The following is a 548,376-nucleotide window of genomic DNA, read 5'->3' on the forward strand; positions in this document are numbered from 1 at the left end:
AAGCGAACAAAGCATGAGTGTGCTGGCTGCAGGGTCAGCGTCAAGGCAGACAGGAGGCGGAGAACACCCAGAAAGGGGCTCTCCTCATAGGGCGTTCAGACTCAGCAGAGAGAATTCTTCTGCGTTTCTGTCCAAGCCCCGGGGCTGGGCAGGAAGGGAGGGGAAGGAAAGAGTCTCACATTTGTTGGGGATCTGGTATGTGCTGTGTGCGGGATGCGACCATGGTGTGGCTGAGAGCAGGTAGTGGTGCAGGATCAGGAACTCCTGCTATGAGTCGCTACCATCTTTAGAGATGCTCACAACAAACACTATGTGCAAGGCCTCTCAGGACACAACGCACTTTCCCACTTAGGCTAAGTCGATCTGCTCCCCAATCCTGTGTAGGAGGTAATGCCGTCACCCCATTTTATAGCTTAAGAAGTGAGGTCTCAGATATTAAGTGACTCAATCTGGGGGTGCACTGCAGTGCAGTGGCCTGGGTGCAGGACACAACAAGTCCTCTCTCATCCCTGGGAACTGGAGATGATGGCACTGTTTGCGATTTCTTCCTGGGGATGTGGTTGTGAAGAGGCTGCTACTGCAGGTTGGGATGTAAAGTGCCACCTTCTCTTTCTTTAAAATACTTCACGCAGGCAGCGTGGGTTTGGATCCCTGCTCACCACTGCCCTGCTGTTGAACCTTGGACAAGTTAACTGACTTCTCTGGGCCTTGATCTCCTCATCTGTAAATTGGGATGTTAAAAGTATTCTTAAGGTGGTTTTGAGAATTAATTTTAAATTTATCTGCATTCAATTAAATTTATAAGAGTTAATATTTGTAAAATACTTAGAGCAGTGTCTGGGGCATAGTGTTATTAAAGTACAGTATTTGTTCAACAAGTAACGACTGAGAGCTTCCTGTGTGGCAGACACATGGTAAGTGTCTGACTGCCTCTTGGAGTGTCGTCTTTTCAGAAGACACCCATGTCCCTCCCCCAGACTTGGAGAGTTTGCTGTTTATCAGGGGGAGGCCAGGACCCCTATTTGGCAGTGTGAGGAGGTTGTGGGGTCCAGTGAAGACTCCCTGGAATGCCCCTCCCCATGGGAATGACCAGCTCAGTCCCCTGGGGTGCAGGCCCAAGTGTGGGATGCTCCTGGGACAGCTCCCCAAATCCAGGGAAGGAGCTCAAAAGGAGCTGTAAGTAGGGGGAACCCTGCTCTGTGAGACTCACTCCCATCTTGCTCATGGATGCCAAGGGTAAAACAGGATTTGCTCAGCCACTGAGATCAGGTGTGCAGTTGGGCCCAGTGGCCCTTCCTGTGAATGAGGTTTGAGAGTCATGACAAGCTCACCGCTCCACTTTCTGTGGACAGTGGGGTAGCTAGAATTTAGAACCATCCAATGACATTTTCATTACAAAAAGAACATTATACAATATGGATGGATTATCCAGGGCAGTTTGCAAAAGTCTTAGAGATCCCTAAAAACGTGATGACATGAGGTAGATAGTATGTATTAAGCACTTAGTAGGAGCATACTTGTCTTTAAGTATTTTCCATACGTTATTTCTCTTCTTCTCTGCAAAAGTCCTGTAGCGTGGAGGCTGTCTTACAGATGAGGAACCTAAAACTTCGGATAAACAACTTTAATCCCCACTTGACAGTCTGCAGTAGATGGCTGCATCATTCTCATTTTACCAGGTAAGAAAAGAGAGGCTCCATAAGGTTTACGGCTCATTTAAAGTCCCCAGAGATGAAGTGAAGGATTTAGGTTTTGAACCCAAACTGTTTCCATTACCCTCTTCAAGGGGAGGGACCAGGCTTATGCTCCTTTGACATTCTGCACATCAATAAGCCATACATTTAAAAAAAAAAAAAAATGACATGAGGAGCCATGAGCCCTGGGAAAAGAAGAAAGAAGGGAGACTTGGGCAGGAATAGATATCACAAAGTGAAACAGGGTGTGGGTGAAAACACAGCCAGCTTCCTTTCTCCCCACCACACACGTGCATTGCTAACAGAATCCCTGAAGATGTATTTTGCTTCCATATATGCTCTCTCTGGGACTGAGCGTTTCTTTCTGCACATGACCTTTTCCCCAAATAGGATGCCTTTTGTCACTCTGATGGCCTGTTCACAGCTTTTCTCCACCTCCTTTATTCTTTTTTGGCTTCAAGAACATCTATTTTTCACTCAGCCAATAATTTTGCTCAATATCTAATTCATCTTCTGTCTTGAAATAAAGCCAAATGGGAACGGGATGCAATTACTTGTCGATTTCAAGCCAACCCATATGTCTTCCCAGGGTGAGAGTTGGGTTTTCCTCATGGGCAATCTTCATTTTTAGTGGAATTACATTCTGGAACAGTGGCCTGGCTTGACATCCTAAAGAACAAGCATAATACATCTTTTATCTCTCAGTACATTTTAGCCAAGATGCTTCAGCCCCTTCTGCAGCTAAAGGCTGAGGCCAGACACTGTTGCCAGGATCTAGAACAATGCTGGTGTGTTCTCAGTTGCCAGGAGCGGGAACAGCCTTGCCACGCGCTCAACTCAGCCATGCTTCTGCTGTGGAGGAGGAAAGCAGAGAAAGGATCACTCTCATCATGGTTAGCAAAGGTGGAAAGAGTGAAGGAATATTCAGGGTACACATCGAACTCGAGGACAGATGTTTTTAATTAGGGTCTGAGGAAAGAATTCAGGCATCCCAAGAACATGAATGGGAAAAAATAATTACATTTTCATTTTCACTCGTATCTAAATGAAATTTAGCTTTTCCTTCAATTGTGAAAGTCAGCAACAAACCAGAGTACCATCAATAGCACTGGGACTTAGTCACCAATAGACGTTTATGGTTGCATTATATTACAGTTGGTGAAGATATTTGCAAATATATTTTATGCCCAATTACTTCTTCAAACTTTATGAAAGTTGTTATATCCACAGTAGATCTTATTATTAAATTTGTTAATAGAAAGCACATATGTAGTACTAGAAGATCACAAATTGAGGTTTTAGACTTTTAAAATATAATATACCAATATAATAAAACATTATTTAATTATGTTTTCTTTAGTAATCCTATGCATTTTATTTTAGGCATTAAGAAACTGTATTAGTCCATTTATATGTTGTTGCAATGACAGAATACCTGAGACTAGGTAAGTTATAAAGAAAAGAGGTTTGTTTGGTTCATGATTCTGGTGGCTGGAAAGTCCAAGATTGGGCAATTGCACCTGGTGAGGGCCTCAGGACGCTTCCATTCATGGTGGAAAGCAGAAGGGTGTGTGCATAGAGACCATGGACGAGAAAGAAAACAAGAAAGAGAGAAGGGAGGTGCCAGGCTCTTTTTAACAACCAGCTCTTGCAGGAACTAATAGAGGGAGAACTTAAATTACTCGTTGAGGACCCACCCATGAGCCAAACACCTCTCACTAGGCCCCACCTCCCAGCACTGCCACATTGGGAATCTAAGTTCAACATGAGTTTTGGGGGAGCAAACATGTCCAAACTATAGCAGAAACATTACGCTGAAAAGGGGTCCAAAGGCTTCATTAGACCATCAAAGGGGCCTATGGCATAACAGTGGTTAAGATCTTTTGCTCTAAGGGAAGCCTAAGCCTCTCATATGCCCTCTCCAAAAGGAGGTGGAGAAATAAAAAGGAGAGAGAGGAGGAGGAGGAAGAGGAGGGGAGGAGGAAAAAGACAGTAGGGAGGATGAGCGTAGGACTGAAAATGTTACTAAAGGGACCCAGAGGATCAAGAAAGAAAGAAATAGCAGAGTTTTCCAAAGTCATCCCGAGAACATACCAAACAATACTGAGCAAGTGAAACAGAAGTTCAAAATAAAACATCTGAAAACAAATCTTGAAACTGCACTCAAACATCTATTGCAAGATAAACACTGAAATGCTTAAAGAACAGCCTCCCATCAAAGATCCAGAGAGACCCTGCTTCTGACCCAGGGACCTTATAGAAGAACAGCCTCAGTCTGAACCTCACGAAGTCAAGGGCCGAAGGAGGAAAATTCTGGGTTTTCTACTGGATCCTGCTGTGGAATGGTTGAAAACAGCAGAGGACGCATCCATGTAGGGAGACCCTTGACACTGAGTTTCAGCTCAGTACTTCTATGGCACCCCCAGGACTTCACCCTGGGAACAGGCAGAGCTGGTGCCCCACTGAGGCAGCCTGGAGTAGGCTTTAGCCCTGGCACTCTGGGCTCTGAGTCATCATGGCTGTTGAAAGACACCCATGCCCTCTCAGCTCAGATCAGTCTAGATCCACTCAGATCTCCCTCACGGCCCTTCCAACTCTGATCTAGCCGAGGGGGTCAGTGGGTCAACACCCGTTTCCTGCTTTCTAGCATCTCCACCCCTTTCACTAAGGGAAGGAGAAGAGGTTGGACCACATCATAGGTCGGGCTCCCCCAGAAGCTGACTCTGAGCTCGGGTGAAGGGCGGCCTGGAGAGGAATGGGGAAGGACACAGGGAAGGGGCGGTCAGGGAGGTATCGGGCCAGCTGCCTCTGGGGGAGTGGGACTAATCCCACCCGTGTAAGACACACAGCTCAGAGTTATCCCACCGGAGGGGCGAGGGAGCTGGGTACTCATAGGACACAGTCCCTCAGTCAAAGGTTGAGGATGCCAAAGGCTGGTGAGGCAGGGGGGGATTAATTCTCTGGCAGTAGCAAGAGAAAATCTACCAGCCTAGAAATGTAGGTTCCGGCATCTGGAAGTCAGCTGGTGGCTACTGACGGGGACCGGGTGAGAGGGTGTGGCAGGGCCCCAGCGACACTGCCACAGAACTAAGATTTCTTGAGTTCTTACTGGTTACCACATGCTCTGCTATGCACTCTACTGACTTTATTTCATCTTTAGGATGTCACTGAGGGACGAGCATGTTAGCTCCACTTCCTAAAGGGGGAAGTAGGTCCTTTCTACTCCTCTATCAAAGGTCAAACACCAGTAACATGCAAACCTGAGAACTGATCACCAGTTTGTCTAGCTCAGAATATTGCTTCTTGACTTTTCCACTACCTGATGCTCCCTCTATAGTCTCAGAATGGCCTGGGGCAGGGCCAGCATTACAGGCACGTGGCCCATGCAGTCCCACAGGGCCCCCTGAACGGGGGGCCCTGCACTTGGTTTAATGCTCTGCAATGTCACCATCCTGAAACCTAACTAATTTTTGAACAAGGGGCCCGTCATTTTCATTTTGCACTGGCCTGCAAATTATATAGCAGGTCCCGACTCAGGGCCTTGCCCACCCAAGTTCTAATTTCCCTAAGAAAAGCATCATCAATTCTTAGCCACTTAAAATCTGACTGACTCCACAGAATTAATTGAAAAAAATCCCTGCCACTGGGATAATAATTTTCCTGCCCAAAGTTACACCAAGAATTAACAGGTGATAATGATTTAACAGCACACTCCCAGCAACAAAGACCAGCCAAATTCTTTCTCAATGGCCCTGGCTGTTACTTTAATCTTCTCACTTCTTCCCCGTGTTGCAGCACAGCAGTTAATGACCTGCAATAAATCCAAGAAGCTGTGATTTGAAAGTTACTGAGGCCCAGCTAGGAAACAGATCTATATTTTCATCGAGAGGTGGTATCTAGGTTACCTGGGCCCAGCAAGAATTCCTCGATATTAAGGCTGTTCTTCTTTTAAGACCTAAATCGCCATCTCTACTGTCTCACCCAGGGACTTGTATTTTTTCTTTTAATCACCCATGCCTATCCTTTATCTAACCTCTCCAAGCTGCTTGCTCTTTCCAGTGCAATGGCTGGATTATCAGACAAAGCATCATACAGGTGGCACTGAAGGAGAACCAGAGGCCCAGAAATGGCCTGAACAGCTTGAAGATGTGTCTTCCCTAAGACGGTGCTCAAGTCCCATGCTGGGGCTCCAGTGATCGCCCTTGGCACCTGAGCCTCCTGACCCCCACCCTGGATGTGCACAGGAGCAACGTTCACATTTGATAAAGGATTTCCTGGGGCCACAAAGCCTCCATATACTCCTATCCCTTTACGGCTGCAATTCCCACCCAGCGAAGCTCTCTCAGCTTACAGAGCTATGTGACGTACGTTAGGTTTGAACTGCTCTCTGATCTGCCTGGGAAAGTGTGTGAACATGCTCTCTGTTCTCGCCAGCAGCATCCCTGAAGAAAACCTAAGGGAATTCCTAAGGGAATACAGGTCCACAATCCCTTAGGCACAATTCCAAAATCAAAAGCTCAGCAAACTGAGTTTTTCTCAACTTATTTTGTCAAAACCTGACTTGAACTGAACTAAAGTAAATACTGTCTTTCATTATCTCTTTTAATGCGAATATTCCTACTTTTCAGCAGAATTATTAATGCAGTTAACAACAGTGGACTACCCCAGACCTACTGGGGCTGTTACCTGATACAGTACAGATGCACCAAAATACCTTTCCAAAACCTGAAAAATTCTTAATAACAAAGCACATCTGTTCCGGGGGTTTTGGCTATGGATTGAGTCCCTTCCCTTGTCTTAACACAGCAATCACAAGATACTCAAAGTTTAGGGATGGATCATGTACCATCTCTCATTCAAGAAGTTGGAATAATTATTCTGCAAAGTAAAACATGATCACGTCAAGTTAGGGGAGATGAGGGGGTGCTCCAAGGAGGAGATAGATGTGACTGACCTAAAAAATGGACATGAGAAGGGAAAGTCAGCCTGAGTGTGCAAATGTACATAGGCAGGAGTCTGTAGGGGAAATACAGGATCAGAGAGCTCACTTCCACAGGAGCAAAGGTCTAAGGAGGAGCAGGAAATAAAGTTGCAAAAGTCACTAGGGTCACACTGGGGAGGGCCTTGAAGGCCGCAGTGAGGCAGAGCTTGATGGGGCCTTGGGGCTGTGCTTCAGGAAGTTAACTTCTGGCAAGGCTGAAAGAGACACAGAGGGTGACTGGCCAGGAGACAGGTGCAGGAATCCAGTGGGAAGAGGGCGAAGTAGTGCCCCAGGGCGTGGCTTTTGGAGTCAGGAGGAGGATAGATTCAAAAGGGACCACAGAGCTAGAGGGAAAGGGCCAGGGCAATGTGGGGTACCGTGGTTCTTAGGACACAGGGGCGGACGTTTGAGCAGGGAGCTGGGGGGCTCAGAGTGCCCACGGGCGGGCCCTGCCTGCTCTGCCTCCCTTCACAACTGGTACATGTGCTGCCTCCTTGGCAACGGGTCAGGCCTTGGCACCATCAGCAAAGCTCTTCTTCATTTGTATTTCTCTTCTAACCTACCCAGCGAGGCTTCATTATTTAAATCTCAATTAATCCCCACAGGGTGCGTGCATGAGAAGTTTGTGTAATTACCTCCTTTCAACTCCCCTGGTGCACACGGCCTTGGGTGGCTTATTGATCACTCAACCACCAAGCTTCTCTGTCAGCTGACAGCTGCAGGAGCTCAGAGGAAATTCTTCAGGAGCAAATTCCAAGGGTCCCTATGCTCCTCCTTCTACTGTCCAGGCTGCTCTGCAATGGAGAACGGGGCTCCGGACAGTCATGGTAAGGAATGGAGGCAGCAGAGTCTGATCAATGGCCTCCAGCTCCCTTACCTGCAAGTGTCCCTGTTCAGTGCCAACCTCCACCCGAGGCTTCTCATGTCCTCTCCCACTAGCCAGACCAAGGCCTTTCAACACCTGTGCTCAGGTAGTTTGGCCCCTCTGTGCACCCATTCACATCCCTCCCTCCTGCCAGGGCGCCGTTCAAGCCCTGCCTTCTCTAAAATACTTTTCCTGTCCAGACTCCTTTCCATCACTTTAACATTGCCAGAGCCTGGCTCAGCCGATAGCAGTTGGTCAGGTAAACTTCACCAGGCAAAACTGATCTCCACCTCTATGGAGCTCTCATGAGCTCTTCTGTGTTCTAACCAGCTCTTTGAATGCAGTTACTCTGGGCATTGATTGTTTCACTAATCAAGACCATGCATTCTTCCCTAGGAGCAGAGGCATGCCATACCCTCGCAGCACCTCATTGCTTTTTATGTGTGGTAAAATACACATAACATAAAATTTGCCATTAGCAACATTTTATACATTCCCAGTGTTGTGCAACCATCACCACCATCTAGTTCCTGAATATTTTCATACCCCGAAAGGAAACTCCACACCCATTAAGCAGTCATTCCCCATTCTCTCCTCTCCCCAACCCCTGCCAACCACCTACCTGCTTTTGTCTCTCTGAATTTGCCTGTTCTGGATATTTCTTATGAATGCAATCATAGAATATGTGACCTACTTTGTGTGTGGCTTTTTTCACGTAGCATAATGTTTTCAAGGCTTAGCCATGTTGTAGCATTTATCAGCACTTCACTTATTTTTATGGCTGGATAATACTCCATTGTACGGATATACCATATTTTGTGTACTCATTCATCAGTTGATGGACATGTGGGGTCACACATTGCTTTTTGATGATGAATATTTGCTTCTGGCGTGCTCAGTAGCATCAATGAACATTCGTGCTTTACACAGCACACGGGCAGACAGCGAAGGGGCAGGTACCAAACACCTGGGAAGAAGCAGACAGCCCCTGCAGAGCCCTTCGCAGCTGATGAAGCACTTTGGCCACGCCTGTCTCACATCACCTTTACAACAACGCTTTCAGGTATGTCTCATCACTGCCGCCTAACAGATGGGAAAATGAGGCTCAGAAAGGAAGTGACCTGGGCAGGAAGGGCCCCATGGCTCCCGAACTGGAGAGCTGAGACCAGAGCCTTATCTGCTGCTGCTAAACTCTTTCCACCATGTCGTGCGGCCTTTCTGACCCTGCCACGTCGACGAGAGTCGCGTTCTTCCTCAGTGCAGGGATGAACTCTGCCTGAAGTCTTCCCTCACCCATGCCCCTGACCGCCACCTGTCCTGATGGGGCCGTCCCCTCCTCTTCCCGTGTTGTGTTCTGTGCCAACTTCCAGGTCTTCTTAATTTCTAGACCACTGGGATCCAAAGTGGCTGTGTGGGCTCCCTGAGTCACTGGAGTGCAAGAAGGAAATGCTAGAACATTCATGTATATTTATTTTATTTATTTGCTGTCTCATCTTTTTTTTCTTTTACTCTTATTTGCATTTATTTTATGTTGAATTTATTCCCAAGCTATGAGTTTTTGATTCTTCAGTTTCTCCTAGGATGTCTTTTTCTTCTTTGCAACCTCCTCTTCTGGTCTAGGAACAATTTGGTCATTTCAGTGACGATCATCTCCATGTGGCAGGGGAGCTCATATGTGGGTAAATCCCACCACGAGCTCTGCAGCGCGGCGGCACATCTGGGGTGCTCTGTTCACCTGGATATGCTCGATGACCAGAGTATCTACATCTAAACCCTTGAGTTTAGCATTATTCTCTGCATTTTAAAACATGTGTAGCAAAAACATTAGGCATTCTTTCTGGGACACTGACCCTGTGTCCAGCCTGTGTGGCCTAGGCATACCTACCAACTCGAGCACTGTAATAACAGAAAAGTACACATTGCTTCTGTAAAGTGACAACTTTCAGAAACTTGGTGGCTTTTTGGATATGCATATCTTCAGTGGGCGGGGAAGTTTCACAGATGTTCTTAAAATGAACACAAAGATTTGAATCTCTTAATTTGCATGATTTTGTGGGGTTTTCTAGGTCAAGTGAGTAGCGAACTATTTTAACACATCACCTTAGTCCACTGACGGGAAGAGTGTCTCATCCTTTTAAACTTTATATTTTTAATTATGTTTGATAGTGACCACAATACATAATACAGTATTTTGTGCATATAATTTATAATGAAAAAAATACATACAAGAGTACTTTCAAAAGTTTGTGGGAAATGGAGTTAAAAGACAATAGAAATCTTTCCATGAACTTTGGGAAGTACCCTCTTATATTTGGAATATACTGAAAACGTTTTCATAGTAAGGGGTTTTCAAACAAGGACTCCACTGCATTTCTGTATGAGTTTCTTGAATTCTGACTTTAATTAATCTCTGAATTCAGAACTCTAGTGCAGTACCTGACACATAATCTCTGAACAGTAGAAATTTCTTTGGGTATGCAGTATGTATATGTATATATATATATATCTTTTTTAAAATTTTTAAATGAGTGACTACTATAGACCGTGCCAGTCTTCTTATATGTAATCTCCTGATATCAAACTGAAATCTGATTTCTCACCTTTTACATTGCTTTTTTCCTCCCATGCCTTCCATTACTGCAAAGCAGATTTGATAAAATAGTTCTTACTGCATTTAGAGTCCAGAGAACTGGATCTGGGTCGTATCTCTGCCCATCCTAGCTCTGTGACTCTGCGTTCATTACTTCACTCTCTGAGCCTCAGTTTCTCCATGCTGTCCATGTCACGGTCTACAGTGAAGCTTAAATAAGATGCATATTAATGTTTTTACAAAGTCACAAAACATTATTATGGTAAGCATGAATTATTTTCTTCTTTAACTATGTAACTATGAGGCAAATAATGTTAACATCAAGAAGTCAGCAACCCCTCTTTGGTATTTGTCCACAACACTTATGTCCAAACAAAAACCTGCACACGAATGTTTATACCAGCTTTTATTTTTTTATATAATTGTCAAAACTTGAAGCAACAAAGATGTGCTTTCTTAGGTGAGTAGATAAGTAAACCGTGGTACATCCAGACAATAAGATATTATCCAGCACTAAAAGGAAATGAGCTATCAGTCCCTAAAGACACAAAGGAACTTCACATATGCATCACTAAATGAAAGAAGTCAGCCTGAAAGGGCTATATACTATACAATTCCAACTATATGACATTCTGGAAAAGGCCAAACTATGGAGACAGTGAAAAGATCAGGGGTTATTGGGGAGGGAAGGACGGACTGGTAGAGGATTTTTAGAGTGGGAAGACTACTCTGCATGCTGTTATAATGGTAGATACATGTCATTATACATTTGTGCAAACCCACAGGATGTACAACACCGAGAGTGAATCCTAATGTAAACTATGGACTTTGGGTGACAATAATATGCCAGTATAGGTTCATCAGTTGTAACTAATGTACCACCTGGTGGGAGAAGTCCACAGTGGAGGAGGTTGTGTACATAGGGGGTGGGGGGCAGGGGGAGACAGGGGCATATGGAAACTGTCTTTTTTTCTCAATTTTGCTGTGAACCTAAAACTGTTCTAAAAACTAAAGTCTATTAAAAAAAAAAAAAACTTACAAGGTCTGGCCAGTTAGCTCAGTTGTTAGAGTGCAGTGTTATAATACCAATTTCAAGGGTTCAGATACCTGTGTAAACAAGCAAACAAACAAAGAAGTCAGCAACTCCACAGAACTTTTATTAATTGGATCTCCTTTCTGATACACACACACACACACACATATTTAAAAGTGTATTAGTCCATTTTGTGGTGCTATAACAGAATACCTGAGACTGAGTGATTTATGGGGAAAAGAGGTTTATTTGGCTCACGATTCTGGGACAGCTGCATCTGGCACAGGCCTCAGGCTGCTTCTACTCATGGTGGAAAGCAGCAGGCAGCGGTGGGTACAAGCAGGTCACATGGAGAGAGGAAGCAAGAGAGAGAGGAGGTGCCAGGGGCTTTTAAACAATCAGCTCTCATGGGAACTAATAGAGCGAGAACTCACTCATTAATCCCCCCTCCCCCAGGGAGAGCATTAATCCATTCGTGAGGGATCCACCCCCATGACTCAATCAGTTCCCAACACTGCCACATTGGAGATCAGATTTCCACATGAGTTCTGGGGGGACAACACATCCAAACTCCATCAAAAAGGAAGATAGAAAACTATACATACACACAGGGAAAAAAAAAAAAAAAACGACACTGGGAGGAAATTATCTAATTGTTAGCCATGGTTGCCTCTGGGTGAGGAGGTTATACATTGTTTTTAATTATCCTTTATAGTTTTCTGTATTTTCTAAATCATCGACAAGAAGAAACCATATAATACATTCAGAATGAGAAATAACAAGTTATCAAGAAAAGTCAACCATCTTTTCTGAAGAAATATAATGCAGTATGTATTTTGGAATGGAGATATACGTAAATTCAAGTGTGTCTCAGTTCTACAGATGTGAAGGACTTCTGTAGCATTAGTCCTTGTGCTGTTGCTTATGGACTTATAGATAAAAACAAGAAACATATCCTGCCCTGGAGAAGTTCACAGCCCAGTAGAGGGACCAGAAGAAGAAGAACCTAATTTGTCCCTTGACTTATCAGCACACACACAAGGAGTCTCCCAAGAAGCGTGTGGAAGACCCATTTGGGATGACATAGTGGGGTGGGGACTGGGGACTGAAAGTAGGAGAAGCTTCATGGGGGAAGGGGCATGTGAGATGGTCTGGAGAGATGGCAAACGTCAGAATATTTGGAGTTGCGAGGAGGCTATTTAGACAGAACAGCATTAGCAAAGGAATCAAGTTGGGAAACTGGGCTGCAGGTCTAAGAAAGCTCGAGGTCTAATAATATGGCTGGACTGCAGCATATACATCCAGTAGCCTTGAGAGAAGAGATGGGGACACTGGGCATGACTCCCTTGTGTGGGTGGTTGAATGCCACAATGAGCAGTTGTAGTTGACTTCTCAGGCAATGGGGGGCTACTGAAGAGCTGGAACACTCAGGTTTGCATTTAGCAGGTTACACAACAGTGTGGCTAGTATGATCCCATTTTTTGGTGGAAATAATATGTGTATGTATTTTTAAGTAGGGGCTAAATTTTTTAAATAACAATGTATTACTTTCTCAATTGAGAGTGAAACAAGTAAGTTATATTTGTTTCAGGAGGAAAAATATATTCCTGTCTGAATGACCACTCTTTAAGAATGTACAGGATGGATTGGAAGGGACCCGCCTGCAGACTTTTCAGACAAGATCTGTGTGATTTGAACAAGCCCTTGAGATTGTGAGAAACTCCCACCTTCACGCCCACTACCTGAACATAGGTGAACATTTCTCTCTCTCCTCTCTCTGTAATGGACTGAAAGTTGTGTCCCTCCCCCAAACTCATATGTTGAAATGCTAACCCCCTACATTAGTTCATTTCTGTTGCTTATAACATAATTATTGAAACTGGGTAATTATAAAGAAATGAAATTTACTTCTTACAGTTTAGAGGCTGGGAAGTCCAAGGTCCTGGGAACACATCGGGTGAGGCCCTTCTTCTACAGCAACGCCAGGTGTTCCATGGTGAGAATGGACCAAGCAGGGCAGCTGACTTTCTCACTAGCTCTCCTTATAAAGCTTTCAGAACCACACCCATTACTCCGTGAATGGACCAATCAATTCACTAGGGCACGGGCCTCACAATCTAATCACCTCTTAAAGTCCCCACCTTTCAAATATCTTAATTAAATTTCCTGCCCTCTTAACACTGTTACAGTGGGGGTCAAGCTTCCAATACATGAACTTTGAAGAGACACATTTAACCCATAGCACCTCCAATGTGATAGTATTAGGAGTTAGGGCCCTTGGGAGGTGATTAAGTCATGAAGCCCTTATGATGGGATTAGTGCCCTTATAAAAGAGGCCCAAGAGAGATCTCTTGCTTCTTTCTGCTATATGAGGAAACAATGAGATGGCAGCATTCTGCGCCCTGGAGGGGCCCTCACAGCACCCAACCATGCTGGCAACCTGTACAGATTTCCAGGATTCAGAAATGTGAGAAAGAGGGCTGACCCCGTGGCGCACTCGGGAGAGTGCAGCACTGGGAGCGCAGCGGCGCTCCCGCCGCGGGTTTGCATCCTATATAGGGATGGCCGGGGCGCTCACTGGCTGAGCACGGTGCGGACGACACCAAGCCAAGGGTTGCGATCCCCTTACCGGTCACAAAAAAAGAAAAAAAATGAAATGTGAGAAATAAATTTCTGTTATTTGTAAGCTATCCAGTTGGTGATATATTTGTTATAGTAGCCCAAACTGTAGCATGGACTCTCTCTCTCTCTCTCTCTCTCTCTCTCTCACACACACACACACACACACACAACCCTCTAAAATCCAAGAAGAGAACCTCTAGAAGGCCATTATTCAGAGGATCTCAGAAACAAAAAACACCCAGAATGAAAGGATCCTCACTTCCGACTGGAGCAGACATCTTTGCAATGCAGACACATGGAGAGGTAAACAATTTGCTATCTGTTGGATTCTGTCTTAATGTGGGGCTCACATTTGGGGGCTTTGCACCCTTTCATTCAAGGTCTCCTATCCCACATTCCTACTGAAGCTACTTAAATCATTTGCTTCTTTATGACTTTTTTATCTACCCCCTTTTCTAATAGTCTATTTAAAGCCGGAAGATGAACCTCATTTTTTCCAAATGTAATTGGAGAGAATTTGCATGATACACGCAGTAACAAGTGGATCCTGAATTATGTATGATCTTCTCTAATGGGCCAGAGCCTGTTTGGAAAGTGTGATCTTATAAACTACCAGGTTTGCTTTTTATGGCAAATTGAATGCTATTCCCCCCTCTTGCTTTACATATTCTCCTAATTAAAGGAGATAAAATAGATTTTAGACCTGAAAAAAAGCGATTTCTTTCCAAGAGCCCACATTTGTATGGAGAATTAAGCTCATTCCAGTCAGCTGCACCCTCTAATTTAGAGCCATTGTCAGCATAAAGTATAATCATAAAAGATTTCTCCATCAGGAGCTCTTACGCAATGGAGTTCTTAAGGTGACATTTTCTAGTTAAGGAGGGGATGGTTAGGTTTGCTCCTTCAGATGTCCTGGGAGAGGTGGGATGAGACTTGGATTTCACCAAGGATGATTTAGAGTTGCTCTAGAGCTCACTTATCTATTCCTGAGGAAGCAGAGTTTGAAATGCACAGGAATCACTGCCACTTATGAATGGGCTCGTAGCTTTGGTGATGCGGGCTTAGGCACAGGAGGCGGCCGGCTGGTGGCACTTGGTCATTCTGCGTGAGGAGCGTCCATGCTAGGAGTTGGGGTGTGAGCTCAAGCCGTAGCTTAATCCTCCATACAAATGTGGGCTCTTGGAAAGAAATCGTCCAAGGTCAAGACAGCCTCCCCGTGGTGCGCAGCAGGGTGGGGCACAGGGCGGGGGGGGGGGGGGGGGGGGGGGAGGGAGATAAGGGTGGTTTACAGTCACCAGCCACTGATGACACATCATGATCCCGGGCAGCCGGCAGTGGGGTCGCTGCTTTCTGCTCTCACACTGAGCGGGAAGAAACTCTTCTGTCAGAGACTTTCCCAACCCCTGCCATCGCTGCAGGCCATGGAAATACAGGGACTCTGTAGCCAAAGGCAGACCCAGACCACACAGGAGCAAGTGGGAAAGCACAAACAGCCACTCTGGGGTTAACAGGATGCCCCTCCATCCTCTCTGGGCTCCAGGACAAAGGTCTGGAGGGAGAGGCCGACAGCCCCAAAGCGATGCATGCCAGGTCCAGAGAGGGCAGGGAGAGCCTCCTTCCTCTGCCTGCTGCCTGCCTTTCCAGCCTCATTTCCAGCTGGGGCACATCCTCTTGCCATGGCAGCTGCCTGTGAGAGTGTCTTCTCCTTTAGGAGTGACCCCAGAGCCACCACAGACTGTAACTCTCAACAAGACGGTCACATCAGAGCACAGTGGTATATAGACCAGGGGTGGCACACTTTCTAGGAAAGGGCCGGATAGGAAATATGTGGGCTTTGTGGGCCATGTGGTCTCCAGTCTCCGTTGTGACCCTCAAGTGTACCATTGACGCGTGAACATGGCTGTAGAAAATATGTAGAATAGAAGTGACCATGCCCAGTAAAATTGTACTTACAAACAGAGGTGGTGGGCTAGAGTTGACCAATGGGCCATAATTTGCCAAACCCTGGAGCTATGGTTTGAATGTTTGTGTCCTCTCCCAACATTCATGTGTTAAAACCCTACCCCTGAAGGCAACGGCATCAGGACGTGGGGCCTTTGGGAGGTGATTAGGTCATGGACATAGAGCCCACATGAGTGCAATTCGTGCTCAAATAAAAGAGGCCTGAGAGAGACCGTATGTTCACACAGAAAGAAAGTGCCATTGACGAGCCAGAAAGTGGACCCTCACCAGAGACAGAATCTGTCTTGACCTTGGACTTCCTCAGCCTCCAGAACTTGAGAAATAAATTTCTATTGTTTATAAGCCATCCAGTTTGTAGTATTTTGTTATTGCAGCTTGAATGGACTAAGACTTCTGGTCTAGGCATCCTACATATCTCAGTGTTAAATAAAATCATATTTCATATTTATCTGATCTAGCCAAATTGTTGCTGGCTTCTTTTCTAGCAATAAATGAAGTTAATACCTGCCTGTCTCCATCTTGACAAAAGATGCTAAAAACTACTGTAGGAACATTCACCTCCCCCAGAACAAGCAACTGTTGCTCCTTAGTCTATTCCATACTCAAACAGAGCCACAAAACACCATGTCCCGTGAGAAAAATGCAGTCTTTTCAGAACACAGCTGTGGCTCAACAATACCCTGTAGTGTACACATCCAAGCAGAAAACTTTTCCACGAAAACATTTGCATTCAGGTTAATGGCATCTTCAGTTTTCCCAAGAGCGATGAGAGGAGGGAGGGTCTTACCTTTACATGTATGTAACTAAAGAGCCTCTCAAGAGGTTTCTCTGCAGAACAAAAGCATCATCTTTGCCCAAGGAAATTCACTTCTTTACTCCTTGAGAGGTAGAAATGTGCTCACAGCTCTGAAATGGCAGGTTTTCTGACTTCTCATCAGGATTTCAAAATTAGTCACAGGGCCCAGGCTCTGCCACCACCACCAACAGCACTCCCCAGCCCCAATGCACAGTACGCGGGAATCAGAGAACCGTCTGGCAAGGCTCTGTGGCTGCACGTGGGTAGAGACCGAACCCAGATCTGGGACTGGAGAAGGCTTTCACGGCAGTGGTCACCAGAGCTGAGGTCAGAGGATGGGACACAGTCAGGCGGAGGGTGAGAGAAAGGAAGGACAGTCAGGCAGAGGAAACAAGGTGCCATTTCTTTCCTGGGGGAGAGAAAGAGCCCAGAACCTTCTAGAATCTAAAAGAGATTTAGTGCTGCTTCAGGGAGGAGCCCAAGGATAGTCCTGGGCAGGTGAGCACTGTCCAGATGGTGCAGGTCGAGTTACCATTTTGGAAAGGGGTCCATGAAGCATTTTAAGCAGAGAGGTGACATCAGATGCACCTGATAAAAACAGCGATGGTTAGACCTCAAGGCGCTTTTTACTCTGCACCGAGGCCCGTGCTCTGCGCTGTCCACGCGCCTCCCTATCGACCCTCAGCAGCAGCCCGGTGTGATGAGAAAGAGCCCCTGAGACTGAACTCCAGTCTCAACTCAGACCTCAGAACAGAGCCCGCAGACCTTCTTCGTGTCTTCAAAACCATAATATATAAATAACCGGACAAAAACAAAGGCAATAACCAATATTCAGGAGATGTTCATTTCATGGCTAATTTCTCCAGACTCTAAATGTATCACTTTTGTGCAGTTGCTGAAATGGACTCAATCAAATCATAAAGCGCATGTAGACGCTGTGAAGAAGAAAGTGGGATAATAAAGACACATGAGTGAGCTCAGTGTGGAACAAAGCAGCCAGCTCCAAGAATTCACCTTTTTCTTGAAAGAAAAAGAGGAAGAGAAGACAGTCTTTTGTTTTTTCCTTTTTGCTTTTGAGATGTCAAACTTATTTTTCACATCTTAATTTTTCTGCTGCTTTTTGTTTGCTTGGAGGGTAGGAGGTGGGAAGCGTTTCTGCTCACGGGCCCCAGCGTGGATTTTGTGAAAGCAGCTGGGGGAGCCGCTCACAGGGCGGCTTCGGCCACAGACACAATGACCCCAACTGTGCATCTCCAATTCGCTTTTTCCTCTGCAATGTCACTAACACAGGCCATTGTTATCTTTAGGGAAAAAAAGGCGGAAGCTTTTTAAAATTACCAGAAAGCGAGGGTAGACTGCTGTCTTCAGTGCTTGGAGAGAGAATGGGGAATGGAGAAGTGTGGGGGCATTTAAGACTCCCTAATTTCACAAATACTCCTGCCCCTTTTTGCCTTGTCTTCCAGGAAGCTTAGAGATGAACCCACTGTTCAATCACAGTAAGTATGATTTTTTTTTTTTTTTTTTTTTTTTTTTTTGTCTTTTTCGTGACCGGCACCCAGCCAGTGAGTGCACCGGCCAGTCCTATATAGGATCCGAACCCGCGGCGGTAGCATCGCCGCGCTCCCAGCGCTGCACTCTCCCGAGTGCGCCACGGGCTCGGCCCATAGTAAGTATGATTTTAAGATAGCAAATGTGATTTTAATGTGTTACTGTTTTTTACTTTCTGCCTCCATATTTAGCTTTTGACCTTCTGTGATTTTAGTGTGTGTACGTGTGTGTGCATGCATGTGTGCATGTACGGTACAGAAAGCCATCTCGAATCCTTCACAGAATTAGGCAGGAATAAGATATTTTAGAAACTGGAACATCCTGATGCTGGCTGCAATCACCATTCGTTGGTCTTCCTCGTGAAGCTGGAACATGAGAGAAAGCAGGCCATGGCAAACCGAGTCACAGTCCCTCACCTCTCCAAACAGTCCTTCCTCTGAGAACAGAAGGCATCAGGGCAGCAACAAGGACACTGGCTGCACTTTTTCTCCCAGAAAACCTCTCCCCCTGAAATGAACTAGGCAGCCTGCTTCCTCCGGTAGGGTGTGCAACAGTCGGAGACAGGTTGTATTTTACGAAGACAGCCACAGTGACATTGCTCATCCCACCAGCTCTTCTTGTAATGTGACTTTGATGTTCTTCCCACAGAGAAGTGAGGTCTATTCTTCACTCCCATGAATGTGGGCAGGTTTGTGACTGCAGTAGAGGTGATGCTGTATGACTTCCAAGGCTAGGTCATAAAAGTGACACGACATCTGCCTAGCTCATTTTGGGATCTTTGCTCTTGGAACCCAGACACCATGTTGTGAGGAAGCCCAAGCGGCCACATGGAGAGGCCCTGCATAAGAGTCCTAACCAACAGCCCTCGCTGAGGTTCCAGCCAATAGCCAGCCTCGAGCATGAGACATGTGAGTGATGAGCCTTCAGAGAACTGGAGCTTCCAGCCGTCAGGTCATCCCAGCCTTCCAGTCTTCCCAGGGTAGGCTCCAGACAACAGGGAGCAGAAACAGTCCTTCCCACCAAGACCCTTCCAAATTCCTGATCCACAGGAGCCACGAGCATAATATATGGGTTGTTGTTTGATGACACTAACTTTGGAATGATTTGTAGGGGCGGGGGATGCCAAATCAGAAAACTGCAGTTAAAATTCTAATATTATACCATTCGGTGACCTTAAACAAGTTATCTAACCTCTGTGGTTCTCAGGCTCCTCATTTGCATATGAGATTAGTATCTGTCTGACAGGGTTTTGTTCATGGTTATATAAAATGTATATATAAAAAAAGAAGTAAAAATGTATGTGAAATGCACTTAATTTTATACTTCTACTAGGGTTGTTTGAGCATTAAATGGTATGCAACATTAAGGTCAAAAACATAACATTTCTCCAAGAATTCCTAAAGGGTTACTTGGCTTATCCCCACCCTATGTAAGAAACTGGGGGATTCTTCTCCAGATAAAATGTACAGGGTACAGCATTTAGTATGTGTTCAATAAATGTGAACTATTGTTTCTGGTGTGATCTGAAACGGTCTTATTTCTGTTAGAAAAATATTTCTTTTGAAGTAAATATTTCCTGGGATTTTTCTGGATGAAACGGGTCTCTCTCTCTCTCTCTCTCTCTCTCTCTCTCTCTCTCTCTCTCTCCCCCACACACACACACCTTTCCTCTCCCTTCCTCCTTTCCTTTTTCTCCCCCTTCTGTAGGTCTCTACAATTTTGAGGTGGCACAAACCTCTATTGTGAGCTTTCCCTTATTCAAGCTCAGCATGTGTTTCTGGAATACCTTCTCTGAGCTCAGGGATTTTACACACACACACACATGCAAAAACACACACACACACATGCAAACACACACACACACACACGCAAACACACACACACACATGCAAACACACACACACACACGCAAACACACACACATGCAAACACACACGCAAACACACACACACACACAAGCTCATCCGATCCTAGTGATTGCCCTGAGAGGAAACAATCACAGCTCCCGGTTTACAGAAGAGCACAGTAAGGCTCAGAGAGGTTCGTGGTCCTATCAGGACGCACCATCCGAGAGTGGCAGAGCTGGGACTGAAGCCCAGGCCTCTGACTCCTGCTCTTTGCTTTCCGCTCCAGCTCAGTTGGGGACGCTTTTCTCTTCATCTGTTCCTAACTCCAGATTCTGGAGGCCTGAGATGATGTTATTCTCTTTTAAGTAATTTCAATGAATCCCTCAAACTGAAGCTGGGGAAAGAGTTAGCACATTGGTTTTATAAAGGCTGGACTCATTTTGATTTAGAACCAAGATATTTAACGTATAATCTTAACATACTCATATTGTCAATTATCAGCAAAATCAATTATTTTATAATAGAGGCTATTAGTGCACTCAGCAAAGCGGAGAGGATAGAACTCGAAAGCAGTGTTCCCTTTACCAGACTGCACCCCTTTCCCAACAGGAGAGAGGCAGTGGCTGCTGGAGAGGAGTTCAGATCCAGCGTCACTGATATCAGGCACCAAATAAACCCAACTGATGTTATCTTGTCTGTATTGGGTTTTTCTTCTCCCTGCCTGAAAAGAGAAATGAGCTGTTGAAATTCAAATTCCCTTTGACTCTGAAGTCATGAACATATTTAAACACGGTGTGAGTCTGTGACATTTACAATCACTAAATTCATGTCAGAGAATAAATCCGGAATCACCTACAATCAGTGACAATGGAATACTCATTCATCTCCAGCCACGTGTTGGGGGACACACACTGCAGAAATGACAATATTCAGAAAATGCTGAGAACTGTGCACGCGAGTGGCAATCACCCTGTGCAGCTCAGCCTTAGACATTTGCAAATGCATGAAAAAATAAGGGGAACCCAGAGACCCAGCAGCAGGAAGGAGATACTAGAACAGCAGGGAGCAGCCCAGTCTGGCTGCCCACCTCTACCTGGGACAGGTGCACTTGGCTTTGCCAGGAGGCACAGGTGTGTGGGCTGAGCTCAGCAAAGCCAGTGTCACATTCGGGAAGAGGCATGTCCACTTCGCAGCTGGAAATGTTTTCCCATTAAAACCAAATAAGGTTCCTGCCAATGACGTCAGGAGTGCTTAGCGGCTCCTGCCACAAAGGGACCATTTGTTGAAGAGCTAACACTGCTCGCCTCCACAAGGCTGACAGGCAAATATTTGAGGGAATGCTCTGCTGGCCACCCGCCACTTTGAAGTGACATCTGCCAGCTCTGCCGATGGGCGGCCTGCCTGTGTTAGTCCTCTTGCCGGGCCTCGCTAAAGACTCTCAGTGCAGGTTTATTCACGCCGCCACATCTTCTGGAGAGGCTATTCCCAGGATGCCAGCTGCAAGCGCTTCCTGTCCCTTCCCTCTCAAACCATCAGTCTATCTCTGAAGAGGATGAGGGAGGAGGAAGGTGAAGAACATTCCGTGGATGGAAATAAACAGCCACTCTCAAGGCATCCCGGGAGCATCTTTGCTTTACTTTTTGACCCTACATTGAGCACACAGATGAGAACAAAGAAAATGTAGAAACTTTAGAGGAACCATTTCTCCATTGTGCTAATAGTTTTTATGATTAGCGGTTGGGAAGAGAGTGCCGGGCACTCATCCTGCCCTCCCCCAGCTAGTGACCTTGAACATGGTTCTGCAGAGGAGACAGATCCACAGTCTTCCCTGTGCTTCTTACTTTGCCAGCACTTTAAAAAATGTACATGATTATCTTCTGCTTTCAAATTGTGACTTGTCACCCCAAAGAGATTAGAAGCTTCCAGAATCCTGCTGTTGTCCTTTGTCCCTCTGTGCCTCCCACAGGGCTTCATCGGGTACTCAGCCCTCTTCTAGAATTCTCCATCTCATTTTAGGCTCACAACAACTCTGTGAAATCAATTACAAGTATGATCCTTATTTTACAAACGAGAAATCTGAGTTTCCTGGAGCCCACGGTGCTGCAGTGAGTAGATGTCCACAGAGCAGGGATCGGCCTGGGTTTCATCTGACTCTGGAGCCCATGCCCTTCACTGCCTTCACGTTGCAGGGGCCACTGAAGAAACGACAGTGATTCACGGAGTGAAGTTTTGATCCCGAGGCCCTTATGTTTTCATTGAAGAGTCAATCAAACATGAAGCTTGGCGCAAACACCAACCACTAACGAACCAGGGTGAGACTCTGAGCTGGAGGCATTAGACCAACACCCCACCTATGGGCTTCGTCCTGCCCTTGGGGCCACACAAAGCATGTCTGTCCCCTGCAGCCCTGCAGAGGTTTGCAACTGGTAGGTACATGCCTCCAGTCACCCTTTGTCAGGTTGTTGTGTCTTTCGTGGCTTCCCCCCAGGGCCCATCCCTACATACATGTACACATGGTGTCACAAGACAACACGTATTCCATGAATTGTGTAGGGTGGCTGCACACCAGGAAGCCCCCTCTGCCCCCAGCATCTATTGTCCATATGTCGCTGCCTTAACAAACTTTCCTGAGCTATATACACTAAGGTAATTTCCAGAACTCCTCCCAGGAAGGTCTGTCATAGGCCAAAGTGTCAAAATGATGTTGTCCTCCACCCCTACTAACCTCCCAGCTTCTTAAAGAAAATATAATGTTTATTTACTAAAGAATAATTTCTACATTTGGCTTGTTTTTATTACTATTGATTCACGTACAGTTACATTCATAAAACACACACTGGGCTACTGCTCTGCATGAGGCACTATTTAGGTGCTGCAGGGAAGACCGGGGATTGTGCCACAAGCTGGCCCTCAAGCAGCTCCCATGCAAGGCAGAGGCGCATCTCAGCATCCACACTGTTGTCCACTTTTTATCCAGCACATCACAGCAGCACACCTCTGCTTGCTTTTGCATATTCATCCTCCAATAAAGGCAGTAGAATAGAGAAGAAAATCAAAAGAAGTCATGCAAATGGCCAACAAGCACATGAAAAACTGCTCAAAATCACCAATCATCAGAGAAATGCAAATTAAAACCACAACGAGATATTATCTCACCCCAGTTAGACTAGCTGTTATCAACAAGACAGAAAATAACAAATGCTGGGGAGGCTGCAGAGAAAAGGGAACTCTCCTACATTGTTGGTGCGAATATAAACTGGTACGGCCATTGTGGAAAACAGTCTGGAGGTTCCTCAGAGAACTAAAAATAGACCCATCTTATGACTCAGCTATCCCACTGCTGCATATACACCCAAAGGAAATGAAGTCAATACATCAAAAAGGCACCTTCACTCCCATGTTCATTGCAGCACTATTTACAATAGCCAAGAGACAGAATCAACCTAAATGCCCATCAACAGGTGAATGGATGAAAAACAAGTGTGGCATATACACACAATGGAATACTACTCAGCTATGAAAAGAAATGCTACCTTGTCATTTGCAGCAACATGGATGGAACTAGAAAGCATGTTAAGTGAAGTGAGGCACAAAAAGACAAATGCCACACGATCTCACTCATGTGGAGTCTAAAAAGAAAAAAAGTGGTTCTCATAGAAGCAGAGAATAGAATAGACTAATGGTTACGAGAGGCCGGGAGGCGGGGAGGCGAAGTGGTGGACTAACAGGTACAAAACTATGCTACCTGCCCCAAGTGATTCATTGTGCAGTACAGGCATGTATTGAAACAACACACTGTACCTCACAAACATGTACAACTAAACGTTATGTTTAGGTGGCTGCTTCTCACACTTGAACAGGCATTAGAATCCCCCGAGGCGGTCGGCCCCATGGCGCACTCGGGAGAGTGCGGCGCTCCTGCCGCGGGTTCAGATCCTACATAGGGATGGCCGGTGCGCTCACTGGCTGAGCGCGGTGCGGGCGACACCAAGCCAAGGGTTGCGATCCCCTTACCCGTCACACACAAAAAAAAAGACAAAAAAATCAATCAATCAATCAATCAATAAAGAATCCCCAAGGGTTTGTTACAACTCCAAGTGCTGGGCCCTGCCCCAGATTTTCTAATCCAATATGTCAAGCCTGAGAATCTTCAGTTCTAAAAGTTGCCAGGTGCTGCCAAGGCTACTGGATGGGGGACCCCATTTTGAGAAGCTCTGGTTTAGAGTAAAACCCCATCATCCTTTCTCAGCGGGAGTAGTGGCTGACAAGCATTGGGGCTGCAGTAAGCGGGGGGGCAGGAGCCTGTGACCCAGTGGCCACACAGCTGCCAAGTCCAGGCAGAGGTGAGGCCTGAACTCGGAGGGATGCCCCTGTTCACTCAGCAGCCAAGGCTGGTCTGAGTCTCACTGTGGTCAAGTCTCAACTGGAACGTAGGGCACAGAATGGAGATTAAACCATAACAAAAGCTCCCATTTATAAATCACCTTCCATAACCAAGGCACGGAGACACACACACACACACACACACACACACACACACACACACACACACACACACACACCTCTACTCACAGCTGCACCAAATAGTTTAACCTCGTGGAAAGCTGAGCAGTTCTAGTAGCCTCCATGCCAGCCACTTTGCAGTAAAGAAAGGCCTCCATATATTGGTATAGCCTATTCTTTAATTGTGAGAAAGCTGGCCCCCCATCCCTTCAAAACACTCATGTGCTAGAAATAAATCTATGAATCAATACAACCTGTTGTGTCGTAACAGGTGGAATTGTTTCTGAGATGGCAAAACCCAGATTTTGAATCCAGAGCTAGCTGACTGCAAAGCCCATGCACTTTCTCCTCTCTTCTTCTTTCTTTTTTTATGATATATTTTTTAAATTTTATTTTAACATTTAGTTGTATATTTTTGTGAGGTATAGTGTGTTGTTTCAATACATGCATGTACTGCACAATGAATCACTTTTCATAGCTGAATAGTATTCCATTACGTATATACACCACAGTTTTGTTTAGTTATTTTCCATTCATCCATCGATGGGCATTTAGTTTGACTCCATCCACATTGCCACCTTGGGTCAATAAAAAGTAATAGTTATTGATCTCAAACTCAGGGGCTATCTGGCCTGGAATCTCAGTTGCGCTCACTGACTATGTGGCCTCAGGCAAGTTATTTAAACACCAGTGCTTCAGTTTCCCCATCCGTGCAATGGATGAACAAGGGAGTGCAGGTGACTTTTTGATGTATGGATTTCATTTCCTTTGGGTATATATCCAGTAGTGGGATAGCTGGGTCATAAGGTAGGTCTATTTTTAGTTCTCCACACTGTTTTCCACAATGGCTGTACCAAATAACAAATGCTGGTGAAGCTGCAGAGAAAAGGCAACCCTCCTACACTGTTGGTGGGAATGTAAGTTGGTATAGCACTTAGAACAGTATCTAGTTCATCACAGACAGTCAATGAATATTTGTCGATGAGCACATGGAAAAGTGAATAAGTGAACAAGTGGCTTCTACAATTCAGGTACGAGAGGGTGAGGGCCACCCACACACACATGTGCAGCAGGGCTGTGTACCAAGTGCTGTGGGCCCTCACAGAGGGGACGTGACTCAGAGTACTGCTAAATAAGGAGCCCACTTACTGCTGGCCGGTAACAGAGCTGGTTGCTCATGCATGTCTCTTCTAGGGCCAGGATGGTCTGTGGTCCCTCTGGAAGAACCCTGCCAGAGGCTCTCGGTAACATCCCTTGTCATTGTGTGCATTCAGGAACTGTGAGCAAGCGCGTGCATTAGGACACCACCTGTTCTGTGTAGCCCACAGAAGGACGGCAGACCTGGGCCAAGTGGAGAGAAGTCCCCGGGAGGCAGGCTTGTGTGAAGAAAAGGAAGACATTTCTGGGAATGAAGGCTTTGCAGCCAGCTCCCTGCACAAGCTTCCCCAGGAGGCAGACAGGGCTGTTACCCAGGAAATCTGCTCAAGGATGACTGGCTAGAAGATGTCACAGGCCCCTTCCAACCCTGGCCTGTGGCTACTTGATTCCCTGGAATAAACTATGAAGGCAGTTGCTCCTTTCTGCTTAGTAAAGACAGCTCTAGGACCCCTTTTCTCTTCTTCCATCTATGTAGCGAGCAAAACATGTGGCAGTCACCAGGATAGTTGAGAAGCATCATTATCCCATCGCTTCAGGAGTGAATTAGTAGAAAACAGTTCATTTCCCAGGTTTCCTGTTGAGTTTGAATAAAGACAGCAGGCTCAGATCAGGAGAAACCTGGCAGATCTTATCTTGGGCCTGAAAATAGGCAAACTACCAATTTTGAAAAAGAATGAAAAAAAAGCAGAGGAGAAGGTGTGTGTGTCTTCAGACTCCAAACATTCAGCTGGAGAACTGAGGACAGGAGGGAGGCACAGCCCCCCAGACATGGTCCCTGCACCCCTGGGAACCACACTAGGGAGAGGAGACTAACATACAAGGCAGTCAGAAAGCGATTACATATTCACCTGAACACCCCAATCATGGGTGCAACCAGGAACTACTTTGACTTGTTAGTAAACCCTTGTTGCACGGCTGTTGTTCCCTGCACCGTGCCATGTGCCAGGGACCCAAAAGGCAGTCAGACCCAGACCCTACCACCAAAGAGGCCCCATCTAGTGGGGGAGACAGACGGTTATCAGTGATTACTATGATCCTCGGCAGTAAAAACTTAGGTTAGGGGGAAGGCCCTAGCAAGGCCCTGAACCCAACCTGGAGGTGTCTGGAAAAGCTTCCAGAAGGAGAAAAGGCATTATGCGTTTTGGAAAACAAGACAGAGAAACAAGAGATAAGGGGAGGGCATTCCAGGCTCAGGGTAGTATCTGTGTGAAGTCCAGGAATGGGGAAGTACTCAGGGTGAGGGTAGGCTGCAGTAATTGATGGGGACTACTGGACAAGGGGACGCAACCTGAGCCTTGAACACCAGAAAAGATTGGCCCAGAGAAAAAGTGCCTGACTTGTGTGGGCCCCAAGTCTGGCATCACAATTAGAAAGAAACCCTCTCTAATAAGCCTGTGACATTAAAGCCAAGCCAAGCCCCTGTGGTTCCAAGAAAGGACTGTGGCTGAGGCCCCTGCTCATGCCTAACTCCAGCTTCTTCAAATAGATAGAAAGAAGTCTAAAATCCTGGCCTCAGCATAAGTAGTGAGAAATATAAAAAAAAAAAAAAAAAAAAAAAAAATCAAAAAAAGGACCTTGCAGACTAGAGATTCAAGATTGACTTTTTAATCTATATTCACAGCAACCAGTTAAAATGACTAAGGGAGAACCCATTGTTCGATCCTCCCACTTTAGGAAAGAAGAAACCATTGTAGACTCCAAATCTCTGCTGTCTTCAGTCCAGTTCCCAGAGCACAAATGATGTACCCGGCACTGAGCATTTTGGTGTGTGGCTGAGGTGGTTGTTTGCCCACGTGGATCCAGATCAGCAAGTTATAGTCAGTTTGCCCCAAACCTCACCTGCTCCAGGAAGCCTTTCTGACCTGTCCTGCCCAGGGACCCTCTGTTCCTTTAGAGCCAGCCATAAGGTTAAGTCACAAACTTTAACCCCAGAGGTTCCAAGTCTATATTCATCAGACATTGCTGGAGGGGATTCTGGTGCTTTCTCAGAGCAAAGTAAATCAAGTTCATTTCACCCAGCTCATCAATTGTCTATAAAATGAAGATGGAATCTATCTTCCTTCTCCCAGGGGTGTGGCTGAGGGGGAAACGGGAGTTCAGAGGGCATGTGCCCGGTACAGGGGAAAGAACAATGGAAAGAGAGCCAGAGAAGTCTGGGTTCAAAGTCTGGTTCCTCTTCCTTACAAGCTGTCTGGCCTCAGGCAAGTCAGGAGACCTCTAGGAATCTGGGTTTCCTCCTAGGTGGACTTTCGGATAACATCCAGACTGTTGTATCTGAAGATGAAAGCTTTGTCTTACACCTAGAAGAGAGTCTCAAAGTCTGGAACTTTCCTAGGGTTACACAGCACAAGGAGATTCTTCCACAGGAGTTAACTTCACACAGACTGAGGACGCTACTTATCATGTTACAAGGCGCTGAGCTGGGGTTCCCCTCACAGAAGATGATGCCGACCAGATGATACCTACAGTGGAGATGGGTCAGTGTCTTGATGCCCAAAGCTCTTCTAAGAGAAATGGTCTCTTAATGGGACCAAAGAAGACCACTGACTCCAGAAACTGAGTGAATCAGATTCTGTCTTGTGAAGAACCAGAGTGAAGGCCACACAGGATGAACACTCCTGAGGCCTGGCCTACCATCACCTCCTTGAATTCCACAGGATTTATAATCCTTTAGGCAGCTCTCTTTTGAAGAAAATTGGGGTGTGCCTGTGTTTTTTATGTTAAAATAAATTGAAATTGGCCTAAAACTGTGCCTATACTTTGAGTTTCTATATAGCAAACTGTGACCTAACTTAATATTTAAACAAACTGCAACCTAACTAATGATGTATTCTTATAACAAGCAGCTGAGTCTCAGACAATCACAACAGATAAGTTTCAGCCAATCACAGGCTGCCAACTGATCAGATCATGCCCATATAAGGCAAATGCCAAGCTGTAACCAATCCAGCTGTTCCTTACATCACTTCCTTTTTCTGTCTATAAATAACACCTGCCCATGTTGCTGGGTGATCTCTTTGAACCTTTCCTGGTTCTGAGTGCTGCTCAGCTCATGAATCAGTTTTTGCTCAAACAAACTCTGTTAAATTTAATTTGTCTAAAGCTTTTCTTCTAACAGTTTGGTGTCAGAAGTGGGATAGGAAGCAGCCCTCCAGTGACCTCCAGGAGCACTGACTGGTAAGCAAGGGTACCCACTGGAGCTTGTTCCCATTGTTCTCTTGCAGTAACTGGAGGTCATGGGTGAATTCTCTCTTGGACTTGAGCTCCACAAACTTGCTTTTTGAGCTCTTTTAGTTTATTTGAGCATTTTTTATGTAGACTGGATTCATAAATTGTGACAGAAACAGGACTGGGTCCTGTAGGGAGGCCTCAGATGTCTCAATGGGTCAGACAAAAACTGGACTGGGTTAAGTAGGTAGGTAAGTTTACTAGAAGACCGGAATTCATGGATTCATTTGGGTCCAAGAAGTCTAGAACTCCTCCACCTGGAACTCCAGCCAATTTCATGTATAAAAACTATGGATCCAAATCCTGTGCTTTCTAGAGAAGTGGGTGAACCTTACCAAAAGTACTTAGAGTTACAGTGGCCACAAAAGGCAAACAGGTGCAGGTGCTTACAGCTACAGGGACTAAGAGGACCTCCTCCTACATATTTTAAGCTCAAACTCAGGGGTCCCAAACTAAAGTGCCCTGTGCCCTGAGATGTCTGCCTTTATTGTAAACAGCCAGGCCACTGGAAAAGAAATTGTCCATTTTTACATCAGCCATTTGATTTACCCACCTCCTTTGGCCTGGACTGTTTTCCCACCAGAGGAAGTACTCAGTGGCTTTACTCTCAAGATAATAACCAACCAATCTCTCAGAGAGAAAACTATTTCTTGGTGGGGGTTTCAAATCAAGTCCAAACTGTCCCCATGTCTAATTGATACTTGGACCATCTTCAGAAAAAAAAAAAAAAAAATTCTAAGAATTAGTCCTTTCTGTTTTCTCTATTTAATCCTGTTTCTATCAAGAGACTCTGTCAGTCTACTAAAATCCCTCTTCTCAAACCCCTATAGACTACATGCTTTGCTGATCCTGTTGAACTCTTTCCTACAGTCATGATCTTTCCTATGCCCCCAAAATCTTTCTTGGCAAGAAACAAACAAAAAACTGATTGGTCTGTCATTTAGTCTTGAAAAAAGCAAACCAAAAGGATAAACCAGTCTCTGACTGTAAGGCAAGATTAGAAATATCCATGCTAATTCCAGGCAAACAAAATGCTTCTCCTAGTCTTCAGTGGGCTACACTCACTCAGTAATCTAGTTAAAAGACACAAGCTGGTTTGGAAAACTGTAGATCTAGCCAAATTAGTCTCCAAAACATTTTTTTCTGGCATAAGGACTATTTTTAGCTACTTATTTTGAGGACTTTTTGTAAAAGAAACATATCTATAAAGAAAATCTCCATTTGTAAGTGCGTCTCCCTCTTTGCACCTAATCTTTGGGAACTTATACAATGAAGAAGGCATTGGCTTAAATCTACATAAGAAGACTTGCCTTTGTTTAAGGTGATTTTCCTGTCCATCTTGCTTAACTGGGCCTTTACCTATATCCTTCTGTGGATAGGCAAATGATGCTATTTAGACCTAAAGTCTGTGTCTTTGAGATGTAAATTTCCTACCTGGTCTTACCTAAGACCCATCCCTTTGGGAATGCAAATTTAGGAGAAATGACTCATCAGAAGAGAGAGCAAAAGAAAGGAAAAAGAAAACTATTTGGAACCTGGCAAATAAAAAATTCTAAAATTTTTTTTTTCTTCTTCTTTATTCTCTCTCTTTCATAAATATTAGTAAAAAGTTTGGGGCATTTGGGCAGGTAATCTTGTTACATCAGCCAGAAAAAAAGACAATTTGGATACAAATATTCTTTAATTAGTGAGCTTTGCATTATTGTATCTGGCATATGGCTTAAATTCTATAAAGAAAAGTATAAGATCTGTTTCTGTCTGTATGTTTAGGTATGTCTGTATGTATGGATATAAATGTGTGATATATTTCTATCTCTTATTATATTGCCAAAATTAAATTGTAAAAGAGCTCTATTTGATTAGCTTAAAGACAATAAGCACTTACATAAATTAAGTATTCCCTCAGAAAAAATAAGAACTTACCCAAATGCTTTTCAAACTCACATAACTTGGATAATCTTTGATAAATAGAAATATTGTTGGTTTGATTAAAACAGGCATATTTTCAGAAATGTCAGGATTAAATATAATATAGTTGCATGACTTATCCCCACCTAAGTTTACTGGCAAAATAAGCCTGTTATCTTCATTACAAAATTTATCAGCAAAAAGAAAAAAAAAATTAAGATGATGACTAGCTGTCATCTTCATGACAATCCAAGCATAACTGTTAAAAATAAGTGAATTAAATAGATGTAAATAATATAAAAATTTCTGTGTGAAAAATATCTTCCCTATATCAGAAGATTTTAACATTCTTATCATCAAGAATGGAAAGTTGAGGCTGAGAGAAATGTATACTAACAACAATTTAATTCTCAGCCTAACCAAAAAAAGAGACTAGAGATAAATTTTGCCTCTTCTACAGTTTCTTATTACAGACAGACTGAAGATATTTGGGACCATTAGTAAATATGTTCTGTGCCATACTGACAAATTGTACTATGAGAAAGTGCATACTTCTAGAAATTATGATTTGTAGATTTGCCAATCTACAGATTGCCAATGTGACAGTTCAGAATTGCTTGCTTCCTGGTGTTCACCGGAAATTAAGGTCATTAAGGGTTAAAAATTCCAATTAATATATGTAACTAAAATTCCTAGAAACAATAAGGAAAAAATTCTATATGCAAGTATACAAGGAAGAAAACACGTGCTTTTGGTAAGGAAAAGCTATAAGGTATGAGGATGTTCAATTTCATTAAGGGAAAAAGAAAATAACTTTCATCCTAAAGTAGAATGAATGGAAAAGTACAGGACAAACATTGCATGAATAAGAAAATTGTAAGAGACTTGTGAAAAATGGATTTTGTGAATATTTTTATGTATGATCAAGCTGGCTAAGATCATAAGGGAATTATTTAAGTTTTTCTAAAAATTGAGCATTAATATCAAAGGTTTTTCATCAAATACTGATGAAAAACTAGAATTTGGTTCCCTGAGTTAAAACAACAACAAAGCCTTCAAAGTTTTCTTGGGTTATTGCTCTGCTTTTACCTGGAAATTATAAAACATTTTAGTGTGTGTGTGTGTGTGTGTGTGTGTGTGTGTGTGTGTGTGTGTGTGTGTGTGTGTGTGTGTGTGTGTGTGTGTGTATTTTACCTTTCAGATAATTGTCCAAGGAAACAAAGATTCTGTGTTTTACCAATTTTTCTGTGCTCCATGTTGTCTTTATTAAGTTTTTGATCACTTAAAAAAAAACTGAGTCCTCTCTATTAGAAGAGTTAAGGTTTTTATATAACTATGTAATTTTCTGTTATTTGCCTTTGAAGTTTTTTGACTATTAGCCTGGTTAAATGAATGACTACTTCTATGATTTGAAAGTGTCCCCCAAAATTCATGTGTTGGAAACTTAATCTCCAATGCAATGGTGTTGAAATCAGAGACCTTTAAGAAGGGATTAGGTAATGAGGGCTCTGCCCTCATAAATAGGTTAATGCAGTTATTGTGGGAGTGGATTCCTGATAAAAGGATGACTTTGGCCCCTTTCTCTGTCTCTCTCACCCTCTCTTTGCACTTCCTCCGTGGATGATGCAGCAAGAAGACCCTCACCAGATGCAGCCTTGGACATCTAAGCCTCCAGAACAATGAGAAATAAATCTCTGTTCTTTATAAACTACCTAGTCCCAGGCATTTTGTTATAGCAGCACAAAACAGACTAAGACAACTACTCTTTCACAGTGACTTGCAATCCTACTTTGATTGAGTGTTTTAAACCTTTGATATTTTTCACAAACTTCCCCAAATCAAATTCTCAATGAAGTCTTTTTCTTGACCTTGAATTAACTTTGGGATTTTCCAAATGGGCACTTGGAATGTCTGGAAAAGTTATCCCTCCTTATAGAAAGGGATATATTAAACTAATTGGGCTTATTTGATACACTAAATTATATGGAAAACATTGTTAAATAATAAGTAATGTTAAACATTCTTTGAGTTATACTTGTATGAATGTTGTATTAATATGTGTTTTAGAAATCTTATGAAATTTCTAAAAATCTGATCATACTATTTGACTGGGTAAGAATCCCCAGAACTCTAATGAAGAAACTGATTTGTTCATAAAACAGCTAACCCAGTATCAGGCAGAACAAGAATTAATCAAATAACAAAGAAATGCTTTGGCAGATTTTCATGCTAACTCATCCAGTACTGAAATTGTTAGGCTATGAAACTTGAATGAACTCCATAAGATTTATTCAGTCCAAATTACTTACGATAACTTATTTAATAAACAGTGCTATGTACTTGAATTGGAAAACAAAATTGGCACTTAAGAGGATGTAAATTCAGTGTTAAGCATAGACTCATGGAAAGCCTGCACAGCCACCTGGTACTTCCTGAATCCTTAAAGCTTCCATTATTAAAAGCTCTGCACTCCATGGCTCATCAAGGAAGAGATAAAATGATACAAATTGTGAAAAAAGAATTGGTGAGATGACTGTTCTAAAATCACTAAATTGGTTTATGTACTCATTTCACTGGACAAATTATAAAACAGTTAAATAAGATATTACCAATGCAATGGTATTAGGCAAAGCCAACTGAATCAATTGGATTGCTTTGGTCAAAGGTATTACTGATTGATGGCAATCAGACCTACTCTCACTGGAAAACACAGATTGAAATAGTTACTAGAAAGCCTATGCCCTTAACAGTAGGACCTCATGTATCTCACACTATTACAAACTCCGACATGAGTGTCATAAACATTCAGCTGACTTGAGGCTGAGAATTGTGAATTCCATACTAAGACCAAGCAAGTCCATAATGATAATGACAGAGAATGGTGTCAATACCCAAGGTTGGTCAATCACTCAAAATTGAGAGGCTGAATAAAAGGCGGCAACTATTAAATTAAATTAAATTTGGACTAAAGCTGCCTCCACAATTTGAGTTTCTACATAGCAAACTGCAACCTAACATAAGTGTATATTCTTGTAACAAGTAGCTGAAATTCAGACAATCATAGGATTCCAAGTGATCAGATCACATCCATATAAGGCAAATGCCAAGCTATAACCAATCAAGCTGTTTCTGTACATCACTTCCTCTCTGTCTATAAATACTGCCTGCCCATGCTGCTGGGTGGAGCTTTCTGAACCTCTCCTGGTTCTGAGTGCTGCCTAGTTCATGAATTGTTCTTTGTTCAAATAAACTACAAAGTGTAATTTGTCTAGAGTTTTTCTCTTACCACAACCATATGCTACCTGCTTTAGACAATAACAGAGAGGCCTGTTAGTTCTATTTGTAGCAAGAGGAGCATTTCTTTCTAAGCAGCAAGCTTGTCAGGTACTGTTGGTATACAGTTGAGGGTGTCACAAGGAATGACACACATCTCACTTCACTTCCAACTTCTCCTCCAAAAAGAATAGTCTTTACAGAAACAAAGAAAGGAGAACAGATAGCCAAGCTTGAGATCCGTGACAAGATGGGAGCAAATACAAGAGACACAGATGAATTAAGAATAGTTTTTAGGCTCACACTGGCTCTATACCAAGATACTGAAGGAAACTGCCAAGGTAAGCCACTTCCACTGAGAAAGATGCAGAATGATTTCCAAAAGTGGGGCCAGACGAAAGTTTGGAAACCCCAGCCCAGGTTGATGTCAAATTCTTGGCAAAAACCTATCAATGATGATTAGCCAGGCTGTGCACAAGTACAACCAATCACGCAGATGCTGCCCACCTCACCCTAGAGATGTCCTACAGCCACATAAGATACTTTTCTTAGCAATTTGGGGCAGAATGAGCTCCATGATGTGAATTGAGGTGGACATTCAGAATGGGGCACTGTCCCCTTTGAAAGCTGTTCATGGAAAAGCAGACTCTGTGGCTCCTTCAGGCAGATCCAGGTTCCATGAATGGGTATCATAGGGTGGCAGATTCTGCCTCAACCTTTTCAACACTCAGAGCTGTTCAGCTACACAAGGAGATTCTCTGAGAGGGAGCTCCCCATCACTAGAAGTATTCAACCCACATTAGCATGACATCCACCAGCATCGCTCTGAGATGAACACCATGCGGAGAAACACACTGGACCTGTTCCTCCAGTGCAAGATTTTAGAATCATGCTATTCCTATAAAGAGGGGTGAGAAGACCCAAATTCAAGGGTCTACTCGATCACTTACCACCTGCGTGACTTTGGGAAATTCACTGCTCTCTCTAAATCTCGGCCTTCTTCTAAGAAAAATAAAGATAATTTTTTATAGGGAGGTTGTGAGTTACAGGAATGTTGTAAGTAATAAATCAAATGAGATAATGTTCATAAAAGCATTTTATAAACTAAAAAGTGCTGTACTAATGTGTGTTACCATTAAGATTTTAGGAGCTTGGAAATAGAGGGCTCTTGACGCTTGCAGCATTTTGGACAGATTGCGGTATTCGACGCTGGCACTCTGAAGCCAGGATAGAAGTAAAGTGCTGTGAAGCATGTCACGTCAGCTCTGGCATCGCAGCACAGATTATTACTCACATTCCTCATTCAGTCGTAATGATTATTTGAAAGCATCAAGGCCAGGCTGGTGTATCTGCTTGGAAGTTGGCATATTTTTATTTTGGTTTATTCCAAGTTTGAAAAATGATGTGTTGGGTACTCTGTAAGTCCAGAGACAGTCCATGAAATTCCCCACCTCATTAAAGAAGTTGACAGATGGAAATGAGTTTCATTACATTATATCCCCAACTCACTGCTGGACGTGCAGCAAGGTCACCAGGGCGGTTCATCAGGGACCTTGCGGGGAGAAAGACGCTGCTGCGGGCACGGTTGTTTTCCTCTTGGTTCCTCTCAGGGGCTGCATAGATGCTGGTGGTTTGAGGGCTGCTTCTTAGCTGTGACTTCTGGCTCTGCTGCCTCAGTGTTCTGCAGAGAGCTCCAGCTGGAAATTCATTTCTTTCACATTTATTGTGTACCTCCTACTTTTTTGCACAATTCAATTCAGCAAAGATTTGTTGAGCAACTACTCCATGCATCAAGCCTTACGTCTCCACAGTGAATAAGAGCTGGGCCCAGCCCTGCACTGGTACAGGAGCTATACATCCTCCCATCCTAAAAGTCACCAGATCCCAGTCACCAAACGGCCCTGCACTTATTGCTGTCAGTCCTTCAGGCTCTAGCACGGTGCCCACAGACACTGGGAGGGTGAGGGTTTCAAGAGCAGGGTCAGACACAGGCTGTAGGTGAATTTTCCAATGAGCAAACCTCCCCAGTGAAGAAGCAGGAACAAACTGGAGCAGACGCTGCCCCTCAACCTCAGGACTCCCTACACTAAGAGAAGGGTGGAAGTGGGCGATTCCTAAGGGCTTTTCCAGTGCCCTAATAGTTTACAAATTTGCTGCTGAAGAGTAATGAAATGTATAAAATATTAGAACACCACATAGCAAAAACGCACCAGCTTTTGGGATCTGCCACTTAACCAGCCGCATGTCCTTGGGCACGTGTTCAGTATCTCTGCTACTCCACTTTCCATCTATGAATAAGGATCGAAATCTTTACCTCCCAGAATTAAGTTCTGGAGACAAATATGTGTGTCAAACCCCTAAAAGCTTGACTGGCACATAGTAGAAATTCTATAAATCTTTGAATCCTTCCCCTACATCTCTGACAAGAGCTTCTATTTTATTTTATTTTTTTCTCCCCAAAAAGTGAAGACCCATTTATCAGAAGGGTTAACCTGACAGTTAACGTGTTGGGGAAGAGGAGAGAGCAAAGGACTGAAGTAAAGTCAGAGAGATTCTGGTTCCCCTCGAGTCCAACTTGCTGGAAGTTTCCAAGACCATTACCCTTGCAGGTGAGGACAACTCCCTCCCCCAGCTCTGCTCTATTTCCACCCTATTCCCACCCCCAGGGAGCTGGCATGACTTCCCCATGGCTTAGAGGGAACAAGACTCCCCTTTTCTGAATTTGGGAGCAGATGGTGTCCTGCCACAGTTCCAGAAAGCAGAGCCACCGACTTCCGAGCCGGGCTGTGTTCTGGACACTGCATTTTATGGCACACTATTCGCAGGGCTCTGCATTTCTAGACATAGTAAATCTTCCTTCCTCATTCTGCGGAAGTAATTGCCATACACGCATGAAACTGGCTGTTGAAAAGTTCCAGCCCACCTCCCTGCTCCCTTTCTACCACGTAAGCATTCCTACAGGGCCCGGCTCAGTCGCCCAGATGGTCTCTGAGAAGAAATCGACAACTCATCACCGGGTGTTCCTCGGTGCCAAGACACACAGAAGGTTTATGTTTCACAATGGAAAGGTAAGTATTTTGAACAAGGCAGAACCCAGGGTAATAAAAGCTCCTTTTATTTCATGTGCTCTTTCGCAGCGGTGGGTTTTATTCTGCATCTCACCAGACGCTTGGCAGGTATAAAAAGCAACCATTTCCTGCCCTGAAAAATGTTGCCTTCTGAGTTTTTTGTTTCCTTGAACTAAGCCAGCCTAGTAAGGAGAAGGCTGTTCTCCATGGGAGGGCAGAGATGCTGAGAAAGATGTCATTGTCTGCCCTGTGAGCAGGAACAGGAGCTCTGTGGGGCCCTTACAGGCAGGTGGGGAGATAGGGCCTCTCCCATAGGCCAGGAGATGGGTCAGTGGGCCCGGGGGTGTGGGGTTGGCTTCAAAAAGTTCATTTCTGTTTTCTTCTGATTGTCTGTGTGGAAAGCTGTCTTTATCATTCAGACTGTTATAACAAAGTACCTGAGACTAGGTCATTTATAACAGCAGAATGTATTGCTCACAGTTCCGAGGCTGGGAAGTCCAAGATCAAAGCACCAGCAGATTCAGTGTCTGTGAGGTCTCGTTCCTCATAGATGGTGCCTTCTCGCTGAGTTCTTACGTACAGAAGAAGTGAACTAACTCCCTCAGGCCTCTTTTATAAGGGCACCGACTCCATTCGTGAGGGCTCCACCCTCATGACCTAATCACCTCACAAAGGTCCCACCTCCTGACACCATCACCTGGGGGTTAGCTTTCAACATATGAATTTGGGGGAGGAGGAGTCACAAACATTCAAACCATAGCAAAAGCTGACCTGGCCTGTGCAGCCAAGTTCAAGTCCACAAACATGCTGGCTGTTTTTATATGCACAGGCTCTGTGCTAGGCACATACTCCACTGCATGTAATTTCTGGTGCCTCCGTGTCTTGAATCCAGCCACTTATATCACCCCCAAAAAGGTCCTTACTTGGGGTTTTTTTAATCTTTCTGTATTTTTGAGAATCTAGAGAAAACCATAGGCATCTTCCCTCTCCTCTCTTTCTCTCTCTCTCTCTCTCTCTCTCTCTCTCTCACACACACACACACACACACACAAACACACAAGTGCGCACACACACTGTATACACTGAAAAATTTTGCAGGCAATTTTATGGATTTCTTGGACCCCCTGACATTCATCCATGCAACCCAGGGGGTCAACAGACCTCCAAGATAAGACGTTGATCTAATTTGTGCCTCACTCAGGACATCACTTCCTAAGGTGCCCCTTTCCTCCTTGAGTGAAGCTGTCTGAGGGCAAAGTCACATCAGGCTCCTCTCCACATATCCCACAGCCATTCCCCCAGGACTGACTGATGACATGAGAGCAATTCCAAGTTCAAATCTGCATGTGCCCTAGGCTCCACCAGATAACCTTGCTTAATTTATCAACTGTAGAAGGTTGTACCCTCTGGGTAAAGAGTGCAGATTTACAGTGCACCTTAAGAGGAAGCCTGGAGTGAATTGAATTGTGCTCCCCTAAACTCTGTGAAGCTTGAATTGTGTCCCCCAAGTTTTATGTTTTAGAAATTTAGCCTCCACTGTGACTGTTAAGAGGGTGGGAAATCCTGTTATGGTAATTGAAAGGTGGAGTCTTGAAGAGGTGATTGGATTGTAAGACCCTGCAGTAGTGAATGGATTAAAAATGGTGGTCGGGGTGTGGTTTTGAGGGCTTTAAAAGAAGAGGACAGTCTGTCTCTCTCTCTCTCTGCTCTCTCTGCTTCCACCTTCTTGCATTGTGAGACCCCAGGGTCACTGTCGCCACCACCAGGTGGACTTTGGACTTCCCAACCTCAGAAACTGTAAGCAATAAATTTTTCTTTATAAATCACCCAGTCTCAGGTATTCTGTTACAGCAACACAAAACAGACTACTACAAAGCCTCATTCTTAACCTTCTAAACCAGAAGAATCCTCACAAATACAGTCCTTATCACAGCACCTCCTGGCTCAGGGCCGTCTGCAGCTTCTGGTGTCTGTTCGGAATCATCTTCACTGAACGACCCCTTTAGATGGCCTTTGCTTACTGGACCACCCACTGTCACCCAGAATTCCCCTCCAATGGGTCTGATGATACTAACCAGACACCAAGTTGAGCCGATCATGAAAGATGGGTGCCCTTTTGTTCCAACCAAAGCAAAATATTTCAATAGTTTTACATAGAAAGCTGCACTGAGCCTATTTTTTTGCCCTAGTGAGGGGGGCTGGTCTGCAAGTATCACTTGGATAAGCAAATGTCCCGTCATGAGAATTGGGAAGAGGGGGAGGACCAAGGAACATAATGGAAAGACGGAGAGATCTGAAGGGAAATGCCTGGTTCCTATTCCCATCTTTGCCACTTACGAGCTAGGTGACCCTGGGGATGTCACTTTACCTCTCTCAGCTCTGTGTCGTCATCTGTAAAATGAGGATAACAGCATTTAACTCACACCATTGTTTCGAGAATTCTAGGCTAACAGTTGCCTTGTAAACTGTAAAGTGTGTTTACAAGAAGAATATGAATAATCCTACTTCCAGTCCCGAGCTCCAGCCACTGCGCACATCAGGGGACTGTGTGGACCTTGTGGCTCCGCCACCCTGCAAGGCCATCCTGTAAGCTGAGGGGCCTGAGCAGCAGTACTGATCCAATGACCTTGTTCCCTTGGGATGGACCAGCTCAAGGCCTTCCCTGGACCAGGGGTCCTGAACTTATCCAGCAATTACCCTTTTCTGGTAAACCCTCTGGCCCCCACAACCCACTGCACCATGGTGAACAGACAGCGAAGAGCTACTAAGCGTGGGGGGGAGAGGAGCGGGACTGCGGATCCCGTTGCTATGGCAACCCCTGCAGGTGTTCCTGAAGGGAATGACAAGGCCAAGGGGCCGGGGTTGCTTTTCTCTCCCTTTCAGCCAGTCTAAAAGAGAGAAAGGTCACAGGGTGAGAGAGGCCTCCTAATGCCAGCAGACACAAAGGCCCTTTCCTGGGGTTACATAGCTAGTAAATGGCAGAGCCGAGATTGTCATCTGAATATGACCTTCCTTCTACACCAGGCTGCTACCCAGCAAACACGAGAACTTGAGGAGATTGTGTCTTTGCTGCATATGCCTCCTGTTCCCCTTCTCTGGGCTTTCAGTGACCTTGTACCCTGTCGCTGTCTAAAGGAGATTTAGATGCTGGCAGCTGCCAAGCCCCAGCCCCAGCTCCTCTCCTGCAGCACCGCAGACATGACCAAAGTCAGCCCCAGGAGTCAGCAGTGCAGGTGGCAGGGAAGGCCCCTTTCTTCCTTAGTGGCTGAGCCATGAAGATGTAGCCCTCAGGCTACAGTGGCTGGATGCCCTGCCATGTAGAGAAGGCCCATTGGTAGGAGCGAGAGTGAAACCTCTGTCAGAGAAACACAGAGAGTTGGTAACGCGTGAAGAGAGACACGTGCAAGCTCTGAGCCCTTGATCCAGGTTGCATTCCTGGGATTTCCACTCAAGGTGGGGAATCCCACTTCTAAGGCCCCACGAGGCCGCCCGCTTGGATCTCTTTCCTGGACGTAATCATGGCTTCCCTGGGGTACATGCTGTCCAGAGCCGAGAACGTTTCCCCTTGCAGTGCTTGTCATAGAACACCTCCACGTTTTGGAATAGATGAAGATCATAAACAATAAGACGTTAGGATTCTGACCACTGCTCAAAAAACACGTCCAGGACATACATACCGAATAACATTCAGCTTATAACAGGAAGGAAATTCTGACACAAACCACAATATGGATGAACCATGAAGACATTGTACTAAATTAAATAAGCTGGATGCAAAAAGACAAACACTTGTGCAGTGTGATTCTATTGATGGGAGGCACCTGGAGTGATCCAATTTGTAGAGATGGAAAGTAGAACGGTGATTGCCAAGGACTGGGGCTGGGGGAAATGCAGAGTCGTTTAATAGGTATTGAATTTCAGTTTTGCAAGATGAAAAAGCTCTGGAGATCTACTGAACAACCATGTGAATATACTTAACACTACTGAACTGTACACTTAGAAATGATAAATGGTAAATTAGAAGTAAGGAATGGTAAATTTTATGTTATGTATTTTATACCATAATTAAACACACACACACACACACACACACACACACACACACACACACACACACACTCTCTCTCTCTCTCTCTCTCTCTCTCTCTCTCTCTCTCTCTCTCTCTGCTCGGGACATGGAAATAGAGTAGGGGTTGGAGTGTGAGAGACCACAAGCTTCAAATCTCAGTTCTGCCACCTGCTGGCTATGCGACCTGGGGATATTGTTTGACCTCTGTGAGCCTCACAATGCTTTATATAAAGCATTTTTAAAAATCTAGCAATAAGGTTATTGTGAAAATTACCTATAAAGAATGTTGCATGTTACATAAAAAAATAGGCACCAATCCAAACATTAAGTAAAGGCTTTGATTACCATGCTAAAAAGTTTATGTTGTGGACCACGGAGAGCCACTAAAGGGCTTTAAGTTGGGAATGACAAGGTTAGATATTTGCTTTCAAAAGATGGCTCTGGTGGTTGCAGGGAGGGGCCCAAGAGTGGAGAGACTGGAGGTAAGGAGACCAGGTAGAAAAGGGATCCAGGTGAAGATGGAGGCCTCAGTTTCCACCACAGTAGAGCAGGCAGCTCAGAGAAGCATTTGGGAGAAAGAACTTGGCCCAATACATTGAGGGTGGCAGGTGACAAGATGTAGGCCTCAATCATGCCCACACAAGATCCCCTGCAAGTGGACATGCCTGTAAAAGGCAGCATGTAGGCTTGGGGGGCGACCCATAGCTGGGAGAAGATACTTCACAGCTCATAAAAGAAGGAACTTTCAAATAGCTAAAGCTGTCAGCTTGGGAACAAGTGGCTTAGTGAGAAAACCCTCAGGCAGAAGCTGGAGGACCTGCCAGAACAACAGACCAGGGAGTCCCAACTGGGGCAGGTGGGTTTCTGGACCAGGTGACCCTGAAGGGTCCCTCTAACCCACAAGTGTCTTATTTCCTGCATCCTCACAAAGGGAATCGCCAATTGTCCAGTCTCCTTCCATTTACTACCCAGGGACAGTTTGGAAAGACTGAACAGTGGCATAGCGACTGAGCCCCGACTGAAGTTTGGAAGTATGGGGAAAACCGGAATTTCTACCATCTGTATGAGGTCATCTGGAATTAGGAAGTCTTTTTCTAAACAGGAACATCCCTTCTAAAGTGATAAAACTTCCACTTTAACAAGAAGTTAACATGAAAGGGTTCAGAGAACTTCTCTTCCTTAACAGACCCTGATACATTTTGGATGACCTGTCCTACACAAGGAGATGGTGGGGGGCTGACCCTCTGGCTGTGGTCGATCCCCTTTATTGAAGTACATGGTCATGAAGACTATTACAGGGCACATAAAGGCAGAATTCTCAAGATGTATGGAGTCGTGCAAAAGTTGGGCTTTGGAATCAGATTGACATGAGTTGAAATCCTGACTCCACCTCTTCGAGAGACTTTAGGCAAGTGAATTAACCCCTCTGAGTTGGTTTTCTCATAAACAAATGGGGATAATATCTATTTTCTTTGCTGGAGTGATTCATGGCTTAACTGTTAATGTATATGAGACCTCGCACACAGTTAGGTATACACATACCAATATATTGTACCTTATATTATTTTTATTGCTAGTACTAGAAAAGAGCAAAAGGTCTTCTGGCTAAAGCAAATGAGTTGTAAAAATCAGGCTACGAGCAAACTTACCAAATGACAGGAGGGTGCCTTTTGCTATGTCCTGGGAAGAAGGAAGCTGTAATAGCAGGACTAACTTGTACAAAAGGAGATGGAGAGGCAGCATGGTACCGAGTACTCTGAGACGTAGCTAGCAACATTGGAGAGAAATTCAGGTGTCCAGAAGAGAAAGTTAACCCCTTTCCTAAGGGAGAAACAGGAAAGTTTGTCAGGCACTTCTCTTCCAGCCACAGGGTGGCTTCTACACCTGAGCCTAGGCCATTTAACCCTGGCCTGCAGCTCTGCCACGGGATGGGGAAACTTGAAGTGGCCGGAGAGGTCCATCCAGCTCAGCTGCTGTAGCTGTTCTCAGGCATTGAGATGTCCGTCTGAGTCTCCTGGTTTGCAGACTGAGTGGCTGCCCTCCTCCCAGAAGGACAGAACTCTGAGTGTCCTGATCTCTTGTTCCTCAGTCCAGCTCAGGCATAGTGGGGAGTCCCTGACAATTCAAGTGCCACAAGAGCGATAAACAGAGAGCAAGAGGGAGATTAGGGACATCACCTTAGGATTTCAGAGTCCACCCCTGGCCACACCATGTACAGATGGTCAATGTCAACTTGTTTGATCTATCTTCTCCCAGCTTTTCTCTCCTCCAGCTGTCCCCTCATCCTGACAGCCCCCCTGGCACCGGAGGAAGAACTCTCCTACTGAATTTGAGCCTCACAACAAAGAGGTGTGGATGGGAAACAGATTAGAGACGGGCAAGAAGTGAAGTTGTCCGGGGTCATAAATCAGCCACCCTGGCTCTCAAGCCCAGATTCTTGACTCCAATCCTGTGCTCTCTCTTAAACTGAGCTGCGTTGGCAACAGGCATATTGCTAGTCAAGACAACACAAATTCCACCAGCCTAGCTATAGCACAGTGAAAATTCCTATGTGTCCCCTTCCCATTAGCTACTTAAGCATCACGATAGCCTCCAGCTTCAGAACCCTCCCAAGTCATCTGAATCACACATCCTACGGCTTCCCTCGCCACCTGACCACTGCTGGGGGGCTCTGGTTGCTGAAATCTCTGTCTTGTGCCCGGAGGCAGCCTTCCAAAACTGACAGCCACTGGGGAGGAGAAACTCATACTCCAGAAGCCTGACGCCAGCATCAAAGTTGGAGTTATTTCTCATTTTACTAGCTATAGTTTGATGTGCGTGATTCCTGGCTCACAGCTGTGGGCAGGTTGCAATACAAAAGCTCTCGAGTTGGCCGTGTTAGTTTCAAGTCTAAGAACTATGGATTCTTTAGAACAATGAGAGAAACCAAGCCTTCCTTCTTGGATCTCCCACTTCTGATGGAGAGAAAACCCACGATATGGGTGCTCAGACAAGAAGCCTCCTTTTCAAGGCGTGGAACACCCGTGAGTCTGTTTTCCTGTTTTCTCACTGTATAAGCCATCTTCAGCTTATAATGAGTTTGGAGTTACTAAGAAGAGATACTGAATCCCCAGCTGTTGGAGCTAAACGAGAGTGAGTACGGAGCTGCTGCATTTACAGTTAACTGGAGAAAAAGGCAGGCTCTCTCCAAAGAATAGGGCAAACTTGCATTTGAATGCTCTGCTACTGCATTTGTCATAATGAGTTTTCTTTCCAAAAAGATAAGACCCAGTTTTCAAGGTGAGGGGGAATTTAGCCGTACTGCAGGGCTGCTGCTTTTCACACCCAGAGAACGAAGCTGATTTGGGAAGAAAACCTCAACTCCAGATCTAAATTTTAGCTACAGGATAAATAAGCCCCTTAACTCCCCCCGCCCCGTCTCAGACATTCTGATTTAATTGTTCAGGGTGCGGGTAGTTGGGGTGAGGGACTCAGGCCTCCATGTGTGTCACATTCTCCTCAGGTGATCCTAACATGCAGTCGGGGTTCATAACCATTGGTCCAGGTGACCTTCATAGCAGGTACTGACGCTTCAGGAGTCTTTGACCCATCCTTATCTTAGTAAGCTAAGTGAGTGAAGCCAGAATCATAACAATTATGTGTAGAGGATGCTAATGATGGTCAAGTCTACAGACACCTTCTGGGAAATCTGGGACATTCGGGAAGGTTTGAATGAAGGTTCCGAGGTATTCTGTGGGAAATGGGGGCGTCTGGACATTTCAGTCTTACAACTCTTGAGCAGAGACAACGAAGTGTGTCATCTTTGGGAAGGCTGGGACATCAGCAGGCAGCTGGAGGGAGTCAAAGGGCATTTCATGTCCTCCTACTGTCACGATATGAACAGAAAGGAGGGATGGAAAGTACAGCACAGTGTCATTCAAATGCCCTGCAGGAAATGTGTCCAGGGTCCTCAGCAGAAGGACCCAGAAGTGCCATGCTGACCAAAGTGAGCAGAGCCTGGAGGCCAAGGGCGGCGTTGAGTCAGACTATCTGAGTCTGCATCATCGTTCCATCACTTACTAGCTTTGTGACCTTGAACAAATCACTTAGTATTAATTAGTAACTTAGTGAGGCATCATGAGCCGGATTTATGGATGAGGAAACTGAGGCTCAGAGATGAGGTCTCACAGCGTTCACAGTTAGGCTCATTCCCTGCACTGGCTCACACTGGGCCCACTTCCTGGGAAGCAAAGCCATGGATCTGAGCGAGAGGAGGGCTGGGCAGCCCGTCTCCTGCTTGGTTTTCAGAGAAAGGCTTGGGCTGACAGACACTTTTCACAATAAGAAAGACAACACATTATCTTACTTCCTCTAACGTTTGTGGTTAACACTCTAAGTACCAACATAAGGACCAACTCAGTATTGAAGAGTATTTATGCAATTGGTATGAATCTTGAGTGAATTCCTTGTTTTTTCTCTTTTGTTTCTATAAACCCTGCTCAAACCTTGCAGATTTGGTGACTGATAAGCAAGGACATGAGTCCATGAATGTAGTTTACATGAGGGAATCTCTTCCTTCTAATCCCTGAAGAGGGGTGGCTGGGGATGTGCAGACCCACAATTCACTGTTGTCCTTGAGCCCTCTGGGCCTCAGTTTACTAATCTATCCAGTGAGGGTGTTATACTGACTTCTAAGACCTATAATACTGTAATTTGAAGGAAAAGGTTTCTTGAGGGATTCCATTAAAATAGTCTGTGCTATTTCAGAATTCTGCTCACTTTATGTTTTAATTCAACTGAAATGATGGAGGTTAGCTGTAAGGTTAAAGAAAACCCAACCTAGCAGGAAGTGTGCTTCCTGGGAGCAGCTTGATCAATGCCACTGGCCACAGCCGGTGCCATCAGAGTTCGAGCAAGGCTTTTTTGTCCTCATGGGTCTGTCTGGAAAGATGTTATCTAATTTGAGAGCAATATGCTGTTCCGTTTCCTCTGAAGTATTTCAGAGGCTTGTGCAAGCTGTTCCCAAATTCCAGGTGCTGCTGAAGGTTTGGGCAAGGAATTCAATCCCAGGGTAGACAACTGATCTGAAGTCGGGGCAATGAGCTATTGTCTTCTCCAAAGAGGACTCTGTAGCCACATCTAGAGGATAAGAAATGAGGTGAAGCCTCATGATGATGATGATGGGCTGAGGTGAAGCAACACCACTCTTAGATAGAGGGTGGACCCACCAGGTGTGTGTTTAGTGTTGGTGGGAGTCGGGGCGGGGGATGTGGAGACCAGGTGGCCTAACATACATGTCGGATTACACTCAGCCTGCTGGCTTTGACAGAGCAATAAAGAAACAGAGCAGAGTTAGCCTCTTCAAATGACTTAAACTTATTAAAAACTATTCCTTATATCAAAAGATTACCTTAAATATCATCTCATCCACCTAGACTAAATCTTCCTATTAATACACCACCACTCTCCTTCCCTCCAAATTATTCCCCTGGGGAAGGGGTGAAAGACCAGCGTGTCACACTTTGTGTAGTGTCTGATGGCCTGCTGGTCACCACGGAGGGGAGGATGCTCTCTCTCGCCCCAGCTGCTCTCTGGGCTATTGCTGTGGCTTGAATTTGGTGTGAGACCAGAGTGCACACTTCTGTGGTGGCAGCAAGTGCCAGCAAGTTGTGTATCCGGGTCCTTGTCCTTGGGGAACGTCCTTCTGTGGTTGGTTTTCCTAAGGGTGTTGCTATTCACCTTGCTATGACTGGCTGTATGCAAATTAGGGAGTCCCACTGTGCCAGACCAGCCTGTGACAAGAGTACGTGCTGGCTCTCATGCCACCCACGTGCCTATGCAGGTTTTATGGACAAGTAAATGTGTCAGCCTTAATACGCTGATGCTGCTCAACTGGGGAGGCCCCCCCTCGGCTAGCAGCCCTCGTGTGCTGGTGTTGGTCACCTGGCCGTGGCCTTACGGTCGTAATTCATGTATTGTGACACTAGGGAGGAAGCAAGAGAGTTAATATTGCTTGGGCTCTTAACATGTGTCTGACAGTGCCTCACACACAACCTCACGTAACATACAACAACTCTGGGATGTAAATGATACAACGCTTATCTCTATACGTCACAGACTAAGGTTCGGAGAGGTGGAAAGTCTGCCCCAGGTCATCTAGCTAACCTGGGACCTGAAGCCTGGCCCACCCTTCCTCCGTCCTATGACGCCTGCCCCAAGCACGTGCCATTCCGCACGCTCCCTCCCATTCTAACGCCTGCCCCCACCCCAACCAATGATCTGAACTACAGTTTTAGACACTTTATTAATTGTATTCTATCCAGAAAAGGCAGTTAAAAAAAAAAAAAAGTCAGTCAATAAGGAAGTATATTAATTAACCAGTCAATAAGAGAAAGGAGAATAAGTTTAACAAACGGTAGCTTGCACATCGTTTATACACAGCTTTATTTGCAGCTTGCTGGAACCACCGAGAACGACTGCGCACGCGGTGCTGCAGGAGGCGGCGCTGGATCCTGGCGGCGGGAAGGCCCCGCGCTCACACCCAGTGCTGCCCGGCGCTGAGCGCGGCGCTGAACGTCCTCAGGGCCCGGTGGGTTCCCCTCGCGGCCAGAAGGAGTGACCCGGCTTCGGCGTCGTGGCCGGCCTCCCGCAGGTGTCTGGCCAGCTCCTCCGCATCCCAGCGTCCTTGCTGGAGGCTGGCCAGGAGGTGTCCGACGACACGCGGATAGAAGGGGGTGGAGACGCACTTCGCCAACAGCCTGGCGTCCAGCAGCAGGGAAAGCAGTTCTTGGTCACAGTTTGAATCATTCACCTGTGAGAAATAAGCCAGGCAAACCATGAGCGGTGCTTGCTCGGCTCTGCTCTCCCCAGACGCGTCCTGCTCGCTACCCGGCCGCCGTGCGGCGCCTCTGGCCCACCGTACATACCTCGCCCAGGCACAACGGCACCTGCTCCGAAAAGCCCCGGCAGGACTGCGCCTCTCTGAGGTCACAGACATGGCGTCTTTTTAACACATGAAGGCACAGCCACGTCCCGAGAACCCCGCTTGCATCACTCGTACAGCTATCGTACTAGTGCCAGAAACCTGCCCAACACTGCCACGTGCTACTTCACGGAGCTCTCCAGTGCAGCCTGGGAAACCGGCCGCTTCTGCCTCACACTGACAGACAAGGGGACTGAGGTGTAAGAACTTTGCTTAGCACTTGTAGTTAGTAAGTCACAGAGCCAGATTCTGGATCTGGTCAGTCTTAACTTCAAAGCCTGTGCTCTGAACAACCACATTTGCCATTTCATCTGTACTCACTGCAGCCCGTTTTCTTTAAGCCCAAATCTCTCTTGAATGCAGATCCACATGAAATAAATTCTTTTCAAACATGAAAACCTTTTTTCTACTCTACTGAGAAAAGAATGTGGTCCTCAACCCCACTAATATAAATAGGATAACCAACAGTGGGGTTTTAAATTGTTCTTGCCTGAGCCTCTAGAAAGCTCAGTAACAACCTTATCTTCTTAAGAAATGTTTCTATAGGCTCTTCTGGCTTGTGTATTCTCTGTGCTGTCTTTTCCCCTGGTCTTATCTTTAGTCTATGTATAGTTTTCCATGGCTTTGATACTTAGTTTATATTTTTCTATTTTATTTAATTGTCCATATTTTTGTAAGGAATCAACTGAACACTGATTACATAGCACACACAGGGCATCTGAGTTACTGTGCCTGTTGTTGCTTTGGTTCATCCTTGAAAATAAGAAATCCCTCCACCCAACCCTATAGGAGAGAAGAGAGTGTGTGCAAGGGTGCTGCAGACAAATGTTTGATAAAATACATGGATTAAATGCTCAGAATCCAAACACTGCAGAGTAATACTTTCTTTGTTGCCCTGAATAAGTTTTCAAGGTTGGGTCACCTTTATTATTCTTTGGGTTTACTCACTAACCCTCTCTATGGAGGTCTGACAGACTCCTAGAAAGAGAGTGGCAGATTCTTCCAGGTCGAGGAGGGACAGGGGCTCTGTCAACACCCGCAGCTACTGCTCCTTGTTCCCTTCTCAGTGCATGTTTCTCTCCAGTGCAATGGCATCCTTCAAATCAGTTTCTGGCTGGATGTACTCAGCTTTTCAGAAGCTTCCCACATCCTGGCAGGGAGGGAGCAAGGGGTGGGCAAGGGCAGGAAAGCCTGTCTACTTTTCAAAAGCTTGCTATTTAAGGGCTTGACTGGGAAAGCCCAAGGCTAAAGTCACAGAAATGAAACACAATGTTTCCCCTTCAACCCTGACTCACTCACAAGTTCCCTTCAGGAAGGGAATGCTGACCTGCATTGAGCTTGGGCAGTGATCAAGGACAGGTCTGGGGGAAATTTTAGTGCTTCTCATAACAAAGTGCTGGGAAAAATGAAAGTGGCTGACTTAATTTTATTTCCTTCCTCTGACTTTCCACCTGGTTCTGGCTCTGTGCAAAAAGTACAGAATGGCTAGAATACACTTTATAAAGTCATTTGCAAGGAAAATTCTATATAGACAATTATTCTGTATATATTTGGGGTAAAATAGAGAATAGAAGAATAAAGAACGAGATGGTCTTTGTAATGACTCATTCCAACAACTGCATTTTAAAGAAGAGGAGTCTGAAGGTCAGAGAACAAGCAAATAGCCCAAGATCAGAGAACCAAGATGCCCCCCTCCACACACCAGGCCACCTGTGTTAGGGCACCAAGGCCAAACTAAGTCCTTGCCCTCAGCACAGCCGGGTGTCTGCTGGGCATCCTGAAGAGTTCTCAGCCACTCTTACATGCCCGCCACATGGCTACGTTAATTTGTTAAGCCTGAAGTTGCCTTCATTCTTCCTGTTTAGGACAGTCGTCTTCATTTTTCCTGTTTTTAACTAAAATTCTAACTAAAGTTACTAAAAACCTAGTACTCTCTACCATAGAAGCCTGGTAATGTCTTACCACCCATTACTCATTCTAACCGACTTTATATTTCTTTTTGAAAGAAAAAGAGAAAAGAAAAAAGTAAAAATAGTTTAAAAAAAGAAAGAAGTCATCCATATTTGGATCGCCACAAGAAACTGTTTTACAGTCCTTTCCTCTCCAGTAGTTGTCCATGTGTACAGATATTTTTTCACAATCAATCATATGATATTTGAACCCCACTATTACTATTATGTGCTAAGAATTAAAAAAAAATTATGTAGTTTTCATTCTTAGAAATTTTAATGGTCACAAAATAGTCTATTGAATTGTATTTTTGGATTTCTATTTCATTTACTTCTGCTCTGATCTTAATTATTTCTTTCTGTCTACTACATTTGGGATTGGCTTGTTCTTGTTATTCTAATTCTTTGAGGTGCAGTGTTAGGTTATTTTAAATCTTTCTATTCTTTACATGTAAGCATTTACTACAACACACTTCCCTCTTAGATCTGCTTTTGCAGCATCCCACAGGTTTTGGTACGATGCTTCATTATTTTCATTAGTTTCGAAGAACTTTTTGATTTCCTCTTTAATTTCTTCTTGGACCCGTATGTTGTTCAGGAGGATGTTGTTTAATTTCCATGCGCTGGTATAGTTTCCAGAGTTTTGCTTGTTATTGATTGAACTGAATGAATGGTACAAGTTATTTAACTTCTGCTATAAATATTCCAGCTGTTTTTAATTGTTTAATATTATTGAAACACTACAATAAATGTTTTTATGCACTTATTATCTTCTTTATTTGCATTATGTCCATAAGTCAAGTTACCAAGAGAGGTATTATTGGGGTGTTACAGTTTGAACTTTGTTCTCCCCAAATTCATATGTTGAATTCCTAATCCCTAGTGGCTCAGAATGTGACTGCATTTGGAGATAGGGCCTTTAAAGAGGTAATTATGGTAAAACGAGGTCATTAGGATGGGCTCTAATCCAATATAAGTGGTATCCTCACAAGAAGAGAAGATTAGGGCACACACATAAATCAAGGGTCGGTCATGTGCAGGCACGGTGAAGTCATGTGCAGGCACGGTGAGAAGGAAGCCATCTACATGCCAAGGAGAGAGACCTCCGAAGAAATCAACCTTGCTGACACCTTGATATTGGACTTCTAGCCTCCAGACTTGTAAGAAAATAAATTCATATTGTTTAAACATTAGTGTGTGGTACTTCGTCATGGTACCCCTGAGCAAACAGATAAATGGGGCAAAGTATCTGAAACCTGTTTCGGCTCTGAATATGCATGTAAGCGCAACCACATCATGATACCAAATGGTGCCAGTTTACAGTGGTGGCATCAGTAGAGGAATGTGTCAGTTTCACCATAAACTGCTCAGGATTTAGGTGTTATTATTTTAAAAGAAAATCACTTGCTAATTTAGAAGATATATAATGGTATCTCAAGGCTGCTTTAATTTGAATTTGTTTATTTGCAAAAACATTTTTTTTTTCCATATACCATCACCCAAAATATCCGTGGGTTCCACATCTGCAGATTTAACCAACAGTGGATCATAAATATTCAGCGGAGAAAAAGGATGATTGTGTCTGTACTGAACACTATAGATGTTTTTCCTTGTCATTATTCCCTAAACAACACACTACAACAACTATTTACATAGCATTTGCATTGTATTAGGTATTATAATTACTCTAAGATGATTTAAAGTACGTATGAGGATATTACGTAAATATACACAAATACTACGCCATTTTGTATCAGGGACTTGAGCAAACATGGATTTTGATATCCGAGGGGCTCCTAGAACCAATCCCCATGGATATCAACAGACAACTGTATTTTCTATCATTTTTTATTTTTTGTTTGGGAAAGGATCAAATCCTTTGCTCATTTAGTAGAGTTGTAACATCTTACGTTCACATGTGAAGGAGTTCTTTGTATAACTTTAATACTAACCCTGATTTTAGTTATCACAAATATTCTAACCTGTTGTCTACAATTCTGTTTTGGTTATTTTTTGTTGTATGGAAGTTTTAAATTTTTACATTGTCAGGAAAATGACCTATTCTTTTATGATGTTTCTATTGCTTTCAAACTTAGAAGTCATAATTCCTCAAAGGAACTGATATATATTCTTTCTTTATTGTCTGACTTTTAATTGATCAGGAATTGACTATGGTATATGGTCTGTGGAAAACCACACATCCCTGATGTTGGATTGATTGGTGTTTTAAGGGCTTTAAGGAGAAAATGTATTCTGTCTTTTTTGGACTCAGTTTGTATGTTTGAAATAAACATAAGACAAGTCCAGGAGAATTAGTTGATTTAATTCCCCTGAATGAATTACTTCGAATTAGAGTGAGAGACAGTCTGTCATTGTGAAAAGGAGACAGGCTTCTGCGTTAGGAACCAATTTCCAGTCCTGGCTCCATCACTAAGCAGCTGTGTGACCTTGTTAAGGACAATCTCTCTGAGCTTCAGTTTCCACATGGGAAATACAAGCTGTCAGTAAGGGCGGGAGACAATACAAGCTTTTAAGAGCTTCATACAATGCTTGGTGCAGAGTTCAAGTTCAGTAGATAGCTCAAGTTATTATAGACAAACAAATCAGGAATAAAGGATTTTTTACAAGGAGAAGGGCTTACATATATCAGAAGATGAGTAGAACACTTGCCATCTCTGTTAGAGATTGGTTTTTTGGTGTGTGGGGGAGTAATTTTTGAGAATAAATGAAACTTTGCAGATCTTGGGAAGAAACCTATTAAAGCACAAAGCAGTACTGTCTTCCAAGCCATTAAAATGTTATCTGCTTAATTCTTCTTTCAACAATAGGTAATGAACCTTCTCTGAATTAAAATCTTTGATTTTATGGATCTATACCAAGCTAAGAGTAATTATAGTAATGAGGTAAGCTGAAATTCCAGAGGCATAATGCTTGCAGGGTCTCATTTCAATTACTTTAAAGAAGATTATTTAATATTATTTCACTGTTTACTGTATGGAAGGATATGTGTCTTATTTTTACATATACTATTACCAATAAAAGTTATTAAAAATATCAACCACAAGGGCAGAAAAATTAAAGGGCAACACAGGTCTACACTTGGGATAAGAAAAATGCCTGCAGATGATTTTTTGTATTCTGTGTTTTTCTGAATATGATATTCAGATTCCATTTCTCAGCATACCATCAGTTCCACTCCTGTCATGGCATTTAACAGTATGCCTCTTCTGACACCAAAATTAGAACAAATCATCTGTTTTATGATCTAACAATGAGAGGGAGAGAATCTTTGAAAACCCAACTTGATCACTTCTGTAACCATAACAAATGTTGGATTTGGAGCCCTGAGTCTGGCTAGTTCCACACGTTGTACCTATTTAATTCCTTGTGTTATTATTTCATATGTCAACCTCTCCATGAGATAATTCTTTTAAACACAGGAATGATGATATTTTATTTCATCTTTACAAACGTCCTATGCGTTCCTCATTCCAGACACAGTACTGGACTGTGCACAATGGGTGCGCTTAATATGTCTGTTCACACTAGTTAAGTCAACTGACCGCCAGTGGTGCATAGAAACTGAAGAGGTTAGCCCAGGAGCGAGCTGCCTGTCGCTGGAGGCATCCAGCTGAGAACTCTGTGAGATGCTGCTGCAGCTCTTCCTGCATCAAGAAGACCTGCACAGGCTGAGGGTAAATGACGACAGGCGCAAGTAACAGATCTTGTGTGTTCAAGCTAAAATGATAGTTAGAAATGAGTAGAGAGGCCCATAAGTCTGAGAAAAAGGGCTGTTACCCCGAGAGCCAAAAGAACAACGATGATAAAAGATGCTAGTTTAATACCACCTGGTGCCTGTAAGATGTATGGGAAAGTACTCGCTTGTTTCTTGCCTCACTTGGGTCACTTAAGCCCAACTCAGTTTGGACACACTTAGAAGAAAATAACTGATATTAGGTGTAACACTAAAGAAGGACTTTGCAGACACCAAACAAGGTTGTTAGGACCCCACCCCAATCTCCCTACTATCACGGTAGGCGAGGCAGGAAGCAGAGTGCGTGAGGCTGAGCTGGGCATGGAGAAGGCAGCGCTGAGGGGCACCCCAGGGTGGGGGAGACACCCACTAAGAAGGGACTAGTTAGAAACGTGGATAGAGTTAAAGGGAGAACAAAGAAAGGAGGGTTTCTTGGTTTTGTATAAATATTCTAATTCACACATGCTTTTCTGAGAATCATTACAATTCTCACTCTAACCTGGACACTGGTCATTGTAAACAATGCAGGTAGGTTCTGGCACCTTCATGGCAAGATGAAAGGAGATGGGCATCACATTTATTAAATATATGGAGGACTGTCATTGGAAGAAGGACCTGCCTAATTCTGGAGCAACTCCCCAAGGCAGGACTAACGTTAATGTGTTGAAGAGAAAAGGGTACAGGCCTCATTTAGGAGGTGCTCTAATATCATACTCTACCCCAAATGGCACAGAGACCCTGTAGGTGGCAGCTGCCTGCCCTCAGCAGTGCTCAGCCAAAGCCTGGGTGAGTTAATGGGCTTAAAACAGCAGCCTGACTGGGCAAGCTGTTGCACTAGCTCTGCTCTGGTCTTTTTCAGTGCTAATATAATATGCGTTAACGTGATTTCAACAATTTCATTTCTTTGTAGAATTAACCCTTTTCCAATAATAATATAGCCTTCCTAGTTATATTAAAAGCAGCTGTGTGGTTGAGTATGGACTTTGAACTTTAGTTTAGTTCTTTGGCTTAAATTTCAGCTCTGGCTGCCTGCTACCCGAGTGACCTCTGAGTCTCAGTGTTTTCATTTGTGAAACCAAAATATCTTCTCAGAGGATTATTAAGAAGATAAAGCGAGAATGTGCCTATTATAATACTTGGCATAGAAAAGGGACTTGAAAGATAGTAGTTATTATTAGCTACATGGAGAAACCCTTAATTAGATGCTAAAGGTCTTAAACCCTTCCCCTATGACCCCACAAATTACTCTTTAGCAGGCAGAGTGGCCTAGGACAAGCCCTGGGACGCGGGGTGGGGTAGAGACCCTGAGCAGCACCTAAGAGGAGGAAGCGACAAAGGGCAGAGCCATTGCAAATCTGGACTATGAAACGGGAACATTTCCAGTGCATAAAACTGTTGTACATATGTACCTGCTCATTTTGATGGAAAGAGTCAAGAGACTTCCATCTGAATAGAAAATATTCTAGAGATAAGATTCAAACGCACCACCAGGAGTACTCTTTTTGGAGAGAATATGGTTTTGAAGGTGATCTCCCAATTTCACTGAAACTGATGGTGAGAGTTACCCAGCAGTCTGCACAACACAGGGTTTTAATCATTCATCAACAATATAATCTCAAAAAAGGACTTTGCATTTCTGGCCCAGGAATAAAGCTATTGACCATCTGTAAAAGGTGAGATGCTAAACACCAGAGGTTTGCAATTTCATAAAAGCTTAGAGAAAGAAATGAGTACTACTATTGGAGAAAAAGCCAGCACAGTCCCTGGCATCAGAACTTAAGCATCATCCTTTTAACTGTAAACTCCTATAAAGCTGTCTGTATCTTATAATGAACAGCAGAATAACATGGGCTATCAGCAAACAAGAGGGGCATTGTGCACTTGGATCTGCACACTGTGCAGGAGCAATCACTATCAGAGGAGTCCCTTCGCCAGATGTTTTTTTCTTTTAATGTCAACAGAAACTACTGTCAACAACCAATGAGGAGAAAACTGAAGTTACTAATGAACTCAATCCCCCTACTAATGGACAGAGTGAATAGCAAAATCAAAATAAAAAGAGAAAGCAAAAGTTTTATATATTTTTTACTGCAATAATGAGGATGATTTAAAAATAGCTAGACGGGAGTCCTGAAAAATGCCCACTGAATTCTTCCTTTAGAAAAAAATGTTGCATGAGCCTTTAATGGTGCTAGGAGAGCAATGATGAATTATAGTAATTTCATATTTCATTTATACAGCATTCTTGAAATGACAAAATTACAGAGATGAAGAACAGATTAGTAGTTGTCAGGGGTTACTTGGGGTGGGGAGGGAAAAGGTGGCAGTGGCTATAAAGGGTAGCATGAGGGACCCTTGTGACGGAACTGTTCTGTAACTGGAGTGAAGGTCACATGAATCTACTTGTGACAATATCACATACAACTACACAGACACACAGACACACAGACACACACACACACACACGCACACACGATGAATGCATGTAAAATTGGTGAAATCTGAATAAGGTGGACAGATTGTATCAATGTTAACATCCTGGTTATAACATTAAGATGTTACCATTGAGGGAAACTGGGTGAAGAGTATAAGAGATCTCACTGAATTATTTCTTACAACTGTATGTGAATTTTAAATGATCTCAAAATAAAAAGTTAAAAAAAAATAAAAAATGGAAAACATTAGCCTTTGGAGGGTACAAAAGGTCTGAAGATACTCCGCATTTCCGTGGAGCACACAGGAAGGGCACAGACGGGGTAGCCTGATGTGAACACTCAGCCTAGCGGACAGAAGTCCCCATGGTCTCATTACTGAATTCCTGAAAGTAAGGGTCTCAGTGGTAGAGTGATACAGCCCAGCAATTTATACCTGTGGCTTTGACTTCTGCATTGGAAGGGCACAGAGGTTTTGTGGGCTATCATCACAACCACAGGGAAACCACTCAGTCTGCAGAGCAGTTTTAAACCCACTGAGTGTGAGCACAATCAGAACATCAAACGCGTAGATGAAAGCGTTATGGAGGTAAATTAGTGCCATTTAAAAACGGCTTGGGTATTGCAGTGTTCCCATTTAAGTTCGTATTTTGATAGTCACTGTGTGTGCGGGGGTGGGGGGCTGTGTGGGTAGCGAGTTTTGTTAGCAGTTAGGGAGCCTCTGTACTAGCTGCAGTTCTGATGGCTGTATTTGAGATAAAGAATCTTTAAAATGAAAACTGATCCGCTCACCTATGGAATTCAAGAGTACATCAAGAGAGCTCTATGCAGGATGAATACAGAAAGGCAATGTATATACATCACTGTTTTATTCTCAGAGAGGTCCATGGAAAATTCTAGTGAGAATGCTTAAGCAGAGATACTAACACAGTATATGATATTGAGAAGGAAAAAAAATGCACTGAATATATGCAGTCTGATTTTCTTCAGTTTTCTCTTTTTCCTGATTTCTTGGATTTATAAGAAGAAAACTAAGAACTAAAAAACTAACTGTAATTCTCAGTTTCATATAAATACCAAAAGCTGTACAACTTTTATTTAGCACATTCAGGCAGGGAGACTACCAATATACAAGTCTCCCAGATTCCCTACTTCAGTCCAGCTCCCGAAGAGGCTACTGTTATCATTAATGATCAGTGATAATAGAGGGTAGTCACAAAACCTTTGCAGAAATTTTTACATTATTTTGAAAATAAATCTAAATGAAAAAAAGGCATTAGATTTTTCTCATTTTCTTAATGAGTGTTTACAAATACAATTACATTCTACCTTCAGTAACCATTTACAGAACTTTCTTTATTCTCTGTCGTTGATGAAATTTTATTTCAATGATGTATTTTCATCAATCTCTTCACTGTTTTGTGGAACAAGCATAAACCTCTGCTCTAGGATTTTCCTTCTCTCTCTGATCCCTAGAAGACATCCTGTCATATTTTTGTTAATATACGTATATATATATATATATATATATAGTATATATAATGTAAATTATTTACGTGTGTGTATGTCTGTGTATGTGTATAGTGTGCGCGTATACACGTAATTCAAATGAATGATCATCCTACTAAAAAGGGTTTCAGTACGGACCATACAAGATGAGTTCATTAAATCACAACCCTAAGTTACCTAATGCTAAAGTGTAAAATTTAAAAATGGAAGAGAATGTTTCTCCTTTTTAAATTTATCATGGGCCTGAGAATAAAATAGTGATGTATAATGCATCACCCTTACCGTATTCATCCCGCACAGAGCTTTCTTGATGCGCTCCTGAATTCTATACGTGACTGTATCAGTCTTCATTTTAGAATTTCAAGATTTTTATCTCAAATGCATCTGTCAGAACTGCAACTAGAACAGGGGCTCCCTATTATGTAGTCCTAATGACAAGACAATCAGCCTGGAGGAATATGTTTTTTTTCCTTCATCTTGCTGATGTACTGTAGTATCATGTTTATACATGTGCATATGTTGATCTATCCTTGCATCCCAGGAATGAATCCCACCTGATCATGGTGTATGACCTTTTTAATGTGTTACTGGATTCTGTTTGCTAGAGGATATTCACACTTCTGTTCATTAGAGATATTGGTCTGTAATTCCCAATGACATTCTTCACAGAAATAGAAAAAAAAAAAAAAATCTTAAAATTTGTATGGAACCACAGAAGATCCGGTACATTGAAAGCAATCTTGAACAAAAAGAACAAAGACGGAGGCATCATACATCCTGACTTCAAAATATACTATAAAGCTATAGTAACCAAAACAGCATGATATTGGCATAAAAGCAGACAAATTAATCAATGGAACAGAATAGACAGCCCTGAAATAAACCCATGCATTTGTAGCATACAGATTTTCCACAAAGATGCCAAAAATATACAATAGGGAAAAGACAGCCTCTTCAACACATGGTGCTGGGAAAACTGGATATCCACATGAAGAAGATTGAACTAGACCCCTATCTCTCACCATACACAAAAATAACTTAAAATGTATCAAAGACCTAAATTTAAGACCCAAAACTATAGAAACTATTAGAGGAAATGCTACATGAAATGCGAGTGGGAAGCACTTTCTTGAGTGAGATTACAAAGGTACAGGCAACTAAAGTAAAAATATATAAATGGACGACATTATAAAAAGCTTCTGCACAGCAAGGGACACTGTCAGCAACCTACAGAATGGGAGAAAGTGTCGGCCAACTACACATCAGAAAAGGGGATAATATCCAGAATATATAAGGAACTCAAACAACACAATAGCAAAAAACCAAATAATCCAATTTAAAAAATGGGCAAAGGACCTGAACAGACATTTCTCAAAAGAAGACATAGAAATGGTCAACAAACACATAAAAAAATGCTCGACATCACTAATCATCAGAGAAATGCAAATTAAAACCACAAAGAGCTATCATCTTATCCCAGTTAGAATGGCTATTATCAACAAGATTGAAAAAAAAAATAACAAACGCTGGGCTAGGATGTGGAGAAAAAGGAACTCGCCGAAATTGCTGGTGGGAGAGTAAATTAGTGCAGCCATTGTGGAAAACAGTATGGAGTTTCCTCAGAGAACTAAAAATAGATCTATGACTCAGCTATCCTACTACTGGGTATACATGCAAAAGAAATGAAATCAATATATTAAAAAGACACCTGCACTCCCATGTTCACTGCACTGCTATTCACAATTGCCAAGAGATGGAATCAATCTAAATGTTCATCAACAGATGAATGGATAAAAAATACCTGTAGCATATATACACATAATGTAATACTACTCAGCTATTTAAAAAAAAAAAGAAGATATCATTTGCAGCAACATGGATGGACCTGGAAACCGTCAAGCTAAATGAAGTCAGTCAGGCACAAATAGACAAATGCCACATGATCTCACTCAAGTGTGGAAACCAAAAAAAAAAAAGTAGTTTTCATAGAAGTACAGAGTAGAATAAAATAATTGTTATAACGGGGGCGGGGGGTTAGGGAGGAGAAGTAGAGGACTAACACATACAAAACTATGCTATCTACCATCAGTGAATCATTGTACAGAGGAGGCATGTATTGAAACAGCACACTGTACCCCACAAATATGTACAAATATTAAAATATTTTGAAGAAAAGTAAAAACAAATAATAAATAAATTCTACTGGGCATACCTTGGCAACAGCTGCAATTTGCTCCAGTGCCAGGGCGTGCAGATGCTCATCTGGGCTCTCAAGCAGAAGCTTCAGGGCCGGGAGCAGGAGGGACTGCCTCAGCAGCAGCAGGCACAGCTCCTTCACACACTGAAACCACAGGAGCACGACATGAGCAAGGTCAAGGAAGCATGTCTTTCTTATGCCGGTGCTGTTCTGGCTGGATCTTTCCTCCTCTTGTTCTATGAGTGTGTGTGTGTGTGTGTGTGTGTGTGTGTGTGTGTGTGTGTGTGTGTGTGTGTGTGTGTGTGTGTGTGTGTGTGTGTGTGTGTGTGTGTGTGTGTGTGTGTGTGTGTGTGTGTGTGTGTGTGTGTGTAAAGCACACACGGGACCATACTGAGTATAGGGCTTGGTACCCACTTCTTTCACTCCACAATAATTGTGAACATCTTTCCAGAATATCACATATTCACCTACAATATTGCTTTTAATGGCTGCATAGTACTCAGTGTATACCTATAGTACTATAATTTTTTTCTTAAACTCTCAAAGCCCTAGTTTCTTTTCAAGTAAAATATAGGTATTTATATCTATAATGCAGTTTTTGTTTTATGTGTTTATTTGTTAATGAATATAATATACAAGGCAAAGCATATAGTAAAGACTTAATAAAGACTATTATCAATTGTTAATATTGTTAACAATATCTAGCTATCCACAGAAACAAACTAAATTAGCAAATAAAATATTTTAAGACCTGTTAATAATTCTAATGTCAAGGTGAATTGAATCTTTGATAAGCTTAAGATATTCCATCTTCATGAAAACTATCTCTGGTGCGTAAAGATGAAAATGTACTTGGATCTTCACAACTGTATCTGAATTTTATTCTCTTTATTCTCTGCTCTTTATTACACCAGCTGAAGCTGTCATCAAAGAGTAGGCTTTTATATAAGGTAACAAATGATAATCCTTTACAACAAAATTACGAAAGAATAAAAAATAAATCTGCAAGCTGTTTGCCCTGCTGAGCTATGCTACCTCTGGTGTCCTGACTCTAGCTCCAACATAAATAACCGAACACTTGGACCAATGACCAGACAATGAGTGCAACCCAGTTACACTAAAGCAAGGGTTATTTTCAAAGAACTGAGGACCACTGCCCTCTGTGGGACTGATTTTTTCTCTTGTGCTGCTCAAACAGTAGCAGACCAGAGAAGAAAAACTCAAATTTACGATATTTTCAAAACTCTTTCACATTATTATAAAGCAGAGATAGAATGAGGAGGACACAAAGAAGTTCCCGTTTAAAGCTTAGGATAAAGTTCTCTTTGAAATTCTATTATAGGTTTTTAGCTTTCACCCAGCACACCTCTTCTGGAAATCAGCAAGGCCTTCAAATTTCAGAGTGGAAGGTTGTGTTACACAAACCTGTGAGACGCTGATCACTATCAGCAGCGCAGCAGTTTGTAAAATGTATACTTGAAGCATTATGGATTCTAGTTCAGAAAAGTAACGTGTGGGCCTTAAAGAACACACACCACACAGAGGAGTCTCACCAAGCATCTGGGCCAAAGAGAAATACAGATTTTTTCATTTAGGATGCCAAAACTTGAAGAACATATTTGGGAGGATGAAACACAAACTCCCACGCATGACACTCTGGCCTGGCCAGCCACGTCAGGACCCGCTTCCTGTGACCTCCTCCTCCTCTTCCTTTTCCTGCTTGCAGGTGACAGCCGTGCTCCCCACCCATACATTCCACAGAGAGCGTAGTCCACTTCCACCTTTCTGATGGAAGCGTTCTGTATCTTCGCTGTCCAATACCATAGCCACGAACTTCATGCACATGTGAGATGTGGACAGTGCAATGAGAAAATGCATTTTTAATTTTATTTAAGTTTTAATATTCATAGCGACGTGTGGCCATCGTCCACAGTACTGGACGGTGCAGCTGCCAGGTGTTGGACTCACACCTCTGGGTCTTTGCACTCAGTGTAACTTCTGCTCTTTCTCTGTCTGATTAACCCCTACTTATTCTTTAAATCTCAGCTTTAAAAGGCACAGAAAACTCACATCTCCTCTGTGAAGGCACCTCTGAATATCTCATGTTAGCACTCTTTCTATGTTCTAAATGCATAGCCTTGCCTATATTATATCTTGCCTCTAGTATTACTGTAATTATTTACTTCTCTTTGTGCCTCTTTTGAGGGCAAGAATATCTTTCCTTCTCTGTTCCAAACTTGCTTTGTACATTGCATATCTAAAATTACTTGTACTTAACAATCATATTTGCTTACTCAATAAGTTATCAATAATGTGTAAACAAGTATTTCTCAGCAATGTATGATGTTTAGACTAAACATAACACTTGGCTAACCCTAGCTTTAATGACAAATTTCATGAAATAACCTGTATACCCCTTCGAACAAGCATAATGGATAGATGGCACATAGCCAGGGAAGGACATCCAAGAATGGAGGAGCTCATTTTATGTGAACTACTGAGTACTTTTAGTCTCTTAACTAAGAGTTATTGGCCAAATACTCACTTTGTTTTAAAATGCTAAATCCTCTACTATGTGTGTTGGGAATTTCCCACGTGTTGCAAGAGGGGCATTTACTAAGAGATTTACAATGGGATTTTGGAAACTTCAAGAAAAGCTGAAGCAGCAGAAAAAAACACAAAACACCTTATTTGACACCTTCGCAGCTCAAACCTGTCTGACCATCAGGACACAGAACAACACCAAGATGGGAGTGAATGAAGAGGATTAGGAGGGCCTGGGCTCAGAGCTAGGCCCCGACCCTGGGCATCTGTTTTGCCAGTGCACTGTGATTTATGGTCACACACTGGAGCGTGATGCCCGTGGCCTGTGGTCATCAGAGAAGCAGGACCAGTCCACCAACGCTCCTGTCCTCATACAACCCTGCTGCTGGCCCTGGGGCATAAAACATCAAAAGTTTGCAGGGCCTTCAGTGGGATCACAGGGCACAAGGTATGCAGGGACTGGTGACACAGGGACCAAAGGGCTTGTCATATGTGCTGGACATTGCACAGGGGTTGCAGGGACCTGCTGAAGAGTGGGTCCTCCCTCTCCAGCAGGTACCACTGCATTTACCTAGATGGTCAGCAGCCCCAGGTCAGCTGAGATCTTGGCTAGCTGGGTCTCCCCATGGTGATCACACATGGCGCCTGGGCCAGCTAGGTGATGTGGCAGCCGTGGGCCCATGCTCTCTAGAGCCTGTCAGGTTGTGCTGGGTCTAAAGCTCAGAGCTCCACCTGGGACACAGCTTCCTTGAGCTGAACACCACCCGCTTCTCATCCTAGATTTCAATACACATCATCTCATTTAGTTTTCTCCTCCTATCCTGTGAGGAAGGTGCTACCTTAATTTTACTAATCAGATGAGGAAAGCAGAGTGTAGAAAGGTTAAATAACTTGCATTTTGTCTGATTCTAAAAATCAAGCTCCTGACATTATCAAAAGTGGCTTCACCATGATGGAGCTCAACCACATTGAGATTTAGAAGCTGGAGGTTAGGTAGGCTCATCATTAGCTGGTGACTCACTCCCACGCAACAGCCACACAGCATCTGTGACTGCAATTCATAATGAGCTGCAGTGAAAGTATGGACCTTCTGGGTCAGTCATAAATAGCAGGAACTTTGGATTTTAAATCTGTAAATGCCAAGAACCTATTTTATGCCAATTTCTTATTGTACATATCCTCTACTCTTGAGAATGCTTCACATATTGCCATGGCTACAAGCTGAGAAGATGGAAAAGTAACTTTCAAGATTGCAGGACACATGACCTGTGAGAAACAGGGATTTTTATCCTGCTGGAAATATTTTCCATCAGGAAAATCATCAGGGCCATAAGTAAGGAAGTGCCATGAGCAACAGCAAATAATCACAAAAAGGCATTCTAAAGAGTCATGAAGGAAAGAAATCTATAAATACGGGAGCTTAGTGGGGGATGGGAAAAGGGGATGAAGAAAGTGAGCCCACTGAAGTACTCTGTCGTAAACAATTATGCACACACACATTTCATAAACCACGGAGAAGGACGACCAGAGATAATGGGTGGAAAAAAAAATTAGTCACAGATAATCTTACCACTACAGTGATATAATACTATGGAACTCTGAAATTAAACTATGAAACTTCCAAATTTGGTAAAATAAACTTAACAAGACATTTCCACTTTGTAACAGCAGTGTTCCTTCCTTTGTAACACTTTCAATTCACATTCAAACACAGTTAGCCATTGATAAAAATGGTACATGCCATTTGCAAACCTCTTCTAATCACAGCATCCTAAGAAAAATATTTATGTGTGCCCAATTAATAGACCATAAACTGAGGCAACATAAGGAAAATGAAGAAAAGTCACTGTAGCAACAGAGCTTCCTGAATAATTATCTTTCATTTCATCAAATTGGAAAAGTGATAATGACCTACTTCGAAAAGGGGTTCAATCCAATACCTGTCTCCTCAACCCAAGAGAAGTATGGACTTACAAAAAAGTAGTGAATTGTGTGCTACGAATGAAGCAGGACACAGAGTCCCTCATCTCATTCTCCTTACAGGCCTGGAGGCCTCGAGAAATAGACAGAACTAGAGTCCCCTCGGAGACCATCCAGTTTAACCCCTTATTTCAGAGACCAGAAAACAAAGGTCCAGAGAGTTTGGTGATTTTTCTCAAGTTCGTAGATCACGTGGCCCATCCAGAATAGGAACAGTACAACTTCATGCATTACTAGGGCTCCTTCTGCTCAACTATGTATGATGTTCCCCGCCCTTAAGGTGTTCCCAGTCCCAATAAAGAGAGACAAGTAAACCCTTTTCCATAGTGTGAACAGTACTCTAATAGATGTGTGCTTTAGGTGCTATGCTACATATTCTGATTTCCTAAAAATACTTAGGAATCACTGACCAGATGATTCTGAGATCAAACGGGACCACTGCAAATAACTTAACATATTACTATATTTGTCAAAATATCTCAACCTAGCTGTAGAAGCATATTAGAAAGCTGAATTATCACAGGTATGTAACTTCTCATTTAACCACCAAGTCTTATTTCTTGATAGAAAACAGAAAGTACAACTTGTTATACATTAATCAATGAAAAGAATATACTTTTCCCTCTATGTTCTACAAGGTTTCTGTAAAATTTCAATGTTAACACTGATAGGGTATACTACTGCTATGGACACTCAGATATATCCATTCCCTATTCTCAGGTGGATAAAAGACAATATACGAAACTGTCATTGAGCCTTGATTTGCTAGTGGAACAATGTCAGGATTAAGATGCAGAGGCCATGTCATCAGCTAACCTACTTTCTTTCCCTTAGAAAAGTTACAGCAAAACCTAATCAACAAGGATATTTTAAAAAACAAATAAACTTCTCTAGGCAATAACAGAGATCCTAACAACCTAAAAACACTGATCATCTAGATGCTAAATTCTACAGGCCATTCTTGAAGGAAGTATTATGGAAAAGGGAAAATTGACAATAAAATGTACGCCACTGTATAATACAGACATTCAATGCACATACATCCCAAGTGTCGCAAGAATGGCTCATCTGGAAGTATTCCTTTTTCACACATTCAAACACAGAGACTTGGTTTGAGGAAAGATCCACTACTCGTGGCCTGAGGAAGCGGGAACAAGACACTTAACCTCAGATCCTCCCTTCCATCATCTGTCAAATGGAAATAAAGGAATCTCCTTACAGGTGGTGGTGAAGGTTAAAGAAGACAAAGTGAGTGAAATCCCAAGAGCGTTAGTAAATGTTAGTCATTACGATTACCACCAGCTCGTTAGATAGTAACATTAGATCCGAAATAGTGTTTTCCTAACTTAGATTCAACAGAACTGACAGCAGCACATGCCTGGTGTTCAGTCCTGATCTAACAACGCTTGATCTTTGCCTATATGAAGGCAAAGGTAAAAGCCACGTTATTTACATATTATTTACCCTGGGGTGGTAATAAACTGTGGTAGGTCCCCACTCTGAATCCACCCACAGGTGTCACACAGATGATACAGCCATAGTTCCCACCCACCAGGTGCTCACGATATAGCAGAGCGCGATCACAGGTGGAAGAGTAGCTGATACACGCAGATCGTGGTACACAAATCACACTCCACTGGAGCAAGGAGAGTTTATTTCTGGTGTTGATACTTTAAATATTTTACAGAATAACTTTGTCATTCTGGTGGTTGAAAGACTTCTTTAAATGAATAAAGTAGTCTAAAATTCAATCTAAAAACACTTATCCAGTCCCTCATTTAGAAAACAGTTCATTAAATGTGCATTCATAATAAGAATATTTTCCTTGAGTGATTACAATGAGGATTGAAAGGTTCATATTTATAATTTTATTTTCAAGTTTATCTCCTATGTGGTAGAAACTCAAAACCAATTAATCAATTTAATGCCATTATCCAAATGCTTAAATTTAAGACACAAAAATTGCTCAAACAATATTCTGCTGAGATGGGATCCACAGCAGGGGGCGGTAATTAATATGTGCTTATTTTAGAGTGTACAAATACACGTGTGTGTGTATCTACATATGCATATATTCATGTGCATATATGTATATAAAATGAGTATCTCTGTAACAGTCAAATCATGGGATGGATAAAATAGAGAACAAAGGTCAGAAAGGAGGTGGCTGAGTTTGTACCATATTTTGTACACAATAAACATGGTGGTTATGCAATCTCATTACAATGATGTCAGAAAGTATGTAAAAATCAGACTGCTTGGTTCCCTGCTGAGAGGAGTCCTAAAGCTTACCACTACTTTACTAAGTGGCCTGGTTCAGACACATAACACACGAGCAACCCCTTGGAACATAACTTGAGTTAGACACAAAATGGCATTCAGAAGGAATTAAAAACTGGCTTATACTCTGGAATTGCAAAAGGAATGCTGCTTCAGACTATTCCACCAAAAAGAAAATTGGCTCAAAGCATCCTTCAGCATTGTTTTTCTGCATTTGATCCATTGCAAATCATGGGCCTCTCCTGGTAATAACTTAAATGTTCCTCAAGTACAGTCACTGGGCCTGCTCATAATAAAGAGTTTTTATAAGAAAAGGGATACCCCCAGCAAAGCCACTTGAAACATCCACTCACCTCTGCAGGCAGCATCTGCTTGGTGTTATATAAAGAGCGACAGATTTTCAAAACTTCATTCCCCAGTGCTTCCTTGTTTTCCATTGTGCATCTGGTTAGCATCACTGTAGCTAGTCTCACCCATGGATTATTGATTATGCTGGTTTTAATGGAGAAAAATGCAAGGCATTGATTGGAAATGACTGAAGCTATCATCATTGTGATAAGAAATTTTAAAACAGAAAAGAAATCTAATTTTATGAAATATAATGCTCATTGTAAACTACAATCAGAATCTAGATGGTAAGTTCCTTCAAGTCTATCTTGTAGAAAAGGTAACATCTGAAAGAGAAGAAGCAGTGTACTGTGGTATCACCAAGACACCCAACAGCATGGAGGCAGTCAGTGGAGCTGGAAGAGCACAGGCTGTGAGGCCAGAGAGACTCAGGTACAAGTCCTGGATCCTTGATTCATTACTTGGGTGACTCAGAGAAGTTACTTCAAACTCTCACCCTCATTGTATGGTTCTGAGGAAGCCACCCAATATTTGTGGGTCTCAGTTTTTTCACTGGGAAAAGGAGGTTTAATGTTTTCCTTGCGGAGTTGCTTTATTTAATGACTGATATCTGTAATTGCAAAGTTAACACTCTTAATGCAGGAACACCTTACTGTTTACTACATAAATACTGGCTCTTGTTGATCATATTACTATTATCACTGCTACGGGTCAGGGCAGGACTGGATTACAGTCAGGAAAGTGCATAGCAGAGGTCAGCTTTTGCACAGATCTGAGGAAGCAAGTATGATGCACGTTATGTTCTTATTGTTTTCTTCTATCTGAAACATAAAAGCACAGAAAAGTTTGCCTTTTCCTTCCCTTCTTTGACTACCACTACCCCATGTTTCATAAAAAACATCACAATTTGCATTTCAATAGACAACTTAAAGGTAAATTCATTTTATGGTCCCAGGAGCAGGGTACTGATTTTACTTACATTTTTTTACACTTTTAGTATTTTGGAGTCTGTTGTCTCATAAGAACAGCACTAGGTTCTAGACACTGAACAACTGAGGATGGTCCTTCCTTAAAATAATTTTATTCCTTGCCCCCAGAGAAAAAATTCAAGTGCAGCTACAATACTAGCCTTTGGCAAAGCCTTTGTGTCCCAGCTCAAATTAACAATCTGTAAGGATGAAGAATTCTGCTTATTTCAAGGTGCAGACAGAGACCTATGAGAGCATTGAGAGGCTGAGAAGTCTTGTAACATTCAAGGCTTTACTCTCTGCTCTTCTTTTTCAGAGTCTGAATTCAGTGCTCCTGGGTTTGTCACTAACAGGCTGTCTCACTGTAGCAGAAATTCTGGCCTGCCAGCACAGTGAACCACTGGGCAATGTGGCTTTGACAACAAATTATCAAAATATATTTTTCACCAGCCAATGAAAATTATGAATCTTCCACAAATACAAATCTATTCTACTACATACATGACTACAAAAGTAAGAACATAACTTTAAAAATTACAAATTCATTAAATGTTTTAAAAATGCAATAAATGTTCTAATAAAGCTGATTTTGGTTCTTGTGGGTAAGTGAATGATTTTAAATGGTCAGTGTTCTAAAAGTAAAAGAAACCGTAAAACCAGAATTAACTAATCTATTAAAGGTGTCATACTTCAAATACAAAAATGAGGTTATAAAGAGATCTACAATTCAACCCTAATAATTTCCTAACCAAGTAAAGCAGAACTGACAATCTAATTAGTGGTCCCCACCCCCACTTCCCATCTTCCTCCCCTAAGGAGTTTGTTCAGAAACAGATTACAGTTCCCAGTACATAGAGTTGGACTCGGCAAGTGGAGCATGGGACTCAGGACCCTGCTTTAACAAGCACTCCTAGGTCCTGAGGAAGCTCCACCAAGATCACTGGGAACCATATGGAAATGCACTGTCACAAGTAAAAACAATAGTTTTATGATGCAAGAGCCTGTACTGTAGAGTTTCAAATAGTGAAGGTAAGAAAAACCACAAGTCACCATGCCATCTCTGTCACAAATAAGAGAGATCTAAAAACATTTTTTTCCTTCTGAAAACACTTGGTTAAAAACCAAAACAAAACAAAAACACCACTTCCCTTTGTTTGCTTCAGAAATTCCTAACAGTCTTATCCTAGAGTTAAGGTGAAGAGTCTTTTCCAGGTGTTCTAGGGCAGCCCTAAACTATTCACAGGATAATTTATTTTCAGGAAAACATCCTTCTTTAACGTCTGAGTCTGCTTGCTAAGTATGGGAGGAACAAGATCAGCCCTGGAGCAACCGGCACGTGGCGCAGGGTGCCGGTGCTCGTATATTCTGCCATTGAGGAGCAGCAGTTCACGATAGCCAGCGTACGTGCCGGCAGGAGATCCGGCTACTTCATCCAAAGGAAAGGCGAAAGGTATGAGGCTGACAGCACGAGGACGGGGTAATTACCCCACGCAGCTCTGAGTGGCAGCTGCAGGCCCAGCATGACATAGAGAAAGGGAGGAGTGACTGGTTAGAATTGTGTCCTCCACTTATCAGCCTTGTGGTGCCCGAAGTTACTTAACTTCCGAGCCTCAATTTCTTCATCTATAAAAAAAGATAACATCTCCTTCCCATATAGGTTTGTTATGTGAATGATTGATAATACATGTAAATTGCACATAACATCCTGTGTTCTCAATAAATGGGAATTATTCATTTACCCCATACGGATTATCAAGTTAGCATTGTAAACTCTGTTAAAAGACAGTCAAGAAATTTCCTGGTAAAAATACCAGAAGAAAATTGTTTTGTTGACATCATAATTCAGATGTTATTATCAAGCATTGTCTAATACTTTTGAATAAAATATTTCAGTTTAGGTCAAGGAGAAATGAAAAGACATTGCAATATTTCAGAAAACAATTTTAATTTCCTCTAAAGGCAAATATTGATCACACACACACACACACACACACACACACACACACACACACACAATCATTCCTTCATTGGCTCTTTTGAAGGGGCTACATTTTTAGAACTAAATTCCAGATAGAGGAACGCTAATTAGGCTAATTTTATTTTAAAACTTACACATATTCACTTTTCATAGGTGGCCAAGCTTGCAACAGTAAAACCAAGTGCTGAAATTCAACCTCGTGGTGACTAGATTCCAGGAGTTCTATGAATAGACAGTAGCGTTTCTCTTCATTATCAGTGTCAGCTATGTCTACCTGTAAGTAGAAATACACACTTGAAACTGGGGGCAAAAGCTACTGAATTGGTTTACAGGAGAATTCAAATTTGGTAATTTTGATTAAACACTTTTTTGAAAATTTTTATAATGTGCTAAGGGAAGATTCAACAACATCAAAAACAAAACAAAACGAACAAAAAAACACCTTCAAAAGCTCTATGCCTTACTCAATTTCAAACAATTATGTTAAAATTATTTATAACTGCAAATTACAAGAAGTTTCTTAACCTTATTAACATAAATTCAAACAAGTAGACTTCCATTGCACTGGCTCATTGGTATTTAACATGTATTATTTTAAAATACTGAATTGCTTTATTTGAAATTGTAATATTTCACCATACTCAACCCCAGGTGAATTTTTTGAAGTTTATATTATCCAAAATTAATTTCTAATTTTCATTATAAAATTGCCAAACCTTCATATTGTCCAGAAAATTTCTCTAATTTGAAATTAGTTTACTATAACACATTTGCCATATGATTTTTCTTGCTATAAACCAAAATAAAGTAAAATATCCTTTATTCACATTTCTAATGCAAAAGTAGTCTCGGTTAAATATAGAGCACTAATTTTTCCTCTCATTAAATAACTAAATGATTTTTTTTTTTTTTGCATTGAGGCAGTCCTAAAACAAATCACATCTCCAATGCCTCTGTTAATGAAAATGTTTGCTATTTTAAGTTATAAAGCAGTTTTAAGCATAAAAGTAAGCAAAAATCTAGTACTCCCATTTTCCAGCCTCTCTCAACATAGATTCTCCATACTTGGGTATACAAACATTCATGACAACGAATTCATAATGAATTGGGTACAAAGATGTTCAGATGATGATGATACCTTGAAAGGATAATGACAATGGACGATTACCTATATATTTGCTAAATGGTCTGCACTAGTGCATGTCTCTAAAACATTTAATTTAACCATCATTCTGGCTGTGATCCCAAGAAGCCATTGGAAAAAGTCACACCATGAATTCTGCATTTTCACAAAAGTTGATATGTACTACATAATTATTGGTAATTGCTATGGGAAGCCCTACTCACAGAGTGACCCCACAGCCAAATCCTTCAAAACCTGCCTTAAAGCCCCGAGTCATTTTTCTGTGGAATAATAACTCCAAAGTACTTTACAGTTTTTGAAATAATTTCATAATACAGTAAGTCAGTTGACTCTTAAAATCGTTTTGTGCGGAGGATAGAGCAGTAATTAGTAAATCACTAATAAGTAAACAGGCACCACTATCCTGGGGACATCCCAAAATATAATAATAATCAGAACACGATATTCTGAAAGTAGAGGACACAATAAGCTAGGTAAGCCTTAAATTATTTAAGTTGGTCTTCTAATTGGGACTTTGGCAATATTGTATTGCCTATTTATGAAAAAACATTTTTTTTTTTTTTTTTTAGATCTCAAACTCAAGACATCCATCTGCTGTTACCTGACCTCACATCCTTCAACTCATCTCCAGCCTCAGTGCCACAAGGTTCCTTGCATACAATCATGCACACAACCACCTCAGGCACCTTCATCTTTCCTCTGCTTGGCACTTTCTTCTTCCAGGTATCTCAGCGGTTCATTCCCTCATGTCCCTCAAGTTTCTCAAATGTCAACATATCAGCACAGGCCTTGCTTAACTGCCTCACCTAACGGAGTGTTCCACCAGCCTATCTATCTTCCTCACCCAGTTTCATTTTCCTTCTTGGCACTTACAACCACGGGACATGTTATGTATTTATTTATTGCCTTTCTTCTTCCATAAGAATGTAAGCTCCTTAAAAGCAGTCTATTTTTTGCTCACTAGTTTATCCTCATTACTTAAAATAATGCCTGCTATAGAGTAGATGCACAGGGAGTACTCACTGAGTGAATAAATGAACTAATGAATGGACATGTGTATGAATGAATAAAGTTAATTTGTCATATATAAAATAACTTTGCATAAATTATCTTAAGTATTCACAGAGAGACCCTTGTGGCACCGGGGCCTAGTCTAAGGCCCAGAGAGAAGCACCCATAACCCAGCAGCCACTGAGGTGAGCCAAGACCCGTGTGGCACCAAGGCTCGGTCTAAGGCCCCAGGGAGAAGGGAGGCGCACACAGCCCAGCAGCCACCCTGGTGAGCTGAGAGCAGACCCTTGTGGCACGGGATTCCAGTCTAAGGCTCTGGGGGGGAAGGAAAGTGCACACAGCCCAGTAGGCGCCGAGGTGAGCTGAGACCTGCACAGTACCAGGGGCTCAGTCTACAGCCATGGAAAGCTAGAACAGGAGCCAAGCTGGTGTAATACAGATACCACTACACTTTCTGTCACCACAAGGACAGATCACCACCACAATAGCAGCCAGCGCCACTCTACAGGCAACCTGCCACTCACATGACTACACTGATATAAGAAGAGTCACTAGTAGAGCCTGCAAACAGAGGAGGAAGTCTTTATCCTCATAGCCAACCCCAGAGTAACAGACGAAGCAAGTCCTCTACCATATGACCAAACATCAATGAAAAAACACCAGAACTACAAATGGAAAAGAAGATATGACACCACCAAAGGAATACAGTAATGCTCAAATTCCATACCCCATAGAACAGGGAATCCTTGAAATGTCTGAAAAACAAATCCAAGCAATGATCATAAGAAAGCTTGAAGAAATAAAAGAAGACTCAATTAGAGAACACAAGGAAACAAGAAAAAAATCCAGAATATGAAGGATGAAATTTACAAAGAGATTAATACCTTAAAAAAGAATATAGCAAAACTCCTAGAAATGAAAGATCCACTCACTGAAATAAACACAACAGAGAGCTTAAGCAGCAGATTAGAGCAAGCAGAAGAAAGAATTTCAGATCTCAAAGATGGGCTTTTTGAAATAATGCTGGCAGACAAAAAAAAAAAAGGAAAAAAGAACTAAAAATAATGAGGAAAATCAAAGAGAGATAGCAGGCAACCTCAAATGTTCTAACATCTGAATTATGGGTATTCCCGAAGGGGAGGAGAAAGGAAAAGGAAAAGGTATTGAAAACCTATTCAAGGGAATAATAACAGAAAACTTCCAAGTGATAGGGAGAGATGCAGACCTTCAGATCCAGGAAGCTCAAAGGTCCCCAAACAGATTCAATCCAAAAAGATCCTCCCCAAGACACATATACTCAAATTTGCAAAGCTCAAAGACAAAGAGAAAATTCTAAAAGCAGGAAGAAAAGTGTCATGTCACCCATAAGGGAACTCCCACCAGACTAACAGCAGACTTCACAACTGAAACCCTACAGGCTAGAAGAAAGTGGAATGATATATTCAAAACACTAAAAGAAAAATTTGCCAGCCAAGAATTCTTTACCCAGTAAGGCTCTCCTCCAGAAATGAGGGAGAAATAGTGTATTTTCCTGACAAACAAAAATTGTGGGAGTTCACCACCACACAACCAGCCCTGCATGAAATTCTCAAGGGAGTCCTGCATCTGGAATCTGAATAATGAGTGTCACGGTCATGGTACAAGAAAGAGCAATATCTGCTGTTAAAACAAACATGCCAGTGAAAAAGAGCAAGAAGCTAAATCATGCCACCTCAAATATCCAACTAAAATTGAAGAAGAGAAATAAAAGGGGAAGTAAGGATCAAAAGATATTTAAAACATCTAAACAAAAAGCAACTAAATGACAGATATTAAACAATAACTATTAATAACTACCCTAAATGTGAATGGATTAAACTCCCCATTAACTGATTGGATTAAAAAGCTAGACCCAAGTATATGCTGTCTTCAAGAGACCTACCTCATCTGTAGAGACACACACAGACTAAAAGTGAAGGGATGGAAAAAGATATACCAGGCAAATAGAAAACAAAAATGAGCAGGAGTAGGTATTCTTATATCAGATAAAATAGACTTTAAACCAAAAAACATAAAAAGAGACAAAGAAGGCCACTATATAATGATAAAAGGATCTACCCAGCTGAAAGACATAACAATCATAAATACATATGCACCCAATCCTGGAGCACCCAAATATATAAAGCAAACATTCTTAGACCTAAAGAAAGAAATAGGCCCTAATACATTAATAGTGGGTGACCTGAATACCCCTCTCAGTGTGGGACAGATCTTCCAGGCAACAAATCAAAAAAAGACACAGGATTTAAACTACATGTTAGACCAACTGGACCTGCCAGATATATATAGAACATTTCACCAAACAACTAAAGAATATACTTTTTCTCATTAGCACATGGAACATACTCCAGGATAGACCACATATTAGGTCACAAATATAGTCTCAGCAAATTTTAAAAACTTGAAATCATTCCAAATATCTTTTCAGAGTACAATGGACTAAAACTGGAAATTAATAACAAGCAAAATGCTGGAAACTATACAAATACATGGAAACTAAACAATAGGCTCCTAATGACCTATGCGTCCAAGAAGAAATTAAACAGGAAATTAAAAATTTCTTGAAACTGATGAAAATAAAGATACATCATACCAAAACCTGTGGGATACTGCAAAAACAGTACTAAGAGGGAAATTTATTGCAATAAATATTTACATCAAAAGAATGGAAAGACTTTAAATAAATGACCTAACACTAAGCCTCAAAGAACTTGAAAAACAACAACAATCCAATCCTAAAGGTAGTAGATGGAAAAAAATAATTAAGAACAAAGCAGAACTAAATGAAATAGAGCCCCCCAAAATGACAGAAAAGATTAATGAAAGAAAAAGTTGGTTTTTTGAGAAGATAAATAAAACAGACAAACCATTAGCTAGGTAACAAACAAACAAAAAAAAAAAAAAAAAAGAAGAGAAAAGACCCAAATAACAAAAATCAGAAATTAAATAGGGGACATTTCAACTGATACCACAGAAATATGAAGAATGATTAGAGACTATTATAAACACCTGTAGGATGACAAATACGAAAAACTGGAATATATGGATAAGTTTCTGGACACATACAAACTACCCAGACTAAACCAAGAAGAAGTAGAAAACCTGAACAGACCAATAACAAGCAATGAGACTGAAGCAATAATCAGCAATCTTCCAACAAAGAAAAGCTTAGCTCTAGATGGCTTTACAGCTGAATTCTACCAAACCTTTAAAGAAGAATTAATAACAATTCTCCTCAAACTATTCCAAAAAATTGAAACAGAAGCCATTCTCCAAACTCATTCTATGAGGCCAACATAACTCTGATACCAAAACCAGATAAAGACACAACAAAAAAAGAAAATTACAGGCCAATATCCTTGATGAACCTAGATGCAAAAATCCTCAAGAAAATATTAGCAATCAGAATATAGCAACACATCAAAAAAGTTATACACCACAATCAAGTGGGATTCCCTCCGGGGATGCAAGGATGGTTCAACATACAAAAGTCAATTAATGTGATACATCACATCAATAAATTCAAGGACAAAAACCATATGATTACCTCAATAAATGCTAAAAAAGCATTTGACAAAATTCAACATCCCTTCATGATAAAGACTCTCAGAAAATTAGGTGTAGAAGGAAAGTATCTGAACACAATAAAAGCCATCTATGACAAGCCCACTGCCAGTATAATTCTGAATGAGGAAAAACTGAAGGCTTTTCCTTTAAGTACAGGAACCAGACAAGTATGCCCACTCTCACCACTTCTATTTAACACAGTACTGGAGGTACTAGCCAGAGCAATCAGGCAAGAGAAAAAAATGAAGGGCATCCAGAATGGAAAAGATGAAGTCAAACTGTCTCTATTTGCCATTGACATGATACTACATAGAGAAAAACCTAAAGACTCTATCAGAACACTCCTAGAGCTGGTTAATAATTTCAGTAATGTTGCAGGATACAAAATAAATGCCGCAAAATCAGTTGCATTTATATCCTCCAATAATGAGCTAATAGAAAGAGAAATCAAGAAAGTAAGCCCATTTACAACATTCACACACACACACACACAAAAATACCCAAGAATCAATTTAACTAAGGAGATGAAAGATCTCTACAATGAGAGCTACAAATCACTATTGAAAGAAATTAAAGACGACACATAATTATGGAAAGACATTCCATGCTCTTGGATTGGAAGAATTAACATTGTGAAAATGTCTATACTACCCAAAGCAATCTACAGATTCAATGCAATCCCCATCAAAATACCAATGACATTCTTCAGAGAAATGGAAAAAAAAAAAAACAATCTCAACATTCATATGGAACTACAAAAGACCCCAAATAGCCAAAGCAATCCTGAGAAAAAAACATAAAGCCAGAGGGATAACACTACCTGACTTCAAATTATACTACAAAGCTATAGTAACCAAAACAGCTGATACTGGCATAAAAATAGACACTCGGACCAGTGGAGCAGAAGAGAAAACCCAGAAATCACCCCTCAAGCTTACAGCCATCTGATATTGGACAAAGGGAACAAAAATATACATTGGGGAAAAGACTGCCTCTTCAATAAGTGGTGCTGGGAAAACTGGATATCCAGATGCAGAAGAATGAAGCTAGACATGCACCTCTCACCATAAACTAAAATCAACCCGAAATGGATTAAAGACTTAAGTATAAGACCTGAAACTGTAAAATTACTAAGGTAAAATATAGGTAAAACACTTCAGCAACTAGGTCTGGGCACAGACTTTATGAGCCCAAAAGCACAAGCAACAAAAGAATAAATAAACAAATGGGACTATATCAAACTAAAAAGCTTCTGCACGGAAAAGGAAACAATCAACAAAGTGAAACAACAACCTACAGAGTGGGAGAAAATTTATGCTAACTATGCATCTGACAAGCGATTAATATCCATAATATACAAGGAACTCAAGCAATTATACAGTAAAAAAACAAATAAACCAATTAAAAAATGGGCAAAAGAACTGAACAGACATTTTTCAAAGGAAGACATACAAATGGCCAAGAGGTACATTAAAAATGTTCAACATCACTAGTGATCAGGGAAATGCAAATTAAAACCACACTGAGATATCATCTCACCCCAGTTAGACTGGCTATAATAAGAATGAGATTAACAAATGCTGGCGAGGATGCAGAGAGAAGGGAACACTCCTACTATATTGGTGGGACTGTAAATTAGTACAACCACTGTGGAAAACAGAATGGAGGTTTCTCAAACAACTACAGATAGATCCTCATATGATCCAGCAATCCCACTTCTGGGTATATCCCCAAAGGAATGGAAATCATCTTGTCAAAGGGATACCCTCACTCCCATGTTCACTGCAGCTCTGTTCATGATAGCCAAGATACGGAACCAACCTAAATGTCTATCAATGGATGACTAGATAAGGAAACTGTGGTATATATGCACCATGGAATACTATTCTGCCATCAAAAAGAATGAAATTCTCCCATTTGCAACATCATGGATGAGCTTGGAGAAACTTATGTTGAGTGAAATAAACAAAGCAGAGAGGGATAAATACCACATGTCCTCTCTCATAAGTGGGAGCTAAGAGATAAAGAAGAAAGGAAAGAAAGACCACAGTGGTGTATTGGACTTGCAGAGAGAGAGAACATACCTAGGGATACAAAGTGGAGTGGGGAAAGGTGGATAGGGAGGGAGGTTGGGGATAAGAGAAGGGATAATTGGGTGGGGAACACAGAATATAATCACAATTTGTGGTAATGGACATGCTGCCAGTATGGATCTGGCCATCACATCTTAGGCATGAGTGGTGGCAATTTGCTTTGTACCCCATGAATATTCATAACCAATAAAAACAAAATAAAACACTTAAAAAAATAGAGTTGCTATACATTTTTGGCTGGTTTTGTTATTGAAGATTGATGTAAGATTTAAAACAAAAATGTTGCCAAGAGGGATATTACTAAAAAAAGACCAAAGGTGGCAGGTTTATTGACATTATGTCTACACAAATGATGCCTTATGATTAGCTATGTGATTACAGTCAAGTCTTTCTCTTTGGGCCTCATTTTTCTTAACTGAAAAATGGTTTCCAAAAATGCCTGAAGTTTCTGAAGTTCTGAGAAAGTGCCTTGCAGTCTGCAGCTATGCAGTGTTTGGTAAAGAGATGACGTTTGCTTCCTGCATTATAATCTCAGTTTCTACACAAGAGTTTATTTGTACAAAAGGTTTAAGCTTAAAAAAAATTTAAAACCCATTGAGTGATAAGTCCTAGCTGCATTAGTATTCCAGTTTCTATAATTAAATGCAGTATAATTAATAATATGATATGCAGAGTCTAGGTGAGTTATTTCCTGCATGTGATACATCCCGTGAGAAGAAAAAGATGAACAACCAAAAAATCATATTTTCAATGTCACCTAGATTTCTTTCTTTTCAGAAATTGTAATAGCTTCTAAATTTTGAGGACATGAACTATATCATAAAGGAAGGAAAGAGAAAAGAAACTACAAATTAAACCTTCATACTTTTGCTTTTATATTAGCATGCATATAATAGTTTCCACTTATAAAGTGTGTTTGATATTACTTTCTTTGTATTATACTTTTCTCACATGTACACAGAATTTTTAAGTGTGTCTTTGTCAGAAAATATTTCTGAATGTTCACTAATTCTTCAGTTTTTAGTAACTTATTTTTCAGAGCTTTGAACCCCTATGTTTAAAATACAAATGTGGAAGAGCATTATATATTCTGAAATACAAGCGCTAACTGAAGACTTGTGTTCACATATTAAAATATCTAATAAAGGATTGTTAAAGTTTTAAAGTTTTTTGTACTTAGTTCTGGTAACCAAATTCAAAATGATTTTTTGTATAAAGTCAACCAAACGATAAACATATGTAAAGAACTCCCAGGCTGGGCAAGATGAATTGACCATTTTCCCTCTTCCTCTTTGTTCAGTACAACTATAAACTATGTGAATAATGAAAGAGACAACAAAAGGAAAACTCTGAAGGGTGGTAAAAAGAAGATAAACTAGTTTGGGACCCCAAGCATGAAGGAATGACATGGTGGTAGCATGTCCTGTGTGTCCCCACCCAAAAGAAGAAGGCCACCCATACCTGTTATTTCCCAACTTGTGACCTAGAAACAGAAGAGAGCTCAAGTAGGCTCATTTTTCATCGGAATCCCAGATGAAAAGAAGAAAGCATGTGAAGCCAAAAGGCATGTTAAGAAACAACATCTGGAGGAGGCAAGACGGCTGACTAGAGGAGACATCATTCATCTCTCCCACACAGATGGAGAATACATCAAATGTGCAGCTATACTTGGACAAGGAAAATGAAAGAAGGGAGCAGGAACACATCAAGGGAATAGCAGAGACTCTGATGACTGCAGAGACTCAGGGTAGCCACAAAGAGAACAGAAAAATTCCCGGCCAACACTGCCCCATCCCCCACTCTGGAGAGGCAGGGACTCAGGAGGAGTTTCTGACCATGGGAAGGCCCCAGCCTTAGGCAGTATTCACAGATTTGAGATTGGCCCCAGCACTTGAGACCATATCACTCTGGCTCCTGCAAAGGTCTCACTCCCCTGTGGCTGCATCATCACTCTAGGTTGCCCATACCCACAGGCACACAGCTCCTGCACACTGGGAACAGGCAGTCCAGTACAGTGAGGGCACCACCCTCAAGATGGAGGAGGTTGGTGCACACGCTTTCCAGAGTCAGAAAACTAACTAACTGCAGAATCCAGCCACTGGCAGCAATGCCACTTCCGTGGGCGAAACTCCATTGCACTTCGTGCTGCCATGAAGGGGTGGTAGAGGACTCACATGCCTCTCTCAGGCACAGGCACATGCCTGCAGCACCAAGGAGCACACCCAGGTCTGCCTGTACTGGCAAGGGGACTTCAGAGGGATGCAGCATCTCTCTTAAGCACAAAGAAGTCCATCCACATCCCACCAATCCCAAAAGGGGCAGCCCACCTCTGCTGAGGAGATCCATAGTGTCTGAGTAATGCTCTTAGGATCACAGGAACCTGTCTACAACCACAGTTGAACCACCCAGAGTAGCCACTCCAGCTGAACAGCTACAGAGCGTCCCCGCATCCTTCTTGGGGGTGAAAGATCTCACCCAAAACTGCTAACACCTCACCCAGAGTACCCCACTTCAACAGTGCTATTGCAGACCATTCCAGTGTCCCTCCTGAGAATACAGGGACTCAAACACAAATCCAGTGACTCCACTGAGCATCACCCACTTCAACAGTGAAGCTACAGAGTATCTTAACACCACCACTGGGGGTACAGGGCTCTGCCCAGAGCCCCAGGTATACCACTGAGTCATCTACTCCAGCTGGGGGGCTGGTGAGCATCTCCCATCAACCTCCTCAAAGCCTAAGGTCCTAATCCTTACCCCCGGGATCACCACCTAAGGTTGTCCAATTAAGATAAAGATCTTCAGATCATTCCAGAGCACCTATTAGGATCAAAGAATGCTAGTTGGGGTGCCAACAAGCCTGCCTAAGGTCATCCACCCCAGCCAAAAGAGGGACAGAACACCCAGGCACTTCTCCCAGGAACTTGAGAGCTTGCCCACATCCTTGATGACCCAACACAGTATCACTAATCAGCAAGGAATCACTAAGTGCCCCAGTGCCTAGGCCACGGAGGCACTCACACGCAATTCCAACACTGAATATGGCCAAAGTACCCACATGGAGATTACACTACTATGTCTACACAGAAACAACAGTAAACACACCACTCAGTGATCAATATAAAAGACATCTATGGGAGAAAGTCTTTCTTCTCAAAGCCAGCTCCAAAGTAATACAAAAAGCAACTTCTCTACCAGATGACTAGACATCAACATAGAGATGCTAGAAATATGAAAAAAGAACAAAATATGACACCACCAAAGGAATACAAAAATTCTTAAGAACCAGACTCCATAAAGCAGGAAACCTTGAAAAGACTAAAAAGAAATTCTGAGTAACAATCCTAAGGAAACTCAATGAGATACAAGAAAACTTAGTTAGATGACACAACAAAATGAGAAAAACTATCTAGGATATGAAGGAGGAAATTTACAAAAAGATGAAGACCTTAAAAAGAATGTAGCAGAACTCTTGCAACTGAAAGATGCATTCAATGAAATAAAAAACACAACTGAGAACTAAATCTGCAGGCTAGAGCAAGCAAAGAAAGTTGGTCTTTTGAGAAGGTAAACAAAATAGACAAGCCATTAGCTATGCTAACTAAAAAAAGGAGAAAGGAGACCAAATAACAAAAATCAGAAATGAAAAGGTAGACATTATACCTGATACCATAGAAATACAAAGAAGCATTAGAGATTATGGTAAATAACTAAACACTGACATATTTGAAAACCTGGAGGAAATGGATAAATTTCTGGATACATACAAACTACAAAGACTGAACCAAGAAGAAATAGAAAACTTAAACAGACCATGAAAAAGTAATGAGAGTGAAAAACTAATCAGTAGTCTACAAACAAAGAAAAGCCCAGGACCAGAGGGCTTTACTGCTGAGTTCTACAAAACCGTAAAAGAGGAATTGATAACAACTCTCTTCAAAATATTCCAAAAAAGTAAAACAGGCCATTCTCCCAAATGCATTCTATGAGGCCAGCATCACCCTGATACCCCAAACAAAGATACAACAAAAAAGAAAACTATAGGCCAATATCTTTGATGAACACAGATGCAAAAATCATCAACAAAATATTAACAAACAGAATACAGCAACATATCAAAAAAAGCATACACCATGATCAGGTGTGATCATCCGAAGGATGCATGGATGGTTCAACATATACAAGTCAATAAAAGTGATACAACACATCAATGAAATCAAGGACAAAAATCATATGATTATCTCAATAGATACAGAAAAAAATCTGCCAAAATTCAACATCCCTTCAGGATAAAGACTCTCAGCAAATTAAGTATAGAAGGAAAATATCGAACACAATAAAAGCTATATACAGCAAACCCACTGCCAATATCATCCTTAACGGGGAAAAGCAGAAAGCTTTCCCTTTAAGAATGGGAACAAAACAAGCATGCCCATTTCTGGCACTCCTATTTAACATACTATGGAAGCACTGGCCAGAGCAATCAGGCAAGAGAAAGAAATAAAGGGCATTGAGATTGGATAAGACAAAGTCAAACTGTCCCTCTTTGCTGGTGACATGATTCTATGTTCAGAAAAACCTAAAGACTCTACCAAAAAACTCCTAAGGCTGGTAAACAATTTCAGTAAAGTTGTAGGACACAAAATCAACAAACAGAAATCAGTAGTATTTTTATACTCCAACAGCAAACTAGCAGAAAAAAATCAAGAAAGCAAGTCCATTTACAATAGCTACCAAAATAAATAAATAAAATAAAATACCTAGAAATAAATTTAACCAAGGAGGTGAAAGATCTCTAAAACAAGAACTGCAAATCACTGCTGAAAGAAATTAAAGAGAACACAAAAAGACAGAAAGACATTCCATGCCCTTGGATTGGAAGAACTGACATTGTGAAAACATCCATACTATTCAAAGTAATCTATAGATTCGATGTGATCCCCGTCAAAATATCAATGACACTCTTCACAAAATAGGAAAAACAATCCGAATATTCATATGGAACAACAAAGGACCCCAAACAGTTCTGAACAAACAATTCTGAGCAAAACAAAATAAAGCCAGACTCATTACACTACCTGACTTCAAATTATACTTCAAAGCTATAGCAACCAAAATAGCATGGTACTGGCATAAAAACAGACACTCAGACCAATGGAAGAGTAGAGAACCTAGAAATCAACCCACAACTTACAAGTGACCTTTAACAAAGGCACCAAGAACATACATCGGGGAAAAGGCTGCCTCTTCAATAAATGGTTGTAGGTAAACTGGACATTCACACACAGAAGATTGAAACTAGACCTGTACTTCTCACCATATACCAAAAATAAACTCAAAATGGATTAAAGACTTAAATATAAGACCTGAAATTGTAAAACTCCTAAAAGAAAACACAGGGAAACACTTCAGAAAGTAGGACTGGGCAAAGACTTTATGAATAAGACCCATAAGCACAGACAACAAAAGGAAAAAATAAACAAATGGAATTACATCAAACTAAAAAGCTTCTGTACAGTGAAAGAAAAAAAAATAACAGTGAAAAGACAACCTACAGAATGGGAGAAAATATCTGAAAACTATACATCCAACAAGGAATTAATATGCAGAAAACATAAGGAACCCAAACAACTTAACAAAAAAAACCCCAAGTAACCTGATTAAAAAATGGACAAAGGAGCTGAATAGGCATTTCTCTAAAGAAGAAAAAATGCAAAAATGATCATGATCAATGCCACTAAGCATCAGGGAAATGCTAATCAAAACCACATTGAGATACATCTTATCCCATGTAGAGTGGCCATTGTCAAAATACAGAGAATAACAAATGGTAGCGAGGATGTGGAGAAAGAGGAACCCTCCTACACTGTTGGTGGGATTATAAATTACTGCACCTACAGTATTGAGATTCCTCAGACAACTACAGACAGAACTGCCATACAATCCAGCTATCTCACTGCTGGGTATACACCCAAAGGAATGAAAATCATCAAATTGAACAGATATCTACACTCCCATGTTTGTGAAGCTTTATTTACAATAGCCAAGATTACAAGATTTGGAATCAACCTAAATGTCCATCAGTGGATGACTAGATAAGGAAAATGTGGTGTAGATGTACAATGGAATATTACTTTGCCATAAAAAAATTAAATTTTGTCATTTTCAGAACATGGATGAACTTAAGAGAAAATTATGTTAAGTGAAATAAGCCAGGCACAGCAAGAGAAATACTGAATGTTCTCACTCATAAGTTGGAGCAAAAAATTAAAAAATAATAAATAATAAACAAATAGATTTTTTTTAAAAATGAAAGATTCAACAATCACAACAATTCATTGAACTTTCAAAAGGAGAGAACAGAACTGAGGCTTCTAGAGGTAGGAAAGAAGAAGATGGAGTGGGGTTAGCGAGAAACTGTTAAAGGGCCACTAAAATGATTACATTGCGTAATGTTGAATATACTCAATATCCTGATTTGAACATCACTTATTGCACACAAGTATAGATATTCAACATCATGCTCCACAGATATGTACAGTAAATTATGTTTCAATTAAAAAAATAATATCTAAAAACTTCCCATATTTTGCAGAAGTCAGGAACCTGCAGATCCAAGAAGCTAAGCTAACTCCAAATGGGATAAATCCAGTGAAACACATGCCAAGTTACATCATAATTAAACTTTTGAAAACTAAAGACAGAAAAAATTTTCAAAGCAGTCAGTAGAACAACATATTAGCTATAGGGGAATACCAATTAGAATAATAATGAATTTTCAGCTGAAGCTATGGAGGCCAGGAGGAAGTAATGCAACATTTTCTAAATGTTGAAAGAAAATAATAGTTATATACAAATTCTATATCCAGCAAAACTATACTTTAGGAAGGAAGGAGAATATAAAAACATTCTTAGGGCCACTCGGGAAGAATGCAGCGCTGGGAGTGCAGCAGTGCTGGAGCGCCGAGGCCGCAGGTTCGGATCCTATACAGGGATGGCCAGTGCACTCACTGGCTGAGCGTTGAGCAGGCGACACCAAGCCAAGGGTTATGATCCCCTTACCGGTCACAAAATAAATAAATAAATAAATTAAGTAAGTAAGTAAGTAAGTAAGTAAGTAAAGTAAGTAAGTAAAGTAAGTAAAGTAAGTAAGTAAGTAAGTAAAGTAAGTAAAGTAAGTAAGTAAGTAAGTAAGTAAGTAAGTAAAGTAAGTAAAGTAAATAAATAAATAAATAAATAAATAAATAAATAAATAAATAAATAAATAAATAAATAAATAAAAACATTCTTAGGTTAAGGAAAACGAAAAGAATCTGTTACTAACAGTCCTTATCTTAAAGAATGGGTAAAGGAAGTTCAAACACAAAGGAAATGATAAAAGAAGTAACTATGAAACATCAGAAAGAAGAATGAAAAACAGAAAGAGCAAAAATATGAGTAAGTAAAATTCTTTTCCACATGAATTTCCTAAATCATATTTGATGATTAGAACAAAAATAATAACACCATCTGATGCTCAAGACAATGATATTTAAATGTGGGGAAGGTACCCAAATAGCAGTAAGGTTTCAATACTACACTCCAAGGCTACGATAGCCACTCCTACCACTTTTATTCAGCATCATACTAGATCTACCCGCTACAACAAGGGAAGAAAAAAGAAGTAAAAGACATACAGATTAGAAAGGAAAAAATAAAACTCTATTTGCAGATAATATAACTGTGTATTCAGAAAATCCCAAGAAATCACATGCAATAAAACAAACCTTAGAACTAATGAATCAAGAATGTCATAAGATATGAGATCAACACACAAAAACCAATCACACTTGTCTATATTAGCAATGAACACGTGCAAATCAAAAATAAAATCATTCATTTATAAATTACTCCAAAGAAAATATGTGCATATACAGGATCCATATCTCCTAAACATTACAAAATGCTGATGAAAGAAATCAAGGAAGACTTAAATAAACAAAAAGATATACTTTATTCATGGATTGGCAGACTCAACATAGCAAAGATGTCAATTCTCCTGAAACTGATCTATACATTTAATACAATGGCTGTCAAAATCCCAGCGAGGTTTTGTAGACATAGAGAATCTTTTCTAAAACATATATGAAAAGACCCATGCCTTATAACAGCTAAAATAATCTTGACAAAGAAGAATACATTGGAAGGAATAATTCTATTCAATATTAAGGTTTACTATTTAGGTACAATAAGCGAAACAGGGTGGTACCAGTAGAGAGAAAGACACAAAGATCAACAGTAAAGAAGAGAAAATACAGAAATAATATGCCCAACTGATTTTTGACCAAGGTGCAAAAACATTTCAATGAAGGACACACAGCTTTTTCAACAAATGGTTATGGAGCAATTGAACACCATAGGCTAAATAAATAAAAAAAAATTTCAAACTAAACCTCACATTTTATATGAAAATTACTCAAAATGGAAAATGAACTTAGATGTATTTAATGTAAAATGTAAATCTATAAAACTTTTAGAAAAGAAAACATAAGAGAAAACCTTCAGGTCAGGGCTAGGTAAAGAGTACTGATATGACACCAAAAGCATGATCAATAAATTTTAAAAATTGGTAAATTTGACATCAAAATGAAAAACTTTTTCTCTGTAAAAGCCCATGTGAACAGGATAAAAATACAAGGTACATGTTAGAAAACATTTGCAAACCACATATCTGACAAAGGACTAATAGCAGAAAATAAAAAGAACGCTAAAGATGCAACAAATAATCCAATTAGAAAATGGGCAGAATACATAAACAGACAACTCACCAAAGAGAATACAAATGGTAAATAAGCACCTAAAAAGGTGTTCAACATTGTCAGCCATCAGCAAAATGCACATTAAAACCATAATGAAATATAATTACACACCCAATCAGAATGGCTAAAGTAAAAAAGAGTGACAACTCCAAATGTTGGTGAGGATGTGGAGAAACTGGATCTCTCACACACTGCTGGTGGAATATAAAATGGTACAGCCACTCTGGAAAACAGTTTGGCAGTTTCTTATAAAACTAAATGTGTAATACAATAAGACCCAGGAATTGCACACTTGAGCATCTATCCCAGAGAAATGAAAATTTACATTCATTCAAAAACCTGTGCATGAGTGTTCATAGCAGCTTTATTTGTAATAGCTAAAAACTAGAATCAATTCAGGTGTCTTGCAGCAGGTGGTTGACTTGTGGTACATACATGCCATGGAATACTGTTCGGCAATAAAAAAGGAACAAACTACTGATATAGGCAGTAATTTGGACGAATCTCCAGGGAATTATGCTGAGTGAAAAAAGTCAATCATAAAAGGTTACCTACAATATGATTTCATTTACATAACACTTTTGAAATGACATTTTAGAAATGGAGGACAGATTAGTGGTTGCCAGGGGTTAGGGTGGGGTGGGTATCATTATAAAAGGGTAACAGGAGGGATCCTTGTGTTATTGGAACTGTTCAGCATATTTATAGTGTTAGATACATGAACGTATTCACGCAATAAAATTGTATCACACTAAATACACACAAATGAGTACAAGCAAATCTGGTGAATTCTGAATAAAATCAGTGAACTGTATTAATGTGAATATCCTGCTTATGATTTACTGTAGCTTTGAAAATTTTACTATTAGGGGAAACTGGGTAAAGTATATAAGGGATCTCTTTCTATTATTTCATACAACTGGACATGATTCTATAATTATCTCAATAAAAATCTGAATTTAAAAAAGGAGGGTAAAAATAAAAGCAATTAGAAGAAACTTGACAGAGAAAAACATCTAGCCAAACAAAAAGAAAATAAACTAAATCATGATGCAAAAATATACATGGACAAAAATTATACATTTTAAGGGGAAAACCCTATATGCAAGTATAATATAATTTCTACAAAGCATGCAACAGAAAAATGGCTACAGATATGTTTACATTTGAATTGGATAACAGATGTATTGATGACTACCATATTTGTCATCCTTTTTGTGCTTTTCTGGGGGGAGCATGCATTACTTTTATAACTGGAGGTTTTTGCTTGTTCGTTTTTTAAAAAAAGAAACATAAACCAAGACCAGGGGAAACTGGCATGTCTGTTTAACAGATAGGTCTATATCTGGTGACTTATCCTTCCTTTATTAAACCATGACACAGGTTTACAAATTATCAATTGTAACAAAAAAAATAAAAAAATAAAAAATAATAACCCCCCCCCCCAAAAAACCACAAAACAAAATGAAATAAAAAAATAGGGTTTTTCCAAATCTACTGACCATTAAGGATCCATTCACTGACTCCTATTTAAATAAAAATACAAAGCTGGCAGATATCTTAGGGGTAAAGTAGAAATCAAACTAGGAGTTTGAATTTTAGTCAACAGTATTATAAAAATGTCTCAGTATATAAGAGCTCCCACAATTCAGCTGCTACTTCGGTAGGACAGTACAGAGAGGCTTCCTTAGTTATGAAGTATAAAAATGTATTTTGCATAGCAAAAATCGTTCCATCTTAGATTTTCATTCCAACCCTCACCTACTCCCCACCCCTTGCCATTTATTAGTTATGTAACATGGTGAAAACAGCTTAGCTTGAATCTCAGTTTCATTACCTGTAAGAAGTGCTAATGATGCTTACTTACCTCATTGGCTTGAACTCATTCAGTTCCACAAATGTTTACTGAGCACCTGCTTTTCGTGCTGGAGATACAAAGGTCAGAAAGCTGACCACTCGACTTCTGAGAATTTAGTGAGACAAAGCCTGATATATTAGATACATAATAAATAATAAGTATCTTACATTCTGCTCTGTGACGATTCTGATGCTGCTTTTATTTCTCTAATAAATTATTTATTCACTTGCTTTCTCATTAGTTCAATAAAGATTTACTGAGAACCTACTAAATGCCCAACTCAGAGGTGGATAGAGAGACAAATGTTGAGATACAGCTCATGAGCAGTTTATATTATTGTAGGGAGATAGAGATAGTCGCTAGAATGAAAAATTATAATACAGCACGAAACTTGCTTATAGAGGAATGCACAAAGTGCTATAAAAATATAAAATCCAGGAAAAAAAGGTTAATTCTGTCAGGAGGCTACATTGTTATGTTTCTCGGAAGAGGCGATATTTAATCTGGGCCCTGAAAGATACATAGGGTCCTCTCTTGTCAGACTCTGTGGCCACACTGTCTAAAAGGTCCCAAGATGTTTTTAGGAGTCTGCAAGGTCAGAACTGTATTCATACTAATACATGTTATGTGCTGTTTTCCCTGTGTTGACATTTTTAGTGACAGTGCAAAGCGGTAGCAGGAGACCTGCTGGCATCTGAGCAAAGCAGTGCACCAACCTGTACTAGCCGTCAGCACTGTCCTCGCTGCCACACACTCCCAGTAAGAAATGCCAGCTTCACTTAGGAAGGTGTTTGAGGAAGCAGTACAACTACTAATTCTACTAAATCTTACCCTTAAAAATATATCTTTCAAAAGTTCTGTTATGAAATGGGAAAGAGCACAAAGCATTTCCACTGCTCCCTGAAGAAGGATGGTTGTCTTGGGGACGGCCACTTGTGTGCCTGAGTTGTGAGCTGAACTACCTACTTTTTTCATGGAAGCCCATTTTTCCTGTTCTTTCAGAAAAACAGACAGATAAATTACAGTTTTTCGGACTTGAGAATTTGGCAGATTTTTTTCTCCAAAAAGAACCAAGAGAGCCTATCACTTCAGATAAAACAACTGACAGTATTTGCTGCTAGTTATAAAATCTGAGCTTTCAAGGGAAATTAGAACTTTGACAAACTTGTTTCTACCAAAATGAGCTTGACAGTTTCCCAATAACTTAAGGACTCTTCTAATGAAATTAATGGTACTTTTAGTGAATGTGAATTTTTGATACTGTATAATGAAATGAACCAATATTTGGAAGATCTGCATAGCTTAGTGAACCAATATTTTCCAAATAATCAATGCATGATCTCACAAAATCAAGCACGGTTAAAAGATCTATTCTAAGTGTGAGACAAACCATGGATTTCTTTTCTTTCTTTCTTTCTTTCTTTCTTTTTCTTTCTTTCTTTCTTTCTCTTTCTTTCTTTCTTTCTTTCTTTCTTTCTTTCTTTCTTTCTTTCTTTCTTTCTTTCTTTCTTTCTTTCTTTCTTTCTTTCTTTCTTTCTTTCTTTCTTTCTTTCTTTCTTTCTTTCTTTCTTTCTTTCTTTCTTTCTTTCTTTCTTTCTTTCTTTCTTTTTACAAACAGTGTAAAAGAATTGCTGGTAAGGCTTCAAATTCCACATTGTAATTAATCTTTAAGAAACCACCACTTGAAGAGTTTTGGTATAACATTAAAGAATAATATCCACAATTATCAGAAAAGGCTTTTAAAATACTCCTCTTTGCAATGACATATCTGACTGGGTTTGCATTTTCTTCACTGATTTCAAGCAAAACAATATATCACAACAGACTGAAAGCGAAAGGAGATGAGAATCCAGCTGTCATTTATAAGGTAAGCATTAAAGAGATCTGCAAAAATGTCAAAGCCACTTTTCTCAGTAATTTTTTTTTAAAAACAGTTCTTTTCAAAAAAGTATGTTATTTATGCCAACATATGTGTTAATTTTAAATGATGATGAACATATTTTTTAAATTCCTCATATTTTATTTCAAATACAGTAAATATCAATAGATATAACCCACATAAACAAAGTTCTTTGGGATCCCTAATGATTATTAAAAGTGGGAAGGGTTCCTGAGATCAGAATATTAGAGAACCACTTGTCTAAAAATAATCCAGACAGCTTCCAGTCAAGACTATAGAATAGATGGTCCCCACAATCACTCTCTTCCACAAATCAACCAATCTACAACTATTAAAAAGCAATGACAGCCAAGCTAGGGACACTAGAGCTCAGGAGAAGAGGAGGAGAGACCTACGGAGTTCATGAAGGCAGGAGAAGCCATGATGAAAGAAATAAAGGATTGCTCCCACCATTTCAAGTTCCAGCCACTTCAAGGCTGGAGCTGCTGAGTGCACAGAAAGCTGCGGCTGTGCCCTTTGGATGAAGTTGCTTGGAGGTGGTAGAGGAGAAGAGGGCCTTTGTGGCTCCCAGGACCCACATAGGACCTTGGTGGTTCCCATGGACCCACATAGGGGCGAGGAGACACAGACAACTGAAAAAAGGAGCCGCTCAGAGGCTGGTGAGTCACTGCAAGGCACTGGCGCATGGCCCATCCCGTGGGAAGTGCTTGGAGTACAGGTGGTGGGCGAAACGGACCCACCAGGGAAACACTGGGGCATAGTATGGACAGTTGATCTGTCCCCCAACCAGCACAGGACCACTCAGTGGAGACTGGTCAGGAATACAGAACTGCAGGGGATGCAATTGCTGAAAATTCTCAGGCCGAGACCAGAGTTTCCACACAACCTAGGTTTACCGGAACTATAAGACCTTTAAGTACATACATACAAGGTCAACAATTAAAATCTGACCTGCACAAAAAGCCTTCCCCAGGGAATCAGCAGCAAAACAGCAATTTAGCTCAAATACAGGGCTCAAGTTCTGGGTCCCCACCAGAAGTTCCCCCATTTTAGAAGTAAGCAAAGGACAACAAATAGATCCAGTTCAGAGTTTAAGTGGTGGAAACAGCAAATAATCCAACACAGAACTGAAATAAAAAACAAAATACACACAGATCAGAGACAAAGTTTGATATTAACCAATAAGGTCTAACACCACCAAAGAACACCTATAAAACCCAGAAGGGCCGCAAGCCCCCTGGACTCCCAAGCCAGGGTGGTGGGCCTTAAATGCATTAAGTGGAGAATACTCAACTCTGGACTAGGTTAGTGCTGCTACAATTTAAGAAGACACTATGTTCACTCCCCTGTGGGTTCTGTGAGGAGCTGCCTCATCTCATACCACATACCACTGAAAGAAAAATTCTAGCCCTGTCATTTTCAGCCTCATTTGTAAACATCTTGTCCCAATCTACTATTTATAATGGTACCTCCTCCCATTACTATGTTTCTAACCTCTGACTTGCCCATTTCCTTTTTCGACCTGCTGACATTCAGGACTTATTGTGTTCCCTCAAATGACCACAAATCTCTGACTGTAACAATCTGAGTCATCCCTTTCTCAAACATCCCTCTGGATTTAACTCAGTCTCTGGAATAAAAAAGTAATACATTCTTCATATTTCTTTCTAGTTTTGCTTGGAATTACAAATTGGTTTACTGGACACACACAGATATGATTCAAAGGGAGGGCATTTTCCATGTGAAGTATATCATGGACATCAGCTGTTCAGACAAATCAGTTGTCTTCCTACATCGTGAGACACAAAAATGAACATACAAAAAGTAGACATGTTTACTCTCTTCATTTAGATGGTCATATAAAATCACTTGAAGAAAGTGTTATTTAGTTGCTCTGCAAGCTCAGTAACTTGAATATTTAAGAAAAGGCCTTAGCTCTACAGTAAATATTTGGCAAATGAATGATCATTTATATTTTTAGTTTCACACAAAATGTTTAAGGTATGAATATATCATTTTTTTATGATCTTCACTTTAACACACCTGAGTAATTGACACGTGGTAGTTAAGAAGGCTTTTACTGTAACACATTCAATTTGATAAAGGTCTTAAGAAATATATAGTTTACAGTCCTATAAGAAGAGAGAAGTTAACTTGAGTTCAGAAAATCTGAAAGGTTTGTGGACAAAGTGGCACTCAAAACAGAATACAAAGGAAGAGTAGGATTCGGACATGTAGAGAGGAGGGGAAAAAAGAAGAGACTGGGGAGAGATGAAGGGAGTCAAAGAGGAATTCTGAGAAGTAATCTGTGGAAAGTGAAGGTGAACTGTGGTTGATATGGTAAAGGAAGTGTACTAGGGCTAGAACGTGAGGACGACTGCATGCTTGGGAACACGATGTATACCCAAAACACTGTGAATATTGACATCAGTTCCTCTCAGTTAGGAGGCAAAGGAGAAGACTTAAAAGGATAAAAAGACATCTCATGAAATGTCCCTTCAAAAGTCAAGAGAAAGGTAGAGAGCTAATTTTTTTTATACCTACTATGTATGTTTAACTTTTTATATCCATTTATCACAGAAGTCAAATGAGAAACTTTCAATCCAAAGATTATTTTTCAATCTTAAACCTGAAGATTATTTTTATCTTTAGGAAGAAACAACTTTGATATAGAAGGGATTTTAATAGGAAGAACTAAGAATTTCAGAGGAATAGGCATAATCAGATCCAACACATCTAGGGCACTCTGAGATTTCTCCTAGATATATGATACAAAACATGAAAGAAAACAGGAAGATATGGGAAAAATCAAAAGAAATATTTCATAAGTGGTCAGGGCAGAACTAAAGAAAATGTTTAACATGTAAGACCACATATTCAATTGGCAAAGTTAACGCAGAGAAATATGCAGACACCAGACTTCCACCAAAGTAACCAATTAACTCACTAGCTGGGTGACTACACAATATCCATGTCTCAGTTCCCAACAGTAATATGGCAGAGTGAGGGGACACCCTTTTCACAAGATTACTAAAAAAATTAAATGAGCCAAAGAATAGAGAGTATCAAGCATTCTTCTAGGTACTCAATAAATGTTAATTCTTTGTATTTTACATTGGTGGCTTATCTTCCCTGCTTAAAACAAAGTAAGAGGTTTCAGACTTCTGAGAAAGTAAGTTTCTACATAACTTCTCTCCCAGACCAACCTTATTCCTGAATATAAAGTTAACTCCTCAGAATCTCAATGCACATGGAAAAGGATGAGAAGAGGTCCTTTCCAATGTGCCTTGTAATTAGTCCTTTGGATCAAGACCCTGGAGTTAATTTTGAAGGAAGCACTTTGAAAATGAGAGCCTTTGTCAAGATTGTGAAGGTTTTATCCTACTGACAAGCTAACAAGATAGCCTGCCATAGCTTAATGGATTCTGGCAGAAGACGAGAAACTCCTGGGTCAGAGACAAAGATCTTTATTATTCACAGCAATAGCAGTAGCCAGATTATCAGCATTTTCTTGTGCCAGTTCCCCAAGTCCCTACATGTTGGTGCAGAGAGCCGGAGACACAGACACACACAGTAGATTGTGTTACTGAATAACCCCAAGATTAGGGAATATGAACCTGTTATACTGGACAGCAGAAGTACCTGCTCTTTGCTCCAAGGGAGATACTATATCTATATTCCAAGGTTTTTTGCTATACAAACATGCTAGTCAGTGCCTCTGTTCATAAGACTTGCAGAAATAGGAGAAATTCAGGGAAAACTGTTTCCTTTATGTTTATAATTCATCCCACTGGGAAAGAGCCCAAGACTAGGCTATTTTAACACCAAACAAAATCTCTTCCTTAGAAAAAAGTATTAAATAAAGGTTCCTACCAATTGCTTTCTAGACAGTAAAATAGCAATATTTTTTAGCAATATTTACTCTAAAATGTATTTGAAAAAAATGACACACTAATTTTAGAAAGCTAAATCTCCATAACTAGACTCATATTTATTAATAAGCCCCCATAATACCAGGGACTTACAAAAGTTATTTTCATATATATTGTCATATGTATTCTTTTATCATTTATCTAGCCCTTTTAATATACTTTTTATTAATTCTAGTAATTTTTAGTATTTTCCTTGGGTTTTCTAGAAATAAGAATGACATACTCTACAAGTAAACAGTGGCAATTTTGACTTTTCAAAAAGTTACAGATCCTATTTCTGTTCCTTTTCTTACTACATTAACTAGGAACTAAAGAATAATGCTAAAAAATAATAATAATATTGGGTACTCTTACTTTGTTCCTAATTTTAATGAAAATACCTTCAAATTATCAGTGTTAAAAATTTCAGCTATGATTAAATCCTAGCAGTCAGCGGAGAATATGGAGCATAGCAAATGATCAATACACTTTCCCTGAATAAACAGTACAATAAAAATAATGATTTTATCTACTCACTTTCTAGAAAATGGCTTTTGCCCAATATATTTCTATACTACATCTAGTAATGTTGCTCATTAAGAGTTAGAAAAAGTAAACAACCTTAAATTGAAGAAATCACTATGTCATAAATCTGACAAATTCTCTGGGGGGAAATAAATTGGGGAAGAAAGTATTGCCCTGAGACCACAAAAACTAAAGCAAACTGGTCTCAGAGGCTTTACAGAAGTTGTGAGAGCATGCAATTAGCATGAGTATCATGGGGATTTAGATTCTCTAAAATACCTGAAAACAAAGCACCTGGCTCAGCATGGATACAGACCTAGGAAAGAATCAAATTACCTCTTTTCCAGGAAGTAATACAGTCTATGGAAAATATATATTCCAAATATCTAAATATATTTCATAAAAGTATGAGAAGTATAGAGAACTAACATAAGTCTCCAAACAGTTACAATGTGAAATGATTATGAAATGTATTTTAACATGAAGGAAAAACTAACTTTAGGTGGTTATCAAATGTTTCAACATACCTCATTAAAGGGATTGTAAAAAAAGTGAAAAAAGGTCAATTTGATTATATATAAAGCTTTCAATAAGAGATGGTGAAGTAAAAGTACTCCAGAAAAATGTTTATCCTGGAGACATTACTGACCATGTTGCCTTTTTGAGGCTTAGTTTTCTCTTTTGTAAGACAGAGATAACACATTAAATGATGTTGTGAATATTAAATAAGATGATGGGAATAAAATAGCTAGCAAAGAGACTGGTGCACAGTAGGCACACAATAAACGACAGATATCGTTTATGTTACCATTTACATAATATGCCAAGTGTAAAAAAAGCAGAATGCTGGATTTGTGCTATTATTCCTTTTTTTTTTTTTTTTTTTTGTGACCAGTAAGGGGATTGCAACCCTTGGCATGGTGTCGTCCGCACCACGCTCAGCCAGTGAGTGCACCAGCCAGCCCTATATAGGATCTGAACCTGCGGCGGGAGCTCCGCTGCGCTCCCAGCGCTGCACTCTCCCGAGTGAGCCACAGGGCCGGCCCTATTATTCCTTCTAATAATAGTTATGTCTATGGACTAAAGAAGTCAAGAAAAGAATACAAAGAAATATGGCTGTTTTAGGAAAATAGAATAGTGGGTTAACTTTTATCTCTTTTTAAAATTTCACTTATTTGTGCAATGAATATGGTATTTGAAATGACTCTTAAGAATGCCCTCCACAGATTAGTGAAAATAAATTTGAGAGAAATTGCTATTTTTTACCAAATTTCTTTTTACTTTGTCCTTTTCCCCAGTTAGAAAGTAACATATACTTATTTTAATACCCCTGTCCCTTCCCCAGTGAGTATCAAACAAGATCCTGGAGGTGAAAACATCGAATATTTTACAGGCTCCTGTATGCTTAGCAACTATTCCATACTGACACCACCAACTAAACATAGGATTTTAAAGGGCAAAATCCAAATGTGACTCAAATATATCTTTTTCACTATTGTCTCTCAACGCACTATTTTCTCCTCATTGAATTAGGTGACTTTAGCACTTGTTGTAAGCCAATTTGTCAAATAAATAGCTGCAGCCTCCTTATCAGAGACAGTCACTGTCCTTGAAAAAGTGGACTAAGTCACCTATTCTCAGTTGAAGACAGTTTTAACCTTAAATTCCTCTGTGCCTGCTGAAAGTGAATATGAGTATCTCAAATTGAGGCACCTCTCCTGAAATATGCATGTTCCTGCAGTGATTGAAAATAGCTTATTTTATCTTCAGATATTTACAAATATGAAATAGATATTAATTCATATAAAAAGCACTTTATGCGTAGAAAATAATTACCAACACGCAGAGGATTACCAGTTGCCGTGATATGAATCAGCACACTCTTACCTTCCATAAGAGATGGTGAGCTGTTAGCTAGCTTCTAAGAGACTCACATGATAACGCCTGATTTAAAGCTGCAAAGTAAATGTACAATTCTTTTCATGAACACAATAAAGTCATACTGAGATGCCTTTGTATGCAGGTCTTCAAAAAGCAAAACAAACAAACAATCCCTGCTTCAGTAGATAAATAGGAAAATAAAAAGGTGACAGAGTTGACCTCTAGCAATACTAGACCCCTGTTTGTTAAAGATACTCCTTTTATAAGGTTTCAGGTGGCCAGTGTTGCCTGTTGCATCCACTGGATCTAACCAGTATGTCTGGGGAAGAAAATTTTGAGAAGACCAAAGCTGGCCATAAGCTCCTGACTAGCAACATTCCCCACTGATCTACACAGTACTTAGACCAGTGCCTGGCACACAGTAAGTACTCGATAAATAGTATTATTGTTGTTCGGTATTACTATTAATTATAGCATAAATTATTACTATTAGACAAGAAAATCATGATTTTGTTCATTTCTGGGTATTTATGGATTTTACTAAATCAAAAGTATAAAATTGTGAAAATATCACTAAAGTTTAAACATTTAAAGTAAGGTGCTATTTTCTGGCAGATTTTCCCATTTCTATAGAACTAAAAAATAGATGCTGATACTGAGAGAATTTCATAAATACTTAACCTTCTACTGCTTATAATAAAGGAAAACTGTGTTGCTGAGACAGCATGAAGGGTCCAACAACCTTCCCTAGCCCATGCTAAGGTGAGAACATCTAGCAGGTAGGAAGGGTGTGCTGACAAGGAATAAAGAAATGAGAGACTGAACTCCCTACTTTCGGTTCTAGGTTTGGTAATGAGCAAAAACTTGTAGTTTCTGCTGCTCTCCTAAGGCACAGTAGGAGAATGGGTGCCTGTTTGTAAACTGCTTAAGAATGAATGATTCTCAGCTGCCATTAACAGTCTCCTCCAGGGCACTGCAAACACAGCACAGGATGGGGAGAAACCCAATGAAAGAACAGGAATTGAGGCTCCCAAAGGGTTTCCACACATCTGTGGATGCGTAAACATATGTAAACACACAGAAGAGGCCAATGACTGCGATTCTGAGCTATTTTTGACAGCATCCTACTTATGTTATTATACCTCTAAACACAGAAATTACACAGTAAGGCACGCCATTATCACTCCCCACAAGTGCTGTTGTAACTGCCATACATAAGACATATATTCACGTGGCTAAATATAATATTTTATGAAACACTTTTAAAATGAAACATATGATATGGGAAATTATTTTGTGTTAAAATAGGAGGAAAGATTTTGCCTTACAAATGTTTTCTCTAGGACAAATAATATACATGTGCTTATTTTATTTATTTTTATTCAAAATACTTTAACATTTGTACATATTTGTGGGGTACAGTATGTCATTTTAATACATGCATATACTGCACAATGATTCTCTTAGGATAGTGTATTAGTCTATTCCTGTTGCTTGTAACAAAATGTCTGGAACTGGGTAATTTATAAGAAAACAAAATTTATTGCTTACAGTCAGAGCCGGGAAATCCAAAGTCCAGGGAACAATCTGGTGAAGGCCTTCCCACGGGTCTCACATGGAAGAAATGGTCGGGCAGAGAGAGAGCTCCTCATGCATTCTCCTTTGAAAGCCCTCAGAACCACACCCATGACCATAAATCCATTCATTAGGGCATGGTCTTCAGAATTAAATCACCTCCTCAAGACTCCACCTTTCAATTACCATAACAGGATTTCCCACCCTCTTAACAGTCACAGTGTGGATCAAGCTTCTAATGCGTAAAACTTGGGGAACATAATTCAATCCATATCAGGTAGATAGCATAGTTTTGTACCCATTAGTCTAAAGAGCTGCTATTGAAGCTAATTTTTTAAGGCCACATTTTTTTTTTTTTTTAGTTAAACTTGATGAAGTATTAGTAGAATAATTCATAGAGATGGAAATTTTTTCGCTGTACTGTACCATTCAGACTCAAATTTGAATGTTGGCTCTGCTACTTAATAGCTGTATGACCATGTAAAAACATCTCCTTGAGCCTCAGTGCTTTCATATGTAAAAATTAGGTAATAATACCTAACCTATCAGATTACTTTGAGAATAATGCAGCATAATATAATGTATAACATGACATAATATAACATAATATAATATAGTATAACCTATATACAGAGGCACACACCTTGGGTATCTAACACTGAGTTAACTCTGGGCCACTATGGTAGCTACTAATATTGACAGTTTATTATTATACATAATTCTGCCACATTTTAGCACTGAAATATTGTGCAAGTTTCTTAACCATTCTGAGACTGGTTTCCTCATGTGAGGAGTAGAGTGATAAGTTCACCTGTGTCTGAAGGTTTTAAACATTAAACATTATGGTGTTTAAATTAGATGATATACGCACAAAGCCTAATGTTCAGTCCATGGAAAGCCCTCAAAAACATGGAATTAACCGTACATTTAGCATATTCTCAGTTTCAGTGAAACAAATATTTGTTGTAGCTTTCAGAGTTTTTATTTGAATTCAAATTTCTTATACCAGTTAGAAGTTATCTAGAGAGACTTCTGGGTAGCAGACGAAAATGGCAGCCACTGAGTTATAAGTCTCCCTATGCGAGTATATTCTCCAAAAACAAAATAGAACAACAAGAACAAGTAAAACTACATAAAACCCATACATTCAGCACAATTACAGGCAAAGAATATCTAAACTTCAAAATACCGTAAGTAAAAAAGAAAAAAAAAACACTAAATGCCAGAGAATGATCTCCTATTTTAAGTTATTATTTCACATATTCAAAAAAGATAAAATAAATGAAATCATCAAAAATAAGGCAACCACCTAAACAGAAAAAAATAAACCTAATAATAAGAATAATCAGTGTGAATAAGAAAACCACAATGAAGATGGTGTGTGTGTCCATGTGCATGTATAAAGTGAGAGAGTGAGAGAGAGAGAGAGAGAGAGAGAGAAAGAGAGAGAGAGAGAGAGAAGAACTAAGTAACCCTGAAAAAAAGAGTATTTTTTAGTACCATTACTCTAAGGCTAAAGACAAAAAGATCCCTACAAAGATATTATATTCTAGCTAGTAAGTGGGTAGGCAACTCCAAAATTACTTTATATGTACTCTAGGATTGGCAAATATCTAAATATATGATGAATAATGAGACCCAAGTTTCTCACTAATAGAGAGAGGAGTTTACAAATTATGAAAAGGGGAGGGCAAGAACAAACTCTGTGGTGTTGGACTAGAATTGCAGGTACCAATATGAACCTATGTTTTCAGTGTATGAACAGATAAAGAAACAGATGTAGATATGCATATATCCATATATATGTTTCCAGTTTTGTCCCCTTAGCAGATCTAGAAACTATAACACTACACTATCAATGAGCACACCTAGTACCCAACTCCTGGCTTCTAAATACCATTCTTCAATAAAAAGAACCAACGTTCTCTGAAATCAACAACTAAAATCAGGGCTGGGCAGGGAAAGTGCAAGAGGATCCTCAAACATCAATTAGTTGCCAGAAAGTAAAAAAAAAGTGTTCCAGAAATGATGGACAAATGTCAAAAGAAAAAAACCTTGAAAAGAACCCCAATGGCAAAATCTGAGATAATTTGAGCAAAATATTGATGATGATAGTAATAGATTACAACCACTGAACAAAATGAAAATCCCTGAATTTATATTATTTAAATAAATAACTGAATAAATAAGTATATTGGGGGCGTGAGAACAAATGACAGAAAAAAACACCATTTGGCCTACATTGCAGTAATAATTATCTCAGGCAATGATCATCAATTCATGCTAAATCAGTAGATGAAAGTATAATGAGAATTGGAATATTTACATAATCTCAAAGTACCTCCCTACAAGATATTTATTACAAAGGGGAAAATGATACTTGTTACAGAGGAAGAAATATGGTTGACACCACCTCAATCGGGTGATCAAGGTTAATATTACTACTAATGGAACAAACCATACATCTCCTGATATGATGCAGTCCTCACTTCAGTTCTGTGGTATTCTTACCAAGAATCCAAAATGTCAATACATAAAAAATCAAATTGAGGGAGATTTTATAAAATAATTGACATTAGTGGGACAACTGACAACATTTGAATTGGGTGTAAATTAAATAGTACTGTATCAATCTAACATGATTATCTGAGAGGTTAATATTTGGTGAATCTTAGTGAAACATACACAGAATTCTTTGTACAATTTATACAACTTTTTTGTAAATCTGAAATTATTTGGAAACAAAAAATTTAAAAAAACAAATTATTTTTATTTCTCAGCTAATCTATTTCCCTTACATCCATATACTTCTATATTTCCTGCCTATTTTTTTCTTTCCCTTCATCTTTTCTCTCTAATCCCTAAGAGGACTGAAGAGACAATATTGTAATACGACACGTTAACTAAAGATCATAACTGCGAGGTTATCACACATCTAAGCAAAAGGCACTTGGATATAATTATCCCACTCACTACAAAGCCCAGCTGAGACCTGACCTGAACCTGAGAGAAGGGTGCCCAGGGACAGTATAAGAGCAAACATCATCCAGTGACATTTGCTAAACTCACATTTACTTCCTAGAAGTGGTAACTGTTCACTAAGATGAGTTAAGGCTATGAAGAAAGTCTGCTTATGTGAAGAGGCTAAACAGAGCAACCTCTCCATCCCCAGCACCCCAAACAATGTTCAGAATTAAAACATACTAATGACTTCCCTGAAATTAGTATCTTTCTCCACAAAAGAGGCTTCTCCTCCTGTATTTTCTAGCAAGGTGAGTAGCATCACCTCTTCCCTAGAAACTTAAGCAAAAAATCAGAGGAACCTCAATTTTTTTCCTCATCTCCCCCACATCTAAACAGTCACCAAGACTAGTGGTATTAACTCCTCAAACTCTCTTTTCTACCCTTTTCTAACTTCAAAGCTACTACCAAGTTCAGGGCCAAGTTCAGGCAACTGGACTACCACCTTTGTCCTCTTAATTGGTATCTCTCCAGGCAGACCCTTCCAGTCTATTATTTATGCAGAGGTCAGAAGGTTTCCTCCAAAATGCAAATCTGATCATGTTAGTTTTCTGGCAATACCCTTCTATGGTGCTTTAGCACCATCAAAGTAAAACCTGAGCAGGACACTGGGGGCTCTCCATAATATGGTCTGCTTTCTTGAACTTTCATCTCTTGGTGGCTCTTGCCTTCACTCCATCCACCAGCAGTGCCGAACTCAGTTCAAGCATCACCTCCTAGAGCAGTCTTTCCTCACTGACTGCAGACAGGATGGCTACATGCCCTCCCTGGACCCCTTTGCACTGTGCAACCTTCTGTCAGAGCACCCAAACACTGTGGGGTATTTACTTCTTTGTCTAAAGATTACATTTTCCACCCATGTGTAGGCCCTCACCAATGAGGTCCACTTTCCTGGGCTGAAATTAGAGCTTCACATGTACTATGCCATTTAATCCTCACAACAATTGCATACTATTTCCACTTTACAGACAAGGAAACTGAGGTTTCCTCCAAGCTCACAGAACTAGTGAATGGTGAACTAGTGAATGGTGAAACTGGGGTTTGAATCCAGGTTTGTGTGGCTGAAGAGCCCAAGCACTTTACTACCAATTTCCTTATCTATTTTCCTATCCCCAGAGTATAGGACAGTGCATGGCACATAATACATGCTTCAAGAAAAAGGCATCCATATCCTTTTCTATGAAATATGACTACCAAACTGGGATGCTTTTGAAAGTCTTTCTAGAAATCTGTGATTTCATGTCTGTAAGGGATATATTATTTGTGTGTGTGCACACAAATTGCTAATGTTAAATATTATCCTATATTTGGTTAAGCAAATCATGGCAGTGAGTCTTAGCTCTGAAGACATTTAAGGTAACAGTAAATTACTTGTAAGAAACTAAACATAGCTTTGCATATGAACTTTCATTACTGTTCTTTGAGCTCTGTCTAACACAGAAGTGCATACTTTGTTAATGTTTTGGCAAATAAAACCAAACTGGTTTCTGTCCAGAAGGGTTAATTCATCCTTGAACATTTCAAAGTAGGCAAAATATATGAATTTGTAAAGAGGTTTTAAGTTGTCTCAAATTGATTCTTTCCAGTGATCACTTACAACCACAAATTCAGATACTCTGAAATTTTAAGAGACAAAACTCTAAGCCATGTTCTCTTTTACATAAAAATGGGGGCAGGGAACCTGAGGTGATGAGGAATGGAATTTTTTTGAGGAAACATCAGTATTTCGACCCATATTTTCATGCACCAATTAACTAGAAAATTACAAAAGCTGAAAAACTTAGATAACCCGTACCACAAGGATTAACACAGTACATTCATCCTGTCCCCTACCCTTCAGGTCCCCCTCTTCCTCCCTCCCACCCCAAGCTGGGGCACATTTCTGGGAAAGAAACAAAGACCTCTCAAACTGTTGAAAAATGAGGGCTCTGAATTTTTAATTCTGTTAACTAATCATTAGAAAACTAGAAATTGCTGTCTCTCCGAGAACCAGTGAGGTAGCAGGCACCACAGACTTTGTGTTTAATTTTGCAGGAGCTGGCTGGTTTCCCAGCAACACATTAATTTGTGGGGCCACTACTTTGGGCACCTCAAGGATAATTAAATATTAAGTCCCTCTTTGATGTATGCAAAGTCTGCCTAAGAGGATTACCAGCCACAGTGAAGGTGGCAATCCCACATTTTTTGGTAATTGAACATTGCAATATCATTATCTCTTCTTATCCTTACTCTGTAAGAACCTGTCTCTATCCTTAATACTACTTAAAGCACCTGTGAGAATTAAAAAGGGGATAGGGAAAAAGTGAAGAAAATGAGAAGCCACACAGTCAATATTTGGGATCTTCCAGGTGTTTGGGATACAGAGATAAAGAGTACAGTCTAATGTGCATGGAAGCAATGATAGACGCAGTGAGCAAGCATCCCATATCTCCTCCAGCACAAGGTTCTGCTTTACACACCAAGTTCAAGAATCTTTCCCAAGATCATAAACTAGTAGTAGAGGGAGGATGGAGATGCACACATATTTGCCCACTAGCGCCCTGATCTTACCACTGCTCTAGTGAAAGGTAACACAATTTCTGAAAAATAATTAAAAATATGTATATGTGTGTGTGTGTATAAATATAAGAGATAATTTAAACTACACAGTAACATTCCAGAAGCTATTGGGGATGTTTCCATTCTGGAACCACAATTTTCCTGCATTCATTTTCCAAGTAACAAGACCTTCTTTACAATATGAGACAGAATCCCCTCCATCAAAGTCACTAAGTCCTCCAAAATAGATTTGAATCAGCAATGGCGGGCAGATATATAATACATGATTTCTAAAAGAAGAGGGCAGACACTGATTTATTTCTTGGAGAAGACTAGAGATTACTAGCACAATTAAGCCAGTATGATAGCTTTCTTATTTCTACTACCAAATATTTAAGTAACCCAGATTATTAGCTGCGAAGAACAGGGAAATTGCTCTTATATAATGAGAAAGTAGAGGGTGGAGAAAATAAGAGTGAAGAGGACATAAGATTGACTTTTACTAGTCCCTGAGAGGCTTCTGGGAGATACGTTTTCTAGAGGGCCTGAAAGTCTGCACTACCACAGAGGAAATATAAGTGGAATGCAAGTTACATATGGGCCTTGCAAATGAGAGAAAATAGTTTCTATTCACAGCAATACAGTCAGGTCAGTTTAGAAAAGTACATGAAAAAGAAATCTTAATAACAGAGGCTAAGCTGCCTGAAATCCTGCTTTTTAGAAAAAGTTAAGCTATAAGGAAATTAAAATCACAGAAATATTCAAAAATCATTGAAATCACATAAAAATTACAACTTGCTCCTTAAGTAACTGGAACTTTGAGATGAGCTTAAAAGAAGAAAGTGGTAATGCTTATTTGTGAAAAGTTTGGGCCCAAATATCAAAATGTATGTTCTAGTGTTTCAACATGACAGCTAAGATGTTTTCCTCTTTTCCCAGCTTCCATGCTTCTTTTTACTAATATTTTCAGTATGTAGATCTGACACAGCATGAAGGGAGGCTCCAACCAGAGAAACCAGCTCCAACCAGAGAAACCAGCTTCATCATCCTGGCGGACACTAGCAACCAAGGCAGATGAAACTGAGCAAGGTTGAGAACTTGAAAAATGGAGGTTGTGTCAGGAAAGTATGTAACTACAGTGACGTTCATGTGCTTCAGGACCCTACTCAGAACCTAAAGTTCCACATGGCAAAAATAACATAACCTAATGCAGGGTTTACACAGGGATGCCACATGAACACCTCTAGCTTCTACTATGCCATGTACCTGGAATATATTTTACAGCCTACCGCATCTGTGTTCTTAAATTGCTCTTTACAAGGCTGTGAGTGGTCTCCTGAGTAATTCAAGGCAAAGTGTTAGCAAGGTCACAGTGCTTCAGAGACAGAGTATTATTAAGATATTAGTGACTTTTTAATTATAATCCATTTCAGCAATTTTGCAAGAGCAGAGAATCTCTGATAAGTCCATCTTTTTTGAATCTCAATTTCTCTAACTTTGAAGAGTAAATAATAGTATTTACCTATATATAACACAGAAGGAAACAAGAATATATAATAATTCTGAAGATATTCTGAGATGAGTCCCAAGATATTCTCGACATTTGATTCATTTTTAAAAAAAGAAAATCATTATTCCTTAAATGTAGTAATAAAAACATAAATATAAATATAATCATAAACAAAGCTTTAAAATTAGAAGGTAAATTGAGTTGGAGTCAAACTTCCAGGAAATTCTTTTGCAGATGCAATTATCTGGGAAGTCTTGGTTTCTAACTTTTATTGACATGATGTCCTACTCTGCATGCTAAAGCACTTGATTGATGTTGCTGGCTTCTGGATCCTAAGTCCTTAGGATACATCAATTTAGAATTTAAGTCAAACTTCAACAGCCATCATACTTCTTTGATTTAGGAATATTAGCATTACCATTTACTCAACAAATAACTGTTTAAGCTCTGAGTATGTGCAAAGGATACTAGAGGAATTCAAAAGTTGAGTACACCCTCCAGGGCTTTAGAGTTTTCATGGTAGTGGGGGGACAGAACTTTTAACAATAACCATAATGTTTTCATGGTAGTAGGGAGACAAAACTTTTAATAATAATAATAATAAATAATTAAAATATTAAATAATTGAATATGTGGAATTCAAGGTTCAATTGAACTTCAAATGGTCAGGGAAGGTTCCAGAGAGGAAATGGATGGAGTGAGTCTTGAAGGACAGTACAGAGAAAATAAGATTGTGTGTCTCTGCTACATCATGTCCTTGTAGGTACAGAAGTAGGTGGGGGTGGGACGGGCATTTTAGTGCCTTTGCAGAGCATGGAAGAAGTGAATTAAACTGAGCACTGCGTTTCCATTCAGATCTGCATTCTCCTGGGAAATGGGGAGCTGCCATATTGATACTGTGAACAATCCTCCCTATCTCTTAGGAAGAGAAAAATGAAACATACATGCTCGGTGAGTGAGACATCATCTATTGTGAATATGCATATTCAAACATATAGAAAAATAAAAATTAATGTTGTTACATGCATGCAATTACTAAATAGCTGGACTGAAAAACATATTGGAAAGTTTTCATTACCAAACCAATTATTCACTTGAAAGTAGTTTAATCAAGAACTGATCTCTAATTACTGTCAATAGGGGAAAAGATCACAGTAAGACTCTCCCTTACCTGTCGCTGGGGCCAAGCAGCTTTGAGAATGGCTTCCGTCCTAAAGAACACGAGGAGCTTGCTGTCCTCCTCAGCCAGGTGGAATGACTGCTCCACGATCTGCAGGACATGGATGCGGGGCCTCACAGGCCAGGTGTCGTCAGCGCAGAAAGGCCGCAGCCACTCCAGCAGGTCCTCAGACGAAACCAGCTCCTCTCTACAGCACAAAATCAAGGGGTAGGTATAAACTCCTGAGTCTGTTTTTTTCCCTTCCAGTAATCAAATGTGGTCATTGACCTAAATACTTGTTTGTTGATGACTTTATTTTTTCCCTCTTGAGAGGAAAAATTTAGATTTTTTAAATGGTTTATACTCATAGCAAACTGTAGTAGATATTTAAAACTATGCAAAATGAATTTTGAAACTGTCACACTAAAATGAGTTACATAAAACAGATAAAAAAATAATCATTAACCAAGGTCAAGGGTTCAGATCCCTATACTGGCCAACCACCAAAAAAAAATCACCAACCAATACATCCTTGGGTAGTTTATTTCTTATACAAAATTTAATAAGTAGTAAGGCGTATTTCTATTAATGATACTAATAGTGTCAGGTGCCATTCTAGTAATTTTATATACACTATCACTAGTTGACAATAACTATGCAAAGTAGATATCATAAATTATATTTTATAGATAAGGAAACAGGATTCAGGGAAGTGATACAAAATGCCCACAAACATCTATAATAGATACTGCAATATGATCGCAAAGCCCACGTTCTTTCCACCACTTTTCAATGTGATTAGAATTTCAGTAAGTGGTTAGAGTATCAAATTTTATATTACTCTAAAAATAAAATATGAACATTTGGTTATTATAGGACTGTGAAGTCTAAAGGGATTCAGAGAAGGGAACATTTGGTACACTTTTTAACAAGTATTAGAATTCTTCTCTGGTACTCCCAAATGGACCATTTCAGGAAAACAACTTATTTCATGATGATGTCAATGAATTACTATTGATGACTGTTAAGAGGTTGTCCATATAGAAGATTCACTCCCACAAGGCCCTAGAGATCCATGCTAAAGCACTGAATTATACAGGTTTTGTTGTAACCAGATCCTTATAAGGTAATAAATCAGCCATAAATCACACAGACTGAATCCCCGACTAATCTACCTTAAACCAAATTTCATGCTTTAACATGACTATAAGACATTTAAAAATAATAAAATAAAACCAAAACTTTTGAGAAGAGTAAAATTCTATAATGCCACTAGTACATAAGAATAAAGAAAATTACAAAATGTTGTAGACAATTGCCTTGAGCATTTCCTAAATTTATGAAGTCATTTATTAGTTTTACCTATGAATGTACCTCTTACTATTTATCAGGAATGAGAAAAATTGGGGTGCAAAAAAAGTAGAATGCTCTGGATATTTCCTGGATACCTACTATCTGCAAAGTGAACAGATGGTATGGTGTAGTGGAAAGACCATTTTTAAAAAAAAAGTCTGAGTAATCTAACTGTGAATCCTGGCCCCATCTTTTCCTACAAACCGTAGACAAAAATCATGAATATTTTCATTACTAGTTTATAGTTAAGTAGACAAAGGTCCCAAGAGTGTCTCTTCCGGAGTCTGTGAAACCAAGATAACGTATACAAAGCACCTAGCATAGTATGTGGCAGAGAATAAGTACTTAATAAATAATAACCATCATTGCCATAATAATAATTATTATTTATACAAGTATACAGTTTCTGCTTGATGATACAGAGATAAAAATATTATGGCTTCTACCTTCAAAGAACTAATAAAACAATGGAATGGAAAGACTTTAGAAGTAACTATCATCCAAATTACTAATATAACTTAAATTTGAACAATTGTTTTAGAGAAGAGTGAACAGAACCAGGGAAGGCTTCATAGAAGATATAGCATGTGAACAGGATCATAAAGGATAAGTAGGAAGTATATATATGGAAAGGTGGGAAAGTTATAATAGAGACAAAGAGAACAGAAAAAAAAAGCCAAAGATTTCAAAGGAAATAGAATGTTTAGGGAGAGATTAAAGCACAGATGTGTGCATAGTAAATTAGAGAAGAGAGATGTAAGGGGGATACAATAGGTCTTCTCGCCTAGATAATCAAGACTGAAGAAAGGCTGAAAAGGCAGTGCAGTTTAACTCTGAAAGCATAGGCTCTGGAGTGGTCAGGCCCAGATTCAGTTCCCAGATGTACCATATCCTGACAGTGTTACTTTGATCAAGAAGTGACTTAACAGTTCGAGCCTCAGTTTCCTTATTTATAAACTGGAGATGGATAACAATACCTTCCTCGTGGTAGTGTTGAGAATCAAACAGAAACATAAAATAACAAATGTAAACCATGTAATACGATGTCTGGCACATAACTAAGTACTGAAATTAATGGCAACCATTATTACTGAGGACATCTGGTCTTATTTTGTATGAAATGGGAATAATGGAGGGTTTCTAAGCAGGGAAACATCAAAATCCTGTTAGTGATTAGAGAAATGTGCAGGCTGGGGCAGACTGAGGCCCTTCTGATGGAGGCCTGCAGCTGTCTAATTAAGTACAATTCTGGAGGAAAGGCATTTAAAGCCCATTTTTGGCCATGAGTCCAAGCCAGATTCACATAATATGAAGCTGATTTTTTGACCTCCCCACCCAAGTGCCAAGGGATAGGGTGACTAGGGTGAGCTAGAATGAGAGGAAGCTGGAGCCATGAAGACAAGCTGGAAGTTATAATAACCCAAAACCTGAAAATGATGAACAAGAATGAAAACAACAACAATAAAAATAACTTCTGAAGGCTTACTATGTGCCACGGATTATATCACTATCTTTTTTCATAAACACTGTTATCATCTCCAATTTGTAGATGAGAAAATGATCATGGAGAAGTTCAAACAACTCCAAGGTCACACAGTAAGTATTGAAGCCAATATTTGAACTCAAGACTATCTGGCTGCCTTGTCAATTGCTACACAATGCTACTGAACCAAACTCTGGTGTATTCCAGAACACTGTGGCAATAGATTAAAATTTCTGAGATACTGGTGGGACATAAAAGACTTATAATATTTTTCTAAGTTATTAAATCGTTAGATTCTTTTTACATTAGAACTTATTGTGCAGCTAATAACATTTGAAATTTTGGAGGAACATGCCCTAATTTGGGGTTGATAGTTCACATACATAACAAAATTATGAGAACTCATTCCAAAAATAGAAGCACTGTGTTCTAGAAGCACCATGTCCTAGATGAGTGTCACTGTATGTCCATAAGAATATTGGTGTTCCATAAGACTACAGAGAAATGAAAGGCAGCTCTTTAGAAAAAGCCATCAAGGACATTGACTAGACACTATCTCTGAAGTTTTTAGCTGCAAAACAGTTTACAATCTGATTTTAATTTGAGTTTTTAAAATTCATACTCACTCTCATGGTTCAGCAAACACACACATACACACACACACACACACACTCATACACAGAGAGACGTAGAGAGGGAGGGAGGGAGGGAGAAGGAGAAGGAGGGGGAGAGTGAGTGAGAGAGTGAGAGAGTGAGAGAGAGAGAGAGAGAAAGAATTGTGATAAAACATTAACAACTGATAAATCAAGGAGAGTATATAGGTATTTATTTTCTTTAATCTTTGCAACTTTTCTGTGGGTTTGAAATTTTGTCAAGATAAGTAGGTGGATGAAAAAGAACAACTACAACTTTTAAAATAAAAAAAACAGAATGAACAGAAGAAAAGTGATTCCATTTCCATAGTCTTTTTTGAAGGCAAAGAGAGGGTTTAATGAGTTTAGGAATAAAAAAAGAGCGTTATTTCAAAACATATTTACTCCATTATAAATGTTATACAAATGATTTTTAAAAGTTATAAAATAGATGCAAGGGAAAGTCTCTCATAGTTTCACTGCAAACACATAGGCAATTACTTCCACCTTTTTCCCTATAATGAGGATTAGGGAGGTATTATGCTGTACAGGGTAAGTTAGTACACTATTTTAAAAAATTAATAAAGGAAACACACACACACAATCAGTTTTGGTCAAAAAGATAGAGAGTCAACTGGAATATCTAAGTAGCTCTATTAACAGAAAAGAAAAGCAGCAGCAACAATCACAACAAAAATATACTCACTAAATGATTAATTTGAGAACCTGATATTCTGGGGTGGGATGGAGTGTTCATCTATATTTCCCTATTATGTAATGCGGCATGAGAGAACATTCACACAAGTACAAAGGAATGGAAGGAAAATGCCAACCAGACAAAGGCAATTATTGAATCAAAGCAAAAGGATTTTAAGAATATAAATAAGCTAATACTTGGTAAGAGAGTTTTCAGATTCCATATGACATATACATACAAAGCTACCCCAAACTTAAATTTAAATAGTTAAGGTATATTAAAAGAGATAGTAAATATGAAAAGCATTTTATAAATCATGATGCACTAATTAAAATAAAATCATTGTTCTTATTTGAGAATAAGAGAACGTCTGTATTCAAACAAGAAAAGCACAGACATTTGAGATTTCTTGTAAATATAAATGTCATCAAATTTGAGTGCCTGAAGGCAACATAGGTCACTTTGTCCAATCTGTTATACTGAAATTAACATGGCTACCAACTTTTGGAGTTGGCTTGCATTGTATATGCCAATGTTTCAAAATTAAGAAATTTCACACACATATACATAGAATCAGAATTTCCAGCTCCTCTATCAAAACCGGATGATACGCACTGGCTGCAACAGGCTGGGGCCAAGGCAGCAGCCACCGAAGCCCAGTCTGTCTTGCTCATGTCCACTTGCCAGTTCTCTCAGAAGGAAAAGTGTTTGCCAGCTCTGATCTGTATGACACAAGAGAAGGAAGGAAGAGAGGGAGGGAAGGAGGGAGAGAGGGGCAGGTAAATGAGCTAACAGTGAGCGACAGAAATACTCATATTTTATGCAGGCCCCTCGCCTCAATTAATGAACTGATCCACACAATACAGCATGCACACTTTCCTTAGTACACATGGAGCTGGGGGGGTGGGGGGGGCAGACATTTCCCAGGAGAATGTCTTCTATTTATCAGTTCCCTTGAAACAATCAGAGGCAAATGGAAGGAACAAGAAAGAATTGCAAATAAATGGATGCCTACTGTGTTAATGGCATTGCAGTAATATAAAAAGTGTGTTTTTTAAAAAAATATATCATAATCAAGTTATATTAAAAAAAATTCCTAGAAAGGCAATAATTTTTATATGAATACAATTCCAATCTCATATCTTAACTTTTGATAAATACTAATAACCTTTTTGTGGCTACTCCCAAATACATCCCAGTCCAGAATACCTTTCTGTGCTCCACTTGTCGGTGAAAGCATAGACATACCTCACAGTCACAGGCAGAGAGCTGCTGGATAGGCATAAATATGGCCCAAAGTGATACAAGAGACACTGCAGTGGTTGAGTGGATCCTCCATCTTGGTTTGTGACCAGGGCTTTCAGGAGGGTTACATATCACAGAACACAATGCCCCATGCACTGTGGGTGCTTGGAGAACATCAGGTGATTTACTTTGCCTCACAGAGCAGGAAGAGCAAGAAGAAATCAGATTCAATTTGCTCTAGCAGGTTTTTCTTTTCTTTCTTTCGTGTCTTTTCTGTGCTTTAAAAATAATGTGAAATCCCTAGGTAATAAATACTAAAGAGTTCAATGAAGTCTGAATCATCTGACACTGTTCAATATATATGAAGCTTTAAAACAGCTGAAGCTGATACCGTGGATAAACAGTAATTCAAACAAACCCCCCCAAATATTCAACAGATTTGAAGGAAATCTTTTTTCTTTTCTGAATGTTGCACAGAGGAATTCTTCATCAATTACCTGTCATGTGAGTGTATTTAATTCTGAGCTTCATTTCTTAATCTGTAAAATGGAGATAAATTCTGTATGACAGACTTGCTCTGAGGATTAAGTGAGTTTCTAAACAGCACCTTTGCAAGGTCTTGGCATAGAGTAATAGGTGTTCATTAGGGGTTGTGTGTGTGTGTGTGTGTGTGTGTGTGTGTGTGTGTGTGTGTGTGCGCGCGCGCGCGCATGTTGTTTTTTATATACATGATAGTATTTTCTTATTTATGGTTTTAATAAATATATTATTTTAGAACACTTATTTTAGCTACTGAATTTTTTTAAAACTTATTTTTCTTAAGCAAACTAATAAACTAATTGTTAACACAAACTAGAAATTTAGATTATATTCTCAAAATACGATGTTATAAAAATACATAAATAATACACATTCATAAAATAAATATACATTCATTAAATAAATTAAATATGCATAAGCCTCTGAGTAATTAATTATTGTATCTTTAATAGTAGATGTTACAAAAGGTTTTTGGCATGACTTCGAACCCTTAGAATACTTAACCCTGATGTCTGGAGGCAGGAATGTGGCTAATCTGAAAAGGAAAGCCATCTCTACAGGTGGCTGAATGCTCCACTGGTGGCCTGAATGTTGTGATATTACATGATTTAAAATTAATACAGATAAAAGAAGAGGAAAAAGCTTTCTGGATTTCTGGGTGAGGCAGGAGCTCCAGTTGAAAAACAAATGATATCTGCATACACTCAGATTCTTACACTTCCACACAGTCTCCCTGCCGGGAATATTATAGGATGGTATATGAGGAACCCAAGAGCACGTGAATGTGGATGTGTGTGTAGCTGACGATGAGTATGAGCAGAAAATGATGAATGACTGAATACTCATACAATGAGTATGAGCAGAGATGGTTATTCACCATTGAAACAGACACTATGGAGGGTAGTAAATATTGAGGTTACAGGGCTGTGACTCAGGAGGGCTTGGTATGTCAACAAGAGGGAGGGTGAGGGGCCCATAAGGTCTTGCATGGCCTCCTAGAGGTGAGGCAGTCATGTAAGGCCAAGTAATGAGTGACTTGAGAGCGCTACTGTAAACGGGCTGGAATCCCCATGGTACTCCGAAGACCCTACTTGGAACTACCTAGAAAACAGAAACTGACTCCCGTATGTGATTTGGCCAATCCCATTACTGGGAAGAGAAAGCCAAGCAAAGGGCATCAGGTTTAACAGTACAGATTCAAAAAATACCTGTGAGAAATAAATGTTATGACTTTTTCTTCTTCTTTTTATTTTTTAAGCAAAAAAATGTTAACTGAAGTTTTATTTTGCTTTGTTTTTGTTGTTCTTAAGAAGTCTCTGTTACTGTGTCTCTGAGATAAAAAGTAAGATCCTGTTCTGTTTCTCCATGCCCTAATGCCTTCCTCTTTGAAGCTTTAAAAACTACTCTATATTCCAGAGACCCAGGTTGGATTCTTCTGTATGTTTGGCTGGAAATTCACTAAGAAAAACACTGCCTTCTAATCTTCCTGAGATGTCCCCAGTGGGACAAGACTAAGGGATGCCATTGGAAGAGGAGAGTACCTGTTGAGATCCTTTTGTCTTGGGAGGCCAAGATCCACAGTGAGCCTTACCAGAGAGAAGTGGAGCTGCCAGCCGAGACCTGACTGACAAGCTGGGATGAAACACAGCTAGATGAATCCTCTAGGAGGACGCTGAGTGTTTCCCATGCAGCATCTCTGCCTGCTCTGCTACCTGCTGCATCTGCAGTTGCTCAGTTGGCTTCCTCGGCCTGGAACACCATCATCTACCTCCTCTTTCTAAAAGACTCTTATTTCACAAACCAGTTCCATTGTCACCCCTTGTGTATCCTGCCCTGACTTGCCCAGGCAAAATTAACCACTCCCTCCACCCTACTTTCTGCATTGCACTTACCACTCCATAGTACAGTCATATAGGCAAGCTTGTCTCCCCTGCAAGACTGTGAGCTCCTTGGGGTTAGAGGTAATTTCTTATCTCTATATAACTGATCGTGACTTAATACAGGGTGTGGCACATAGTAAACACACAGAATTAATTAAATTTCTCTTCAGAATAATGAGCCTCAGTTAGCTGCTGCTATAGCTATCTTCCTATCTGAAGACCCACAAGCAAAAGGGTTTAGAAAAACAGTGCAAGGTAAAAAGCAGAAGTACTAGGGGGTCCTGCTTGCAATGTTTTTCCATGTTCACCTATGAGTATAGCTTATCCTATATTCTGTCACTCCAAGGTTTGAGCATTATTATTATACCTGTTATGGTGATCTTTGATGTTACTATTGTAATTCTTTTGGGGTACCATGAATCATACTCACATGGGTGGTGGCAAACTTAATTCATAAACATTGTTATGTGTTCTGACTGCTTTGCCAACCAGCCATTTTCTCATCTCTCTCTCTCTCTCTCTTTCTCTCTCTCTCCCCCCTCAGCTCTATTTCCTGAGACACAACAATATTGAAATTAGAGGCCAATTAATAACCCTACAATGAACTCTAAGTGTTCAAATAAAAGAAAGAGTCACACATCTCTCACTTTAAATCAAAAGCTAGAAACAATTAAGTTTAGTGAAGAAGGCAAGTCAAAAGTCAAGACAGGCCAAAGCTAGGCCTCTTGCACTAAACAGCCAAGTTGTGAATGTAAAACAAAGTTCTTAAAGGAAATCAACAGTGCCACTCCAATGAATGCACAAATAATAAGGAAGCCAAACAGCTTATTGCTGATATAAAGAAAGTTTTGGTGGTCTGGATAGAAGATCAAACCAGCTACAACATTCCCTTAAGCCAAAGCCTAATCCAGAGCAAGGCCCTAAGTCTTTGGCTCTGTGGAGGCTGAGAGAAGTGAGGAAGCTGCACAAGAAAAGTCTGAAGCCAGCAGAGGCTGGCTTGTGAGGTTTAAGGAAAGAATCCATCTCATAACTTCAAAGTGCAAGGTGAAGCAGTAGTGCTGATACAAAAGCTACAGCAAGTTACCCAGAGGATCTAGCTAAAATCACTGAAGAAGGTGGCCACACTAAACAACTTGTTATCAGCACCACACTCTCCCGAGTGAGCCACAGGCCGGCCCTAAGGTGGCCACACTAAACAACTTGTTATAGTGGAAGAAGATGCCAACTAGGACTTTCATAGCGAGAGAGAAGTCAATGCCTGGCTTCAAAGCTTCACAGGACAGGCTGACTCTCATTAGGGGAGATAGCATGGGTGGTGACTATAAATGGAAGCCAATGCTCCTTTACCATTCTGAAAAACCTAGGGCTCTTAAGAATTATGCTAAATCTACTCTGCCTGTGCTCTATAAACAGAACAAAGCCTGGACAACAAACACATCTGTTTACAGCATGGTTTACTGAATATCTTAACCCCTCTCTTGAGACCTATTGCTCAGAAAAAAAGATTCCTTTCAAAATATTACTGCTCACTGACAATGCATCATAAGAGCTCTGATGGAGATGTAGGAGGAGGTGAATGTTGTTTTCATGCCTCCTAACACAACCACATTCTGCATCCCATGGGTCAGAGAGTCATTTTGATTTCAAGTCTTATTATTTAAGAAATACATTTTGTAAGCCTATAGCTGCCACAGACAGTGATTCCTATGATGGATCTGCACAAAGTTCATTGAAAACTTTCTGGAAAAGATTCACCATTCTTAGATGCCATTAAGAACACCCATGACTCACAAGAGAGGAGGTCAAAATATCAACATTAACAGGAGTTTGAAAAAAGCTGATTCCAGCCCTCATGGGTGACTTTGAGGGGTTCAAGACTTCAGTGGAGGAAGTAACTGCAAATGTGATGGAAACAGCAAGAGAACTAGAATTAGAAATGGAGCCTGAAGATGTGACTGAATTGCTGCAATCTCATGATAAAATTTAACAGATGAGGAATTGCTTCTTATGAATGAGCAAAGAAAGTGGTTTCCTGAGATGGAATCTACTCCAGGTGAAGATGCTATGAACATTATTGAAATGATAACAAAGGATTTAGCATATTACATAAACTTAGTTGGTAAAGCAGCAGCAGAGTTTGAGAGGACTGACTCCAATTTTGAAAGAAGCTCTACTGTGGGTAAAATGCTGTAAAATAGTATCACATGCTACAGAGATATTTCATGAAAGGAAGAGTCAGTCAGTGTGGTAAACTTCATTGTCTTATTATAAGAGATTGCCACAGCCACCCCAACCTTCAGCAACCACCACCGTGATCAGTCAGGAGGCACCAACATCAAGGCAAGACCTTCCACCAGCAAAAAGATTATGACTTGCCTAAAGATCAGATGATCATTAGCATTTTTTATCAAGACAGTACTTTTTAATTAAACTATGCATATTGTTTATTTAGATGTAATGCTACTGCACACTTAACAGACTGCAGTATAGTGTAAACATAACTTTTTACATGCACTGTGTGACTCGCTTTATTGTGATACTTGCTTTATTATGGTGGTCTGGAATCAAACCTACAATATCTCTGAGGTATGCCTGTACTAAATTATAATTTAGAGCCAGGTAGAATCTTAGTTCTATTTCCCAGGTCTATGACTCTGGGCACGTCAATTCCCCTCTCTGAGCTTTTAGGTCCTCTGAAAATGGCAACAACACATGCGGCCATTAAAAAAATAATCAAAGTAATCATTAAATTCACAAAGATAAATGGAAAGTGTTACAACAGCAAATAAGTAAAGTTGAATACAAAAGTGTCTATACATTTAGATTGAAAGTACGTAAAAATATATCCGTACCTAAACAGTAACTGGAAAGTAATATGCAAATAAAAACAACTGACTAAATGGAACTGTGGGGAGTTTTCTCAAACATGTCTTAATTACATTATATTTTCAATTAATAAAAGCAAATGGGGCAAGGCCTTACAGGGTTCAGATGGGTATTAGACATATGAAAGACCTTTGTACAGTTGGAGGAAGTGCACAACTGTTAATCTGTGGCTTTTATTATTCTTATCAATAACATTGCACCTGAATGAAAAATTCTTTCTAAATATGGTGTTAGAGATACACACCATTCTAGACTTGTAAAGCCTACATACTCTGAATCCTCAAATAAGGCAGATTTAACTTATATAAAGTTTTTTTTTTTAAAACATAATATATGCACCCTAGGGATTTCCATACTTAATCAGTACAGTTAACCTTTTGGAGATGAGAATCCCTTTTCTTCTAAGAAGATCTTCTAAGAAGATCTGGGAAGGAGGCAAAAAGAGACAATGTTCTCTGTGGCAAGTAGGGCTGAGGACAGACAGTTCTGCCAGAGCAGATGGGTCAGCACAGAACTGAAAACCCTATCAACAGATGCAGAGCCACTCCTTAGTTATGGAGATGGTCCTCTGCTCTTCCTTCAGAAACACCCAAAAATATTGCTTAGTCTTAGAAGCATCATAAATATGGATACTAAGAGCAATTCTAAGACTGTGATGAAAACCATTAAATGAAGATGCAGAAATTGTTCTAGTCTTACCGCTTGTCCACACTGTCATGGACTGCTGCAACAATACCTTCCAGGACCTGCAGTGGGTCCCTTGGCCCACCAAGGTCAGCACTGCCTCCACTGTGAAAAGAAAGAGAGAACTGATTCAGAAGAGAATCACTCAAGCCTTAGAAATAAGCTGGGACGTATACACTCAGATGAACCCAGCTGGATTTTGGCACAGTATACTGCCTGCTCATGGTCTTTTGTGCTGTGTGATGTCTACAAATGTACAAAGCCCTATACTAGTTGCTAAGGATTTGGAAATGAAACATTTTCTGCCCATAAGGAGCTCACAGTCTAATAATGCATGTTTTCCTGTCAAGAGAATAACACAATCTACTTGCATTCTGTCAATCAAAAGACATGCATTGAGCATTAAATATATGAGCTATTTTAAGCATTAAATATGTAATAATAATCTAAATCCTCCACCTAAACTTTTTCAAAGAAAACTAATATTTACTTTTATTTACTAGGTACCAGGCACTGCTAAGTGCTTTAAATACATTCTACCACTTAATAATCCCAACAGCTCATGAGACAAGTACTATTTTTGTTTTTGTTTTCGTTTTTGCAGCTGGCCAGTACAGGGATCTGAACCCTTGACCTTGGTGTTGTCAGCACCATGCTCTAACTAACTGAGCTAATTGGCCAGCCTGACAAGTACTATTATATTATTATGCCAATTTTACAGATGTGTATGTCTGGGACTCTAGTGAATTCTGAAAATGCAACAGAGAAAAATGAAGTTTTAGATGATTTTTCTGACTAACTTAGGTTAATGATTTACATCAACTGTGGATTTGCTTACTTTCATTTGTTATTTTGTGCCTATTCAATTTTACTAACTTCCTAAAAGGTAAATGTTATAGACATTGTCAGTAGCAATTTCCTTTCCTTTGAAAAGGAGGCAGCTGAACTCCTCAAGTTCCGTTTTACTTCCACTGCTAAAAGATTTAATTCATATATACTGAATGTCTTCTATGTGCCAATATTTACACCATGTAATAAATCAGAACCAAATAGTTAGTAGTAGAATTAGATGCAGGAAAGGAGAGAGAAGTATAATTTATGTAAAGATTTTATAAATGTAAAAATATCATATTTTATTTTAATTATTAATGAAAATGTATAATTTTTAGAAAATAACTTCACCAAAACACTAATATTCCAAAATGTTTATTTTTGTGAGCTTAAGAAACAAAAAAAAGATAACTATAAACAAAAAGCTACGAAATGCAGCAAATATCTGTCATCATTTGAAAGAGGGGAGTGAGTCTTATAACCAACAAAAAAAGTCATAGTAATAATATTTTAAATGTTCTCACCACAGAGAAGTGACAAATATTTAAGGTGATGGTTGATCATTCCAGAACATATACACGTATCAAAATATCAATTTATACCCATAAATATATACAATTACTATTAGTCAATTAAAAACAAAACTAAAAAAATTTTTTAGAAAATTTAAAAAGATCATATCATAATAAGCTAATAACAGAAGAAAGCTTTATTAGTTTGACATTTATTCTTTCTAAAGAGTGTTATGATATTTTATGTCTCTCTCTACACTTAGAATTACCAGATACCTCAGAGCATTAAGGTAGAAACTGTATGAAGCTGGGGTAATTAAACTGATAAAGGCTCATTTGATTTCAGTACAGCTGTGGAACACTGACATGCATTTAATCAAAAAGTTCCTCAAGAGCAATACAGAATTACAAAGAATGCTTAAAAGGAGAATAAATTAAACACAACTAAATCCTTTAGCCTAATTGCATTATTCACAGAAAACACTTGAAGCCTCATTATTTTCTTAGCTTCACTTTTTCCTCTTTTCTAATTCTCTTGAATGCTTTCCTACAAAGGCACCAGCAAATCGACATAAAGAATTTCTCAATTGTCGGTTTTATGCCATTAATTGTAGGTAAATAACATCCTAAGACACTTAACAGATGTCTAGCTTCTTCGGTGTATGATTAACCTTGCCCAATGTACTTCAAAAGAAACTTCTGGGAACCATTTTCCCATTGCTACAAAGAAGGAGAGTTAGAAAAGGCCAGATGTGAAAAACTACACTGAAGTCACAGGGCACCCTGACACTTTGCCACCTGCTTCACATGCCATTTTGGCCTTTCTCTTCTATCAAGAATCATTTGGGGAGGGGAAAGGGGTCCAACCGGAAGTTAGTTACACATAATACCAATGATCAAACACTGTCATGGTTCTCCATTCTCAAGATATGTTAAGACATGAGATGTTGAGAACTCTAAGAATAACCTCCCACTTTTGTAAAGTACTTCAAAGCTTATAACATGTTTCTAAATACATAATGATACTTCAGCTTCATAACAACCATGAGGTGGGCACCACTACTGGCAAAATATCACCCCAGGCTGTCCTCGGTGACTTCTTCACAGCTTACCTCAATGCAGAAATTATTTTCACAACTGCACTCTGTACTACATCCTTGAGTGAGATGTCAGGAGGGCCAACAGCCACCTCCAGCAGCAGCTGAATCCTTCTCAGCGGCTGACCATCTAAACACATGGCCACAGCTAGATCATGAAGTTTCCCTTTTTCTGATCGGGACAGGTCATAGAGATTACTGTATTTCTGCAGTGTTTCCTGAAAAGACATGGCAATCAACACCTAAAGACCAAATAGAAATTAAATCCACCTACAGGAACGTAGTGAATCATACTTAGAAAATCCTCGAGCCAAATACATTACAACCACCAACACCATACCGAAGGACGTGTATTTATTATTAAGAGCTTAGGCTCAAGGGACACACAGGCTTGAGTACAAGTTCATATTTACCATTTAGTAGTTAAAAGGCCCTTGCGACCTCAAATTTCATCACCTGTAAAATGAGGATGAGGACAATAGGGTCTTGTGAACAGAGTTAATTGTGAACATTAACTGCAATCATATAAATATCCTTTAGCACGATGTCAAGCATAAAGTAATGCTCAATAAGTATGAGTTTCTCTATTATTATTATTATTACACTACTACATAATAGTTATAATCTACTGAGCATCAACTATGTAATCCCACGCATTATACATATGGTATCTAATTTAATACTTATAATAATCCCGCAAGTGGTTTTAATTAGCCCCAATGTTATGAAAAAGGAAACTGAAGAGTGACGATATTAAGTAACATGCTGAAAGTCGCATGGTTAGCAGTTAATGGAGCTAGTATTAGAATCCAAAGTCTACTCCCTCGCCCCCAATGCCATTCTGCCTACCTCTCTTTGATAGTATCTGTAAAAACTAATATTACAACAAATAATTTAAGAAAGAGGACACAACTATTGTTTTTCAGCATACCAAATAGTCACTTAATGATAATAACACTTTTCAGGTTCTTTGTATTTCTCAGGTAATCCTGAATATACTGTTTTTGTTTTTCAAAACAATCATGTAAAAATCTGAAATTTAACTGGATATTGGATGATATTAAAGAATTATTATTTTTTGATTATGATTATTTTGTAGTGTTACATTTAAATGTATCTTTTAGAAATAAATATGGAAGTCTTTATGGATAAAATGAAAAGATGACCAAGATTTGCTTTAGAATAATCCATGGGAGTGAAGTAAGGGTAGGTAGGGGTGGGTATGCATGAAATAAGACGGGTCACGTTTTGATAACTGTTGAAGCTGGCAGTTGGCATGTGAGGTTTCATTTTACTATTCTCCCCATTGTGAAGTTTTCTATTTAAAAATACTCCCTATGAGTTAGGCAGGGCAATTACTAGGATCTCCACCTAAGAGAGGAGGGACTTGAGGCTCCCCAAGGATGAAGGCCTTTAACTTAGGTTGCACTAACCTTCATGAGGATATATGATGTTCTTTCACTGGGTATATAACTAAGGTTAAAATCAAGGTCTGAACTTAAAAGAGACAAATGTATGGAAGTTAAGGTTATTTCCAGTTTTTGCTATGAAAGAGTCTTTAATAAAATCAAATCATGTCCAATCTAGGAACCACAAGAGTCTCCTATTATGAACCATTTGTGGTCTGACTGAATGGCACTCACAAGGAGCTTAACGGCACTTTTAAAACACAGCACAGATGAAACACACACGTTTTTGTTAATAACCCCCTTGAGTCCACATACACTATTCTAGCCACTGAAAGACAATACTTGTTCCAAAGAGAGTAATGCTAATTCTCTGGATTTTAATATAGCATATTCAATTTAAAAAATAAACAAATATTTAAAAATTTTTATGCTAGTACATGTAAATCACTATTACTTGAAGATTCAAATTTAACTCTGGTTCTTGTAATTATGGACTGTAGTACTGTGAATGTCAGCAGAATAAAATGAAGATTGGTAAAGACAATTTGTTCCCTACAAAGCCTTCTATATTGTTTATATACCATTATTTAACATTATTCATTAGATTGGCTAACAGGCACTGAAAAATATAAAATGAAATAAACTGCTACCACACTTTTTAATTCTTCCCATTATCTTTTCAACAAGGGGTTTGCATTTATGTGTCTCATACAAATTTTGAAGTCTTCCATTTGTTCATTATCTGAACTCTTTTCCGCTGACTGATCCTTCTAGTCAGGAATATTTTTCTACAAGCCAAGAATACAATTCAATACATGTGTAAGGTTTAAGGAAAATGAAAAAAGGAGGTTAATGGCCACTTATAGTTCATTTACCATAGCATTGAAGGGCAAATAGAATATTATTCATATATCTAAACACTGTTTTCAATTACATGAAAACATCTATTTATTGATTTGTCAGCTTTCCAGTTCTGGAAGAGAATATCTAAACTCCAATGACTGTTAAAATACAGAAATATCTGAGCACCTCAGGGGGCTTCTGGTTTCCTTGTACAGACCTAATGCGCAGGTCCTCAAACCTTATCACAGGCAGCGGCTCTTGAACTTCATGATGAAACCATGAGACACCAAGTCTCAACTAGAAACCAACTAGGAACAATTTTATTAGCCAAAAAAAAAAAAAAAATCCATATACTGAAAACATGAACATAAAAAAGCAGGATAAGGAGTACATATATTTTCTTTTAGAACGGTTGAGAGCAGGCATGTGAGGATATTTCTGAATTTTTCTGAAAATTAGGGGGTAAAAACCTTATATTCAGTTGGAGAGCAAAACACTTACTAGCTAGTAGTGGAGCTGGAGAACCACCATCTTTATCACTTCTTAACTTTGGAGACCACTCCCCGCCCCCAGGCACCTAACCTGTGTTCAGCTCCTCCTAACCATCTCTCTTCTCCCACCCTTCCCACCACCTAGCCCCCCTTCCTCCCCAGGTATCAACTGTGTTAAGTGGCCTAAAATACTTTTGAAAGAAGTGAAAACTGAACTGTCAATCAAGTGATAATGAAGAGGTCAAAGGATAAAGTCTGAAGGACCATCGTCAAGGATATCTGCAAGTCTGAAAACCACATCAAAACTACTAATGTAGCTTTAAAAGACAAATAAAAGAATACACTGATACTATCTGAGTGAGCATATAGAAGTTTCCATGTCATTACCTGATCACTGTTCTGCAGAGAAACTATGAAGCTATGGCTGAGGGTTTCCAGGTGAGCAAGTGATTTCTCCAGATGATCCAAAGTATGTGCATGGGTAAGTTTAGAATCACTAGCTTCTTCAATGTCTTCTTCTGAGTCTCTTTTCCTTGGCTTCTCAATAAAATGTTTGACCGTCTTAATAGCCTTTCTAGTCATCTCTTTACGTGCTTCCACAGACAGCTTTTAAAATAAGGTATTAAACAATAGTGAGATAAACCAGTCCTACATTGTCACATAAAGCATATTCAATAAGGTATCAGTGAGGCAGAGAGAACAAAAGTGACATTTTAATATGTAGAATTTTAACCAATGAATAAGACTTGTTATACTAGTTTTTCTTCTGTGAAGAAAACAAAAACAGTGAGGTACCATTTGCACTATTAAATTAGTAATATAGATCTTTTTAAAATGATAATACCCAAAGCAGGCAATGTTGTGATAAAACTAATATTCACACTGACTGCTGGTTACAGTACGAAAATGAGGAGTCATTTCTAATATCATAATTCCCAGTTCTGGTCACTTATAAGAAAATAATTCAAAAGAAGAAAAGATATATAGATATAAAGATTTTAGCTATAATAAGACTATAAAAATAAAACAATTTAATTGATAAGAGAAATGATAACTAGCTTAAGATAAACTGGTAAGAACATGATGTTGTTAAAATTAGAATAAAAAAAAACAGTACAGCAATTTGGAAAATCCTTATCATAAAATGTTAAATTTCAGAAATCAGGATATAAAACTGTCTATACCATGGTTACATTAAAACTTGAACTATATCTGCATATAAAATATATGTATTTTATATATTTTGTATTTTATGTAAAAAGAATATGTATATATATTATAAAAATATAGGTATTCAGTAGGAGGGTACTTCAAAAAGTTCATGGAAAAATAGAATTAAAAGGTAACATGGATACTTTCATGTTTGAAAGATCCTTCATATATAAAATTAGTGACTACTAAGATTTTGGAATTAGGAGCAATTTTTTCCTTCTCTACTTTCCAAACTTTCTATAACAATGTACTCACTTGTATTCACTGATATGTGCCTGTGTTAGATATCCAGGAGTTATATTTTTCTAATAATATTAAAAATATTAAGCTCACTTACTCTTAAGAATACAAAATAAAGTCTAAACTTTACTCATTTTGATGAAGAAACCAGACAGCACTGAGTAATTCTGGGAGCATTCTTAGGCCCTACTGATTAGTGCTGTTTTGGATCCTGGCTTTTAACCTCCTGTCAACTACTCAAGCACATTTTTACTACATCCTCGAAAGGATTTGCGTTGACTTATTTTTTAAATAAAAACAGATAAAAGAGTCCTAGGATAAAATCTTAATTTTTCCTATTATTTCTCAGTCATTGGTATGTCTCTGGTTATGGCATCAGTGAGCACACTAGGAGGTAAACGTCCCCAACCCTCCATTTCCTATCAGCTCTCTCCAAGTCACTTTTCACAGAATTACTATTTTAAAATGTTGATAGCTGACATTTTCTTAATTTCATATAAATATTGATAAAAGGTATCTTTAGGAAAGTACTATTTCCATCAAATTGTAACTAAGTGCTTGCTTTGCAACTTCAAAACAAGTTCTGTAGTCTCTACTTCTTACCAGATTTCTGCCTCTAAGCATCTAGGCAAACAAACAAACAAAACAAAACAAACAAACAAACAAAAAACACAAAGGCCACCACTAACTGGAAATATTAATTATGTTATTGTCTCCTCCCCCAAATAAACTGTGATTCCTCACTGTGTCTTAGAAATAAAAGACACTAGTGCTGTGTTTAGTTCGATAGATCTCCCCATACTCCACTGTGTGGATGGAAAGACTGAGCTCCAGGAAGGTGAAGTGGTGTGTTTGGGCTCATTATGTGAGAAGAGCAAACTGGAATCCAGATCATCTGGTTTCCAAGTCTAGACCTCACACTGCAGTCTACACTTTCATTAAACTTGTTCTTGGGGAAACAAAAATAAGTGAATAGAATGAAAAGATTTGCCATACTATATTAATTCTTATTCAGTCTTGATGCTGTTCCTCATTCAGCATTCAAGCAGCCTGCACTCTATCATACACAGTCAGAGCCTGTGAGCATGCAGAAATGACCAGTGCAAGCTGTGTGATGTGTTTTGACAGGCAGCACTGACGTGGAAACCAAGTGGTCTGGGTTCTGGTTTTTAATAATTAGTGGTGGCTTGCTGCTGCTGGATACACAAGCTGGCCAAATTCATATACTCTTCCTAGTCTGTTGTGTGGTGTGGCAGGGTTTCAACAAGAGAATAGAGACAGGCAGATAATTCACACATGCAGGAAGTAGGGTCCTGGAAAAAGCGTCAGATCCCTATGCCCTTAAATAGGTCCAGATGTGATCATTGTTGTCAAAGGCTTAACGTGCCATTGTCAACCAGCCCTGGAACGAATTAAGCAGAAAGAGCATTAAACTCAGAAAACCTGTGTTTAATATTTACTACCTGGGAGACTTCAGGCAACTTGACAAAATGCTTCAAGCCTTAGTTTCTTCATCTGCAAAATGTAAAAAAATGCCATCTACTGCACAATGTCATTTTAAGAAATTAAATGAGATCACATGTAAAATAATCAACACAGTGCCTTGCTCATAGTAATAAGTGGAAGCTGAATTTTATTTTGACCAACTCATAAAAAGCATAGGTCATCTTCCACCTGTTAGTTTTTCATTTTCTAAGAACTTTCTCATGTAATTCCCTTTTAGAAAAAAGATTTTTATAAGCTCTCCAAAGTCCTTAGCATGGAACTCAAGGACCTTTCATAAATTGGTCCCAAGCTAACCCTCTAGCCTCATGGTATAATTGTAGCTCACACCCTAAGCTCCAGCCACACAGACTTTCATCATTCCCTGGTATCATCATGTAACTATCCCAGTGAAATGCTCCCTTCTCTCTTCTTTGCAAGGCAAGTTCCTAATCATGTTTCAATACTGAAATGTGAAGCCAATCCAGATCCATCTATTTCTTCAGCCCCCACAGCCAGGCCACTGGCCAAGTCCTCTGCTCCAACAGCAGAAACCTTCTTACACACAGGTAGACCCTGTCTCCTCAGCATTACTGAGTCTAGACTTCACAGTGTAATGTTTCATAAGACTTGCTGTTGGTCATGAGAGGCAAGTGAATTTTTTCAAGAGTTTAGATTGTTTGACTTCATCTCCGTAGTGTTTAAAACAGGGTTTGTTTTTTTTCCCCTATTTTAAATAATCCTTCAAAATAATTAAATATTTCAAAATAACTAAAACCTGACACTTAAGAATATAGAATATAAACAAATATAATACTCAGTTAATTTTCCTGAGATAGCAAAGACCTCTAAGAAGCAGAATGATATTATGATAAAAGATGTAAGGGCTTTTATTTGACTGTGCATTTTACTTAATTCAAGTTTTTTACAATTTCATTTTGTAAAAACAGGTTCATTGCTGAAAGACTCTAAGGTGTGATGAAGAAATATAAGGTTAACAGTGAATTTACACCTAGCAGATTTATTTTCTTTAGACTGTTCTATGTGGAGGTAACAGAAGTAAAAGACAAAGATTGAAGAAATGTACTAGAGTAAAAAACAGCAATTTCTATACTAGTGGCCATATGGTGCCTTTATCCTTAACATTATTTTTTTAAAGCTCATAGCATTAACATGCCATTCATATACATCATTACTACAATAGCCAATCAAGATCATAATTTTAACTATTCCTTATAGCAACTAGTAATTGCTATTAAAAAATAATGTGGATTTTGTGAAATAAGAGTAAGTGGCTAAATTGTTTCCTCACTCAATAAATAGGTCCTGAGCATCTATTTTCCAGGATCTATGAAAAAATGAGATAAAAGCATGAACCAGGCTAACAAAGAAACCATATGTAGTAGGAGAGATAAGATGATGATAAGGGAAAAAATTCAGAAGATATCTATGACTCCAAGAATTCTTAATGGGTCTACCTTTAAAATATATCCAGACTCTACTTCCCCCAACCTCCACTGCCACCACTCTGTTTCTAGGCACTAATCACCTCTCATAAAGAACATTATGATGAATCTAAAACATCTCCCAATATGACAGAGTTAGTGGTGCTCACCATATATAATCACCCCATCTACTCCACTGCATTTGTCAATTCCATTGTAGTTAAGATGATCCACATCTCAACTAATAGAATCTGAACACAAGTGACATGTCATTGCTGACCCAAGGCAATAAAAAACCCACATGGATCTTTATCCAATCTCCCTTCTTTCCTAGTCATAGCCATTGAGGAGGGTGCAGGGCCCAGATGGTGCTAATACGAAAGGGCAGAGCTTCCATCAGCCTGGATCCTAAGTGACTTTGCGGAATAGAGCCATTTGCAGTATCATACTGAATTAGGAGCATGAAGGAATATTAGCCCTATGTCGTGTTAAGCCACCACATACACGAGCCTATTCTGATATACAACAAGTACCAAGTGTCAGGCAATACATGGCTTTGGTTTTCAGATATCAGGCATTGAAAAAATTGTAATTTATGTTAAGCTATAATAAAATATTTAGTAAAACTGTTGTCTGTGGTAATGGGGGGAGTGGGGGGATCATACCCCTAATAAACTTTGGCTCTAGAGAGGTTGGAAAATGGAATAGCAGTAGCATGGGTTGAATGTTCTAGCATTCTGTGGATAATTATCACAAGAAAGAAATGAATTTAGAAAAATATTGTCCAGATTATAAGCATTATAAGCAAGAATGAAATAGAGAAATAGCCCCCAAATTCAGGGCCTTACTGGGTTAAAAAAATTTACTAATTCTAGACCCCAGTAGTAAAAGATAAGACTGAGAAATCCTCAGATAACACTTGCAGGATAAAACCTTTAGAAGATTAAAATGCTTCAGGGGAAACATAAACCAAAGGTGTGACACCTCGCAAATTCTTTCAATCAGACAAGATGATGGGCAAGAGATTCAATCAATGATGTGGTCCTCAAGCAGAAACCTGAAAGCTGTAAGCCAGCCCCTCTGAGACGATGTATGAGGGTGGAACACTACAGATATATATGAGGGTACTTCAAAAGTTCATGGAAAGATTCATACTCTCTTTCAGTTATATTTTTCTATGAACTTTCTGAAATACCCTGGTAGTAACTGAGAATAATGCTTCAAAAACAGACAAACAAAAAGACCCTGTAGGCATGGTTATGGGCAAATGTTGCTAAGAAAAATAAAATAAATAAGAATCCTACTAAATTTCTGAGATAGTGGTGCTGCCCAAGAAGCCTTAGCCAAGAATGGAAATACTTGTGACTGTCTGAAACTTAACACTTGGGCCTTCAACCTTCTCCAGGCAAGCTGAGAAAGTTGGATGGCTTTCAAAGAGAGCATATCACCTCTCATATGTGGCCACAGAAGAAAGTAGAAGACTTTCCTAGTGTAGAGCCTGGGGTTATGGAGAATAAAGGACAACAGGCAGCCCCTAGAAAGCAGAATCAAGACCTAGTTAAGGGTTATAAACCACCCCATGTGGGGAGGCCCTCACAATGTCTGTAAAGCAGAATTTCAAAACTGCCTCAGAGTATTATCTGCCAAGTATCCCCTATTTCCTCCCTTTCCAAGGTGAGTTTTTAATGCAATTGTCTTGTGCCTGTTTCACCATGTAAGTTATGTGTAGGGGTAGGTATGGGGGATGCAAAGCAGAGGGTTTGTCCATTTAGTTCATGGTCTGGATCACAGCTGGACCTAATGCACAGCCTACTGAGAATTACACTGACTGAGCTCCACATTGTGACTAGGTGAGACCCTGGTTGTTCCCCCTAGCAGAGAGGTGGAGTGAGTTCTGTGGGGGAAGAAGGATGTTTGGTGAACTAAACAGTGGGCTGCAGCAGACAGTGATGCTCCCCAAACATTCCTTCTGCTTCCCTATACTTCTCAACCCCTTGCAGTTAAGTGGGGCTAGGTGATTAGGTGGGTCTGTGAAAGGTAAGAGGAAGTGTCACTATCACTCTGGGATAAGGCAGTCACATTCAATTTCCAGTGCCCCTTCTTTTCCTGACAAAGTGCCTGAGGAGACTGCAAGACCCACACAGCGTAGCTGTAAGATGGTAGGATTTCTGCCATCCTGGGTTCCTGGGTGACTGTGAAGAACAGAACTACAGGCCTACCCACGTGGGTGTGTTTCCTGAGGGAGACTTAAACCTTTGCTGTGCTAGGCTACTGTGATTCTGGGCTTAACTTGTTTCTCCAACATTCCTAGTAGCACAGTGACATTTTTAAAACAAAAATCTTTCATGCCTCTTCTGAAATCTATTTAATGGCTTCCCAGTCTACAGTGCCCTGGTAAGCCCTGTAAAATCTACTCTTCCCCTCACCTGACCTCTCTAATGCCATCTGCTCCTTTCCGCACACTCTCACCCCACTCCAAACATAACCAGCTTCTTTGCAGTCCCTGTGCTCAAAACGTTCTTCCCATAGGCACCCTCATGGCTTGTTCCTGTACTTCTGAGGACTCAACACAAACCCTGTTCTATCAGAGAGTCCTTCCCTGATCACCCTATAAAGCCCAGCACTCCCTCCACCTCTTCCTCCTTTCCCTGAATTATCTTTTCTTCTTAACCGACACTGGGTTTCTACTTGCTTATTGCCTGACTGTCACTCTTATGTTCCCAGAGCCCAGAATGTGGCTCACTCATAACAAATGCCTCTTTGTTGGGTGAATAAATGAATGGATAAATGACAATGCTTCGTAAAGACAGAAGAGCAAAAGCACAGCTGCAGAAGGAGTAAAGCTCAGGACGTATGTATAACCATTACAGTACTTTCATTTAAACAGAGCTGGAATGTATAGGGCCAGAAAGTAAACATGTTAAGCTTTGTAGGCCACATATAGTCTCGGCTACATATTCTTTTGTTCGTTTGGTTGGTTGGTTTTTACAATCCTTTAAAAATATGTAAAAAAAAATCTTAGATAAGAGGTGTACAAAAACAGGCAGTGGGCTGACTTTGACCTGTAAGCCACGGTTTACTGACCCTTGATCTATAATCTTAAAACGCTATAGTTGGAAAGACGGACTGACAATCAATTGTAAGTGGCCTTGAATGCCAGTTTAGTTAAGAAATCTGACTTGGTAGCCACTGAGGGCAACTTGTATACTAAAGGCAATTGCATAGAAATGTCCTATTAGATTTCCCATTTAAAAACACCATAAGAGAATTTTAATTAAAAGAAAAAGACAAAACTACAGTTATCTGAGGAAAAAAAAAAATCTCATCATTTCTTAGGCCTCACTTTGCCTGTCCTTCCAGAATTAGTTCAGGAATTCACTCCTCTGGGAAGCCTTCCCTGACATCATCTCCTCTCCAGGTGACCTAAAGTTCTCTGTGCTTACCTGTATCAAAGAATATACCACCCTGCATTAAAATTGTCTGTTACTTGTACATCTCCCTGGCTAAATAATGAGATCCTTCAGGGTAAAAAGAAAAAAAAATTTTTTTTTAATTTCTGTATCCCTAGCACCTAATATGATGATTAGCCCATTGTAGACAAGCAGGAAATAACTGCTAAATTACTAAACAACTCTGATCAACATATAGGAAAAGCAAAGAACCTTTAAAAGTGCAATGAAATTACATGTTCTCAACATATCCCTAGATACTCATGGTCCAGTATGCTCCAAAAAGGTTCCAAATTACCCACAGACTCTGCAGTATCCTATTCTTATAAGAGGATCCTCAGAGACAAAATCTACAAAAGTACATTGTAAAGGACGTGAAACAAACAAACAAAAAAACTGGGATAAAATATATGCCATCAGGACAATGCCAGGCCACAGTGATCAAACGTCATGCAGGAAAAAGGCACAATGACACTGAATTAACTACTGATGGCTTTCCATTTATTGATTCAACATGCATCGAGTACACACTGTGCATTTGCCTTGGGCTGGGTGCTGGTGACACAGACAAAATTAGATCAAGTCCCTGCCCCTGGATATGTTAAAGTCTAGTTGGAAACACAGAGAAATAAAGGACATTATAAAGACATATGATCATTATTCAACTATAATAGGGTAAATATTCACAGTAAGATGCTGTGAAAGCCCTTAGAAGGGGCACTCTGTCCAGACTGGAAGGGAGGGACATGCAAGGTCAGGAACGGGTTGCTGATGGGATGTATCTCAAAGGAGAGTTCCTAAGAGTAAGTAGGAATTAAGACAGGAAAGGAAGAATTTAAAGAGGTCACCAGTCAAAGGAGCAAGTGGGGAACCTGGAAGTACATGGGCTTGGCCCAAATGCAGAGTGCAGGTAAAGGCACACCAGAGAATGAGGGGGATGGAGAGGGGTGACATCTCAAGGGGCCAGTGTGCCAGGCTGAGGCCCCTGTTGTCATCATCATCATGCCTGGTAGGGCAGGAAATGATCTTGTGTAGGAGAGTGCACAATCAGTAGTAGAGTTTTCAAGTGATGGCTTGATTCAAAATTCATCAAGACAACGTTCATCATCCGCAGGTACTTTAAGATTGAAAATCTTGCTAAGCAGATTTTTTTTTTAAATGAACAGAGCATGACTTTGAACATAAGGCTGATATTCAGAAAACAGCAGGTGAGTTAAGAAAACCCAGTTGCTACCTACTAAGAGTGATGGAAAGATCAGGGTTTACATACTGTTTACATTGCTAATGGCAACTACAGATGCTCCTTGACTTAGGATAGTGTTGTTCTGATAAACCCATCATAAGTTGAAAATATCATTACACTGAAAATGCATTTAATACACCTAACCTACCAAACATCATAGCTTAGCATAGCCTACCTTAACTGTGCTCAGAATGCTTACATTAGTCTACAGTTGGGCAAAATCATCTAACACAAAGCCTATTTTATAATAAAGTGTTGACTATCTCGTAATTTATTGCATACTATCCATTACATCAAAATTGCACGGGCTATGCACCCTCATAAAGTCAAAAAGATGTACACTATTGTAAGTTGGGGACTATCTGTACATTAAATAATCGGAAAGTCAAGAGCAAAATTATTTTATTCATTTTTTTTAACACTGGTTAATTTGGGATATTGAAAACAATTTCTTTAACTAATATTCGTACAGGATAGACAGAATTTCTCTCTATTTAGGTTCCCATTTACCAACTCCTGCTCCTTTTATTCCATCGCTCCCTCCTCTTCATGCTCAAACACTTCAACATTTACCATGTGCTAGGCCTGATCTTGACACAGGGGTATAAAGGTAAATTAAGACACAATCTCTTTCTCTGAAGAACAAACATCCTAATGGAAAAGTCAACACAAAAATAAATATTTACAAAATGTGACAGAAATATAAACTAAGTATGTGGGTACACCGAGAAAAAAAAAAACTGCTGTCTTAGAGAGGCAAGAAAGTCTTTAGAATGGAAGTGATATCTGAACCAGGACGAGAGATGAGCAAGGGTTTATGCGGAAGAAGGGGTGGGGTTGGCAGGAAGAGTAGCATGAGGGGTTAAAGAAAGGCTTTTATAAAGAGGGTGTTCTAAGGCCTTTCATTGTGCCCCAAACACCTGAGGAATATAATAAACTCTCACCAAAAACAGTGTCTCATGGAATGGAAAAGAGGAGTGGAAGAGAGGAGTGGGTGCAGAGCAGTGGATAGCAGTGTATTTGGGAAAAGAGGGGAAATAATTTTTGAAAAAGATCCAAATATCCCAGGAGTTTGATCCCCAAAGCTAGACACTGTTCCTCCCCCAGCCTCACTCCCACAGCGTGCCTGGAAAAGCTCCTGGTGGTGCAGATGTGTGTGTGTGCATGTGTTCAGGCAAGGGACTGTTCCGCAGGAGAAGAGATGCGAAGGAGGGCCAGGGCTGCCATGGTGCTATGCTGGGAAACTTCTCGTATATTCTCCTTAGGCCAGCGGTCTTCAAACTGGCGTGTGTGTGCCATCAGGACACAGGCACAGATAGTTTTGAGGGAATCAGTTTCTAAACTTCTACCTTCTCTAAATATTCTTTCCTAAAACTGCTCTTCTTGAGAGCATGCTGGAGGTCAAGGTGTATAAGCCTGCTCTCATCCTCAACTCTCCTTTCACAATAGCTCCTCCTCCACTTTGTGTCCCCCCAGCCCCAGGCCCTTCAGTGCCTTCCATTTAGCACACAGCAGCATTTAAAAAGTCTCCTGCCCTTTTTTTTCCTCAGCAAAGTTCAGTTTACGCTGGACTCTCTTCCCTCTGCAATAGTTACCACAAAATAAAAATCTGTCTTTATCACTTTTACCTAGTGTCCAGCTTTATTTCTCTTCGACAAAAGAAACAGTAGATATAGTTTGAGGAAAAGGAAGGATGCAACTCTTCTGACTGCTAAAGATGTGCTTGTTCTCATGCTTTTTAAATGGATAGTGGTAGATATCAAATCACTATATTTAGCTTCCCAGATACAAATGGAGCTACATAACAGTTTTACTTTAAATGTCAGTATTTAAAATATGCTGGAAATTATGCCAGTGAAAATCTGACACTGTCACTACCTGCTTTAAAATTTGTCTACTTGACCCATTCTCAGGATAAAGTCTAAACTCTTTAGCCAGTATGCGAGAGTCTTCATTACCAGGCCCCTCCTCATCCTTCTAGCCTCATCTCTACACTTCCATTTATACCATATTATTTGAGTTAACTGAAAGGTACTAGGTTATTTCATGCTTTTATTAAAACTGCTAAATCTGTCTGAATGTTCCTACCCTTTTCATCTTTCCTCTGTGGTACTTGTGACAAATATTCTCATTTGTTAAGACTCAGCTCCAATACCTCTTCTACTTCAGGGACTTTCTGGGCTATATCCCTGGCCCCACTGACTCAATTATTACCCATTTCTACCTTCTTGCCTCCACGTCTTTCATTGATTTGTTTATCCATCTTCATCTATGAAGAGCGCCCCCTGGCTGTCAAGTACGCAAAAACAACTGGCATCCTGAGAGCTGCAATTAAATAGGGATCCTCCTATGAGTGCCAGTACTTGACAAAGCAATAGGTGCTAGCTGAGAGGGCATGGCTTTTTATTATAAATTCCTTCACTGCACAGGCTAGAGAATGTATTTATGAAATAGCAATTAGGAGATAAATCTGTTTTTATGTTTGAAAGGTACTTAAATGACAGGAGGGAGCTTATAGGATGAACAAAGAAAGGAGTAAAGGGAGTCCACGTCACTAAAGATTTACAGTTTAATAATAAACAGCTGCAGAACTATGAAGTCTGCCAGAAAGAGGAGAGCATTCAGTGGGGAGGTTATTTTCAGACTCCTTTTCCCCCACTGCTTTTTACATGTTGAAAGATGCTTTGGTATTTGCTGCACATTATTCTGAGATCGTTTATTTATCCCTCTGTCTTCCCCCAGACTTGCAACCCCTAAGAATTTAGAGCCTACACGCTTCACGGGAGAGAGCGCACTCCTCCTTGCAGCTTATTACTGAAGAGGCCTGCAAGCGCTGCAGAAGCACACCGCCAGCTCAGCGTCCCGCCACACTGCTCAGGAGCAGAAGGCATTATCATTTACAATTGAACTGCGCACACGGTCTTTTGGCCAATTTTCAGTCTCCCCTACAATTATTACCTTAGCCAATTTGAAATAAGTTCCCAAGCACAAACAGAGAATCAGTTTTCAGTGTGCCAGTCAGGCCAATAATCACTACCACCCCAGATGGGCTTTCAAAGCCGAATTTGTCAGGCAAGAGAGGTAGTAAAAAGGAAGATTTGGGGAGTAGGTCTACATATGAACCTTGACTTTGTCATTTCTAGCTCATAAAACACTGGAGTGCCTATTTACCTTCCTTGGGGCTTAGTTTTCATATTTGTTAAAATGGTGATAAAAATTATTTACTCTATAGGGCTGATGTGACAATTTGGAGTACTGCAATAAATATTCTCTTCCTCCTCTTACAGTATCTGTTTGAAAGGCTGAATGTGAATAGGGAGATGAAGGGAAAAGGTTGATCTATTCCACTGTTCAGGTGCAGCCTAGATAATTAGGACAGAGTTTTGGACACATTAATTCCCCTTGTTATTATACGGTGACACTGACAGACATTTAACGGCAAATTCTTAGACTTCTACAGATCACAATATTCAGAGTGAATGCCATACCCACAATCCCCTTTTGAGGAAATAGGCAGAGGGGTCTGTTACAAATAGATTATCTGCTTGGCAACAAAATTCTTCGTAATGTGACCCTTAGCACTGCGGCCAAGGGCAGTCATACAGAGGCAGAGCAATGACTTGTGAAGTGGCTAGACACAAGAGCTCCGTCCTGCACGGCTGCTCTACATTGAATAGCAATACACAACCCAAAAGGTTCCTCTCTTGGGAAATTTTAATGTGAGTATGTGAGTGTGGTTTGGGAGCCAGAGTGAGCAGGTTCACAGCATGTTGGGAGTTGTCAGTTGTCCAGGCAGCCTTCCTCACTGACATGGTTTCTTTCACTCATATTCTGTGTGGAGACTAAAAATGTCCCATTAACTGGATCACTAGAGTGTGTGGGTTCCTTACAGCCTGAAAGAACCAAATTATCACATAATTCTAAAGCATGGAGTTCACTGGCATGTTTGCCCTCGGAAAGACAAAAGTGTGAATGCCCTTCCTTCAAGAAGTGTGACATGAACTCGCACTTGCTGTGAACCCTCACACACAGCACGACAAATCCCATGACTAACTCTTCCCCTCACATCCCATATCAAATCCAGGGGCAATTCCCTTTGGCTATAGCCAGAATTTGGCCATTTCTAACCATTTTCACTGATACCAACCTAATACGAACCCCCTTCGTCTTTTACTCGTATAAATGCAATTGCCTCCTAAGGGATCTACTTGCTTCTGCCATTACCATCTACAATATTTTCAACATAGCAGCAGAATGATCCTGTTAAAATGCCAGCTCAGATCAAATCACTCCAATGGCTTCTCATTTGTACAAGCAAGGCCCTACACAAGCTGGTCCCCTCTGCTACTGCCTCTTTGACCTGACCTCATCGCCCATTACTCCTCTCTCTCATTCCCTTCTAGCCATACTGGCCTCCTTTGCTGTTGCCCAAACAACCCCAGCATGCTCCCTGCCAGGGACTTTTTACCTCCTATTCCATCTTCCCTTGCATCACCAAATAGCTTGTTGCTGCCTCACTGCCCTAAGGTCTTAGCTCATATGATACCTTCTCAGTGAAGTTTTCTTTGACCTTTTATGTTAAATTGCAGCAGTCCTTCTGCCCTGCACTCCTGAGTCCTTTCTAGGTTAATTCTTTGCTTGTGTTTATTACCATTTCACGTGACTAAACTTAACCATTGTTTATTATCTAGTTTCCACCTCTCCCTATTGTATGTTCCCTAAGGTCAGAAATGTTTGTCTATTCTGTTTAGTGCTATATATCTAGCATTGAGAACAATTCCCAATATGTAGTAGGTACATATTGGTTATCCATTGTATAACAAATAACCCAAATTTAAAAGCTTAAAATATTTATCTCACAATTTATGTGAATCATGAATCTGGGCACAGCTTAGCTAGGTGCTTCTGGACTGAAGTCTCTCGTGAGGTTACAATCAAACGACTGGCCAGGATTGTAGTTTCATCTGATGACTTGATTGGGGGTGAAAGAAACAGATGCATTCCCATGCTTATTTACATGATCATTACCAGCCTCAGTGTCTTACCATGTGGGGCTCTTCTCAGAGCTGCTTCAAAACATGGCAGCTGGATTCCTCCAGAGTGAACAATCCAGGAAAGAGAGAGAAGGAGAACACCAGACAAAGACTTTATGAATAAGACCCCAAAAGCACAGGCAATGAAAGAAAAAATAAACAAACTGGATTATGTCAAACTAAAGAGGTTCTGCACAGCAAAAGAGAAAATTAACAGAGTGAAAAGACAACCTACAGAATGGGAGAAATTATTTGCAAACTATGCATCCAACAAGGGATTAATATCCAGAATATACAAAGAACTCAAACGACAATTAAAAAAAAACCAAAAAACAAGTAACCTGTTTAAAAAATGGACAAAGGGGCTGAATAGGCATTTCTCAAAGAAAGATATAAAAATGGCCAACAGACACATGCAAAAATGCTCAACATCACTAAGTACCAGGAAAATGCAAATCAAAATCACATTGAGATATTATAGTGGATTGAATTATGTTCCCCCCAAATTCCCTGAAGCTTGAATTATGTCCCCCAAGTTTTATGTATTAGAAACTTAGTCCCCCACTGTGACTGTTACGAGGGTGGGAAATCCTATTGTGGTAATTGAAAGGTGGGGCTTTGAAGAGGTGATTGGATTGTAGGACCCTGCAGTAGTGAATGGATTAAAAATGGTGGTCAGGGGCGTGGTTCTGAGGGCTTTAAAAGAAGAGAATCTGTCTCTCTCTCTCTCTCTCTCTCTCTCTCTCTCACTTGCTTTCTCTGCTCTCTCTGCTTCCACCATCTTGTAATGTGAGACCCCTGGGTCACTGTTGTCACCACCAGATGGACTTTGGACTTTCCAGCCTAAGAAACTGTAAGCAATAAATTTCATTTCTTTATAAATCACCCGGTTCAGTGTACTTTGTGATAAGCCACAAAAACAGACTAATACAGATGTCATCTTGCCCCAGTCAGGCTAGCCATTATCAAAAAGACAGAGAATAATAAATGCTAACAAGAATGTAGAGAAAGGGGAACCCTCCGGAAAACAGTATGGAGCTTCCTCAAACAACTACAGGTAGCCATATGATCCAGCAGTCCCACTGCTGGGTATATATCCAAAGGAATGGAAATCATCATGTCAGAGGGATACCTACACTCCCATGTTTATCACGGCTCTATTTACAAGAGTCAAGAGTTGGAATCAACCTGAATGTCCATCAGTGGATGACTGGATAAGGAAATTGTGGTGCATATACACACGATGGAATACTACTCTGCTATAAAAAAAAAGAAAAAGAAAGAAAGAAATTCTGCCATTCACAGCAACATGGATGAACTTAGAGAAAATTACATTAAGTGAATAAGCCAGGCACAGAAAGAAAAATACTATACGTCCTCACTCACAAGAGGGAGCTGAGAAAATAATCAAATAAAAAAGAAAGAAAGGTACCACAATCACAATAATTCCTTGAACTTTCAAAAGAAGAGTATAGTACTGAGGCTAATAGAGGTAGGCAAGGTGGAGAGGGAGCAGGGGTTAGTGAGAAATTGGCAAAGGGTCACAAAAAAATGATTATAATGTGTAAGGCTGAATACACTATTTATCCTGATTTGAACATCACATATTGCACAGGTACTGATATTTAATGCTGTACTTGACAGACATGTACAGTCAATTATGTCTCAATTAAAAATTAAAAAAAAGAAAGAAAGAGAATGCTAGAGATGGAAGCCACAGTCTTTTTGTGATCTAATCTTACAAGTGGCACCCTATCACCTGTGCTGCATTCTACTTACTAGAGGCTAATCAGTAAGCCCAGCCTGTGTTCTAGGAGAGGGGATTACACAATGGTATAAGTACTAGAAGGTAGAGACCACCCAGGGCCATCTTAGAGGCTGCCTACACAAGCACTCAATAAACATTTGTTCAAAGAATGAACGAATAACCAATGATGCATGAGTGAAAAAAGGAAGTCTTAAGCCAATGAGAAAATCAAACTGACTTCTCCAGTAACTTACATTTTTTTTTTACTTTTAACAAATGGAAAAAAGGGTAAGTAGGACAAATAGTCAACTTCTGAAGCATAAACAATGCCATGTAAAACCTTTACTAGGAGAACCTTTCCATTCTTTAGAGTCTTGTAAAAGAAGGGCATTTTTCTCAGAACTGTTTATATTTTATTTATTTGAGTAAACTATGTTTCAAAGATCATATTCTCTATCCTTAAAGTATTCCACCTGCTCCCATTTATTCTGTACCTTTGACAGTCATAATGGGAAAAACAATTTCTTTTTAGATTTGCTCTTCTATGCTTATCTTCTAAGCTCCTAGCTTTTTGCATTTTTGTCAAGATAGGATACGCTTATCAAAATAAAGTCTCACCTTGGAAAACAGAAGAAAGCAGTTCCTTAAAAGCAAAAGTATCCAAGTACAGGAATAGAAGTATAATGTTTACAACCCTAATAATACATTCAGGCTACCTGAAGGTCAGATGACAGCAGTATACATCGCACATTTAAAAACCCTGAAATATCATTATTAGGTAACATTATTAACAAATATATGCCTGGAGCATAGAAGGCATTCTATAAATATTTATTATCTCTTCTTTGTATGTATAGCATATTAATACCTCTACATAGTACTTCCCATATTACAGTTTATTTGGTATGAATGACTATGTATGCCTCAATAAACTATGAGCTTCTCAAAGGCAAAGACCATGGCAATGTTTTATTTGTTTACTGCACCTAGAATAATGGTAACGAAAATGTCCTCAAATAAACATTTCCTGAAAGTACTGGAATGAATAAGACACATTCAATTCACAATCACAGGAGTCAAATGATGACTAGACCATCACCAGAGATCAATGGGCAAAACACTTATTTCAAGATTTTTTTTTTTTTAAATTACAACTTAACATTTAGTCATCTTGTAAGCCTGAGAACATTTTATAACACTTTCACAGTAGAGTTCAGTATGATTATAAAATAGCAACACCAATCTCCATAAAATTTAGGCAGAAAAAAAGACTAAAATATGAGTATATCACTTTATACTTAGAAATAGGAGCTTCAGAAATGCAGTGTCTTTAAGACAAAATAGTATTAGATAAATATCCTTTCTATTAAAAAAATTACGAAGATCAAAAGATTTTCATCCACTGATGTAATATATACTCCAATAATTAAGATCAATGTGATTACACATGCCAATAATTACAAGTAGAGAAGCATGTAGTTCATTTAGCTTTAAAGTAAAAATGTTATATCTTGAATAAACTAACCATTTATTTATAAATAAACAAACAAAAATATGTACATATGACAGTACATTTCAGCTTTGACAAATATTCTTCAATGATTTTTACCATTTTTCCATTTTGGTCTTACCTAAAGTCCTTTAATAAAACCTCATTATGTAGAGAGGTATGTGTGTGCAGAATTATGGCTCCCAAAGATGACATCTCTAATCCGTGGCATCTGTGATATGTTACCTTACATGACAAAGGGACTTTGCATATGTGATTTAAGGGTATGGACCCTGAGACGGGGAGAGAAGCCTGGATTACACAGGTAGACCCAGTCTAATCATCTGGGTTCTTGAATGTGGAGAACCTTTCCTGGCTTTGGTCAGAGAGAAAGATGTAAAGACAGATGGGTCACAGAGATGTAATGTTGCTGGCTTTGAAGATGGAGAAGAGGGGCCATGAGCCAAGGAATGAGGGGAGGCTCTAGACAATGGAAAAGGCAAAGAAATGGATTCTCCCCCAGAGTTTCCAGAAAGTAACGGAGTCTTACCTATACCTTGATTTCTGCTCAGTGAAACCCAGGCCTGACATCCAACCTATAGAAGTGTAAGACAATGAATTTGTGTTGTTTAAGCCACTAAATATCTTTCTGGGAGAAACACAAAAAATAAATTCAAGGAGAAGAGAATTAGAACTGGAACACATATAATCCAGGTTATTTGAGGAACAAAGAAGAAATGGGAATGCAAAGTCTTGAGGGATACTTGTTATTTTTATTCCATTACACAAAAAACAGTCATTTTGAGGAGGAAGTAGGTCTATTTCTTTGCTGTTAAAGAAAAAAGAGCAAATTGAACAAGCAGATGCAGACTCCATACAAGAGAATGACAAGTAAATGTATCTAATAAATGAATCAGATGCCTTAAAAATAGTAGGCACCTGTCTAAGGAAGAAAAAGATTGTCCTTTGCTGAAGACCTCTAACACTTGAGCAGATGAAACTAGAATTGGAATTTTGGCTCAGCTACTAACTTGCTTCTGACCTTGAACAAATTACTTAACCTTTAACCTTCAATTTACTCATTTCTAAACTTAGATTATAATACCTATGTTGCAGGGCTGTTGTGATGATTACTGGAGATAAGGTAAACTGTCGAGCCAGTGCCTAGTACATAAGTGAACAATAAATGGTAGCTATTACTATCATATTACATAGCATGCACAGTGATTTCTGTAGGAGACAGATAACCTCTAAGGTCTCATAATTTATTGGTAGCTTGCCATGCATTTGGAACCATTTTCTTCTTCATTGGAGTTCCTATCTCAGCCCATAAAGCAGGAAGTTTCCCTTATGTATCCCAAGAAAATAAATACTGCTTCACTACTTATCCTCCTACTTCTCAGGAGAGGAGTGACATCTGATAAATAAAAAAGGGAGAATAAATTGATTATGGGTGGCTAGCCCTTTCCCTTTCTTTTTGAGATCCACCTGAAGAGTACACTCTTCTGCTACTCTTGTTCTTCCAGTGGTAAACATTTGCGGGTCAGGCCCAGACCTTTGTTCCAGGGAAGCATATCTGTCTAATAAGTTCATGTGGCTACTGTGCATTTGAAGTGACTAGTCTGAGATGATGTGTGCTGTAAGTACACACTGGATTCAAAGAGTTAAAAAAAAAAAGAATGCAAAATATCTCATTAAATTTTTATATTGATCACATGTTGAAATGATAATATTGAGGACAATTTCATCTATTTTGTTTTATTTTTTAAATGTGACTACTTGAACATTTCAAAATCCCATGTGGCTCATAGTATAGTTCTACTGAACAATACTAATCCATGGGCCATTTGTCTGGGGCCCATGAAAGGGAGGGAGCCCTTCTGACAAAGCACGTATTCTCTGCAGATCTAACTGTGTGCTTGGCAGGGTTGTCTGAAGATCTAGAGCAGGGAGTAGTCTGAGGAAGGCTGATGGGCAGAACAAACCACATTCTCCACTCCAATTCTACCAGCAACAAAGCTGGCATTTTGATTTCCATCTATCTGACTCCTCTGTCTCTTAACTGATTGTAACTTGATGAGGGAGGATGAGATGTTATTTATTGATTTTCCCCTATCAAATCCGAAATATATGGTAGAAATATTCCTACTCCCATGGAAGTAGCACAAGCACAAAACTCACTGATGAGCACAAAGCAGAGGCAGTGATCCTCTCTAAGTCCTCGGGGTATAGGTTTCAAAAGCACCTACACTGATTTCAGTTGAGAGATCTACCAAGGGTGGCTCTCAGCTGAAACAAATATGAGCATGATTCGGAAACTTTCCCAGGAAGCTGGTTTCTGAGTCAAATGGGACTGCACAGCAAAAAGGCAGTGACAGTAGCCACTGTGGCACTTAACTGAGAGCAACACAAGACTTAAATGGGGAAACGGAAATTAGAAAGGTCTACTGACTACAGGCAGGCATATGTAAAACAAATCAGTCTCAGAGAGGAGACAGTATGGATGGACATATTTCTTTCCTCCATGGCAAACATGTGCTGCAGTTAACCGCTTGATGGGAGACTTTCCCAACCAATTTCTGGACAATCGGCTTGACCTGACACCCCGGCAAAGCTAAATCCAGTAAGATTTTCTCTGCCTGTTCTCCCTCCCTCCCACACCACTGAGCAACTTCTGTGGTCGTCAGCATTCTACTAACATGTATTTGGACTGGACCAAGAACAGGATTCTGGGTATCTTGTTTTGCTTGGTTTAACTATTTCAGGGCTGGTGATAAGCTTCAGTTTTCTAAAGTGCATATAGAGTTAATGCTAATTTATTTTTTTCCCATTAATCTTTGAGAATCTTTCAAAATAATGAAACCTTGGTGTGATATTAATTTAACTTCAAAATTGGTGAAGAAGCTATACTACACAAACAAAACAAGGTGTATTCTGGAGGAACCCAGACACCGAAATCAGACCTCTCTAGTTAAGATAGAACAGACAACAGGAAAAATAATCTTTGGAGTTGACTTCTATTGAACTAATAAACTTTACTCAACTAATAAACTTTAGATTTTGATTTAATTGAACTTTAACTAAAAGGGCAAGAAGATTTGGTTTTTAGGATGTTAATTTCTCCCCGATAATTTAATAATGGGAATTGAAATTTGGGACACTTTCAAGTCGCTGACCTGTAGAATTTAGGATAGCTTCTACTCACTTAAGCTCACAGCATAACTTCTGGTGAGTTTTAGTCATCAATACAGTTGAGCAAAATTTGAGATAGGAAATAGAACAGAAAATGAATTTTCAGCCTAGACTAGGAAAGCAAAAGACTGTACTCTTCTGACCTATTTTAGAGCTTTCTAGGAGCAGAGGCTGAACTGCCTAAAACTGATCTCAGAAGGACACCTGACAAGTCTTGCAGGTAGGACAGGAGAGGTCTCATAACATGAAGGCCCCAGGACCAACTCCTGACAGACCCTTGGTTGCGTTTCTCCCCGGGGCTGGTGAGAGGTTTCATTATTCAGCCTTACCAGTTTAGGAAACCAAAAGGTCATTCCCCATTCCCTATATTTCCATTCTGAGGAGAAAACTTTCACTCCAACCAACAGACAGAAAACTCTAAGAGCGAGTCTGGCATCTTTCCCCTCTCCTGCCCACTCTTGCACACATGATAAACACTGACTCAAAGCCATGCACCGTGCAGCCACGCTCTACCTACAACCTGCCCATCCACAAGGGGCTCTCTTTCTCAGCTTTCTTAGAGGATTACTGTTGGCAGCAGTCTAAGTTGTCAAGTTTCAAATAAGTGTGGAATGTGAAAGAAAGCCCACTCATCCTGATAAACAATAAAAGACACACACACACATGTTAAATATATATAAATATTAGTTTAAAAATTATAAAGGCTAAAATTTATAGAAAAATACATTGCACAGTTCATAAAATCAAAGGATAGTAAAATGAAAGTAACATGCACACATTCCATCTTACATTTTCAAATTATTTATAACAGTTCTACATCTGAAAAGATGATAACAAATTAAACTATTTTAAGAAACTGAAATTTTAACACAATCATTTATGCACTTACCAGAACACATCTGCTTTATCATTCTTGTTTGTATCATAAATATTTAGGAAGTTAAAATGATCTTCCATGTGGGCAAAGACAGCTATGGTTTTGTAAACAGTAACCTATAACTGATTCTCAAAGTGTGGTCCACACACTATAAGAATCCCAACTCTTTCAAGGGGTCTGCAAAGCCAAGATTATTTTTATAATAACACTAAAATACTTTTTATCTTTTTCAGTGTTGACATTTGTAACTGACGGTGAAAAAGCAACGGGTGGATGAAACTGTGGAGACAGCAAAAATCAAACTATACTAAGAGGCACTGTATTTTTCATGTCATTTTCATATAAGAATGTTCTAAATGAAAGAGTAAAAATTATTAATTTTATTAAATCTCAACCACTGAGTGCAATGTTTTTAGTATTCTGTGTGTAGAAATGAGATGTTCGCATAAAGCACTGCATATAGAAGTAAAATAAGGAGATCACATTTGTAACATTATTTGAAACGTGAGCTGCAGTAGGTGCTTTTTGCATGCAACATCATTTTTGCTTGAAAGAACAACTTATAGACAAACTGGTTTTCAGACTTAGATATTTCACAGACATTTTCTCCAAAGTGAACAAAGTCAGCCTGTCACTTCAAGAAAAACAATGCACAGTACTTGTTGCCAATGATAAAATATAAACTTTCAAGCAAAAAGTACAATTTTGGAAAACTTGCATCCACCACTGTGAGCTTGACATCTTCCCAATACTTAAAGACTTATCTGATGAGATGGGTGCTCATATTAATGCATGTGATTTTTTTTTTATATGGTATAATGCAGCGTATCAACATTTGGATGATCTACATAACTTAGTGAACCAATATTCCCAAATGCCTAATATAATTACATTACAAAATCATACCAGGGTAAGAGATCCATTCAAGTACAATCTAGACGAACAGTTTTAATGTAATAGGGTACAAAAAGTTCAATAATATGGTTTCAGAGTCCACACTGCAACTAGACTTTAAGAATCTATCACTGGCTGAGTTTCAGAGTAGTGTCAAAGAAGAATGTCCCAACTTATAAGCTATTAAAATACCCCTCCTTTTTCTGAACTTTTATCTCTATAAAGCTGGATTTTCTTCATCTACTTCAACCAAAATAACAACTGAATGCAGAAATAAATATGAGAATTCAACTGTGTTCTATTAAGCCAGACATGTAAATGCAAAATGATGCTACTCTTTCATTATTATTCCTTTTTTTTTGGTGTCTGGATGGTATGGACTTCCATTATTCTTGGTTTGTCTTACAAATATTTATTTTTCATTAAAATATGCTATTCGTGTCAACCTATAATGGCTCTATTATTGGTAGTTTTGAATAAGTTATTAAATGTTTTTAAAATTTCTTGTTTTTAACTTCTAATATGATAAATATCAATAGGTATAACCTACATAAAAGCTCCTTAGGGTCCTAAATATTTAAGAATGTTAAGACATATTGAGATCAAAAGTTTGAGAACCACCAATCTATGATAATAATTAATTATTTAAACAACTAATTAAGGGGTATGTACTTAATACTGTGCTAGGAAACAGGGAATTAGAGATAAAAGGCACCATCCTTGCCCTCCAAAAATTCCAATTTCATGGAAATGTACTTCTCAATTATAATAATTTAAATATTATTTTATTGTACACAAAACCTTTATTTTTAAGTTCCTTACAAGCATTTGATTTTTTTGATACTAAATGCAATACAGGAACTTAATGTCTCCTATGGTAACTAATACTGTATATGGCACATGGCTAATGCCAAAATACTTCACAATTCAATCTGAATATACATAGAATGCATTTGATTTATGCATCAGAAAGTCTTCTGCCATGCCATGTAATATGCATAAACATTTTTACATAGGTTTCAGACACTGATTGCTCATTATGGTGAAAGAAGTACTACTATCCTTAGTTAAAAGGTAGTATTAGCACTGTAGAGATCCAGAAGTTGTAGCCTTTTGGTTGAGACTTAAACTTATGAAAAAATTTAAGTTTTAGGCAAAATCATGTTTTTTAAGATAAACTTATTCTTCCAGATTTTTATGCCAAATAGTCTGCATAATAGGATAAGGAAGGAAACAGTCATAATATGAAACAGAGATGCCCTAATGCTGTTTCCATAGCTCCAGATGGCAGTACTGAAAAGTGGAGACTATCAGGAGGCAAAAGAAAGATGCCAATCAATCAATCAAGCAAGCAAGCAAGCAATCAAGCAGGCAGTCAGGGATAGTGGCTTTATTATCAATAAAAATGATGGTCAAGATCAAAGGATAGACTACTTAAGAGGTCCTCAACAATTCTGCTCTAACCTAAAAGATACAAGAAGTTCCGATAAAAACAGTGGCTTACGATGGCAGTGAATCATAAGTGGTGGGATCTGGAGAAGAGGGCATGTGGGGGGTGGGATGGAGAGGGACTGGTAAGTGCCTATCCAATTCCAGGTTGAGAAGCACCAGGCAAGATACTAGAAGGCCTTTTTTAATTCTACCATTACCTGGGGACTTTTAAAGAAGGACTGTAGCAAACTTCTAGATAGCATTTCATTAAGTGGGGAGAGTATTTCCCATGCATTTATCTATGGATGTAGCTGTACCAGCAATTAAAAGCAAGTGGGAAGTAGAAGACATGAAGGCTGGGATTACATACGTGCTCCCTGTCATCTAACCACATCATGTCTGAACAAGGCAACAGTATTTTCACCTGCCTTTCATCTTCTTTTACCAGTTTCCTGGATTTCTAACCCAATAGTTTGTCCTTTGTCCCTTCTACGAAAATGTTTCTAACTGATGAACTGGACAAGCAACAGGAGAGCAACTCTAACCTGGCTCAACCAAAATATTTTAGATTTGGAGCAAATGCACTTTAAACATTTATATCCTTTTCCCTCCTGCATATTTATCACCTCAAATTTCAGGCAGATTCAGCCTCTGCCTATATAATATAATACCATTCCGTGAATATTTTCCCCAAAGATCTAAGAATTCTGCTAATGTAAATGATAATGGAATGACTATTACCATGAGGGCAAAGAGCCTTCTCTGGTATACTTTACCATGGAGTGGGCACTAAATTCAGGCTTTGGGGATATTCCTCTCTGAATTCAAATATCTGAACAATTGCTTATTCTTATTATTATGCATTCTAGAATTAGCTTACTAATTATTTCCAAAAATTTGGTCCCGAATTAAATGTGGGCTACACTTTTGAAAAACTGCACACTGTGTATGAATAGTACACACTTATTTTACATTTTTAACATCATGTACAAGCTGGAGGAACATCTGGTGTTTTGCAAATTTGGGCAAATCCAGCTGTATTTCCTCTTCTAAATGTGTCCTCTGACATGTGCGGGTTGTGTTTCATTCTGATTTTTATACTCTCTCTCTGTAGCACTGCACTGAGTAGTTTCAAACATGCAGTTTATCTATACTTTTCCTGCCTAAACGAAAAGCTAAAAGCTTACCAATTAATAAAATGAGGCAAAATATTAAGGCTAGACTAAAGATATAAAATTAATTTTAAATGTATCTATTTCTTCTCTATAACTTACCTGACTCTACAGAAAACCACCTCTTGAGAATATTTCACAATAAAGAAATACCTGTGATTGGATTATACCATCTGAACTGAGAGAAAGCAATGCAATAATTAACTGACTGAATCTTTATTGGGTGAGCTATGCATATTTTCCTTAGAAAAATACACATATGTGCACAAACAATTGTGCCATACATTTTGGGGTGGTTGGCAGACATCTTGAAAGTATAGAATTTAAAAACTAAGGTGATGAGAATGTGCTACAATTTAAAGTCATCTGACTCAAAACATCATACATAACAGCTAAAACTCAGAGTAAACTGTACATCCTACTCTTAAGTTCAATCATGAATAAATAACTGCTGCTGGAAGGTCTGAAACTGTCTGTCCATCCCCATGTACTTGCTCACAATTGGCACACAGACTTGGCTGATTGTGCTGGGCTTCCTTCCTGCCCTCACATGAAATTTTTAACACCATCTACAGCCTGAGAGCGAGGATGGGAGGCTGCCCCAGAATGACAGTGCCTCTCTCTTCTCGGTTGATCTGCTTGCTGTCCAGCCCCTTCAGCAGTTCACAGTGAATTGGTTAAAACTCATCTAGTGACTTGGTTAAAGCTAGCCTTCTCCATAGATGTTTGAACCTCTACCTGTGCCAACCTCCAAATGAATGATTAGCAATTCTTAGTCTTTATATTTCCAGGATAATATTACTATAGTAAAAATACTTGACAGAGTACTGCACAGACTTGCTGATTTGAGGGAAGGAGAAATCAGCAGCAAAGATGCGCAAGAGAAGATAAAAAGGGAGCTCCAAAGGCAATAGAGATAACAGTTGAGACCAGAGGCTGGAAGACTTTCCATGAGATATTACCCTGGGTCCATGCAGTGAGAAATCTACACTTGTCTAGCAGTGTAAAAGGGCAAGATGTGGAGGAGAAGGACCCACATTATCTATTCCAAGTGAAACTGTACATTGTTGAAGGATCAAGAGCAGGTAGCAGCATACAGCCAAAGGGCTCAGACCTGAGCATGGAGCAGACATTGGAAAATGCAACACGTACGTCCAAGGATAATTTTACCACCAAGTCATATATACTTTGTGGTATTTGCGTGAAGTTTTTTAAGGATCCAAATTAACACAGCTAAGTTATTAGCTTGGGTTCTGAATGCAGATAATATGAGCTGGGGACTGGAGCTTATTTACACTTAGCAATTAGAGAGAATAGGATGGTGTATTTACTATAAAATGATGTATTATGAAAACTATAATAAGTACAACGTGTACATATAAATTAGAAGAGTCATGTCTGATTTAGACTATCTGTTTATCTGTAATAGATGGAAGTGATTTTCCAATTAAAAAGCTTCATGCTTAGCCAAAAAAAAAAAAAAACAAAAAAAAAACCAGCCCAATATGCAATTATTTTCCATTTCAAGACAGGAAATAAAAACAAAATCTACAGAATGTAAGAACAACTTTCCTTTCTTCTAAAATGCTCAATCTACTTTAAACTGTCTTTAAGGTTACCTTGGTCACAGCTTTTGGAGAAAATGTAACTGCATCCACCACAGTGATGAGATCGCCCGGATGGAGGCAGTCAAAGTACTTCATGCAGATGTCATAGGCATGAAGCCACTCTGGTGAGGACTCAGGGACTTGTTTAATGAGGTGAGGGTCTCCAGTCCAGAACAACTTCTGTAACCAGATGGTATACAGAGAGCTTGAGGAAAGCATCCGTCCATCCTTCTCAGGGATCTTGGGAACAAGTTTGGAAATAGATAAGATGTTTTGACTTGAAAGAACTGGCTCCAATGCTTCAAGAGGACTCATGTTTTCATCTGTCAGCTTTTTGTAATTAAGGCCTATTGGGAAAAAAAGAAAATAGGTAAGTGGTTCATTCCAATGTAAACATGAAGGAGCTTTCAAACATACACAAAACTTTCTGTATGGCTGAATGAAAAGATCTACCAATTTAGTTAGTCAATCAGATAGATCTTAGTTCTACTCCCAGCCTGCAAGTTAGTCAACTGTGCAGTCCTAGACAGGTCACTCAACCTCGGTTTCCTCATCTGTAAACCGGGGATGGTGATATCTCTTTGCCTCTTCAATCCCCCACAGCACCTATGTTTTCCTCTATCAGTGCATTCACTGAACCGCACTATACTCATTTGTTATTTATCTGGTATTTCACCAGGTACTGGAAGGCATGGATTGAATCTCACCCCTTCTCCTCTGTGTCTGACCCAGTGTATAATTTGATTATTCAGTAAACAACTGATAAGCTGAAGTAAACTCTCATGATTGTTACAAATATCAAATGAATGTAGATTTGAAACTATCTTGTAAGTTATAAAGTATAATACAAATTTGAGAGGTATTAACCTGTTTAATTTCTTAGTTAAGAACATAAAGAAACCATTCTAAAGATTTCCACAATTTATTAATGATTCAAAGGCTCTTATATTAAGTGTACCACACATGCTTTAAAAATATAGCCCTACTGAAGTGAAATTCTGCCAAAATGCCTATTTTTAAATGTCTCAGCCTTACCATTTATATATATAAAATATAACCAATGGGAGTAGGGATAAAACCTCTGAAGCAGTAGTCCAAAACTCTGGATTTTGGTACCAGGAAGTCACTATGAAACTTTCAATAGGTTTCTTATTTTTTCTGGCATTTAATTCCCTCATCCATCAGTGAAGGAGTTGGAAAGATAATAACTAAAGACGATTAGCTTCAAAATCATGTGGTTTCAGATCTATGCCAACCACAATGCATGAATATGACCATGTACAGAAAATTAATTCCCAGGTTTAATTTAAAAGAATGAGTACAAGCAGAGAACTGATCATCATCCTACCTGACGCAACTACCCTAAGTTTCTTCAGCAGCCGAATGTGGGTTTCTGGTTTAATGGAGTGTTTCCCAAAGTCTGCACAGCCACAGTTTTCCAGAAGAGTGAAATAATACAGCAGCCTTTCATGATCAAAGCCGCCAATAGCAGGGTAAATATACTTGACCATGCGCTTGTGAAAGGCTTCAGGATCAGTCTTCAAAGTCTCAAAGAGATGAAGGGCTTGGGCTCGATTTTCAATTTCTACTGTGGACAAACTAAAATTAAGAGCCAAAGAAACCATGTTAAGATGTGGTTCCTAGGCTCTCCCAAGCCAGGGTGGTGGGGGGGCCTCCAGCCTCGGCCACACCTCCCCGACACCCTCAGCTAGCCCAATGGCAACCACCAAGCAAGAAGGGCCCTGGGTTCCTGAGCTGGGTTGGTGGGGGTGAGTGCTTTTGTCACACACCCTTTACATCTGCACCCAGCCTGGCAATGGCCAAGCCACCACTGGAAGCTCCCCGGTCTCCCCTGTGTGAAAAAGGGGGATGCCACAGGCCTCAATCCTGCACCTCCTCCGTCCTCCTTCTTCCATCACATTTCCTACCCTTTTTCCCTCTTCCCCTCCCTCCCAATTGCTCTGCAACATCCTAGAATGTAAAACAGTAATATTAATAAAATTACATTTTCTTTTAAAAAATTAAAAATAAAAAAAAAATTAAAAGATTTGTTTCCTTTATTAACCAAAGCATTTTTTTCTTTTAAACCCAGGAAGAAAGGCTACTTCTTTAAGTCCCTTCTTCCTGCCTAGTCAAAGACAGCAAACCACCAGGCCCCAGTCAGCTTTTCATAAAGAGAAACAAACATGTTTTAGATGCCAACTTCTGCATTGCACAGTTTTTATGTTATCACATGTGGGTCCACAGTAACCCTGTAAAGTAGGTGTTACTGCACATTCCCACAGTTGGCATTGTTTCTAACGCTTCCCAGCTACAAAATAAACCAAAATCTGCCAGTTTCTGTTATACATCATTTATTCACCTCACAACAAAAATTCAAAATCTGTGCTTCTTTACAGAAATGTAAACAACCCTAGTGCTTCAGGAATTTAAGAAATGGTGAGTGGGAGAAAAAGCTCAAACTTCTAGGTATAAGTTTTACATCCACGAGTTTTGAATTGATATTCAATAGACCCAAATTTTATATAGTGCTCGTATAAAATTAAAATAGGAAAGAGATAATTGTACTTTCACTTTAATTATCTGTAGTAATGCCACTTCAATAAAACACATATCTTAATATTTTCATCCTAACTTAGATGTCTTTGTAATATAATAAAAATATATATCATTTAAGGTTAACATGTTGGGGAAAAAAATTAAGGCATTTTTGTTTGGTCAGTTTGTGTTTTGGGGGGGAAGGGAGAAGTTAAATTTGGTTCCCTGCTTCTACCTGGACAGAATCATGGTGCCTCTGGTCTAGTATAATCCCAATGCCCCTGTACAGGATGAGTTTCATACTCTGTAATTTTAAGAGTTTTTTAGGCAGTCCTCACACTAATAGAAATGCCCAGTTCCCAGGGTTCTCAGAAACAGCAAAGAAAGTATTGGGGCAGTAAGTGAGACCTCTGGTAGCACCAAAGTTATGTTTCATACAGTTTTAAAGCAACTCCTCTAAAATATGATACTCTGTTTACTGGAATTACCACTCTTAAACAGCACCAGAAGATATATGTTTTTGGTTTATGTAGATAAAGTTAATATAAATTGTGTTTAAAAATTTTTAGCAATGTGATAATACTTGGGATAATAGGAACTATCTATAAAGTCAAAATATCAAGTAATTTTTAAAAAGTCTTTTTACTTTCACTTGAAATCTTATTTTTCCATTAAGACACATTTCAAACATTTACAAAAATATTCCTATCTATAAATATGTCCCCAGTCTATAAAAATTTTCATGAATGCCTCCTCTGAGCTACTTGAATATGCTAAATAACCTTCAATTATGGTACTCAACATATTTTAAGTATTTTTTACCTTGTCTGTCTCCCTCACTGGACCATGTGCTGCTTGATGGCATATGATGTCTTCTTTAACTGTAGTTTCTCAATACCAAGGACCAGTGTGTGATACAAAGGAAACACTCAGTGCATGTTGTGTGAATGCCAAACAGATGGGCGGGTAAGCACAACATCAGGCATGCTCTAAGTAAAAGGCACTATGCTCAGCACCCGGGAGGATATGAATGAAGATTTACAGCAAGGAACTCTCATCCAGGTTTGAAGATCTAGTTGAGTTATAAATACCTGCAGTTAAATAACAGTGCAAAATATGGTATGGGCTGACAAAGGGCACACAATTAGATTCTAATTAAGAGTAGGATCGCTAAAACCTATGACGTCAGAGGAGGTAGAAATCAATGATAACAGAAGGCGTTACGGAAGAAGTACTCAAGCTTGGCACTGCAGAAAGGAATGAAGCAGAAATAATGGGAATGAAAGTATGAAAATAAGTCACAAGACCTGTACAGGAACAATGAGCATAAATGGCTGGCTGGTCAGAAGATATTCTGGATACTATCACTCTTCAAGGTATGCAACGTCATCTTTGAAAGACACGGTACACACAGTGGTACAGGAAAGTGACTCAGAATCTCTGATGTCCCTTCACAATTTACAAAACGAAGTCTGAAAACAATGCAGTGAGAAGAGGTAAATAAGAAAGAAACTGTGTAACCCTAGTAAGATGAGTTTTATTGATAGCGATTTGCAGGCAGAACAACATGCCAAACAAGGTAGGGAAAACAAACTTGCATTTATTATACAGATCACTCTGCCAGCAAAGTTAAAGCTGTATAATTATCAATTTATAGATGAGAAACTGCCATTCAGAGAGATAAAGTGACTTGCCCGTGACTGAGAGTCCAGATCTGCCTGGACTCAAAGCCTGTTTGTTCACATCACAAAACAACATCGATTCATGAAGGTCAAGCACCCACACTAACAACCACGTCAGAAACAGGGTTCTTTCTGTAACACAGACATCAGTTCTCCCCCTAGCAGCATGAATCTAAAAGAGTTCTCCTGTCATATTTCATTTCTGACACCCTGACAGAGTATTCAAGACAGACTCATCCACAAAATGGACAATGACTAAAACATAACAGTTTTTGTTCTTCTGATTTGATTCTCAATACAGTCTCTCTCACTCAGCATTACTTTCTCCTTTGCCCACCCACTTCTTCTTCTGTGCCTACAGTTTGGTTTGCCTCATGTGCAATTTTACCTAATTATCTTGTCAAGACAGACACTGGAATACCTTTACTGACACATGATAAATACCAGAGCCTCCCTTTTCAGTAAATTACAATCTGCTAAGATCTTTTACAGATGCCAGTAATCAATAACCCATTTTAATAGTTTCCTCTGAAAGAAGCTGTTATCTTCCCTTTGAAACAAGAAATAAAATCTCTGCTTAGAAAACAATTTCAAAGAACACACATTCAAGAAAGTGGAAAGAAATACCATGAAACCACTGTGGACTTTTCACTAATCAAATTAATGATTACTTTTAAAAACTGTTTAAGTGCTTTTTCCTAAACCAAGTTTTAGCTATAAAGCAGCTTATATATACAGTGCATATTTAACTTTCAGAGATTAAGTGCAGGAAGAAGTTAGTATTAGTTGTATTCAATACACGAGGAATAAATTATTAGTACTAATCCCTAGATTAAGGTGTTCTGTAATGGCTTCAAGTTGTCAATCACCCAAAAATGTGATTCAAGAACAACATATACAAGAAGACTAATTTATTTAAATACATTTTTCTTTACTCAGCCAGAGATTGAGTGATAATGCAATTTTATTAGCTGACTGAAAGGAATATTTAGAAGGGAAGAGGAAAGAGGAAAGAGGGAAGAAGGAAGCAGGAAAATAGGGGAAAGGAGAAGGAAGAGGGGAGAGAGCTGCTGGAAAAGGCTAACGGAAGAGCAAAGGGGATGGAGTAGTGGTGGAAATTAAAATTTACCTGCCAGAACTTTCACTTCTACTACCTCATTTAATCCTCATAATAACACTCTGTGGAAGCCCTTGTTATTCCTATCCTCTGAAGGAAGCTGAGGCTCAGACAAAAACCACACAGCTAGCGAGAGGTGGAGACTGATTCCAATTGGGTCTTTCAAGCACAGCTCTCCGCTTCTACTCAATAAAGCCATAAAGCCGATGTTTTCATCCTGAAATTTTATGTTGGGTGCAGCTCAGATGCAGTGGCTTGTAGGCATTTCCCTTAAAGACTAATCCTAAGAGTATGAAGGTTTATGAATCCAAATAAATGACCATCGCCAGGGGTGAACATGGCTTCACCACTGACTACTGTGAAACAAGACAAAGTCTTCCCTCTAAATTAAAACTATTCCTGACTCAGGGAATCAATCCGAGACACTCACCACATAAATGCCTCAGAATGAACTTGATGCGGCAGACTGGATCTGCAATGCTGCCTGGCAGCTGAACCTATGATTATTCAAGGAAAATGTGGTTAAAAGAATTATGGCACTTTTCAGTTTTGCCAACATTTTGGCCAAGTGTCTTTGCGAACTGAAAAATGGAGTTCAACTAACCTTTCAAGATCATCCAAATAGCTGATGAGAGAATCATTAACAAGTATCTCTCAGAGTCCATTTCTTGTCTCAATGGTATTGAGTGAGGTCCTGCACGAAATGTTTTATGATATGAACACAGTGGTGACGTTGAAGGCCATCTGAACAGTCTTTGTGTCCTCTGTAAGGATAGCCCTGTCCCCTTACGTCTTTTAATTTCCCATAAAATGTCAATTCTCACTGGTTTTTATAGCCTTATATTATTACCACTCTAACAAAAAATATTTTAAGAAACACACTGATATCCATACTGACTTTTAAAAATAATTGTTCAAAAATCAGATGTGCAATGTTAGGCTAATAGTGGTCATAGGATGAGTTCAGTAAATCAGCCTATTTCCAGAATTAACAATGATAGCTACTTTTTTTTTTTTTTAATTAGCACCACCCTACTATATGTCAGGTATTTTGTATAAATCTCTTGAATCTCACAGCAGTTCTGCACAACAGGATGAGAACAGTCATTTTGCAGAGGAAAAACTTAAGCTTAGAGAGATCAAACAACATGTCTGTCAAGAACACGCTAACAGGAAAGTCACAGAGCCAGGGCTTGACCCAGGCTTGCATGATTCGAAACCAGAGCACTTTCCTCTGGATATGAACAGGCTAAAATGCATCTTCTTGCTCACATTTTGTGCAACTGTCAGGAGCTTTTGACTACTTGAGCAAAAGTGGCCTTAAGGATGACAACATGGAGAGGAAGTTTGCAGATACACAGAAGAAATTGCTTCCATTTTGGTAACGGTAGTAATTTGTTTTTCCATTTTTAGGACTGATAGATTTCTCCTCATGTACAATGAAGGTCAGATTTCTCCTCATGTACAATGAAGGTCACAGTTCTGATCAAGTTTTCTTTTCCCCTTAGGCCAAAAGAAAGATCAAAACCGAATTTATGGCTCAACTGTGTAAGACCTATGGCCGGAATATCTACATTCAACATTCCTTCTCTAATAGGTATTTTTCCTGGTCCTGTGTTTTTATGTATTTTAATTTTCAATGTTATAACATACTTTTAATAGGCTAAGCTACCTTAAATCCTAGAAGACTAATATGGGATTATGTCTTCCCCTCTCCACACACTAAGCACTCTCATTCCTCAGCAAGCCAGTCTTCTTTAAGGCAGGAGGGGATGGAACAGAAGTCCAGAATTGAGAATTCTTTACAATGTGGCAACCTGCACACAAACCTGACTATGCAAACAATAGCAACCCTCAGGCATAAATTCTGTGTACGTTCTGTTTCAATCAGTAGATGAACTGTTCTGTTTCAAAAAGGTAGATGCATTACAGTTTTTTTTTATCTCCCCACAGATATATCTTGCTCTTACCCATCCTTGTGTCTGAAACCAGAAGAATCCCACTAGGGAATATGAAATTGACTGCGAAAAATAGCACACACATTCAGAATCCCTATGACCAGGGATCCTAGCCATGTGTCTGAAAGAGACAATACTAAATTAACCAACATGATCTCTGCCACCCAAGAAAAGTCACTTGGGTAATTAATTACCCGAGTGACTAAAAGTAGATAATAGTGAAATCAAAGTCTAGGATGTTCGCCTCTCAGATCTGCTGTTTAAATAAAAAGGAAAAGATGGGAAATGTTGCCAAGTCTGACAGTCAAAAGGTATGTTCTGGCCCCTATTTAGTTCTCCTTTGCTCACTATGCTCCAGCTACAATCGTCTTCCTTTAGTTACTCAAAAACACCAGGGACCTTCCTGCCTCTCTGTTCCCTCGGCCTAGAATGCCCTTTCTTCAATTCTTTTTCAGTAGTGAGCTCTTTTATCTTCATGTACTAAGGGTACTTACCACAACTTGCAAGTTAACTTTTTGGCTATTTTTGAGTGTGTTTTGGGGAGGGGAGCGGGTAGACAGAGAGCGAATTCCCTATTAGAATATAAGACAGCAAGGATGTGTCTGTCTTATTCAGCACTTAAAACTATGCTGAGAATACAGAGACTAAATAAAAATAACATTTAATGAATAAACAGTACTATTATATCAGCTAGATACATCCTCTGACATTTTCTTTTTTATTTTTTTTTCATTGTACATGCTTATGGGGTACAGTTTGTTGTTTCACTACCTGAATATATTGTATAATGATCTAATCAGAATAGTTTGCATATCTATCACCTAAATATCATTTCTTTGTGTTTATAACATTCAGGATCCTCTTTTCTGGCTATCTTGAGATAGTCAATGTGGTTTTGATTTGCATTTTTCTGATGACTAATGATAATGAGCGTTTTTTCATATACCTGTTGGCTGTTTGTATGTCTTCTTTCGAAAAATGTCTATTCAGTTCCTTTGCCCGTTTTTAAATCAATTGATTGTTCTTTCATTATTGAGTTGTTTGAGTTCTTTGTATATTCTGGATATTAATCTCTTGTCAGATGAATAACTTACAAATATTCATCCTCTGACATTTTTAAATGATCCTGTGTCCAAACTTAGACACTCATGGAATCAGCAATATCAACAAGAACAATAATAACAGAAATAATAGCAATAGTACTAAATGAGCCACCAGGTTATATACTTTCCAGATTTTCTCTAATCTTCACAACCCTCCAAAGTAAGGATAATGGTCCCTGTAACTAAGAAAACAGTGACTCAAGAGAATTAAGAAACATGTTCAAGACTACAGAGTTGGTGGCTATGGGCAATAGATTTGGATCTCGAAACTAGACCTGATTCCAAAACCCATGCCCCCACCCCTAGGCCACATGTACACTGGTCGTTACTGTTGTCTGTAAAGCCTACCCATGTCCAAAACAGCCCTAGTGTGAAGATGCAACTAAGCCTGCGGTGAGTGACAAATCAGCCTCAAGCCCCAGCAGAACTAAGAGGCTGAGAGAGCCAGTGTCTGCTAGCTGGAAGTGACTCCGGGCACTCATGACCACTCAGCCATCACTGCTGTTTAAAACTAGCAGGAAGAAGAAAAAACAAGAGGAGAAAAAGAGACCAAGAACTCAAGTTATGGTATTTAGGAGAGTTATCTTCCTGACAAGGGTGAAATTCTAGAAATAAGGGCATTAATTAAGCACTGATCATGTGTTAGGTACTGCAGGTTAAATATTTTACAATTAAATCATTTAATTTTTATTACTCCTTACTTGGAATTGAGGAAAATGAGTTCAGAGAAGTGAATTATCTTGTTCAAGGACACACAGCTAGGAGTGACACAAACAGGATTTCATCTAGTTATCCCGACTTTGGAAGGCTTGTGCTCAATTACATAATGCTGCCTCACCCGAACCTGTCTGTGTGTGCTTATCCATAAATGTGCTGATGCAGGTGATACCTCCAAAATCAACCAAGAGGAAGAATTACAATTATAGGGAAATGAATTTCATGGAGAAAAATGATTATTTTAAAAAATAGTACAACAAATCCCTAAAGCAAAGGACATTATTCCTCTCGTGACTCTACCTGTTAACTTCCCAGTAGCACTGATTTATTATCAACAAATAAGTGGTGGGCAATTTCTATTGTCTTAACAAGGCAGTTTTCTAATAACTATGTTACCAAGTTTCATTAAATAGTAAAGCAAACTACTACCTTTAAAGTAAAGAATAGGGAGCACCAGACATCACTTGATAAATCAATATTAAGTGCATTGCCACTCACAAGTAATGATGCCAGGAGGTAACGATTTCCTGCGTTTGTAATTGCTGTGCATCTGCATAATCACACTGCTATCAGGTATAATGATGTGCCAGGAACAGACCTGCACATTACTCGATTGCCTGATAATTTATAATGTATTCAGAGACCAATGAAACATCCTGTTTGTACAGATACGACATCCTTTTATGCAACACCCAATGGAAAAAAAAGGTATTTAATAAAATGCCAGGATATTTTTTAAATGCCAATATGCATATCTTAAGAAACATTTATTTGAACATATTACTGTGCCTCAAGAATGCTAAAGTCAGTGCAATACTTATGACAGATAACACTATCATCCATGCAGCAAGCTGATAAATACTTAAAAATGTCGACATTAAAATTTCAAAGTGATTAATAAAAATTAAGGCTAAATTATAATCATTTCTTGAGTATTCAGCAGGATTTGACCCCACTCAATACTCCACCTCTTCTTTAAACAGTTTCTTCCCATAGCTCCCCTAAGATAAGATTCCTCTGTTTTTCCTGCTGCTTCTCCTGCTACTCTCCTTTTGTCCCTGTTGCTAGCAGCTCTTCCTTTACCACTAAAAATGGAAGGCCCTCAAGAGCTGTCTTAAGTCTTTCTCCTTTCCGCATTCTATATTCTTTTCCAAAGTACATCCACAACATAGCTTATTTATCATCTACGTGCATGACTCCCAGTTTAGTATTTCCAGCTCCATCTTCTCTTTTCAGTACCTGATCTATAAGATCTAACTGCCAAACTGACCTTTCCTCTTGGGTGTTTCAATATATATAACTTCCCCATTCCATTGCCTTTTCTTCACCCGCCCCTCAAAATACTTTGACCTTATCTAGGGTTCCTTATCTCACTGAATGATGCCACCATCCAACAAGGTGGACCAAGTAAAATTCTGGGGATGAGTCTTGACACCTCCCTTTCACTCACGTCATATTTAGTTTATCCTTATTAATTAATACATCAAGTTCTATCTGTTTCACCTGTTACATATCTCTGAAATCCATTCTTGCCTGTCCTTCTGTACTTTCAAAACCCTATTCCAAGCTATGGTCACCTGTCATGCAGTCTGTTACTATAATAGCTCCCTAAGTGGTCTATATATGTCTTCACTGTCTTCCTTAAACTCTCTCCTCAACACAGTATCCAAAGTGAGCTTATCAAAATGCCTCCATGGTCTTGCTGCCCGACCTGGCTCCTATGCCTCTTCCCAGTCTCATCTCATGCAGAGCTCCCCGACTCTCTGGGACTCAGCCACAATGTCCACCCATCAGGCCCTCAGACTCATCATTTACCTAATCAAAGGGCTTTTGCACTTACTGTTTGTCTCCCTAGAAAACGGTTTCCCTCTCCTTGGAATGTAGTTAATTCTAACTCAATATTTAGGTCCCGGTTCATGCATTATTTCCTCAGAAAAGCCTTCTCTAACTCTCCCAAATCCCTTAATTGGCTCTTTTACATGGTACTTGTCACAGTTCTGTGCTTATGTCATTATTCAATTATCAACTATCTCCCACTGCAGAGTATGAGCTCCGAGACAGGGTGCCTGCTTTTGCTCACCATTGGAACGCTAGTGTCTAACACTGGGCTCGCACACAATAGGTTCTCATTTAAAGCCTTTCAATGAATACATGAATAAATAGTGAAGTGTCTAACTCAAGGCTATTATTACTGAAAAGCAAAAACTATTAGGCTATTGTTAGAACACTGATGAATTAAGGATGCATGCAAAGAGAACGTACTAAGATACTAATCTACTATATAGATAAAAAGGAAAATTCAAATTGTACATCTTCAAGATTCTTCTAAAATAGACTCTGAAAAGACATGTAAATAAGCTTACATATGGATTGTATGCTTACCCACTGTCAGTAAACAGGAATTCCAAATGGGTCATAAAAACTTCCCAATGGGAGACACTGTACCGTTGTGCCAGAGAAAGGGCAATGCTGTAGACATTTTCCTCAAGGGTTCTTCAGGAATGTCCATCAGGCACAGAGAAGGGAGAGAAGAGAAACACATTACCTTAATCAGCCATGAAAATGCTCATTAGGATTTCTGTCCAGCTGAGAAGGGTGTATATTAATAAGACATTTCATAGTAGTTCAGGAAAAGTACTTCCAAAGAATTTTAATGGTCCTTTTTCACTGTGGTGCATTGCAGTTTACAAAGGACTTACCTAAATCAGTGGTTCTCAACTGTGGGCAAGTTTGCCCCCCAGGGGATATTTGACAATGTCTGGAAATATTTTGATTGACACAAGTGGGGGGAAGGGAAGAGTGCTACTGGTATCTAGTGCGCTGAGACCAGGGACGCTGCTGACCATCCTACAATGCCATGACAGCCCTCCCACAACAAAGAATTATCCAGTCAAAATGTCCACAGCACTCAGGTTGAAAAAAGTCTGGTGTAGACTCTAGAACCTACAGACAAAAAAATAGTGCATCCCTGCCTTATGGGTAGATATTTGAGAAAGTACAGTTACATATTTAACGAATTTTTATGTTTTCTACCCTGTGCCAGGTATTGTGATAGCTGCTTAGGATATAAAAACAAATAAGATATTTCTTAAGGAACTCACAGCTTAGTAGAAGATGTGAGAGGTGAACCAGTAATTACAGTGGTGGTGCTGCTAAAAGAGAACACTACAAAGTACTGTGAGAAAAGAGATGAGAAAGTAACCGATTTGAGGTGAAGTCTGAAGGATAAACAAGCATTAACTAAGCAGAGGTGGTAAAGGGATAAGGTGAGGCAGAAAGCAGTACAACTAGGAAAGTACAGGGTCCTCAGCCTGCAGGCGTGTGCTACAGGAAATGGAGAGTCAGCAGAAGGTTTAAACCAGGGAATGGCATCAACAGACTTGATCGTTTAAGGCATATAAAGAATTCCATGAAAACGGCCCAGAGCACCCACATGAAGGCCATTTTGGAAAGACTTTTGTAGGAACTTTCTTTCCCATAAGTAAAGAAATGTAGGACAGAATTCTCAGTTGCAAGAATAGCGTGGGCAAAACCACAGAAGCAGAAATAAAATCTGTTATTATTAAGTAACATTACTAAGAATATATTTACTCTAGCTAAGGAAACCATGGCAGTTATAAGTTTGATTGGCCAGTGGATGGCGAACAATTTCTGTAAAGGGCCCATATTTCAGCCTTCACTGCCATATAATTTCTGTGGCATAGTCTTCTTTTTTTTTGCTGTTGTTTTTCCACAAACCTTTAAAAATATAAAAAACATTCTTTGCTCATGGGCTATATAAAAAAGAGGCCGATGGCTGGATTAAGTTTGTCAACCCTTGGATTAGGTCACTGCCAATTAGAAAGTATTTATTGATTATCTCCACATGACAGAATGAGAATTCATTGAGAATGGGGACCATTACTAACTTGTCCTTTCTATTACGGGAGTTTGGCACACTGCCTGGCATGGATAACATGCTCAATAAGTACTAACATTTTGACTGCTTGATAAAGATGGGAAGGAACCAAACTATGTTATGCCCTCTTCAAAGCTACCCTGCCTGAGCCCTGAGAATATATTATCTAAAACACACAGACAGTAAAGGACAGACATAGTGCACTTACAAAAAACGACTGCCATTAAAATGGATATACAATGAGGAAATAAATGGTCACACATGTGCAAGTGATGGTACAGCTGCAAAACAGGAGGAAGATCCTTCAAGGATTCTTGTAGGAAGGACACTGAAATCCCACCTCTATATTAGAACTGCCAAAGCATCAAACCCATGGAAATTTTGAGACATTTTAAACAAGCCATCCAAAGACTGCTGTATATTTTTCTAAGTAACAGATTGCAGAGAAGATTCTATCATATATTTATCAAAAGCATATATTTGTATTCCTCTAGGACATACTTCAAATAGCATATGCTAGCTGGATACTTAAAAAAAAAAAAAAAGAACAAAAACTCTAGCAAAATGTAACTGATGATATAAGGCATGCCTTACTTTATAAATTTTTCTTCTGCATAATAACCCTCTTCCAAGAAACCATGAACGTGACAACAGGGATTACAAAATGCCCAAAGGAAAAGCACATTGGACTTGGAATTAGGAAACGTAGGCTCAATACTTGGTTGTGACCTTGAGCCACTTTTAAAATGCTCTGGTTCTCAGATACCTCTTCCAAAAAGTAAGGAAGTTGGACTAAACAATTTCTTAAGTCACTTTCAAACTGGCCATTAAATGACTGTATGAAATTATAAAGCTCCAAGACAGAGGCGAAGAGAAAAATATTCCATGTTTCTCTTCTTAATCAAAACCAACTATCAGTTGTTCCTACCATCCTTCATTTGATCTCTCTATGCCCTGCCTCGTTCTAAAGAATTCAGATTGCCTTCTAGTAGGACAAAAGCCCAGGCTAATATAAAATTATTACAGGGTACTGAGGCTATTTTGTCACTTTCTCAAAAATTTAAATGATAATGATGAAAAATAACATATACCATATCATAATCGAGACTATATTATGATTTGAAAGTAATTTGTCTGGAGAGAGGAATAGCCACCAAATGTAGGCATGATTTAACCTTGGTTTTGGAGGCGGGAGCCCAGACTGAGCCACATGCCACTGCTTCCTTGGGAATGCAGCAGGCCGCAGGAGAAGGCCTTGCTGCTATGGTGAAGGTGTGACGGACCCAGGTTAAAATCATAGCTGTTGTCCTTACTTGCTATGTAAACCTGGGCCAGCTACTTAATATTCTCAGCATCATTCTCCTCAGCTAGAAAATGGGGATAACAACATTTTATCTCAGAGTCATATTGGAGGATTGAAAGATGTTTATAACATAAAGTTTGCAGAGCACCTTATGCAGTACCTTATCCACAGTAAGCATTCAACACACTGTGGTGTTAAAAGCAAACATTTCTACTTAATAACCACTGTGGGTAAATACACTTTCCCACCTCCTGACCTGTAATACTTCTCATTTGAGCTGAACTATTAAAACAAAAAGTGGACACCAGTATTAAAACCAAAGGGGATTCCATGCGTAGAAAGAAGCTCTTTCCACTGGGCCATGAGCTATACTGTCACCTCACACAATGGGCTGCTCCTCTCTTGAAAGGGGTAGGGACAAAAGGAAAAAATGGAAGCTGCTACTTTCCTCTGACAGGAGAGACTACCAGAGCTGGTTGGTTTCTCTTTCTCTGGAAACCCAGGACAGATAAAGGTTCAAGGAACAACACTGGGTCTCCCTTTGGTATTAAGTCAACTGTACCTAATTTTTAACATACTGAAGAAATTAAGCTGCCATGTACTTTGAAAAGTGAGATTTCCAGCCAGGAATAAAAGGCAATCTTCTTTTTATATTTCCATCATAAGCTCCACCCCGACCGTACCCTATTACCTCTAACACAATCACAGACTTGGCATTGGGCTATCAAAATAATGGGAAACATTTTTTTAAAAAATAATAACTTTAAAGAAAAAACTTAAAAAAAATAATTCTCTTAAAATAATTATTTAAAAATCATGGGAAACTTTTTCTTTTTTAAATAGCTCAGAATGTCTATATCTACTGATCTGTTTGAGGAGGACACACACAACCCTCATATACCTGAAGATGTTGGGGAAAGCTCTGTTCATATCAACCATAACATAAACCTTCAAAGGACTGTGATTTATAGTCCTGATAATTCAACTCTTCTGCATTTTAAATCCATCCCCATATGAGACAAAGGCATCCCTTACTCTGCCAGACCAAGGATAGTTTCTCTTTTATACTGGTCGTCTGCAGTAAACCGCTGCACATCCACACCCTTCCGAAGGCCCTGAAGGACCTGCGCCTGAGTGAAGTCCAGGAGACGTTCATTGTAGTAGTGTAACTGCTTGGTCAGTGAAACAAGGTCCTCAGGCCAGGCTTCATGTCCATATCGAGTCACATGTCTGGTGACCATCTTGATTAACTCTTTGGGATCAGCCTGTAAAAGGCATGGAAAAAATACATTTTACAAACAGTATACAAATATGAACAAGTTAGCAACAAAAAGAAGAAGACCATGTCTACTGGGCCCCTGTCTGTCCTTTCCCACCGATGCCATTTAATCAAGGCTCACAACTGCCCTGAGAAGTCACTTGCAGAGGTGGTATTTAACCACTTTGCAGAACACAAAGATAAGATCCAGAACTGAGTCTAGACACAGGTTTCTGGACTCTTGTTCTGTTGTTCTTCCACTTTAAAAATCTCCACTGCTTAAAAAATAATATATTCTTGCTTTTTCAACTACTATAAACCTACATCAGATTTGTTCCCCAACCACCTGATCATTTATAATAACTTACTCTGGAAGTAATTTTCGCCATCATTGCCTCTGGATAAATTTTCTGAGGACCACCATAACTGTTCTCAATAAGAAATCTCGGTTCAATAGCCTCACTATAAATGGCTAGACAGCTGAGGAGAAAAGTATTTTCTCCAGGGATAAGTTAGAAAAAGCCCCACCCCTGTTCCTGTAATCATAAATACTTCTAGTTATATAAGAAAGCATCCAACCAATTTTTATTTTGCTCAATTTAGGGCTCACTGAGATATTGTTCTATGATTCTTAGCAGTTTCTCTAACAGCAATAAAATCATTCAAATAAAAAAAAAAAAAAAAAACCAGACTCCAACAGCTGACAGGAAAGGAGAGTAAGTGATTAACTGGCCACATTTATTTATATTAAAGTTGGTCTGGGTGTCAACGAAGCAATAGCAGCCTAGCCATGATTTTGAAATTAGTTAACAGGGAGCATAATACTTGAACAACATTAACTCAATCAATCCCAATTTCTGGAAAGACATGGTACATATTTTAACATAAGCAAATTATGGAAAAAAACAAGAATCTACCTTTCGTTCTCAGAAACACACTTCTAATTATAGTAAGCTGTCAGCATTTCTATTGTGCAAGCCATTATTCTGAGCTACACAGGAGATTTGTCAATGTCAAGTCTATGTTACCAAACTTAGCCTGACAGTCTCTCTCTTGATCCTATTAAGGAACAATCTGGGAGTACCAATAAAAACCAATTAAAGAAATCTTCCTGGATCCTGGCAGGTTTTTGAGTAAAAGTCAACCTTACTATTTTTATTTTTTTCCCTACATTGAATCCTACTCTCAAAAGCCACACATAATGGGTTTCAAGTCAAAAGAGCTGGGTTTGAAAACTAACTCTCCCACAGGAAGCTACTAGATCATCTTTCATTCATTCAACAAATGTTTCTGTGCACCTATTATGTACTTAGTGATATACAAGAAGACATGACCCTTTCCTCCAGGAATGCAGTCTAGTAGGAGAGACAATCAAACAAACCACTGTAAAATGGCATGATGCAAGTTAGCACAGGGTGCTATGGGAACACACAGGAGTGGGACTTGGGCAAGTGTCAAGAAGACTTCTTGGAAGAGTTAATGTCGAGGCCAACTACTCAGGTACTAGTAGTAAAAAGGCCAGCAAAAAATACGGAGAAAAATTTCAGAAAAGGGTAGAGGACATGCTAAGGCCTAGGCAGCTAAGGCCTGATGGAAAGATGGACTAATAAACCAAATCTAACTCCAATTAGTGAGTTATTTGGGAACCAGCAGCATATGAACAGTATTTCTGGCAATGGATTTAGGCAAAGGGGATCCCATACCTCAGCTCTTAGTGCATCTACAGCTGACATTTAACTTAATCCTCTTTCTACCTGTTGACCAGCCCCCTTGGGGCACCACCCTGAAGCTCCCACCATGGGCACAGCCACCTCTGCAGCTATCTGGTCCAGGGAAGTTGCTTACGGGCCAACCAGCCTGTGTACACCTGCTCTGCACACTGAGGACACACTAGTGGTGCCTGTTCCTCTCCATCCAGTTAGCACTTTTCTGCCCAGTTGTGGAATGAGAAAGGCCAAATATCCAACGACCAGGGTTTCAGGGTAGCAGGAGAGCTCTTTTTAGTTGTTCTTAGATGGAGCTCCTAGTAGCCCAGTTCTGTATACCGCCTTCAAATCCACGTTCACCAAAACAGTGAAGAAGGCTTTTCTTCATATATACCCTCACCCTGCGGTTCCAGACTAAAGCTCTCAGCCTGAACTTGCTCAATGCACTCTGAACGAAAGGCTATAACCACCTGACCTATTTCTGTGTATAACTCCATGCCCCTCTCTCTACCAGGCTACTGTTTCCACCCTCTACTCATGAAATCGCCCACCTTCATTCTCCCACTAGTTTCTCACAGTTTTCGCTCCACATTTATTTTTGACTTGTTTCCTGGCACCTCCAGGATTTACTACATGTACTGAGAGTGGCCTACGTGCCTTCACTTAGCCTCAATAGTATAACACTTCCTCATTTTCATTCTCTTTGTATTCAAACAACTTACGAAACATATCCCAAGGCCAGGTAGATACCAAAGCTCCAAAATGGTAGCACACAGCAATAATGAGCATAATCACTACTAAGAACATTTACACAGGCTCTCATTTATCCTACAGAAAGTTTCAAATCTCAACATACATATGTCAAAAAAAAAAAAAGGATTATCTCCTTTTGCCAATGAAGAAAACGATGTGGCACAGTGAAAAAAAATACAGACACGCAGAACTTTCTAACTGGATGGTCTTGTGAAAGTTACTTAACAACTATGAACTTCACTGTCTCCTCTGTAAAATGGTGGTAATAATATGTATCTTTCATGGTTATGAGAAGCCTGAGAGATTATACACATAAAATATACAAACCAAGGCCTGGCATGAAGCAGGCGGTTCAAAAATAAAAGAGGTTATGGAAATTGCTAAAAGGCATACCAAAATCATACTTTAATTGTGCCTGTACTGTAAAATTTACTTTACGTTGTCTTCTTTTAATATTAATTTATAGTTTCGGAGGGCAGAGACCATGCACACTTCATGAATTTACCTCTCTGAGAGTACAGTAGTCTTTTGCATGGTAAGAGAGGGACACATTGAACTGGCTTTTAAGTCAGTACTATTAGCTGATATTCCAGCTCCCCCACTTAGTAGAGATGCAATTTGGAACAAGTTACTTCATATCTCTACTTCTTCACCTATAAAAGATTCAATAAGCACACTCTACTCACAGTTTGTTGTGAGGCATGAATAAAATGAAGTATTTTAAAGCACTCCTTTCTTCATTATTATATGAAAGCAAATTGGACCCAGAGCTCACTCTCAAGGAATTAAAAACTAATGATTGACAAAGATGTACACATAAACAATTCACAGAAGGATCTGAATATAAGCACCATCATAGAATCACAAGCCAAGAGCTCTGGGAACTCCATGGAGGGAACAATTGATTCCCTCTCTTGATTCTTCTGGGGCTCAGTTTCTTCAGATGTAAAACAATGGAGTATCACCTGATGATCACCTCTCTAAGATTAAAATCCGATGAATGTATAAAAATTCAATTATTAAAATAAAATAAATCCTTGTAAATCCCTCCAGGTATGGAAATGGGGAAGTTCCTCTCAATGATGTCTCCACTAAATATTCAGAACAGATTTCTAGGTTAAAAAATACAATTTTAGATTGAAAAATTATAGACAATAAATTCTTACAAACTTTAAACACCGTTACTCTCTTCTCCTTTACTAAGTAGAAAGTGTCTAGCCCCTCTGTAATTTTTTATTTCATAATCTTCGTAAAAAATTTAAGAACAAAAATCTAATATTTCAGTCTTCTGAACTAGGATGGAACAGGCCTAGTGCTAAACATGCATGTACTGAGTCTCATTTTAATACCAACGATCTTGTAGGACACATATCTCTTAGTATCATCTCTGTTTTACACAAGGGTAAGGAGTTAAGAAACTTGTCTAAGGCCATTAAACTGGTAAGTAGCAAAGCAGGGATACAACTCCCAGGCATAATGCCTCCCAAGAACCGTCGTTTTATATTTGCTATGCAGGAAGACATATCTCTTAAAATTACAAGGCTCTTGATTGGACCAGTGTATACATAGTTCCCACTAAATGTAAATAAGACTTGGCATTAGAGTCCTTTTATAAATGATCGACTTTTAATGATAGATTTTATACTGTCATTCTATATCACTCCAAGTAGACCTTCTTTCATACATGCATTCTTCCTTTCGTCCCACGTGCATGTATTTATGCGTATAAATATAAATGCCCACAGAAGACACACACAGGTAGACAGGTGTTCAACTGGATATCTGATTTGAGCTACATTTCTAAGCCTTTCATTTTTTGTGCTCTAATGATAACAAAAGGTTTCAGAATTATGAGCAAGAATACCATTTTCTGTTTAACTCCCTGAGGTAAATACAACTCCTTTTAAAAATCTGTCTTAATAAAGTGGTAAATGCGGGCATTCTATTAATCCCTTGATGACAGGTTTCTAAGTGTCTACAAATTTATGGGTCATCAAATATTTGTTACACGTATAGGAAGACTTTCAATATTTCAATTTATTGTATAAAACACGATGCTGATAAGAACTTCTCATAAAGGCTTCCAAGGAAGAGTAAAATTATGGGGGAAAACATAAGAACCAGCATCAAAGACCTAGATTACTAGTGTTTCTCTCCCGACCTTCAAGTTTTGCATTTCTAAAACTGAAGCAATTTCTTCTGCATAGAATCCTCATAAAAATTAAATGGGACTGGATGCATGAGCATGGTACAAATTCTAACGCCCTATACAAATTACTTTCTTATTGTCACTACTACTTTCTATCCCTGCCTCAAAGAACTTTACTGGTTACGATTACTTACTTCTAATATTCAATTTAAATTTTAGTAAAAGTTCTTCCCCTGAGCTTATCACAACTTTTCTCAAAATATTCCAGATCATCTCTTATCCACCCCAACACTTCACTTCATACATTCATCTATGCCCACAAGAGCACACTGAAATTTTCTAAAAAATCTTCACATGATTTTTCATTTGACCCTCACACCAACCCAGTGATGTGTGAAGGTGCCCTGTTCCTGATTCATGAATGCCTGATCTGTACCTGCGGTGTCTACAGGTGTAGTCTTGCAGCTGGGAAGGCAGTTGAGCCGCCTGGCCTCTCACCCTTTCTCTTCCCGTCCTGCTGAACAATTCTCCAGAAGTTTTCTACATCCAGCCTCACACCTAAAATCACTCAGGATTTCTCTTGTTTAGAGTACATTCAAACTTCTCTTCCTCTTTTTCCTACCTAAGTTTAATGACATGATCCATGGTTATGAAAGCTTTAGCCTCTAAGGAGTTTATGAAGGACTTTATGGATAGCGTCAAAATATTCCATATTCAGGATTCAAACTGATATTGCAAAACATCACAAGCTGCAAACACTGACAGCATAAAAGGCATCAAGAATTTTAAAAAGGAAATTGTGAAGAGTTAAATTATCCTACTTTTTCCTCAAAAACTTGGCAATCAATTCTCCAGGGGGGTGAGTAAAATATGATTTCTTTAAAGAATATTGTCAAATCCCTAAAAACAAAGTATGCATGAATATTCATGACAAAAGAATGCTCAATGATTTAATCTGCTGCTTACTAGTAGAGGTAATAAATCCACTCTGGTTTAACAGTTTCCATTTCTTGGTAACATTGTCTGGAAAGTTTTAAACAGGTGGTATGTTTCCTCTCTAGGGTTGCTATTTTACTTGCAATAATTTTCTACTTAGTATTTTCAGTTAGCAGCTTTAAAATCCATGTTTTAGAAATACTCTACCATAAAGTTTTGAATTTCATCCCCTGCTGAGTTTGCTTCCCTAGCCTATAAAACTAAAGGACATGTTTCCATTTTCAACTGATTTTATCTTCTGAAAACTTTTTAAAAAGAATGCTAGAAAGACCATACTTCAAGATACATTCACAGTAATTATAAAGGTATGATATAAATGAAGAAAATCAAGGTACAGAACAATGTGAATAGCTTATTCACATTTGTTTAAAAAATAATCATATAAACATGTATATCTGTAAACTATTTCTGGACTGATACAAAAGGGAAACACTGGCTTTTTACTGTACACCATTTTAACCACTTCAGTTTTGGGCCACATGTATTTTATTTCTTAAACATAACAGTGAGTTAATCAGGACACATACTAGAAGAGAAAATTCTCTCCAACTGACCATTTGCCAATCATCATTACATAAAGCTGAAAAGAAAAATGCAGTCAAGGTAGACTGCTCCAGAGTTCATCTGGGAAAGCTGCTGAGTTCCAGGAGCCTCTGCTGGTTAGCTCAGGATGGTGCTGCTTTCATGAGGCACAGGACTTGCATCAGAAATAACCCCACAAATTCCATCAATACTTTTGTTCAAACCTAGTTATCTACCTAAGTTAGCATTCCTGCAGGACATTAACTACAGGAGATGGAAAGAGAAAATGTGAAAAGACTGCAGAATTAGAAACAAGCTAAAGTGACAATTGAGTGAAAGCTAAGCTTCACTGGGTACTATTATGTGTAGGCAACAAATTGAAACCACTTTGATTTCAATTTCCAAGATGATTCATCAGGAGTTTGTCATATTTAATTCCAAACTCAGCAGTGCTATTTTATGCACAGGAAGATGCTGAAACAACTCAAATAATGAGCCATTAGTCAGTCAGTGGCAAACTTTTGTGTACTTAAACCATCCAGAGATTGTACATCCCTGTATTTCCTTCAAATCCAAGAGGGTCAGGACTCACAACTGCAAACTTGATGCCATTTCTGACCCACAGCAGCTGACTTGATTCCCACACTTATTTACCTGCCACTCAATGGTCACCGAGTAACTACAGTGGGTTAGGTCCTCAGGATACAGGGAGCAATGGAATTCCTGCTCTCAAATAAGGTCACCACACTGAGAGGAGACAGATGTGCATCAGCTATAATCCCCTAAAGGAGCTTCGTCCATGGGTGTACACACAAACAGCAGAGAAAAGGGTGGGCGTCCGCAGAGGAGGCACCTCTGAGCTCAGACTTATCTGCCCATAGTGGGGAGAAGGAGCAGGTATTTCAGGCAGGGGGAATTACAACTGCACACACAAAGAAGGAAACACAGCTGGAAGGATAAGAAAAAGCCAGCTAGTTCACTGAGGATCTTATCTGTCATATATAGGAGTTTAGACTTTACCTGGTAGACACAGAGCAGCACATGAAAATATTCTACTGTAAATTACCCATTAGACTTGCCTGCCAGAGAGATCACTCAGGTCTAAAAATGAGTGACACCAAAAAAGAGACTTCTTTTGAAACAAAGCTGGAGTGGCAGCAAGTAAAAAAGCATGTAAAGCCAGGAATCAGGAACTCTAAGTAATAGGATGTCACTTTCTACCAGAGTAACCCTGAGCAAGGAACCAAATTCTCTCACTTATTTTTTCCAAAGAAGATTCCTCTTCTGCAAAATGGGGATGCTCAAAGGATCAAATAGCAGAATGAATGTGAAATGTACTTTAAGACAGCCAAGTGCTCTTCTAGGGCTAGTTTGATATTTCTACTGTCTAGTGACAACTCCCACAAACAAGTCTCTAAGTTTAAGAAGGTGCTGTCATCCCTTCTGACACTCTCTTATACAGATAGAAGAGCCCCCATCTGGTCACAATGAAGTCTGGTCACAGGCTGCATTTTTCTCCTTTTCCTTTAGATTCAGGCAACTCCTGTATGTCTTGAATTTTATAGTAAAATTTTAACATCTCAAATACCTTATGAAAAAATGCCACAGCCTTTGTTACTGCTATTCCCTCTGTCTAGAATTCTCATCCCCCAGGGTTGTGCCCTTTTGTTTTCACTCAAAGGTCACCTTCTCAGTTGAGCCTTTCCTGACCGTATTTAAATAGTACTCTACACATGCACAAGCACACACACATGCGCGCACACACACTCTTCCTTTATTTGCTTTTTGCTTTAATAGCTCTTACTGCCATCTAGCATAGTATATGTTTTATTTACTTATTTTGTTTATGGGTCCTCTTTCCCCAATAGAAAGTAAGTCCTAAAAGGGTAAGGGTTTTATACATGTTGTTCACTACTGTTTCTTCCATAACGCTGCCTGGCATTAAGTAGTCACATGATAAATATGTGATAAACACACACATATAATTCAATTATTTCATATGTATCTCATCTACCCAGTGAACATTTGTTTACCACCATTTATATTCCAGGTCCTGCCCTAAGCACTGGGAAGTCCAGTAAGTACAACACAGACACTGCCCTCCAATAGCTCATCAAGTAGTGAGATGAGAAGTATATAAATTCAAGACAACAGAGTACAAGTACTATGACAGAGGTGAGTATAGAGCAGCACAAAAGGACACAGGGGAGCTCCCAACACAGCTCGGGACTGCTACAGAGAGCTTCCCAGGTGAGGCAACACCTGAATTAGGCAGCTGGGCAAAGAAATGGTGGACAAGACAATACAGGCAGCACACACAGCATGCCCAAAGACAAGGAAGCAGGACACACCGGGTGTTGGAGGAATTATAAGTGGTTGGTATGGATGTAGCAGAGAAGATGAAGTTGGAGAAACGGAGGCCAGACCATGGGGATGTGCAGACCTTGATGGGGAAATGGAAAACCACTGTAGGATTTTAGGCAGAGATGAGGATAACCAGACCTCTATTGTAGGAAGATCACTCTGGCAGTTGTTAGGGAAAAAATACAAAAATGAAGACAAAGTAAGTCTAAGAGGCTGTCACAGTAGTTTAGGTGAAGAACTATGGAAGACTGAATTAAGGTGAGGACACGGGGTAGAGAGATGAGGACAGATAGAGAGGTGGTAACTCTCCCTCACTCCCTCTTAGCACATCTGTCTATCTGGGAGAGTTGCAAAACGTCTTTGCATCTTGAAGTGGAAAAAATCCTGCTCAACAGCAGCTGCCTTATGCTGTTGGTCCCAGAAAAGGAATGGTGGCAGGCAGCAGGAACCATGACACAGGGTAGTGGGTAGTGTGACAACCAGGAATGAGAGGCCAATGGCTAGGGTGAGGCAGGAGGGCTCCAAGGGACACCTTCAAAGGAAAGGGCATTTTGATAGGAAAACAGTGACAGGAACAGGAGCAAGAGTTAAAGCAGAGATGGTAGGTTGACAGAAATTAGAAGCAAGAAACTGAAATTGGGGTAAGGGGTAAAAAGGGACAGGAATATAATCTTATTATTCTTCATACTGCAATGTCATGCTATGTTCTTCAGAGTAGGTATTCAATAAATGCTGAATGGGTAAAAGGATATACAAACTGTAAGACCTGGAAATTAAACACTCACACTTTCTACCAAGTAGAAAAAACTGTTGGAAACATAGAAGAAACCAAGATGGAAACACCTTCCCTTCTAACCCTTATCCTTCAATGTTCTGTTTTATCTCTTTGAAGGCTTTAATTGTGGGTTTCTTTTAGAGTGACTGTATTATCTGAGTTAGGAAATGGTGATGGCCAGATATAAAAGCTGGGATGAAATCACTGGTTTTCTCCAAACTTACTTCTGCACAAACAGTACATGCTTTGGGACTTTTCTTTTAATTTTTGGTACTATCAGGGAATTTTCCTTCAAGAAGAATACTTTAGTTAGTTTTTTGGGAAATGAAACAAGATCACGGGCCACAATGTGGCTCTGCAGCAAGATATTTGGCTTTCTTAAAAGTTGTAACTGGTAGTTTGTCTTGCATCAGTCTTAGTTCTCTTGCTTGCAGCTGCTCTTATCCACATTTACAGGACTGTCTTATACAGATCTAGAGTGAGCAGAAAGGTCACGAGGGTCAGGCATCATGCCATATTCATCTTTCCATCCCAATGCTCAGTAGGACTGTGGCACATACGAGGAGCTCAGGGGATGTTTTGTGACAAATGAGCTGACTAAGTGGCCTTTCAACCCTCGGCACATTGGAATGAAAGAAAGAGATATCATTTCAGCACTTGCATCCTATTTCAATGATATCCACTTAGAGATGGCAGTCAAATACATTTAGAAAACTAAATTGACTTTTGCAGGGGAGATTCAAATTCACCAGGAATGATGCATTTGGTCAAAGTAAAGCATCACTGTGCTTCCACACACTTGGAATTTTATAGCAAACTATTTGGGACTTGTCTGCATATACAGCATCAATGAAAAAGATAAACAAAACTTGCCACACTTCCACCTGTATAAGCACTCCATTCCCTCAATTTATCACACAACAGATCAATGCACATTTCTTATTTCACATAAAAATATAGCGAAGATGTAAAAACAAAATTACTAGAAATTTTTTTTTTTTTTTTTTTTAACCAGCACTCAGCCAGTGAGTGCACCGGTCAGTCCTATATAGGATCCGAACCCGTGGCGGGAGCGTCGCCGCGCTCCCAGCGCAGCACTCTACCAAGTGCGCCACGGGCTCGGCCCAAAATTACTAGAAATTTTATGTGAAGTAAGTAACTGTACAAAGCAACAGTAGCTACAAAAAAAATCAAGATTTTCAAAATAAAGTAAAACCTTATCAACTGATTAAAAGATGGAAGCATTCCTGTTTCTTGGCCAAATGCCATCACAATAATAAAACTATGCCTAAGAACAATACACACCTAATAATGATGGGGCCTTTGGAGATTACCCTATGCTGCAGATGGTTTACCCACTCTCCCTCTACTTTTAAATAAAAATTGATGGATGAAAGGAATAGCTATCACCACAAACAATGTTTTTCCATATTTGTACTTTCTTAGATACATTCTTTGGATGGTTGAGGCAGCTAGAACTTTGATATACATGTGAAATTTTTTCCTTATAGTCTGCTTTGGGTCGAGGAAAGCGGAATCCTGCCAAAAAAAATTTTGGACCTTAGATTTGCGCACAAAGTGGATTTGGAAGTCTGATCTATTTACTTATTTACTCACTCTTAAAGTGGTAATTTTCTTAAAATTACCCAATACAAAAATTAGCTAATTTCCTAATGCTGACCATTAAAACTGGTCTATACAAGTAAACCTGGAGGGCTTTGACTTTCCACTTTCTGGTGGCACCTGTAACACTTTTCTGTCCACAAAAGAGGCACATGTAACTTGAGACCACACTTCCACTCAGAAATTAACAGTAAAGTTATATAAAGGCCATGTGAAGCTTGTGGCAAATAGGAACAATATGTTTCAACATTCCATCTCCACAATTACTCCTCTCATATCTGTGGCTTAAAAGAAATAAAAGTGCAGTATTGCTGAAAGAATTACATTGCCCTCTTTCCTAAATTAGAGCCATCTTCCTTTTAGGTAGTCAATTAAAAAGCCAGTTCTCCATTTACCCTCTCCTACTATGTTTGCCTTTCCTACCTAAGAACTAAGTAAAATAACTTTTATTTACTGAAAGTTAGGAAGAATCGGCATTCACAAAAAATATTAGAAACTCTACCTCTTATTGATACTTGGAAAAGCGACTACATTTAATACAGAAAAGGCAAGGGCTGTTGGCCACTTGGAATGCATTCTGGATGCAAAGGGATCAGTCTCTCCAAAAGGTAAACACACATTCTGACTTGTTTTAGAAAAGCTTTACCTCTGCTTATTAACAAACTGGAAACCATAAGGACTCACCCTGTAAAGAGGATGGCACTTGTCCCTGAAACATGGAGCCAATTGGGCATAGATCTGTAGGCTATAGTAATACGCTGCCAGCTGGAGAGATAACGCAGAGTGGGACTGCTTTTCAAAGCACTTGTTAGCATCTAACACCTACGAGGGAACATGATAGAATTAACTCAGCTGAAAGGAAATAAACAAGATCATTATAAACCATTACTTTTCTAGTCATTACTGCAGGATTTTAGTACAAAGCTCCCACCTTATCAACTCAAGCTCAACTTAATATGACTACATTAAAATTCAGAAGACACTATAGAAACAGATTCTATATGCAAGTGGATTTAAAAAACAACAACATTTAACCTAACATTGTAGAACTCACTCTCTGGATATTGACCAGGAACCTTTCAGCACCTAAGAACTATCAGAAGGAAATGACACATATAATAAACAATTTTACTGATGAAAATCTCCAGTACAGATTTTTTGTTTACTCTGTTTAAGTTCTTCTTCACCACTAAGGGTAAACTTACCTGTGGTAAGGCAAGGAGATAAGCGAGAGCCAAGGTCATGTCACTTGGCAAAGCATCGCTTGCTAGCTGCAAGAGAACTAAATGAAAAAAATGCATTATTTTCTTTGAGAATCCATATGATAGTCATAGTTAGTAAGTGTCATGAGTTTAGCCCTATATGATTTCAACAGATTATTAGCTTTAGAGGAAGACCTTTTATGAAGTCTACTCATCACTATCCAAACACAGATCACATGGAGCTATGTTAAATAGTAATCTTGCCTTAAATCAGAAAAAGAATACTGCTCATTGCTTACACACGAGGAAATCCTGTTAGGGCAGCTTAAAGTCTAAGTGCAAAGATAGCAGTGAGGATGGTTTCTTAGCGTTGAGCCTTTTGGTTTGAAAGACACAGGCTATGCTATAAAATTATGTATATTAATGATAGCTAATGCGTAGGGTGATCACATGAGTACTAAAGATCTGAGCAATAAAACAGCTTTGTGGGTGCAAATTTAGTATAAATCTTTTGATCACTACAATGATTTTGTTCCTTCCAAAACACCCCTCTTCATTACACTCCACAAAAACAAAATCAGTTTCTTGCTTTGTTTCCATGTCTTAAAATAGCTCATCCATTAACAAATTTTTCAAAGGAAGAGGCCCAAATCCTTTGCAGGGGATAGTAATGTTCTGTATCTTGATAGGAACAAGGGCTACACAGGTGCTGTACTTGTTAGGACACATACAGTCATACAATGAAGATTTTCATCTTTCACTGTTTGTAAATTTTATCCCATACAAATATAAGAAATACTAACTCTTGTTAAAGATATGCACAGTGCAGTGTCAAGGAGTAAAGTATACAGATGTCTACAAATTACTTTGGAATGCATCAAAAAATAAGTTGGATTTGGTAGATGGATAGAGGGGTGGAGAAATACATGTTCAGTAAGTATGGTAAAATGTTAATTGTAAAATCTAGGTGGAGAGTATATGGGAGTACACTGTAGAATTTTTTCAACTTTTCTGTGATTGTTAAGTTTTCTCAATAAATGTTGGAGGAAGAAAAGAAAAAAAAAAATCCTCTCTGATAACTGTGTCAAATGCTCAAGCTCCCTGTCAGTTACTTATTTTATTTTTTTGGCAGCTGGCCAGTAGAGCGATTAAACCCTTGGCCTTGGTTTTATCAGCACCATGCTCTAACCAACTGAGCTAACCAGCCAGCTCACTCTGCCAGCTATTTATTTCCCCAAATAGGTTTCCTGAAGGGTACTTCTGTACAAGTTGGTCTCCAGCCTTGTCTCCATCACTCAGCCAGCTGAGTTTCTGGCCACAGTAAGCCCTTGAACTCCTACCTACTCTAAGACTGGAAGAATCACAGGCATTAAGCACACTATTGCCTACATGACCTATGGCTGAAAGGAAAAAGATCATATTTCTTCCCCAATCCCTAACACTATTGTTGAAATTATCTCAAGACATCCTTTTTCTCCCACATTGATCACAGTTCATTAATCTCTACAACCTAAGTGCCTAGCTCAGGGTCCTTACTAATAGATGAACTGTCAAAGGAAACCGATGAGGGGAGGGGACATCAGTACCCACTCCACACTGGGCATCAAAACTTTCTTAGCAACCCTTCCCAAGACTCCAGGGATTCTTAAAAAGTGAAAATCAAGCCCCCACATAGGAAGTTTCTCAGCCTTGGAATCTGCAAACCATTTGACAGATTTGACAGTTTGACAAAATTTTCAGAGGACGGTAAGTAGAGTGATATGGGTTTCACTGGGATCCATAGACACCATATTGGCTGAAGGCTGAACCACAGGGACTTTACATTACCATTTAAGATACATTTAAAAGAAAAAAGAAAAAAAAAAAGCCCTGCCCTACATTTAGCAGTGTGTATGAATTTGATTTGCAAAGTTAGTTCTCAAACCTTGAACATAATGCATTTTCCAAATAAGTTATACAGCCTAAATCAAATGAAATCTATGCCTAAGACTCCAAGCACTAATTCTGTGCAACGTAAGTGCCTCTGGAAAGCACTGTATGATAAATTTAATTCCAGAACCAAATTCACAGAGGAAAGTTGCCCATGTTATTGATTTGGAAATCATTAGCCATTAAATCATTCATTTAGCTAAATAAATAATGATCAATTTTCTTCAGCTAGTCTCCATAAAAAACCTTTTCATCAACTTTATTAAAAAACTTCTAAAATGTCAGATCACATTGAGAAGTTTAATTTGTATTATGACCTACTTCTGAACCAAAATCAGAAACATTTTTACCAAAATTTTTAATTTGGGTTATTTAAACCTATATCACTCCTTAATTCTGCTGAGTTTCTGACAAATATTTGATATTATAAAACAGCCAAAGTTATCTGTTCCAGATATATTAGCATTATCAAAAGATATCAAATGTGATAGTGTACTTAGAAATGCATCATAAACTGTAAATGCATATGTAAATAAAAGTAATGATTATTTTAAAATCATCTCTATATTTAATATACACAGTATATTAAGGGTATATACAATATACTCTTTCTTAATATACACAGTACGTTCTCTGAAATGTTCTTCCTATTCAATAACATTTGAAAATACATTTTTTTAACTCTTTAATAGACTTAAATTCTTTCCCCTGGTGAAACACTAAAATCTGATTGTCAGAAAAAGCAATTTGAAGAAACACGGGCGCAGAAAGAAAATCCCTGCATTCCCTTTAAAACCCCACAGACACTACTAAAAATAGCACACATACTTGGATTCAGACTAACCAAGAGCACAGGCTCAATTCAATGGCCCAGTGACTATGATACACACACTGCCACTGTCCCTACTCTCATCACTGTGAAGAGACATTTATTTTGCACATACTATAAAGAAAAGCCTTGCAGCTCTGGTTAAGGTGTTAGAATTAGATATAACACTAAAGGCTGATTCCTCAAGTTGAAGAGACCAGACATGGGCATAAAAGATATACGTAGCTGCCAGATAAGAGCTCCAGAGAGCAAGTGTGTCACTTTGAAGAATGGACATATGACGGTTGGGGAGAATCTGGTATCTTAAGTGAAACTCTCCAAATAGTCTTAACTTTGGTCTCACAATTGAATAACCTGAGGTACTCTACAAATATGTGATGCATGGGCCCAGCTCTAATTGGGTTGCCTCGAGTGCAAGGCAGTAGCAAGGAAGCTTATGCCGGTCAGGGGACCAGGCAAAGCACAGGTGCACGAGATGAGCCCCACATCATGCCCCCTTTATCAAGAAGGAACCGGAACAAAGTAAAATCAAATAATCGTCTTCTGTTTGAAATCCCTGTAGCTTTCAGTAGAGCTTTAAAATGTTTAACTTGGCACACAAGGCCTTGCATTTCTCTTCTGCCTACTGTCACCTCGTTTCTTTGCTGGTTTGCCCATACAGACCCTTCTTTCCAGGTATTATAATAACTTTCAAATCCCTGAAAAGTCATGATGTTTTATCCCCTTTGTTTTTGTGAATTGCATTCCCTCTTCCTAAAATAGCCCCTTTCTCTCTCTCCCAACCCACCTCCCTCTTATTCTTCCTCCGCCCCCACCTCAACTCTAATTCATCCTTCCAAAGCCAGGTCAAACATCACCTGCTGCAGGAGGCCTCTTCACACCTCCTTCCCCTCAGCTGTCACACCTCTATAATCCGGAGGCCTCCTGTGTGTGCCTGTCATAGGCTTATCACACACAGATTTGTCTATCTTCCCACCTCAGTTGTAAGCCCATTGAAGACATGGACAGTGTCAACATAATAGTTTAAGTTTCTAGGACAGTGCCCAGTACACAGGTAGCTCAAGGACCACTCCTTCAATGAATAACATACACGTGGTTAGAAAGGGAACTGGAGGGGGATCCCTGATTCATCACCACGTAGTTTTCCCCTGTCTGCACAACTCAAGAAAACCTCACTACTTGCTTTGCGTTTCAGGATCATTCTGATACCTCATTATTAAGTTACCGGCTGCACCAAAGATGGCTGAGTCCTCTAAGGACCCTGTGAAAAGAGGAAACCAGAAGTATGGGCCTCTCAAGGGCCTGATGCTGACGTACTCTAAATGTTTCTCCAAAAAAAGCTCTGGAAAACATCAGAAGCCTCAATAAGCTGAGGAATCAGTTTAAAAGGGACTACTCCAAGAAAGTATCCATCTTAAGCATCTACCTTTTAGACATTTAACCATGTGGCTCCAATACTCTGTCTTCTTGTGAGGCATACATCTTGTATGAGAAGAATTCAAACTCATATACATGTACTTAGCAAGCTAACTAATAAAAACATTGTATAAACCAATGTTTGCAAATGTCTTCATTATTACTTCAGTCCATTATTTTACCAATCAATAGCTGATATTCCACATTCAACCCACTATTTTCTCAAGGTCTCAGAAGATTAAAAGATATGTACAAACTACCCTGACAATCAATCACATTTAATCCATGAACGGCTAATTTAAGACAATAAAAAGAAAAACGAGTAAATGGAGGAAGAGCAATGTGACTACACACTTCATGTATATTCAATACCAACACTAAGATGTACCATGAATTTAATAATAACTTTCTGAAGACAAAATGAAACATAAACATACTCATTACTGGGAGATATATCCTGAGTAGAAAATTAAAGAGGTAGAAAAACATGCATCTCAGAACTGAAGAAAAAAGATATATAGTCATTTCTCAGTATCCATGGGGGATTGGTTCCAGGACTCCCCATGGATAGCAAATCCGTGAATGCCCAAGACTCCCATATAAAATGGCACAGTATTTGCATATAACCTATGCACATCCTCAGGTATACTTTAAATCATTTCTAGATTACTTATAATATCTAATACCATGTAAATGCTATGTAAATAGTTGTTATACTGTATTGCTTAAGGAATAACCAGAAAAAAAGGCTTGTACATGTTCAGTACAGAAACAACTATTGTAGACATAACTACATTTTTGATCCACGGTTGGCTGAATCCACGGACGCGTGAGAACCAACTGTACTTAGTAAAAACCTTCAGTACGCAAGCAGTGATACACATAGTGGATGGGGAAGTTGTATCTGCCTCTTCCCAATTGCAAATAAATATTGATCAAAAGAAAATAATTATCTAAAAATAAGTTACAGTATCAGGTTTGGGGGGAAATAGCAGTTATATTCACCATAAACATTTTCTCAGGTTATACACCACACAGCAGTGTATTCAGTTAAATTAAGACAGCACTATCTAGGCTTAATGGCACTTAGAGGTGGCCAGAAATATTTAAGTGGAGATTGTGGATAGGACTTCCAAGAAAACTGTGTTTTCCTCCCCTACCTTCCTCCTTACTGATGCCTGGAATATGGACAAGATACCTGGAGCTCCAGCTGCCTTTGAATCATGCGGTATTCAATAAGGATGGCAGAACAGAAAGGAAACTAAGAGAATATTATCAAAGAAACTACCTTAGAACCTTGAAAAGAAGTAAGGAGGCTAAAAAGAAAAAAATACAAATGGCAAGTTGTCTGTGGCAAACTTGCATACAGTTACTTCTTCAAAAAAAGTTCTATATGGAAAGATATGCCATTACACAGGAAATTCTTAAGACCAAATGTACACCTATATTCTACGAAGCATAAAAGTAGGAACGAAATAAGTATTTATTTAGCACTTTATACCATTCACTAGAGAATAAATTTACATAATTAGCAACTTAAAGATAGGAATTATATCTTATATATCCTTTTAAATCCTCAGAATAAGTAGGTATACAGAAAGCAGTAGGTTCTCAGTGTTTTAAATGAATGAATAAATGACGGTGTCAAGTTAAGCGTAATTTCAAAATTACTTTAAAAACTTACTATTTTTCTTCTCGTTCATTCATACATTGTTAGTTATTGTTCTCCTGATATGAGTTACACACCGTCAAGAGACTAAAATGTTCTTTCTTACCTTCTGTTGTTGGAAATACTTCTCCTTCAGTTTTAGCCTCTGCTAGTTTTCCAGTTCTCAGCAATACTTCTGCAAAGCTTTCTATGGGGACATACTGATAGGTGTCATAGGTCACTTCAGACTAGACGAAAGAAGCAGTTTTACCATTTACTAGGATGTCTTTTTTTTCTAAGAACATATTCTCAGAAAACACAATTACAGGATTTTGTCTTTTGGTGACTTGAATAATAAAAACTCACTAAGGCATAGTAATATATGTAACATTTTAAATAGATTTTAATCTCTTAATATGTCCTAATGTATACAAAAGAGATCATGTAAAATCAATGAATAACATGAGTGACAACCAAGCCAAAGAAGTACATTTTCAGAAAAATTTTAGTTTTTGTTTATACTGTCTACAACACCATGACAGTTAAACCTGTCTTCTTAGGCACATTGTCCTTACCTTGGTGACAAAGGGATTAGAGATGACAGATTCATAAAAAGGATGACACCCTTGTTTTTCTAGATCTTCATTGGCTACAGTTCCAATTCGATAAGCACCACCAATTTCTTGCCCCTAAAAAGAGCAAAGTGAAGAATCATGGATAATAAGATACAGAGGGTGAGGAGGGAAAGGGGAGAGGAAAAGAGAAGACGGAGGAAGGAGGGCAATAAAGCAGGCAAGGAGAAGAGACGGATTTCAGGAGAAACTGATCAGTGCACTTTCTGTGCCCTAGAGAGAGACTGGCAAAGTGACACAGACATCCGGCAGTGAATGCAAGAATAATCACGGCATTCTAAGAGCAGCACTTCAGCCTCACCCTGCAGTGCCTTTGGATATTCTTGGTCACTTTGACATCAAAGAATAAGAAACACTGAAGCAATCAGTGTTACACACATGGTAAGTTTCCCATACTACAGTCTGATAAGCATCCTAAAATACGATTTTGTACTTGTTGCTGCCCTGCTCAAAAAACTAGTAGCTCTGTAAAAGGAAAACAGCCAATAGCATAAAACCTAAACTATGGAGAATAACACATCAGGTTATTAAATGTTAATTAACATTAAAGGCTATCTCGCCACTCCAATCAACTGACCTACTTCATGCACGCTGCCAACCTCCATGCCTTCCTCCCAGTATAAGAGTCGCGTCCATGCTGACCACCTGGATGGATCCTACCTTCCTTGCAGGATCAGGCTCAGACCACACCTGGTGACAACTTACCAGATGAAAGCATGATGATATGATTGGGCCCCTTTCATTAATTCCATCTCCTTCACATCTACCATCTACACACATGCCTTTAAGACTTGTTTTCACTTTAGTATCCCAAGTATAGTTAATTACCTTTATGTTTTGCTCTCCTCAAACAGATTGAAAAGCTCCTCACTGGAAGAGCCAAGTGAAAAGCATTCACCCATTCCTCTAAAGGATGTTGTGCACTTGCTTTATGCCAAGCACAGTCTAGGAAAACAATAAAACTGCTGCTGCAAATGATGATAAAAATTACAGTTGGTATTTAATGAAAACCATATATTAGGCACAGTGCTGAACACTTTACCTGAGACATAAACCCTCAAAAAATCCAACAGGTAATACAGAAAAATAACCATAATCATAATCCAGCGTGACACATGCACAGACCTACTCCAAAGTCAAGTACATAGCATCTTCACTTATCCAGCTGATTGGACCATCATCCTCAGGTCTCCTCCTTCCCACACATCCCACACATCCCACTTTCAAACCATCAGCACATCCACAAAACATCTCCAAATCAACCACTTCCCACTTCTTTCATAGCTACCCTATCCAAACCACCACCACTTCTCACCTTCTACAGTGGTTATCATAGTCTACATGAGGCTTTAAACTTCTGGCCTCCCCACACCCTGCTCGCTCGCTCAAAGCACATTGACCTCCTTATGTTCTATGGAGATGTCCAGCATGTCTCCACCACAGGGACTTTGCACTTGTTCTACTTGGTTCAATCATAGTTCTGCTCAAAGTGACTCCTGTTCTGGGAAGCCTAACTGCCCTGTCTAAATCAGAACTGTATTCCCCAGTATCACTCACCATTCACTTACCTTGCTTACATTATCTTCACAGTTCTCATTGCCACCTGCCACTACATTACTATACAAAATCTTATTTTTTTCTTTGTCTCCCCCACTGAAATATAAGTTGCACAGGGGAAGGGAATTAGACTGAAGTGTTTCTCCATTCTCTTCCCAGTCATTAGTACAGTATTTGACACAGAAAAAGCCTAATGAGCATTTGCTGAATGAGTGAATGAGATACACAATGAGTGTTTGGAGTGAACTGATAATCAGGCATATGTTTTTCCTTCCTTTTTGTTTTCTAGTGTGAGACGAAAGGACTGCAACATGCAAATGCAGAGGAGACAGCAGGGGGAACGACAGGTTAAGATGTCCCAGAGAGCAAACTCAATAGCTCCACTGCTGGTCCTGACCTCTGCTTCCAGAATGGAAGCAAGAATCAGTTAAACTGTTCTCTTTCCTCAGAGCCCCCACGCTGGTTGCTAGCACTCTTCCTTAACTGCTAACCTGTAGAAATACAGCACAAGAAAGTAAGCACTGATTAAATCATTTCCTTTTCATCTCACTAAATTTTACTTCTGATATATAAACCAGATATTACCTAAATCTATATCAGTGTCAGTGTCCTTTGCAAGTACTCCGTGGGAGTACATTATCTATAAAATAGATTACTCATTCCCTATCTAATGCAGGCCTAGATTTCTCAAGAGATTATTTTAATAATCCAGAGAAAAGAAAAATATAACAGTGAAAACAACTAAGAGCGGTGCTATGAACTGATATAAAATACAGAATTGATTTTTTTAAAAAAATATGCATTGCTTACATGAAGGGGTCGAAGGTATGTTAAAGACTTTTTCCACCACTGCCCATCACTGACAGCCTGCAGCACAGCCTTGGTGGTAGTCGTGGTGTTGGAAAGGACTTTCATGGTGGTAGTAGTGGTCCACTGTAATAGGTCAGCCGAACTGCTGCCTGAAACACTTACTGTATCCTATGTTTTAAAAAAAAAAAAAATGGCAAGAGCAAAAATGTGCATCGTCATAAGAACAGAACAGAGAATGATAATGTGACTGCTTAAAATGATCAGACATTAGATATGAATATAGATAAATTTAAAAATCCATCTTTGCTAGTAACAAGGGATGTGAAACAAAGCATCATCTTTAATTCCAACAATAAGATACTGTTTCCTTGACAACACACTATAAAGTATTTATTTAAATTAATTAAGAAATAAGTCATTCATTGGAACAATGCTACTGTGACCCAGACAAAAGTAGAAGATTCAGATTAATCCACCTTCAAGTGTTAAAAGGCATTGTTTTTCCTCCAAACAAGTGGATGATTAATGGGGTTTAAAAGGTTTATAATGTGGAATCTCTCGCCAATCTTGAAGTAATCAGCAAAAATTCTAACTTTCCATTTACAAATCTGAGAGATTCCAGAAGGAGAATATGCTAATACATTAACAGTCTTTTAAACAGAAATGACAAAAACCACATCTGCTTTTGGTCAGAGACAAATATTACCTATTCTATACAAATAAACTCATTGATTTACTGTCTGTCTACTTCTACTTATTTTTCCTTAAGTATCCCAGTCACATGAAAGAAAACTTAAGACCAAGTATTTTAACACCTATAATCTTCTTGCTACTAACAGAAGAATAGCTTAGTCGATAGCTATTTTATTCTTTAACTAAGAATAGCTTAGTTTGGCTATTTAGGTCAATATCACATCACTCATTAAGACACTATTTAAGTAATAAAAAAAAGTAACAAATCATGTAGTCATCTAATAATTACCAAGAAATCATCACATAACAAATACAAAGACAAAGCTCTACCTACTATATGACCCTTTCAGATCAACTTGACAGTTGTCATATATGGTAGGTAGAATTATGCCCCCCACCACCCCCACCAAAGATGTCCACATCCTAATCCCTGGAAAAGGGACTATGCAGATATGATTAAGGGCACAGACCTTATGGCGGGGAGATTATTCTGAATTATCTGAGTGAGAGTAACCTAATCACATGAGCCCTTAAAGCAGAGAATCTTTTCCAACTAGGGTCAGAGTGTCAGAGAGATGCCATGGGGGAAGAGACAGGAGAGATCTGAAACATGAGGGTACTCAGCCCATAGTTGCTGGCTTTGAAGATGGAGGAAGAGGCCCTGAGCCAAGGAATGCAGGTAGTCTCTGGAAACTAAGAATAGCCCTCAGGTAACAGCCAGCAAGGTAATGCAGACCTGACCTATAACCACAAGGAATTAAATTCTGCCAACAACATAAATAAGTGTAGAAACAGGATCTCTTCCAGAGCTTCCAGAAAAAAAAAAAGCCTTGTCAGCACCTTGGTTTTGGCCTTGTGAGACTCTAAGCAGAGATCCAGACAAGTCTGCCAGATTTCTGTCTGATGGGGACTGTAAAATAATCAACTGTATTGTTTTAAAGCTGCTAAATTCATGGTAATATATTACAGCAGCAATAGAAAACAAATACATCATGTTAGGATACTTAAATGTATATTTTTTCTTACTTCTAAAGGGAAACGTATTTAAGCTATATTAACCAATGCTTACAATTTATCTAGTTTGCTGTTGTTTGCCCATAAATATTCTAAACTGCTTTTAACATGCAGGGGGAAAAAAAATGTTTCTTATGGGCTTTTTGAACATTAGGAAATGTGTAAACTATCAACTCAATGTAATATTATATATTATAATTTAATTATGAAAACAACAACAGAGAAAAAATGGATGATATGTTAAAAAGAGAGGAAAAATCATGTTAAATAATTGCTTGTCTACCATAATGGCAAACATGCAAAAAAAATAATTGGGATTTAGAGCCAGTGCAAAACAGCACCTCTCCTGGATTTCAGGTTGTGGCAGGTACTGCAGCTGGGGTGACTCAACCGCACTCTGACTCACTTCCCAGTCTCCCTGCTGTTGGAAGCCAAAAGGCTAAAGACTACATTTCCTAGACTCTCTTACCACTGGTGTTCCACACACGACCCTAGTTTTCTCCAAATTTCATGCACGTGCTGCATGAAATTTGGGAGGTGGAACTATAGTGGAGACCCATATCTCTGCCAATTTTGTGGTTTTCTACTAGCAAGAAGTATGAGGGTACTCCAAAAGATCATGGAAAGATGTATATTATCTTTCAATTCTATTTTTCCACAAACTTTTTAAAGTACCCTCGTATATTTACCTTTTTTTTTTCTTTTTTCTGGAATTCTGGTTGCATTTTGCAGCAGTGGTAACAGAAGGAATTAGAGGATGAGTGTGAACTTCATTTTGCTGGCTAGTTTCTTGGTAAAGGCAGTGTAGCACTGCAGCCTGCTAGTAGTAGCACTTGGAACCAAGCTCATTTCCCAGCTTCCTGTGGCAAACTGCAGCTCCCGTAACAAGCAATTGTGCAATATCGTTCCAGGAGTAACTGTCAGAAACATACCTAAAGCCTGCTACCTCAGTCTTTCCGATGATTTTCTAAGCCCCTGATTTGCCATAAAAAATCACCTTCTGCTTGTAACAACTAGAATGTTTTCTGTTATCTACAACTGAACCGTGACTGATAAAAAAACAAATTGATATGGGCTGGATGGTTAGCTCAGTTAGTTAGAACATGGTGTTATACACCAATGTCAAGGGTTTGGATCCCTTTATGAGCCAGCCGCCAAAACCAAACAAACAAACAAAAACCAAAAAACAAAATAATAAAAAATTGATAAAAAATGTAAGTAGGAATCAGAGATATGAGAAATAGTATCTTTATTCTGGAGTGGAGAACATGGCTTAAAGCTACAGTTGTAAATAGTCTAAAACCTTTCTGTAAGCCTGTGTCTTGGAGTAACTTTTTCAAACAGTTGGATACATTGAACCAAGACCACCGTGTCAGTGCGGTGGTAGAAGCCAAGTGGAAGAGACTTCCATAGCTACCTCTGACCTGTGCTGTCCAACACAGTAGCCACCAGCCACCTGGGGCTACGGAGCACTTAAAATGTGGCTATTCCAAATCGCGATATGCTTTGAATGTAAAATACACAATGGATTTTAAAGACTTAGTACCAAAAAAGGAAGAAAGGCAGGAAGAGAGAGGGAGGAAGAGAGAGAAAAGAATAGCGCACATGAGCTTAACCTCAGTGAAGCACATGTAGAGTAGAAGTAGAGCAGAAGACACACTTTCTGTCAATAGATATCACCAGGAACCTTGGGGCTAAGGCTTACATTCTCGGTTATTTCCCTCAACTTCAGCAATCAAGCAAGTTAATACTATGGTTTGAATGTGTCCCCCAAAGTTCATGTGTTGGAAACAACCCCCAATACAACAGTGTTGAGAGGTGGGACCTTTAAGAAGTGATTAGGTCATAAGAGCTCTGCCTTCATGAATGGGCTAATATTATTATGGGAGTGGGTTTCTAATAAAAAGGATCAGTTCAGCTCCCCCCTCTCTCTTGATCTTGCTCTATGGGATGATGCAGCACAAAGGCTCTCATCAGATGCCGGCACCTTGATACTGGACATTCCAGCTTCCAGAACTCTGTGAAATAACTTTCTTTTCTTTGTAAATTATCAAATATGTGTTATTGTTATAGCTAAACAAAATGGACCAAGACAGTTACTCATTCTCCATTGTGGAGGGAAAAGGAAGACAGAATCAAAGACTGAAGCTCATTATCCAACACTTCTGAAAAGACAAGGTAGAAAGGCCTAGAGAGGAAAAGAACATAATTCTCCCTTCAACAGTAATAATAATGACAACCGTCATGTCTTGACTACTTGCTATGTGCCAGGACTTTCACAAAGTGCTTTTTATGCATACTGTGCGTAAAAACTGGAAGAGAACCCAAAAAACAAAAATAGTTGTTTTAGTGGTAGCATTACCAGAATTCTTTTCTTTCCTTCATTTCTTTACCATTTGAGGAGATGGCACTGGAGGTTCATTTCCTCCCCACTTTGGTAATATAGTAAACAGCTGCCTCATCAGGTCTGACTTGGAAGAAAAACACACAGATTCTAGCTTCTGAGCTTCAGAGGCCCCCTTTTCTAATAAGGTCACCACCCAGCCAAGGAGCTACTAATGTTACACAGTGATACAGATGTCACCTCCAACTCCTGTCCTGCATTATGGGGATAGAATCTCTTTCCATTGGACAGCTTGTCACTGTACACGTCACCCACCAAGTCTGGCCTAAGCACACCTCTCTGTGGGATACTGAAAGCTTTGGACATCACATACACTCTAATTCTTTCTGCCTCTAGGTTCTTCCCCCTAATAAACCCTGCACTGAGAGGAACTAGTGCTCTGTGTCTGAGACCCCAATGAAAAACACTGACAAAAATAGCTCTTTGCCAGAAACAAATTTCAAAAGGAATTTGTAGTAACTGTCATTCTTTATATGTATGTGTTAGTGTATGTAAATTTATTAGCTATACTTCTGAGTTACTTAAAAAGCTACAACTAGAAAAGAAAAAAGAAACAAATTAGAATTCATTCACCTACTGAGCAAATATTCACCGAGTGACTTACTCAGTGTCACATGCTATGTTAGGCAACAAGGCGATAAAAATGAGTAACACAGTCTCCACTTCCAAGGAGCTCAGACACTAGGGACAGAGGCAGAGATACAGAGAAATAATTACAGAATGATATCAATTTCTAAAAGAGAGGCACATAGGAAGTACTACGAGGACATGAAGAGAGATCACATCTCCTCTGCCTAGGGATACAATCACAGAGGCCTTCACAGAGAAGGTAATATCTCAGCAGCTAAGAATTTAGGGCTTGCAGAGAATAAATGGTGAAGATGATTTCAGAGGGAAGACGCAACTTATGAAATACAGCAAATTGGAAAAACCTTAAGTGACTCAATGAAGCTGCCGAAAAGAGCACAGAAAGAGGAATAGCAGGATGTGAGGACGAAAGAAAGGCAGAGGTAAGCCCAGTAAGAAACCTATGAACCAGGCCAAAAAACCTCCACTGTTATCCTGCAGGAACAGGAGGCCATTAAAAGGCTATAAACAAAGGGAGTAACAGAATCAGGTTTGTGTTGCAGAAATATTTCAGGGGCAGGAACACAGTTAGGAGACTGGTGCATTACTACAACTTTAAAATAATCAGTGACTGAAATAAGGTAGTGACACTGGGGATATAACAAGGTTACTATAAGGTAGTTTTCCACCTGAATAAATATGTTAAGTTCAAATGTTTTTACTTCTAATTCCTCTAAAGGTGAAAAGATAAGCAGAAAAATTCAAGGATTCTGTATCTAACCATCTAATAAAGAAAGGGCATAGTCACCAAACTGGAAATATTAGCGAAAATCAGGGAGGGGAGAAAAAAAAAAAAAAAAAAAAAAGAACAAAGCCACACTGTCATGGTTTGTAGCAAGGCTAGAGGCAGTGGAGGTAAGGAATGAGTAACACATGTTATTGAGGAAGAACTAACCGAGGACCAAGCTCACAGAGAGGTTCCAGACACATTATTTACCAACAGTAAAGTCTAGGAGTCTTGTTTATGATGTACAAGAATCATAATGGCTACCATTTATTAAATGCCTACTGTGTGTCAGATGCTTCAGAAGGTCATTCCTAAGTTTTATAATAACACTGCAGAGTAGGTATTAGAATACGACTTGACAAAAAAGTAAACTGCAGATGAACCAAGTTGAATATGCTGCCTACATACAAATATCCTGGGGGTGTCTCCTCTCTTCTCCTTGACCAGATTTGGCTACCAAAATGGACAGTCCACTTGTTCTTTGCAGGATTTTGGCAATATTACACACACACACACACACACACACACACACACACATTTATATTTGTATTTATTTAAGCTCATTTATTTTCCTGTGTTATAAAATTAATGCAAACTCACTAAAGATGGTTTGAAAATTTCAAAAAAGTTGGAGGAAAAAAGAAATGTATTCACATTCCCATGATGCAAAGACAATTACTGCCAGCATAAATTCTCTCTTCCTGTCTTTAATTAACACATAGGAATCATTTTGAAAATACTTTTTATTGAAGTATAGGAAATATTCAAAGAACCGTACACATAAGTATAGTTTGAATAATTTTAACACTCAGGTAACCATTGTTCATACCAAGAAACATACCAACATCAGAACCCCCTCTTGTGCTCACTTCCAGTCACTGCCACTGCCAGAATGAACCCTATCCTGACTTGCAGCAGCATAAATCAATTTTGCCTACTTTTATACTTTATATGAATGGAATTATGTACTCTCTGTGTCTGATTTTTTTCACTCAACATAAATTCATTGATATTTTGTGAGTAGCTGAAGATTGTTAAACTCATTGTTATATCATACTATGTTGTGTGAATATACCAGAACAAAATTATCCTTTCTTCTATTGATGAGCATTTGAGTGGTCTCCAGTTTGGAGCTAATATCAATAGGGTTGCCCTGAAGATGTTGGTAATTATCTTTTGGTGAACATATTATGCACTTCTGGGCACATATGTAGGAGTGGAATTGCTAAGATACAGAGTATAACTTTGTCCAGATTTAGTAAATAGTGCCAAACATTTTCTAAAGTGGTTATACCAATTAACAGTCTAACCAGCAATTACAAGGGTTCTGGTTACTGCATCTCCATGCCAACACATGGTATCTCATGAATTTTTCATTTCAGCAATTCTGGTAAGTATGTAATGGTATCTCTTGTGGTTTTAATTTGCAGCTCTCTAAGTAACTTATGAAGTTGAACACCTTTTTATACGTTTTTTGGTCATTTGAAGTGTCTGTTCCAGTTGTTAGCCCATTTTTCTATTGGCTATTTATCTTCATTATTCACTTGTAGGAGTTCTTACACATTCTGGACATGCATCCCTTATCAGATATATGAATTGTGAATATTTTCTATTATTCCATAGATTGCTTTTTCATTGTCTTAATGGTATCTTGTGATTAACACGAGTTCTTAATTTTAAATTCGTCCAATTCAACAGTCTTTATGATTAGTACTTTTTATATCATATTTAAGAAATCTTTACTTAATCTGAGATCACAAAGATGTTCTTCAAAATTTTCTTTGACAATATTTTGGTTGTAAGTAAAATCTTAAGATGTTGTACTACCCTTCTATCCAGTCATAACATTATATGCTACTTTAGATGCACTTACCACAACATTACAATTTTTTTGTCTGCATTTCCAACTAAGTAGTGAGCTATTTAAAAGCAGTGATGCTATTTGCCCATTACTATATCCTCCAAGTATATGAAAGTCTCTAATCTACAGCTTGTATCTACAGGTAGGTATAAGAAGTCTGATTTTACTGTGCTGTTTAAATGTTTGAAGATACATTTTCAAAAGCCTAATATGTTGTGTTTAGAGTAGGTAAATGTTATTCAAATAAGATTTCAAGTCACTTTTTCAATTCCTGTTCATTTTTAGAATCTTTTTGAGAGGGAGTATTAAATGATTTGAATGTCATCAACTAATCCAAGTATAGAACTAAAAATATAAACATGGTAAGAAATGTGGCACTTTAGCAGAATATGACTTCATTCAGAGGTAAATCAAACCAACTGAAAGATAAAAAATACAAACCATAAAATGATTATTCCATTTCATAAAATGAACCTAACTTTATTTATGTTCATATGGATGGACTAGCTCAAGGTAGGAAATTTAAAGCATAAGAAACTTAAAACTTTGAGAAGATAAATGAAATTCACATGCTCAAAAATGTATGAGATAAAAGGATTTTCTGTAAGAGCTTCCTCTAATGAGAATTACAAAAGAGAAAGTAAAATAAAACACTCATTAGGACCATAGAAGAAGCATTTAATCTGGGGGTAGTCTACCAAGATTACCAGAGCCATTAATGAGGAAAATAGTTTTCTTTCAGCTGTGCATGAGAGGAAAAGAAAAAAGAGGTAAGGCAAAATTTATCCCTGAAATGATTACTACTGGCACTTTTTATATTCATAGCAGCACACTGCTAATTAATTTAGAGTGTATAGCAGCAGAAATAGATTAAACCCCAAAACCAAATCAACAATTCCCAGCATAAAATTTAACATGAAATCTCATTAATGTCAATTGTGTTACATAGCTCAAAGGTTAACTTACCAAGAACTAATAGTATTTTTCAAATCCTACAACAACAGACACCATTGCCAAACAGGTTCACAAGAACAAGGATAAGTCCATGTGTCAAATGTGGCTCACAGAAACAATTCTCATCGGTCAGTTCCTGAGTAGTATTCATAAAGCAAATGTACTTCACAGGGCCTGGTTTTCCAAAGCCTTGCAGTTTCAAATATTGACCTTGCAAAGGACAGGAAATTTTCCCCAGGCTATAGTCTCTGTTGTAAGATAAAGAATTGTAACGCAGCAAAGTTGCTGGCTCAAAGACAGGTTACTGATTGATATATAAAGATATTGGGAAATTGCTGTAAGAAGAGAATGTTTGCTAAAATCAAGCTTTTGTTAGTGGTTCAACTTAATTGCATTATAGAATGTCACCTTGCTTGTCTTACTTAATGTTACCTGCTTCTATTGTTAAACTTGTTAAACTGTGCTTAGAAAAAACTCCACCTATGTTCTCTTTCTGTAACTTCCTGGTCTGGAGAATAAATGCAGGAAGAGAACCCCAATTCGTGGTTAATTTCCCAAATGGAAGGAACAATGCCTCTCTCTTGAGGGTTCCGGGAGATTAACCCCTTTTTGGGGCTTCTCTCTGCTCAGAAGAAATGGGCTTTGAGTAATCTTTGGCGACTCCACATCCAGGGGAAAAGGGGTGACAAATCTGTAGGAGGCAAAGCAACAAGTTCCTAGAATGAATAATCTCTTTAAGGAGTTGTTTTCTCCATTGTCTGGTAATATAGGCTTAACTCCTGAGAAACCTATTGGCTTACTGTAAACTGAGCTGATGGTATACATATAAAGTGGCCAGGATTACAAACAGTGCTCAAATTGAGTTTAACCACTACCCCTTCTGCTCCAATATATCCTTAAATAATCCAAAGTACTTCCTTACACCTAAATTACTTAAAGCAAATCAGGATGAAATCACTCTAAAGTCTGTTAATTAACCTGCTAATTTGCAGCAAGGATACAATTTAGCTGTTCTCACCTTTGGGAGCCATGGACCCCTATACATTTCTGATGAAATCTGAGTCCTTTCCCCAGAAAAGTAAATGTCCATGCATGTGAACTCACATGAACACAAAGTCACAAACAGACACATACACATCAAGTTAGGCGTGCTATTTCAAAGGATTTAGGGGTCAAACCCTTCTTGGACCTCCTAGCATTCTTGGACATAGATTAGGAAATCTGCATTCAGGAAAAATAGAGGTATACAAAGTACAGTTTTCCCTTAGTATCCACAGGGGATTGGTTCCAGGACCCCTTGTGAATACCAAAATCCAAGGATCCTCAAATCCCTTACATAAAATGGCATAGGCATACTATTTGCATATAACCTACATACATCCTCCTTATACTTTCCAACATCTCCAGATTACTTATAATACCAAATGCCATGTAAATTCTATGTAAATAGTTGTTACACTGTATTGTTTCTTTATTTGTACTGTTTATTATTCAATTGTTATTTTTTATTTTTTTACTTCTGAATATTTTCCATCCATGGTTGCCTGAATCCGCAGATGAGGAATCTGCATATATGAAGGTCTAACTATATATTTTTATTTCCTTTTCTCATGCCCAATTTTTTTTTAATCTCTTTTGATAAAGACTTTGGGTTCTAGATGTACCCATAAAGTGAGTTTACTGAACACATATTTTTGGCATGCCTACTATGTTTAAGATCCAGTGCTAAGCAACAAGGTTATCATGATGATAAAGATATGGTCCTTGCTCCCAAGGAATTCATAGTTCATTAGGGAAGAAAGGCAAATAAGGCAATTTGCTTTATTTCCCCAGTGCACTGAGAACTTACCAAATTGGACTCCATTCAAATAATCCTCCCCAAGTAACAGCAGAACTTATCCCCACCCATCACAAGCACATCTTACCTTCCTCATTCGTTCATTCATTCTGCAACAAATATTCCTAACGTCAACTTGTGACAGACACTTTCTAGATGCTGGAAATACAGCAGTGAATAACACATAGTCCCTGCCACAAAGAGTGTACACTGCAGGAGGAGACATGCAGAAAATAAACATAAAGCATGTGAGAGAAGCATATCAGGTAAGCAACATGCTAACAGCTAGTGAGAAAAATAAAGTGGTATGCTGGGTGCGGTGAGGATGCTGTAACAGAACAGAGAGAGCAGGGAAGACGTCAGTGAGGAGACATGTGAATGGACACCTGCAGGAAATAAGATGACAAGTCATTTGGATATTTGGGGGAAGAACAACCTAGGTGCCACAGAGCAAGTACAAGGACCAAGAAGCAAAAGTTTGCTGGGAATGTTTAAAAAACAGCAAGAAAGCCAATATGACTGAAGTCAGCTGAAGACAGTGAATGTGTATGTTGAGAGGTGGGGACAGGTGAGGGGGATATAAAGTTGAACAGGTAATAGAGAAGACAGATCATGGGTGTCCCTGGACATAATTGTAAAACCTTAGTTTTTACTCTGAGTAGAAGGTTTTAAGAAGTGTGCCATGATCTGATGTATTTTAAAAGATCACGCTGGTTGCCTTGTTGAGTACAGACTATGGCAAAAGATCAGAAGCAGGGAGACAAACAGGACACCACTTTAAAACCCTAGGTGAGACATGCTGATAACTTAGACCAGGGTGGTTGCAGTGGTGATGGTAAAATATAGTCCAACAGGATTTCCTAATAGATTGGATGTACTGTGCAGGAAAAAGAGAAGAATCAAGGTTTATGATGTAAACAACTGAAAAGATAGAATTGCCATTTCTTGACATGCGGAAGACTCCAGAAAGAACACAACTGTTTCTGGAAGTGGGTAGAGGAAGGAGTTTTGAAATGAGCAGTTCGATTTTAACATGTTTAGTTTGGGTCGTCTACAACAAATGTAAGTATAGATATTAGGTTGCCAACTATAAAGCTAGAGCTATAGAGCAGAGAATCGTCGGCACAAAGTTAATATTTAAAGTCAGGATAAAGGGTGCGCTCATCTAGGGTATGACTGTAGATAGGGAAGAGGTTTAAAAACTAAGCCCTGGGGTATCTAACACTTAGCTGGGGAGATGTGGAAGAACCAGCAAAGACAATAACAATAAATGGCTGGTGAGTCCAAGGAAAACAAGGCAAATGAGTTGTCCCTGAAACAAGTATGCCAAATATTACTTATAGGTCAAATAAAATGAGACTGAACTTTGACCCATGAATTTAGCACAAACTGGTCACTAGTGACCCAGACATGAGCTGTTTAGGTGAAATTGTGAGGAAAGAGAGCCTCTTGAAGACAAGGTAAAAGGTAATGAGAAAAAAAGAGAAGATGTAGCCACTGCTAAGTATAAAACAAAGTAGGATATGAAAAGTCTCACAGAGTGGTACATATTAGACCCCACAGGGATAAGCAATATCACAATGCTTCCTTAAAGGGAAACTGTTAACATCCACAAATTTCACTGTAACTAAGGTAGACAGTTGAATGTATTATTTTTGGAAAATGCCTTTTGCAAGTGGATTTAAATAGCAAACCTAGATAAAAAGTAAAAATGTATTCTTTAGTACTAAAAGAGTTATTTTAAAATCGAACAGAAAATAATATATTAGAAATGCATGGGACCCATGAAGAAAGGAAAGGAAAAAAGAAAGAAGAAAATCTGGAATTCCAACAGTGATGCTAAAAGAGGAGGCAGCTAATTTCAACCCTGATGAAGAATGGAAATCTATGAAGTAGATTTGCCAATCCAGTCAAAATTATGATTCACACCCTGAGCAGGAAGCTGTCAACTACGGAAACATACTATCCAAGAAGCATGAGAATGAGCAGAATATTTCCTCCTTTGGTCAGATCTCCTTGCTGACTGAAATGCTTAAATGGATGTTCTGAATTGTGCTGGCACTATGTTACCATCCAGATCACTGATGTCATGATCTCCATAAACTGAACCTCCCATAGAAAACACTCATGAGGCAATGCTGTCAAGAAAATAAGAAAACAAAAACTAATGAGGACCTACTGTGTTTCCAGTAGTGTGTGCTGGCATCACAACAGTAAATAAGACAAAGTGAGCACTTACACAAAGTTACAGAGGATAAACCACAAGAAAACAAGAAATTACCTATCCTAGGAGCTCATCTCTACCATTTTATTCCAGGACAACACTAGCATAAGTATGCAAAGATGTGCACATAAAATGCTCAGTGCAGTTCAGTCCAAAATAGAAAAACTGGACACAATCGAAACGCTCAAACGCAAAGGAAGAGAAAAATAAGTCACAGTACCTGCATCCAATGAACCATGTTGCCATTATATAAATGGTCTACATGTAATGACAAGGGCAGATTCCATGTTACTTAACAGTACAGGAAAATACAAGGTGTGAAAGGCAATATATGCAGCATGGATCCATTTTAGTTTAAAAAACAAAATAATAGTCCTCCAGGAGACAGAGATTAGCTATATACAGAAAATCTGTCTATACTCAGGAAAAATGTGGAAGGATACATATAAATTTTAAAATGTTTACCTTAGAGCAGTGGGTTTCATGGGATGGGTAGACACAGAGATCAGAGAGAAAAAAGAGAAAGAACTTTGTTTTTAATTTATATATTAATGTGTTGTTGATTAAGTTATTTTTATATTTTAAAAAAGCATGAAGTGCAAAGTTACCACATATATCCATGTACCTCTTATCAAAAGTTAACACATTAACACTTTATCATAGATGTTTTACTCTTAATTTATTTTTACTTTCAAGAAACAAAGTATGCCAGATAATGTTGAAATCCCCATCCCCCTATAAAGACTGTTAAAATAAAGGCTTGTATTATTTTTGTAATTAAAACATTACAAATTCCAATCAAGATGGAGCAATGAACTTATGTTTCAGTACACTCACTGCGCTCCAAAATACTAATAATAGAAAAAACTATAAAAAGACACCTAAATTCAATACAGTTCAACATTTTGGGGCCCAAAATTCAGATGTTAACAGTAACTATTAGATATTCCTTTCCAGAGAGGAACTGTGAATCAAAAGGATCCCCTCTGAGAGGGAGAACTGCAGCCAGACTTGCTGCCTGGTCCAGGGTGACATATTTATACAAGTTGTGCGCCTAGGGAGGCAGAGAACAAAAACAGGGCCAAATGAACTGGGCCAAAGTCCTTGCTGGTTCCAGATGTGTATTCTCACACCAACCTTACAAAGGGGAAGGAGTCCCCTGTGAAAAACTACCCGAGAATGTGGTTCTGCACTGAGGCACCAAAGGACTGAGTTGAGGGAAACCACACAAATAAAAAATCCTTAGACAGGGTCTGGGGAACTAAAAATTAAACTGAATGGAACAGGGGAGGAGGATGGAGGGATGTTTCATCACTCAAAATAAGCTTGCAAACCAAAATTCCAAAACACATGGAAAAACTTGATAAAGCAGTAATTATAACAAAAATTCACTCCAGATAAAATGATTTCATTAAAACTCTGAAATAATTTATTTATATCCTGTACATACTAAATAAAAGATTTTAAATCCATAAAGACATAAAAGAAAACAAAACAAATATGATTCTACTGAGCTAATTATTACGTGTGGTAAGAGGTAAAGTTCTAAAATTCATCTTTTTGTATGTGGATCTCCCCTTACAAAAAGTAGCTTTGTATTATTACTTATTTATCAACAAATAAACAACTAAAAACTATAAAAGTCTCAGAAAAAAAACATACGAATAAATTGTAATAACCCTGAGTTAGCCACAAATTTCTCAGATACAACATCAAAAGCACAAGCAACAAGAGAAAATATTAATAAACAGGACTTCAGAAACATTGAAACATTTCTACACCATTAAGAAAATAAAAAGTCAAGTCACACGTTAAGAGAAAAAGATTTTCAAATCAAAAATCTGATAAAAGACTTGTATCCAGAAGAGAATAAAAAACAAAACAAAACAAAACCTTCTTACACCTCAATAACAAGACAAATAACCCAGGTGAAAAATGAGCAAAATATATGAATAGCCATTTCACCAAAGAAGATATTAGAATGACCAAAAAGCACATGAACAGATGCTCATCATCGTTAGTCACTTGGAATATGAATATCAAAGCCATAATGAAATAGCACACAAGTAAGAATGGCTTTACTCAAAAATCCAGTCAAAAGGCCAATTAAGAAACCAGTTAATAACAAGGGACAGGGAGGGTGTGGAGAAACTGGAAGCTTAGCACATTCCTTGTGGAAAGGTGAAAATATGCAGCGACTTTGGAAAACAGTTTAGCAGTTTCTTCACATGTTAAACACAAATATACCATTCAATGCAGCAGTTCTACTCCTAGGTACCTACATGAAAAATCAAAATATATTTCCATAACAACTTGTACGCCAATGATCACAGCAGCATTATTCTTAACAGTTAAGAAGTGAAAACAACCCAAATGTCCATCAATTGGTGAATGGAGAAAGAAAATGTTGGCCATGATATTAAAATTAACTGCCATTTTGCTCACGTTTATTTAAATATTTCTAAATAATACTTTTGTAAATTCAAAATATCTCTCTGGTTAGCCCATGCCCGAGTTTCAAACATTAATTAGCCCAGTCATATAAATCTGTAGCCATTTAAATTTTCGTAACAAGCTTTCTCACAATGAAAATGATTTTTTTAATGGGAACCTTGCATGCGATCCATTTCTAACTCTAATTAGATTTATCTGGGGAAAACAGCATTGGTTAATTGCTATAACTAACACTAGGTAAACAAAATGTTAATATACTCTAAGTGGTTGAATACTGTACCATCTAAAAAATGTAATAACCAATATTAATAAGAAATTGGAAATCTGTAATTTAGTAGTTATTCACAAATTATGCATTTTGTTCTATTTATAAACAAACATTTTGTTCACAGGGACAATAGCAAAATCTTCAAACTTGTAGGCTCCACTTGTGCTAATGCAAATGCTACTGCATAGCAATTGCAGCTTTATTTCGCTTGGATATATAAATAAAGATCATTATTTTCACAACTGAAGTAATGAAAGTCTTAAGTATTAGGCAGATTACACATAAAGTCAGCTCTCATTTATGAGTTATAATTTAATGTGCTTATTATATCTACCGTTAATGTGCAGCACACGGCATCTTATAGCTAACACTATATTTTAATCTAATAATAGTAGCTATAACATTCTTAAATGTGCTTCATGAACCAAAGCCATAACTTGTTCATGGAGGGTTTGGATTAGCACTTCATGAGATCCAGATCTATTACAACTTGCTAAAAGAGAACAAAGAAAGACAAGAAAGCTTTTAAGGAGATTAAAAAAAAAAAAAAAACAGCAAAAGATAATCATTTTGAAAGAATTCCTTTTCCTTGCTGAGTGGAATGTTTAGAGGACTGCTGGGGTATTCTTCATTCACTGACTAGATTTTAATGGAGCAATATGTGCCTACTTGTGGTAGCACGGTAAGGCCTACTCCAAGGAAAGCAACAAAGGGCGACCAGGCTGACACTTTCTAATTCATTGTGGAAGCAGAAAATAGGGAACACAAAAGACTTTTCATGAATTTTATAAAGAAGGATGGGGATTCAGAATAAGCTCACAAAGCTGAGCTCAGCATTAACACCATAATTTTATACTAAACAGAGAAATGATACACCTCTTACAAAACAAAACAGGACCCCAATAGCCACCATAGCAAATACATGAGTGTAATGGGAAATTCCTTGTATTTTTACACTAAAATCTACTTCCTAATCTATTTTTACCATTGACTAGTCATTATGCAGTGGGTGTTTCCAGCTGAGCTTTATCAAACATTCACGAGACATTCGCTATGTGAGAGCACTCAAAGAAGAGAGCACAAAGATAAATGACATACTTCCAGCTGCCATACTGCTATGTTTTAAATGTGTCTCCCAAAGTTCATGTGTTAGAAACTTAATCCCCAATGTAACAGCGTTCAGAGGTGGGACCTTTAAGAGGTGATTAGGTCATGAAGGCTCTCCCCTCACAAATGGATTAATAGCATTATTGAGTGAGTGGGTATCTGACAAAAAAAAAAAAAAAAAAAAAAAGAAAGCGTTCAGCCCCCTTCCTCTCTCTCCTGCATGCTCTCTTGCATTTCCACCTCCACCATGGAATGACACAGTAAGAAGGCTCTAGCCGGATGTGGGCCCCTAAATCTTGGACTTCCCAGCCTCCAGAACTATAAGAGATATATTTGTTCTTTATAAATTACCCAGTCACAGGTATTCTATTACAGCAGCACAAAATGGCCTAAGGCACATGCAATACCAAACCATACCATAAAGTGCCAAAACCGAATGATGTGAAAATGCTTAGGGAATATAGAGGAGGGAACAATTAGAGGACTCAAGGAAAACTTTACAAAGAAAATATTTCAGATGAAAGGGATAAGAAAGATTACCAGAGCCAAGTCAAGAAGGACAGTATAGGCAGAGAAAAAATTCTATCTAAATAACACCAAACATGTAAAAATGCCTACTCAGAGACTGGTGATAAGTTCACCTTGACTGGAGCACAGCAGGTGGTTGGAAGGTGTTTGACAAGAGACTGGAAGAGTAGAGATGTACCTGGACAAGTGGGGAGGGATCAGAAGTTCAAAAGATACAAAACTTGGGATAAAGAAGATAGATCTAATGAAAAGTGGGTCTTCCAGTTGGACACTGAAAGACAACTTCTTCTGATACATATAACATTCAGTGACCATTGGCTAATATAAGAACTACTCTGAATCGAATGGAGAGAACCATGAAATTAAATGTTTTCACATCCTATAAGGGGAAAACCAAATGGTTACTATTCACTACAACTATGCAAAGTCAAAACATACCAAAGGACAAAATGTATCCACATCACTATAGGCCCCTGGAAAATGCTATGGTTTCCATGCAGAAGGAGTATCACAAGAAAAAGTCCATTGTCTGCAATGACGATGGCTAAATGCAGTCCTCCACTGAATGTACGATCTTCTAGAGCTATTATGTCCAATCTGGTAGCCAGCAGTTTCATGTGGCTATTTAAATTTAAATAAATTAAAATTCAATAAATTAAAATTTTGATTCCTTAGTTGCACTAGCCATAATTCAAGTGCTCAGAGGCAACATGTGTCTAGTGGCTACAATACTGGACAGTGTGGGGTATAAAACATCTTCTTCACTGAAGAAAATCCTATTGGTTAGTGCTGTCCAAGAGTCACCATTGCAGGAAGAATAGGCAAAAACTCCATAAGAGCAAAAAATCACATTACAAACTTCTTTGAGATCCTTACATCATTTAGCAATGAACTGGAAATAAAAATGTATATTCAATATATATTTGTCAGACTGAATTTTAATATATACAAAAAAAAGAGTTGTGGAAAGGGTACATATTCTACTCTGTGCAAAAGCTAAATATCTTTGCCCTAACTCCATCAATAGATTTCCACAACTGAAGCTTTGTACCAGGGTTCCAAAAGTAACTACATAGTACACGAATACTAATGGGTTTGTCAAGATGGATATAGACAATTTAAAATAAGGCTTAGGTGCAGCTCACGTATCGTGACAGATGTCTTCCAAAATAGTTACTAGAAAAATAAATGACATTTTACACTGTGAAAGTGAAGCTTACCATTTGACAAAATCCTGTGGAAAACCAATCTATAAAGAGGATCATCACTTATAATTTATCCAGCTAGAATGTCAGAAGCCGGGCTACTGTCTTTGATCTAAAAAATGCCAAGTCTACGTTGCTAGAGACAGTCAGGAAAAGTTAAATCCCATGAAGCAAAGATTGACCAATATAAGACAGGTGTCAGGGGGTATATATTTTTCCTCCTTTCCCTCCCAAGATGGACTGTCATGAGACATGCACATACATAATTGGATCAGACTGATTTTATTCATAAGAATCTCAGTGAGGAAAAGGAAAAGAACAAAAATCTAATAGAAAGTGAGCAAGAGAATTAAACAGGTACCTCACAAAAGAGAATCTCTCTTCACATAACTCCATCTCATTAGTAATCAGAAAAATGAAAATCAAAAATCATTAATAGATATCACTAAACTCTTAAGAGGGAGGATAAGTAAAATTTAGAAAACTAACAAAAACAAGGTACTAGATTAAAGTACAGCCAAGCCCACACACTGCTGTTGAACGTATAATTAGTAAAAGCAGTTTGGAAAATCGGTTGGCATTATCTACTTGTGATGAACATATACACATCTGACAACATACACTTCCAGTATTAGATATATGCCTGAGAGAAATGCATGACCATGTGTACTAGAGACATGTAAGAAATGATGATAGCAGCATTATTTTCAGTAGCCAAAATTGAAAACAAACCAATGTCAACCAATATTAGAATGAGTAAACTGTACTATATGCACTCAGCAATTAATTTCTACATGGCAATAGAAATGAACAAACAACAGCTACATATAATAGCAAGTATGAATGTCACAAACAACATTGAGTTTAACTATTTTTGTTAAATACAAAAAGAAGTAAAATTAAACTATCACATGTTCTTAAAACTACTTAAAACAGGAAGAAAAATCACAAGGATTAGGGTTAGTCAGGACAGTGGTGATCTCTGGAAGGAGAGAAGGGTTAGAAATGAAATTGGAAAGGATTATGGGGAGACTTGGTGGAAGGCTGCTCATGTACTATTTATGTGTGTGCTGATTTCATGACTGTTTTCTTTGTGATAATTTATTAAGCTGGACATTTTTGTTTTTTATACTGTTCTATATGAATATTATATTTCACACACAAAAAAAGGTGAAAGAAAAGCAGTCTTTACACACACACATACACAAAACCCCTCTCATACATGATGTTAGGTGATCCCATTTCATTCCATTCATAGCCACTTCCAAACTCTTTCCTCTCTCATCTTAACTTACCTCTTGTAGCGCTTTACTAATTAATGGTGACACACTGATATTTTCCCTTCCTTGAGAATGGATCTGGATATTAACTCTCTGATAAAGAATCTGAAACAAGAACAGGCTGCATTATAAAGGAGTTGAGTTTTTAAATTTGCCTCTCTTCACAACGTAGACTTGAAATTTAAAAAGTACTCTTGAGGAAGAAAATCGCTACTTCATAATAAGCAGTTTTTGGTAACAGGCTTACTTCAGCACTTCATGAACAACCTCACAAGGATGCAATGGTTTCAGAAGTGGGAATCAAGCATGAAAAACCTGATATACAATAGAATGAATGACTATGAAATGTAATTATACATTCCAGAATATTCTTATATATTCAACAGTGTTTTCAACAAGGGTACTATCTTCCCCTATGCAGATGTATATTGTGAATTTTAGCAAATTTAACACCTCCCCAACCAAAGCCAACCCCTACCCTTGATTTTCAAAGGACTCCTAAGGGAATGGTGCCACCACTGACTTTAACTCACATGGTTTCAGATATATTTTACATTACCATTTCTCAAATGTTTTATTCTTGACAATACTAACTTTCCTCATTATATTAAATACTTTATTTCCTAATATTATTTTCTATTTTTCTCAAGCCTATCTTGTATCCTTTCTTACTTACTGTAATAAAGCCAACAACACTATTTTATATGCTAATATTTTAAAATCTCTTTTCATGTGTGACAACCTATTTTTCTTTCATAAATTAAAATTTTCATACTATTAAAAAAATGACCACACATCTCAGATCCCCACATCCAGCAAAATGTACTTCACACAGGTCAGGACTGCTTTTATTGGGAGCACTTACTTCTGTCTGCAGAGAGCTGCTAGCTGCCAAAAGAAGTTCAATGCTGCTAGGAGGGCAATGTGTCAAGGCAAAAGCCATCAGCTCTCGACGAGTGGCCAAGTCCTGGTAACCTTCTGATTGTCCTAACTGGCTACAGACATCCCAACTTTTAGGATAACCTGCAAAATTGGCAAAAAAAAAAAAAAAAACCCAAAAACCAAAAACTGATTCCCAGAATAAGAAAAATATCCAATCAAAGATGAGAAATGCAATGGCTTCCAGCTCAGGTCTTGTGGTACCAAAGCAAAACTGTAGTCATTAGTGATACATTATTATGAAAGCAGAAAGGCATAAGAATCTAAAATAGAAAAGAAAGATTAGGCTAGTTTACTATCCAGAAGGTTCAATGCTACTCCAGACAAGTGTTTCTTTTAAATTTAAAATACCTGTCAATGAATACAACTAATCTACTGAGTTTTGGTGGTAAATAAAAGGTGGGTATCTGAATTCTGAAGACTTGGGAGTATGGTCCAACCTGCTACTTAGCACTCAAGTGAGCTTGAGAAAGCTCCAAGTATCACATTTCCTTTACTATCACAAAGGGACAGTAATAATAACACCTTCCCTCTTGGGTTGTTGAAAGGATTTGGTAACAGTTGTAAACTGCAAAGTGTTAGAAAGAGCAACATTATGAATGGATATCTAAACACAATCTTTCACTTTATAAAACACAGGCATCTAAGAATGATGCCAAAAATAGAAACAGCCCTTTTCCTACACAATATTATATTCTGAATTCTTAAAATATACTTTTTTTCTTATTTGAAGGAGTTTTAACTTGAAACTTTTTTCTACCTTCAAAGGGTTAAGTCCAGAATAAGTTATCTAAATATTTAAAGTAAAATTAATTCAGTTCTACCTTTATAAGAATAAAATTATTGCAAAGCTCTCTAAATAAAAAATTTTGGATTACTACAGCAATGTTTTTTATTGAAAGCCATAATTATTCTAAATTTAATGTTGCAAAATTATTTGGTTATTATCATAGAACATAGCACTTTATGAAACCAATTTTCTAGTGCTGAGGTTGTAAAGTATTGAGTTTTTTCTGGAATTTTAAATATTTTCATAGATGAGAAACCAAAGACTCTCTCCTTGACCAAAGTTTAGTTGTACTTTTCTGAGCCCTCTTCTTAACTTCGGCCTCAGCTTGGCCCCCATCTTTGGTAAGCCTGCATACCCCAATTTTAGCAAGAATCCCTCGATATCAGTTTAGTCAGAATCCCCACACTCTCAACATCTGGTCCTCCTTAATACTGGTCAAATATCTCATCCCTCACCCTTAATATATGATCAAACTGGCCTGCCTTCAGCAAAGATCCTACTAAATTGGATTAGCAAGAATCTCCCTATCCCTGATGTCTCCTCTTCAGTTTTCCATCCACTGACCTCCTCAGTCTGCTCCTTGGCTATATACACCCACCTGTCCTTGTTGTATTCGAAGTTGAGTCCAATCTCTCTCCCCTAGTGCAATAGTCTTGACACTTATCACAATAGTTCTAAATGAAGTCTTCCTTACTGTTAACAAGGGTCAGAATAATTTTTTCTTTAACAGCATACATACAAAAAGTGCACAAATCATTAGTGCACAGTTACATGAGTTATCATGAAGTGAAGCACTGTGTTTAACCACTCACTATTAATGTACAGATAATGGGTAAAAAGATAGATTGGGGCTTTCATATATAGCTGGCCCTCTGTATCCACGGGGCCTTATTAGTTCCAGGATCCCTGCAGATACCAAAATCCATTGGTGATTAAGTCCCTTATATAAAATGACACAGTACAGTAGATCCTCTGTATCAACCAACTGCTGATGGACAATATGAACCGTTGGCCCCTGTATATGCGGGTTTTGATCTGTAGTTGGTTGAATCTACAGATGTGAAACCTGCAGTTATGGAAGGCTGTCACGCTAGGCTAAAGTAGGAATCCTGCCAACGTCGCCAGTTGTCTGGCTACTTTTACCTGCCTGTAATCCTGCACTGACTGGGCCAATTGTCGAGCTAAGGCTGGGTCTGGAGCTCACAGACCCCTCAAACCCATTGTCCAGACTGGGTCACAAACATTTCTTATGACAGGCTGGGTCCCAAGAACACACACACGCCAGGCTGGGTCCCCAGACCCCTTCACACAGGTCTATGAACTAGGTAACTGGCAAACAGGTCCTTGGAAGCTGTAGGTTGGAAAGCATGGCTGGTCCTGTGGGGGCAGCGCCGGAGGCAGTAAACTCCAGCCAAGGTGGTGGCGCACGCAGGCGCACTAACTCCACCCACACACAACCTATTCACAGCAAATGCTCAGCAAGATTCTGAACATCTGAGGGGCCTTGACCATTTTCCTATATTTTCCCAACAAAAGCCAAATGCATTCATGCACAGCCATGGAAAGTAGATCATTTAGTACAGAGCCCAAGATAAGACATCACTTCCTATCCCACTGGGGAATGTGTTAAGTGAGAAATTATTCCACAATAAAATCTGCTTTATCATCCAGAGACACGAATTTGAACTTCAATATGGAAAATTTTAGGGCTGCAAACTACTTCCCAATTTCTCAAGATTATTTTGAAAAGTACTATGTTATCTTTAAAAAAAAAAAAAAAATTAAAGAATAGAACTATTGACTATATACTCAGAAATCATATATACTCCAAAAATTTTAATTTTCTTTTATATAATACATGAATTGAGATAGAATGGGGCTACACCTATGAACCAAACAAACTCTATCTTCCCTGCAGAGGACATTTTGATACTTTTATACTCCTGAGCCATGAGACCCCCAGGGCACCTGATTATCCTGTGGCCCTGATAAAAGCAACTGAAAGAGACCTAATAAAATAAACTGAGATAAGAAGGGAACAGAAATTCACTGAGTTGCAAAACCACTTTCACAAGGCTTGTTAGAGTGTGACTGCTAGCTTTTTTTAAAACTTATTATCTATCCATTCTTTCTATTCCCTGTAATTGTAAAACTTAAGTTACAGATTAACCTTAAGTCCCCTTTAGGAGTTCCCTCATGCACACATATCTTCAAGGTGACCTGCTACAATGACCCTCCTGGGTTGGCGATAATGAACACCACCACCGTCTTGGACCTAATGAGCAGGAGCAAGGGCCAAAGCCCTAACTTGGCATGCATCCATGATACAACCAGGAAGAACAGAAGACCACCTGCAGAGATGCAGAATGATGACACTGGCCTGCACCCCTCGCCCCTTTCCCTTTAAAGGACCCTGAACAGTTCCCCTCATGGGCCTAGCTGCTCTGTAGCTACCTTGCTTATGCATAAGTCTATCTCCTCTTTTAATAAAGCACTGCTTGCTTTACTACTGCGTGCATTGTTCATTTCTATGACTTTAGGACCCAAGAGCCTAATTTGGTAATAAAATGATGTTAAAATATTTTACATAAAACTGTTAAAATTATGAGCATGTTTTCAATAGAAAATGAAAAGCAACCAACATCTCAGATAAAATATAATGTCTTAATCCATTAAAATATTTATATTAATATATAAGCACACAGCATACATTTTATGTATCTAAAGCCAAAATGTGGCAGGCTTACCAATCAGGCCAGTTGATTTCAGAACAAACCTTTTCCATTATTTATCATGTAAAGAGGACATCAGCAAAGTGTTAAGTAAGGTGTCTACTCACCTGTGGCCATCAGCTCCTGACAATGCATACTGGCTGCTTTGTAGTCATGGAAACAAAGTGCCTGCTCTACTAAAAGGATTAGAACCTGTCCACACCTTTCTTCTGGGTCTTCACCTGTAAGAACAAGCAAATGACTTAATGATTATGGCAAAACAACTGATAAAAGAGCTCATTAACACTGTCTTTCAAATTAATTCAAAACTAAAACATAAAAGATTAGACTAATTTTAAATGGTTAGAGGATAAAAGTTCACAGCAACTTTGATCTTTCAATCTACTCATTAAGCATAGAATTAGCCCTCTGTATCCTAAGAGATCAATGGCTACTATTAGTTCCTAATCAAAATACCCAATCAGAAAGTCCAAAATTAGAGTAGTCTACAACCCTTAAGAGAAGTCTTGGTATTACTGAGGCAAGAGAAAGTGAAGAAATCCATGCTTCCAAAAGAAAGCAGGTTATAAAAAGACGCGAGAAAAATTGACTAGCAGATTAAGTAAATGGATGAAAGTAATGAAGCAAAGGTATTCTCATCTTTAAAATTCAACTAGTATTTAGAAACTAGAATATAAGTGTTGTCCAGAGAACTGACAAGGTTGTGTCTGGCTACGACAAAGGCTACTATGAGGCTAAGGCTAAGGCCTGGAATCCTCACAGTGCCAATTGTCTAGCTCTTAATCCTGTTTGTGACGCCAATTGTAAAGCTAGGTGACCACGCTAGTTGTCCCCTCTTTTACCTGCCGGTAATCGTGCACCAACTGGGTTGATGGTTGAACTAGGACTGGGTCTGGAGCTCCCAGACCCCTCAAGTCCATTCACAGATTGGGTCACAAACCCTTCACATGCCAGGCTGGGTCACCAGAACCCTTCACACAGGTCTATAAGCTAGGCAACCGGCCACACGTTCCTTGGAAGCTGCAGATCTGGAAAAACATGGCCGCACAGGGCAGATGCCCAAAGCAGTAAAACACCAGCCAAAGCAGCACTGCCATGAAGGCAAACTTATTCCACCAACACACAATGTTTACCGAACAACCCTGAACTGGCTCCGAGGCGAGGGGAGCCTGACCAAATTGTTCCATTTTGCCAACAGGTTGTCTCCTTGGACTAACTCCAGAAGGGCTCCTCTGAGCCTGACTAAGCCCTGTCCTTGGGAGTCCAGTTTTAGCACAAATCCTGCTAAGTAAATTTGGCCAGAATCCCAGCCCCCACCCCCACCCCAGATATCTAATCACCCTTGATATCTGACCAAGTTCCTCGTTCCTTCACCATTCCCCAGGTGATATGTGATCACTCTGTCCTGCCTTCAGCAACAATCTTGTATCCTGTTAGTTCAGTTTAGTCAGAATCCCTCCTTATCCTTTATGATGATTCTTAGTAATTCCAACCCCCACTTCAACTTCTTGGTTATAATTTCCTGGTTTTTTTCATACTTGGAGTTCAGCCTGTTAAAATAATTAACTGGGAGGGTATCATTAGACTGAGACAGCTCCAGCACTTTGGGTTCCTACTTAAGCAAATCAAAATCCAACTCAATGGAAACAGTAAGATGAATCTTAAGCTTAACCAAGCAGAAACCACCAATTAACCTCTAACCAGGGACTTCCCATGTTAACTCATAAAACATTTTCTTCCTTGCTTCCACAAACACCTTATAAAAGTTTTTGTCTCCCACCCACTTGATGGAGCCCCAAACCACTTGTAATTTGAAGCTACCCAATTAACGAATTGCTGACTACTGAAATAAACTCTTTAAAACTTTAATGTGCCTAAGTTTGTCTTTTAACTAGCCCAATCTCTCTCCCTACTGCAAAACCCCATTGCAGTAGTCGCTGCATATTGTGATAGTTCAGAATAATTTCCCTCACCATTTTAACAAGTGTAACAAATAATTTTTTCCTGAACAGCACACATGGATCTCAATCACATAGATATATACATATCAAGAACGGCAATGAAAAATAAATTTTATATCATCTTAGAGGAAGTCTTATACTTCTTTACCTGTGTAAACAGAATCACTATAACATTACTATGCCACCCAACAAACTACCTACATTAAATTGGACAATTTTTGCCTTTTTTCCCCATAAAGACTATTAGAATGAAAAGAAGTACGAATAAACAAGAAATTATATAACTTTTTACTTTAAATATATTATTATAAATTAACACAAATTGGTCTTGAGTGTGTCAACCTAAAACTCTCAGTATTAAATAATAGCCTTTTCTACAGGCTAATAAAACAATTTTCATATGAAGGGGAGGAAACGTAATTTTCTATGAGTCATAGTTCTTAGTTGGGAGGGATCCCTGAAACAAAAGACAGTTAACAAGAGAAAAACTCAAGTTTACATGTATACTCATGTATACATGAGGGATGTATGGAGGATACCCAGCTAAGAAAAATAAGTAAATCTCAGAGGTGGCTTGAATTCAGGCTTAAATACCACCTTACACTGAAATAAAGAGAGAAGTGTGTGGGGAAGCCTAGTAATGGGGAGGTAATCAGGAAAAGTACAGTAAATGAGCAAGGTTTGTTATGCAGATTTAAATTGGTGCCTTCTCCATTGATAAGAGGCTCTAGTGATTTGGAGACATCCTTCTCTTCCTAGAATAGAAACGAATATACCTTTACAAATAGAGATTTCCTTATAGTTGTAACTTACCCTTACAAAAGGGTAACTTCTCTGTTTTCAGAGCTTCTCTTATGTCTGCGGTTTCTCAAAGTAATCCTATGACAAAGAATATTTAGGGGTGGCATATCCTGGTCTCCTTCAGTCATATTTTCGGGTGGCATATGTTTGATCACATGAATGTACGATGTGGAAAATAATTTTTAAAATAAACCCATTAAGATTTCATTTCAAAAGAATGACTCATACTAGTTTCATATCCAAGAATTTGAGACTGAAGAAATCAAAGTTTTGGCATAAAAATTATTTTAAAGTGAAAATGATGGATCTTGGACATGACCTGAACCATCTTGGACATGACTGGTGCCATTTTACACACACTGAGCACAAAATGGCCACCAGCCTTTCCCTTATGAGAAACCTCATGGTGTCTGAGAAATAGAAACTCCTCTACTTCTGCATGGGTGCAACCTTCCACCTGACTGCATTAGCCAGCCTTATCTTCCACACCAGCACCAAACCCTCCCTGATTACATCAGCCTTCCTTACAGCCTATATAAGCCCTCCCACCCCGATGCCAGCTGCTGCTCTCCATTTTGAGTGCAACCCAGCAGATTCTTTTCCTTTAATAAAGCTTGATCAGTACCCGACGTTTTGGCTCACTTTCTTTCATTTTGGTGCTGAAACCAGGAAGGCTCGTGGCCGGGACCTTTGGATGATCCCGTCTCTTGGATTGATTGGCCAGCCCCGTGGCTGCCCTTCCCAGACCTGCCAAACCAGGTACCTCCAGGACTCTCTCCTTTTGCCATTTCAGACCAATACATCCAAGATCGGCCTCAATTCAGGGTGAGACAGTGGGTCTGTCCTACTTCTACATGTTCCCCCAACTACTTTCTACAACTACTGCCTACTTCCCAAAGACCAGGCGCCTGGCCAAGGGAACCCCTCTTGTGCCACCCAGCTATTGGAGGACGCTCCTTTAGCTGGTCGGTGGCTTCTCCCTCGAAAAGAAGGTGCACATCAATGAGGACGCTCTTTGGTGTTACCCTTTTTCTACTGGGACTGATCACCTCCTTTCTCACCCTCAATGGGATCCTCACAATCCAAATCACCACGCTCTAAGCCTCTGGGCTGTCTCCTGGCTGATTTACAATCTCTCAGACTCCAGGGATACCTTGTTGTCACCTTCTACTAGGATTACTTGTTTCCTTTCTAACCATCTACATGGGATCCTCGTGATCTAAACTGTCACACTCTATGCCCCTAGGCTGTCTCCTGGCCAATTTACAACCCCTTGGCCTCCAGGGAGACATTAAACTCAAACACCTCATTTTCTACTACAATCAGGTTTGGCCTAAATACAAACTAAACAATGGATCCCAGTTGCCAGAAAATGGCACTTTCAATTTGGATACTCTCAAAGAGCTAGACAACTTTTGTCACCAAAGCAACAGAGCTGGAGAGATTCCTTATGTTCAAGCCTTCTTCTATCTCTGATCGTGTCCTTCTCACTGTCAAAACTGTCCTACGTTTCAAATTCTCCTAGCTCATGCCCGACCTCCCCTTCTGGACTCAGATCAATCTTTTGATCCGTCAGACCACTCTGCTCCCCAACCACCTCCTTACACTCCAGATCCTCCACCAGCCCCTTTACCTTTTCCCTTCTTCATCCTCAGCCACCCAACCCCTCTCCTTCCCCTTCCTCAGGTGACAACCCCGCCTCAGCTCTGGCTCCTTTATACCTCCTCCATGAAGTGGCAGAGACAAAGGGAGTTGTCACGTTCTATATCCCCTTTTCTCTTTCCGAACTCTCCCAAATCGAAAAACAACTGAGATCTTTTCAGTCCAACATGGACACATATCTTAAGGAATTCAGATATCTTGCCCAGTCTTATGATCTCACCTGGCATGATATTTTTATGATTCTCACTACTACTTTGTCCCCCGAGGACAGGGAGCAGGTCTGGATAACAGCCCACCAACAGGCAGACAAGGTACATGCTCAAAATAACAGACAGCCCATGGGAGCCGTCACCATCTCTTGCACTGACCCGAATTGGGACTAACAGACTGGCCACAGGGATCGGGATCTCTGGGTTAATATGATCACACACTTGATTTACAGCCTCCAAAAATCTACTCACAAGTCGGTCAATTATGACAAGCTTAGAGAAATCACACAGAGATCCACTGAAAATCACAGTGAGTTCCTAACCCGCTTCTCTGAGGCTTTATATAAACACACATGTATAGACCCAAACTCCCCTGCATGCATGGCTCTCTTACACTCTCATTTCATTACCCAATCAGCCCCTGATAGTCAAAAAAAACTAAAAACACTTGAGGATGGCCCAAATACAACCCAATGAGACCTCCTCAATGCAGCTTTCAAGGTTTTTAACAATAGGGAGGAGGAGGAGGAGAAGAAGGATCAATACAAAAGAGATCAGGCCAAATACCAACTCCTGGCTAATGCCATCCAAGGCTCACATACCCCTAAGCTGGCCGCCCCCAGAGGCAAGCCACCCAGGAACTGCTTCAAACACAGTCATCCAGGCCACTAGGTACGGGCCTGTCCTAACCCCAGGCCCCCTTTTGGGCCCTGTCCTCACTGCAAACAGCCAGATTACTGGGGGGTTGACTGTTCCACTTGCCAGAGATGGAGTGGCCCAGTCCCTGTCCCACAACCTTTAGCTCCATGGCCATCCCTACCAGAGCTCTTCGGCTTTGCCCAGGAGGAGGACTGATGATGCCCAGGGCCCAAGGCTCCCACAGAGATCACCGTGCATGAGCCCAGGGTAACTCTCCTCATAGCAGGTAAGCCAATCTCTTTTGTCATCGATACAGGGGCCACTTACTCTACCCTTCCTGAATATGCAGGACCAACAACACCATCCTCTATCACAACAGTAGGGGTCATGGGATCAGAATACCATCCACGGATCACTCAACCCCCTTCCTGCACACTACCTCACACCCAACTCACACACAAATTTTTAATAATGCCTCAATGCCCAGCCCCCTTACTGGGATGGGCCATACTTTCCAAATTCAAAGGTACCCTTACCCTAAACACTTTAAGTCCAGCTACAATACTCCTGTTACAGGCCACCCTAGACCTGGCCCCTGAGGCTTCCACCTTCCCCTTCCCCTCAGACAAGGTTAATCCCATAGTATGGGACATTTCTTCTCCCTTCATTGCTACGCACCATTCTCCTATCCTTGTTAAGTTGCAAAACCCCTCTTTGTTCCCTGTTGTCCCACAATTGCTAACAAACACCTAATAGGCTTAAAACCTGTCATACACAAATTCCTTTCTTCTCATCTCTTACAGCCTACCCACTCGCCTTTTAATATACCCATCATTCCAGTTATAAAGCTTAATGGCTCATACCATTTAGTTCAAGACCTCAGGGCCATTAATGCAGCCGTTTTACCCATAACCCCAATCATTTCTAACCCTTATACTCTTCTATCCACAATCCCATCCACAACCCATTTCTTCTCTGTACTTGACCTCAAAGATGCCTTTTTTCTATCCCCTTACACCCTTCCTGTCAAAACCTGTTCGCCTTCACTTGGAATGATCCTGATATGCGTCATTCCCAACAACTCACCTGGACAGTACTACCTTAGGGGTTTCAGGATAGCCCCCACTCCTTCGGCCAGGCCTTAGTTCAAGACTCGTCTGAACTTCCTCCGACCTCTAGCACTTTAATACAATACATGAATGACCTCCTCCTCTGTAGCCCCTCCTATGAGGATTCACAGGCCCACACTGTTGCTATCCTTAATTTCCTGGCCTCCAGGAGATATCCAGTGTCCCCCAGCAAGGCCCAAATTTCTTCTCCTTCAGTCACCTACTTGGGAGTCCACCTCACCCTCAACACCAGAGAAATAACAGTGGATCACAAAAGTTTAATTTCTGAACTCCCTACTCCTACCACAAAGGGTGAAATCCTTTTTTACTTGGGGTTTGCAGGGTATCTTCGCCTATGGATTCCTAACTTTGGTGTGCTAGCAAAACCACTTTATGAGGCAGCCAAAGGGGATCCAGCTATTCCCCCAGATCCCACAAAGCCCATTCATTTTCCCTCCAGCGATTAAAAGCCACTCTCCTAGCAGCCCCAGCTCTATCCCTCCCAAACCTACCTCATCCTTTTATTCTATACTTCACTGAAATCCAAGGATTGGCAGTCAGGGTTTGGGGACAAGAGGTGGGAGATATCTTCTCCCCTGTTGCATACCTTTCCAAACAACTGGACACCGCAGCTCAAGGATGGGCTCCCTGTTTATAGGCCTTGGCGGCAGCTGCCCTTTTAACACAAAAAAAGCTCTAAACTAACTTTTGGACAAGAAACAGTCATTTGTTTCCCCCACCATCTTCAAGACCTTCTCAGTCATAAGGCCATGTCAATTCTCTCCCCTTCCCGCCTACAATTTACCCGCCTTACCTTCATTGAAAATTCCCAGTTCTCCTTTAAACCTTGCCCTCCCTTAAATCCAGCCACTCTCATCCCAAAACATTCACGACCCTTAGAACATAACTGCATGGAGGCTTTAGACCTCTTTCGCAATCCCCTTCCACACATCTCCCTGCATCCCATTACGCGGCTCCAACATACATGGTTCATAGATGGGAGAGCCACCTCCACGCCCACCCCCCCGGGCAGGTTATGCCCTAGTAAATCTAACACAAACTATTGAGGCTGCCCCCCCCACCTGACACCACTTCCCAACAGGCAGAACTCATTGCCCTCACCCGTGCTCTCACTCTGACAAGTAACAAATGAGTCAATATATACACTGATTCTAAGTATGCTCACCACAGCCTACACTCCTGCATGGCCATATGGAAGGAGAGAAGATACATGACCACTCAAGGAGGGCCCATAAAAAATGGACATCTTATTGAGATACTTCTTGAGGCTGCACAACTCCCAAAGGAGGTTGGGGTTATACACTGCAGAGGACACCAGACCTCCAATGACCCCATAGCCCAGGGAAACAAACTGGCAGATCTAACTGCAAAACAGGCTGCTCAATCACCAGGCCCCCACTCTTCCTCTCCTGCTCAGGTCCTTCTCATGGTCCCTACGTCCTTACCCCAATGCACACCTCAAGAAATACAACACCTCCAACAGTTGGGAGCACAGAGGAAGGACAACTGGTATACTCTCTCTGGTCATTATGTCCTCCCTACCACACAAGCTGAGCAAATCCTTTCAGATTTCCATAATTCAGTTCATATAGGCTATGAACCCCTACTACATCTTCTTCAGCCCTTATATTACTCTCCCCACATGGCCAAGTTACTTAAACAAATCACTCAAAACTGTCCTTTGTGTACTCGTAGCTCCAATCAAGGTGGCCTCCAAGTTCGGTCCTTTCCTACCCACCAGGCCAGAGGATACACTCCTGGCCAGGACTGGCAAATTGACTTTACTCACATGCCTCCCCTCAGAAGGACCCATTATCTTATAACCTTAGTAGATACCTTTTCAGGGTGGGTTGAGGCTTTTCCCTGCACTTCAGAGGATGCTTCAGCAGTAACACATGCTGTCACCTCAGAAATCATCCCTCGTTTAAGCTTGCCCACCAGCCTCCAGTCTGATAACAGCCCGGCATTCATTTCCCAGATTACACTATTCACAGCACAGGCCTTATATATCAAGTGGGACTTACATATACCATACCAGCCTCAGCCTTCAGGCAAAGTAGAAAAAGCCAATCACCTCATAAAAACACACCTCACCAAGCTGTCCATGGAACTTCACCTCCCTTGAATCCAACTTCTCCCTCGGACCCAACTTCTCCCTCTAGCACTCACTCGCTTGCGAGCTTCCCTCCACAAACCCACTGGCCTCAGCCCCTTTGAGCTTATGTATGGTAGACCCTTCACTCACACCTCTCCCTTCTAGCTCATCACCTTTAGGTCAGTATCTCTCCACTCTTTCACTCATTAGTGATCTTCTCTGGGAACAGGCCAACCTTCTATGACCTCATCCTTTCCCCACCACCCCCTCAGACTTTAAACTGAGCCCGGGACAGCAAGTGTATATTAAAACTCAAATCCCAAATCCCCTCTCACTGTGTTGGGAAGGGCCTTATACAGTACTTCTCACCACCCCCACGGCAGTAAAGGTACTAGGAAAGGCCCCTTGGTATCACTTATCCTTGGTAAAACTAGCACCTGAGACTTTACCCAAAGAATCTGTTAACACCAAGCCAGAGGGGTCCCTCTGCTCATCCCCCAACCCAACATCTCCTTACACTTTGTCCATTTTAGGACCCACAAAATTGAAAATCTCCAGGACCTCCACTCTTCCCCCAATCCCAGAAGAAGGATGATCTTTCCCCCAGCGATTATCCTCTCACTCTTGCAGGCCCGGCTTCACGTCCTTCACACAGGAGCTGCGCCAAGACTGGTCCCAACCTGCCACCTCCAGTGTTGAAGACATCCTTGAGTGGGTAACTGAATTAGCCTTGCAGGGCGCCCTCTGTGATTACACCCCCTACAAGGCTCCCCTCTACTCCTTTTTCCTACTATGCACCCTCTCAACCTCCCAGCCCTTAAACACTTGCCTTTTCTCTTCCTCTTGCTTCTTTTCCTAACAGAGATATATGCCACACCCCGTTTACAACATATAACCAAGGTCTTGGTGGGTGGAAGGACACTTTCCAACCTCCCGGGTCTGCCACCCAGAATCTTTGGGGGAACTCTACAGGACACAATCACATCCCTGACATACGTTCCCACAACATGCTATGACCAGACATCGGGCACATCATGTTCTTACGGGGGTAAAAACTACTGGATAGTTCTTTCCAAAGGGGATTCTGCTGGAGTCCAGTGCCCAACCACCACCCCCCCCCCAACAAAAACATTTCTGCTTCACCCAAACCACTCACCTAGGCTATAGCAATGGGGGAGGACTTCAGGACAAAACACGTCGGACCCCTAACCATGATGGGACTTATCCTTCTTCTTGGTCCCTGCCTCTTTCGGTGTTTCTCTAATTTCTTACAGGAACGTATGCAGGTTTTCACCAAACAAAAGGTTACCAAATTGTTCCTGGGAGGAGGATATCAGCCTCTGAGAACCATCGACACTTCCCCAGAAGAATAAAGCCTCCCCACACGAAACCAATACCCCGTCACATAATTGTTTTACCCGCCAACATAAATCTTTTATTTTTTTCATATCTTTGCCCATCTCCAGCAGGAAGTAGCTTCAGTACCATGAGACCTTTGCTCCTTTTCCCTTCTCCCTATACTTAAAAGGCAGGAATGATGGATCTTGGACATGACTGGTGCCGTCTCAGACATGACTGGTGCCATTTTACACACACTGAGCACAAAATGGCCACCAGCCTTTCCCTTATGAGAAACCTCATTGTGTCTGAGAAACAGAAACTCCTCTACTTCTGCATGGGTGCAACCTTCCACCTGACTGCATTAGCCAGCCTTATCTTCCGCATCAGCACCAAACCCTCCCTGACTATGTCAGCCTTCCTTACAGTCTATATAAGCCCTCCCACCCCGACTCCAGCTGCTGCTCTCCATTTTGAGTGCAGCCAGGCAGATTCTTTTCCTTTAATAAAGCTTGATCGGGCCAGCCTTTTGGCTCACTTTCTTTCAGAAAATATTTGAGCTAGAGAAGATGCAGAAAGAAATCTTATCTGAATTTACCTTTTCTGACTAAGGCAGAGGATCCCTAAAATACAACTGCTATTAGACCACCTCCAAGGCAGTTTCCTGAGAATTCAGCTGCCATACAGATAGACTGCCTATCTCCATCAGCATCAAAAAATCCAAAAGAACCTTCTGTACTTCCCCATTTTAGCACTAAACCGTCCCATGCCCCCCCTTTCCTAATCTGGTATATAAACCATTACTTCTTGCTATTCAAGGAGTTATTCATTATTGAGTGACTTCTGCATGCATTCATAAATAAATCTTGTCTTTTTTCCATTAACCTATCTATTGTCAATTAATTTGTTTTTGTTTTTTTTTTTTTTTGTGACCGGCCACGCCGGCCATCCCTATATAGGATCCGAACCCACGGCGGGAGCGCTGCTGCGCTCCCAGCGCCGCACCCTCCCGAGTGTGCCACGGGGTCGGCCTTATTGTCAATTAATTTGAAGACCCCCCAACCAACCATTTGAAAGTAAGGGGGTGAGGGAAAAGTTTTCCTCTCCACAGATACTTTAAACCTTTTTGCTATCCTTTATATTTTTCCCTTTAAATGTTCTTTTTCTAATTGTAAGTAATTAATGACAAATAAATGAAGAAAAATACCTTAAACATGAAGTAAAATGAGTATACTATAATTTTATAGTTTCACTAACAGTACTAATCTTTTATTTATCATAGTGAGTTTCCAGAGTCTAAGAACACATACCACAATCGAGCTCATGTTAACATAAAGATCCTATTTTCACAAGCACATTCTTAGAAGCCAGCTTATATTTCACTCCCTTTTGTGATATCTCTATACTCTCTTCACATAAAACACCATGTTTAGCTGCTCTTCCTACATGTTCCTTTACTTTTTACTCTCTTAAAACCAATTTATTGTGATTAACTTTTTAATAACCTACATTCTCTGTCAGAATTTAAGCTCTTTGGGGACAACAGCTGATTCACTGTTGAATTCTCAGTACCCAGAATCAAGTTTTGCACATAACAGTGACCCGAAAAAACATATCATCCACGAAATGGGGCATATATTCAATTCAGAATGTAATTTTCAATTTTAAGACAAATAATTCAAAGTTATAATACGAGTACACAATTTGAATATTTAGGCTAAAAAGACAAAAATAAAAAATCTTCACATATTTATTATTAAGGAGGTAATAAAACCTTAAAATTATCTTCAATGTGTCCAGGAAAAAAAGAATATGTGTCTACGGCCCTTCAATTTCTAAGCTATAATATGGTAGAAGAAAAAGTAAACATATTAAAGAAAGAGTTCAGTAAAACTTTTCAAATATGTCCTCATCAACCTTCTTTCTGTGCTTCAGAGATTTAAATAAAATGCAAGGCAATATTGGCCCAACCAGTCTAAAAAGACTCTAAAAAACAAGACTGTGTAGCACTCAGATTCACAATGTTATTATTATTAGAACAACACACTCATGTGTTAGTAACACTAACACGTAATACTGGAAATGCATACGTAAAAGTTTAGTTCTAATAGATGCACATTTTACACTTAATATAAAACCTATTTCCTATATAACACTCTTGAAATGTTTGCATTTATTCAGAATATACTAAATCATAAGTGAAAGGGCAAGGTATGACTTTTTTTCATGTGTCAACTTGGCTAGGCTATAAATGCTAAGTAATTAAAGCCCCTATCAGCTGACTTTAAGTAAGGAAGCTTATCCTGGATAAGATAAGACAAGATAAGATAAGGGTGTGTGTGTGTGTGTGTGTGTGTGTGTGTGTGTGTGTGTGTGTGTGTGTGTGTGTGTGTGTGTGTGTGTGTGTGTGTGTGTGTGTGTGTGTGTGTGTGTGTGTGTGTGTGTGTGTGTGTGTGTGTGTGTGTGTGTGTGTGTGAGAGAGAGAGAGAGAGAGAGAGAGAGAGAGAGAGAGAGAGAGAGAGAGAGAGAAATTCCACCTGTGGATGGACAACAGCTTCACCCCGTGGAGTTCTACCCTGCTCCTGATTTTCTCTTCCTGCTTGACTGCTCTATGAATTTCAGATTTGCCTAGCCAATTCCCATAGGAGCAAAAGCCAACTCCTTATGATAAAGCTTTTAATATGTGTATCACCTAGTGGTTCTGCTTCTGGTTGAACCGTGAATAACAGACCAGGTACCTGAACTACTTGGTCTCTCATTTATAACCTCCTCTCTTGGATACATCTCTTTCTCTTATATTACCATCTAATCTCAAATCCAGAAATGTGGTAAAATCTGATACATTTCTGTGAGGACAGATGCAAAAGTGTGGCGAATGAAACGAAGTAAAACAAGGTCCACTGATCACCTTTACACAATGTCAAAAGAGGTGGAAACATGAGATAAGAGTAAAGAGTTTAAAGCAAAACTTAACTGTGAAGTCCTCAATAAATTATTTAACTTCTCTATTCCTGTTTCCTCATTTTCAAAATGAGATTCATATTTCTGCCTATAAGGGACAAAGCAACTGAGACAAGAATGAAAGCATAAAATGAGAACTACTATTGTGAATACTTCTATGTGAAGATGTACAAAACAGTCATCTTGAAGTCCAAAATCATACAACTGCTTTTGATTCAAGATCAATCTGAGCAGGTGGTTAAAGGAAAAAAATATAACCAAAAATAGGTCTGTAAAAAATGGTATCTAGAAAAATATTAAAAACAAACAAAAGAAAATACAATTCTTAGGGAAAATAGCCAGGAATATGGCCAGACTAAGTCTTTTAAAGAAAATGATTCAGAAAAGAAAACTAATGGTGGTATGACAAGGCTCTGAATATCTGAATACAATTTAAAGTACTTCTACAAATTCTTTGATACTCCCTTCCAAAGATGGAGCTTAATGCCCTTCCCCTTCAGTGGGCTGGTCTTCCTGATTTACTTCTAACCAATAACATGGAAATGATGGCATGTGACTTCCAAGACTAGATCACAAAAGGCATTACAGCTTCCTCTTTGCTCTCTTGTGGATGGACTGCTCTAGGAGAAGCTAGCTGCCATGCTGACAGGACACTCAACAAGCCCTTTGGAGAGGTCCACTTGACAAGGAACTGAGGCCTCTTACCAATAGCCAGGAGGGATTGAGGCATTTTGCCAACAGCCATACAAATGAGCCATCTTAGAAGCAGATCTTCCAACTACTGGCAAGCCTTAAAGGTAGAGTCTATAAACATTCCCCTTGAACTGGAGAGGGTCTGTGTGAATAAAATACAATGGAAAAGAAGCTGTCCAAATAGCAAGGCTAGATTAGAAAATGCCTTGAAGCTTTTGCTGGTTTCTCCTGGGACACTGATTCTGGGGGCCTTCAGCCACTGGAAGATTGGGTACTCTGAGGCCATCTTATGGAAACCCAGCCCAGGTGCCCAGACACATGTGTAAGGAAGCCTCCGAGGTAAGCCCATCCCTAGCCACTATCTGACTGCAATTTCATAAAAGACCCTGAACTGCTTAGCCGAGTTCAGTCAATCTCCAGAACTGGGAGAGAAAAAAATAAATGGTTGTTGTTTTAAGCCACTAAGTTCGTTGGTGGTTAGAACAGCAACAGATAACCAGAACACTCTATAAGCTTCAGGTAAATATTACCTGCTTTGTGATAACCTTCTTAATAGCCTGGGTAAAAATTAGCATTGCCTTTCTTCAAGTTCTCTAATATTTGTTTCCAGAAGCCAGGCACTATCACCACACCCTACAGTGCAGCATAATTGTTTGTTTCCTCAGCCCTCTAAGATTCTAAATTCCTAGAGGGCAGGGAGCTATGTGTGATAGAACCCTGTATCCATAGTTCCTAATACAGTGATATTACCTCAAACCCTCTGCTTTTCTACTTCTTCTACTATAAATGTAGCTAACAAGAGGTGTCGTGTATAGTGAGTTATATTTAAAAACAGTAGAGAAGGGTGCTGGTACACAGTAACCATGGATGCCTGTTAGCTATTTTTATTATATGTACTTAGGTGGCTTACAGTAAAACATGTTGAATAAAATATAAATACTAGCTTTATCTTCTGATGATACAACACTGAGTTGTAATACAGATTCCAAGTTAAAGTTTGTGAAACAGAATGTGGCCAAGTTGAGATGGTCCCAAATATTAGAAATATAATAGCTGCAATAAAGAAAAGAGGTCTAAATATCAAGTACTCTACATATGCTGCTCTATAGGACTGAAGAAGAATGTTCTTCCCATTAAAAATTCATATAGGTTGCCAGGACCACCGATATTCCTGTTACTATGTCAACAAGTCACTAAGAAAAAAAAAGGAAAGATACAAGGAAAGTGTAGACAGCATCACTGAGCTGCTTTGTTAGCTTCTATGGATTGGATCCTTATGAAATTCTTCCCTGGTCATCAGAGTGCTTCAGCATGCATTACAGAGAGATTTTACATGCATTAACTCATTTGTCTCTTATATGTCAATGGATAAAGAAATGGGGTATCATTCCTATTTTCCAAATGCAGAAACTAGAGCTAAATTTAACAAATATGTGGCAAAGAGTCAGGATGTGAACCTGACTTCAGTCTACTGACTTCACACCCAATGTTCTCCCCAGTAGTCCAAGATGCCTCACGATGGACAATTGGCCTCAATCACAGTATCGTCACCTTTAAAGTCTGCTGCAAGTCCAAAATAAAGATGCTGATGTTATGCTTTCAGACAAACTAGAAAAGGACGACTACACATAAACATTTACAAAAACTAAAGATTTTAAGAGTAAGAGTCCTACATGTTAGGATTTTAAAACACTAACGTGTATTCACCAAATATATATATTTTAAAAGCTAATAATATAAACATAAATCCCCTTTACTTTTGAGCCTATAATGTGGCTTAGACAAAAACAACTTCAAACCATTGCTTATGGAACAAAGTGGCCCAAAACCGTTCTTGTAGAGATCAGTATAAGTCAAAAACACCAAAAAAAGTATTAAAAGATGGGTAAGCAGAAGTGTAGTTAAAGAAACATAAAACACAGAGTCAAAAAAACTTTCTTTGAAAGCCATAGTCTGCTATTTAACCTTGCTAAGCAAGATATTTAACTTCTCTAGTCCTCAATTTCTCTTGTAAAATGGGAAGAATACCACCACTGACATCATTTATGTGATCAAAGCTTTCTTGTTATACATGGTAACATTGACTTGATTGTGAGATCTGCTCCCAATCTCACAATCAGCTCGTGGCACCCTGAACAAGCCTGTCTTCATTTAAAGAACAGATGGTCCAGTAGCTCAACACAGCTACACATTATTATAATGTGCTGGTCTTTCTAGAAAAGACTAATCCTTGCCCAAAAGTTGCTCTTCTGACACCATAAACATATTCTGATGTTCACCTAGGATGATGTCCAGAATAATACAGATACCTTATTCTGCAGTTTAGCATTCAAAAAACTCACCTGCAACCCTCAGCAGCTCGGCAAGGCCCAAAAGCTTGGTGGATTGTTTGTAGCATGTGGGGGACTGGGAAATACACTCCTTGATGAGGCTGATCCGATCAGTGCACAATCGCACTACAAAAAACAAATATATATGAAAGACTTGTAATAGGCAGGGACATCATAAAAGGGTGTCATGACCTTCCTAACATAACGTAACCAAACAAAATGAGAACTGTGTTAGTCTCTAGATCAATGAGAATTAAGTAAAAGTAAAAGGCATATTTAAAAACCATTATTATAACTTCTGAATAAATAATGTACAACATGGATCTTTTCTTTATAATCAAACTTCTTTTTGGGGGGAGGGGGGAGAAAAAAAAAGAAGATGACTGGTAAGGGGATCTTATCCCTTGACTTGCTGTTGTCAGCACCACACTCTCCCAAGTGAGCTAACTGGCCACCTCTATACAGGGATCCAAACCCGTGGCCTTGGTGTTATCAGCACCACACTCTCCCAAGGGAGCCCATGGGCTGGCCCCTTATAATCAAACTTCTAAAAGATAGCAAATGAATTGTCATTCTGAAGCTAAAAAAGCATGGCACCTTTTCCAGTACCACGTCAGGACTTAGGGAAAATTTTAAACAAGCCAGTATCTGTCTTTGAAAACTTTATATACTTCCTATTATACCAGTCCCGCCTCACTTTACCCTCCAAAATCCATTCCACATTCTGAATATCCATTTGCTATCTCCACTACCTCACTCTTGGAGGGCAAGAGTCCTCAAGGAGCTCACTGTTCCAATTTATTAATCTTTCTCCAAAAATAAGGCCAATCCTCTCACTTAAGCTAGATATTAGGAAAATAAAGCATGTCTGATCAAACCAATTCAGGCTATGAAGAAATGAAGCACACTTAAAATAAAGGAAAAAAACTTCAGCTAAAGGGCATCATGTATTCTAGGAATATTTAGAGTAGAGATGTCAACTTTAAGAAGCCTGGCACTATTCGGGATTCTGGTCCCCAATAACTATAACAATAACAGCTATAATAATAGCAATTGACGTGAAATAAATATGAATTAAGTCCTAGGCATCGCTGTAGGTCCTTTATGTATATTAATCCTACAAAGCCAAACCCTACAAGGCAGCTACTATTATCCTCAGGGGAGAAAACTGACATACAGAAAGATTAAACATGATGGAACCAGAATGCATCCCTAAATTCTGTTCCCTAAATGTTGTTCACACCTTCAGTCCTTTATCCATTCCTAAATCCATGGCTATTCCCCATACATTCTGTGTTTTCTCAAAACTTCTCAGTAGGTGGGAGAGGGCTGAAGGGTTGGGGAGATAAAGAAGACAAGTGATGGTTCTTCTTTGGAATGGGCTTTTTTTTTTGTAAGTTTTTATTATAATTTAATTTCAAATATAGAGAAACGTTGCAAAAATGATACAAAAAATTCCTCTTTACTCTTTGCCAACATTAACCAATTATTAATAATTTGCTCTATTTATGCACACATGTACAATCATGCATGCACATGCTCCCTTCATACCCCCTCATATATACACACACAAATACATATACACACATATCTTTTTTTTTCTGAACCATTTAAATTGCAAACATCATTTCTTCTTATTCCTTAATTCTTCCATAACTTATCTCAATCAAAAAATTGTGTTTAGGGCTGGCCAGTTAGCTCAGTTGATTAGACTGTGGAGTTGATAACACCAAGGTTTAAGGTTCAGATCCCCATACTGGCCAGCCGCAACCCCCCCTCCCCCCCCAAAAATGGTTTTTTTCACCCTCAATATCTGCTACTATTTTATGGGTATTAATTTTCTAATTTAATATTCAAAACAACACTTGTCATAGATATTATCAAGACTCTACATATGTAAAAACCTGGAGGTTTTCATAGCTACTTTTATAGCCTTGTTGATGAATTCTTGTATTCTTCTTAGAGAAGTTCTAGCTTTAGTAATTCTGCTCAGCTGACTTCCTTTATATTACCACTCTCTTTCCAGCTCAGTAAAATCAAGGTGGAAAACTGAAGCTACACACAACAATGGATCATCATTTTCTCTAAACTTCCATTTACTACAACACTCAAGTTTGGTTCTTTGTCTCTTCGCTGCCTTAAGCAATGTGTACTCCTCATATTTCAAGCACATTAAATGAATTTGGAGAGTAGGAATCTAATACACTGCAATTACCATGTTCGAATTACTTTTTACTTTTTATTTACCTATTTTCTGAACCCCTGGACAATCACGGTATCAATTCTCTTTTACTGCTGCTGTTAGGACTTGCTTAATTATATTTCAAAATGTGTTTCTCAGTTAAAAAAACTGAAGCCTTAAATGTACATATCTTTCCATTAAGGAGGGGTTGTTTGACTCCTAAAATTCCTTTCCAAATGAAATTAACGAACATGAAGAAGATATGTGTATGTATCTTTTAATAATTGTGAATGTCTCATTTTCCTATAGATCTCACAAATATATCTCACATGTAAAAAGAAAAAAAATCCAATAAAACACACACACACACATAGATATCAAATGTAAAAAGCATTTACTTACCAACTACCCACATATAAATAGTATCATCACAATCTTACGAGGCATAAACAGCAAATGCTCATCAAACCACAGATGTGAAATACCAATTTCAGTCAGTCATATATGGCATTAAAGGTCCACAACATATATAATTACTTGTGGTGTTGCTGAAGTACAAATTTGAATTGTGTAGGCCAGGAAGGTGGTATTATGTCAGTCGCTTAGCTGACGAGCAACAGTTTCCTTCTCAAACAATGTTTTATTGTCATACCTCTTCATCAGTAGAGTATTGTCTACAGTTTACAAACACAGGTTCTTGAGCCAGACTACCTGGGTTTGAATCCCAGCTCCACCTCTAACCAGCTGTGTAACCATAAGAAAGTCACTTAACCTCCCTGTGCCTTGATTTCATCATCCAAAAATTGGAAACAATAATAGTCATTACCTCATAGGTATTTTTGAGAATTAATACATGTAAAGTATACTTGGAATATAAAAATCACTCAACAATTGTTAGTTATTATTATTATTACTACTACTGACATATTCACAGAAATGCTTATAAAGTATGGAATCCTCTAATGTGAGGTTTCTCAATGTTTCAAGATATAATTTCCAGGACTATCTAGGGAATATATTTTATTATTATCCCCATCTGACAAAGGTGAAGCTCCAAGATATTGTTGCCACAGGTCACAAAGCAAAAAGTGGCTGAACCAGAATTTAAACTCATAAAAGGGCTGGCTGGTTAGCTCAGATGATTAGAGAGCAGCCTTGGAACACCAAGGTCAAGGGTTCAATTTCCCATACCAGACAGCTGCACACACACAAAAAAAATTTAAACTCATATGTGACACTCTGATGTAACTCTGTCTTGTTATCAGCATGTCAACCCTTTACAGTCAGGAAGTGTGCCTTATTCCCTTCATTATTTCAGTTCCTGGAATACAGTAAGTCCCTAAATTAATGTTTATCAAATGGAAGGAAAGGGGAGTGAAAAGAGGAAAGAAGAGATGCTGGAGGAAGGAGGGGCAGAATCAGAGGTAGAAAGGAAAAACGAATGAAGAGAAAGGAGGGAGGGAGAATGAGAAGGCAGGTAAGACCACAGTAATTCTATCATCGCTTAGAGAACACCTTCGAGTAAAATAACAAAAATGATAGTTAATACTTGCACAGCCCTTACTCATAAATATTCCAGGCACTATAAGCCTACAGATTGATTCCTTATAAGCAATTCCATAAGGTTCTTCTTAGAAATGAGAAAACTTAAAGACAAAGAACAGTTAAGATACTTGCCCATAGTTATCCAGCTGTAAGTGGCAGAACTAGCACCAGGCTGGATGTAACCAGAATGCTGTAAGTCTGAAAAACTGACTTACCCTATTATAAAAAGAACATGCAGAACAACTAAAATGTCCAAAACCAGCTTATTTGAAATTTTAAAAAATTTACATAAATGCCCAAATTATAGGGAAAAACACACTCATGTACACACATAAATACTTCATAGAAGACTCATAAATAAGGAAACATTTTTACGTGCTATTTCTGTTCCTGTATTCTGTTAACTCCTTATTACAATTTAGCTAGTACCACTAGCCTGCACTTGATGAGAAATAGCAACTCCTAGAGTATAGGCAAAGAAGGCTTCAAAACAAAGTGACAAAATGAACTATGTACACTGACTACAATAAAAATACCTGGACCATACATTTCTAAATATCAAGTTACTTTGTTTGTCCAGTATTGCTGATGAAAACAAAAGCAAATGAAATCTAAATCATATCTGTGGGTAAATACAACAAACAGCATACAAAGGCAATATTCCATCTCTACATCCAGAAGACTTTCTGACAGTAATTCTAATAGAAAACTCCAAATCAATATATCAAGCTAAAAAGCTGTTAAGACATAAAAGCACTCCTCAGGAAATTCTCAGAAGCTACAGCAGGGTAGTAGGTTTGATTGCAGATATTCAAACTCTGCAGCTGATATACAAATATTACCAGCAAAAGTACTGCTAATTGATCAACACAGAAAATCAGGGCTTAATTTAATATTTCAAAATTCAACAGTATTTGGTGGACTGCAAGAAAAAATCTTTGTATTATCTCAATCTGCTTGAATTAAATAAGTAGCCAAAACACACACGTACACACACACAAAGATATAATCGCCTAACAAGAGGTATAAGCACAGCAAAAGTTTTATTGTGCTCTAAACTCTTCCCTGACTGAAAACTGCAATTAAGTAAATGTTCAAGAGGGAGGTAGTTAATGATTTAAGACATTTGAGAATAAACTGAAATGATTTTCAGTTACTCTGATTAATCTTCACAATATTAAGAAGATTTGAGTTCAAAAATTACATGTATAGTGTGACTGAATAGAATTTTTTAGTGATTTAACAATCACCTTACACATAAGCGTTCTTCAAACAGTTTGTGGAAAAATGGAATTAAAAGATAATACAAATCTTTCCATAAACTTTTTGAAGTATCTTCATACACATGTACTTGTTTAAGATGCTACAGGATATTTATAATTATGCATAAATTATTTCCAAACAATGATATTCAAGCTAACAATAATACTACCTGTTTCATCTAATAAATTTTTCTGAGAGGTAGGACTTTCTAATTTTTAGTAAATCCACAATGGAAACCCACATGAAAACATGAGAATGTCTTTACTGGTTTGTATCCCCTAAGGACTATCCAACTCTAAACACTACAAAGGATAAAGACAGCAAGGATCTTGTAACAGGCCATCATTATCTCAAGGTACTAGGAGTTCAAAAAAAAAAAAAGGAAGAGAGACACCTGTGGTGCAAACTTAGCAAAACACACAGACAGATGGAACTCAGCTGTACCCCCCTAACCCCAGTGCTGCCAAACATTTCCAGAGTGAAGAACAGAGACAACTCTCTTTACTTAGGTCACTGAGGTCCAGGGTTTGAAGGAACAGAAAATCAACCTCCCATTTGTCAAGTAAGGTCGAGGTTTGAGCCAGTACATTGTGAGATGTGCACTGTCCTCGCAGCATAAAGTAGATGAGACAAGTGATGTGTGACAAGATGCTATTTGGATGATACCTCTATGACTTTGACATTAAGGTAAAAGAACTGAAGCAATATTTAGATATGAGTAGTAGTTAAACTCTAAACAAGAACTTCCTATCGTTCCCTCTGTAAGAAAAAACACTTGACTTAAAGAACATTCTGAGTCAAGCATAAAAAGAAAAAAAAACTGTTATTGTTTATATCAAACTATAAATCTATACACTGAAACAAAATACAGAAATAAACTGTATACCAAAACTGATATAAATCTAAAACTGTCATGCATAATCCCCACTTTCTTTTTTTTTGTTTTTACCCAATAGCCTCACTGTTCTGTCACTAATATTATTTCTTTCAATCTTTTAAATGTGAACTTTAAAAAATAAATATATCATAAAATGTTGGTTTTATTGTTTCTTTTGGGTTTCCACTTGAGATGTCATTTGAAAAATGGGGCGGGGGTGGGACCTACTGCAGATGGATTAAATGATCAAATTTACTCTTTAGTTTTAAAAACTAAAAAGAAACACTAGTAAATTAGTGCAAGATAGGCTAATAACAGTGCAACAATAGAAAACTCACCTTGCAAAGGCAGGATCTTTACCCCAAATTCTTCAAGACATCCAAGGGCTTGGATAAGATCTAGCTCCTCTTGAATGGCAGCAGGTCTATCTGTTATCAGCTGTAAGCAGCACCTAGGAGAAATCAGACAAATTTTTAGAAAGAAAAGTACCATTTGTTCAGTCAAGTTACCTTTTTATATTCAACAACATGAGAACCAACACATATTTATCAAAAATCTACTATATTCCAGGAATTCACTTGGCTAGATGCTTTCTGTTATCTCACTTAATCCTCATAGCAAGCCTGTGAGGTAGGCATATATCATTATCTGCTCTTTTTTTAAAAAAAAAAAAAAAAGATGACTGGTAAGGGGATCTTAACCCTTGACTTGGTGTTGTCAACACCATGCTCTCCCAAGCGAGCTAACCAGCCATCCCTATATAGGGATCTGAACCCATGGCCCTGCTGTTATCAGCACCACAGTTTCCCAAGTGAGCCACAGGCTGGCTCTCATTATCTGCTTTTTAAGAAAACCAAAATTAAAGCTCAGAGAAGTGAAATGATTCGCCCATGGTTACACTGATAGTACATAATGGCATCTGGGCATGATGCATCATCTCTCTGTATTTAGCGTTTTTTTTACTGTTGAATCCAAAGATAATGACTGTATTAGAAATGATTTTTAAAAAGACAGAATTCGGATAATTTCCAGAAAAAACAGGAATGTCTTGATTCAGTCACAATTTGGTCTCCCCAAAGAAACAAGAAATGACTGAAGAAAATGCACAAGGGACATTTTTCTAATCAAAAAGTTGGAATCGGAAAAAAAAAAAAAAAAGTTAGAATCGAGGGCTAGCTGGTTAGCTCAGTTGGTTAGAGCACAGCCTTATAACACCACGGTCATGGGTTCAGGTCCCATACCGGCCAGCTGCCAGAAATAATAAAATGTGACCACTCGTCATTGTTGGGAAAAAAAAAAAAAAAGGAGGAATCTGTTGTTAATGCAGTCAGTAGAGAGATAAAGTAGAGGAGAATGTGACTTGCTAATTTAAGAATGTGTAATACCTATGGAGTATTTTAAGCAAATTTTTTAAAAATTCAGAGAAAGTATATTTAAATGTTTTATTTAATGAATAAACTTATTTTCTGAAACGTGTGAGCAGAGAAACACTGGGACATAAGACTAGAAAGATAGATTGAAATCATGCCACAAAGGGCTAATAAACGCTAAATTCATAGATCATGAGATGAAGATATCTAGGCCCCAGTATAGCATCTATATCACTGAGTGATAGATATAGGCCTAGTTTGTTCTTGCAAAATTATAGTACTTAAATCAGCTGAGCCCTCACATATGCTGTTGATTCAAGTGTGAAAGGTCTATAACCTCTTTGTGATTTTTATTAAAATTTTAAATGCACTTACCTCTGAACCCAGGAATTCCGCTTCTAGGAATATATGCTACAGACAGGTTCAAACATGCTCAAAGACATATAATTATGGATGTTGTCTACCAGATTGTTTTTAAAAAGAAAAAAAAATACACAATATCTGGAACTAATTTTTAAAAATTCTACAAAAGTCAAACAATGGAATATTCTACAACCATCAGAAAAGAATAAAACATAACCATATACAGTCATATGGAAAAAACCTTCAATTTACAACTGCTGTGGACTGATTGAATTGTATCCCCCAAAGTTCATATATTAGAAGCTTAAATCCCCACTATACCTGTTGATGGTGGGAAATCCTATTATGGTAATCAAAAGGTGCAGCCTTGAAGAGGTGATTAGATTGTAGGACCATGCCTAGTGAATGGATTAATAGTGGTGGTCAGGGGTGTGGTTCTGAGGGCTTTAAGAGAAGAGTGCATGAGGAACTCTTTCTCTGCTCTGCCATTTTCTGCCATGTGAGACCCCTGGGTCACTGTCACCACCAGCACGGCCTTCACCAAATGTGTTCCCTGGACTCTGGGCTTCTCAGCCTCCAGAACTGTAAGCAATAAATTTTGTTTTCTTACAAATACCCAGTTCCAAGTGTTTTGTTATAAGCAACAGAAATGGACTAATACAACAACGTAAATGAAAATAACAATGCCTAGAAAGGTATGCATACATAGTGAGAACTTACTTGTTATTGAAGAAAGAAGAGGATAACACTTAATAAAATATTTTGGAAGGATACAAAAGCAAGAAACTCATTTAAAAAATAGCTGAGGGATTAAATTTAGGGGAACTAGAATGAGGAAGGAGACTGTCAGTACATATCTTTTTGTATTGTTTGTAAACTTATTCCTTTCGCAATAAAAAAAAAAAAAACTAGTTAACAAATTATACTTTAACCAACAAGAATGTATGGGCTATTTTCTATATTCGATATAAATGTAAACTGAAATACATCCAGGCTCCCAGGTCAGAATCAGTTTGGTGCCACATTATACATATAAGACATCTTTTAAAAATTAAGGTTTGTCCTTATGGGAGAGAAAGGAAAAAGGGGGAAATACAGGAAGGACAATTTTTTAAATGATCTCTGAGAAAAAACTGCCAAAATGATTTTGGCACAACTCCCAGTTTCAAAAGCTATTCTATTTGATATTTTCATCATTTGAAATAAAAATAGAACCCCCTGGGAGAACAGAAAAAGATTTACTAACTACTTTAAACAATTTTGTCAAGTTCAATAACATGGTTCAAGAAAACATGATTCTTTCTGAGATAAGATATCACAGAAGGAAAAAAGTTACTTTTAAGTTTTGTCAGGTTGAAACAATTTCTAGTCATTTTGGGGAAAAAATGAATCTAAATTATTATCATAATCATTAGATCCAAATAAATTCTGAATGAGCCTAAAATTTAAATGTAAAAAATAAACCAGGGCTGGCCCTGTGGCTCACTCAGGAGAGTGCGGTGTTGATAGCGCTGAGGCCGCGGGTTCAGATCCTATGTAGGGATGGCCAGTGCGCTCACTGGCTGAGTGTGTTGTGCGGACGACACCGAGCCAAGGGTTGTGATCCCTTTACCGGTCAAAAACAAAAAATTAAAATTAAATTAAAATTAAAAAAAATAAAACCAACATATTTAAAAAACAAAATGAGAAGCTATTTTAATGGTGCTGGGAACACCCCAGAAGAAAAGTAAGTAAAAGCCAGATAGGGGTTTCAAAAGAAAAAGTGAAATGCAGGTGTTCAACAGGCAAAAATCTGAAAGACAGACAATCAGTTTAAGGAAGTAGATAATTGGTACCATTTGAAGACATATACCAGAGTTGTATATGTGCTTATTACCCTTTCACTCATCAATTCCACTCTGCATTATCTACATAACAGGCACAGTTCTCACCACTTTACATACTCAGTATTACCAGAGCCCTATGAAGTAATCTTATCATTTTCCTTATTTTACAGGTGAAGAGGTTGAGACCCTGATGAATGGCCCAAGGTCACACAGATGTTAGTGGGCCAAGACTGGATTTGCACATAGGCATCTGGCTCCAGCAGCTATGTTCCTAACCTCTACATTCTGCTACTCCCCAGACAATGAAAGAGGAAAACTCAAAACCAATTAAACGCAATCAAAAAGGAGCTGGACAAATCTAGTACAACCATTCAACACAATTTTGTAAAGCATATGAAAATGTTGCAAATATGTATATATTGGAATAATAAATGACAGAAAAAAGTGTTATAAATAGAAATGTATAATAATATCTTCTTTCTGTCAAATTATATACAAGGACATGTGCAAAATAAATAGCATCCCACTGATTAGGCTCAAAACATCTCACTATTTTATTAAATAAAGAGTAGATAATTCATCAAATAAAATGTAAAATCTCTTATAGATTGTTATCTAGCAAATCTGAGAAGATAGGATAAAATTAGGATGCACAGTGTAGGAAAACAAGACACAGTATGCATAAGCAAATAAGTAACTTGCCAGAGACCACAGTCACCTTATATCAAAGAGGTCCTCAGCTTTCTTCAGTTTCTTTGATCAAGAAACAAAAATTCAGAGATTACATGAGAAACTCAGGTCCTCAGAAAAACTGCCAATTGCCTTGTGGAGGGAAAATAAGTTAAAAAGTGTTTCTATAAATGAATGCGGAACAGCACAGCTCTGAGCAAAGTAGACCAAGGTCTAGAAAAGAAATCTCAGACAAAGAAAAACAAAGCAGACACAGACTTTCAGAGTGTGAACTGAAGGAGAAATCTGTATTAGAAGGAGTAGACACTACAAAACGGTTGAAAACCAACTTGAACAGCAGCATATTGGTCAGATGGCTGGGGAGAGGAGCCATAACACAATTTAACTATTTCTCAGCTTCTGGAACATTAAATCAGGTTATCTCTTTGAAAGCTTTTAAAATTCATTAGTATGAAGGTGATACAGATTTTACTTCCTGATCAATATTTATTGGGCTCTTTTAATTTTATAAAACTTAACTTTCTAAAAATTAACTGTAAATCATAAATAATTCTAAACAAATGAGTGCAATTTTGTATTCCTAATTATGAGAATTCAGATCATGAATATACATTCTTTCTAGTGTTAAACAAGAGAAGTGCATTAAAATAGCAGCACAACAGGCCAAGAGAGGAAGTAAACTTATAGTCTAGAAATTTCAGCCCAGAAGGGACTCTTGAGCTTTATCATCTGATCAGGTCCCTTGGCTCTATACAAGGCAGAAGCTATGCAAAGGAGGCAGATACCACCTACATGTGTTGAAAATTTTCAGAACTTGAATTTATAGGCTATCACATGAATCTCTTCCAATGGAAGAGAAACACAATCTTACAGATAATCAGCAAAAATAACTGGGGAAAACATGCTGGAGAAAAATGGTCAAGAGGAAGTTGATTGATATTCGTAATACAATTAGTTTTCTCTCTATATTCAAACAATATATAACTCTGTAGTTGTAATAATATACTTTTTAAGGCAAATAATAAACTAACACTGGAGTCTGTGTATTCTGACTTCCCCCTTCCCTCTTACAGAAGAATATAGAGTTAATATTACCTGGCTAGATCCATGCAGCTGTCAGTGAGGTTGGTGGAAGAATTGAAGTACTCTCTGCTGGCAGCCAAAACCAAGTCAATACTTTTTTCGTAACTGACCCTATACGGGGGTTTCCCTTTATGGGCTATAACAGCTGGGGGATTTATTGAACAAGCACTGCAGTACATCATCTGCCCAGCCAAGCGGATATTTTCAAGGCGACTGGAGCACAGTAGGCTTTCTGTAAATATCTGGGAAAAAGAAGAAACTAGAATTAGTAATAAAGAGGAAAGACTCAATTCTCAACAAAATGAAGGCTCTGAAAGCTAAATAAAATAAATTAAAAATACATGTATCCCAGAGGTGGTGATTACACAACACTGTGACTGCACTAAATGACAACAAATTGTACACTTTAAATGGTTAATTTTATGTTATGTGAATTTCACCTCAATAAAAAAAAAATCTACCTTTTAGGGAGAAGAAAGAATAGATTCACTGAGAAAAACAAAATTATGCATAATATTTTAATGTATTATAATGAATACTTGAGTCAAGTATCTAAAGTTCCTATTCATAAAAAGAGGACTCCTTAGACATACTGTCCCAACCTCAGCAGGGCCTACTCTGCTTAAACTATTTATGACAATTTTAATGTTTTAAAAGAAAACCTCTGAATATGATACATATAATACATAACTATTTAAAGCATCTGAATTCACTCTTACAAACTAAATAACCAAGCTACAAATGTTATCTTACACCTAGTCATTAAAATTACAATATACCATATAACATTGAGTTTTTTCCCAACCTGCACATTAAGAATTATTTAAATAAAAAAAGAGACACTAATGGAAGGTATTCATGCAAATATCATCATACTCTAATAGGATACTAATAGCATCAATTAATGTAAAGTTAATTCTATTATTTAGATCATTTATGTACTTATTCCAGAAAAATACTAAACAAAGTGACCCTTTTAAATTTAAACTAATAATGTCATAAATAATTAGTACAAGAACTTCCTCAAGAATGCTCTCTCCTATCACTCCACAGTTACATGAGAATAGCACAGAAATAGAAGAGATGGAAAAAATAAGATTACATAAAGAAGCAAGAGTTTCCTTATAATTAAGAAGACCATCTAATATTCATAGGCTCCCCTCATTTTCATTTCTTTGTGCCTAGGTCTTTATGGAGATGTATGAAAGGATAAAATCACTAATATCTAAGAGGAATCTATTATAAAACAATATTGTGACAGAAAGCAAATTGTCAATGAGCAACCCTAATCACTTCTGACAGATGAAAATGGCTTACCCCAAGACTAACCCAGTGACTGACATGCAATGGTTTCTCTATATTTCTTTGGTGTATTGAAGTAAGCCATAAAGAGTCAAGGACTAGTACTGAAAAATATAATATACTCACCCTAAAACTTAAAAGGTTTTGTTAAAATGAACACTATAGATACCTGTTCTACATGCTGTATATAAATGGTCAACAATTTCAAAGCTATGCCACTGTGCTTTCAGGTTATTTTCCAAGGACAATAAAACCCAATAACCAAACATCAGTAAGATAATATAGCATATTTAAAAGGTACTAAAATGATATTTAAAAACTTAAGTTTGCCAAATCTATATTACTATCAAGAACCATTTCAAAACTTATAATACGCTTTCAAACATTTTCTCAATGGAAAGACTCATGGACAGAAGTCATTAAATAACAAAGCCAAACAGAAAGGTATTAAAATATTTTTTAAATGCAACATGTCAAACTGTTATGATAGATTACTCCACACAGGACTTAAAGTGTAATAATACTTATTGCCAATTTTTCAGTCATAATCAAAACCATGGTCAGAAACAGCAAAGTATCGAATTAATACCAGTACAATGTGAAAGTACTACTTCAGACATACTAATGACAGTTAGGTTTCAGACCCCATGTCTGTATGAGTTATTTTCTCCTGAAATTGATTTCAAGTTTTGCTTTAGATGCAAAAGGGGAAATTACTCGCAGTTGTAAGTGGTCTGAGACTGTAATCATCAATATGAACACTACCATCATTCACTTAAAAACCTGAAATTCAAATAAAACCATTCATTTCTCAAGTCTATATTAGCGCTCTTTTGTTAAAATCACCTTGAATTTAAAAAACTGAACGATTTTACAAAATAGAGACCTATTTTTATAACTCTCATGTCATCATCAGTGGGTCGTGCTTTCTGATATCAGAGCAAAGTGCTACAAAAGACATTCTATTTCATTTTGTGTCTGGTTTACTTAACAATAAAATCAAACAATAAAACTCTTTTAGATTGCATCTCATTAAAAGTGAGTTAGCTGCGGGAGTTTCAAGATGGCAGTGGCTGCGGCGGTTGGCGCGGAGTAGCTGAGGTGGAAAAGGCGGCCACTGGGCCTCAGGCAGCCAGGAAACTTGTGGACCTTCCTCTTGCCATCTCTTAAGGGAGGACCGCTGCTGGTGGCCGGTCATGGGGGCTGACCGCCACTTTGCCCTCGGCAGGAGAGGCAGCCTCATTTACAGGCAACAGCTTTGAAGTATGGGACAGGAGAAGAACTGTTTCGTAGCTGCAAAAGTGAGTCTCTAAACAGGGAACACAGTGCCAGGGCTGCCGTGGATGCAGCCAGGATCCCGGAGGCTGGGGCTGCGCTGAAGGCGGCCAGCTGCCCTATTCATGATTCGAGGTTTCAGGCCGGCATAAAAGAAGATTCCCAGGAGCGCCCGAGCCGCGCCACGGGACCGAGCAAGCAGCCCGAGGCGGCAGGAACCAAGAACGGGGAAGGCGACAAACCAGAGGCAGAGAGTGAGCGCCCGACCTGGCACAGCCCTGTGAGTGACCCCTGGCCCGGCCCTGCTCAGGGGGCTGACGCCCACCCGACTTCCGCCTGCATCACCGGGCCACTCACCGCCCCAGGGCTGCCTCCATTTTCCCAGGAGGTGGCAGCTCTGGCCCGGCTCGGCTCCTCACTGAGCCTTCCCACTTGCTTGCCCGGCGCGGGGCTTCTCGGGGCCTGTGGGTTGGCCTCCACTCCCACTCCCTCTGCAGTTCTCTGGCGAGGCTGGTGGCATGGGGCGTCCCCGGCCAGTGTCGGGAGGGCAAGGAAGTACAGGCAGGACCGACTGTCACTCCACCACACCCTGGGGTCCGGCCCCCGGTAAACTTCCTGTTACTGGGAGGCAGATACCATCTCTGCGGCCACCAGTTCGGAAAAACGCCTAACCAATTTCTGGTTGGGAATACTGTGGTAGGAGAGTTCCCAAGTCCGCTTAAACCTGCCGGAGAGCTGACTGCAGGTGGGCACTGGACTCGGTTCGTGCCAGGGGGATACAAAGGTGAACCGTGTGCTGCAGGCTCCTCCCCCAAGGAGCTCATGCTCTGGTGTGGGAGATAAGACAAGTACACAAATAACCGCAATACCAGGAGGACAGTGATAATTCCGAGAAAGATCTACACAGTGCTACAAAGGCACCCAGAGTGACCAGTCGTCTGTGCCTAGCAGAAACCTGGTAGACTTCCTGGATGAGGCGGTGCTGAGCAGAGTCTTGAAGGCCCAGCTGACAGACGAGGGTCGCAGAAGACACGTCCCAGCCCAGCCCAGTGCGCACAAAGCGGGGAGATGTGCGGTCAGGGAGGCGGAGACTCGACAGAAACCACACACCCTGTGGGGTCGCCACTGCACGATCCAACAGCCCGGACCAGAGGACACGGAACAGGGAGAAGTCCTGCACAGGAAGTGAAAGCTCAACAGAGATCACACACCCTGTGGTACGGGATCCACCAGCCCAGCAGAGTCCAAGCTGACGAGAAAGGTGGCTCCCCGTAGAGGCCCAAGACCCAAGGCAACCACACACACAAGGCACTAGAGGCCAACTGAGCAGTCACGGAGGTAGCCATACCAAATAGGCAACCACAGCAACATCTTAGTTAGTCATTAGTCTCAAACCGGTGGACTATGAAACCCCCTGCCACAATGAATAAACATCAAAAAAAAGATACCAGAAATACAAAACCTCAAGAAAGTACACCACCAAAAGTTAATAAATCTAAAACTCTAGATCCTATAGAACAAGAAGCCCTTGAAATGACTGACAAGGAATTTCGAGTGATAATTCTAAGGAAACTGAATGAGATACAAGAAAACTCAGCTAGACATCATGATGAAATGAGGAAAAGTATACAGGACCTGAAAGAGGAAATGTACAAGGAAATCAATGTCCTGAAAAAAAAAGTAGCAGAACTTGCTGAACTGAAGAAGTTATTCAGCGAAATAAAAAACACAACGGAGAGTTTAACCAGCAGGCTTGTCAAAATTGAAGAGAGAACCTCTGAACTTGAAGATGGGCTGTTTGAAATAACACAAACAGACAAAAAGAAAGAAAAAAGAATCAAGGACATTGAAGAAAATCTGAGAGAGATATCAGACAACCTTAAGTGCTCAAATATCCGAGTCATGGGTATTCCAGAAGGGGAGGAAAACGGAGATTCCATTGAAAACATATTCAAAAAAATAGTAGCAGAAAACTTCCCAGGTATAGGAAAAATCACAGATCTTCACATCCAGGAAGCTCAACGATCTCCAAACGTATTCAACCCAAAAAGGCCTTCTCCAAGACATGTCATAGTCAAATTGGCAAAACTCAAAGACAAAGAGAGAACCTTAAAAGCTGCAAAAGAGAAGCATCAAATCACCTATAAGGGAGCCCCAATCAGGCTAACATCAGACTTTTCATCACAAACCCTAAAAGCTAGAAAGGAATGGGATGATATTTTCAAAATACTAAAAGACAAAGACTGCCAGCCAAGAATACTCTACCCTGCAAGGCTATCCATCCCAAATGAAGGGCAAATAGTATATTTCTCAGACAAACAAAAACTGCGGGAGTTCACTACCACACGACCACCCTTACAAGAAATCCTCAAGGGAGTACTGGGTTTGGTTCCTGAAAAATAACTACCACTGCCATAAAAACCCAAGAAAAATCAAAACCCACTAGTATAATAAAAATGGCATTCATGAAGAGAAAACAAGCAAACAAAAACACTATCTACAACCTAAGGAACCAACAAACACAGAAACCAAACAGTAAATCAGAAAGCAAGGAACAAAAGACACCTAAGACAACCAAACAACCAATAAAATGCTAGGAATAAATCAACACCTTTCAATTACAACTCTTAATGTAAAAGGCTTAAATTCCCCAATCAAAAGACACAGACTAGCTGACTGGATCAAAAAGGAGGACCCAACTATATGCTGCCTACAAGAGACCCACCTCACCCATAAAGATTCACACAGACTAAGAGTGAAAGGATGGAAAAAGATTTACCATGCAAACAGAAAAGAAAAACGACCTGGAGAAGCTATTATTATATCTGGCAAAATAGACTTTAAACTAAAAACCATAAAAAGAGACAATGAGGGACACTACTTAATGATAAAAGGACTGATCCATCAAGAAGACATAACAATCATAACTATGTACGCACCCAATGTTGGAGCAGCCAGATTTATAAAACGAATTCTATTAGACCTAAAGAAGGAAATAGACACTAATACCATAATAGCAGGGGACCTGAACACCCCACTGTCAATATTAGACAGATCATCTAGGCAAAGAATCAGCAGAGAAACACAAGATCCAAACAATACTCTAGACCAATTGGAATTGGCAGATATCTACAGAACATTCCATCCAACAACCTCAGAATATTCATTCTTCTCATCAGCACATGGATCATTCTCCAGGATAGATCACATATTAGGTCACAAATCAAGTCTCAATAAATTGAAAAAAATTGGAATTATCTCATGTATTTTCTCAGACAACAATGGATTAAAACTAGAAACTAATAACAAACGAAACTCTGGAAACTATACAAACACATGGAAATTAAACAGCATTCTACTCAATGACATATGGGTCCAAGAAGAAATCAAGCAGGAAATCAAAAAAGTTCATTGAAACTAATGAAAATAATGATACATCATACCAAAACCTGTGGGATACTGTAAAAGCAGTATTAAGGGGGAAATTTATTGCATTAAATGCTCACCTCAGAAGAATGGAAACATGGCAAGTGAACAACCTAACACTTCACCTTAAAGAACTAGAAAAACAAGAACAATCCAAACCTAAAGTTAGCAGACGGAAAGAAATCATTAAGATCAGAGCAGAACTGAATGAAATTGAAACCCCAAAAACAACTCAAAAGATCAATGAATCAAAAAGTTGGTTTTTTGAAAAGATAAATAAAATTGACAAACCATTAGCATGGCTAACAAAAAAAAGAAGAGAGAAGACTCAAATAACAAAAATTAGAAATGAAAAAGTTGATACTACAACTGATTCATCTGAAATACAAGGAATCATTCGAGACTACTATAAACAACTATACGCCAACAAATTTGAAAATCTGGAGGAAATGGATAAATTTCTGGACACACACAAGCTCCCAAAACTGAACCATGAAGACATAGAAAATTTGAACAGACCAGTAACAATAAAGGAGATTGAAGATGTTATAAGAAGGCTCCCAACAAAGAAAAGCCAAGGACCAGATGGATTCACAGCAGAATTTACCAAACATTCAAAGAGGAATTGACACCGATTCTTTACAAACTATTCCAAAAGACTGAAACAGATGCTAATCTCCCAAACTCATTCTATGAAGCAAACATCATCCTGATACCAAAACCAGGTAAAGATATAACCAAAAAAGAAAACTACAGGCCAATATCCATGATGAATATAGATGCAAAAATCCTCACTAAAATACTAGCAAACAGAATACAGCAACACATACGTAAAATTATTCACCACGATCAAGTGGGATTCATCCCAGGGATGCAAGGTTGGTTAAACATACGCAAATCAATAAATGTGATACACCATATTAATAAACTCAAACACAAGGACCATATGATCATCTCTATATATGCTGAAAAAGCATTTGATAAAGTTCAGCACACATTCATGACAAAGACCCTCTATAAGTTAGGTATAGAGGGAAAGTATTTCAACATAATTAAAGCCATATATGCCAAACCCACTGCCAATATCATCCTGAATGGGGAAAAGCTGAAAGCTTTTCCTTTAAGAACAGGAACTAGACAAGGATGCCCACTCTCACCACTCCTATTTAACATAGTGTTGGAAGTACTAGCCAGAGCAATCAGAGAAGAGAAGGAAATAAAGGGCATCCAGATTGGAAAAGATGAAGTCAAACTGTCCCTGTTTGCAGATGACATGATCCTATATACCGAACAGCCTATAACCTCAACAAAAAAACTGTTGGAATTGATAAATGATTTCAGCACAGTTGCAGGATACAAAATCAACACACAAAAATCAGTAGCATTTCTTTTCTCCAATAGTGAACATGCAGAACGAGAAATCAAGAAAGCCTGCCCATTTACAATAGCCACCAAAAAAATAAAATACTTAGGAATTGAGTTAACCAAGGAGGTGAAAAATCTCTATAATGAGAACTACAAACCACAGCTGAGAGAAATTAGAGAGGATACAAGAAGATGGAAAGATATCCCGTGCTCTTGGATTGGAAGAATCAACATAGTGAAAATGTCCATACTACCCAAAGTGATATACAAATTCAATGCAATCCCCATCAAAATTCCAAAGACATTTTTCTCAGAAATGGAAAGAACTATCCAGACATTTATATGGAACAATAAAAGACCACGCATAGCCAAAGCAAAAAATATTTTGAGCGAATTTTTGAGCAAAAAAAATAAAGCTGGAGGCATAACACTACCTGACTTTAAGCTATACTACAAAGCTATAATAACCAAAACAGTATGGTACTGGCATAAAAACAGACACACTGACCAATGGAATAGAATAGAGAATCCAGAAATCAACCCACACACTTATTGCCATCTGATCTTTGACAAAGGCACCAAGCCTATTCACTGGGGAAGGGACTGCCTCTTCAGCAAATGGTGCTGGGATAACTGGATATCCATATGCAGGAGAATGAAACTAGATCCATACCTCTCACCATATACTAAAATCAACTCAAAATGGATTAAGGATTTAAATATACACCCTGAAACAATAAAACTTCTTAAAGAAAACATAGGAGAAACACTTCAGGAAATAGGACTGGACACAGACTTCATGAATACGACCCCAAAAGCATGGGCAACCAAAGGAAAAATAAACAAATGGGATTATATCAAACTAAAAAGCTTCTGCACAGTAAAAGAAACAATTAACAGAGTTAAAAGACAACCAACAGAGTGGGAGAATATATTTGCAAAATATACATCTGACAAAGGATTAATATCAAGAATATATAAGGAACTCAAACAACTTTACAAGAAAAGAACAAGCAACCCAATTAAAAAATGGGCAAAAGAGCTAAGTAGGCATTTCTCTAAGGAAGATATACAAATGGCCAACAGACATATGAAAAAATGCTCCACATCACTCAGCATCCGGGAATTGCAAATCAAAACCACACTCAGATACCATCTAACCCCAGTTAGGATCGCTAAAATCCAAAAGACTCTGAACGATAAATGCTGGCAAGGTTGCGGAGAAAAAGGAACTCTCATACATTGTTGGTGGGACTTCAAAATGGTGCAGCCTCTAAGGAAAATGGTATGGAGGTTCCTCAAACAATTGCAGATAGATCTACCATACGACCCAGCTATCCCATTGTTGGGAATATACCCAAAGGAATGGAAATCATCAAGTCGAAAGTATACCTGTTCCCCAATGTTTATCGCAGCACTCTTTACAATAGCCAATAGTTGGAACCAGCCCAAATGTCCATCATCAGATGAGTGGATACGGAAAATGTGGTACATCTACACAATGGAATACTACTCAGCTATAAAAACGATGAAATACTGCCATTTGCAACAACATGGATGGACCTTGAGCGAATTATATTAAGTGAAACAAGTCAGGCACAGAAAGAGAAATATCACATGTTCTCACTTATTGGTGGGAGCTAAAAATTAATATATAAATTCACACACACACACACACACACAAAAAAAAAAAAAAAACGGGGGGGGGAAGAAGATATAACAACCACAATTACTTGAAGTTGATACGACAAGCAAACAGAAAGGACATTGTTGGGGGGGAGGGGGGAGGGAGAAGGGAGGGAGGTATTGTTGATGGGGAGCAATAATCAGCCACAATGTATATCGACATAATAAAATTTTTTTAAAAAAAAGAAATATAAAGCAGTAGTCAATTATCATCTATTATTCAATACTAATACTTACAGTGAAGCTTATGGTCACCACCCTTGTGTCCAGTAAACTGTAACAATCAAAATGTCTAAATTAAAGGGAAATACTTTATGTATATACAGTTACCTCATAGCAAGCATCAGAATCTAGACACGTGTAAACATTCTGCTGCATAGTTAACATGTCTCGTAGCAACGTTCTCCAGTGAGACTCACTGACAGGAGGCTGTCTGGAGAAAACATGAGAGAGAGGGGAAGAGGAGGGGAAAAAGAAAACAATTTATGAAATCTCTCTCTTCAATTGTCCAAAATAAATAAAACTGGTACCACCATTCTAAATACCACATCATATCCGAAACAATCAATAGGACTATATCTCATTTGAATTTCTAGGAAAAAACTTGGATTAAAGACAGAGTGAAGAGTTGGGTAGCTCTGTGTCAATGCTAGAGATGCTGTCAACGCAGCCTCAGTCACATGTTGCCTGGACACAAAACTGGAATAGCATTAAATGGTAATGGTAAAGGTAAACAAACTGTTAGTTTCTAAGGTAAATTAATGCACAGTGAGATAAAGCAGCTATAACATAGCAGGAAAAGCACGTGGAAATGGGGTACTTTCAAAGCCCATCTTCAACACCCTGCAGTCTTCAGCAGGGGGTCTTCATAACTTCAACTTAATATTCAGACTCACAGGGCAACCATGGGCCCACTTGGCATCAGTGTGGAGGACAGGAACCACAACTCCCCAGCAAGGCAGCATCAGGTGTTCCTTTCACTGAGAGTACTGGCAATAGTCCACAAAGCAACTTATAGATCATTCCAGGAGTTTTCTTCTCAGATGACAGCCCAGGTGCAAGGAGACAAAGTTACGTAGAGTCATTACAGGCACTGCCTTGTCTGGATTAGGAAGAAGCTGCATGTTCTAAAAGAGCCGGTATCTTTTGCACCCATTCCACAGGCAGTTTTCAAAGTCCCCTAAAGAGACATGCCATTGACCACACTCAGGAAAAGTCCAAAGCATAAAGCCCCTATCAGGTATTTCTAGTTCATTTACAGTTCCTCTAGGCCAAAGGCAACTTATCAATCAGAGATCAGTTTTATATAAGCAGTGAGGCCTATGCAAGCTAGTTGATTAAAAACTGTTTCATAGTGTTTTCTAGACTTACAGAGCTAGGATATAAATAGTCATTTTCTCCTGCAGCAGGAGATAGGTTTGTTAACAATTTCACCCACAGTCACAGTTTAGTGGTACGATGGTGAGCAAGCCATTTAATAATCCTGAATTTCACTTTCCTCATTCAAACTCACCTCAGAGAGTAATAAGAAATACATGAGACTAATTTTGATAACATGGACATTAAAGCAAGACACTCCCAAGTATAAAAATAGGCTCAATTACCTGTATGAATTTGAATATATATTTTTTAATTTTTCTGAGCTTTAGATTCCCTTTTTGTGGCAGAAACAGCAGCAGCAGCAGTAGCAGCAGCAGCGGCAGCAGGCCAGTACGAGGATCTGAACCCTTGACCTTAGTGTTAACACCACCATACTCTCCCAAGTGAGCTAACCAGCCAGCCCTAGATTCCCTTCTTGTATATCATAAAGATTAACTTAAACCAGAATATATAAAAGACCTCCCATTTTTCTGGTACACTATACAATAAGTATTCAACAAATATAAGTGAACAAATCTCAGGTCACAAACACATTTTGTTTTAAGTCACATACATGATCACTAACACTGTCTAGAAGGAGAGAAGATATGCTATAATTCTCTCTGCCTCTCTCAAAAGTTCACCTTAGTTGAATATACATGAGCTTGGCATCATCATTTATGTTTATCTTTTAGTCTTGAAGTTGTACATAATCATGAATCTCATTGTTCAGAAAGGGCAAACTTTGTTTTATGTTTGTCAAATACCAACTAGATGATGTTTCTTGTCCATGAATCTTTTTCTTTTTTACCCTGTATAATGCCTTTAAAAATCATCACTGTTTGCATTTACAAATGCTACGCATTAAAAACAGGGCAGATAGACTGTATATGTATAACGGTTATTGCTATGGGAAAAGTACGTATATGGGATCATTCCAGTGAAAAATCTAGTCTTCAAGAATTTTTTTCTCCTAAAAATTTTAATAAGCATATGCTTCATTTGCCTATGGCATTTGTATTTGTTAGACAAAATGAACAATTACTCTTGTTCCATACGCAATAAGGCATAAAAGAACACTTTTTTTCTGCAAATACACAAAACAAACTGATATATTTGCAAGTATTCCAGGATAATCCATGAAATGTTTCCATTAGTTTTATCTTTTTATGTGAACTTTCGGTGGGCTTCAGAGAACTGGAGGGTTCTTTCAGATTTGGCTTGCAGGCAGAGAAGTATAAGCACAATGCCTGATGGAGTGTCCATCTAGCTCCAGCTTGATAAAATCAGACCTAGGCACTGTCTAGCTGCATTCAAGCTCCCACAGCCCAGCTGTTCTTTTGGAAGTCATCAACACTGGGACAGATGGTATTAATATTTTCTCACACATGGCTAGCCGTAAGTAAAGGTTCTAATTAGAATAAATTACAACACACTGTTTATGATGGCCTTTTCCAGAATGCGTTCAGTAAATAAGAAGCAAGAGTAGAACCTGAAGAAACTAAACAAGAGGTTTGCAGACTAACAGATCTCTGAACAACACAGTATTAGTTGCAGCTTTGGAATGGAGCTGAGTATCCCAGGAAGAAAGAGTATTATACTCAAGATAGTAAAACTTGGACTTGTGACAGATTCACTGAGATCTGCTGCCATTTAGAATATGCATAAGGGAGCCTGGCTGGTTAGCTCAACTGGTTAGAGCATAGTGCTGATAACACCGAGATCCAGGGCTTGATCCCTGTACTGGCCAGCCACCTCTCCCCAACCCTCAAAAAGATGCGTAAGAATATTCTACTGGTACTGAATGAAGGCCAAGCCATGGTAACATACACATGCTAATTAAGATTGTTTTGAAGTTAAATATTTAGGAAACAGAGGCCATATTCACTCACAGTAAATAGATCACAACGAGTAGAAATTAACTTCAGGGACTTCAAAAGTATTTAAGCAACTCAGTAGGAGGACAGTAGGTAATCTAGCAGCAACAGCAAAGCTTTGTTGCTGAAGAGTAAGTGCTAGAATCACTATGATCTTGGAAATACTGACCATCTGTTTGTAGCTGTAAAGAAATCTTAAGACTTAAATAGCCAAAACTTTCTAAATTATTCATTGAATAATTTCTAAGAGAGGGCCACTGATTTGAGATGTATGGTAGCTTTAACATTTGCACTGCAGAACTTATGGTCTAGAAGAGAAATTTATAACTATAGTATAATATTGATAACAATAGAATACTGTAGCAAGAGGCAGAGTTACTAAGAGAGGTAGATAACAAAATGCTAGGGAATTTCCAGAGAGGAGAATTCAATTCTGATTGAAGGAATCTAACAAGGTTTCCTAGAAGATGTGATGAAGCTCACTCTTAAAACACAGGAAAAAATATGCAATAATGTCTGTCTCATTACCATTGGATATTTATTTATTTATTCGTTTATTTTGATATTCAGATTAAATTGTAACTCTAAATCTTAAAAATTATGTAGGGAAAAATATGTTTAAAAGGATCTTGAAAAGTTCTCTTTCTTTAATCATACTGACAGCATACCTACTTCTTCAGTGTTAGTCCTTGAGAGGGCTTTTACCCCAGCCTTCTTTGTACTTTTACGTAATCTCCCTGAGTGACAGATCCAGAATCTAACCTTCTCATACATACATACATGGGGATCACTCCCAAATCCATAACTTCAGCTCAGATTTCTCTGTTGGGCTTTACATCCACCTTCCCATCAGGATCTCTACCTAATGACCCATAAGCACCTTGAAGTCACGGTTCCTCTCTACTTGATTTGTTACTATATTCTTGCTTGAGAAACTAATAGGTCAAAAAATCATTAGTTTGTTTACCGATGATTTGAATGTTATCTACTTTGAAATGCCTTTCAATTCTGTGGCCAATTTTTCTACAAGATAATCTATTAGTTCTCTCATAGTCATTGTAAGTATTTGGGTTAGTATTAATTTAATTGGGTATATCTCCCACTAGACCAGAGAGGTATTATGTCTCTTTCTTCTTCATAAGCCTGATATCACACATAATGACGGAAAGTAAGTTTGTCAAAATCCACAACAAAATATTCATAAAATAATGTAAATAAAAATCCACCAATAAATTCCCAATTATGAAATGTGAATATTAACTGATGAGTTCAATTTTCCTGTCTCTCTTGTAATTGACTCTAAATGAACCTCCAAAGAACTTAGTGACAACATAGAAAGAGACAAAATCAACTTAAATTAAAAAATGTTGTAGTTTTTAAAAAATTTATCATTAATATCTTTTCATTCACTTATTCACTCATTCATTTGAAAACAATAAGTATCTAAAAATTACTAGACACTGTTTTTAGAAATGGGAAAAAATAAGTTATTCATTCAGTAAATCTTTATTGAGTAACACAATTAAAACAAAAATATAAAAAATTATTTTAAAAATTATATTAATATCCAGAATATATAAAGAATTCAAACAACTATACAGTTAAAAAACAAAAAATCCAATTAAAAAATGGGCAAAGAAGATGAATAGACATTTTTCAAAGGAAGACATGCAAATGGCCAACAGGTACATAAAAAATGTTCAGTGTCACTAATCATCACAAGTGCAAATCAAAACCACATTGAGATACCACCTCACCGCAGTTAAACTGGCCATTAAAAAGACCAAGAATAACAAATGCTGGCGAGGATATGGGAAAACGGGAACTCTTCTACACTGTTGGTGGGACTTAAACTAGCACAGCCATTATGGAAAACAGTATAGAGTTTCCTCAAACAACTACAGATAGAGCTACCATATGATCCAGCAATCTCACTACTGGCTGTATATCCAAAGGAATGAAAATCATCGTGTCAAAAGGATTCCCGCACTCCCATGTTCATCGCAGCTCTATTTACAATAGCTAAAACATAGAACCAACCTAAGTGCCCATTGACAGACGCCTGGGTAAGAAAAATGTGGTATATATACACAATGGACTACTACTCAGCCATAAAAAAGAATGAAATTCTGCCACATGAATGAGTCTGGAGAAAATTACATTAAGTGAAATAAGCCAGACACGGAAAGACAAATACTGCATGTTTTCACTAGTAACTGGGTGCTAAGAAAGATGGAAAGACAGAAAGACAGACAGAAAAACAGACAGAAAGATAGAAAGACAACACCACAACAATGCATTGAACTTTCAGAAGGAGAGAACAAACCAGAGGATACTAGAATTGGGGGAGAGGAGGGAAGGAATTTGGGAGTGATAGGTCAGGCAAAGGGTATAAAGAAAAGCCACAATTTGTAATAATAATCATGCTAACAATAATAAACAAACATTTTTAAAAAGGAGAAAAAATTATAAACAAATTTTTAGAGTTAAAAAATATTAAGAAAAAAAATTTTTCTGAGCATCATCTATGTGCCAGTCACAAATTAGTATTTAACAAAAATTCTACTTTTGTGCAGTTCTAAATTTACTATCTGTATATGCTGGAATTTTTATTGGGAATGCAGGGAAAAAAATAGATCAGTTTGGGAGTAACTGACATCTTTACACTATCGAGTCATCCCATCTATAAACATGATATTTCCCTCCATTTCCTTAGATTCTTATACGATCTCAACAGTGTTTTATAATTTTCCCTATAGATACTCCTCACATCTCATTTTAGATTTATTCCTAGGTACTTGATTTCTGATGTGATTATAAAGTTATCAACTCCATCAGTCATCAGGGAAATGCATATTAAGACCACAATGAAATGCTACTACATACCAATCTGAATGGTTAAAATGAGAAAAAAGAAAAAAAGTCAATATCTAGTATTTATGAGCTAGTGACAGTAACTCTTTACACTTTGCTGAGAGGAACATATACTAGTACAACAATTTTGAAATACTGTTTGGTGAATCTCCTAAACTCAAGTACATCCTATGACTCATCAATTCCACTAATAAGTACGTATTCAAGAGAAATACAAAAATATGCATACCGAGAGAGACAATTACAAAATTATTCACAGCAGCAGTATTAATAACAGTCAAAACTGAGAAATAACCCAAATGTACATTAACTCAGAATGCATAAGTGTGTTATATTCACAAAATGGAACACTTTACAACAATGAGAATAAACAATGTTAAATCAATAATATGAATAAATCTCACAAATATAAAGTTGAGGGAAAGAAGCTACATACAAGAGCGAATAATGTATATTTCATTTTATATAAAGTAACAAAAAGAGGCAAGGTTAAGGTGTTTTGAAGGGAGATAATGACTGTGAGCGACATGAGATATGGCTTACAAAATCTTGATTATAAAGCTGGCCAGTTAGCTCAGCTGGTTAGAGCACAGCCTTATAACACCAAGGTCATGGGTTTGGATCCCCATACTGGCCAGCTGCCAAAAATAAATAAATAAAATCCTGATTACGGCACAAACTGTCCTTGTGCTACCCACATACCCTCAGTTCTCACTGTTCTCAGTTTTCCATACATGGATAACTTCCCACTTTAGCACCTAGGACTTCTGTCTGAGGGGCTTCTCCTCTCAGAACATCATGCTTAGCTATGATGGAAGAATAAGAGTGTTAACCCCCCCTCATACCTGTCCTCAGACAATGAATGAGACGGCAGATGAATAGCCCTGCAACTCCCAGATGACTCCAGCAATACTGAGCCCCAGCTGACAGTGGGAAACCTGCTTGTGTAATGAAGCCGGATTGGCTTTATTTTCTTCCCCATCTCAGTTCCCCTTTCTCCCTTAATGCTTGGATAGAATTGCCTTCCAAACAAACAGCCTACACTAAAATCTGGGGAAATCCACAAAGAGATAACAGTAATTTACTATTTCTTCATTTAAGTGCTACATGGGTTACAGTATGATCATTTTATGAAAATGCACTAAGTAGTACACATTAAAAAAAAAGTTGATAATATACTAGAACCAGTATATATATATACTGGATATATATATATATATATATATATATATATATACTGATAATCCTGGTATAAAATACCAGGATTTTATATATATATAGACATCAGGAATGAAGGACACTGATCCCTGAGAAACAAACATTGTAAGTCTTAAGACTATCCTAGCTTACTGCCTTGAGAAAGTTTCCAGGTTATAGCACAAGAAGGGAGAAATCTAAACAGAGACTTGTGGATTCCCTAAATTGAGGAGACATAACTGAGATTCCAGAGAAACCAATGCAGATGGAGCAGGACAAAGATCTAAAGAGGAGAGAACTACACTGGGAGGAACTCCAGAGACCTGCAGAGGGTCCCCAGACATATGACAGGTCAGTGCATGACTATAATAAAATTATCTGAGGCTAGGAAAAGAAAGAGGGAAAAGGAAATGATGTCTAGCTCACACAGGGTGGAAAACCTTAAGACACATAGGCTTTGGGGAGAATCTTAGCTCAGTAGTGGGGAATAATTAGTCATGATGGAACATTTCTCTGGTCTCAACTGCAAGAAGCAAAAGGATTAAACTCTTTATAAGTAAATTAACTGTGTCCCAAAAAACAAGTACAAGAATATTTATGCTAACTGAAATAAGCCAGAAACAGAACGAAAAATATTGTATGATCTCACTTACGTGTGCAGGGGGGGGGGAAAAATCAAATTCAAGTATACAGAGACAGAAAACAAAATAGTGGTTACCAGGGACAAGGGGAGATTAGGAAATGTAGGTCAGAGGATACACAGTAGCTAATATGCAGGATGAACAAGACTAGAGATCTAAGGTTCAACATGAGAACTACAAGTAATAAAATTGTACTTACTGTATGTAAGATTTATGCTAAATGAGTAGATTTTAGCTACTCTTGCCACAAAAACAAACAAAAAGAAAGGGTACCTGCAGTGGACTGAACGGCCCCCAAAGTCACTGAAGCTTAATCTCCACTGTAACTGTTGAGGGTGAGAAATACTATTATGGTAATTGAAAGGTGAGGCCTTGAAGAAGTGATTAGACTGTGAGGACCCTGCCATAGTGAATTGTTTAATGGTGGTCATGGGTGTGGTCCTGAGGGCTTTAAAAAGAGAGTGAATGAGAAGGTCAGTCTCTCTTTCTCTCTGCTCCACCATTTTCTTCCATGTGAAACCTCTGCATTGCTGTAAAGCTACTACCAAAAAGATCCTCCCCAGATGTGTTCCCAGGACTTTGGACTTTCCAGCCTTTGAAACTGTAAGCAATAAACTTTGTTTTCTTACTAAGTACCCAGTTCCAGGTATTTTGTTATAAGCAACAGAAATAGACTAATACAGTAACTATGTGAGATGATAAATGTCAATTTGTTTCACTATAGTAATCTTTTTACTATCTGTATGTATCCCATAAGATCATGTTGTATACCTTAAATATACACAATAAAATTTATTTTTAGAAAAGAAGAAAATTTATAAAGATACAAAATAATCCAGCACATAAGAAGGTAAAATTTATAATGTCTAGTATCCAGTAAGTTATTAGACATGGAAAAAACAGGAAAATATGACAGATAATGAGGAGAAAAATAATTTAAGACCTACCCAGATGTTACCTGGGTAACACAGATGTTAGAGAGAAGTTAGGAAAAGCAGACAAGGTGTTAGAAAAAGCAGATAAAAATTCTGAAATATTAACTGTATAATATATGTTGAAAAAGTTAAATACATGGAAGATATTAAAAAGATAAAATTGAACTCTTAGAGACGAAAGAAAAAGTCTTAGATGAAAAATACACTGGATGCACAAACTGATTAGACATTAAAGAAAAAAATATTTAACAACCTTTAAGAAACAGCAATAGAAATTAAGCAAAATGAAACAGAAGTAAGAAAATTAAACAACAACAACAACAAAAAGCATTCGTGAGCTGTGGGACTTCAAAGGTTCTAATAAATGTATAATTGGAGTCCTGAGAGAGGAGGGGCAGAAAATAAAGAAGTAATAAGCAAAACTTTTCCCAATTTGATGGAAACTATAAACCCAAAGATCCAAGATACTTTACAAAGAAAATTATACCACAAGACATCAATATTAAACTGATGTCATAAAGAAAAATTTGTAAAAGCAATCGGGGAAAAAAAAAAAGATGAATGTGTCAAAAATAGAGTAAGGATAACAACATACTTCTCATTAGAAAAATTGCAAGGAAAAAAACATTGGAGCGATTTCTGTACTGTTGTGTACTGTTGTGTACAAACGAAAATTGTCAAATTTGAATTTTATACCAAATGAATATATTCTTCAAAGACAAATGCGAAATAGACTTTTTTAGACAAACAAAAATGAGCAAATTAATCATAAGCATAGCCACACTGCAAGAAAAAGTAAAGGATGTCGGACAAAAAAGAGATGATACCAGATGGAAATATAGATCTACACACAGGAACAAAAAGTGCCAGAAATGGTAACTACATGGGGTAAATACACAACACATTTTTTGTATTATTTATATCATTTTAAAAGAAACTTGATTGCTTAAATATACTATTAACAATAAGAATGGGGTTTATAACATACATAAAAGTAAAATATATAACAACAATAGCAAAAAGGCTGGGAGAGGAGAAATGGAAGTATACTGATGCAAGCTTCTTATATTCTACAAGAAGATATACAAAATCACAAGGAGGTGAACTATAATAAGGTAAAGATGTATACTATAAGTCGTAGAACAAACAAACATCAACATGATAGGGTTAAAATTAATCCTATCAAAATGAAATTAAACATAAATGACCTAAGTACCCAATCAAAAGGCAAAGATGGTCAGATTGCTTGAAAAACAAAGTGAAGAGTCTGACTCTTGCGCAAACACCAATGTGTCATCGAACATTCCGGTCCATCCACAGGTAATTACAAAGGCTTCACCTGGTAGGCCTCAGTGGGAAAGGTTCCCTCCTCACACCAAATGTGGTACACAGCCAGTGCACTGCAGTGTCTGAAGGCATTGGCAAGCAAGGACAGTCTCCCTGTCCAGGCATGCTCTTATACAAGACCTGCATGCCTAGCCCAGTCACCTCCATTCAGAGGCTTTTTTATTGGGGCCCTTGGCCAAGGTCTCTACAGAAGCCTCTATCGAAACCTCCTTTTTGCAGGGAGAAGAGGAAAATCTTGGAGATACTTTTCCCTACTCTGACAGAGTACTCAGTACTTTTCTATCCTAGCCCTACCTCCCCCTGCCTTCCACCCCCAAAAAATGGCAGGACCTTTTTGTTAAGAGCTCCATCAGAAGTGAGAAGATTCCCTCATCTGCATTGATGCATCTAACCCTTATCTGGTAGACTTCTGTGGGGGAAAATGGAGTACTGGAGGAACCACAACCTTTCTGTCCTCTTGCTTTCATTACAACAATAAATGAGTGTTACTCTAATTTTGTTTGTTACTCTAATTTTCACTTGTTATTTTAATCAACAACCCCAGCACCAGCAGCTCAGCTGGCTCCAGCTCAGTTCTTGAAAGAAAGGCTCAACTATATTCTACCTGGAAGAAAAACACTTCAAATACAAAAGCACAAATTAATTTAAGGAATGGTATACCAGGTAAATGTGGAAAAGCTATATATTATGCTACATACCAAATATATACTATGCTATAACAACAATAAAAATAAAGTAAGAGAAAAAGAAATAAAAGGCATCCAGATTGGAAAGGAAAAAGTAAAGCTGTCTCTGTTCACAGATGACATGATATTGTATTCAGAAAACCTCATGGAGTGTGCAAAGAAAAACTATTAGAGCTAATCAATGAGTCCAGCAAGGTTAGAAGATACAAGATCAATGTCAAAAATCAATTGTATTTCTACACACTAAGAACGAGCAATCCATAAATGAAATGAAAAAAGAAATTCCATTCACAATAGCACCAAAATGAATGTAATACTTAAGAATAAATTTAGCAAAATAAGTATAGACTTGCACACTAAAACCTACAAGGTCATCAAAAAAATTACAGAAGATCTAAGTAAATTAAAAGATACCCTGAATTCAGGGGTTGGAGGACTTAATATTGATTTAGGATAGCAACACTCCCAAAATTGATCTACAAATTTTATGCAAACCCTATCAAAATTCCAAATGACAGAAATTGACAAGCTGATTCTAAAATTCATGTGGACTTATAAAGTCCCTATAATAATCAAAACAACTTCAGAAAAGAAAAACAAAGCTGGGAAAATAACATTACCTAATTTCAAGATTTATAAATCTATGATAATCAATACATTATTTGCATTGGAGGAAAGATAAATCAACACAACAGAAAAAAGAATCCAAAAATAGGCTCCCCATATACAGACAACTGATCATCAACAAAGTTGCAATGGCAATTCAGTAGAAAAAGGATAATCCTTTTAACAAATGGGGCTGGACGAGTTAGACACAATTTTTCTTTTTTTTTGATCCATACCTTGAAAAATAAGCCTGAATGAACTCTCAAAATAGGTCATGGATCTAACTGTAAAATGTAAAACTAAAAATTTCACTAGAAAGTTAGAGAAAAACTTTGTGTTCAAGATTGATTGGATATGATACCAAAACACAATCAAAAAATACAATGATTACAAAAATTTTTTACAAGCATGCTCTTTAAAAGATACCAAGCAGAAATGGGATGAAATCTTTTCAAAGCATGTATTTAATACAGAACTGGTATCCTGAATATATAAGAAAACTCTCAAACCTAAATAAAAAGAAAAAAACTCAATTTTTAAATGGGCAAAGAAGAAATACAGATGGCAACAAGAACATGAAAGGATGCACAACATCGTTACTCATTGAGAAATGCAATTAAAATCAAAATTAGATATCACTACCTAACTGTTAGAGAGCTAAATTTAAAAATATTGACCATACTTGTCAAGTGTCAATGAAGATGCAGAGCAACTGAAACTCTCCACAAGACTGGTTAGAAAGTATGATGGCACAAATACTTTGTTTTTGTTTTTCTGTTTGTTTGTTTTTTAAAGATGACTGGTAAGGGGATCTTAACTCTTGATTTGGCGTTGTCAGCACCACGCTCTCCCAAGTGAGCCAACTGCCATCCCTATATAGGGATCCGAACCCGTGACCTTGGTGTTATCAGCACCACACTCTCCCAAGTGAGCCACAGGCTGGCCCAGTACAAATACTTTGGAAAACAGTTTGGCAGTGTTTTAAAAAGTTAACCATCCGCCTATCATATAATCTTTACATTCCACTCTTAGGTATTTATCTAAGAGAAATGAAAGCATATATCCATACAAAGACTAATATTCATAACAGCTTTATTTGTAAAAGCCAAAACTCAAAACAACCCAAATGTCAATCAACAGGTGAGGGGATAAACAAGATATGATAAATTCGTAATTCATACTAGGAAATATTATTCAGCAAATAAAATGAAATAAACTATTGATCCATGATACAACGTGAATGAAATACAAAATAATTATGCTGAGTGAAAGAAGCAAAACCAAAAAATAAAAAAAAGGTTCATACTGTATGATTTATTTACAGAAAATTGTAGGAAATTCAAAGTAATATACAGAGGGACAGAAAACAGATTTGTGGTAGCCTTGGTGAGGGGGTGGGAGTGTGATGAGGAAAAGCAGGAGGGAGGGGATCATAAAGCAACAAGAAAACCTTTCAGGGGTGATCACTATCGTGATTCCAGTGATGGTTTCATGGGTATATGCATATACCAAAACTTATCAAATTGTAAACTTTAAATAAGTGCAGTGTATTGTTAGTCAATTATAACTCAATGAAGTTGTCAAAAAGAGAAAGAGAGCAATACTTTTTAAAAAAATGTAATATACAAGTATCAATTTAATTCTGTTTAATACTCACTTCCGACCAGTATGTCTTGTCAACCTAACCATGAGCTTCCGCGCCTCTTCTGAGCTAGACTGAGTGTTTTTAATAAATGAAATTGGTTTCTCAAGTCCATGTTTTTCCAAAAGCTCTGATACACTATAAGTGAAAGAAGAATTATTTAAAGTCTTGCCGCCAAACAAAAAGTCTAAGAATACTAAACATACGATTTGATCACTACATATTGCATACAAATACTGACAGTCAACTCTATACCTCATAAATACGTATAATCAATTATGTTTCAATTAAAAGAAGTAACACTTCACTATTTTTACAAAAAAATCACATAGTATGAGCCCATTTTACATGTAACATTTACTCTCAGCAAAAAAATAAAAAAGAGCAAATAAATATATATCAAATCTTGTTTTCCCCACTGACTTTTATTAGAATATTGGGCTAAGTACAAATGTCCATCATCAGATGAGTGGATACGGAAAATGTGGTACATCTACACAATGGAATACTACTCAGCTATAAAAACGAATGAAATACTGCCATTTGCAACAACATGGATGGACCTTGAGAGAATTATATTAAGTGAAACAAGTCAGGCACAGAAAGAGAAATACCACATGTTCTCACTTATTGGTGGGAGCTAAAAATTAATATATAAATTCACACACACACAGACACACACACACACACACAAACAAAACAGGGGGGGGGAGAAGATATAACAACCACAATTACTTGAAGTTGAGACGACAAGCAAACAGAAAGGACATTGTTGGGGGGGAGGGGGGGAGGGAGAAGGGAGGGAGGTATTGGTGATGGGGAGCAATAATCAGCCACAATGTATATCGACAAAATAAAAGTTTAAAAAAAAAAAAAAAAAAAGTGAGCAACTCTAAAAAAAAAAAAAAAAAAAAAAAGAATATTGGGCTAAGAAATGATATATATCTATCCCAAAATCTTTTTCACAATTTCCCTATAATCTAAAACCATCAAGTCAGTAAATAACCCAAATCTATAATTTCAATACCCAGCTTTAACTCTTAACAATCTTATTGAATATTTCGTTTTAGGCTTAGGCAATGCTGCTAGAAAAACAATAAATAAAGAATTTTCGTGTTAGAGGACCCCAGAAAGATCATTAGGCTCCATTTCTCTCAAGAATCCATCCTACAAGATATGTCACAAATTTTCTTGGTCTCATGTGAATCTTCTTGAGATATCCCATTCCATAATAATTAACACCAGATACATGCTTGATTTGTTTCACCAAATCTCACATTTACGAACTTACTACTGGACTTACAGAGTGGCTGGATATAATGTAGTAACTCTTCATAAAGACAGGTCTCATGGGTTAGATCACCAAATGTTATGTACCCTAAAACATTTATCAACTATTTGTGGCTATGAGGTGGAATGGGAATAAAAAGGTCTTATTTTGAAAGGTCAGTAAATTAAGCCAAACAGTGAAAGACCTAAGCATCATCAGGAAACCTATAAGGTGTTACTGTTTACTTGAGGTACTGATGACATAAATTAACTTTCAGGACCACCCATGGTTACAACCACAAACAAGTGGTGAAATAAATTGGATTTATTAAAATTAGGTCAAACCTAATTTACTTCACTGTATCTCTTTGCAATATCTCTTCTCGGTTTCATTAGGGAAACAGAGGTAACTATGCAGATTTGTAAGGAATGTATGCATATTGACTCAACCCACTAAGCATTAAACTATAACTGAATGTTTCAGGGAGGTTGTGGGTAGGAGAGGCACAAGCTAACCTTAACAGGAAAACCTTGATTTATTAAACATTTTTCAAGAAATACAACTATATAACTTACAGAACACAGGGTAACAAGAATAAGTCTAAGTGGGCGGGCTGCTTAGCTCACTTGGTTAGAGTGTGGTGCTGATAACACCAAGGCCAAGGGTTCAGATCTCTATACCAGCCAGCACCAAAACAAAAAATATAATAAAATAAGCCTAAGTAATAATAAATAGAGGTCCTGAGGAAATGTGAACAGTTAATTCTTTGTTAAACTCACATATTATGGTACACAAAAACATTCTGTTCCCTTAAATGCAACTTTAAATATTTTTACACTAGAGTCCCTTAATTTGAATGAATAAAATTTCTAATTATGGGATTCCAAATTATTACACTTTACTATACTTACTACAGTTACTAAAGTGATATTGCTACCTATAATTTCTACAATTATATATTGGAAGAACAAAATTTATTATTCTTAAATTTTTAATACAATATTTTAAAGGCACATGCACATATTTAGATACATATAAAAATAAATACTGGTAAATAATATTAGACATCCTGAATAGCATTTTAAGAATATTTCAATCTCCAAAAGAGACAGCTTAATGTTTCATTATGACAATAAAGAATATTACTACCAAGATACATTGGGGCTCTTGGTGCAGTCTGACATAATCCAAACAGTCAATTGAACGTACTCTGCCCTTAAAAGGAAAGTTAGGAGCATAATAAACACTGTTTGCTGATAGATAAAATAACTGCTAAAAGTACTAACATTTCCTTTTTGCCTACTAAGTGTTAGGAATTTTAAATGTTTAATCTAATATTAATTCCACAATCTCATGAGTTAGATAAAATAGATTTTAAAAGCCCAGGCCCAAAGATCACACAGCTAATAAGTAACAATGCCTACATTTAAACATAGGTTTATCAGTCTTCAAAGCCTGTGTTCTTACTATTCTACCATTCTGCTATAATAAGGTAGCAGTGCATTCGTTACGGAGAAAATTCACTCCCAACAGAGTCAAACAAATATAAGGTCAAACTGGAAACAATGACTAACAGGTAGACTTTAAGGTAACTCTTCTTGGACAGACCCCCCCGAATCAATATAGAGCCAAAAAACTGTTATTTTTCTCACCTGAGAATTTGTTCCAGTTGGTCTACCATGTCACAAAGAGTTGTGGTTCTCTCTGTCTTATCACTAACAAATTAAAAGAAAAAAATTAAAAGTTTTAGTAGTGGCTTTTTAAATGAAATACAAAATTCAATTAAGTAAATAAAAAGGAATGATATTTCTCTTACACATACTTAATATATAACAATATTACACTGTCCAGGTAAAATTTCAGGCTTATTTCCTGAATTCATTCAACATTTTTCATGACTCAAGAGATTAAGATAAAAAAAATACTGGAGTAGAACAATATTCTTAATTACAGATTAGTCAGATATGAACATCTATTTTCCAAGCTACTTTCAGTTAAGTTCTGGTTAAAGGCAAAAAAGAATTATAAATCAATTGTTGGGGGTTTTTTTAAAGAAGAATTAAAGGGTACAACCACCATTTATTACTATTCTTTTAACCAACAAAATGACTAGGAAGTATGGCCCTGTTGGATTTCTCCTAGGCCTATCTACACAATCTTGGACCCAACTCCCAGGAAATTTCCATTAGGATTCTATATACTCAAGGAAGTTCTTCCATATAATCATTCCCTCTGCATCAAGGAAATAAAACCCACTCCGATATTCAGGAACCAGGGAGAAGTATACCCATCATATAGATAATCCCTAGCAGACAGTAGAGATAAAAAGCCAACACTTTCTGAGGAAGCTAGTGGACAAGGGACTAGGAGAAACACTATCATAAAAAAGATCACAAACTAATAAAAAGGTGGCTGGTAGGGCAGATGAAGTATGGCACAACACATGTGCAAGTGAAAAAGGGATAGGGCAGAAAAGTTCAGCAACTGCTATAAAATCCTTCTTTCACTTCAGACAACTGTGTCCCAAACACTCTCAACCGAGAACCTCTGTACCCGGCATGCTCAGGTGCCTTTCAAACAACGTGCCAACTGAGTCCCAGCAGGATCTTAGAGTTTTATTAATCAAAAGCCCCCAAAAAATCTCTGACTGGATTTAGGAAATTAAAAATGCCCTAACTTGAACAAAAAAGCCTAATTATTTTTGAAACTGTCAATCTGCCCTGTTATAAATCTATTTGACAATTATTTAGTGCAACTTACAAAGATTATGGTATCTTTTTAAACTTTTAAGCTTTGAACTAGAGTGATAAGTTGGGTACATTCCATTTAAAGTCCTTCAAAAAGGTCATTTGTCAGAGCTAACTCCCATTAACATACTCATTCAGCAATAATATTTTTTAAATTATCATTTTACAGATCTATAACAAACATTTGTCATATTAAAAAATACAGTGTTCTTCCTTTGTGAATTGACATTGACATTCACAAACAATGACAAAATATTTTTTTTAGTCAAACGGAATATGATGCCTAGGTAATATGCACAAAAATTTATTAAATATGTGATTGCTCACTTTTTTAATGCTAAATATATATATATACACACACACACACACACACACAGAGAGAGAGAGAGAGAGAGAGAGATTTTACCACTTGGTGAATAACAACTATTTTAACCACTAAAAATCAACAACTAATCACTGGTAGAATGTAAATTGACAAAGTTGGCATGAAGAACAAATAAAACCACAGAAAATATTCAATACTTGGGTATTTTATAATTACAAGTTATTGAGAAAATTAGAAATGTGAAATACAATCATTACGAAATAAATGGAATAGCAAGAAAGTGTCGACCCATTTTTGCATCGACAAAAAAATGTTAGATCACAATCATTAATCAGATGCCAAGAAAAACTTTTGACTATATACACATAAAAGGATTAGCCTACGCAGTCTTCAAAAACAAATACACTAATCCCCTAACTGTGTCTATATAAAACAATGTTCTTTTAATATCATCATTCAATTGATACTATGACTATAACCTTATGGCAGGCAAATTACTGTTTAAAAACTGATAAGCTCTAACTGATACTTATGCTATTTGATCTTACTGAAAAATAAGGTCTAATATATTCACTTTAAAAAATTATACACATGTGTTGTTGGAAGTCAATGATTTTGCCCAGTTGACTTAGAAACAAGAAATAAGTCATCAGGCTAAGGAACCATCAAGTCTCCCATTAAGGAAGAAACTCAGGGCTGGTTATCTCTATTGGTTAGAGTACAGCATTGTAACACCAAGGTCATGGGTTCATATCCCCATACCACCTACCTCTTCTGATCTCTGGGGTGGAAGTTGGGATGCCCTCTGCATCTCTGGTCAACCTCTTGGGAGAAGCAATTTGACTACTGGCACCCTGATATCCTTTGGATTGAGGTTTTAAAATGATGGGTAACACATTTTGCTACAAAAATCTGTTCATGCAATCTACTTTACCTGCCTTTTGTTGCCTACTGAAGGCCTATGGTTCTTAGAGGCACACTTTCTATATCCTGCTGCTCTTTACTAAGGATGTGAGGTAGCCTGTGGTCACACCTGCATAGGTTTGGTAATAAACAGATACCGAGTCCACTATGATTTACCTTTCCCTACATGAAAATCCCCAAGCCTAGACTGAGGAAGGGAAGTATTAAGAATTACTATGGTCTCCATGTAACTATACCATTAACAAAGCTAATCCTTTGATTCCTTCTTGGTGGTCAGTACTTAGAACCCTGATGAGGAGAGATGAATGATTGGGATCTACAAACTATCAACATGTCTGTAACATAACAGACAGCATTTAAGATTACTTCCCCCCACCAAAAAAAAAAAATCAAAACTGAGACAAGACTGGCAATCTAGCTCCAAACAGCACTATAGAAAAGGTTTGAACTTGTCAAAAAAGATAACACAGATCACAGAACTATAGAAATAGAGTGGAAGGACCCTCCAATTAAAAATGATAGATTGAACCTACATATTTATCTCCACTCCTTTCCAAAACCCAACTTAAATGGTAGTAAATAAAACAACAACAACAAAGAATGTGAGGGAGGAAGGGAGAAAAGAAAGAAGGCAAAAATACATACAAGGGACAAAGAGAATGAGAGAAGAGATGACAGCAGATCAGAAACAGAAACAAAATATGGACGATGCAAACTAGGTGGTAACAGACTTAACAAAGCAATGAAATCTGCAGCGCAACTCCAGGCAGTATGGGAAGCCAACAAGTATGTGCCAAAAGCAAGAAAAGCCAAGGGACTGTAAGCATCAGATGCTTTCATAACCAGGTGTGCTAAAAGCTGGAGGACTGCTTGAAGGTGTATAATAAGCAAAATTAGACAGACAAGACAGACAGACACACACTCCCCAGTTATCATCCCTTATCCCACACAGCCAGTGAATTCTGTCTCCCACACCTGGAAGAACACAAGAATTCATTCTCTGGCTAGTACTCTGTACTCAAAACTACTTACATAGATGGAAAAGGTGGAGAAGAAGAACAGGTTGAACATCCCTAATCCAAAAATCTGAAATCCAAATTGCTCCAAAATCTGAAACTTTTTGAGCACTGACACGTTCAAAGGAGTATTTCAAATTTTGAACTTTCAGACTAGGAATGCTCAATCAGTTTTAAGTATCTCCAAATATTCTAAAATCCCAAAAAATCTGAAATCCAAAAAAAATTTAATCCCAAGCATTTTGGATAAGAAATATCCCAACCTGTACCAGTGTGAATTAAATAAAAGTGTTCAAGACACTCGAGCCCCAGTTCTCCTCCAAGAAGGTTTACATCTATACTTACTCATCCAGGAAGAAAATCGAAGGGTTCTACCCTGAGAAAATTAACTCAAGATAAAACATACATATAACAACATTTTAGGGTCCCACCCCTATAAATGTCCTTTCCTGACCATGTTATAAGCTCATCAGGAAACAAACAGACTTTCTATAAATACAGGCTTCCAATCAGCTTTTTAGTGCCTTAAATATAAATTAGTGGTAAAAACTCAGCAGACATACAGGAAAGCCCCTAACAGTAAAGGCAGGGACACAAACAAACAGAATATGAAAAATCAGAGATCAAGGTGGAGTTAGGGTCACGGAGAAAGTAGAAGTTTACGTATCTATGCATCTGTGAAGCAAGACCAGGATACTTTTTAAGTAAACAAGATAAAGTTCTTAAAATTTAAATTAAAAAGCCAAAACAAATTTTAAAATTCAAAAGACGGATTAGAAGGTGAAACTGAAGAAATCTCCCAGATCATTTAACAGAAGACCAAAAAGTGAGGAATAGAACAAAAAGGGCAGTAAACAAATACATAAACAAATAAGAACTATAATTAAAAATAAACTCAAGAGATCTAAGATTTGAATAACAGGAGTTCAATTGAGGGAGAGAGGAAGGAAGGAAGGAAGGAAGGGAGGGAGGGAGGGAGGGAGGGAGGGAGGGAGGGAGGGAAGATGGGAGGAAGGGAAGGAAGGGAGAAAGGGAGGAAGGGAGGATGGGAGGAAGGGAGGAAGGGAAGGAAGGGAGAAAGAGAGAAAGGGAGGAAGGGAGAAAGGGAGGAAGGGAGGAAGGGAGGAAGGGAAGGAAGGGAGAAAGGGAGAAAGGGAGGAAGGGAGGAAGGGAAGAAGGGAAGGAGGGAAGGAAGGAAGGAAGGGAGGAAGGGAGGAAGGGAGGAAGGAAGGGAGGAAGGGAGGGAGGAAGGGAGGGAGGAAGGGAGGAAGGAAGGGAGGAAGGGAGGAAGGAAGGGAGGAAGGGAGGAAGGAAGGGAGGAAGGAAGGGAGAAAGGGAGGGGGAGTAGAAATGAACTCATCAAGGAAAAAATATAAGAGCGTTCCCCAAAAGTCTGGAGGCTATGAATTTCCAGTTTGGGACAGACCATTCAAAGAATAACACAGTGGTTTTAGACTTAGAACGAAACACATCCTTGTGCTATTTCAGAACACTAAAAACAAAGAGAAGATACTGAAATCTTCCAAAAAGGAAAAAAGCCATGTATAAAAGCATTATGACTCAGAACGGCACTGAACTTCTCAACAATACTGGAAGGAGAAGGCGACAGCAACGGCTTTAAAACTCGCAGGATAAGGATTAGAAATCTAGACGTCCAGGTACAGTCAAATGTTTTTCTAACATATGACAGTCCTGAAAAAAATACCTCCCATGCAATCTTTGACAGTAAACTATTTGAGATTGCGTTCCATCAAAATGAGGGAATAAGTGCAGAAATAAGATAAGAAATCCAAGAAATGTAACATGCAACACAAGGGAGGCAAACAAAAATCCCAGGATGACAGTTGTACAGCACACATACAGAACAATTCATTCACACCAAAGCAAGAGAAAGGGCAATCCCAAGAAGGGTGTTTCAAAAGGAAGAGAGGGAGAGAAGAAAAAGAGAGAAAGAAAAAGACTGAGAGATTATTAAATATTTTAACCACTGAAAAGAGCTTTACTGTTCTGTCAAAAGCATGAGGGAGATCGATGGAAACAAAGAAAACAACAAAAAAGGAAATTATTCAATAAAAACTAAAAGTTGTATAAAAAGGAAACATAATCATACTAGCTCTGTCTAAACAATATTTACATAATCATAATAATGGAAACACTGAAAAAAATGGTAGGAGAAGTGAATATGGGAGAATGAAAAGAACTTCCATAAAAGGATGTCAATAATAATCTAAATTGCAAATGAGCACGATATTTTAAACAAGTCAGATACGACAGGAAGAAGAAAATTATCTGTGAAAGTATTTGCTTTTTGAAGGCAGATATTCAAGAATGAGGAAGGTGGGAAGCAAACAGCTGCTTTATCTAGTCTTAGAATTTCCTGACTTTAACTATGTTCACACATTTCTTTAATTATATAAAATACATTTATATAACTTATAATGTTTTTATCACTTCTGTAATGTATGAACATAGTTAAAGAATATCTATGTCATGTCCCCTTAAATTCCTTTATTTTAGAACAGCACCTCCTTACCCCCCCCAACAATTTGTTTTTCTAAATGACACTAAATTTCAAAGTGAAAAGATCAATTGACTTGTAGAATGTCCCACATTCTGTATTTGTCTGCTTTCTTGATGGTATTATTTAACTTGCTCTTCTGTTCCCTGTACTAACTACAATCTACAAGCCCAGCCTAAAGAACTGATTAGATTTAGGGCAAACAGCTTTAGCAAGAACACTTCTTAGAAGATGCTATGATGCTGGGTACTTCAAACTGCATCCTATTAGGATGCACATAATGTTAGGCTGACTATAAGTGATTCCACATTTGATAACATGGTTAAGATGATGGCAGTCAGACCACTGCTTTATAAAAGTAAACGTCATCTTTGAAATTAAAAAAAAAATAATAGTAATACTTGCTGGGGTAATACTATGGTACCATACAAATATCCTTCTCCCATTCACCTTCACCTAATCTCAGGACCATTAATGGCTGCATAAACAACTATTTCACAGTGAATTGCAAAATTGGTGACTGTTATATCACTTGTTTCATAAAAAATAAGAGTTTCCTTGAAAGGAAAAGAGAAAGGGAGAAAAGGAGATCAAAAAGAGAGAAAACAGAAAGTGAGGAGGCATTCTTGTCTAAGTGTCTGATTTTGCAAATGAGGAAACTTTTGACCAGAAAAGTTAAGTGACTTGGCTGAAGTCACAAAGGCTTAGAAACAGGTCTGCTGATTTTTCGCTCAGTGCTCTTGCATGTGTTTTTATTAACTTTTCCGGATATTAAATTTATAATATGTGCTAGATTTAAAAGAGGGAGCAAAGGAACAACTGTTACCTGACTTCAGAAGAGAAAATATAAATTTGATTTCAATACAACTAAATAATTCAAAAGCATGTTATATAAATTTCCATTTAAACATAAAAGCAGTAAAAAGTATACGTATTCATACATCACTATTTAAGAGGATTACTATAGGCAAGGATTGAGAACAAACAACTCAGAATACGTGCAATATGAAAAATGTTTACTTAAAAACACAACTTAAAGCAAAGTCACTACCTATCCACTTTTAAAAAGTATTTTTTGTTCTGGTGGTGGTGGTATTTTTGTTTGTTTTTGAATGGATAATTAATTATCAAGTTTGACAAAATTATAGTAGAACTTTATAATTGTAGTAGGACAAAATATAGTAGAACTTCCCATATATTGGTAGAAGAATAAAAGTTTATCTCTAGGCAACAGGATTGCAGATTCTTTTATTTTCTTCTTTACATTCTTTTCATACTCCCAGAAATCTCTATGATATTTAACTGCTAGAATAAAAAGACACTATAAGATTGGCATACTGTGGATTCTTACCCATATCCTCTTTGTGGCAGACATTCTAATATGTCATAGCAAAGGGAGAGCTGGTCATTCCGTTCACAGTTATAGATGCACTCTAGTGCTACTGCCATCAGTTGGTCCTGATCAGGAATAATTCTTTGCTGCAGCTAGAGAAAATAAAGCATGTTGTACTAAATGTCAATAGATTTACAGTCAGTTTTTTATACCCCAGTACCACTGTCAATAGAACATTAAATAGTGCAATTAAACAGCTGCAGAAACAAATCTTGATTTTTCTTTAGCTTATAGACTTTTGGGGTCTTTAATAATGAAATCACATTTTAATTACAGAATCAGCTAGAAAAAATAATTTGTAACCCATAATGTTTGCATCTGCTAAAAACAGATTCTTCAGTTTATGCCCCATTCAAGATAAAAGTAGATAGGAGAAACAAAATGAATTAAAAAGGCAATTTATTAAAAACATTTCCGACCCTAAAGCCAAATTCTGTGTGTTTAATTACAAAAAAAAAAAAAAAAAAAAAAAAAATTCTTAACTAATATTCAAAGATGTTACAACTTAACATTTTTTAGTATGCATTATAAAGTTACTTCAAAAGTTCATGGAAAGACTCGCAATATCTTTCAATTCTATTTTTTCATGAACTTTTTGAAGTATCTTTGTATATTACTCATTTAACTACACAGTACTGATTCTATTCAAAAGAAGCCCAATTGTAATGCAGTAGCATGCAAATCAGAGAACATATTCCATATTTCTGATGCAGAAAGATGGCAACTTCAGGACACTTTCTATGATACACCATTTCCCATTGCAAACCACAGATTCTCATTCTTGGAGTATTTTCCTGTGATATAAAAATAACCAGTTGGTGCTTTGTTTTTCTCATCTATAAAATTGGGATATTAACAACACCTTCCTGAGAGAGTTGTTGTGAGGATTAAATCATTTAATACATGTAGAATGCTTATATTACCACCACAGAAACCAAAATGAAAGTCCGAAACTAAATTTTCTTAGAGTTCTTTTCAACAACAAAGTTTAAAATAATTTCTGTAATAATGGTCTACTGGTTTTCAACCTTAGTAGAAACTCACCGATATACACAAAGCAGACAGGAAAGGGATGGAGAGAAGCTAACAAAGGTATTTTCTCACTAGAAAAATCACATCAGTGAATGTACAAAAGAAACATTAAAGGTTACCAGGGAAACAAAGTTTTCTAAAGTAGCCAATTTAAAGGATTTATATACATTTCTTCAAGGTATTAAGAAAAAAACATATCATTAATTTGATGTTAACATTTAACAAAGAGTTATCCAAGGTTGCAGTGTGACTAACTGGTGAAATAGGGACAAGCAGGACACAATAAAAATAAGTACTATTAAAAATTAATAGGATTAGCTAACTTTTCCTGATTTCTTACTGTGTTCTAGGTACTGTTTCTAAGTGCTTTATATGCACTAATTCATAAATCCTCATAATGACCCAGTAAGATTAGCACTGGAACTACTCCCATTTTACATAAAGAAAAAACTGAGGCATAGTGAGGTCAAATAATCTGCCCAAGGTTACAGAGCCAGTAAGCAGTAAAGCCAGGATTCAAATCCAGACAATTGGCTCCAGAGCTTAAATTAAGCAACACAGGCTCTCACAATCCTGCAGAGGAGTTTCATGTGCAGGAAGAACGGAAGAGACTGAGGAAAAGCATGGCAACAGAAAACTCATATGTGGTAAGAAAACACCGGAGTAAGATGAAAACTTTGAAGCCAGTTTCAGTCCAGGAACAATTTGGAAAACCATCCGAAATAGAAGCCAAAGTCCTTGTTTTACTGATTTCTCTGTTTCCTGTCTTCTCCTCTCCGAGACATTAAAGAGCCACTTTTAAGTTCAATGTCCTAGACTCTGTATGTAATCATCTATGCTCAAAACCTTCTGTTAAAAATCCTTTAGTAGTCCTTCAATGTGAAAGGTAAATAAAGAATAAACTTTTTGCCTTCTGCTCAAGCTCCTTCATGGCCTGGTGCCAAATCACCTTCTGGTCCTGTGAACCACTTACCCTTCTATACAAAGTTTTATTTCACCCAAATTAAATTACCTGCCTTTACGTAAAAATGATATTAGCCTAATTCTGTCTCCTTGGCTTAGACTACTCCAACCTGAAATGTCCTCTCAAGAACTTAGTCTCGCTATGTCTAAAACTTGTCTAGTTTCATCTCTATTTGACTTTGACTTTTTTTTTTTTTTTTCCTGGTGGCTAGCCAGTACTAGGATCTAAACCCTTGACCTTGGTGTTACCAGCACCACACTATCAAGTGAGCTAACTGGCTAGCCTATAATGAATAAATCCTTATACTATTCTCATACATAGCTCCCCTTTTCTATCTGTATTTCTATGGTACTTTTTTTGTTTTTTCTTATGCTATTCAACATATCTTTCTTAATGGAATCTATTGTGTACATGAATCATAATGCTCAAATTACCACTTTTCATTCTTGCACTATTAGACCTCCTAGAAGATGTCTAAATACACATAGTCTAAGACACATTTTCTCTTACTTGCACCATTCGTCATCATCCCTTACCTATCTCAGTGGTCACTAGTAAACCATCATTTGCCCTTTCTCAAGCTAAAAGAAGAGAGTCCATCTATGACTTTCTGAGAAGTCAAAGAAATGGATCTTCCACACCATGGGCAGCAGATTATCTCCCATATTGCATAGCAAGGAGATGTGCAAGAGAACTACAATTTTAAAAAATAAATTCATAAAACTATCTACTATAGACAACTAGAAAAGAAAAGCAGATGATAAGATAGGATACCCGGAAAACCCCAGAGAATCAAGCTCATGTAAAAGAAATCAGTGAAATAGCAGAATCCAAAGTAACATACAAAAACAACAGCTTCCATATATACAAACAATAAACAAAAGAAATGAGGGTAGAGAAAACTCTATAATAGAAACAGAGCAAATTAAAAACTTAGAAATAAACCAAACATTATAAAGATACTGGTTTCCTGAAGTTATTTTATAAATTCAATACAATCATGACATACCAATAAGCTATTTCATGAAATTAGACAAGCTGACACAAAAGTTCAAATAGAAAAACAAACAACTAAGAACACGTTTTAAAAAAGGAGCAGTTGGGGGAAAAAACTACAACGAATACTACCTTTATCAGACATTAAAACACACTATAAAATCTCTATAATCAAGACAATGTGGTACCAGTGCACTGACAAATGGACCAGTAAAAAAATATAGAAACTCTAGAACTAGATCCACATACAAATAGCAAGTTCATTATATGCCAAAAGCAGCATCTCAAATCACTACAGTAAAGATAAACTAATTAATAAATGGTGCTAAGGAAATTAGCCATTTAGGAAACATAAAATTAGATCCGTTGATACCACCATACAAAAGAATACATTCCAAATAAATTAGGAATCTAAAAGTAAAAATAAAACCGTACAAGTACTAGAAGAAAACATAAGTGAATTCATCTTTATTTAACCCTTGAGTAGGAAAAGGCTGTACAACCACGACTCAAAATTCAGAGGAAATGAAAGACTGCTCGATTTGACTATACAAAAATAAAAAAATAAAAACTGCATGACACAATACACAATAAACAAAGTCAAAAGACAACTGACCAACTGGAAGAAATATTCACAATATATACCACAAAGGATTAATTACACTAATGTACATGAATTTCTAAAAATTAAGGCACAAGGAAACAAAAACCCTAGTAAAAAATAGGAAAAAGACATGAATGGACAATTCACAAAAAAAAAAGAGATAATGCCTCACTAACATAGGAGAAAATGTTAAAACTCACTCAGGAAAGTGCAAATTAAAATATCATTGCCTACCTCATTGACAAAAATTTTAAAATACAACAAATTCTGTCTGCAAAGTTGTGCAGAAACAGGCACACTCATACTTGCTTGGCAGGAATGCAAACTGCAGCAATCCTTCTGGAGAGAAATTTGGCAATACCAACACAACTCTTCCTGTTAGACACAGCAGTCCCCTAAAAATAAACCCTGAAGATAAACCAATAATAAAAAAACACATACAACCAAGATTATTCATTGAATATACATGCCCACAAATGGAAAGCCAGTGTGACTAACTAAATTTTATTAAATTTATATAGTCACATGTGTTGCTGTTTTCTACAATATTGAACAGCACAGATCTAGAGGCACTTTCCAATTCCGACGGCAGATGGGCCAAGAAAAGACAAGCAAAAAATTGTAGCCAAGAGTGTAAGGTGTTACGTAGACTTTCAGCAGACACACCTTGCTGGAGTCCAGGACCTGCCAAGGAGAAAGGCCTAGTGAGCATCCAGTGGCTCTGGTTTAGACCCCTGAGGGACTACACCCTAGGAATAAGGGAGAACTGGAAATAGGACAGTCTTTTTGAAACTTGAAACAGCTCAATCCCTGATCAGCTTAAAATGGTCTTCACTGCTAAGAGAATAAAATGGCAAAAAGGGCAGAGATTATTTGCAACGTGTGTAACTGGCAAAGGGTTAATTTCCATATTATGAGATTGCAAATTAAACCCACAAGAAGATACCTCTAACAAAGGTACCTCAAAGAGATCGTGAAAAAATGGAATTCCCCATACCAGTCAGCCACGAAAAAAAAGAAAGAAAAGAAATTGGAATTAAAAGATAATACAAGTCTTTCCACAAACTTTCTGAAGACCCCTCATATGTACATAGCAGAAAGGATAAAATTTTAAATACTAACAATATCACGTTACCTAGTACTGGCAAGAATGTGGAATGACAAAAACTCATATTCATGACTGAAGAGAACAACTTTTTAAAAAATTTTGGCATTATCTACCAGTACTAAGCATGAACATACCTTAGAACACCAATATTCCATTCCTAGATATATATCCAAATGTATGTACATACATATACCAAGAGACACATAAAGGAATATTCACTGTGGCATTATTTATAATAGCCAAGAGTGGAAACAATCTAAATGATCAACAGGAGCACAATAAGAAATAATAATAAATAGACAAATTGTAGTAATGGAATAAATTTGGCAACAAAAATGAAGGAACTGTATCTAAACATAACATAAATAAATCTCACAAAATTAATATAGAATGAAACAATCTAAATACCAAAAAATGATATCATATGATACCATTTAAGTAAAGTTCACCAATAAGCCTGTTTTTAATATGCCTAATCAAAAGAATGGTTTGCAAGACTACAACAACCACTCCAAGTAGTCACTGCCTCCTCCTCATGAATATTCCTATGATCTCACCTCCCTCTTCACTTTCGGCTGGGACAAATTTCCCTTTCTTTATTATAGTTCAGCTTTGCAGGTCAACAGATTTTTAAAAATTAATAATTTAGTGAGTACTTGGAGTGAAAAGATTTTCAGAATATGTAATCAATGATATTGCCAGAAACAAAGTTTATTTTTATATTTATGTTTTTCTGAGTTTTCTAAATAGTCTAAAGTAGACATGAAATTAGAAAAGGTCACTTTAAAAACTAAAATTGCCCACTGAATTATGTGATCAGAAGCAAACTAAAAAGATGGCACTTAACAAAGCTATGATGTATAGTGAATTTCTATTTGTTAAAAGAAGGCATGGATATTTAAAAGAATTGTTCCTAACTCTGGATTTCCATCAAAATCAATGGATAAACTGTCAAATGTATATTCCAGGAAGCTACCCCCCAAATTCTAATCAATTTATCTGGATTAGGCATAGAAAACTTATGTTTTTAAAAATGTACATGGTTCTGATATACAGATACATTAAAAAATTACTAGTTTAGAAGACAAAGAACAAAAGGAGAGGGCCTATGATGTTCCCAAGCCAACCCTACCCAGAACTTGACCAAGTTTCTTTACAAGTTTCACTCTCTAAAGGGGGATTTAAGCAAAGAGCAATGGCTTAAAAAATCAGAAATGAGTGCTTTAGGATGTTATAAAAAAGAGGGAACTTTGAGGCACATAAGATAGTTTAAAAGACAAATCTGGCAGCCAAGTGCAGTGGTAGCACAAGGATGTTTCAAGATCTGCTTCTTTATCACATGGCTCTGGTCAGCTGTATTATCATTCGTCTTATGAAAGAGGTATTCTTCCCTGTTTCACTGACATCAGGCTTGGCCATGAAACTTTCTCTGGCCTTTGAAATGTGGGGAAGTAACTTGAGCCACTTCGGAGATAAAGCTTTAAGAGCAACTGTGTGGTAATACTTTGCTCTTTTTTCTCCGCCACAAGAAGAAAAGGAGACTGTTCTTTGTGCCTGAGTCTCGAAATGAATCAGACATAGCAGAAGCCCAACCACAGCTAACATGACACTTGTGAGAAATGAATGTTTGCTATTGTAAGCTACTAAGATTTACAGGTCATTTATTAATGCAGCATAACTTAGTCTGAGCTGTCTGATATATTACAGGAGCAATGACTTCTGTAACTAAAAATAGTTTGTGCATGGCAGATCTGAAGTACATTCTTTTTGCAAACAATCAAGTAAAATACAAACAATGCTACCAGCACAATACTAGTAAAGTAAACAAAATGTAATCAAGTGATCTGAAGCATCATAATAAAACCCAGTTTCAATCTTTCATTTGCTCTGCCAAAATTTACTGAGCACTTGTTCTCTACTGGTCACTGTGCTATTCCCTGATAATTTAGAAATAAATGAGATATAGAGGATATATATAGGAAAGAAAGGGAGGGAGAAACAAACATGTACACACATATTATTTGTGAATAAATAATTACAACACAGTGTGATAAGGGCTCTCCAGAGGCAGATACAAAGACCTGTCAAAGCACAGAGAAGTCATGGAAGGTTTCACAGTAGAGAATCTAAAAGAGCAGGACCATGAATGATAGGCAGGTGTTTGTTAAATGAAGGAAAGGGGAGATCCCCACTCCAAACAAAGGAAACAATCCATAATACACAGAGAACCATGAAAAAACCTGACAGGGTCAAGAGTTAAGAGGTTCAGTGTGAGTGGCCTAGTGCATTCCAGGAGAGAAACAAGGCTGAAGATGCAGACTGTAAGCAGACAGCGAAGCATCTCCCAAGCTACTCTAGAGAGCCCAGTGTTTACTATGTCAGACGTGGTGAGAAACTGGAAACTTTCCATAGATCAGGACATGACCAGATTTGTTGCAGGAATATAACACTGAGAGAAATATGGAGGCTGCATTGGAAAGAAGCAGCCCAACAATATCATTGTTCTCTGCTTTGATGTTCATATATTTCAACAAAGGCAAATGGCTGTATGTTTTATTCAAAAGGCACATGCTAAATTGCTAAGAAAAACAACAAAAAGCTGACTATATACAAAGGATTTACAAGACTCCATAAGGAAGATGTATCACAAACAAGATTACTGGAAAGCATTTAAATTTGCTTCTTTCTTCCTCATAAAACATTCATATTCAATCCATCCTGTTTCTCACATATTTTGCTGCCATAAGCAGCCCACCCTGGGCTCCACAGTAAACCAATCAAAATTTAAAACAAATCAAATTTAAAATCAGATTACTAAGTATAAACTGCTTATGAGAAGATGGAACATTTTAAATAGGTAATGAATAAGTATATTTCTGATAGACCATCCTTTTAGAAACCAAAAAAAAAAATGTCTAAAATTAACTAAGGAAGGCTTTCCTTTCTCTCTTGATTATACTGGTCTATGACCATATATCTTACCAGACTTCATATTACTAGCAAAAGCTAGGGCAAGGAGTAGACTCAATCAGAATTTAGAATTGGAGGAAGTCTTCAACCTAATGTTTTAAACCTCACTACAGAGTCAGGGCCTCAAGTGACGAAGCCATCTTGCTTGAGTCTCCTCCAATGGAATGGAAGCCACCATCTCTTGAAACAGCATATTTGACCTATGGTTACATTAAGAGGCTTTTGACACTGCAAATGTATGCTGACCTTAACAAAATGACTTCACCACCAGCAAATCTGAACAACTATTTGAACCCTTTTGACATACAAAGCTATAAATATAGCAGTTTTCAGCAAATATAAGAGTTATTAAGAATAACTACAACACGCCCCTATAAGAACTTAAAAATTATAAATATTTTGAAGGTCCTCTATGATAGAAACCTTGTCTTCTCCTGTTGGTGGTAGCATAAAGTATAATGGTTAAGGACACAGCTGTAGAATTAGAATACGATGTTTGAATCCAGTTTCCTCCATTTACTGTGGGCAATTACTTAACCACTTTATATCACAATTTTCCTTTCCTATAATATTAAGATAACAAAAGCATCTGCCTCATAGGATTGTTATAAGGATTAAATGAGTTAATACCTGTAAAGTTCCTTATAGTAAGAATTCAATACCTGTCAACTATTAGTCTTCTTGGTATTTCCAATTTCCAACACACTGTAGATACTAAACGAACTTCGGGACAAATCAATCAAAATAAATATAATTTTATGAATTTTTCAAAAAAACTTTAGTCTACACTGCTGAAACATCTTTAAAGATAAAATGACAACCATTTCCTTTTTCATTTAAACAGAAAATACTTGCAATGCCTGTTATAAAAATTAATAAATAAAACTTAACTCTGTAGCAAAAAAAAAAAAGTGCAGATAATTTTAAGAAGTTAGAGTTTCTACTTACATCTGGTTTGGAATGCTGAAATATCTTCAGGGGAAATTTCAAGTCCCCTTTAGCTAAAGTTACTAAGTATTCTTTTAACAGCTCGTTAGCCACACCAGGAGACTGTTTCTCACAACGATGAAGAAAGGGAACCATCCACTGGTAGGCACTTGTCACATATTTGTCCTCAGGACACTGAAAGTATAATTAACCAAAACAAATACTAATTTAAATTAATTACTTTATTATATCAGACAACTTCTAAGTTTTAAAGATAATCAGAATGATGTTAAACAGTGAAAGCACAACAATTTTTAAAACAGACACTCCAGTCAACCACTCACATGTGGCCTGACAGGTAGCAGGAGAATGAATCACCTGCTACCTGGATCTAGTAGACCTAACAGCAGCAATGTCACTGTGGCACATCTCTTCAGACCATAATAGATTTGGTGTCCCAAAGAGCATGAGCACAGCTCTGGAAGACAAACATGCTGCTGCTATTACTCAGTCACAAGGTCCTCCAGAGCAGAGAGGTTCTACCCAAAAAAAGTGTGTGAGTGCATGCATGTACACGTGCACATGCATGCACAAAAAGAGGCAAAGAGAAAGAGACGGACCTTAAACCAACAGAAAGAGTGAAACAGAAACTAGCAGAGACAGACACAGACAGATAAGTGAAGAAACTCTAGAAAAGGATCCCCTTGAGAATAGAGTCAGCTGTAAGAGCCCTGAATCCCTCCTTTCCTTTTCCTCTTCCTTTTTGTTTTGTTTTGTTTGGCCCCTTCAAATCCATCTTCACAAAACTCCGAATGGCACAGATTATGTGTCATTTTACTCATTATCCCTAAAATTATACAATCACTTCTCTCATTACCTCCAGGAGATACACCTAAATCTTTTGAGAGAAGTCCGACATATAACACAAGTCAATTTTCACTGGGTGGATTAGTGGGAAAAAAGGCTAATAAGAGAAAGGGAAGGCAGGGATACAAGGAGAGAAAAAGGAAGATGTATAAAAGGGAAGATGTTGAGAGGGATGTAGAAGAGAGAGGGATGTGGAAGAGAAAAGGATGTGGGAGAGAGAGGGATGCGGGAGAGAGAGGGATGCGGGAGAGAGAGGGATGCGGGAGAGAGAGGGATGCGGGAGAGAGAGGGATGCGGGAGAGAGAGGGATGCGGGAGAGAGAGGGATGCGGGAGAGAGAGGGATGCGGGAGAGAGAGGGATTCAGGAGAGACAAGGCACCATCATTCTCACCTCTCTACTCAGTAGGTCATAGATTTTGGGTATGTTGTCTCCCCAAAGCTCATGTGAAAATCTGATCCCAGAGTGCTGGGAGCTGTTTGGGTCATAGGGGGTGGAACCTCCTTGAAGAGATTAATGCCCGGGCGTGTGGTGGGAGGAGGAAATGAGTGAGTTCTTGGCACCTTTTATCTCTCTCTCTCTCCCCCCCAAGATGCGGCTGTCACAGAATCATAAGCCAAATAAACCTCTTTTCTTTATAAATTACCCAGTCTCAGGTATTCTGTTATAAGCAACAGAAACTAGTGGGAAAGTAGAAACCAGGTCCAAATTTGGGGGATAAAGAACAGGATAACCCAAGAATAATCTAAGAATGGCTGGAAAATGCTCCTAAACATACTAACCCTGAAGACATATCATCTTCACACAATCACCCAGCCCTCTGAACTCTGGCACTTTTTTTTTTTTTCCAGTTGTTGAAATATATAAGGAACTGTGAATTTTAACACAGTGAAAGATTAGAAACAGTTAGTACAATAACTGGCTAGTTTAGAAATATGCCTGACTAGAAGGGGGAAAAAAAGTTATACAGGGTTCTGAATAAAGGGCAAGCAAGATATAAAAACAGCAAAAACAGTTTGTATGCCTTCAGCTATTTGTCTGTAACATCTGATTGAAACACGTCAAGAACATCCTTCATTTACTAAATTCTCAGGCATGGAGGACATTTAGTCTTTGGTTTGAGATGCATATTAATCAAAGTACACAGGGAATGCTTAAGAAGGAAGTTAAAATAAAACCTACACTATTCATCAATAATCTTAGTTTTTCAATGTCTTTCATCTGCTGGAGTTCTTTCAAGGTTAGGGTTAAGTCACACCCTGCTTCATAAACCAATGTTTCCAGAGTAACCAAATTATCACACAGAACCAGCAAACCAGGAATATTCCTCTCCATCCCAAGTCGAATAAGTGACAATGCACAGTCAACCTAAAATGGAAAAGCAACAGTAAGTCCCTGAGTATTATATATTTCTCATATATTCTAAACTGAAAGCCTCCAGTACAGAATACAATTGTTGTAATCGTTTTTTATAAATTCATATTATCAGTAACATATATTTTTACTATAAAAACATTAGAATTCTATATCAAATATATCAACATCAAACTCTTCCAATGGAATCAAACCATCAGTAAGAAATACTGAAGAGAAAGACACCATCTCAGTTGTAGAGCATTATAGTTTACAGTAGTTTTACATATATTTCTCTGTTTAATTCTGACAACCTTATGCTAAAAGGTGAAAAAAATAACACAGCTAGTAGTGATATGGCCAAATTAATCTTATCTTTACTATATTGCTCTACTTCCAAAACGAATGATTGTTTCCAAGGTTTTGCTTTTATATTCCCGTTCAGTACCTATCCTTTCAAAGGGCCTCCCATAAAGAAGTCACTCAATAAATATTTGCTGAATTACTAACTCTAGTACAAATATTTTATTTGTCTCAATTCAAATACTTAGCCATCACCAGACAAAAACAAAGAATGATTTTCCCACAGATTTTCAGTACACAGCCATTTGACCCCTATTTCATCATCAAATTTACGAATTAACATATTCTCTAATGGCTCTAATTGTATTTTGTATTCATGAAATAGGAAGGGCTTAAACTTTATGTCTATAAAAAGGGTGAGGGTGGGGGCAATAGAGACAGTAAAGAAAGAAAGGTTAAACATACAAGACAGAGGAAACAGACAATTGATAAAATGATCCTAAAGCAGGTGGGAGTGTAAAATCCAGAGCACAGGTAAAGAACGCGTAGCTGTGAACACAGGAAGCGAGAAAAGCTGGAAACATAAGGCAAATGAAAGGGAGTTCTCAAATTTTCAGACGAAATACAAAGCAAAATCATTTTCTGAAAATGATGAGGGAAGTGCTAGGGCACAAGGGGTACAGGAAAGGGAAAAGGGAACAAGCATGTAACGCAAAGAAAAAATGCCAGGCAATAATAAAGCCCCACCAAGGCCCTTCAAAGACCCAGGAATTGACAGGTGAGGATGAAGTGAAGAAAGAAGAAATGCATCTTCAGCTGGAAAGAGTGGTGCAAAGAAACATAAGTGGGAAGAAGTAGAAGTAGGTAAAACATGAGGTGAAACAGGAGAGATCTGGTCACATTTCAACAGGTAAGTGTTTTTTTTAACTTAATGCCTAGTTAAAAAAAAATACAATTCATGTATGAAAAGATATATCTACCTTTACACCAATTAAAAACAAAAATCTGTCTCAGGTGAATTTTCAGAAAGCATTAAGAAAATTTGATGCATAGAACACACTTTGTGCAAGTAATAATTTGAGTACAAAGCATATTAGCAATTTGTATTACACTCACCAATTCTGTGATTCAAATTTGTCTTTCCAAATCAACTTTGAATTTGCTGTCTTCTCAAATACTAACTAAAAATGTTTTCAAATCAATCACTGACACTTTAAATAAAAGTAGGCTTGAATGCAACTTATAGAATTATAACACATGCCCCAAGCCCTCACAAGATAAAGTGCATCACTATAAATATTTTTCTAAACCAATGCACAAGTTTTGCTAAAGGCATTTATAAGCACTAAGGAAAAAGAAGTCCCATATCAATTAAATCTCTAAAAATGAAAAAGATAAAACTATGTCAGATATCACTTTGACTGTAGCATAAGCTACATGAACTGTCAATAAGAGAAAAAACCTTTATTATGTTTTTTTTAAATAAATGAAAGAAATGGGAGAAAATACAAGCCACCAAAACAAACCACCCCCAAATCACTTTTCTTTCTTTATAATTATTCCTAATTACTCAAAAAGAATTCAAGATGTCTAGGAATTATTGCTAGACTATTAAAAACTTTTAAATTCAGAAAACTCTGTAGGTTTTTTTTCAATAGACTTTACTTTGTTAGAGAAGTTTTAGGTTCACAGAAAAACTGAACAGGAAGTAGAGTTCTCATACTTATCCTCCCACACCCCACCACCACAACCTCCACCACTATCAACAGCCTCACCAGAATGGTGTATTTGTTACAATTGATGAACCTGCATTGACATATCATTATCCCATCACACTTGGTGTTGTGCATTCTACGGATTTTGGCAATTATATAATGAAACATACTGACCATCAAAGTATCATAAAGAATAGCACTGCCCTAAAAATCCTCTGTGCTCTGCCTATTCATCTCTTTTTACCTCCAGTCCCTGATTTTTTACTGTCTCCATAGTTCTGCCTTTACCAGCTGCCATATAGTTGGAATGACACAATATACTGCCTTTCAGATTGGCTTCTTTCACTTAGTAATATGCATTCAAGTTTCTTCTACGTCTTTGATAGCTCATTTATTTTTAATGCTAAGTAACAGTCCATTGTCTGGATGTACTACAGTTTATCCATTTACTTACTGAAAGACATCTTGGTCCATCGAATTAACAAATGCACCAATCAAATGCAAGATGTTAATATTAGGGATAAATTAAAGAGGGGCAGGGAGTGGAGAGAGGGTTTATGGGAACTCAGTGTACTTTCTGCTCAATTTTTCTATAAACCTAAAATTCCTCTTTTAAAAAAGTCTATTAATAAATAAGTAAATAACAACATAGATAAATGTAAAAAAACAATAGTTTATTTTGCATTCCAGTATGGCATTTTTCTCTATCTGTTACCACTATTTTTTTTAAGAACTGAATAATGCTTGAAATTTGGGTTGCAAAATATTTAAATCCTAAAACTGAGGAATCATTATTATTCTCTTAAAATGAATGATGCTGGTTGCTCAGCACTGTATACAGACATGAAAAACTTTTCCATTCTCATTCCTAGCTCAACTGCCAGAACGACCTAGAAATCAGTTTTTATATTTATATATATAAATACACAGACACACTTTTTTCCTTACTCTCTAAAGGCAATATCTAGAAGTTCAAGCTAAGAAACTACAAAGTGCTCAAACAAAACTGGTCCATCAAACAGGATCATTTCTCTTAACAGCCAGAGACAATAGTAAACTACATATATTTGTAAAATTCCTATAAATCATATGATGTCATTGGAGTCTTAAAAGATGTCTAGACACATGTTACAACAACCAATATTTGTCTGTACAAAAACGTGACTCACTGGCTCATTTCAGAACTTTCATCACCAATCATTACCAAGTGAGTTTCTCCAATACATTAGCAACTAGTAACACCTTACTTGAGGTAATCAATATGAACTGGTTATTTCTAGATATCTGATATTGATATAAGACTACAACTCTCAGTGGGAGCAGAACTTTCCACCAAGACATTTTTAAAATATGAGGAGGTTGAGTTGTGCATCACAAGGAGTGGGACCTACTGACAGTAAGTAGTGGAAGCCAGGAATGACAGACCTCCCACATTGTGCAAGGCAGTCCTGTACAACCAACTTGTCCTCACTCCTGCCTACCTTCCCAATGTCCTGAAAAACCTAGTTAAAATTATCAGAGTCTAGATCTCAACTTCATTGAATCTTTACACAAAATTCTTTTCTGTATGGTTTACTTTATACTGAATTCTCCTAGAATGCAGCTACTGTATAAACTAGGGGAATATTTTACTTGTTTCATTAAAAATTTTACCATGACTTAGTTGTACACAGCTCTAACAGCAATTTGTGGCATTTAACTCAATAATGCAACATATCTGAATCTGTCTGCAATTTCAGATATCTTATTCAAATTGATTTCTCACTAGCTTTACTTCCTAGTGTAGTCATGACCAATCATTTACATATTTTATTTATCCTTTATGTTGAAATTAAGTCACTATATTAATTTTTTGGAAATTATTTCTAAAGATATAATATCTATGATTTTCATGTCAGGATTATAAGTAAGCGATAAAAAAAAGATTCTACGGGTGTGACAGATTTTTAAGATTTATGTTTCTTATTTCTCAGTCATTAAGATTTGTGCAACTGATCATTTTTGTATGGACTCTATAAAAAGATTTTACGGAGACCTGGATTTTGTTTGGCTCTGCCACCATGTGTCCCTGTGCAAGTTGCTCGCTTTCCTTTCTGTGGCTCTTAGTTTATCCATAAAATACAGAATTAGACTATTACCTACAAAGATTCTTTTCATTGTGATATCTTAAGATTCTAAATATTTTGAAATGTACTATGGTCTTTAGCCTTCTTCAAAAACTTGAGAAGTCAATCATAAATGTTTTTGGCCATCAGCCAAAAAGTTTTTCTAGAATATTTTTGTCAGCTCCAGCAAATAATTCATCTTCAGCCCTATAAATACTATAAATAGGAATTAGATTAAGCAGGAATTCAAGAAGGCTTCCACATGGAAACATAGGGTGTGCCAGATACACTAAGTAGAAATTTACACAAAGGGGTACATATTATTTCCCACAGTACTGCTGTTCACCAGACCCTCCGGAATTAACTCCCCTGTCAAAGGAAAGACTGACAGTAGGCCAGAAAGTCCAAAGCCAAAACTACAAGTAGAAAGAAAAAGTCCTGCATTGGCCAGACCTTGAATGAGGCTTCAAAGTGCATTCTGCCTTTATTTGCTCTTAATCCCATCTCTGTTCTCTAAGATGAAGACAACTATTGCTTAACATTTACAAAGAACTCATTTGGCAGTTTTTAATAATACTCTCTCACATATATTTTCTTTGTTCTCATTGACTCTAGTACAAGAACTAATCCCATGAAAAAACCGAGGTACAGAAAAAGGTTACAATGTCTGTTAGTCGAAGAGTCAAGATCAATATGCAGATACCCTAAGGTTCAATGCAAGCCCCTCCCTCTCTCCCACATCCCCGCTCTGATGCAGCTATCATGCATCTCAGTAAAAGTGCTTAAGAACTAAGAAAAATTAGGCATGGACTGAAGGGAAACGTTAAAAACAGCTTCAGTGTTCCTGAAAGGCAATCTCACAATCAACTGCATTACTACAGTATAACAGGAGACAACTCAAGCATTTCTATGTTGATATAGTATTTTAACTGAACATGGTATAAAGTTTATTTTTAAAATATATTAAAAATCAGGAACAGTATGTACTATATTGCAGCTTATATTTTAAAGAGAGATTTTGAACACCCTTTCTTGTATGTATTTGCTCTGTAAGAATCCAAAACAAAAGCCAGAAAATCTTCTGTGACAAAGGATAAATGAACAAAAGGAACAGGAAATAGTCATTTCATCCCTTGCGAATTATATACATGATGCCCAGCCCCACTGGCGGTACCCACTACATGTTCTGAATGCTAAGGATCCACGGCAGCACTTCAGTATCACTGAGCAGCAGCTGTCACTTCCCCCTCACCTGTCGAGCGCAATGCTCTATCTCCTCTGCTCTGGTCTGATACCAGTCCATGATCCTCTCGACTGCAAGCTGGTTGGTCCTGTACCTCAATAGCTCAGGCTGTGCAGCATACAAGAATTCACTTTCATCCTCACGGCTCGGCTCAACAACCATTCTGCAAAGCCCAAAAGGAACAATTGATAACTGACTGGGATGCTGGAAAAAGAATTATAATTTTGCAGGGACAGAGACGTACAAAGACAGGAAGCGCGCGCGTGCGTGCGTGCGTGCGTGTCTGTGTGCGCGCATTTGCTTGCATATGTACATGCTTACAAGACAAATGACATTTTTAAGATGCCTGATTTATTTTCCCTACTGATTTTCTCATTTAAAAAATCAGAAAGTATAATAAATCAATACACTATGCCACAAATCAATCAAATCAGTATTAATAAAATCAAAATCACCCTGGGAAGACTTTACATCCAGGTGCCTACCACAGGCCTACTGAATCAAAACCACTTGTGATGGCTAGCCAGGTCTAGTTTAGGAAAATACTCCCCAGTGATTCCAATTTGAATTTGAATGAAAAACCCTTGAATTTGATGTTCATAAAAATGAGGAAATACACTTTACTTATGTTGATAATATACTTCTACTAGATGATGGCAGTATAGTACTGTGCTGGCATTAGCACAGTGTATGACTACTCTATACCATTTCTCATAAGGTGTGAAAAAGAAACATCTTCAAGGAATGTACACAGGGGTAAAACCATGGGGATCACAAATTACGAGGAGTTTTATAAGGATGCTTCTGACCAACTGCCTTCCATAGTTAAAGACTAAAAAAACAACACAAGTTAAACTAAGTAATCTCAGATGGACATATGGAAAGACGCCATGTTTCATGAGGGACATTCATTCATCTAACGTAAGTTGGCAGTATATGGCAGGTGTTATACTTATTATTATTACAAAGCAGTAAGCTTCGGAGTCAGAACTGAATCTGAACCTCAGTTCCATCACTGAAAGCTGTGAAAACTTGAGCAAATTACTGAATTAAATCTAGCATAAGATTTATTTTACTCATTAAAAAATGGAGAGAATACGATGTAAGAATGCTGTGAAAATTCAAAATAATATAAATAAGGTACACAGAGAACACTGCCTAGCATTAATCAGGTGCTTCATTTTATTTACAGTTATTATTTTTTATTAGAATTATTAGCAGCTATAGTATATGATCAGACACAGAGCCCATAAATATTTGGATATTTTATCCACATGCCTTAGACAACCTGCTGTGGTTATAACTGGCACTACAACAAGGCCTGCCTATAAATGGAATGGTCTTTTACTTAACTAGTCTCACAGTGTCATCAACATTCTTACCAGGGATTCTTCCCCACTACCGACATACAAAGCCACATCACTCCTCCTGGAATCTTTTAAGTCTGCCCTATTTCAGAAGGGAAAAATAGCCACCAGCAACTTTGAGTTCCTTTAATACTTTTTTCAGTCCTTACCTATTTCCCTCTCAGCACTATTTGATAGAAGCTAACTGCTTTCTCCTTCTGGAAACATGCTTCCCTTTCATTCCAGTATGCCTCACTGTCATGATTTCTAGCTTTATTTCATGAGGACAGGGACTATATCTCCTTCTCTTCCTTCACTACTCCTGAATCTAACAGAGGACAGACACTAATCAAATGAATAAGCAATAGGATACGTCCTGTACTACTGAAAATTTGTATCATCTTCAAAATCACCTTTCCTTCTGCCGAATTTTTCCTGGCTTTACATTTTTATCGTTGTAGGAGTTCCAGCACAGCAACGTTTGCCTGCATTTTAGCTTGCTGTGGTTAGTCTGAGAAGAAATGCTCTCATTCCTCATATCTACTTGTTAGAATCACAAAAAAGCACAGGCTAAGGCGAACTGGGAAGGAGCAGATGAATGGGCCAGGTCCTCTGCCAGTGCTGCTCTGTAAAAAGCATCATCTTAAATTAAGAGAATTTGTGATCAACACTATCACCTCACCTTTCCCTACCATCATATCCACTGGCATCAACCTCCCATCTGTTTTCAACTGGTAGGACTTCCAGTTAAATGTGGCAGATAAATACCACGCATTAAGCTTCATTTTCTCCCCAAACTCCACTGAATGACAGTAAGAGATTTTTTTTAAGGAGGCAGGGGAGAAGTAGTAGTAGAAGTAGAGTACATGTGATAAAAAGAAACTAAACCATTATCCTCCGTTCTAGGAAGACAACAGATAATGAACAAAACTAAAAAAAATCAAGACACAATTATGTTAATCAGAGATGTGGAGGTAAATATCAAAACATTCATCGAAAAGAACTTAAGCAGTTGCTTCTGGAGAGCAGGATATGGAGGAAGGGGAACGAAGAATTACAGGTTTTGGTTTTTTGCTTTTTTAAAACAAGCTTTGTAGAACTCTAACTCTTTAAACTATTTGCAAATACAAGGGTACTTCAAAAGGTTAATAGAAAGATTCACATTATCTTTTAATTCTATTCCTCCATGAATTTTTTGAAGTACCCTCACATACAACTTTAATAAAAATGAAAACAAATAATTTTTAAAAGGCAAATAACAGCAAAAACACAGTGGGACATTCAATTGTAACTACACTAAAACACACTGGAGAAATAAAAAGTAAGAGTTACATATTCTATTAACTCATATCAAAAATGCAAAGATACAAAATGAAGGGAAACTGTCAACATTTCTACTAACATGAAGAGAGCTTCCAAATGTCACTTGCAATAATCATACTACTGATTAGGACTTTTATTTATCATTTTTTAGACAGAAAGTATATAGACAGTTTACAAAATACAAACATATGAAAAGACATCTCAAATAAAAACCAGCAACCCCTTAACAATCCTCTCTGCTGCCATCCCTGTCACCCTCTACCCCGTGTTCTCAGTCTTTCAGCTTTCCGGTTTTTACCTCCATGAGTCTAAACCACATGAATGTGACTGCTTCCAGATTTATCTACTTTAGACATTATTTACATGTCGTAAACCACAACCATTCACTTCCCCTATACCTCTACTTCCCATTGTGGATATATCACAATTTGGATTAAACCACTAATTATTTACATTGTTATGATTATGTGAATGTCACCTACTGCTGAGCCAAGGGGTATATTGTGATAAATATTCCTCTGTCTTCCTGCCTGCTATCCTCCTACCACTCCCATTTGCTTATATGCATCCACTGCTAATGTTTTCCAAATTCCCTAAAAAGTCTATCAATAGCAAAAGAGAAAGCATTTTGAAATTGTCAAATATATCAAATAATACACCAGTTCCATTTTTTAAATTTTTTCCAAGAGACCTTACTCTTAAAGCAGCCCATGCACCTCCACAATCTATGCCAGCTGCTCTCACCCAGCTGGGGCACAGCTGTCATCCAGGGCCTTCCCTTTGCCACTGACTGCATTACAGCTCAGTTCTGAATCCAAAGATTTTCTTTTTCTCACTTCATTCCCTCATTTTAATAAAGTAAATCTTATAATGGCTTCCTGAAATAAGGTGTACATGGATGGTAAATTTTATTAATTCTCACAAGGTTAATGTGATACTTGACGGATGATTTTAGCTGAATATAAAAATCTGTATCAAAAAATATTTTCTGGGCTGGCCAGTTAGCTCACTTGGTTAGAGCATGGTGCTGACACCAAGGTCAAGGGTTTCGATTCCCAATACCAGCCAGCCTCCCCGAAGGAAAAAAAAAAATTGAGAAAAAATATTTTCTCTCAAAAAGTTCAAAGGATTCCTCCACTGTCTTCTAGCTCCTAATGTTTTTCTGGAGATGTCTGAGGTCACTGATTCCCGATTCCTTGCCTGTAATGTGTCTTTCTCTTTAGAGGGCTGTATCCTTAGTATTCTGGAAAGTCATGATGGTATGCTTCAGTGTAACAGGCATTTCAATCTGACAACTCATAACCTTCAATTCTAGGCAATAGGCCTGAATTATTTTTCATAATTCCCTCCCCTCCATCATCTATGTCAATTCTTTCTCAAATGCCTGTAACTTCAGTTTATTAGACTTGATATTTTTATATCTGCTCTCTTATTTTCTAGCTCTGTATTTTTATTCTAATTTCTAGAAAAGCTTTTGCTTTTATCTTCCAACTCTTCTAATTTTTGTATATCAACTATCATATTTTTTAATGTCCCAACATTCTCTTAGTTCCCTTATTTCTATTTTATACAATTCTATTGTTATTTCACAAATATATCTTTTCTTATCTCCAAGGCGACATTAATTATAATTTTTGAAATTTTATTTTTTCTGTGTAGTGTCTCTTTCAGTTACATTTTCCCACATTTTGCCTTTCCTCTTCATTTGTTCTGTCTGCTGGAGTCTATCCTCAGATATCCAGGAAGCTCTGTGGGTGCAGCAAGACCTGTTCATTCGCTGGCTTCCATGTGACCTTTTGGGACCACATCTCAGAATCTAGAGGCCTCTTTCTATAGGCTACTCCATTTCTCCAGAAAAGAATTCCCTAGACTTCTACTTGGGGAATATACCTACATCTGGTAGCAGGGAAGGAGAATGGAAATATAGTTTCAGCATTCAGGAAATAAATGTTCTAAATGTCTGGACTTCAAACCCCATCAATCCACCCCCACCTATGCTATGGCTACTATCCAGGAATCTGGAGGCTTTCTAGCTTAATATACAGGCCATCTGGCTCAAAGAACAAGTCCAAAAAATAAACCTCTGGTCTCATGTAGGGAAAATATGGAAGGAGAAACAGTGAAGGCATATTTACCTGATTTTGAGGAGTGGAGGATAAAGAGGTCCAAATGTTCCTTGAACTTTTAGCCCTACACCTCACCTCCCATCTCCCTTCCGCAGTGTTTGATGTCTCCACATTCTGAGGAGTTCCAAGGTTAAATCTTATAATACTGAAAATTAAAACTGAATCAAGAACAAAACTGCATGTATACCATGATTACAACTATGAAAAATATATTTATGTGAAAGACAGAAAGGGAATACCTCAAAATGAAAAGAGTTGTAATAAGAATCATTTTTAGGATAATTCCTTTGCAGCATTTAATACTTTCCCATGAAAATATTTTGATATAACTGAGTCAAGAGTGGGTTTTAAAAACTTCACTCCAACTCCCGAAATCAGGGAGTACCATCAAGTAAGTGATCGCAGGTCACGCACCCCTTTCACAAGGTCATCTATTCACCCACCCCACAAGGCAATGTAGTTGCCTCGTGCCGACTCATACTGACCTGCACTGCAACTCCTCGCACCAATCTTTAGCTCGGTGTTTATGTTCATGCCAAGGAATGATCATCAAGGAGTCACCGTCATAACTTAAATATAAAAAAATAAATAAATAAGCATTTAAAATACACATTACCTCAATAACTAGCTACACAAGGAATATGATGCAAAAAGTATCTCTATAACCTTAATCTCCAAGATTCCTGTTTAGGGTATTTTAAGTGGTACATGATATATATTGTACACGAGTATGTAAATAGGAAATAGCATATTGCTGATTTTCCTTCAATCATAAAATGGTTCAAAAAGAAAAGGAAAATTCCAAACAAAATATCTGGCAAGGAATTAAAGGAAGGAATGAATATGTGTCCATCCACATGTTCTAAAACATGTATCAAGAGCCTGTATTGAATATTCTTAATAACAACATAAGTGACCCTCTGCCTAAAAAGCTTACAATCTAGGGCAGTGCTGTTCAACAGAACTTCCTGTGATCACAACACTTCCTCTGTTGTACATATGTGCTATCTAATATAGTAATCACTAGATACATGCACATATATTAAGCACTTGAAATATGGCTACTGATACTAAGAAAGTAAACTTTAATTTTATATAATTTTAGTTAAGTTTAATCTAAATAGCCATATGTGGGTAGTGGCTACCAGAATGAATAGCACAGACCTAGAGGAGAGGTAATAGGAAGAGTGGAGAAACAATTTTGTAGACTGAAAGGTATTACTAAAAGATGACAGGAAGAACATCAATGAGGCAAAGATAAGGCCTGATTATATGGAACTAAGAGTAAATTAAAAAGGAAAAGTGAGGTAAACACAGTATGGTAATATATCAGAGCAATGTGCTACAAATCAGGAGACATGGGAAACAAAAACAAATCTGCCTTTTAATTAGCTATGCAGTCCTCAGCACATGACTTTCTAAAGTGAAGGGCTTTAAACATTATCTCTAAGCTCCTTTTTAGTTCTAACATGCATGAATCCATGAAAACAAGTGATCATCCTGAATTTAAAATAGACAAAAATTTTAAAAACAAACTTCAATTTCCACGCTTTTATAGTTCAATAAATCATTTTTTCTCATATTTGAGTATCAACAGCAGCATTTGCCTAAAATTTATCACAGCCCCAAAACAAGGATTGCACTTTCCTATAGTAGTATATGGAAACATGCTTTGCACAAGAAAAACTTCATAAACGTTTGAAAATTGTGATGGTGAAGAGATCGGTCTTCATGTTAAAAGTAATAGGAAACCACTGGAGGGTTTTAACGTAGAAGAGGGAAGCTAATGAGGCTGGGAAGGGGCGGTGATGATTCATTATTCAACGGCATCACCTTGCAGTTACTGGGACAAATTATCCCAAGTCAAGGTTCCCCATTAGATACACAAAATAAGAAGTTTATATTATTAATTAATAACATACATTTTCAACTAGCACATAATATCCTAGCAAACTGTGTACCAGAGATACATTGTTGAAGGCACTCAAGTTCATATTTCTAAATTTCTGACTCATACAGATGATGACTTAGAGTGCATTCCATAATCACACTATTCCATTTGTCACCAAATAAGAAACTATTTTCGTCCATGTCAAATAATTTTACCACAGACCACTGAAGTGAAAAGCAAAAACGATAACATCTGGATACAATGATGATGATAATGCTCACTCTTCCAACATATGAATAAACTATAGCAATGAATTGAGAAATGTGGGGAAAAAAACAAACCTAGCAAATTATTATGACTTTTCTAATTAAAACAGATACAGTTCCTTAAGCTACAAAAAGTGTTTTCTAAAAGAATTTTAGAAAAATGCATCAAAGTTGAGATTTGTATTTTCTATACAAAGTACATATTAGATACAAGAGTTATTACTAAAATGACTCAGCAAAATAATACTTATTTGGTATTTAGAGTCTAGAAAGTTGTAAAACTTTGTTACCTTCACTGAACAGAAATGGATAAGAAAACCTACCTATTTTTACCAAAACACATATTAAAAACAAGTTCCGCTCAGAGGCCTACTCTGAAAGGTAGACCTGAAGAATCCTGGGTAATAAAGTATTTTTGCTACATTTTCAAGACACAACACAACTGGTCTGTTTCTAAATGTGCTGATCACCACTGATGTAATATCAGCTATGCTCAGCAAGAATAATCCTTACCATTTATTGATCTCCTACTATGGACCAGATGGTACAAAATGTTTTTTTAACATGCAATACCTTAATTTAGTCCTACCAATGTAATGTAGCAGGTGATAATGTCTTCCTCATATTACAGTAAGAAAACCGAGGCATAAGTCAACTCGTCCATCCTCACAAAGCTAATAAATGACAGGGCCAAGATGTGAATACAACCAGACAGAATCCCAAGCTTACACTTTTAGCTAGCATACTATACTGCCTCTAGAAGGAACACAGGGGGCAACAATCTAGCCCTCAACCAAATTTCTACCACTTTTTTTACTTCATGCATAAAAGCCACTAGCCATGTTTGTGCATAGCAGGTGGAGAGCAATTTGAGCCTGCTCAAGATTTAACACAGACAACGCAATAAAGACCATTTAAATGAATATTTAAAGGATACGTTTAAACTAAAATATATAACCAATAGATTTTTATTCATACAAAACTAACATTTTAGGTCTAATCACCAATGTTTACATAAAAACGAAAAGCAAAACAAACAAATCTTAAAAACAAAAACAACCTTCTTTCTGCTCTTTCATTTTCTTACAGGATGTTTCTATGAAACAAATTATTCTGAACCAAATTTTAGGAGAGTAAAGTGCTTGCTATAAAAGCACCTCTGTTTTGCTTCAAATGATAGCATTTAAGAAATAGACAGGACCTCCTCCGCAGCCTGAATAAAAACTCCTTAAAGGTATAATTTTTGTTAATTTTGTCTACTGCTATATCCTCAGCACCTAAAATAGTGCCTGGCATTTAGCAGACCCTAAAAATACATGTGTAGATTGAATTGATTAATTGATACCACAACAAAGAGATTTTAAAGTAATCTCATGGGTATCACAAAAAGATTGGAATACAGAAATGAAAGGAGATAGTTTGTTCATAGAAAAACAGATACATCAAGGAGGTACATACAGAATCTATATCTGAGAGTGAGAACAAGAATGCTTCTCTAATACATATGATTAAGCTAACGAAAGGGCAAGCTACACTACTAATAGCATGCATCTGCTATCGAGATATCTGAACATCTCATTATACTTCAGTAACAAAAAAGAATGAATTAAAAAGATTTAAAAATATATATTTCCCTAAATCTCACTATTCTTTACACTTAAAATAACTGATTGGCTCTGTACTTAACTTTCAAAAAATGCCCAAATTTTAGCTACTTATTTTTTCATAAGGTAAGTAGAATGATGGAATACTTAATAAAATTTGGAGGAAATCTTTTACATTAATTCTGCTCACAACTAAAATATTAGTCATGTAAGTCAATTACTAAGTAGATTGGGTAGAACTGTGGTTCAAAACAATCTAGAAATTATACTGTTCCTTCTATACAACTATAGAAAGTTTGGTTAGTTGCAAAACTTATACTTTCAATCTAAACTTTCTATGAACACAAAACTGCATTTACATATTCTTTATTTCATCTTATTATTCGACATTTTCTACTTTGCTTGTAAAGTCTTAAAATTTAAATGCATCATCCCTGAAAAAAAAATAAATTATATGGTAAACTTAAATTATCTCTTTACAAAATAATGGCTGCTTTTGCTTAATTTAAGGATTCTTTATATTAGAACCCTGTTCGCTGTTTTATTCGAAACAATAAACTATGCTGGTTTCATTTGAAGGGAATATTTATCTGTCAGCAGGAAAGGAATGAATATAACAAGTTCTATTATATTCAACAATTCTCTCACCAATTACTTCTCACACTACATATAAATGTTTTATTTCAAAGAAATTTTATCAAGAATAAACTTACAAAAAGTTCTTTTATTCGTGTTCTACGCCTTGGAAACAAAAGGCTAAATCAACAGTGTGTTACTACTAATTGCCACCTCTTATAAACTGGTTTTAAGATGTGAAGTTATTTCTATTATGTAGCATAGAAGAAAATGTTCTGGTAAATAAAGGACAAAAACTAATAATTTGGGCCTACATGTGTAACTACACTGTGGTTACCATCACTGAAGAAGTCAAATTAATTTGAAACTCAATGGGAAACCAATCAAAAATCTAGTTATCATTTGTAACACCATAATGCCAAGCTGGAATAAAATATCATTCAGAGTTCTCTTCTGGACCAATGGGATTCGGTTTCATTAATAAATAACTTGGAAAACAGAGCAGAAACTAATAGGATATCCTGAAACTATTCTCAAATGCTAGCAACATGTAAAAAAGAGACAAAGGGAAAACAACAATGCTCTAGGATTTGGATTCTCATCCCCCCACCACTACCTTAATCACTGGGCCCCAGCTATCCCAGTTACTCAGTAAATGCTGTAATATTACCTACCCAAATAAAAATGAGACCAAAGCAACTATTTTCTTGAATTCTAATCCATAATAACTAAGAGTATGCTCCTAAAAGTCTAAACTGACTCTACCCTGCATAGCTGTGTAACCTTGATAAATCTAGTTAATCTGCCTGTGCCTCTATTTCCTCACTAGTGAAACAGGGACAATAGCAGTGTTTACCTCATTTTGATTTGGGGAGGATCAAATTAGTACACATAAATAACCCTTAAATATCTACTATCATAAAAAGCATCATTATTAACACCAACAAGGTTTCTTTGTAAGCTGTGAATACGAGATACATGTGACTCTGGTTGACCTTTCAAGATTGACTTTATGATAAATAGTAACACCATGTGAATAATTATATTAATGATTATATTTGCAAATACCCAGCAACTGCAATAAACTCCGCTGACATCACCCTGAGTAAAGTGCCACCTGGTCAATGCAATAAACAGCAATAAGAAAATGTGATTAGTTGATTTATGAGGTAGAAATAAGCAACTATATTCAAAATGCATTGTCTCTCTCCCAAATGCTTAAAACCAAGCTTAAAAATAAGTTAGCCACAACCAAAGAATTATTTAGATTATTCCAGAGGAGAACTAGTTTAGAAAATCATTAAAGTTTAAGTGAAAGCCACAAACTCCAATAGAGAAGCACTGAACAATTTCACAGAAAAGTCAGTTAAATAACTGAGAAAGGCTGTTCTATATAAAGTGGTCAATGTCAACAAAACAGCATATCCATCCCAGGGATACAAGGATGATTCAACCCACACGAATCAATAAATGTGATATATCACATCAACAGAATAAATGAAAAAAATCATACGATAATTTTAATAAATGCAGAAAAAGCATTCTATAAAATCCAATGTCCCTTCATGATAAAAACATTCGGGCCGACCCCGTGGCGCACTCGGGAGAGTGCGGCGCTGGGAGCGCAGCAACACTCCCGCCGCGGGTTCAGATCCTATATAGGAATGGCCGATGCACTCACTGGCTGAGTGCCAGTCATGAAAAAGACAAAAAAAAAAAAAAACATTCAACAAATTAGGTATAGAACAAATGTACCTCAGCACAATAAAGGCTGTATGCATCAAAACCACAGCTAATATCATACTGAATGGACAAAAATTGAAAGCTGTTCCTCTAAGATTGGGAACAAGACAAGTATGCCCACTTTCCCCACTCTTATTCAAGACAGTACCAGAAGTTCTAGCCAATGCAATAAGCAAGAGAATTAAAAAAGGGGGCATTCAAATCAGGAAGGAAGAGGTCAAATTATTCCTATTTGCAGATGACATGACCCTATACATCAAAAACCCTAAGGACTCCACCAAAAAATTACTAGAACAAATGAATTCAGTATAGTGGCAGTATACAAAGTCAACACACAAAAACAATAGCTTTCCTATACATCAGTAATGAAATAGCTGAAGAAGAAATCAAGAAAGTAATCCCATTCACAATAGCTACCAAAAAAATGAAATATCTAGGAGTAAATTTAACCAAGAAAGTGAACAACACTACAACAGAAACTATAAAATATTGGTGAAAAAAACTGAAGAGCACACAAATAAATGGAAAGATATCCCATGTTCTTGGGTTGCAAGAATTAGCATCATCAAAATTTCTGTTTTATCCAAAGCAATCTACACAGTCAACACAATCCCTATCAAAATACCAATGACATTCTTCACAGAAATAGGAAAAACAATCTTAAAATTTGTAAAGAACCACAAAAGACCTAAAGCAATTTTGAACAAAAAGAACAAAGTTGGAGACATCACAGTTCCTAACTTCAAAATATACTGTAAAGCTATAGTAACCAAAAGAGCATGGTACTGGCATAAAAACACACAGACCAATGAAACAGAAGAGAGAGCGCAAAAATAACCCCACATGCTTACCATAACTGATTTTCAAAAAGGTGCCAAGAATACACAGTGGGGAAAGGGCAGCCTCTGCAATAAATGGTGCTGGGAAAACTGGATATCCACATGCAGAAGATTGAAAGTAGACCCTTATCTCTCACCATATACAAAAATGAGCTCAAAATGAATTAAAGACCTACATTTTAAGACCCAAAGCTATGAAACTATTAGAAGAAAACATAGGGGAAATGCTACACAAAGTGGGAGTGGGCAGTGCCTTCCTTAGCAAGACTACAAAGAACTGGCATCTAAAGCAAAAATACACAAATGGGATTACATCAAACTAAAAAGATTCTGCACAGAAAGGGGCACGACCAACAAAGTGAAGAGAAAACCTACAGAATGGGAGAAAGTGCTTGCCAACTACACATCAGACAAGGGGCTAATATGCAGAATATATAAGGAACTCAAACAACTCAACAGCAAAAAAACAAATAACCCAATTAAAAAACAGGCAAAGGACCTGAACAGACACTTCTCAAAAGAAGACATACGAATGGCCAACAAGCACGTGAAAAAATGCTCAAAATCACTAATCATCAGGGAAATGCAAATTAAAACCACAATGAGATATCATCTCACTCCAGTTAAAATGGCTACTATCAACAAGACAGAAAATAACAAATGCTGGCGAGGATGAGGAGAAAAGGGAGCACTCCTACATTGTTGGTGGGAATGGAAATTGGTACAGCCATTGTGGAAAACAGTATGGAGGTTCCTTAGAGAACTAAAAATAGATCTACCTTACAACTCAGCTATCCCACTACTGGATATATACCCAAAGGAAATGAAGTCAATATATCGAAAAGACACCTGCATTCTCATGTTCATCACAATGCTATTTACAATAGCCAAGTGACAGAATCAACCTAAATGCCCATCAACAGATGAAGGGATTTAAAAAAAAAAGTGTGGCATATATACGCAATGGAATACTATTCAGCTATAAAAAGAAATGATACCCTATCTTTTGCTGCAATGTGGATGGAACTTGAAACCAACATGTTAAGTGAAGTAAGTCAGGTCCAGAAAGACAAATACTGCATATCTCACTCATATGCGGAATCTTAAAAGAAAGTGGTTCTCATAGAAATAGAGAGCAGAATAATGGTTACCAGTGGCTGAAAGGGAAGAAGGAAGGGGGAGGGGAAGTGATGGACTAACAGGTACAAAACTGTGCTATCTCCCCTAAGTGATTCATTGTGCAGTACATGCATGTATTGAAACAACACACTGTACTTCACAAATACGTACAAATAAATGTTAAAATAAAAAAAAAAGAGAGAGAGAGAAAGAAAGTACGAACCTTTTCAAGAACTTTTAAAAATACCCTTGTATTTCATTAATTTCCTACTACATATTTTGTCTACTCAGTAAAAGTATATATTCTTTCTGGTAAATACCCCTTTGTATCCATCACAACTCCTAGTGGTTTTATATACACAGCAATAATATATGAATAATAATTTTTACTGAATTTATAAAAATGCATTATTTTATTTAATCCTCAACCACAAACACTCCATAAGGTACACTGATATTCCCTTAATACTAAAATCAAAGCTCTCAAAAAAATAAAAAGCTTTTAACAAGTAGAAAGATAAGATTAAATTAATCTGTAAAAACTTGCTGTACAATAAATATAAAATATAAAAGTCAATTTAAGAAGAAGACTACATAACTAAGACCATATAGCTAAGACCACTGGTTTGTATATTTCAAACCTTTCAGCATTTACCTTTCAGCATTTACCTCACTGCTACTGTAATTATTTGAATGCATATATTTCAGAGTGGGGGTACTTTATACCCTCAGCACTCATAGTAGGATCTCATTAAAATGATTCAGTCAAGTAATTAGCAAACTTCCTTAAGAAAGGAGTAAGAATTACTGTGCTACTCTAAATTTTGTACAACACTCCAATGACAGGAAAAAATGTAATTCAGAAACCAGGTTGTATAATGGCAATAGGAGGGGAAAAATGTGGATATAAGATATTCAAAAAGAAAAATAAAAAATCATAAATATAGCACTTTAACCTTATCAAAATGGATAGAAAGGTAGTATGATTCATGGCACACCTATTTAGAATGTTGTCTTTAAACTATGTCAATCAATGTAGTGTTCATTAGAGAAGAAAATCTGGAATCTTTTGATATTCCCAAACCAAGCTTATCATACTTCCTTCCATGTTATTAAACCTCCCGTGTATTTCTGTTACCGCTGACATCGCTCTGAATTTCAATTATTTATTTATGTGTCTTGCTCCTTTACTAAACTATAATTCCTTCAAAGCTTTAGTCATTTTTGTATCTACCTGGCATTCATTTAAACCTCACTAAAATATGTAATGGATGAATAGATACAAGGATGGACAGACTGAAGGATGGATGGAAGAATATGAATGAATAAATGAAAGAACAAAACTACTCCCAAACAATAGGGGTATTCACAGTTCACAATCAATATGCCTTCCCCTATGGCTAAAGATTTAGACAAAGTTCCTAAGGTTTTTCCAAGTGTTTCTGATTCAAAATTTCTAAACTGGACTGTATAACTCCCTATCTTACACCCATGCCATCAGCAACAATACAGTACTCTATACAGCAGGTGACTCTTTGCCTGTGTTTGAGCATGCATGATCACAAAGAGATATGGAATTTCCAAAGCCTATAATAAATTAAGAAGCACAATGGTTGTTTGTCCTGAGATACTGCTGTACAAGTCTATTTAAAGCTTTTCAATCATGAATTCTCTGAGTCTAGGCCATCTTACACTGCAGACTGGCATGCAATCACAATTGAAGAAATGAAGACCCCAGAAATAGAGAGGGAGAGGTTCTGATGTCAATTCCACAGGCTATGATTTGGAAGGCAAGGATTTAGGTATCTGCAGTGCAAGTAATTCTAACACATTTCTATTGCTGATGAAGTTCAAAGTTAAACTGAAGATTGTAGACGGAGAAGAGAAACAAAACACAGAAGAATTTGTAGAAAATGGGTTTCATAGATTCATTTCTGTATAGATTCTTAACTTCATAATAGACATTCGCTCACTCAACACACCTCTATTGAGCACCTAAATTTTTTAAGAAGGAATAGAAAGATATTTATTGTTCCTGCACTTAAGAAACACATAAAAAAGGAAAAGACCTGGAAAATAAATACTACGTAAGATAGTAAGTGAGACACAAAGTGCTACAGATAGTCAAAGAGAATAGAATGACTGTGAGAGGCAGGATGAGATCCAGAGTCCAAGATAGAAGTGGGATGCACAGGATTGTCTCTTTGAGAAACCACCTATAAGTGCAATGAGAGTTAACACATACTGTCAACTCTCTCAAACACGTGTGCCTGACACAGAACCTCTGGCGTGGCAATTTGGAGAAAGAACCTCTCTGGCTCTCAACACACTGCAGCTTTGCTAATTTGCTGTTACCAGTGATAGAAAATCCATGCATTAAACTATACTGTATTTCAGCTAGTACTAAAATATCTTGCTTTTGCCAGAACACAAAATTATGACATTGTACAGGAAGTGATGAGGAAATTGACCCTGGAATAAAAACAGAATCAGATTACTCACAAAGAAGAAGCAAATATCAAATAAATACCCCTATACCTGCATTTCTAGATCACTTTCTATAATTTTCAGATTAAAGAAAGCCTTTAACCCATTACAAATTCATAAATCCATTTAGATCAACTGCATCGAGAAGTTAACCTCATAGTATATACAGTAAAGTGGCTGGTGGAACACTGACAGTTTGATTAAATAAACTAGTACATTATAGGAGAGAACAAAGTATACTCCATAACAACAGGGGTAGGAGCCCAACTAATAAGATGAATAAACCTAAAGGAAATAAATCAACAAAAGAAGAGACAGCTCAGAAAAATTAATATCAAACACTAATAGAGAACTTCTGCTTTGAGCCATAAAGAAGAATGAAGCAGGAGGAAAAGTACTGAACTTCTTGAATTAAACTAAAAAAAAAAAAAAAAGAAAGAAAGAAAGAAAGAAAAAGAGACAAATATGTAAAAACAGTAGGACACCAGACAGTGCAGAATAATGATCCCTAAGGGAAGGGGAAAGAACAAAGTAAGCCCTACAGTGCCCCAGCTCACTGCCTGAGGATAGGTGACAGGCTGCAGCACAAAAAAATTTTAAAAAGGGAATCAAAAGAAAGCCGAGCAGTCCTTCTTAGTTGAGCAGACAGGCTTTGAAACTCAGTGAGCCAAAGCAGGTGGAATTTACAGACAACATACCTGATAAGAAAGATTCTACATATGGTACTATTTCCTTGGAGATGCTGGGGATCCAACCTGGGACCTTATACATGCAAAGCATGTGCTCTACCACTGAGCTGCATAGACGCTCAGACCAGTGAAGCAGAATAGAGAACCCAGAAATCACTCCTCAGGCTTACAGCCATCTGATATTGGACAAAGAGAACAAAACATACATTGGGGAAAAGACTGCCTCTTTGATAAGTGGTGCTGGGAAAACTGGATACGCATATGCAGAAGAATGAAACTAGACATTAACCTCTCACCATATACTAAAATCAACTCAAAATGGAATAAAGACTTAAGACCTCAAACTGTAAAATTACTACAGGAAAATATAGGAGAAACACTTCAGGAACTAGGTCTGGGCACAGACTTTATGAACATGAGTCTGAAAGCACAAGCAACAAAAGAAAAAATAAACAAATGGGACTATATCAAACTAAAAAGCTTCTACACAGCAAAGGAAACAATCAGAAGAGTGAAAGGACAACCTCCAGAGTGGGAGAAAATTTTTGCTAACTGCATCTGACAAGGGATTGATATCCATAATATACAAGGAACTCAAGCAATTACACAGTAAAAAAAAATAAAAAACTCAATTAAAAATTGGGCAAAGGAGCTGAACAGACATTTTTCAAAAGAAGACATACAAATGGCCAACAGGTACCTGAAAAAACACTCAATATCACTAGTCATCAGGGAAATGCAAATTAAAACCACACTGAGATATCATTTCACCCCAGTTAGACTGGCTATAATCAAAAAGAGGGTAACAGATGCTGGCAACGGTGTGGAGAGAAGGGAATACTCCTACACTGTTGGTGGGACTGTAAATTAGTACAACCACTACGGAACAGTATGGGGGTTTCTCAACCAACTACAGATAGATCTTCCATACGATCCAGCAATCCCACTTCTGGGTATATACTCAAAGGAATGGAAATCATCATGTCGAAGGGATACCTTCACTCCCATGCTCATCGCAGCTCTGTTCACAATAAGCAAGATATGGAACCAACCTAAATGTCAATTGATGGACAACTGGATAAGGAGAATGTGGTATACATACACCATGGAGTGCTACTCTGCCATAAAAAAGAATGAAATTCTCCCACTTGCAACAACATGAACGAGCTTCGAGAAACTTATGTTGAGTGAAACAAGCAAAGCACAGAGGGCTTAATACCATATGTACTCACTCATAAGTGGGAGCTAAGAGAGAAAGAAGGAAGGAAAAAAAGACTCACAGTGGGGCACTGGACTTGCAAAGGGAGAGAACGTACCTAGGGATACAAAGTGGAGTCGGGGAAAGAGGAATAGGGAGGGAGGTTGGAGATAAGTGGGGGGATAATTGGGGGGATAACTGGGTGGGGGACGGGGGTATAATCACAATTTGTGGTAATGGGAATGCTACCAATATGGATCTGGCCATCACATCTTAGGCACGAGTGGTGACAATTTGCTCTGTACCCCATGAATATTCATAACCAATAAAAAAAGAGAGAAAGAAAGATTCTGCATTGAGAAAAGAGTCCCAAAGATGCTGGAAGAGTTTCCCTCAAGTCATTGACTAAGCCCAATGAGTACATTCCTGTGAAGAAACTACCCAAGGATGGGGAAAGAACCAAGCAAAGGGAGCAGAAGGAACATCCCAGACCTTACACAGGGACAGGAATAGTTCATGTTCTCACCAGCCTGAATGGAAAAAGCTAATAATTCACAGGGTATCAGCTAGAACAGTTAGAAGAATACTACCTTAGAAGGGGAGCAAAGTTAGCCCTAGATTTAAAACTTCCCTGGTCCCACATAACAAAGCTAAAAAATAAGCCTCAAAAATATCAGAGTTTCCAAGTAATTTAACTGCACTCTAGGAAAAAGCTCCAAAATACTTTAAGGAATTAAACAAACCAAAAAATCGAGCACCCAACCCAAGTATGTAAAATTCAGTGTCTGTCATCCAATCCAAAATTACCACATATGCAAAAAAGAAAGAAATTACATAACCAGGAAAAAAAAATTATTTAAACAGACCAAGAGGCAAAGAAAATAAAAAGATCCAAATCTAACTCCTAGAAATAAAAAATACAGTATCTGAGATTTAAAAAATACACTAATGGCATTAATAGCAAACACTGCAGAAGAAAAAATTAGTAAATTTGAAGACATAGTAATAAAATCTACCCAAAAGGAAACAGAGGGTAAAAAAAAGACTGAAAAAAAAAAATAATAATAATAATAAACTGTAAGACAATCAAGTGGCTAACATACATGTAATTGAAATCCCAGAAAAGAGCGTGCATATTAGAAATGAAAGAGGCAGAAGGGAAAAAATTATCTGAAGAAATAATAGGCATGAATACACTGAATTTGGTCAAAGCTATAAGCCCATAAATCTAAACACTCAATAACCAACAATCAGAATAAACATGAAGAAAACCACACCAAGCCACAGCATAATAAAATGGCTCAAAACCAGCTACAAATAAAATCTTAAATGCATCCAAAAAAAAACAAAACACATTATGTAAAGAGACACAAACAGAATGACAACAGACTTCTCATCAAAAGCAATGCAAGCCAAAAGACAGTGAAGTGGCACCACTAAAGCAATAAGAATAAAACTGTCAGCCTAGAATTCAATACTCAGCAAAAATAACTTTCAAAACAATGTAAAATAAAGACTTCAACAGACATACAAAAGTAGAAAGAATTCATCACCAGCAGACCAGCACTACAACGAATGCTAAAGAAAGTCTTTAAGGCAGAAAGGAATTGATACCAGATATGAATTTGGATCTATACAAAGCAATGAAGAGCACTGGGAATCATAAATATGTGTGTAAATATTACTCTTTTTTTTTTTTGGCAGCTGGCACAGGGATCCGAACCTGTGACCTTGGTGTTATAAGGCTGCACTCTAACCAACTGAGCTAACCAGCCAGCCCCTAAATACATTTTTAATTTAAAACAAAATTACTGACTAATCAAAAATGATAAAAATGTATTGTGGAGTTCCTAACACACTTAAAAGTTAAATGTATGACAACATTAGTACAAAATCCAGAAGGAGCAAAACACAAAAATACTGTTGTACGGTTCTTCCAGTATAAATGAAGTATAAATTACTTCAAAGTAGACTATCATAAGAAGTTCTACTATAAACCCTAGAGCAACAACTAAAAATAAAAAATAAATAAAAACTAAAAGTATACTAATAGAAAGATTAAATGTAATTATTAAAATGTTAAATTCAAAAGGAGGTAGAAAAAGAGGAAAAGGGAAATAATGAATAAATGGGAAAAAGTAAACAAACATCAGAATATTAGCTTTAAACTGAACCATATTGAACATGCATTAAATATAAATGGTCTAAGCATACCACTTAAAAGGCAGAGATTGCCAGATTGAATAAAAGAGTAAGACCCAACTATATGCTGTTTATAAGAAAAACACATTAAATTAAAAAAACGAGATATATCAACTTGCATCCAACATTAGAAATGCAAGAGAGAGATTCAATTTGAAGAACATGAAACATGTGATCTTTGTTGAGAGGTAAGAATAGTTGTTTATGCTTTCCCAGAATTTAGGTAAAATAGTCCTTATAAATGATTCCACTTATTTAACAGAAAAAACAAAACCTGTTATGTTAGAAGTCAGGATATTGGTTCTCTTGGGTGAGGTGAGGTGACTACAAGAGGTTAAAAGGGGAGAGCACAAGGGATGCTGGTAATATTATTTCTTAATCTGTTCACTTTGTAAAAATTCATCAAGTTGTACATATATGATTTGTTCTTTTTTTTGTATTTATAATTCAAGAAAAAGTTAGATGAAAAAACTCAATTTCATTTGAAACAATGCTCACTAAGCAATTTTTGATTAGTAATTTGGAATTTCAGTTACCTCATACCGAGAAAGAGGTACTATCCCAGATGAGAAATCAAACCAGCAATGTCATCAGGAAAGAATATTCCTTTCTTAGTCCATTAGTGTTGCTATAACAAAATAGCTGGCACTGGGTAATTTACAAAGAACGGAAATTTATTTCTCACAGTTCTGGGACTGGAAAGTTCAAGATCAAGGTGTCAGCAGGTCTGGTATCTGGTGAGAGCCCAATCTCCACTTCCAAGATGGCACCTTATTGCTGTATCATCCAGAAGGGACAAACACTATGTCCACACATGGCAAAAGGGACAGAAGAGCAAGAGGGTACTCCCCTCAAAATGGAAAACTCTTATAAGGGTGCTAATCCCATTCATGAGAGCAAAGCCCTCATGACTTAGTCACCTCCCAAAGCCCACATCTATTAATACTGCTGCATTGGAGATTAAGTTTCAGCATGAATTTTAGAGGGGACATCATTCAATCCACAACCTTTCCCCATTATAATTTTCCATTTTTGTATATTAATTAGTCTTTTGAAAACCTATTTATTGCACCTGAAACTAAAAGATAGATATGACACTCCTTTCAACATCTAAAATGAAAAAAAAACCACAAAACTGCTGCTGCCTCTACTGCTACTACAACCATATCCTCCATTACCACCACAATTACCATCTATTTAACAATTTATATGCTAGGAACTGTATTAGATGAAATATCTCTAAGGTTACTTAACCACAGTACCTCTACAATTTCCCCTTTCACATTTCAAGAAACTATAGTTTACTAATGACTTCCCAAAAGTAACACAGCTAGCAAGTATCGGGACCAAGACATATATCCATGTTTCTGACTGAAAGCCTGTGATCTTTCCAGTATGCCATACTACCACCTCTCCACATCAAGTATGTGTCAACACCATGTAGTGTGATCCCAACATATATACATATATACATATACATAGCTATGAATTTTTTTTCATAGTTCTTATACACATGGGTACTTCAAAAAGTTAATGGAAAAATAGAAGATAATATTAATCTTTTCAAGAACTTGTTGACAACCCCTCATATAATATCTAACATTTTAGGATTAAATAAAATAGGTACACAATGAGGTCAAAATATTCCATAAAATAATGCATGTTTTATCTATAAAATGTGAACTTTACTCTTAATATAAATTTTCTTACTACAAATACAATGTTTAAGCAGGCTTGCCTATATCAGAAATTGGAAAAAGTGTCTCACAGGGTTATTTATATGTTAATTAAATATAGTATGATAAAGACACACTACTGTTACAGACAAGTTTTTACATATTAATGAAATCTTGACTAGCAAAGACATTACGTAACCAAAAAGAATTATGGAAACTATTTCCCTGAGACAATCCAATTATTCAGAAGATGTTATAATCTACTTAAGAATCGTATGTTCTAAAATTATTGGTCAAGGTACTTAAAGTTTGGAAGAAAATGAATAATGAAAGAAAAATATCATCTCCATGAAAAAAGTATCATTTGGTATCACTTGGTAATACTGAATCTGGTAACAGCATGTTTTGGTGGAGAACACATCACTTAAAAGAAAAAAAAAAGAAAGAACCATTTCAAATGAAAACAGTACTAAGCCACATTAAAAACATTTGACAATAATTATATCCACACTAAAACAGTAATGCAATTTAAATTATTTGTTTAAATAATTCCCTATTTCAGGATGTATTTTACTAATGCCTCTCAAATTTTTCTTCCCTAAGAGTAGGATATACCCTTTTCTGCTTATCTCATAAACATGCTATGAGGATTATATGCGAAAAATAAAATTGGTTTGCAAACTAAAACACAAACGTTCCATACTCAAACATGAAATGTTTGTCAAATAAAAGAGGAAATTAATGAATTAAGCAGTATACCGTCAATTCTTTAGTACTTCTCAGAGAAATGACCCTAAACCCATTTTCTTTCTTTAAATAAAAAGACAAGAATGAATTCAGTCAGGATCTCAAGTTCCCACAGTGCCAGAGGACATGCAAACTAATTATCCCTGCCACCAGATCCAGACCTTGCTCCCAAAAAATTGAGGATATTATTTCCTGACAACCACCAGGTTATTCCTGCATTCAGAAATTGCCAACATATCCAATTTGCAACATATTCTCTGTCCTCCTCTCTACTGACAGTCACCTCAGAAGGCCAAATACTGATTCCAAGCCCAAAATACAAAGCCACTTTACTGTTCTTTCCTCATACCAGCTCAGAAATAAAATGCACATAGAGAATTGAATTTTGATTAGGCAACTAATCAGATTTCCCATTTTACAGGGAAAAGAAACACTTTCATGTTTCTCTTGAGAATCAAAAAAGTAAATGCAAAGCCCTAATCTTTCCATAAATATTTCATCATCCAGCCTACAGTTTAGGTAATAATATTTCATTACAACAATAAAATTATTGTGGTACTAGAATACCTAATAAAAATTGCTTTTTAAATAAATTTCAGGCAAGAAAAAAAGAAATATTTATGAACAAAACTAGGCTACATAAAATAAAAACAAAAGACCATGCATAGCCAAAGTGATGCTGAGCAAAAAAAATAAAGCTGGAGGCATAACACTACCTGACTTTAAACTATACTACAAACCTATAATAACCAAAACAGTATGGTACTGGCATAAAAACAGACACACTAAATCAATGGAATAGAATAGAGAATCCAGAAATCAGCCCACACACCTACAGCCATCTGATCTTTGACAAAGGCACCAAGCCTATATACTGGGGAAGAGACTGCCTCTTCAGCAAATGGTGCTGGGATAACTGGATATCAATATGCTGGACAATGAAACTAGACCCATACCTTTCACCATACACTAAAGTCAACTCAAAATGGATTAAAGAATTAAATATACACCCTGAAACAATAAAACTTCTTAAAGAAAACATAGGAGAAACACTTCAGGAAATAGGACTGGGTACAAACTTCATGAATACGACCCCAAAAGCACGGGCAACCAAAGGAAAAATAAACAAATGGGATTATATCAAACTAAAGAGCTTCTGCACAGCAAAAGAAACAATTAACAGAGTTAGAAGACAACCAACAGAGTGGGAGAATATATTTGCAAAATATACATCTGACAAAGGATTAATATCCAGAATATATAAGGAACTGAAACAACTTTACAAGAAGAAAACAAGCAACCCAATTAAAAAATGGGCAAAAGAGCTAAGTAGGCATTTCTCTAAGGAAGATATACCAAAGGCCAACAGACATATGAAAAAATGCTCAACATCACTCAGCATCCGGGAATTGCAAATCAAAACCACACTGAGATACCATCTAACCCCAGTTAGGATGGCTAAAATCCAAAAGACTCTGAACGATAAATGCTGGCGAGGTTGTGGAGAAAAAGGAACTCTCATACATTGTTGGTGGGACTGCAAAATGGTGCAGCCTCTATGGAAAATGGTATGGAGGTTCCTCAAACAATTGCAGGTAGATCTACCATACGACCCAGCTATCCCACTGTTGGGAATATACCCAGAGGAATGGAAATCATCAAGTCGAAGGTATACCTGTTCCCCAATGTTCATCGCAGCACTCTTTACAATAGCCAAGAGTTGGAACCAGCCCAAATGTCCATCATCAGATGAGTGGATACGGAAAATTTGGTACATCTACACAATGGAATACTACTCAGCTATAAAAACGAATGAAATACTGCCATTTGCAACAACATGGATGGACCTTGAGAGAATTATATTAAGTGAAACAAGTCAGGCACAGAAAGAGAAATACCACATGTTCTCACTTATTGGTGGGAGCTAAAAATTAATATATAAATTCACACACACACACACACACACACACACACACACACACACACACACACAAAAACGGGGTGGGGAGAAGATATCACAACCACAATTACTTGAAGATGATACAACAAGCAAACAGAAAGGACATTGCTGGGGAGGAGGGGGGGAGGGAGACGGGAGGGAGGTTTTGGTGATGGGGAGCAATAATCAGCCACATGTATATCGACAAAATAAAATCTAAAAAAAATAAAATAAAAAATAAAAAAATAAAAAATAAAAATATATACTTCTGACAAAAGATTAATATCCAGAATATACAAGGAACTGAAACAACTTTACAAGAAAAAAACAAGCAACCCAATTAAAAAATGGGCAAAAGAGCTAAGTAGGCATTTCTCTAAGGAAGATATACAAATGGCCTACAGACATATGAAAAAATGCTCAACATCACTCAGCATCCGGGAAATGCAAATCAAAGCCACACTGAGATATCATCTAACCCCAGTTAGGATGGCTAATATCCAAAAGACAGTGAACGATAAATGCTGGCAAGGTTGCAGAGAAAAAAGAACTCTCATACATTGTTGGTGGGACTGCAAAATGGTACAGCCTCTATGGAAAATGGTATGGAGGTCCTCAAACAATTGCAGATAGATCTACCATATGACCCAGCTACCCCACTGCTGGGGAATATACCCAGAGGAATGGAAATCATCAAGTCGTAGGTATACCTGTTCCCCAATGTTCATCGCAGCACTCTTTACAATAGCCAAGAGTTGGAACCAGCCCAAATGTCCATCATCAGATGAGTGGATACGGAAAATGTGGTACATCTACACAATGGAATACTACTCTGCTATAAAAAAGAATGAAATACTGCCATTTGCAACTACATGGATGGACCTAGAGAGAATTATATTAAGTGAAACAAGTCAGGCACAGAAAGAGAAATATCACATGTTCTCACTTATTTGTGGTAGCTAAAAATAAATAAATAAATACACAAAAAAACCGGGGGGTGGGGAGGGAAGAAGACATAACAATTACAATTCCTTGAAGTTGATACAACAAGCAAACAGAAAGGACACTGTTGGAAGGGAGGGGGGAGAGGGAGGAGGGAGAGGGGTTTAGGTAATTGACCACAATAATCAACCACATTGTATACTGACAAAATAAAATAAAATTTGGAAGAAAAAAAATTTTTTTCAGGCAAGAAAAAAAAAAATATTTATGAACAAAACTAAGCTACATAAAAACTTAAGTAAAAAGAGATTCATACTTATTTATTGGAAATCCTCTGTACTAATACATTTTGAACTAACAAATTAATTGGGAACATCTTTTGTTCCAGTGAATAAACAAGATAAGATAGGTGAAAACTGAGGAGGTGAACAATTTAGGTTAAATATGTATTCAGATTACTCTTTCCTACTCAAACTTCCCAACATCAAAAATACACTCAAATGTGAAGACCGAGATCTAAATCTTACCTCTTCTAAGAAGGCTTTTCTGATTTACCTCCTCTGCAACAGGAAATAGTCTCTCCCACTCCTAAACTTCTCTCTACTACTCATACAACACATATTACATTTTAATTTTATGGTAGTTATATCTACGCCTAACATGTCTGATCTTCCCAATTAGATTACAATTTATCTTTAGACATGGACCACGTCTGAGTCATATTTGCATCCACCTATTCAATCTAATATAATGCCTTATATTACAATTATAATACAAGTATTCCCTAAATTTTTATTGAAATAATAACACAAAATCTTATATGACTCATACATCTTAAGCTGTTCTTTTAAGGAAAATGAAATAATATAAAGCAATCAAAAATAATTCAACTACTAAGTTGAAAGCTGCCTAAAGTCATCTTTGACTTCAGTAAAAAAGATAGTTCAAATTATTTCATTTCTGAAAAACCACAAACTAATGCAAATTATCAAAACATATTCAATTTGAAATTAAAAGTATAGTAAAAAGTAGACTTTTATCTACCTTTCAGTTGTGAAAAACTGGAATAATGCCATCTGGTATTTTTAAAGGTAAATTCTTTATTAATGATTAAGTTGTAAGGAAAATAAATTTGACCTAAATTAAACTTGTTCTAGTAGGAATTTCAATAAAAGGTATATTGATGTTTTGCTTTTATGGCATAAATTTTATATTGTTGTAATAACAGAAAAAGTCTCCATGTTTGGCTATTCAAATCTAAAAGTTGTAAAACAAAATATTAGAAGATATATTAGAAGTTCCTTTCAGTTTGGATGCCCCATTTACCACCAAAAGATGAAAAGGTTCTCCATAAGAAATCAGGCAATGATAGTTATGTAACCTCCCATCTCAAATAAAGATGAAAATGAATTCTAGTTTAAGAAAAAGTTTTATAGCATAAATAGAAATATGACCCACAGATAGAAAGCCACTCTAAATCTTATTTAATCCTAATACTGTATTAATTTCACTAAAAGTGTGTCACACCCTTAGGACATTATGCTAAGTGAAATAAAATAGTCACAAAAAGACAAGCATTTCCACTTATATGAGGCACCTAGAATATTCAAATTCATAGAGACAGAAAGCAGAATGGTGGTTTCCAGGGGCTAAGGGGAGGGGAGAATGGAGAGTTGTTTAAAGGGTGGAGAGTTTAGATTTTGTAAGATAAAGAGTTGTGGAGATTGGTTTGCACAGCAATCTGAATGTACTAATCGTTAGTGAAATGTAACACTTAAAAATGGTTAAGATGAAAAATTTTATGTTACATGTATTTTACTACAACCAAATTTTTTAAAAATTAGAATTAAAATTGTATCATGATCAAATGGTCCTAAAGGCCTCTATAGTCAACAGAGTCAAAATAAATAATTTAAGAATGTACAGAAAGGGCTGGCCAGTTAGCTCACTTGTTTAGAGCATAGTGCTGATAATAAAATAACCAAGGCCAAGGGTTTGGATCTTCTTACTGGCCAGCTGCCAAAAAATAAATATAAAATAAAAAGAATGCACAAAAATTATATTCACTCTGAATAAGACTGCAGAAGAACACAATTAGTATATTACCACACTTATAATCTGAAGAAGTCAGAGAGGTTTCCTTTCCAAATTCAGTTTCAAAGAGAACACTTTTTACTGCATCTTATTCACTTTACCACACCAATCCCTTGTATTTTCCAAATCGCCTCACATAACAATCATTTATTCATTCAATAGTTATTAACCATTATTACATGCATGCACTATGTTCACAGAACTTTGGGAGATATGTGTTAGTCTTGTTTTTAAAAAAAAAAAAAACTTGCCACAGGATACTACAACCTCTGAAAACAGAAAAATATCCTCCAAACTGGTCACCAAAAGGCCTCCTAGCTTTGGGTGAGTGACAATGACTATCAGTAAGGAAAAAAGGATGTATAACTTCTTTATGTGATGGCACTTCCCAGTGAAAAATGGGAATGGGAAAATTCCTGAAGACCCTGCATTTTCTGCTGCATCATCAAGTGGGGCAGAGAGCACAAAAGGGACAAAGGCCTAAGAAAAGCAAGAATGATTTAGGGTTAGCAAGGGAATAAAATGCCAGAGACAAACACTTAAAGCATGCAGTCCTAGGTCTGCAGGTCACGGTGAAGAATGCTTCTGCCAATTGACTTATACAATTTGCCATACTGTTTTGCAAGGTTGTTCTACATGAAGGCAGGCAAGAGTGACTTGTATGCTCTAAGAGAAGAGCAGTTTCTGAATATGGGGACTAAGTATATAATGACATAAGACTGGGTTGGCATTTTATCTGATCTAAACCACTGGTGACCTAAAATTATTCACTCAGCCACTCTATTTTTATCCTTAATGATATGTCACATAAAGGTAAACTAAAAGAAAAGAATAATTAGAAGTAAGTCAGAAGATAATTCATCGCACATTCAGAAAGGAAAATGGAAACATCTAAAAACATTTTCACAATTCACTGGATTGCAGTTCATCCACGTTACTGCATGCTTTTCATAGCCAAACTCACTCATCAAATAATCTAACTACATTTAGATATTTACAAGCGAACAATCCACCAAGTTACCATAGTAACAGCTTTTCTAGGATGATGATGAGAATGAGGTGCTCTACATACTCTATTTCCATCAACAGTTTTGCCACTTACACAGTAAAATACTTTGAATATTGCAATATCTCCAACTACACTGAATATAATTCAACCTTTTCTTGCTGATTCTGAAGATAATCCAGGAATATAAATATGAGTATCAATTCTCACTGTCTAGTAAAATGTAAGTATCAAAGAATTTCTTGACTGATGGATACTGAACAACAGAGTTTATTTCCACATATTAAAAGTAAATGAAGTCTACATACAATGTGGTATCCCGGACTGGAGCCTCAAACCGAAAAAGGAATTAGAAAAAAAACTGGTTAAATCTAAAATAATCTCTAGTTAGTTCATAGTACTGTACTATAAGTTCTAATATAAAGTTTTAAAAAAGCAAATTTGTTCCAGTGAATTTATGTATTAGAAAACAACTTAAGCATAACACAAATTTTGCTTGCTGATACATAATTTCATCCTTGAGAAGCATTAGATGAACACAGAAAACTGCACCCAGATAAACCAAGCCACGTCAGATTCTGTGTGTATGCACATTCCCAAAACGTCACCCAGTCACCTCAGTTCACTGCATGTGTTAGAAGCCAGTCGCATCCACATCTGGTGCTACAACTTTCTAGCAGATTTCTGATCACCCTCCTTCCTCCAGTTCCTAATAACTCACCAATTGCAAGTCTTCTGACACCCACTTCCATAAGCAAGGTCTTTTTCAGGTCTTTTTCAAGGTAAAGAGCCATATTTTAGTATTTATGTATTTCTTAACCATTTAACATGTATAAACTATGTTGTAATTTTTATTAGGTTCCTAACTTTGTCCCAGTGAACAAAGATTTTGAGTGTTGTGCTGCATTAACCCCATTTTTCCCACATGCCCTGTGGTTTTCACTGAATGATTCTGCATAGTGCAGTGATATTTTAGAAAGGCATGTGTCACATTATAGCAGAACTGACCACTAGTAATTCCTTATTTTGACAAATGTACTATGATTATGTAAGAAGAAAAGAGAACCTAGGTGAATAGTATACAGGAATTCTCTGTATTATCTTTGCATCTTTTCTGTAAATATAAAATTACTCCAATATGAAGTTTAAAACAGTAAGTATATGAATATATAAGTATATAAGGCCAAGACCTTCATATGGGATTCTGCACTAATAACAACTGCTAACACTTAAATAGCACTTTGGTGCCAAGCCTGTTCTCAGTGGTTTATATATGATAATTCATTAACTGTTCTCACAACACCGTGAAGTAAGTGCTATCATCATCCCCATTTCACAGATGAGAAGACTGAATGCAGTTAAGAAACTTACCCAAGATCACATACCTAGGCAACTAGATAGGCAAAGCTCTTACCCTTATGCTACACTATTTTACAGCTTTTTTAAACGATACTATATTCATCATTATGAAAAGATTTTACAATTTTAAAAAAAGGCAAAAATGAGAAACCTAAATAATCTTTCCGAAATGTGCTATAAGCACCCACCAAAAAAATACCAAAAGTAAAAAAAAAATTCTCCTTTTTACAGAAAATCTCTATTATCATGAATTGTGAAAGCTAATACATACTATAAGAAATGTCACTTTTATACTTTAAAATAGCCAACTAGAATACAAAGTCTAAACATTTTATAGCAATGACAAACTAAGAATAGTTAGCTAATAAAAAGACACAGCACCTGTGACAGAAAATGTAATTTCAAAGTTTTACAAAACTTGCTCAGATTTCATCAGTGTCAAATACACATGATGATTTAAGAATTACAATATAAAATAAAAACATAGTGCATACCATAGAAGTTTCCAAGCCAACATAATCATAAAATGTGGTTCAATCAAAATTGATTAATCAAACTTTGGTTAAATGCCAAGGCAAAAAGTTCTGCCAATGGGATCTTGAAAGAGAGTAGGGAATAAGTCAACTTGTTGGCATAACTTACTGTTGCTTTTCAAACTTTTATATACGTTGAATTCTAAAATTTAAAATTCTACCTATCCTTCCTTGTACTTAATGTGCAATTCCTAAGTCACTTATTGATTCAAAAAATACTGAGTTACTGCTTTGCACCAGGCATTGTTTTAGGCACTGAGACTACATTAGTGAGCAAGATGCAAAGTCCTTCCTTTATGGATTTTATATTCATTCATTCATTCAACAAGTATTTGCTGAGTGCCCACAATGTTCCAGGCACTATTCTAAGTCCAAGGGATAAAGAAGGGAACAAAACACACAAAAATACCTGTCCTACTGAGCTAACATTTTAGAAGGGGAAACAGACAATAAATAAAATAAATAAGTAAAACACAAACTAAATTAGATAATGAAAAATTCTACAAAGAAAATAAAGCAGGGAAGGAGAATTTAAAGTGAGGATAAAAGTTTAAATAAAAGGCCAAGGAAGATCACATATAGTAGAAAAGACAAACAACCATACAATATGTTAGATATAAGTGCTATGAAGAAGAAAAAAAAAAAAAAATAGGTAAGGGCAAAAAGAATGAGGGAGGAGTAAAGGCTATTGGAAAAAGTGTGTCCAGGGAAGGCCTTCCCGTAGAGGTAGTCTTTGCATAGAGACACTGAATGAAGTCAGTCACATGATGATATGGGAGAAGGGAACAGCAGGGTACACTAACATCAAAAACCCTAAGGCGAGAGCAGGCTTGGCATGTTCAAGGAACAGTTAAGAGGGCTGAGTGGTAGAAGTGGAGAGAGCAGGAGAACTACATGCAACTTTCCTTCACACAGTTAGACAGTCATTCTGCATTTTCGAAGCCATGCATTTAGAGTTTAGTGACTTCTTTCAAATCAATTCAACAGATTATTAAAAAGTCATTACTTGCAAAATACAAGTAGAAGGGATCAAGGGAAGAGAAAGCAGAAAAAAACATAGGTTGTGCCACTGAGCAATGTATACAAGGGAACTTCAAAACGTTCATGGAAAAATAAAATGAAAAGATAAATATAAAAAAACATAAACTTCTCAACATAAGCTCCATCAAGTTCAAGACACTCTTTTGGGGGGGGGGACTGCTAAGGGGATCACAACCCTCGGCACGGTGTGGTCTGCACCACACTCAGCCAGTGAGTGCACTGGCCATCCCTATATAGGATCCAAACCCGCGGCCCTGGCACTACTAGCGCTGCACTCTCCCAAGTGAGCCATGGGGCCGGCCCTCAAGACACTTTTTTAAGTGATGATACCAGCTATTTAGTCCATTTCAAAAGAACAAAGGGTCCTGGGAATTTAACCATGTCAATGCAATCTTTTTTATATTATCAAACAAAGAAAAAAATGGGTGACCTAAAGAGATTTTTTTAAGATCAAGAAACAATCCAGAAGAAGCCAAATCAGGACTGTAAGGTGGATGCCTAATGATTTCCCATCAAAACTCTTGTAAAAGTGACCCTATTTGATGAGAGGAATGAACAGGACCGTTGCTGTGGTAGAGAAGGACTTGCTGGTAAAGGTTTCCTGGGCATTTTTGTGCTTAAGCTTTGGCTAATTTTCTCAAAACACACTCATAAAAAGCAGATGTTATCAATCTTTGGTCCTCCAGAAAGTCAACAAGTGAAATGCCTGAGAATCCCAACAAAATGTTGCCATGACCTTTGCTCTTGACCAGTTTGCTTTTGCTTTACCTGGACCACTTCCACCTCTTGGAAGCCATTTCTTTGATTGTGTTTTATCTTCAGGATCATACTTGGTAAGGCCTATTTCACCTCCTGTTACAATTCTTCAAAGAAATGCTTCAGGAACTTGATCCCACTTGTTTTAATTTTCCATTGAAAGCTCTGATCTGTGCGTAACAGTTTTGGTACCCACTGAGCAGAAAGTTTGCTCAACTGTAATTTTTCAGTCAGAATTGTGTAAACTGAATCAACTGATAGGTCTATAGTGTTGGGAACTGTTTCTGCTGTTAATCATTGGTCCTCTTCAATCAGGGCACAAACAAGATTAATTTTTTTCTTCACAAACTGATGTGAATGGCCTGCCACTGTGGGCTTTGTCTTCAACATCATCTCATCCTTTTCAAAACAAATTATCTGCATGTAAACTGCTGATTTCTTTGGGGCACCGCCCGCATAAACATTTTGTAAAGCATTAATGATTTCACCATTCTTCCATACAAGCTTCACCATAAATTTGATGTTTGTTCCTACTTCAATTTTAGCAGAATATACATGCTGCTCTGATAGGGGATCTCTTCAAACTGATGTCTTATCCTTCTTTGTGCCTCAAACTAGATCTTGTTCAAACATGTTATAACAAGTTAGTAGAATTTATTTTGGTGCCAAAAAGTTTTGAAAGCCATGCATAGTGTTTTCATAATATGCATTTTCCATGAACTTTTTGGCAACCCTTGGTACTCTGCAAAAAAAAAAAAAAAAACAAGGCATACACACAAAAAGTTCAACAGCCATTCAAGTCAGTCAAGGAGAGACAAGATTACTTTATTAGTTTTCAACATTGCTACTGAGGAGAAATAAGAGAAAGCAGCAAATGCTTTCTCTTATTAGGTATTTATTAGATTTATTTAGGGTATTTTCAACTCTTATTTGTTCCTCAGTTTGAAAACAGGATGCTGTAAGCAGGAATTTCTATTGTTCTATAAAGCATCCCTGATAACATCTGCTGAAGAGAAACTGTATTTTACTGATTTTTAAATCCTTACCACACCGCCCAGCACAGCAAACTTAAGGTAATCATCAGCAAATGATAAGCAGATAAGTAGAGAGATGCATTCATATCCCAACAAATCAGACACTCTGTGGTCATCTGACCTAACGGTTCCAAGAGACTTGAAAATGAATATAAACTAGTCAAAAAACCATCTTCAAAAAGGAAATAATCTCTATGAACATATCTTATTGATCTACATTTCCATTAGGGTAAAACTCTGAATATGGTAAAAGAGTACAAGCCTTAACAATGGGTTAAAACAGCCATTGAACTTTTCACACCATTACAGCCTTGGTAAACATCAACCTGGGGCTTCTCCCATGTTAGCAGGTGAAAGTCTATCTGCTGCACTCCCTTTGAGACACCCTATAATCTCTTTTTAAAATAGTAGAAGGTGACCCTAAATTTATTCAGTCAGCAAACTTTTTCAGAGCACTCACTACACAAGCACCACCCCTAGACCCTGGAGGTCCAAACAGAAGAAAGGGATAGTCTCTGCCTTTAATACTCACTTAGAGGTTGAAGGCTGGGCATTTGTTAAAGAAGGGTACAAAAAGCAGAAAGACAGAAATAAAAATGAACAGCCATAATACAATATAAGAAGTGTTATACTACAAGAATGAACAAAGAATTATGATAGTACAGGGGATGGAGTAACTTAGGGAAGACACAGAAATGATTAAGCCTAAAGTATAATCGTGGTTTTGCTTTATAGCAAAGTCTAGAGACATTACTATTAAAACCTATTGTTTTTCTCACTCTTTATGACTAGAGAAAAAAATACTCAATGTGAAAAAAAAATCCACATTTCTTGAGAAATAAAAACCAAATAAATCTGTATTTTTCTTAATCGTTTAAAAATTAATATAACTCAAGGACTCACAAGAAATCAGAGTCTCTTCAAAGCTTGTCTGAGTAACATATCTCAAACAATGATTCAAAATAACTTTATTTTCTAATTACCCTCTGCTGCAATATAGTACAGCTAAAGAATTTATCACAGTTTAAATAGCTTTTTGTGGCAGACCCCATAAAGAAAACACAGGGCATTCAAAGATAGTGTAGCACTGGGCATTGCACAACTATTTTGCAAACCAATTCTGAAATTTCAGATTAAAATCAAATGTTTACCTAAGCAATCATCAGAACACAATAAAAATAAATGTATTCAAGTTTAAGAAGAAATTAGGTTTTAAGAAAAATTAAGAGACATTAGCCCTTTTCTCAATACTAACAATTTACAGATGAAAAACTCATTTCCATTCAAATTAGATCTATTTTGCAAAGAGCCAGAGAACAACATATAGAATTATACTCTGAAATATACATAAATATATATTTACAAAATATATTGACATACCACTATACAGCTCTAAAATTATTTGAAAATGGAAAAGGAATCCCAAACTTTTTCTTTTTCTTAACTTTTATAAGAACAAATACTTTTCCAGTACTAAGAATAACGCAAAATAAGGAGTTTAGAACATATTTTTAGAGCATAGTGACCTATAATTCTAAATAAATATAGGTTCAAATCCTGGCTGAATATATACACATAGACTTTAGCATGCTACTAAACCTCTGTAAATCTCAGCTTTTTGTAATAACAAAGATAATATCAAAAAAGTTATCTGGAGACCAGATATAAGTATGTACCACGTACATAATAATTACTTTATAAATGTTGATCATCATCGTCATTAACAACAAAGCCTATAAAGGTGATATTGGGTGGAGGCAGCAGGGGAGGAATGAGGAAGCCAAATGAATCCCAATCTTAATAACATCTCTTAACACTGTAAGTTTCCAGTAGCTAAAGTTAGTGACAGTGATTTCAATGAGAGCTGTCATAATCTGTTACAGTGTTTTACACTTTACATGCAGATTTCATATATATCAATTCATCAGTTACTAAAAATATGCAATGTGAGTAAGCAGGACAGGAACTGTTAGCTCATTGTAAAGATGAGTATACACAAATTCAGAAAAGATTAATCATGTAATTAATAATTGAGCCACATTTACTAGTGTACTGTATGTAATAAAAAATCTCACCCATGGATATGTCTTATTACTCTTTCGCCTTTTGCATCTATTTAGTACATGATCTAAGCAAGGTATGCTCTGTTCCTCTCTTCTCCCAGGTGCCATTCAGGCCTGGGGCTAATGGCCTACACACATCTTTGAGCTATGCTCTGGGGCAAATATATTCTCTTTACTTCATTCTCATGAAGAGATGTTCTGGCTCTAGAAGACCACCAGGTAGTAATACTGGGACTCAACAATTCCACCCAGTCTTACAGTCTATGTCACACACTATAACCTAGTTATCAGATAGTCTGGAAGTGAGATAAGGAGCATCAGTCTAACTAATAACAGTGGTATTTTGTCCTCCCATTTGTCTTGGTGCCTCTGGAATTTCATATGGAGAAAGGGTTGTTGAGCAAAGCAGGATGCATTCTCGATTCCCCTGGACTTCCCACCTGATATTGTCAAAACTACACATCAATTTCTAAAAGATACAACTAATTCAAACAGATATTGTTATCCTAAAAACTGTTCTTACCCAAAAAATAGTACATATTGAGTACATAATAGTAAAATAAGGAGGCTTTCAAAAAAAAAAAAGAGGAAAGGTTGTATTCATTCAGTTAAGGTGATCCTGTTATGCTAGAAAAATTTCAGTTTCAGGATCATTTAAAAATAAGTTAAAAATAATGTTATTATAAGGAAAAAAGAAATTTAAATAGACTACATTAAAATTATTGTCTTTTAAAGTTAAGATCTTTATCCTGGAACAAAAAATTGTTATTATTTAGAAAGATGGTAAAATTTAGTCAACATACCAAGCTTCGGGCAGCAAAACAGAATATTCATGTGGAGAAGTAGTCTCTGGAAAGTTGGAGAGAATTGCAAGGCGATGAGGAAGCAGGTCAGAGCCATGATAAGTAAACAGAATTTCTAGGGCTTGTACATTACTTTCCTGCATAAAAGACAAGGGGCAAGTTTCTAATGTGAACCTTAAAAATGAAGGAGGCATTTATATGACAATATTCAAAAATTTTAAATTAACTCTTTTATGCAGTTCTGACATGAAGTGCTTTGAAACAGTCCTGATTTTTCCTAGCTTGTATCACCTTTTTCAATCTAATGCTACATCAAGTATTTATTTTTTAAACCCAGTGATGAATAAAAATTTTAAAAATATAATTCGATTTTCTCTACATTTATCAATATTACAACAAAAAAGGAAATGTAATGGTACATACATGTAATAACATTAACTGCATAGCTCAAAGATTTAGAATGTGTGAATAACTATAATTATTTTATTTACAAATAAGAACTTACCCGAGCATAAGTTCTTGCTGAGAGAACAATATTCTGATTTCTGAACTTCTTAAAGAATTCAGCATCATATCTCTGTTCAGATGCATGAGGCACTCCCAGGATTTCCTGAGGTGAAACAGTGATTTAATAAAAAGACTTTCCATGTTTTGTGGGTGACAAGGAAATACTACAAACCTTTGCAACCCTGCTTGCCTGAATAAATAAGGCCTGAATTAATTAATTTCAACTATCAACTGTTAACTAAAGTACTATATCTGCATGCTTGCCTTTATTTTGAAAAGGGCCATATTTATAAACGCTGTTAATTAAAAGACAATCCAGAAGTAAATGGCATAGGTAGTAAAAATTAAGTTCATTATAGTAGGATAACCAAAATCAACCACCTGGTAAAAACAAATAAGCAATGACAAACAACATGATTATGCATTATCAGCACCTGTCACCTCTGAATAAAAACTTTAGGTTAATTATACAACTGCTAGAGCAATCTATATGAAATGCAGATTGAACTACTCATTCATTCAACAAATATTTACTGGGTGTACACTGTGTGCTAGGGGTACTTTAACAGGCATCAGAGACACATTGAACAACACACTTTCCCTGCCCTCCAGGTAGCTTAAAATCTAGAAGGAAAGACGAACAGGCAAATAAGAATAGATAAGGGGGACACATAAGAGGGTGCCACGACTAGTTCTGGGAGGACAAGGAAGGGTTCCCAGAAGTAGCCCCAAGCTGAAACATAAGAGACAAAGAGAAGATGGCCATGGGATTGCGAGTGCAGGTCTCGTGACTACAATATATGAGTTAGAGCTCATGTATGCCATGTTTAATGCTGAGCCCCAGATTCCTAGCACACTGCCTGTCACAAAATAAATGACCAATAAACATTGTTGACTGAATTAATTTACTGAGATAGAAAATAGAGAAGAATGAGAAGTTTGGAGGAGGTAAGGGAGGGAGGGTGGAGAGTTGAGAAGTTCACTTGCAGACATGTTGAGTCTGGAACTATATCAACTCTAAAATGATCTACCCAGTATGTGGATATACAGTACAGATCAGGAGTTCTGGACAAAGAGATGAGGTAGAGATATATGATGTGGAGGTATTAATACAGAAGTGAGTACGATTCCAAGGAAGACTACCTTGAGAAACAATATCATTTAAAGGATAAGCAAGGAAAAGGGAATCTATATCTGAAAAGCAGATGGAGGTGAACAGCCAGAGAAGTAAGGGGGAAAAAGTAATAATTTAATGCATACTCATGGAAACCAAAGGAAGAAAGCATTTCAAAAATGTTCTCAGTTCCTTGACTCCTCCATCCATGACAATCATTTCCATTATCTCAGCTCAGGTACACATCCCATGACCAAACCCTGGGTCTCTATCATCAGCAAAAGGCACTCTCTGGGACATCTCAATGTCAAGAACCAACTCTGTGGCCACCTGCTCCTATTTGTCCAGCTCATATACTAGGTGGCATTCCAAAAATCCCACAACCTCACTAACGCATCCAATCAACTGACCCTATGTCTTTGTTCATCTTCCATCTACCCTCAGTCTCTTATCTCTTCTATTCAGCTTAAAGTCCCTGGTCCATCATTATAAAAGGATTTCTTCAATCCCTTGCCTCTCCCTTTACCACACTCACCTGGTAAAAGTCAACTACGACTCCTGAACACAAGCCACCAAAAGTCTCTAGAGAAATATTACAAAACCAAGCTGACTGTTCCCATTTTAATTTCAAGATCTCAACCTTGACTGTATCCCAATTCAAACGAACCAATTATAAAAAAAAGCATTTGTGAGGCAAAAGGGAAATCTGAACATGAAGATGATATTAGGGAATTACTACCAATCTTATTAGAAATAATAGTGTCATTATGGTTATATTTTTATTAAGTCCTTATCAGTTAGAGATGTATATTTAAGCACTTATCGGTAAAATGATAAGATATCTGGAATTTGTTTGAAAATACTTAAGTGAAAGAAAAGGCAGGAATGGGAAGGTAGAGAGAATAAAAGATACAAGACTGGCAAATGGTGAAAATGGAGGACACTGAGCAATGAGCACATCAGGGTTCATTACACTATTCTCTATATTTTTATAAATGTTTGAAATTTTTGTATAATAAAAAGCTAAAAAATTGATAAACTCAAGACAACAAAATTCAAATACATATTCAGCACTGTTCTTCAGTGACTATTACATTTCCCTAAGAAGTTTTCTTTCCTAGTCTCTGTTAGAAACTTTTTCACAAGTCTTTCATTCTTTCCAGACCTCCAAAATCCTCTTCCCCATCCTCCCTTCTCAGCTGAAAACCTCACATTTTTAAATTAACACTACCAAATGGGAAGTCCCTCACTTTCAATCCACCAAAACCATAAATCTACCTGTATCTGTGCCAGTATGATTTTCCTTCCTTCCAGTTAGACCAAAAAGAAACATATCTCTTCTCCTAAAAATACCTCAAAACTCCACCCATGCTTTAGATCCAGTTTCTACTCCATTTCTATAATCATGCATGTATCCCCTCTTTCTCCTGTTCAATAAATTCCTCCTCACCCCTCTACTGGTTTTTCCCATTAGCATACAAATAATACTTCTTCCTTCTACTTTAAAAACAGCCCTTAAACTCATGTCCCCCTCTAGCTACCACCATCTTCTCTGCTCCCCTGCACAATAAAACTTCTTCAAAGTGCTGCCCACAACCACTCTCTCAACTCCTCCCTCCCCACTCTTTCCTAAACTCTCACAACCTCTCACAAGAATTCAAGTCCTTACCCAGCATCTGACATTTCCACATATGGCCACAAACTACTGTAACCACATCACCACCTCTGTTCTGTACCACCCCCACTCCCCACATCCAGGTCCAGCTAGCCTCACTAGCTTAGTTTCTCAAGAGCAGGCCATCTTCCTTCAAAGCCAGTAGGCCTTTCTACAGCACACTGATTATCAGCATAGGCTACCAATCAGAGACCTGGTTATAAATTCTTGCTTCCTCTTTAATTGGACAAATTACTTTCTCTAAACCTCAGTTTTCATACCCATAGAATTGAAAGGATAAAATTCAAAGGACTGTTGGGAAATGATCTAGATAAAGTACATAAGACCATGACTGACAAAGTGAAGTCCTCAACAAACGAGTTGGTATTTCTTAAGGTATTCTCTTACCTATTAGTTCTTTCAACAAATATTTACTGAGCTCCTCAATGAGCCAGGTACTATTCAAGCTCCTGGAACAAAGCAGTGAATAAGACAAAACCCCTGCCTTTATGGAGATTCCATTCCAGTTTCTCCTCTATAGTACTCCATTGCTCCTGAAATCTGATTTTCTTTTTTTAAGAACTAGTTGAAATATTATTTCCTATATGGAGTCTTCTCAGAAGAATTTAATGTTTCTCTCCATTATGCTCCCTCACCAATTTTTTATACCTTTATTATCATCATTTAATGACTATATAATGTGGACCCCATGAAGATTGTTCCTTGCTCTTCTTTCCGCCTCCAGCAATGGCATAATATCTGGCATATAGTAGGCACTCATGTAAAATTTAAATGAATTCATTTTTATCTCATTTATCACAGAATTAATAAAATAAGTTTTGCCTTAAGACTAAAACACAATGCCCATCTCTACCACTATTTGATTAGCCATTATATCTGAACATTTTCATCACTAAGTTATAACAGCAAATTCATCAAATTCACCTACTTTTTTTTCCCAAAAGCTTAGCTTAATGCCCTAAAAAAGTAGCCTCAATAAATACTTTAAATGTCACAATTATAATGTAATAACAAATGTACTTACTACTGTCATTTGGGGAATAGCAATTCAACAACTATAGAATAATGAAAGAAAATTAACTGAATAATCAAACACTAAATATTTTAGGTACCTTTTTTTTAAAGATATCATCAGTGAAACTAAGGCTAATTATAAGAATAATGAACTACAACTATATAGATTTCCACAGTTCACATACGTTTTCAAATATTACCTCAAAATCTCAAAGAACTCAGACACAGTAAAAGGACATGCTTTAAAGTAATATGATCATCAAGCAGCCAACCTAGTTGTACCTATAAATAATATTATTAGGAATTTTTCATAACTTGTTTGCAAAAAGTGATATACTTATTACCAGTGTTTTCTAATAACCACAGAAACAGCCCTCGTTTAATATTTTGTTTGAAAACATTTCAATTATGTCAGCAGGGTGAGGGAATCAAAGCCTTTTGGATTTGCCTGCATAGTCAGAAGTACGAAACACCTCCATTGTTCTCAGGATGGGCATCACATTATTAGATGTGACATTTACTAAATGCCTACTGTGCACCAGTGCCAACAAAGGTACGCCCACAGAAGAAAGGCGTAATAGATTGCCTGAGGTAGTAACCTTGAAGTGAAGTCAAACTTCAGTAGTTAGAAATTTATTTTAAAGCCTGGGTAACTTCAGTTCTGAAGGTGTTGTGAAAAAGAAATCTAAACTATGCATGTTTATTGAAATGTGGCTCATTTCCATTTACACCTTAACAATATCTAAATTGGTCTTGCAGTACAGAGTGCTACTGAAATGCCCAACATGAGGACATCTGTGTCCCTGAATACACAAATATGAAGTGTACTGCTTGTAAGTTCAAGTGTATAATTTAGGCCCTAATTAGGATCAAAGATCAACTAAATTCAACCCACTAACAAATCACTATAATAAAACAAGTTAGTAGTATTCACATTAAGATTCTTAAAACCTGGGGTATACCAAAATTTGGCACTGGAAATAGCTATGTGTCATTACCATAAAATCAAAATACAAAATAGAAGTAAATGAAAAGAAATGTAAATCTAGAAAACGTAGATGCACTGAAATGGCTAAAGCATTTCTATTCCCTTTTCTAACAAAACAACTTCTGGCCTTTCACAATCTCTAATTTTTACCAAAACTAGTACACAAGAGAAACTCCTTCTGCAAAAAAAAATAATGTTTCCCATATAAACAGTTCTAAAGACCAAGAATATCAGATATTAGGGCAGCCATACCATTTATAATGACAGATCACATAAACATAATTGGTTTGATTAAAATTATTCCTTACTTCATATGTTGCAAGTCGATCTAAGTAGGTTAATAATTTCAGTCTGCAACGGCAAAGTTCCTTCTGTTCCAGTGTCAACCTGTTTTGAATAATTGTATTAGGCCACTTATATTTACATAGAAGTACATTTTTCTAGAAGTTAAAATAGAATGAAAGTGGTTAATACTCCATTTACTCCAAAATTCATGGTATAGTACACAAAAGCACAAGAGTAAAATAACATTAAAGACATTTGATTTAAGTTGCTGAAGTAAGTTAGAGTATTTATCACTAGTAAAGAACACACTGAAAAGAACAGTTACTTTTAAAAAACTATCAAATGAACAGTAATAAATCATTTACATTGAAAAGTTCACTAATTTAAATAGCTCTTGTCTCTTCTTAAATTCCTTTTCTTTTCTTTTCTTGGCAGGTTCTTCATCCGGTGGTGAAAGTTCCTCATAGGAGATACCATCAATGTCTATTTCACCAGGTAATGTAAATCTACAAGAAAAAAATAAAACACAAACCTAGTTTGGTTAACTTTTTTAATTTCATGTGAAAAGCTGCTTTCTCCTACTTCGACTGATTTAATTATGCTGACTTCCACAGAAACAGCTAATTATTTGAAATACACTTTTGCAAAGTGATTCATTCATTATATTCATAGGACAAGCAAAAAGTCATCAGTAATCATCACACACAGAAATTAGAAAATCAAGAAAATGAAAACTATCTAAAAAAACATGTGGGATTATATTCATCCAATGTGAAACAGCCTAAGCAGAAAATGTTGCCCACAGAGTTTACTATTTGAATCACTTCTATTTAAGATCTTAAAATGAATGTCAGTCTCATTCTCAGATATACTATCACATCTATATCACAAAAGAAGTTCCAAATACCTGATGAGCAAAAGCTCACCAAATAATGTAATTACTATTATTATTAACTGACATTTGAATGGTGTTTAAAAGTTTATGAGATGCTTTCACAAGATACATAATTTAATCATTCAGAGTAATTCTATGAAGGAGGAATGATCCTACAGTTAAGGGAAGGGAAGTTCAGACTTGTCTAAGGTGGTTGACTAGTAAGCAATTTAGAAATGGCCAGCATTCAATAAATGTTGTAGAACCTGACATTTCCTCAGCATCAAGCTATCACATGCAAACATATTTAACATAAAGAAAAAAAAGCTGTGACCTCAGATAACAAAGAAGTGACTAAAGCAACTGCTTCATTAAGAAAAGTTCATCTAGTCCAAAAGCTCAGCTTAAAAGTTTTGGCAAAGTCACCTTTATTTTGAAACCAAATCTGTCTATAACCAACCTGCCATCATCTGCTCCTTTCCCTATTGCTAAAAGAGCCTCCAGGTCCGTGCCTTTTAATCCATACTGAAGCAGTTCTTTCGCAGCTTCCACATTTTCAGGAACTCTTTCCAAACACTCATGGAGAACCCAGGATCGCTTCTTTATTTTACTCTGGATATAAAGAAAATAAAAAACAGAGGCATTAAAGAACCCATGACATCTTAAATCACCTGACAACTGTCTTCTAAAATTATAAAGCTATACCTGCGGTGCACAGCTATTTAAGAACTTGGCCACAAGTAGCTGCTAGAGAAGCTCAGCATAAATACAGCTAATTCCTAATGGTGATTACAATAGGATGTGGGGAATGTGATTCCAACTGTTTTCTTTTTCTAATAAGGCACACTGAAACACAAAGTTCACTACTCTTTCTTGGAAACATGAAAAGATCTTTCCAACCTATTATAGTTGTCTTTGGTTTGCATTTTGTCTGTATAATAGAGCAGAAGATAAAGCAGAAAAGTAACATAAGATAGTTCCCACTGTAATAAGCACATCCAACTCTGAAACAAAACTACTGAGGCAGAGCACATCAAGGTTCTATATTTATTTGACCATGAGATGCATCACACAGTGATGGATGATAATCACAAAAAGCCATGGCATGCTGTTCTGTGGAAATTTTAAGGGCCTATTCCTCCCTCCCAACTGCTTTCTCCAGCTCCACTCATAATCCCTGACTTGCCCTCTTCCTAGAAAGAACTTTCTTTCTCTCTCTCTCTCTCTCTCTCTCTCTCTCTCTCTCTCTCTCTCTCTGCTCTCTGCCATATTAGGACATAGCAAGAAGGAATCCATCTGCAAACCAGCAACCAAACTGGCCAACACCTTGCTCTTGGACTTTCTAGCTTCCAGAACTGTGAGAAATAAATGTTTGTTGTTTGAGCCACCATGTCCATGATATTTTTGTTATAGAAGCCCAAACTGAGACAAGACTACATAATAAATTTAACTATGGGAGAGTGAATCAGGAAGTATCCAATTGTAGTAGTTAAGCAAAAAAAGGAGCATTTGGCAAGTTTTATAAGTCAGTTATCTATTTATTGCTTCTCAGCTCTAAATTTCCCCTCAAAGCCGGCTATGCAATAGCATTTTTCATTGTAGCTGACATGATATTACGCATTGTCAATAGATGGCGCTGGAGGGCCACTAAAAAGGAAGAGGCTCTAGTTTCCAGTCCTGAAGGTGCTTTGGTTCTTCCTAATCCTATGGGGCTTGGCAGCCAGCAAGGGACATCCAGTGGGGGTTACTTCCCCACTTCCTCTCGCCATGGACAACTTCCCGTTGAGTTTCAGTGGCATTCCTGTGGGCAGATTCCTTCCCAGTGAATCTCCCAGGCACCTAAAGAGAGAAGCTTCCCAGACTGGGTAAACCTATACTACAATGTGCCCAAGGCCACCCTGAGAACTCTTCAATGTGCTGTAACCACTCCTCATCCAATGAGTCTGAATCCAGCTTAGTGGAGGAGGCCTCCTTTCCAAGTCTGTTCCCTCCACAGTTATGTTCCTTCAGCCCTAAGGTATCCTTTAGAAAGTTCTCTTTCCCTTTTATAATTCATCTGTGGTTACTGGAAAATGATTCTCCATACTAAAACTTTCCCTATTCAAATTACTGTGTGGTTTCTGGCCCCTGACCAGATCCTGACTAAAGTAGGTGTAGAGAAGTAACTGCAGTGAGGAAAAGGATTAGGCCAAGACTAGGGAGTTGACTCGTTTATCAGGGAATATTTGTTAACATGTCTTTGGCATCAAAGCCCAGCTGCAGGGGCAATAAAACCCGGCAACAAGATAATCTTTCTAGGTAAGAAAAGCACACTTCATCAGCTGTAGTAAAGCCAGCAATGTAAAGTATGCTAAAATTAAGCCCTATAACCAAAAGTTTATGAATATGAATTTTATAAACTTACCAAAACATTTACACATACCAAATAATTCTGAATTGAAGCGATGTTGACCGCTGACTTCCTCCACTGCCTCTGATACACTAGATCAGTATCCAGGCCATAACTATGAGCCAGAGACAAGGCTTCCTCATACTCTTCACTTTCAATCTTTAGACAAGGAAATGGAAGCAGGAATGTGACATTACTGAATCATCCACGGGGTCACTGTGATGATACAATGAATGATAACCCCTGGAACCTATACGGCATGTTATAAACACATATACACTGTGGCACCAGAAGCTCACAGACATTTTGAGAAACAGATAGATCAGGTATTTCTTTCAACACTTTAACAGAAAGATGAGAGACAAAAGGAGAAAAGCTGTCATTTTTACAGAGTAAAACAATGGCAAAACAGGAACTGGCAGTGCGACATCTCAACCCCTAGTCCAGGGCTCTTCCCCTGACACTGCAGGAGCAGCACAAATAACTCGAACACAGTGTTGGTGACATCGACTTCCCAAGCAAGCCACTGATGAGCAAGCAAGTCTGCAGTTCCTCCCTCACCATCTACAGTCTGAGCAGATGACTGTGCTTAAACACAGATATGGGGAAAGCTGAAGGCCACAGAAAGGGGAGCAAAAAAACAGGCTAAGCCACGAAGTGGATAATCGGTCTAAGTCTATTCATTTTTTATCCACTATTTTGGTTTTGATCACTCAGGTAAAAAGAGCAGCATTACTTTTCAAAAGCTCTGTAATACTGATATTTCTAACATGTCAGTGATTCAACAATCCCTCTTTAAATTTCTTCTTTTATTGAAAAATTAGCTTTTTCTTAATAAAATAAGTCTTGATGCTTCCAAACTCTGAGAGTATTAGGATACTCTCTCACCTTTCTCTGATAAAGCTCCTCTGGAGTCGTAGAGCGCAAACTCACAAGGCGGTAGTTTTTAGTAATGGTTCGTGGGCGTTTCCGTGGGGGTGCAAATCGCTCCATTTCCGTCACTAAGTAAAGGCCCTGTTTTATATAACCAAAGTAGCGAGCCTTAGCAGATATTTCATGATCAGAATCAGAATCCTCTTCTCCTTCATCTTCTTCTCCAGCCTTAATCTCCAAACGAGATCGTTTGGGGGCAAGTTTAATCTCACACTAAATTGAAAAAGGAAATGTGAAATTAACAGTGAGGAACTAAAGACAACTTTTTAGAGTTAATGAAACTAAAAATATTTCTAATTCTACTCTGGTTTGATTCATTACATCAGCCATGTGATTAAGATTAACAATGGAATTAAAAGGAACACAACAATAAATATTATATAACATCAACAGCTCCAGAAACATGCACATACAATATAGGTCCCAAATCTCTAAAACTAAAGCTTGTTTTAATAACAGGTCACTAATCTGGTCTTGTAAATACAGTTATGCGCCACATAACAACATTTCAGTCAACGAAGGACCACATAAGATTATGATGGCTATATCCTATAGCCTAGGGGTGTAGTAGGCTATACAATCTAAGTCTTGTGAGTATACTCTATGATATTCACACAATGACAAAATAGCCTAACAATGCATTTCTCAGAACATAAGTGACACGTGACTACACATGCCTGGTAATTATTTTAGAGAAATAAAGAAGCTGAGGATGTTAACTTCTTCCACTTTTGATATTTCTGCCCCTGCTGTGGAAAAATACGATGATGATTTCCTCTCATCGATTTAAGCAATAAACATGAAGGTATGTATTTGCTTTACCGAGAACACCTCTTCCCTACCCCCTTTTAAAAATGTCTAACAGCTTTACAAAGTTCTGAGTCTGAAAGCCTGGCTGTTGAAGATAACTTTCACTGCAGACTTAACAGAGTCCACTTAGATTTTAAGCCATAGGTCTCTCTAAAGAACATCTTTAGACTTAATAACAAACTTTGGAGTAAAAAATATTCAAACCACATTGCTCAAGTGAAAGCTATTGAAGGTTGCTACCCTTGAAAGACTTATTAAAATAAGAATTTTAAATGACTAAAACATAACTTTAAAGAATTAGCCTCTATTTTCAAGTCTTTTGTCATGATAAACAAGTTTTTCTCACTAAAAGAATCAAAAATTTTAAGATGCCACACTTCATGGAAATAGGTTAAAGATTATATTTCTTAAATAGTAAAATTCTACATTTTAAAATGACTAACCCAGAGAGAGGGGAAAGCTATTATTTCAGTGAAGAAGAAATGCTTTATAAAGAACAAAATGACTACAGATTCTCTCCATTCTCTTACAATGCAAATTTTCTTATTCACTAAACAATGGATTTTCTTTTTTCGATGCTGTATCCAATGTCTGATTCCAATCCCAGATTTTATTTTTAAAGACAAGATTAGATCATGGGACAACTAAAATAAAAAGCCAAATATTTGGATTTTTGATGAAATGCATGTCTACTCTCAAACAAAGGGGAAAGCCTTACCTCCAAACTTAAAAATCTCCCATCGTGAGCAGCAGTGACTTGAGGTGATGGTTCAAACCATTCACAGGATTTTCCCAGTAAATTCTTCAAAGATTTTACTGATGAAACAGTTAGAGCACCAGAGCATCGAGCCAAAGTCACTGCGCTGTCTGCCCACCAATTGACGTCTATCAGTGGGTAAAAGGACTCTTTATCTAATGGGGAAAAAATTAATTAATACAAATGCATCTGTGAATGGGGTTTAAACACAACATACTTAGGATAATATTCAATTTTATAACTGAACTCACCTACACTATTTGGGCCCTAAAGGTATGTTAAATAATAAGAAAAAATAAAATCTAAGTCATCGCTTAAATTTCTACTCAAGTATGAAGCACAAAATGATCACTCATTTAATGAACAACTGAGCGTCAACCATTTGTCAAAGTGCAAAAGCTCTAGGGATACAGAGGCAAATAAATTAAGGCCCTTCCTCTTAAAAACTTAAGAATATACTCAGGACAGAGATATGTCACCATTTTCAACATAATAATTGAAAGGCAGGTTTGTACAAAGTATACATATATAAAGGTTACATATAAAAGGTCCCGGAAAATGTACATATCACTTTCAGACAATGAGAGAATTACACCCTTTAGAGAAATATAGGACAGATATATACATAATAGTTTCTAGTGTTGATTTCCTTTTACACCTGTAACTAATCAGAGAGGAAAAAACATTCAAAGCCACTAAAAAATTTTCAGAGATGAGAACAAATTAGGTTTATCAAACTGAGGCATTCAAAAGAAAATGCCACAATACTTCCTATAATTTTATTGCATTTTCCTTTGATCTCACCTGTTCCACAAAGGATATGATATAGTTTAAAGGTTAATACATATAACAGCAAACCATAAATTCAAAAACATATTTAAACATTAGTTTAAGGAGAGAGAGATTTTTTAACTGGAGCTTACCACCATGAGAATAACTCATTAACAAAAACAAAAACCAACTCAACATTTTCTTCCAATTTAAGCTTAAGGAAATCCATATAAATAAGGAATTCCAAGAAAATATGAAGAGCAGAGATCCTAGGGCTTATAGCTAAGTGTAAGGTGTTAAGGAGAAGGCGCAAATCATCTAAATCAAATTACCACTTCTGCTTTGACAATCATTATTTTTTCTCAAAAATATTTCTGAATGAATATTTTGGATGATGTCCCCTTGTCCAATCTGATGAAATCTTGGTATTTCTTCCCTCGTGAAGCAGAAGTATCTAGAAAACTTTTATATCATCTAAAGAGCACTTTATACAATAATAGAAGAGTCTTAAGGTTTTTATTACCATAGTTTATACAACTCACCTTTTACTTTTTTTCTCTTCTCAGCAGAGAGCTGCCAATCAGGATTAATGTCATCATAGCCTGGCTAAATATGAAAATATGCACATGACTTCTTGAGTCAACTATGTAAGAAAATTATAAGAAAATCATCAAGAACTATGGAATTTTTAAAATAAAATATAGAGCTGATGCTTTCCTTTGATCTCTGAAATACAATACACAGAAATCTATTCCTCACCATAACAGTCTATAAAAGCAATGGCTCTTACACTTAAAACGTGCTCATGCAGGTAATGTGACTCAATTCAATGAAAACAGCATGCATAAGGGCCGGCCTGTGGCTCACTCGGGAGAGTGTGGTTCTGATAACACCAAGGCCATGGGTTCGGATCCCATATAGGGATGGCCAGTTAGCTCATTGGGTGAGCGTGGTACTGACAACACCGAGTCAAACATAAGATCCCCTTATAGGTCATCTTTAAAAAAAAAAAGAAAATAGCATGCATAAGAACAATAAAATACCAAGTATACAATTCATACAAACGAAAGCAATCCACTAGGTATTCATTCTACAGACACACATACACAAAACACCTACTTACTAGGAGGAAAGCAGCTGTGTTGTCAGGAATAAACACTGGTTTGGATACAAGTTCTAGCCCTGCCACTTGTAAAGTGAGCAACCCCTACAGGTCTTGGTTTTCATAGCTCTGATATTTGACTAGGCAACCTCCATGTTACCTCCTAGTCCTAACTTTCTATGACTAAACATTTACTAAGTAGAAGAAAATATAACCATGCGATCCTCAAATTGAATACATGTCACTTCTCATTGTATTTGTCAAGGCTGAGAACACAACTCCAAAGTATGGCACCTTGGAGTACTTTGAATTTAAGGAGACTGGAAGGCCTCAGAAGCAAAGTTTCTCTGATCTTCTCCTGCCCTCCTGTCCCCAGTCCCTCTTTCTCCCCCAAATCAAGTCAAAGAAACTAGAACTCCTCTCCTCCAAGGCAAGCCAAAAAACCTAGAAAGGTCACTCTCTCCCTTCTTCCTTGAGGACCCTTATTGCAGAGGGGTCCTGTCCCATATGGGCTCAGGGGTAGTATGGGAAGATGTTACACAAAGAGACAAAGAAGAATCTGAACAGGCAGGTTTTGCTGGGTTTCCCCCTCAGTCTATTACCATTAGATCACACCCTTTTGTCCAATCACATTTCTACATGGCTGTCCATTCTTCATCAAACCTAAACATTATTTTAAAAAAAAAAAAGTTTTCCCTGCATCTTTGGGTCTTCATTTCTGAAGGCTCCCATGTTATATAAATCTTTGATTCAATAAATTTGTTTTGCTTTTCCACTGATAACCTGTCTTTTGTTACAGGAGTGGCATCTGTGACTGTTATAATGAACGTGTAACACCTTTCCTACATATTCATGCCACCGTATGTCTGAAAACAGCCTAACGTGCTATCACTTTATAGTGCAGCAGTAACCTAGGGGAGGATGTCCTAAGAATAATACAGTTACAGACTGTGTACATAAGGGCTATTATGGCTGAAGCAGTATTTTCTTTAGATTTAAGGATTTCGTTTGTTGATTTTTTTTAACACTAGAATCTAAATGGCTAAAGTCCCTGCTTCCAACAGCATAAAAGCAACATTTCAAATGCATATTTATTCCACAAATATTTATTAGGACTTAATATGCTAAACTATATTAGTGTCTGTATATGAAATATATATTCAGTGCCAACTCTCAAAGAGCTCACAGTGTAGCAAAGTTGTGAAAACAGCTATGGATCATATCAAGATTAATCACATAAACTGCCACCTTCTCACTTATCCTTCACTGATTCATCCATTTAGAAAAATTAATCCAACATCTACTATGTGTCAAACAGAAAATAAAATTAAAATGGAAAAGATAAGTCTCTATTTTCCAGACCTAAAGATATACAAGTAGACAAATAATAAAACTTCTTGAGAGAAAAATTAAGGCCAAAAATAAGTAAATATATAAACATATGGGAAATGTTTGAAATGAAAATCACTTCAGCAATTTTATTGTATTCCAGACATAAAGAAAGTTTAATACTCACAGATTTCTAGCCAGATGGATTTTCATATTGACAATGAAAACTAATGTATTTAATCAACTCAAAACTGGATAGAAGTAAATCAGAATAGGCACTTCCACAACTATTTTAATCATTAGGTTTTACAGAGAAAACACTCACACAAAGCATATTATGAAAGCTAATAAAGCAGCAAATTGCATGAAGAAAGTTCCAAATGAGATAAATTCACAATTTTGGTAAAGGAGTTTAAGGTTGTGCAGGACAGCAGTAACATTAATTTCTTTTCAGGCAATGTTAAAGTAAAATTATAAGCTGACTATATAACATATTACTATATAATTATAATCTATTTTAAACTAATTGGTTTGTCTACTCATGTCCTAGAGCAGCCATAAAGAAAGGAAAGGCTCTGTCCTCCCTGGCTGACCCAAGCTCACTTTATTGCTAGAGGAATGAGAAAAGGTCAGCTGTCTCAATATTTTCCAGAGCCTGGAATTTCTAGAGGAACTCCAGTGATGAGTATACACAAAAAGAGCTATGTATTTGGTAAACAACAATACTACACCACTCACATTACTATTTTCATATGTCTAGGGTTTCTACATAATGAACTGCGTGACCTGCATGACTCTGGGGGATGTCACTCATATAAACTGCAAGGTGATATCTCTCTCCCTTGTTTTCCATTAATATCATGTGCTAGTACTTGATTTGCCCAGATAAAAACCGTCATATGCTTGTACTTGATTTACTTACATTTGCTAAACATATGCACTGTAAGACAGTACTCTGAAAAAAGGCTTAACCTATGAAGTCAGAAGACCTGCATCAAAATGGAATCTTGATTTTTAACACTTAGTGATCTCAAGTTAACCTCTTTTAGCACTATTCCCATCTATTGAAATGGGGATAAAAACATTTTTTTACTTAACAGAGCTGTGAGACAAATAAAAAATATGAAAATTGCTCTGTAAATATCTGAGCCTTACTATACAAATACTATTTATTTCCAACAATCCTCCCCAGTACTACCAACTGAATTGCATGCCTTTGCTCCAAACTTTTCATGATATTAACATGATATTTTAATCACTTGTTTACAGTTTCTCTTGCAATACTATGAATACCTTAAGGACAGGGACTGTGACTTACTGTATTTCCTACTCTAACATTCAGTAGCGATTCAGGAAACAGTGGAACTTTATGATTTTACCATTATGTTATTATGGATACAGGAACAACCTACTCTACTATACAGTACTATTACACATAAGCTTCACTGAACTTACTATAGTACACTAGATTTTAGTAATTCAAATACTAAAGTTCAAGTCTAAAATGTCCAATTTAATGTGATTGATTCCCAGGTTATAGGTGAAACTCCTCTTGCTGCACAAAGAGTTACCACCTTCACCTGTGCCCAACTACATCACGAGTACTCTAGATTCTACCATAAAGGTAAAGTTTTATGAGTGAGAGGCTCTTTCAATTATTTATTCTGGTATCTGGTACACACTAACTAGCTCAAGAGTTGAGCACATTAAGAGGGCTGAAGAAATCTATATTACATCCACTGCGAAAAAGGATTTGTTTCTGCTTCTAAAGATCAACAAATAAAAAGAATCAATGTAAAAAATAAATCATCATAAAGATTGATTCTAGTCTTCCTAACCTATTACAAATAAATCTGATCTTTCAAATAACAGAGCATTACTAAACTATTGACATACCAGGTATTGTGAGAAAAAAATGTGTGCAGGACACACTGGCATTGACTAGCCTAATAAGTTTTTCTTCCACATTTCTTTTTATTTTTTAATGTATGTACTGTCCCACATGATCACGAGAAGAGCAGGGACAAGCTGTACACCTAGAACAAAATAAGTGCTCATAAGTAATAACTGATGATATTATCAGAGTAAATTTTGTAAAAGCCACAAGAATACTGCATACACATACCTTTGTCCTATTAAGCTATACAAATCTACAATAAGTATATCAAAAAAAACGAGAGTGTCTGTGAAGAGGCTGAAGCCTCATAGGAGTGTTTACGATGAAATGAAGTTTTAGAAAGTATAGTAGAAAGGGTTAGACAAAAGTAGGGCGCAGAGAGAGGAGGATCCAGGGAGTAGAGTAAAGCAGCAAAATGATCAGACTAGAAGAGATGACAGATAAACAGAGGAGTCTGCATTTTGACTGCAGCCTTAGGATCTTAAAGAAAAAAATGGATACAATTAAATGCCTTCCATGTTCCCAACTTTGGACCAAACTTTCTTTTGAGGCTAAAACTGGCTAGTTTCAGAAATCCCTTCCCTTCCTGTCCCTTTACTCTTCTGATCGCATATTTCAAACTACTGAGATATTTATACTTTTTAATTCCCAGGTTCCAAGGTTTTTAAACAATTTTTAAGTTTTTTAATAGAACCACTATAAAAATCTAATATAATGAATGATATAATGAGTAATGAATAATTATAAATGAGCTAAATAGTAATGAATAATAATGGCACTAATAGACAATTAATTAAGACAAAACAAAACAAAATGCCTAACAAGTCATGCACAAAATTCTAGGGTACTTGCAAGATTAAATATTTAGAGTGCGTCAAATTTGATCAATATTTCTATTGGGCAAACAAATATAATTTAAGAATACAGAAAGCCAGAGGGTAAAATGCCTTTATTACTCAAAATTTTCACCATTTAAAACAAAAATGTTGCCCAAATGTAAAATTTCCATACAGAGAGAGAATATCAGAATCCTCCCAAATGAAAGAAGGTGAACACTTGATCACTACACATTGATAACCATGAAAACTACATGATTTCTTTTGGATCCATTATCTGAACAATATCTTTATTTTTAATATGGATGCAAAACTCAGACTTGCATTGTGCCTTAGAAAGTATAAGTAATATGAAATATTTGCCGTATAAATTTGCCTATACTCCCATCCTCAGCCAGTTCTTTAAGAGCCTGGTGGAAGCTCCTCTGCCTGATGTGCCCAGCTAAATACATTAAACAGTTCTGAGAGTTGATCTATTCCACTTAATTCTTCACAGAGAAGAATTAAGTCAACTTAGCTATAATTTCAGAGCAGAGAGAATGTCCCTCGTATTTAACTACTAAGGATGTAAGCTGAAGAGCACCTCTTCCATTTAGAGCAAATCTAGATCCGGTATTAAGAGAGAATAGGAGATGTGGCGATCATGTTAAATTGAAGGTGAATGGGAACCATCCTAAAACTGTGTATAAGGCAAACAAATAAGAATAGCTAAAACCTAAATTTAAATCTGTGAATAGACTAAGAACTGTGGAGTCACTTTCTCTTTTCCTATGCTATTCTGGGGGGAAAAAAATACTGTTTGTGTATATAATTCTCTTAATATTACATTGATCCACTCACATCATTCAGAAAATATGCTCTAATCTTAGAATCACAAAACTACCCATCAAACCTGGATATGCTTATAGGAAAGCAGGATGGGGTGGTAGAGAGCAGTGAGAGAAGGAGAAGCAACCATTAACGAAATGCTGAAATACAAACTAATCATCAAAAAGTAAAAGATCTACAACAAAAGCTATATCCAGTTGAGGAAAGTTTTTCTTTTGACCTTCGCTTTATCACAATACATGGCATTATAAGAGCAAACCTTACTTTCCCTTTGTGAATTTAAACTATAAGAGATGTTGATTCTACCTGCTACTAAACAAAAAAATGGTCTAATCCTTAAAACCTGTCATTTCAAGACACTAAAAAAGAAAAGGGTTCCATCTTTTTCCCTATCTTAGCTACCCACCTTTGAGTGAAGAGAAGGTAACTCCCTTCAAAACTTAAGAAAACCCCATATTACTAGTGTTGCAAGGTTTGGGAAGAACTGTAATCCCTTTAGGATTTGACCCTCCAAATCCATGATCATATTAACTTTTTCTGAAATTTTACACCATGTACTGATTTTAATTTTCAGTGCAGTACACTCTGTATACTTACACTTAATTTGTCCTCAAGTATTGGTATTATAACTTAAAGAATAGGAAAGATTTGGAATGACGAGAATATATAATAACTGCGTGCTGCAGTAAAATACCAACAACATGAAATCAGTACTGCCAGCACTCACCCTTAAGACAGCATCATTCTAAGAATAATCATAGCCAAGAGACACACCTGCTCATGTTGATTCCATTCCCCTTGTTGCTTCAGAGATGGAATGGCCCAGATGCTCAGTTTCCCTGAGAAGTGAATGGCTGCAAGGAGCATCCCATCTGGAGAAAGGCTCATCTTAAAGATTCCATCCTACAAAAGAATCACGAGGTAAGAGCAAAGGACTTTTGGCCAAGTAGAAAGAACTTTCAGAATTAAGTGATACTCTTCAGGGATGCCATGTTATTGATGATCTTTAGTAATTAAGGGTTCCTCCAGGATCATATCACAATAAATGTACTCAGCATCTAGAAATAGTAGTCCTGTCCTTAAGGAGTTTGTTATTGACTTTATAGCATTATAATTTACATATAATATAAAGCCCAAATATGCAAGCATTATAAAAACATTTCTTCGCATATCAATTACCATGAGCTCTCAATATCTTTTATAAGCTGGTCTTGACTAGATAGGGAACTCCTTTACACTTGGGCCTGCATCTTTATAAGATTCTATATATACATAATGCCTAGAATATGCTACTTATCACGGATGGGCCAAAAATTCATGCTGTGGAAAAGAACGGATGGAAGAGGGAAGAAGAAAGAAAGATACAGGGGAAAGAGAGTCCAAAGATGAAGGGAACAGAAGGCGACAATAGGGGAAAAAAATGATAATTAATTTAAGAAACACTATGAGTATTTAAGATGTTCCAGGTTTGCTGCCAATTATCCCATTTAAGGAATCCAAATGTTACCACAGAAACAGAGAAACTTCGTCATATACTGATTTTACATAACCATCCTAAGAGTACACAGAGAAAGATTTCTCTTTCTAGTCTTTCTTGTCCAAATAATCTCTCTGCCATTCCCTACCAAAATACTGTGTTTTCTCAATTGCCACAAAACACATAAGCAGAAATCACAGGAGCAGAGATGTGACCTGCCTACCACCTACAATAGATCTAACTATTTCCCACTCAGGCATTTATTTATTAAGGACAGGGCCACAAAAAATAAAAGAGCCAAGAAAATGGTAGCCCACAACTATATTTCTTCTGAACATTTAAGAAATCTGACAACACAGGGCCTGTGTCCCCAAATGGCAACAGAATTGGGTAGCAGATGACCCGTTAGAAGGGTCCTAAACTTTCCATTTACCCAAATCCTCTACCATTCTCTATTATAGCCCCAATATTAAGGCCAAATATCAGCTGCAGAGCTGAAAACTAAATATCACTAAACTGAAAACCAAAATTATTATACCTGGCTGAATTTGCCAGGCCTCTGTAGACATTTACTACCAGAGTTTAAGTCCTCAAGTTGCAAATGACAAAAGCACATTATCAATCAAAAACAAATAGAACAATTTCAAGAGGTCAGGAACATCATTGGGTGAGTGGACAGAAGAAAAGATGAGCATACTCTAATCTCCTACAATTACTTGAGGACTACAGTTACGTTAACTGGGTAAAATATATCTAGCCCAGAATCTTAGAATTAAGCATAAGAAAGATCAAAATACAAATGCCTGGGAAAGAAAAGCGATAAAAGCTTCCAGCAAAATTTTAAATCCCTTCCTCTGTGATGGAGACAGGGAAAGAGTAGAAGATAAAGGGCCTGGCACCTTCCTTTCTCAACTTTAAAGTCAGTAAACTCCATGGTTTGCAGAAGACAAGCCTCAGAAGCACAGATTTTTACTAGCTAAAACAATCTGCCCATCCTTTAGATTTTTCAGAGGAAGAAACTGAGAACCAAAAGAGCTAAAACACTAACGAAGATCATTCAAATGTAGGTAGCAGAACCTGAACTAGAACACAAATGTCAATCTCAATCCATGTCACATCCATGAACCATTATTATAGTCCTCACCTGGGCCCATGCCTTTTCTGGTACTCATGAGCATTTCTACACCTCAGTAGAAATTATGGTCAAGTATAATTTACTGTTTATTGTTTTGATCACCTGAATGATTAGTCATGTGTGATCTGTATGGTAACTCCCAGATATTACAAATTCTCCATTAAACAACTGCACTAAAAGTGCTCTGAAAGCAGGAAAGAAGCATCTCTTTAACAAAAAAAGAAGATATATATATGCTGAATAATTTAACAATAGCAATGCTACCAGGAAAATAATGAATGAAATGCTAAATTTCCATTTTTTTAAAATCCCTCCCTCCTTAATGTCAGGACATATTACCCCAAAAATGGCACCCTGGCATTTGAGAAAACAGAAAACTCTCTCCTTCTCCTCGTCATTTCCCCATGGGGCAAGTCATAAAACCTAGGAAGAATTTTCTGACTTTCCCCTGAAGCAAGTCATAAGGCCCTCATTCTAGGCATGCCCTCCCTAAACCTGGAGGAAAGGAACATCCTTACCTCAGAAGACACAGAGTCACAGTGAAGAATCTAAATAAACAGCCCTTGCTAAGTTCCCCCCAGTTTAACACCATTAGATCATCTTATCCAATCAACCTCCATGACTGTCTATTTCTTCTTCAAAATTAGCATAAAAAATACGCATGTTTACCCGTTTCTTTGGGTCTTCCCTTTCCTCGTGAAGGCTCCCGTGTTATATAAAACTTAAGTTAAATAAATCAGTATGCTTTTCTCTTGTTAATCTGTGTTTTGTTATAGGGGCCTCAGCCATGAACCTAAGAAACGGTAGTGGAAAGATGTTTCTCCTCTCCTATATTTCCTTCTTTCTTTCTAGAAATTTAAATAATAAATATATCAGCTAGAATGTTACCATTTGCTTTTAATATTGTTAAATTAAGTTTGGCTTAAAGGTTTCTTCAAACATAGTGAACTGTATAACCTAACTTGATATGTAAACAGACCGTAACCTACTTTTGTAACAAGAAGCTAATTCTCAGCCAATCACAGACAGCCAACTGTTCCAACCAGGCTCAAATAAGGCAAATGCCCAGCTCTAACCAATCCAGCTATTTCTGTACCTCACTTTTATTTTCTGTACTTTCCTTTTTCTACCTATAAATCCTACCCAGCCATGTGACAGCCTGGAGTTGCTCTGAACCTATTCTGTTTCTGGGGGTGGTCTGATTTGAGAATCATTCTTTGATCAGTTAAATTCTGTTACAATTAATTTGTCTAAAGTTCTTCTTTTAACAACATGGTAGGTACTTAATCCCCTTAATTTCATTTGATGCTATGATATCTGCACTGTCAACTTAGCATTTCTTTCTTTAAATATCTCATTGTGGAAATTTTCACTCACACACAGAAGTAAAAATTATAGTATAATGAATACTCATGTAACCCAACAACTAGCTTCAACAAATATTAACATTTCCTCAGCTGATTTCATTTATCCTTACCCACTCACCACCATGCTCCAAGTGTCCCCCTCCTCAGAGTATTTTAAAGCAAATCACGAACATTACTTCACTCATAAATACACATTAATTATACACTCCTTTAAAGTCCCAAGTTATGTGTTGACTTTCATATATAAGCATAATAAGACAGTAGTTATCAGCAGCAATTGAACTGTAGCCACTGAATGAACAAGTTACCTATGCTACTTTAGAAAATAAGTGTTTTCCTTCTTAAATAAAAAGTCTGCCTTTTCTTTGTAGAAACATTTCTGAGTTCCTATATAACATGTAGGGTATTTCTGGCCCAGGGAGTAATTCATCATCCTGACAGTAACTGTAGCACAATCTCCAGCCACTATTCAGAATATCCATTCTAAATCCTGTGAACAGGGTCCTAGGTACGAGGAAGTCTGAATGCCTGTTGGTGGGCACGGGAAAGAGTTCCAGAACGTATGCCTTGGAAATAGAAGGAAATGGCTTTTCAAACAACTACACATCACAATAAAAGCCAACTACAAACATTTAAACCATAAATTCTTCATATCGTATTAAGATTTCTCAGCATAAGTAAATAATAACCTTGTTCTCTTCTTCATTTCAATCAAGTAGTAAAAGCAATGAAATTTAGGTGTAACTGCAGTTTCACTTTGGTTAAAACATCTGAAATTTCTTTCACATTCCTCAGCTATGAATGTCATTTTTATTTTAATCTTCATTTCAACAGCTGAAATGTTCACCGAAAAATATGTAACTTGGCTCTGCCACTTAGTAGTTATGTGACTTTAGGCACATTAGTTAACTATTATAAGTAACAAAGAATTTCTATCTCTTTAAAAAGCACACAAACAACAGCTACACATTACATGGTTGTACCAAGGACAAAATTAAGAGTATACATAAAGTAATTTAATGCACTAGTTATAGAACTCAGCTGTCTAAATAAAGAAGCTAGTATGAACACTGGATTCATACCTGAATCCATAATTGATGGAGTTTGGATGTATTATCCCCTCCAAAACTCATGTGGAAATTTAATCTCCAATGTGGCAGTGTTAGAAACTGATTGAGTCATGGGGGCAGATCCCTCATGAATATATTAATGCTCTCCCTGGAGGAGGAAGGGTAGTGAGTTCTCTATTAGTTCCCGCAAGAGCTGATTGTTTAAAGGATCCTGGCACTTCCTCTCTGTCTGGCTTCCTCTCTTGCCATGTGATCTGCTTGTACCTGCCAGCTGCCTGCTGCTTTTCCACCATGAGTAGAAGCAGCCTGAGGCCCGTGCCAGATGCAGCTGTCCCAGAATCATAAGCCAAATAAACCTCTTTCCTTTATAAATTACCCAGTCTCAGGTATTTCTGCTATAGCAACACAAAACAGACTACTACAATAATAATCTACTTAATTATAAATTCCAACATGTCCAATTCATTTGGCATTTCCTACTTTTACCTTAGTGACATCTTTTATAGTAGAGGCAAATATTGATATTTAATTCTTCTAACTTCTAACTAGCACTTTAGTCTCACTAACTACTCTGTAAGCTCCCTGATTGTAGGGACTGCATCATATTATACAAATACAAGAGCTGACATTCTCAAAGACGGAGGGTAACAGAATCGCATATACACCTGCCCTATTCCCAGTCCTTAGAACAAATAAAAATCTAAGTTGGAAAAGCACAGACATGTGTTCTTTGCAAAAACTCCTCAGGTGTCTCTGATATGCACCTCCACTTTTAACCTTCCACTTTAATTTTGCATTTCTACCACTTTTTTTGCATATTGCTGAGGAGGCAGCCAAAGTCCAGAAGCTCATGTAACATGCCCCAGACGACCTGACAAGACTGTGAATATCCTAACATGTAGACAACCTCTCCTGTCATTCACAATAGGCAATTTCCTAACTGCACTAAACAGAAAATGGTGAATTAGTCACTTGCAAAAATGCTGACCAGGAACTTGATAAGTATTTTTTACATAAATGGAAGCTGGGAGAGGTTATGCACATTCCAATAATGGGAGAGTGCAAAGGGATTCTGGAGCAATTGGGGTTCGATATGCCCTCAAAACTAACCAGCCAAGGCTCACTTGTATTAGGACAAGTCCCACACTGAGGAGAAACTTCTGGAAATAAAAACTATATTGAAAAGCACAGGAATATTGATCACAGAAAGTAAAGATCAAATCTCATGTAAAGTTATAGAGAAGAGAGAGATAAAGAGAGAATAAGGAACAAAATAACATTCTTATAGGCAATGAAAGAACGGAAGAAAAAGAGGCTCACAAAATAGATTTTCACCTCTAACCTATTATTTCAAAACAAATTTAAAGAAAATAAGATGATAAAAATAATATGAAATAAAACAATGTAAGTTCAAATTAGGATATGTCAGAAATAAGGTGATGCCAGTTTAGGAACTGTTGGTACCTAAAAGGGATTAAAAATCTGAAAAAAATAGTATTCTCTACATGAAGGAGCATGGAATGTATGGAATATATTGATCTTTATAGCATCCCAAAGCCACAGATCACACCTTTAATTTGCTTTGTCCACTACCTCTCCTGGCAACACCTATAAGTAGATATTAAAGTTGCTTTCAATGATAAAAATTAGTAGATTTTCTTATATCTTACTTATATATATATAGTGCATTTCTATGCCATCTAGAATAACTGAGAATGAACTCTATCAGAAGGCATTTTTTTTTTAAAAAAAGGCTTTTCTAACAAACTATCAAAAGAACTGAAATTTTAAGACTTATTCCCCTAAATGTACTACAGTTTTCCCCCTTTGATTCTGTGTAGCTATTCTGACAGAAAAATGGGTGATAATAAAAACCGTTTGCTGAGTAAAGTACAGAAACAGGAAGTAGCTCACCTATTCTCTACGAAGTTACTCATTCAACTGTCCTCTCGGGAGGGTCCATGAAAGAACATGGCAGCAATACAGTATCATCAAGATACCTCCGACATTAGAGTTCAGCACACCTAGGTTTAAAGCCCAGCTATGTCACTTGCTATAAGACCTCACTTAGTTTTTCTAACCTGCTTTTCTAGTCTATAAAATTTAGATATTAACTGTACCGTATATGGGTGTTGTGAGGTTTAAAAAAGATAATTACAACATATATCGGGCCACAATAATAAAAATATTTATACATACACGCAGTGTCTGGCATATATTTGATCATTTAAAATGGAAGTATTATCTTCCAAAAATTTTTGACTTGGCATAGTGACCTCTTATTGAGAAAAACTGCATTAATTATTAAAATATGAATACAAAGAAATTCTCACATTTCTTATTTCCTTTAAACTCATTTTGAAGTAATAGGTTAGAGGTGAAAATCTATTTTGTGAGCCTCTCTTTCTGCTATTCTTTTGTTGCCTGTAAGAGTGACTGAAGCATGACTTGACAGAAAACAGTAAATATCACTGACTACCTGCTACAGTCTACTCTGTTCCACGAGGTTTTAACTACACTGAAGAGCAGTCTAGCTAAATCAATAACTGAGTAAGTTAGCATCGTTGGGTAGGCAGTACCAGGCACAGGAAGATGGTGCGTGAAGAGCTGCTGCACAGGAAACTTTGATCATACTATTGTCTTCTTACACAAGCAATTCATTTAGGGCCCTTTTAACTGATCGCATTATCAAATCTCCTATTTACCTCTCTCTCTCTCAAATCTCTTCGGCAAAACTTTTCAAATGATTCTTTCCTCTTACTTCATTGAATATCTTGTGTGGTCATGTGATACTGACAAATTACTATAAAATTAACAGTGTGAACATGATTTTAACTCCCATTTCTATTTTTTACTTATACTAAACCACTAGCTCAAATGTCCATTTGAGCTTTTCTTAATTAAAAACAGTAATTAAAGCATTCTACTGGCAGCAATATTTAGAGTAGGAATTGCACCTTCTCTCAAACACTGATATAAAAAATAACCATCCTTTCCAAGAGAGAGGTTTTTAAATGTTAAATATCAGATCTTTGTACTAAGATTAGCTTAAATTGCCTCACTTTCTTCAATCACCTATCCTCTGTATAGAAGAATTAAAAGTGAGTGATTCCCTACACCTTCCAAATTTACAAGCTATACTAAAATGAAAGTACAGTATTCTAGTGCATACATTCACAACATACTGAATACTACATATTGTTAAAAAAATCTCAGGTCAACAAAAGGTAAATTTATAAGCACTGCTCTTTCAACATTCAACCAGTATTTATTGAATATGACATATTCAATAACAAATATTACATGCCAGGCACTGTTTTACACTCTGGGGAGTCAGCAGTGAACAAAACAAACATAACTCCCTGCCCTCAAGGAGTTTACTAGATATACTAGCTCACTGTGGCTTAGAAGTCTGACAAAAAGAAAAAAAAAAATAGAAATCTATCCTTCAAATCAAGAGAAAGTCATCCTGAGAAGCCTGGTTAACAATCTGAGACAAAAATACTGTGAAAGTATGATGGAAAAAAAGAACCTTTCGAAAAAAATTTTTTTCAAGCCAATACCTTTATAAAATGACATAAACAATTCTGATTATTAATATACTCTTTAAAAAGATAATATTATATTCCAAATAACCAGAAGTTGATTATTTAGAGCCACATAAGTCTGGGATACACTAAACTACAATTCAAAAAGAACCTGCAGAATACTATTTATTAGTTCAATGATTATAAACATAAAGAAATTAACAGCTCCCACCACTATCATTTATTGAGTATTGAGTGCCCACAATACAACAATCACTGTTTTAGCTGTTTTATGTTTCCTCTGATACTGTACAATCTAAGTTATGCTATTTCATAGTCTGACAAGTAAATAGGGAAAAAAGAACTAAATATTATCCATATGGTTACTATATAGGAAAGCAGATCCCTTTTTTAAAAATATTAATAGTTCAGAGGAACACATTTTAAAGAGAAACATAATTGATGCCAAACTTGAGTAGTAAAATAGATCTTTCTGAGATAATAAGTAATTTATAATCTCAGCTACTTTTAAGTACAACACATCTTGGGCTTCTGTTTCATCAGTTGCCTAACTAAGGATTGAGGTAACAGCCAACCAGAGATGGTGGAAAAAAGCACTGGATCACAAGCCAACCTGAGACCAGACCCATCTCTGACACTGTCTGGGTAAGTGAGTTTGGGTAAGCCATGTGCCCTGAAGCTTTAATTACTTCATCAAGAAAATAGGCATTATAATGCCAGTAATGCAAACTTCCTATGAGATCATGTGAAAACACTTTTAAGTTAGAAAGTATTCAAAATAATAAAGAATTATTAGACAATCTCTATAAACCCTTTGAGCTCTAAAATTATAGCACTAAATCTCTACGAACCACAATTATTTTGGGGCTAAGAACCTCTGGGAGCAAATAAGATACACACAGAATATTTAAAAATTTACTTGAAGGCACTGGTTTTTAAATCCAAAACATCTTCTTAAAAAGTCCAGACAGTTAAGGATTCTGGTACAGTGTGTCACAAAGAAGGATCAAAATACAAGGAAATGAATCATTTGCTTCTCCTTCCTTCTGCTCAATCATAGAGGACACTGATGACAATGAAAAAGAGCTGAGTTTCACCATAAGGGAATAACCAATAGCAGGGGTCAAGATAACATACAATCTGGAGTTCCCAAGAGGTGAGAGAAAGTAAAAAGATGATGTTTTTTTTATGCTGACTGAACATCCACCTATTACATCTACCTATTAATATACCAAATAAACTGATAAACATAGTTTCTGCTATGTACAGGATGTTGTAAGCGTCATGCATATCAAGCACCCAAACACTTCTTATTCTAAATATTACTACAACTGTATTAGTCCAAATAAAGTAAACATGGGAAATAAAAACCAAGAGTCTGTGCACTCTACCCCAGCAAACTCAAGTGTTCCAACAGTGTTCTTTGACACTTTCCATGACTGCACATCTTGCTCCCAGGTTGGAAATGCCCAGTCTTCCCCTTCTGCCTGAGCAACTCTTCCTCACTTCAAGACTCAAACCAAGCATTACCCCCAGAGTTAAATGCTCCCTGTTCTGCACTTCAGTGGCACTTTGTGCTACATTACAGAATAGGCCATGAAGTGTGCAATACTGTAGTGCTTTACAACTGCCTCTGTGGCTGCTATGGCTGTCTCCTCCCCTGCACTGGGGGGTCCCTGAGGAAGTGCACTGTGTTTTATTCATCTATATATTCTCAGCCCTAACACCATGGCTGGCTCAAAGTGCTTATTAACTGACTGAAAGAATAAGTAAATACTGAAATTCCACATTCTTGCTTAATTATAGTCAACAGAATTTTTTAAAAAATGAACACTTTAAATTCATTAATGATAAGGAGTTATTATTTAGATGTCATTAAAGAGAATGGGAAAAGGATCCAGGGAGAAAGGCAAAGTAATGTTCCCATGCACTAACAAGGTAATAGAAAAACCAACAGAGGCAAGGTAGTAAATCAGGAAGAACAAACTTCATGGCAGAGGCCAAATCATTTAGTCTTGCATATGTCTCTTCATCTACAAAATGAAGACAACTCCATGAAATGAATAAAGAGAATGCTAACTATAAAACAGTGTAAATACGCAAGGGATTAAAAATGAAAGTGACTTTCTATACACAAGCTGTAGCGTTACTGTTCAATTTTACAGACAGAATGGCAAGTCAATCCAGAGTACATGATTTAGGTTGAAGTTGATGGCAGAGAAATAATTAGAATGTAAAATGTTAAATATATTAAATCCAAATGCAGCAAGAGTATGGTCATTATATTTCTCTCCCCAGTTTAGTAAAGAAATTGAAGTAGAAAAACTAGGTGATATTATTCTCTTCAAGAGAGGAGTATGATTTGATATCCCCAAGAAGGTCAAGACTCTTGAGAGAGCCATGCAGAAAGAGAGTGCAAATGTAAACATCTCCTCAGAGGCAGTTCCTAAGGGTATCACTTATATTCAGGATGAAACTGTCCAACCTCCCTGCCAGGGATCCATGCTTCCCCAACTGAGGAACAAAACAGTAAACAATTGTTCTTGAAACCAGGAACCAACATGGCTTATTTCCTCTTCGACCATCAATAATCTCTGATTTGGGGAGAAAGTTATATTTTTTAATTTTAAAACAAACAAACAAAGTATATATTATAGACAAACAAATTTCACATGATTTTTTAAGATAAAATAAGCTCTAAGACACGTAATGCTTCTAGGAGAATTCTTTGGGCTACATCCTCAGACCCCAAGAAGGAAGACTGGGATCATGTTCTTAATGTTTTTTGAAACACAATTGACACACAGTAAAATACACAAATCTTCAGTAAACAGCTCTGTGAATTCTTACTAATGTATACATCCGCACAGTATATAATTATGAATACACCCAGATGAAGATCTAGAACATACAAGGTTCATTCAACTTTGACCTTAAAAAACTCTGGAGAAAATGTTTGACAAGCACGAGATTAAGCCAATTTGCATTACCTGTTCTTGTCTTTGGTGACTGTAAAACTTGACACTTAACATCCTTAATAATCCCAGTGTCTTTGGTACCTATAAAATAAATGCATATCATACAAAGAAAGATTAATGCAATAATTTCTCATCATATAAAGTCCTTTTATCATGAAAAGAATACTATAGCAAATCTAGTATTTTAAAAAGTGGTTAAGAAAATCAACAATAGGTCTCTTGTGAGATTCTGTTTTTGTTTAGGAAACAAAAAATCCATCAAGTGGTAAAATCTTACAAAATATGTCCAAGATCAAATGCTCTTGTAAATACGTAAATAACAAGTCTAGTACAATTTAGGAAAATTAGAATCCACTGTGAGCTCTTCTCAAATGAGGCTGCCCGTGGTTACCATTTTATTTTGACATCACTATGGAAAAGGTCAAAACTTCCAATAGTAATTTCAGCCATTAAGAATTGCTTACAGCAAAAGAAACAATCAACAGAGTGAAAAGACAACCTACAGAGTGGGAGAAAATTTTTGCCAACTATGCATCCAACAAGGTATTAATAGCCAGAATATACATAGAACTCAAGCAATTATACAGCTAAAAAACAAATGACCCAATTAAAAAATGAGCAAAGGAGCTGAATAGACATTTTTCAAAGAAAGACATACAAATGGCCAACAGATACATGAAAAAATGCTCAACATCACTAGTCATCAGAGAAATGCAAATTAAAACCACACTGAGATACCACCTCACTCCAGTTAGACTGGCTATAATCAAAAAGATGGTGAATAACAAATGCTGGTGAGGATGTGGAGAGAAGGGAACACTACTGCACTGTTGGTGGGACTGTAAATTAGTACAACCACTACAGAAAACAATATGGAGGTTTCTTAAATAATTACAGATAGATCTTCCATATGATCCAGCAATCCCTCTTCTGGGTATATATCCAGAGGAATGGAAATCATCGTGTCGAAAAGATACCTGCAGTCCCGTGTTCATCACAGCTCTGTTTACAATAGCCAAGATATGGAACCAACCTAAATGTCCATCGATGGATGACTGGATAAGGAAGCTGTGGTATATATACACCATGGAATACTACTCTGCCATAAAAAAGAATGAAATACTCCCATTTGCAACAACATGGATGAACCTGGAGAAACTTATGCTGAGTGAAATAAGCAAAGCACAGAGGGATAAATACCGCATGTGCTCACTCATACATGGGAGCTAAGAGAGAAAGGAAGGAAGGAAAGAAAGATCACAGTAGTGCCATGGACTTACAGAGGGAGGCGACATTCCTAGCGCTACACAGTGGAGTGTGGGGAGAGGGGGAGGGGGTAGGAGGTTGGTGGATAATTGGGGGGAGGATGAGGGGTACAAAAGTAATTTCTGGTAAGGGGTATGCCCCAAGTATGAATCTGGCCCTCACATCATGGGCAGGAGGGGTGACAGTTAGTTTTGTATCTCATGAATATTCTTAATTTAAAAAAAAAAAAGAAAGAATTGTTCTTACCTTTTAAAAATACCAGAAAAGAAGTTATTATTTAGAAACCAGTATTTGAAATAATATAACACAGGATGTCTTTGTCTTCAGATTGAAGACATATACTTTGAAAATCAAGAAGTAGAGATGACTATAACAAAAAAATGGAAAATAGCAAGTGTTGTTGAGGATGTAGACAATTTGAAACCTTCCTACACTACTATTGGGAAAGTAAATGGTACAGTCACTGTGGAAATAGTCTGACACTTTCTTAAGAAGTTAAACACAGAATTTCTATATGACCTAGCAATTCCATCCTAGGTATATACCCAAAAGCAGTGAAAACAGGTAGTCAACAAACACTTGTACTTGAATGCACATAACAACACGATTCACAAAAGTCGAAAGTGAAAACAATCTAAATGTCCAGTAACTGAAGAATGGATTAACGAAATGTAGTACAGCTCTCCCTCCATATCCACAGGGATTGGTTTCAGGAGCTCCAAGGATACCGACAGTCCCTTATAGAATGTGGTGCTGTATTTGTATACATCAGACGACCTCCCATATACTTTAAGTCATCTCTATATTACTTATAATACCTAATACAATGTAAATGCTATGTATAAAGTTGTTACACTGTATTGCTTTTTATTTGTATTATTTTTTATTGTAGTACTGTTATTTTTAACTGAGTTTTTTTTTCCAAATATTTTCAGGCCGCAGTGGGTTGAATCCTCAAATGCAGAACCTACAGATACAGAGGGCTGACTGTATATTCATACAACAGAATACTACTCAGCCATATAAAGAAATAAAGTATTGATACATGCTACGACATGGCTGAACCTTGAAAATATTGTGCTAAGTGAAGGAAGCCAGATACAAAAGGTCTTAGATAGTATGACTACATTTATAGGAAACATTAAGAATAGGGAAATCCATGGAAACAGAAAGCAGACTAGTGGTTGCCAAGAACTGGGAGAAGGGAGAATAGGGAGTGACTGCTTAATGGGTGCAGGGTTTCCCTTTAGGATGATAAAAACGTTTTGGAACTAGATAGTTGTGATGGTTGCACAATACAGTGAATATACCAAATGCAACTGAACTGTACACTTTTAAATGGTTAATTGTTAATTTTATATTACATGAATTTTACATCAATTAAAAGAAAAAAGGGGTTCTGTTTTGTTGAGGTTAAATCTTTTTCTATCAGAACTTCTGGGTAGCTGAAGACATTAGTGATGGCCTAGCTTCACATCTCTCAATATTTCCTCCAAACATAACAGAGAACAAGAAGGAACAAATCAATCTACACAAAAACCAAATTCTCGGCTTAACTTGATGATAGAGGATAACCCAAACTTCAAAAGAACTATAAGCAAAAAGAGAAAAATCACTTTTTGTAAGCCAAAAGCAGATTGAAAAAGTACTGCAGGGCCCAGGAAGGACGGACGAGGGAAGCTAGCCAAGAACTCTAAGGTTCATCTAAAACCACTGCCAAAAAGATTAAGTCTACTCTAAGTCTGAAAATAGTATAGAAGCATCCAGGTCGACCAGATATGGACCCCAGGAAAGGGATATAAGTGTAGGTGCGATTGGAAGAGGCAGTCTTCCAAACACATACTATTTTTTCTTTATATATAGATCAATGGAAATGAATAGGAAGTCCAGAAAATCCTTACATTATGGTAAACTGATTTTCTTTTTTTTTTTCTTTATATTTTTTTAAATGTTTACATTGTACAACACATAGCTTCTACGGGAGAAAAATGGCAAAAAGGTTGAAGAGCCCTTTGTCAACTGAGCAGTAAAGAAGAAAAAAGCAAAGGGGGAAACTTAGGGTGCTGCAAGAAAAAAGAGAACCACAGTATCAGAGGACCCACATCCCCACTCCCATTACCTAAACCAAAACAAATAAATCCACCAAAGTATTTGCTATATAGCACTGACAAGAGGGCACCATTAAGCTACAAATCTTGTAAAGCATTCCAATACCACAAAAATGAATAAAAGAAGGATTCACAAATACCTTACAGAAAATCAGAAGACAAAATTCAACACATATCAACAAAGAGAAACCACCCCTGGAAAAACAATGATGAAGAGAAAGAAAAGTTTGTGATAACACCCTAAACAAAATTAAATATGTTCAAAACAAGCACTTGAGGATGTGAAAAACTTGAAAAACTGAAAACCTGCCTTAAATCAGAAACTCACTAACTAAGAATAGAATTGGACAAGAAAAAGAAAATAATGAAAATTTTATTGAACTCAGGAAAGAAATGTAAAAAAAAGACAAAATTATCTAAAAAATGAATTATGAGGTAATCAAATCAAATTTTAATAAGGGGCTTTTTTTTTAAAAAGGCAAGAAAACAATGAGAGAATAAAAATGAGATGAAAAGTAAAAAGAAAATGAGATAAAGGAAGACCTAAAAGGAGTCAATGAAAAAATACTGGGAACTGAAGACGGTAAAAACAACAACTTTGGAATTAACACAGACCCTGAAGAAGAAAAACAAAACTAAGACACAGAACTAATATTTAAAATTATAATCCAGGAAAAATTTCTAGAAATAGAAAAAGATGTGAAGCTACACATTGAAAGGACCAATGCATACCTGGGAAAATTAACCCAGAATGATCAATTTCTCAAGACCTCCACGTAAAATGGAAGAATAAGATACAAACAGGAAATAATCTGATTATGTCAAAATTATATATCAAAAATAAATATTTTTCAAATCCCACATACAAAGCAAAACAATAGAGCAGCATTTTTATAAAGTTTAATGAAAGAAAGGGTGAACCAAAAATTTTACATCCAGACAACTCATCCTTCAAATACAAAGCAACAGAAAATCAATTTTTAGCATACAAAAACTTAACGAACTGGTCATCTATGAGCCCTTTTCAAAACATCTACTAAGGAATAACTTCATCAAACCAACAGATGACTGGGAAAACAAAAAAAACTGACAATGAGAATTTTAAATATATAAAGGAACGTTTAAAACTAATGAAAGATGGGGATGAGCGTAGAAACTAATATGCAAATACTATGTGTTGTGACAAAGAAGAAATAATACAACTAAAAAAGGGAGGAGAAAGGAAAGGAAGAAAACAGAAAAACCTAACTGACTTTTGTATAAGCAATCGGTAGGAATTAAAGAACACCAATAAAACTGATAAGCTAGTAAATACTGAAGGGCACTGACAACATATAAGAATAGTTTTGGAGAAATGATGGAGGTAAATCCCCATTCAAGTGAATTCAAGAGAGAATGAAAAGAGGAAGCAGAAACAAGTGTAAACAACTCGAGAACATTTTAAAGAAAGGGAAAGAAATGGTATGGTATCTAGAGGGCAAAGTGGGAGCTAAAGAGATTTATGATGGGAAAAATAAAAGCATGTTTTATGCTGACAAATGTAAGAGAGAGCAAATTTCATGATGTAGGAGAAATACCATTCAATAAGCAAGAGTAGGAGATCTTGTAGACAAACGGAGGGACTAGCCTTAGCTGGAGCAAGGACATTTTATCTGTAATGACAAGGGAAAAGACACAGTAATATACAGGCACAGCTGCTGGCAGGTGGTGGGGAATTATGGAAGTAGTCTTCTGATTTCTATTTTCTCTATTTTTGTAACTTCTATTTTCTCAGGGAAATAAGATTTCTCTGGGAAAAGACCTGTGTTCTTTCCACAACATTCTGTATTGAAAAAGCAGCTGAAGCAGTAATATTAAAAATTCAGTCAATGTTGTTCATTTTCATACGCTTTTCCCCAAAATTTTTATTTTAAAAATACAAATAGACAATAATAAGTAACACTGTAGATCATCCTACAGTTTATCAACTGTCTTCACATATATTACAACATCTGATCCTGGCAAAAGCCATAATACACGAGTAATAAGTGATGAGCTGGAACTCAAATACCAACCCTCTGACTTCAGAGCCTAGGTCTTTCCTTTGTCCCAGTTACTGAAATCTAACCTGGTACCTGTTATAGTTTATTGTACTTATTGGTGGATATAACTGTCTCTTCTAATATACAGCAAACCCCTTGAGGGGTGCTACCAGTATCTTTATATTCTTATACCTGGAGTAGTGATTAAATGTTGCTCAAATGAATAAATAAAACTATCTCACATAGATGACAGTATATTAATTTGGAAACTTTAGTCAATGCATATATTGAATTTTGCATTGTCTCTTTTATAACATAGCAGCCTTGTGAGAGACTAGAACACGTGTCAGCAGCCGTTTTTGGTCAATATGTAACCCCAGCACAACAGGAACTTGAAACAATAAGAAGAGTTTCGACGAGAACAATATCTGCCACCTGACATCAGGAACTAATCCTATAACCTCAAATTACTCTGAGGCAGGGGAAGGCTATGTAGAATGACTGTAAGTTTAGCTGCAAGACACACTTAAAAGCCACTAATGTAATTAAAATACACTTGCAGCATTTCAAGAAGTTAATTACACAGAAGAGCATTCAATTTGCAATTCAATATTTTTCCCCACTTATTTCTTGGTGCACAAGCAATTTTCTTTTAAAAAAAATACAGAAGTCTCAGGCCAGAGAAGGACCATATACAGCACCACAGATTCCAATAAGAAGCAAGAACTCCTGCACAAGAGAATTCAAAGTAGCCAAGGTGTACTCTGCCACCCCCCTTTCCTGGACCACTCTGTCACAAATACACTTGATTACAATCTATGGAAGCAGAGCTTCACAGTTTGCCCACTTTTCCTCTCCTTGTATCCACCACATTCATCTATTTTTTTCTTTCTCCTTTCCCCTCACTCTTCAATTCTGACAAATCTCATAGCTATAGAAAGTTGAAATGATTATACAATGAGACACCAGCATACCTTTCACCCGGGTTACCCAGGTATTAACTTTTTGTCACATTTGCTTTATCTGTGTGTGTGTGTATACACACACACACACACACACACACACACAGACTTTGTAAAAGAAATTATTTTTTGACTGAACCATTTGAAAATAAGCTGCAGATATCACTCTTACTTTAGACTGATCTGAGAAAAATTCTTCAAACTTTCCAAAATCTGCCCTGATATATCTCACACACAAAACTATAAGCTAAATATAAATTAAATCAGAGAAATAAACATAGCTAAATTCCTACAAATGTGAAATGATGTGTCCAATACGTATGCATAAGTAACTCTTACTTCACTCTTTTTTTATATAGATTATGGATTAATAATAGAATAAATTAGATAGTGCCACTGACATGTATAGAATTTCATATAAGAGGGTGGTGCTAAATAGGAACTAGAAGATCTGGTCCATCCCCCGTGCCCCTATTTTTAGTTGTTAAACTCTCACGGGCCTCAGGCTCCTTATCTGTGAAAGGAGGCCAACATTCTCAAACCACCCTCCTCACTAAGTCCTGTAAAGAGAATAAATGGGTGATAGAAAAGGTAGACAGACAATGAACAGAGGGAAAAGCACAAAGCGTAGTACTATGTAAGCTGATCTACAAATACAAACTCGTTTAAGGTCTGGTGCCATATAAACCAGTAAGTCAACCTCATTTTTTTTTTTTAATGCTACTTTGTTGGGTTAAATCACAATCACGTATTTCAGTATATGATAAATCAAAAAAAAAATTAATGGGAGATTACTATAATTGCTAAAGATTTCTTTTCAAAAGCATTTCTTAATTAGTTTCTTTTCAAACATTTATTTATTTATTTATTTATTGTTTTTTATTGATTTTTTATTTATTTTTCAAACCTTTATTTTTTCAAAAGCACTTCTTAATTAGTTTCTTTTCAAACCTTTATTTTTTTATTTTTTTTAATTTATTTTTTTATTTTTCAAACCTTTATTTATTTATTTATTTATTTATTTATTTATTTTTATTTTTAATTTTTCAACACCAAACCTTTAACGATTCATTGTTTTAGAAGATTATTTTGAAATCAATATATTTTAAGACAAATAATTGGACAAATACATTCATTACTGAAACAGCATAACACATTCACTTATGCTGTGCTTCACTTTAATTTCTTGGTTTCACCTCACTTGAAAAAGATAGTATCTGATTGCCACTACATACCAGACAATGTGTTAAGCACAGGGTACATAATTTTAATCAAGCTCATTTTCATACAGTTTACACAGATAACCAAGATGTGTAATATTACAGGGTGGCCAGCATGGTAGACACGACTACTGTTCACCAATACCTAGTTTTTCTCACCCTCCTGGACACATAGAAAACTACTTCCCAGCCCCCTTCAAGCTAGAAGGGGCCATGGGGTTAGTTACAATAAACAAAATGGAGCAGAGGTGATGTTGCTTCTGGTCTAAGACAGTGTGACCTCAAAAGGTTACCAGCCTCCGTGGATCCTTTAATCATCACTTGGCACAAGCCTCCCAGGAGAGTCACAGTATCAACAGCAGTCTTTGCCACAAATAAAGAATAAATTTGTATGTGGTAAGCCACAGAAATTTTAGGACTTTTCATTTGCTTGTTATGTGATTGTTTGAGTTATCAAAACAGAGCCTAGCTTATACTGACTACTATGGCCTAAAGGAGTGTCTAACACAAAACAGAAGAGCTCAATACATAATTACAGAATGAATGAATGGTCCATATAAATATGAAACAATATGGAAGGAAGTATAGCATGGTAGTTAAGAACTTGGACTGGGGAACTTCTGCCAGAGTTTGTACTCTAGCTCTGCCCCTTGCTAGCTGGGTGACCCAGGGCGACATACACTTCACTTTGCTCATCAACAGATGGGCTAGTAACAATACCTACCTCAAAGGGTTACTTAGAATTAAATGAACTAATACATGAAAAGCACTCAGAATAGCTGCCAGCATATAAAAAATGTTTAATAAATGTTGATGTCTAAGCAAATACAAGTAACAGGACTGTTAGGTTGTTTTTCTAATATCTGGAAATATCTACTAAAAATGAGACCAGGTTAAATACAACACACTTTAGTTCTTCAGTTAAATTTGATATTTAAAAGAAGTACTAAAGTTGCCCTAGCATTAATTCACTTTCCTCATTTAAGACAAAATTATATTCTCATCTATATCTTGCAAAGGGTTTATTTGTCTAAGACCTATTAGCAGAGGAAAATGCTATAACTAATACTCACCGCAGTAACCCTGTCTCCACCATTAGTAACCTGCTTATAATAAGGTGATCCTGAAAGAACTCTCCAGGCAGAAAGGCCAAAGCTAGAAGCTTTTGATATGCCCACTTCATTAGTTTCACATCCACCAACCAGTAAAAGTCTGAAAAAGAGAAAAATAAAAAGAATTGACAAATTGCAAATATGAGCAAAATAACAGCAAAACAAAGACAGCAGAAACAGTCACCTTCACAAAGAAAACTAAACTAAAATTACTATACATCAAACCTAGAAGGGAAATATTTCAGAGGAAACAATCAAATGAAAACCAAATAATTTTTCAATTAGAATTTCACCTTCACTTACACAGAATAAGACTTACACATTCAGGCACCTAAAACCCAGACAGGAACTTAGAAATGAGGGAAAAAAATTTTAAGGTTGGGCACTGAATATTAAAGAAACTGTATCAACACAAATAAACTTTAATAAACAGCTGTGTAGTTTCACCCGGATACATTTGTATTAATTACAAAAGTGTCCCTGTGCAAGAGGGCACAATTACAGAATGTTACAAAGAAAGAGCAGATGAGAGTACTTAGATGAGAAAGAACCACACAGCAATAACTACACAGAAAAAAGACTGTTTAGGAGTTTAGCTGCACATTATGATTGGTTAACTTTTCTTGTTGGTTATATACTTCATTAACAATTGGAATACAGTTACCAACAGGGCAAACAACCTGACATATATTAAAAGTTAAAAGATATTAGTGTCTAACCACTATATGAACTAAGCTGATTAATAATGGAACCCAAACAGTCATGACTTCTAAAGTTTAGTTATGTTCAATAAATCTGGCAGGGTATCACAGACTCATAATCACCTTAAAAAGTCTAAATAAAGAGAAAAGTTTGAAAGTGAAGTTCTGATACCTTAGCAAGAACACTTCAATTATCAATGAATTATCTGTTGTTGTCAATGATAGTAGGCAAGAGAGATAACAGAAGAGGGAAGCCACAGACTTCTCCATGTTTACATTTAACATAAACAAACAAATAAATAAATAACCACAGTTTCCCCTATGCTTTGGAAACTGACTACTTCCAAGCGGAGAAAGTCTTTCTCACTGGCCATGTCCACAGAGTGCTCTCCCCAACAATCTACCACTGCTCCAAATGACAGAACACAGAATCTAACTCCTTTTACATTGAAACTTATAAAATACCCATCATCGCCAGGATCCCATTTTGTCAAAGAGGAAGCACTTCATCACACACATTATTTACCTTTTTCTAGGCCACACTCATGGAAAAAACAAAACTTGAAAAATTTTATTTTCTGCATAGAATCTGAAAGGTAAAAGGAAACAACACTTCATGAGGTTCCTTAGAGCTGGCCTATCAAAAGACTGACTCAGTTATGAGGTTATGTTAACCATGAACTCTGAATATTGTCCCTTTAGGACCAGTAGAGGTGTACGCCTGAGGATAGACAGAACTGTGCCATGTGTAAAGCAACACCTGTCTTCTGTTAATTCTACTCACTTTGTGTGGTAGGCAGAATAATGGCCCCCAAAAGATGTCCATGTCCTAATCCCTGGAACCTGAGGGTATGTTATGCTATATGGATTTTAAGTTGACAGATAAAATTAAGGTTAATAATCAACTGACCTTAATATATAGAGATTATCTTGGATTATCCAGGTGGCCCCAGTGTAATCACAAGGATCCTTAAAGGTGAAAGAGTCAGTGTAAGCATGATATAATGTGAGAAAGACTCAACTGGTCATTGCTGGCTTTCGAAGTGGAAGGGGTCACAAGCCAAGGAATCTGGGTAGCCTCTAAAATGGGAAAAGGCAAGAAAATAGATTCTCTCCCTGAGCCTCCAGAAAGGAACAGAGCCCTGCCGAAAACTTGATTTTAGCACACTGAGTCCCATTTTGGACTTGTGACCTCCAGAACTGCAAGATGACAAATATGTTTTACACCACCAAGTTTGTGGTAATTCATTAGAGCAACCATAGAAAATTAATATAGACCTTATCTTTTCCCAGGCCCCAATTTCAGATGACCTATCAGGCTAACACAAACAGCTCTCTTCTCTGACCACTTGCTTTCTAACATGTGTTTCTGAACTAAGCAAACAACAGCAATTTAAAAACTCATCTCTACCATATACTCTTATATCTTAAAAACTTCAAAACTACATAAAATCCTTCTAGGTTTAACCATAGAGCTTAGCCCAACTCAAAATTTCAGAATCCACAAAGTTAATATAAATATACTCATGCACAGAAACACACTCAAGCCTTCACTTACAGCCTTTTTCCTAGTACTTTTATACTGTATATTGCTCTAACAAGTTAACATCACAGCAAATCAGCAGCAACAAATTTTGAGGTGATGTCTTGAATCAACCTATTTGGGCCATTTCTACCCTAGGAAAAATCCTCAGAGGTAACATAATTAACCCTGTTCACCAGAACAAAAGAGATTTTCATCCAAAGTCAAGCTAGTAATGCAATTATTACCTGCCCAGAGCATTCAATCTGCTCAAACAATTCTGTAAAATATTTCCCCCAAAAAAGGTATATCTAGTGGAGATAAAATCATATTATCCCTCTGAATCTAACTAACAATTTGGAGAAAATAAAGATGAAAATAGAAAAACAATTTAAACTACACCACAAAGATGCAATCTACAAAACCTAGACAGTGGTACAATATAAATGACCTGGTTTATTCAGAACACACACACAAAAACACACACTCTCTCAGAGCAAAAGAGCAACAGAGAGGGAGAAAATGGAGAGCAGATCAATGAATTAAAAGGGAAGAAAGTCTGTATACTTAAAGATATTGACAAAGCATTGTTAATTATTTTGGGATATGACAATGGTATCATGTTTATGTTTCTTTATAATCCTTATTTTGTATAAATATGTGCTGAAATATTTACAGATGAAATAATATGCTGTCCAGGATTTACTTCAAAATAATACAGGGAAGGGTAGGTGGAGGAACAGGTGAGGACAGAGATGAGACGAGACTGGCCATGAGCTGATTGTTGAAACTGAACGACAGGCTCAAGGGAGTCAGTATACTGTTCTCTCTATTATTGTACATGCTTTGAATTTTACATAAAGAAAAATTTTCACAGAAGTCCACTTGTTCGGAAAAATTCCTCTGAATAAATAGAAACAAAACAGGTAATTTTGATTATCTAGAGTTGGCAATTTAATCACAATGTTTCTTCAAACAGAAAACATGTGATCATAACACATATCTTTAAAAATCAGTAACCTATAACTATAATAAAAATAAGAACACTGTTCAAGAATTCAACAAATACCCAAAAGGCCACAATAAAACAATTCTTTGACAACTGAAATGATTTTCCTCTGGTCAATGTGCAACATATATATTTGTTTTAACAACATATATGTTAAAGACATTAATATCTTTATGATATATAATTTCTATGATATTAATTATATTTATGTTAACATATATATGAAACTTTAAGTAGCCTGACTACTGAAGGAGCTACAGAAGCAACTGAGAATCCAGCTTTCTTACCTCCTGGTCTTTAAACTAGAAGATACTCACTCTCTATGAATTCTGATAAATATCATGGCCATAATACATTAGATTGGCTACAACATGATAAGCTTTATGAGAACAAAAGAGATTCAGTACCTGCTTCCGACCTTTTCTCCATTCATGCCAGACTGAAGAGTTAGTGGAAAAAAGAGCAGAATGATGAAAAAACTAATCATGTGTTGTTCCTACCAGATGGCATGGCAGCTTTGGGACACAAATTCTCTAGCTATGAGAATGCATATGTATTCACACACGTAAGCAGGCATGGGTGCTCATGTGTGTTTAAAAGAGGAGGAAACTGAGATGACTTCATCAACATATTCATAAAACAGGTAACTGGCAGCTGCTGTGTGCAGGGCAATGTGCAGGGCACTGAGTGTGCACAGATGAACAAAGTATGCTCTCTACATTCAAAAGGTCGCTCTCTAACAGAGAACAAATAAGTGTAGGAAACAGATAGAAGCATGGAATTAAGTGGCACAAAAGACGACAATCACATCTAAAGATGTGAAGCCAATCTATATCTACTGAAGGATGATCTTCAGTTATACATGCCAAGAGATACCAACCCCAATTCAAAAATGTTAATTTATTCCATTACTTTATTGTTTTACAAGACTCACAATGTTGACAAGGGCTAACCTACAAGTGACTAAGGAAATAAAAATAAAAGCAGGTTGACAATGATATTGGCCAGGTAAATAAACATTCTTCATCATGATCACAGTGTTCAAAATAGGTTTCCAGGGCAACACTGGCCAGAATTGAGGAGGAATAAAGTTCCATTGGTAAAACAATGTAACTTAAAAACAGCCAGTCATTGGGAAAGAGAGGAGAGGAATGTGAGGCTCAGCACAATGTTTCCTGAATGGCTGTATGAATTTAAAGCTCCAACTTTCTCCTTAGGAAGCACAGGGTAAAGGTACCATATACACCCATCTTCCTACTGCCTGTCCTCACTCTTGCCAGGTTTCAGCAGTAACATATGAGGAGATAAGGTGGGGAGAAGGGAAAGATCAGGGTTTAAGGGAGGTGGGGGTCACACAGTAATAAAAAGGGCACCAGACAATGCTAAGCCAAGTATTTGATAAAGCAGAGCATTAGGAAGAAAACTGCAAAATGTTTGTGAGAGATAAAAGAGACGTGAATGAAGAGACAGAGATACCATGTTCTTTGGTGGACTCTTACTACCTTAAAGATGCCAATTCTTAAATTAATCTAAAAACTGAACGCAATTTCATTTCAAAATCCCAGCAGAATTTTTCATGGAACTGAACAAACTGATTTAATGAAACTAGACAAACGTAAAATTCACATGGGAGAGGAGCACTCTAACAAGAGCCAACTCAATTCACACTGATTGGTCTTTCCCTTTATGAGTTGGGCTTTGTGCATCAAGACCTGTAAATATTTTCCCACCCTGGTGTCACTAAGATATTCTCCTTGAATTTGACCATATTAAAGTTTAACACTTTTATCTATAAAATGAAAAGATAAATCACACACTGGGAGAAGTTATTTATAATACATGAAACTAAAAAACTATTGGCAGACAGAATTTATAAAGATCTCCCAGCACCAGTCCAAAAAAAAGAAAAAGGACAAAGATTAAGCAATGGATCACAAAAGAAGAAAACTAAAGCCAATAATGCAGATTAAAACTACACAGAACTACACCAACCACCCTCCAGAATGTTCAGGGACATAGTAACTCTTACCAGCTACTGGTAAGATTGCAAATCAAAGCAATCATTTTGGAGCAATATAACAGTATCAAATAAACACATGCAACTGATAATCCCATAAACTGTTCTAAGGAAACTACAGAGAAATTCTCACACAGGTATATTCTTCTCTTGGTAAAAGAATATTTTGTGCATCACTATTTATAATGCTGGAAAATTAGAAATACTTCAAATGTTTAAAAGGGATGGATAACACTGTACCTCACAAATATGTATAAGAACATGTTAAAATATTTTGAATTAAAAATATATAAATACTTGTGATAAGAAATAAAACAAAAAAATAATAAAAGGGATAAATAATATAATAAATTGCTCAAGTAAACATACAGCGTGAAGAGAACAAATATAAAGATACATATTGGAATGTCACACATCAAAATCACGATAACTGCCTCTAGAGAGGGGGAAGTCAAATGAAGGAATGGATGAAGAAAATTTTGTTTGTACTACAGACTCTATAAATTTGTATGCGTGTGTATACACACACATACAAACACTGTACCTTAGGTAAAAAAGACAAACCTAGTATTTGTTAATTGTGGGTAGTAGGTACTTAAGTGGATTTTATACCATCCTTTGTACTCTTTAACTTAAAAAGAGGAATAATATGATACAATATCCCAAATTATGTATATAAATTCCTCCAGTCAATGAAGTGCAGGAAAAAAAAAAATCACTGTATTGGCTTTAATACTTTACATCAACCCACAAATCTAGTCAAATACCAAAAAGGAAATTAGCATATAATTTGCTTTGTGACATTGTGAGGTTGTTCATACGTTAATGGTGTATCTTAAGCACTCTGCAACTTACTACTGAAATAACTGTCAGATTTCTGCAGAAACTATGTCCACAGACGAAACTGCAAAAAATAATTTGATAATGCTTTTTTCTATTGCATTAAGTTCTTCCACCCAGAATATTTATATGCAGTGGTAACCATTACATCTTTAATATATAAGTTTTTGGTTTTTAAATGCTTAATTTCAGAATCACATTTTGAAGCAAATTATTTTTAAATTATGATATAAAGTAAAACAGAATTTCTATAATACAAATTAAATTGTTTACACTAAAGCACATGATGTGCGGAAATTAACAAAACTTTACTTATCCTTAACAAAAACAAGACAAACAGGAAAAGAAAGGGATTATTTTTCCCAATAATCTTCAACCTCAAATTTTGTGACAAGTAGCAGGAAAATCATGGGTCTAGGAATTGGGGGTACTGAGTTCAAATACTTTCCAAAAAAAGTAACTATGTAATCCTGAGACATTCCTAATACTCCATTAATATTTACTAAATACAAATGTACTAAGCAATGAGGAATGTGCTAAGCAATTAAAGAACATCCTAATAAACCATTTCTAATTCTTCTTGGAATCAATTTTTAGTGTAACTCAACTCTCACAGTTCACCAATATCATGTGTGGTGTGCTGCTTAGGGGGCTTGCATACTGCCTTTACCATTCTGCTCTTGAATAGCCTTGGATATATACTGATATTCAGGAATGAATATAAGCATAGTCCATCACAGGTGAAATAACTAGTAAACACTGACTACTATTGCACAAGACTTCTTCAGCAACCTTTGAGTTAGGTACAAAATCAGGATGAAAGACATTAACTGCATGAAGGACAAGGTCAAGAAAAGCTTCACAGAGTACTATCAGTGAAAAGTTTATCCTTTAAGCAATTTCCCAGACAGATCAAGAGGTTAGGTAAAAAGCATTCTAAGCCAAGGGAATATGTACAAGAGCACAGAAATGAGTTTGTGAACGGTGTGTTCAGAGAACTGTAAAAAATGCAGTGAGTGCTCCCAGCCTCTAAAGGGCAAGTAGGGAATAACAAGACAGAAAATTCAAATGGGTCCTTAACAATACAAATTTTATCTTGCTCACTTCCTGGGCACTTATGATGTTCTGCCTTCTATGCTAGAGCAGTTATTTAATCATACCTCCATTACTAAACTTGGAGCCATTTGGGCACAGAGACTGTATCTAATCCATCTTTGTATCTTTTATAGCATTTACCACAGTTGTTTCACTCAAGAAACATCTATCTGAGTACTACGTGTGAAGAACTACAGTTGCACAAAGATAAATAAGACATAGTCCTTGTCCTTGGCTTACCCTCTCCAGGCTTCAGTTCTCCCACCTGAGAAATGATGGGGTTGAACCAAATGATAGATGAACTCTTTCCCAGCCCTGATATTCTAAGAGTCTAAAACCCAAAGCAGGAACACAGATATTAGGCAACAAAAATAAACTGTGACTGATAGAGAAAAAAAAAAAAAGAAGAGAAAACACAAGAAGCAGTGAATTAAATAAGCAGGAGTAAAGGCAGAGGCCAGACGAGAACAGGGGGCAGTAACACAGACGTGGCCAAGGCTATATGAGAAAGGCAAGGTACGGATGGAATGCAACCTGAGCAGCACATCATACGTGACAGCAACAAACTGTGAGAGTTAAGAGTTACACTAAAAATTGATTTCAAGAAGAATTATAAATGATTTATTTAAAAGGTTCTTCAATCTAATAAGTGTTGGAAGAATCTGCCATCTAGTGGCTTAAAGCTCCACAAAGTCAAGGAAGGAAGTTTGAAATAATAGAGAAACAATTCTGTATTATCTGGCCAGTGACCAGTATGCTTAAATTTTTTTTTTTTTCCTTTTCAAAAAAGCAAGCAAGTCAGAGAGAAAGAAAATAAATACTCCATGTCCCAAAATTCAAAAATGTTTAAAAGTATGCTTAGCAAAGTAAGGGCTCAAAAAAAAAAAAAAAAAAGTTACCTATTACTTCACAGCTAGAAGCCATTCCTGTCTTAGGAAACTGAAATGTTCCCAATTTTAATTCATTTTAGTATATCCTAAACATTCATTACTACAAAAATTCCAAACAGCTCAATATTTTAAATTCTGCTTATCTTTATTAAAGAGCCTATAAGAAGAAAACATAGTAATCATGACCCTTTATATCAGCAGTTCTCAAACATCTCAAACATCAGAATCACCTGGAAGTGGAGGGATCCTTAGAACAGATCGTTGGGCCACTCTACCACAGAGCTCCTGATTCAGTAGGCTAGGGTGGAGTCCAAGAATTTGCATTTCTAACAATTTCGCCAGTGATTCTGAAGCTGTTGATCCAGGGACCACACTTGGAAAACCACTGCATTTACATTATGCTTGAATGTATTAACTGAACTGGAAGACACAGTTTACTATAAATCAAATGATGAAGCATCAGACTGTTTAGTTAACGTGCCTAAGGATGATCACAGAAAATTGATTATATTGAATGATTAATTATTAAAGACAAAACATGGGAATTTTTCTTGGACTGCTTAGTTAAGTAATGAAATCATTCTCCTGGAAACTTGATAGTTGGGCATTTAATGTATTTAAAATTGAGTAGTACCTGCCTATAAATTCCTTAAAATATATTCTAAGTACTGAAAATAGAGCTGTAAATAACACAAAGTTCCCTCCCTCATGGAATTCACATTCCAGTGCATCAGTATTGCTTTCTCCCTTTTTAATATGCTTTGATAAGGCCAAGTAAATTTAACAATTGAACCAAAGATTTACTGACAGGTATTCCTTGCAAGGCACTGCTGATACAATTCTAAGACAGGGTGTGTGCACTCAGGGAGGCCATAGCCTAGGAGATTACTATCTGCTGAATAAAATTAATGTATTCATTTTTACCAACATAAAGATGAAGTCTAAAGGGTCAGTCCAACCAAACGTTATATTGCAGACAGATAAAAACAAACAAAACAAACAAACAAAACCAAGGACATTCCAGGCAGAAGAAAAAATAAGTAAAAAGAAAAAAAGCCTTAAAAAAAATTATTAAAAAAGTACAAAAGTGGTTTTCATAGAAGTAGAGAGTAGAATAATGGTTACCAGAGGCCAGGAGGGGAGAGGGGGTTGTGGGAAGGAGAAGTGGTAGACTAGTGGGTACAAAACTATGCTATCGACCCTAAGTGAATCATTGTACAGTATATGCATGTATTGAAACAACACACTCTATCCCACAAATATGTATAAGTAAATGTTAAAATAAAAAAATAAATTAAAAAAGTGTATAACTAAAAAAAAAAAAAAAAATTTTGAAAATACAATAATTTACACATGCCTGGAGTTATCCAGAGCTGGGGTCAGCAAACTATTGCCCCCCAAACCAAATCTGGCCCAAGGCCTATTTTTGAAAATAAAGCTTTATTGGAACATTGCCACACTCATTAATTTATATATCGTCTATGGCTACTTTCACACTACAATGGAAGAGTTGAGCATTTGCAACAGAGACCGTACAGCCTGCAAAGCCTAAAACATTTACCATCTGGCCTTTTACAGAAAAAGTGCACTTACTATTGCTGTAGAACAGAGAAAACTTGAGGGTGTATATATGACAGGAGGCTAGAGAAATTAAAGGCCAAACTACAAAGGGTCTTTAAAACCAATCTAAGGAGTTATATCTCTAACCCAAAGGCTAAAGGAAATTAGAGAAGGATTTTAAGTACAGAAGTACAAGAGTACTTCAAAAAGTTCATGAAAAGATTCATATTATCTCTCAATTCTATTTTTCCATGAACTTTTTGAAGTACCCTCATCGATGATTAGATTGTATTTTAAGACCTGTCTTCCCTATGGCAACAGAACTGAAAACAAATTAGAGGAAGATCAAATTGAAAGCAGGGAATGTACTTGTTCAGTAAATTGGATAAGAAGTGATGGGTGCCTGAACTATAAAGATGGCACTGGAAATGGAAAGGAGGAGAAAGATTTGAGACATATTAAGAAAGAAGAATCAACAAGGCTTGAAGATCCTAAGAATGAGTTAAGAGAGTTTTCTAAAGTAAATCTCAGGTTTTGGCCTGGTGGAAATACTATACGAGATATGGGAATACAGGAGAAGAAACAGGTTTGGAGGGAAAAAATGATGAATACAGTCAGGATATAATGAGTATAAGGGAGTGATATGAAAAAAAAGGTTCTAAAGGCAGGTAGATAAATATCTCCGTGGCCCAGGAGTGAATTCTGGGATACAGACTTGGGAGATATCCCATATGAATTTAAGTGGTTAAAAACCATAAGTTTGGATAAGGCTGCCTCTTGAATGTATAGAGTAGGTAGGAAAAAAAATATGGCCAAAGGATTTCACTAAAACACCATTAAAATTAATAACCAAGTTCAGCAAGGTTGTAGGATACAACATCAATATACACAAATCAACTGTATTTCTATATACTAGCAGTGAATACTCAAAAAAAAAAAAAAAAAAAAGATAAGGTAGTAAAGTAGGATATATATCCTAAACTTCAGACACTGGTGTACCTCTTTCAAATGACTTTTTGGCATACAAAAGCTATTATTTACATCTTTTTTCTTTAAAGTCAACACAGAAAAGTTAAAAAATTTAGCTTTATCATAACCACTACTCCCTGTGACATGAATTTTTTCTCACAAATTAAAATTAAATAAAAAAGACCTGTGCATGAAGTACCTAAAGCCATCATGCATATACCTGCCTCTCTTTGGGAGATACAGGGTAAGTGGAATAAAAAAAATAACACCTGAAATTGAGTGATTTCCTGGCTGCCACGTGATTCCTAACTGATATCGGATGCAAGATGCCCCATGCAGACTTTGCAAAGGCAGATATTCTTGAATAAATGTGGTCATATAGATTGTCTTCCTGCCCTTTTTATACGTCCCAGGCCAAACAATGGTGGAGGGGTGGGAGGCAAGTTGGCAGGATCACATATGTAGTTTTTTAAATGTATGTATATACAAATTCTCTAGCTATTAAAATATATAAAGAAAAAATACATATGTCAATTAGAAGTTCTTGCCAAGTACAATTTAAGTATAAAAGTTCTACTGGCAAGGCTCTTATAGTCATAGAAAACTCAGGCACTTTGGCTAAATGTCAATATTATAACTCCCCTGTTTCTGTCTGTGCTTTCTAACAAACTGCTGGTTATAACTGGGCTTCCCACATAGGTCCATGGAAACAAATGTCCTAGTTCATGTGAGTTAGGATTTTCAAAATCAAATATTAAATTGGCTGATTTTTTTTTTTTTTTTTTTAACAATCTTTTGAGCTTGTTTAGCCCCTAAGAGTTATATACTCTGCAAGTTGACAAATTCAGTTTTCTGGGTCTTTGAAGGCAGACCATGGACTAGGGTAAACTTGCTTAAAAAAAAAAAAAAGTTAATTTGTGGAAAACTGTTTCTCTCTGAGAGTTGAATCTCACAGTCATGAACTTGTGTTTTACTCATGTTTATCATCCCTACCCCCCACCAGTGCCTCACCAGCCTGAATGGCATGTAGTATGCTTCTAAGGAATGCTTATAGTGATAGAATAAACACATACATGCTCACCGCACATTGACAGACAAGAGAAGAAAGATACTCAGCTCTGCTACTTCTACACCTGTGTCATTCATGAGTCTCAGCTCCTGATGAGCTCAGACCTGGCCTCACAGTACTTCCCAACCCAGTATTCTAGGCAGCAACAACCAACGGAAGAAAGAGGGCAATTAAAATGAAATTTATTGCTATCTCTCTTTAGGGCAACTTCAAAAGCAGGGACATATCCTATTCATTATCCCACTCATTCAATTAAATCTCTGAGAGCTTTACAGCATGAGGGTTCTCAACTGGTGGGTGGGAAGAATCAGAATCACCTACAGAGACTTTTAACAAAACAGATGATCCCATCCCAAACTTACCTGATCAAGCCTTTGAGAAAAGGGTCTTGGTATTCCTTTTTTTTTTTTTTTTTTAATTCTCATAAGCAATTCTGTTACCCAAACCTTGTAAAGAACTACTGGCCTAGCAAACAGAATGTCAACAAAAGTACTAAAAAATAAATGAGATTTCTTGTATGTCCTTGCCTGGTTACTTCCCTCAACCCATAGTTCATGTCAATGATCATCATTTGAAGACTTAATTCCCCCTCAATCCTCAGGGTGGACTTAGGCAACACCACTGCAAAAGCAAAATACGTTCAGCCTCTACCTATATGGTTCATTCCATGTCTACCTTGTACCCTGATTTAAGTGACTATCCAGGTTCTGAAACTAAATTCCTACTTTCCATCCCAATATCAGCAGTTTAATTTTGGAGGCTTGCTCAAACTGGTTCTCTCAGAAAAAATAAGTCTCGTCTCTGAACCCTAGTCCACCCTCTACTGAAGCCTGCCAACTGCTGCCTGCCAGGTATTCCTGACAGTGGATCTTTCTATATAATGCCTGCTGCCAAACTCCCCACCACAATTTTCCTTCATTAAATGCTACCTAGCAGTCTATACTGGCTGGACCTCATTGGTGCTTGAGAAGCTTACTAAAATACCACCTATGGTCTCCGCCTAGTAGAGTACCAGGAAAATGTTGTTCGAAAAGAACAAAAGACTTGCCTTGAAGATACACAGCTAATAAGTAGTACAACCAAGAACAGAGTTTAGGACTCCTGTCTCCTAATCCAGTATACATTCTATTACATTTAAAAAAAAAAAGTTTTAGATTTTCTATTTGTCTATCAAACATAATTAAGTACCATGCCTATAATATAGCCTAAAAATAATTCAACAGTCTTCTTTCAACTTTCCACTCCCAAGAGTGATCTGCAACAGCTAGCATCGCTCCTAGCATAAGAAAAAATTCAATCTGGCCAAGTTAACATCTTAAAATTGCATTTCCATAAATCTTTGCAGAAGGATTGTACAGTAGTTCTTATAACCAGAAAAAAAAAGTATAATCGAAGTACAAAATATCTTGCTTACAATTAATGAAATTCCCTGACATTAAGATAAACAACAAACAAAACAAATTGAAAGAGAAATAGTGATTAATTCACCAACTGAACAAAGCTTAAAATTTATAAAGGTCTTCAAAGGCCCACATAAATGTAACTGTAACATAATGAGAACTGACCCTCCTATCAAAGAATCTCCAAACATAAGAGTGATGAATGGGTCAAAGCTGATTTCCAAATTATTTAATTTTTCTCAATGCAGGACAAAAAAATTGTCAAAATAATAAAGCTGCCAAAAATTCTCCACCACAATTAAATTAAACTAATAATTGCCCTCTACTCCCCACCACAAAACTAAAAAATTTACTACAGCTTTACTGAGGTATAATTTAAATCCATAAAACTCATGAACATGAGGGATCTTTATGGGTAATAGACATAAAACTGACCATAGAAGTGGTTGCACAACTCTACACATTTAGTAAACATCACTGAATTATACACTTAAAATGAGTGTCAAAGAGTCACCAAGGATTTTAAACACGGCTTTACAAAAAGACGATTTCTCCCAAGAAAGTAGGCATACTCTGTCTTTTTACTTTGTTGACACGTAAACTAGGGTCCAGAAATAGTTACCTTCAAACACTAAATTACCTTGTGTAGTTATCAAGGAACTGTTGGTGACTCAAAGTTGAATAAGTCAGATTTTGCTTACAGAAATTTGCAACAAAATTAGAAAGGGAATCTTAAAATAAAAAGCTACATACTGTTGAAAGCAATAAGTTCCATTTAAAAATCTATACATAAAGTCTTCTATGTGAACTTAACTCACATTAAGTATCCTTATTTGTGAATATATGACTCCCAAAGCATACTATAAAATCCTAGATAGCAGGCACTACATCTGCATCTCCACCAGTGAACACAGTACCCACCGTGTACCGAAAGTTTGTCATCTCCTCTAAGAATACAGAGGAGGTAAGAGATTTCCCTCAGTCGGAATCAGGGTATAATATAAGCCAAAACCAACAGAGCAAACAGAACAATAAAAACAAAAGAGAAAGCAGTGAGGTGCTGGAGAGGGTAGGAAAGGGTACAGGACTGGGACATGAGGGTCTGAGTGTTTAAGGAAGATAAAATGCACTCATTACTCCTAGTTAGGATATGTAAAAAAGAAAATAGTCAAAATCAGCATATCCATACAGCTTATTCCAAAGCTACTCAATTAATTTATGTTTCTTATTAACCAATTTATCACCTCAATTTCTCTTCTTCAACAATGCTTACAGCATCCTACAAAACGATGAATTTCACAAAACCCTGAGTTTCTGCACTACCAATTTATCCCAAATCCACTCTGGCTGATTTATCTCACATTTGTAAAACTCATGTGGATGATAAATATCACATGCTCACATCACTAGCCTAACCAAAAATAAATAAAAATGTGATGAATATTTCAGCTTCTTTCATTTACAAAAGACCACATAATGGAAAATAAAAACAACCTAGCAAAATTTTTGTCATAAACAACAGGGCACTTACAAATACTTCTTGATTTACAATTTTCATTCAGAGACATTAATGCAGTCATCCATCTCTAAGGTGACTGCTTAGAGCTGTGACCAAGATCTGTACATGACTGCAGAACCAAGTGCAGGCTGTTTTTCTTTGGCTTGATAATATATTCAACTTTCCAAAATTTCTGTTTAAATGGAGATTGCCCCCAAAAAATACCCTCAATTGCTTAGATCCAGGGACAAAAAGTAAAAGCCTTAAGAGTAATAAATGTAATCTGATTTATGAGAAACTATCATGTAATAACTATTCAGTGTGTGACCATTTCAAACCTATGGTCCCATGTAAACCCCACTTACCCTCCTGAAATAGTGCTAGGAAAAAAGAAATCAAATATTGACTTTTGTAATAAATGAAGACAGTGAAGTATGAAATAAACTTAACAAAAAAACACAAAGAAACAGCCCAGGATTAAGAAATAAAACACCTTCTTTTAAAAGGGACAAGAAAAAACAAAACAAAGAAACATGGGGGATAGAGAAGAATACAAAATGGGAGAAATCAAAAGAACAAAAAGTAATAATTGTTCTTTACCCAGGAAATAAGAGTTACTTATCCAAGGTGCCCACAGAGGGGCATTATCAATCAACAAATAGAACTATTATACTAGATGCTCTGGCTTTTACAAAGATGTACACTACATATTCCTTGCCTTCAAGTATCTGACATCCTAATTGGAGATATGTTTCTATCCATCAGTGCTGATATCATAAAATACCTGAGACTGAGTAATTTATAAAGGACAGAAATTTATATCTCACAGTTCTGGAGGCTGGGAAGTCCAAGATCAAGGCAGCAACAGGTTTGGTGTCGGGTACAGGCTGCTCTCCACTTCCAAGACGGCACCTTGTTGCTGCATCCTCCAAATGAGAGGAACACTGTGTCCTCACACAGCAGAAGGTCAAGGGAGCCAAATGCTGCATGAAACCTCTTTTATAAAGGCCTTAGTCCCATTTATGATGGAGAAGCCCTCCTGGCCTAATCACCTCTTGATACCATTCTTCTTAACATCATCACACTGGCCATTAAGCTTCAACTATGAACTCTGGAGGGAAAATGTTCAAACCATAGCAGGATATATTCATCAAAATAGAAAAACGATTAACAATAAAATATGGTGTATATAAATAGTGCCCCTGCTCTTCCTAGAAAATGCCAAGCACACTCCCAAGTCAGGGGTTTTACTCTGGCTATTCCCTTTGCACAGAACACTCTTCTCCCAGCTATCCAAATAACTAATACTCTCACCTCTTGCAGATCTTTGTATGTCACCTTCTTAAGAAGGGTAACCTGGCCACCCTATTTAAAATTGTAACCTTCACCCTGCTCTCCCACCCTTCCACTCTCCACCTCTGAGCATTTTTTTTTTCCATAGCATTCATCAGATCCTCACATACTTTATGTTCATTGTTTGCTGTCTGTCACTCCCTCTAGAAGTAATTTCCATGAGGAAGACATATCCTGGATGAATGAATAAATAAATAAGAATGGAAAAAGCAATCATGGAATACTGTTAAAGCTTCTTGTCTCACCTGTGAATAGCAACTACATAACCATAATAATATTCATCCTACAAAATTATGATAGATATAACAAGAGAACAAGCAAAGGTTTGGTGTGCATACATGTGGTGGAATGAGTAAGAAAACTAAATACCTTCCATAAAGGGAGTCAAGAGATAATATGCAAAATTGAAAAGCAAGAAGTAACAATGGGCTGGCCAGTTAGCTCGTCTGGTTAGAGCATGGGGTTGATAACACCAAGGCCCAGGGTTCAATCCCTGTACCAGCTAGCAGCAAAAAAAAAAAAAAAAAAAAAGTACCAATATAAGCATTTTATTTATTTATTTTTTGCATTTTACTTAGATGCACTAAAACAGTGAAAAGAAACAACAAAATAGCTACACGTGATTGATTACCTTTGGAAAGCAAGAAATTGGGTAGAGTCAGTTTTCAAAACTATTTAAATGCTTAAAATTATGTGCACATAAAACTCATAAATATAAAAAAATACATATAATAATATAAATATGAATAATTGTAATATAAATATAACATAATTAAAATATAATTTAAATAAATAAAAATATAAATATAAATATTTTAAAAAGTGATTCTCAGAGAAGCAGAGAATAGAATAATGGTTACCAAGGGCTAGGAAGGAAAGAGGGGCAGAAGAGGGGGGAAGCAGTGGATCAACAACGGGTACAAAGCTACAAGCAGACAGGAAGAATACGTTCTGGTGTTCTAGGCTGACTACACCTAATAATATTGTATCATATATTTCTAAGTAGCTAAGAAGAATATCTTGACTGCAACTGCCACAAAGAAAAGAAAAATGTTGAAGGGATGGACGTGCTAACTATCCCAAGTGAATCATTGTAAAATGTATGCATGTATTGAAGCAACACACTGTACCCCACAAATATGTACAATTAAATTTGAAAATAAAATTTTTTAAAATGTCATAGATGAGGAAACATGAATGGCCAATAACATATGAAAAGCTGTTCAACTTCATCAGTAATCAGGGAAATGCAAACTAAGACCACAATGAGATATTCTTTTACACCTACCAAATCAACAAATATTTAAGTCTGACATCATTAAAAGCAGTAATGAGAATGTGAAACAACAGAAGTTTTCATATACTTTTGATGGGACTGTAAATTGAAACAACTACTCTGGAAAACATCTGACATTATCTACTAAAGTTGAAAATGTATTTATCCGACAATTCAGCAATTCTAATCTTAGTTATATATACTACAGAAATTCTTGTCATACATGTGTCAAGGGAATGCATGATAATGTTTATCACAGTACTATTTTTTTTTTAATCTTTTTTTTTTTTTTTTGTCTTTTTCGTGACCGGCACCCAGCCAGTGAGTGCACCGGTCATTCCTATATAGGATCCGAACCCACGGCGGGAGCGTGGCTGCGCTCCCAGCTCCGCACTCTCCCGAGTGCGCCAAGGGCTCGGCCCTATCACAGTACTATTTTTATGACAAAAAAAAAACTGAAACTAAACCAAATTTCCACCTGTGAGAGAATGGATAAATATGTTGCAAATTATTAATAAAATTAAATGTCCTAATAGGAATAAAAAATGAATGAACGAGAGCAACATGCATCAAAAAACAAGTCACAAGGCAAGACTCTTATGTCTTCTAAGTGATCCCATTTATAAAAGTCAAAACAGCAAAATTAAATATGAATAAGTGGCAAAACTATAATGCAAGCAAGGGGATGATACACAGAAATTCAAGACAGTGGTTATTTCTGGGGAACAGAGAGAATGGGATAAGGGAAGAGCATAAAAGGGACGTGTGTGTGCGCGCGCGCGTGCACGTTCGTTTGTAGTACAAAAGTTTCATAATAAAATTCTGAACAAAAACCACATACCTAACACTAAATAAAATACAAAACTTGCATACATTTTTATTCAAAAAAATTTAAGTGGGCTGGAAGTAGAAAATGTCAAAAGTTTCTAGTAACCCTCAATGTAGATCGCATACACTTTCATTCAAAAAGACTCAGTAGGCTGGCTGGTTAGCTCAATCGGTTAGAGCACAGAATTGTAACACCAAGGTCAAGAGATCAGGTCCTTGGATCCCCAGATCTTCCAGATCCCAAAATTCAGAACTCAAGTTAGGTTTGTCTGACTCAAAATTTGTTATTCTTCCCATGGAGAGAAATCACTGGAGGTAGAAAATGCCAAAAGTTTCCAGTAAACTCAATGTAGAACACAAATACATGAAGTGACATACTCATATATGAAGAAGGGGATACAGTTGTTGGAAGAAACTGTACAATAATCAATGCAGCCCTAACTTGCAAGAAAAGACAGGAGAAGGGAAGTAATGTATACTGAGGCCCTTCCATTTGAAGGCACTATATATACAGTACTTTATTAGCTCTCTCAATAATGCTACTTCATTTTCAGATGAGAAAAATACGGTCCAGAGGGTTAAGAGAGAAGGTCTCCCATGAATATTCCCAGTGTCCCATCTAGCTCAGAGAAAGTCAGCCAGACAGATAAGCATGAATGATCAGAAAATAACTACAACAATACTACAGATATTTAAGATAACTATGCACAAGAGGAGAAAATGAAGAAACCAAACTAACAATCAGAATGGACAGTTTCTTTCCTTTGAATCTGTGCCAAGATTTCTACATCCACCTAATGTTCCACTAAATATGAGAACAAATGGTTGCTTACCTGTGACCAGCATGGTAAATAGCTGTGTTGATTCCATGAGGATAATGACTACTGAAGCTGAAACAATGACTCTCTTGGTAGCTCTGATTTGTTCCAACACTAAATTTAAGAAGATAAATAAGAAAGAAAAATAATTAAACCACAATGAATCTAATACCTAATAAAATATCTACAATTAAAAAGACAGACAACACCAAAAATTGCTGAGGATGTAAAACAACTAGAACTCTGATACTTTATAGTGGGAATGTGATTGATACAACCACTTTGGGAAAAACTCTGGTAGTTTCCTATAAATATAAACTATATCTACCCTATGACTAAGCAATCCCATTTGAAGATACTAACTCAGGAGGAATGAAAATGTACATCCATAGCCATTTGAAAAAGAATCATTATAGCAGATTTATACACAGTAGCCCAAAACTGCAAACTCAGGGGTCCATAAGTAGAAGAATGGATAAACAAACCATCAGATATTAATACAATAAAATTCTAATCAATAATTAAAAAAACTACTGATATACATGATACAAATGAATCTCAAAATATTATGTTGATTGAAGGAAGACAGACAGAGTACATATGACATGATTCTATTAACATGAATTATGAGAACAAGCAAAACAAATCTATGATTTAAAAAAAATTTTTTTTAACAGTAGTTGTTCTGGGGGTTGGTGTGGAAAGAGATTTATTGGTAAGAGGTATGAGGAAACTTTTTAGCACGATGGCAATGCGGGGTTTGAATTGCACAAATGTATGTGTCATAACTCAATAGCTGGTATAATTAAGATATGTGCATTTCACTGTATGCAGATTTTACCTTAAAAAAAAGAAAACTGTAAGCAAATATTGAACTCTAATGAATGATATATGCATGCTAAAATATTTCAGTACTGATGTTTGCAGCTTACTCTGACACAACATTAAAAAGATTGATTAATGGGTAGAGGGACAGATAGATGGATGGCAAGTATAGTAAAATCCTAATGGTGGAATCCAAGTGGAAGTATATGGGTGTCCAACTATACAATTCTTTTCACTTTCCTATTATATTTGGTAATTTTTCAAAATAACATGCTGGAAGGAGAAAAAAAAAAAGAAATAACAAAATCTGACACTAGAGAAATAAGCATTATTTCAGTACAACTTCCCAGAGTGCATTTTACCTCACAAGGTAACTCCTAAGTTCTCCTCGGTAATTGATGACCAGGAGTTCTGCAGACCACTGTGCACTTGCTTTATATTCTAAAAATATCAACCCAGCAATGGCATAACTCAAATCACCTGCAAAACTAGATGCCTGAAGAAGAGGGGGAAATTAAGTTACTAAAAAGATACTAGATAAAATTTAACACATACATAATTGGAAGAAACCCGAGACATTGGCTTTGCCAGGTACACTTTAAATAAGACAGCCCCAGAATTGCTCTGTATACTCAAAAATCACACGAGGCAGAGAGCCTAGAACTAGATACCCAAGTCTAGACCAGCTCCCCAAACATAGGCTGGAACCACAGAAGCCTTTTTGAATGAGAGCTTTGCCTAGATAAGTAAATTTCTATTCAAATAGAATATAAATAGAATATTTCTATTTCTATTTGGAAAAATAAAATAAAAGTAGTGCCACCATTCGGCCTCAGAGAACTCAACCTGTTTCCATATATAAGCTTTCTAGTGTTAATTTCCACTGCCACCAATAGCCTATGCTACAAAGTCTCCAATTAGTTTCTATTTGCCTAATCAGCAACTTAAAGGAAAGGATACATAAAACAATCACTCAATGTCAACCCTTTTCCATCAACTAAATATAAGGCTATCTTGCTAAAGATCTGAAGGCCTATGCACCTTGAGAAGAATACATAATAAAGTTTATCACCTCTGAAGGGGAAGAGAATATGCCACTCCAAAATATGCCACTTTGGCATAAGGATTATTTTGAGCTGAAGGCAACTGAGAACCAACAGATGCAGGAAAAGTTCTCTGCCCTCCCTTTATTTGCCTAAAAGCAAGGCATAAATTTTTCTTTGTGAAAGTGAACGTTTGAAACCAGGAAGAGGAAAAGGACTCATCACCAAAGACTGAGAGTCACACCAAAATGAGTCTGCATACACACACCTTATTAAATAACACTTATCTTCTATTAGTTCCCCCTATATATTTCCTAGTCACTTCCCCACAGTTTATCAACTCTATAAGCCCAAACTCTTTTTTTGTCTAGTCACTTCTCCACAATTTATAGCCTTTTATTAAAATAGCATACAAGCCCCTGAGTCCAACTGCTTCTCTGAGTTTTCACTTCCTTTCTGTAAATCCCCTGTACATGTAAAAATATTAACATCAAGAGAAACTGCATGCCTTTTCTCTTGTTAATCTTTTGTCAAGTTTAATTTGCAGGCCCCCAGGAACAAAATTTAAGAGGATAGAGGAAAATTTTTTCCTCCCCAACCACTTGACACATGGCTAGTCCAAACTGAGATATGGTGTAAATATGAAAATATAGACCAAAGTTCAAAGACTTAGTGCCCAAGAATGTAAAATAGCTCATTAATAATGTTTTTTATATGTTGATTACATAATGACTACAATACATGATTACAATAATGTTTATTACATGTTGAAATAACATTTTTATTATATTGGATTAAATAAAATGTATTTATTAAATAAGTTTCACCTGTTTCTTATTGCAGCTACTAGAAAATTTAAAATCACATTTGATCACATATATAGCTCATATTATACTTCTATTAGACAGCACTAGTCTAGAAAATAGTAATCCAAACTCCTTTGGTTACCTAGGAATTACATAATATGAGACCAATGCACTTTTCCAAGTCTTTCCACTCCTTATTTCTGAACAAAAATTATTCTATCATTGGTTCTCAGTGCTAGCTGCTCAATAGAATCAGCTGAAAAGCTTGTAAAAGATATTAATGCCCAGGCCCCACTCAAATCAATTAAACCAGAATTTCTGTGGGCAGAGCCTGGGCATCAGTAATTTGTTTTGTTTTTTATTTTGTTTTCTTTATAAAGCTCCCAGGTGATTCTAAGATGCAGCCAAGAGTTAGAACCACTGTTCTACCTGCCCCAAAAACTTGATCATTTGAGGTAGAAAGATACAAAATAAAAAGCACTAGATTCCTAGAAGACACACTTATTAACTGGATTACCATGAGAAAAGTCATTTTGTTCCCCCTCAATCCATGTTTTCTAAACTGAAAGTGAGGACAATAACTGCCCAACCTACTCAAAGGGTTGTCATGAATATTAAGTAAGAATATACACCGAAGTCATTAAAAAGGTATAAAACACTACACAAATTCAGGTTATTACTACCATTAATTTTTTTCTCTCCACTCTCTCTTTCCATTTCTATCCCCTTTAGGGGACAAATTCTAATTCCTCTCAAAGCTGTTCCTGTTTCAACAGCCCATTGACTTCTTTCCCTCATTCATACTTTTTAACAAATTTCTGTATCTCTAGTATTCACTTACAACCAGATGGCTTACATCTGGATAGTGCATTACAAAATATGAAGAACAAATATTGCATGTATACAGAGCTCTAACTAGATTCTGAGCTTCTTAAGTTCACAGCTTTTTATTCTGATTTATATCTTTATTTCCCCTCTCTTCACATTCATACATTCAAGCACCTATACATGGAAGGCATTGAAAAAAATACATTATCAGCTTAAGGTATGCACATACCGGGGAAATGACAAAGAGTTCACTTCGCATGAGATCAAACACTCTCACAGTTCCTGTGCTTTCAGCATAGGCTAGCAGAGTACAATCATAACTCCATGCTACCCGTCTCCACTGAGGTTTCGGGTCTTTCGGAACTAGAATAAAAAGAAAAGAAGTGCTTTAAAGATACATTATAAATACAGTTAACACTTTTAGTAACTGCAACTAAAGTAGTATACTCATGTGCTGCATAACAATGTTTCAGTTAATAATGGACTGCATATGTGATGGTGGTCCCATAAGATAATAATGGAGTTGAAAATATCACCTAGTGACATAGTCTTCACAACATTTTAGCACAACGCAGTACTCATGTGTTGTGCTGATGCTGGTATAAACAAACCTACTGCAAAATATGTTGAGGAAGAGTGCCTAGCTTACCCATGGGGTCACACTCCCAAAGGGAGCTCAGACCTTTAAGATAGAAAGCAAAGCATTTGACATTTTAGGTCTGACCCCACATGAAAGGATTGTTGTCTACTTTAGAGTTCTTGCATTTTTAAATGATTCCCACCCATCCCCACAGCAAAATAATAGTTAATAAAAGTTTAGCTAAGACTGAGTGGTTGCTGTGTGCCAGGTACAATCCCTACCCGTAATTTAACTTTCATAACTTTTTGGAAGTAGTATTACTCTGATTCCCATTTAACAGATGAGGAAAGTGGGGAACAGAAAGACTTAGTAACATAATTAGAGGGCCCATGCTCATGCAACTAGTAGCCAGTATAGATAATAGGAAAATTCAGTGCTGTTCCCTTTCATAATACACTTTTGCCTAACAATGCATTTCGAAGAGCATATCCCCATCATTAAGCGGTGCATGACTGTATTCAATTATAGTGCACTATCTCCTAAGCATCTCTAATGCTTCATTCAACAGAAAAGAACAGTGCCCGGAAACCCACTTCAAGTAAGAGTGGGAAATATAAGCCAACTCAGAGCCTGCTCCATTTGTTTCAGAAGCAAAGCCCACTGACACCTGATGAATGCTAAGCATGTGCTGGTCTGGTAAAGGCTCAGGAATAACATACCTCAAAATACTTATGAAATTGAGAGAGATCAAAAGCACAGCGAATGAGCAGAAAACAATTCCAATCCAATGAGTTCTGCCCCTCTAAAAGCAAAAACTGAAAATTCCAACTGAGATCTTCTAAATATGTCAAATATAGATGCCAGGAAGATACAAGTGGGACTATGCTGACACAGGACAAAAAAAGGAGGAAAAATGTACATATATACATAATTTTTTAGGCAAGGTGAATCAATCACACAATTTGAAGATTTTGATAATCAACACCTTAATAATCCTAGTGATTCAACACCTGATTTTTTTTGGTTCTGAATTGTTTGGTACAATAGAGGGAAAGGCTATCTAACACCTGCAAAAGAAGAAAAAAAGGCTGCAAAAACTCTAAATTCTTGGGTTTGCTCGAGGTTTTTATTGTTTTGTTTCATTTGCTTTAGTTTCCCTTTATTAGAATCCCAGCACTGAAGAGACAGATAGGGGGACACTACCTTCCCCTTATCAACAAGAATTCCAAATGATTAAAGTGACACACGAGTCAAGAACAAAACAAAACCCAGAACCTTGGCATCCTGCCTCCCATCCAGCGCACGTTTTGTTACTATACACTGCCTCTCAGAGCTTTAGGATTGCCTTGAAAATGTTTCGGAAATCACTTTCTCTCTATCCCTCTGCTGCTATACCAGGACTTGTTTGGACTCTTACAGTAGCCTCCTAACTAGTCTTCTCACCTTCAGTAACTTCCTCCACACTATCTGAATACAGCTTTCCAAAAGAGAAAGATAAACAGATCGTGTCCTTCACTGCTTTAAAATCCTTGATGGTTCTCCATTTCCAAGAGAATCAAGTCCAAACTCCTCAATATACACAAAAGGCCCCATCACAGCTTTCCTGTTTCACCTCCTACATTTCCTCTGTCACACACCTAATAACCCACCCATACCACAACCACCTGGCAAACAAGCAAAGATGTGTCCTCTGTACATACTGCTGCCTCTCCATAGCCTGCCCATCTCCAATCTTACCGTCCCTCCAGGCCTGGTTTAAATGTTACCTCCTCCTTCCCTGACACTCTACAAAACTGACTGCTCTCTTCTACGGGGGTACTTCAACAAGTTCATGGAAAAACAAAATTAAAAGACAATACAAATCTTTCCATGAACTTTTTTCTTGTGTGTGTGTGTGACCGGTAAGGGGATCGCAACCCTTGGCTTGGTGTCGCCCGCATCGCGCTCAGCCAGTGAGCGCACTGGCCAGCCCTATACAGGATCCGAGCCCGCGGAGGGAGCGCCGCTGCGCTCCCAGCGCCGCACTCTCCCGAGTGCCCCATGGGGTCGGCCCCTCCATGAACTTTTTGAAACTCCTCATATGCGCCCCCCAGTTGCTGTACATACATCTTTCAAAGCATTTGTCACATCATGTTGTGTTGTTTACAAAACTTTTTGCCCCACAAGTCTCTGATCTCCTTGAAATCAGAAATAATGTCTTATTCAACATTGCCATTCCAGGACCTGGAACACCAAGTGATTAACACTATACTAATGGGTGATGCCTAAGTCTCTCAGAAAAATCTGTATTAACAGAGCAGGGTAAAACTATCCCTCAAGGACTACCAGTTAAATATGAATTATATAGCTGAAGTCTTCTGTAGGGTCGGGGACTATGCAAATTACATGGCTAGGCATTTCATAACTAAAGCCAAAACATTCCATAACTTTAGTGATACTAAGTTTCTATTTGTATTGTCAGAGCTAAGGCTCAGACCCTTCAAACCCATTGTACAGACTGGGTCACCAGATCCCTCACACGCAGGTCCATGCTAGGTAAGTGGGAAAGATCCTGGGAGCCATTGGCAGACGACACAAGCTCAGTCATCATCATCATCATCATCATCAGCAGCAGCAGCAGCAGCAGCAGCTTACAGCAGCCTCCAGCAGCAGTGGCAGCGGTGGCCTCCTGGAGGGTCCCAGGGACACTGGCAGCAACAGCTTGCAGCAACGGCCTCCAGCAGCAGTAGCGGCCTCCCCGTGGCCCCCCTGGGGACATCTTGGGGGTCGGGGTCCCTGTGGATCAGAGCCACTCGTCCTTTATACTTAAGTCCATAACCCAGGACACCTGGGTCCACACGTGCAATTACATTAGACAATAACTAAGGAACACCTGGGTGCACGTGCATATTTACATCAAATGCTCGGCAAGATTCTGAACATATGAAGGGCCCTGACCATTTTCCTATATTTTCCCTACATCTTCTGTTTACCTTCTTCAGCAGTATCTCTTCAAGAGAAATACGGTATCTCTTCAAGAGAGATACTGTGGAGAATTCAGACTTCCCTTTTCCTGTGTACTATGTATTCTGCATATGGGGAAAAGTACACCAGACATCAATGAGGTTCTTCATTTTGACTATTTACCAATACATAAAAAGTATACCAAAAAATACAAGAGGTCTTTGAACGTAGGAAGTTCAAACAGATTTTATTAAAGCCTAACAAGACACTGCACATACTCTGTAAAAGCCATTTTTTTTAAATGGGAATAAAATGAAAAAAAAAAAAAATAGGTCCCTGTCTTCAGACAGCTAAAAAAAAAAAAAATTCAATCTTAGAAATAGACATAGGCACAAAACGATAAACAAGAATAGAGAACCTGCATACGTACAGATGCTAAAACCAGCAAGAGGACAATTTAACGCCCTTAAAAAATGTTCATGTGCTAAGGAAACACCGCAAACATTTTTCCATTATCATTGTTTCACCTGTGATAACGGATTTTCCTTATTTCATTTTGATGAGATAAACAGATTAATGTACTACATTCTGTATCTGTCTGAAATAAGTAGCATCTGAAGGGGATTTGTTTTTACTATTACTTCTAGTTATAACCAGTAACTCCAGAAAACTCAGCATGTGTTTGACCCAGATAAAGATGTTTTCATTACAAGATAAGATTTCATGTAACGATGTGAAAATACAGATTTATCACTGGATTGTTCCAGCTGCCTGTGTGGTTTCAGAAAGGAATGAACACTACAGATTTTTACAAAGCAAGTGTCAATGAAGTTGTCTGAAAAGTACTCAAAAACATTGATGGTAAAAGTTAACCAGCAGCTTGACAACTGACACATTCACAGCTGCAGCCCCTTAAACCGGCCCAGTTGCCAAGCTCTTTCCCACCTCAGAGCTTCTGTCAATGCTGTTTTGTCTGCCTGAACACTCTTTCCCTGAACGCTTTGCTGGCTGCTTTTCTTCTTTCAAAGACTCACTTTAAATATCACTTCCTTAGGAGGCATTCTCTGACCACCCCCAGTAGCCTCTGAGCCCCATTATTTATTCTTCAGTGATTTCACTTCCTTCACAGCCCTCACCCCAAATCATCATTTCACACTTGATTGTCTACTTTTCATTCATTGCCTTATTCATTAATCTATAAGTTCCAAAATGTCAGGAACTGTGTCCATTTTGTTCACAACTTTATCACCACTGGCTGGTACTCTGATGGTATATAATAGGCACCCAAATGCTAAAGAAGTGCATTTCAATCCAGTACTCACTTACCCAAATTAGAAATGGAAATGGACAAAAGTTTAAAAATAAGGAACACTGAATTCTGTTCTCAATGCCACCACAAAATGGCTGGTTGTGACCTTGGAGAGATCCCTAAGGCCTCAGTTTCCTCATCTGCAAAATGAACAGTTCAATGAACAATCACTCACATACATCCTTTGATCCCTAAGTCAAGAACCAGTGAGCCAGAACAAACTAGTGGGGCTAGAAAGACATACAGAGAAGCTAAATATCTGAATTTAGTTTAAAATAATAGTGTTGCTAAAAGAACACATGAGAAAAATTTTACAGTTCTACAGTAAGAAAGGTCTAAGCATGATAATCCTTGAATTTATAAAGGAAAAAAGTGACATATATAGTTGCCAAAAAAGAAAAAGAAAGAAGATTCTCTGTGGAAAAAAAATCATAACAAATTTAAGACAAATCAATCAGGTAAAAATATTTGCAACATATATGATAAAGGGTTAACATTCATGCTAATAGAGACACTACAAACCAATAAGAAGAAGTCAAGTAATCTAAAAGGAATACGGCAAAAGGATATGATCTAACAATTCACAAAAATAAAAATAAAAATTGCCATTTAACATATGCTCTACCTAACAACTAAAGATATGCAAACTGAAGATAAGATACTTTTTTCCTTTTGCCTGTGAGACTGATGAATATTTAAAAGATAGGTAACATATGGTGCTGACAATGGAAAAAAATGGCCTCAATCATACCTTTTTCATGGTTGTATAAATAGGTATAACTTTCTGGAAGGGATTATGGCAGTAGCTACCACATTTTAAATACTACACCCACATACAGAGTGTTCTCCAGTACTATTAGAGTGGCAGGGGGACAAAGATGGGTAAGAGAAAGAAGAAAACAAGGCACTAAAACAACCTAAATTTCTACCAAGAGGGGAATAGATAAATGAAATGTAGTTCTCACTCTTAAAATGGAATCCTGTGTCTATATTTAAAAGACTGAAATGAATCCACAGACACTGCCTGGGAAAGATGCCATCAATATATAAGTGGGGGAGCTAGCTGGGGAACAAACTATATAGTATAATCTCATTTTGTTAAAGAAAAAAGTCAGTCCACATATATGAGTATATAGGTTCATATAAACATAAATTTTTATATTAAATCATTAATATAAATTCCTATGAAGAATGCAAATTAAGAGAAATGATAAACAATCATTTGTTTACTTTTTCTACTTCTGAACTGTTGGAATTTGTTACAAGTATTTACTGCTTTTGTTATTAAAACTCCCACCACAAAGAACACACACATATTTATAAAAGAACTGTTTTCAGACAGCATACCACAAGCAGTGCAAAACTGCAATCAGCAGGAGAAGGGAAACAAACAAGGTGAGTCCAGGATCACCTCTGCTTTCTCAGACAAGGCATGGGATTGTCACTGCACTGAGGAGATGAAGATCAGAGTTTGGAGCTACTAAGCTGACAATAAGTTTACAAGGCAGCATTCCAGACAGAAATGAGTGAGGCGAAAGAAGGAGCTTTGAAAATGTGCACAGAGGAACCATAGGGTCTTTGGCCGAATACAAAGGTGCACACACAGAAAAACTCTACAAAGCCAAGGAGAGAATAAGTATCAAGGGGAAACAACTACCAGAGCTTGGAGAGGATTTGGAAATGTTTGAAACCCACCCAGTCATAGTGGAGAGACTTCACTGACCACTCTGAATATTCATAGGAGATCCCAGGAAGGACTTACCTCAAAAGCAGGACTAATCTAACCCTAAAGTAATTATTATAAACCACATCTCACAACACTTAAAAATAAAACTTAAATCATTAAGCTGATCCACAAAGAAACTAACTACTCCCCAAAACATAACACAATATTCAATACTCAATTTAATAAAAATATGTATTGAAGAAAATAAATATTAGACAATAACACAGCAGCCATTATGTTGAACCTACAATTTAATATTGCTAGATATGTGAAGTAGGAAAATATGACCCATGATAATGCTAAAAACATGTCAAGAGAAACATACCCAGAAATGATGCAAATTAAAGATAAACAAGGACTTCCAAACAGCTATTAAAACATGTCCAAGATTTCAAAGAAAAACATGATCCTAAGAAGTAAACAGAAAATCTCAATAGAACCTGATGGACAGTAAAAAAATTATCAAAGAAATTTCCGAAATTTAAAAAACAATATTTAAAATGAAAAATGTATTTGATAGACTTAAAACAAATTAAACACTGCAGAAAAAAATATCTAAGCTTCCACCTTTGAGACAGGGCAATAGAAACTATCCAAACTGAAGAATGAAGAAAAGAAGGTTGAAAAAATTAATAGAACATCAGTGCCAGGGGAACAATCACAACCAGTGTACAGCACAAATACCTGCAGTAACAGAAAAGAGGAGAAATAGATGGGGTCTGAAAATTTTATGTGAATTTTAAATGGTACCCATAAATTTTGCAAATTTGATATAATCTACAAATCTACTGATCTAAAAGGTTCAATAAACCTAAAGCACAATAAACTGAAAAAAAATGAAAATATCAAGGCATATGATAATCAAATTTCTGAAAACCAATAATAAACAGAAAATCTTAAAAGTATCCAGAGGAAAAAAAGACACATTACATACAGAGAAACAACAATAAAAGCAATGACTGCTAATTTCTTGTCAAAAACAAAACAACGTGATGATATCTTCAAAGAGCTACAAGAAAAAAAAAGGTCAATCTAGAATTCTGCGTCCAGAGAAAACCTTTTAAAAAACAAAGGCAAAATACAGTTGGTTTCAAACAAATGTTGAGATAATTTGTTATCAACAGCCCTGCATTACAAGAAATGTTGAATAAGTTCTTCAAGCTTAAGGAACACACTATCAAATGGAAACTCAGTTTGATGCAGAAAAATAGTGATAGAAACGGAAAATAGTGGTAAATACAAAAGATTTTTCCTTGTTTTTTAATTTCTTAGAAAGTTACTTAACAAAAGTATCAAAAGATACTCTAGAGTTTAAAGCAAAAATAATAACAATACATCATGAGGGTTTACTTACTAAAAAAAATAGTACAAAGGAGTAGGAGGGAACGATATATACTGTGCAATAAAATAAGTTTAAAATTCACACTGTAAACCCTAGAGCAAATGCTAACATATAATGCGGGTACAGCTAATAAAACAATAGTGAAGATAAACTTCCACCTTCAATCCAGAAAAATGACAGCAAACAAAACAAACTAAGCAGAAGAAAGGAAATAACAAAAACAAAAACAAAAATTAAAAAAACAGAAAATCAATAAAACCAAAAGTTTTAAATTGAAGAATATAAATAAATTGATCAAACTCTGGCCTGACTGATCCAGAGAAAAGAGAGAGAACACAAATTACAGATATCAAAGACAAAAGAGAGGTCATCAGTACAGATCCTACAGACAATAAAGGATAATAAGGAATATTATAAACTTTAAGCCAATAAATTCTAAAATTTAGAGAAAAATCCATAAAAAATGGAAACCTACTTACAAAGAAAACTCCAACTATAACTGTTGAATTCTATCAAACATTTAAGGAAGAAATAATTCCAATTCTACACAAACCCTTTCAGAAAATAAAAAAGGAGGGAACCCTTGCCAACTCATATTTCGAGACCAGCTCTACTCCAATATCAAATGAAAAAGACAGAAGAAAACAATCTACATACCCATATCCCTCATGAGCACAGGTACAATAATCTGCTACCTGTTATACACAATTATCTACATAAAAACCGGATGATGGTTTTTGCCTTGCTTGTGGGAATCAAGTACAACGCTGAGTTGCTTACTGCTCAGAGTTCAACTTTACAGGTACAGTCTGGATTATTTGAGTAGTTGGGAAACCTATGTCCTAACACCTAGGATGTTATCCAGTAGAAAAGATCAAAAAGATACTTTGGCAAGTCCTTCTTAAACTTTAGCTTAAAAAAGAGCTAAAACTTTGTCTTTAGGTGAAGAAAGCAGATTATAAAATACCTTACTTTCGTAGAATATATCTACAGTAACAGATGCTTAACAAAAAAATAAAAGTACAGATAATAAAATTTTAATAGTACTTATCTATTGATAGTGTGCTTATTTTTATTTTCTACTTTTTGCTCATTCTTAGTGTCTAAAAGTTTCTACTAAGAATGTGTATTCTTTTTTCATAAGAATAACATTATTTTCTCTAAAAATATGAGGGTACTTTAAAAAGTTCATGGAAAAAGAGAATTAAAAGATAATATGAATCTTTCCAAGAACTTTTTGAAGTACACTTAAACAAAAAGGAGGAAATAGTTAACATATAATCTGAGGTTCCTGAATCACAGTTCTGGAATAAAATATTTCATTTTAAAATCTAGATGTTTCAAATAGTCTGCTTCTCAATCTTTTTTATGTCAAGTGGAAAATCATGTATGTATGGCACCAAAGAGTAAACTGTTGAGACTGCTAGAAACTAGAGGCAACAAGTCAGAGCTTAGTCTGTCAAAGTGCCTGCACAGTCACCAGAGCTGATGGGTCTCAGCATACATACCTACACTAGGCAAGCTGCCACTTACCATTAGGAAACTCTGATTTACAGTATCTCAAAATTAGAAATATGAGAAAAATCTCTTGGCATAGTATAGCTCTAAAAAAAGAAAATCTCATTCTATGTGCTATTTTTAAGTCACTATTCAAGACAGAACGAGAAGACTGAATTTATGATTTATGGCTTGGCAAACAGAGCCAAAACAAGTTGCAATCCACATTTAAAACACTCTCAAATAGAGTATCTTTTATAAAATAATAATTGAAAAATATCAAAGTAGAACCAAATAACTCTTATTTCAGTTTGCAGATTCTTCAATATGTAGTTTCAGAAATGCATTAACAACAATCTGGCTCCTTTTCATCAGGCACACATAAAATATCATTTGGCATATGGAAGTTATTACCATAAAGATGAATCAGATAATAAGCAAATGATTATTACCTCACATTACATGAAATGGAAAGAAGCCATTAATGCAGTATTAAGGTCATAAATTTACACATTCAGAAGCCAACAAAATAAAACATTAGTTCTCAAAGCATTATCATCTCACCCTTGCAGCCACATTAACAGTACACACTAAAAACTCTGACAAATATTATAATTTATATGAAATACAGAAGGATTAAGCTTCCCAGTTTCATGTTAACTTGTAGATTTCCCAGTTTACTTATTGGCTAAGAGCAGGTGTCTAATGCCAAAGCTCAAAAGGACCCTGTATGTCAGAAAAACTCCAACACTGAGCATGCTCCTCAGAAGTCTACCTCAGGCTTCCCAATCCCTAAACCAATAAGAGGGCAGCACTGAGAAAAAGGCAAAGGAATATCCCAAATTATTCCTCTGGGGACTTCTTGATCCTTATACCTTATTTAAGCCAGGTCTGGTCTGCTCTAATAGGAGCTGGTAAGGAAACTAGAGGAGGTTCCACGGACTGCATGTACTCCCCAATTCACTGAAGCTTAATCCCCATTGTAAATTAATCCCCACTGTAACTATTTTTATAATCCTATTATAAAAATTGAAAGGTAAGGGCCTTGCGGTGATTAGATTATGAGGACCATGCCCTGGTAAGTGGATTAATCCATTGACGGTTTAATGCTGGTCATGAGCGTGGTACTGAGGGACTGAAAAAGACAGCCAGTGGGGAGGTTAGCACTCTTTCTGCTCCACCATTCTCTCCACATGATACCCTGCTTTGCTTTGCTGTGAAGAGTCATTACCCACCAACGAGGCTCTCACCAGATGTGTTCCCTGGATTTTGCACTTCTCAGCCTCCAAAACTGTAAGCAATAAATATTGTTTCTTTACAAATCACCCAGGTAAGGTATTTCTGTTACAAGCAACAGAAATGGACTAATACAGGAGGTAACTTCAGAGAATGCTAGAGCCCCAAGCTTTAGATATTCACATTTAAACACTACCTCCCCGCTTCTATTATTCTCAAAAGGATAGCAAAAAAACAGGGTTTTTTGTCAACCCTTGTTGTTCCATTCACAGTACGTATAAATGTGTGTACATTAGAAATAAACAAGATGAATACCATGGCAATTATGCAAAATTTATATAGAGATATATGGATATGTATATCTAATAAACACATGTATACAATCATGCAATCACTTAACAATAGAGACACATTCTGAGATATGCATCAGGCAATTTCGTCATTTTGCAAATATCACAGAATGTACTTACACAAACCTAGATGGTATAGTCCACATACCTAGGCTATATCATGCAGCCTAAATATGGCTTCTAGGCTACAAACCGGTACAGCCTGTTACTGCATTAAAAACTGCAGGCAATTGTAACACAACAGTAAGTATTTGTGTATCTAAACATATCTAAACATAGAAAAGGCACAGTAAAAATACAGTATTATAATCTATGGAACCACCATCATACATGTGGTCCACAGTTGACCAAAATGTTTTATGTGGCAGATGACTGTACTCTCATAAATTTCTTAAAATTAACAGGAAATAGGAAAATATGCTTTGTTTATACATTCATTCATAAAAATCATCTGAATAGTTCCCAAGTGCCATTACCCACTTGACAGGAAAAAAAATTTGTGTGTCTACCATGTGTCAGGCACCGTACTAGACACTAAGAAGTTTTTAAAAGTTGAGTAAGACAGGAGTCCTGCGTTCAAAGAATTTACACTCTCATTGGGAAACAGACAAGCAAATCAACAATTAAAAAAGGAAACTAGACTAGGGTAAGTGTTGTGCTACAGACACAAACAAGGACCTGGGAAACAAGGTGTACAAATAATGGAGAAGAGGGCAGGAAGGAAAGGTTTCCCAAGAGCTGATGCTTGAACTAAAATATGCAGGACTAATTAGTTAAATATAAACATGGGAGCTTTTATGTGCAGCAAGGCATGAAAAGCATGATGGAGTTAGAAAACTGAACACTGCTTTGTACCAGAACATAGGACATACAGCAAGGGACTCTCAGGATAGACAAGCTGATCATGAAAGGTCTTGTATCCTGAATCAGAAAATATGAACTGTAATCCACAGCCAGTAGCAAGTGACTATAAGATTTTAGGCAGAAACATAGTAATAATAATAGTAGCAGCAGCAGTAATAATATTTCCTTATAATAAGTAATAAGTACTTATGATGTACCATACATTATACTAATAGCTTTCCATATATTAGCTATTGTCCAACAACTCAATCTACAAAATTATGCCCACATTACAGATAATAAAACTGAAGCCCCAAGAGGTAAAATAACTTGCCTGAGGTCACATATCTAGAAAGCAGTGGAGCAAGATGTGAAGGACAACCTCAAAGAATTCTAACAGATGATCAATTTGGCAAGGAATGTAATGTGTGGATTAATGAAGGGCATACAGAAGAAAACTGTGTCAGCAGACTGTTTCAAAAAACCAAGTAAAAAATGTTAAGAGCCTTAACTAGAGTTGTGATGGTTGAAGTGCAGAAGTGAGTGACAAGAGCCATTTGAAAAGACTCCTAGGACTTGGTAAAGTTAACGGTGATTCGCCAGCTGCGGAGAAAAAGGAACTCTCATACATTGTTGGTGGGACTGCAAAATGGTGCAGCCTCTATGGAAAATGGTATGGCGCTTCCTCAAACAATTGCAGATAGATCTACCATACGACCCAGCTATCCCACTGTTGGGAATATACCCAGAGGAATGGAAATCATCAAGTCGAAGGTATACCTGTTTCCCAATGTTCATCGCAGCCCTCTTTACAATAGCCAAGAGTTGGAACCAGCCCAAATGCCCATCATCGGATGAGTGGATACGGAAAATGTGGTACATCTACACAATGGAATACTACTCAGCTATAAAAACGAATGAAATACTGCCATTTGCAACAACATGGATGGACCTTGAGAGAATTATGTTAAGTGAAACAAGTCAGGCACAGAAAGAGAAATACCACATGTTCTCACTTATTGGTGGGAGCTAAAAATTAATATATAAATTCACACACACACACACACACACAGACACACACACACACACAAACCGGCGGGGGGGGGAGAAGATATAACAACCACAATTATTTGAAGTTGATACGACAAGCAAACAGAAAGGACATTGTTGGGGGGGGGGAGGGAGAAGGGAGGGAAGTTTTGGTGATGGGGAGCAATAATCAGCCACAATGTATATCGACAAAATAAAATTAAAAAAAAAAAAAAAAGTTAACGGTGATTCGTCTCCATTGTGGCACTTAGTACAATTACAATTAACTATTTGTTATCTCTCTCTTCCCTTACAGACTGTAAACTCTTAAATCTCGGTAGCCTATGTCTTGTTCCCCACTGTATATACAGTGCCTAGGACATTGCCTGGTTACATAGTAGCTACTTAAATATTTGTCAAAGAAAGAAGGGAAGGAAGGAAGGAAAAGGAGAAAATCTCTAGATTTCTAGCTTGGGTGATATACAGATAATGGCAGCATGGACCATCCAGGGAATAGAGCAGAAGAAACAGATTAGAAAAAGGGAAGATAAGTTTGTATAAATATGTAGGAAGTTTTACATTAAGTTACAATATACGCTCTGTGTAAAGATAACTCCATGAGAACTCTATTACTGACTTATCCAATAGTACATGGGAAATTGTGTAAGAATGATTCTTGACATACTAATTAATTAGTATGGTATTAATAGAATTACTATCACCATTCATATGGGAACTCAGAAAATTTTTTAAACATTTGATCTTTAATCTTCTGAACACATCTGGATGGCTGAGAATGAGGAATCTGAGAAGAAAACTGGCTCTAGGTCATTAATGGTGCATTTGACGAGAGCCTGAGACCAGTATTTCCATGAGGGAGTTGGAAAAATCCTCTGTATTACCACCATTTTGTAGCTTCTAAAAACTATGGATGCCCTTCTTCCTTGCTCTCCTTCATTGTCAAATATTTATTTTATCCTAATATTGTTTTCTTCCGATAGAATGAGAAAATGAATCTAAAGCCCTAAATACAGTGCCTGGCACACAGCAAAAACATTATAAAGTTTTGTTATCATCACAATGACCATGATTATCATCATTATGATTTCTACAACTACTACACTGTTAAACTAACACAAGGTCAGACAGATAGAACCACAGGTCCTGTAAATAAAACACAGGTAATAGATGCATTTGCCTACTATCACCTTCTTAATTATCTTCCTCCTGCAAGGTTCCCTCTGCCTTTTCTGCAGACTGAAACACTCCCCGGTCTTCTCCTAACTTCTACTCATTCCTAAGGTTGCTTCCCAAAAGTCACTTTTTCTCAACAATCTCATCCCACAGCCCAGTTTTTTGGTTAAAAACTCTCACTATGCTTTGTGTTCCTTCATCAGATTTGTCAAAGTTTGTAATTACATATTTGAGTGTCTAGGTGGCTCATGCAGTAAAGGACCATGCCTTTTTGCTCATAATCACACCCTAAGTACCCAGCAAAACAGTTCATATACATATACTGCACTCAGCAAATTCTTGCTGGATATATCAAAAAATGATGAAATCCCAGACTTTTTTACTAGTCTGTATCTGATCAACTCTTGACTTACAGCTAAATATTTTTCTGCATTGAATCCAAAATAACAGACTACAGACACAAATAGTTTATCCCAAAACTGGCTTAGACCTTTTAAAACATAGTTTCAATTTCAAATCCCTACAAAATGCACATCTTAGAGAAAAATATTTAAGGCAGTAAGAAAAATCAGTTAAAAATTTTAAAAATTATTTTAATAAATAGTCATGATAATCCTTGTTAATAAATATTTAATATCTATGTTAACTTTTAAGAAACAATATAAACCACTGCAGATTTGAAATTTTCATTTTTAAATAGTTTGGAAACTCTTACCTTGACATTTCCCAATAATAGATGTAAAATCATCTTTTGCAGACCTGCAAAATATGTGCAAAATCAAGACAATTTTACCATAACAACACTGTTGTGTAGGACTATAAAACACCACAGGTACTACGGACTAGACAGCTTCTATATATACTGAATCTTTCATTCTATTACAGAGATGGTTTTGTGCCTCAAATAAGGCCCTTAAATTAGTTGCGATATTTTCTTCCAACCTTCTTACTGCATCAGATACAAAGCTACACCAGGGAAACGGTGATTCAGCTCAAGTAAGTTTAAGCGAAGTCTTTTAAAACAATAGGGATGTCTCACCCCATCCCCTAAGATTCTGATATCTGGGATGGGACCCAAGCAAAAATAATTTTTAAAACTCCACAGACTGATCCTAGTTAAGAACAACTGGTCTATAACATACTACAAAGTTTGATAACTTAGGGGAAAAAGTCTTATTTTAATAAATAAATATTCTTAATAGGTCACCATATTCATATCAGTGACCTCCTTAAAATCTGTGATCTTGAAATATGAGGGTACCTCAAAAGGTTCATGGAAAAATGGAATTAAAAAATAATATGAATCTTTCCATGAACTTTTTAAAAGACCCCTCATATATACCAAAGTAGTATAATTATTAAAAATATGTTTAAAAATGAAAATTGGTAAACCTTCTTGAAAATAATGTAATAACAATTATCCAAAACCTTAATGTCCATAGCACTTGACCTAGCAATTCCACTTCTATAAATTTATCCCCAGGAAATAATTACAGATATACACAGATACCAAGAAAATTAATACAGTCTAATTTTTTAAAAAAGAGAAAAATACACGCAGCATAAAGAGATTAATTAATTTTGCTATGTGCACTCAATGCAATATTATGTAATTACTATATTGTGAATGTAAAGATGTCACAATATAGTAATTCTCAAATGTTATCCAGGAAAAAAGGTATCAAATAGAACATACCACACTTTTCCACTAGATATATATAAAAATATATTACACACATACAAACACACATACACATATACAGATAGAAAAGTTTCCAAGAACGTACATCAAAATGTTAATAGTAGACAACACTAGATAGCAGAATTACAGGTAATTTGTAGTTCCTTCTTTCCGCTTAACTGTATTTGACTAAGCATTACTTTTAAAACAAATTTTAAAGACTTCAATATTTTTAGCCATTTTTTAAAAAATTATATCATATTACAAGTAAAGCCAATTATAAATATGGAAATAAATTTCCTCAAGAAACTGGGCTGTTCAGCCTCCAAGTGGAATAGAGCAGAAAGAAGTAAAGGCGACCTGGTTCCAGCTCTGTGTAACCCGGACAAAATATTTAACATAAGTTTCATTTTCCTTTCAATAAAATAAGATAATAGTAACTTCACACAGCTTAGTGCAAGGATTATGTATAAATTAGCATAAACTAGTTCAATACTTTCATCCTTAATATAATCACTAACTAATAGTTGCTATTTTTGTTGGGGAAGAGGAGAAAGACATAACTTTGGTTTTGACATTTGGTTTTGTCAAAACATCAGAGAACTTAATTTACTTAAGACAGTTAAGCAAACTTTGAGGATGGGGGATTTATTTTCCTTTCCCATAAGATTCTATTAGTTAGCATTTTGTCGTGTTCTCTGATAGTTTCTAACTGGTTCCCTTACTTATGACATCCCTTAATCATAAGAAATTATTATTTCTTTCTAGGAAAGAAGGAAACACATACTAGCCACTATAATCTGTAACAGCTGCCAAATTACAAATCAACGATGCAATTCACAAGTCATTTTTTTATCCATTGGCAGCCCCACACACAAGCAGGTTAAGTATGCCACATCAGAGCAAGTGATTATAGTTACTTGCCACTCACTACAAAAATAAAACTGGGGAACAACAACCCTAGTACTATCTTGCAAAAGGCAGAATTTTTTCTCAAAAACTGAACTGTGTTTCAGCTTTTCATTTTTCTTTTCTCAAAAACCATTTCCTATTTATAACTGCTTCCTAATATCCAATAATGACATCAGACACCAGAATTATCTTTTCTATTCTAACCCAATCAAGAAATATTTATTGAATACCTACTGGGTGCCTACTATCATCACTACTGTAGCCAATTTTGCATTCTATGTGTTCTTCACTGTGGTAGAAAAGACAAAAATGGAATAGAGAGAACAACTGTCTTAAAAATTCAGGAACAGCTGCTATTCATGGGATTTACTTTTGGAAGCTACCTTGCCCTTTTTCTTTGCTGACCATTCCACATCTTTGCTTAAAGGCACTTCCTTTAGGTTTCTGCACAGTCGGTGTATATGCCTATATTCATTCAACAAAAGCAATGAGCACCAACTCTGAGCAACGCAGTGGGTGAGGCCCTGTAATGCCCTCCCAGAATCTGTTTCCCCTACCCCTCTTGCAAAGATCCCACTTATTCATCACACATAAACTATTAATTCCTATTATGTTCAAGGAACTATAACACGCTGGGAAAAAGGGACAGTCCCTGCCTCCAAGGACCACACAATATAATCTTAGCTGCAGACTGCAGATCCCATTCACACTGAGTTTTTGGTAAATGGCACATGCTGAAGTTGTGCAAAGCAGTGACCCTAAATATAATGAGGGAGGCACGCAAGTATATAAGGCTAAGTACAACATGATTAAAATATACCATAGCTTTGTGGTTAAGAACATGAACCCCAGACTAAGAATACCTGATTTCAAATCCTCAGGCAAGTTATTTAACCATATCGCACCTGCTTCTTCATTTCTAAAATGGGAAAAATAGCAATGCCTACTACCTCATAGGGCTTCTGCCAGATTGAATGAGTTACCACACATAGAGCACTTACAACAGTGCCCATAATTGTTAGCATTATCTTATCATTAAATGTAATAATAGAGAAATGTGTTGATTGTTACAAGAGCATAAAGGATTGGTACCTGACCAATTTGGGACAGAGCAGGGGTTGGGGGACCAATACGAGGTATGTTCCCAAAGGTATCCTAGTGGAACTGACTCTTCACCATATAAGTCTTTAGATATACTAAGGTTACAAAGCTTCTGCAAGTTATTTTTGTATCCTTTTCACCAAAGTTTTTAGTAACAAGCTACATGAAACCCTTGGTCAAGTTCTCCTTCACAGATCTAATTATCTATCCTGATTCCATATGAACACTCTGACCCTAAAATTATTTTTGACCATGTTTTCCTTTCATGAGAAAAAGATAGAAATAAATGGTGTCTGTTAACTGCTCTTTATGAGTCACACCATAAGCACATTTCTTATAAAGGTACATTTCACATTACTCAACTAATGAAATAGGAAGTGCTAGCCCATTCCTATGAACAATGTAAATTCAAACATGTGCCAACTTTAGACTTAATAATGCAGCTAAAAAACAGAGGGATCTACATATTAAAGTCACATCAAATTAAGTGCAATAATTTAGTTTTGAAGGGCTGCCATTGCTGCCCATAATTTTTATCCTGAGGGTTTTAAGAGGGACACAAGAAAGCCTCCCCATCTGAAGCCAATGCTCAGATGAGGGCAAACCTTGTCTACTCCCCAAAAAGTTGAGAGGTCCAGTTCTACTTGGATAAATGGAAAAAGAAAGAAATACCACAGACAGAAATCTAATACTAACATGATAACAACTGAATGGTCTTTAATACTATCTTTAGTCAAGAATAATAATAATAAAGCAGCAGAAAAACCTTCTCCCTGGTATCTAGGCATCCTGAAATTTCTGCCTCTTTCCTTATTTTTTGAGAACCAAGTTAGGGATTGCCTGGAAAAAGGAATAATCCTCAATTTAAGAGGCGCCACACATTTAGTCTGCTGCTATAAATTTCCCAAAAAATGAACTAGTTTTTCTGAGTTAATTAGTATTGTTATTTCTTTCACAACTGATGTATCATTTAAAAATAAAATACCTAGAAAGCCCCATTTAGAGAAGTATTTCAGATGTGTATGTATTATCAATAAATGTTTCAAGAGGACAGGTAATAACGCTGGTCTCATATAACATGTAACCGTGGTCTTTTCCACAGCCATATTTAATCTGTAGCTTTGTGCCAACAGAGCAAAGCAGCCCATACTTTTTTTTACACCTTCCTGAATATCTGTTTAGCTGATTTAGCAGCAACTACTCAAACAAGAGTGATTTCCAGAGTTCTGGAAGATAGACCTTGCTTATTGAGAACGCAGAATTTCTCAGGAGATAGCAGAGTGATGTGGGTAAGTAGAAAGATGATCAAACTACTCTGAGAAAGCATCCTTCATTCTTTTTTTTTTTTTTTGGCAGCTGACCAGTACAGGGATCCAAACCTTTGACCCTGGTGTTATAATACTGCACTCTAACCAACTGAGGTAATCAGTCTTTAACTGACATAAGTTGGTATTCGACACCTCACTAAATTAAATGAGTTAATGGTAAAATCCTTTTAAAGACATCCCCTTTAAAAATCTTAGTTCCCATTTTTTAAGTAAATTTTTCTCAAAAAAAACTTAAGTATCAATAATATTAACAATTACCTGATCTCCACACACTGATCTTGGACAGCAGCCAAAAGCTTCCCATTGCTTTCATGTAGGAAAAAGAGAAAAAAAATCTATGAATATTTGTGGCATTCTTTAACACAGATGAAATTATTTTAAGAAGTTAAAATCATTTTTAAATTTTTTCACTTGCTTTAATTATCCATCTTCCACCTTACAATTAGGTACGTATATAGGTATAAAAGCATATAAAATGATTCAATACAGCATAAATTAACACTTTTTAATAATATTAATCATATGTGACAAAGAGAATTCACATACAATAAAAATCAAGACTGAAAGCCATAAGGACCCTAAAATTAAGGTCCATAATGAAGTTTAAAAGTTAAATCATACAGGCAGGGGCAAGCTGGCAAGATGGCAGCAGCTGGAGTGGCCATCTGAGGTGGGCGGCTTCAGCCCTGCTGCTCCGAAGCCGGTGCCTGCCCATCAGGGAGCTCTCAGCTCTGGCCCAGCTCTATCACAAGAAGGTTGTCAATCGTTATGAAAATCCTAAGAATGTGGGGTCCCTTGACAAGACATCTACAAATGTCAGAACTGGACTGGTGGGAGCTTCAGCATGTGGTGATGTAATGAAGTTACGGATTCAAGGGGATGAAAAGGGATGAAAAGGGGAAGATTGTGGATGCCAGGTTTAAAACATTTGGCTGTGGCTCTGCAATTGCCTCCAGCTCATTAGCCATGGAATGGGTGAAAGGGAAGACGGTTGAGGAAGCCTTGACCGTCAAAAACACAGATATTGCCAAAGAGCTCTGCCTCCCTCCTGTGAAACTGCACTGCTCCATGCTGGCTAAAGATGTAATCAAGGCCACCCCGGATGATTACAAACTGAAACAAGAACCCAAGAAAGGAGAGGTGGAGAAGAAGTGAGCCTTTGGTGAAGCCTCCAGTCACATCATCTGTTTGCCCACCTGTCATGCAGTCACCTTAGATATTCAGAAGCCCCTCGCACTGCATAGAAAAGCTACGAGTATTTGAAGAGAACAGTATTTGCTGTTCACATTGTGACTCTAATGCAAGCAAAATACAAAGTTTAATTGTTCTGAATCCTGTGGTTTCTTTCAGCTCACTTTTATTGCCTTAACCTAGTTAATGTATATTTTGATTGTGTATATGGCTTCAGAACTTAAATTAATAATGAAGTCTCAAGTATTGACAGCTTGTGAAGTGCATAAATATCTAATTTTACCAGAATTGATTTTGGGGAAGAATACTAGTAGAAGGCCTTGGTCTTATTATTTGATAGAAAGTTATTGTACATAAAACAGATATGCATATATATATTTTTTATATATATTTGTATAAATACATTATATACTTATATATTTATAATATATATATTATGATAAATAAAAGAATGTAAGACAAAAAAAAAAAAAGCTAATCCAGATAGAAAAACATTATTTGAATTTTACATATTCTTACCTTGCAAGTGCCAAGTGCCAGTTTATCTGTTTATTAACCAAGCGAACAAGTCCATCAGGGAGCAAAAATGGTACAGGGCTGAAACCACAACACATTAGCTAGCTTAAAATCTAATCATGAAAACCACATATAAGTAAGTATTATAAATAGCACATACAGAGAGAGACAAGGATTTTTTTCCATTAGAAAACAAAATCTGAATATTAGTAAATCCAAAACCAAAAGTTACTACTTTGATATCTGAAATTTGACCATATACATTTCTCTATTTCCAGGAAAACATGGAGTTATATTCAAAGTTATAAACTGTATGTCCTTTCCAGGAAAAAGATATATGGGATACCAGTAACAGAGCAGAGTGAGCTTACAGCCCCCTCCCCGCCCCCGCTATAACCACCTACAAATTGTGGCTCAAATCTAACCAACACAAATTCTAGAAAAGAATTAAACTCACAAGAAAGAAAGAGAAATTTACAAGTACTAGAAATGAAAAGGTAATTGAAAGCTATAATTGGGGCCAACCCCGTGGCGCACTCGGGAGAGTGCGGCGCTGGGAGCGCCGCAGCGCTCCCGCCGTGGGTTCAGATCCTATATAGGGATGGCTGGTGTGCTCACTGGCTGAGCGTGGTGCGGCCGGTCACAAAAAAAAGACAAAAAAAAAAAAAAAAAGCTATAATTGAGTACAGGAAAAAGTGAGACAAGAACCCAAAACAGGACTTAAACCCAGGATAGGAAACGAGTTGTTGGGCTACAGAGAGGACAGAAGTTGGAAGTGAGAATTCTGCAAAAAACAGGATGTTCAAATGACTGCACCATCAATGAAAGAACGAGAAACATCTCCCTGTGGGCACAGGGACACTGTAAGAACTCTCACCTCTGCCTGGACCACTGGTCTGTGGGGGATGGGAATAAAATCTCCTATGAAAAATCAAAAACCCCAGCCTGCATTATATACAAGAACGGACTGCAATTTCACTCATGTGATGCAAAAATCCCCAAGCATAAGTTCACAATAAAACGAATCACAAAAGACATAAGGAAACTACCCACATGAGTGAGAGAGTAAACACAACAAGTTAGAAGAGTAAGACCTGAAGAACGCAAGAAAATAGGTGGAAAAGAATAAAGAAAACATTCTATGAAAGAAAAGCAGGAAAAAGAAAAAAAGAACATTCTGGAAATCAGAAAATACAAAATAGGATGAAAAATATGAGTAGTATACATTTGGTATATTTATGTTTTTTTCTGGCAGCTGGCCAGTACAGGGATCAAATCCTGGATGTTGGTGTTAACAGCACGACTATGCTCATTTTTTAAAATACAAAATATTAATATTGAGATAGTTAGAGAAATATTATAATAAAGATATGAAACATGCATGTGAATACCATCTACATGAGGATTATAATTTCCTCTGGAAGGGAAGGGAGAGGAAAAAGATGGGGGAGACGACTTGAGATGCAACATTTTGCATAAAAAAGGAGAAAGAGCTTTCTGAAGTAAATATGGCAAAATAGCAACAGCTTCAATTCAGATGTAGATATATGTTATATACGGATTTATTATATTTGTCTATAATTCTCAGTATGTTTATAATATTTCATAATTAAGAAAACAAAGTTGATTTAAAAAAAGAAAAGATAGATGAAACAAATATTGGCCACAAAACCTTTAGGTTTAATTACCATAAATTCAAAAGCACAAATTGAACTGTGATGTTTTTGAAAGTAACATATCATCAGGAAGATTAAAAATAATCACCTCACATGTGATGCATTCACAACATGTACAATGATCAATATGGCCAACTGAAAGAAAAAGACTTCTCAGGAGAAAGGGGGACAGAAAGATACTACCAGTGCTTGACCTTAAGGTGCTCACACATAGGACAAGACTTGTATGAGAGTTCATTCTTTTTGAGTCCTGCTTGCCAATAGATAACAAAAAGGACTGTCAAGCAGCAGCCTGAACAGACATATTTTCTGCCCATCCTCACCAAGGGTGATCAGGACTAGCAAGCTGTGGCCTAGTGAACTCAGGAAAGCAGCCTACCTCTTATACCCCCCTTCCCTTCACCCACCCTCTCTCCTCACTCCTCTCTCTACCATATAACACCCGAGACCCCCCAAATACAGAAAAAACTAAGAAATTTAAAGATATATACAGATGCTCCTTGACTCAAGATGAGGTTATGTCCCAATAAACCCATGAAATATCAAAAATATCATAAGTTGAGAATGCACTGAATACTCGGATAAACCCACGGTAAGGTTAAAAACTCAGTCAAACCACCACAAGTCAGGGGCCGTCTATATGTATATGTACATATGTACACACACAGAGACTGAAAGCAGAAAAACATTGGAACAAGTCTTGGAGAAAAGCCAAAGGTCTCTTTTATAGAACTATGTTATCTCTGGAGCTTTTAAGATTAGATGTCCTCATGGAAAAAGCAATCTGTAGTAAATAATTCTATAAAACAATTCCTATACATGTATTTAAAAGCTGAACCATATTCTTTGTCAGAATAATTATTTCTCTGTTCTTTCTGAAGCTGAAAATTAGCACCATGCCTAAGGACATACTTAACACTCAAAGAATAAAAAAGTACACAATAGCTAAAACCTAAAGAACCTTCTCTGATGCACAGAAATTGAACATTGACCACTAGAAAGTTGAGGTAACAACAAGGCAAAAATGCTTTTTAAAAGATATGCAAGCTACAGAATGTGGGCATTCAAGATAAGGCTGAGAACGCTCATAAGGGGAAGCAAAAGTCATTATGAGATATTATTAATAATGACTAAAGGAACAGAAATTATCCTAAGTCTACCAAGATATCTTCTCATGTTATGCCAAAATGTTTGACAGGTCTACTTTATAACTAGGTTCACCTGAACTTCAGCATCTATATCATGATCTGGGACCCAATTATGAAAACTTAAATCACAAATAAAATAGTATTCTTTGTATTTGATGTTCATACTGTTTCTCTGAAGAACTGAAGACTCACCTGTACCAAAGGTATTGGTGTAAAAATAAGAAACGATCTGTAATGAAAAGAAACAGCAAGTCAAAGATAAATCAGTTGTCCTTTAAGAAACATTTTCAAGTTAGATTTATAGACAAGAAATCTAAACTATACTGCAGACTGAGTCAAACAAAACAGAATAAAATGAAACATGGAGAACGCAACTTTTAAAAAGAGAGTATAAACATAACCTAATATACACAATAACTTTTACAAGGTTATGTGTTTACATTGAATTACAAGTTTGAGTGTTACTCAAAACACTGAAGTATTCCCTAACTGTACAATATGTAAAAGTGGTTTGAAATGCTAAATTAATCTAAGAAGCTTTAATGAAACTATGCATTAGGAATCACAGTAATTACCCTTTAAAACCAAATTATTTGTACAAAAATTAAAACAAGATACCATTTTATACTTTGTATCAAAGATTTAAAAAATAATAAAAATACCTAAAAGGGAAGTCCACAGAAAACTAAATCTCTAACATATTATTAAAAAATGCTTTATATGATCCTATTCAAAATGTTTATGTGTGTACCTGTGTATGCAGTTAGATGTATATTAACGGAAAAATGTCTGAAGGATAATACATTATCTCTGGGTGGTAAAATGAGAAAAAAATTATTTATTCCAATTTGTGGTTGTCTAAATTTTCTATAATGAATTTGTATTACTATGTACATTTTCTAAATTTTCAAAATTTCAAGTATTTGTGATAATAAAAACTGAATGTGTTAATTTTGAGTATTTAGCACCTTTGAAACTGAATCTTCTCTTTATAAGGAACTCAAATTCACCAGTATAATAAGGATAGATTTTGGAGCCAGAAAGACATGCAGTCAAATTCCAAATGAATGACCTGGGGCAAGTTTCCCCATCTAATGACATAAAGTAATAGCACCTACTGTGCTGGTCTGGTAAAATCATTTGATTGATTAATTTAGTAAAGCTCTCATAGCACCAGCTCAATTAAGCTAGTGCTCAATCCTTTCTCAGACACTCGCTAGCTCATATGTAAAGTCTGTCAGGAGTTAAGTGAATGCTCTGGTCAATCAAATTTGTAATTTTAATATCTCTAACCAGATATATCTAAGCATAACGTAAACCACTTAAAATGGTCTCTCTTTTCACCTTCAATATCCATAGATTCTCTGAGACTCATACTGGGTTTGATGTTCTTCACTCCTTGTATACCATTCATAATGGCTAAACCCAGGCTACACTTTTATCTCTAAGCTGAATTAAAAATGTGAGAATATACATATACATACATACATACATACATACATACATGTGTGTATACATAAATATATACACTATAAAATGAAACTCAGATAATATGTATGCTACTCACTTTCATCAGGCACACATCAGAAGTCTAAAGAACACATTTTAAAAGCCCTAAACTTTCTAAAATATCTGTTACTGATGAAATGGAAAACAATATCTGTTAACTATATCATTATGTGTAGAAAAATAAATAAGCTACATTTACCTTTAATTGCTTTTGTGACGATAAAGGATGCACCATGTTTTCGGTTGCCTCTAGGCTACAATTTAAAACAAAAACCTTAAATTTCAGAATTTTCTACTAATACTTATACAAAAGGTAAACTTATACTTCTTTACTAATACTCACAGTATGAGGTACAAAGTACCAGTATTTAAAAACTACTTATAGATTGAAACAAAAAAAAAGTAGAATCGGGGCCGGGGACAGTGGGAATAAACGTGAACATGGCAGAGTTATAGGCACATGTCAGGATAAACCTTGCAGGGGAGGACAAGGATTGAGCCTGGAAACTGCTTCCATATCAAAATACTAATCCAAAGACAAGAGAAGTCAAGAGCAAAGACCATACTGGTTGCCAGTTCAGCACAATCTATTCAGGCAACTGGAGAGACCTAAAAATGTTTTGTTCACAGGAAAAGTGATCATATGAATTAATAAATTAATATCTTGAGGCAAATTAATTGGCTATCTGTTGTATATCTATATGGACAATGCTACTAACAAAAGACACACCGATATGTAATTATCTATATTAAATAATTCTATTCTGTGAGTATAGGCTCGACACTTACTGTGTGTAGGTTAAAAAACACTAGGCACTACGTGTAATGAGTAAGATGCACTAAAGTGCTGTAAAGGAAAGTACAATAGAAATGTAGAAAGTGCAGATACCGCTTAAAAAGCACAGAAAAGTTATTTCACTCAACAAACATGAATTGGTTGTCCAATTCACTTTGGCACTGGGGGGAACATAAAAATGAATCAGATGTAGCTACCCTCCATAAGTTTATAATCACTTCTGAAATCAATAGAATGTAGAAGTCAACAGAACCCCTGGAAAAAGGTAAAATGATATGAGGTATGCTATGCTGTGCTTATTTTTTTGGAAAAAATTTATAATGTTAAGCACTGTGAAACATTATTGCAATTGACCAGTGAGTGTTCAGGAGTGGAAACTTATCCAACCAAAGGCAGTAGCAACAGCTTCTTAGCTGCATAACTCACAAAATATTCACTGTTTAAGACAAACAGAAATTAAGCAAATACTTGAAAAACAATAATGTATGCAGATCTCTGCCCGCCTACAAAATACAGTATTCAAGACATGCAAAAATTGCAGTTGAAAGGAGATTATAAAGGAAAAAGTACAAATCTTTTAGGAAAGTGATCTGGAGAATAAGTTTCTCCAGTAAAGAAACACTCAGAAAAGATGTTGCAAAAGAGAATGCATGTGGGCTGGACTCCATAATCTTTAAAAATGTCATCTTCGATCTTGCTGCTTCCTCTGAATCTGAAACAGTGAGTGGCACATTAGGCACTCAGTAAATATCTACTGAATAAACGCGGATCTTTGGTTCCTATTATTATCCCTATACCTTGGGAGGCCTTCTCTAGGAAACAACTGATAACACCAGGGACCATTTCATAAGTTATCAACCCCTATAACCCCATCCCTAGGAGAAATCTCAATCCCGGTCAGTAGTTCCTTACCCTTCCTTACTCTTCATTCCCATGGCATTTTGCTTACAGCGCTACAATAGCACATACTACTCTAGGTTATGAGAAACATTTACAAGGTTGTCTCCCCTCTAAACTGGAAACTCAATGAAAGCTTATTCGTCTCTGAATCCCCAGAACCTAGAACAATATTTGGGACATGAAAACACACACACACACACACACACTCTAAATGCTTGAAGAGACACACACACACACACACACACACACACACACATACACACACACTAAATGCTTGAAGACACACACACACACATACACACACACTAAATGCTTGAAGAAACACACACACAATTATTAAATGCTTGAAGAGACACACACACACACACACATTTGGGACATGAAGACACACACACAAAAAAAATTATTAAATGCTTGTTGATTGAAACGCATACGAATTGGCCTAATTCAGTCCCAAGGAGAGGTAAGGGCTAAGATCGCGCGCTCCACGGTAGCCTGCCAGATGCAGAGAAGACTATAGGGTCTCGGGAAATGCTCCCACCCCAGATGAGTGCCAGCCCAGCCCAGCCCAGCCTTCGCCAGACCGCGGGAAAGACCCTGCAGCCCAGCGCTGTGCCCTCCCCTCCAAGTCCGAGGAGTGAGGCTGACAGAGAGAGAAGCTACCTGGCCCAGAGCACGAAGTTCCGGCCCCCGACAACCGAATTCTGAGCCTAAGAGGAATCTCAGGGACATTACCCACCCCACCCCGACCTCTGGTAGGAGCCCCAGACCCCCGCTAGCCCAAGGTGCCGTTGCCAGGGCGACCGCACAAGCTGCCGAGGCCCGCACCCCCGCCCACCGCCTCCACTCCGCTACGTGGCTCCTGCTACGTGGCTCTGCCCGCGAAACGCCGCGCAAATCTGCCTGCAGCCGTACAGTGCCCTGGATCACCTGTACTTCTGTCTCCGGTGGCCACTCGGTGTTGACCAACAAGTCATAGAGAATTGTCTCCTCCTCGCCCTCCGCAGTGCCTGGACTCAAAGCCGGGCCCGTCTCGGGGGCCGCCATCTTCGCCCGGGACTGAGCCGTGAGGCAGCGCCACTACGGCATCCCGCACTGGACAAGCTTCCCTGGTCGCGGCCGCTTTTGATTCGCTGGGAAAGGAGACGTGTGAACCGACTGAAAAAAGGAAATGCTAGGTTAACGCTTCATGAGTAGGAAGGACACTGACTATTCCCTGTCTGGAGTACGACTTGGGTCCTGGTCCCGTCCTGGTGCCTTCCTTGTTAATTAGCTTGCGTAAGGTCAGCCCAATCTCTGACGCTTTCTTATCCAATCAGCTCCTATAAAACAGAAACGATAAAGTACCTTCCAGATGTATTCTTTGCCTACTACCTAGAGTTCAAATAACGGTTTGTAAATAAACACCAAAAAGCTATCCAGGCCAACAGATCAAGTCAATGAAAGGTATCAGAGGAGGGATGCTGAAAGAATTCACAAAAGGGGATTAAGTCCAGAGGGTCTGCAGGGAATTCCTGGAGAAAGTAGAGCTTATCCTGGGTCTTCAACAATAGGTAGAATTTGAATCCAATGGAGAAGGTTTGGGGAGAGCATTTCAAGTAGTGGGAAATGGGGTGAGCAAAGACAGAGGCAGAAATATACGTTGAGAGAGCAGGCAGGCTGGATAGGACCCGAGTTGAAAAGGGTGTGGGAAGGAATGAAATTAAAATAATAGATTAAGGACCTGCATGAAGGGAGCTAAAAGGCCAAGCTCGTTTGTTCATTCATTTGTTCACTCATCCATTCAACAAGTGCCTCTCTGTGGAGAGCTCTGTACTATAAGCAGAACCTATTGTAACCAGAATAAGTACACAGTGTACAAAATATTAGCACTGTATCACATCCAAAAGAAACACAAGTAGAGAAGATCTCTTGAAGGAATTATGTTACATAGTATCCTTCAAGATGCATTAGGCAGTGATGCAATTAAAAGCCTCTGCCGGGAAGCCTCTAACTCCTGTTTCTCTAAAAGTTAAAAGACCTCAAAGCCCTACATCATCTACCACTTATCTTCAGTTACACTAGCCTTGCTGTTTCTGAACACACCAGACACATTTCCACTTCAGGGACTCTGCAAAGGCTGTTCCCTCTGCTTGGAAGATTTTCTACCAGATGTTTGCCTGGCTCTACCTCTATCTTTTTCAAGTTTTTGATCGAATATCACCTTCTCTCTGAAACCTACCCTGACGGCTCATTTTTAAATTTGCAACCACCTTTCCCCAACTCCAGCTCTCTATAGCTGCTCTATTTTTTTCCCATAACATTTGTCATCATCTAAAATGCTATACAATTGGCCGGTTAGTTCAGTCGGTTACACTGTGGTGCTTATAACACCACGGTCCGAGGTTTGATCACTGTACTGGCCAGCAAAAAAAAAAAAAAAAAAAAAAGATAAAATGTTATATAATTTATTTTTATTATGTTTGTTCCTTGTCTGTCCACATTCACTAAAAGGTAAGCTCTTCTGGGGTAGAGTGCTCTGTCTGTATACAAAAAGATGCTGTATACATCCCTGCTATATACTCAGAGTTTATAACAATGAACAGAACAGAGTAAAAATTTATAGTACGAAGTTACTTCAAAAAGCTTGTGGAAAGATTCATATCATCTTTCAATTCTATTTTTCCATGAACTTTTTGAAGTACCCTCATGTTTGTTGAATAAATGAAAGACTTTGCAAAAAGCATCTTTTACACATTGTCTCCCCAAAGTATTTCTCTGCATTCATAGTTGTGCCTTTTTGAAAAATCAAATCCCCACCTGTGAACTCCAGACATCTCCTCTTCCCACCCCACTTGGGACTGACAAGCTGCACACCTGCAGGGAGCTCTGCCCACGTTGCATGCTGTAGACTATGAAGAGGTGGGAACACCATCCACATGGAATATGGTGTGTGGGAGGGTGGCTGGAGTTCTACAGTGCCTCACTACAGCCTCCACTCATTTCTGCACATCAAGTTTCTTTGGCTCCTTTTTCACCTTCCCTATCTCTCCCTTTCTTAGACACTGGGATTGCTTTGTTTTATCCATTCTCTCCACCACCTCCACCTGATCAGCACGACCACAGCCAGGAGGTAGCTGGTCAAGCTGGCAAAGGATGCTTTCTTCTTAGCTGGTATGTGAAGGGAGCCATTGCAAATAAATCACTAAGAAGTTTTTTCTTTTACCATTACCACTCTATGTTAATTGCTTTATCTGTCCTCACCCTTACCCCATTTACCATACTTTGTACAATAGAACAGGAAACATAAAGCCATACCTGGCTGACTGGGAGTTTCCATTTTGAAGAAAAAACAACTGAAGTTTCTCAGGATGAAACTACACTATTTGGATAGTGAGTGTACTGTTAACTTGCAGCAATTCCTAGGAAGAAAATTCTACTACCAGAGATGCTCTGAGCAGATGGGCAGGTTGTTAAGCCTTCTTCACCGCTACTTAAAATCCAGAAGAGTTCCTGGAAGGGGAAAAATGTGAGACGACCAATAAAAGAGAAGCAGGTGGGATTAAGAATGTTTGTGTTGTAAGAACAGCTCCAAATGTCGAATATCAAGCACTGGGGTGGGGAGGAAAGGCAGAGAAGTGATGAACGTTCAACTGAGTCAAAGGAACAGAAAAAGTTTGGACAGGTTGGGTGCCTGCAACCAAACTGCTGCCTGGTCTTACCTACAGTGACTCGACTCATGTAGATAATTGTCCAAACTGGAACACTTCCAAGAATGAAAGAGATGATTTTAATAATGAGACTGGACAACATGTGTAAAACAGGGAAAACTAAAATGATGGTCACACTCATCTTAAACAGAAGAGTGGTGGATTTAATGAAGAAACCTTGTGCATTTCATAAGAACAACATTTTCACAAGGAAATCTCTTCTCTTCGTAATCATTCTCTCTTTATCCCTTGTGCTTGCAGTGACAGCTATCATTTTTATCTGTCCAGGCCTTTTGCTTCACTTGAAGACTGTTCCATCTGCTCTTTCTTCACTCAAATGTTGTAATTCTAGTGGGATCAACAATTCCCAAACTCTGCCTGTTTGACCCAAAGAACCCCATTCCCATGACTTTAGGCTTTGGGTTGAGATTAATTCCATGAGTTTTGTTTGTTTGTTTGTTTGTTTGTTTTTTAAGATGGAAGTGGAGGAAAATGCTCCTTGCCTTTTGGGTTCCACAGAGTTTGAAGAATTCAAATCGGGAGATGTCAGCAGCCATCTTATTCACTATATAAAGAAAGTCTGTGTGGTGAGAGAATAAAACCAATGCATTGAGAAAAACAGAGGCAAGAGAGAGGTAAAGACTTTCTTTCATATAATCATGCATGAAACAAGTGACACCTGTGTGCCTCCGCCTTCCCAGGTAGGTGATCCAGTGCGTTTCCTTTTATTCTTAAGCTAGTTCGAGGGGGTTTCTATGCATCAAAACTACTCATCTTGACATTTCTACCAGCAGATTTTACAGATTTACCTAATTTAGAGTCTCTATGTAGTGTTTGTAATGTTTATGAATTGGCAGATTGGAGTTGTTAGTAATAATACATTAATAGTATTAATGGCTTACAGAGCTCTTCCGTCCTCACAGCTACTGCTGAGATGGACGGACAGAATCTCGGGAGAGAGATTCAGATCACCATTTCATGGATAAGGAAACTGAAGCTTAGAGAAATCCAAGATCACAACGGAGCCAAAATTCAAACATGGTTTTTATCCTTTGCTCTTTTCTTCACACTACAGCATGTCAGCCAGAATTGTATGGTAAAGGATGATTAAATAATACAGATGGAGTACATAGATGGTTGTAAGTGGAAATGAACGTTTGTGGATGACCAGAATACCAACATGTGGAATTGGGGCAACTTATTCTGCCAGGGGTAAATTAAATATGAGGGTATTTCCACAGGTTCATGGAAAAGGGAATCAAAAGATAAAACAAATCTTTACATTAGTTGTTTGAAGACCCCTCATATTAACTATAAGAGTTAGGTTGCCATGTATTGTTATGGTCATCTAATCTACTTAATGTAGCTAAAAGTCCGTCTCTGGTTTGAAGATATTTTAAGTAATGAATAGATCATTCTAAAAAGAAAATTATGTTTTCTAAATAACCAATGTAAATGGTAACTCTGTGAAATGCTTAAGGAAATAAGAATGAAATAAAAATTGAGACAATTTCAAAATTGGTATCATCATCATAGCTACATTTTGTGTACCTACTCTGCTCTAAGCATTGTGCCAGGTACTTTATTATACCTTACCTCTGCTTCTCTATACAATGCTGTAAGAAAAGGGTCAATATCAATATCTATATCTCTTTGAGTGCTATGGGTTAAATGTGACCCCCAAAAGTTTGTGTATTGGAAACCTGACCCCCATTGTAACAGTGTGGGAAATCTAATTATGGTATTTGAAAGGTGGGGCCTTAAAGAGGTGATTAGATTGTGAGGACTGTGCCCTCATGAATGGATTGATCCATTCATGGAGTAATGGATGTGGTTCTGATGGCCTTAACAGAAGAGCAAATGAGCCAGTTAGCTCTCTTGCTCAGCCCATTCTCGCCATGTCAACATCCACCAGCAAGGCCCTCACCAGATACACCACCTGGACCGTGGACTTCCCAGCCTCTAAAACTGTGAGAAATAAATTTCATTTATTTGTAAATTTCCCAGTTTCAGGTTTTCTATTGTAAGCAACATTGAGGCTCTAAATCATTGTGACCCAACCAAGGTCACATGCTGATAATGGTGTAGCCAGAATTGAAACACAGGTTTTGTCTAATGTTCTAATTATGAATATAGAAGGTATATTCCCTTTATAAAGAGTAGTAATCCTATGTTTTTATAAGCCTTTGATGAGGAGAAGGAAAAAAATAGAAATTTTTTTCCATTTCTTCCTATCCTAACAGCATGTTAAATATGCCTCAGCTGAACTAAAATATAATCCTCATTCACTTTACTGAGGGTGATAGACATTTCTACCTTAGAATTAGAAAAAAAATTCTTAACAATATCTCACATAAAGGAGTAATTTTTCTCCTTTTAATTCTTCAATGTAGAACTATCATTAATTGATAGATTCATTTTGTACAAGCTCACCTTTTTAGCTCCAATCAGCTAAAGAACCTATTAAGCTAAGAGCCATTAATGATTCAGCATTTAACACTTTTATGCTTCTGCATGTTAGAGACCAAAGAAATTAGTTCATCATATGAAGTTGCTTCTATTTTAAATTTCAAATGGCGCAATAAAATTGAATTTGGGGATTTAAATGCTATATGTTATACGTGTCATACATTTATATTTGATTGAATGATGCACTAGCTATTTATGAAGAGTATAAATTTTAATCATAATAGTAAAATAATATTGGGAGCAATTCTAGAAATTCTCTTTCTTCCAGAAAGCCTGGAAAATCCCAGTCAATCTTTCTATAAATATTTTAAGATTCCCATAATATCTCTTGGCAGCCAAAATAGATGTCATAAAGGTCATGAATGGTTTTAGCTAAGAAGGAATTGCCAGCCCCTTACATAAAGCTCATTTGATCTCATTTGCTACACAATTCAAACAGGCCATTTTTCCCCCATTTTCCTTACTCAGAAAGTATGTGGAACACCAAACTGGGGAAGAGGCCCTGCCAGAAGCACATACAGTGACACAAGCAAAACTCAACAGCAAGTGCCAGAGGTAAGCAAATAAATTAGTAAAAATGCATTGGTAAATTAATCAAGTATTGACTTATAAGTGAGAATAGCTTTTTTGTTTTATTTTGCTTAAAAACAAAAGTAGATAATCTATAACATACTTTGAAGTGCATCAGAAAATAGGTGGACTAATGGATAGGTCAAAGGATGAATAAAGGGGAAGGTATATGACAAAGCAAGTATGGTGAAATATTAGGGATAGAATCTCAGTGGTGGATACATGAGTGTTCACAGTAAAATTCTTTCAACTTTGCTATATGTGAAAACTTTCATAATAAAATATTAGGAAAAAGGTAAGTCTACAATTTTAGACAGCACAAACAAGGGATAGAAAGAAAGAAATACAACACTTCCAAAACAGAATGGAATAAAGAAGATACCTATGAATTTGAGACAGGGAAGGACAGAGTAAATAAGAAAAATCCTCATGTAAACCAGAATAAAGAGAAAATTCTCCACTTGGAATAAGATGGTACAATAATCATTAAGCTAACACAATGCTCACATAGGTATGCACATGTACACTGCCCCCCCCCCCACATACCTCTCTTTCAACCTCACCTCACCTTATAGAGAATAATTTCAGAGGTTTGAAATATAATTTCTTCCCTGCTCCCTTCATTTGTTTTACTCACAGAAAATTCTCAGTCATTACATCATCAAATATTGCCGGTACATCATTCTCTTTAGACATGTGATGGACTGTTTTGTCCTCCATATGTCACTACTTCCCTCTCACACTTTTTATCTATTTGTCTTTCTGTTTTATATTCAATGTAATTTCTTTAGAGCTTTCTTCCAGTTCACAAAATCTCTTTTTAGCTTTGTTGATGTCTAATCTTTCTATCAAGTTTATAATATCAATTATTACATATGTATTGCTTTTATTTCTAGAAGTGGTAGGGGGGGAGAGATCACCTCCAACTCTCTACCTCCCCTTAGTTCTTATGTGGGCTCCCCAGCTGGATCTAGGAACCAGATTGACATAAGGCATATGAACAAGAGAAAGCATACAAGTTATATTGGTTTTACGTATACATGAGGATCTTCATAAGAGACTGAAGTTCGAACAAGTGGCCAAACCAAGATGCTTTTATACTTTTTAGACAAAAAGGAATAAATTTGTGAAGAAATGACAGGACAAAAAGGCTGTGGCAAGGAACAGGAAATTCTAGGGGAGTCATTCAGAGGTATATGGGGGTATGTAAAGCTAATGGAAGATAATGGTTACGTCAGGAAATTTATTTATTCAGGCCCATCACAACCCCAATTCCCAGTCTCTGGTGATAAGGCTATTTTCTTGTCCTGGTACTGGGAGAGCACCCCTCCCTCAGGCTTGCTGCATGTAGGAAAAGACGGGCCAGCTAGCCTTTTCTGAAACTATAATTTTTCCAATGTTTCCAGCTCAAAATCTTGCATATTTCGGCATGTCCTTCACTCCCTCAAAGTTCTTTTCTTAAAAAAATCAATTATGCTGGTTGTTTTATTACTTTCTTCTTGTTTATGTTTCAAGTCCTACTTTTAGAAACACATCAAACATAATTTATATTCTTTACCTGATATTTCTAATACCGAAAGTCTTTGACGTATTTTTTTTCCTGCTGACTCTTACTCATGTTGGCTTCTTTCTCTATGTTGTATGTATGTGTGTGCGTGTGTGTGTCTCATTGTTTCTTCATATGCTTTGGAATCCAATCTATGAGGATTCTTTGTGGTCTGGGTTGGAGGGTGCCTTCCCCCAGGAAGACTTGCCTTCACTTCTGCAAGGCACCTATGAGACTTGGGTCCACTTTAAATTAAGACTCTGAGTTATTTCAGATGATACAAATGTGTAAATTTAGGCCCCAAACTTACAAGAAGGTGATTAACAACAAAAAAAATCTGCTCTAACCAGATCACCTAAATTATAGTGCCTTGGGAGTTCTAGGGTAAGTCTGTAGTCATGTCCCATGTCCTGGAAAAAGTTATTATAAGACTATTCTTACATAGAAGCAGATGTGATGGCACCAGGAAAGTAATAAAATAACCTAGGGTGCTTCTTATAACCCACACCCCAAATCCCTTTATGTAGGATGTAACCTAGAAACCATCCTAAACCTATACATAAGTACGACCAATACAAAAACTGATGAAGAGATTAAAGAGGGGCTGTTTTCTCTCTCTCCCTTTCGATTCTCCCCCTTCTTATGATTATAAAATGCTTAGCTCTGCTGGCCCTCTTTGGAGCACATTTCTGAGGGCGATGTGCTATGTGTTTTCCCAGTTGCAATCCTCATATTGGCTAAGTAAATCCTGTGCTTTATATGTTCAGCCTAAGTTCCTTTTAGTTCAACAAGGATCAGGCTGTGGCCACACATTCTCAAAGGAGACTTTTACATCCACTCAGATTCCAGGCTGAACAATTTATTTGCTGTCTGTTTCCTTTTTATGAAAAATTTTAAAAATTGTAGCTCTTCATGGGTCCTAACTTAATTTAGGGTGATCAGTGATCCAACTGCCCTCTCTACACAAGCCCAAGCCTCTGTTCTCAACCTCCTCATCCCACCCCATCTTGACGTTCAGCCCTGCAATCAAAGCTCTGGCCATCTGGATCTGTAGAGATTCCTAAAACTGATGATTTCAGTTCTTGTTTTTTCCAAATATTCCCCTGTCTATTGCCAGGACTCAGGAGTTATTTTACTTTCTTACAATCTCATCCATTCATTTAAAAAGTTGTGTTTTGTTTTTATATTTTAGCCAGCATTCTTGGTATTTGTGGGAATCTTTCGGGTTGTTTTATCTGACAAATTGCCTGAAATGAAATAACTGTGAACCCGGACAAAGGAAACAAAAAGGGGAAGGTGCTCTCCCCACCTTTGCCACAAACAGCCATGCAGCTCACAGACAGCACAGACTACATACAGCAGGTCAACAATGGCTGCAAAGGGAGATGATTGGCAGAGTCCAAAAGGAATGGACTTGTTTGCCAATGTGTATCAGATACCTCTGGGGCTCCCCAGAAATATTTGCAAGAGTATTTTACAAATGACTGAGGGTCCTGTGTCACCAACTAGGAGCAAGACCAGTGAAACTATAGTGTTTCATATTATGATGACTACCATTTGTATTCACAGGCTGGGCTGCCTAGGGAGTCTCAAATAACAGCAATAATTCAAAAATTCAAAAGGTAGCTACAAAACCAACATACTGTAATTCTCTGTGGACAGGGACAATGGCTTTTTAATCTCTGAAAAGCCAGCTTGAAGGTAGGCCCTGAATACATTTTTATTGACTGCATGAATTATTCATGATTATGTTGATGCTATTATAGATTAACCCCTTTTGCTTAAGAAAGATTGCAACCTTAAAAAAATCATTTATTTTCTCCAACAAAATAATACAGGTTCAAGGAAAATTTCTCTCAATAAACAGACCATTTATGATCTATGATTTTTTTTTTCTACTGTGGTAGTGAAATTATGGTCAAGTCCTTCAGTTTATCCTTGAGTTTCTTCTAATAAAAATCTACAATGGGAATATTAACCAAAAGAGCAAGGATTCAATAAAGCTCATGAGTAATTAAGAATGTATTTTGAGAGGGCAGAGTACTTACTGAAAATGTAGAAGCTATTAAAACATCAGGATCAGACACCCTCTATAATGTGGAAAAACTAAATTAAACACCAAGGATTAAAAACCATTAAAAGAGGAATTATTTAACGTCTTTGAATGTTAACGGTTTAAGCTCTTTTATTGAAGTCCTTATCTTTTTAGGTTTCTCTTTATATAAAAATGTATACATAATGTTATGCTCAAAGTGTTTTAAGTTTACATTGTTAGATTCTGATATAGACATGAGATAGGTGATTTTAAAAAGAAGTTTGTCACCCTAATTAAGTCCTGAAGGACTTAAATGGAAAAAAAAAATAGAATGCATTTAAGAAGAAACGAAAGTCTTTACCAAATTTAAGTCACCAAGTGAGAAAATGGTATGTTAAAGTCAAATGTATCACTATGCTAAAAATTACTCTAAATTTTACACTGAAACTAAGAGATAAAACTCAATAGTTTTGCAGTCACTGCACATTTATAGAATATCATTTCTTTTACCCTCCATGGATCTTGACCAGTACAATCATCCAGTTCCTTCTCCTACCTCGGGGATAGTCAGAAAGACCTTGGTTTGAATCACAACTCTATTACTGGCTAGTTCTATTGCCTTGCACAAATTATTTAATCTATTGATGTCTTGATTTCCTAATCTTAAAATGGGGTTTGGGAGACCTAAAATAGAGCATGAGTCTGAAAAAGATTCTCTCCTTGACCAAAATCTAGCCTGGCTCCTCTGAGGACTCAAAACGTATAAAAACTACAGACTTTCAGTGCAAATGATTTCACCCACCCCCTATCTTCCTCCACATTTAACGACCTAAACAAACACTAAGTTACCAACACCTCAGGACCACATCTCAGGATGGCCTTTTCCACACCTACAGTGCCTGCCTGAGAAAGCTCAAGGCTGCCAAAAGAATTTACTATAGTTCCAGCCAACACCTGACCACAGGCCCCCTTCCCTCTTTTTCTTAGAGCATTTACTAAAAAGGCTTAAAACTGTGAATCCTTCCTCTGTCCCTTTGACATGTATGTGTATCTCCACCAACTCAAGAGTGTCTTTCTCAAGGACCTGAAAGCCAATCCTTTGAAACATACTCACTGGGAAGGATGGGGCCTCTGTTTCCAGTTTCTGGGAGGAGAGGATTCTGATTGTGATAATTGTCAGCTAATAGAACACAACTTGCCTAATCAGCATTTACACTAGCCAAGCTTCATAATTTTTTACTTCTCTGACTCTGCTTAAGCCCCATCAGTCCCTCTCCATCCTCCCAAATTTGAGTTCAGTTCACGCTGGACCCTCTTTCCCATTGCAGTAGTATATTACTGATTAAAATCTGTCCTTACCACTCTACCTAGTGTTCAGCTTTATCTCTGACAGTTCAAGAAGTAGGAAATAAAATGACATCTAAGAATGAAGTCATGAGATCAACATGACCATGTTGGTGAGTCCTAAAAGAATAGTGTTCTAGAATAACCTTCCTACATATGTGGTCCAGGAAACCCACGTGCATCAGAATCCCCTAGGGAACTTGTTTATGTGCATATTCCTGGGCTCTGCCTCAGACTTGGGACCAAAATTCCTGAGCACTAGAGGATCACTAGTGTAAACAATGAAATATGAATGTGCAGCTCAAAAATTTCTTCCAAATGAGTGGTCAGGGCATAGCACTTATTCTGTCTGCTTTAGTGTGTATCAGGTAAGATGTGTGGAGGGAGCAGGTATAGAATGCTGTCAGTTTAAAATCAGATAAGTAGAAAGAGAATGTAGGCCAAAGGACTTTAAGTATTCCAGTCCTTCTATGAGGGGATAGTCCCTTGTGGTGGGTAAACATGTACAGCTTATGTCTCCTCCTCTTGAATCTGGGCTGGGCCTGTGAGTAACAGCTTTCACTTCTGAGCCCAGGCTTTACTGAGCTGCCATGAAGAAGGCCAAGCCACTCTACTGGAGAGAGACACCAGGTGGAGGGGCCAGCACAGGAGAGAGGAGTCACATGGGGGAGCACGGGGACTCCACACAGCAGCGGCCCTGGCCTCCTGAACACTGTCACAGAGTGCAGTCCAGGAATCTGCACTGATAATGTGAGTGGTCTTCCTCCAGAGAAATTTTTTCCCCTTTGGATGTTAATAGCATTGTTTATGCCTCACTGTTAACATGCTTTAACAGACAGCATACGTGCTATGTCCAGACCACCACTTGTTTGGAGAAAACTTTTCAGCAGCACATTTATACTTTATTATTTAAGCCACTGATCCTCAAACTTTACCGTAGATGAGAATTAACTGAAGCCGATCCAGAGGGCCTGACTGTCCTTGAACATGGACTGGAAGGCAAGTCTCTGTCTCTCTAGCATTTCGGACTGTGAGACATTAATTGGGCTATACCTCTGGACACCACTGCCACTGTGGTCTTCCAGTTCTATGGCGCTAATACCCAGAGCTGAGAGATGAAGCTTCTCTCTCTTTCTCCTGATCAGAACCATCCCTTCACCCATCTCAACTCCTTCTTCCTTCTCTGAAGCTGGGTTCTGCCTCTGGCCATTCTCCACCCCTTGCGTGCTCCCCTCTTCACGGGCTGTATCCCCTCTGCCTGTAAAACTTGAGAATCTCATTTCTCTCATGATTAAAAATTAAGCCATCTCTTCACCCCACATCCATCCTGAATTCCCATCTCATTTCTCTTCACCTCATTCAGACTTTTCACAATAATAGTCTATACTCACTAGAAGTATTCACTCTAACTCCTCCTAACTCCTCCACTAACCTGTCCAAGCATTTAACACTGATAATCACATAAACTTCTGGAATAGCTGTTCTCTTGGCTTCTGTGATAACACTCTCTTCAGATTGTCCTTGTAGTTCTCTGACTCCATCTCTGTCCTGCGGGGCTTTCTCCATGTTCTCTGCTCTGCTCTGCTCCCCTCTTGTGCTGGGGTCCTCTAGAACCTTCTTACTACAACAATGCTGCTCAGACCAGTGGCTTCAGCATCAATGGGAGCTTGCTGGAGATGTGGAATCTCAAGTCCCACCACAGCCCTGCTGAATCAGAATCTGCATTTTAATAGAATCCTTAGGTGATAACTATGCCCGGCAAAGCTCTAACATTCAGTCCTTGCTCCTTTCTCTACTTTCCTCTGGGTGAATGCTTCAATTCCCAGGATCACTACATATTTGCTGATGATTCTGAAATCTCCATCTCTACCCAAAGTACCCCCTCCAGGCTTCCATCTCGTATAGCCAATTCTTTGCTGGCCATTTCCAGCTGAATGTCTTATATTCACACTAAACTCAACATGCCCACACTCTATCAATCTGCTGCCCCTCCTGTAATCTGTTTTTCTCAATTGATGCTGACACCATACACCCAGTTATCTACACCAAAACCTGGGAGTTGCACTAATGAATTTCTTCCCTTGTCATCTACTCTTCTCTACCTATCCCTCCTCCCCCATCAAATCCAAGGAGGCATCAAACCCTTGATTGATGGGTTTCTAATAGTTCTCTTACCCTTCCTCTCCTGTCCGGCATACTTATTGTCCTAGTTCAAGTTGCAGTGACATCTTATATGCACCGCTATGATAGCCTCTTAATGGTGCCCACACAAATCTATTCTTCACAAAATGCCCAGGAAGAGCTATATAAAATAAAATCAGATCATTTCATTGTCTTGCTTAAAATCTACCTCCCTGATGGAGTTTGGATGTGTTGTCTCCTCCAAAACTCATGTGGAAATTTGATCTCCAATGTGGCAGTGGTGGAAACTGATTGAGTCATGGGGGCAGATCCCTCATGAATGGATTAATGTTCTCCCTGGGGGAGAAAGGGTAGTGAGTGAGTTCTCACTCTGTTAGTTCCCACGAGAGCTGATTGTTTAAAGGACCCTGGCACCTCCCCACTCTCTCTCTTGCTTCCTCTCTCACCTTGTGATCTGCTTGTACCCACCAGCTGCCTGCCGCTTTTCCGCCATGAGTAGAAGCAGACTGAGGCCCATGCCAGATGCAGCTGTCCCAGAATCGTAAGCCAAATAAACCTCTTTCCCTTACAAAGTACCCAGTCTCAGGTATTTCTGTTATAGCAACACAAAACAGACTAAAATACTCCCCCACCATAGTGGTTCTCAAATTGTATTCTGCAGACCAGTAGCAGCAGCAATACCTGCAACTTGTGAGAAATGCAAGTATGGGTCTACCCCAGACCTGAATGAGAAACTCTGAGGAGGAGGCCCCCACATCCTGTCCTAACAAGCACTCCAGATGATTCCGATGTGCACTGAATGAAGGTTGAGAATGATTGACCCACCAGATTAAACCAATCTTCTCAACTGGGGACACATAGTCCTGTCTGGTCTAGTCCAGTTCCAAACTCTGTAGCCTATTTCTGTCCATTTTTGATTTGGAACTTGACATTTTTTAGGTGTGGTAGCCAATCTCCAAAATGCCATCCCCCATGATCCCAGCCGGTCTCCTAGTGTCCATGCCCTTGTGTAGTTCCTTCCACATTGAATAGGGCTGGCCTGTGTGACCAGTAGGATATTGTAGAAATGATGGCATGAGATACCAGAGGCTAGCTCAGTCTCTCTTGGATCAGTTGCTGGGAGTGGATGCCTGCCATGAGTGAGGACACGGACACTCAAGCACCACATGGAGAGGTCCAGGTGGTGAAGAACAGAGCCCTTTTGACAACAACATTAACTCACCAGATGTGAGTGGGCCAACTTGAAAGTAAATCTTTCAGCACCAGTCTAGCCTTCAGATGAATGTAGTTCTGGTTGATACTTCAACTGCAACCTCGTGGGAGATTCTGAGCCAGAACCATCCTGATAAGTCACTCCTGGATTTCTAGCCCACAGAAACTATGTGAGATAATCAATATTTACTATTTCAAGCCACTGAGTTTTGGGGTGGTTTGTTATGCAGCACTAGGTGATGAATACATCAGAATACACCATCTATTTCTCAGCTTTGTGTGACTCTTCATGCTGTCCCCTCTACCTGGAAAGTTTTACCTCTTTTCATCCCACATGAACCCCTCTTCATCTAGTTAAATTTGGTCCACCTTTTAAAATTAATCTGAGGTATCCTCCCCCACCAAACCCTTCTGTATTAGTCCGTTTCTGTTGCTGATAATGAAATACCTGGAATTGGTTACTTGGTAAGAAAACAAAATTTATTACATACAGCTTTGGAGTCTGGAAGGTCCAAAGTCCAGTGAACTCATCTGGTGAGGGTCTTCCTTGGCAGTAAAGCAGGGGTCTCACATGGCAAAAAATGGGAAGCAGAGAGAGAGACTCTCATGTACTATTGGTCCTTTTAAAGCCCTCAGAACCATGCCCATGGCCACCATTTTTAAACCATTCACTAGGCATGGTCCTCAGAATCTAATCACCTCTTCAAGGCCCCACCTTTCAATTATCCTAACAGGATTTCCCATCCTCTTAACAGTCACAGTGGGGAGGAAGCTTCTAATGCATGAAACTTGGGGAATACAATTCAGTCCTTATCACCTTCCCTGACCCTCGCAGTCCAGCTTATCTGGAATTCCACTCTGAATCCCCATGATACTCTGAATATATCTCTACCATTGCATTTCAGCATTGTAGTATAATTATGTGTTCATATTTTGTCTCAGTTAGAAAACTTAGATTATCTTGAAAGCAAAGAAGTGTGTTTTATTCATATTTGTATCCCCAGCACTACCACAGGCCTTCGCACATAGAAGGTACTTGATCATTTTTGTTAGGTGAATAGTAAATGGAGGATCCTGGTGAAGGTGTCAGAGACGCCTCATGGAAAGAGCCTCACACATATTGCCTTGTTTATTCTCAGGCCTCAATATATATTTCCACTTCTTTCCAAGGCCAAAGTGGTTTCTAAATTAGCAAACTTAATATATTCACTGTGGCAGATTACATTTTCCAAAAATGGCCATATGCTCTGACTCTGTCTAATGTGGTGCTGTTTCTCCCATAACTAAGATTCACAGGTCCAGAAATGAAGGGGTGGCGATGGGAATGGCACCACTCACTATTACCTCTAGTGAACCACTGGCAAAATGTTTGCTTCCTGTCCCCATGACTTCATGCTCTGCTGACCTAGAGGTCTTAGTTCCAAAGGGAGAAATGTTTCCACCAGAAGATTCGATAATGATCCCATTGAACTGGCAGTTCAGACTGCCACCTGGTCACTTGCAGATCTTCATGCCTCTGAATCAACAAAGAAAGGAGCTATGGTGCTGGCTGGGGTGATTGATCCTGATCACCAAGGGGAAACTGGACTTGTATTCCACAATGGAAGTTAGGAAGAGTATATCTGGAATACAGGAGATCCTTTAGGGTGATGTTAGTATTACCATGCCCTGTGATTAAAGTCAATCGAAAACTATAACAACACAATCCAGGCAGGACTGCTAATGGCCCAGATCCTTCAGAATGAAGTTTTGGGCCATCAAGCCCGGTTCCTTGACCAGCTGTGGTGCCTGCTGAGGGCAAATGGAAGACGGAATGGGTAGTTGAAGAAGGTAGTTACGAGTCCCAGCTATGACCACATGACCAGTTACAGAAACAAGGACTGTACTTGCTATGAGTATTTCTTCCTTATTTTTTTATGATTTTATTTGTGTGTGTGTATATGTGTGTATATATGTAGGTGTATGCTTTGCTGTATATATGTGTGTGTGTATATATATATATATATAAAATATCTTTGGGGAGTTCCAGTAAAGATGGTGGAATAGACGGTCCCCAGTGTCACTTTCTCCCACAAACCAACCAATTTACAACTATAAAAATGTAACAACAGCCAAGCTGGGGCTGCTGGATCTCAGGGGAAGAGGCAGAGAGACCTGTGGAGTCCATGAAGGGGGAGAAGTCACAATGAGAAAAAGTAAAAACTGCTCAGAGAGTTTCAGGCCATGGCCGCTTTAAGGCTGGAACTGCTGAGCACATGGAGCAGGAGCTGGCAGAAGCCACAGCTGTGCCCTTCAGATGGCATTGCTTGGAGGTGGCAGGGGAGAAGAGGGCCTTGGCGGTCCCCAGGAGAGCAAGACCACTAATAAAATTCCTGTGGACTGACTCAGGAGTGAGGAGCCAGAACAACTGAAAAAGGGGAACCATTCAGAAGCCAATGAGTCAACACAAGGGACCAGCACAGGGCCCATCCCATGGGAAGTGTCTGGAGCACTGGCGGTGGAGGAGACAGACCCACTGGGGGAACACTGGGACACAGCAAGGACAGCCAATCCACCCCCCAATCAGCGCAGGGCCACTCAGAGGAGACTGGTCATGAATGCAGAATGGCATGGGGTACAGTTTGATGAAAAGATTCAGGCCCAGATCAGAGTTTCTACACAACCCAGGTGCACCCAGTCTCTGGAAAGCCAGAAGTGCCTATAAGGTCAACCATTAAACCCTGAGCTGCACAAAAACACTTCCCTAGTGAAACAGCAGCAAAGCAGCAATTTTGCTCAATAACACAGCTCAGTACTGGTTCCCACAGGAAGTTCCCCAGTCTTAGAAGTAAGTAAAGGACAAAAAATTAGTTCCAGCTCAGGCATACCACCAGTGCCTCGGGGCCCACCCAAGGACCCAAGGCTTGGAGCCTGGGACCAGACCCCACTCCCACATCCAGGCACACTGCTACCACCTCAGGGCCCCACCCAGGGGCCTGGGGTATGGAGTCGGGGTCTGCCCCCCCCAACAACCAAGCACATCACCAATGCCTCAGGGCCACCTGGGGACCCAGGGAATGGAAGCAGAGACTGGACCCCCCCACAACCAGGCACACCAAAAGGGCCAAGGAGCATGCCAAAAACATCATCTCCATGTGGGTGGCCCACCACAGCCACCACAGTAACCATGGCTACCGTTAAAGTGGCTAGATGTCACAACCACCAAGCAGATGGCTTATCAGCCACTGGAGTGCATTGACACAAGGACAGTCACCAGCACAGACCAAAGAAAAGAATAGGATGTCTCTCTCCACAAAGCCCATTCCAGAATGACAGAAGAAGCATCTGCTCTATGATAATATTGGGGGACTTAAACACACCTTTCAGCATTGGATAGATAATCGAGGCAACAAATCAACAGAATAACCATTACTCTTTCAGAAGGAGAGAAGAAATCTAGGGTTATCTGTGGTGGGAGGAGGGAGCGAGAGAGGGATAGGGAGAGATTGGACAAGAGGCATAAATAATAAGTATGATTTGTAACAATATACATACTAGTAATATTGATTTGATCAACATATGTCAACATTGAATCCCCAAAATATGTATAATCAATTATGATTCAATAAAAAAATAAATAAATTTTAAAAAATCGTTGGTTCTTCCCTCTTATCCCTTATCATAGAACATAAAATGTATTCATTCTATATTATAGTACTTAAGTATTATTAATTTTACATTATAGTATTTAAATTACAGGATATCAAGGAGAAGAATAAACATCATCTAAGGACTTTACATCCTCTTCTAGAGAAGTGGTTAGTGCATTTTCAGATGTACACAGGATCGTTGTATCAAGTGACCTTGTTATTGTCTTTATTTGGGGATTAAGTATGGTTAAGAAGATGTATATGAGTGCCAAGTTGACAAGGCGTGCACTTGTGACAGTTAATTTTATGTGTCAATTTATATAGACCATGGTGTATATTTGGCCAAACATATTCTAAATGTTTCTGTGGGGATGTTTTTGGATGAGATTTACATTTAAATTGGTGGACTTTGAGTAAAGCAGATTGCCCTCCATAATGGGGGTGGGTCTCATCCAGTTAAAGGCCTTAACAGAACAAAAGGCTGACCTCCCCCAACAAGAGGGAATTCTCTAGCAGATGTCCTTTGGGCTTCAAATGCAACATCAGTTCTTCCTAGGTCTGCTGCAGCCTACCACTTCACCCTATAGATTTTAGACTTGCCTCTCCATAATCATGTGAGCCAATTCCTTAAAAGAGATCTCTCTATACATAGATCTTATTGTCTCTGTTTATCTGGAGAACTCTAATACATGGCCACAGCAATTCATATCCCCATGCTTTTCTTACAATGTAATGTCGATACTCCCCCTTCAAGGGGTGGGATCAAACCCTGGACCTTGCTGTTATCAGCATCGCACTCTAACCAAGTGAGCTAACCAGCCAGTTCTGAATTTTGAAGAATTCTTGACCATCCTTTTTATTACCCAACCCCCTTTTTAATACAGCAAGTTTTCTTGTTTCAGCTGGCTAAAAAGAAATCACAGGCCTTGTTGATAAGTACACCTGTGATCAATTTCACAGACAGAAAGGAGGTACAGCAGTGTCCCCTTATGCATAGTTCTACTTTCTGTGGTTTTAGTTACCTGCAGCCAATCTTGGTCTGAAAACATGACATGGAAAATTCCAGAAATAATTCTAAGTAACATGATGAGATCTTGCACCATCCCACTTTGCATCTCCCCCCACCCTACACCAGCACTTGAATCATCCCCTCGTCCGGCTATCCATGCTGTCTACACCACCCACCTGTTGGCCACTTAGTAGCCATCTGGGTTATGCATTTGACTGCCTTATAGTGTACATAGCATTGGGTACTATCTGTGATTTGAGGCATCCACTGGAGGTCTTGGAACGTACCCCCATGTGTAAAGCTGACTAGTGTACAGTGAGGCAAGGGCCCTGGGCACAGGCCTGGAAAAGCAAGCCTGAACTCTGAGTGCAGATGCAAAATGGTTTTCTACTGCAAGTGCTGGAACTCAGGGAGGCTGGCTTATTCCGGGCTGCTGGATTGGGAACATTTGTCTGTTGTATGGTCTGTTCTTAAATGTCCACTACCCAGCCATGTTCTTGCTCAGACTCCAAGTGTGGTGCCATTTCCCAGGAGCCAAGGACACTGCCCACAGGGGCTGATAAGTGCTCAAATTGGGGTGTGGGCGAGAGTGACATTCTGTCTTCTGGCCAGTCAGAACCCAATCATAAATTGTGTCCATGCCTGGCTCACTTATAATGAGACCGACACAGTTAGTGAGATCTCTTCTTCTGTTTTACAGTCCCTGTGAAACTCATCCAGGTTGCCCTTTGTCTCCCTCTCCCCATATATCTGGAGTGATGGATTTTATGGCCACTTCTTCAGGGGATACAGAATTATAGATCTCTGGATTTATGTCTGTTTGCCAGGCCCCCTCTGGTCCCTGCACCATAAGGTGAATGCCGGGGCAGCAAGAATGATGTTGCATTCTAATAGATCTGGACCAGTTTCTGACAGCTTATTTTGACAAAAGCATAAAATTCAACAATGGTTGCTCAGCTCAGAAGCTGTAGAAAATACAGGGGGAAAAAAAGAGGATATTTAAACGTGAGGCTTCCTGTCTTCAAACTGCTCTTGGAGTCAATTAAATTGTGATAAACAGGGAAAGCTAAGTCAACAAATTTAATGACAATAATGGCTGGTCTGGAAGCAACATGATCTATCCCAGAGGATATTGTATGAATATACTTTTAGCTGAGATTAAGGGATCACCACCTGCTACATGCACAAGTAAGGAGTTTGTTAGGAAAGTGGGGGTAGCCATTCTCCAAGAGGGCCCCCCAAATGATCCTTGTATACTGGTATTCACGCCTTTGTGTGTATCATAGCCCTCATACTGTGTGACCAATAAGATATTGCAGAAGTGACTATGTGTGATTTTGATGGCTATGCCATAAAATATATCACTTATTCTACTTTGTTTTCTAGGACGGCTTGCTTTGGTGGGGAAGGATGGGAGCCCCAGCAGCCATAGGATGAGAACACTGCCCAAGAAGAGATCAACGTGGAGAAGAATGGAAGCCCCTTGCTAACCGGCAGCACGTTCATGTGAGTGACCTGGCCTTTAAAGCTGATCCTCCAGCCCTCACCAAGCCTTCAGATGCTTGCAGTCCTGGCCAACAGCTTGACCATGACTGCAAGAGGGACTCCAAGTGGAACTGCCTAGCCAAGCTGCTCCTGAATTCATTTTACCAAGGCCTTGAGCGATAATAAATGTTTATTGTTTTAAGTCATTAGGTTTGGGAGCAACTTGTTTTGCAGCAATAGATAACTAACAGGGGTATATACTCATATATTAGGGTTAGGTTTGGCTGTCTGGGACAGAAAACCCAAAGCAAAGGAAGATAAATATTTATTTCTCTCCTGTATAAGAAATCTACAGTCACAATTTTGTGCTGGTATGGTGCTCCACCGTGTGAGGGATTCAAGCTGCTTCTCTCTTATTGTTCTGTCATGCTCAGTATATGGCTCTCTTCTCATAGTTCCAGTATGATTGCTCACACCCCGGCCATCACATCCCCATTCCAGCCAACAAGAAGGAGGAAGAAAAGAAGGATGCACCACCTTCCTTAAGAACACTTCCCAGAAGTCACACGTGACACCTCATTTTATATACTACTGGCCAGGACGCAGGCATACGGCCATATCTAGCTATCAGAACGGCTAGGAAATAGAGTCTTTATTTCTGGGCAGTCATGTATCCAGCTAAGAATCAGAAATTTAAGGAAGAAGAGAAATAAACATTGAGGCAGCGTGATTTGTGTTGACCAATAAAATTTAGCAAAGTGACATCACACTACTTTCAGGGCTGGATTAAGAGCTGTGTAGCTTCTGCTTTCTATTTTTGGAACACATCCTTGTGGAACCCAACTACCATGTAGGAAGTCTGTCTTCCCTGGTACTAATCCTGCTGTGAGAAGGTCCAAGCTAGCCACATGGAGAGAGCAAGACCCTGTATGGGAGCAATGGGCACCACACATAGGAATGAAGTCTTCTCAGACCTCCCAGCACAGCCAGCTGAATACAGCTGAGTGAATGAACCTAGGGAATGCCACGTGGAGCATAAGAACCAGCCAGCTAAGCCCTGACCCAAGAATCATGAGCAAATGAACTGGTTGTTGTTTTAATTCACTAAGTTTTGGGGTAGTTGTTACATAGAACAGTAACCAAAACTAAAAAAGGAAAGCTATTCTAGGGAAAGGGATAAACATATATACAGTGATGAGAGGCAATCTGGTGTATACTATTTGATGTGCTAGAAAGTAAAATGTGTGAAAGAGTGGCAGGTAGTAAGACTGGAAGTAAGCAGAAATCTGGACATGGGGAACCTGGTGTGTGCCATCCTATGGAGATTAGATCCCAGAGGCATACCAACTAAAAGCCATATCCAAGGAGAGAGGGTTTATTCATGGAAGATTTGATCACAGCAAGATTCAAGATCCACAGCTAGTACTCCTGAGTCCATTTTTCTCCTTAACACCAAGATCTGAGGGCAAACTTCATGGGCAGCATTGAAGGAGGGAGAAGATTGCTATTTCTTGTGTGGAAGGATGGGTGGGTTTGTATCATGTACTGTGAGGAAGGACTTTAGGGGGGTCTATGTAATGAAGATGCTGTATTTTCTACTCAACTTTTTTTAGATTAAGAAAACTTCTCTCACTGCTTCCTTTCTTTTGGTGGCTAAATCCTCAGGAACTAGCCAGCTTGCAGGAATAGGAACTGGGGAGGGGACTGGATGTCAATAAAAGGATAAAGTTAAAGAACCTAATTTGACTTAGGCTGGGATCAGAGTCACATCCTTTATTGTACAGGGCACATTTCATCTTCATTTTGGTTGTGAGGAAATGACCACAATTCAGGGATCATTTTTGATGGTGCCTTCACCACCCAGGCCAAATATCTTCTCCTTGTGGTCACAATAGGTTGCTTATCACTTTATTACAGCATATTTGAACAACTTTTCTGAAAGACATCCATAATGATGAGTGTTTCACCTCCTTTCTTTTCTGAATCTACAAATAAGAGAAAATTTTAAGTGGCTTCACCGAGTCATTATCAAGTCACATGAGGTCAAGAAGTAGACAGGCCTGGGCTGGTAACTTAGCTCACCATCATCAGTAAGGATCCAATCTCCTTCTATTTTCTGCTTCAATAGTCTCAGTGGGAAGCTTTTATCTTTGTGGCTCACCACTGCCTCTCCAGTGTTCCAGGAGGAGGAAGACTGCCAGTCAGATCTTTCCTTCTTACAGAGCGTTTCTGAAAGTTCCAGGCTGGGACTGCCATTTATATCTCTCCAGGAAGAACTGAGTTTCAGGGCTGTCTTTCTCTGTGAAGGAGTATGGAAAGGTGATCGTTTTGTTCTTCTTCCCAATCTCTACAATAAAGAACGGCAAGGCATGGGGGAAGGGGACATGGTTTGAATGTGTCCCCTCCAAATTTGGGTGTGGCCAATGTGATAGTATTAAGATGTGGGGCCTTTAAGAGGTATTGGGCCGTGAGGGGTCCTCCCTTGTGAATGGGATTAAGGCCTTCATAAAAGAGGTTTTAGGCAGACTTCGGTATCTTGCCATGTTACCTCCTGCCATTTGAGGACACAGCTTTCAAGGTGCCACCTTGGAAAAGGAGAGCAGATCCTCACCAAACAATAAACCTGCTGGCACCTTGATCTTGGACTTCCGAGCCTTTGGAACTGTGAGAAATAAATTTCTGTTCTTTATAAATTAGTCTCAGGTAATCTATTATAGCAGCACAAACAGACTAAGACAAGGACTGTGTGTGGCTTTTGGCTGGCTGATCTACAGAGCTCTTCACAGAGTTCATTTTTTCTACACTGTCCTGGGTATCTGAAGGAAGTTTTCCTTGGGCTTGTCTTAGCAGTTGCAAAACCATCTGTTCTGCAGTGTGGTATAGCTTAGCTTACTTGAAAATACATAACAAAATTTCTCGGGTACATGGATAATATAGTACAATTCTAGTATAACATGATTAGTGGGGTCCAAAAGACCCAATTACATAAAATGTGGGGAGTTATTGTAAGGTTAAAGAAATAAATGCTTAGAGCAAGCCCAGGCTGGGAATTTCAAAAGCATAGTCTAACCTCTCCCCCGTCAGCTGCAGTTTTGCACCACCTAGTGGTAGCTGTCCTCCTGCCTAACCCGCAACTGGGTTTCTTGGACCAGGCACGGTTTCCATGAATCTCCCAGTTAGTAGACACTCATTTAATCAGCCTGTTCTGGGGAGATTGGACCAGCAGGATACTGGACTGGGGGATACCCATCCTATATCTTTTAATTTGGTGAAGGGGTTGCCTGATGTTTCTCTGCCTGGCCTTATTCTACCTGCCCAAGAGAGGAGCCAATTACATTATGGTATGTCCCAATTCACATTATTGAGGACATCACAATACACACACATACACACACACACACACACACACATGCACACACACACACACACTCACAGACACATATATTTGTAATTATTAAAGCAGTATATTAAATGAGCTGAACTTGATAGGGCACAAACAAACAAACAAAAACATTATCCGTTACCTTGAAATTGTCTCCATGGATTATTTATTTCCCAGACCCAGATGAAGTCACTGGCATCATCCAGAACTTTTCTGGTCACTCTCAGATAATGAAAAATTGTCTGGTTACTTTCATTACAATTATAGCCTCATTTCTGAAGTTAAACTATCAAGTCCAGTTTGATGATCAAAATTCACAACTTTACTGGCCAGCCACCAAACAAAAATTCAAACTTTAACCAACATCATAGCTTTCTCCCCACAGCTTGGCCTATTTCAAGCCAGATGCTTGCATGGAATGGAGGGTGTGATCAGTTTCTTCCCTGCTCTTTCCTCTCCTATTAGCTGTTGTTTCTGACCCCTGTGGAGTGGGGTGGATACCCAGCTTTATCTGTCTGGTGCCATGGTGATCTGATTCCAATTCTCTCTAGCTCAGTCATGCTCAACTCAAGGCTGACTCCTCACAGAGGGGACATTTTGTGGTAATCTTGGAGGTTCTCCAGCTGGTATCCTCCAGGTGCAACTTGCACGAGGCAGGTATATCTTTACTCCAGTTGGAAGGTAAGGGTATGACAGGGTCCTTTGGGGATCTTTCTGCTGAATCATTTAGCTTCTCCAGGCAGCTTCGTTGGACATATTCCCTTTGAAGAAAGCTTCATGTCCACTTTTACAGGTCCATTAGCCCTTGGGGGAAAAGTTACACATTTCCCCTATGGGTGTTGTAAATACAATTTTCTTCCACAGCAGCCTTCTCTGTCCTCCTGTCTATTTTCCTGCCCTGCTGCCTCAGGTCTTTCTAGGCACAGTATCTCAGAGCAGTCTTATGCTTCCTGAACTCTTGAGATAAAAAAAATTCTGTTTCCCTGGAAACTGCTTTCTCCCTTTAGAGAGGGAAAATGTCATAGCACTTCAACAGCTCTCTTCAAAATCTTTTCTTACCTTGTATCTTCAATCCTTTCATACTTTTAAGGTGGGCATTGGCTAAAGGCACAAAAATCAGATTTCAGATTTCTTTTTGGCAAGTCCTGTATAATGATGTGATCTTGTACCTCTCTTTGGTGATCTTTGTGCCTCTTGTATGTGATGATATGGGGGTACTTGGTATCTATTCAGAACTGCCGCATTGCCTAACTCTTAGGAATATCACTTATGCAACATGAATGTAGAATGTAATGTGAATGGTACCTCCTGGAAGTGTGGAGCTGTAGGCCTGAATGGTTTTTGGAGTTTTAGGTGAATCTTTTCACATGTAAGAGTAATAATAGAGCTAGCACATACACGAGGTACTTCAAAAAGTTCATTGAAAAATGGAATTGAAATATAATAAATCTTTCCATGAAGTTTTTGAAGTACCCTCATTTTGTTACCATGTGTTATGTATGCACTGTTCTAGGTGCTTTACAAATTTTATTTAATTCTCATAACAATCCTGTAAGTTGCGTGACTCGTTCAAGTTTACAAAACTGGCAAGCAACAAAGCTAGAATTCAAACCCAGGGACTATGGCTGCCAAATCTGTATTTCTAACCCTGTCCTATACATCTCACTTGAGGGTTTCACTTTTCTCCATGACATTCTGGGGCAGACTACATAGTACAGAATGTGCCCCGGAGTTAGGCCGATGTGGCTCATATCCCATGCTGCCATTTAGTAGTTGTGTGGCTTTAGATAAGGTATTTAGATAAGGTATTTAACTTTCCCGGATCATAATGTCTTCATCAAAAGATTCTAATACCTGCCTGATGGAGCAAGTGTTTGGGAGAAGTAATCTTTCATTTGCTTTCCCTATTTCTGTCCAAAGAGAAGGGAGTCAAAACTGCATGGAGGTCAAACCTGAAATTATCAATGCCACATCAAACATGGGTGAAGGGGAGTGAGCCCTAAATCATTACTTATTTCAGTCAAAAATATTGAACCAATGCCTTGGGTGCCACGCACTCACTAGTACTGGTTATGCACCTGCCCCGCGGCCCCGCTTATCTTTGGGAGGTTGGGGGCTGGTTGAGGCAGCGGAAAGGTACAGTCTGGCTGTCGGATCAGCCTGGGCCCATCGTGTGATCCTAGTCATCAAAAGCCTGCTTTCTCATCTGTGGGAAAGTGACCCTGATGACACGTAGCGTGCTCTAAATACACGGTGGCTATTGGTACCCTTCATAAACTACCTGTCCGAGCTCCTCACACGGAAGGCCACGTCCGGCTGCACTGAGTCTGTGCTTTGGGGTCCGCGGTGGGCGCGTCGGGAAGGGCCGGGGCGGGTCTTTTCTTGCTTGGGAACTGTTCTCCCGGGAGCGAGTCCCCGCCCGGACTCGGAACCGCGCAGGCCCGGCGCCGGAAGCGCGCGCTGCTGCAGCCGCGGCGTGTCAGTGGGGAAGGAGGGAGCCGGCGAGCGAAGCCGCGGACGGGGGCGCGAAGATGGCGGCCTTCTCCGGTGCGTCGGTGGAGGCTGGGGCTGGCGTGGGCGGCTCGCGGCACGCCTCGGCCCTGGGGCAGCGGGAGGGGAGCTTCGGGGGCGGGCACAGACAGGTGCGGAGCGCACAGGAGGGCGCTGTCCGCTGCAGCTCCCCGCGCTGCGGGGTCAGAGGCGACCTCCCGGAGACGGGGTGCTCGCGGCTCAGGTCGGGGAGCTCGTTTCTCTCCGGGTGCTGGCCGGGACGGTGCTCTCCCTGCTCTTTCTTTTCTATCGGTCTCCGCTTGGCATTCCTGCTGGTGCACGGTCGGCTGCAGACACGAGCGGCGGCTTAACCCTAGCCGCTCTCGGACGCCTAGGCCTCCCGCCTCTTTGACGTGGCAGTGGCCTTTTGGGAACCCTTTTCTGGTCGCAGGTCCTTTGGGCTTGGCCAGGCTGAGAAGCAACAAGACGTGGGGAGGGGTCATTTGGGAAAATGATGATCCTGCCACTGTCCGGTTTTTTTAGGCCCCCCCCCCCCCCAAAAAAAAAGTCAGGCATAAACCTGATCTTTATTTGTTGTTAAACGCTATTATATCGACGTTAACTTTAGATGCGAAACTAAAGGGAAAGCATTTTCATTCACGTAACACTAGCCCAATATAAATTTTGAAAATTACTTGTTATTTATTTGCAGTGTGATACCCTTTATTCCAAGTGGGATTCGATGTGGCTTATCGAACCCAGCAGTTGACGTCTTTATCCGCCCTTTAGGCACCCAAAGAATTACAGAGTTGTAATTAGTTTTAAAGATTCTAACCTTGATAAATTGATGTAGCAATAAATTATCAAGTTGGGCCTACTATCTGTTAAATGTTCTTAGCCTTATTAAGATGACTTTAGATATTGTATGTTTTTCTGTTTTCCCCTGTAGGAGTATTATGAATTCCAGATCTCTAGTTATGCCAGAGGATTTCTGACTTTTTTAGTTACATCTCCTAATAGGAGTGAAGGGGAAATCTACTCAGAGTGGTTACTGTTTCTTTTCCTCTCTCTCTCTCCTAAAACGAGATTTTAGAGCCAACGTCTGTAGAATAGGTTGTCATTTTATAGGTTCATGTCTTTGGGAGTTGTCCACATTTCAGGAAGGTTAGGATAAAGGACTGGAAGAAGAGTCTGTGATATGATGAAATAAAGACAAAAGTAGAATTAAAGAATATGAATATTCCTGTTTTTTCCTTAACTGTTTAAAAAGCATTATCCTTAAAGATGACATGCTTTCAAAGAAAACAAGGAGAGAACATGACCAGAATGGGACAAGAAGTTGTCTGGAATTTGCTGAAAGCAGTCTGTGATTGCTGCTTGTAATTTAACAGTTTTGTGAGCAGTGTCATCATGCAGTATTCTGTATGCAGCATATTTAAGATCATTAGTCCCTTTTTTCAAGCGCTTTGCATTTTAGGAGAGAGAATATAGCCAGATTCTATAATGGATTTTGGACGTGACCGGCGCCATTGTGCACACAGTAAGCACAAAATAGTCACTGTCCTCATCCAAAATCCATCATTCTAATGTAGGTAATTCTTAGAAAGGTTTGCCTGGATATGCAGCTTTAGATCGTGATTAGTTTCTGTATCTGTGGATTTTTCTGGGGGAGATTTAGAGTGAGGAGAGTTTTCTTTTTGAAAATGATGATTCTTGTCACCTGATGCAAAAAAAAGTAGCTACTTTTGTAAAGAATATATTCAGTTTGTAGATTTGCTTTATTCCTTTGCACAAACAATGAAGAAATACAAAATTTCAAAATTGCTTATTTCTGGGGCTTGACAATACTTGAATATTGTTCATTTTTATAGGAATATATGTTTTTGTACTGATAATAATAAAAGCTTCATTTTATAAATGCAGACTTAAAATAAAAATTACTTCTCATTTGGAAGGAAAGTTTAAGTAATCCAGCTAACTACTCCATGTACAACTACCCTCTGTAGTTTGAGAAGTGACAAAATCCAGTCAGGAACAACCCAATCTACTCATTTAGGACTGGCTTGAAGTAGAATTATTTAAATATGTATACATTTAAGAAAAGAGCTGTTCTTCAGCTGACATTTCCATTTGCCCAAGTTTTCACCACTGGCACCTCCCTCATCGGTTAGCCAGAACTTCCATATGACTACCAATAAACGTGGGCTCTCTCCACTTGTCTGTTCATTTTTCTCAGATTGCTGAAGATGTGCACATGGTCCTGGAATAGCCAAGGCATATAACTGCTGCATTATCTCTAAATGAAACAACCAGGATGCAGGTCTAGAACTCTAACTCTGGCAGATTTTTCTTTAGTTGTAGGAGGTAAACAAACCCTGATGGTTACTATGCATTAACTGACAACTATGTGCCAGATGCATTATGTTATTATTATCTCTAATCTTCCTAAAGTCCTACAAGGTAGGTAATAGAAGGTAGGTAATTCTGAGTGGAGAAAACAGATTTAGCATTGCCTAAGGTCAATTGCTAGTAAGTGAAAACTTGGATTTGAATTCATGTCTTTCTCCAAAACTTACACTCTTTCATCAATGCCACAGTCAGCAGGTATGATATAATTGAACAGTAATTGAAAAAAACATTTTAAAAACATTTATTGAAACATAATTGTACATATCTATGGGGTTCAACGTTGACTATCCATACCTGTGTGCAATGTGTGATTCTCAAATCAGGGTAATTAGTACATTCAGTGTTACACAATGTATCATTTTTAAGGAACAGTAATTTAAGAGCAATTTGATTTATAGTAAGTTTCATATGTATGGTTTTTAAAGTTAGTTTTTACTTTCAGAGATGGGTGTTATGCCTGAGATTGCTCAAGCTGTGGAAGAGATGGATTGGCTGTAAGTACCTAAAGCTTAAATGCACCTGTGACAAGGATTTTAATAATTTAAACAGTTGTTAGTGATTTTATCAAATACTTTTGGGTCTAGTTGGGTAAGTGAAATTCAGTTTTTCTTGTGATTTTCTAAATTATGGAAAGTTTCCTTTTTAATCTTGATATATTTCTAGCTAAAAAGATTGGCTATATTTACCAAATAAATTTCTCTTTTAGACTTATAAGTTTAACATGACTTAATTAGCTTAGGTGATTTTTTTTTTTTTTCCTGAACTAAAGTTTTTCAAATGTGATTCTTTCAGTCTTCCAACTGATATCCAGGCTGAATCTATCCCACTGATCCTAGGAGGAGGTGATGTACTGATGGTATGTTTAAATTTGATGAGGTGGTTGGAAGCTGGGGACACACAGTGCTGGGGCTGGCTGTAATCCACTTGAAGAACTCCATAGACTTAAAAGTGATATTTTTACCAAATTAATTTGATTTATTCACAAACATTTATGATACATATACAGTCATGTGACACATAGTGACGTTTCTTTCAACGACAGACCACATATATGATGGCGTTCCCATAACATTATAATGGCTATACTATATGCCTAGGTGTGTAGGAGGCTGTACCATCTATGTTTGTGTAACTACACTCTATCATGTTTGCAAATTGACACAATTGCCACACAATGTATTTCTCAGAAGGTATTGCCGTCTTTAAGCGACTCATGACTATACCGTATTCAGAACATTTGGTAGGAGCTGTGGAAACACAAGATGAAGAAAATGCAGTTTTTACCCTTAAGAAGCTTAAACCAAGTAGGGTAGTAAATAAATATCATATAAGAGAGAATGTGGCACCTGCATAAGAGATGCTGAATACTGCAAGATCCAAGTGGGATTCCAGTTATCCTGCTGCTTGAAGAATAAGGACTGCTTGGAGGAAGTAGATTTTTGATAAAGGAAGATGAAAGAGAAATACTATCTAGATGGAGAGAGCATCAACAAAAACATTGAATAGGAGAATGCAGGATGTGATCCTGGAATAGTTCAGTTAGTAGCATAAAATGCATGTGTGGCTGGGGGAGGGGATGGAGGGTTGTAACAAGGTAAAACGGGAAATATATAGTGGGTCACATTATTTGGGCTCTTAAGTGTCAAAGAATTTGGGTATTTGTTGACAGTTTAGCAGGGGTGTTACATGGTTAGAATTGTGTTTTTATGAAGACCAGTTTGGTAGCAGATTGTAGTATAGCTGTGTGGGATTACATGGTATTAGGATGCTCTTGTGATAATATAGGTTAGAATGATGAGGGCTTCAGTTTGAATGGCAGCAATGAGAAGGGACAGGGGTGAGCAGATTCTTAATGGAATGGGAGAGATGACAAGATTAGCAAACAGTCAAAATTGACTGAGAAGCCAGAGTAATCTGGAGGCACTATGAACATAAAGGTAGCTAGTCAAATGCTAAAGATTTCTTCATGGTGTCATTTTAATTTGACTTCTTTAATTGACAACTTAAAAATCAACTTTTTCCCCCATTCAGGCTGCAGAAACAGGAAGTGGAAAAACTGGTGTAAGTAATAAATTTAAGTTGACTTACTTTGTAAGAGTTGAATTTTAAAGTAGCTTTGAACAGTAGCTTTTACTCTGAAATATTTAATGAAGCAACCACTTCTAAAACATGGAATTTATTGCTTGCCATTGAGAATGATATTTTTGTTGCCTGCTAATTGTGAAGATCTGCAAAAGAGTATGGCTTTAAGAATATAGTTTTAAACTGGTCTTGGAGAAAGAGTTACAGTATCTTTAGCGTTTATACTCACTTCTGAATTTGAATGCAATGGCTCTTATAATAAAGAGGTTGTAAATAAAAGTTGATCTCCTATTGGCCTACACTAGAGAAACAGTTTGTCAGATGGCATGGTATTTTTCCTTAGGTACCTTCTTAAGGTCCTCATTGTTTACTGTTTTGGGCTGTCAGCTGGCTCCTATTTCCTTCATTCAGTCACCTCTTTGTTATTTTACTGATATTTTGGGTTTGAGTAACTGAAATTGGAGCAGCAGTCTGGAATATGTGTAATTAATGTGTAAGCATAACTTTTGTCATGTATATTGATTATTAAACTGCTATTAATAGCTGAATACTGATGTAGTGAACTTTTGTTTCTTTGGTAGGCTTTTAGTATTCCAGTTATCCAGATAGTTTATGAGACTCTGAAGGATCAACAAGAAGGCAAAAAAGGAAAAACAACAATTAAAACTGGTGGTTCAGGTAATTTTTATAAATTGATATTTCCTTTTGTATAAATCAGTGATTCTCATTCCTGGCATTTAGAAGTATGAGATTTGCATATGCATTTCCATTGTCAATATCTGGGGGGTGGTATTAGAATTGGGCTATGCATTTTTATTGTCAATATGGGGGGGTATGGTATTGGAATTTGGAAACCAGGGATACAAAATGTCATTTAGAGCCTAAACAGTGAAATACTAACGATGCTCCTTTTGAGAAAACACTGGTATTTTGGAAATCACATTTAGTTATTTTAGAGTTTTTCTAAACCTTATAACTTTTTATGCCTGATATTAAAGATAAATTGGTACAACATTTTACAGAGGTATTAAGGAAGGATTTTACAAATAATTTTTGCAGTAAAAACCTAATGGTGGGAAATGTTGCCTTACACAGGGAAAAGAGACATGCTTTTTTCTCTAAGATAAGAAAGAAGGAGCCTAGGAAATTAAAGTGTAAAATGTAAATTTTAAAGTCAGTTTTTTATTTTCAGTGCCATCTACATGGAGATTGGTCCTTTTATTGGGTTCTGATCTTGTCTGTACTGTGAACAATCTTGCTTTAATTTCTTTATATTTATATTGTTTCTGTTAAAAGGATTCCAAATTCCATTCTATCTTAATTACTGTGGTTTTGCTATATTTTGTTATATTTGTTATATTTTAACAAGATTTATTTTATATTTTAAGTCACTTTTGTTTCATGATACAAAATAGGATTGTGACAAAATAGCAAGCTAAAGTAGAGTGAACTTGGCATATCAGCATTTGCTTTTCAGTTTGAAAGTAATAATGTTACATAGTTCATAGAATGAACTCATTAGTGAGATAGATAATGAGTATAACTATTTAGACAATTGGCCTGTTCTAAAATTGTTTCAGAACTTGTAACAACTATATGCTATTATTTATGAAAGATGGTGATAAAAGAGAATACTTCTTTAGGAAGGTAACAGAATGGTAATCATTCTAAAAGTCATGTTCTACGAGGAATAAAGAAACTAGATATTTAAATAGGGAGAAGAAGTAAAAACAGGAGATAGTATAAAGTGTTTAAGCTGATGATAAATATCTTTTGACTAGAAATAATCTAGAAAGGATTTCTACCATGGATGGGAAGTTGGGCTAGAAAACATGTAGGGTTCCCTTTACCTATTACAATTCTTTGATTATCTATAGACTATTAAAATGTTTCAAAAAAGGAAAATATCAATCCCATAAAAGTGAGGAGGAAAAATATGTGACTTTTGAATGTGGTAATGAATTGTTTAAGATAGAAGACTTTTTTTTTTTTTTTGGTGGCAGCTAGCTGGTACCAGGAGCCCAATCTTTGACCTTGGAGTTACAAGGCTGTGCTCTAACCAACTGAGCTAACCAGCCAGCCCTTGCTTTTCCGTTAATAATGATAAAAAGATAATTAGGCCCTGAAATGTTGGTCAGTTATTTCCATTGTGATTGAAATCAACGAGTTAGCTAAACTTCATGTTATCAGTAATGTAGTAGTTAGGACAAAGATCAGTGTCATCTGATACGAAGCACACTGAAGCAGGTAAGGAAAAAAGAAAGGTTTTAGTCCCAGGTAGGCCAGTGATTATTATCTTTTACGTGTTTCCATTTTCAATTTCAGTTTTGCCTTTAATGAAAACAGTAACAGTTTTAATTGTATATTCTAAATAATGTATAAAACTATATTGAAACTAGAGGATTTAGATATCATATAATTTTTTTTATAGAGCATTTTTAATTTCATATGTTTGTGAGTAACTTTTTAAATTTTAATTTGTTTAGTGCTTAACAAATGGCAAATGAACCCATATGATAGAGGATCTGCTTTTGGTAAGTGGATAGATTTTACCACCTCATAAAAATAATATTTGAGAATATCAAGAAAATTATGAAAAGGTATATATAGTACATGAAAATTTAATTCACCAGATGTTAGAATATATTCACTACAATTAAACAGTATAGTACTGGCATAGGAATAGACAGTGGAAAATAATGGAAATAAATCCCAGTGTATATGAGAAGTTAATGGAGGAAAAAAAAATAGTATTTTGTTTTAGTGGGGAAAAAGTATGATTTATTCAGTAAAGAGTGCTGGCACAATTGATCCATCTGGAGCAATATAAAATTGACTTCTATCTCATACCATAATTAGAAATAAATTTCATATGTATTTAAGACTTAAAAATATATATAAATTTAAGTGTAGAAAACCACATGTGCAATTTAGTGGTGGAACTTTTCTAACCCAAGTAAGAAACTCAGAAATTGTTAGAGAGGATAGGTATATTTGTATAAAATTTTTTTAAAATGTGGAAAACATATCATAAAAAAGTCAATAGACAAATAATAGATATAGAAAGAATACTTGCAATATTGATGAAAGATAAAGAATAATTATAAATTGGCAAGGGTTGTTTATGTAGATAGTAGATAAAGTACTTTCTGTTTTGGTAAGAAAGATAACAATCAATAAGGAAGATGGGCAAAGAATATTAATAGGCAATTTATAGAAGAACAAGTCCAAATGGCCAATAAACATGCAAAGATCAAACTCACAGATAGTAGAGATGTGGAAAATAAAATTATACTGAGATATTGCTTTGTACCCATCTGATTGGCAGCAATTCAACAGAGTGATGACTGACTTATGAATTAATTGCCTTTCTGGAAAACAGCTTGGCTTTACCTATTAAAATTAAAAATAGACACTCGTGGAGGGTCTAGCTCATTAGAATAAAAGCACGATTATGCCAAGATATATGTACAAAGCTGTTTGTTGCACAAGGACTGTTGTGTAACCATTACGAAGAAGGAGTCAGAACTGTAGAGCTGACTCCGAGGAATTTTCATGAGGGGTTGATGATTGAGAAAAGCAGGATGCAGAGAAATGTAGGACGGGCATGAGGAATCATGCACCACTTCCCCCCAAAAAACCATTAAAAAACAAAAACTGCTGCTTTCCACCATATGATATCTAATTTAGATAAAAGTTTATGTCTGTAGATATGCATAAAGAAGTTTAAATATAAAAATTTTAGGGATTTGCCGTTGCTAGGGAACTTTTCAAAAAGTTCATAGTTTTATATAATTTAGTATACACGAGTAAGAATTTGTAATTTGAATAATCTCTGAAAGGTGAAGTAAGATGTGTGATGAGGTGCTTTTTTAAAGTTTGTTCTACATTTAGTTGTGAACATGAACCAGGATGGAAGTCACAATTTCTTTCTAGTATAGACAAAAGGTAAATCCTAAAACAAATAAGTATCTACTATGTGGATATCACCGTGACTGACCACAATGTATAATATAGAACCTCATCTTTTAGAGTCTGAATATTAGCAGATAACAAATACATGTTTGTTTATCCATGCTTTTTCCCATTATGGTGTCTGGATGCATGGATTGGGGAACAAGCCAGAGACAATTCCTGTTACCTTTTAATATAGTAGTCACTCAAGCTCTAATTTAAGTACATAATCAGAGCAACAAATACTGATGTTCTCTGTATCCTTGAGAACCAATTTTTTTAAAAAGACTCTAAAGAATAATTGTCTGAACACATTTGTGTTGATGATGTAGCTACTGTTAGTGCAAGTCAGGATAGGGGCTGTGTTAATTCCTTTCTAGGCTTGTTTCTATAAAATCTTGTCCTAGTATACAATATATAAACTAGCATGCAACATAGCCAAGGGCATCCAGGGGCTGGATAAGAGCAATTACTGTTTGGGAAAATACTGTTATCACTCAGGGATCAGCAAGTCTCAGTCTCTGGAACATTGCAACAAGTCAAGGAATTATCTGATTAGTGAGACTGAATGATATTTATTTCAGAATACATGATTTATAAAACCTGAACTGATGTGTTTTTCTTTGCTTTTTCTCAAATCCAGCAATTGGGTCAGATGGTCTTTGTTGTCAAAGCAGAGAAGTAAAGGAATGGCATGGGTGTAGAGCTACTAAAGGATTAATGAAAGGTATTTGAACTGCATTTGTACTTGTATCAACTTTTGAGACAATGTATGAATACATGAACTTCTTTAGCTTTAAATCAAGGATCTGAAAAGATTTTTAATAGTGTAGAAAGACCTACAATTCTTCATTTGTTACATACAAATTGTAATTGAGAAATAATGGGAAAGTGGCTACATGGAAAATTAATTATATGTGTGTAATTTATATAAATCTCAAAAGTATTTTGCCCTTATAGGGAAGCACTACTATGAAGTATCATGTCATGACCAAGGACTCTGCAGAGTTGGGTGGTCTTCCATGCAGGCTTCATTAGACCTAGGTAAGCCTTTCTAAAATAAGTGAATTGATGGATTTACATTTGTGGGTTGTTAATATATTATTATTTTGGGAAGCAAAATAATAAACTTGACTATAAAAAGTTTCTGTTTTAGAGACACGTAAATAATATTTATCTGTACCCCACCCTTTTCCAAAAAAGATTTGAGGTAACTTAGAAAAAAGTACATTTAAGAGGATACTTCAAAAAGTTTGTATAAAAATGGATCTAAAAGGTAATATGTATCCTTCCATGAACTTTTTGAAGTACCCTTGTATATAACAGTATGAAATCAGGGAGAATAAAATTTAAAAAGTGAATGGAGTCTGGGTAAAGTCAGTTTGCATGAGTGTGTGCCACACCGTACTGCATAGATGCTTCAAGTTATTGTAAATTTGCCTCTGAATTTCTTAGTGGCAAAGGCAAAAGCTGTTGTACTGTCTCGTGTGTTCATAGCGTTACAGGGTCTCCATAGGCTAAAAACTGTTCAGTTGTTTGCAGGGTTCAGAAACTTGGGGGAATTTTTTTCCTGTGGTTTCCTGAAGTGGAGCTATCATAATACAATGTGAATAAAATTACTTTTTTTATAGGGCTTTTAATTTTATGTTTACTCTTAAATCTAGGTACTGACAAGTTTGGATTTGGCTTTGGTGGAACAGGAAAGAAATCCCATAACAAGCAGTTTGATAATTATGGAGAGGTAAGCTATTATGTTATTGATTTAAACATAGCATTGGTAAATTTTCTTGCATACCTGATCACTCATGACACAACTGAGGGTATAAAAATGATTCTCAAAATGAAGTAGGTTTTTTGTTTATAGTATTTTCCACAGAAAGTACAGATTTAGCCTTCAGTGAAGAAATATTACAAAACTGGATAAATACGTAGTAATTACAATTTTTCTTTTATGCCATTTTTAGCCCTTCCAAAATATATTGTCTTTTGTTTTTACCTCATTTTGATTTTGACTTTGGCTTTAATACATATGTTATTCTCATTTTTTATTTTGGATCATGGTGAATCTAAATATAGTTAATTTAGGTGAGCCTAAGTCCATAGTTAATGTGGATGAATCTCAATATATGGATTCAAAAAGGCTTGTTAGATGCTTCTACTGTTATATGAGGGTATTTCAAAAAGTTCATGGAAAGATCCATATTATCTTTTAATTCTATTGTTCCACAAACTTTTTGAACTATTCTCATATATGTTATATGCTCTACTATGCATTTTTAGCACCTACATTAGCACTTCAAGGAATTATTTTGAAATACTAACACATACTTTTTGTACTTGTAATTTTGAACTTGTAATTTCATTTAAGATTTTGCTTTCTATTAATAGCAAATTAATAGACCCTCTGGTTTTCTAGGAATTCACTATGCACGATACCATTGGATGTTACCTAGATATAGACAAAGGGCATGTCAAGTTCTCGAAAAATGGTAAGCTCTTATCTATCTTGTTAGTGAAAAGACGTGTGTTATTAAATATGAGGGTACTTCAAAAAGTCCGTGGAAAGATTTGTGTTATCTTTTAATTTTTGTTTTTCTTTTTTTGTGTGATTTTTTTTTTTTTTTATCTCCTCACCTTTTTTAGTTCTCTTCCCTCTCTCCCTGCTTTTCATTTGAACAAATATTTATTGAACATTTGCTATGGGCTAGGTATCCTGGTAAGTGCTAGAGACACAGCAGAAAATGGAGTAGACAAACATATTTACTTCTGTGGGGCTTGCATACTGGTGGGGATTGATGGATATATAAATGATATGTTAGGTGATAATAAGTACCATGGAGGAGAGTATAAAGGAGGGGAAGGGAGTGGAGAGTGATAGCTGTCTGGGGGTGTGTGCCTATAGAAATAGGATGGTCAGACAAGGCTTCATGAGGTGACATGTGAGTAGAAATGTGAATGAGCTGGGTGGTGGAATGTTAGATCAGGAGGCAGCAAGGCCAGGCCACATAGGGCCACATAGCGCCACATAGGCTGTGATGCAAACTTCGGTTTTTATTTTGGGTAAGTTGGGAAGCCATTATAATTTCGAGCAGAGGAGTGGCATCATCTGTCTTTAGTTTAATAGTATGCGGTGTTGGAATGAGACTGGGTGATGGCAGTAGGCAGGGAGCGATTTAGATACTAGGAGTCCACTTTGGAGCATTTACATTTGAGATACTTAATAGACATGTAAGTGCTGAAATCAAGTCAGTAGTTCAATGTGTAAGTCAGGAGTTCAGGACTGGAATAACATCTTTGAGAATCATTGGCTTACAGATAATATTTAAAGCCATAGGAATGGATGAGAGCTCCTAGGGAATGATAGTAGATAAATAGAAGAGATCTGAGACCTGGGTTCTTGCTGTTAGAAGTTGGCCAATTATGGAAAATCCAGCAGAGGAGAATGAGGAGGAAAGCCAGGAGGAGGAGAACCAAGAGGACATAGGGTCCTGCAGTCCAGGTGAAGAGAGTGTTTTGAGGAGGAGGGAGCCATCAAATTGTGTCCAATGCTGCTGCTGAGTCTAGTCTGGAAAGATGAGGAATGAGGATTAACCACTGGATTTGGCAAGTGGAGAGCTTTAATGCGCTTGACAGAGAACTGTTTTGATGGAGCAAGGGGGTGGGTGAAGGGAGCCTGAATGGGAACCACTTCAATAGAGAATGGGATGAAAGGAAGTAGACGCAGTGAATATGGAAATCTGGGAGTCTTACTACAAAGGGGAGAAGAAAAACAAAAGGTAAATGGAGGGAGAGATGGACTCAAGGAAGGTTTGCTTGTGTTTTAACATGGGAGTGTTTGTATGCTCTGGAATGTAATGGAAGTGATCGGGTAGGCAGGGAATAATTAAAAGTGTGGAGGGGGAGAGGGGACAGTTTAAGGAGTAAAGTTAAAAAGTGAGGATGCTGGCCTTAGGCAGCACAATTTACGCATGGTAACATGAGGGAAAGCATGAATGCAGGTAGGTTGGTAGATTTGGTGGTGTAAGCATGTGGAAATTTTTTTCTGATTGTTTCAATTGTTCTTTCTTTCTTTTTCTTTTTTAAAGGAAAAGAACTTGGTCTGGCATTTGAAATACCATCACATATGAAAAACCAAGCCCTCTTTCCTGCCTGTGTTTTGAAGGTAATAAGAATCTGGTTAGAAAAATTTTGTTGTGATTATCAGCTGCTTATTTTTTTTTTTAATTGGTTGTGAATATTCATGGGGTAAATTGTCACCACTCATGCCTAAGGTGTGATGCCCAGATCCATACTGGCAGCATGCCCATTACCACAAATTGTGATTATACCCTGTGTCCTCCACCCAATTATTCCTCCAATTATCCCCAGCCCCTCTCCCCATCCCCCTTTCCCCACTCCACTTTGTATCACTACGTATGTTCTCTCCCTCTGCAAGTCCAACACACCCCTGTGGTCTTTCTTTTCTTCCTTCTTTCTCTCTTAGCTCACACTTATGAGTGAGTACATATGGTACTTATCTGTGCTTTGCTTATTTCACTCAATATAAGTTTCTCCAAGCTCATCCATGTTGTTGCAAATGGGAGAATTTCATTCTTTTTTTTGCTTAATCTTCATAATATTGTATTGAGCAGTTTGCTAATAGGGTAAGAATTTTAATTTTCTCCTTTATTCAATCAATGCTAGAATGCTGAATTAAAATTTAACTTCGGTGAAGAAGAATTTAAGTTTCCACCAAAAGATGGTTTTGTTGCTCTTTCCAAGGCACCGGATAATTACGTTGTCAAATCACAGCACACAGGTATTGCACCTGAGAGGGTAAAGATTTCTAGAATGGGGCACTGGTGAAAACTGCAGGAAGTAAGGCTTCTTCTAGTGGGTTACATAGGCCTCCCTTGCTAGTTTAGTCACACATCTTTATTTAACACGTTGGTAAAATTTAGTTTCAAAACCTTCATAATTTCTAAGTATTTGGTTTCAGTTTAGACATTTTGGGATCCCAATCACAGTTGTGACGATATGTAATATATATAGAATGTGTGCTGATTTAGTGCCATGGCACTGTGATAAGTGTTTCATGTGGATTATTATTCACAACAACCCTATGAGATAGTACTCTTCCCATTTAAAAAGAACCTGAGAAATAGGGACTTGAAGTAACTTGCCCAAGGTCACAGAGCAAATAAGTGGTAGAACTGAATTCAAATTCAAGCAGTTTTACTCTAGAGCTCATACTCTTACCTCTTGTACTGCTTAATATGTTTTACTTATTTAAAGTAAGTACATTCTATAGCTTATTTACTTTATCACAGAACAAGTGGGTCATTTTTACAGACATATTAATCACTTACAGTTATTCCAAGTAGATTTAATTTAAAGAAGGCTTAGTTCATTTTAGGAATCTTGCCTTTATTTTAATTTGTTTGACTGTCTCTTATACTTTTTGACAATTATTATTTAAAATTTTGATACTGGAATATTTGCACTTGTGTTTTACAAATAATGGTATTTTGAAGTATGATTTGAGTATGTTCTAAATTTTTCTATTTTTTTAAGGTAATGCACAGGTGTCACAAACTAAGTTTCTCCCAAATGCTCCAAAAGCTCTCATCGTTGAACCCTCCCGGGAGTTAGCTGAACAAACTTTGAATAACATCAAGCAGTTTAAGAAATATATTGATAATCCTAAATTAAGGTAAATCTTCCTTTGTGCTCAAATTCCTATTGTTTTTAGGTTTGAGGTGTTTTGGAAGAAGGGTGAGGTAGAAAAAATTAGGTAGAAATTCAGTATGTATGCATAATACATGTGTGTGAATGTGTAAAGATTACTTAATTTTGATATTTAGTAATAATTAGTTTATATAAAATTCCCTTTTTTTGGTAAGTGATGTTTGCTTAAAAAAAAAAAAAAAAAAAGCAAATTGAGATATTGAGATTTTTCCTGTGTCTCTTACATGAAAAGTCATGGTTAGTCAAACAGTATTGGAGTAAAAATTAATTTTTTAAAAGGAGCATTTCATTCAACTTAGCTACATTTCATCACTTTGTTTGTATAGAAAATGTACTGCTCTATTTCTAGCATGTTGGTAAACTTAACTTGATGAGGTTGATTCTAGACTGCCCCAGTGGTGGCTTTCTTCCCTTTGGGCATTCAGACTGGTCACTATCTAATTACAGGGCTCTTTCTGCTTGCTCAGTAGCAATCCCTTTTAATTTGAGGAAGGCTATACCATATAAGTAAACTACTCTGTCAGTTGATTTGACTCTTAATTTTTGTCATTTTTTCTTTTAATTACTTTTAAAATTGAAATATAATTCACATACCATGAAACTCACCATTTAAAAGTGCACAATTCAGTGGTTTTTAGTTTATTTACAAGGTTGTGCACCACTATCTAATTCCAGAAGCTTTGAATTTTTTTGACATCACAAAGGCCTGTCTTTAGTATTGATCCTATAAGTTGTACAGATTTAAGGACAAATTATACTAGGTAAAATAATATCAAATTTTGTTTTGAAGATTGATGCATGTCACTCATTCAGCAAATAGTACTCAAATGACTACTATGTGTGAAGTCTTAGTCTAGGGATCAGGGCCATATCAATGAGAATTAGTCTTTGCTTTCACAGAATTAAGTGTGGGAGTGTGGGATAATGTGGAGGAGAGAGAAACAAGTGTAATAAATGCTTTGAGCTTGCAATAGGGAAAGCCACTACAGCAGGATGTAACCAGGGCATCTGCTTAGAATAAGAGACTCAGAAATTTCTTTATAAGAGTGTTTCTGGAAGAATGTAAAATGTTAGTATGAATTGATTTTTGAGCTGTGATTATGTGTAAAAATTAACATGCCTATAGTCAAAAGCTGGTAGGGAGGATGAATAATAAATAAATTTATTGGTTAAGATGGTTAAGTTATAGGTTACTCATTTGGTATTCAATACAAATGAGCCTTCTCCTTCCTTTAAAACCCAGCTGAAATGCAGATTTTTCTATGAAGCTAACCTAGCTGCTCCAGCTCAATCCTTTCTCCCTCTTCTGATACCACTGACTGTATGTATTTATTGTCTGCTAAATTTAAAGGGACAAATATATCTGATTATGAAGATGGATAAGAGTAAAGTATTGTTGGAGAAGAAATGATAGATTTAGGACAATAATTTCCAAACCTAGGAACTTGGGCTCTTTGTTGCTTTGCCTCACACGGATTTTTCACCTCTGTTCCCCTGGGTGACAGAGGTGCAAAGGATTACTCAAAGCCCATTTCTTCTGATCAGTGAGAGACCCCGAAGAGGTTAATTTCCTGGAACCCTCAAGAAAGAGGCATTCCTTCCTTTGGAAATTAACCCCAAAATGGGGTTCTCTCCCTGCATTTATTCTCCAGACCAGGAATTTACATAAAAACATAGGTGGGGTTATGGCTAAGTATAGTTTAACAATGTAGGCTGGTAACATCAGTGAAACAAGCAAAGTAACATTCCATAGTGCAATTTGCAAAAGTTTGAGTCAATCCACCAACAAAAGCTTGATCTTAGCAAACATTTTCCTTCCCTACAGCAATTTCCCCAGTATTTTACATATCAATCAAGTAACTTGTCTGTCCTTGAGCCAGCAACTTTGCTGTGTTACAAAGACTTTAGCCTGAGAAAAGTTTCCTGTCTTTTGCAATGTTAACATTTCTATATGTAATTCCAAAAGGTTAGGCTAAACCTGAGACTACAAGGCTTTAGAAAATAGGCCCTGTGAAATACATTTGCTTTAGAAATGTTAATGTTCTTTACACACTTTATTTAAAAATACACATTTATTGGTCCCCTCCCATGGATGTACTGAATTAGAATTTGCAGGAAACAGAAATTAAAGTCTTTTTTTTGTTTTGTTTTTTAAAAGAAGAAAATCAGCTCCAGGTGATTTATGTAGCCAATCTTTCATCTGATATTGCTTGATTTAGGAAACATAATGGCTCTAGTGTGGTAGATGGTTAGGGAATGTGCCAAGATAAAGACGTTCATAGACTGGAAAGCTTTCTTTCTTTTTTTTTTTTTTTTTTTTGTATTAAGTTTTACTGTCTAAATTGCTTAAGATGAAGGTAGGCAACCATCAAGCCAATTTTTAATGAGTCATAGAGTTATAAAACTTAGAGTTAACATGTCATGCATTTTCTTAGTGTTTTCCAATATTTTTTAAGTGACTAATCAAATAAAATAAGAATAAAATTAATAAAGGAAGACACTTGGTAGATACTTCTGATTGAAATTTATCTGGCTGCCTCAGGAAGTAATTTTGCCTGCTGTTTATTAAAAGGAGATAATCTTTTTGTAAATAGCTTTATTGAGATATAATTCACATCATAAAATTCACCCTTTAAAGTAAACTAGTTTTGATTATATTCACAGACTTGAATATAATTACCATCACCAAACAAATTTTAGAATATTTTCATCACCCCAAAATGAAACACTGTACCCATTAGCAGTCAGTTCCATTTCCCCCTAACCTTTCCATCCCTAAGCAACCACTAATTTATTTTCTGTCCCTCTAGATTTGCCTTTTCTGGACATTTTATATAAATGGAGTTGTACAATATATGGTCTTTTCTGACTGGCTTCTTTCACTTAGCATAATGTTTTCAAGGTTCATCCATTTTGCAACATGTACCAGTACTTCATTCCTTTTTATTGCCAAAAAGTATTCTGTTGTGTGGATAATACCACATTTTGGTTTATCTGTTCATCAGTCGATGGACATTTGGGTTGTCCACCACCACTGGGTTTTTAGCTACTATGCTATGAGCATTTTTATACAAGTTTTTGTGTGGACATATGTTTCCACTTCTCCTTGGCATATACTTAGGAGTGCAATTGCTGGCCATGTGGTAACTTCATGTTTAACATTTTCAGAAACCACCAAACTGTTTTCCAAAGTGAATGCACCATTTTACATTGCTACTAGCGATGTATGAGGGTTTGTATTTCTCCACAGCCTCGCCAACCCATTACCTGTCTTTTTGAATATAGCCATCCTAGTGGGTATGAAGTGATATGTTGTTGTGGTTTTGATTTGCATTTCCCTAATAGCTAATAATGTTGAACATCTTTTCATGTATTTTTTTGCCATTTGTATATCTTTTTTGGAGAAACATCTGTTCAAATCTTTTGTTTACTTTTCAGTTGGGGTATTTTTCTTTTTATTGTTGAGTTGGAAGAGTTCTTTATATATTCTGATATATATTCTATGTATTAGGTATATGATTTGCAAATATTTTTTCCCATTCTTTGAGTGGTCATTTTACTCTCTCGATAGTGTCCTTTGAAGTTCTTAATGTTGATGAAGTTCAATTTATTGTCACCTCTCCCAGGGTGATGGAGACACAAAGGATTACTCAAAGCCCATTTCTTCTGAGCAGTGAGAGTCCCCAAAGGGGTTAATTCCCAGGAACTCTCAAGAGAGAAGCATTCCTCCTCTGAAAATAACACCGAACTAGGGTCTTCTCTCAGTATTTATTCTCCAGGCCAGAAAGTTACAGAAAAGAAACATAGGTGGTTACAAAAGAACAGTAAGATAATTGTCATGGCAACAATCATTAGGTGTGGCTGCACCAAGGACATCTGCCCTTAGAGCCAGTAATTTTGCTGTGTTACAATTCTTTATCTACAACAGAGACTTTAGCCCAGGGAAAGTTTCCTGTCTTTCACAAGCTTAACATTTCTATGTGTAACTTTAAAAAGTTAGGCTATACCTGAAACTACAGAGCCTTGGAAGCTAGGCACTGTGGAATACATTTGCTTTATTAATGTTAGTATACTCCACACTTTATATAATTTTTAATTTTTTCACTGCATTTTTGGTGTTCTAAGTTAGGCTTTGCCTAACTCAAGTTGTGAAAATCTACTCCTGTGTTTTCTTCTAAGAGTTTTATAGTTTTAGGTCCTACATTAAGGTCTATGATCCATTTTGAGTTAATTTTTGTGTATGATGTGAGGAAGGGGTTTAACCTCAGTCTCTTGTATGCACACATCCACTTGTCTCAGCACCATTTGTTGAAATGAGAAAAATTCAAATAACACAAAAAGGTATAGTGAAAAGTAAGTCTTCTTTCACTTCATCCCTTGGTTTCTAGTTATCCTTCCTGGAGGCAACCTATTTAAATTGATTTTTAGCTATTCTTTGAGAGATATTTTATACAAATATAAGTACGTATGTCTGAAAAGGTGGGCTAGAACCAGATTTTAGAGGACCTTGAGTTATCCTAATATAGAAGGATGTGTAGATGAAGACTAACTTTTTCTGTGTTCCAAGCTTTCACATTCTCCTGTTACTTTACTATGCTTTAGCATTATATATGGCTGTTGGGAATGAAGTGTTCTGTTTCCACCCTTCTCCAGACTTACTTTATTGTGGATTCTTTCTCAGTTACTTTCTCAACCTTAATTTCTACCTAAAAGAATTGGATACAGATCAAACATTGTAAAGCAGACTTTAATCTTTCTTCTACATTATCATTCTGATAATTATTTCAGGGAGCTTCTGATAATTGGAGGTGTTGCAGCACGGGATCAGCTCTCTGTTTTGGATAATGGGGTAAGCTGTATTTTTGATTTCTAAAATGTAACATATAGTTTTGTTTTATTTCAAGAAAAATCAAATAAGCCTGAAGTTAACACAAGGTCAGAACAGTACATTTGTTCCAAGACATCTTGTGAGTGCACCTTTTCTTTCTCCAGAAGTATACATAACAGTAGTCTCTTCTAAACCCTTAGTGCAAAATTCCAGCATACATGCATTTTTTTGTTTGTTTACCCTTTAAGCACCCAAGAATTTCCTTTTAGCTTTCATGAATAAGAGCCATTCTTTTGTGGGATAATTGATAAAGAAGAAACTGGATTTAAGAACAAAAATTGAGGTAAAGTAGATTGCAGAGAAAGATAGAAGTTTTTGCAGCGACCCTTGGGAAGGCTGAATAATGTTAAGACAGTTGACTGGTTCCAGGGAGGAGAGAGATGAATTCAAATATATGTAAGAAGAAGTCTTAAAGACTGTGTGTGCTCAGACATGCAAGATTGTGTGATACCCATCATTGGGGCAGAAGTTTGGGAAATTCTTAACTATGTTCATCAATTCTGTGAAGGTAGGAATTTTCTCCTTACAAATATCTTTTTTATTTCCTTTCCTAAATATTTAGTCATTTAATCTAAACCACCTGATACTGAGTCATGGTGAGCAATTATGTGCTCCCTCCAATTCTGTTGATGCCCCTGTCAAACTAAATTTTATGCTGAATGGACTTTAGATTTGACCTGGTATGGCATATCAAGAACAAGGAATCATATTACTGTACTTATTAATATTATTCTAAGATGGGAAATATATTGCTTTGGTATGTTTTTATTTAGTGTATTTATATATATATATATATATACATTTATATATATATTTATATTTACATTTATATTTAAATTTCAAATACATCAGTATTGTGTTTCATTTTAGTGGTTGCAAGAGATATTTGATAGGTTCATTCCCAGTCTTGATTCCTCAAACCCAAACCTATTTTTCGTATAAGATGTATTAAGTTTCTCCACTCATATTTTCCAGCTACAGAGCTTTTAAGGGATTAGATCTGTTTTCATCAGTGTATCTCAAAATCTGAAGCCAGTGGCAAAGTAAAGGCAGTGTTATTCCACAGCTTTTTGGCAGAATTCAATTCTGTTTTTCTTAGGAGATCTAGTATGTTCTCTTTCTGTTCTTTCTACCTTACATTCTTTACTTCTGTCATCCTCCACCATTTTCTGCTTCAGCGTTAGCCCTGCATTCTATTCTGTCTTAGGTTGAGGCAGAAGTCAGCTTTGGAGTGAGAGAGTAGAACTATTTTAACTTTTCTAATCTTTTAAAGTGGCACTATTATGCAGTATGTACAATTGAGACCTGATAGAGTAGTGAGTGCTATTATATAAGTTATATAAATATTTCTCTCAGGCTTTTCTAATCTAATAGATCTTAAAAAAACAAACCAAAACAAAACTGAGAGCATGTGTATTTGTTTTCATGCCCATTTACTTACTGAAATGGAGGAAGGAGGAAACTCACATGGTTGGTTTGGATACAAAGGAGGAAACTCACATGGTTGGTTAGGGTACTATACTAAAGAGATGTTACACACAGAACCAGAATGGTATTTTGTTTCTGCTATATACAGCACTTGTCACAATGCTTGGCACATAGTAATTCCTTAATACGTTGAACATATTTTATCTTAACATTTTCAGACAATATTCTCTACGTTGAACTTGTTTGTAGTTATCAATATAGATGAAACTATAACTCCAGAAAAGTCTGTTTTGTTTTTTATTGGAATATAAGTGCCTCATAGTGGATCAAATTAAAGTTCATTCAGAACAGTGTTCTATTTTTTTTGAGGGTTGAGATGCTGAGGTAATGGGACTACAGGGATAACTTTCTTAGGAGAAAGCTAAGTTTTTAACTTAGGGTAAGTTTTTAACTTAGGGTAGAGAAAAACAGGTAAGAAAGAAGTATTTGTGATTTTTCATTCCTGTGGATAAAGAGTAGATGTTCTGAATTATGTAATTTATTGAATGATTTTATATCATATCTATCTGTGCTCACATGCATACATCTATATACACACTTTGAAAATACCTAATCTTTATTAACTGCTTTCTAGGAATGAGCCAGGCACTGTGCTAAATGCCTAACATTTTCTTACTTATTTTCACAATAGCCCTCTGAGATGGTAGTCTTCACCATTTTTACATACTAGGAAGAGGGCTTATACTAAATATTGGGTAACTTGCCCAAGATTGTACAACTTACAGGTAGAGCTTTACTCCGAAGTTCATGTTCCTAATCACTATACCTAGGGACTTTATTACAAGATGTATGTGGGACAATGCAAAATGTTAATTATTTGTTCTGGCTTGGGGGTTCGTTATACTATTATTTTTTGTGCACGTTTGAAAATTTTTTTAATAAAAAGTTAAATAAAACTTGCTCTCATTTGAATTAGACCATTTTTCATGTTTGGATTCTGAATTTGAGTCCCAGTGTGGTTACTTAGCTGTATGATCTAAGTGCTTGTGACTTTAGTACTCTAAAACTTCAGTTTCCTTATTTAAAAATAGGAATAATTGTATTAACCTTAGTGGTAACATAAAATCAAATTTGTACTTGTAGAACATTTAGCACAGTGCCTGTTCATTATACGCACTTGACATGTAGTCATTTTTATTATTTTCCAGGACAGTCTGATCATCATCACTATTACTTATAACCAAATTTAAACTGGTACATTAAGCATCAAGTTCTTTACGTATCTTATCTCTTAATTATTACAACCATCTTGTAATAATTGTATTCCCCCAATTCAAAAGTGAGAGCTTGGTACTAGAAGAGATTAAATAAGTCAAGATCATACAGGTGAGGAATGGTGGAACTGGGGTTTGAGTCCTGGTTTAATTTCAGAGTTCCTGTAAATTCTTCTGAATTTTGCTTGGAAAATAAAAATTTCATGTATTAGACTACATATAATAGTTAAGGATTTCAAAATCAATTGCCAAAATCCTCAAATTAATTTCAAACTAAATACAAATTTAATATGTGGCATTATCTATAATCCCTTCCTTATAAATTTAGAGTTGACTGTGGCTACCTCAGTATGAATGTTTTTATTATAAGTAGACAATTATTGATTGCTATTTTAATGTAACTGCAGTAGTTCTTCAGTTTTCCTTAGGTGTGTCTTTTGCTATTTTTCAGGTGGATATAGTCGTGGGCACTCCAGGAAGACTGGATGATTTGGTGTCAACTGGAAAGCTGAATTTATCTCAAGTTAGATTCCTGGTCCTGGATGAAGCTGTATGTTGAAATATAGTCATGCTTTTAAAAAAAGTTTGCTTATGTTTTTTGAGATAAAATATGTAAAATGAAGAAAAAAGACAATTCAGTCATGCTCCCAGTAACTAGAGATAATATAGTTACTAGTTTGGTGTATTTTTATCCACTCCTTGTATTTTGTAAATACCATTTCATGTAGCTGAAATCAAGCTATGAGGAATCTGGGAAAATCTTTTTTTTTTTTAAATGTAATATCATAAGTATTTCATGTCCTTATTTGTAAACAATTTTTAAAGGCTCTCTAGTGGTATATTATATGGCTACTTCATGATTTATTTAACCACTCTTGTTACATCTAGGTAGGTTTGTTTTTTCTGCAAATAGGTATCTTTGTACATACATTTTTTTATACATACTATAGATTATTTATTTATGTCAGAGTTACAAAATGTGGACCATCTGGAAGGACATAAATGTGTTTGAGGTTCTTGAGACATACTTCAAAGTTATTTTTGAGATGTGTTAAACTAGTTTCCCAGCACTGAGGGGTTTTTGTTTTTCATATTAAAATCGTATGCTTAAGGACATGTGTTAGAAGCTATTAACTCTAGCGCTCATTACTAGTTAATAACTCTAGTATTCTAGAATACTGGAGTACGGTTTTGCATTGTTGTTTGCTGCTTTTTAATATTTTAGTCACAGGTATTAAAGTTGAATTTGTAACTTGTCTTTAAATATTTAATAGAAAATAATCATTTTGAAAATATGGGAATATATGCATGTATGAATTAGTTTCTTTTTCTTATGTTTTAAGTTTGATTTAGAAAAGAAAGATTTCAATACTGATTTATAAACATGTTTTTCTTTGCTTCTTATGCAGGATGGGCTTCTTTCTCAAGGTTATTCTGATTTTATAAATAGGATGCACAATCAGATTCCTCAGATTACCTCTGATGGAAAAAGACTTCAGGTATAAAATGACTATTGCATCTTAAAATACATGTAGACAATTGTTATGTATTATTACTTATGAGCAGGATCAAACATTTTTGTTTTAGTGTCTTCTGATTAAGTCAAGTACTGTATAAAACATTTTATTTGTTACTGGACTATCTAGTCCACACAAAAGTAATAGTCTTAAAAGCTGCTTTTAGAAATAAAAGGGAAGGATGGGCCGAGCCCGTGGCGCACTCGGGAGAGTGCTGTGCTGGGAGCGCGGTGACGCTCCCGCCGCGGGTTCGGATCCTATATAGGAATGGCCGGTGCACTCACTGGCTGAGTGCCGGTCGCGAAAAAGGACCAAAAAAAAAAAAAAAAAAGAAATAAAAGGGAAAGAAATTCAAGGAAATTACTTAGGTGTTAACAGAAGACTATAAGTAAAAAATTCTTGGTTGTGTTTTTCTACCAAACATTTGGCCTTTATATTCCAGATTATTGGTACTGTTTCCTATTTGAAGGAAGGGTAACTTAAGGTATTGAAAGACAGTTACCTCTTTAGTGATTATTTTTTAAAACATTTTTCTTATTTTTCTCATCCTTCTCTCTTAGGAAGTGTTTGAGAGAGAAAGGCTTTTGAGAGAAGGGGATAAATAGTAACTTAAGATTTTTGGTGTTCAAGAAACCTTTTCATCTTACTTAGTTTTTGTAGGACCTTGAGAAAGAGATGGCATGATTTCTTTGTGACAGTAAGGGGACTGAATCTCAGAGAGATTAACCTGCCCAAAATCACACCACTAGTTGTTGCTGCATAGAGTCAGGTATCGAACTTATTTTTAGATTCCAGGTTAGCATACTTCGTGCCCCATGTCAGTATTAGTGTGATATAGTTATTATTATAAAATAAAAGTTTATCTAAATTTGGGTTTTCCTATTCTTAGGTGATTGTTTGCTCTGCTACTTTGCATTCTTTTGATGTAAAGAAACTGTCTGAGAAGATAATGCATTTTCCCACATGGGTTGATTTAAAAGGAGAAGATTCTGTTCCAGATACTGTACACCATGTTGTTGTCCCAGTGAATCCCAAAACTGACAGACTCTGGGAGAGGCTTGGAAAAAACCACATTAGAGTAAGTACTTAAATAATGTTAACATTTGTGTAGAATAAAGAAACTGATGAACTAGCTTTGCCTAGGGCTTTTAATGATGCTCAAAGAAATTAGATATTGTATCCAAAAAAACCAGAAGTCTAAGTCTAAAACATTTGACTGTGAAAGCTTACATCTTTAAAAGGGCACTGAAAGAATGATGTACTCCATCTTTTATTTTCTCTTTTTGTAAAATTACTTTTGTGGTCAGCTGCCTTGATATAATTTTTATAAATAAATAAGATTATATATATATATATATATCTAATTTCATATATGATTTCCATTTTTAGTAGTATTTTAGTAGAAACCCACATCTGTGTCCTCTTGATGTGCCTTGCTCTCCTAAAAAAATCAATTTCGTGTGACTCTCTTGTCATTTTCCCACTGTTATTAGATTTTGTATATAAGGATATGTTTATTATAAATGCACAATATGTTGGAAATCACATTTGCATTTTTATTATTACATTTAAAATTGATTGCTTTAGACCAACAGTTAACGAAGGGTTTTTCTGAATCTGAAGAATGGTTTTACCTACAGATTATAAAGATATATGTCTTATTGGACTCTAAAAGACAGAGGCAATTCTCCCTTTAAAAAATGACACCTGTTCTGAATCATTACTTAACCACTCCCTATCCCTTTGTTATCCTTTGCTTTTGATAGACTGATGACGTACATGCAAAAGATAACACAAGACCTGGAGCAAACAGTCCAGGTGAGTTTATTAGTTTCCTGTTATCTAAATCACAATATTTTGGATTATAGAATTCTCATTGATCATAGGAAACCAGCAAATTTTTCTGGAGATAGATTTTATATTGGTCCTGAATTTCAAAAGAATTATCATGCAGGTTCTTCATATCAGGGATGTTGGGTAACAAAGAAAAATGTCTTTAGCTATAATTTTGTGAAAAATACAGAAATGATCTTGAAGTAGTTGTTGATGTTTTGGGTAGAAAAATATACATAACATAAAATTCACCAATTGACTATTCTTTAGTGTACAGTTTAATGGCATTAAGTATATTCACATTGTTTTACAACCATTATTGCTATTCATCTCCAGAACTTTTTTATCTCTCCATACTGAAACTTTGTATACATTAAATGTTCATCAGTTTTTAAAAGCTGAACATTAAATCTTGACTCAGTGAAGATTCTTCTATGCAGAGCTGAAACAATTTGTTTCAGGTACTTAGTGTTTTGAATATATATGAAAGTACATCATAACATAAGGACGGAGCTTAGAGAAACTGGAATGGTTCTTAAATCCATGAGGCTGTATGTCTGACATCAGATGTCTCAAATGGATCATTATTAACAAGAGTCAGACTGCATTTGCTTCATGGTTGGTTTTCTACAGGTACCTAAAAGGTGAATTATCTGAAATCTTGACTAAAGAGTTCTTTTGAACTTAGTTTTATGCGCAGCTCCAAATTTACAAGCTCAATTATCCTTATTGTTGGAGAGGAGGAGAGACATTGCTAGTTCAAAAGAATTTATCATCTCACTGTTGGGAGTGCATTTTATAAAATCCCAATTTCTACTGCTTCTTGTATTTTCTTTGTAAAAGTTTTGCTTAGTTTATACTACAATTAGAGATAACCAGAGAGACCTTAGAAATATGTTGTGTCACAGAATTAAAATCTTGCATTAGATAGCTAAGGAATAACAACTGTAGCACAGTTTCACACTGAAAAATAGAGAAAATTTGGAGGATGGTGACTAAAAAATTACTAACTAGGTTTGATGTTTATGTTTTTATTCCATAAAGTAAAGTATGAACTTTCTGGTGTTTAGATTGATTTAGAAAGTACATTAGTTATTTTTAAGAAGGGTTAAAATAATTGAATAAATGTTTATTGAGCATTTAGGGAAGTTATTACAAGGCAGAATATGATTAGTTTTCTATGAAAGATAAGAGCAAAGTTTTGGTGTGTGTATGTAGGTGTATTCCCCTAAAAGAGGTATGATTATGGGTGTGTGTGTATACCACATAAAGTAGCATAAGAAACATAAACAGCAACAAAAATAAATGAATAAATGGATTAACTCACTATTTTACCCTGTCTTATTACTTCCTGTCCTTGTCTGTAATACTTGTATTAAAGCAGAAGTTTTTAGGAGTGTTAAGCAGTAAGCCTATGACTGTAATTATTTGTGTTCATAACAATTTTAGATTGAAATTCTGTTGTTTTTTGTGTGGTGGTGGTGGTGGTGGTATTCAAGAAATGTGGTCTGAAGCTATTAAAATCCTGAAGGGGGAGTATGCTGTCCGGGCAATCAAGGAACACAAGATGGATCAAGCAATTATCTTCTGTAGAACCAAAATTGACTGTGACAACTTGGAGCAGTATTTTATGCAACAAGGAGGAGGTAATTCTTCCTCACTTGAAATAAATTGTGTTTATTTCCTCATTTAATAGATTATTAGTCTCATGTTGATGCAATCTAGAATGCATGCACAGCATTTAAAGCAGTGATGGCTCGTTGTATCTGTGCTCATCCAGTACTTTTCCATATGATAAGCCTTAGGAAAAACAGTGAGAAAATTTTCCACTTAGGTACGTTTTTATAACAGTGAACATGAATCATATAGCATTCTAAGGCCCTTGTATCATTTAGGAGAAGGGTACAGTTATTGATTAACTTTAATATTAAAGTAGAATCACTGTGTATCTTCTAAACCAGTAAATACAGTAAAAGGGAATGAGGGGGAAAAACCCTAATCTAAATAAGGCTAAGAAAGAAAGAGGATTAATTAAATTAAATTTTAAAAAGCACAGTTAGAAATTACAGAATAAGATCAAAGGTGGAAAAATCTGAGTATGTGAGGAAACACTGTAAATATCAGTGGACCGAAGTCTTCTCTTAAAAGGCAGAGATTGTTAGACTGGATTGAAGTGTGCCTATTTGCTGTTTACAAGGAACATGCCTAAAACCTGAGGACATAGAAAGATTGAAAGGAAAAGAAATGAAAAAGTATTTATGTATCAACCAAAATATTAACCAAAGGAAAGCTGGTCTAACTATATTGATTAGAGATGCAATAGACTTTAAGACAAAAATATTACTAGAAATAAAGAGGGTCACTGTGATAAGATATTCAATCTACAGTAAAGATATAATGATTCTAATATTATGCTCCTTATAACATTAAATATGTAAACCAATATGAAAAAATGCTCAACACAGTAAGTCATGATGGAAATGCAAGATAAAATCACAGTGTAGTATCACTATATACACTAAACTGAAAATACTTGTAATAGCAAATTTTGGTGAGGATATGGAGCAATGGGAGTACTCTTTACTATGGAGAATAGTTAAATGGCATAGTTGTTATTTTGGACTGTCTCATAGTGGTACCTACAAGTTCCATTTTTTTGTTTTTTAATGAAACATAATTGATTACGCATATTCGTGGGGTACAGAGTTGAATGTCAGTATCTGTGTACAATGTGTGATGATCAAGTCAGGATAATTAACACATTCATCATTACAAAATGTGATCATTTCTTTGTGTTGGGGATACTCGATTTCCTCTCTTCTAGTCATTTGATAGCATCCAGTAAATTAATGTTAATTATAAGTTCTGTTGAGTTCTAGAAGGCTTTTTGCATTCACTCTGGTCAGAACTGCACTCTTTTTGTTACTCTGTCTACTTGAATTCCCTTTTTAGAGTTGACTAGAATTGCACCTGCCTCTAAAATAGCGCCTCTCCATCCTTCCAATTTGCTGCTGCTGATCTGCTGTGGCCAAGAAGATAACTAAGTTCCTTAGAACACCTTCAAGGGGCAGGCTTGTGGGCATGGCCTTTTAGGAAGGGCACGAACTTTATGATGCTTATTTTGGTTCTTCCAACTTTTTGGTTCTTGGCTTTAAAGAGGGTAGTGAGGTTCCTGGTGTTCACATATGTATTTAGTTGCTTTATCTACTCCTGCTGATTGGAAAGGGTGACATAAAATGTCCTTAAAAAAGCAAATCAATTTTAATGCTCCATGGAGTTCATTTTAATGGCATTTCACCTCTGACAGAAATTGTGTTAACCATGGTTTATGGCAAGTGTAGATTTTCATAGAATTACAGTTGGCCCTCTATATCTATGGGTTCTGCATCCGTGGATTCAACCAAACACAGACTGAAAATATTTTTGGGGAAAAAAATTCCACGTAGTTCCAAAAAAGAAATCTTGTATTTGCTGCATGCCAGGTACTATACTGAATCCACATGAATGAAGCGACATGTAGGCATTGTATTAGGTATTATAAGTAATCTAGAGATGACAAGGTGTACAGAGGATGTAGGTAGGTTATATGCAAGCATTAGGTCATTTTATATGAAGGTTTCTCAAAAAGTTCATGGAAAGATTTGTATATCTTTTAATTCTGTTTTTCCATGAACCCTCATTAGGGACTTTAGCATCCTCAGATTTTGATATGGGGGGGTGGGGGGCAGATCCTGAAACCAATTCCCTACAGATATTGAGGCAGGACTGTATATAGTACTCTTATGGTCTGAATTTTATTGGCTTTTTGACATAGTCTTAGGCATAATGTTTTCTAAGGTTAAATGTTCAATGTGCTTTTCACTAGGACCTGATAAAAAAGGACACCAGTTCTCATGTGTTTGTCTTCATGGTGACAGAAAGCCTCATGAGAGAAAGCAAAACTTGGAAAGATTTAAGGTACTGATATTTAGTTGGCGACACCTCCTTAATACTTAAAAGTAGAGTTGTATGTAGTTTTAATCAGTTTCCAATTAATATTATTAAAGCAATTCTTTTCCTAGAAATTCCAAAATATTTCTACCTTACCTGATGTACTTTCATCATGGCTGGGATTAGTCATCTTTGACAGTCAAATGGTAAATTACATGTTCTCTATCAGCACAACACTACTATAATAAGAATTTTCAATTTAAGTAAGTTTTAGTTAAATTCTTTCAGGTAGATATTTTTAGGAGAAGTATCATTGAATAGTTAAGCCTTGTCTGTGAGCCTTTAAAAAAGAGTCTGTAGTAATATCCATAGAGAACTTAATTTGTAGATTTTTTTTTTTTTTTTTTTTGTCTTTTTGTGACCGGTAAGGGGATCGCAACCCTTGGTGTGGTGTCGCCCACACCGCGCACAGCCAGTGAGCGCACGGGCCATACCTATATAGGATCCGAACCCGCGGCGGGAGCGCCCGCTGCGCTCCCAAGCGCTGCACTTGCCTGAGTGCGCCACGGGGCTGGCCCTTGTAGATTAATTTAAGACAGGTATCTGAATACGGTTTTGTAGAATTAAATATATTTTGGTATTGTTTTGGGCAGACCTTCTCAGTTATTTGCTCACAGCACATGAATGGGTTATGTAGTTCTTGGTGTAGACTTGAGCCATTTAGAACTAAAGATCAGTAACCTCTACCCGCAAGCAGTCTCATCTTTTTACCAGTGTGTTTACCCCAGTATATAGTGCAAGTATTATTTCTTTGGGACTCATAGTATGAGAAAAGGTGGAAAGAACTGGGCTAAGGACTATGGATTATGTGTTCATGCTGGGTATAATTGATGTGGATGTTAAAACATATTGCATGGCCTCATTTCAGCATGTGTACCACCCTTCTTCATCCTGGGCATCATAGTGGACCAAAAGTCAGTGTGTCCTTCTTCCCTCTTCCAAATTTCTAATTTTGCTCGGCCTTGGGGCACAAATGACATTGAAGAACTGTTTTGTATTTCTTTGGTGAACACCTGGGCTCACTCCCTATTCCCTCCTATTCAGGGTTTTGACTGTTGTCACAAAATTGTAAACTCAAGGTAAAATATCTAGTATTCTGGATTTATTTCAATACAAGTGTATAGATAATGCTTATGTTTCCACATTTTGTTTTATTTTTATCTTTCTCTTGAATTTTTTAAGATATTTTTAAAGATTAAGGATTTCTAAAGATAAAATCAAATTTTTGCAGTTAAATATCTTTGATGTAAGAAAAAGAAAAGCAAGAATGAATTTAGTCATTGATTTATTCACTTTGTCATGTTTCAGCAGATCATAACGTAAAACTTCAAGACTTGGTCCAGTAAATTATAAGTATCTGGACCTCTAATCTGATAACAACATTTTAGTTATTCGAGGTATCATTTTGCTGATAGGATTTGTTTTTATTTTTTAGTGTATGTACTAACAAATTCCTTTGTCTTTTCTTTGTTCTCTTTAGAAAGGAGACGTAAGATTCTTGATTTGCACAGATGTAGCTGCCAGAGGAATTGATATCCATGGTGTTCCTTATGGTAAAAAGAAATTTTTTATGCCTGCGGTTTGAGTTTCATGGAATCTAAAGTAAAGCCATCTAACATGTTTGAAAAATTTAGAAACTAATGGCAATTGGTAATAATTGTTTTTATTTACAGTTATAAATGTCACCCTGCCTGATGAAAAGCAAAACTATGTACATCGAATTGGTAGAGTAGGAAGAGCTGAAAGGTGTGGCTGTAATTTCTTTCTCCCTCTTTTTAAGCTTCTATGCTTTAGGAGTAAAGTCTAATAAAAGCTTTTAAAATCTTTCAGGATGGGTCTGGCCATTTCCCTGGTGGCAACAGAAAAAGAAAAGGTAATCTTTTCAGTGCTCTATTCATTGTGTGTGTTGTGATTTCAGATGTTGGAAATAAAAGCAGTTTGATTTTTCCATTTTAATTGAATTTAGTTGCATATGGAATATAAATGAACTTTTTATGGCATTTTCCCATATGTTTACTGAGTGGACAAATAATAGGATAAAATTTAGAAAGGAAGAAGGCAAAATATAATGTTCTCTAAAAGCCTTAATGTAATCAGTTTCACCTCACCAAAAAATATTTAAGCATTCTGGCATGGTGCCACAGAAGACTTTTTATGGGTTGGGGATGGGGGGAGTGTAACTTGTTTTGATGTAGTTACTAATTTATAGAAAAGTTGTAATAAGGAATTCTTGTATATCCATTGCCCAGATTTACTAGTTATACCTTTTGCCCTGTTTATTTTATTATTCTCTTACAGAAAACATTTGAACTTTATGAGTATTTTTGATATTAATCTTGACATAGTGTTCTCCATTATTTACTTTATTTTTGATCTGAGAATTCCTTTCTATAACTTACATCCATTTTAGAAAACCTTTTGTATTCTCAAAAAGAACTCTTTCAGAAGACCTGTTTAATGAGCTTCTGCATAGAGTAGTAATTTGATGACATTCCATACCTTTCATCTATTTCTAGTACCTTAAGGACAAAAAATTAAAAAATAAATTTAGGATAAGATATTTGGCATTTTCCTATCTCCGTACATGTTAATATTTTTTTCTGTTTAATTTAGGTTTGGTACCATGTATGTAGCAACCGTGGAAAAGGGTGTTACAACACAAGACTCAAGGAGGATGGAGGCTGCACTATATGGTACAACGAAATGCAGGTAGACTCACAGAAGCTCATTGAAATTGCTAAAGTAGAAGGCACTTATCTAGAGAAATTATCTCCGCTTGTGTTTATTTGTCAATTACGAGGCTAAGTAGTGAGTCATTGGTTATAATGTTAGCTGTAGTTTGTAAATTGTAACTTGTGAGTTCATCTCTTCAGAAATCTGACTTTCAAGCATTCTAGCTTCCCTGGTTTTATTTAGTGCTGTTAAAATGTAACTCTGTCAAAATGAAAATTTTATTTGGAAATACTTTAATTTCCTTTCCCTTTTTTAGTTGCTGTCTGAGATAGAAGAACACCTGAACTGTACCATTTCTCAGGTTGAGCCAGATATAAAGGTACCAGTGGATGAATTTGATGGGAAAGTTACCTATGGTCAAAAAAGGGCTGCTGGTGGTAAGCTTTAAATTATTTAAAATTCTATTTTAAATGTGAATGTGCCCTTTTTCAACATTAATTTAAAAAGAGAGTAATTTTGTTTTATTATGTTGAGTATATTATTAGTGTATTAATCATTCCCTTCTTATTACTCTCATAGTACTTTATCCATACCTGTCTTATAGCGTTTTTTTATTGTGTGCTCTGTATTTGAATGAAGGACAGCAGCTTAGCTGTTTCTCTTGAAGGGTTAATATAATAAGAGTAGTTAAGCATTTTATGAAATTATTAGGAAACGAAAGTGTAATAGATTATTTTGAACAGGGAATCATAATCCTTTGACTTAATTCAGGTGGTAACCCAGAATACTATTCCTTTTGCCCAGGGTACCCTTGTTAGCTTGTTCCTGAAATTTTTTAAGATTCAGGCTAAACTAGTGGTTTCCAAACCAAAGGGTGGGTGAGTAGGGGTATTGGGACAGCTGTTAGTGAGGCCTAGCCTTTTATTTATATTGAAATAATTAATTTAACATTTTTAAAACTCAAAGTTTTTGAGATAACTTGCCCAGTAGTGCATTTTTATTCCTAGAAGCAGTGTTTAAAGTGATATAATTAAGCCAAAGTATTACTGACAAGTTATTTCAAGCATGTCATTTACATTACTTTGTAATTTGTGTGTGTGATGCAGGTGGAAACTATAAAGGCCATGTGGATATTTTGGCACCTACCGTTCAAGAGTTGGCTGCCCTTGAAAAGGAGGCGCAGACATCTTTCCTGCATCTTGGCTACCTTCCTAACCAGCTGTTCAGAACCTTCTGATTTTCACATATACTGAATAAGATTTGAGTAATAAAAGTCTGTAGTCTTAAAGCTCTAAAACAATTGTACTGCTTCCAAGCAGCAGTATTTATAGTAACATAAGCTATTAATGCTAATTCTTGCATGTCAGGAAACATTAGTCTTAGGAATTCTTTATAAAATGGCAGCCTAATGACAATAAATTTGATGACTATATTTTCATGAAGGTTTATGTCTTAAAGTTATACTGATTTATGTATTTCTTTTTAAAGAATGCTATGGGCTTATGAAATAAAATTTGGGAAAGGACCTACGTGGAATCACTAGCGAATACTCTAAAAGTAATTTTTGTCATAGGGAGTGGTTGTAAATGGAGATGATCTTCAGATGGTTAAATTTGTCTTGGTGTATACTGAAGCTAGAGAAGAGTTGGAACATGAAAGAAAATTGGATAATCACAAACTAGAAAGACTGCTTCGTTTGGAAGCCTGGAGATTTTTAGGGAGTTAGAAAAGGTTCTGTGTCTGTCTAAGGACTGATGACTGATGTGATGGTGACAGTGAAGATGTATCTCTGAAGGATTACCTTCTTTTTAAGAACCTTTCTTTCCAGATGATACATACCCATCAAGATAAAACTAATCTGCTGCTTCTGCAGGTCTTAAAAGCAAACTTAAACTCAGTTCTTTGGAATATAGTTCCTTAAACACTAACTCTAGCCTAAAATACCAGAAGGAAAAAGGAAAAATTAAATATGTACAATCAAACGGTTCTTTTGTGCCTTTTGGCTCTTAGTTTATAGATTAGTTTTTTGGTGATAATTATTCTTGCCCTAGAGTTTCCTTAAGGACACAAGCTATTATAATTTCTTGTATGATAGTTTTCAAACCTTTTAGCACTGAGATGTTTTCTTCAAGCAAAACCTGTTGAATGAAACAATAGAGAAACAGATAAAAGCTCCAGGGGGAAAACCATGCCCTAGTATATCGAGTTTTCAAAGTTTGTGAGAAATGATTGAGGATATCATTCTTTCATTTATCTCTAGACCACCTTCTCTGGAGATGTAGAATCACTGTAACAGATCTCAAGGCTATCTGATGACAGCTCTTTGCAGTGTTCACACACATTAATCACTGCTTTAGAAATGAATTTTTAATTGACATAACAGCAAAGAAAAGACTGAGATTCAGACCATTTAAATATTAAAGCTAGTAGGGATCTTCCTGATCACCTTGTTCATGCCCTGGTTTTATGGGTATAAAAGCTGAGTTGAGAGAAATGCACATTCACGTGGCCTGGTTGGTAGACTGGAAATAGAACTTGGGTTTCCTAGTTTCAGCTTTACTCTTCGGGCTACCTTTGGAAGATGATTCTCAGATCTAAATGAGTAGGCCACAGAGGAATGCTGGGTGGTACAGCTTAGTGATGGCGGAGAGCGTTGTTCAGTTTTTTCCTCTCCAAATTATTATTCAACTGGAGTTACCCCAGGGAACAGAGTTTTCAAAGGAGGAAGCCATATGTAACCAGATCAGCAGGGTTACTTGGAGACCTGACTCGCCCTTTTTTCCCTACCTACATCACTATTAATCTATCTCTTTACTCTTAGTTCTGCTTCTAGATGCTAGTTCCTTCAGGCATCTGTAGTATTGCTAAGAATGCAAATAATTGTCTGGTTAAGATGTGGTCACTGAGAGATGCTAATTGCATCCCTCCTTTGGGGCTACCTTTCCCAGATTCTCGTCAGTGTGGTATGAGTGGAAATGATGTGTACAACTTTTGGGCCTCATGCTTCTGTCTGCCCTTTCCCTCTTTTCTCAGGCTGGAACTTACATGTGGTATTAGTGAGCCAGTTACCACCATTAGAAAAGTGTAATACTTGGGGAATGGTAGAGCAACAAGACAGAAGGGACCTGGCTGACCTTGGGAAAGAGGACTGCTCGTCCTGTCTGCTATGCCTGTTAACAATAACTTGATTTTTTTCTGAGCCACCTTACGTTTAGGTCTCTTTGTTATACAATTTTATCCTCTATCCCAACTAATGTAGAACACTTGAAGCCCTTGAAATTCCAGGAAATGTTAAATATTAACCTTCAAATGGCAGTACTTCTGACTCACAGCTTCGTCTTTGTCCATTCTGTAGTGCAGGAATTTGTAAGTGTACTCACAGATCTGGTGTCTGATTGTCTGTCAGTCTCTGGTCTAAACAGAAATGCCAAGACTTGCCCCAATTTCAACACATTATAGACAGGGCTCTAGGTCTTAGGAGTCTTGGCACATTCCTCCTTATTACCTATCTATTTAATTCAGTTCATTGTCTTCGAAGCTACCTTCAGGCTTTCATTTGCTAGAGTTAACCTTTCAAAATGACTGAAGTGGTTTTATGTTCGGGGATTTTTTTTGGGGGGGGGGAGGCTATTTCAAATCTTAATAAACTTAAGTGCTCTGCTCTAACTCAGGTTATGTCTTCACTGTATTGCTAATCTGGAAGATACTCTGAGCCCTTTATTAGGACAGACCAATTTGAGAGAGCATAGAAAACCAAATAAAAGGACCAAATGCTTTCATTGCCTGAGGATGTTTGCCTTAAAAGAACTGATTCTCTTAGTTATAAGAATGCCAAACCTCTCTGTACCTCATTCTTAATATATCTTTTCCTGTTTTAAACAGAAACATGGAAATTTCAGATTAGAGTAATCCCCACCCCATCCTACTTTTTATTTATACAAAGATACTTCAAAAAGTTCATGGAAAGATTCATATTATCTTTCAGTTCTATTTTTCCATGAACTTTTTGAAGTACCCTTGTAGTCCCACTCCCAGAGAAAGTCGCTGTTAATATTTTGGTTCATTTGTTTTCCTGTAAATTTTTTGGTATATAGTGTAGATCATACTGTATATATAACTTTGTATTTTCATTTAACATAAGCATTTTTCATGTTATAAATACTTTAATGGCTGCATAATGCATTGTGTTAAGCACTCAGCACATTGTCTAGTAGATGAGAGGAACTCATACTGTATTTTACAGTATTTGTGCTATCTACATTTTTCCTGATATACATAATGTTGCGGTGAACGTGTTTGTTCTGCTTTTTGTTTTTGTTTTTTAGATTCCTAGAAACTGGAGTATTAAAGAATCTGAACATTATGAACATGTTTCAGGGTCATCATAACCAGGTTACTTTCTGAAAGGGTTTACTGGTCAACATTCATACTAACAATATAGGAAGAATTCCATGCAATTTATTTTACAAACTGAATTATAACTTGTTGCACTTAAAGTTTGTTTCCATGTTGTCTCTTTATATGGTGTTTGTGAGTAGTTGGTGGTTTCACATCTAACATGCAGCTTCCTACTACGTGCCTCTTTACCCCCATGAGCTCCCACTGCTGGCCCTACTGCCATCATATAAGATTACAAACAAGGATGCACACTTGTTTTAAATAAGATTGCATGCTGCTTTCTATTTTCATTTTCTTTTTTTTTTTTTTTTAAAGGCAGAGTGCATGGGACAATGACTGAGAACTGCCCAGATTTAAAAAAAAAAAAAAAAAAAAAAAATCCCATCCAATTCTAAACGGGCAAAACCATTTAATCATATTTCTCACCTTCTTCTGATTTAAAAGGGAACTGTGTGCTTTACTGAGGTTTGAATGAGATATGTAAAAGGTTAAAGATTAAATATGAAATGAGATTTTGGGTAGGTTCTCTTATAGTAATTTTTTCATTTCTGTATAGATGTTGACAATTTCTAAAGTACCAGGGAATTTTTCCAAGTGACCTTATTTGGGGGAAAAAGGAATATTTTTTAGAAGGGAAAAAATGAAGTGGAACAGGAAGGAAAGGGAGGGATACTATTTTGCTACTCCAAAGTAACTGATAGAGGATTCCTTTGGAGGGAGGAGTGGAGGGGGAATTTTTGCTGTTGTTTTCCGTGCTATTGCTTTAAATAATTACCTTTCATTTAAAATCATATAAAGCTCTTGTTTTTTTGATAGAGAGTTGACTCTTCCTGGTCAAAAGTATTGAGGGGAATTTGAAAGAACTTAGAGTCAGGGAGGCCTGGATTTGATCCCAACAATAGTTACTGACTTCTATTTTGCTGTATCACATGCAGAGATCGTTAGTTCTAAGGTGGGAATCAGGAATCTGCATTTTAACGAATTCCTCAGATGATTGCATGCATGCAGATGGACCTTGAACCACAGTTTGAGAAATTGCTCTTAAAACTTATCATTCTCACTGCAGTCTTTCACCTGAAGGCTCAGGCACAATGATTCAAAAGGACACTTGAGAGACAGAAGCTTACTGTACTAGACATTTTTCTTTCCCTGGTCCACTGCCTTTGTACCAAAGATGCCCATCTTGGTTCTCTTTCTTTAGGTGAGTGATTCTCAACCTCAGCTGCACATTAGGATCACCTGAGGTGCTTTAGCAGCATATACTGGTATCTACACTTTACCTCCAGAAATTCTTGTTTAATTGTCCTGGGGTAGGGCCTGGGTACTCCAGGTGATGCGAATGTGCTGCCAGGGTTGAGAGCAGTTGCTTTAAACTGAGCCTGACTCTGGATGTTTCTCGGTCCTGTTGCAAATCATTGTGTGCTCTCTGCGTATGCCCAAGCAATATATGTCTTAAGATTAAATATAGTTTAGGCTCACTTTTCTACAGTATTCTGCAGTGGAGATTACTATTGTAGAGAAAAACTGATAAAAGTAGTACCACATGTCATTTCTGAGAAACTAGTAAGATTATTTTAAAAATAGATTTTGTAGCCAGGTGAGTTTAATTCCCTTCCAAATAGTCACTTTGGAGGTTTAGACAAGTCTTTTAAGAATGCTTTGTTTTTATTTAAAACATTGCCATTGCTTTCGACATAGCCACTTTATAGGTCTCTGGAAATCACTGGCTCAACCCAATATTTTACCTCCTGTTCCCCAGCTTGGTAAATAATTCTGTTCACCAGAAAAGGCTCTGGTTGGTTGTTAGTTATGTGTTTTCTTATATTGAGTTCCAATTAAAGGAAAAATATTTGCTACTGACAAAGTAGGACTTTGAAGAGGCAGCCAGAGGATGCGTCTCTGCAGGGTGATAATTGAATGGTAAGGTCTTCCCAGTTTTTTGTGATGGGTGAGGGTCTAAAGGAATATGGGGTGGAAAATTCTGATCAGAATGGGAGGTTGGAGTCAGGAGAGAGAAGGCTAGTAGGAACAAGGTCAGTTGAATGTTGGAGCAATGATGTCTGATAAGGAGTTTTGGTTTTTCTTTTCTGTGATTCTCTTACCTTGAAATGTTTGCTATCTAGTGTTAGCAAATAGGGTATGTTAGTATAATTTGGACATTAAAAGGGAAGACTTTCTGTGTTTAGACAAGGTGATATTAGAGGATTTGGGAACTGGTTAGGACCCTGTTCTGTGGGAAATTGTTACATAACGGCAGGAGGGGACAAGAAAACTCTCTGGAACGGTAGTCTAAAGCTCAGAAAAGTGACAGTCAGGCTTAGCAAGCACTCCCAAGAATTCTTTGACATATTTGGGAAAGAATTGGCTAACCTATAGTCACACAGTGAAAGCTTGAGGTATTTTGTTTGGCTCTAATTTGGAGACATTGGATTATACCCGTATCATGAAATACTGTTCACTTAAAATATCAGTGTTCTATTGGTTGTAATAACAAACTCTATCATATCCTTCCGTCTGTGTATTGTCATTCATTTTCCCACTGTTGTTGGCACACAACCAGCTCACAACCCAGCACCAAGAGAATACTGTCTTACAAAGTAACACAAATGCAGTAAGGCCTATCCACTCCAGCTGTTGTGGGTTTGTGGTTTATCATTTTCCAGTCCAGTGCGCCAGGTGGCGCCAATGTCACATTGTGTATACTCACAAAGAACATTTGTGTGGGTATATTTTTACCACTTGGGGTCACTTAAGGATTACCTAACTTCCTTTTTTTCTTCTAAGCAAATCACAAATTTAAAGGAATTATTTTCATTACATTTGTCAGAAGCTGTGGTCTTTTTTTTCTGGATCCTGAAGGCCAAAAATGTGCATTAGGATTTTTTTGTGTGTGAGTTGGCTCCACACAGTTTGTGATCTTGTCACAAAGCACTTACATGACCAGGGCACTGGCTTTCTCCTGGGCTCAGCATTGGGGACTTCTCTGTACAAAGAGCTTCTACACATGTCAAAATTGTACTTATGCTAATGCTTTTTCTCAGTCAATTCCTTTGATTCTGCCTGTCTCTAAAAGCCCAGATCTGAATGAAATGAGGTGGAGTATCATGTTAACAGATCTCTGACACCTACTAGTCGTCCTGCCACTTATACAGCTGATCCTAGGAATTATGGCATTGCCCTTTGAGAGCATGATGGAGATTTGTGGAGTCGTCCTCAATTGACTTTGACCACCTGTGGGTGGGTATGGGTGGGGGTGAAGGCAGGATGTATGGGTGTAGACAACCCAAATAATGACCCTAGTCACTTTAGATAGTCATGGCTACTTATTTGAAAAGGCCAAATGATAATTGGACACCCCAAGTGACAGTCTCCGGGAATCTCCCTGATGGCCAGGTGGCTGCATGGGGTTGTAGATTAAGAGATACCTAACTAGCAAACAACCAGACATGATCTGTCCTCTGCCTTCTGCTTTTCTCCAGAGAATACCATCTTGCAGGGTGGAAACAGGAGGAGACTTGAGTCACACTATTCAAAAACAGCTTCTTCTAGTAGAATTTATACCTATGACAAGAACTCATTTGGCTTTTACCACTTGAAATTTATAATTAACCCATGTCAACCCCCATTCAAGAACCTGCGATGGACCTTTATTACCTTAATCAAATCCAGGGTAACGGGTTCTTGCGGCCCTCTAAGATTTGGTCCCAGCTTTCCTGTTCTTATTTCCCTTATTCCTCAATTCCTTTCAAACCTGGTCTCATCACTCCCCTCTCTAGGTAATAATAATTGATAACATTTCTTGACCCTTCACTGTATCAGGTACTGTTCTAAATGTTTGCCCAACTTAACTCAATTCTCACAGTAACCCTAGAAGATAGGTTCTATCAGTGTTTCCATTTCATAGATAAGGAAAAAAGCACCACGAGGTTACTGATGTGCTTAGGATCACATGGCTAGTAAGGAGTAGAGTCAGAGTTTGAATCCAGGCATTTCCCCACCACTCCTTGCTCATTCTTACCACTGCTTCCTGCTGGAAGACCTTCCCACCTTCCCTCTGCCTATCGGGAGTCTACCTATCCTTAGGGAACTGAGTCACTTTTGCCTCCTTTGTGGGGGCATGAGAACACCATGCTTTTGAATACCAACCATGAGCCAGATATTTTATATTCTGTCTCGTGTAAGAGCCAATGTTATCATTTTTGCAAACGAGGAATCCAAGAGCCAGAGAGGTTAAGTCCAGGTCCCACAGGTTGAGTTTGTGAGGCCCCAGAGCCTGTGCTTTTCTGCTCTGCTGCTCTGTCCCCAGGAAAGCCTTCTAGCACATTACTCTTTGTTTTGCCCTTATACTTTATAATGCAGCTCTTAATTTTGAAAACTGTTTTGCAACTCTTTTTCCCCCCTCTATGGTTTCAGATGGATCAAAGTCTCTTCCAGTGAAGTGTTTCTGGGGAACACTTCCTTTTATCTCCCTACGGTGTGCACAGTGGTCATATAACAAATACTATTGATTAGCTTATTTTTCATGCAGTGTGGAGAGTCTATCAACTTACATGAAAACAAGGAAAATTCTTCTTTGGAGACTGAGACCCGAAACAGAATGGTACCTAGTTACTTCTAATCCTGAATAAGAATCATTATTCCATGGTCTCATCCAGGACAGAACAGAAGATCAGGACCATTTTCAATAGGAAACTATAACTTTTAACTTCTTTGAGAAAACCTTGACCAAAATCTGAGCATGATTTTGAGCATATGGGCCCAAAGCTCCAATTTGCTAGGGCTGAGATTTCAGTGTTATGGTGGACTGACACTTGCACAGAAATATGTGAATTCATCATAGTTATTTTTGCAGCATTGCAGTTGGCACACTTCCAAGTCAAGAACTTTCTGCCTTTGCAGTTCTCGGTTATTTGAGGCTGGATGACTCACTTTGTGTAACATCCTCTTGTTTCCCTCCTTTTCCTCCTCTGGGCTCCCTCCCACCTGAGAGGATTGGCAAGGGCAGGGAGGGTTATGAAACTGAAGCCTCTGTTGACGGCTTCTTTTCAGTTTGTTAGCATTCTGTCAAGAAGCCTCCTGACCTCTTCTCTTTCCCCCACCAGGCAGGTCACTTCCCTCTTCTGTGTCCTCCAAACCTTTTGTTTCTTTTTTCATTGTAGTGTTTTCCTATATTTTACTTACCTGCTTATATAGCAGTACCTCTTGCTGGATAGAGTAGGGTGTTTAGAGCAATTCTGGTTTCAGAATCCCCAGTACACAGTGCAGGGTCTGGCCCATAGAGAGTAATTTAGTAAACATTGTTGAGTTGGAAGGAAGGAAGGATAATGGATGAATGAATTATCACAAGAATCTTCTATGAAGGAATTTTAGACATCAGCTAGCATAATTAGGATGAGAAGTTAGGATTTGTTAGTTTTTATTTTTTGGGTAGCAGATCTGCATAATCTCAAAATTAGGACACAGAAGCAGACAGACTCAGAGCCTCATCTTTCTCTTTAAGAAGGGTTTGTGTGTTTCAGACTGAAGCTGTGGTGCTTAACCCAGAACCACCTGGTTATGTTAGGAGGAAATCTTCCTCACCTTCACTGTCATTCTGAGACACAGCAACAACATCCACTGTGTGCAGGCTGTGCCTTGGTGCTTTACCTTCTTTATCTCTACTCTTCCGTAAGGCAAGAATAATTATTTTCCTTTAAGGAAACAGAGGTCAAAGAGATGAGGTAACAGTTCAACAATAATACTTGGAGACTTCAATATCCCATTTTCAATAATGGGTGGAACAACTAGGCAGAAGATCAATAGGAATATAGAATACTTGAACAACACTATAAACTGACTAGACTAAGCAGACATCTATAGATTATACCACCCAACAGCAGCATAATACGCTTTCTTCCCAAGTGCACATGAAACATTCTTCAGGATAGACCTCATGCTAGGTCAAAAAAAAGCCTCGTAACATTTGAAAGGATTGAAATCATACAAAATATGTTCTTCAACCACAATGGAGTGAAATTAGAAATCAATAACAGAGGACTTTGGGAAATCCATGAATATGTGGAAATTAAACAGCACACTATTAACCAATCAGTCAAAGAAGAAATCACAAGGGAAATTAGAAAATACTTTTGAGGTGAATGAAAATGGAAAAGGAAATCATATGGGATGTAGGTAAAGCAGTGCTTAGAGGGAAATTTATAGCTGTGAATGACTATTTTAAAAAGGAAGAAAGATCTGAAATCAATAACCCAACTTTCCACCATAAGGCAATGGGGGAATAAAAAGAACAAACTAAACCTGAAGCATACAGAAAGGAGGAAATAATAAAAATTAGAGCAGATATTAATGAAATAGAGAATGGAAAAACCATAAAGAAAATCAACAGGACCAAAGGTTGGTATTTTGAGAAGATCAACAAAGCTGACAAACCTTTAGCTAGAAAGACGTGAGGTAATTTTCCCAAAGCGACTTCAATAGAAAAGGGCAGAGCCAAGATTCCATAGTAGGGTTGTCTGAAGTCAAAGCTCAGGGTGTGGATCTGTCTCTCCACCTAGACAGTGAGTGTCTCAAGGATCAGGAGCTTGTCCTACTCAGCTGTACATCCCCAGGGCTTTGCTGTGTGCCTGGCACACGTAGGGGCTCAGGAAATGTTTGCTGAACTAAAATGAAAAGTAAGCCTCCCCCCGCCCTTAGCAACCATCTGTGTGAGATGATAAATTATGCTTCCAATGTAGATTGGGCTGAATTGCACTATTTCTGATGAGAAAAGCTGAAAACAGCAAACTGCTTATCCTTAAAAATAAATGTTTCAGCTTCAGAGATTTGGCCCAGAAATGAACCGTGTTATAGCTCAAGCCCTGAGATTGAGTTTATTACCCACAGCCAGGGGCGATGGAGTTTCTGACTGAAGAGAGAAACTCGATCACCTTGACCTGGACCCTGAGTATGTGCTCATCTGCCCTGTCCCCCATCTTGGGCCCAGAGGCTGATACTACTCACAGGGAGGGCCGGCCCCACTCAGCGGGAACAGCTGGTCCTAGGGAGCCCAAGATGCTGTCCCCAGACTGACACGTTAGGAACAAGGGTTCGGCAATGGCTCCCCAGCTGAGCCAGACCAAGCTCCATGTCGTCTTTAGCTATGTGACATTTTATAAGGGGTGAAATATAAAGAATGTGGACTTTAACTCAATCCTAAAATGCTGGGAGGAGAAGATGATCCCGGGTAGATTATATAGCAGGCTGTTACACACATTAGGCTGGAGTGACATGGGGGACATGTCTGGGAGACAGGGGAGGAGACAGGGCCTTCACAAATGCCATTTCTTCTGGGCCTCACAATGGCTCTGTGAGGAAGGGACGGCAGACAATTTGCCCATATTTCAGAAGGACTAGATGAGGCCCCTAGAATTTGCCCCAGGACTATCGGCTGGCAGGAAAATGAATCCTGTTTTTTGGACAGCCACGTGTTTCTGGCACACCCCCTGCCTCTTAGGAGGCCACTTTCAGGACTCTGGATTTATGAGTTTCCCACGAAGAATACGTGTGTGGTGCAGTGCGGGGTGCAGGTGTCATGCACATTCGTGTGTGGTTCTCCCTGGCCTGTATGCAACGGCTTCTTTTTTCCTTCCTTAATTTAAAGGTGACTCTTCTGGAAGCCCCAAATGTGGAATTGACCCTAAATTGAAAAGATCTTTTTAGGGCAAGAGCTTTGTTCTTGTGAATTTTCTGCCTCACCAACCATGGGGAATGTGAGCTGGGAGGAAAGCCTGCTAAAGAAGCTGGTTATTCATTTCAGGGGGGCCAAGAAGCTGTTCTGAAGGAGCAAAGTCTCCTCATTCTCTTGGCCTTTTGATCCACTCCGGCTCGGTGTCAGGAAGACATGGAGGAGTCACTCTGATCACCCAGAGCCCTCCCACTGCTGTTGAGGGAGCATGATGATCGGGAGAGGGGGCTGGAATTAAAAATAAAGAAATTTACATTTAACTCTACTTTAAAATTAACTACCTCTATATTTCATACCCGTAAAATGCGTAAAATAATACTTTTTTTTTCTCAAAGTGATGAACTGGCACTTGGATTTTAACCAGTTGTAAAACACCTCTCTCTTCTCTTTCCTCTACCCCTGTCTCCTACTGTATGCCACCACTATATCTGGCACACAGGCACTCTTCAAAATGTTGGACAGATTTAAAATTTCATTTTACAATTAGAATAAAAGAAAGAACTAGCAATGAATATTAATATAACAATTTGGTGATATATTGCAGTTCGGATTAAGTTCAATTACATACAGCAGTGTACTCAAAATAATGGTGGCTCAAACACAAAAAGGATTTATTGTTGTTTTAATATGAAAAAAGTATGGAGGCAGGCAGTCCAGAGCTGATAAAGTCAGTCCTCTGTCATCAGATATCCAGGTTGCTTTCAGTTTTCTTCTCTGCCTTACTTAGCTCATGGCTTCCATCCTCCAAGGTGGCCCTTAGCTTGCTGCTGGAGCTCTAGCCATCACATCTGCATAAGGACAGCATAAAAAAAGGGTGAGCCAAACAGAGCTCCCTAACTGGTTGTCTACATTTTAAAGAGTCTTCCCAGAAGTCTGATGTAACAACTTCTATTTACAGCTCATTAGCCAGAACTTGGGGCCACAACTCCTCAAGGGAGGCTAGAACACATTGGGTTTTTCCTCTTGAATCTAGGAATACTGGGGTTCTGTGTCTAAGCCAGAATGGAGAGTTGGATGTTGCAGAGGACGCTAAAGGTCTCTGCAGCACACATGTTATGTGTCTGATGGCAGGTCATGTGAATCCATGTCCATGCATGCACATTTATCTCACCAATTTTGCTCGTTCATTTCTCATTTACTCTTCATCTATCTGCTTGGCCAAGCACTGGACTGGGTGCCACATGTACACACATGGATAAGAAATATCCAGATCCTTTCCCTCCTAATGTGTGGGAGATAGATAAGTAGAGAAAGTACAAGTGAGAGCCACAGTGTGACCAGAGCACCTGGTGACCCAGGTAAGCCCGGCCTAGGGGTTCAGGGAAGGCTTCTAGGTAGAGGTGACATTGGTGAACCTTGAAAGATGACTAGCAGTTAGTATTTCAAGATAGAAATGCTGACTTATTTAAGCAGGTGTGTGTTAACTAGTCCCCTATACCAGCATGCACTATGACAAAAAAAAAATCCTTGGAATGATTCTCTGAGCAATTCCTGCTTCACTAAGATGATATGAAAGGAAAAGGAGAGACTTAGATATGCACCAGGTAGGTACCTTCAGATTACAAGTGACAGAAAATCCAACTCAAATTGGCTTAAGCAGAAAGCGAGTGTATCAGCCCATATAACGAAAAAGCCCAGACTCCTAGTGACCTCAGATGGGACTTTATGGGGGAGTGCACATTACGGCAATGGGACTTTGTTTCTCTGCATTGCTTGGCTCTGCTGTTCTCTGTGTTGGCTTCATTCTCGGGCTGCATACAGTGACCCCTGATAGTCCCCGGCTCAGAGCCTCTGAGGCCTGAAAAAACAGACAGCTGCTCTTGTTTAAGGTCCAGGATATATGCTGACAATTTAAACCGTTTGGATCATATGCCCACTCATGACCAATCACTCTGGCTGAGGGGTTTGTTGCACAATTGGACAGACCTAGGTCATAGGCTCACTCCATCCCTAGGGCTGAGAGCCCCACTGGAAACTAATGGGGTGAGGAAGGAAGATAGCCCCCCAAGGGAATTTGGAGAACTGTGGTTAGAAGAAAGGGATGTGGAGACTGGGTGCAAATGTCCACCACAGGTAGGTATCAGTAGGAAAGGAAAGTTTTGCTGTGGACATTTACTGATGAAAATGATGAGGTTCAAAGAGGTTAGATAAATTATCTAGGATCCACGGTGGGCGACTGGCAAGTTGTGATTTGAGACCTGATTTTTTTGACTGCAAAGCTTATGCTCTTTTGCTAGCCACGGTGGGGGGAATGGGACCCCACTGTGGGTCCCATTCAGTCCCATGGCTTTGCAGTAGAGGCAGACCTGCCTGAATTCAGCTAAGTTTTTTACCAGGGCAGCCATGGTCAGCCAACTCCTGGAATAATATGAGACACTCGCTACATCATTTTTTTTGAATGAATAAATGATAACTCTGTCCTCAATCTGTGCTGGAAACTGTTGTCTGTGGTGTAGGGTTTAAAATCACCAGTATGTTTGAACTCCATAAAGTCACAAGAGAAACAGGAAAAATGAAATTTGTCCACTCTTTCAAGAACAATGGCAATGGCTCGACACTCTGCATTGTCAGCAATGATACTTTGCCTTCTTTCTGAAGTTCATTTTAGACGTGGTGCTCAGCAGGATCATGACAGGTGCTGATGAGGAGTTGTTGGACCAGAGGACCGGCACAACTGGAAGTTTCATCACATATTTTAATGTCCTGGGCTTTGGCCTTCACATGGCAGTCCCTAGACAAGTGGCACTGCTTGCTCACATGGCTGCCAAGTCCCAGCTCAGATGTGGCATCCAGGGCCCTATGTGATGGTGTTGCTGGCCCCTGCTCACCTCCCACTCATTGGTCATTCAGTAAATATTTTTTAAAAACCTACTGTGTGTCCAGCAATTCCACTTCTGGGAAACTAATTGAAACCAGGGACTCAAACATATTTGAACACCAATGTTCACAGCAGCATTACTCAATACAATATATACAATAGCCAAAAGGTGGAGACAACCTAAATGTCCATCGACAGTTGAATGGATAAGCAAAATGTGGTATATCCATACAGTGGAATATTATTCAGCCATAAAAAGGAAGGAAATTCTGACACAAGCACACCATCAATGAACTTTGAGGACATTGTGCTGAGTGAAATAAGCCAGACACAAAAGGACAAATGCTGAATGATTCCACTTATATGAGGTTGCTAGAGCAGTCAAAGTCATAGAGACAGAAAGTAGTATGGTGGTTGCTAAGGGCTGGGGGAAGCAGAAATGGGAAATTATTGTTTAATGGGCACAGAGTTTCTGTTTGGGATAATGAAATGGTTCTGAAGATGACAGTGGTGACGGCTGCACAATATTGCAAATGTATTTAATACCACTGAATTTTACACTTAAAAATAGTTTAAATGATTAAAAGAAGTTCTAAGAATAAAAAGCAAATTTAAAACAGACAAAAAAAGAACAATTGCAATGAAATTGATGGTGCTGATGGTTGCACATGTCTGTGAATCTGCTAATAACCATTGATTGTACACTTGGAATGAGTGAACTGTATGGATGTGAGTTACATCTCAATAAAACTGTAAAAACCCACTGTGTGCTAGGCACTGTGCCAGGTGGTGGTCAGCTAGGCCCAGCACACTGGATTCTTCTGGGATTTGGAATTTTCTTTGGGGATAAGTTAAGGCAGTCCCTCTAACCTAAAAATACCCACTAAGTGGCAAATATACCACCCAGTAGCAATTGCACCCTTGGTGTGGGGACCTGTCCCAGAATGCTGGCACTGGTGAGAAGTCAAGAAGGACAAGATTTATGTCATCAGGAGCTGGACGATGCTGTAGGGAAGAATGAATATGTATGTCTGTGGGGGTGGGATGGGAGTGACTTTGACACCATGGAGACCCAGAGACTGGTGGTTCTGCTCAGAGAAGCCATTGAAATGGGCTTTAGAACCTAGAGGAAGAAAAAGCTAGGCTGACTAGTGCCTCAGTTTCTCCATTGAACAAAATGATCTAAATGGTCTAACCTACTCACTTACAGCATTTATTTATTTATTTGTCTTTTATGATTTTGGTCAGCTCAAGGCCTGTGGCCAAAGCACACACCATGTAGTCAGGCCCTAAGATTTCTAAACATGGAGCTAACAGACCACTGGTTCCCTTCAGAAAAGGTCTCCAATGTCGGTGGGCCATCCCAGTACAGTCCACCTGGCTTCCTGCTGCTGCGCTCAGACTCCTGCCTGGGACAGAGCCTCCCTCCATGCGGGGCACTTTGCAGGGACAGACCTTAGAGTGATTCCGTGAGAGCCTGCATCCCAGCCTGCCTGCAGGGACCTCCCCTCTGATTGTGGGGCCTGGCACACAGAAGGCACCAGGGAAATTTTTCAGGGCAGTGTCGAACACACTGGGAAAGTGATGTTATAAGAGAATTAGCTGAGAAGGAATGATGGCGGTGACAGGAGGTTAGAGGGGCCACCTTTCCTATCCCATCCCATTCTCGGTGCCCTGCCCGGCAGCCCTGGCTGGCCCTGCATTTGGAGCATGGGCTGCGCTTCTCCTGCTGTGGGAAGTGCTGCATCTCAGCTTGTCCTTGGCGCCGGGCTCCTGCATGCTTGATCCAAACAGCTAATCCAGGCACCATGTTTCTGTGGCCAGTGCCAGGGCCCTGCCCAGGCAGCCCCCTACAAGGCTCCAGCCGCCCTTGGGATCTGCACAGGATGCCCTGGCAGACCAGAAACAGGATACTCGGCAGGGACCCCTTAGAGAAGACAAGGGCCAGGAAATGCTTCTTCCTGCTGCAGGGACAGCTCCATGACCTGGAAAGGTGTGAGCCAAAATGCTCGTGTTTCCACAGTGACATCACCTCTGGTGGGAATTGGAGGCTCTGCACCTTGGACTCACCAACGTGCATAGTCTGTATTGTCACAAGGGAGACTGGCAGCTGGTGATTTTCTCCATCTGGAAAGAGGCACATCTCCTGTTGGAGCCTGTGCACTTCACCATGGGAAGAGTTCATATAACCATGGAATCTCAAAAATGCAGGAAAAAAGAGAGGGTCAACTCTCCACCCTGTGTAGGACACCCTCTCCAGCCTTCCAAGGGGCGTGCGCTTGTCTCCATCCCACGCTTCCAGCGGGGGGCACGCTCACATCTCACAAGGCTGTGATTGCACAGCACAGCTGGGCCAATCCTGACGCCGTAGGTTTCTGTCATTTCTGTCCCGCTCCCTGCAAAACCAGATGAGTCTCTAATATCCCATGAAGTCCTTCAGAAATATGTCCCATGGGGCTGATCTTCTACAGACTAAAGAGCCCCTTCAACTCTGTCGTTTTAACATGACTTCCAGGCCCTTGTCATCCCGGTCACTCTGCTTTGAATATGTTCAAAATGATAAAAGTTGGAACCCAGGACCAACCCAATGCTCTCAGTAGGGTCTGGCTTGTGTGGAATGAAGAAAGGTCCTCATCTCCAGGGACCTGGACATTAACTTCTATTGATGTAGCTTGTAGTGGCCTTAAGTCCTGGTAGCTGTCAAGTCTTAGGAGAAGCTCAGCTACCTGTCCCCCACCTCCAGCTATTAGGTTATCCTGTTCTTAAATAATAATTGGCTTCTTCAATCCAAATCTGCAGCTTTCCTTGCTAAAGATGACCTTGCTGATTCCAGCACATCAGAATTTCCATGGCTCTGATTCTTTCTTTCCAGTGTTTTGTTTTTCAACTTACCGAGAACAATGGTCACCCTCCCAACCCCCAGTTTCTGACCACCTGATGTTTAGGCTAATGCCTCATCTTTCCTGGGAAATGCCAGCAGTTGTGGAGCCTGAGCAGTGGGACACACTTTGAAGAGGTACCTCCTGCTGGGAGACGGGAGGTCAGGGCTGCTGAGGCTCCGGCACCCCGTGCCCCTCCTTTCCATCCTGCCCCTCAGAGCCTGTGTCACCTTCTTATTGCTACATAGGATGTGAATTTGCTTCTCTCATGCTGTGCATGCGCACTCTCTTGCTTGCTCTCTTTTCCTTCGTATTTTAGTTTGTCTCTCCCTGCTCAGTTGCACATTCTTTCTGTCGCCCATTCACTTATCAGGTGGTCTCTGTGCTGAGCACTTTGCTAGTGCTTGAAGGCAGGGCTGAGTCTTTTTCTTCACTTTATAACCTCCAAACACTTGCCACATGGAGGGGGACATATTCAGAGACATTAGCAACTCAGGGGAAAGCACAGAAAGCTGGGACGTCTGACCCAAGAGGGCCAGGCCCAACCGTCTGGCCCCATCACCTCTGGTCACCAGAAAATAAAGGGCAGACTCAGGCTTGGCCACCACCGGGCTATGAACGAATGGACAGGGATTCCATGCTCAGGAGTGATGTGCACTCCCGGACGTGCTGCGTCCTGCACAGGTGTGCCCAGCCAAGGAGGTGGAAGTGGTAGCGAATTCCTCCCAGAGCGGGGGGGTGGGGTGGGGAGGCTTCTGGTTTTCACCAAATAGGCTAGAAGGGCCCCGTTATCTTTCATCCAATTCTGCAGGCCCTGATTTCATAGTTTGCGGTGGTTTTGCTGCACCTGCTTTGCCAGTGCTGTTATGCCTTCCCTTTTTTCCTCTTTAAAAAAGCCTAACTTCCCAGCGGTATTCCTGCCAGCTCTCCAGCTTTCCTTGGTGAATTTCTCCTGCTCCTGTAAATTGCTTTCTTAGGCATTAAATAAACAGTGATTGTGGAGAACTCTCGCCAGGTGAGATGGATGCTTCAGGGGGAGCCTCTCTCCAGCCTGAGGTCCGAGGAGCTTTACCTGGGTTTTCCCGCCCTTCCTTGTCCTCCTTTCTGCTGCCTGTGTTTGGCCCAGAAGGTTAAGTCACACAGCAGGTGTGGGCAGAGGTAGAACTGCAAGTCCCTTCTCCAGCCCCGGCTTGGGCTCCTCCTCCAGCGCTGCTGCCTCCTGTGCTAGCTGGTGGCCATGGTTCTCAGCAGTGTCACTCACAGATTGCCACGTGGGGGGAAAGTTTCCTGAAACCCCACTTCATTGAACTAGTGCAGACTTGAAGCATGGCCGATGTTTAGGGAATCGGGCTATTGCTGCAGGACCAGTTTTCCTGGCTAAATAACAACAAAAATTATAGGGACTTTTTATTGAATGCCTTTTCTAAACCACGAACTCTGGACTCATTGTCTATGTTTATTGACCCTAAACCTCTTCAAGGTAGCTTATACCACCTTTACTTTACAAATAAGGAAATGGAGACTCAGAGAACTTACATAGAATGTCCCAGAGTCTCACAACTGGTAAATTATGGGCCTGGGATTAGAACTTTGGTGTCTCTGACTCAGGGTTCATGTTCTTTCTGCTACACTGCTCTGCCTCCTGGAAATAATACTGACGAACATCTTTCCTCCCCCCGTGCTACCCCCTCTGCCTGCCCAATAAGTCAGTCTGTGTCCCAAGGTGCAGCCCTGTCAGGCCAAGCCAGCCGTGGGCTGGTAATGGGAGCCCTGTGACTGGGGGTGGGATGGACACACTAATGCACCCAGGCCCCAGGCCAGAGATCAAACAGGCCAGAAGAGAGAGATGTAAATCACCCCTCAAAGAGAAATAGTTCCAAATGACCAGTGAACTCAAAGATTCCCACAGACATCCAATACCAGCCTCCGTGCCTCCCTGATGCCCAGGTGTGGGGGCCCAGCACATCCTGGGAACCAGGCTCGCCAAAGCCTCATGGGCCTCCTCTCCCCATTTAGGATTCTTCTGCAGCCAAGCCCTGGATTGGGGTCCCTGCAGGAATTAACACTCACACACTGTTAGCAGAATGGTGCAGAGTAAGGCGATCCCAGATTCAAAACTTCCAGCCACTTCCTGGCGAAGTGACGTGAGAAAGTCATTTAACCACCTTGAGTGGCTCTTCCATTTGTAATATAGGGAAGAAAGTGATCACCTCGTGCTGTTGCTGGGAGATTAAGATGAGATAGTGCGTGAAACCACTGATGTAAGGCTCACAATAGAAGATCCTGGTTCCTTTCCCCACTCTAGCCCTCCACAAAATGTTTTTATAACCATTATCTCATTTACATTTCCTAACCTTCAGCAAAATGGGTATTATTATCTACATCCTTTGAAGAGTTAAAGAGTTTGTATGGTTAAGCCGAGAACACTTGTCAGGATGTAAACCTGGTTCCGCCCGGCCCCAAATTCGCTTTTCTCTTCTTCCTTCATGAGTTACTTTGGCTCTAAGAGATTTATGCCCTAAAATTATTAATAAACCTCCAACCAGTTTTTTTGCCCCTAAAGTGATAGCATTGGTAGTGATGCCTCATGCTTTGAATTCCCTAGCTGTTTTGAGAAACTGGGGACCAAATAGTTTTGCAAATACACTCTGCAGAGGTGAAGAGATTTCTTGAAAGGAGACAGGGGCCCTGACAGCCAGCAACCCATCACTGCCTGTCCTGGGTCCCTCTGAGAAGTGTGGTAGAAGCTGTCATGGGACTTTTCTCCTGGCCCTTTGGTGACATGGCAGTGGCTGCAGATTGGGCAGCCGGCAGTTGCAGCCTTCTCTGGGATTCCTTATTGAGGCGACTGCACAAATAAGCCCTGGGGAGCCCCTGGCCCCTCAATAGCCTTCACACCTCCTTGTCGCCACCCCAACAGCTCTGAACACCTAGTTCTGTGGGAACTGGAGCCATGGGCCCTGCTGGCAGGGAAGCCAGGCATCCCCAGCAGACCCTTCCTCACCCCTGGGGCCTGCTTCTCATCTCCCAGCGCCGTGGGCGGCAACCCCCATCCTGTGAAAGCCGAGGAGAGAGGAATGTCACATGAAAGGTGCCCGAGGAGGCCTGGCCAGTGTCAGGCCACCAAATGGCAGGTGCCAGGTGGTTAGCATTAATGGAATTGCCGTGGGGGGTGAGGGGCTTGACTCCGGAGGTTTATGGGAGGGAGCGGTTGCTGACTCTGACAGCCCCTTGGCTGTGGTCACCAAGGAAAATCTGTGACCTCTCCTCTACCATGCCCTCCTTGCCTGCCCTCTGCTGTGATGCTGGCTTAAGAGACATTGCTTCTCATGTGCGCTGTCCTCAAGACTCCCTAGCCAGTCTCCCTCCACTCTGCCACCATGTTTTTCCAGAAACACAAGTATGACCTTGTTTAAGCCCTGTAATAGCTGCCCATGGCCCCCAAGCTCTTTGGCCCGGCGTGGAAGGCTTCCAGTGCTCGGCTTGCCTGTCCCCTCTCTCTAGTGCGTTCTGCCCTCCAGCTCCACTGAAATGTCCACTATTCTCCTGCTCTCAGCACATAACTCTTCCAGCACTTAACACACTAGATGATCGAAGGGAAGGAAAGTGTGTCTGAGTTGGTCTTGCCTGCTTGGCCAGGAGCCCACACTAGGGTGAGGTGTGTGGCTCCCCTTCCTCCTTGGGCTGCGATTCCTGAATCAAGCAGAAGCCACAGGAAGAAGGTGCAGGTCAGGTGTGGTTAGACCTGGAGGGAAAGGACAAGGGTGCCTGGGCATCCATAATTATCAGGACATATTAGCTGGAGGCACCCCTTTGTCTCCCCTTGAATGAGTAGAATGTTTTAGATTCAGTCATAATCCCTGACAACGCGATATTTATGAGGTTTTATTATATTGTCTACTTTGGAATATTTTTGACCTTTTCCAAAATATGAAGTAAAGGAGCAAATAACCCAGCAATAACAACAAAAGCTCTCCTAGGGCTGTCTGTCCCCCTCCTTGAAATGAACCTTCTTTTATTCAGATTTTATTCCCATTTCTACAAAAGAAAGCCCAACCCCCACAGCCTGATTTTAATGCTCTTTGCAACTCAGATTTCCTTTGTTTCCCTGATTATGTCCCACTTGGGACAGTCCCAGGCCCTACTTTCTGGCCTCCCTGGACACTTTGTTGTCCTAATCTCAGGTCATACTTTCCTTTCTCCCAGGCTTTGCTCTCGCCAAAGGCAGGCAGACAAATGATATGATCTGGCAGGATCTGGAGAGGCTTCCTGGAGAAAGAAGGCTTCCTGGTCCATTGAGGTGAGTTTTGAAGGTGCCACAGTAATATCCACGCCCAGAATCTGAGAAGTGGAAAGAAGCTGGGGATGAGGGCAGGGGCCAGATCACCAAAGGCCAGCGGTGCCTCAGTTCTCAGGTGGTGGGAGTCACCTGGGCAGTGGCAAAGTGGTTTTAAAGCAAGAATGAGACACCTTCAACTTTAAGTTCATGCTGACAACTCTACAGATAATGAAATTAGAGACAGAAGAATAGATGGGAGAGAAAAATTAGGGACAATGGCAAGAGTCCAGGTGTGCGGTAATGAAGGAGGAATTCAAGGAATATTTAGGAACCATAATCAGCTGGATTTAGTGATGGATAAAGGCGGGCAGAGGGTCTAGGTGGTTCCTCGGTCCTTGCTGGAGTGATTGGGAGTAATGAGGAGGGACTGTGGGTGGAGGGATGATGCATTCACTATGTTCGAGTTCTCCAGATTGCCTTTTAATAAGATTCTCTTAAGGGTGTTGTATGAGAGTACATATTCTCGGGGCCTACCACAGACCTATGAAATCAGAATATTTAAGAGAAGAGGCCTAGAAATCTATGTTTCAAAATGTACTTCATTGGGAGACAATGATCCTGCAGGATGGTCTGCTGCTGGCTTACCCTGGGGTCTCTCCCTGGACTGTGAGCACCATCCCCCGTCCCCCGAGGCCAGCAGCTGCCTCTACAGCTGTATTTCCCCAGAACCCAGTTAAGGTAGCGCGTGACCCATGTTCGGTGTTTGTTGAATGATTGAGCTGATCTCCAAACTAAGACTGATTATTTCCTCTTATAAACTGTAGTGAATATCAGCCATGCCTCTGCCTGCTGGGTTGGTTGGCCAGTCCTATTGCACCATTTGTCCAAATTTTATTCAAACATTCTCATTGCATCCTGACATGTGCCTGTTAGGTTTGAAGGTTTCATTCCAGCGTGGTGGTCTCATGTACTCCGTGTTTCCAAATGTGAACCACTAGGGCTTCTACCTTTCAGTTTTTAAATTGAACAATAGTGAAAAATAATTGCACTTTTTTTTTTTTTCTTTAATAAGAGAGGAAATGTTACCAATGGCAAGGTCTTCAAAAGGCCACTTTGCAAACTCAAAATTTACTTGAAAGAACACAATCTTTTGCTGGAGGCCAGGCTTGGTATGTTTCTGATTACACTGGTGACCCTCACCCTGAAAACCCTTTGTAGATGGGTCTTTTTTCTAGACAACCTACTGATGAGCAAATGATCTAACAGATTTCACACCACATAAATTTAAGCCTAATAAACGGCTTCAAATTCGGAGCTCTTAATTCTGAGTTCAGAGAGGTAGTCCCTTTACAAAAGCAATCATGTAGACAATTAATAAACACACAGTAGTGGGAAAAGGTGAATTCTGCCCACAGTCCCCTCCCCCAAAGCAAGCTCCGTCCAAATGATTAGCTTCAGGAAATGCAGGTTTACCTTGGGCTTCTTATTCTGGCAGAAGACACAGGTGTGGTAGGTAAGGTCCACTTGGTCACAAATTGCCTATGTAAATTTAAATTTATATTAATTAAAATTAAAAATTCTGTTCTTTAGTTATACTGGTCCATTTCAAGTACTCAATAACCACATGTTGCTGGGAGCTAGTAAATTACAGCACAATACAGACCATTTCTATCATCACCGAAAGTTCTATTGGAAAGCGCTGGTCCATTATTCAGGCAAAACCTCTCAGGACCCAAATTGCTTCTGTTTTGTCTCAATTATCGGTAACTGTACCTCTCCTGGGACTGTTTTATTACATTACTCTAGATAAGTGAAATGTAGTGAAGTTTATACTGAAGAAAAATGTAGATTAAAAAGAAATCCTAATGTTCATGAGAAAAAAAGGGAACTTTGTTTTAAATCTGCTGATGAGCTCATTTTCTTTCAACTCTTTGCTATTTCGGGTGGCATATTTACAGCTTTGGGATGAACAATCTTGATTATTCGGGGCCAGAAAATAAAATCTGCTTTCTCATTCCAGTAAGATAATTCCTCTGTTTGAAGTCACCAGATAATTGCTGTAGCTGCTAAGGGCAAGTGCATATCAGAGACTAGGGGCAGTAAGGACCCTGGACATTGTTGATGTCCACAACCTCATATAGGGATGGCAGAGCAGGAGTGGGAGGGCTCAGCCAAGGCCATAGGCTAGCTTGTAGCAGGCCCAGTCCTCCTCATCTTTCCCATAGCTTGTTCTCCTTAGCAAACAACACATAACCTCTCTTTTTGATCCTTGAGTCTTGGTTTACTTGACTATAAAATGGAGGAAAGACTTGCCTCTGCATGGCAGAAGGAACTAATTCCATGCCAAGCCACACCAGAAGCTTCTGAGACCACAGAGGTCCTGGGAGATACGGCCCTTCATCTAAACTGTAGTAGGTCATACCCCAAAATGGTTTTTTCAGCTTCTACAGGGCTGAGGTGGTTTTTGCCTCATGAGACCAGGGAATCCCCAAACATGAGGAGGCGGTTCATATTTGGGACAACCCAAAATAATGACAAATGTCCTTCACACAGATGATGCCCACTTATACAATTCCATCCCAGACATTGCTTATAAATTCCAGACCTCTATATCTTACTCCCTATCTTTTTTTTTTTTTTTCCAGGGGAAGAGGGGGTGTATTGTAAAGGCATCTCAAACTTGATGTGTCCAGGACCAGCCCGTGGCTCACTTGGGAGAGCGTGGTGCTGACAACACGAAGTCAAGGATTAAGATCCACTTACCAGTCATCTTTTTTTAAAAAATGACAAAAAAAAAAAAAAATGTCTAAAAACTGAACTGACAATCACCCTTCTCAAGTTTGATCTGATCTTCCCCAGTGTTCACCATGTCAGTGAGTGGCACCACCATTATCAGAGTTAAGTCGAAAGTCATGGCCAACCCGTCACTGAGCTCTGTGGATTTTACCTCCTAAAGATCTCCTGAGTCCATTCATTTCTCTCCACATCCACTGATACTTTCATCCAAGCTGCTGCCATTACCAACCTGGGCTGTCGCTAAGCCTCCTGACTGGTGAACTAGCACCTACTTTTGCTCCCATTTCACCCCAATGTATTCTCCCCATTGAAGCCGGAATGATCTTGGAAATGAAATCTAACTTGGCATCTCCCTGCTTTCAACTCTTCAATGGCTTCCATTGACCTTTGGAGAAAGTCAAATCTCCTTGATTGACTTCAGAGACTCCCATGGCCCACCCCTGCCTGTCTCTAGGCTCACCTCTCACCACACCTGCCCTCTGCACTCCACCTATTTCAGATGCTCACTCAGCATCAGTTCATCTCTCACAGCCCCACGCTTCTTTCTCCCACACAGCCTCTGCTGTTTCCTCTTCCTGAATCACGCTCTCCTCCCCGCAGACCTTGGCCTCTTCACCCCATCTGCTCTTCCCATCTCAGCTTAAGCGTTACTTCTTCAAGGATATCCTCTACAACCTCCGTGTCACGGTCAAATCCCCACTACGGGTTCTCAGAGCACATTGACCTCTTCCTCAGAGCCCTTATTACAGCTGCAATGTCACATTTATTTGTATGACAGTCTTTCTTCCTAACTAGATTATAAGCTCCATGCTGACCTGAATGATGGCTTTGCACTATTAAAGAACCCCTAATCTGGCTCCTAGTGAATACTCTAGAATATCAGATGAATGAATGAATGAAAGAGCTGTACCACTGGGTATGTATGTCGGGACTGGGTTTGAATCCTAGTTCCATTCCTTCCTTAGTTGTAAGAACTTGGCTAAGTCATTTAATTCCTCTTAGACCCAGTTTTCTGGCATGTAGAAGACAGAGAACCTAATATCTACTTCACAGGGACTTATGAGGACAAATGAAATAATTGTGACAGACTGCCTAAAGCAGCCACAGTGTCTGCTATATAGTTGACACTCAGGAAATGGTTACTGTCATCATCCAAATGTCCCTCGTATTTGGGAATCTTCCCCATTGGAAGACTGGGTATCCTACTCAATATCTTTTCAAATTTTTGTTTGTTTGTTTAAATTTGTCTTGTGTGTTTGTTGTTTGCAACTGAAAATCCTATATGGGATGTAGCTTGAGTCCAGACTAACAAAAAAAAAAGCATCAGGTTCCAAGATTATACCACTACTGCTTCTATTTAACATTTTTTGAGAGCTTACGATGTGTCGAACAGCATTCTAAGAACTTTACAAATATTAACTCATTCAACCATGTCAACTCTGTAAGGTGTGTACTATTTTTATCCCTATCTTACCCAGAGAAAACTAAGACACAGTAAAGTTAAGTATCTTGTCTGAGGTCACACAGCTAAAAGTGCCAGAGCCAGAACCCAAACTCAAGCGGCCACTTCTTTTAACCCTTTTACTCTGCTATTTTACCTATATTTTGGAGAATTTGCCCCCAAAGCAATTGAAGGGTAAATGAACAAAACACTTGCAGCATGTCACATATCCCATCCCTCCAAACCAGGATTCAAATAACATAAAGGAAAAAAATGTGAATATGCTTATCACATGCATAGGACAAAGACATGAGAGGAATATGCCAAAACAATGATTATCTCCAAATGACAGAATATTGGATAGTTTAAACATTTGTTTCTTCTTTTGTTTTTTCAACACTATAATATATTACTATTATAATCTAAAGAAATGTAAACATTATTTTTCTAAAAAGAAAAGTAAGTAAATTTCTTATTTGTATAAAAAAAAAAAAAAAAGAAAAGAAAGCAAAAAGAACAGCGCCATTGTAATCAAAATCCAAACAGGAAGGAAATAGAAGGGAGAGTGGTCGATGCAAGGCTCCAAGAGGTCCGTCTCTGTGGACCTATGCTGTGGGCCTGTGAGATGGCTAAAATTCTCATTTTTAGGCAAAGATTTCTTGGAATTGTCAGCAATAAGTAACTTAGACCACAATTAGCCCACTCAGTGTTGAACAATACTAGGTAGTAGAGGAGCATGAGTTCGATGCCTTTATTACAGGAGAAAAAACCTGGGATGGAGCAGACATCTTGAGATCTAGCCTGATCTTGGCTGCCCCCTCACTTAGAGAATCCCTAGCCTCTTCGCCTGCCAAAGAGGAGCAGCCATATCTCCCAGATCATTCTTTGAAATCAACTGCAAGAATAACAGCAAACACTGATGGTTTTAAGTGCATTACATAACTTGACTCATTTAAGCTTCAGGACAACTCTGTAAGTTAGATATTATCATCATCTCCATTGTACAGATAAGGAAACTGAGGCACAGAGCAGTTAAATAACCTGCCCAGGGCCATAGGACTGATAAGTGTAGAGCTAGGATTCAAATCCAGGAAGTCTGGCTATCTAGTGAATAGTATGTGGTGGTAAACTCTATGCCAAGGGACATCTCTAACTTTGAATGAGATACAACATGAAAGAGAGTTTGGAATAATGCAAAACACTACATAAATGTTAAGCTGTTAGCTTGGAGGCAATTTAGAGGAGGTGACTTCTTGGGCAATGTTTTAGAATGGTTAGTGATTAGGACATAGATATAAACCTAGAAAATCCTGCACATAAATAAAACATTTCTACCTCTCATGGAAAAAAAATGTTTCCATCAAGAATACAAGAGATTCCACAAACAGGAAGAAATACTGCATATTCAATAACATGATGATTTTGTGTTTATATGTCCTGCTCTGGTAATCTGCCTTTCAGAGAGTAGATATCAATGTAATTAGGTTTATGAAAATTGAAATCTTGAAACTTCCTCCTTTTCTCCTTCCATGCATCTATCTATTCACCTATGCATTGATTTAACAGAAATTTGGTGCAAATCCTATTCTTGACCCATGCAAAGTTGAGTTAGTTGCCCTGCTGGGCTATTGTTCCCAATGCTCTTTGGTGAAAGAGACCTAAAAAGGTCACCTGGTCCACTCCTTTACTCGCTTAACCTCTTCCACTTAAACTATCCCCAACAGATGGAATGTGGTTCTATCTGCAGGGACCTCCAGGGAAGATGAGTCTCTGTCCTCTCCCTGGGAAGCCCTCATCAGTCCTTAATCAAAATGTTTAGGGTCCGTGGGAGAGCTGCAGCGGAGTCCAGCTTATCAAGGTGGGATTTATTTACTTACTGTCCAAATCATTTCATATCAGATTGCCTTGTTGCTCTCTCTGCTCACCGGCTGGAGAGTAGAGGTGACAGATCACCCCATTGCTTATTTAACCAACCATAAACAGGACTTGAGAGAAGTGAGTTTGCTGCAATAGCTCCTCTTCGGAGGATCTGACATGCATCAAGTTGATGGCAAACTTCTGCTCATTATCTGAAAACACTTTTTCTACTTTTTTCCTTTTTCTTTTCCCAAAGGAAGATGTTTACCTTAGAAAACTCACCAGTTTTACGCCACTCAGGGGAGTAAAAGAGTGTGGGCCTAAGCCAGAAAGTTGCTTCCAGCGCAAATGGCCTGGGCTATTGAAGGCTTTCTTTCCCACCTACATGGACCAAAGTTAAAGGAGGCAGCTTATTGAATTTTGTAAGTTTATCAGTTTATCCAGTTTGCCAAAACTTCCTAAACTATTTAGATGGCATCTTTGATTATCCACAACCTGGACTGCAATAGGATTAAGTTATGTAGTGGAGTTGTAATATCCTAACAAAGGTTGTAATCTTTATGATACATATAAAGGGGAAATATGTCCACATTTCGTAAATGGAATGTTGACTACTTCGGCCAAGTCAAAAGACTGATAGGTGTTGGGATTTTAGAAAATACATTATTTAATTAAATTATCATAACAACCCTGCATAATTTACATTATTGCTACAGGTGAGGAAGTGGAGGCTAGGATTTTGCTTAATCACCCTGACGTGGGTAGTCATGCAGTTGGATTTCAAGCCAGGAATCAAGGTGCCAACACCTGGACTCCTTCTACTGCCTCTGTCATATCTGCCAGACCATGGGAACTGATTAGTGATGGGGGAGGTAAAGTAGAGTCACCAGTGGCATGCACAAGCATATGGGTGTGTGTGTGTGTGTGTGTGTGTGTGTGTGTGTGTGTGTAAGTGGCTGACATACAAGAAGCTAAAGGATTAAATTAAAGAGAAAATAAAATTTAGGATAAACTGTGTTGAGAGGAATTATCTGGCTTATGACAATACATTTAGATGGGAAAGTAAAATCAATAGCGAACAGGAAATGAAATGGTACCCTAATGCTTTACTTAGCAAGAGTTCTCATTAGGAACTCTTTTCCCATTGAAAGGTCTGAAGGTCAGGTCATATACATACAAGTAGCACTGAAGAGTGCACACAGGCATAATTTTACCATTTCCTAAAATCAGCAAACACTATTTTAATGTCACAACCTCCCATTTTGAAGGAAAATAAGCCCTTTTGGCTGAGAACAAATGCATCTGCGCAGTGTCCGTGCTCATGCCAGTGTCAATGGGCATGCGTGTGAGTGCGATGTGAGAAGCTGTATGTTTACTCAAATGACTGCAGCCCAGTGGAGACTGCTGAGGTCTCTTCTACTGTGAGATCCCTGGGATGCAGAGCAGAATAGGTGCTGAACAGGCCTTAAACTCATTTGCTGTGTGGCATTATTTAGGGTAAGTCATTTAGGGTTGAGACCTTCTTGGGGTTCTGGGAGCTCACAACATTTCTTGTACATTTTCAAACCATTGGGGTAATGGAAAGAGAATGATTTATTCCATGGTCTGAAGGACCAGCTTTCAAATCCCTGATGCACATATTCGATGTGACCATAAATCCCTTAGTTTCCTTGTCTGTCTGTAAGATAAGGATAATAGTCCCTACATTGGGATGCTGAGGATGCCTGAGGCATAGTATGTCCTCATCAAATGTTAGCCTCTCATCTTTGAAAAATGTTGAGTCAGAGTCTTATCAGAACTTGAAATTTTACCTGACAAAAATGTCTCTGTGTTTCTCTACTTTCTCCAAGTACAAAAGGACATAGCAAACAGTTTGGCAGGGCCTCAAAAAGTGAAATATAGAATTACCATATGAGTCAGCAATTCCGTCCTAGATATATACCCCAAAGAATTGAAACTTGTATAAGAATGTTCACAGCAGTACTGTTCACAATAGCCAGAATGTGGAAACAACCTAAATGTCCATCAACTAATGAATGGATGCAGAAAATGTGGTATATCCATATAACAAAATATGAATATCCATATAACGAAATATAAACTGACATAACAAAGAATGCAGTATTGGCACATGCTACAACACGGATGAACTTTGAAAACATTATACTAGGTGAAAGTAAAAGACACAGAAGGTCACATATTGTATGATTCTGTTTATATGAAATGTCCACAATAGCCAAACCCACAGAAACAGAAAAGAGATTAGTGGTTACCAGGGGCAGGAGAGAGAGAAGAATGGACAGCGATTGCTTAATGGGTACAGGGTTTCCTTTTGAGGTGATCAGAATGTTCTGGAACTAGATAGTAGAGATGGCTGTACAACATTATGAATGCACTAAATGCCACTGAATTGTCCACTTTAAAAATTTTATGTAAACATAAAATTTACAACATTTAACAAAAGGATATAGCAATCAAGGCTGTAATACTCCAGTGTCATTGTGGTGGATGCTGGTTTTGAAATCTGAACAGAGCCTTCGGAGGACACACGGCCGTGCAAAGGCGCATTTCCTGACGGTTCCACTTCGTGCCAGCCCTGGGCAGGGATCCCCACTCCCGCGTGGCACCCTCGGTGTGTGCATCCCCTGCCCCCCGCAGGGCTGCCCTGCCAGACAAAGCCCCTTTCTTTCTCCGGGGCAGGAGGAGCTGGGGCCACAGTGGAGGCATAAACATGGCAGGAAGGCAGGCCGCCTGAAAGCTTCCAAAAGCCCCTTTCTGACAAGTGAAAAATGTCGGTGACTTGAAGTCACAGGGCCAGGCTTTTAACAACCCTCGGCGTATTTATTTAACCCAGTAAATACGTTTATTAGCACGGCCGCCTCCTTTGTAGAGCAGGTAATGGATTCCCCATCTGGTTCTGCTTTGCGGGCCGGCCCGACGCCTCACACCTCGCTCTCCTCCTGCCTCCGAGGTTAAGACCTTGCTGTGTTGTCGCTTTACTGCCCCGGTCCCTCCGTGTGTGTAATTACGGTCATTCCCAGAGAGGAGGAAATCCCCGGGCCTCGGCCCTAACTAGCCCCGGCATTACACTACCAAAGGGCATGTCTCGGAGGGGGGACGAGGGAGGTCATAAAGCTTTCACATTATTAACTTTTTCCTTCTGAAAAGAAGCCTGAAAAATACCATCGCACCACATTAAAGGCTGTATGTGAGAGCCGCCACGGCCTAATGAGGGGCTCGGACCCTGGGCCACATGCGAGGGCTTTGGGGGCCCCTTTTAACTGAACCTTGATGTTGTGCCAGCCCTGGGGGTGCAGGCATGAGGCTGGGAGGTGGTTGGACTGTACCCGCCCCCGACTCGGGCCTGAGGTTTGCACCTGACTTGGGGAACATGGACCCAGACTGGCAGGATGCCACCCAGGGAGAACAGAGGTGAGACTTCACCCTCAGCATGGACACCCGGTCCTAGATAACCAAGCACTGGGTCCTCTCCTCAGGGACCTTAGAACCCTGTGCAGGAGGGGACACAGATGAGGCAAGTACAGAGTGGCCAGTGTAAGGACAGGTGTGCCAGGAGCCGGGGCCCCCGGAGAGCAGGACGTGGGAGCCAGGCCCTTCGGGGTGAACTGTGGTATCACCAAAAAATGCAGGAGCAAGCACAGCTTCCAGGACTTCTTTCCCTATCCCAGCCATCCTACCCCTTAGGCCAATGGAAGGATTTTTAGCATGTTTTCATGTTTTGAGAATGGGTGAAATGTCCTTTCTTGGGCATTCCAGTGAAGTCCAGTGGTCGCAATTATGCACTGTGGAGCGGTGGAAGGACACAAGGCTATAAGAGACAACAGCAGGTTTTGCATGGAGAGCTTGTCTTATGAGTCTCCTGGCCTTGGGACAGCTGCTCTGCTGCATGCTCTCAGGGCCAGAGCAGTTGGCTCTGAGCTCCCTGGTCCACACTGTAGGGCTCTGTGTACTGAGGAGGACGTGGGGACCGGCAGGAGTCAGAAACCAGGACGAGAACCTCTCTTAGCCTCTCCCATCCCATCCTCATCACTGGCTCAGAAGAAAAGCAGGCTAATCCCTGGGTCTGGAGTCAGGAGAAGACCTACTCTAGGCCCTAGAATTTGCTTCCTGATGTCCCCTTTACCCTGGTCCTCTGGTCTTTTGGACCATTTTACAGGGAGCCTGCTGGATCCAGTGAGACTTTGCCAGCCCCACTCTTGGGAAACCTGTGCCTCCTCTCTGAGAGCTCGTGGGGACGGGGCAGCTATCTACTATTTTCTTGCCCTAACACAGTACTGACTTTGTGGCTTCAGCACAAATGGTGTAGATCCACTGTGTAGAGTTGGTAGGCTGGGCACTGGCCAATTCCTGGGAGGGTGGGGGAAGTCCCATAAACCATGATGTGAATGGAGCCCCCCAGAGTCAGGCAGGGTGAAAGTCCTGCTGATCAATTAAAATCCTGGCATGGGAGAGCTGGCAGCACTCACTGCACAGTCATTGTATAGATAGGGAGACCCAGACCCAGGAAGGACGGGGTCAATTGGTGATTAATTCGCCCTTGTGTTAATAAAGCTCTTTTGCTTACCTTATCTCATTCATTTGACTCTTTCTGGGAGCAGACGTGTGTGAATTCCATGCTACATATGGGTAAAGTGAGGGACTTGCCCAACTGCATGTGGCCAGGCACGGCAGCAGCAAGACCAGGGCCTGGGTCCCCAGATGTCTCATCCAATGGTCTTGCCCCAAGACTGTAGGCTCCCTGTGAGGCTGATCAACTCATCCTCGTCCTTTGCAGGTGAAGGTCTTCAAGCACCTCCATATCATCTGTATCTGTGTATTCCTGGGAGGTAGCTGCTCTCATCCACCTCAACAGTTGGCCCTGGGTTCAAGTGTCAACTCTGCTAGCTGACTGCTCTTAGGCAAAGCTCTCACCTCATTTGTTCATTCATTCCCTCAACAAGTAGTTATTTGGGGGGCTCCCTTGTGTCAGGCATGAATCTAGTCACCGGGGATGCCATAATAAACAAAGCACATAAAAATCCCTACAGTGTGCACTCATGAAAGCGCTTTGCACAGTTCCGACACACAGCAAGTGCTTAATAGTGATTTGTTAGATGCTCCAGGCTTATTTTGACCTCCATCTGCCCACTCTCCTGGTGCTTTGAAGGTGCAGCCATGTCCTGACCTCTCTCCAGAGAGCAGAAGAGGAGGCCAAGGCCCCTCTCTGGGCAGCCTCAGCCCTCAAGACGGTGAGGGAGGCATGGGAAAACCACCCGTGCATCCTTGCGCTCACATTTCCTGGGCCAGGGGTGGCTGAGCATCATTATGCTCGAGCTGGTGACAGTGATTCCAGCACTAAGTGCTCCTGGCATCAGTGCTTGTCTAGTGAATAATTTTCCCTGTCACACAGAACATTTCCTGTACCAGGCACTGTGCGTTGTTTATTTATAGGGCCACCAAAGGAAGGGAGGTGCCAGCTTCCCATGTGAAATGGCAGTCAGATGAGCTTAGGAATGGTACTCAGTTCATAGGGAGGTTGTAATCATTCAGTTAAACCATTGCTCTGATTCACCTCGAATGGTGCTCGGCACGTAGTAGGCAATAAGAAAAAAATGCTACCTATTTTAATGTTTCTTATTACCGGGGGCATCACATTCCAAGCACGGAAGCAACATGTCTTTGCTTGAAAAAGACCCAAATGTCTGCCAAACTCTGTTCTGTCATATTTTCCGCAAGGAAATTTATAGGTAAGATCGAGGATATAAAGGCTTGGTGGTCTTGGTATAAACTTTCTTCCCCTTCTACAAGTACTCATGGCAAAACTCCAGCCTCCATTAGTCTAGAACAGCCCCAGCTAACTCCAGGAAGCTTTTCTGACATTCGAAAGGGAGAAATCAGTACAGGCACGTTGAGGCTTCTAGGAGAGGATTCTCAAAGGCAGCAGCTGCTTGCACGTCTGTCTATCAAAGACTGCATGTTGGGACAGTCGAGGTTTGGGAGATGAAAAGCATTTGTGGGTAGCAAGGAAGAGGTAATGCACAGAAAAGCTTCTTAGGAACATGCTCAAGAAGAAATATGTTGAAGTCAAGTGCAAAAACTGACTCCCTCTCACCCCCAGAAATTCTGCTCACGCTTAGACTGGATCTGAATCGCTTTAGAAATAAGAAAATGTGATGCTTCTGGAAACATTAAAGTGACTTTTGTTTCAGCTCTCAGGTATACTCATGGAATGATACAACTTCATGTCATGCCATGGGGGAGACCCAGACGTGAACACAAATAATATCAATGTGCTAAGTGGTGTGCTAGAGGTAGGGGTTTGGGGGCAGTAAATTCTGGCTGGGATATATGAGTTGCTTTGAAAGCTGGTATGAATTAATTATCAGAAGAGTGGGGAAGGACGCTCCAGGCAAAGGGAACAGCCGGTGCAAATGCATTTGGCATATAGGAGCCCGAGAGGATTGAGGGATGAGGAGCAGGAGGATGTGGTTGGAGAAGGGAATGGCAGGAAAGAGCCAAGGGAGGAATGCCTAATAGCTAGTGTCGGGCAAGCACTGAGAATTTTAGGCAGGGTATGGAGTAAGATGTGTGTTTTAGAAACATGGGCTAGAGGCTGCTTCCCCCCACTGGCAATCGGATTTGATAAGTGGGAAGCCTCTGTCGACAACAAAGCTCTAAATGTTCGTGAGTGGTGGGCTGACAAGTATTCCCCAGGCCTTGACGAAAGCATGTGGAGCCAGCTGAAACAGGGCCAATTGGCAGTGGCTCCTTCTGTCCTGTCTGGGAGTGAAGCTCTTCACCAGCATCTCCGTATCGCTCCCCTCCTCCTGGGAAGCTGTCTGTCCTCATGTGAGCCGGCAAGTCCAATATATTTGTGCTTGAAAACCCTGCTCTCGTCCACCACAGGCGGCTCACAGCTTTCAGCAGAGGATTAGTTAGAATAACAAGTTAATGACTGTCCTTGGATTAGCTGAGGTTGGCTGGCAGAGGCAAGCAGGCCCAGAAAAGTCTGATGGGGGTGGGCTGAGAAAACACGTTGCAAATTCCATCCTGGGAAAAAAAAAGAAAGAAAAGAATTCTTCACCCAGTTGGAGCAGCATCATTAAAAGTAGCGTGTGCAAACGGTGCTCCGTTTAAAGGTATAAAAGCAGTTGCAACCATCCTCTGTGCGCGGCGGGGTATCTGGCAGACCTACCTGGAGAAATGAGGATTGGGCTGTTGGCTGTGTGGTTCTCTGGGTCAGATGATCTGGGGCCCCACAGGAAACAGCTGAGGGTTTAAGTGTGAATGTGGAGAGGAAGACAGGGCTGGGGGGTGGGGGGTGCAGCAGGGAAGGGGTGGAGGGAGACAGGAGAGGCACTGCTCTCAGTCAACACCGGAGACCACCAACAGCCCAAGGTCTGGCTTCTCCCTGCTCCTGCCCCCAGGCCAAGCCCATCTGATTCTTCTAATGGGTTTGAAGGTGTCTACGCTCACTCGCTCATTCACTCAATAAACATTTGACGTCCTGAACTTGAGAGGAGCCTATTGGGAGGATCAAATGGTACAAAACCTCTTTGTCGAATGTTAACTCGAATCTGCAAAGCCCTTTAAGGGTACCATTTGCTATGAAATAATATAGAAAGAAATACAAGGGAAGTGGGGAGCCATGCTCAGATTTCAGATGCATCCTTGTCTTAGAAAAGCCCCAGGCATTGAGGAGCTGGAGACAGCTGGTGTTCCCGCAGCTAGGAGTGACTAGACCTGGACCAGGAGGCACAGGCAGGATGTGGACAATGGGAGGAGGCCAGGCAGGAAAATAGCAAAACCTTCTTACCATGAGCTGGCCCTTACCCCCCACTGTTTCTGATCTTTAAACAACCCAGGCGATTCCTGCTCTAGGTAGGAGGAGAAACAAGATGTCAGATCCCCCCCTAGTTGTAGCGACCACGATTACAAATGTTGGGATTTGTTTACTCTTAAAAGGTCAATTTTTTAAAAGCTGTATCGAGGTATGATTGATATACAAAGAATGCGCATATTTAATGTGTACAATTGAATGAGTTTGGACAATGCAAGCACCAGTGATACCATCACCAAAATCAGGGATATATCCAAAACCTGCCAAACTTTCCTTGGACCCCGCATCTCTTTTTGTGTGTGATAAGAATATTTAACATGAGATCTACCCTCTTAACAAATTTTAAAGTGTACAATACCGTGTTGTTAAATACAGGCACTGTGTTGTAGGCAGATCTCTGGAACTTACTCATCTAGAATATCTGAAACATTATACCCACTAATCAACTTCCCATTTCCCACACCCCTTAGTCCCTGGGAAACACTGTTGAATTCTCTGCTTCTGGGATTTTTAGATATAATGGAATCATGCAGTATTTGTCCTTCTGTGATTGGCTTGTTTCACTTAGCATAACGTCTAGGTTTATCCATGTTGTTGCATAAGGCAGATTTCCTTCTTTTTTAAGGTGGAATAATATTCCATTGTATGTATATACTACTTTTTCTTTATCTATTCACCTGTCAATGAACATTTAGGTTGTTTCCACATTGGGCTATTGTGAATAATTCTACAATGACTTGGAAATACAGTTATCTCTCTAAGATCCTGATTTCAATCATTTTGGATATATACCCAGAAGTGGGATTGCTGAATCACATGATAGTTCTATTTTTATTCTTCTGAGGAACATCCATACTATTTTCCATAGCTACTGCACCATTTCACTTTCCCATCAACAGGGAGAAAGGTTTCAATTTCTCCACATCTTTGCCAACACTTGTTATCGTTTGTTTTTTTTGATAATAGCCACTCTAACAAGTGTGGGGTGATATCTCGTTGTAGTTTGATTTGCATTTCCCTGACAATCAATGATGTTGATCATATTTTCATATACCTGTTGGACATCTATATGTCTTCTCTGCACAGGCTCAGAGAGGTTACGTAACTTGTCTAAGTTGTAGCCAAGTGGCAGAGTGGAGACCCACGCCCTGATGACCTGACTCTTGCCTATGCTCCTCCTTATACTTCAGGAAGAAGGGGTCTCCTGGGTTGGGCCAGGAGGCAAGTTCAGGAGGGAATGGGAGATATGGCTGGGGGCTCTCCAGGTGCAGTCAGAAGTCTGTCCAGGAAGGCCCTGCAGAGGAATGGCCAGGGATACAGAAGGAAATGGGGATTTCCAGGCCCCACTGGAAAGGAAGATCTTGACTAAAGTGTGGGCGCGGGCAGTCCCTTGAACCCCGTCCTTCCTCCCTGGCCTTGCTGGAGACTCTGGCTCTGAAACCGGAAGTTCCTGAGGAATGAGAGTCAGGAATAGTCTGCCGAGAGTTGTATACAGGATGTGAAAAACACAGGTAGAGCCGGACATAGTGTAAACAGATGACTCAATGCTTTCCCTGGCCTCCTTGGGGCCAGCTTGACCTGGTTGCCTGGTGGGAGACCTCAGCTCTCAGGGGCCTCAGCTCTTGAGAAGAGCCACTGAGATGTTCTTTGCTGCTGGTGATCTACTGCTGAGGTCCTCCCAGGCTGGGAGGCTGGAAGAAGCCCTTTATGATGGATAGTGTCTATTAAGGTACCCAGGGGGCAGCAAGTATTCTAGTTTGAAGCCAGGAATACCTGGGCTTAAATCCCACTTTATTTCCTGGTTGACTGTGACACCTTGAACAAGCTGCTTAACAGTGCTGGGCCTCAGTTACCTCATTTACTACAAGCAAAGGAGGCTGGAATGTGGAGAGATATGGGTTACAAAATCTGTATCACAAGATTGTTCACTTATTTAGCACTTTTTACTGAGTTACTACTTTGCACAGGCTAGGTGCCAAAGATTTTGAAAGATTCATGAGATAACAGGTAACACAGATTCTAAACCAATGATAGTTGTTCTTTCTAGCACAGAGTAGGGCTTAATAAGTACATTTTGTAGTAGCTAGCCTCCAAGGTGGCCGCCAATGATCCTTACTTCTTGGAATTTATGTTCCTGGATAGGCCCTTCTTACACTGAATCAGGACTGGCCCCATATGATCAGTAGAGCAGGCAGAAGTGACCTGTGAGTTTAGAAGAGACCTGCCTTGGTCTCTTGGATCACTCACTCTGAAGAAGGGCAGCTCCTATGCTGGGAGGATGCTCAAGCAGCCGCATGGACAGACCCATGTGGAGACTAACTGAGGCCCCTGGCCAATAGCCAGCACCAACTTGCCAGCTGTGTGAGTGGGTCCTCTAGCCCCACTCGAACCTTCAGATGACCACAGCTCAGCTGACATCTGACCATAAGTTCATGAGAGAATTACCAAACCTCTCTCAAAGTCCTAACCCCCAGAATCTGTGAAAGATAATATAAACGATGCCTACGTTCTCGGCTGGTTTCCTGTCCTCTGCTCCCCTCCTGCAGCTCTCTCACCTGCCCCTTCACAGGCCTGGCTTGTTGGCCTCCTCTGCATTTTTCTACTTATTTTCATACAAATCTATGCTTTCAGATCTAAAAACGGGATCTGATCACCATGCTGACTGACCTGGAATCCCTCTGTGGCTGTCCAGTGTGCTGGGATACAACCTCAGCTACTTTGCCTGGAGGTTAAGAAGACACATCAGCCAGCAACCCCTTCATCCCACCTTATGCTACAATAATTCCCATGTGCTTAATCTCAGCTGATAACTCTTTTCACTTGATCTTGCTATTTTAAAACATTTTGAGAAGAGAAAAATGAAAGTTGAGGAGGACATAGTTGGGACCTTGTGATAGGGAAGGGCCTTTTGTGCCACATGGAGGAAGCTTGGAAGTGCTTCTGCAGGTAATGGGAGCCATCAACAACTTTGGAGCCAGGGAAAGACTGCAAAGAGACAAATAATGAGCGAAAAAATCAATGGTTTATTTCACTAATGATTATTAGCAGAGTGCTAGGAAACAGGTCTTTAAACACCTTCCTTTGAACTTATTTATACTACCAAAGCTACATTCTGTGGTTTCTTTTTTGCAAAGGTAAGGAAGAGCCTCAGGCTGGCCTTGCCTGAGCAACCATGAATGTGCACCGTAATGACTGTTGCAGGAGTCTGCAGTGTGCTCCGTCATGTCTAAGGCATCGGAGGAAATTGTCAGAACCACCACTCACTGAATAATTTTGGACAGAATAAGGAGGCAGAATAAGTCAAAGAGACCAGGGTTCAATCGTCATTCTGTTATTTACTGAGGAGCACCCGCAAGTGAATCCGAGCACTGAGGAGCCTCAGTGTCCTCATTTACAAAATGGGGATAATAATGACTACCCCATGGAGAGTAAACGAGACACTGTATCTAAAGCAATTGGAATATAGCAGGGGTCAGTAAGTGCTACTTAACATCAATCCCCATACCAAAGTGACAGCTGGAGGCAGGGAGAAAACCCATACACACAACATCTAAAAAAAATTCCTGTAGAAAAAAAAAGAGAGAAAAGACAGGAGCATTGGAGAGGAAGAAAGGAATTAGTGCTGTCAACAGCAGGTCAGTTTGTCTTAAAACCTTTCAAATTGTGGAAAGGACTAAGAAATGTATTTCCTGGGGCAGGAGTCAGTGGGCTGAGGAGTCTGTGCACCCCCGCGATGGCCTGTGCAAGGAGCTGAGTGCGACCGCTCAGTTGAGCCGAGCATTCCAGAGGGGGGCACCTGGGGCTCTGGAACCTCGACACAGAGGGGAGCCTGTGGCCAGGGCTGCAGCTGGGAAATGAGGGGACACAAAGGAGAAAGGTAAATGCATGCTACAGCGTGGGTGAGCCCTGCACGTGTTATGCTAAGTGAAAGAAGCCAGGCACAAAGACCACACAGCGGATGATTCCATTTATAGGAAATATCCAGAATAGGCAATTCCAGAGAGACAGCAAGTGGATTAGTGCTTGTCTAGGGCTGGAGGGTTTGGGGCAAAAGGGGAGTGACTTCTCATAGGTGCAGGGTTTCTTTTTGGGGTGATAAAAATAGTCTAAGATTGATTGGAGTGATGGTTGCACAATTCTGTGCGTATACTAAAACCCACTGGATTGTATACTTTAAGTGTGTGAATTGTATGGTATGTGAATCATATCTCAATAAAGAGCTGTTGCCCCCCCCCCAAAAAAAGAGAGACCTAAGATCCAAAGGAAAGACATTTTGTATACAACTTTATGTATTTGCCTCAGAAACACCGCAGATTCAAGAGAGAAAATTCTCCACTGCAACCTGCTCATTGCTCAGAGTAGTGATTGAGACCCAGGAAGGTTGAGTGACTTGCTTCCCACCCCACTGCCATTTGTGGCCGAGGTAAAAGCAGTCCCAGGCACTTGCCTAAGTCACCCACATTACGTAAGAGTCCCAGCCATGCCACCACCCTGCACGGTGTTTGCCAGACTCTATAAGGGAGTATCATGTAACGTGGGGTCACAGGACTGGGAACTGGGAGAAATGACTTTCAAATTCCAGTTTGACTCTGTTGTTTTCAATCAGTGAATCTCCCAAGAGTCCCCAAACCTAGACCTAGGCTTTTTCCTCTTAAACTGTCTAGTGTGCAGAGGTGTTGGGGCTGAGGTCAGAGGTGCTGAAGCCTGCATGAAAGGCCCCTGGGCTAGGTGACGAAGCCTGGCCAGGTAACTTTCAACAGGACAACTAGATGGGCCTTCAGAGATACTGGGCTGAATCTGGTTTTAAATATGTGGTGTGTGAAGCCCAGAGAGGGGAAGTGGCTTCCTCAGGGTCACACAGCAAGGCGGCAGTGGTGGAGTTGAGGGAGGAACCAGGTCTGTGGACTCTCTGTCCTGAGCTCCTTCCTTGGTACCCCATGGCCCACTCCAGCAAGGACAGGAGCAGGGAGTTGGACAGTGGCTGCTGGACGTGTCCGGCAGGTGTGAGGCTCCATGGGAGAGAAGAGAGGCGGGCAGCCCACGTTCGTGTGCAAGGAGCCCCAGTGAGACCAGAGGAAACGCGCTGGGTAGAAGCAGGTGGAGGGGAGACGAGGCAGGCAGCCCTGAGCCCGGCAGCCCTGAGCCCGGCAGTGCTGGGCCCTCCCGGCTCTCTTGTTCCTGAATGATGGTCCACTTTTGGGGAAGGAAGGTTGCTGATAAAAACTTGGGCAGCACGTGGCCTCAGACCTACTCCGTGGTGCCTGCACGTGCTTCTGGATGGTTCTGATCAGCTTTCCCAAAGCCTAGTGAAGGAAGGGGAGGCACGTTCCCCCATCAGTGGGTGGTCAGAGGGTTAGATCGGCTCTGACCTGGCTTCTCATCTTAGTTCTGTCTCTGCTGAGCTATGAAGTCTTTGGCAAGTGCTTTCTCAGTCTCATCATGTGTAAGACGGGCATAAGGGTCCTCCCCGTCTTTCTGAGCAGTGAGGACTGACCAGCCTGTCTGTGAATCCTGTGCACTGCTGTGCTGAGTCCACGACATGGGCTTTGCTGCGTGTGGGCTGCTCCCCAGCTGCAGAAACACATTTCCTACCGTGGTGAGGGGTTGCATGCCTCCTGGAACCCAGGCCCCTGTGACTGAAGCCAAAGTCCCCCCAGGAGGAGACACCATCTCCCAGGATAGAGAATGAAATTGCAACTTCCCGGGAAAGGGGTCGGCTCCTGTTCACCCTGTGGCCTGCCTCTTCCAAGAGCACGGTGATGCCATCGGCTCACAGAGGGCAACGGGACAGCAACTGACGTTACGTATCATCTGGTCTTTATTATCTCCAGAGCCATGGTATTCCCACTGTAAATTCTGTTTTTGCAATAGGATTATGTAATTTTATTTAGTCAGGATTTTCAAGATCAGTGAAAATGTACTATCATTTTAACTGTATTTCAGTGATAAAGTCACTCAATAACATTTACCAAAACAAAAAATTAAATAAACAAAAAAGCAGGATAAGGTGAATATTAAAAAATCATGATGTTGAAAAAAATAATAAACAGAAAATTAAAAGTGTTTATGCAAAGTCTCACTTTCAAGGCATACTTTCAAAATTTCACTCGGCATAATGTACGGTGATAACATTGTGATGTTGTCAACGTCAGTGATGGCAAACAACCCTTTACAAACAAATATGACTGAGACTGACCTACAGGTATCATGAAATATTCCTTTTATTATCCTAATTATCTTTCTCAGACCTTACTGTGAAAAAATAAAACTGTAAAAAGAAACTGGAGTATAGACCACGAGGCTGCATTTTCATTCTACAACTGGCTGAATGACAACTGTCCTGAATTCAAGGACAGAGGCTTAGACATCTTCATTTATTGTGCACAGATTAGATTGGTGCTTTCCACTTCATCTCTCAAATTTGTGAGAGACCTGAAGTTTATATATCATTCAGTTCTCATAATCTTCATAGCCATGATTATTCCCATTCTAAATAAATCTATATTCTAAAAATTAGAACGTCGAGGCTCAGAGAGGTTAGGTAATGTGCCCAGTGTCATTCGGCCAGTTAGAGAGAGGGGCCCGGATGGAAATCCAGGTCTGTGCAAGCCCGAATCCCGTCCTCGTTCCAAAGCTGCCCAACGCAGAGGATGCTGGAGGCGGTATTTGCCCACAGTCTGATTTTGTTCAGAGCTGGCTGTGGGCCACGCTTCTGAGTTTACTGAAATGTTCTAAGAGTTACCGGGGGAAATGGAGCTTTGAACTTGCCTAATATAACACGGGCTGGTTCTCAGGATCATAAACATGTTTCTGAACCTAATTAAAGAGTCTCATGAAAAGGGTGAGAGCAGGACTGAGACATGACGGTCGGTCTAAAAACGCCCTGTGGGCCAGAACAGGAGCTTTGCTTCTCCCAGACGCAGGCATAGCCAGCCCTCTCTGGGGGCAGGGAGTTAAGAAGCTTTAGAAAGAAGAAAAGGCTCTTTTACAGCCCTGGCTGGGGACCTGGGCCGTACCAGGGAGGGAATGTAGGAGGCATAATTGGGGCTTGTAAAACATTTCCAGACAAAATCACTTAATATGTTTTGGAGAGTAAAAAGCAACAGTCCACATAATCCATAAATTTGGGCAGTTTTCTACAGAGTCAATAGAGCTAGATTGGGGGGGATCTGCAGGGATGGCCAGGCTGGTGCTAAATGTGCCATGGACGACTGCAGGTGGACTTGGCTCTGGACACAGGACCCTGGAGCAGCCAGACACTTGAGTTTGAATTCTCACTTTACCCTTCATTCACTGTGTGACCTTAGGCAGGTTATTAATCCTGCAGGACCTCAGTTTCCTCATGTGGAAAATGGAGAAAAAATAGTACCCAGCTCATAGGTTTGCTGGGAGGGTTAAATATTCAAATGCTTAGAACAGTGTCTGGCACACAGGAAGTACTTGTATATCTGTTGCTGTTTTTATTCTGCTGCCTTGGGAATCAACTATTACCTGATTGGGGCAGTGTTGTGTTTCCTATGGAACAGTCTGACATGTCCCCCTGTGGTTGTTGTAGTGTGCCAAATGTTTCCAGTTTCCCCTCCTTTTAGGCAAATGGTAAATATTGCACTTCCTGGCTCCCTGGTGATTGTCTGGGGGCAAATAACTAGTTTTGGCCAATGAGTTGTGAGCAGAAGTAACACGTGGGCTAGAGCTCTCTTTCCCTGTGCCACCATGACTGGGGCAATGGTCTAGACCAGGTGCCAACAAACTTTTTTTTTTTTTTTTTTTTTTTTTTTTTTTAATTTAATTTAATTTTATTTTTTTTTAAATTTTATTTTGTCGATATACATTGTAGCTGATTATTGCTCCCCATCACCAAAACCTCCCTCCCTTCTCCCTCCCCCCCTCCCCCCCAACCCAACAAACTTTTGCTGTTAATACGTTCAGCTCTGTGGGCCATATGGTCTCTATTGCAGTTTCTCAACTGTGCTGTTTTCATGTGAAAGTAATCATAAATAATATACAAATGAATGAGTGCGACTGTATTCCAATAAAACTTTATTTAAAAAAACAGGTGGCAGATTGGATTTGGTCCATGCTTCATAGTTTGCAGACCCATGTTTTAGACCAGACTGGCCAATGGAACTTTCTGCAATGCTGGCAATGATCTATAATATCTATGCTGTCCAATATGGTAGCCACTGTCCATATATGTCTATTGAAAATGTACATAGCCTCATGTGGCTAGTGGCTGTTATATTGGACAGGCAGCTCTACACAGCAGCTGTTCCATCAGCCAGGGTCCTAGAGTGACGACAACATGAAGAGTCATAGTTGACCATGATGGGCATGCATCCTGTCCAATTCTTGATATTTTATAAGCAACTGAGATTTAGGGGATGCTTGTCACTGCAGCACAGTGTAACCATTCCTGACTTATGTACCCCTCACCCCCACCCCTACACACATCATGCATATTTCATTTGCTCTTATCTAAGCATTCCATGCACAGCCAGACTTCCAGGCCTTGGCTGATGCTGTTTATTCTGCCTAGAGTAACCTCTACTGCCCCTTGTTTCATGACACATGCTGCCACCTTGTTTAAAGTTCAGCTCAAACATCACCTTCTCTTGGTCTCCTGCCATACAACTCCATACAGTAAGAACCATCTGCAGCTTCCTCCAGACGCTTTAGAATGTTGTAATGGAATGATTTGTTTTTCGTGTGCACTAAATTGTGAGCTCTTGGAGGATCCCCATCAGATCATGCTTCAGTATCTTCAGGGGGACCTCAATAAGTGTTTATTGAGTTGAATGGAATATACTTCACACCCAGGCTATGGTGGCCTCTCAGGATCCGTTGTGGCCTCCTCTGGCCCTGGGTTCAGCTTTAACCATTTCCTCCCCATCTTCTTTTTCCCCTGGCCACAGTTACATACCCCAGTCTCTGAAATACAGGCAGTGGTGATAGTCGAGGATGAGCAGAAAGGGAGAAAAAGAGATATCTATTAGTCTTATCCTGTAGTGCTATACAAATCTCAATTTGGTTATTTCCTAAAAATAGCCTCTTTAGTACAGAGCAATTGTGGCTACAGACACCATCGTAGCCCAGCTGACAGCTTCCAGGGCTGTCCTTAGACATCAGAGTCAATGCATTGTCAGGCTGGAACGAGTTTGGGAGACTGTAGTTCAAGGCCTTACTCTTAAAATTTGTTTTTAATAGGGTGAGGTTTGTCAAAAAGACTATTTTATCTAACAAAAGATGCTAGTATTTTGGTTTTCTGTGCAAATATGAAAACATCACCATCAACATCCGTTGCATATACACATCTCTTTGTGGTTCACAAAACACTTCCTAACTGTTTCTCCCTGAGCCCGGGGAAGAAGGCAGGGCAGGCTACACAGCATCTTACTCATGGAGAAACTATTGCCCAGGGCAGGAGGTAGTTTATCCCCAACCACATGCAAGCTGGGTCCTGAGTGGTACTTGAACCCAGACTCCACGCTCTTAGGCAAGCGCTCTTGACCCTCAGACAACTGCCACTGTGGCGTGTGCCCCACCCATCAGCACGGACTTTGTCCCAGGGCTGGCAGGTTGAGGCAGATCTCTGGGGTCCTCACCTAACCCCAAAGTCATAGGATTCCACATCCTTTCTCTCTTGGAGACCCTTAGTCCAAGAAATTTTGAACAGGTGAGAGTTTTTCTTATTGCTTTTTGAAAACCACGTCTCAGTTTATTAGCAGTCTGATACACAGAAATAGTCAAATTTTTAAAGATGAACTTGTGAATTTTGATAGTTCCTGCAAGGGGAATAATAGACAAAAACTTCCTTCAGTACCAGAAAGGACATGTTTTATAAAATGTCTGCCCATCAAAGGCATCATTCTTACTCTGAATTGAGTTTCAGTCTACCTAATGGAACAACAGAAAAGTTGCTGCAGATTCTCTCCGAGCTACATTATACTTCCCTGGTGGTGATGGGGCAGACCCTGTGGCTCCCTCCCTCCCCAGCTTGCTGTCTTTCCCACCCCTCTGTCCTCTCACCCTTGTTTTCTGGCCTAAGTGCTTCACTGCCCCCCAGGAGCCAGGAGAAATGGGCAACTGCACCATTATACAAGGGTGGGCCAAGATGACATTTTATTTGGGGAACTAGAGAATCCAAAATGGTAGAAACAGCAAAATGTTGAATTTTTTCCAGTGTTGGCATGCAGATTATAAAATCTCTTTGCTCACTTATGAGTAATTGGCCTCCTGAAATGTCTGTTGTAACCACACTGTCCAAAGAGGTCTGCTAAATGTGGATGAAACCTCTACCTAGATGATAAATAAATAAAAATATTAAACATGGGTGGAGTGAGGTAAAACATACACTAGTACATTTTAAGTTGGTACAATATTAATTAGAGAATATAGTGTGATTGTATATACTTCGTATGCTATATAAAGATATATGCTTGTAAAGAAATACAAAAATTGTATTTATAAAGATGTTTATGACAGTGTTTCCACAAGAGCAAAAAGCTGGAAATGATTGAAGTGGGCTATAATAGGAGAACCACTATAGAATATATGCAGTATACTGTAGCCATTAAAAAGAATAATTATGAGGATTATTCAAAGCATTATCTTCAGATCAAAAATGTTAATGACAGAGGTAAGTGTGAAGAGTAGAATTCAAATTGGAATATGTGCTGTGATTGAATTTATGAAAAATGTTGTCTCCATGTGAACCAGGACCAGAAGTGGAAATGTGAAAAAGAAAATAGCATATTAGGGTGAGGGCGGGGAGGTGGGGGGGGCAAGATATATATATAGGTTTTTACTTTGATTTCCTGAGATTACTTGTCAGTGTACCAAAAAGCAAGAAAACGCTTTTGTTGTCTACACTGAGATCTTTGAATTAAATCATTTGAATATGAAATACGTTACCTCCGATTCCTTGGGATTTATTAAAGTAAACCGTCTTAGCCAAAAAAAAAAAAGAAAGAAAAAGAAAAAAGTGATGAAGATTATTAGACATAACACAAAGAACAGAGGATAACAAACAAATATTTGTGCACTGCCTAACTGCATCAAATGAGAGTATTTTGCTCTACTGCCTTCATGTTTTGCTTGCTTGTTTAATATCTTAATTATTTTTGCTACATCATCTTTTTATATTAATAATTTTCAGAAGGATGGAGGATGTAAACTTTAAACAGGCTTTGGTTTCTCAATTCAGACTATGGCTCAGTATGTCTATACTCTCTCATTGTGGATGTCAGGCTTGCGCCTTAAACTATCTGATCCTTGGTTTCCTTACCTATAAAATGAGGGAGAAGGAATTATATGGACCTCAGTGGGTAAGGACCAAGTGAATGGCACTGCAGAGGTCACTGTAAGAAGAATTCCTAAGGAGGAGTAGGAGTTAGCCAGGCAAGATGGGGAAAACCTTTCCAGGAATGAAGAACAGCTTTAACAAAGGCCCGGAGGCACAGCCTGGAGGAAAGCGGCAATAGTTCCCGGTGGCTGGAGTCTCAGCTCGGCATATACGGGCGGGGAGAGGTCACCGCTGAGATCCAGAGTCTTGGTTCACCTCTGGGGGCTTCTCAAATCTTGCCCACCTGTGTGTCTCCAGCATCAGCAGCCTTTCCCCACATCTCAGGCCTTCATTGCTTTCTTCCCTGGCCTCTCCCAGCCCACGTGCTTCTGTGAAGACCCTAAAGAGACTGCTGGGGTTATTTGTGTCCCTGCCTGCTTCCTCCCCTAGTCAGATGGCTCTTGTGCCAGCAGGGAGCGGGCCTGGGTCAGTGACTGTTCAATAGCAAGTGGGTGAGGTGGGAAGAGGGTGAAGGCTCCGACAGGCACGTTCCTCAGACTCCTTGTGGGAGGAGGGTTCCAGTACGTTCTCCAAAGATAATCCACAGATGCCTCGTTGGAATCTGCTCCAAGAAGGACAGAAGGAAAGAATGGAAAAGATCCTGGAAGAGAACATCTAGCTGTGTCCTCAGGGTCAAGGCATTTCCCTCCCCCAGTCCAATCCCAGCTTACCTCACACCTCTCCCTGCCACATGGCACCTTTCCTGAGGCTGAAGCCCCGGAGACCAAACTGACCTTATGTCTTTAGTGAAAGTTCAAGCTCTGGGATTCAGAAAAACCACAAAATGCATGGAGACCTTCCTGTCTCAGACACCATCCAGCCCTGTCCTCTGCTCAGGCTCTGGAGTCAGAGAGTGGGGGAAGCCTGTGGCTCCTATCTGCTCCACTTAATTGCTGCATAATCAGCCATCCCAAGACTTAGCAGCCTAAAATAACACAATCATTGATTTTGCTCATGAGCTGATAACGTGGGTAGTGCTCAGTGTGGTATAAGGCGTCAGCAAAAGCAGCTTGACTGCGATGGACCCTTAAGATCTTTAGGGGAAGTTTGTCTGGCTGAGAAGTTCTTGGAGACACCTTCTTAGATTTTCCTGGGGTCTTAACCAAAGATCTTATAGTCCCATCCTGGATTTATGTTTGACCTGAGTCCCTTTATTAATTTGGGAATTGTTTGTTTTCTGGAAATACTTGGAAATGAAAAATAGTTTGATTTTTGAACTCAGCAAGTTCTGGCTTCTTGACCTCATCTCTCTCTGCTCACATTTATCATAGCTAGGGAGGTCAGGTGGCACTTTCAATATGCTGCCTGGAAATCTTCTTAGCTGGATCATCAAGATCATTAGGGACCTTCCTATTTTCCATGTTACTGCAGGCTACAGTGTTGCCAAACTTTCTGCTACTATATTATGAGGATCCCCTTTGCTTTAAGATTCCTATAACATTTTCATGACTTCATTGATTGGCTCCTCAAGCCTCTTAAGGTTTTTACTAACAATGTCTTTGAGGCCATTTAGGTTGTCTGGTCCAAAGCCAGTATCATATGTCTTAGGATTTTATTGTGATAGCACCTAATTCCAGGTACAAATACATGTTTGGTCATCTATTGCTGCTTAACAATTTACCCTAAAACAGGGTGGCTAGAAACAACAACAATCATTAATTTTACTCATATGTCTTTATTTTGGACAGGTCTCAGCAGAGAGCTCATCTCTATGACATGTGGCATCAACTGGGGTGGTTTGACTGGGGCTGGAGAAGCCACCTCGAGAGGGCTCCTTCACATGCTGGCATTTTGGTGCTGATGGTTGCTGTGTCTCTGCATGGGCCTCTCTGTGGGGTAGATTGGGCTTCCTCACTGCATGGAGGTTGTGTTTCAAGAACAAGCATTCCGAGAGACTGCAATTGGAAGCTACCAGTTTCTATCGATCAAGCAGTCACAGAGTGAGACTCGAGAGTAGAAACATAGATCTCAAAGTCACATTTTAAGAAGAGTATGTGGGATAAAATATATTGTTGTGATCAACTTTGAAAAATAGTCTGCCACAAAATTCTTGTTCTTAGAAGTTTAGATTGTTGTTTAAAGCCACCAGGGAGCTATAATTGTCAATTCCTGACATAATCATTATGTTCATGATTCCCAAACGTTTTTGTGACCCAGGAATGAAACTAACTTAACCCAACATTGATTTCAGAGGATTCATATGGCCACAGAGCTGACTGGCAATAATTATTTTTAAAAAACTTCCTTCCAGACAGACTAAACCATCTTTCTTGATCTCAACCCTGCAAATACGTTATGTTACCTTTAGGCCTTTCTACCTACATGAGGTCAAGCCCCTTAACTGGAAGGCTCCCCACCTCCTACCCCCATTCATCACTTTTTCCTCTTACCTTCCTCTGCTCAGATTCTTCCCTGCTTGCTAGTTATGTCTCACCCCAACACTTCAGCTTTTTACACGATACATTTTTCCCTCTGCAGAAGGCAAGCGCAGTGTAGCAGTTAAGACTACACACTCTGGAGCTAGATGACTTGGAGTTACCCCCTAGCTTTACTGCTCATTAGGTGTGCATTGCTCTGGGCAATTTACCTAAGGTCCCTGCGATTTAAGTTCAGCTTTGCCATTAATAGAATGGAGTTTAAAACAACACCACCTACTATGTTCTGAACGTTTGTGTCCCTCCAGAATTCATATGTTGAAACCTAACCCCCAAGATGATGGGATTAAGAGGTGGGGCCTTTGGGAGGTGATTAGGTCATGAGGGCTCTGCCCTCATGAATAGGATTAGTGATCTTAAAAAAGAGGCCAAAGGAAGCTTGTCCCTTACCTTCTGCCATATGAAGACACATAGCAGATGCCATCTATGAGGAATAAGCCCTCACCAGACACCAAATCTGCTGGGGCCTTGGACTTCCCAGTCTCTAGAGCTGTGAGCAATAAATGTCCATTTACAAGTTTCCCAGTCTGACGTTTTTTGTAACAGCAATCTGATAGACTAAGACAGCACCTTACAGGGTTGTCATGAAGATTAATTGAGTTAATACATTCTGACCAGTACATGGCATTAACTTTTGTTGTGATTCCAGTTCATCTTCAGGTCTCTTTGGACACTGTCTCTGGTCTTCCTCCGTCTATGCTGTCACATCTCTTCCAGAGAATAGAATCCATGTCCTATCACTTTTCTTTGTCTTATCTATAATAAATGTGAAATTTTGAAAGTAATAATCTTTCACATTTGCTCAGCATTGCATTTATAAGACAATTTCACAACCATCAGCACGTTTAATTTTGATAATTATCTGTGGTAGGCAGAATTCTTAAGACAGCCCCCTGATGTACAAAAGTACTTCAAAAAATTTGTAGAAAAATGGAATTAAAAGATAATGCAAATTTGTCTATGAAATTTTCGAAGTACCCTCATATATGCCCTGCAGAATCCCTGTCCAAATTCACAGCCCCTCTTTTCTTCACTCAAAAGAGTACTAGAAAATTGGCTGGAGTTTTGGATTCTGAGAACTTTGAGGCTTTTCCAGCTTGAAAAGTCTGTGAGATTCCCGGGAATATGAGACTGGATCTTAAAAAAAAAAATGCTTTTTCAAATATTCAACAATTCTTAGGATTTGAGAAAAAACACTGAGTTATTTCTTTAAAAATGAAAAAAGTCCTTTAAAGGCTGTGCTCATTATAGGTTTTCCTCTTGAAGCTTTTCAATCTCAAATGCAAAGCAAAATGTTAACAATAACTTCTGACTTTTTAGAAATCAATTGCAATCGCCTTTTTGTTACTTTAATTGAGCCACTTTGCAATTATTGAGGTGTGTTTTTTTTTTTTTTAAATGAGCATATCTTACTTCTCTCACGGGACAGTTCTGATTCTTTTTCTGAGAAGAAAAACAGATCCTCAACAGGTGCTTTTGGCCAAAATCACAATGAACCAAGAAGAGAACAGGTGTGATTAATGGAGCTCCCTGCTGCAAATGCGCAGGGGACATCTGTCCTCCCGCAGGGACCCTGGGAGCCCAATCCTTGTATTATCTGGCTTTCTCACTTCTGGCTCTTTATTCTTCATTTCTCATTTGTTGTTCTATTCACTTGAGCAATTCTGCATTCAAAAATGGGTATTTTGGACGATTTCTCTTCTTTGAAAAAAATATAACCCTTATAACAAGAATCTTGCCTTTAAGGACCAGGGCAGCTATGATGAGCCGGAGTGTGTGTCCCTGATCTGGTATTGAGATGGTATTCATTCATTCCACAAATACTTACTTGACGTAACTTGTCCCAAGCCCTCTTCCCAGTGCTCAGGACCCAGCCTTGCTAGCTCTCTGCCGTCTTGGAGCACACATGCTAATTGAACAGAGAAAGCCACCATACTTGATCACAGCTCTTTGTCGCCTGCCACACTGATTCTCACAGTCCACAGCTGCAGACACCCTGGAAGTACAGAGCTCATAAAAGGCAGGGCACACACGTTGATGGAGTTTTTCCTCTGGGTTGGGCATTGTTCCATTTTACCCTCATAGCAATACAAGGTAGGAACATTCCTCACCTTTTTGAAGATGAGAAAACCAAGGCTCAGAGTGGAGAAACCATGTGTGTAAGATCACAGAGCTGGTAAGTGGTGAGACTCTTCAAACCGGAGTGGGCAGTTCTACCTCCCATTGCCTCAAGGTTCCCTCCCATCCTGGGTGGAGGAAGACACAGGTGGACATGTGCAAATTTCCTAGTCTCCCACTCCTTGTCCAAGGCCAATCCTTGGCTTAACAGCCAGTCTGTGGGCATCAAATATGCACTTTCTTCTGCAGGACAGAGAACGCTGCCTGCCAGGACACCTCATGGGGCAGAGGCTGCTTAATCCCCATGGTGGGATGAGTGGTCTCCCACTTTCTCCTCCTTTCTGGCTCGTGCCCCACCTCACCCTGGGGCCCTGGTCCACAGACAGCTCTGGCAACCGAAGGGGATTGTTGTTAATACGGGGAGGGGAGATAGTCTCTGCTAGCACAGCAATGCACCAGAGTGCTGCTGAGAGATGGCCCGTCCCAGCAGGAGAAAAATGAGTTCTAGAAGGCCCTTCACCTTGAGGCCTGACAGAGAAGGACCAGTATTTTTTCGTTTTTTTAAAAAAATTTTTATTGAATCATAATTAATTGTACATATTTTGGGGGTTCAACATTGAGATATGTTGGTCAAATCAATATTACTAACATATATATTGTTACAAATCGTACTTATTCTTTATGGCTCTTGTCCAATCTCTCCCCATCCCCCTCTCCCCTCCCACCTCTGATAACCCTAGATTTCTTTCCTTCTGAAAGAGTAATGGTTACTCTGTTGATTTGTTGCCTAGATGATCTGTCCAATGCTGAGAGGTATGATCAGGTCCCCCAATATTATCATAAAGCAGATGCTTCTTCTGTCACTCTGGAATGGGCTTTCAGGAGAGAGACGTTCTCTTCTTTTCTTTGGTCTCTTCTGGTGACTCTCCTTGTGTCAATGCACTCCAGTGGCTGGCAGACCATCTAAACAGTGATTGTGGCGTCTAGTTGCTGGTCACAGTGGTGGCAGTGTGCATGGTTGTGGGTGGGGTGTCCAGTCCCCAGGATCCATACCTCAGGACCCTGCATGGCGGTGTGCCTGGTTGTGGGCAGTGGGTCCGAAGGACCGACCAGTTTTCTATATCTTCCCACCCTGCCAAGCAGAAGATCTGACACCCTGAGGCGAAAAGCTGGAACCCATGACACATAGCCTGGCCAGAGCCAGGGGCAAAGAAGAGGGTCTGGGGAGGTGGCAGAGGGTTTAGGAGGTAGGATCTCTTGGAGAGGGACAACTATGTCAGGGAGAGACTGGGGACAAGTCTGATCCTAGCAAGGGTTGACAAAGTTGCAAGGCATGATGGGCCTGTCTCCTACAGCCCTGGCATGTGGCAGCACCCCCATCCCCAACGCCACCCTCTGAGCATGTGCCACCCAAGTCTGAACAACAAGGTGCTCTGAACCAGGCTCTGACAAGAAAGCTTTGATTGTTGGCAGGAAAGGTTTTTCTAAGAGCTTCCATAGCAACCAAAGAGGACTAAGAGAAGCAGCTGAAGAGCTCCTGGTTGCTTAGCAAACGCAGGCTGCTTGGGAGGTGGGGCAGCCCTACACCTGCCTCAAGTGGGGAGAGGAGGCTGGGAGAGCTCTGCACATGGTCTCCTGACACGCTTTTGAGAACTCGAGGTAAGAGTAGAAATGAAAGCTCCCCGCCTGCAGCCTGCTGCCCTTCTCTTGCCACTACCCCGGCTCTCTCTCACATGGGACAGGGACCTCATTGAAAGTTCCATCTCATGAGTCCAAGCTCTGTCCACTCTGACTCCCCAATCCTCTGTGGCCCCCTTGGATCTAGGAGTGAGCCTCCCAGTGGCCCAATCTTTCATCAGGAGAAGCAAGTGCAGAGCCACTGGGTGGCAGGGCATCCCAGGGTCCTAGGAACATGGAGTATGGTCTGGGGGCAAGGTAGGGGACATCAACTTGGTGAGCACATTCCCTTGGCCACCGGATCCAGGCTTAGTGGGAGAGGTACTGCTGCAAGCAGGCCTGGTGGGGCCCTCCACAGTGTGGGCCCAGGGCAGAGCCCTGGTGGCCTGGGTCTAAGGGTGGCGCTATTTGTAATCTGGATCCCACATCCTTGCTGAGCAATAGCTTCAGGCTGAAATTTGGAAACTGGGACCCTCACGTTTAACAACACTGTAGACAAGCATGCCTTCTCGAAGTGGGTAAAGCCCTTGTAGATGGCATTCGAGGGGCCCAGCTGGTGGCCCACCAAGAAGCAGTTGTTGAGACAGCAGCTGCTGCCAGGTGGTCTCACCTCCTCCCCTTTCTCATCCTCCCAGTGGTCCTAGTTTTGAACATGCCAGTTAGCTGGAGATCATAAAGCCTCTCTCAGCTGAGTTACCTCAACTGCCAAAATCTGCCCTGACTCTGGCATCCTTCTCCCTTTATTCCTTAATCTTATCCAGCAACTTTGAGCCAGGAAGGCAGCAGTGGTTGGGAAACAGCCTAGATGAGACAGTTGGTTTCACCCATTAGATTGCCCTCACGGCCCTGTGCCCTGTGTGTGAGAAGCCCACTGGCCCTTGACACTGCCCTTTTGAGGTAGGAACCACATTTGACTCCCCTCTGTATCCTCACTGCTTTGACAGGGAAAAGTTCAGTGAGCTGTTTCTGAGTGAGCATCAGGACAGAGAGCCGAGGCTGGGGCCCGGCATGAGCGCGGTCTGCAGGTCAAGCTGGGACAGGTGTGGTCAGGGGACGGCGTGGTCGGAACAAAGGTTGGAGAACTAAGCAAGAATGGTTTTGATTTCTTGGGACTAGGCAAGGGGGACTAAATACTGCAATATTCCCTTTACTTTTTCACTCTGATCAAAACCAAAGGAGCATCCGAGGCCTATAAAACCATCAGGCCGAGGGTCAGTTCTAGGAAACAATAGCCACAAACTGGCATTCTCATTTAGGGCACCCCAGAACTGGACCGGCATCTTTCCTTCCAGCCCCCATGGGCCATCTTCATTAGCACTGGGCCCTGCTGGTGATGCTGAGGACTCTCTCCCCTTGGCCACCGTGCAGCAGTGGGCCAGCAGGACCGATGGCATTTCTCAGGAAAGTCATTCATTCAAACCACTGGTGGTGCCTTGACCAAGTGGGCTCCAGGATCCTTAGTTGGTTTACATAAAGGTGTGTTGTCATGTGACCGATTCCAGGTCTTGGGATGGAAATGAGGAAAAGCCCACAAATGACTGGGTAAAAGCAAGAGTGTTGGTGGTGGCCTGAAGGGCATGATTCAAATGCAGGCACGGTCCCCCGCTAGCCGGGCCACCTTGATGGCAGGACTCTGGCCTCCTGAGCGTCAGTTTCCTTGGATATAAATTAGGACTCTTGTACCTACTCTGTGGCTTAGTGTGCAGATTAGACAATAATGCAGTGTCAAGCCTTTAGAAAGTGCCAGGCAACTATGATGTTCAGCTTCATGAGAGTTGTCAAGTCACATAAAGGTCGAGCAGATGGGAGCCCCATCCCCACCTGACCTCAGACCTGTGCTTTGCATGGGTGAGGTGGACAGGGCTGGTGTTGCATACAACAGAAGGTGGGGACAGCCGGTGCCTTGAATTTTGGGGATGGCCCTTCTGTTGTCCAAAATATTGACTGCCTCCTTGATCCCAGAGGTTACAGTCCCCTGGTCCTCCCACTCTCAGCATCTCATTTCACTTTTGCACACTGCCTTTGAGGTCATCGGTGTCCCCACATTATTGATGCAGGGCAAAGAGAGGCTGGCAACACACCCCAGGTGGCCTGGGCAGCAGATTTGGGGCTGAACCCACATCTCCAGTTTCTGACTGTGGGGTCTTCTTCCACAGCGGTGCGCACATCAGGAGGGAGCTTCACTCTTGTCAGCTCAGATGACGTCCCGTGCCTCCGTCAGTAGTTCCATGGCCTTTCCCTGCATGGCCGCTGGGGTTGAGTGCTGTGGTTGGCGCTGGGAAAATAAAACAAAATAGGAGAGAAAGCCCTCCAGAAACTCACAAGAGGGGAGGAGCTGCTGTGTGGCACTGGGGCCCAGAAGGAGCAGGTTACTGGTCCAAGCTCACAAATGGAAAAGTTAGAATTTAAACCCACTTTTATCTGGGTCCTTGTCAAGTTGTCCTAAGGGCACAGCACCTATTACAAGACCTGAGTCTTATGGAAAGACATGGAAGAAACTTGAACTCATATCACTGAGTGAAAAGTGAAAGAAGCCAATGTGGAAAAGTCACTTATTGCATGATTCCATCTCTACGAATACCTGGACAAGACAAAACTATGGACACAGTAGGGTGACCAGGGGTTGCCAGGGGCTGGGGGAAGGAGGGATGCTAGACAGAGCACAAGGCATTTTTAGGGCAGTGAAACTACCCTGTTCGATGCTGTAATGGTGGATGCATGTCACTGCACATTTGCCCAGGCCCACAGAGTGTGCACACCGAGTGAACCTTGATGTACACTCTGGACTCCAGGTGATAATGACGTGTCAGCGTAGGTTCATCGACTGTAACAAACGCACCACTCTGGGGGGGATGTCGGTAAGGGCTAGGCTGCGCTTTGTCGGGGCGAGGGGAGAATGGGGACTCTCTGTACTTCCTGCTCAATTCTGCTGAAAATGTAAAACTGCTCTAAAACAAAAAAATAAAGCCTACTTAAAACAAACAAGCCCCCCAAACAGGATTTGGGCTTTAGTTATGGAAGAGAATCTTTCCCTAATCCCTGCTCAGCTGGTTCTGCTGATGGTCCAAGATCGTCCTGGAGAGGCAGTATTGGACAGCCAGGGTCCCCTGTCCCCTGCGTGTCTCAGGCCGCTCATGTGCTGGCTGCATCCAAAGGTCTCTGTGGCGGATCCCCCACAGCACCTTCATTTGCTAGAAAGAAAGACCGGGAGTGAATTTAGTGGTTAGGAAATTTAAAAAGGCAAGTGCGGAGCTGGGAGGCATTTCCTGAGCACATGGTGATGGAGTGGCCGGCCCAGCACGCGCACAGCACTCGCCTTAGTGCAGCTGCCACCCAGCCCCAGCCCTGGGGGTGCCCCCCATAGCGAAGGGGGTCTCCTCCCTCAGGGACCCGTTAACAGAGGCAGGAGGAATCCTGTCACACAGAGCACTGAGGGGACTGAGTGGCACGAGATCTCGTCTCTTATTCAAGTTGATCACCCTTGACTCATTCTTCCAATAGTGAGTTACGTTTTCGTGCATCGGTCAGTGTATTTGCTCTTCATTTATTTCTCACCTACTTACTGAGGGCCCACCTCAGGGCAAGGACAGGACACGGTGCTGCAGACACTTAAATGAATATGACAGTCCTGCTCGGAGGACACGCACACACGCGGAGACAGACATGCAAACAACTGCAGTTCAGCAAAACACGTGCGATCTCCGAAGGGCGCTCCGGGTGCGGCCGGAGGAAGCCCGGGCCATCCGCCTGGGGGACTGTGGTTGGCTTCCAAGAGGAGGTGACTGGGAAAGGCAGCTAGGCACAGAGGCAGGGCTGCACACGGGTACAGCGAACAGGTCGGTGTGGCTGAGATGAAGAAGACAAGGCAGGAGGGTGAGCAGGAGGCCCTGGCCCTGAGGAAGGCTGGACTTAAAAAGTGTCGTAAGGACAAGTGATCATATCACACCCTGCATGCCATGGTTAGGAGTTTGGATTTTGCCTTGCAGGGGACAGGGGTCACTGGCAAGTTTTGTTCTACGTACTCTCTGCAGTCTGGAGATGAGCGCCTTCGCTGGCCACTCCGATGTGCTGCAGTCCCCTGGTCAGTCACCCTTGTGTGAGAAAGTCCCTCGGGGTCTCAGGATGCTGCGGACTTCAAGGGTCCTTCAACAAGGTCTAGGCACCTTCCTGAGGCTGAAGGTGGCTTTGCTGTCCCTGGACCCTCACTTCAATTCTCCCTTAGATTGCCACTCCCAAGCAGCCCCAAACCTTCGGGGCTCTGTCTGGGAACTGGCTCCCAGTCTCTGGGACCTTCCCCAGTGGGGTGTTGCCAGAAGCATCTGCTCAGGCCAGAGAGCAAGACCTCATGGTGCCATTTGTCATCCTTCTCACTGATGCTTCTCTTTAAAGCAATTGTTGTTGTCTTTCAAGGAAGATGCTGTGCTCGTGGAGCTGTGGAAACCTTTGGCAGGCCTGGGTCACGAGGGCCGGGCCCCGATGCCCCGTGTCTTGGGAAGCCTGGCACAGCAGCCTGCGGTGATGATAGCCCTGGGCCTGGCCTCCCAACCTCTGGGGCCCACAGAAGAGTGTGTGTGTGTCTCATTCTGGCCCTTGGTTACCGGAGAGAGGGGCCCATATTTCTCCTTCATCACATGTTTCTGGTACCCCCCCTCACATCAGCATCAATCAAGTTCAAGCCCTGGGGTGGGTGTTGGAAAAACCCATTCCTTCCCTCCTTGGACAGCCCTCAGGTCCAGAGCTGATGTGACCATTAGCCACTGTAGGTACAACCCCTCAGGTCTACAAGCTTTGTAAGAGCTTACAAAGATGTTGGAAGCCTCAAAAACTTATTTGCTTCAAGATATATAAAGAAATCAGCAAAATAAGTATTTAATTGGAAGTCTACACAACATATCACTAGTCAGCCACAATTCAAATCATTTAGAATTACTGTGTGTACATAATTCAGGAAGTCTGATGATCTGTAGATGTTTACTGATAGTGAGATAAATCAGTTTCTTTTGGAAGGGGTGCAGTTTTCAAAAGAAAGAGTGGCTGGGACTATGAAACGCTTACAGTAACTGTGCCACTTTGGGGATGGGAGAAACACGATGGCCTCGGGCGGGCCATGCACTGCTGTGCCGGCTTCTCCCTCACTGCTTAGAAGGCAATGGGTTTTGTACACTTTTGCTATCACCAGCAATACTGCTATTAACATTACTGAACAGATTTCAGCCACTTCCCAAACATGCCACCACCACTGCTGCTATCAATATCACACTCCTGGCCACCCCCAGCACCAAACTTCCTCTGCCCAGCAACTCTACCACAATCACTGCAACTTCTAGAACAACTACCCACCTGCCACAGTTATTTATCTTGTTGCCCCCATTACTAGTACCCTCGTTGCCACTAACACCATTCTTACCCTTAATTCTATCATTTGCTCACATGTAAATAACACTTCCTAGTTTACAGAACCCTTTTATGGCACTTAACTCATTTGGCTTTGCTCACATGCTAGTGAAGCATCACATCACAGGCTCATGTGGGTTGTCTGGTACCCAGGCCATGCAGTACCTGTGGCCTCCCAGGGAGCTGTGGAGGGAGAGCTGCTCAGGAGATCTTTAAGGCTCAGCCATATCTCATTGACTGAAAACCCAGTCACATTTTCCCAGCCTACCTGTAGGGGAATGAAGGAAATCTAGGGGAGCATGTGGCTCTTTTGTGAGTGTCACCTCTCCCAGGGTGACAGAGATGCAAAGGATTACTCAAAGCCCATTTCTCCAGAGCAGTGAGAGGCCCAGAATGGGTTAATCCCAGGAGCAATTCTTTCAAGAGAGAAGAATTCCTGGGAGTAACCCCAAATCAGGTCTTCTCCCAGTTTTTATTGTCCAGGCAAGAAAGTTACAGAAAAGGAACACAGGTGGTTACGAAAAGAACAGTGAGATAATTGTCATGAAAACACTTAGTTTCCTAAGAAACTTAAAGAAACACCTGAAGACAAGATGAGGAACATCCCCCAACCAGCAGCCTTGAAGCCTTTAGCTCACATACTTTCCCATCATTAGGTTTAGCTGCACCAAGGACGACTGCCCTTAGAGCAGGCATTTTTGCTGTGTTACAATTTTTTTTTTAAATCTACAACAGATACTTTCGTCCTGGGAAAGTATTCGGTTTTTCCCAAGCTAAGCTTTTCTACATGTAATTTGAAAAAGTTAAGCTATTCCTTGAACTACAGGGCTTTGGCCTTGCTAAAACTGCATTTGCCTTATTAATGTTGGTATCCTCTACAGGTGAGCACCGACCCTCTCTGCAGCAATCAGGCATCTCTGGAGCATGGAGCTCTAGAAAATCCAAAGGCCCCGGCGCCCTCTGCAATGGGGGGCAGGTAAAAGAGCACTCACATGGAGACTAATTATGGACTTCTGGGGGGGGGGGTCCCTGCAACAACCTGGCTTTATTGTACCCTCTGTGCTCTGTGCCTCCCGGCTCACTTAAACAAAGCCCTTAGCCATGTGTTGGAGTTCTGGTTTAAGGAAGAGGGAACAGCTCAGACAGGGGAAGTGACTACCTGGAACTGGCCTACCTCTGGATGTACTATGTGAGATAAATTTAGTTTAATCTTTTATTTTTATTTTGTATTTCTTAAGCCACCTTTAGTTAAATCTTCTGCTTGCAGCTGAGAACAATCAAAATGATTTAATAACAAATATTCCATTTATTCTGGGTCTTGGCTCATGTTAATCCCAGCAACAGAAATGGGAATATTTTCTTATCCATCTGGTGAACTTGACCCTAAAAATCAGCCCAGATGTTACATCCTGTAGGAACTCTTCCCTGAATATTGTTGTCCAAAGAGTCTGTCATTTTCTTCTTTGTGTGCTTACTATACCTAGTCCATGTTTTTATCATCGCACTATGTATTATAATGTGCTTGTCACCTCTCTCTTGCCCCAGCTCCATCTTGAGGGCAGATGCAGAGTTTTATTCATCACTGTTTCTCCAGCTCTTAAGACAGAGCCTGGCTCAGAATAAACCTCACTAAGTATGTGTTCGATTGAATCGAATCAAGTGACACAATGTGGGAGGAGTTCAGTTAACTATAAAACAAGAAACAACATGAGATAGTATTGGGTTGATAAATGAAGTCACTAGAGTGTTAATTGCTTTTTAATGGGCTTCATTCAATTAAACAGATACTTATTTAGCCATTGATGTAGCTATCTGTGCAGCCAAAGGAAAACAGATGTTTTCTGACAATATCTTTTTCCCCTTCCAAAAACAGTTTTAAGGACAAGATCATGGTCTGGCCTGCCCACTGCATAGCTATCCCTTCTCTCCCCTAAAGGCAGTGGATGTACCTGAAGGGGCCCTGTTGGACATTCCCAAGTAGACCTGCATTCAAACCCAGCTCTGCACTTGCTACGCAGGTCACCTCATTCACTGCACGTGAATCATCTGTGAAATGGGGATTATGATTCTGCCCCAACTACCTACCAAAACTGCATTGAGACTCCTGGGAGACCAAGATCAGGAAACCCTCTTTGCACATCGTATCCTTTGTAGGACACTTATTACCATCCACCACCAAGGCTGAACGCAGGCCCATCTGCCCTTATAGTAAGTGTGTTTTTTTTAACTCTTATACTTTGACATCTGGGATCTTGCTGACCCTGGAGGGATTATGACCCTCCCGCACCCCCCACCCAGTTCCCAGGGTTAACCAGTTCTCAGAGACAGTAGATGACTCATTGCAAGTGTGCATTTCATATGCAAAGCTACCAGTCCAGAGCTCACACACCAACCACTATCCACGGCCCTCATCACCCCAGGACCAGCACCAGACATCCAGGCACAGCACCCATGTACCAGCGTCCACTGAATTATTCAAACTAGCCAATCCAAAGACTGTTTACCCTCCCTTACTTGTCCTTTTCTGAGAAAACCACAGTATAGGCTCTTGCCCATGTCCCCCCCTTATACTCTCTGCCTCTTGATCAATCCTGTGCATCTCGTGATATCCTGCGTGGCATGTGCACCCCCTCCTCTTGGGGACTGTGAGTAACAAGCTACCACTTCAATGGCAGCTGTCTTCTGGTCTGTCATCCTCACCATACCCGCATAATAGTAAAGCCTACGCTGAAAAGCAGGCCCATGAAGCAGGAAGCCAGTTGGTGGGGGTAGGAGTGGGTGAGGAGCCTCTCGCTACTTTCAAAATTTGGGCATTGAGGCATCACCCTGATAACACTGAAGAAAGCCTCAGCAAGGGGCACGCGCAGTCTTCTGGCCCCTGCAGCTGTGCAGCCCCGTTGAGTGGCAGACTAAAGCAACACAGGGTCCCTTGCTCAGATGGCCTTCTAGACCATTTACAAATCTTGGAATGTTGAGAAGGAATTTTTTGATCCTTTCAAATGCTTGATACCAAACCCCAGATGCGCTATGGAGAGCTGATTAGAATCCCCTAAACACCTGAGAAGAGGCCTTGAGGACCTGAAGGGAAGTGGGCACCGGAATTCCTAATCCTGGTCTTTATGCTGAGATCCAAAGGCTGTGCTTTGGACTCACTTTCCTGGGAGGCTTGATGTGTAAAGGCCATTTAAAACCCATTTAAAGGAAAGGAGAGTGATTGGGAGTCCTGTTCCAGCCCCAGGAGGAGGCTGACGGTGCTTCCAAACAGAATGGCAGGTTCTCCTGGGAGGAACACCTAAAGGACATTGTTGAGCACCAGGCTCCAGGGACCTCTGCTCCAGGGACCCAAGGTGAAATGAAGAGAGGGCAGTAGAGGAAACCAGGGGAGGCTGCTGGTCTCTATGGGGTTTCACCAGCCTCAGCAGGGCAGCTGGGGAGGGGCCACGGGGAGGACACCGTGGAATTTGGTGTTTAGTTGACAGACTTGGGCACGGCCCCCCCTGGTGCCTGGAAACTGAGGTGGAGCTGGTTTGGGAAGAACTTATGCATGAGCCTCCGAAACAAAGGGCTGATGCTGATTCATCTTCTCCTGGATCTTTGTTGTAAAGTAAATATCAACCCAAATGGCAGTTTGGAACAGTGGTTCAGGAACTGAGCTCATCTGGGCCTCAGGAATCCCAAGCCAAATTGAAAGGCGTCTGGTGCTTCTTGACGTAGCTTATCCTGGCTCCCTGGGGCCCTCTCCAGATGCCAGCTTAGGGGGGGCTGTTGGGACCTTATCCCACCCCTAAATTACCTCTGCAGGGCCTGGGCTCCCTGAGCTGGCAGTAGTACCCCGGCCGCTCCTCCTGCCCTCAGGGGTGGCTGCGGCCCTCCTGGAGCCTGTGTCAGGGACAAGCACCAGGCTCAGCCCAGTTTCAAAGCGCATCCTTGGAGGGGAATAAACATGTCCTAATCAAAACAAAACACTTTCAAATGGGAGTTTCCTGTTGGAATTTCCTGGCAGCTCCCAAGGCAGTTGTGATTATGGAAACACTCACTGATTTTTTTCTTCTCAAGGGGTGTGGAAGGCATATGACAAGGATAGTCTTAACTTCCTTTTTCTGGATGGGGTAACAGCCACAATTATCAGAGGAGGTGGCCTGAAATCAGACGGTCAGGTCCTATCGTGGTGTCCCAGAGCCAGTGGCACTCCTGGCCAGGGGAGGAATGAAAGACTGCCTGCCAACTCATCCTGGTGAATGCACTGCATTTACCTCTTTTAGAAATTGGGGATTCTAGGGCCGAGCCTGTGGCGCACTCGGGAGAGTGCTGCGCTGGGAGTGCTGCGCTGGGAGTGCAGCAACGATCCTGCCGCGGGTTCGGATCCTATATAGGACTGACCGGTGCACTCACTGGCTGAGTGCCGGTCACGAAAAAGACAAAAAAAAAAAAAAAAGAAATTGGGGATTCTATAGGCAGGAATCTGGGGTCACCTTACATTCTCCTCCTCATAACACCATTGATGACCATGCCCTGTGCTTCGACCTTCTTGAAATCTCTCAGGCTCCCCTCTGTTATTCACCCAGATCAGATCCCCGTCAATATTTGCCTGGATAGTTTCAACTGTGTCTTAATTATCTCTGGCCTCTTACCTCCCCTCCAAGGCATCCTCTACACAGATGCCAGGGCGATCTGACCGCACCACCACCCTGCTCACGACCCCTCAGTGGGTCTCCATCGCCCTCCAGGTGAGGCCCGACCTCCTTCACTCAGCAAGCAGGGCACCCACCTGCCTCGGCATCTCAGCTTCTGCTTCCCGGTCCACGCCTCTTGTCCCAAACTCACCAGCCTGCTCTACACTGTGGCATTTTCCTGCACAGGCATTCCCTATGTCTATTTACTTTATTCATTTACCAGGGCTGCCATATCAAAGTACCATAAATGGAGTGGCTTAAACAACAGAAATGTATTGTCTCACAGTTCTGAAGTCCAAGGTCCAGGTGTTGGCAGGGTCATGCTCCCTCTGAAGGCTCTAGGAAGGATCTGTTCCAAACCTCTATCCAACTTCTGGTGGCTGCTGGCGATCTTTGGCGTTCCTTTCCTGTAGAAACATTCCCCTGATCGATGCCCTTATCATCACATGGCATTCTTCTTGAGTGTGTCTGTGTCCAAATTTACCCTTTTTATAAGTACGCCAGCCATATTGGATTAAGGCCCACTCTAATCATCTTATTTTAACTCAATTCCCTCTGTAAAGATCCTGTCTCCAAATAAGGTCACATTCTGAGGTACAAGGGTTTAGGACTTTGACATGTAAACAGGGGGCACGATTCAACCAGCAGTGCTTTGCTTTTGAGACTTCTTTTTCCTGACCTCTCCTCTGTCTTCCTGCTGTTCCTTGGAAGACTTGGCCACCTCCCCTTTGTGCCCTCACTGGAATCTGTACAAAGGACCTTCAGAGGACCTAGAATTTGGCTTTTGGCCTAAGTGCATGTTTCTCTTACTTATTAGACTGCGAGTTCCTTAAAGAAAGGGGTAGTGTTTTAATTCTCTATGTCCCCAGGGCCCTAAATAGTGCCAAGTGCACAACAGGTGCTCAGTATTTGTCTGCTGGATAGAAGAATGACTGAATGCGTGAGTCTTAGTAAAGATGTGAGTTGGGGAACATTTCTTCTACCCACATTCCCTGGAGGACCCCCCACAATTTGTCTCTGTTGCTGCTGCCTAGTTTCCCTTCCGTCAGGCACTCCCAATTCCAGCTGAGTGATCTGAACAGAATGCAAAGCTGATAATGTCATTTCCCAGTGTCAGTGGTTCACCCCCCTATTGATTCAAAACCACACTCTTGACATTGTAGTTATTTGTTAGCAAAATTATTGAATAGATTACAGTGCAGCCATTCAATGGAATCTCACGCAGTTTTTCAGTGTGTAAAAGGAATGTTGCGTTAGGGTTCTCCAGAGAAACGAAACAAATTGGCTCACATGATTATGGAGGCAGAGAAGCTGCCATCTGCCATCTACAAGCTGGAGAGCAAGGAACACTGGTGATGTCATTCAGTCTCAGTCTGAAGCAGGGGCACTAGTGTAAGTCCCAGAGTCCAAAGGCATAAGAACCAGGACCTCTGATGCCCAAGGCATGAGAAGATGGATGTCCCAACTCAAAAAGAGAGAGAATTTGCTCTTCCTCTTCCTTTCTGTTCAATTGAGCCATCAACAGATTGACTGATGCCCACGCACGTTGGTGAGGGTGGTCTTCTTTACTCAGCCCACTGATTCCAATGCTCATCTCTTCTGGAAATGCTTTCACAGACACACCTAGAAGTAATGTTTTACAAGCTATCTGAGCATCCCTTAGCCCAGTGAAGCTGTTGCAGAAAATTAACCATCACAAATGTTATTGATGAAGAAAATGCTTATAAGCAGGGGCTGTATTTAAAATAGTTAACAATTGAGTAATCAAAATTAACCAACCAAAATGGACCATGGCCCAAACACTTCCAGCAATAAATAACCAGTGTGACAACTAGTACTTATCATCACCTGGTGCTGGGATACAAAATTAAATATACGGTGTATGGTAGGCAGAACTTTAAAATAGCCCCAATGATCTTTGTCTCTGATGTTATTCCTGAGATTATGTTTTATGGCGAAAGAGAGATTATCCAGGCGGGCCTAATCTAATCACATGAGCCTTTTACAAGCCAAGCATTTTATCTGGCTGGTAATAGAAGGAGAAGTCAAAGAGATCTGAAACATGAGAAGGATTTAACACGGCCTTGCTTGCTTTGAAGATGGAGGGGATCTCGAGCAGGTATTGGAAAGAAGCTTCTAGGAGCTGAGAGAGGCCCCCAGCTGACAGCCAGAAAGGAAACAGAGACGGTGGTCCTTGAGCTGCATGAGCTGAACTCAGCTAACAACCTGAATGGGCCTGGAAGGGGATTCTTCCCCAGACTCCAGTTAAGAGCCCAGCTGGCTGATAGCTTGACTTCGGCATGTGAAACTCTAAGCATAGAACCTAGTCTAGCCCACCTGAATTTGGGACCTAACAAAACCATAAGATGATACGTGGGTGTTGTTTTAAGCCCATAAGTTTGTGAAAAACTGTTATGCAGGGGCCAGCCCGTGGCTCACAAGGGAGAGTGTGGTGCTGATAACACCAAGGCCACGGGTTCGGATCCCTATATAGGGATGGCCGGTTAGCTCACTGGGTGAGCGTGGTGCTGACAACACCAAGTCAAGGGTTAAGATCCCCTTACCAGTCATCTTTTAAAAAACAAACAAACAAACAAACAAAAAACTGTTATGCAGCAATAGAAAATGAATACTAAGTGGGATAACCACTTTACAAAAATGAATTTGGAAAACAGAAGAAAACACCAACATGTTAATAGTGGATGCCTATGGTGATTGGTTTTCCTGCCTTTTCATTCTTGAATGTATGTTCTCGGTGCATTATAATGTCCATGCTGTACTTTTACAATAAGCAAAAAATACATTTGTCTCAGCTTTCTTTTTCTTCTTAAGATCTAAGTTTCTCAAGGACAGAGGCTGATTGATCTTATTTTAACAAACAAATTTAGCTTTCCAAGCTGACATGGGTTTGCATTTCCAGACATGATCTCTAGTCCTAACAGCACCTCTAAATATTTGTTATCATTATAGGTGTGGAAATGACCTATAAGCTGGAAGAGACGCCATGTGGTTGAGTAAGTTGATCTGTGACCCTACACCTGGTACACAAGGAGCCTCACAATGGAACCCAGGTTGCTTGGCCTCTGCCTTTTCTACCACCCCTCAGGCTTCCCTCACTCCTGACCACCTAAGCCTTCTCTGTCCCCAGTCTCCCTGAAGCTTCCTCCTTTGAGGTGGGGATGGGATTCCACCTGAGTTAGCCACCTGGAAATAAGCTGGGCAGTGAGTGCCTTGCGATATGAATTCTTCTGCTCCTGCTATTGCTGCTTCCTGACACACCTTGTAGACCAGAGGGGCCAACAAATGCTGCTCGTCAACTTTACGTCCTGCTTCTCAGCATTGCTGGTCCCGCTCTGTGTCTGGCCTGCAGCCGAAAGCTGGGGATCTGCAGCAAATGATCAGTCTTTTTTCCTGAGGACTCCCAGCCCCATGCAGACCCTCAAGTATAGCTCTATTTCCCAACTCCCCTCTCCACCCAGGGTCACATTCATCTCTGGTGACCCTGCCCAGTCCCCAGGTAGCTGTGGGCTCCTGGGGCCTGAGTTCCCGCTACCTTCACAACAGCGGAGTAGCCGGCTGTGTGAGCAGGGCCCAGATGGCCCTGAGAGGTGCTGTGCAGTGCTTGGGAGAGGGCGAGCACCGCTCCCTGACTCACCATAACTCTATGCCTGTGTTTATAACAGATTTTAAACAATTCCTATGCTGTCGACAACCCCCTGCAAAAAGGCAGCTGCACGACCCCTCCTTCCTGAGCTGACATCCCTGTTTAGAGAGGGACATCCGGGTTTTTCTTTTTCCTCTCTCTCCTTTAAAGTGAGATTTGAAAACAGCTTAGAGCTCTCCCAGACCAGGGCCAGAGCAGGCCTTTTATCATGGGAGGCCCTGCAAGAGCCACTTGGAGAGTCTACTTCCTGTCCAGAGAGGAAGTGGCTAGGTCCTGACCTCGGTCATACTCTCATTTCCAATCATTTTCCAGCCTGGAATGCAGTGATTCAGTTTCCATTTATAAAATGAAATTAGCGCCTGTTGAATCCCCTGCACAAGGGAGGGGGTAGGAAGGAGGAAACAAGAGCCCCTTCCAAACAATTCTCCCCTGTTTAGCTTGGAGCTGGCTCTGTTGTGGAAGGATTTCCTTATGTTCAAGGTGTTAGCAGCCTCTCTCAGGAAGGTCCCTGCTTCAGTCTCTTCGGCTGTTTAAAACAAAAAATGTGCTGGAGCTGCCACGTGACACGGCAGAGGCTTGGCTGTCGTTGAGTCTCGTGTTTCTACAGCACTTTATGCTTTTCAAAGAACTATCACATGTATTATCTCAGCAGATCCTTAAAACACCTCTGGGAGGGAAGCAAGCAAGGCATTATTGTACTCATATAACTTTCTTTGAGGAAAAGCGTGTTAACTCTGAGAGCTTCTGTGCAATTGGTGCTTTTTTTTTGCAGTAAGGGAGACAACAGCAGTTCGGGGGTCACGTCCTGGACAGGGAGTCAGGAGATATGGTTTTGGTCCTTCTTGGGCCTCTGTCTCCCTGTGAGAATCTTGGACTTTGGGTTTACCTGCCTGTCACATGGGATGATGAGACAGTCACTGGGAGTGTGCAGACCACACATGTGAGGAGACAGGGTTGATGATCCAGTGGCAGTCCTTCTGTTGCATGAATCATTGATTCTTGAAGAGGATTTCCCTGGGACCCTGGAGGAGTACTTGGAGAGCTGACAAACAGGGACACAGGGACCCACTCATTCCCCAGGCTTGGTCACCAGGGCACTGATAGACGAATGTACCCCTCAGAGGCAGTGGGGGTACTCAGGGGGCAGACCAAGAGGAACCAGAGCTCCGAAACCAGGGGTTGGGGTGTGCCCCCTCCAGGGTGAGACAGTGGCATGTGGAAGGGCTCTGGAGAGCAGATGAGGTGGGCAGGTACTGAGCGAGGAGCTCCCATGTGCAGAAGAGCTCTCCCAGACCAGGGCCAAAGCAGGCCTTTTATCATGGGAGGCCCTGCAAGAGCCACTTGGAGAGTCCACTTCCTGTCCAGAGAGGAAGTGGCTAGGTCCTGACCTCGGTTATACTCTCACTTTTAATCATTTTCCAGCCTGGAAAAGATACCATCTTGGAGGGCCATCAGCAGACCCTCTTGAGGGGATGGGCAAGGAAGAAGAGAGAGGGTCCAGAAAGGTAGGCCACCAGGTCCCACCAAGACTCACGGTGTGAAGTAACTTTCCCAAGGCTTTGCAGCTAGTACCTGGTGGATTTGGGGTTTTGGAAGTTTGCCAGTCTTCAAAGTCTCCTCTCTGTGCTCTTCTCCCCAAATCTGCTAAGAGGAAGAAACTTATCTCCATTTTACTGATTTTTTTTTCTTTATTTGTTCATTCGCTCAACAAAATATTGAGTCACACTAGTATGATTTGCTTCTCGTGAATATATTCATTCTGGAGAAGGGGTGACTGAGTGTTACTGTGGGGATTCTTTTATGGCCCCTTAGTCATGCCACTAACACCATGCTCAGAAGGGCCGGACCAGCAGGAGCATGGTCTGTGGGGTCCCAGGAGTATTAGTCAGGGTTGCCAGAGAAGCAGTACCAATAGGTACATAGGTATATTTTTTATGAGAATTTCTGTGTGTTTTCATCCAATTCCTAAAGGATTCTGGTTAATCTTTGTTCTGGGCTCTTCTAAGCCTTCTTCTTTGACCTGTCTCCCCAGTCTCCCTTCCGTCTGTTCCATTCCAGGTGGAGTTTGAACTGATGCTTGGATTGCTCTTCATGAAAGACCAGTCCTGCTGAATTCAGAAGGAATTGCTAGCCAGCCATTAAGTACTATCAAATTTCTTCCTAAATTTCTAGAAAATACCTTGAACAAGTAATAGATGGTGGGGATAGACAGGTAAATCGAGTACTGGGCAAGCTCTGGAGTGACACCTAGTCGGGGAGACAGAGTGTAAGCAATGCAGGGCCACTGACCATGTGCGGTAGATGTATATGAAGGAACATAGGTCAATGCGCCCATAGGGCTGGGGGTCGGAGAGAGGCACCATAGAAAGAAGCTGTCTTGAGCTGACCTGAACGGTGAGTGTGAGACTGCGGGAGGACTACAGGACAGGAAAGGCATTCCAGTCTTATGTATTTGCAGATGCAAAACCTCAGAGGTAGAGAACAGCACGGAGAATTCTAGGAATTCTCAGTAGCTCAATATAAATCATAGCCTTGGAGAAAATGGTAGGAAATGATGTTGGAGTGGAGGCCAGGGACAGATCATGGGGACACGTAAGAGTCGCACTTTCTTCTATGGAGGTATTGGTTGTTTTGTAGGATCCCTGCTTTGGGGAGTATGTGGAACATACACTGGAGCGGGGAGAGCATCAAGGCAGAAAGCCTGGTGTGAAGGGTGGCCATGGCATGGGTGACAGGTGGTGCATGTCAGTGGCCAGGAGGGAACCAATGTGTGACATGCTAAGAATGTACAATCGGCAGCTGGCAGATGTCTTAGCTCCTGATTAAGTGTTATGGGGTGGGGGAAAAAGAGATGTTTAGGACACCTTGTGGGATTTTGGCTTGGATTATTGGATGAAAGGCTGGGCCATTCTCCAAAGACAAGAAACACAGGGGGAACAGGTTTTGGCTGGGGGAGGGATGAACCCCTTGCATATCTACAGTCAGCATCAAGTTTTTTGCCACATCTCCTCCAGTGCTCCTGGAATTAGAGTTTGTGCTGCTTGAACACATCAGAATTTCCCTATGATATGTACCCTGACTCATCCCAACAGTGTCCACCTTATGTGCCCAATTTGCCCACAGACACTTTATGGAGTGATGTTCCTGCACTGAAGTCCTCCTTAGTTCATGGTTATCGCAAAGTCATCAACTCTTAGTGTCTAATGCACAGGCATTGAGTTGAATTATGTGGCAACCCAAGACTGCGTTGTGGATCACTCAAGATGTGGCCAGATTCTAAGGGCAGATAGGATTTAGGGGTGACCCCTGAAGAATGGGCTGGATTTGAGTAAGAAGGAGAGTTGAGAAGGTATGAAGATTAGTTACCAGAAAGATTTTGAAATGCCTGCCTTCTCTCCTGCTCACTGTGAGGGAACTAGGACAGTCAGTCTTCAGGGAATTCTGGCCACAATGACACAGTCTCCCAGTATATGTGATGGAATATCTATCAGAATATGGAAAGCATCTCACCATCCCTGCCTATTCCAAGTACTTGGCTTAAGATTTACCTACAATTGCAAGAACTGATTGTATCTATGGATTGTTTTTGTCTCTAAATTGTAAGTAGAATAGGAATCTTCCCAATTCATTAGAGAGAGCTAGAAATTTTTTTCTGAACTCATGGAAATATGGCCATACCCCACTTTCTTCTAAGAAGCAAGAAAATAACTTTATATGTGATCATTTCTGCAACTGGTTGCTTCATGCAAAAATTCCTGCAAGGATATATCTCTTAATCGTTTGTGAGATTCATACATGCTCATGCATGTGCTTTAGAGTACTAATATTTAGAACTCTCTAATATCACCATGTCGCAATTTACTCATCTGTGTCCATATTGTTATATATTGAGGTTCTCCCTTCAGTGTTTCCTCTGAAGACCAAATTGCTTCACATATCTTGTACATGTCTTGAGATATCCATTCATGAATTTTTTTCTTTGGATTTATATATCTGGAATGGGACTTCTGGCTCATAGAGTACATCTACCTTCAACGTTACTAGATATTGCCAAATTGTTCTCCAAAATGGTTGCATGAATTAGCAGCAATACAAATGATTTCCCCTGTTCCACATTGTCACCAACCCTTGATGCTGTCAGACTTTTTCATTCTTGACAGATGGATGGATGTGAAATTGAACACTCTCTCATTTTTGCTTTACAACATCATTTGATTGAGTCCCTTTTCTATGCACCTCTCCTGTCCACATTGTACTGTACTTGCTATGAGGTATTTGAAAGGTGGGGCCTTTGAGAGGTGACTGGATCTTGAAGACTTGCCCTCATGAATGGATTCATCCATTCATGGAGTAATGGGTGTGGTTCTGATGGTTTTCTAAGGAAGGCAAGTGAGAAAGTTAACTCACTCTTGCTTAGCCAATTCTCACCATATGACACTATGTATCTCTGTAGAGAGTCACCACCAAGCAGAAGACCCTCACCAGATGTGTTCTCTGGACCTTGGACTTCGCAGCCTCCAAACCGTAAAAAATAAATTTTATTTCTTTATAAGTTACCCAGTTTCAGATATTCTGTTATAAGCACCAGAAATGGACTAATACAGTACTGATGTGTTGAACTGAGTATTAATTACTAGTCCTTATTGAGTGTTTGCTTATGCTGAACTCTCTCCTACATTCTTTTCACAAATTATCTCACAGTACAATAACCTCAAAGGGGAAGAAACTTATTATCTCCATTTTACAATTTTTTTTTGTCTTTATTTGTTCATTTTCTCAGCAAAATATTGAGTGATTATTCTGGGCCAGCCACAAGTGGGTTAAAACCTCAGCCTTCCTAGAAGAGGCAGCAGCAGATGGCCATTGGATGTTTTTGGCTGCCCAGATCCATCTCCCTTCCTGATAACAACCCAGTTTCCCATTAGGGAGTTCCTTTCCCTCAATGTGCGGTCCTGGTGGAAATCCAGGTAAAGACCATACACTACGGATGCTGACAAGTCTTCCCCTCCTGTCCCAGTACAGCAGGAAACATTGAATTAGGTGTTGTCTCCCAGGACGTTGAGTGGCTCCTGAGTGGGGGTGAGAGCACTAGGGAGCGTTTGCAGAGCCTGGTGGGCAATGCTGGGGTGGAGCTGCCCTGACCAGACTGTCTCACCTGGGAGGCAGCTGTTGCATGTCTGCCTTGGAGCTCCCTTGGCTCATACCCCAGTCACCTGTCCTTTATTCAAAGCTTCTGACATCCTTCTGCTAAAGTCCCTTTGCTTTAAGTTATGCAGAGTAGGACTCCGTGGCTCACAGCAGGAACCCTAACTGATGCAGACGTTTTGGATACGGTTCTGAACCATGTGGGATTAGCAGGATTGAGGAACCAGAGTGATCTTGGTGATCTTCATCTCTGTATCTTCCTTCCTCCTGGATTTTTAACCATCCTGGGAATAAAGAGGCTCTTCTCCTGCCACCTATTTTTAGGGATGGGATTATCTGGGCAGGTCCAGCAATTTACCAGTGGTCATCCTCTGTACATGGGGCCCTGTGGTGCTCCCTTGGCACCTGGGCCTGTGAAGGAAACTGGCCACTGTAGGGAAGGAATCAAACTCCAGTCATCAAGGCTGCAGGCTCTGCCTGACTCCAGGTCAGCTTTTTAGGGCATCAACTTCCAGCTAGTGAACGTTTCACTGTCCCATGGACTCTCACCAATGACCTGCTAAACCCAAAGTTGTTTTTTCAATTGCATATTTTTTTCTGGAATTTCCAAGAGCAAAATAGTTTCCCTTCAGGATATATGATTACCCTGTAGGCCTGTAGCCTGGAGGAAGCCCCTCACTTCTGTCTGTGTTTACTACACAGCATTGTCCTCCGTCACATAACTATTTACCTTTCTCAACTCCATTGGGAGCTCCCTGAGGGAAGGAGACTCGTTGTTTCCACCTCTGTCTCTCCCCAGTGCCAAGCACAGGGCCTGGCACAGAAATCTTGAGTTCAGTAAGTGAGTGCTGCTCCCCCACTCATGTGACACAAAGGATGCATTTGGACCCAGAGATGCATTGTCCCTAAGGGAGGTGGCAGTTGGGAAATCTGGGCCCCAAGATCTTTTGGTTGGACAGAAGTTCACTGAGTACCCCCAGATGCCGACACTGAGCTGGGTGCTGGGGATACAGGATAGAAAACTATGCAGTCCTTGACCTTGAGCTCACGGTCTAAAGGGAGAGACAAACAAACAAACAATTCTGAGTGATTTCAAATACTTTGTTGTTGGGGTCCAAATTAGCAATCCTGTTATTGTACATGGGGCCCAGTTTGACTTTCTCTTTTGATGGAAAAACACACCATGGAGGGATCAGGAATAGATTTTCAGAGATCACTTCATTTTACAGGTGAGGAAACTGAGGCTTTGCGAGGTCAAGGGTCTTAGTCGTGCAGTAAACAGCAGGACCACGGCTCAAGTTCAGACATCTCTCCTTACAAGGTGGAGGGCTCCCCACCAATCTTTGCACTCCCTGGAGCCATTCATGGGCTTATTAAGTCATTAATTCAAATACTTATTGAGTGCCAATTATGAGTCCAGCACTGTGCCCGGGACTTGGAGGGGAGAGGGGCACACGCAGACACCAGCCACGTCTTCATGGGCTTAGAGCCTGGTGGGCAGACAGGCAAGAGGACTTTCTGAGTGGGATGAATGCTGTTAGCAGGAGATCAAGGTGCTGGGGGCAGGGGGCCCCTAACACAGCCGGAGGGGCCTCTGCATCCATTCACTCACTCCTTTCCTTCCTTCACTGGCTATTTAGCGAGGCTCCCATATGCCAGGCATTTTCCACAGTCCTTCCCAGCACATCAATCTTCCACTTTTGCACACATCTCGGCTGAAAGCTGGAGAAATAAACATTTCTAGTAAAAGAGGGAATTTGCATGAACAAGAGCAATCAGTTCTGAAGTGGAGAAATTATCAGGACTTTTTAACAGAGTCTAATTGTCATCTTCACACCTTCTGTCACCAGCTGAACATTCCATCCTGGCTCCAGATTATCATGCTCTTGTATTCCTGTGGTAGAAGGAACACAGGGTGGCTGCTGCTAAATTTGGTGTGTTTGGGAACAGCACCGAGACCACCGCGGTACCAGGGACGTGAGCTTGGTGCTGTCTGCCTGGAGACAGGGTGGAAACACCACCCCTGTGTTCCCCTGAGCGACTCTTCCTGAACAAGAGTCCTGGGGACCAGAACTCTCTACAAAGGGTCCTCGGGAGTTTTTGATGGGAGCAGCGGTCAGGGCAGCTATAGACCTACATGGCTCATGACAACATGAGGTCGTACCATGCTGAGGCGAGGCACCCCTGGGGGAAATCAGAGCTGAGGGCGATGAACTTGACTCTGGGGTTGGGGAAGGCTTCCTGGAGGAAAAGGGTATTTGCACAATGGGCAGATGACAGGTATAAAGAGGGGCAAGTGTCTCCCAGGGGAGGGAACCACATGTGCTGAAGACAGGGTCGTGGGGCTGTTTGTGTATGGGAGGGGCCGAGGCCTTGAGAGAGGCACCTGCAGCTCCTGAGTGCAAACCCTGCACTGTCCTTCAGCCTCTGTCCCACAGACCCTCCTAGATCTTGCCTCTCCTGACCAGACCCATTCCCTGCCTGTCCCATCTCTATCCCTTCTTCCCATTCTCCCAGTCTCTGCGACAAGCTCTGAGGACTCACTCGTGAGGAAAACATCCTCCCTGCCTTTCAGTAACTCCCAGCCTAGCAGGGGGGACAGACAAGAAGAGGGCTCTTGGCAGCCCAGTGTGATGCAAAAACCCCCGAGAAAGCAACTGGCTCCAGCCGTGAGGTCCAGATCAGGCTCCGCAGAGAACAGGACGTCTGGGTGGGAAGTGGTCAGGATGAGGAGGGGGGACGTTTCCAAGCACAGAGAACAAACTGCCTGTGCCAGGGCAAAGCCTGGGACAGTTAGAGAGCGGAGGCTGCCATTCAGGGGGGCTAAGGGACATGGTGGTTCATTTGAAAGGGCGGGGCCCTGATGGGGGACCACAGATGGGAGCGACAAGTTGAGGCAGATAAGTCAGAAAGCCTTTACCACACACCCTGCTGGGCAGGCCCCGGGCTTGTTTCCTCTCCTGTGTAGGGCAGGTGGGGAAACGAAGGTCTCACACCAGGTGGAGCAGAGCCTGATCTCAGGGCTCTTTCCGTCATCCATGCCCACACCACGGGCTCCCAGCCTACAGCTGGCAGATCTGGTCTTTCTTCTGAAGTTGCTGAGCTCCCTGGGGGTTTCTGAGCTGGGCCCTCTGGCCTCTGTTTACCTGGTCCTGGGCCCGGACCTGTACTGCCAGCTCCAGGACTCTGGGCTCCCCTCTGCATCCCCACATGCCGGCCTCCCTCACCCTGCCACACCGGCCACCCCTGGGGGCCCATCCTGCCTAGACAAAGCCAGGGCCCCCCTGCCAGGCCCATCCTGTTGCCACCCGAGGCTGCAGGAGGCGGCCACACGTTTCCGCTCGGCACGTGTGTGTTTACGTTCCCGCCCCAGACGGCCCCACGCTCCTCCCCGGCCCCTCCGGCTTCCAGAGCATTTATCAGGGCCTGTGTATGTTTTTCTTGTGTGGGATTTGAAATGATTTCTTTAAACAAGGTCTAAACTGGGATTGATTTCCTCTCTTTATTTAGAGTGGTTTGTTTTGTAATATGGTTCTTTTAACAGTCTAAATTGTGGGAACTTGGGAGAAAAAAAGAGAATTTTCTGACTTCATATAAATACAAATTACTTTATCTCTCTTTGAAGACTTCCATGTCTTTTCCTTGAAAGGCTGGAGCCAAATTCTTCGGGGGTCCTTTTCTTGTCAGAATTGTTATGGTGAGAGTGATACGTTCACCCAGAGACTTCCATTCCGGGGCTGAGAATGAAAAACAGCCCTGGCCTTCCTACGTGCCTTGTGCTTTTCTTCCAAAGCTCATTCGTATCCGTTCATCTGACTTGCACAACACAACGTTCTCCTTTAATCTGACCATCATAACAGCCCCAAGAGGTAAGGAGGAAAGACAAAATCACTCCCTGGTCTCAACAGAGGCAAAAATGGCTTTCTGGTTGAGTTGCTCAATCATTCATGTGTTGATTTGATACATATTTTGAGTACCTACTATGTGCCACGTGCTGAACTGGAAGTGACTATGCAAATGGACTATTCGACTTTTCCCATTGACTGTTTGAACTCTCCTGCCTCTAGCAAACTGCTGGTTGTAGTTCCCCGGCTTGTGCTTGCATGCCTCCAGGGACAGGGAGCTCACCACCTGCCGGGATAGGGCTTTCCAGCTGTGGATGGCCACCTTATTAGAATCCTTCCTTATACCGAGCTGAAACCATCTCCCTGTGAGTTCCACCTGCACTGCCCTGGGTGTTCCTGCTTCCACACAGCAGATAGGATCGTGCCCCTGCCTCACCCTCTCCCGTCGGGCAGAGCAGTCTTTGCTCTGCGTGTGACTGGGGTCTTGTTTTCCAAACAAGCTCCAGCCTGGTGCTGACTTCAGGTCCCTTATCACAGGTGTGACCTGACCAGCCCACTCCAGGGTGGGACCATCTTGATCCTTATTCTGGGCATTATAATTTGATCAACATGGCACTTACTCGTCTTAGCTTACTTAGAGACACCTCCTTCCTGCCAACCTACATTGGGCTTGTGCTGACAAAATCTTTCATTCTCTCCCCAATGCCTTCTCCTTGGGCTCTCAGACTGGACCGAGGAGGTAGATTCCACAGTTAGAAGTGCTCTGTTTACTCTTAGGAGAAGCCCCCCACCCAGCCTTCACAGATCCTGTAGCTCTTAACTTCCCTGTCACTCAAGAGCATATTTTTCCCAGCTGTGCTTCACCCACATATGGGGCCAGCCCACCACCCAATTCCTTGTCCAGGCAGTAAAATTGCTGCAGAGCACTGAGCCCATGAGAGGCCCTCTCGTTGGCTTCCATGGTTCAATAGCAAACGACCTTGCAGCCTTGATAGTTTCCAACCTGTCTGTAAGGAGAACATAACCTATTTTGTCCATGTCTCCCCTTTGAATGGGTTCATTTCATCTACTGAATCTTACTGATGTCACAGGCCAGGGAGCCTGTTAAGAAGGAAATGAAATTAAAAATAACTTATTCTTAAAGCTCGCATGATGGTTTCCAGGGCACAGTGCTTTTCTTGTTTCCTCTCCAGGTGTTCACCTATCATCTGTTTACTTATGTTTCTAATAGGAACAATACTTTTTTGTCTGTAGTTGCATATATACAACTAGAGGAAAGGAGGGGGTAGAGGAAAGTAGAGGAAAGGAGACTCACAGAAAAAGTTAGAAAAGTAGGTCACAGCTCGAAATGGAGGGCCTTGAAGGCCGTGCTATGGAATTTGTAGACAGCACTGTCCCATCTGGAGTAAGGAAAAGATGCAAATTCAATACTTTGTTGATTTCTGCAGCCACACACACTTTCTGGTCTCTCTCTCTCTCTCTCTCTCTCTCTCTCTCTGTCATATAAGGTTTCCATATAACAATTGTGTGGGGCTTGACAAGTTGTGAAGTTGACAGTCTTGGCTTCCAGGAGCATTAAGCCCTCCTGGATAGGGTGACTGTATAATTTATCTTCCAAACCGTGACTCTTGAGGGTGAGAGGGGCTGCTATTGATAATTATGCCGGGACACCAGGAGTAACCTAGGGCTTCCCTGGACAAACCCTGCTCTGAGACATGCCCAGCGTCTCTTTCACACACTCAGGAGTATTCCGGAGTCTCTGACTTGGAGCAGGCAGGGATCGTCTTTCACTCTGACCCTATGTGGGGGCTGCGGGTTTGGCTAAGGAACCAAATGTTTTGGGTTCACTAAGTCCTCAGCCACATTACGCCTCGAGCATTTTCTTCTCACTGGCAAAGTTGTGTACTTTAAGGCCCCGGTGTCCTTGCACCCCGCTCACTGGGACCTTCCTTGCTCAAACCTCTTGCTCTCCAATGAGCCCTCCCCGTGGAAGGCGCCTGTCTTTGAACTCAAATTCCTGTTTATTTTTGGACTGGAAACTAGAAACTTAGAATTCCCCAAAGCCATAGGCTCAGATTCTTCTTTTGTATGATAACCTGTGGAACTTACAGAATGGTAGATTTGGGAAATGCCCGTGAGGGGAGAACCCGACAGATCATTTCATCCAACCGTGTCACGTTACTGATGGGCAGACCTGGTTGAAAGAGGAGAGAGGGATTTACTTAAGGTCACCACTGTTTTCACTCCCATGCAGCTCTCAAGAACATTAGTGTGCGTGGTCTCCTGTAGGAAATGAAGCCTGAGGATAAGAGCCATTTTATTAGACACAGCCTCAAGTCACTGATGGTTCCGAGAAGTCCCAAGCCGTGTGCAGAGCCTTGCAGCAGCTGTTAGAAATCCCGTCTCCATTGTCAAGTGTAGTGCTGAGATAAAGACCATTCATTATGGAATCAGAGTGAGGAAAAGAGGAGTCAATGCTCGCCGTCAACAAGGCTCTTGCTGTCCCCCAGGGAACAGCAGGGTGGCCCCTCGGGAAGCCTCCGTACAGATGGCCTCCGTCTCTGCCCACCTTGCTCAGCTCCTTTCTCCCAGGAGAGGAGCAGTGTCATCTGGGTGGCTCACTCCAACTAGGACACCGTCAGCAAGGCCTTGGGAGGCCGCATGGTATATAGGAGCGTGGTTTTGGCCTCAGATAGGTTGGATTTCACACCTGCTTCTTTTCATTTTGGGCAACTTGCTTAACAACCCTGAGACTTAGTCTCTTCAATTTAAAAACGGGGCCATCGTATTTCCTTTCTAGGTTAGAGGCATGACAGGACATGATGTACATAAGAGTGTCTGCTCTGCCTGCCTGATTCACACTTGGTGCTAGCCAGGTTATTATCACTGCCACTTCCACACAGGGTTTGTAGTATTTGGCGCTATTGGCATTCTTTGTTGTGGTGCTGTGCTGTGCATTCTAGAATGATTAGCAGCATCCTGACCGCTACCCACTAGATGCCAGTAGCGTACACCCCCCAAATCATGACAATAAAAAAGTGTCTCCAGGCATTGCCTGATGTCCTCTGGGGAGCAAAATCCTAGACTCCCCCGTCCTGCCCCAGTTGAAAGCCTCTGCAGTAGCATGGCGTGCCGAAGACAGCACCTGCCATCATAATGCAGTGGGAAGAACATGGATTTTGAACAGACTGGTGTGAGCTTAAATCCAGGCTCTACCAGGTAGTACCGTGTAGCCTTGAGCAAGACCTTTAATCAGATCCAGCTTTGTTTTCTCATCTGTAAAATGGGCGTACTACTGACTCTACCTGTGTGTAGTTGGTCAAATGAAATGATTTATGTGATGGTGTCAGGCCTGGAGAAGATGCTCGATGCGTGTATTCTGTTTGTTTTCCTCCATGTGGCGCTCATAGGGCTCCGAAGGCATCGAATCTCACACATCGCTCTGTGGTTGCAAAGGAGTGGGAATTTCAGAATGCCCAAATCCAAAGCGTCAAATGAGAACTAGAACGAGGTTTCAAATGTGTAGAATCTTAATTTTTCGTTCCACTACTTGAAATGCTGATTTCATCCGTACATTCGTACGTGTTGTGCATTTGTTTGCATCCATTTGGTAACTGTGTTATTTTCCCCCTGTAGCCACACAAATAATACCTCTCTGTTTTTATTAAAAAATGATTCTCTTATCCTTTAATCAATTGCTGTTACATCTGAGTTAAATTTTATCCTCACAACCAGCCAGGTCAGACTTGTCCGTGGTGAGGGGAAATGAGGCCCAGAGAAGGGAGGTGAGTTCCGTGAGCTACACAGCACCCAGCAGCTCGCTGGGCCCAGACCCATGTCTGCTGGCTCCTAGGAAGTCCTCTTGCTCCTGCTGCCACAGGAATTGGTGGTGGCGGCCGTGATGGTGCATGTGGGACAGCCATGGTGGTGGTGATGAGGGTTTGGGGAGGAAGAAAAGAGGGTTTGGGTGTGAGTGTGTGGGGGCTCCGTAACAAAGCACCACAGACGGGCGGCTTAAGCAGCAGACATGTATTTTCTCACCGTTCTGGAGGCTGCGAATCTGAGATCAAAGTGTCCGCAGGGTTGATTTCTCCTGAGACCTCTCTCCTTGGCTCAGAGATGGCCTCTTCTCCTTGTGTCTTTACATCACTTTCCGTCTGTACATATCTGTTTCCAAACCTCCTCGTCTCATGAGGACCTCAGTCATAACTAGATCCAGACCCACCCGAGTGACCTCATGCTAAATTAACTGCTCCTTCAGAAGCCCTGTCCCCAAACAGAGTTCAGTCCTGAGGTACCGGGGTTTAGGACTTCAATCTATGAGTTATGGGGACATATTCAGCCCATAACAGAAAGGCAGGAAGGGGTCTGGGCACCGGGGAAGACACTGGAAGAAGCTGAGGAGGGAGACCCCGGGGCGGAGAAGGTGTGGGAGACGGGATCGGCGGCTGGAGCGTGGCAGGGCCCAGCGGGTGCGGTCGGGCTCCTTTCCCCTGTCCCAGCCTGCCCACTCCGGGTCCCCTCCTCCCCAGCCACTCCTCCTCGGTCTGTTTCTCTTCCCTCTGCCCGTGCCTTTCTCTAGCTCTCTCTTTCTGCTGTCTTTGATTCTGTTTTTCTGGAGGTTCTCAGCCTCTCTCTCTACAAGAAAACAGAAATCTAGAGGGAGTTAGAGTGGGACGCAGAGGGATTTTTGTGTATGATTACTTTAGGAAGCTAGCCCAGGTTTTCCTGCAAACCCACTGTAATGAGTGCTGTTCTGTTGACAGACAGGGCTCCCCTTCTCCCCACAATCAGCACTGAAGCTGGATCCACTGAATGTGCCTGTCTGTCCCATGTCGTTGGTCCTTTTTCCTTGGCTTGGTCTCTCAGACATGTGGGGACCATGACAGCATCGTCACTCCCACCCACTGTCCTGCACTAGGGCCAGCACACC

General features: G+C 38.9%; 2 protein-coding genes, 1 long non-coding RNA gene and 1 pseudogene across 4 annotated transcripts; 2 read left to right on the forward strand and 2 right to left on the reverse strand.

Moving 5' to 3' along the window:
* Positions 1 to 47,544: 47,544 nt before the first annotated feature.
* On the reverse strand, positions 47,545 to 409,390 carry NBAS (NBAS subunit of NRZ tethering complex). 2 transcript variants are annotated; one of them, XM_063078154.1, is made up of 52 exons: positions 409,274 to 409,390; positions 406,847 to 406,901; positions 405,331 to 405,367; positions 402,318 to 402,395; positions 400,866 to 400,913; positions 396,301 to 396,344; positions 381,766 to 381,899; positions 379,222 to 379,355; positions 378,050 to 378,148; positions 359,151 to 359,289; positions 350,513 to 350,581; positions 339,700 to 339,828; positions 333,476 to 333,539; positions 332,124 to 332,317; positions 330,551 to 330,808; positions 329,696 to 329,821; positions 327,734 to 327,885; positions 326,765 to 326,905; positions 326,423 to 326,501; positions 321,322 to 321,426; positions 320,817 to 320,953; positions 290,695 to 290,778; positions 285,424 to 285,577; positions 279,878 to 280,063; positions 277,852 to 278,025; positions 269,188 to 269,321; positions 261,959 to 262,021; positions 259,052 to 259,174; positions 246,203 to 246,305; positions 236,831 to 237,060; positions 231,825 to 231,937; positions 225,632 to 225,745; positions 209,908 to 210,021; positions 206,205 to 206,362; positions 205,355 to 205,444; positions 186,157 to 186,324; positions 183,733 to 183,846; positions 183,285 to 183,405; positions 177,339 to 177,415; positions 176,818 to 176,955; positions 165,023 to 165,252; positions 161,169 to 161,279; positions 151,020 to 151,270; positions 149,684 to 150,018; positions 123,546 to 123,764; positions 120,431 to 120,633; positions 117,991 to 118,080; positions 106,588 to 106,783; positions 70,180 to 70,319; positions 67,105 to 67,243; positions 59,963 to 60,091; positions 47,545 to 47,935 (listed from the first exon to the last, which is right to left on the reverse strand). In XM_063078154.1, the coding sequence occupies exons 1-52, from the start codon at positions 409,388 to 409,390 to the stop codon at positions 47,660 to 47,662; spliced, it is 7,116 nt and encodes a 2,371-aa protein (XP_062934224.1). In that variant the 3' UTR covers positions 47,545 to 47,659. The 2 variants fall into 2 exon arrangements, with proteins under 2 accessions (XP_062934224.1, XP_062934225.1); XM_063078155.1 differs by lacking the exons at positions 67,105 to 67,243; positions 70,180 to 70,319.
* LOC134363194 (iron-sulfur cluster assembly enzyme ISCU-like) lies at positions 400,945 to 401,762 on the forward strand (annotated as a pseudogene).
* A 21,841-nt stretch (positions 409,391 to 431,231) lies between the features above and the next one.
* On the reverse strand, positions 431,232 to 435,263 carry LOC134362833 (uncharacterized). The gene is made up of 4 exons (XR_010021652.1): positions 435,137 to 435,263; positions 432,998 to 433,077; positions 431,556 to 431,772; positions 431,232 to 431,458 (listed from the first exon to the last, which is right to left on the reverse strand). It is a non-coding gene; the product is annotated as an uncharacterized LOC134362833 (long non-coding RNA).
* Positions 435,264 to 435,301: 38 nt separating this feature from the next.
* On the forward strand, positions 435,302 to 470,726 carry DDX1 (DEAD-box helicase 1). The gene is made up of 26 exons (XM_063078135.1): positions 435,302 to 435,402; positions 438,197 to 438,248; positions 438,547 to 438,610; positions 439,786 to 439,815; positions 440,418 to 440,514; positions 442,323 to 442,370; positions 444,434 to 444,517; positions 444,751 to 444,834; positions 445,455 to 445,531; positions 446,207 to 446,279; positions 447,876 to 447,952; positions 448,474 to 448,588; positions 449,344 to 449,482; positions 454,306 to 454,366; positions 457,559 to 457,657; positions 458,517 to 458,606; positions 459,514 to 459,702; positions 460,391 to 460,442; positions 461,957 to 462,103; positions 464,323 to 464,414; positions 465,928 to 466,000; positions 466,121 to 466,193; positions 466,278 to 466,320; positions 467,061 to 467,156; positions 467,437 to 467,557; positions 468,227 to 470,726. Exons 1-26 carry the CDS (start codon positions 435,387 to 435,389, stop codon positions 468,355 to 468,357), a joined length of 2,223 nt encoding a protein of 740 aa, XP_062934205.1. The 5' UTR covers positions 435,302 to 435,386; the 3' UTR covers positions 468,358 to 470,726.
* The last annotated feature ends 77,650 nt before the right edge of the window (positions 470,727 to 548,376 follow it).

This window comes from Cynocephalus volans, chromosome 14, assembly GCF_027409185.1.
Source record: "Cynocephalus volans isolate mCynVol1 chromosome 14, mCynVol1.pri, whole genome shotgun sequence".
Classification (NCBI taxonomy): Eukaryota; Metazoa; Chordata; class Mammalia; order Dermoptera; family Cynocephalidae; genus Cynocephalus; species Cynocephalus volans.

Coding starts and splice junctions, on each gene's coding strand:
- NBAS (XM_063078154.1), bottom strand. CDS start 409,390: ATGGCGGCCCCCGAGACGGGCCCGGCTTTGAGTCCAGGCACTGCGGAG. Junction 333,540..339,699: donor AATGGAATCAACATGAGCAG/GTGTGTCTCTTG, acceptor TTTCATATTTAG/CCAGGCTATGATGACATTAA. Junction 206,363..209,907: donor TCAGGAGCTGATGGCCACAG/GTGAGTAGACAC, acceptor CCAATTTTGCAG/GTTATCCTAAAAGTTGGGAT.
- DDX1 (XM_063078135.1), top strand. Junction 442,371..444,433: donor TGATAGAGGATCTGCTTTTG/GTAAGTGGATAG, acceptor TCTCAAATCCAG/CAATTGGGTCAGATGGTCTT. Junction 467,157..467,436: donor TATGGTACAACGAAATGCAG/GTAGACTCACAG, acceptor TCCCTTTTTTAG/TTGCTGTCTGAGATAGAAGA.